Consider the following 486090-nt stretch of genomic DNA (forward strand, 5'->3'; position numbering starts at 1 on the left):
CCAAACAATCATTCGTTTTCTGATATAGCTGTAAAACTAATCTGAAAAGTTTTCAAAATAAATCACTTGAAAACGTATAGTGTGTACCTTCTAAAAATGAAACCTACATCTATCTCTGAGTTGTGAAGAATATGTATTAAGGTTGTAACAACCAACAAGAATGCACTTTTATGTAGAAATCCATGATTAAATTGAGTCCTCCTGACTGGTGACTTAAATAAATCCACTCTGCTGCTATCATGGCCATAACGTCTGATTTAGCTAGAATATATATTTTTTAAAATACATCCAATCTTGATTTAAAAATTCAGTGGAGAAACAGTAGATTGTTTCAATGGTTAATAAATGTCACTATTAAACATTTCTACACTATATTTAGTTTGAATTTGATGCAATCAGCCTCTTCAAAAATTTCAGCCACCTGTGCTGTATCTATTCTTCCAATTTCTTCATCTGTCACAGGTCCCCTGTAAACCACAGTGACCTATGAGGACAAAACTAGGGAGAAAGATGTCTAGAAACCACTCTCCCAACAGTTGATGACAAAAGATGATAAAATTATACTACACCTATTATTTTCCCTCAGATCCCTTGGGAAACAACTTGAATATGCAACCCCCTGGAATAATAATTCCTATTTGTGACCATGAAATTCTGACCCAACACAAAAATTTTATCATTTTCATAAGTGGTTCTCAAACATTTTCCATTTGCAATCCAAAAACCACCTGTTGTCTCTTGCCATTTACTCACCCATCCTACAATCCTCTCCTCTTGGACTGGGTGAGATGCAAGAAGAAACCAAAGGGTTGTAAGCTTAGTGAACTGCAGCAAAAAAAAAAAAAAAAAAAAAACCTGTCTGATTTTGTGTGTTTGTGAATGTTGGTGGGATTTTTCCTGGGGTGCATGGCTTCTTTGTGTAGCTTTTGGAGACGCTTGGTGCTGGTTGTGGGGCTAGCAGACTTTCTGGGTGAAGGCGCATCCCCACGCACTGAGTGGAAAGCTGAGCAGGGAGTGTTGAGAAGCTTTCTCTGGATTGGGTAGGAGGCTGACTTCTAGTGACCATGGGATTTTGCTGCTTTTTTATTCCATCAGAGTATGAGCCAGTGATCAACCCCTTGTGACCTGCTTGCTAGTCATACCAGCCAGTTAGGAAGTCCTGATCTCTGTGGGTTTTAGACACTGAACATTATCACGCTCAGTGCCTCGTAATACAGCACTGAGGAACTTTATGAGATCACCCACCAACATCACAATGCAACGGAGCAGTCTCCAATCCAGAACTTGTTCAATCCTAACTTCATCCTGGGACTCACATACTAGTAGTCTCACAATATTTGGGGCAGGAGACCTGAGCATATTTCAGTTTACTAAGGAGACTGGCAACAATTCTGGATATCTGACATGCCCCTCCAAAATCAAACCAAATCAGCCAGAAGGGCAGTTCACTTCTGCCAGCTTTGGAAGATGTACCAGCCATAACCTCTAGGTGTATTTATGCAAAACCACTTAAATTAACTAGTAACTAAACTGGCAGTGTCAACTAACAAGACCTCAGAAAACCTAACACAAAACCCCAAAGCCTTGGTCTGAGCTGCTCCTGAGACAAAAACCTGTGTAAATACATAGTCATCGCAGTGTGAACTGAAGGTCATTAAATTCAGGATTTGTCAGACCGATGAGATGGAGAAAGTTTAAGAGAAAAGGACCTTTTGCTAAAAATGTCTGCTTCCTAATTGCATAAATGTGGGGACACCAAAGCTGATCCCAGTTGAGCCAAACTGACTACTTGACCCAAAGCTTGTGCAGAATATGAAGTACAGATATAATAAATTCCATTGGAGATATGCCACTTAAACAGGAATATTAGAAACAGTTTGAGTTTGTTGGTCTCTAAAAATTTCACATTTTCTCTAAATTGACTCAGAAGTCCATTGATTTATCTGATAGCGGAATGGAAAAATCAGAGGTTACCAGCTGCAGAAAAGTGGTAGTGCAGATTTTTGTTTTGTTTTGCTGAAACAGTCCTTTTCCAAAACTCTTTATTCCAGAAAGAACTACCTAATTCACCTGTATTACTTCAAATGGTTAACCTAAGGCTACACTTCTAATTAGATAGTCAATCCTCTGAAGCAAAACCACCTCGGGGTTGGTATTTTGTTTTTAGCACTACTTGGTATAAATGAATCTGTCCTGCTTAAGAAACTCTCTGATCATTCTGTAATGTAATACCTTTCAGAGTAGTAGCCGCAAAAAGAACAGGAGTACTTGTGGCACCTTAGAGACTAACAAATAAATTATGCTCAAATAAATTTGTTAGTCTCTAAGGTGCCACAAGTACTCCTGTTCTTTTTCAGTAATACCCTGCAGCTGGAAATCAACTTCCATCCTCCAGCTCATTGACAAACAGGGACCCGCTATCGCCCTACAACCCCCCCCCCCCCCCCCGAACACCCAACACGACAAATCAACATGCCTGGCTCGTGCCCCTTGTTCACCAAACCCTACTTGAATCTCTTCCCACTGCCCAGCCTTGGTGTAAGGGGATTGTTGCCCCCTTACTAACACTCAGTGGGGGTGTTTTGGTTGCTAGCTCCCAGCACTAAAAGGGGAAGAGTCGATGGCAAATCAGGAGCCTGAGACTGACAGTCCCCAGGAACAATGGGGAGAGGCCAATGCTCCAGCTCAGCCTGATTGACAGTGCGGGCAGGCTAATCAGAGAATCAGGAGGCCGGGGGGTCCCATCCTCCCTGTGAACTGGAATTGCCTGGGTCAGACAGAGTGGGGCCGAGCTAAGGAGAGAGCAGGGGCCCGAGCTGAGCTGGGGAGCAGAGCTGCAGCCCCAAAGCCAGAGCACAGCCCAGAGAGAGCAGACCTGTCCTGGGGGCAGAGCTGTAGCAACCAGAGCCAGAGGGGCCAGACAAGCATCCAGGAAGCAGGTCAGAGCTGGGAGCAGTCACAGAAGCAGCCTGCAGAGCAGACATGTCCTGGGAGCAGAGCTTTAGCAACCAGAGCCAGAGCGGCCAGAGAAGCAGCCCAGGGAGCTGAAGGCAGAGCAGCAGCAGCAGCCGTGCTGAGGCAGAGTGGAGCTGGAGCTGGGGCTGGAGCTGGAGCCGTCCGGAGCTGGGTGCGGTGAGCAGCTGGGGAGTGTGAGGGGGACCCTGGGCCCAGTGCAGGGCGACGCCTCAGCCAAGAGGCTCTGCAGGCCAGACTTGGAGGGGGATCATAACCCCGATCGGGCAGGGGCGATGCTGGAAAAAAGGGTCCTGCCACCTAGAGCCTGAGAGCGTGTGGCCACCGCCAGAGCAAGTGTCCAACCCGCAGCGTCTCTGCAGGACAGCCCGGGCCTGAGAAGGAGCCTGGGACCTACAAGGAACAGACTGTGAACTGCCCTGACGTTCCAGAGACACTGTTTGTGATGTTCCCTGCCACAGAGCAGGGTGATGTGTTTTCCTTTAACCTTTCCCCTTTTTTCTTATTTTTTTAAAATTAATTGTTAATTAAACAACTTGTATTTGCTTTAAATTGTATGAAATGATCAGTGGGTCAGGGAGGTGCCAATTGTAAAGAGAGTACCCTGGAGTGGGGACACTCTAGCCCCTGTCCTGGGTGACCACAGCAGGGTTGAGGGTCGAGCCCCCCAGGAATCCTGGGCCCAGCCTTGTCGGGGTTTACGAGGACTCTGCCAGACAGGAGAGTGGAAGGGGAGTCCTCAAGGGCAGGGAGGCCTCTGGGTAAAGGAAGTGGGAGCAAGGATTCAGATCTTTTCGCCAGCCCACTTCACCGGGGTAGTGCAGAAGCCAGGAAAGTTCCCCACAATAGCCGGACCATTCCCCCGCTTACATTGGCACCAGGGCCCTGGGGCTCAATGTTGCGCACTTGTCTCCCGGCCGAGTTCCCTCTGTCCACCGGATCCCTGGGCGCTGCCTGGGCCTGTCCCTGCCTGGCCAGTGTCCCCCTCTGGATCCCATTGTAACTGTCACCCTCACGCCCCTTCCGGGAGTCTCACAGGCCCCGCCAGCCGGTCCCCGGCTTGTTCCCGTCCCCGGGACAAACACCCGCCTGTCTCCAGCTCCGGCTCTCGTCCCAGCGCAACCGTCCAATCAACGCACGGCATTTTCCTGACTCCGCCCCTCTTCAACTATCCAATGGGGGCGGCTTTTTCCCTATGGCTCCGCCCCTCCTCGTTGCGAAACAACCAATGGAAATGTGCTCCCGCCCCACGCCCCAAACGCTGTTCACCGTCGCTTAGGTTACTGCTGTGGTAGCTGCGAGTTGCGGCCGGTGGCCATGGAGTCCTTGACGCAGCGGGTCAGTAATAGTGGCCTTGGTGCCGCCGCCTCTGGCGCGCTCGGCCGCTTCAGTCCCCCCTGCTCGCCCGAGACCGCGGCGGCCGCCTATCTCCCGCCGCCCGGGCCGGGCCCTTCCTCGGAGGGTGGGCTGGGGCGGGTAAGCGCTGCTGGGCGGGAGGGGCTCAGCTGTGCGCCGCCGGGGAGGCGCAGAGGCGATACGGAGCCGGCACGGTTGCGGCTGCAGCGTTTGGTGTAGGCGGGGAGAGGTGGGAGCCTGTCGGGGCGCAGGGAGGCCGCGGGCAGTCGCTGAAGGCGGTGGTCGCGCTCCGCTCAGCGCCGGACCGGTCGCTGGGGTGTTACAGTAACGCTTCCCTTTCAGGCGCTGATCAGCTACTACTGCCAGGAAGGGTACTTCCGGCACGTCCAGGTGGCTGCTAATGAGGCGCTCAAGAAGTTTGGCAACGACCCCGTGTTCCTGTTCTACCGCGCCTATGGCATGATGATGGAAGGTGACTGACTGCTTGTAGCTGCATCTTTGTTAAACGTTGAATGGGAAACCATCAGCTTCAAATCCAGGCCACTTCACTTCACTGACCCTTCCCCGACACCCGCCACCAGTTCCTGCGGTTTTACAACAATATTTAATTTTTTTAAAGAGTTATTATTAATGACTTGAATTTTAGAAGCTCCTGGAGGCCCCGGTTGAAATCAGGGTGGTTTCCGTGTGCTGCCAATGTAACAGATAGTCATTGCTCCCAAGAGTGCATAAGCTAAATAGATAAGACCAACAAAGGGTGGGAGGTGAAACAGATACACAGAAATAACTTGTTTTAAAGCTTTCTTGTTGGAGCTTGTTTTTTTTTATTTAACTAATCAGTCCAAATTGTGATCAACTGGAATAATTTTTATGTACTTTAAGTTTTGTATTATGGGGCTTTGTTTAGACTTACTGTTACTAGATCTACTTATTAAGTAGGTTTTGGAAAATGGAACTTTACAAAAAAAAAAAAAAAGTTGGAAGCACTCCACCTGTCCCTGAACTCAGGCCAGTCTGTCTTTTTACAATAACATTTTCCTATTTAAAAATACAAAAAAAAAAAAAAAGTGTGTTCCTCTTCCTGTTGCAGATATAGAAAATGCCTGGAAGGGGGAACCAGTGCCCAAAGTGCACTAAAAAGCACAATATAAAATGAATAAAGCAGGGGTGGGCCAACTTTTTGGCCTGAGAGCCACATCTGGGTGGGGAAATTGTATACAGGACCATGAATGTAGGACTGGGGCAGGAGGTTGGGGTGCAGGAGGGAGTGGGGTGCGGTGTGCACGAAGGGCTCTGGGCAAGCGGTTGGGGTGCAGGGGGTGCAGTGTGGGAGGGGGCTCAGGGCAGGGGGTTGGGGTGCAGGAGGGGTGCGGCAGGGGGCTCAGGGCAGGGGGTTGGAGTGCAGGAGGGGTTTGGGATACGGGCTCCGGCCCAATACTGCTTACCTCAAGTGGCTCTAAGGTGGCAGCAGGGCTAAGGCAGGCTTCCTGCCTGCCCTGACCCCGCGTCGCTCCCGGAAGTGGCCAGCTTGTCCGGCAGTGGCTCCTGGGGGTGGGGTTGGACAGGCGGCTCTGCTGTGCGCTGCCCTCGCCCGTGGGTACCAACCCTGAAGCTCTCATTGGCCGCGGTTCCCCGTTCCTGGCCAATGGGAGCTGGGGGGGGGGCAGTGCCTGCGGGCAAAGGCAGTGCAAGGAGCCCTCTGCCTCCCACTGTGTCCTCCTCCCCCTCCTCCAGGAGCCCTCTGCCTCCCACTGTGTCCTCCTCCCCCTCCTCCACGGGGCTGGCAATCCCACGGGCTGGATTGAAAGCCCTGACTGGCCGGATCCAGTCCGTGGGCCGTAGTTTGCCTTCCCCTGAAATAGGGAGTGGTTTTCACCTTTGGTGACTGGTAGAAATAAACCAAGACCACTTCCAGGTTCTCTCAGTATTAATATGCTTTTCTTTCTCCTATTACTGTATGGCAGATGTATGCCTGGAGTACACTAGGATATTAGTCAGTATAACCACATCGGTTGGGGGTGTGAAAAATCCACAACCCTGAGTGATGCAGTTAAACCAACCTAACCTCCAATGTAGACAGTATAGAGAATTCTCCTGTCAACCTAGCTACTGCCTCTTGGGGAGGTGGAGTACCTATGCTTTCACTCTATGCATCTGAAGAAGTGAGGTTTTTACCCACGAAAGCTTATGCCCAAATAAATCTGTTAGTCTTTAAGGTGCCACCAGACTCCTTGTTGTTTTTGTAGATACAGACTAACACGGCTACCCCCTGATTCCTGTCACATAGGTGTGCATTTTAAGTGTAGACAAACCCTTACACAAACAAGTGAGAATGATTGTGAATAGAGAGGTTAGCTGTACGCAGAATAAACAAATTGAAAAAACAATTTCTTCAGTTATTTTTCAGATAATTATATCAATAATAGGGCTGTCGATTAATTGCAGTTAACTCATGGGATTAACTCAGAAAAATTATTCATGATTAAAAAATGTATCGTGCTTTTAAACAATAGAATACCAATTGAAATGTATTAAATATTTGTGGATATCTTTCTACATTTTCAAATATATCTATTTCAATTACAACACAGAATACAAAGTGTACAGTGCTCCCTTTATATTATTTTTATTACAAATATTTGCATTTAAAAATGACACAAGAAATAGTATTCTTAAATTCACCTCATACAAGTACTGTAGTGCAATCTATTTATCATGAAAGTGCAACTTACAAATGTAGGTTTTTTTGTTACATTGTTTTGGTTTTGACTGCAGTTATGTAAAACTTTAGATTGGACAAGTCCACTCAGTCCTATTTCTTGTTCAGCCAATCGCTAAGAGGAACACTGAAGGGACATATGAACCTTTAGCACATCTGGCATGTAAATATCTTGCAACGCCGGCTACAACAGTGCCATGCAAACACCTGTTGTCACTTTCAGATGACATTGTAAACAAGAAGTAGGCAGCATTCTGCAAATGTAAATATACTTGTTTGTCTGAGCGATTGGCTGAACAAGAAGTAGGATTGAGTGGACTTGTAGGCCTTAAAGTTTTACATTATTTGATCTTTGATTGCAGGGGTTTTTTTATACATAATTCTACATTTGTAAGTTCAACTTTCATGACAGAGATTGCCCTACAGTACTTGTTTTAGGTGAATTGAAAAATACTATTTCTTTTGTTTATTTACAATGCAAATATTCATAATAATAAATATAAAGTGAGCACTGTCAGGGTGGATTTGATTTAAATCACTAGTCAGGAAGACTCAATTTAATAAAAGTGCATTCTTGTTGGTTGTTGTAACCTTAATACATATTCTTCACAACTCAGAGATAGATGTAGGTTTCATTTTTAGAAGGTACACACTATGTATTTTTCAAGTGATTTATTTTGAAAACTTTTCAGATTAGTTTTACAGCTATATCAAGAAATGAATGATTGTTTGGTTATTTTGTTTACCAAAGGTAATTGAAGCAGTTCACCTCCCAATGACTTCATAAATATCTATCTCCAATTCAACAGGTTAATCATTAATATTTGGAGGATTTTCTTGCTATGCTGTATTAGGAGGAGAACATCACCAGACAGACATTTAAATTGTTTTATTTAACTATTTTTCACCTCTATATTTTATTTTATTTAAAAACATTTTTGCTGTTAACAAGCATGTTATCTCTGGAGACACGCATCCACAGTTTGAGAAATGCAAAATTAAGCATCTCTGATGGTATCTTCTAGACTGAGCACTGAGTCCCATTGTATAGATAGAAAGATTAACCTAAATAATCTATACAGAAGCCCCTGAAACCCCATAAAACTGGATCCCTAATCCATGTACTATTGGAACTCATTTATAAAACTTTTCTCAAACATTATATGAATATATTGTTTGATACAATATAATTAGAATTTATAATCTCTATTCAGTGATATATTCAATGGGATATCTTTGAGGTATAATGTATCTTCCTCAAAGCATTTTAATTTTTAAAAAAATAATTGATTTTTATCTATCCTGAGCACTGTACGCTTTGTATTCTGTGTTGTAATTAAAATCAATATATCTGAAAATGTAATAAAAATCCAAAAATATTTAAATTGTATTCTATTGTTGTTTAACAGTGCGATTTAATATTTTTTAATCGCTTGATAGCCCTAATAGTGAAAATACTGGACAGTGTTAATCATAACAGTGGCAGGTAAAACACTTTCAGGGAAGCATGTTGTTTGTTTTGTGTTTTTGTTTTGTTTTAAATAATTGTGTCCCTTTTATCTCTTCTTGTATTCTTTAGGTCATGTTCAGGAGGCTATCCGGGAATTTGAGTCTATTAAAAACAAACAGGAGGTGTCCCTTTGTACAATGATGGCACTGATCTGCGCCCATAAAAAGAGCTCTAATCCAGGTATCTTAATTGAAAAACTGTTGTCTTTCTGCGTTTTACATAGTCTTATAATATTTGCAGTTAAAAAAACTGCTGGCAATCTAACCTGCGAAATATAGTTGAATCTCAAACCAAAATGCATGCTTTAGCCCTACACATAACTGTAAATTTAATACTATAATTAGATGAAGTTTGACAAAACTATATACAAAAATCTCCATTATATAACAAATAGGGGTGTATTTGCAAACAAAATGTTGAAAAGTTACAGAGCTGTGTTTCTTGACATATTAAAAATATCTTTTCCTCTTAAGCAATGGCCATCTGATGAAGGCCTCCACTCTCCTGGCTGCCCCAGGCCTCTGTCTTTTTTTGATCTCCTGATCTTCTTTACTGTCACCAGCCTCTAATTCTTCTTCATCCAAAAGGCCAGTCAGAACAATTTTCCTTTTCAGAGGATATGCATTTCTTATTTCCCTGTGTAGCCTCACTTACCTTATAGTTTTTCTACTGCCAACTTCAATTCCATTTAGAAACATTTAGGAACACTTCCTTGTCCCTGCCCTATCCATTGGACTGTGAATTGAGATGACCTGACCAATGAGTATTTTGTGTACATAAAGTATGAAGGATAGAGTGCCATTGAAGTAATGGGACGAAAATTCCTTACTACTTGATACTCCTATCCAAGTTCTCCCACCTTATAAAAAACTTATTTCTGGAGTTTATGCTACATGAAAACAATCCTGCTATGCTTTTCATTTTCCAAGAGTATATGGTGTCTTTCATGCATTGCTGAAGCATAGAGTTGCTGACTTTCACTTTGACAATGAGCAAATGATCTCTTCCCTCATGTTATTCACCAAAGCAAACTCCAGGGTGTTGGAACACAGTATTAAATATATTCCACAAAGTGCATACATACTGTTGATTCACTTCTGTTGTTTCCAGTGTAAAATTGTTTAGAATATTGAAGTTTTGCAAAGATTATCCCAAACTCAAACAAATGTTTTAATTATTGTCTTTCCACTAATAGCTTAAGCATTGATCATATGATACAGAATAGGTAACAACAATCATTAAAGTATTACCACACAAAAAATTATAAAAAAAAATATTTTGTTTATACTTTTTGTAAATTAAAAAGAGAGAACCTAGATTTTTGCAGTGTAACTTCTAACTAGGGGACTGGAATGGGTTCAGAACTCCCAATCCTGGTTGCAAGAGTTCCCTCCCTTCATCTCCAGAAATTATAATAGTTACAGAGTCCTTCAGGTACAGGTGGAAAGCCAATTTTGGTAAGGGCCAGTGCTTCATGGTCATCTTTGAAGGGCCATTCAGTCTGAAAAGTAAATTTAAAAGTAGTATTGTGTGGACTTCCATATTTGTGATTTCCAGATAAAAATTTCCTTAGCTTACATGTGAAACATGGCCTTTCCAACAGACAGTCCTGTAAACTCCACCTGGGATCTGAAAGTTACACTGAATTTCTGTCTGTCCATCTTCTTTTGTATTAAGTATTCTGCCCTTGTTTGCATATGTGTAACTGAGGGCAGAATTTGGCATTGTAGGTAATTATGTTGGTGCAATTCTGTTGATGTAGCTGGCTCGCTCTCAAGCATTGCAGATCAGATACAGCCAACAAAATTAAAAAATAATAAAGGCTTATCTTTCTTACTAAAGTAATCCGTATGTCCCTGAATACACATAGGAAATGTATTTGAGTTAGTGCCATTTTTTAAGTTATTTTTTAGAACAGAAGTGCGCATTAAATAAAAAACTTGAAAGTTAAAAGCAGTGGTGACTTTGAAAATATAGGAGAAAGTCTGCAGGGTTTTGGAGAGAGTAAGTGCTAGGAAGACCAACAACAACAACAAAAGTTGTGATATGGTACTCAAAATCAGGTCTTGAAAAATTCATTTGCCATGTCACCTGCCAAGCTTTGTATTTTATATGGGTTTTTATACAACACTCATCACCATAGTGTCTGAGCTCATTCCAGTGGTGCATTAAGCAATGTATCTACACACCTGTCACATGTTTTGTTCTCTCATCATCTTCGCAAAAGGAGAAGCATATGTAGTGATGTCTTGTTTTGGTATGGTATTTTTATTAAGTATATCTATTGCAGTGTGTTTATACTGGAGAAGGTAAGGTCAAAAATATGCACCTTTTACTGGAAAGTGGTGAGGTTTGTGATCATCGTTGGTTCCTGGGGGAGTTCATTCCACAGTCTTATACTGTCCCCAAAGAAAGTTTTATCTCCTGCATAGATGAGTTTACTCTTTTATTGTTGGGCGTTCCATTGTGCCAGAGGAGAGAAGTTGTTGAGTGCGGTCTTTGTTCCAGAGCTTTAGGTATCCTGGGCCCAGGCAAGGTTGCGTGTGGAAGATAAGGACTGAGACTTTGAACTTCATTTGAAATTCTGTGGGAAGCAAGCCTAGAGAGCGGAGGAGAGATGTAGTGTGCTCATGGTAGCCTTTGTTGCTTAGGATATGCGCTACAGTATTCTGAAGTAGTTGGAGTTTCCTGAGTTCTGAAGGTTTCATGCCCAGCTATTTTGTATGTTGCCTTGCTATAGTCCAGGCAAGAGATGACAAAGGCATGAATAACTGAGACTATGTCTTTGTTGACCCGGATAGGGTGAAGTCTCTTAGCCTGTTGGAGATAGTAGAAAACATTACTCGCAGTCATTGTGATGTGAGCTAAACATCAATGAGGAATCCAAGAGTACTCCTAGCCTATGGACTGATTTGACCAATGGTGGGTGTGAACCGTCAGCTAAAGGAAACGGCACTGTGGCTGCAAAATTGTTCAGAATGCTTTCCTCTGTCACCTGTTTTCGTCAGCTTCAGCCAGCTGTTCTTTATCCAGGAGCTGATCTCGTCCAAGCTCTATACCATCTTGATTTAGTGGTGTGTTATTATCGGGTAAAGGACTGCTGACCCCAAGTGTCTACTCAGCTGTGTTTAGCATCATAATGTGAACCCCACATGCCTAAGTGTGTAGACCTGGGCTTTGAGACTCACTGCTGTGGGATCCTGCTTGCTGTGTAGACATACCTGAAGTGATTTGCCGCCCTGTATAACTCCTTGGGGCAGGATTTGACAGCCTCAATTGAGGCTAATAGGAAAGTTCTCTTTGCCTGTAATGCAGCCTCTCATAGGCTTTGAGGAATTGGCCATGTTTCATCCTGTTTGAATTGGCCTTTGTCATCTGCCATTGGTCTTTGAGTTTCCACCCCTCTTTTCGTCTGGTGCAGGGTATTAGAAAACCAAGGACATCTGTGTGCGCATTGGGGAGCAGGGGCCATGTGTGAGCCAGTGTGTCAGTGGCCAAGGACAGTGCAGATTGACCAGGTCCTCGACTCCTTGTCCTGTGGGTGAGATGCTGTTCTTTAGCCGGCTTTCCCTAGTGTGTCATCATTTTATACAAATCTGTATGTAAACTGGTGTAGCGTTGTCTTCTTGAGTTGGTCGACGTAGCTCAGTGCTGTCAGCCTTGCCAAATGGCAGAGGAGTGAAATTTAATTTTGATAAGTTTCACTGCTGCTATTTTTGGGCAGTAGTTACCCTGTGGGGAGTAGTTGTTAGGTGTCCTATCAGTTTTATGCTGTTGCTTGGGAAAGCCTTGAATAGTTGTGGAGGCAAGCACTGGTATTTTTTTCATGTGATGGACCCAAAAATTAGACCCGAGAAGGGCAGAGTAGCAGAGAGATGCTTCCTAACAGCTGTCAAGAAGTTCTGCAGAGAAATAGTATGGTGTTGAACTCTCCATTCCCCTACCCAGCCTCATAGCAGCCGTGGAATTCTGGGTAGGTAAGAAGAGACAGAAAGCTTCTTCTCTTGTCTAGCAGCTAGAGATGGGTACTACTTTAAAATTACCACTCAGCTACTAGATAAGTAGTGATAATAAAAGATGTACATTGGCTCTTGTTTGGGGGTTCCATTTCCTTTGCAGAAATCTCAGCAAGTAAGTTTGCAGAAATGCGTCTCACCAGAGCATTGCTCCTAATGCCTTGCTAATGCAGCACCTCTACCCTAGCTAGTCTTTTGTATTTATCTCTGGAAAACATGTTTAGAGTTCCAGCTAGTGGGGGAATACCAGAGTGTTTGGCAATGTGCCTTGGGATGCCATATTTATGCGACATCTGCTCTTATCTTACCAAGGTCATTGTACAATATGATCAAAATTTTAAAAAAGAATTCCCACTGTTACTGGCTATTTTCAGATCGAGACGCTATTTTGGAACTGGACGCTAAAATGAAGGAACAACGTAAGACTGCAGGACAGCAGGCCTTGTACTTTGCAGGGTTGTTTTTGTGGCATCTTGGTCGTCAGGACAAAGCCCGTGAATATGTTGATAGAATGATCAAAGTTTCTAATGGTAATAAAGAGGTAACTAGTCTTTTATATATGAAATATAAGCATAGCTGTCTGTTTATAAAACTAGATGTCCTAGCCCTCTTCTACATTGAGTCATCCTTTAATGTAACTGTTGTATACTATAATATTTCAATTAATGCTGCAAAAGCATTTTTGGGTGGCTGGTACTACTCACAATTTGTGAATAGTAAGCTGTTAAATCTCTTTGATCCAGTAACTGAAAAGCAAGGTCTGCTGTGGTCAACAGAAATATTTAATTAAGTAAATACATTTATCTTCAGGCAAAATAAATCTAAATGGCCACGTAACTGAGGCTTCTGGTTCTTGGTTTAAATGTTTACTGGAAAGTGCCACCTGCCTTCCATTAATGTTGGTACTTTCCAGAAAATATTTATTCAAACTGAGAACATTTTTCAATTTATGTATTTTGATAGCGAAATATAATTCCTAGTAAGAATTTGAGCTATACTTTCAGGGATCATTTCTATAGTTTGTAACTAGAGAAGTGTAGCCGAAAGTGTCTCTAACTAGAGAGGGTGATATATTTATTTAAAAAAAGAGGAGCAAGCTCAAAGCCTCTAGAGCAACTGGGCTTTCAAGACTTACGATGTATATTGCTAATACTGAAAACTATTGGTCCTAAATATAATATAGAATTATTTTATAGTAACGTACAAAGGAACATCACTTGGATTTGCTAACAATTTTCAGGCTGGCTGATCTTAAAGTCCTTCATCTGGAACTTTGTGACACATTCCTTGTGACAGTGTCTTCTGCTTAACTCTCAGTGAAATTTTGCTTGTTTTTAATCAGATCTCTTTAAAAACAGAAGTTGCAGTGTTAGTTTAAAAAAAAAAAAGTACACTCTATTGCTTTTGTACATAGCCTCAAATATAAGTCCATTCAATACATCATTAATGTGCACTTATAAGGGGTTGTTTGTTTTAATATAATAGTGGGAACAGTTTTACAAAACAATTAAAATTGTTCGGTTGTGGTGAAATATTTCTTCAACGTGATAAAAATGTGCTTTGTTATGTGAGCATGTAAGATTGAGATCTCTAACCATGCTTTTTAAGGGCATGGCTACACTTGCAAGTTAGAGCGCATTAAAGCAGCCCCGGATGCCCTAACTCATGACGTGTCCACACTGGCAAGGCACGTAAAACGCTTGGACTCCGCATCTGGAGCACTCCTGGTAATCCACCTGAGAAGCATAATGCTTGCTGTGCCCAGGCTGGAGCGCCGTGGCGCCAGTGTGGACGCCCTGGTCTATTAATGCGCTCTGATTGGCCTTCAGAAGTGTCCCACAATGCTTGTTCTAGGCACTCTGGTCATCACCTTGAACTCTACTGCCCTGCTCTCAGGTGACCAACCGTCAGACCCGCCCTTTAAATTCTCTGGGAATTTTGAAAATCCCCTTTCTGTTTGCTCAGCAAGGCGTGGAGTGCTCCCAGTAAATCTTTCCAGGTGACCATGCCTCCACACGCCCGGCAAGCCCCAGTGTGGAGCAATGGCTAGGTGCTGGACCTCATCAGTGTTTGGGGGGAGGAAGCTGTCCAGTCCCAGCTGCGCTCCAGCCGTAGAAATTACGATACCTTCGGGCAGATCTCAAGGGGCATGATGGAAAGGGGCAATGAGCGGGACACTCTGCAGTGCAGGGTTAAAGTGAAGGAGCTGTGGAATGCGTATCGCAAAGCGCGCAAGGCAAACTGCCGCTCCGGTGCTACCCCCGCGACCTGCCGTTTCTACAAAGAACTGGACGCAAAACTTGGGGGCAACCCCACCTCCACTCCGAAGACCACCATGGATACTTTAGAGCCCAGTTCAACAAGGCAGGAGGAGGCGGAGGAAAGTGGGAGCGAAGGTGCTGAGGAGGAGGGAGACAGCCCCACATCCCTAGATGCATGCAGCCAGGAGCTGTTTTCAAGCCAGGAGGAATTTAGCCAGTCGCAGCGGACAGTGCTTGGGGAAGGACAAACACCAGAGGAGGTGCCTGGTAAGCGGCTTTTATTTTGGGAAGGAAGTGGTTTGGTGCGGGTTCTTGGGGCAAGGACGATTAGGGCTGCATGTATGCCTCGATGTGGAATAGGGCGTTGATGTGCTCTCTCTCGTCATGGTAATTGGCCTTAGTGATCTCTTCAAAGGTCTCATACAGAAGCTGGGCAATCCGCTTGTGCGGGTTCCTTGGCAGAGCTACTGTGCTTCTTGTCCCAGTAAGGCTTACATGTCTGCGCTATTGTGCTGTGACGGGTGGGGGGACCATTGCTGCACACAGGAAAGCTGCATATAGGCTAGAGTGGAAGCCGCATTGTAGTAGAAGACCCTCCCTTGCTTCCCAGGTCACCCTCAGCAGCGAGATATCTTCCAGGACGAACTCATCCTGTGGAAAATGTGGGGACAGTGCCCCCTTCAGCTGTTGGCTCTCCCCAAGGCACAGAACCCCAGAGGACAGTACGGCCGTGAAATAATCAGTCTCCCTTGCCCCTGTGCTTACTCACCATTTTGGGGCTCCTGTGGGTTATGAGCGCTCGCTTTGGGACGGGCAATTTCTGCTATTGTGTACACGGTGCTTGTCTTAAAGTACAGCCGAATCATTGCTCTGACTCGTGTGAACAATGCTGCCTCTGTTAAGTGTTGCATTTTGGCTTTACAGATGCAGCCTTGAGATTCCAGCCGTCCTTGTTATCCCCGTCCGAAAGTCTCCAAAGAATCAGGAAGCGGCCGCGTAGAAGCAAAGAGGACATGTTGCATGAAGTCATGTAGCAATCCCTTAATGAAAATCAAAAAGTTCAGGAGTGGCAGGAGAATGAAAGGAGGGTCCGCCAGCAGAATGCAGATCGCTGGCACCAAAGCATGGAGTGGCTGCTAAGCATGGAGCGCCAAGCGGACTTGATACAGGTGCTCATAGCAATGCAGGCAGAGCACTTCCGTGCCTGCGGCGCGCCCCCCCTTGTCCCAAAAGTCTTTCCCTTGTGCCCTCATGTCACTGCCAACCCACTTTCTACAACATCCAGGTTCTTATCGCCCCCAGCTGCCTTCAACACCTGTAGCTTCACCACCCAGCCCTGCAAACTGTGACCCTTACCCACTGCATTCAACCCCCATCCCCATACATTTTAGCCAGCCTGAAGTGCAGCACTCATTGCATGGCACTCCAGATAGGAAGGCTGAGTATGATAACAGGATATACGCAAATCTGTGATTGCCCTGTTCCTCACCCCACCCCCTTCCCTTGTCCCAGACAACACAGATGTGTCATGCCCTTTCTGTTTCCTGAGCAGTTGTTTCTTTTCAATAAATTAATTTTATTTTCAATAAATGAATGTTTTGGCTTTGAAAACATTCTTTATTATTGCATTAAGTAAAAGATACCATAGCTCAGGAAAGCAACAGGCACTGCAAGTCAGGGCATCATATGTAGCAAACACAGATTCCTACTAACACTGGAACCACTTCACTTCACTCCCGTGCAGGGCACCAAACATAATTTGAGGCTGAAAGCCACCAGTAGCTCCCTCAAGGCATCCCTAATCCTTGCAGCCCCATGCTGGGCCCTTCTAATAGCCCTGCTCTCTGGCTGTTCAAATTCAGCTTCCAGGTGTTGAACTTCCGAGGTCCATGCTTGAGTGAATATTTCACCCTTCCCTTCACAAATGTTATGGAGGGTACAGCATGTGGATATAATCGTGGCAATGTTGTCATTCGCCAGGTCCAGCTTCCCATACAGAAAGCGCCAGTGGCCCTTTAAATGGCCAAAAGCACACTCCACAGTCATTCTGCACCGACTCAGCCTGTTGTTGAACTGCTCCTTGCTGCTGTCAAGGCTCCCTGTGTAGGGTTTCATGAGCCACGACATTAAAGGATGAGTGGCGTCTCCAAGGATCACAGTGGGCATTTTGACTTCCCATACGGTGATCTTCTGGTCTGGGAAGAAAGTCCCGGCTTGCAGCTTCCTGAACAGGCCTGTGTTCCGAAAGATGTGTGCGTCATGCACCTTTCTGGACCAGCCTGTGTTAATGTCAACGAAACGCACATGGTGATCCACAAGCGCCCGGAGAACCATAGAGAAATACCCCTTCTGATTTATGTACTCGGAGGCTAGGTTGGCTGGTGCCAGAATTGGAATATGCATCCCATCTGTCGCACCTCTGCAGTTAGGGAAACCCATTTGGGCAAAGCCAGTCACAATGTTATGCACGTTATCCAGAGTCACGGTTCTTCTGAGCAGGATGCGATTTAATGACCCTGCAAACTTGCATCAACACGATTCCAGTGGTCGACTTTCCCATGCCAAACTGGTTAGCGACCAATCGGTAGCTGTCTGGAGTTGCCAATTTCCAGATTGCAATAGCCATCCGCTTCTCTACCGGCAGTGCAGCTCTCAATCTCGTGTCCTTGCGCCGCAGGATGGGGGCAAGCTCAGCACACAGTCCCATGAAAGTGGCTTTTCTCATCTGAAAGTTCTGCAGCCACTGCTCGTCATCCTAGACTTGCATGACGATGTGATCCCACCACTCAGTGCTTGTTTCCCGAGCCCAAAAGCAGCATTCCACAGTGGTGACCATGTCAGTGAATGCCACAAGCAATCTCGTGTCGTATGCGTTATGCGAGTCGACATCATTGTCGGACTACTCGCTGTCAGTTTGTAGCTTAAGGAGTAACTCGACTGCAATTCGTGATGTGCTGGTGAGATGCATCAGCATATTCCTCAGGAGTTTGGGATCCATTCCTGCAGACCGAAAGGAAGACAGAGCACACAGTACAAAAAACATTTAAAAGCTGGCACCAAAAGTGGACGGAAGCACAGGGATTGCTGGGATGTGAAGCGATGCATCACGGGCGTTGGGACAGGACCCAGAATGCCCTGCCCCCTCCGCCCCCCTCCCACAAGCCACAGCACCAGAATGTGCTCTGTGGGATAGCTGCCCATAATGCACTGCTCCCAGTGCTGCTGCAAATGTGGCCACGCCAGTGAACACATTGCAGCGCTTTCCCTCTGCGGTCTCCGAGGGCTGGCTTAACTCACAGTGCTCTACATCTGCAAGTGTAGCCATGCCCTAGGGTTGTGTAGATCGTGATGTGTAATGGAAGTTGGTTGTCATCATAACTACAGAGAAGCTGCTGTCTCTCCATATCTGAACTTGTATCTTTCCTCAGAAGATCTCAAAGTGCTTTATAATGGTGGGCAAATAGTGCTGTACCCATTTTTTCAGATTGGGAAATTGAGACAAGAATACAAGATTACATAGAAAGCCATTAACAGTGGGAGGAAATAGAATCTGCATTTCTTGACTCCCAGTTGTTACCTGTGCTAACCATTGCCTTTCTGTTATAAATCCACTAGAGCATTCAAATGGACTAAGAGAGATGTTATAGACTATTGTTTTTTTTATTCCTGTTTGTTCATATGAAATACCATGTTACAATTTACTTCACTTCTTACCTTAAACCATGAACTCAAACTGAATTTTGCTTTAAGGGATTGATTTTGAAAGCTTGGCTTGATCTCACCTGTGGAAAAGAAGCTTATATTAAAAAAGCTGTGAAAAACTTTGATGAAGGAATGCAGGATGGGAATGACCCTTTTGCCCTGCTGGGTAAGGTGAGTTCATTATTTTAACACTTACTTCCACAGTGTATTTCAAAATATTTTCTGAACACTTTATCCATAGCACCTCAGTGAAGTTGGTAACTATTACAAGGATACTAGAAAGAGCTGCTAAGTGATTTTCCCAGGATTACAGAGGGAGTCATTGGGACTAGAAATCAGGAGTTGCTGCTTTGATCTTTTGTTCAAATAACTCATCTGTGCTGTTCCATGATCTGGGGTGATAGTGTGTCAGCTGTTTTATGATATAACAAAAATACCTCATATACTTAATTTAATGGAGATATCCCATCTCCTGGAACTGGAAGGGACCTTGAAAGGTCATCAAGTCCAGCCCCCTGCCTTCACTAGCAGGACCAAGTACTGATTTTGCCCCAGATCCCCAAGTGCCCCCCTCAAGGATTGAACTCACAACCCTGGGTTTAGCAGGCCAATGCTCAAACCACTGAGCTATCCCTTCCCCCAATATGTAATAATAAGAACAATGTTCATATAGGGCATGTTTAACATAATTAAAAGAAGATGTGAAAATAAACTTCAAGTTAATAGTGTTTCTTATAATGGGTGGCTAACATTTCTGTAGCTCTTACCATAGACAGCCCACTTAATATATATATTTATCAAACTATAACCCCACCTAGAAATGTCATCCAACAAAGCTACGTCATTGGCATTGTTAGGCACCTGCAAACCATGAAGTCATAAGGGGTCCCCAAGACAGTGGGGGCAAGCCAGGTCTGGCCTGCGAGGGCCTTCCATTTTGCCTACCCAGCATCAGCTGCTCCCCGGGGAGGAGCAGGATGGAGCAGAATTGTACAGCTTTGCTAGTTCGCTCCAGCTCTGCCCCTGACAGTTTTGTCACTTAGGCTCTCCTGTCCAGTCCTGTAGTGTTCCCATGTTGACCCAACTGTGAGTCCCTTGACCAGCTTGGAGAATGCTCTGCAGCTGGAGGGGAGGCGGAGGGGAGGGAAAAGGGGCCATTTGGCAGCCAGGGAGTGTAAGGGCTGGAGCTGCCAGGATCCCGGGACTAGCCAAAGGTGGATAGTGGGGCTGCCTAGAAAGTGAAGACCGCAGCTGGGAGCAGGAGGTGGGCACAGTGGGGGGGAAATGGACAGGCTTTGGGGAAGTCACCTCCTGCTTCCCTGGGCTTGTCCCAGCCCCCCCACTGCCTCCACCTTCCCAGTCCCAGGTAAGGGCTCTGGAATTGAGCTTTGCCAGGGGCCCCCACAGGACAGACATTGCAACTAAACTACATACAGTTCTTTTAAGGGTATCAGAGATTCATAGAAATATTTGCTCTGGCTATAGATGGGCACAAGGGGGCACAATTGGGTCATGATGAGTTATTGCATCAGCTACTGTATGTATTGGATTCTTAATTATGGATTTCTTTATGTGGATTGGTTTCATAATCTTAACATTCCTGTACTATAGTTCTTGTCCTTTTGATTTCCCTTTTATTTTTTCTCTGGTAAACTGTCGATTTGAAGCCTACAAACTTTAGTTTAACTACACTGAAGACTAAACTTCAGTTAGTGAATTAGTATCCACTCATGCACATTTATGTGTATTTTAAGTACTTGAGCGTGTTTAGAATATAACCTCCTTACTCCCAAATTAAAAGGTGCTATTGGGTAACATGCTTTTCTGCCCACTAGGCACCATCCTAAAATGTACGCTGTGGTCCAAATATGATCACACTGAATGTATACTGAGACCATGTATTTTAATACAAGCACACACAAAGTGTCTTAGGCTATTGCATTTATTTAGTGAACTAACTTTTGCACTCTAAGGAAATCACTTAAAAAAGTAAAAGCAAATTTGGCATCATTCTGCACTCCTAAGGGAATTCTGCACCAAAAAAATAAAAAATCAGTGCACAATGTTTTAAAATTCTGCAAATTTTATTTCTCAGTAAATAAATGTAGAGGCTCTAGCATGGCAGTGGGGAGCACAGGCCACTAGCTGCACAGAGGTGGGAGATCACCCTGCAACCTGTGCGCTCTCCCTCCCACCCCAACCCCTGGTTCTCGGACTCCGTGGTGAGGCTGCACCTTACCCGGACTCAGTGCAAGGGTCGGGCCTGCCCCAGAAACACACAGGGGCTCTGCCCCTCTTCGCCAGATGCACCAAGATAGCAAGTGAGAGGGACAGTGTCTCACATGCATGCCCAGCCCTGGCCCCCAATCCAAATGTGAGGCAAGCAGGCTCAGCCCAGCAGGATCCAAGTGTGGAGGGTTTAGTGCCGGGGAGATCTAGATGTGGGGTAAGAATGTTCCACACAGAGCCATCTGGGTGCAGGTAACTCGATGAGGGAGTCTGGGTGTGGGTGGGATCTGGATGCACAGGGGGGTGTTCGGAGGGTTCCAGGTGTGGGGCGAATGGGGCTCTGTGGGAGGGTTCTGGGTATGGGGGTGTGTCTGGTTGCAGGGGGACAGAAGTCATTTTTCTGTGGGAAAGCAAAGGAATCTGCAGGGAACATGAATTCTGTATGTACATAGTGGCACACAACTCCCCCAGGAATACATTCTAGTTGAAGTAGATATTTGTACACATCACACAATCACCTTGCAACTTGGCAAAGTTCAGCACAATTAAAAAGATACAACTTGTTTCTGTCTAAAAATTTTTGTACCAATTATAGTTGCAAGTAATTCCAACGTTACTATAATTGAACTGTTGGTAGGAAAATCCCATAATTGAAATGTTTTTCAATTAGTCTGCTTCCTCTATATGCCAGCACTTTGTATACAGTCAGTTTCAGTCTTCCCTTCTCACCAATTTGGCTTCAATGGGGTGGCAATTGGGCACAACAATCTAACAGTGTGTTGTCCATTAGTTTCTGCCTTTTTGAAAAAGCACTTATAAAAGCAGAAAAAAATCCCACTTTTTTTAATGAAGGAATTTTTAAAAATATTCAGAATATACTATTAAAAGACTGCTCTATCAAAAACTAGATTTCTTTTTAAAATAGTCAGTGTCTAAAACCCTAAAGTAGACAGTGCCCCTTGAAATCTTTGCTGAAAAGTGGTCCTAGATTATTGTGCATTGGCAAGTTTGCACAACACCTGACCATACTGCCGTATGTCTAACTTCAACTTTTAATCCTTGATTTTCATGTGCACTAAACTGAACCAAGTAACCAAAGGGGAAAAAAATCTAAAAATGTTTGTGAAATAACTTAAATTTTGATGCATATAAACATCCTTAACACACACAAATAATACTTGTATGAATACAGATCTTACATTTATGTGGATTGTAAGATGTCAGTTGATCTAAACAGATATTACATCATCAGTACATAAAAATAAAAATACTAAAATATGAGAGCCTGATATCTTTTCACAGATAATTGAGGGATAAACAGTATCCCCTAACCATTATGAAATGCATGGTCACATGCATAAAAACAATATTCATGTTGCTTTAATACAAGAAATTACAATCTACATTGTACTTTGGGCGTTCATTTTGTTTTGTTTAGGTAACTGGTAGTATAATTTTTGTCTTGGCCACTCCCCCCCCCCCCCCCCCCCCCCCCGACAATGTACAAATAGTCATCTGGCCATTATCAAGAATCTATTACTTTTGAAGATTGTTTCCTTTTTGCAAAAGAACTCATGGTAGAGAATTTGAAGCAAGATTGCTTAATGGTAATCTACAAATAAATAAAAACATTAAATGTCATAAAACTATGCACAATATTGTGCATATATGGTAATGTTAAAGGTATGCGTGCAGGGAGTAGGTTGAGACTTATCCTATTCTAACTTCAGTCACCAGTATAGTTCATGTTGGGTCATAACTTAAAGCAGTAGCTGGAAAGCCAGTCCTTCTGCAGATGACAGTCTCCAATAGAAAGAAAAAAAAATCAAGATAATAAGATACCACTCTTACCCTATTTAAAATATAAAACTCAGTGTTTGTGTAGTACTTCTCTTCAGAGTGCTTTGCAAACACTAATCCTCACAACACCCATGACACACACGAGCTGATTGTCTTCAGGTGAACTCCCACACACTTTGTCTTTAAGCATTTCTGGACATTCAGCAGCCATTTCTGTTGCTAGCAGGGCAGCTGACTAAGGAACCAATCCATATTCCTTGGTCATGTGGTAAGAGAACATTTAATATTGCATCAGACCCAGTGAATGCCTCATAGTGGTTTGTATCCTTTAAATCCATTCATGTCTGTCTTCATTCTCCTGTGTGTTCTGATCAGTAACTTATAACTGCAGCGCTGCAGTAACTTTTATAAAGGTGCTTACAAAAGCTGCAGTTTTTGACTTGTCTGCTTTCTGTTTACACCTTCTGTCATGCTTAAGACTGGAGTAAAAATATTAGTAACGGGAAGAATTTCCCTATATTAAATGGTTTTTTTACTAGTGTCTGTATGAAAATACTTATGAATCTTGACACTTTTGCAAGAGTACAGCGTTGATAGGACTTCTTTTTTACTCCCACTAGGCACAATATTTTGAGGTGCGCCAGAATTTTTCAGGAGCTTTAGAAACTGTGAACCAGATAATAGCAAACTTCCCAGACTTCCTTCCTGCTTTCATAAAGAAAATGAAACTACAACTAGCCTTGCAGGACTGGGAGCAAGCAGTTGAAACAGCACAAAGGTTCAGTATACATATATGTCTGTGTTGTTGCTTTGTTTCAGTTGTTAACAACATTGGGAAATGCGCTAGTTGGGTTTGCTCTTAGAATCATTGGACTGGAAGGGACCTCGAGAGATCATCTAGTCCAGTCTCCTGCACTCATGGAAGGACTAAGTATTATCTAGACCATTCCTGACAGGTGTTTGTCTAACCTGCTCTTAAAAATCTCCAATGATGGAGATTCCACAACCTCCCTAGGCAATTTATTTCAGTGCTTAACCACCCTGACAGGAAGTTTTTCCTAATGTCCAACCTAAACCTCCCTTGCTGCAATTTAAGCCCATTGCTTCTTGTCCTATCCTCAGAAGTTAAGAAGAATTTTTCTCCCTCCTCCTTGTAACAATCTTTTATGTACTTGTTCACTCAGCTATTCCCATTGTGAAGTTAGAAGCTTAACTTTAGGCTCCTGGTTTTAAAAGTCTTGGCCAAAAGTATGGGTATTCTGGTTTTGTAGGATAATTTGGGAGATCTACAGGGACTCGATATATTTTTTTTATTACAGTAGTTACTGCACCTCTCAGGAGCCCCCAAAGGAAAAGACCTTTAATTCAGTCCTCTGAGCTTCTAAGTCTGCGAAGCACTGGTGTTGATAAGCCCTACTTAAATAGCATGCAAAGACAGTTTCTTCAGATCTCAGCCAATAAAACTTTAGAACACTTCATAAGATCGGCAGGTGAGAATCTTTTTTCCTGTGGCATTAATAATATACTGGCTCCTGGCTGTGATGATGTATTATCAGAAACTGGATGATATGGCCCTATTGCACATGAAGTGTCTATTACCTGTAGTTGTATAGCAAAAACTACTTGAAAATCATTAAAAATAGCTGTTTTTTTAAAACCCTCTCATTTATGGTTCTAACAGAATTCTAAACTAAAGTTGTCATCTAAGTATGAAAATAATCTTATCCTAAAATTCTTCCTAAGTCAGCAAATAAAAGGGACAGTATTGAGATTAAAATGTATATTAATATATTTGTTGTTTATAACATAGTTCCAGTGTTAATGGTCTCACTTCACATTGTATGCACTTTGTTAACTTGTTTAATTTGTAAGTCTGAACAATTAAAGTTAAGTCCTGTTCCCCTTTAGGTTTGATTCTTAAAACTCCAGAAGAGTGTTTTAGTATCAAATGAGCTGTTTCTATTGGAATTTTAAAAAAAAAAGTCTTTTCTGTTAAATTGTTTAAAAGCTGGTCTTTACACAATAGAAATTTTGGTGAAATTGGAGTTAACATTTCTCCTTATAGGAAATAGCAGATCATAAAGCAAACTTAATCTTGATGTTTCCTCAGGCTATTGCAGAAAGATGCTCTTAACTTGGAAGCCATAAGGATGGAGGCTCTACATTTTTTGTGTAGGGAGGGTAATATACCTGAGGTGAGTCTTTGTGGAGCACTTTTTTTTAAGCATCAAACTATTTGAATCATTAAAGCATTCAGTGATTGAGGTTATTTTATAGAGTACAGTAAGTACCCCCCTGCTCCTTGTCCCCTCACCGCCCCCTCGTGGGACCCCCTCCTCCTATCCAAACCCCCTCCTCCCTGACCCCTATCCACACCCCCACCCCCTGACAGCCCCCCCGGGACTCCCACCCCCTATCCAACTGCCCTGTGCTCCTTGTCTCCTGAGCACCCCTCCCGGGACCAACTGCCCCCCAGGATACCATCCCCTTATCTAACCCCCCCCCCCCTCCCCCCTGACTGTCCTCCTGACCCCTATCCACATCCCCGCCCCCTGACAGCCCCCCCCTCCCCCGGGACTCTCACTCCAACCCTCCCTGTTTCCCATCCCTTGACCGCCCCCCTAGAACCTCCACCCCATCCAACCGCCCGCTTCTCCCTGACTGCCCCCCAGGACTCCTGCCCCCTTACACAACCCCCCCCCTCCCCGCCCCCTTATCAGCAGCAGGAGCTCGCAGCCGCGACACCTGGCCAGAGCCAGCTGCGCTCCCCACGCTGCCCAGCAGGAGTGGCGGGCCATAGCACAGCCCGCGTGGCAGCGTGGCGTGGGGAAGGGGGGACAGCAGGGGAGGGGCCGGGGGACTAGGCTCCCCAGCCAGGAACTCAGATGCCAGGCAGGATGGTCCCATGGGCCGGATGTGGCCCACGGGCCATAGTTTGCCTATGTCTGTTCTAAGTCATTGTAACATTCCTCAAGGTACAATCTGGATACCTGCGTCCCCTTCGTTCTTCAAGTTCTTGCTCATGTCCATTCCATACTAAGTGTGCGTGCGCTGTGTGCACAGTTGCTGGAGATTTTTCCCTTCGCTGTATCCGTAGGACTGACTCTAGCACCCCCTGCAGTTGTGCATGTATGGGCTGATATAAGGGACGCTGCCAGTGCCACATCCTCTCAGTTCATTCTTATCACATGTGATCGTTGTTTGGAACGATCCCTCTTGCTCTTGCAAGGCTTCTTTCCCAGTGGTTTGGACTTTGTAGTCTATTGTATAGTTTGGGAGTTAGTGTATATAGATATTAGTGTACATAGTGGTCCTTGCAGTCGAGGTACCTTGTGTGGCAAGCCCACGCCAGTGAGTGACCTGCACTCTAGCTGTCTAAAGTGCCTTGGAGAAACTCATGTTAAAGAGAAGTGCCAGATCTGCGGGGGCTAGGGTGACCAGATGTCCCGATTTTATAGGGACGGACTTTTTCTTATATAGGCTCCTATTACCCCCTACCCCCGTCCCGATTTTCACATTTGTTGTCTGGTCATCCTAGCAGGGGCTTCAGACTTGAAGGAAGGCAAGATGGTGGCCAGGACCTCCCTTGAGACAGCTTTGGATGTGTCTGACTCAGCAGCCAGAACAATGGCATCAGAAGTCACAGTGAGGCACCGTTTGTGGCTCCAATCATTGGGCCTGTCTAATGAAGTGCAGCAGTCCATCCAGGACCTCCCCTTCAAGGGTACCTCCTTATTCTCCGAACAGATGGATTCCAAGCTTCACGCCTCAAAGGCTCAAGGGCCATGCTTCGCTTCCTGAGCCTTTACATGCCCCTGGCATCCAGGAAGCATTTCAGGCTTTAGCAGCCTCCCAGATTTCCAGTGCCTTCCAAAAGAAATAAAAAGATAATGCAAGCAAATTTTTACTTTACCAAGGCTAATAGGTTTAAAAGCAAAAAGGTCTGTCTCACCATAAGCTGCAATATGTTTCACAGGCTGCATCTCCTTCCAGCCTGAGACCGTTCCCCCACTTACTTCAGTTTTTTGAGAGTTGTTGATGTCATGATTAGAGAGATGGGAGGAGGAGAGGGGTAACGAGACAGTTTCCCCCTCCTCTTATAGTCCAGTCCTTTGTGCCGAAAAAACCCTTGCTGAGTCAGTGACATGCAGTTTCATTGCGTTCATAAGCGCCAAACTGTCCTTTTAGAGAAATTGTAAATTTCTTGTTTACAACACCTCCCTTGTTGGAGGATGGCCACTTAAGCATTTAATAGTTTTCTAAGACCTGTGTTCAGTCCTTGGTTGTCTCTGAGGAGCTAGTCTGTGGGCATTCCCCAGAACCATAACATATTTGAGTAACATCATGTAGCAAAACCTCATAATTTTAAACAGTGTTATTACATACGTGTTATCAGGACAACAATATTCAGCAGATTGAGTTTTCAAATAATACCTCAAAAAGCATATTTTGTACAAAATATATCGTAACTTTATAGAAGTGGTGAACATAGGTAGAGGGTGTCAGTCACTTAGTTGCTTTTGAAAATTATTTTCCTTTATCCTTCTGCTTTATAGTTTGAGAACCATGTATTATTCCAAATCTTTCAGTATAGATCATGTTTAACTATTCCTCCCTAAATCTTTTGTTCTCAAGGTAAAATTGCCGTGTAGATAAGAAGCTCAGTGTGATTTCTGGAGGAGTATTTTAAAAAATTCCTTGTTTTTCAAACATAAAAACAAAAAAAAAGTCCGAGAAACTGTTGATCTCTCTTCTGCTTCCAAGCTGATTTTATTTACTGGTTCTTGAAATAATCTGCCTTTTAGGTGTAGGACTAAATTTGCTTTGCTGTCCCTTTGATGCTACAGCAGTTCCGGAGTATTGTTTTTCCAACTTCGATATAAAAGTTATTTTCAGCACTTGAAAACATATATTTTCTTGGGTTGAATTATTAAGATACTTTTATATTTTAGGACAAGGCTCACATGATGTCATGCTACTGGAGTTTGTGATGTTCCTTGAGGTGTTGTGTTCCTTCCATATTGATCATAGTGTTCCATTCTCCTAGGCTACTGCCAAGCTGAGAGACCTAATTAATGCATTGGACAAGTTGGAACCACATAATCCTCAACTATTTTGTAAAATGGCATTAGCTTTCAGCAGAACAGTGAGTGTACTTTTTTTTTTCTTAAACAAAATGCAAATAGCTATACATCCCACTTTTAGTTTTTGGTAGTAGGGGTTTTGTATCAATTAAAAACTTGACTTGGAGAGAGAGAGAAAGTGGGTTGATTGTTTAACTTGGTCTCTATATTTGAAAATTCAATGTGTGGGCTGAGAAAAGAGATACCTACTAGCCAGTCAGTTTTTCTGCTGCTCACATGAGTTCTAAATAGCAATGAAGCTGAACAGTCTTGTTAATTTCATACTCTTGCTTCTGCTTTTGTTTGATAAAGCAATGAGCCATGGCAATGCCATTGGAGTTGTCTGCAGACTTAGGAGGGCAGCACTGAAGTGAATTACATTTGAAAGGGTATGTTTATAACAGTAAGGGCTAAATATGTAATTTTTAAAATGAAAGCATAAATTCTGCATAGATAGCTTGGGTCACAGCAAACCCCAGGAGGAGCTTCCATTTGCTATTGGAGAATACATTTTATTTATAAAGTTCTCTAAGTGGATGACAGTTAATATGATGTGGCCAGAAAAAATACCTAATCTATCAAATTACCTAGTCTCAGTAGTCTACCAAAGTGAGAAAAGGTAAAGTATGAGCTTGTTTTCATACGATTACTCAAATAATTGTACATTTCACAGGTTATTTGTAAATTACTTGCTGTTGACCAAAGCCTTTGTAGGGAGCATCTATTCCATTTAATTGTAATAAGGAAACAAATTTTACTGACAGAGGTTATAACTCCTTAAACACCTCATTTCTCTGAAATAAATAATGTGTCCCAGCACCTGTTGACAGCATTGCTTACATAGAAGCACAAATATTAGAAAAATTAGTGCAGGGTAAGTTAGTCTTTATTAGACATCTGAGGCACTGAGATGCTACAGGAATGGGTGGCGGTATAAACTTGAGAACAGATTGATCTTTGAGAGTTCTCTCGCCCATCTGTAGCCAAAAGAAACAACAAGATGACAGTAGTGTTTTACTTTCAATCATTGGTTGGTATAATATCAGCATATTATCCAATAGTTTTGAAAACTGGGTGCTCAGTTTTAATCTCCTAAAACTAACTCCCATGCACAGGCATACATGAGAAATAAGTGATTACAGAAGATCTGGCATTTTGCTCCTCCATCCTTGAGATAAGTGAGGACTCAGTGCTGCTATTTAAAATCTAATGTGCAACTTTTTTTAAAGATTCATTGTAACTTTGAGTGTTTTTTCAAAATGTGGTGAAACTGATTAAGATTGAAAGCGTTCAGATGTAAAACTCTTCTTAACTTTAGTGTGGCCGGAACCAACTCATCCTTCAGCAGACACAGATCTTAGTTGAAAGAGCATTTGACATGGCATCCCATGATTCTGAAATTGCTACAGAACTTGGCTACCAGATGATTTTACAAGGGAAGGTGAAGGAGGCTTTGAAATGGTACAAGACCGCTATGGTGCTTGATGAGACAAGTGTTTCTGCACTAACTGGTATGGCATGAGACTTTTTCTATTACTTACCATTTATTTAAAGGACACAGACAACTTAAAAGTACTTCTCTCTGATTTGTTTTATCTACTATTGTTACAGATAATGCATGAAATTACTTATAAGAAAGATTAAGGCTTTCTTTTCAGTTTTTCTCAGAGCATTTGACAGCACTTTATTGCCAATTTCACTATTTTCTTCATAGGGTCATTCCTCCTGATTGGGTGGGTCTTTCACTCCTCAACAGGAGTTTTTTTTTTTAAATAAAATGTAATTTGAAAAAACACACAATGGCAGAAGGAATCAGGGAGAAGTGTATATGCTTGGCAGTGCTTTCAATATATTTTTAACTGGCTAGATTTCAAGTTGATAGTGTTCCTTTAACTGGTTTTTCTATTGCTCTATAAGCTTTTGAAAAGATAAAATCATCCTTGTAACATTAATGGGTAACCATAAGATGCATGTTGAGGAGAATATCTCTAATCCTTTTGCAAAAAGCTTGTTCTTTTTTCCAATTTTACAGCTGTTTTTGTGTCTTTGAGGAGAATTTCAAGTGGGGCAATAAATGACTTGTGTGTTTTTAAAAAAAAAAAAAAAAAAAAAAAAGCTAAAATTCTAAATTTCTTTGCTTTCATTGGTTGTTGCAATGATAACTCTGACTAGAGAAGTTATTTCACAAATCAAAAACATTTGGTATACAATATTTCCATGAGGAATAGGATCCTCTTAAAGACTGCAAGACTAACAAGAAACTCCCCTTTCACATATCCTATCGACATTTTTTTGTGACATCAAAAAGCAACTGCAAGATACTGGCATCGCTTCCATGCCAAGAGGGACTGTTAGGTGGTATAACTTGATAGTTGAAAATGTTTGTTCAGGTTCCCAGAAGAAAAAAGCAGCTTGAAGAGGCTAATTAGGCTGAGGGGGAAGAAGCTGTAACTTGTAATTGATGATGACTGAAGCTAATAACACTTTTACTACTTGATGGTCTTTATTTTTAAAATGTTCTGTGACTCTTATTTTCTGGCTTTGGTACAGTGAAGCTTTATAATAATTTCACACAATGTTCTTTGCTCTATGAATCAACAGAACAATATATTTTTAGCATTGGAAATGAAGAAATCTGTATTAGATATTTAATTATTTTTGCTAGTGTTAGTTATGTGATATACTCAGTCCTTTTTATTTATTTTAAGGGGTCAGATTCTTATATGGCCCTCTAACTGAAGTATATGGCATGACTCATGTTTGTACAGCACATAGTCCAAACAAACCTTGATTGTGGTTAGGGCCTTTAGCTGCTACTGCAATACAAAAAAATTAATAATGAAAGAGTTTTAATTAGAATTTGTACTACTTTTCCTTTTGGCCACAGCCCCAAAGACTGTCAGGTTTTTGTGGCATGCCTGATACTGAGCTTAATCCTATTTTTCTTCTTCGAGTGCTTGCTCATGTCAATTCCATTCTAAGTGTGTGCACGCCTATGTGCGCTGTCATTGGAGATTTTTGCCTTAGCGGTATCCGTAGGGCCAGCTGTGGTGCCCCCTTGAGTCCGCGCTCATGCATCGGTATGTCAGGCACCACCGGCCCTACGCCCTCTCAGTTACTTCTAACTGCCCGGGGTGGTTAGTTGGAGCACTTTTCCTTGCATAGCAAGGGCTAGCAGTTTCTTCTCTTCTGACTTCAAGCCTTGGGGCCTTGTAAATAGTTTGTTTATAGTAAAAAGAACAGGAGTACTTGTGGCACCTTAGAGACTAACAAATTTATTAGAGCATAAGCTTTCGTGGACTACAGCCCACTTCTTCGGATGCATCCGATGCATCCGAAGAAGTGGGCTGTAGTCCACGAAAGCTTATGCTCTAATAAATTTGTTAGTCTCTAAGGTGCCACAAGTACTCCTGTTCTTTTTGCGGATACAGACTAACACCGCTGCTACTCTGAAACCTTTGTTTATAGTAGTTAGTGCTAAGTAGTTGTTAAATGTAGTTAGAAGTTAGTCCCAGCAGGGACTTCGCCCCAGGTGGGCCATGCCCCAGTCTCCGGGATTTAAGCCCTGCGTGGACTGTAACAGGCCTATGCTTGTAAGTGACTCCCATAGCAACTGCCTCAAGTGCTTGGGGGAATCGCATGTGAAGGATAAGTGTTGTATTTGTAAAAAAGTTTGACCCAGGACTCAGAGTGGGATTGCGGGCTCTCCTTATGGAGGCTGCCCTTCATCCGGCTTCCGAGCTGTCCTGCCAAGACTCATCTAATATCTCAGTCCCGGTGCCCAACGTACCCCCGGCACTGGCCTCTGCCCAGCACCGCTCCCCATCGCCGGTGCCCCCAAAAGAAAATAAAGAAGCATGTCTCCCTGGCACTGGGCAAGAGGTGCCATGGGACATCGGGCAAAGGATCCAGTTCAGGCTGCCAGGCCACTCCGGAGCCACGTATACATGCCTGCCCGGTCGGGGCCCTTAGCCCCTTTAAGGATCCACCACAGACTCCCGCGGTAGGGGACCCAAACTCCTAATGGCATCGATGTCTTCCCAAGCTCTCCTGGCACCGAGAGAGCAGAAGCCTCCGCGTGCAGTGTCGGCACTGCAGGAAATGGCAAAGACCGCTCGGGGGCAGTGGAGCGCCGCCGATCCCCCGAGACAAGGCAGCACCCTCCACCTCCGTGCCACAAATCTCCAGAGTCACAACCCGGATCCTCTGGGGCTTGCCCTCAGTCACTGGCACTGCAATTGCAGTTCCTGCTGTCTTGATGCAGATCACCTACGTGAAGGCTCCGGTTTCCATATTACCGGCACTGTTCACCCTCACACTGGTTGTCCTCTCTGCGCAGATCTCGGTCGCCTGTCTGGTGGGAGTGCTCTCTCTCACGGCTCTGGTCCCGCTGGCACCGATCCTCTCACTCCAGGCACTGGTCTTTGGCGGCGACAGTCAGCAGGCAGACGCAGGCATCAAGGGCACCACTGGCATAGAAGGGTAGTTCAGACCCTTGTCCAGACTCCAACGGCGTGATCGGGCGTCCGAGGCCGTGTCTACATTGACGACGTTGCCTTGGCAGCATGGCCAGTGGCCACTGCAATGGCCTTTTATTGGGGTGCATGGGGCATGCCAGTCATGACAATGCCCCCTTCGCACCACTCATCTGCCATTGCTTTGGAGCAACAGTTAGCAGCACCGACGGCACTGGGCTCGGTGCATGAGTTGTGCTCGGAGGTCAGGTTAGAGGAGACTGCACCCACCCCTAAACCTCCCTCCCCCAGAGGGGATGATGCCCAGAGGCCTTCCCCGGTGGTACAGTCGTCTTCATCCCCGGACAAGGCGGTCGTGGGACCCTTCCAGGCCAGCCTGCCGGATGATTTTAAAGAACACCAAGCCCTGCTTCGACTGGTGGCCGAGAGCTAGAGGTAGAGGAGATGCCCGAGCAGGTGAACACCTTTTTCAATGTCCTCTCAGCCTCTACCCCTGCCCGTGTTGCACTATTAGTGCATGATGTGGTCCTCTGACAAACCCTGTCATCTATCCCTCCCAGCTCCAAAGGGGCTGAAAAAAAGTACTTTGTCCTGGCCAAAGGGTTCGAGTACCTTTATACCCACCCACCTCCGGGCTCACCAGTTGTCTCTGCAGCCAATGAAAAAGACAAGCAGGGGCACACCAACTCAGCTCCCAAAAATAAAGATGCCAAAAGATGACCTTTTGGGGAGAACTTTATTCAACTGCCAGCCTGCAATTCTGGGTGGTGAATCATCAGGCCCTCTTGGGCAGATACAATTTTAACTTATGGGACTCCCTTTGTAAGTTCAGGGAGTCCCTCCTGCAGAGTTTGATCCAAGAATTTCGCACCCTGGTAGAAGAGGGCACAGTGGCGGCTAGGTGATCCCTCTAAATGGCGTGGGATGTGGCGGACTCAGCAGCTAAGGTGGTCGCGTCGGTGGTGGTTATGAGGCGCAGCTCCTAGTTTCAGACTGCCAGCCTTTCTCAAGAGATTCAGACTTCGATCCAGGACTTCCCATTCGATGGGAACGGTCTCTTTTCTGAACAGATGGATATGAGGCTGGATGGGTTAAAGGCCACTCAGGCCACTCTTTGCTCTCTGGGCATGCATACACCTCAGTCTGGATGGAAGCAGTGCCAGCCACCCCCACTGCCACGGCCTTGGCAGCCATGTTGGATCGGCAAGGAGAAGGGATAGACACACTAATTTTAGTCGTCGCTGTCCTTCCTTCTCCCCCTCACCAGTGCATCCCGGGGACCAGAAACGCTCATTTTGAAGGTGTGCTCAAGAGTTAAGCCCCCGTCAATTTCCTGGATCTACCTTGTTCTTTTCTTGACTGTCTTCATCCCTACCATTCGGCCTGGTTGCTGGTCATCTCAGACCACTGAGTGTTGGTCTTAGTATCTCCAGGCTATCCCCTGCAGTTTTCGGCCACCCCATCCTCCAACCCCCCATCTTCCCCATCCCTCTTCAGGGACCCTTCTCACGAGTAACTCCTCGTTCAAGAAGTCGAGACCCTCCTGCATCTGGGGGCGGTGGAGGAAGTCCCTCAGGACCTGAAAGGCAAGGAGTTCTATGCCTTCTACTTCCTAATCCCGAAGGCAAAATGGGGCAACAGACCCATCCTGGACCTGCGTCGCCTCAACAGGTCTCTCTCAAAAAGTTGAAGTTTCCCATGGTCTCCCTGACCTCCATCATTCCCTCCCTGGATCCGGGAGACTGGTACACTGCCATCTATATTCCCAGGTCACAGACGTTTCCACCGTTTCATAGTGGGCGGCCATGTCGGACCTGATCTCCCATGTAAAGAACTACCCGCTCACCATGGGTCACACCTGCCTGCGGCTGTTGGGCCACATGGCCGCGTGTACATACATGGTCAGCCATGCTCGGCTCCATCTCCGGCCCCTGCAAGCGTGGCTGGCATCGGTCTACATTCCCAACAGGCAAGACCTAGACTGTGTAGTCAGCCTGTCGAACCACATTAGGTCGTAACTAGATTAGTGGTTGGACCCAGGTTCGGTGTTGGAGGGAGTCCCCTTTGTGACCCCATCCCCGTCGCTGACCCTGGTCTCCGATGCTTTGGACCTGGGCTGGGGTGCCCACTGGGCGAGCTGAGTACCCAGGGCCCCTGGTTGTGGAACGATCTTGCTCTCCATATCAACATTGGGAAGTTCAGAGTGGTTCGCCTGGCCTGCTAGACTTTCTTCACATTTCTTCACCACTTGAAGGGCAAGGTGGTGCAGGTCCTGATGGACAATACCGCCGCAATGTATTCCATCAACAGGCAGAGCGGTGCCAGGTCTTCGGATCTTTGTCAAGAAGCTCTCCGCCTTTGGGATTTTTGTGTGAGGCATGCCATTCATCTGATAGCCGTGCACCTGCCTGGAACCAGGAACATCCTGGTGGATCACCTCAACAGGACTTTCTCATCTCACCACGAGTGGTCGCCCCCTCTGGAGGTGGTCAGTATAATCTTCCAGAGGTAGGGGACTCTTCAGGGGACCTGTTTGTGTCTAAGCAGAACAGAAAATGCCACGTGTTCTGTTCGATCCAGGGAATGGACTGGGGCTCCATGTCAGACGCCTTTCTCATTCCATGGTCGGGGCGCTGATATATGCCTTTCCACCAGTGCCGTTGATTCACAGGGTCCTTGTGAAGATCAAACAAGGCAGTGCAAGAATTATCCTAATAGTCCCTATGTGGCCTCGCCAGCACCGGTTCGGCATGTTGCTGAGCCTTTTGGTATCCGCCCTGCTGCAGTTGCCCCTCTGGCCGGATCTGCTGTCCCAGAACCATGGCATCGAACCTGGCGGCACTGCACTTGATGGGATGGCTACTGCATGGCTAAGTGCGGACGAATGGGCATGCTGGGCCTGTGTCCAGCAGGTCTTGCTGGGTAGCAGAAAACCCTCCACCAGAGCGACTTACCTGGCCAAATGGAAAAGATTCATGTGCTGGGCCTTGGAATGGTGTATTTGGGCCGATCAGGCCCCACTGCAGGAGACTGGATTATCTGCTGCACCTCAAACTCCAAGGTTTGTCCCTGTCATTGATCAAGGTCCACCTGGCTGCTAACTCAGCTTTCCATCCTCCATTCTAAGGCTCATGACATGACAGCATGGTTTTTGAAAGGTCTGGAGCGTCTCTACCTGCATATCTGGGATCCCATCTGAATCTCGTGCTATCGAGGCTCAGGGGGGTCTCCCTTTGAGCCTCTGGCTTCTTGCTGTCTCCTGCTTCTCTCCTGGAAGGTCATTCCTGGTTGTGATAACATCAGCCTGCAGGGTGTCCGAGATCAGGGTGCTTACTTCGGAGTCGCCTTATATGGTCTTCTACAAGGATAATGTCAAGCTGTGATCACACCCAGTGTTTCTGCCCAAGGTCATTTCCCAGTTTCATACTGGCCAGGATATATATTTACCCATCTTCTTTCCAAAGCCTCATGTGTCAGATGAGGAGCGTAGGTTACATACGCGGGATGTCAGAAGGGTGCTGGACTTCTATATAGATAGAACAAAGCTGTTCTATAAGTCAACGCAGTTGTTCATTGTGGTGGCAAACAGAATGAAAGGTTGCCCGGTGTCTGCTCAGAGGATTTCGTTCTGGATCACGGCCTGCATCTGCTACTGCTATGAGCTGGCAAAAGTGCCTCCACCAGCAATTGTGACTGCACACTTGACTAGGGCACAAGCGTCATCAGAGGCCTTCTTGGCACAGTACCAATCCAAGAGATCTTAGAGCTGCTACCTGATCATCTGTCCACACATCCACATCTCATTATGCGCTTACCCAGCATGCTCAAGACAATGCTGGCTTTGACAGAGCAGTGCTGCAAGCTGCAAGACTGAACGCTGAGCCTATCACCATTGATACTGCTTGTGTGTCACCTAGAATGAAATGGACATGAGCAACACTCGAAGAAAAAAAGTTTACCCACCTTTTTTCATAACTGTTGTTCTTCTAGATGTGTTGCTCATGTCCATTCCATTACCCGTCCTCCTGCCCCTCTGTCGGAGTTATCAGCAAGAAGGAATTGAGAGAGCGTAGGGCTGGCGGTGCCTTATATACCAACGCTTGAGCGCGGCACTCCAGGGGGTGCCACAGCTGGCCCTACAGATACAGCTAAGGCACAAATCTTCAAAGACCACGCACATGAATGCACGCACACACCTAGAATGGAGTGGACATGAGCAACACATCTCAAAGAACAATAGTTATGAAAAAGATGGATAACCATTTTTTCTCTCTTCCAAGAATGAGGGATTAAAAGTGTCACTTTCAGACTCTTCTCTCTGGCCATACTCCCTAGGAACCTTCTGAAGATGGGGGAGGAGGTAAACTCCTATTCTCATGCCTACCTGAATCACATAGTTGACTTGCTTAAGAAACAATCAAAGGCTGAGAAATTGGTGATGTCTGTATGGGGCAGGTATCTCTGAGGGATGCTTGACTGTATTATGGTAGCACTGTATGTGCCTGTATGTTTGCTAGAGCTCTGTGAATGGCCATTTCTGGGCTCTGGATTAGGAGTGGCACAGTATGCTTAGTTTCAGAGTAGCAGCCGTGTTAGTCTGTATCCGCAAAAAGAACAGGAGTACTTGTGGCACCTTAGAGACTAACAAATTAATTAGAGCATAAGCTTTCGTGGACTACAGCCCACTTCTTCGGATGCAATTTGTTAGTCTCTAAGGTGCCACAAGTACTCCTGTTCTTTTTACAGTATGCTTAGTTTGCTCATGTTTGTTTGTATGTTCTGTAGCTAACAGGAGGGAAGCTAGTCTTCAGTGCTGTTGCCTCACCTTTCCCTACCCCACACAGGGGATAGTTGAAAGTAAAAAAATTACATAACCTATCCATAGACAGCATCTTTATTCCACCCGAAGGTGGAATAGATTTAAAATTTAAATCAAGGCATCATTTGTTTTTTACAAGTCTTTTATCTGTTTGCTGCCTTACTTGTGGTGAGAGCACAGCTAGATTTATTGCTCTGTCACCCTTTAACTCTTTAATGCTTCAGCTGTTGTTGTCATCCCCCAGAGGTTCTCTTGATGCTGAGTGCCTGAAGGCACTACTGTTATGAATCATACTGCATGCTTTGACACTTATGGAGTCTGTATTGAGCTTTTTTCTAATGCAGTGTAACATTTTTGCAAACCACAAATATCTATAAAACCTTGTATCCCATTTTCCTTGGGGATAGGGACTATCTTTTTGTTCTGCGTTGGTACAGCATCTAATGTAACAGTGTCCTGCACCAGGACAAGGACTCCTATGTGCTATAATAAAGCCAGTAATAAGTAACCCTTTCAAAGAATGTTGAGAGAACAAGCTCTCCTGAGCATCCATGGCTAAGACTAATGAATATGTTCTTCTGGTTTCTACTCAAAATAGGAATAAAGGGATACTATAAAGGTCAAAAGACCCAATATTTACCCTAATCTAAAAGAGTTTTTAAAGGATTTATTTAAATGTTACTGTATTCTTGATAAAAATCCAACATCTGTAAGGAAAACAAAGAACAGCCCGTGATAGTTACTTGATGACCTATATCATTCATTTTGTACCATTTTTCTGGCATGCATCTGTTGGATGCAGGCAGGATACTGAAACTTCAGTGAGCAAGATTGCTTCTGAAAGAATGAGCTTGTGCCCATTTTTTTTCCCTTTCTGATGTATGAAGAGACTTGAAAGATGTTTACTTTCTTAGTGTTTTTCTGCCTTTTTTTTTTTTTTTTTTTTTAAGAAACAGCAATATAAAGTCTGGCTTTCACTGGTTTTGTTGGAGGTATAGCACATTTGTTTAAGCTCTTCCTACCTTAATTGAAGGGCTGAAATTATTTTTTATCATCATTTATCTTAATTCTCTAGTCATTAGTCTTCCAGCCTGGAGAGGATCTACATTTTTAATGTTTGGAGAGAAAAGAAAAGCAAGTCTCACTTGCACACGTAGTCCTTTTTTTTTTTTTTTTTTTTTTTCCTCAATTTTAGAATTAAGAGAGATCTGTCAGCCTTTCGTTCTCAGAAGGAAGGACACAAGCATGTTTGATTTCTCCATGTTCTTGAACCCAAGCAAGGAACAGTATAAGGGGATTATAAGGATCTCATGGTGGAAACCTGCAAGTTAAAACAAGACTGGTGAATCAAAGACCTACTAGTAATCACACTTCTATAAACAAGCTTTTGCATGTAGTGAGTTATTATCGCTGTTTAGTAAGAAGACATTAGATAAAGAGAAACCTCTGAGACTATTGCTAAACACTGTTCTGTTAGGTACCTACTCTGTTGCTAAGTAGTTTAAGAATGGAGGGAGAGAGAGAGGTTCCACAGATGATTTTCCCATAGGTCATGGATGATACATAGTACTTGCAAAAAGAACAGGAGTACTTGTGGCACCTTAGAGACAAGTACTCCTGTTCTTTTTGCGGATACAGACTAACACGGCTGCTACTCTGAAACATAGTACTTGGTTTAACAATCATTAGTAAGTTGTACAGGACAAACTATAATAAATACAAAGACTTTGCCCAAACACTTAAGGGAAGTGTGTTAGGGCATGCTGTGAAATGTCAAAAGGATAACTTTTGAAACTTTAACAAATACAGCTTAAAGAAACAATTTAGGTATTTTCCTAGACGAAGTTTAAAGCATGTGATGGGGGGAGGGAGGGGGAAGAGGAGAGATGGCTTTTATGAAGGAAGGAAATAGCTGTAAAAATAATTTACGTTGTAGATAAACCCTGTACATCTGTCATAAATCTTAGTTCTTTGTTTTTCCCCATCACCCTGTTAACAAAAGGCGGAGGAGTTGATAGTCCGAGGTAAAGAAAACTTGATTAATGAGGGTGGGGGGTGAGGACCCTCTGGAAAGCTTAACACTGTGTAGCCACCATAAAGCTGAAACTGAAATTAAATGTTTACTGTTGCAGGAATTATCCGATGTCAGATAATTGAAGGGCAATTAGAAGATGCAGATCAGCAGTTGGAATTCCTTAATGAAATTCAGCAATCAATTGGGAAATCTGGGGTAAAAGACTACTTCCCTGAAGTGTTTTGATTCTAATCTGAAGTTGTGGCCTGGTTGAGATTTCTAGAGTTTAACATCTTTATTTTTTCTGGAGCAGAGTATTCTTAATGGAGGATGCTTAACTCAAAAATTTGCTTTTTCAGTCTTTTGGTCAAGCAAAGTTCGTGTTGGCCTGCTAGACGGGGAGTATTTGTTTACTTGGATTTTTTTCTCCGTTTAGATTGAATGGGGAAAAAGGGGCCTGTGGTGTGTGGTTTTTTGTTTTTGTTTTTTTTTTAAATGGTGGTGTTGACATTGATAAATTTAAATTACTTATGTGCCTAGAATGGCTTATAATTGCACCATATAAATTGAAAAAGAAATGGATTGTATAGCAAATCTTTATGTACACCTTACAGTGATCATTCTTAAAGTTTTCAATTGCATTATATAATTGTTACAATATTCCTAAATTTAGCTTTTGCTGAGATCATTGCATCTAGTTATTGCCTAGAAAATGGTGAAGATTTGTGTGGTGCTAGATAAATAATAAACAAGTAACAAAACTAATATAGTTGGAGTTAAAAAAGATTTTTGTTTTTTTGCAGGAACTGTCTTTCTTGCGTGCAGTTTTAGCTATGAAAAAACATCAAAGACAAGAAGAAGTTATTCATTTGTTGAATGATGTTCTGGATACTCACTTTTCATCATTGCATGGCTTACCTCTTGGCATACAGTACTTTGAAAAACTGAACCCTGATTTCTTGCTGGAAATTGTTAGAGAATATCTTAATTTTTGCCCAACACAGGTTAGTAGTATTAGACCTCTTCCTCTGAAAACTAGAATGTATCGAAGGACTCCATTTTTAATATCATTTAATAGTTACAAGTAGAAGAGATTTTTTTTTTTTATTTTAGAAGAATCACCAAAAGTATATTTACTTTTCACATGAAGCAAAAATTTGTTTTAAATATTTAGCAGCTTTGTACTGGAATAACTGCTAATTTACATCTCATTTTCTTCATACAAAATGCAGCAGTTATATTTGAGGAGGGGTTAAATGTAAATGCAAGGTGCTGTGCATATACAGCAAGGTGCTCTGTATACAGTTAATTGATCTATTGTTTGATCTGGAGAATATAACAGAGTAGAACTCACTTAAATAACTTAATGTGAAGGCTAGATGTTGATCACGTGGTCATTCTTGACCTCTCACACATATGCAGTTTGTTTGCTCAGGATGTTTTCCCACATACATGCATTCATTTCTCTTCTACTTATGTGCAGGTACAAATGTATATAATGGTATTTTAACTCTTTAACCTCAAACAAAAATATAAATTATCCAGATTGTAGGTTATTTTTTTTATGGTTGAAGATGGCATCCTGTCATATGGGCTTGACAACAGGAATATTTGACACTCATAACTATTTTCAGGATACCAAGGAAGGGGTCATCAAACTATTAAGTTAAGATACTGCACCAAGAAAGAGTAAGAAAAAGAGTAACTGAAAATAACTCTTTCAAGTATGTTACAGAGGAAAGATCTTAATTAATTGTTGGGCATTAGCTCAGATATTATACAGTTCCACAGACTTCTAGCATATGTTGACAGTTTGCTATATGACAGTCCTATAATTATTTGCTATGTGTTCTAGTTTCTCAAGAACAGACTGCAAGTTCCATGGTTGTGTGAATGCCTCACAACTGTTCTGGCAAAAATTGCAGTGAAATGACAATGTTTAAAGTCCAAAAAGACACTAATAGTTGCAGCATCTTACAAGGCTATACCGTAAAGAAAATAGCACCCATAAGAAATGTTAATCTGTTTTTACGTAGCATCTCATCTGAAAAAAATTTTTGAATTTTTTTTCTTCTTAGAAAGGTGCACATTTTATTGAGCTGGGGAATTGGAAAATGAAAAAGATGACAAAGCAATTGCCACCATGTGAACTATATTTGAAATTGAAGGTTTTTTAATTAGTTATTTCTGAGACTTCAGCTGGTAGGGGCTGTCGTCCCGAAAGATAATTCCATTGTAATTCCAATGACATTGGCGCTCTGAGCTCTCTTAGAGAATTAAAGGAGGATGGAAACTAATAGTCAGACATCTTTTCTTTTAGAAGAACCTATAGGAAGGGAAATTGACAAAACTGTAAGGAGAGCCATATCTTCACTTTCAGTGAGGAAGAGGAAATGCAGCCTGCATAACCCAACTGGGAAGATGTTGGGACCTTCCATTTTGATTATAGGGAATCCCTCTTCTACCGCATCAGATATCCTGAGGAAATCTTTCAGCCTTTTCCCCTCCTGGGGTTGCACATTACAGCCATCTTTGTGGACTAGGAGGTGTGGAGGAAGTTGAAGCTGTGAAGGGAAATTAAAGCTGCTTCTAACATTAAAATCCATGTGGACTTTCCTAGTATAATTATGCCAGGTCCACAGAAGATCATGCCACAGAAAGCAGCGGTTTCCCAACTCCTGCTCTGTGTTCTGCTGAGCCTCAACAACATAGAAGTGCTGTGGTGAAGGGGTGTCCCTGAGCCCCCCCCCCCCCCAGGGAGTGATGGAAGAACAAAGTGGAGCTCCTGTTGACTCAGGCCTCCTACTTACCTTTACCTTCCCCTGATGTACCTGCTTTGATTCCCCTGAAGCCAAATTATTGCTATTTTGGGATCATCTGGCCCCAGTGTAATGGACTGGCTTGTGTACAACCAGAGAGAGGCCTGATTCTGATTTAATTTATACAAGTCTTACACTGGTCAAGTCCCGCAAACTTTAATAATGGTTCTCTGCATTTACACCGGTATAAATGTGAGTAGAATTTGGCCTCTGATATTTAAAATACTTTTCACTGTTTCTTCATGGTGACACATTCTTTTCACTTTTTGAACTTCCAAATTCTTAGGCTGAGCAAAATTAGCAGTGCTTTCTTTTTACTAGTTCATGTTCTTATAACGAATTTTTCAGTTGATCTGTTCTTATTTCTAGCCTGCAAATCCAGGACAACCCCCGTCACCACTGCTCAAACACTGTGCCTCAGTTCTTGAAACTGTGGTAAAAACTGTACCAAGTCTTCTACATGCTGTCTTTTTAATTGCAAAGGTGAAATACTTATCAGGTAATATGTGTGTGTGGCTGCAAAAATACAAATATTTTTGTATTAAATAAATATTTTTCTTCCATTCTAAAGTACTGTATAACAACAAAACTATTATTTGATTTCTTATATTCTGTTCTTTAACAACACAGTACTAGAATTATTTCTTTCCTCTGGCTTTATTACCTGATTGTTTGCTTAAAATGCACTTCTGAAAAAATAGAAATGTAGCATTGAAAGACTTCACCTTACAGAAAAATCAAACAGGACTAGAGAGTGGATGGTTCAGGGACTGGGATAATGGAGCAATTGCTCTGTCTGCTGTGTTTTTTGGTTGGTTTTGTCTCCAACTCACAATGACACTGATCAGAAGTATTTAGTAGCTGCTATCTGAGGTCATTAGCAGCCTGTTAAATAAATATGTGTATATCTTAAAAGCAAGCTGTGAGGCCTTTATATGTAAAATATAGAGAGGCTAATGGCTTGTCTACACTTGAAATGCTACAGCACTCCTCCTTCTCAAGAGGCAATGTCTACATTGGGAGTTAGGTTGGCTTAACTGCATTGGTCAGTGGTGTGAATTTTTCAGTGTAGACCAGGCCTGAGTAAGAGGCACTTATCTTCAATACTGGGCTCTGATTATTTTTTTTCCTCTCATTTTTTGCTATTTTTGTTTAAATCATTAGGTGATATTGAGGCATCCCACAGTGTCCTACAGCATTGCCTGGAACAGAATCCTTCTTATCCAGATGCTCATTTACTTATGGCTCAGGTTCATTTGTCCCAAAACAATTTTAAACTCTGTTCTCAGTCCCTGGAACTTTGTCTGAGCTACAATTTTGAGGTGAGTTTGGTCAGAGGAATTAAACTGTTTTATTCAGTCAGTTTTGTAAGACTTCTGCTATAGCGTGCATAGCAAAATGAATGATTTTAGTACTTTTCACTACAAGCTTGGCATCTAAACACGTTTGTCAGATGAATAATTTTAATTGCAAGACAAATTGGGAGTGTGAAATCAGGACTCCAAATTTGCCTATTAATTTGCCCCAAGGTATCAGAATTTTCTTGTGGGGTATAGAAGAAACAAACAACAGCTATAGAGAGAGAACAGTTAACAGAAATAAGTATTACAGTGTATAAGGACATACTATATAGACAGGATTTGTAGTCTCAGAGACAACGTGCAACAAAGTTGTGAAAGGTTTGCATAAAAGAATATAAGAAGAGTGGTCCAAAGTCGTGCTGCCTTTCAAGAAACCTGGGAACATTGTTACTGTCAGTATCTCCTTGTTCCCTGGTCAGCAAAGCCAGTACACTTAAGCAGTGGTGGTTCTGAAATGGCTTTCCCCGCTCTCATCTATTGTGGCTGCTTCAGGACTTGGTACTGCGAGGTACTGAGAACTCTGGTCCATTGAAGTCACTGGGACTACTTAGAGTTAAGTGCTTCGCTGAGGCGGAGCCAGCGTGCTCAGCAGTTATGCATGGTTGAATTCTGAGTGAATATCCTGATAGGGCTTTGCTGGAAGGTAGATGATGTGAGACAAGCTGGTCTTTATTTCCTTTCTAAAATATTCCTCTGCCCACCTTCTGTTTTCCAAACATTGGCATAGAGAAACTGAATGAAAATAATACCTACTGATGTGCCTGAAATTTCGTATAGAGCCACACTTACTCTTTCCATTTGTTCCCCTTAATATCAAAACAGACCTATTCAAGCAGGTAGAGTGGATGAATGCCTCAATGGGTTTGTGTGTATAAGTTAATTGCCAAATTATGTACATCTTCCACTCTTTTTTGAAACTACTGCACCAGCTTACTGAAGCATATGTGGTCTTGTCTATGGTTTAGGAGAGGAGACACTCAAAAAACCCCTGTAACAAGCAGGTTCGTTTTAAATAATGGTCTAGTGCATGCCTTTTCATCTCTAGATCAGGGTTCTGACTCATGAGATTCTTTCCTTTGTATGGTATGTGGATTTTTAATAAAAAAAAAAAATTGTCTTGCATATTCTTTGAAGACAACTTTACTAATAGAAGTAATACTACATTTGCTAGACACAAGTATAACATGGATTAGTAGTAAGGCTGTGTGTCTGTCACAGAGAGCACAGATTCCGTGACTTTGTGTGACCTCCATGACTTCTGCAGCAGCTGGTGTGGCTGGCTGGGCCAGCAGCAGGAACGGTTTGGGTTTGGGAGGGGCTTAGGGCTGGGGCAAGAGGTTGGGGGCAGCATTTACCTCGGGGGGGGGGGGGGGTTCCCATGTTCCCACCAGCATGTCCCAGCAGCTTCTAGGCAGAGGGGCTAGGGGGCTCCACACACTGCCTGTGCCCACAGGCACCTCGCCCCTGCAGCTCCCATTGGCCAGTGGGAGCTGCAGAGCTTGTGGCCAGAGCAGTGTGTGGATCCCCCCGGCTGCCCCTCACTCTAGGAGCTGCAGGTATATGCCGGGTAGGGAGCCTGCCAGCCCAGCACCAGCAGGGGTCCTGAGCTGTGTGCCGCCCCCCCTTTCCCCAGCACCAGTGGGGGGACTCGTGCCACCCTCCCCCAGCACCCGAGACACCCCCCAGACTACACCCCCCTGAGCTCCCGTAGCCCCCTGGCCCAAGTTTTAGTTAGGAGTATATAGTAAAAGTCACAGGCAGGTCACGGGCCGTGAATTTTTGTTTACTGCCTGTGACCTGTCCATGACTTTTACTAAAAATACCTGTGACTAAAATGTAGCCTTAATTATTAGCATTATCCCTTTCTCTAAATATATCTTAGATAAATAACAAATTAACAAATATTAAATTATTCCTCAGGATGCTTGATTTTTTTTAACAGCAAAGCAGAATATAGAAACTGATTAATAACTTATTATATTTCAGGTGAGAGAACATCCTTTGTATCACTTAATTAAAGCCCAGACCCAAAAGAAGATGGGAGAAATATCAGAAGCTATTAAGACCTTGCAGATGGCAATGAATTTACCTGGAATGAGAGGAGCTGTGTCTTTCTCAAAATCAAAAGCAAAAAGAAATGAAATTGATGCAAGTAATCGTGTGTCTATCTTTCTGGAATTGGTAGAAGCTCATTGTCTGAATGGAGAACAGGTATGACAATGAGCAGTTTAATAAAATGCAGTATATTTGAGGCGGAATGCAAACCTCAGTTGTTCCATTAACAAAGGCATCTATCCCTGAGCTAGTCCATGACGAACCCCTACAGTATTTTACAGGCAGTCTTGACTTTAGGAGACTTAACAATTCTGCAGACATAGAAATATCTGAATTTCAAAGTTTTTTGGAGTTTGGTTCTCAGGCTCTTCTGAGACACATACAAGTTCTTTGCCATTCTTGGAGTGGAGATACACTGCTCTGAGCCTGCAGACTGGATGAAATGCTTGCCCATCTCTCCTTTAATTGTGAGGCGTTAACTTCAAAGCCTATCTGTGATCACTTAAATGCCATGATCAACCATTGTGCGGTTCATAGTTGTATGAGACTGTCATGGAATCACAGGGTCAGTGCTTTCTTGGCTCTCTATGGTCCCTGGGAGGAACCCCCTTCAGTGTAACAGCCCTCCTTGGGAGTCTGTCTCAGGGGTTAAGCACTAGACTCCACCACCTCCTGGAACCGCACCTCTAAGCCTTCAGCATGCCTGTCTCTCTCCATGAGCTCCCCTCAGTGAGTCCAATAGCTGTGGGTCTACTGGGGGGCCTCCGCACCCAGAGGGAGCAATGCAACCCCAATCTCTAGACTGCAGTGATTCTCAGCCAGTGTAAAAACAGAAGGGTTTATTGTACGTCTGGAACACAGCACAGAAGTTTCTCAGGGGCCTTGATCATAGAAAGTCTCAGCACTGTCCAGCATCCAGGTGTCTTAGTCTCAGTCCAGAAGTGCCACTTCTCCCTGCAGCCGTTTAGCGAGGTTGAGACTCACCGCTGCAGCGCCTCCTGCTGTTCATCTGAGAATTGCTCTTTTCCAGCATACGGAGCGTCCTCTGCAGGCCAGTGTCTCGCCTGCCACTGGCCCCATGTCCCTCCTGGACCCCGGTGCCCTTTACCTTGGGATTCTGCCCCAGAAGGACCCCACGCTCTGGGTCTCCCCTCCAAGGGGAACCCCCAATCCTCTCACCCACCTTGCCTCAGTGGCTACTGCCAGTCATCCGCTCACCGGGGCAACTGCAGTCTGTAAAGGCCACTTACCACTGGCAAGGGGGTTGGACCAGCTGCCTCTGTCTAACCCCGGGCTGCATCTCTTCAACCCCAGTACCTGCTTTGGCCTTTCCCAAGGCCTGCAGCCTGGGGAGTTGCCAGGCTGGAACTCCCCGGCTCCTCTTGCCTTTACCCAGCACTGCTCTATTCCCAGTACCCTGAGCTCCTAAGCAGCCGGATCCTTCTCTCTCCACAGCTAGAGAGAGACTGACTCAGCTCCTGGCTCACAGCCCTTTTTATAGGGCCAGCTGTGGCCTGCTTGGGGCGTGGCCTCAGCTGTGGCTGCTTCCCCAATCAGCCTAGCTTGGCTGCTTTTATTCCTTTCCTCCAGGAGTGGGGCAGCTGCCCTACTACAGGCCTACTCTATCTTCTCTCCAAGGCTGCTCCTCCATCCTTTTTCTTCTTTCCCAGGCAAACAGATTACCTGGTGTCTCCAGCCCTTGGTTCTCCTGCTTGCCAAATTCGGCTGGCTCCCAAGCTGGGGAGGGCTTTCAGGCCATCAGTTGCTAGGTTACAAAGTGTCCAGGCTGTCTGGGTGCAGGGTGCTAGGTGTAGTCACACCTGGTCCTCTTCACCCTTTCCCACCTCCTCATTAAACATGCAGCACATAGGGGAAACCGAGGCACCCACAACCTTGATACAGAACATTAAAAAAATTCTCCGCTTTGTCACAGAAACATTTAGGTTAATGTATTTACTATCCAGTGTAGCTGGATCTATCTCCATCCTGGAATTACATTTGATTGAAAGTGTATTTTATAATAGTACATACTGTGGTATATTCTTATGCACACAACTGCAATGTTTACTACTGTCTTTCTGCTACTTGTTCACTTTGTCTAGCTTTCAGCTAATCAAGAGTACAATCCTCTTTTTCCTTTTTAAACATTTTAAAGTATATTGCAAGTATGTTGTTTTTGTCCTTGGTGGTCATCCATTTATTTGCAATATAGGCCGCCTCGGATACGTTAACTTGAGATCAAGAGAAAAAATAATTGTGTTTTACAGCATGAAGCTGCTAAAGTACTGCAAGATGCCATCAATGAATTTACTGGCACCCCTGAAGAACTACGAGTTGTGATTGCTAATGCAGACCTGGCTCTTGCACAAGGAGATATTGAACAAGCCTTAACTATGCTCAGAAATATTACATCTGAACAGCCTTACTTTGTACAAGCCAAAGAAAAAATGGCAGACATTTATCTTCAATACAGAAAAGAGAAAAAATTATATGCAAGCTGCTATAGGTAAAAAAAAAAAAAAATCAAGCCCCAAAACCTCTGGTATATACCATAAACTTTCTGTGTGTGAAATATTGATATTCTCTGCAGCCCTCATTTCCCTCCCCCAAAATAAGTCAAATTATTAAATTTATCTTGGTAGTATAATCCATTAAAGTAGCAATGCAAAGCACCATTTACCTAAGAATTTCAGAATAAAAAATAGCTGAATGAATGGTTGATATATCAGCAATAATTTTTTAAAATAGACTCAGGAATTTTGAAAGGCGAAATGTGCATAGTTCTGAGGATTAAGGAAAGTGTATAGTTCTCAAAATAATTTAAATCTGCAAAATAAAGCTATTTTAATATTAAAACTCCTGCAATATTACATAGTAATAACTTTTGCCACATCATTCATACATAGACACCTAGAAAAAGAGCAGATGCTAAAAGGGCTTTTGAAAATGAATAGTAAATGATTTGTACTCTGTTTCAGTTTTTGACTAAAAGCTACAGATAGCAAGGAACATTGGCGTATGCATTTGTTTTGTTTTTAATTTTTTTGAGCCTTCCTGAACTCAACAGTTTGATTTCCCGTCTTCTGTGATAATCCAGCAATCATTGTACTGTTACATCACACCTGCCATAAGCAGGTTGTTGGCTTATGGAATGTCAGGTAAATCTCTCTGGTTTTTTGGTTTTAAACATTGTACAAAGTTGTGAAGGTCTAAATTCTGGTATCCTGAGGTTGAGCATATACATTCAGTAAATAGCACTGTGGTGCTAAGGGCAAAACTATACTTATTCTGGGCACTTCAGGCTCTCTCCTTTTCCAACAAAGTCCTCCCCCAATCTCTCTGGCCCCCTGTATGATGCTAAAGAAGCCTTCCCCATCAAGCAGAAAATCTTGTCCCTACTTTGCCTGCTGATGCTAACCTGGTGGCTACATATTCAGCTGTAGGCCAGAAGGTCCCCATCTGCAGGTTTCTGGGCTGAGGAAAAGGGGAAATGACTCTTGGAGAGAGGTCTCACTGGAGGGAGGAATGGCCCCTGGCACAAGTGTGCCTACTTTAATACAAAGCTTTAATTTCAACTAGAATATCCAGATATGTGATTTTCACCATATGAACTTTCAAGGACGCTGAATGGATGCAAGCTATTTTTTTAAGTGAAGATACTTAATTCAGGATAACCTTTGCAGATTAGAATCTTTTTGAAAAGTTAAGACTCTCTCACAGTATTAAGCAACAGAGGGTCCTGTGGCACCTTTGAGACTAACAGAAGTATTGGGAGCATAAGCTTTCGTGGGTAAGAACCTCACTTCTTCAGAAGAGAAAAGAGAAAAAATTATATGCAAGCTGCTATAGGTAAAAAAACAGAGGGTCCTGTGGCACTGAAGAAGTGAGGTTCTTACCCACGAAAGCTTATGCTCCCAATACTTCTGTTAGTCTCAAAGGTGCCACAGGACCCTCTGTTGTTTTTTACAGATTCAGACTAACACGGCTACCCCTCTGATACTTCTCACAGTATTAATTTTGATTATTTTTGGAAATAGCCATTCTTCAAGTATGTTAGAGTGGATTCCACTGTAGATGCGCATGCACCCATGCATGTGAGTTTGGAATCATTTCAGCAGTATTCATCAGGGCTGCACGTGTTCCCTGTGCTGCTTCATGCTCCCATGCAAGGGCGTAAAGGGAAGAGCAGCAACGATCCTCCCTCAGTTCCCTCTTAATGCTCCTGGAAGTGAGACAGAACCTTGACTGTGTCTGTCCTGCATCTGTATTTTGAATTTCACTTTATTTTTATTTTTCCTTATTAAAAATTTCAGTTGGATGTGCCAGAAAAAGAGTGATATATTGAAGAGGCCCCTGGTACACTCCTTTGTACACCAGGGTGAAGTACTTCATGTCAGCCATTGGGCAGAGGCCATGTGAATCCTGTCCTTCCCATGACTATCTGATGCCTTTCATTGATAGCCACAGCAGATGTTTTTTCTGCCTTGGGGAAGGGCACATCCCTGATAAGTGCTCTATCTGCCATGCCGCCTCCTCCCGCACCAGAAAATCAAGGGATGCAAGACTCAAGCAATGCTGCTTGGAGCATGCCTTATCCCAGAGAGGAGATGTCTTCCAAGCTGGAGCTGAGGAGGCTATCTTCAGCAAGTGCCCTGGTAACTAGTCACCACAACTCTGGTTCCAGCAGGGAGAAGAAATCATTAAGCTCCTTCCCAGAGGCTACAGGTTTAACAAGGTAGTGTAGAGCCACATCAAACCTATCCCAGAGTGGACCTTCTTCGGAAACCATTTTGTCCCCCTCCATCAGGCATGACGAGAAGCTAAGGCTGGTCATTGGCACCTATGGCTGCCTGTCTAGTTCCTTTCCTTGCCCCCTACTTGTCCCCTCGCTCGCTTTCTCTCTTCAGAGGCCCTTCTTACAAGAGCCTGTTACCAAAAAAAAAAGTGTGTCCCTGCTGGAGTGCAGAGAAAGAGGCTTCTATTCCTGATACTTCGTTACTCTGAAGAAGAAAGTGATCTCCAGCCTATCTTAGAGTGGAGGAGGCTGAACAGAGATATATATGCGCCATCTCAGATTCAGGATGTTAATGTTTGCCTCCATTGTTTCATTACTTCAGGCTCAGAACTGGTTTTGGCTCTTGACTTATATGAGTACTTACACATGGTCCACAGGAAATAGCTGAGAATTATGGTGGGGGCCAAACCATTACTAGTTCACGGTATTGCCCTTTGGACTCTCCCTGGCACCAAGAGTCTTTACAAAATGCCTTGCCGTTGTGGCCGGACACTGAAGGGAAAAGGGCATCCATGTCTGCCCATATCAAGATGGCTGCCTGATCAATAGCAAATCATCAGCGAACTTGGATTTGTTTCAGCTACACCCTTTCTCTGTTTGCCTTCTGCTGAGCAACGAGAAATTGTCACTTACTCAATCACAGAGAAATAGAGTTCCTCAGAGCTAGAATAAATTCCATGACAGCGAGGGATACTTATCACAGGACTGATTCCGATGGACACTGCTGTTCAGTAGATCCTCATGTCACACACATGAGGCACATGCACATCTACAGTGGGATCCTCACTGAATAAAATATCTCATAGAACTATGATTACCGTAGGGCAAGTAACCATTGTTTACATATTCTTCAAAGTACCAATATTAATTATTAAACTAGATTCTGTCTTTTTGTTTTCAGAGATCTGGTGGACAAACTGCCAAGCTCACGTACTTTTCTTCTTCTTGGTGATGCATACATGAATATTCAAGAGGTGAGCATCTGCATCATGATAAAAGATGAGCAGGATAGTCGAGTAATTGTCTGTCATTAGCAAGTTTGATACAGTTTCACTTTCTGGTTCTGTTAATAGGTGATCAGGTAGCAAAATGTGTGCTAAGGAAAACTTAAGGTCTGTTTACTGGCTTAAAATATATAAATACTATATTCATTCTAATTTAACTTCAACATTTAGAGACTAAATAATATACTCAAAATAGAAGGCACCTCAGGGATGAGCATCAGATTTGGGATGGTCAGGGAAGAGGAGAATTGCAACCTCAGTGAACAATCAAGCATTTGCAAGTCAAATATTGATTAGAGATCTGTGGGTTGAAAGTTGAAGTAAATTCACTTCAGAAATGAAGTTGGACAAGGTTGGAACAGTTCATTCAATCTTGAAAGAAATGTGTAAATTCCAGAAAGGCCACGTTGCCACAAGAGACCCATTCAGTGCTTAGAAAGCCAGACAGCATGTGGAGTGCTTGCAGTTGATTTTAAATCTTGAAGCAATAGGTTGGGTCAACGTCTCTGGGGCAGAAAAACTTGAAAGTATAGGTCACTGCAGTACAAAGAGTAGGTGATGAACCCTACCCTAGGGCATAAGCATTTGTCTTCAGTTTGTTTGGGTCATTTGTCCTTTTTAAAAGTGAACTCCGAAGCAAAAATGGAATTTGAGTTCAGCTTGGATTTATGCTGAACTTTCTGACTGACAAGGCTGAATGGAAGGGAAAGAAGGGACATTGAGTACAGCAATAAGTTTTTTGCATGTGCTTTTTCATAACTTCAGTGAACCAGGAAACGCCAAGAGAATTTCAGAGGACAGAGAAAAGATTAAAGGTTAATTTAAAACTTTGTTTCTGTGCTGAGTTTTCACAGCCTGGTTAACGGGAATTCAGCACAAAAATGTTTAAATCAGTGTGTTTACTGAGTCTGCTGTCATCTTAAGACAGTCTGGTAGAGACCACCCTGAGAAATCCCATAATTTGTGAAAAAAGTAGTATTGAATGAAGCTCGCTTTTTGGCATTAACAGATTGCTCAGAACGTTAGCTCGTTATAGGCCTTTTAGTATAGTTTTGTGAATTTACCATCTGCTTGTGTTTTACTGTTCTAGCCTGAAGAAGCTATAGAAGTCTACGAGCAGGCTTTAAAGAAAAACCCAAGAGATGGAGCTTTAGCAAGTAAAATTGGAAAAGCCCTAATCAAAACTCATAACTATTCAAAGGTATGTTATGAATAGTTCATAGACATGCTGTATAAATGGATTACTGTCTCCTTCAATGTTAACTTGTTTTTCTAGTACACCTGCAGATAGAAGCATTTTACTATGAAAGTTCCAAAAAAGTGGTTTTTCATACCTCTCAAAATGCCTGGAGTGTTGAATGTTGATTTTTTTCTTAATCCGGGCCAAACAGACCTACTAATATGTCTCATGGAAAACTTAAAAAACATTCTACTTAAAAATAATTAATATTTTTTCCCCTTATTTTTCACTGCTGAAGACACCTACATAAAAATAAGGTCTTTGTTGCTAAGAAATTCATCTGTTCCAGACTGATTATTTACTTCCTGAAGTTATGAAGCTCTGTCTGCGATATCCTCATCGGAACCAAATAATGATGTCATAGTTGAAGGATTAAGACTTCTGGTCAAAAATAAGCAAATGCATAATAATGTGTTAATAAAAGTTTTTTATATTTTATTATTAGTATAGCATGTTTGAGAATTACAAGATTCAGTTAATTGAATTTGTCATCTTGTAAACAAGGACAGTCCATGCGAAGAATGTGGAACAATTATCTCAAAATATTCTTTGGATGCTTCTTACTGTTTGTTACTGCAATCCAACAGTATTGTATATCAGCACAAATTACTTTGACATACATTCTTAGCAGTTCTTGAAGTGTGTCAGTGTGGATTCCACTCTACGTGTGAATACATATCATGCACGCAATCTTGGAATCTTTAAATAGCAGTGTTGATTGGGCTGTGTTGTCAACATGCATGTCCTCACACTCTCCCATCCAAAAGCATAATGGGCAGAGAGGCCACAGCTGCCCCTCAATTACTACTTACCAACTGTGACCGTGAGACAGTGCCCTCCTGGCACCAAGGACCAGTAATCAAGACAAAGGAGATCAGAACATTCTGCCAAATGTAATTTCCGATAAGTCTTCTCTTCCCAGAGGGAGAAGCTTAACTCTTCATTCTGCTCCTGGGAATGGAGCAGTAAGCTCATGCAACAGGGGAAAGTGATGGTGGCTCACTTCTGGCTCCGTATCTAAGAGACACAAAACAGCTCCTATATCTGACCGTGTTGGTGACTGCCAACTGCCAGCATCAGCACCAATAATAGAATCATTAGCTGTGGTGCTGACCTGATGATATTAGAGGAGTTTGCTAAGTCTCCAAAGCTCTCCTCTGCACCAAAGGCACTATGCTCAGCATGGTACATGCTTAGGGCTTATGATATCAGTGTTGCCTCAAAGATCACTACCACCATTGGAGAAAGTCTCATTTCTTACCAGGGCACATCTTCTCTTAATCGTCAAGCAGAGAACTCTTGCTCCACCATTCAACCAGATCAGGGAGAGGGTCTTTCTCTTCGAACCAGGGTTCATGACCCCAACTCCTTCACCTCAGGCATGACAATGGCCTGATCAACTTTACCAAAACCAGCCTTATTCCTACAATGCTCCACTTTGGGCATACTGGGGACCTCCATTTAGGAACAGATCTCCTTCCTATCAGTCATGGAAAATGCAGTAGGAGAGTTCAACCTGCATGATTGCTGGTCCCCTGAATATGGACTGGGAGGAGCATGAACAGTTGGCAGATAAAGAACAGGCAAGTTTTGAGCCACCAGGACAATATCCTTCATCCTTTCCCAAAGATCCATCATGGGCTTCTTCTGATGAGGCAGTCTCCTGATGATTTTAGAGCCTTCCAGGAGCTGCTTTCCCATACTGCTGATTTCTTTAAAAATAGAAACATCAGTAAGGGAGGAAAAAGCTCACGTATTATTAGACATACTACATTCTTCTGTCCCTGTCAGAAGAGCACTGCAAATTAACAAGGCATTTTAGAGCTGACTAAAACTTTTTTGGCCAGCAACATTACCTCTAGCTAAAAGAGCAGTAGGGAAAAAGGTACCATGTACCCCAAACGGGTTGTAAGCAATTTTACACTCTTCCTACACTGGGGTCATTAATAGTCTCTGCAGTTCATGAAAAAAACTTAAATCTAGGAGTATGCCTAAGGAAAAAAGAGACCGAAACTATCCTTGTTTGGGACAAAGGGTTATTAATTAATGTCTCTTCGGCTACAGAGAGTGAACTTTCAAGCCTTGTTCATGAAGTACAGTTATCTAACCTAGAATAAGATGGCTCCCTTTTTTTTGGTTAAATTTCCGTAGAACGTGAGAGGAGTTAAAAGCCATTATTGCTAAAGGACAGCTAGTGTCAGACATGTTACAGGCAGCCAAGGATACCTCAGACATGCTGCCTAGACATATAGCCACTGCAGCAACCATGTGAAGAATGTCATGTTTACTGGACTCTGGTATTCCTAGAGAGATGCAGAATGCAACTGACTATTTGACTTGCTCTTTAGGATACAAACTTATTGAGCACATGTACTGATGATGCTTTACATGTCCTAAAAGATTCCAGAGCCATACTGCAAACACTGAACACTTACATCTCTGTACTAAATTGCAAGCTTTTCATATAACAAGGGCAAGCTAGACAGAAAATACCCAGTTACTTACAGCAACAACCTTCTGAGTATCCACTCAGGAAGAACCTGAGGTTCTTTTGGAGAAGGTTAACATCTTTCTCAGTCACTAGTCAGTGTTCACCTGCTTCCAGACAGTAGGTTTGATATGAGGAAGATGAGCCACATTCAAACTGGACAAGATGCCTACTTTCTCTTTTTTCTACCAGCTTGGACTGGAATAATAACCAAAAGATGAGTGAGAGAAGTTGTCTTGTGGCTATTCATCCAGTTCTAGTCCTTACCCCTCTCTCATCCCTCTCGTGGGATCCTTCTCATGAAAATCAATCAATAGAAGTGGCTTCCCTGCTTCACCTGGAAGCCAAAGAGGAGATAACTCTGGAGTTCAGGGAAAAAGGCTTTTATTCCCAGTAGTCTCTTCTTCCAAAGAAAAAAGGGGGTCTTTTTGTCCTATCCTAGACGTGAGAAGACTGAACAAATATATGTTGTCTTGGTTTCAGGATGGCCTCTGTCATCCTTTCTCTTCAGGCTCATGACTGGTTTGTGGCTCTTGACCTTCAAGATGACTACTTCCATTTTCTGACCCATCTGGCCCATAGGAAGTATCTGCAATTTACAGTAGGGCCCAATCAATATCAATAAAATGTGCTATCATTCGATCTCCACATCTCTGAAAGTCTTCACAAAATGCCTAGCTAAGGTGGTAGCACATCTAAGGAGATAAGGTATTCATGTGTAACCATATCTAGGTGATTAACTAATCAAAGGCAGGTCTCATCAGGAAGTCACTACAGCCCTAAACTATGTCTTTCACCTACTCAGACTGGTGGGCCTTGTGGTGAAATAGTTTCTCACCCATCACAGATGACACTATTTATAGGAGTCCTAATCAACTCCAAATTGGCAAAAGCATATCTTCCTGAGAACAGATTTTGTTTTCTCCAGATGATCAGCACCAGTATCAAAATGAATCTGAGTAAAACCTGCCTCAAACTCCTAGGTCAGACGTCAGCTTGCGTATATGTGACACTGCTAACCAGACTTAACCTACTTCCGTAAAAGGCTAGCTGAAGTTATTGTATCCTTGCAGAATATCAAATGAACATGCACATTATGATTCTAGCTTGTGCTTTATCATCCCTGAACTGGTAGTCAGATCCCCAAAACATTTGGAATGCAGTACCCTTCTCCACCCCCCACTCATATAAAGACACTGTCTGAAGATGCATCAGGAACAGGTTGAAGCACACACTTAGACCATCTTCAAGTACAAGGAACTTGATTCCAAAAGTACTCTCAAACGTTCCAGAATTATGGGCGATTGGGTTAGCTTGCATAGCATTCCTACCTGTTTTAAAGAATTCCACACTGCAAATTCTCGCAGACAACACATCTGCAATGTATTATGTAAACAAGCAAGGTCATTGCCCCTGTGCCAAGAGGCAGCCAATTTATTGGCATGGTATCAATAACGTGGGATAATCCCAATAGTTCTTATCGTCCAGGAGTCAGCAGTTAGACAGTCTGTTTAGGACTACTGAATATCACCAACCATAAATGGTCTCTGAAGTGCTTCATCACCCCAATATTTCACTGCTGGGGAAATCCCATTATGGACTTTGGTGGCAAAGAGAACATGAAGTGTCCAGTCTTTTGCTCCTAGGAGGCATGACTTGGGATCGTTTCCAGAGTCCTTTCTCATAGCATGGGATTAAGATTTCATGTATACGTTTCCCCTGATCTTTCTGATGCTAAGGGTGATCAGACAGGCCGCTTTTGATAGTTTGACATTGGCCAAGACAATTCTGTTTTGACATCCTCAGAATGTCTTTTCAGCCTCCAATAGTGCTTCTCATCTGTCCAGACACTATATCTCAGAACCAAGATCAGATATTTGACTCAGGCCCAAAATTGCTACACCTGATGGTCTGGATGTTGTTTGCAGTGTTGTCGTAAGTGTTGCTGTGTAAGCTCAAAAGCTTGTCTTTCACCAACAGAAGTTGCTTCATTAAAAGATATTCCCTCCCCACCTGGTCTCTCTAATTGCCTGGATGTTGGCTAGTTGAGTGCAACTGACTATTTACTACATATACAAGAAATCCCACTGCATAGCATAAAACTGTCCACACGGAAAAATGGAAAAGATTCTCTATTTGGACAGCCGTTGAAGGCTCCTAGATCTATAATCCTTGATTATATTCTACATTTTTGAAACACTTTGGACTTCCATTTAGTTTCGTTAATTTTGATCTTATAGTGATTTTTGGCATGCCGTCCCTCCCCTGGTACAGTCATGTTCAGTTTCCTCTCACCCCAATATATCCAGAGATTTTCAGTCTCTAACATTTCTTGCTGAATAACCCAAAGGAGAGTAGTGCCTAGGCTTGGCTGGGAGTTCAGTGAATAAAATCTATTTTAATCCCTTTGCTTTTTTTGAGGCAGGTGCTCTACAGTGCTGCCGATATTTAAGCTGAAAGAGGTAGACCACTTAATGTTTTTGGCGTACTTTACATGTGCTAGAATGTAATCTTTTAAAAAAAAAAAAAAAAAATCCTTGAAAATGGATTTTGACAATTAAACATCAATGTACTTAATTCCAGTTTTAATTTTAGTCCTTTTTTTCTTGTAACATATAAAGTCATACATTTGAAAATAAGTTTTCAGTAACATAAAATATTAATGCTTATATTTTAATTTTTCAAATACTGTAACTATAACTGTTTAGAAAACAGAAAATATAAATGCTTTCCCCACATTTTGTAAAAAAAAAAAAAAAAAAAAAAAAAGCTTGGAAAATTTCGGTTTAGAATCTGCTCTAATTGTGACCACTTCAGTGGAGCTGAAAGCAACCCATACGAGGGTATCCAGAAGGTTTTTAAACTGTTGTTAGCCTTCATTTTCTTTTCTGTACAAAGGACCAAATCCTGATGCCACAAATAATGGCTCATACAAATCACTACATCACGTTTTTAATAGGGCTGTCCTTGCTAAGAACCTATTTTTGTTGTTTCCTTGAAGACACTTCATTCTTTTTTAAAAAAAAAAATAAATCTTGCCACTTTTTTTTAATTAATTTATTTATTTAATTATTTTTGGAAGAGCACTAGCATCCCCTCTGTTTGCAGATGGACTTCAAAATTTGGCAGAGAGATAAAACTTGGGTCAAAAAAGTGAGTTCTTCTGTCTGTAAATCCATTCAGATTTGGCTATCAGCTCTCAGGATGAAAAAAAACCCCAAATGAATGATGGGGAGGTGCTATTTAAAAAATAGTGTGTGGTCCTATAATTAAAGATTTATCATAATGCAGAGGCCCAGGGAGCAGAACTAAGATTGCACAGGCAACCTTACATTTTGACACTTCTTAACTTCTGAGTCATTCACTTTGCAACCTAAAGTTTCTTTTAATATAGTTTTTGTATGTAATTCTACATTGAAATAAATATCTGCCGTTACCAACTTGTTAGTGTTTTTACAGGACATTTCAGTTTATAATTAGGGTGAGAGTGGAGCAGGTAGTTTCATCATTAAGCAACATTTCACTAATTACCTAAGTGCAAGGTATTATTTTTATTAAGATTTATTTTAGAGAGCTGATTTTCATAAATTTATAAAGTTATTGGTTTCAGGCAATAAGTTATTATGAAGCTGCACTGAAAAATGGTCAACAGAATATCCTTTGCTATGATCTGGCTGAACTCCTGCTGAAACTGAGGCAGTATGAAAAGGCGGAAAAAGTTCTTCAGCAAGCTTTAGACCATGAGCCTGGTATGAAATAGTCATTTTATTTACAACAAAAGCGAAATATTGGGGGGGGGGGGGGTGGAGGGGGGTGTTCGGGTCTGTGTGATTTTTTTTTTTTTTTTTTTTTAGGGATAAATGAGTATAGTGTAGATATTTTATCTTATGAACTTTCAAACTAGTGTTGGCACTGTACTATGAGAATTGCATGTAAATTAAATTTAACTCCATTTAAAGGTGACCAGCAAAGGATTTTTAAAATATGGAGTTCAAACTTCCTTACTGCTTTATCATGTGTAAAGGCTTTCCGAAAAGTCTGTTATCTATCTTAGAAATAACTTTTAAAAAGTGAAATCTGGTCATCCTGGTTTTGTTAGAAGAACACTAGGAGGTATAAGATGTGTTTCTTGTGCGCTCATCACAACTTAGAGGGGTGAAGGTGTTTGAATCTTTAACACGGGCTTCCTTTTTACAAAATATTAATTGTTCATTGAAATTAAATAACAGAAATAGAATTTTAAAGGCTGACTAAAAATCCCTTATTAGCTCAACTTTCATACTCTCGGCTTTTGTGATGTCACTATTGCTTTAATTCACTAGTCTGCCAGCCTACACAGGATCTGAATGTTAAATGCAGAAAACAAGCTGGAAAAGACTTCACATGTACAGTTAATCTACTTGTTTGGAATCTGATTGAGTTAGCCAAGGCCATCTGGCTCTGTCTAACCCAAGAATCACATTTTATACAAATTGTGATTTTTTTTTTTTTTCTGTAACAGTAAAAACAAACTATCGTACCATCACCTTTCATATTTTCTGTACATCACAAGGAAGCAAAAAAGTGCACAAGCCAAAATTATTTTCTTTGTAGATCCTCTTTAAGAATTTTTTTCCTTATGTTTTCTTCATGTCCTTACCTGACAAATTATTGTTCCATTGGGTGACATGAAACAGATTACATTTTTAAATAGAAATGAAATATTTTGTAATAATCTACAGAACACTAGAAAATGTACTGTGGAGAGTAATTGTGCACTAGACGGGAAATAGAGACAGAAAACGGATTAAGCCATCTAACCTACCTTATTTACACAGAGCTCCTTAGAGACAGCCTGCTTATAGGGTGCTGCTCGTTGTACTGTGTTTTATAAAATACACTTTAGTTTTAGGCACCTGTAGAACTGTATGTTTTTATTTGGACGTAATAAGATCTCTTTGTTAAAGTAGAGAGATAAATAGGCCCTAGATATACCAAACTGTAAAGCAGCCATGCTGTGTCAGTTGGGAAGCAGATGAAAATTATAATATATAATGGAAGTGCTTATACTCCTCAAAGCTGTTTCTTCCATAGTTTCTTTTACAACCACTAAATAAAAGTAGCTTGCAGCTTTTTCAGTAGCCTTTCGGGGGGGGATAGCTCAGTGGTTTGAGCATTGGCCTGCTAAACCCAGGGTTGTGAGTTCAATCCTTGAAGGGGCCACTTAGGGTTCTGGGGCAAAAATCAGTACTTGGTCCTGCTAGTGAAGGCAGAGGGCTGGACTCAATGACCTTTCAAGGTCCCTTCCAGCTCTATGAGATAGGTATATCTCCATATTATATTATATTTAGATAAAATAACCAAAGCTGTGCTTTCAGTACTGTCCCCTTTCTACCAAAAATCCATCCAAAACAATGTGGTTCTTCAGAGTTTATCAATAGTTAAGTGAAAGCACCGTACAGCCCAGTCCTGCTCCCATTGAAATAGGGAGGACATTTCCTATTGATTCAATGGGATTAGGATTAGAACCTTAATTTGCGTAACTTATTCAAGATCTATTAGAAAGCCTTTTTTTCTCTCTCATGCATTTGAAACTAACGTGAGCTGAACTAAACACGCAACTCCTTTTGGGTGAATCTTTTGCAGATCTCCAATCCAATTTTTTCCTTAACCCTGAAGGTGTGCGTGCACACCTTCATCTTTCAGTTATGACTCATCCACAAAGTGTCATTGAACTCCAAAGGAGGCAGTTCCTACTTTAATTTTTTGTTTCATATTTTAATATTTTAACAGTGAATGAATTATCCTCTCTAATGGAAGATGGACGTTACCAAGTTCTTCTAGCAAAAATTTATAGCAAAATGGAGAAGACAGATGAAGCTATTGTGTCTTTACAGCAGGTAAAATAAAAATAAGTATGTTAAACTTTTAAGATTTTGTGGGGAGGAGGAGGAGGACTTCTAGCATTCTCCAGAAATAAATTGGATAGCAAAGTGGCTAAAGTAGAAAGAAAATAAATAAAAATAAACTAGAGATTGAATTGCTCAGAGGATTGGTAATAGGATACAGACCTTTTTACCTCTAGGTTAGTGGTTTGATATTGACTGAAAGTATTTCTGTTGCTAGCTCTTAGGTGACCTGTGAATTAAAGGTCTAAAGTCCAAGTCCCAGCTACATGTTCATGTAAAAGCCACCATAGTTTCAGCAGAGTGGCTGAATTCTGGGCATGGAGTCAGAGCTAGCAGTGGCTTCCTTAGTTCAGGTCCAAAGCACACTGCTAAGCAATATGGGGAGTTTGTGGGAGCTATGCCTGTAGCCTTTCTGTGCATAGAGTAATTGAATTTCAGTTGCTATCCAAGGCAGCATTAAGGATAAGGACTGGCGAACTGTGGAGTCTAAAGTTAAGACCTAGAATGGGGCTTGAGGGGAGAGCTGTAATGGCTAAAGAAAAAGGAGCAAAACTGTGGCAGCTAGAGACACAGTCTGGAGCTTTGGAAAAGATGTAGCACCTCTCCACAACTTGAAAGTTAATCTGACCAAAGAACCTCCTTTCCTCTCATTTGCTGAAAGACCTAATTTCAATGTGTTGGGCTCCAATGATTTCCTCCAGCACATGCAGAAAAACCTAGGGCTGAACTGCAGATTCAGGGAGCCTGAGCAATATCTTCTGAGCAGTCTGAAAAATTAAACCAGGTGCATTGCCCAAAGGATGTTTGCATAAAAAACCCAAACATTACATGTTAATCTATTGTAACATTTTGGTATTTCGTATCTCAATAAGAAATGCATCGAACCTACTCCCATCTCTTATTTTTGATCCTTCCTTGTCTCATTCTCTTTCTTCAGCTTTTTTCTTTTTAGAGTTCAGTATCTTCTCCCCTCAACTCTCAGTAACTGTTTCCCTGCCAACTGATTTCTCCATTTCACCCTTTATTTCCTTGTGTTGTCTCTCCCTCTTGCTCCTTCATATTCTTTTAGCGTGTCTCACTTCTTCTTTTAATAACTACTCTCTTCACAGCCTCCCTCTTTGCTCTCCCTCTTCTAACATAGGGTTACCATACGTCCGGATTTTCCCGGACATGTCCGGCTTTTGGGGGCTCAAATCCCCGTCCGGGGGGAAATCCCCCAAAGCCGGGCATGTCCGGGAAAATCGGGAGGCTCGGCCGGGGCCTCTTTGTGCGGGGCCGGGGGCATGGTGCCGAGCCGGGCCGGGGGCCAGGCCGGGCCAGGGTCGCAGTGCCAGGCCGGTCCGGGCCCGCGGGGCCGGGGAGCCGGTCCGGGCCCGCGGGGCCGGGGAGCCGGTCCGGGCCCGCGGGGCCGGGGAGCCGGTCCGGGCCCGCGGGGCCGGGGAGCCGGCCCGCGGGGCGGCCCGCGGGGCCGGGGAGCCGGCCCGCGGGGCGGCCCGCGGGGCCGGGGAGCTGGGGGCCGGGGTCGGGGAGCCGGGAGCCGGCCCGCAGGGCTGGGAGCCGGGGGGTGCGCCGGGGGTGGTCGGCCAGGGCCCGAGCCGACCCAGGCTGGAGCCGCCGGGGGCCAGCCTGGGCCGCGCCTCCTCCTCCCCCCCTTACCTGCTTCAGGCTTCAAGCAGGGGAGGGGGCGGAGACTTTGGGAGGGGGCGGAGTTGGGGCGTGGGCGGGGCTGGGGGCGGGGCCGGGCCCCCCAGGAGTGTCCTCCATTAGGAGGCACAAAATATGGTAACCCTATCTAACATATCCTCAGTGTCTCATTCTCTTTTGCCACTGACTGTGTCTGCTTGCTTCCATTCCCCTCAAGCTCTGCTTTCTCCCACTGCCTGGCTGCCCACGCCTGCCACTTTGTCTGCTACTAAAATGCCCATGCATTAATTTACTAGTCCCAACTATACATTCACTCACCACCTGCCACTTATTATACTACTCTCCTCCCCCCCCCCCCCCCCCCACTCCTGCCTTTTGGAAGGTGACCCAGGATTGGCCCTCACAGCTCTTTTTTCTGGATCTCTTTGTTCCCCATCCCCTACACACACTATCTGTAGTTTCTTTGTTCTGCTGTAGGGAGGAGGAAATGTAGTTGGGGACTGGCAGAGAAGGTGGCTTTAAGCTGCTTTTTTTTTTTAACCTAAACCACCAGTAGTAGGGCAGGACGAAGAAGCAGAGTAACATAACTGCTTCTTTCTCCCCAGCGGCTTGTGACAGCCCTTAAGCAAGGATGGGAGAGGGGAAAGAATGTTCAGAACCAACAGGGAAGCAGCTCTTTCCTAATGGGCTTTCAAAGATCAAATGGCTGGTGCACTCCTTGTGTGCCTCAACACTTTCTTTACAAAATGATTGGGGTCCAATGATATTAATTAGGCAATAGATATATTGGGCTGATACTAAAAAAGTCTATGCAAATGTATATAATTGAGGAAAGTTTTTGTTGTTTAATTTGAGCTGAATGTTTTTTCACATGTAATCAACAGCCTTCATAGGCAGAACTTTGAGAAGGGGGAGTCCCAACAGTGGATATCAATTTTCTTTCCCACTGTTGATTACCAAAGTACTTGTTTGTAAACAGAAAGCTGCTGCTATAAGTAGACAGCTGCTCTTGTCAGAATCATTCGGTGATGTCTTGTGCCAGTACTTTTTGCCATCACAGCTCCTGTCACAGTGGTGGATTAGGAAACTACTGAATGAACTGAGGAAGGGGGGTGATTTAGAAGATTACTGCTGATTAGCTAGCTACAGGAATCTTTTTTTACTTTAAGTTGATATAACTATAATTTTGAGCTAACTATGATCATATGATAGCTTGAAAAAATATGAAATGTTCTAAGTGTTTTTATTTTTACAAGTGGTCAGATCTTAAATAAATTAGGTTAAAATGTAAGGAAAATATTGCAGATTAGTGAAATTGGATGAAACTTTTAATATTACTAAAATTGCAGATTTTGTCATTTTTAATAAAAAAATCACCTTCACTGTAAGGCTATGCCTATACTACACACCACTTGGTGGCGGTGTGTAGTATACATGGAGCTACATGCCATGGTGAAAAGCACGACTGCACTGCTGTGTGTAGCTACTTGTGTCAGTGAAGGGCTCTGGCAGAGGGTATGCAGTGGGGGGGGGGGGGAGAAGGGGGGTACTAGTGCTTCATCAGCTCCCCATTGTTGGAATCTTTCACTGTGATGAGCAAAGGCTCTACCAGCTTCCTGCCGCCAGTGTCTTTCCCACAGCAGGGGAAGGGCTCCGTCAATGGGAAGCTAGCAGAGCTTTTCATTGCTGCCAGTCTTTCCCAGCAGCATGGGAAGGGTTCCAACAGAGGAGAGAGAGCAGGACACTACATTGCTAAAAAATAGCAGTGTAGGTGAGGAAGCATGGCTTGAGTGAGTAGAAAGCCATGCAGGGTATGTAATCGAATACATACCCACACCCTTCAGGTGTGTCTTTACTTGCCTAAGTCGTTCCTCACCATCTACGCTATTTATTCCCATGATGGGGGTGGGCTACCCAGGTGTGTTCTCTACACACTCCCCAAAGAAGCATGCAGTATAGATGTACCTATAGTGTCATCATCCAAAAAAAAAAAAAAATCTTGAAATATTGCCCAGATCTCTTTCTAATTTCCTCCACTCCACCCTGGAAGAAAACCTACTTTTCAAGAAACCAACACAGTTCTATTTTGTAGAATATATCCACTTTCTTGGCATGTAGGTGGCAAATGATGGTGCTGGTACACAAAATAAAAATATTTTCTTCTTAATGAAGCCCTTTTTAAATAGACAGAGGTCTGTATTGGACAAGGATATAGGCTGTCTCCGTCAATTTGGGATAATAAATGTTAAAAAGCTTGTGTATTTTAAGAAAAACAAAAACAACAAGAAGTAAAATACCAACCTGATGATTGAGTGCACTGTGAGTTTGGGGAGAAGAATTTTCCTTGGTTGGAAAAAAATGCTTCAAAGGAGAGTCAGTAACAAACTTGTGAATGCAACCTCTGCATTTACAATTTGTGCTTTTTTTGTCTAATTATATTAACAAGAATGCATACATAACAATGATTGTTATTATCACATTAACTTTCTGCTACCCTCACTCTTTTTTTCCCCCCTAGGCTCGGGAATTGCAAGCCAGAGTACTCAAACGGGTTCAAATAGAGCAGCTGGATGCAGTTCCTGCACAGAAACAGTTAGTAGCTGAGATTTGTGCGGAGATTGCAAAACATTGTACAGCCCAGCGAAACTATGAGAAAGCAATTAAATTTTACAAAGAAGCTCTAGTTCATTGTGAAACAGATAACAAGGTCAGTCCTACCTCAGAAATAACTCTTTTATGTCACCTTTTATTGACAGGGTCTTGTCATCTAACAACTTTTACTGCTGAACTACAAAGTTTAAAAAAAAAGTATGCCTTTGTTGCTGCTTTAAGATGTAGAGACAATCTGAGTTCTTCTTCTACTTGTTTCTGTCTTAGGTCTTGTCTTCACTGCAGTGGTAAATAGTGTTGCCCTTAACCCAACTCCCATCCACTTGCACAAATCTGTAGCATTACTGATAAGTGGTGTTATCAGTGTGACCTAGTTGACCTGTCAGGAGGTATGGGTTGAATTTTAAGTGCTGCTGAGGCTTGAGCTAATAATGCAATTGGGAATGCAGCCATAGGCTACATCTTGAGTTTGCACAGCTCCTCAATTGCTAATCCAGTCACTCTGTGTAGTTCAAGTATTGTTCCCCAGTGTGACCACTCTAACTTGAACTAGGCTAGCTCAAGCGGAGTAACTCACACTAACTGTTGCAGTGACCATAAGCCCTTTGAAATATCAAGTTTTTACCTTCCTGTTTTTCCTAGCTGACTGGATACTACTGGGATAGTAATATCATAAGAGGATGGAAACCTTAACTGTGTTATTTTAATATCTAATTTGAGACAGAGAGAAGATGATTAGCCAGATAGATTAGAACACTGTGTTTTATTGGAGTTAAAGGTTTTAACAAAAACAGTGTGACTCAGCTTCCCTTTTCCACTCAGTTGAGTGCTGGGAAAGCTGCAGCTCATATTTCAGTTTCTTGTGATGCAACTATCCTATTTTCCAGAGGGGTTCCAGCAAAAGTAAGGGTGGCTTGATATATGTAAGGAAGAAAGCAGGAAAAAATCCTTTTTTCCTACAAAACATGAGGTCACCTTTTTCACATAATAGTGAAGAAGTGCAAAAAGAAAAAAGTTAATGGAAAAATGAGCCTTTAAACAAAATGTAAAACAGAACAAATTGGTTTCTTGTATTCAGAGGCAACTTGTTTCAAAGATGTGGTAACACACATTATGGCCAGTGTTTGATTAAAACTTGTAGTAGTATAGTAGCTGGAATGTGAGCAGCATATCTAGAAATTACCCGATACTCCAGGAGGACTGCATTTGGGAAGTGTTTTGTTCTTGTTTTTGTTTTCCTTCCCCCCTTTAGGGCAGTAGGCAAGGTTTTAAGTTACTTTTTTTCCCCTTTAAGTAGCCAATACAGAGATCAAGAGTAGGGAAATTTGCTTGTGTTTTCTTGTTCCTCCATAGCTGAATTTTGGATAACTTGAGACTTTTCTGTTCTTCCAAGAAGACAGATTGCAAGGCAGGAATTGCAATAATTTAATACAGAGGAGAAGATAACTGGGATGAGTCTCAATGCTGGATAATGATAAATACAGCTGAGATATGCTTGTGACAGGATGTTGCATCTGTTTTTTTTTTTATAATAGGAGCCACATTCCTGAGTTCTGCTGACTCACTCTGTGGCCTTTGGCATGCCTCATCTCACTTTCCTGATAAAATGAGAACTATAGTATCCTACCTCCCTAGGTAGTTGTAGTAGAGTAATTTAGTAGATGTAAAAAGTAAGCATTTACATACTGTTCAAGTAATTATTAAATAAATAGGGTGACCAGACAGCAAATGTGAAAAATTGGGACAGGGGTTGGGGGGTAATAGGAGCCTATATAAGAAAAAGACCCAAAAATCGGGACTGTCCCTATAAAATCGGGATATCTGGTCACCCTATTAATAAAGAAAATATGCTGCAAAGACAGTTCTGATTCAACAAGTTCAAGATATAATTCATTGCCTTCAAAAGTGAGATCAAGGCGCCAAGTAGAACTTAACTGGGGTCATGATTACCTCCTTTTTTTAAACCTTTGAATTTAAGCAGCTGCATATGGTGGGAGTAACAGCCAAATGTCTGATGCAGCTATTTTCTCACACACAACCCTGATTGAATTTCCCAGCATCAAGAATGCCACAAATGGGACCTGATCATATTCCCATGTAAGTCAATTGGCAAAAACCCCTTTGGTTTCAGTGGGAACAAGATTGGGCTGTGGGGTTCTTCCCCGATGAACTTTTCATGGCTTTATCCAAAATTACCTGTGATGGAACCTCAGTCCCTATGATGAACTCCCCCTAAGTAAGCTTTGGTTAGTTAATATTTATATAGCCGTTGCATCTTCAGAAATAGATCAGGATTGGGGTGCTGGTATGCTAGTCTATAAAAATGTATATAAAAATATAGTTTGACTCAATTGCTTATACTCTAATAATAATCAGAGTATATTAATGAGATGTTCTTCTATTGGTTGAAAAGACTTAAAACTTTTTCCATTTATTTTTGTTTAGAGAGAAGTCTGTCTATCTAAGGTATAATATGGCCACCATCACCATAGTATCTGAGTGCCTCACAGTTTTTTGTGTGTTTATCCCTACAACACCCTTGCGAGGCAGGGAAAGTGCTATTATCCCCATTTTACAGATGTGGGAACTGAAGGTTAGATTCGTTAAGTGACTTGCCCAAGATCATGCAGGAAGTCAGGGAATTGAACCCAGGTCTCCTGAATTCTAAGCTAAAACACTAACCACTAAACTATCTCTTCCCTGTTATTTGTATAAAGAGGAATACTTTTCTATTTTTTTCATCTCCAGGTAATGTTGGAACTTGCACGTTTGTACCTTGCACAAGATGATACTGATGCTTGCCAACATCAGTGTACATTGTTACTGAAGAACGACCAAGATAATGAAGCAGCTACAATGGTTAGTGAGTTGTACTCATTTGATTTGCTATATCAAGAGGACTTCAATGCTAGAAAACTATTTAATATGTATTGTCTAAAATTTGTGTATATCCATGTGTATTTAAAAAAAAAACTGGAGGAGATTTAGTAAATGAAGATCAACAACCTATCGTTAAGTGTTGTTTAGATGTTCATTTACATATAACTATTAGTATACGTAGCCTTACTATCTTGATACAGAATGCATGTTACAGAAACATGAGAGGTAATTGTAAGAGAAACAGTGGTCAGAATATTGCTAGATGCCACAGAATAAACAGTTTATGAGAAAACTCCTCTTAAACCACATCTTTAACACTGCACTGCTTGCCGACGAGATGTAGCCCAGAGTACTTTACCTACAGGACTGTATTATTATTTAAGGTGGACAGGGTTTTAACAAGCCGCTTAAGTTACACTGGTTATGGTACGGTCATCCTCCTCTGGAAACTAGAACCTACTATTAAGTTATGGATCAAGCAGTTGAAAGATTTTACTGTACTGGAAAAACTAACTACTTTTTTTTTTCCTGGTCATTGGAAGTCATGATCATGCCTGATTTTATTCTGGTACTGTATGAAGAACCAGGAGGAAATAACATTCAGAAGAGCATTTGATAAATCTGTTCTTATCCATCCACCTCTTAGTGAAAAGAAAATGAAACTTGGAATAATTTGGACTTATTTCTCATTATTTGCCTGCGTTACAATATTTTTTCCTTGCAGTCCTAATAACTGATTGAGTGTTCGTCTCTATATATACTCACCCTGGATTTCTAATAAAAACACAATTCATGCAAGAAAGAATTGGTGCTTATAAATTTTTTTAAAAAATTAGTAGTTAATACATAATTGGGAAAAAAACCCTATTTCTTCTCTTAACATATGGCTTTTTTTGTTTAATAATTTAACAAGGAAGAACCTATAGTGTCAGGGGCAGGATTTCATGGTACAAACAGAAGTTAACTAGTTCTCTTTAAATTGTTAATATAAATTTCAGTATCTTCCCAAACAAATATGAATTCTCCTTATTATGCATACTATGAGATAATTTTAAAAATACTTAATTTCAGAACCCCTTTGATAGAGAATTAGATTTCATTGTTTTGAGTCTCTCGTTTACATTTTCATATCAGTAGATTTGGGGATTAATCAAACAACCATTCCATACCATGTCTCGTAACGGTTTTTGTTTATTTGTTTGTTTTTTGTTTTGATCGTGTAGATGATGGCTGACCTGATGTTCAGGAAGCAGGACTATGAACAAGCTGTTTTTCATTTCCAACAGCTCTTAGAACGCAAACCAGGTGTATATTCAGTAATGATACTTCAGTTTCTTTCTGATTACATGAATGTCAAACACGAGCCATCCCCTGGTTCTAGTGGATATCATAGACACAAATATTTAAAGCATCTTTTCTATGAAGCTTAAGCAATGATTATATCTAGATGAAATGTGCATATTTCATATAGGACCTAATATAGTTACAGAATTATTTAACCTTTTCTGTTTCAAATACACTGCCAAAGTTTGTGTGTACACAAACAGAAATAGGATTTCAAGGCTAACGTAAGTAACTGGAGTGTGCTGTAAAGTTTGGTTTCAGTTTATATGCAAAATATGAGTAGAGGTACAGATAAAACTATGTTTTAGTGATACTGGAGAGATTGTAAAGTTTGCTATTGGGAATATATTTGAAAGAAGTCAAGAGTATATGTAGCAAATATTATTTGATATTTTTAAAGTGCCATTCAATTGGACCCATACCTACTGTAATCTGATCATTAGACCTTTTAAAATGCATTGTAAATATGATTTAGAGAACATAATACAGGTACAAAAGTTTTTTTTATTTTAAATAGTTCATGTACTCTAGTTTAATTTGTAGCACGAATTAAAAGAGGGATTTATTTTATTTCTCATCTGTTTGTCCAGCAAATATGTAACTTCATTTAAAAATGTTCTAAATATATGTGTGTATTTAGATAATTATGCAACTCTATCACGTTTAATTGATCTGTTAAGAAGAGCTGGGAAGCTAGAAGAAGTTCCAAGATTTCTTGTAATGGCTGAGAAACATTCCTCCAGAGCAAAACTCGAGCCGGGTTTTCATTATTGCAAAGGACTGTATCTTTGGTAGGTGCAGTTATAATTGAATAAAATAACATTTATTGGGTAACTATATTATATATGAAAAGATAATGAATTTCAAAGAATTTTTTGTATAACTCTGAACTTCTAATTATGACATTGGTAGCTACTTGGCTAGGAAGTCTAGTTTCAGTTACTGGGATTTTAGGCGAGGTTCTGAAAAACACTTTGCCTGTGTCATTTCTAGAAAATGTAGCTAATTAATTGTATCTATCTCTAATATTCCTTTCACTACTGTATCTGATGCTATTTCATGTGGAATTTTTTGCTGTTTCAGTACAAGTAGTAGTAATTACATTCTCAGAACTAATTTTTACAATGTGTACACAATAAAAACATGTACCTAGTGTATTTTGAAAGCTACATTTTTCTTGTTTGTTTTATTTAGCTTCTTGTCCAAACTGAACGTGCTTTCATAACTTACCTAGGTATACTGGTGAACCAAATGATGCACTTCGACATTTTAATAGAGCCCGGAAGGACAGTGACTGGGGACAGAATGCAGTTTATAACATGATCGAAATATGTTTGAACCCAGATAATGAAACTGTAGGTGGTGAAGTGTTTGAAAATCTGGATGGTGACATAGGGTGAGTTTAAAAATAAATTATTTTTTTCTTGATAACGCTTTGGGACCCAAGTCTAAATTTGAATAGACAATGAGAGAGAGCCTCAGTGTGGCACATTGAAATAAGAAAGCTACCAAATTGCAGCAAGACAATTAAGGGGATTCTGGTCTGGGACCCTAGGTATTTGTAGGATGCCTTTGCCTATAATTTAAAAAAACTTTCAGTACAGAAGAGAACCAATATAGAATAGTCATAAAGATAACTATTGTATGTAACAGTGTAATGACTTTAGTATGTTATCAGTTACAGCTTGTAGCTTATTTAATAGTAGTATTGCATAACAACAATTGGGTGTTTTTGTAAACTTTCTTTCTAATGTATAGTAATTCCACTGAGAAGCAGGAGTCTGTGCAGCTGGCTGTGAGAACAGCAGAAAAACTTTTGAAGGAACTCAAGCCCCAGACCATTCAGGGTCACATTCAGCTTCGTATCATGGAAAACTATTGCCTAATGGCAACCAAACAGAAATCAAATGTTGAACAAGCACTAAATACTTTCACTGAAGTAGTAGTTGCTGAGGTTGGTAATTTTCTCTCCCCGCCCACCTTCCCTTCCTCCACAAAAAAGTACTTTGGGGTTTTTTTTATAATTTTTCTTCAGTTTAAGTTAAGAAATATTGTGAGATACTTCGTATTATCAGGTCTGAAAATTATATTTGTTCCCTACTAGGTAGAGAGTGATTTTTTTTTTTTTTAATTAGCAACAAAACATGCCGAAGAAGCATTCTCTCTTGTTGATATATACATTTGTAGTTGAATTTGCAAATTTATTAAGAAATTGGTAACTAGGCTTACCACGCTTCTTAAAATATAACTAATTTTTTGCTTAGTAACTTCGGCTAAGTCTAGATAATGAGTTCAGGATATGATTCCCAGCTCACGTACACATACTTGTGCTATCTCTCATCTGAGTTAGCATGCTAAGTAGCGCGGGTAGCAGCAGCATGGGCTAGCCTCCCTGAGCACAAACCCAGTGGGTACATACTCAGGCGGGTTAGCCCATACTATTGCTGCCTGTGCCATTGTGGCTATGCTACTGTTCTTAACTCAATGAGCACATGAGTGTGCATACATGAGCTGAGAATTGTACCCCTAGCTCATAGTGTAGATGTAGCTTTCATGTATTATTCCCAGTGTTTTTAAAACTGCATGACCAATAGCAGATCAATTCTAAGTTCATTCCATGTCCAAAAATAACTCAACATTTCAAAATTGGATGCTTTTATGTATTTTCATTGGCATCTCATTGACATTCGGGTCTTAGCTTCTAGTTTTATCTTTCTGTAGCTGCTCAGTAACAATATAATTTAGAAAACTTAATTCTATTCTTAAAATGTTGTTGTATTGCAGAAGGATCATATCCCAGCACTTTTGGGAATGGCCACAGCCTACATGATTTTAAAACAAACTCCACGAGCCAGGAATCAATTGAAACGCATTTCAAAAATGAACTGGAATCCCATAGATGCAGAGGAGTTTGAAAAAAGTTGGCTCCTTCTTGCTGATATTTATATTCAATCTGCAAAATATGATATGGCAGGTGAACTATTAAAACGGTGTCTTCGTCATAATAGGGTAAGTGACAGAATAGTAAAAAGTAATTTTCCATATACTTATCTGTATGCTCTATTTTTAAATTTGCCATTGGAAATGTATTTTATTTCAAAGTTAGTTTTCTTATGTAGTGGAAATGAACTTGGAAAGAGCAAGAGACTAACCGTTTACCCTTGAGAACAGGAAATGAATGCATCTGAAGATGCTACCTAATGAGCTGTCAGTAATATATGCAAGTTTAAGCTGTGGTGAGGCACTATGTGTTGAAGGTGTCTGTGGAATGTCAAGAATGCATCTCATTATGAATCTGATTTGGGGCTAATGAAAATTGCAGACAAATATAAATTGTGGACATTTGCTTCATTTACTAATACATTATCCGTAGCTGCATACACAATTTTGTATGTTAACAGAACACGTCTTATAAGCCCTGTTTTACAAACTAATCTACATGCATTTTTAGTTTTTCTGATTCTTTCACCTGTCTTGCACTGAGTTGCTGCTTTTCTAATGTTTTGATTGGGCACATGGGATTTCTGACCTGGCAAGCTGCCAGAAGCTCTGCTTGGATGGTAGGACGTCAGCAGCTTTAGCTCTCCTGCTTAATATTTCCCATTATTTTGTTTCTCCTTGGTGGTTGAGAGCTTGCTTTTCCTTTTCTACTTTTATACATATCACCTTCCTTCAGATGAGGCGCATTTAAGAGACTTTTTCCTCTGCAGAGACCACACCCCAGGGTTCAGCCTCAGCATACTGCAGGTTCGGGTAGCTGCTTTTAGGTATCCTTCAGATTTCATCTGCATTTCACCCTCCTATTTCTAGAGTTGTTGAAGCAGAACTTAAGTTTCGTTCTCCTGTCAAATCTCCTGCTGTGCTTGGAAGCTTAGTTTAGTTCTGGAACCAATAATGTTCCTCTAACCAAAAATGTCCTGCCAGCAGAGCTCCCTCTTTTATGCCTAGTGGGTTAAGCATGAGAGCTTCCTCTGATTACAGTTGTAACAGGATGACATTGTGTCAGAGGTGGTCTTTCAAGTAGGCTGTATATTTGTTTTTATATGCAAGTAATCCACTAGTCTTAATTAATTTTTAGTAGTTTAACAGTCTTTGTTAAATACAAAGTTAACATATATACAGCGTATCTTAGCTCAGGTCAGTCTTTCAATCTAACCTAAAACTAGCTGCCTGCTCCAACTGTCAGCTCCCACACCCTGTAGAGTCTATTAATTCTCCTAAAGTCACAGTAACAACACTGGCTGGTCTAAATCTAGAGCCTTTCACTCTGAAAACCAATAGGTAATGTGAGCAGATCCTGGAACAGTGGTGGGGGCAATGTCATGTACTGCTGCTGTGATTCTATACAAGCTGGGTTGATTAAATTATATCTCTTGGTAGAGGTGACAAATACAGATCATATTATCAAATTCTTTTCTTTAAACAGCTTTGTACAATTAGATATTTAGATAGATAAATAAGGTTCTGAATAATGGAAGTGAGAGTAAAGTAAACAGGAAGGCTACAAAAAGATTGCATTCTGGGTCTCCAGTGCCAGAGCACAAGGAAGAGGTGCCCATTCCCACATTGGCCTCCAACCCAGGTGCTGTGAAGAAAGCCTGGAGGAATCGAACTGTACAGATAAAAATGGTTGCCAAAGGTGGTTTTTTTGTTTTTGTTTTTTAAACTACTTTACGTGTTTATGGAAATATTTTCCACAAGCATTCTGAGTTAAACTTGACTAGACTGACAAAATATATTATTTTGGTGAATGGGTTTTTAGAATTGCTTTTTACAATCAGAAATGAATGATGTATGTACATATTGAATGAGAGAGCCTATATAAACACTTTGTCATGCAACATGGGTTTGTGTCCATTTAAAACATGTAGATTTGGTTTAGACCGCAGACCATAATCAGTGTTAGGTTACAAAGTCAGAGAGCCCAACATATATTTCCGAAACCAGAAGCTTTCCATAGAATCAAGGGCTTTTTTATATATTTATTTAAAAAATACAGTTAAGGAACCACTTATAGACCACAGACTTCTTCATAAGAGAAATCTTGGACTATATTGTATTCCAGTTTTCCAGATGATCTCTGGTTGGTCTTGTAGGTTATAAATTGAAACCATTTCCTCATTAGACTTAGGAAGTTTAATCTAAAACAGTTTTGAATAGTTAAGATGAAGTTGAATATAATACAGGTGTCTGCATTTGTCTTGTCCCTAGTGTAAATAATTAGCATGCTAAATGGATAATTAGATAGGACTTTAAGTAGAATTCTGTAACTTCTTTACAGAAAATACTCAGTTTAGTGACAAGGCAATACATCTTTTATAAACCATTCAAAATGAGACTTACAAAAAACTTGCTTATTTTCAGAGTTGTAGCTAATTGTGAGCATGCTCTGCTTTATATGTTTAATATGGAGATTCCTGTCTGTTTTTCTGTATTTAATCAGTTTTATTTTGTCTTTCATTATGAAAGATTTAATCTGTTTTAATCTATAGTGTGTGTGTGTGTGTGTGTGTGCATACATACACACACACACACACACACGCGTGCACGCGCAATGTGTGTGTATTACATATTACAGGCAGAGCTGGTAGCACTACCTATTCAGGTTGCCTGAAACTTCCTATTAGAAGATCCTATTTTCAGTTGCTTACAATTTTGCCAAACTATTTAACCATTCAGGCTGCAATTTTTCATGGCAGGTGTTCGTCTCAGGTAAAAAAAAAATCTGGAAAATTTTAGCCAAAACAGTTTAGCTTTTTTCAGGAATGAGGCTAGGGAAAAATACTTTGTTTTGCCCCTGTTAAATAATCCTGGCAGCAGCCTTTCTTTGAAAAGCTCTAGCATTCCTGTGAGCAGAGACTTGAAATTTGGCGGGGGACTAGCCTTTGTGTCAGGGATGTGCCTTTTGTTGTGCCCATGAGAAAACACCAAAATTGGCCTACTTATAAACCTTTGAAAAATAGCAGTTCACACATGCTCGAGGATAATAAGGGGTAAGTAATGGCCAACGCTGATTTATCAAGAACAAATCATGCTAAATCAATCTAATTTCCTTCTTTGACAGGTTAACTGGACTAGTTGATAGCGGGGAAGCAGTAGACATATGATATATCTTGACTTTAGTAAGGCTTTGAACACACTCCCACATGAGTCATGTAAACAAACTAGGGAAGTATGGTCTAAATGAAATTATTGTTAAATGGGGAGTCACTGGTTGAAAAACCATACAGAGTAGTTGTCTGTGATTTAGTGTCAGACTAGGAGGACTTACAAAATGGGGACCGGCAGCAGTCTGTCCTGAGGTCGAAACTATTAAGTATTTTCATTAATGACTTCGATGAAGTAGAGAGAAAATTTACAAATCGGCTGCTGAGATGATGCAAACACTTTAGAAGATAGTTTTTGACTTTTAATACTATCTTGATACATTAGAGAATTGGTCTGAAATCAATAAGATGAAATTCAGTGAAGACAAGTGCAAAGTATAAAACTTAAGAAGAAAAAAATCAAATACATAAATACAAGATGGGGGAATAACTGGGTAGGCAGCAGTACTGCAAAAAAGGATCTGGGATGGATCACAGATTTGAGTGTCAGCAATGTGGTGCTGTTGCAGAAAAGACAAATGTCATTCTATGATGTATTAGGAGGAGTGTTAGATGTAAGACACATGGGGTAATTGTTCCATTCTACTCAGCACTGGTGAAGTCTCAGCTGGAGTTCCATTCTACTCAGCACTGGTGAAGTCTCAGCTGGGCACCACAGTTTCAGAAAGATATGGACAAACTGGGGAGTGTCCAGAGGAAAGCAACAAAAATAAAGGTTTAGAAAACATGGCCTCTCAGGGAAGGTTGAAAGAATTGAACATAGTAGTCTAAAAAAGAGAAGACTTAAGGGGGGGACATAATAGTCTTGAAAGATGTACAATGTTGTTCTAAAGAGAACAGAACGTAAGAACAGCCGTACTGGGTCAGACCAAAGGTGAATGGGAATCAGTTCTCCATGTCCGTGAGGGGTAAAACAAGAAGCAATTGGCTTAATTTGTCGCAGGGAAGATTAATGTTAGATATTAAGTAAAGCTTTCTAACTATAAGGATAGTTAAGCATTGGGATGGGTTATGTAGAGAGACTGGAATCTCCATCATTGGAGGTTTTAAAGAACCGGTTAGACAAATAACTGTCAGAGATGGTCTACGTATGCTTAATCTTGCTTCAGCACAGGCAGTTGGACTGGATGACCTCTTGAGGTCTCTTATAGCCCTACATTTCTATGTTTCTGTGCTCAGTAGTGGTTTCTTAGATATCTTCCCCCAAAGATTCCATCTGCACTAAGCTTGCACCTACCAGTACTGATCAGGATTTTCCCTGTAATTGCAGCTCTCAGCATTGTGAGTGGTCTGGAAACTGAACTCGGAACAGGGGGCCAATCTGTCCTGTGCTTTCAATGGCCCCCATGGTGGACCCAGGCAGTTTGGAGGAAGAAACTGCTTGATTCAAATTTAGAGGGGACAACTGACAGACTTTGGGCAGGGGTCAGGGAGGAGATTGGGACAAAGCCTGGTGAGGGAGAAACTGGAATTGAGTGTTGTAGTGGAAGGTAGGACTGGGAGCCCAGGGAGGGTAAAGGGTGTGGGGGGTGAGGGGGGACTGAGCTTGGATGACGAGCCGGGGAGAGAGTCTCTGCTCAGAAAGTCCCACTGTGACAAGGAGTGGGGGAACCCTGAGATTGAATGAGGAGCCTGGGCGGTGAGGGGAGATTAGGCCTGAGAGTTGATGAAAATTGGGAGTGATCAGGGAGGGGGACAGATGTAGGACAGATGAGTCGGGAATGGGGAAACTGGGACTGGCTGGGTAAGGAAACTGGAAACAAGGAGCTGGGATTGGGAGTCCAGAGAGAGTGATATGATATATTGCAAATCAGACCAAGGGTCTCAAGTCAGGCGCTCAGAAAATGAGGAACACACAATTAATGACCATCTGTAAATAGTTTTATTTAAATGACTTGCCTAGCATCATATAGGAACTCTACAACAAATGAAATTGCCCTACAGCCAACCGCTTCTTTCACTACATAGTCCTGATTCATCCCTAAAGCAGTCCATGCTGTGCACTGAATGAGGCAGGGGTCTTGTGAAAAATAGTATGTAATTAAGGGCTGTATTATCATGCAAATACACAAGGGGGCTGAATTAAAGTTGCACAGACAATCTAATTTCTGCCATTTCCTAGCTTCTGAGTGCTTGACTTTGCAACCTTAATGTTCTTTTCATATAGAGTGTGCGCGCACACACAATATAGATTGAAATACAGTTAAATTGCTAAACAGTTTTAAATAGTTTTTGTGTATAGAAATGGGACAGGCACTTGTCCTTGGTAGACATCATCATGATTAGGCAGCTCATGGTAAGGATTGCATGTCTGGCTAATATGGCAAATACTTGTTAGGATAGCAGACTGTGACTGTGTCCTTTCACCAATGTTTCTTGGCCGGCAGAATATGAAGGTTGATGGGATTCCCTTTATACACTCACTCCCACTGGCCCTGGGGAAGCCCATTTTGGGTGGCAGTGGTGAATTTTATAAAATATGTCTTTTATGCAAATAAAGCCCGCAACAACTAAGAAGAAAATAAACTGACTGATCATGCTGCTAGAAGAGTTTTTTCATTAGCTATTTACTTTTACGTGGCTCTTTTTCTTAACCGTATTTCGTGGTATTGCAAAGTGATAAGCAACTCGTGAGTTACATGGAGCATCATTTACAAAACCATCAAGTCATGAAATCACTTCTTGGTTTTACTTTAAAGCACAGCTTTGATAAGCTTACAGGGTAATAAACATATTTTTAGGAGACTAAGAATAATAAAATTAGCTTTTATTGAAAATATTTAATGTTTATAATTTGTTAGTATAATGTATCCATTTTTATTTGAAAGCTGTTTTCTTAGACAACAAATATTTCTTTTAAGTAGCCAAACTTTGGTTATCTCAGCACCGAGCTTCTCAGCACTGGTCCCTTCTCTCCTGCAAACTCTAATCATTTTGTACTGCTTCTGCATGTTGTCTGGCCCTATTGCAGTAGTCAGTGCTTCACCCAATGGGAAAGCCAACTAACTGCCCCAGAAGAGTATGTCCCTAAAACCCTTTGCTCTGCTCAGCAGTGACAGGCATAACAACTGCCACTGTGAAGATGTTTCACTCAATGCTACTGGGGCCATATACCTAATCCTGGCCTTCTGGACCTAATACATTCAGGCAGTACTAATTGGAAAAATGCTTCCAGCAAGAGCCATTAGGACAATGTAATGCACTTCCTTCTTTTCCCCTTAACCTACTCACCTCTTCTCCCCAGTTGAGCAACTCTTGTTCTCAGCCTCTTACTTTGGCTGAGGATCTTAAGAACAGCCATGCACAGAATTACACAAATGGGATTTGTCTTGTCCTGACTTTAATCCAGAACATTTTGTCACAGAATGCTTTCCAAACTGTGTATATTAATATTTATTTAATTGATTGTCAGTACTGCATGTGTTTCTCTAAATAAAGTTTTGAAATACATGTAGTCAACTTTTATATTTTGTAGTCCTGTTGCAAAGCCTATGAATATATGGGATACATAATGGAAAAGGAGCAAGCGTATAAGGATGCAGCAGTAAATTATGAGATGGCCTGGAAGTATGGAAACCAAACAAATCCAACAATAGGTATGTTTACACAACCTACATTTTTATCCTGTGGTAATACAAAAGAACAGAAACAATGACTATTAGTAAGACTGCATTTAATTTTCTATATAAGTAAAATATCTTCTCTGATTGTCTTCCTATGAAAATTCAGCTGTTTAGAGATCTACATTACAACATAGGAGAGAACCTTCATGGCAAGAGAGAGCCATTTGAGTTGGTACTTTGACAAGACTCTCAGCAATTTACAGCTGGTGTTCTTCTAGTAGTGTTCCTGTAGGTGCTTCTCTGCAGGAGTGCGTACGCCTCTTGAGCCCTTGCTCAGAGATTTTCCATTAGAAGAGTCTGTTCAGCCTGCGCATGCGCTCTATACAACTTTATGCTGCACATCGAGGGTATATAGGGCTTCGTGGATGAACCGCCTTCAGTTCCTTCTCTTAATTTTTCAGTGCGAGACCGAGCTCGATTGTGTCTGCCTTGTGCATACCTCAGTGTGTTCTACAGCTGTTCTGTTAGTTTAGTGTTTCTAGTTAATGTTAGTTTTAGTATAGAATTACTTAAATAGTAGTGAGAGGATTGACTTTTTTTCTCTCCCTTTTTCCTCCTATTTTTCTGGGGAGCCCTACCAGCCTGGCTGGGCGTGCCTGGGTTACCACGTTTCAAGCTGCCTCACTTGTTAGGAGGCAATCTCAGTCAGCGACAGCCACTGTAATAGCTAGTCTACACTAGAAGTGTTATGCCACTGTAACGTGTCTGGTAAAGATGCTCTATGCCAATGGGAAAGTGCACTGCGAGAGGCGGAAGCTATGTTGGCGGGAGAGTGTCTTCTGTTGACATAGCGCCAGTGTGGTCAGCACTTAGGCCGCTGTAACTTGCTGCGCTCGGTGGGCGTGGTCTTTCACACCCCCGAGTGATGTAAGTTAGAATTACTTAAGCAAAAGTGTAGACTTGCCCTAAGTGTGTCTATTGCTTGGGAGAGTCTCATATCTTCCAAAAGTGTAACTTGCCTAGCTCTCAAATTTAGAGCACAGAAGAACCAGGAAACCAAACTGAGACTTCTGATGATGGAGCACTCTCTTAGACCTGCTTCTGAGTGAAATCAGTACACCCTACCCCTGTACATCTGTCTCTGGACAGATCCAGCACCCCTTTGACTTAGGCCCAGGTCTCCCCTAAGCTGGGGAGCTTATAAGGAGCTGGCTCCCAAAAGGCCCCAATCTTGTGCTAAGTCCACTGTGTCGGAGGCCTCAACCTCTCGGCTTGGTACTGTGGAGCCGAAAGACACTCTTCCTCCCATACCAGCAAAGCTGGGAGATCCCAGAGTGCTTTGGAGAAGCACAGATTCAGCAGGCCCCAGGTCCCATCTATAAAGGACAGGGAGGCCTAGGATATATACACTCCTTTAGAATTGCAATATCTATATCACACTTACCATCAGCATCTTCTCTCTCGACTCCTTCAGTACTGGGCAAATTGAAGCACCAACCATGTTCTGCCTTGGCACTGACACAGTCCAGCTCAACTGCTGCATTGGTACCGACCCACTCACTGCTGCAGGAATTCAGCTATTCCAGAGACTTGTCAGTCTTAGATGAGCCAGAATACCCACTACTTATGGGTATCAAATGACTCTTGGTACTGATACCCCAATCTCCAGATTACCTTTGCTTCCCAATACTGCAAGACACTCTGCCTTTGTCTACTGGGGCCCCATCATTGGTGGACTTTGCGGAGGATGAAGGAGCGATTCAGTCAGTCTCTTCTATATCAGTTCTGTGTTCCCCTCCACATCCAAACAGGAACCCGTACTTCAACAAGGATCTTTGTCCATGACAGGGATAGTGGGATCAGCCCTGAATGCCACCTCCTGCCTTGTATAGGCCCCCACCACTGGCCACACTACGGTTCTTGGACTGTGTATTGACAGCAATTTACCAGATCTATAGCTCCATTGCACAAGAATCTAGGATTGCACAGTCCATCTACCAAACCCCAGCATGAGATGTTTGAAGAACAGGAGGTTAGGGCAGATAAGGGGGTCACCCCACAAAATCATACATCATCTCCAGACGAGGTGGTCGTGCCTCCACCACCATCGATGGGTGCCAATTTCTTTCAATTCCAGACCTTGTGAAGGGAGTGGCTGCCACCCTCACATACCTCTTGGGGAGATCAAAGACTTGCGACTCCAGATACTGGACATTCTGCAGTCAGCAACATCCACCCAGGTTGGTGCTACCCATTAATGAAGCGCTCCTGGATCCAACGAAGATTATGTAGCAAATGCCTGCTACTATCTCACCAACTTGTAAATGGGCAGATAAGAATATTATGTTCATCCCAGGGACTCTGAATTTTTGTTTGCCCACACCTTGTCTAATTTCCTGGTGGTGGATGCTGTAAATGAACAGGGTAAACAGCATTACTTAGGGTTCACCCCAATGATAAAAATCAGAAAAAGTTAAACTTTTTTGGCTGAAAGTCTGCGACCCTCCAATTTCGGATCATAAACTAGATGATCATGGCCAAGTACAGCTTCATGAAATACAATACATTTGCAGCCTTTATTGAACATCTTTCACAGGAGCACAGAGAATACTTTCACACCATCATCAGAGGGTCAGTTATTAGCCAGAACCTCTCTTTAAGCAGCCTTAGGTGTTGCAGACACCATCACCAAATCCATCTCCACAGAGGTTGTTTGCATAAGGCATCCTGGCTCCAGCTCTCGGGGTTCCCGAGGGAGGTTTAGAATACTGTTGAGGACCTCCCATTTGATGGTTGGAAGCTGTTCTTGGGGGCCATGGATGAGTCCTTGCATGCACTGAAGGACTCCAGGGCCATGTTGAACTTTCTGAACAAGAGGAGATTTTGTATGTCTCAAATTGCCCAGAGATCATACCTTGCCTAATTCACTGGCTTTCAGTGAACCACTAAATCTGCTAGGAAGAGACAGACAAATTCCAGAGAAAGAGAGCTGCTAATCCTCCTTCAGCAAGTAATCAGTTATCACTGAAACAACAATTTTGACAGGATAGCTGAGGGTTCGATTCCTCTCTTGCCTCTAGTTTACAAGATGCAACCTTTTGCCCTCCTCCCCAATTTTGGAGACTGCCTTTCTCATTTGCAACTGATTTGATGGTGTATTACAACAAACACATGGGTCATACAGGTCATAATATCAGGCTATATCATCCGCTTTGTATCCCTCCCGTCCTCCCTCTTATTCCATCTGTCTTTAGAGATTCCTCTCAGGAGACTATACTGAGACCTGGTCTACACTGCCACTTAAGTCAATGTAAGTTACGTCACTCAGGGGTGTGAAAAAATCTCCCACCAACTTAGCTTCCGTCCTTGGGGAGGTGAAGTACTAAAGTTAACGAGAGAGCGCTCTCCCATCAACTTATCGCATCTTCACCAGATCCACTAAATCGATGCCATTGCATTGATCGCAGCACCACTGATTTGGGAGGCAGTGTAGACAAGCCCTGAGTCAAGAAGTGCACTCTCTCCTTCATTTAGGAGCTATGGAGGCAATCCTGTCCCTTCACATGGGGGAAAGGGTTTTACTCAAAGTATTTTCTTGTGCCAAAGAAGGACAGAGAGTGAAGACCGATCTTAGATCTAAGACAACTGAACAAAGTTGTAAAGTCTCAAAAGTTCAGGATGGTGACTCTGGCAGCTGTAATCCTTTTCTAAAGGCATGAAAATATTTTTTGGTCCTCAGCTTACAGGACACCTGTTTCCATATAGTGATTCACCCCACTCACAGGAAATACGTATGGTTTACCATGGGCCAAGAGCATTTTCAATACTGATTACTTCTGTTTGGTCCCAGGGTGTTTTCAAAGATTCTAGTGGTAGTAACTTATCTTCAGCAAGAATCAACTGTATTCTTCCAATATCTCAACGACTGGCTACTCAAGGGCCAATCTTAGGAAGCAGTGCTGACCTCCACCCAGACAGCTCTTGCTCTCTTTCAGGAATTGGGATTCCAGCTAAATGTAAAAAGAAAATCCATGTTAGTGCCAGTATAGATAATATAATTCATGGGGCCCAGGGCTTTCCTTCCCATGGACAGATTCATAACTTTGGCATATCTGGTCTATTCAAGGAAGCCCCAGTAAGGAACTTTTTACAGGTCTGAGGTCATATGGCAGCTTGCACCATTGTAACCGAGGGTGCAAGATTATGCCTCCACTGCTTTCAATGCTGGTTCAAAAGGACCTATTTCTGGACAAGAGACAGCTTGGACAAACAGGTCACAGTTTCCCTCCAGGTGAAGAGCTCTCTAGACTGGTGTAAGAATCAACTCAGTGTCTGTCTGGGTGTTTGCCATCTCCAGTAGTAACTGTGACAACTGATGCATCATCACTAGCGTGGGTAGCATCCTCAATATTGTCACAACGCAGAGCAGCTGGTCATCTCAGGAATCTGGTCTCTCTATCAACTTGTGGGAACTCAGAGCACTCAGGAACACCTGCCTTCAGTTCCTACCCCTCACCAGGGGCAACTCAATCAGGGTCATGACAGTGTTGCTTGCATGTTCTGTATCAACAAACAGGGAGACGCAAGATCCCCCTCCCTGTGCACTGAAGCTATAAAGTTGTGGAACTGCATTATAGCCCATTAGAATCAGATCTCAGCCATTTACCTTCTCACAGGACTCTGAATGGGAATTGGAGACTCAAATTCTTCACCGGATATTCGAAAAGTAGGGACTTCCAGAGGTGGAGCTATTTGCAACATGCAGCAATAAGTGTCCCTTGTTCTGCTCAAGAGGAGGCCTAGGTTGCCATTCTTTGGAACGTGCCTTTCTGCTTCCCTGGACAAAGGTAGTCTTCTATGTGTTCCCTCCAACATTGCTAATACTAAGAGTGATGAACAAGATCAGACAAGACAAAGATAGTTATCCTTATAGTACCGACTTGGCTGAGACCTGTTTGGTAACTTTACCTGCTTCATCTGCATGTCAGCTGGCATTCAAGCTTCTGACCATCCCCCATCTCCTGTCCCAAGATGAAGCTTTTGTGCTTCATTCCAACCTAGGAGTCCTCCATCTCCGAGCATGACTCTTAGATGGTATACAGGATTAGAATGCACCTACTCAACAGGAGTACGATGGATATTACTAAACATTAGTAGGAAGTCAACTCAGATTACTTCAGATTGTATCACTGTGTTGTACCTGAATACTCTTTGCTTTCAGCTATTTTGGTTTACCTTCTGGACCTGAAGACATAAGGGTTATCAGTTAGCTCTATTAAGGTTCATCTGGCCAAGATATCAGCATTTCAGTCCCCACTAGAAAGGTTTTTCATATTTGCTTACCCTGTGTCCTCAAGATTTATTAAGGGTTTTGGGAACCACTACCTCCAGGTTAAAGATCCTGTTCCTACTTGGAATCTCAACCTGGTACTTAAATACTTCATCACATTTCCATTTGAACCTGTGGCAACCTGCTCCTTGCTTCACTTATCTATGAAGATGGCCTTTCTAGTAGCTATCAAGTTGGCCTTCAGGGTGGTGAAATTGTAGCCTGGATGGCAACCCTCCCTCCACCCCACCCCTGCCCTTTCCTATTTACAGTGTTCTTCAAAGACAGGTTCTCTTTGTGGCCTCACCCTAAATTCTTACCTAAAGTGCTGTCAGATTTTCACCTTAACCAGTGCATCTGTTTACAGCAGAGAGATCCATGGGTTCCCTGATCTCTATACAGAGACTTTCAAGGAGGATCTCTGGGTGTGTTGCATGCTATGCAGCTGGTGCTCCCCTTTCCCCTCCCAAAAAGAGTAATAGCGCACACTACCAGATTGTAGGCAACTTCCACAACTTTATTCAAGAACATTCTGGTGTCTGACGTATGCAGAGCTGCTACATGGGTCTCTGTGCATACTTTCACTAAACACTGTCTTGCTCTAGACTGTCAGATCTGATGCTGAGCTTGGTAATTCTGTACTGTTTTCAGTCCTGGACTCAATTCTGAAATTCCCTCCTCCCTGTGGGGATACTGCTCAGGAATCACCTCAAGTAGAGCAACCATAGGGACACTATTGGAAGAAGTTACTCACCCTATGCAGTAGGCTGTAGTTTTTTTGAGATGTGTGTCCCTGCATAAGGTGAGTAACCTTTTCTTCTAGTCAACTTCCCACAAGCTTCAATTTTGGAACCCATTATGGTTCACTGTTTCTATTTGCAACTTACATATTGCCTATTAATATAGTATTAATTTTGAATATACATTATGCTACTTATTATGTATGAATTAGTGGCTCAGCTTTGTGACTTTGTTCTTACAATTTAATTTTGATCAGATATTTTTTGCATATAATTTTTAAACTAAGAATTTTTAATTTACATATCTCCAACTCAAAATTGGTAGCCAATTAAATACTGTTCAGGATATTTTTAAAGTTCCACTTAAGAAAGTCAGTGAATTCAACTATTGGAATGTGTGTTTGGTCTCCTACTTTTAGACCATTTTATAGAGAAGAATGTATACAAACTTTACACAGGAGACAGATTTTTTTTTTTTTATTAAATAAAACCTACCGCCACACTCATAGGATGGTGGTTTCCCAAGTTCAGTTCCCAATTTTGGACTATGTTGATGGCATCTCAAAAAAATAAACACTGTTTACAATGCACCCTCTTACAGGCTTTTCTTGTACTTTTTTTTTTAAAGGATGTGGAATGATAGTTTTCTATGCAATCTAGAATACCATTGTTTTCATAATGTACAGCTGTACCTTATATACAATAAATTGCTGCATCATATGTTTCTTTAGGTGCAGTTCCTGAATCTCCTTATGTCTCAGATTTAAATATTTTTAAGTGAACTGTATATTGGAGAGGAACTACAGTGTCTGTAAAGGAACTACATTTATCAACTTAAAACAAATAATCTACATATTTAGGCAGGTTACCTAAAATAGACTAGTTCCTAGGTGTACTTGGCCTCAGAAAATAGGGAAGGTCAGAGTGCACCAAGAAAAGCTTTTAAGGATCCTAAAGGTTGGAAAGGAAAAAAAATAGGAAAAGGAGGCAGATAGGAAGCTGGAAACATCTTTCCATAAAGAGAACGAGATTACTAAAGTGTTCATTTTGCATGCTAGTAATGAACAAGAATGATCAAATGGTAACTGGCTTCACCAAGGTTTCTTGAGCTAATCTTTCTTGAAGATCTTTTCCTAGGAGGAGAAAGTGTCTAATAGTGAATTATATCTATGGGTTTCACACTGAGGGGCTGGCCTATGGAATGTCTGGATGGTGTCATAAAGTTGCATCTCAAACAACTACATTTTGAAGAAGCCGCCTCAACAGACCAAGGCCCAAGAGAAATGTTCATTTCAATGAGGCCAGCATAGAACTTGCCCTTGAACTTTCTTGAAACATTTTAGAGGGCAGATGTGGAGCAAACATGCAAACTTATGAAGTCATTTGGCATCTAGATACTATACCACAGTTAAAAAACGTAAAGTAGATATAATCTTGCATACAGTAGAATCATGGCCAATTGAAAATATTGTTGTATGCCTCTATTTCTCATTGTGTACACAAATACCAGATTTACAATCCTCATGCAGTAGAATCAATGCTAGAAAAAATGGTAGAAACTTCAGCTGGCATGTAGACCTTGTACACATTGGTAGGGCTCTGTGCCTGTCTTGGAATTCACAGATTGCGTGACTTTCCACGACCTTCGTGATTTCTGCAGTGGCCAGCGTGGCTGACCCAAGGGTCGCCCAAGCAGCTGGCTCAGGTGGCCCAATGGCTAGCCACACTTGCCACTGCTGGAGCGGCCCAGCACTGGCCTCTGCTCGGGGGGGTAGCCGGAGCAGCTGCTGCTCAGTGCTCCCCAGGCAGCCGGAGCAGTGGCTCCCCAAGGTGCACCCCCCCCCCCAAGATTTACTAAAAATACCTGTGACTAAGTCATGGACAGGTCATGAGGCTGTGAATTTTTGTTTATTGCCCATGACCTGTCCATGACTTTTACTAAAAATATCCGTGACTAAATCGTAGCCTTACACATTCGTCATCTTATTGCCCATTTGCTTATGTAGGATAGCTTTATAGAAAATGTTCTGAACTCTAGACTTTCTTATGGCTGTCTTGGAAATTACTCATCATAGACTTTATTTCTGGGCTCTGAGCTCTTCCCCAACCTGAGATATTTGGGCTGTGCCTCTTTTCCTGCAAATATCAGATTTGTCCTCATGTCATTACGGATCTTGGCTATTCCTAGTGTCCTTTTACTCGCTTCTGTGCCTGGAGAGATACAAACAGAATAGCATTTCAGCTTTCCTGTCTTAGCCAATGCAGGCCAGACTTTTAAAGCTTTCTTTGAGGCAGCAGTATGCAGAATATTCCTCACTTTGTTGTTTTTCTTGGGGGACAAGAATTTTCAAGTATCTATATCCCCAACAAGGCCAACTCATCAAGCTCCTTTTTGTTGGCTTTCTACTCCCCCATCATGTTATAGCTAACAAAATGGGGTAGGTAAAAGACAGAGATGCTTCATCTGTGAAGAAATGTTCTCAAGAGCCATAGAACCACTTTTCAGTACTATTGGTAGAGAATTTGAGGTGAGTACAGAAGAGATGTGGCCAAATTCTGGTGCCTCAGAGACAAATGTTAACTGCCTCTGATATTTGCTACAAGGGGCACAGTCCAAATATGTTGATTGAGGGAGAAGCGAGTTCCACCAAGAACATAATCAGCTAAACAAGTTTTCCATTCGTGTTCTCGTATCTTTTTATTTAGTTTTGTGTCCTCACCTAATATAACTAAACTATCAAAAAGGTGGTTTCTATCAAAATAGTGATTCATAGCCCAGTGTGAGAAGTCATGAAGGATGATATGGCAACTTAAATTAATATGGGTTACCACTATATATTCTTTAGAATGTAAATCTTCTTTCCTGTGTGTAAATATAACTGGTGATAAGTTTATTTAATTTAAAAATAACTTCAAAACTCATTTTAGAGCTCTACCTAACTTGTCTGTTTCAGCGGGGTGTTTTGGAGATAACTTAGCAAACAGTTATTCCAACTTTTTTCTTTTAAGTAAACTTGACCATTGGGATATTTTTCAACTTGAATGTGATGGTTTTTTTTTCTTTATTTAATTTTAAGCATAATATGTCATGGGTATTTGCACTGCTTACAGGATACAAGCTGGCATTTAATTACTTGAAAGGAAAGAGATACGTAGAAGCAATTGATATTTGTCATAAGGTAGGCTTTTAATTCATATTTTAATTGTTTGCACTACTATAACTTCCTTTTAAGTACTGAGTTATTTCTAAAAAAAGAACAGGAGTTCTTATATATGCTTCCGAAGAAGTGGGCAGTAGCCCACGAAAGCTTATGCTCTAATAAATTTGTTAGTCTCTAGGATGCCACAAGTACTCCTTGTTCTTTTTGCGGATACAGACTAACACGGCTGCTACTCTGAAACCTGAGTTATTTCTGTATTTTTCAGATTCGGGAATTACAAATTATGTAGCATTTGGCTTTGGAAATTGTTTAATTTCATAAATTTGATAGATGTTCAGGCTACTTGGTTTAGTTCAGCCTGTTTTATCCTAAATTCCTCAGATCTGAGGAATAACTGAGAAAGTACGTGTCTCCAGTGTTCCCTCTAATTTTTCCCACCCTTGTGTGGAATGAATTTTGTTATGTGCACCAACATGGAGATGATGTGTGACCCACATCATCTCCATATTGGTGTACATGACAAAATTCATAGGGCAAGGGATTGGGAGCGTGGGAGGCCCAGGGCTGGGGCAGAGGGTTGGGGTGTGGGTTTTGAGGACTCTGGCTGGGGGTGCAGGTTCTGGGGTGGGGCCGGGGTGACAGGTTTCGGGTGCAGGCTGTCCCGGGGCTGTGATGGGGAGAGAGGACTCCCCCACAGCTATCTCTCCTCGCAGCAGTACCTGGGCTGAGGGGAGGAGGGGTACCTCACCCATGGCTGTGCTGGGGCTGGGTTGAGTTGGGTCCGGGGGAGGGGTGCCTCTCCCCCAGCCACGGCAGGTCCAGGCCAGGCTGGTTTGGGGCCGGGGCACCTTTACCCCAGCCACAGCACGTCCAGGTTGGGTTGGGGCAGCGGGAGAGGCGCCTCTTCACCAGCCACGGCACGTCCAGGCCAGGCTGGGTTGAGGCACATTTCCCCCAGCCGTGGCAGGTACAGGACTTGGCTGGGTTGGGGCCAGGAGAGGGGCACCTCTCCCCCGGTTGCGGCAGGTCCGTGGCTGGGCTGGGTTGTGTCCAGGGTTGGGGGAGAGTAATCTCTCCCTGCCGCAGCCCTGAGTGCCTGCACGGCACTTAATGGGCTGCAGCGTGATCGCACAGCTTAGAGGGAACTTTTGCTTGGCTCTGATATACCATGGGAGACCGCATAAGTATCCTCTTCCGTCCTATGGTTGCAACTTGGTAAACCATGTAGAAGTGTAACTTAAGTTAATGAAATTTGAGAGCAGAATTCCAATATTAATGTCACATGAAAGACTAGAAGAAGAGTAACTTTTCAGTAGTGTCTCTGTAAAATAAATTTTATGACCACAACAACCTTTTGAAATTTGGTGTAAATTAATATTTATTAACAGTTCTATTTAACTGTTCCAATTTATTGTGGCTGACTTAAATAGTCTCAATTTGAGGGGTGAAAGGGATGAGGTTGGAGGTATTGAGAAAAAAAAAAGTATATTTGAATATTACTTAGTGCAGTCAAGTACTATCTTTCAAATCACCTGTTTATTAATGACGTTTATAATGGTCATGCCTAAGCGTCAAGCAAGAATGGGGCCTTATTGTGCTAGGCACTGAACAGATTAGCACAGTCCATGCCCCCAGGAGTTAAACTGTTAAGACACACAAAGGACTGAGGAAAGGAATATAACAGAGAAGCCAAGTGAACAATGTCTGCAGAGCTCATGTTAAAGCCATGTTTTTTGTTTGTTTGTGGGGAGGTTAATTAGGAAGGGATGAGCTAAATGGAAAGAAAAGTGAAGGGAGAGGATATTAAAGGCAAGGATGTGAGGGGGACAGTGCAGTGGAGAAGAGGGAAAGGGGCTGGTGTGGAGTGAAGCTGAGATGAAGTATGTGTGAGAGCAGTGGGATGGGCTAGATGCCCTAAGAACAATCCTGTCCAAGACCCTAGGTACATACTTGGGTGGCTAGCCTGTACTGCCACAGCCATGCTTCTATTTTTAGCATGTTAGCTCGATCAGAGCCAGCACAGGTATGTTTTCTCAAACTGGAAATTACACCTTCCAGCTCCAGAGCAGACCTATCCTATTGGAAGGCAGAGAGAGGGGGTTGGAGCAAACAGCCAATCAGCACAGAGCAAAGAAAGTCCAGTCAAAACTAGGAAGTTCTCTGAATGTCTGATGGTCCCTGTTTTGCTGCTTCTGCTGGTGCTCCTAATGGCTGGAGTCACTGGCTAGTTTCTCCCTGCAGTTTTCCCCCAAGTTCACGTGGTGGGTGGAAGGGACAAGATTGTCTTTATGATACAGCTATTTATGACCTTTGTACATCTGCTGCGATGAAATATCTTATGTATTTATAAGCAAAATCATCAAACTGTTACCGATTTATTAGAAGGTTTAAAATGAAGCTCAAAATAATGACAGAAATAACTGATGACAGTACTTGTTCATTTTAGGCTGCTTTATAACTGGTTTTAAATTGTGTGTATTGTTTGCCTTTAACAGGTCTTAAAAGCACACCCAAACTACCCAAAGATCAGAAAGGAAATACTTGACAAGGCCCGTGCATCTTTAAGGACTTAAACCTTATTTGTATGGATCACTGAATTTTTATCCAATTTTGGAAAGTATGTATTGGATATTACAATGAAGAAATGGCCATTCAGTATGTAAATATTATAAATACTGTACACATAATCTAGATCTCATATATAGTTACCCTTCAAGGAGAGGAGAGATTCTTTCTTCAGAGCTGTGGATTTACCTTTTCTCCAGTAGAGGAGGCTTTTGTACATCAGGATTTAATAAACTAAAAAAGAAATAGTGTGTACAGGGCCATCCCTAGCTATTCTGGGGTCCTACGTAGCCCTCCCGCGGGGGTGGGGAACCCAGGCCTTCGCGGGGGGGGGTAGGGGGAGGCTGGCTTGGGGGACAGAGGGGAACCACCCCACAGCACTCACCTGCAGCGTGGCTGGGGCCGGGTCGCTGCACTTCCCGCCGCCGGTGAGTGCAGGCCCGGCCCTGTTGCAGTCCTCAGGGGTTGGGAAGAGGCGGGGCTGGGGTGGGGGGGCCTGGGGAAGAGGTGGAGCAGGGGCTGGAGCAGCACACAGCTGCGCAGGGCACCAGGAAATTTGGTGCCCCAAGTTTCCTGGTGCCCTATGCAGCTGCGTACTTTGCATATGGGTAAGGACGGTCCTGAGTGTGTATGAATTACAATTTTGTACTAGACTGGAAACTGACAAGTGATTTCCATTGCTATCTTCTAGAAGGTACTAACTTTAAACTATATACAAATAACCCATCTTGCAGTCCTGTTCCACAACAGGAAGAAATACTACTTTGCTGTGTGAAGAAGAGACATCTGAAAATACAAATAGCTACAGTGAAGGCCACATGTGTTTATGTAGTACTGATTGAGTACACTTCTCACAAATGGATTCACCCACAACTAGAATATTCATCTGTCTTCTGCTAGTGATGATTTACTAACTATCAAAAAGTTTTAAATATAATTTGAAAATGTTTTTGGAAGATAACAGACATGTATCCCAAACTATACACAGTAAATAACTTGTATTTAAAAAAAATCAAAATGTTTAAAATAAAATAGACTAACCCCCTGTACTTCCTGAGCACACAGCAATCTCTGGTCAGAAAAGGCAGTGAAGAAATGGAACAAGAACAAGGTGTTTCCCGTCTTAAGTGCTGTCATTTGTGGCACAGCATTTTAAACTCAGTGTAATTTTTCCTCCTCCTCTGGAGGTCATTATTTTTGTTCATCACTAAAGACAACAATCCGTCCTTAATTCTCCTTTAATGATTACTTACAATTTCTCAGTTCCAGCAAATTGACTTAATTAGCAATCTCAATGTAATCTTTATTTATACTGTTACTACAGAGATATTTGTAAATGGGGTTTTATTTTTACATTCACTTTTAACTGAGCTATATGGTTAAAGTGGGAAAGCAGTAGGTTTATATTTTAATATGGTTTTAAATGAAAATGAGCTTTTAATTGAGATTTAGCATTTAGTAAAAAAGATTATTTTTTTGTAATATTTGGTAAAGCTGTTTGATTTAAAAGGCTAGGAAAATCAGTATTCCCAGTTGTGAGAAATATTCGTAACACTCTAAAGTATTTCATTTTGAAATACTTCTGTTTTTGAATGTCCATCCATTGATGTAGTATATCCATGTATAACTAATAGTTATGTGTGTATAACAAATTATGGTTTGTCTCATTTAATCTATAAATGTTTTACAGAGAGTGAGTTTTGGTTATAGCAATCAAAGATTTCATACTCGGTACACAAAATACTGGCTGTGCTATAAGAACAGTTTCATCCCACAAATGAGGAAGACTGATTAATGAGTGGGTTCTGAATGCTCTTCTCTTGACTGGTATATCTTACTCTACAGAAATTGTTACACTACAGCATTATGTCTTCAAATAGCACATTGTGTTTATCTTTCTCAAAAAAGCTATTTTGGCAAGAAAAGAGAACTTTTAAAAACAGTAATTAACTTCCTAAAATAGCTAATTTCAGTTTCCTCAAGTAATTCTGGCTGCTTATGTTGACATTTTGTAAGGTCCATAAAAAGACATGACACTTGAAAATGTCTGTTAAGGATGTGTAGCCTACGTAAAGGAAATAACTTAAAAATCATATCTGACATAGCTACCAGTAATTGGGTACAATATCCAGGTTGACTTTTTTTAAAATAGCAGGGACCATATCAAGCCATTTTGCAGTAAAATCTGTGGGTGAGGGACAGAACACAAGAAATTGAAACGTTAACTTTGTGTAGTTTCCTCTGACAGTTGTTGTTGAAGGGACTGTTTGGGAGGGCTGCAGAGGAAGGGAAGTATGCAGCTTCCAAATCCTGTAGATCATGGGTGAAGAAAAGCTGCTGTCTTGTGAAGGAATTGGCCCCGATGTCATTTGTGAATGATTATTTTGTCCAGCTGGAACAATATTTACTGCCACACAAATCTTGTATCTTCTGTGCTATGAGATGTGTTTTATGGTGCAGTATGTCTACTCCTGGCCTTGTTTTCACTGGCAAAAGTAAGATCTATAATTCACTAATGCAGCTCTACTGGTGGTAGCAGTGGTTAAAGATGTTGTATTAAGTGGGACTCTGGCATTGTTACTAGTGTTGTCTAACAGTAGGGTTAGATGATGGTAAAGGCTTATAAACAGGCCTGGACACTCTACAGCTTCCACTGTTGGTACCACCATCAGAACTGCACCAGAGGGCACTAATGAATCACAGGTCTTATTTTTGGTAGTGTAGATACAGCCACTGACTCACTGAAGGGGAGCCACAGATTCACCCACTTTCTCACACCCAACCCAGTTCCACCAGCCTCAGCCTGCCTCCATTTGTATTAATGGGAGCAGGATCAACACTTGGTTTTTAAGTCAAAAGTGAAAACTGAATGGTCTACTTCATGATGCTAGTTAGAAGATGCCTGTCTATTCAAAAGAGGCATGAGTAGTTCTGTTTCTGTATCCGTTTAATCTTCGTATATAGTGTTGTTGTAACCATGCTCATCCAAGGATATTAGCAATACAAGATGGGTAAGGTAATATATTTCAGTTGCCCAGCTTCTGGTGAGAGAAAGACAAGCTTTCAAGCTTACACAGAGCTTGAAATATGTGTTAACTACTTATGCTAGACAATGTGTTACACCTTATATTTAGTTGTGACACTGAGTACATTTCCAAGACCTGAAGAGCTCTGTGTAAACTCGAAAGTTTGTCTCTCCCACCAACAGAAGTTGGTCCACTAAAAGGTATTCACTCACCCACCATGTCCATTTAATCTTGGCTGTCTCATTAGAAAGAGCAAACTATGGGGAGGGAGTAAGGAAGGTTTGATCATGGACATTTTGTGATGTAAACACTAGTTGCTAGGAGCTGAACTGAGACCACAAGGTCACTCATCTACCATCTGATTATTATAATTTCCTGTTTTTACCAAACAGGGCTATATTCATATTGGCAATCCTGGTAAAAGGCTTCCAATTTTCCATTAAGAATTCCTGAGCCTTCCAGTCCCTAATGTCTTGTTAAGGATGAAATCTTTTTAAGCGGGAAGTGCGGGAAGAAACCTTTAAATCCAAAGATGAACAAATATGCTGTGATTATAGACAGTCTGTCTTAAGTGTTGCTTAAATGTACTTTTCTCAGATGAATTAAATGTTTTCTCTTTGGTCCATATGAACCACTTCAAACTCTTGTCATTTTGTATTCTTTACATTCTCTCTCAAATTGCCTTTTTTTTTTTAACTGAATGACCTTGTTTCATTTCTGTATAATTGGAAATGCTGATTCCTGATCTGCTGTTTTTTATTTTAGTAGTTATTTCTTTTGCAGTCTTTTTCCAAGCCACCTTCCTAATAATGGTTTTGAATAGAAGAGGCTCCTGGGATTGAGGGAAGTCAGCTATGTTAATTTCAAAGAGCTCCAATCTTCAGTATGATGTTTCCTAGCAACCCATCTTCGACTCTTGCCTTTGGTGAACAAGGGAGGGGAGTGAGTGTGTTTTCTATTGATTCATTCACTCGAGATCTAAGTGTCCTGTGGCTATAGCAACACAAACCAGAGGTGTCTTCTCTCTCCCCCTCCACCCCCTTTTGGTTTAGGATCCCTGAAATATTTTCTAGGAGGACATCCATAGGGTAGCTTTTCTGACTGTAAGCAGAATAGGCTCTGGTAGACTGCTTTTCTATCTCTATTTTGAGCACTATGCCAGTACCATAAGAATTATCTTAGAGGTAAAATGGCAATAATTTCACTAGCTAAAATAAGCAGACTAATCAAACTAATACTGAATAATTTTAAAATAAGAGTACATCTCTACACTGGCCAGTGTAGACCAGGTCTAACTATGTTATGAACCACTTTGCAAATTGTTGTAGCCACACTAGGGAGGGTTCATAATAGGGACAACTCTAAATTAGGATTCTAAACCCTAATCCTGCAAACACTTAAACATGAGTAATTTTATACATATGAAGTTATTGTTAGACTAAGCCTGTGCTGGCCAGAGAAAACTTGTCAGCAACCTTTCTGACAAGAATAATCTTTGAAAAGAGTTTGGGATAAGTGTTTTTCCACTGTAGATTAGACATTTGAGATGAAATCCTGGCCTCAGTGAAATCAGTGCAAAACTCATTGAACAGTGGGGCCAGGATTTTATGCTTGAAGCATATACCAAAATATTAAGCATCAAACATTAAGATGTTCAATTAAGAAAACTTTACACTTACTGTATTTTTATTTGACTCATCAGTAGTAACAATCCATTATCACTGCAGCATGTGGGATTCTTAAATGTGTAAAGTTGCTCAGATGCGTAAAAGTTTCAGGATCAGGGCCTTCATCCAGAAGATGGTTACACCTGGTCTATGCTTACCAGGGAAATTGTAGAAACTTTCACAGGCACCTTACTGGGAACAATGCCTTTTAAAACTGGTTTTGGATAATATGGTCCCTTGTATTGTAAACAAATACTGAATGCTAGCATTTTAAATTTCATCATTTTTATCAAGACAGTACTGCCTAGACCTCATGTGAAAAGATCTGGATAAGTATAACATGAGAGCCATAAAAATGTGGTTTTTGTTAGTTTTACACTGAACATTTTGCATATTCTGGTAAAAGATAACTCCGTATTCTGGTTATTGAATATTCTGAATCAGTGTAATAGCATCCAAAAACTGGATATCTTTGAATGATCTGCAAGAAATGGTAAATGGCAAACTAATTACATTTATAGATGGTACTAAATCAAAAGGTGCTCCAAATATCAGCAGGGACAAAAGATTACCAAGTCGGATGTTAAAAATATGGGTGAGATATGAAATTAAATCTGGAAAATACAAACCAACAAATCTAGGGGAAATAATTGTAAACACAGATATTCAATTAGAGATTCTTGGAAAACAATAATGCCAAAAAGTATCTACAGTGATAATGGACAGAAATTGGATAGGAGCTTGCAATTTGATATGGTAGCAAAGAAAGCAAAAGCTATTCTGAGCTGTCTGCAAAGGCATTATGTCATGGACTAGGGAACTGATTTCTCTGTACAGCACTGGTGAGACTGCACATAGAATACTGAAACAGTTGTAGGAAATTCAATACCAGAAAGAGATTCTTAATTCCTTCCTATTTTGTTAAATGCGAAATAAATAAAAATAAAGGCCTGGAGGGTCTGCCCTGTGGGGGTGTGTGTGTGTGTGTATATGTGTGTGTGTGTGTGTATATGTATGTGTGTGTATATAAATATATATAAATATAAATAAATAAATCGGTATGGCTTTGCTAACTGATGATCAATGGGAAATATAAAATATTGATTATAAGTAACTGAAAGATGCACACATCATGGAAGAGATGTGTATCTTTCTTTAGAGAAAGCCTGAGGCATGTAACTAGGAATGCTGTGATGAAACTGAGCAGAACAAATTTTGAGTGATTCCTATTAAAATATACAGTATATTAGTCATTTCAAATTCGAAAGGGTACAGTAGGGACTAATTTATGCTAGTATGGGGTGGACAAGAGGACTTAGATCTTCTGTCTCTAAAATTACTGGAGGTTTTTCCTACATTTTGGTGAAAATATTTTTTTCTATTTTTTTTTTCCCCTAAGGGAGGAGAATCTAGACACTAGCTTAAGATTAAAACATTCCTCTTCAAGTTGGCAGAGATTCCAAAACCAATGTTCCTTCTCTAGTGCTTTCTTTGTCTACTTGTGATGGTGTGCTACATCCTGTTGGGTTTTGGCTATTTGCTTTACAAATTCTTTGCTTGGCTGGTCAAGTGAAATTTTAGTGGCCCCAAATTGCTGTGCATTCTCCAGTATTTATGCTATATGCTCTAAGATTTGCAGTGACCTATGGAATTGATGAAGCCTCCATAAACCACCTATTTATTTTATTTTATTTTATTTTATTTTTTTTACTGTGTAACAATGCTGTCTTTAGAACAATACAATCTTTATTTTGTTCACTATTGACTTAAGAAAATAGTATTAGTAATGTACACTAGTACTTTAAATGGAAAGCATGTACTTCTGGTTGTATTTAACCTATTGTATGGCACAGAGTTCAAGATAGCAAGAACAACCCCTAGAACTTTAAATAATTGTCTTAGAAGCTGGTGAGGAAGAGAGAGTTCTGGAAGAAGGGGCATCTGATGCTCTAGTCTTGTTGATATTAGGAGCATCATTTCAGATGTGCAGTGGTGCAGAAACTGAATCTCCCAAATAAGGATTGAGGTGATGCTCCTAACCTCCGCAGGAATTGAAACATCACCATCCATCTGACCCTGCCATATTTCACTCCTAACCAGGTGTTCTCATTCCAAACCTCGATCCCCTCTTTTCTGTCAACCACACTAATGAAACTCTCTTCTTCCCCTGCCCCTAAAAAACACAGCCCTGAAGCTCTGCTTCTGTAGTGCTTATAAACACCCCATGAACAGAACTTTACCCCCTGCTACTTCTATTCAATTGTCTGAACACATTTAACCCTTGTTATCTGAAAAAGTTATAGCCCTAGATAATACTTTGGATCTGGGTTTTTTTCTATTACTTATATCCTAGAGGGGGCCACGGGTTAAAAAAATATTTAGATAAAGCAGTGTAACTCACCTGCCACATTGTGTTCCTCCTAATGCAATTATTTCATAACCTGTGTGTTCCTCCTAATGCAATTATTTCATAACCTGAAAAAGGTCTTTTATGACCAGTTTCTTCTTTCTTCATCTTGCAGTGAAATCATAAACTCATTTTGTAACAGTCTGCATATAGAAATTATTTTTACAATTGAACCACTTTTATTTCACTGCAGAAATAACTATGAAGAGAAAATGGGATTGCCCCTGTTCAGAGTTATGTTTAAACATACATAAAGCTAGTATTGATAATTAGCAAACTAGCAAAAAATTGATAAATGAGTTAATGCAGTCCTACTCTGAAAATTGACACCTTTTTAGGCTGTGTGCACATTACCAATTTTTGCCATATTTGAATATGGTTGAATAGAATGGGGTTAGATGACATGATGCTGACCACTTTAGACTGTATTCACTGGGAGAAAGTGTTTTTTAACATTTGGTGGAATTTTACTGTAGAGAAGGCAACTTGTACTTTTAACATCCATTATATAGTGGAGATAAAGTCTAGAAGGTAGACTAGAATTTACTTGAATGAACTCATACAAGAACACCTTGTATTCATAATCTGGAAGTGGCCTCAGTGGTCAGCATAGATTAGTATGAATCATGATAAGCATGTGGCTCAGTCTGATTAAGCCCAGATCCAGATTGCATACACAGTGCAACCAAGAATCCTAGGTGCTTGCTTTACTGATAAAATTAGGGTTTTTTTAAATCCCTGTTACCACTGCAGTCAGTATAACAGGAGAATGAGCTGGATTCCATTTTGGCTCAGCAAAACTAGTTATCTTAATTCTAATGGTAGAATACTTATCAGTGAGCCAGAAAAAAAGACCGCTAGACTTTGAGATTGTTTAATTTAAAAAAATATATATATAAAGAACATGTGATCTGGAAGTTCGAGAGACACACATATAGGACATTACCTTGTCATTTTCCCCCATAAAGTCACTTTTCAGAACAGAGTCACACCTCAAATTTGGTTCTGAGTATGATTTTTATTATATGTAAAGTTGAATGTTTTCTGCATTATGTGACACAGTGTTTGGGAGATTTTATACTGCCATTATAAAAGGAAGGAACTCACTGTGATCCTCTCTCTAAGGCCTTTTTAAATGTTTTTCCCGCCCCCAGTAATGCATGCGGAGTGTACCTGGTCAACCACCTCTTACATGCAGCACTTTCCTTTTGGAGAAAAACTAGAGCATCCTGCTGCTCAATTAAATGTCAGCCCTGAAACACTGCAAGAAAAAACACATCTACACATTGGAAATTAAACAAAAGGGGGGGGGGGGAGAAGAAGGGGTAGAAAATTACACAATTTTTCTAAAAGTTACTCACTCCATACAACTATTTATAGAAAACCAGGGCAAAAGAAAGTTAAGGGAAATGTTACCAAATGTGCTATGTTCTGTGAGGCACAAGGTTTACATTTTAAGATTTGTACAGTTTTGATATTTCTTGTGTTGTACGAGTATGCAGACAATATGAGCATAATAAAGTAGTAGTACTTGTGGAATCTTCATTATAGTAAGCTTATTCTAACATTATATAAATCTAACTTCAAGTGTGTTTGCTGTCTTTTGTCTGAACCCTCATTAGAACAAAACAGACAAGGCACAGTTCATTCCTTCAAATGTATTTGTACAGAACTAAAAAAATTCTTAATATGGATGTCTTAATGTCAGCTCATGAATCATACTCTGTGATGATTGTAATTATATAATGAATTAAAGCAAAGAACTGCAGAATGTACTGTAAAATGCAATTGATGAATGATAGGGCAAGCTAAAAAAACTAAATGTATTAAAAGACAGTAATTCGTATGGTGCTATTACAATAGTGTATTGTTAGAAGTAGTGTGACATATGCCCTGTGCCAGCTGTGGCTTCCAGTGTGGTAGGTGCTGTATGAACACTGAGTGGCAGTCCCTACCCTAATGTTTATATTCTGTAAATCCTGTAATGTAATCCTGAAGAATTAAATGAGTTTTAAATAGCAGAAATCTGGTAAAACTAAGAAAAATTGAGTCCTGGGAATGTTTGAATTGTTTGTGCAGCATTGTTTGGTCAGGTGCAACTTAGCGGGGTCTGCAAGTCTCACAAAGGAGCTGGGGGTAGCGGGAGGGATGATCATGGCTTTGGAGGAGTGTTTCAAAGCCAAGGCGACAATGTGTAAACTCTACCCCACTACAGGGGTGGTCGATAACTACTTACATCAAATAAAATAAACGCTCCTGCATGGCAGAAGAGGGAAAGTGCGGCTGGCACTGAGTGGCACAGCTGAAACTTTGCCCCTTGGCCATGGAAGTGGGACGCCTGTTTCTCCTCTTAAATGGGTTGGTAGATTAATGTGCATTTCATGTGGAAGTGAGAGCTTTCTAGGGCTGGGCCCAGGGCCGGGGGAGCCCGCTCGCTTGAGACCAGGGCTAGGGGAAACTAGGTGCGTATCTCAAGCCAAAAGCACCCGCCGGCTGCTGTCGGCGCCCAGGAGCAGTCTTCCTGTCAGCAGCAGATGCTGAAGAGCACAAGAGAGAAGAGAGCCGAGGGCCGGCGGGGCTAGGTGGAGCCGCGGCCGGTGAGTCTCGCTGGCGGCTGGGGCACGCGGGCTTCGCTCAGGCGTACCTGGGCGGCCAGGTAAAGCTGGGGCGGGGCCGGCGCGCACGCGCAGTACAGGCCCCAGCCCCCAGCGCTCACCTGGACGCAGCAGCGGCTCCGCTGGCTGGAGAGGCGCGCTGAGGAGAGCCCGGGCGCCTGTTCCGCGTCTTCCCGCCACACGAGGTGAGCTGCCCCCGCCGCTGGGGGCGTCGGACGCTGACCCCCTGGGCCGGGGGGAACCATTCAGGGCGCGGTGCGAGGCCCGCGGGGGCGCCTCGTCCCGTAGGAGCCCTGTTGCGGTGACCGCCACTGCTCCCCCATCCCGGCCCCGTGTGGTTGCGGCCGGTTCCCGGGCCGTGGTCCCCGCTTGCGTGCTGGCAGGGCCTAGTCCTATCCCCGCAGGGCGGGGTGGTGGCCGCAGCTCCCCGGTAACTGTCCCGTATGGGGCGGGCAAAGCGCTCCCAGGCCAAACGCGAGCGTGGTGGGTCTCTCCTCCTGCCCCCGCGAAATGCTCCGGCGCAGCCCGGCTCTGTGTCTAGCGCCCGGGTGTGTCTGCCCGCTCCCGGGGAGGCACAACGCCAAGCTATTGCTGAAGGTTGCTTAGAAAGTAGAAGCGAGCGGCTGCTATGTGGCGGAGGGCAAACAAGTGTCCAGGAAGCGCTCGCTATTATCCGGACCGCTTCTCAAACAGACCTGTTGACTAAAGGAGGCGTATCCTGTTTGGGTTGGCCAGTCCCATGACTTAATTAAGGTGCTGTCTGCAACTTGCTTGCTCCTCAATGTAACGCTGCCCCTTTCTAATCTAAGTGGCTAGTCAGAGTTTAGTGCGCGGGGGAAACCAGTGGCATCAAGTCAGATACATGGGTGTGTGTGTGTGTGTGTAAATTCTCATCCCTGCCTATCCACCTGAGCTGTTCTGGTCCAGACCCCCCGTGGGACCCCGTGTCTGTCTCTGCTAGGGAGGTTCCCTCTTTCTTATCCACACAGTGCATGAGCCAGTGCCACCAGGAGTTGAGTTCTTGGCAGACTTCCCTATGCTGTGCTGTACAGGAACAGGTTCCCTGTGCACCAAGTTGCAGTGCTACTCCATCTGGCAGCAGGCCAAATTTGAGTGGTGTGACCCTATGCACCAGGTTACAGTGCCACTCCCTGAAATTTGGCCTGGCGATTCCATCTCTCTGGAGGGACAGCCAGATCAGATTTCAGTACTGGACCTCTCTGACAGAAGCCATATTGATTTAATATGGCAGCACTGCTTAAAAGTGGTCAGATCATGACCCTTCTATCTCCCTGGTCTATGGCACTTTGAGCAAGTGCAAAAACCTTTGGTGAGGAGAGGGAGCATTTGTCCTGCCTCCCCCACCCCCAATTGATGCCACTGTTGGAGAGTTGGAAGTAGAAGTGGGTGGAGTCTTTTTGTTTTATGCAGTGTAGTTTGTTTACAAGGAATATACAAAGTCCTGCTTCTGTGAATGCAGGAGGAACAAAGAACAAAATATCCAGTTTCTACAGCATCAAGCCTCTTTAGCCAACATTAGACCCAGAGAACTTGCTATCTAGCTTTTTCTTGGATCACTGTGCTCAGAAGCTAATGCTTGACTTTCTTGCCTTTTGCCTCTGCCTCTTTGTTCTTATCTGTTCTCAGTTTCTCTCTCTTCTGCTAATTTTCTCACACTCTCTCGTGAATAGCGTAGCTGAATTCGACGTATCGCAGCCGACTTACCCCGCTGTGAGGACCGCGGCAAAATCGACCTCCACGGCTTCCTGTCGACGGCGCTTACTCCCACCTCCGCTGGTGGAGTAAGAGCGTTGATTCGGGGATCGATTGTCGCGTCCCAACGGGACGCGATAAATTGATCCCCGAGAGGTCGATTTCTACCCGCCGATTCAGGCAGGTAGTGTAGACCTAGCCTCAGTCTATACTACAAAATTAAGTTGGCTTACCTCCAGTCATCATAGGTTGTGAACCACTGCTGTGGCACAGCTGTGCTGCTATAGCATTAAGTGTAGCTATAACCTAACTATGGTGAAGGGAGAACTTCTGTCACTATAGTGAATGTCTACACTGAAGCACTGCTGCAGCGGTGCCACTAGCAATTTGAGTGTAGACATAACCTTAGAAGAAATGAACTGAACAGGACATTTACATGATTCTTTTGCCATAGGTAGGTTAATTTATCCTTACATTTGTGTTAATTGACATAAATCCAACATAAATCCATAAAAAGGCTTTACTCAGCTCTTGTAAAGACAAAGTGTTGTTGCACTGAACACTATCTTGTTAATAGTATCATTTAATCAGCTCCCTCTCTCTATCTTTATATAATTCACATCGGATTTATTTTTTAAAAACCTGTTATTGAATTATGTTTCCCTCTCTGAAGCCTCATTTATACTCTTAAGACACTGGACAAAGGAGTTGCATGATTTATCAAGTTTTCTCTTAAGTCTTGGATAGGTGGTTTATAAAATAGATTTGGTTTATAAAAATTGTAGTTATGAGGTAAACTTACAAGTCCACACAATTGAAATTCCTAGGCTACGAAATTTTGTTGTAAACATTTTGTGTAACTATAATCAAAATCATTACATGTTTTTACAAATATTTGAATAAAATGAAAAATGATTATTTTAACATACCTGCGGTATCGAATGTGTAAAACTCACAGTATAGTCTTTAAATACATAGCTCCTAATATATTTATGGTATCTTGCACAGTAGTCTTCTGACACAAAATGACAGCATTTGTTCCATGTTTTTGTTTTAATGTTACCTATATTACCTTAAAAGCATTGCATCAGTTAGAAAATAATGTACTTAAAAATATCTTTTGGATATGTCTAGGTACTTTAGGCCAAATGTGTAATTGATTTATTGAGTTATCTAGGTTAGTGCAACCTCCCTAACTGCCATGGCATCTGCCGCCGTGCTGTCTTTAGCCCCAATCCTACAATGGGTTCAGTGAAGGCCCATACAGGCAGACTAAGGTCGGGGAGGTACAGGACTGGATGAAACACAATTATTGAAATATGTGGTTGAGATTTGGTATCTGTTGTTTAGTTCTAGGATTAAAAAATAAAATAAAAAATCAATACCTCTCAATGCTAACATCATAGGAAGGCTGCAAGTCTGTCATGGAGGTCACAGAAGTCACTGATTCCATGACTTTCCGGGACCTCCATGACTGCTGGTGCAACTGGCCCGGTGGCCGCTCGAGCTGCTCAGGCAACCCCTGGGCCAGCTGCACCAACCGCTGCTAGGGCAGTCTTGGGCCACTGTGGGCCCCCCACAGCAGTAGCAAGAGTTTGGGAGTGGAAGGGGGCTGGGGATTGGGGCGGGGGAGGAGGTGAGGGCTCGGGGCAGCGCTTACCTGAGGGGGCTCCCCGGAAGCGGCAACATGTCCCTCCCTCCCTGCATCCCTAGGGCTCCTAGGCAGAGGTGCGGCCAGCCAGGCAGCTCTGCTCACTGCCTTCAACTGCAGGCACTGCCCCCACAGCTCCCATTGGCTGTGGTTCCCAGCCAATGGGAGCTGCGGAGCGGGCACTCAGGGTGGGGGCAACGCATGAAGCCCCCCTGGCCGTGCCCCCATCTATGGGCCACCGGGTCATGCCGACCGCTTCCAGGAGCCGGGCAGGGAGCCCAGGCAAAATGTATCCTTGCCTATTCCTTGTTCTGGACTTCTTTGTCTCCTGTACTTCCATGCATGGTGGTTGGAAGTAGGAAAGTAATGGCATTACTCATTTTGTGCTACTACAGTTGAATTCTTCGAGATTCTGACCATCTTGGGAGTTGTGTGCTCAGCAGTCTGCACTTTGCAATATCAAACCCTTACTGATTCTGTACTACTTCGAGTGCTTGCTCATGTCGATTCTATTCTAGGTGTGTGCATGCCCACGTGGGTGCACAGTCGTCAGAGACTTTTGCCTTGGTGGTATTCGTAGGTTCAGCTGCGGCGCTCCCTTGTCAGTATATTAGATGCCGCCCACCCGATTCATTCTTACCGCACGGGATGGTTGGTTGGAGCACCTTGTCTTGCATCACAAGAGCGTTAGTGGTTCTTACAGTCCATTGTTCTGTCTCCTTTGTATTTAGTTAATAGGTTCAGAAAAGGGCAACAAAAATGATTAAGGGTAAGGAACAGCTTCTGTATGTGGAGAGATTAATAAGACCGGGACTTTTTAGCTTGAAAAGAGACGACTAAGGGGAGATATGGTTGAAGTCTATAATATCATGGCTGTTGTGAAGAAAGTAAATAAGGAAGTGTTATTTACTCCTTCTCACAACAGAAGGACTAAGGGTCACCAAATAAAATTAATAGGCAGGAGGTTTAAAATAAACAAAAGGAAATATTTCTTCACACAATGCACAGTCAACCTATGGAACTCTCTGCCAGAGGATGTTGTGAAGGCCAAGACTATAACAGGGTTCAGAAAGAACTAGATAAGTTCCTGGAGGATAGGTCCATCAATGGCTATTAGCCAGGATGGACAGGGATGGTGTCTCTAGCCTCTGTTTGCCAGAAGCTGGGTATGGGCGATGGGCTGGATCACTTGATGATTAGCTGTTTTGTTTATTCCCTCTGGGGCACCCGGCATTGGCCACTGTTGGAAGAGAGGATACTGGGCTAGATGGACCTTTGGTCTGACCTACTATGGCCGTTCTTGTGTTCTTATTATGGTCACTACTGCTCCTGCTATAGCAGTGCGATTCTGGTAGATGCATTTTAGCCATTTAAGTAATATCAAAATGAAATAAAATTAAGCCTTGCCCTGAATTAATGGATTTTTAAACATACAGAGCTGTGAATCCATGTGTATCACAATATTGACAAAGGGATGGGCCTTCTGTACTAAAACTGTCTTTTGGGTGTGACCTATTCATTGCACTAATTTTATAGTACAACTAAAAGCGTCTTATATGGCAAAATATTTGACTCCTTAAACCATACCATTCATTTTTTAGTTGAAAAGCACATGCTAAGGGCTCTTACACAAAATAACTTCCTAGTCTTGATTTCTACATTCACTAACAGTATGTATAGGCTAAAAGGTATGCTTGGTTGCAGAATCCCTTCCCCACAAAAATGATGGGCTAAGCAGATAATTCTGATCAGATACACATTATGGTGTCTCTTGGAGTCAGAGGCTGGGTTACAATGTCTGTGATGACTTTGCCAGTTTCTTGCACCAATTAGCACAGCTCTTGGGTCCCCCACAAGGTCAAGCCCTTATTACATACATGACTTATTGTGCCATATTTATAAAGCTTGACCATAAACATTTCCCGATTCTTTCTCTATACTGAAAAGCAACCTTTAACTCAAATTTTTTGATTTAGGCTCATGGATTCAGCATACTTATTTTTATTTAAACATTTTAAGAGCTTATAAATGTAGGTTTTAGCATATTTTGTATTAAATTCAGATTTCATTGTAAACAAGTTTATTATTAAAAATAAAATCTGATTTAAATAAAAAAAAATTTTTTAAATTTTTATTTTTAAAAAAATCAATTTTTATCCACCCTGATTGCTAAGCATCAAGAAATGCACCCATAATAGAGAGCACTATTTTAAGGACTAGCATAAAGTTTACATTCACAAATTCAGCACTAGCATACTGTTGTCTGTGAAAACAGTACCTTACGTTTATCATGAAAAATAAACACAAAACACATTTAAATGTTCTACAATAATTCATCCAGTCTCCACAAATCAAGAGCTCACACCTATCATTTTCAACCCTGTAAAAGGCTTGTATACACTTGAAATGCTACAGTGGCACAGCTGTGCTGCTGTAGTGCTTTGTAAACACTATCTATGCCAGAAGTTGTTCTCTCCTTGGCTCATGCAATCCACCTTCCAGAGAGGCGATAGCTAGGTTGATGGAAGAATTCTTCTATTGACCTAGCACTTGTCTTCACCAGGGATTAGGTCAATTTAACTACGTTACTTGGGCAGTGTGGATTTTTCACACTCCTGAACGATGTAGCTGGGTTGACCTGACTTTTTAGTGTAGACCAGGCCTAAGTGGTGGTGTTCCTTCGAAAAAGGGGTTTGAAGTAAAAGTCAGATATTAGAAAAATGTTAGTCACATGGCCATTTTTAAAACAGTCATACTGGTATAAAAAAAAAATCAAGCAGTGCACAAATGACAAACTAGGGCTGTCAAGTGATTAAAAAAATTAATTGTGCGATTAATCACACTATTAAACAATAGAATACCAATTTAAATATTTTTGGATATTTTCTACATTTTCAAATATATTGATTTCAATTACAACACAGAATACAGAGTGTACAGTGCTCACTTTATATTTATTTTTGATTACAAGTATTTGCACTGTAGAAAAACAAAATAAATAGTAATTTTCAATTCACCTAATACAAGTACTGTAGTGCAATCTCTATTATGAAAGTTGAACTTACAAATGTACAATTATGTACAAAAATAACTGCATTTAAAAATAAAACGATGTACAATTTTAGAGCCTGCAAGTCCACTCAGTCCTATTTCTTGTTCAGCCAATCGCTTGGACAAACACGTTTGTTTACATTTGCAGGAGATAATGCTGCCTGCTTCTTGTTTACAATGTCACTGGAAAGTGAGAACAGGCATTCTCATGGCACTGCTGTAGCTGGCGTCGCAAGATATTTACATGCCAAATGAGCTAAAGATTCAGATGTCCCTTCGTGCTTCAACCACTATTCCAGGGGGTATGCCTCTATGCTGATGAGGGGTTCTGCTCGATAACAATCCAAAGCAGTGCAGACCGACGCATGTTCATTTTTATTATCTGAGTCAGATGACACCAGCGGAAGGTAGATTTTCATTTTTGGTGGTTTGGGTTCTGGAGTTTGCATCAGAGTGTTGCTTTTTTAAGACTTCTGAAAACATGCTCCACATCTCATCCCTCTCAGATTTTGGAAGGCACTTCAGATTCTTAAACGTTGGGTCAAGTGCTATAGCTATCTTTAGAAATCTCACATTGGTATCTTCTTTGCATTTTGTGAAATCTGCAGTGAAAGTGTTCTTAAAATGAACATGTGCTGGGTCATCATCCAAGACTGCTATAATATGAAATATATGGCAGAATGCAGGTAAAACAGAGCAGGGAACATACAGTTCCCCCCAAAGGAGTTCAGTCACAAATATAATTAACACGTTGTTTTTTTAACGAGCATCATCAGCATGGAAGCAGGTTCTCTGGAGTGGTGGCCGAAGCATGAAGGGGTATATGAATGTTTGGCATATCTGGGACGTAAATACCTTGCAATGCCAACTACAAAAGTGCCATGCAAATGCCTGTTCTCACTTTCTGGTGACATTGTAAATAAGAAGAGGGCAGCATTATCTCTTGCAAATGTAAACAAACTTGTTTGTCTTAGTGCTTGGCTGAACAAGAAGTAGGACTGAGTGGACTTGCAGGCTCTGAAGTTTTGCATTGTTTTGGTTTTGAGTGCAGTTATGTAAACAAAAAAATTCTACATTTGTAAGTTGCACTTTCACAACAGAAGTTGCACTGCAGTACTTGTATGAGGTGAATTGAAAAATACTATTTCTTATTTTTACAGTGCAAATGTTTGCAATAAAAAATAATATACACTTTTTCATTTCAATTACAACACAGAATACTATATATATATATGAAAATGTAGAAACATCCAAAATATTTAATAAATTTCAATTGGTATTCTATTGTTTAACAGTGCGATTAAAACTGCGATTAATCATGATTAATTTTTTTGAGTTAATCGCGTGAATTAACTGATTAATCAACAGTCCTACAATAAACATTTTAAAATGATATTTTAATACAATTTTTGTAGACTTTTTTTTTCACCCGTGTTAAAATGGAAATCCTGGTGTTACTTGAGCTGTGATAGTGCTGACTTGCAGTCCACCCTAGATCTTTTCTCAGGTGCCTATCATAGCCTGGGACTTTTCCTTAACACTGGGAAGACTAAGGTGCTCCACCTGCCTGCCCCAGTGCACATTTTCCCCCCCTTCTCCCACAAATTGTCATCGGTGGTGAGCCCTGGAAAATGTTGAGCATTTCCCTTACCTTGGTAGCCACCTCTCCCAGACAGCCAATCTTGATGTGGAGATTGAACATTGTGCCAGCGTATCCTTTAGAAAGTTGTTCAGTCATGTCTTTATTAACAGAGATCTGTGTATGGAAATTAAGTTCCTGGTCTACAATGCAGTAGTCATCCCCACTCTTCTTTATTGTTGTGAGACATCGATGGCATATCTAAGCCATCTTAAGCGTCTGGAGTGGTACCATCAACACTGCCTTAGGAGGATTCTCTGTATCAGATGGGAAGATCGTCACACCAATGCCAGCGTTCTCTCTGCAGCTAAAATCACCAGTGTTGAGGCAAAGATTATGAAACATCAACTTCGCTGGGTTGGTCATTGTGTGTGGATGGCTAATACTAGTTTTCCAAAGCAAGACCTCTTTTCTCAACTTAGTCATGGTAAGAAGACCCACAGGGGACGGAGGAAACGCTACAAGGATACCCCGGAAGTATGTCTTAAGAAGAGAGGGATTGACTCCACGAATTGAGAAGAGTTGCTGGCAATAGACTGCAATGCCAGAGGATGTTGTGAAATCCAAGTCTATAACAGCGTTCAAAAAAGAACTAGAGAAGTTCATGGAGGATAGATCCATCAGTGGCTATTAACCCAGGATGGACTGGGATGCAAAACCATGCTCTGAAGTGTCACTAGCCTCTGTTTGCCAGAAGCTGGGAATGGGTGATGGGATGGATCCCTTGATGATTACCTGTTCTGTTCATTCCTTCTGAAGCACCTGGCATTGGCCACTGTCAGAAGACAGGATACTGGGCTAGATGGACCATTAGTCTGACCCAGTATGACCCTTCTTATGTAATGGCATCTCATCATACATCAGGCCTCATCCCATTATGAAAAGAATTGCCTTGCTCAAGAGGAGGAAGAAAAGTGTACAGCATCCTGGCCAGCAGTTGTGCTCTCTCCAAGCAACCACCTGTCGTGGAAAATCCTGTAGAGCACGAATTGGACTCCTCATCCATCTTAAGTCTCATCAATGACATTTTCCCCTGAGAGACATCCTCGTGTTGAAGGATAGCTGATGGATAGTGCTACTGTTCCACCCTGGCCACATTGGAGCCAGGGCTAGAGTTAGTATAGGGCATGTTTTGGAGCAGGGTGAAAAGTGGAGGTGTTGTGTTTAGAAATTTGAGTTTTATGTAGATGTCCAAAAATTGCAGTTTTTCAGGGCTCTCTCTTTGTATATACATGTAGAGGTGCGGACTCACCCCTGTGGCAGCGCCTCCTGCTGGTGACTCTGGGAATTAGCTCGATCCAGCCGTCAGAGCACCCTCTGCAGGCTGACGATCCACCTATCCTCTGGCCCCGTGTCCCTCCCAGGACTCTGGTGCCCCTTTCTCTGGGTGCTACCCCCTGGCAGTACACCCCTCAGTACTAGGGTCTCTCCTCCCAGGGGAACCCCCACCCACTATCCCTACCTCGCCTCAGAATAAGGCCCCTGCCAGTCACCAACTAGCCCCCGCTCCCTGGGGCAGACTGCAGTATAGGCCACTCATCACAGGCAAGGTTGGGTTTGGACCTGCTGCCTTGGCCTACCCCTGGGCTGCCCTCTGCAATCCCCAGTACTCCTTGGTCTCCTATTAGGCCGCAGCCTGGGGCTATCCAGGCTAGAGCTCCCCAGCCCTGTTCCACCCAGGTACTCTGTCTTAGCTCCCTCTAGCCAGGCCCTTCTCTCTCTGAGTGCAGAGAGAGACTGCTGAGCTCCTGGCTCCCAGCCTTTTTATACAGGCCAGCTGTGGCCTGATGAGGGCATGGCCCAGCTGTGGCTACTTCCCCAATTGGCCCAGCTTTTAGAGCTGCAGCCCTTTGCCAGGGCTGTTTTAAGCCCTTCCAGGCAGGAGCGGGTAACCACCCCACTACAATACAATAATAGATTACTCGCTGCAGTAGTATATAGTGTAATGAGTAATCTCTTCATAATGTTCCCTAGAGTTCTTTAACATACTGTTTCAAACTGTATACACTTTAGCATGCACCAGCAGGGTCTACACGGACCAATTAATGCACAAAACATTTGTGTGCTTTAGAAATCACACCCCCATAGTCTGCATTACTGCTCCATCCATGTAGACAAGCCCATAGATTCAAGTAGCAATTTCTGATGTTTCTCTGGTGTTTATTGACTAAACACCAATTTATTTATTTTAATTGGAAGTGTTTTATCGGTGTATATTCATTAAATCTTAAAAGCTGGAGCCCTATGTTAGTAGTACAATTTCAGGTCATTTGGTCAAAGGGTTCCTCAGATAAAGCCCTGTCAAAAAGAAGCTGATTGTAACATACAAATTGTTCTAGAAAGCTTATATGTAAGTCATGGATTTCATGACTTTCCAGAGACCTCCGTGACATTCTCAGCTCCAACCCCACCGCTCCGGGGCTGAAGCAATCAGCTGGCTGGGGCTCTGGAGCTCTGAGCCTCCAAGGGCAGTGGGGAGGCCCCTGTAGCTCCAAGTTGCCCGCTGCAGGTGGTGCTGGACCCCCAAATCCCATCCCCGCAGCAGGGCTTGGGCTCTCATCCCACCATTAGCCCCATTTTGTCACAATTATTTTTAATAAAAGTCAGGGACAGGGTTCCATGAATCTTTGTTTATTGCCTGTGATTTGTCCCTGACTTTTGCTAAAACTAACAGTGACAGAAGCTTAACCTTACACATGCATTCTTGTAAATTGGTATTCCATAACGGGCTAGAGTGAGAAAGGAGGAGAACATACATTGAGATGAATGGGTCACGTCATACCTCTGCGGTCCTCCTATGTTGTAGGGGGTTGTGCAGATCCTCTTCCCCCTACACTAGCTCTCCAAGTGAAGTGTGGAATCTGGGGCTCCCCTTCGCTCCCCCTTAATGCCTCCAGGTGGTAGATGTGCTCTTCATAGCCTATTGGTCTTCAACTTCCTTTATGCTAAGGCCCATCTAGCCCTACTGGGGTCATGGATGGGACAGAAGGAGGGCAGAGCTGATGGCTGAGTGGTGTTTGAAGGAAGCCACCTTGTGTCACCCTCCTCCCCCACACAGCTGCTCTGCAATCATGCCTGTCTGTCTCACTACTACCACCTCCTCAAAAACTAAGGGAAATTCACTGCCCAAAAACTTGAACACAGAATGAAGGTTGACTGGCAGTGCCTCATATCCTTCCAGAATATTCAATGCCTATGCTTAAATCTCTGAAAACCAATAAATAGAATTAAGGTACATATCAGTCCTCCCCTGGTCCTTCCTGTAACCTGAACTGTGCCCTCTTGAGTGATGCCCCTGACAGACATTGTAGCACACTATCTTTCCAGATGATATGGAATACTGTGGGGACACAGCACATGAGTACAGTAGGAGAAACTGTCAGACTGTGTCCTAACTAAAGCAAAAGTTGTGCTTAGGGTGAGTTTAGTGAACACCAATTGACTACAACTGGCCTATACTCAGCCACTTCACTTGCTTTGCACAAACCAAACCAGAATTATCACTCCTTAAACCTTGGCCTAAGGATTCCCTCGTCAACATCTCCTGCATCTACCTCTATTCCATAGTGCACTGTTATGTATGCTACCAGACTGCTACAAATCCTCATACCAAGAATATTTTGCTCCTCTACTTGCACAACCCACATAACTCAGCACAGAAATGAGGAGTCTCTGGTGCCTTTGGAGGGCAGATGCACCCCTCCAAAACTCCCACTGTGAGCTGTGGTACTCTATACCAGTCAATGCAACGGTCCCTAACACAGTGAAAGGCACTTGGAGTACATGAGGACAAATGAGAGAATACAATTTGGTGGGACCTATCATATTTCATAAAATGGCACATTTACTTTATCATTCATCATGTCTATTTATTATGGGGTAGTCCTGGCTGAAACAGACTGTATATCCTCAGTGGATCTTGCCCTGGTACCTTAACTCTTATTTCCTGGTTTTCAGAGGTTTAAGTACAGGTGCACGTGACATTCTGGAAGAGTAGGAGGCACTGCCAGCCAACTTGAACTGTTTGTTAACAAAGTTCTTGGGCACTGAATATTGATATTTTGTGCTCTGTACTTGTGTCCCTAGGCTTTTAGTGTATACTCCTTTTGTAAGAGAAATAATCCCAAATATTTTTAAAACACATAGGTCATATCATATGGTGCTGTTTGATCTCCTCCATCTCTCTTGACAGAAGCATGAACTCTACAGAGCTCAGGACAAATCTCATATGTGTTGCTTCTACAGGATGTATGATTCGGAGTATTTGCAGATATTAAGGGAGTACTGCTATGATCAGGATAGTGATGAGGAAGATGTGGACATATTTGAGCGCTATAACTGAATGCTGATGGACATAACAGAAAAAAATTGCCAGGTTGCTGCTGGCATTCATGGAACAGCTCCACCTAGTGGAGCACAACTTTTGGGCCTGAGAAATGAGCACTGATTTCTGGGATAGCATCATAGTGCAGGTTTAGAATGAGGAGCAGTGGCTTGAAAACTTTTGGATGCAAAAGAGCAGGTTCCTGTATCTGTGTACAGAGCTTGCCCCAGCCCTTTGGCCTGGGAACACAAAATGAGAGCTGCATTGACAGTGGAGAATTGAGTGGCAACCATGCTCTAGAAATTTGCAACATCGGATTGCAATCAGTCAGTGGACAATCATTTTGGAGTCCGTTGTGATCCAAGTATGCAAGGCCATTAAACATTTCCTGCTTCAAAGGACTGTGACTCTTGGTAATGTACAGGAAATGATGGATTTGCAGCAGTGGGGTTCCTGAACTGTGGTGGGCGATAGACAGCATGTGTATCATTATTGTGGAACCAGCCCACTTAGCCACTGAGTACATGAACAGAAAGGGCTAGTTCTTCAAGTGCTATCCCTGTGGGTGCTCCACTTTAGGTGTTCGTGTGCCCCTGCACTTGTAATCAGAAATTTGTGGTAGCAGTGCCAGATTGGGTCGCACATGCGTGATCCCCGTCTTGCGCCAATTCAGGCAGTTAACTGATGCTGTGCGATCAATCCCCCCCAGTTCTTTCTCTAGCACTTTTGGGTTTGAGTCGGCACACTTAGCAGCACTTTGCTACTTCGTTCTTTAGCCTATTTACTACCGTTATTTAGTTAGGATGGATAGTTCATTAGTTTCTCTTTGTCCCCGTCACCTCGTTTTAAAAAAAAGTGATTTTTTTTTTTTTATTCTCCTTGTTAGAAGCTAGGTTTCAGTTGACCTTTAAGAATAGTCAGCCTCTGTGGAGACTTTCCTGATGGGAATGCGTGGTTCCCCGAGCTTTAAACGTTGCCTCACCTGCAGGCTCTCCATACCAGTTTTGGACGAACATGCTCAATGTGTTTGCTGCCTAGGCGAAACATGCATAACACAGAAGTGTCCTCATTGCCACAAGTTAACTGCTCAAACAAGAAAGGCTAGAGACTTACAACTAAAACTCCTTCTCATGAAGCAGTGTCTCAGACCGATCTCGCTTCTGACAAGGGTCCCTCCTCCTCCACTGAGGCTTCTGATCACCCCGCTAAAAAAGTGTCCAAAAAGCAGGTAACCATGTTCCCAATGCAGAAATTGCCCAAGAAATGCCGTTCCGCGAACGGGCAAACAGCATCGGCACCAAACGCACCAGCAGTGCCAGGAACTGAGATAGTGGGACCATCTGGCACTGCTGGTACCATGAGAGCTAAGGGCTCTAAAAGAGCCAGCTCGGACGCAGGCGCTAAGGGGAAATTGAGACCCCGTGCTTCAACACTGATGCAGCCAGAGCCGCGATCAACACACAGTGGCGAGGCACCGGTGCAGACTGTGGCTCACTCTTCGACCCCCACTGCACGCTTGGTGCACACAATGGCACTGCCTATGGTGCTGACATATACACCGCAGCTTCCGGCACTGATGCTCATGCGGCCTCCGGTGCAGATCATGCATACGCCGCAGCAGTTCCTACGGCACAAAGATCTCTTAGTCGGATCTCCCCCTGACTCTCCCATTCTCAGCACCAATGTGACCTCGGCATCGACATGACCCCGGCACCAAGTCTCCTTGCGACTCCATCGTGCTCCATGCCACCCTTTTCGAGCAATAATGAGGAGGACAAGGAAGGACAAATAGATTCTCCTCCACAATCTCCTGCCCACCATGAGCCACCCAAATCGGGACCCCCTCAGGGGGCATATTATAGTGATCCCAGACATCCAAAGTGGTATGACCAACCCTGGGGCCCCTCCTATGCCCCTTCCGCCCGTGGGCATACTGGAATCCATCAGCGACACACCCCACACAATAAGGTCTGCGTCCCACATCCAGACTAAGCACATAGCAATCGTCTGAACCTTTGGTACCTGGACCTTCGGAACTGACAGGGGAAGGAGATGAAGAGGAGGAAGAGCCCTCAGACCAGGAAGGGGCATCACCTACCCACCTGTCATCATTCTCCCCAGATGACACACTCATTCCTTCTCTCCTCAATATGGGGGATGATTTCAAACAATTCCAGAACCTATTTAAAAGGGTGGTGAAGTCTCTGGACATCTCTCTGGAAGAGGTCCAGATGGCACAGCACAAACTAGTGGACATTTTGAATACATCCTCTTCTTCCAAAATCACTTTATGAATGATGTGATAATGGAACCTATCAAGACCAATTGGCAGACCCCTGCAACTGTTCCTCCAACTTGCAAAGGGTCTGACAAAAAATATTATGTGCCAGCAAAGTGCACAGATTTCCTTTTCTCCCATCTGGCACCCAATTTACTGGTGGTCAACGCAGTCCATGAACATGCAGACAACAGCAGCCCAAGAACACACTTTATAATAAGGACTGGAAAAGGCTTGACCTTTTCAACCACAAGGCTTACTCTTCGGCTACACTACATCTCCGGATAGCCAATTATGTGGCCTTGCTGACAAAGTATGATTACAACAACTACACAAAGTTTTCTGAATTTATTGGCTGTTTCTGAAGATAAAAAACAATTTACAGCACTTGCAGCAGAGGGACAGCTCATCTCTAGAACAGCCTTCCAAGGTGCACTGGACTCTGCAGACACAGCTGCAAGAGCAGTGGCGACCGCAGTGGTGATGGGAAGGGCCTCGTGGCTCCTTCTCTAGGGAAGCCAGAAAGATGTGCAGTCCACGGTCGAAGACTTACCATTCGAGGGGCCCAAACTCTTCGCCGTAAAAACTGATGACTCAAACGATCCATCCATACACTCAAAGATTCACAGGTGACACTCTGATCTCTGGGGATTTATACACCTAGACCCAAGAAAAGACAGAGGAGTTACTATCCCCCTCAACGCTACTGCCACACTCTGTACTCACAACAATAACAGCAGTACGAGTCACAGGGTCGCAAACACAGGCCATCGAGGAGAAGACCGCCTATTCTTCCAGCAGCTGCGTCGCAGCCATCAGTGTCCAGGCAACAAATTTGAAGCCTTGGTCAAGGGCCTGAGAACTCCATGTCTTTCTGTGCTGAAAACATCTACTCTTTCCCAACCATTCGGAGATTGCCTGGTTCCGTTTTATCCAATCTGGAAAACCATCACATCCAACAGATGGGTGCTAAAAATCATACAAACTGGTTACCCCTTTCTTTTCAAACCCCCCACCCACCCTCCCTCCCTGTCCCTCTTCAGGGGCCCCTCTCACGAGCATCTACTGCATGAGGAGGGAATCCACCTCAAACATCTAAAAGCAGTAGAACCCGTTTCAGCAAGACACAGAGGGAGGAGATTTTATTCCCACTATTTTCTCATGAAGAAAAAGTCGGGCAGGGGGAGACTCATTCTCGATCTATGGCGACTCAACAAGTTTGTGAAGATGCAGTGCTTCAAAATGGTCACACTAGGTACAGTAACTCCTCCCTTAGTCGTCCCGGTTAACCTTGTTACGTTGCTGATCAATTAGAGAACATGCTTGTTTAAAGTTGTGCAATGCTCCCTTATAATGTCATTTGGCAGCCGCCTGCTTTGTCCACTGCTTGCAGGAAGAACAGCCCGTTGGAGCTAGCTGGTGGGGGCTTGGAACCAGGGTGGACTGGCAGCCCCCCTATCAGCTCCTCGCTCCCCTAAGGTCTCTGTGCGGCAGCTGCCCAGCAGGCTATCAATTGCCGGCAGTTCAGCTGTCCCTCCCTCCTCTGCCTTGGAGCTGCTCCCGGAAGCCACCTGCTTGCTGTGGAAGGGGGGAAAGAGTCTTTTGTCTGGTGGGGGAAAAAAAATTCCCTGAACCTAACCCCCTCCCCCATTTACATTATTCTTATGGGGAAATTGGATTCGCTTAACATCGTTTTGCTTAAAGTCACATTTTTCAGGAACATAACTACAACGTTAAGTGAGGAGTTACTGTACCATAATTCCAGCACTTGAAAAAGGGGATTGGTTCTCGGCCCTCGACCTCCAGGATGCGTATTTTCATATAACGATCCATCCCTTACACCAGAGATTTCTCCTATTTACTATTGGACAGGAACATTTTCAATACAAGGTTCTTCCTTTTGGCCTATCCACTGCCCCTCAAGTTTCCCCATAGGAAACTAAGGAAAAATGTTTTAAAGTTACACAAGCCCTTATCTGTATTTAAAGATGCCAAACGTTTTGGTCATCAGTAGAAACCGATCACCTTTATATCACCACTTAGTTCAGCTTTTCAACTATGTGTGGCTCTTGGGGTGGTTTTAAATAAAGACTTTTTTCATTTAAATTTTTCATAGAAAAATCTTTAAAAGTTACTGAAAATAACAAGTCGAGAAAAGTGTCATTTTTATTTCAGGCCCCTAAAAGGTAGCCATGTTTATAAGCATAGTTAGTTACTGAACTCCTCCCTCCCCTCTGTTAAATCCTAAATTAATAATTCCAGGATATTTACTAAATAGTAATAGAAAACAAGTTGAACAGCATTGTCAGTCACAAATTACCAGTATTGGATACATTAGAGTATTTACTAAATGCAGTCTCCTTTTGAACATTACTCTAAACAACCATGAGAAATGTAATGAGATATGATAGATATGAAATCATAATGGTATAGAGAGGGTTAATAGGGAAGTGTTATTTACCCCTTCACGTTACACAAGAACTAGAGGTTCTTCTTCGAGTGCTTCCTCATATCTATTCCAATTAGGGTGTGCGCGCGCCACGTGCACGATCGTCGGAGAATTTTTACCCTAGTAACACCCGGTGGGTCGGCTGTGGGACCACCCGTGGAGTGGCGCCTTCATGGCGCTGGATATATACCCCAGCCGACCCAGCGCCCCCTCAGTTCCTTCTTACCGCCCGTGACGGTCCTTGGAACTGTGGAGAACGGCATAGCTGTCCTCCACTCTCCCTAGCTTTTACTTTGGATAATTGTTCTAGTTCTTAGTAGTTATATAGTTAGTGTAGTACAGTAGTTTGATAGTTACAGAATTAGTTTTATAAGTGAAGTTAGCAGGCTGGAAGGGGTCCCTCCCCCCCCTTCCTCCCTGCATGCCGCCCGGGCTCATGCCCAAGGCTCTGTGGTTTAAGCCATGCTCAGCCTGTTCGAAGCCTATGCCAATGGGAGATCCCCACGACTCTTGTTTAAAGTGCCTCGGGGAGTCTCACCAGACCGAAAAGTGTAAGATCTGTAAGGCTTTCAGGCCTCGAACCAAAAAGGAGCAGGACTTTAGACTCAAGCAGCTCCTTATGGAGGTGGCCCTCAGCCCGGATCCTCCTTCGGCACGCCCCAAGTTCCAGCACCGAGTGCCTCGGTGCACAGTGCTCCGGCGGCGACTTTGAGTACTGCACCATGAGGAGACTCGGATAGAGTCCCACGGCACCGGCCTTCGCCGGCACCGCATCCACCGCAAGCACCTTGACGCCATTCCCTGTCCCCAGGACAGAAGAGACCTCACAAGCCGGAGGGGGCTGCCTCCCAACACCGGCACCCCCCTTACCAACCTCGGATTTGCGTCCGGGACCAGAGCGACCAAGGATACAGGCGCCGATATCGGCACCGTTGACTCTGGCACTGACAGAAGGGCCATTGAGTCAGTCACGGACTGGCTCCCCGACCTGCACCATGGTTGAGCCCCAACTTCCATCGACGCTGGAGATGTTTGCAATGGCAAGGGACTTCATTGCCCTTACAGAACTGGCACCGACTCAGACTACGGCACCACATCTCACCTGTGTGGTACAGTCTAGGGGCAAGCCAGCCCTAATATGTCCACCATCTCCGAGCATGGACTCTTGGCACCGCTCCCAATCTTGGAGTAGGTTCCGGCGCCGTTCTCTATCACGGCACCGGTCATACTCGCAGCCCAGATCTTCCTCCCGGTACCGCGGTGCCTCGCGGAACCGCCCCGGACCCTGGTACCGTTCGGACTCCCGACACCACTCCCAGTACCAGTCAGAGCGCCAATCCCATCCGAGAAGCCGCTCCCGGCACCGCTCCCGCAGGCGGTCTTCATCGTGATCCAGGTCTGGATCTCGGTACCAGCATGACCATTGGGACCGTTCTCGATCCCAGTACCGCTCCCCGGCACTGCGCAGAGACCGCTCTCCTGTGGGCCGGCACTGGTCGGCACTGGTCCCAGCAGAGTCAACGCAGGCATGCTCCGCACTGCCCTGGCCCTCACGCTCCGCCTCACACTCTTCACAGTCGGACGGCGCCTCCCGCTCAGCCTATCCCGCACTGGGCCAAGCAGCGGACAACCTGGGTCATTGGCAGGACGAAGCCGAAGACCTTAGCCAGGAGTCTGCACAGTGGTCCTTCTGGACCCCGTGGGCGTACCACCAAGCCCAAGGGCTTCCTCCCACTCAGGCCATTCAGAGCCCCGAGTACCAGAGGCCACCATCAGTCACCCCTCCCCCCCCGGGGGGGTATGAAGACGTCTTCACCCACCCCTACGCTGGCCCCAGACCCCGGTACAGCGGATCCTGGACATCAGGACCCCTCGCAATTGGACCCGCCACAGGATCCATTAGCTCCTGTAGCATCTTCCTCATCTTCTCCAGATGAGGCGGTGGTGGGGACAACGACCTCGGCCCCCCCCCGCCGATAGACCTACGTGCTCACCAAGACCTTTTACATAGGGTGGCACGTAATATGGACCTCCAAGCAGAGGAGATAGTGGAGTTGGAGGACCCGGTGGTGAGCATCCTTTCAGCTGACACCCCATCCGGGTAGCATTGCCCATCATCCGCACCATTCAGGCCAACGCCAAGACAATATGGCAGACCCCTTCCTCTATCCCACCTACGGCCAGAGGGGTAGAGAGAAAATACTTTGTTCCCTCTAAGGAGTATGACTACCTGTATACTCACCCTCAGCCATGTTCACTGGTGGTGTCCTCAGTGAACGCAAGGGAACGGCATGGTCAACAGGCTGCAGCGCCCAAATCTAAAGATGCCAAGCGCTTCGATTTGTTTGGACAAAAAATGTACTCAGCGGGGGGCCTTCAGCTCAGAGTCGCAAACCAACAAGTGCTCTTGAGCTGTTATGATTATAACTTGTGGAACCCCATGGGTTAAATTAAGGATTTGATTCTGCGAGAGTCCAGGGATGAGTTTGGGGCTTTAGTGGAAGAGGGCAGAAAGGGGGCTAGGACCTCCTTACAGGCCTCTCTTGATCTAGTGGACTCTGCGGCTAGGACCCTGCCATCGGGCATAGCTATGCGACGCACCTCCTGGCTTCAGCTGTCTGGCTTACTGCCAGAACTGCAACAGACCCTGCAGGATCTACCATTTGATGGGCAGGGCCTGTTCTCGGATAAAACGGACTCTAGATTACAGAGCCTAAAAGACTCCAGAACCATCATGCGCTCCCTGGGGATGCATGTCCCAGGTACCCAGCGCAAGTCCTTTAGATCACAGCCTCAAAGGTTCTACTTTCTCCCTTGTCAAAGACAGGACTTTTACAGAAGACGTGGACAAGGTGGCAGAAAGAGATCTGCCGGCCACCAACCCAGTCAGAACCAAGGCCTTCCTAAACCATCGTCAGGGCCTAGGCAAAATTTTTGAAGGTGCACCCGACGACGGCGTACTAGTCACCACCCAGGATCCTTTCTCTCCATTTTGAGATCGTCTCTCCCATTTCCACCATGTGTGGTCCCTTATAACTTCAGACTGATGGGTTCTTCGCATGGTGCAAAGGGGATATTCTCTCCAATTTTCTCTCCCCCCACCCCATCCTCCCTCCCCGTCCCTCTTCAGGGACCCCTCTCATGAGCAACTCCTTATACAGGAGGTCTTTATGCACCTGTCCATGGGAGCGATCGAGGAGGTTCCATCAGAGCTAAGGGGCAGGGGGTTTTACTCCCGCTATTTCCTAATCCCCAAGGCAAAAGGGGGACTTCGACCCATATTAGATCTGCGTGGACTCAACAAATTCATGGTAAAGTTGAAGTTCCGCATGGTCTCATTGGGGACCATTATCCCTTCCCTGGATCCTGGAGACTGGTACACCACCCTCGACATGAAGGACGCGTATTTTCACATAGCGATTTACCCTCCGCACAGGCGCTTCCTTCACTTTGTGGTAAACCATGAACATTACCAATTTGCCGTCCTTTCCTTCGGGCTGTCCACGACTCCAAGAACGTTCACCAAATGTATGGCTGTCATGGCAGCCTACCTTCGTCGACAACGGATACAGGTGTTCCCGTATCTCGATGACTGGCTCATTCGGGGCCACACCAGGGAAGAAGTGCAATCCCAGGTCCAACTCACCCTAGGCACGTTCCGCAAGCCAGGCATCTTACTCGACAGAGAGAAGTCAACCCTGGAACCAACCCAGAGAATAGAGTTTATTGGGGCAGTCTTAGACTCCAGACTCGCCCGCGCTCTCCTGCCGGACACTCGTTTTCAGGCTATCGCAAACATCATCCGCAGCCTCCAAAGCTTCCCGACTTCCACGATAAAGATGTGCCTCGGCCTTCTGGGGCACACGGTGTTGTGCACTTACGTAACCAGGCATGCCAGACTTCGGCTCCGCCCGCTTCAGGCCTGGGTATCAACGGTGTATCGTTCAGGTCGGGACAGCCTGAACATGATGGTCACGGTTCTGGAATTGGTCTTGACCTCCCTCAGCTGGTGGCTGAACCACATGTCGGTGTGCGAAGGGGTACCGTTTCACACCCCACAACCTTCCTTATACCTTTTCACAGACGCATCATCTCTGGGCTGGGGCACCCACCTCGGGGAACACCAGATGCAGGGCCTTTGGACCACATCCGAACTAACTCTGCACATCAATGTACGAGAACTGATGGCAGTACGCCTAGCGTGTCAGGCGTTTCGCGGTCTCCTACATGGCCGTTGTGTGGCAGTCCTCACAGACAACACCACGGCCATGTTCTACATCAACAAGCAAGGGGGAGCCCAGTCATCCCCCCTGTGCCAGGAGGCTATTCGCCTGTGGGAGTTTTGCATAGTCCACTCGATACATCTGATGGCATCGTTTTTCCCAGGAGTCCAGAACACGCTGGCAGACCATCTCAGCAGGTCATTCCAGACTCACGAGTGGTCGATTCATCCAGATATCATCCACTCCATCTTCCGGAGGTGGGGTTTTTCCCAGATCGACCTATTTGCCTCGTGCATCAATTGTGCCAAGTGTTTTCTTCTCTCCAAGGGCGCTCTCAGGGCTCCCTATCAGACGCTTTTCTACTTCCGTGGAAAGACCAGCTTTCCCTCCATTCCCGCTGGTCCACAGGGTCCTGCTCAAGCTCCGCAGGGACAAGGCATGTATGATTCTAGTCGCCCCAGCATGGCCCAGGCAGCACTGGTACACCACATTCCTGAAGTTGTCGGTAGAGCCTCCGATCATGCTCCCACTGTGGCCGGACCTAATCTCCCAGGACCACGGACAACTCTGTCATCCCAACCTTACAGCATGGATGCTGCATGGCTAACTCGGGCAGAGTTACTCTGCTCACAATCGGTGCAGTAGGTTCTGTCAGGCAGCAGGAAACTCTTCACTTGGGCCACCTACTTAGCCAAATGGAAGCGCTTCTCCTGTTGGTGCGAGCAGCGCGCCACGCTCCTCTTGTAGGCGTTGATACCGCTTATACTAGACTATCTCCTATCAATAAAGCAGCAGGGCCTTGTGATATCATCTGTCAGGGTGCACCTAGCAGCTATCTTGGTGTTCATCCAGGATAACATGCTTCCTCGGTCTTCTCTAACCCAATGGTAGTTAGATTCCTAACGGGCTTAGATCGCCGCTATCCACAACTGCGTCAACCAGTTCCGGCGTGGGACCTTAACCTGGTCCTCTCCAGGCTCAAGGGGCTCCCGTTCGAGCCAATAGCTACCTGCTCACTCCTTTACTTACCTTGGAAGACAGCCTTCCTTGTAGCCATCACTTCAGCGAAGCGTGTTTCTGAAATCAGAGCCCTCACGTTGGAGCCTCCGTATACAGTCTTCCTTAAAGACAAGGTGCAGCTTCGCCCCCACCCTGCCTTTCTCCCCAAGGTGGTATCAGCTTTTCATGTGAACCAGGATATTTTCCTCCCAGTCTTCCATCCAAAGCTGCACGCTACTCGGCAGGATCAATGTATGCACTCTCTGGACGTTCGCAGGGCCCTCGCATTCTATATTGAGCGTATGAAGCCGTTTAGGAAGACGACTCAACTCTTCGTTGCAGTGGCTGACCGGATGAAAGGCCTACCGGTCTCATCGCAACGTATCTCCTCTTGGATCACGTCCTGTATCCGTGCTTGCTACGACTTGGCCGGTGTCCCGACGCCACACCTCACCGCCCACTCCATGAGGGCTCAAGCCTCGTCGACTGCTTTCCTGGCACAGGTTCCAATCCATGAGATCTGTAGGGCGGCGGTTTGGTCATCTGTTCTTACCTTTGCTGCTCACTACACGTTAGTTCAGCAGTCTAGAGACGATGCCGCATTTGGCTTCGCAGTTCTGCACTCAGCGGTGTCTCACTCTGACCCCACCGCCTAGGTAAGGCTTGGGAGTCACCTAATTGGAATTGATATGAGCAAGCACTTGAAGAAGAAAAAACGGTTACTCACCTTTGTAACTGTAGTTCTTAGAGATGTGTTGCTCATATCCATTCCAAACCTGCCCTTCTTCCCCACTGTCGGAGTAGCCGGCAAGAAGGAACTGAGGGGGCGCTGGGTCGGCTGGGGTATGTATCTAGTGCCATGAAGGCGCCACTCCAGGGGGCTCCATAGCCGACCCACTGGGTGTTGCTAGGGTAAAAATTCTCCGACGATCGTGCACGCAGCGCACGCACACCCTAATTGGAATGGATAGGAGCAACACATCTCGAAGAACAACAGTTACAAAGGTAAGTAACTGTTTTTTCTCCTGATGAAATTAACAGGTAGCAGGTTTAAAACAAAAGGAAGTATTTCTTCACACAATATACAGTCAACTTGTGGAACTTGTTGCCATGGGATGTTGTGAAGGCCAAAAATATAACTTGTTCATAAAAGAAATAAAATTCATGAAGGAAAGTCCATCAATGGCTAATAGCTAAGATGGGGACAAGGCCCCCCTGATCCAGGTGTCCCTAAACCTCCAGCTACCAGAAGCTAGGACTGGACAGCAGGACTTGAAATTGCCCTGTTCTGTTCATTCCCTCTGATGCATCTGGATCTGGCCACTGTTGGAAGCCAGGCTAGATGGACCATAGGTCTTGTGCAGTATAGCTGTTCTTATGTTCTTAAGTTCTGATCTATCTTTTAAAACTGTTTTCTTCTTTTGTTAGTCATTTCCAACAAAACAGGTCAAAGTTGCCCCTTTTTATTCCTTTCTTAGTCTTTCCACAGCTATTGGGGGTGGAGGGATAGCTCAGTGGTTTGAGCATTGGCCTACTAAACCCAGGGTTGTGAGTTCAGTCCCTGAGGGGGCCACTTAGGGATCTGGGGCAAAATCAGTACTTGGTCCTGCTAGTGAAGGCAGGGGGCTGGACTCAATGACCTTTTGGGGTCCCTTCCAGCTCTATGAGACAGGTATATCTCCATATATTTCATTAATATAGTTTTAAATTTATTCTCAAATGTGTAAACTGTGTTTGTGTTTAACTAGTCCTTCCTGCATACATTCTTAATTCTTTAGAACTATATGGCTTATCTCTTTACCACCACTTTATAATATATCTTGTAAACAACTGTGAAATCATATCTGTTATTTGTTAAAGACTTTTGTTCTAGAAGTGCATGGTAGTTCCCATCTAATCTATTTGATGTATTTCTGAGGCACCTATCTGCTTGCTATCATAATGTGTACAACAGGATGTAGACGTACTAAGTAATATGTAAAAACAATACATTCCTCCTTGCTTCTGATAGTAGCAGCAATGAGGCAGAAATAGTATAGGTGCAACAACTGTGTCCTTCAACTTTTCTCTCCTCTCTCAACAAAAACTCTGTACTAGTATCTCTTGGTATAGCAATCAGCATTTGTGATTGTATAAAATTCTAGAAACTACCTTTCACTAAATAATTCATACATGTAGTGGCATTCTTTCCTGCTCCCACAAAGTTCTCTTTTCAGGCGATGTCAGAGGTCCCTTTGTCCAGGCATTTACTGTTGGGTCCTGTGTAAGGATTCAGTATGCATACAGATAAATGTCCAGTCTTGTTATGGAGGCTTGTTCTGACTACATTGTTCTCTTACTCTTCCTGGATCTTAGTTAATTCTAAGTGTATGTTCAGTCAAGGAAGTGCTAGCCAAATACCCCCTATTTCCAAGTCACTCAGAACAGCAGAACTATTTATTAAGGAGAACGATCCTAGGAGGTCAGATATTTCCCAAAACTGCCTCCACTCTCACTTACAGTATGCTTTCCCCATTCTGCAAATATTTTCTGTTTCAGCAGGATGTTATAACTTGTTTAATTAATAGTATTTCCTAGAAGGAGAAGTTAATGTTTGATTTAGAAGAGTTTGGAGGTTAGACATATGATTAAGTTGCACAATTATACTAATCTTTTATTTTGTGGTTTAAAGGCAGGTATATCTGATGTCCCAATTGAGAACTAGCTAATCCAGCAATTCTAAAACTTGCTTACTATGTGTAATATTTAAAAGTACTTGATACACCAATACCACCTTTTATAATTAGGTGCAGTCATAACAGATCCTTATTTTGACACATCTAAAAAAATCCTGCTCTTTTCTCACAGTTACAGAATGAGCTGTTTTCCTCTTTTCTCTCTCTCTCCATGAGCAACCTTTGAAGCAATAGACCCAGTGCTGCACTTCTCTCAGGGTGGAATCTCACAAGTCACTTTTAGACTGGGTCTCCGGGCTCTGGCACCTCCATGTACCAACTGTAATTACTTCAAACGCCTGACTGTGTTTGGCCATTTGCACAAATTTTTTTCAGGAGCCGTGCACAGTAATCTGTGTATTTTCTTATTTAAAATATAGCACCTCTTTTCTTATTAGACAGTGAATAACTATATTGAGTTTAGCCAACTTACTGGTATGATTCTTTTGGCCTCTAAAACCTCTCACCCACTTGATTATGGTGAATGGAAATTTTGTCTGAGTGGGGTCAAGTGGGACAAGGAAAGCTGTTGGTTCCCTCTCTAGAGGGAATAAATATAGGGAAGGCAGGGAGCAGAGCAGCCCAGTTGTTGTTTCTTTCTCAAGAGGGGGACTCGAACTGCCAAAACAGCTATATTTTTCCTGGGGTGGAGAGGAGGGATGGAAGAACAAAAAGGCCACTAATCCTTTGAGACCAAGAGGGAGGAGCTGGAGAACAGAATGCTCAGGTTCAGAGGAGGAAAATCTGGGAAGCTGTAGGCCTCTTGTACTACCAGGAGGATAGCAACTCGCTCTTAAATCCTAGACTGCAGGCTGAAAAGAGGACCTCTGCAAAGAGGTGGGGGCAGAATTGATTTATGGGTTTGGAGTGTGGGAGTGAACGTGTGTCAATCTAGTGTAAGAAAATAAAACAATAATTAGTAAAATGGAGGTGGGGGGAGAGAATTGGGCGGTAACACACTCTTTAATTTTATCCAGGCTAGTATGGAATTATTCCTTCAACATTTGCCTAACTGCATACAAAATACTACATTAAGAGAACATTAAGGTTGCAAAGTCAAACACTGAAAAGTGAGGAAATGCCAGAATTAAGGTTGCCTATCTAACCTTAATGTGGCGCCCTTGTTAAATGTTACAATTGATTTTCACGTTTTGTACTTTTGCATTGTAGTGCACACTTAACTGCATACATATTAATACTTTTTTTTAATTTACAGGTGTTTCCGTTTCAAGAAACGTTATTGAGACCAGTTTGATGCTAAAGAACATCTTTATCAGAAGTTTTTATAGATGTGATAAACTTTTAATACCAGAATGGCTCACATAAGAATACTAAGACAATTGTTTAAGAAACTGTTTTCCCACTGGAAGCTTTGGAAGTTTAGCATTGTTGTTTTTGTTTTTCTAGTATTTTTGTTTTTGTTACAAAGAGAAGTAGGTGTTCAAGACGCTAAACATGAACCAGGGATTGAACCAATTGTGGGAAAGAGAAGTGATGTACTAGGTTTCATGTTAAATGCTGTGAACAATATTAAAGGTGCAAAGCCAAAAATGCAAATAAAAGCACCTGTTAGGCAAACCAATATTCCTGGAGAGAGACACTGTTTGCCAGGACATTATACGCTAGCAGAACTGAAACCTTTCTTAGAGCGACCTCCTCAGGACCCCAATGCCCCTGGAGCTTCTGGTAAAGCATTCAAAGCTATCAATTTAAGCCCAGAAGAGGAGAAGGAGAAGGCGCGTGGGGATGAAAAACACTGTTTTAATGCTTTTGCAAGTGACAGAATTTCTTTGCATCGAGATCTTGGACCAGACACTCGACCTCCTGAGTATGTTGAAATCCATACATTGAGAATAACATAATTATCAAACATAGAGAGACCCAGCATATTCTCAGAGCAACTTGGGCAGCATTTAAATACACCGAACACTGCAAACAAACAGGGGTCAGCAACCTGCAGCACGCGTGCCAAAGATGGCACGTGAGCTGATTTTTAATGGCACGTGTCTGCCTGCCGGGGTCCCGGTCCCATTCAGCACCCCCTCCCCCCCCCGCCCACCGCTCTCTCCTGCGGGGGCAGGAGGCAGAAGCTTGGTCCTGCCAGCAGCCAAGCTCCCCCTCTCCCCTGCTTCTTCCCCCAATGTGGTGCTTTCCTGCGCCGATCAGCTGATCGCCCTTGCCAGGGAGAGGGGGAGCAGAGACGCAGCATGCTCGCTGCTCCGGGGAGGAGGCAGAGAAGAGGTGGGGACGGGGTCCTGGGGAAAGAGGTGGGGACGGGGCATATCCCCTCCAGCCCCCTGCTGTGAGCACCCCCACGAGCCGAGCACCCCAGCCCTCTGCCCTGACCCCTGAACCCCCCCATCACACACACACCCAACCCTCTGCCCTGACCCCTACACTGCCTCACACACCTCCAGCCCCCATTCTGACTTCTGCACCCCGAGTCATACCCAGCCCCCCTACACCCCATACCTGACTCTTGCACCCCCCCACATCCCCACCCTGAGCACCAAACGGGAGCTCCTGCAAACCCCTCCCCCCACACACACACACATTCCCACCTGCACCCCCGGTCTGGGGTCCCGGCCACTGGCCCCGCTCAGCCCGCTGCCGGTCTGAGGTCCTGGCTGCTGGCCCCTTGCCAACCAGGGTCCCGCAGGCTCTCAGGGGCAGCTCCAGGCACCAGCGCACCAAGCGTGTGCCTGGGGCGGCAAGCCGCGGGGGGGGCGGCCTGCCAATGGCGTGTGGGCAGCAGGCAGGGACTTTCGGCGGCAATTTGGCAGTGGGTACGCCGAAGGCGCGGGACCGGCGGACCTCCCGCAGGCATGCCGCCAAAAGCCGCCTGACTGCCGTGCTTGGGGCGCAAAATACATAGTCACCCCTGCGCAGGCCCTGCTCAGCCTGCTGCCGAACTAGGTGAACTGAACCCCAGGCCGGCAGCGGGCTGAGTGGGCCGGCGGCGTAAAATCAGCGTTTTAATTTAATTGGAAATTAAGCTTCTTAAACATTTTGAAAACCTTGTTTACTTTACATACAACAATAGTTTAGTTATATAATATAGACTTATAGAGAGAGACCTTCTAAAAAACGTTAAAATGTATTACCGGCACGCGAAACCTTAAGTTAAAGTGAATAAGTGAAGACTCGGCACACTACTTTTGAAAGGTTGCCAACCCCTGCTCTAAGCCAAAGTCAAAGAGATTTACATTTTTTTACATATAGGAAGAACCTAACCTTTATGCTCCTACTTGATAGGTAATTATAGTATCTATATGGCATACATACTGGGAAATGGCTGGTGTTTAGAACAAAAACAATTATCTGGCTGATATGTAATAACCAAACACAGGAAAAATAAAGCTTTAAATGGTTTTCTGTGTTGCTTGGTGAACCATTCTGAAATTTGTATATCTGTTCTCATGAAGTTTTAAGACCTTCATTTACATGGTCTTTGAGTCATGTTTTTTCAGATGCAGATGCGATATGTATGCCTGGCAAAAATTAAGTTGTGCTGTTCCACCTGGCTACCTAATAGCTGCCACCCACCTTTCTTTCCTCTCAAGCGAGTAGCAGTAGAAGTGATTTTTTTGAGAATGGAGCGTGAAAGGATTTTGCAGCGTCCTTTTCTTTGTAGTTCCTCTTCTCCGTTGTCCAGAAGTTATGTAGCTTCCGTCCTCTCCTGCTGCTTCTCCTCAAACCTCCCAGTCATGGGTAAACCATGCCACATAATCTTTTCTTCCATTACATCATTGGGAGTTGTCTGCTGGGTACACTGAGCCCTCAAGTGTTAGGCCAGCAGATCTGGGACTTGTGCTCCTGCTTTGCACTTGTACACAATTCCATTTAAGTATCTTGAAGCTTTAAAACTAACGTTTTAAAGTTCTTTATCTCCTCTGTGAACTAAGCAAGTATTAACCCGCCTTACAGATGGGGATGCTGAAATACAGGCTACATAAGTGGCACAGGCAGGAACAGAACCCGTATCTGACTCCCAGTTTGGTAATTTTCAGTCCCAGACCATTCTTATTTTCAATAAAGGCAAACATTTTTATCTGGGGTAAGAGACCAAATTAAAAGTTTTTCTTTTTTGTTTTGTTGCTGAATTGTTGCCTGTTATGTGGCTTTATTTGTGTGCATATTGTTTTTAAATTAGGAGTTGTTAAACTATACCTTTTAGATGAAGATAGTTTCTTTCTGGATCGTATACATAAATTAAATTAACTTTAATATTAGCCTTGATTTGTTAAGACATCTTGTTTGTAATGTCATGTAGACAGCCAACATTTTTAGGAACATAGGAATGCTGTACTGGCTCAGACCAGTAGTTTATCTAGTCCAGAAGACTGTATCCAACAGCGGCCAGTACTAAATGCTTCAGAGGAAGGTGCAAGAAATTATTTGGTATGCAGGTATAGGTGCAGTTATAGACAATGCCCCCAAGGAAAGTCTTCTCCTAATCCTTAGTAGTTAGAGCCTGGTTATGAAGGAGAGTGTAAATTCCTTCCAAAACATTTGATTTTTCCTCTCCTTCCACTCTCAGTATTTACTATTATAACTCTGGATATTCTTATTATGCATCTTAATGTCTATACCCTTTTAAGCTCTTGGACTCAATGACTTCCACAGACTGACTGATTGCATTCCAGAAAGTATTGTCTTTCAATATGCCACCTTCCAGTTTAATTGAATGTCCCCTTAAATCTATAATGCTCACTTCAGTGATTAGTAAGTAATAATAATGCCTAGGAGAAACTGGATGAGTCAAAACCTGCATGCACAATTCCTATTGACTTCCATGGGTGATATATGGTTGACTCCAAGAGGAAAACTGGACTCTATTTCAAAGGTACTTGACATCCCTGCTGTCAGAAGTGACTTCATTGCCCAAATAGATATTCATGAGGTATTAAGAATTGGCTATCAAGAATTCTATTTGAGATGCTGTATGACACTTTCCATTTCTTTATTTTCCAACGCTTGGATGGAACTAGAAATTATAAGAGGGGAAAAAATAAAATGTCAGTAATTTCTCTGTTACAAAAAGGGTGTTTTTTTAAAGACTGAATTAGAGTTCATATTAAATTTTATATAATGTCTAAAATCTCTTTTAATCTTTAGATGTATTGAGCAAAAATTTAAACGTTGCCCGCCACTGCCTACTACAAGTATCATAATAGTTTTTCACAATGAAGCATGGTCTACTCTGCTAAGAACTGTTCACAGTGTGATGTATACTTCCCCTGCCATACTCCTAAAAGAAGTTATTTTGGTGGATGATGCCAGTGTAGATGGTAAGAATTTTTTTTTTTTTTTAAATCTTACTTTTCTAATTAATCCATGTTAAGATTACATTCGGGATTAATCAGTCAGTGACATCGGTTTTGCATCAATAATGGTTAGAAAGAATGAGAAAGACCGTTATCTCTTAGTGTGTGTGTTTCAGTTTGTAAACACTTGTGTGTGTAATTAAGTTTACTTAATTGGTTTTAATACTCACATGCAAGATAGAAAATAGAAGGTTTTTCTCCCTTCTGTTTTTAACTCCATTTGGCAAATATGGATTTCTTGTCTATTCATCCCAGTGTTCTAAGTCTATACCTCCCTAACACAAAGTTTATATGTTTAAATGGTTTATTACTGTTTAAATTGCATAACAGTGCCACTGTGTCAAGTATCAGGGTGTAGCCGTGTTAGTCTGTATCTACAAAAACAACAAAGAGTCTGGTGGCACCTTAAAGACTAACAGATTTATTTGGGCATAAGCTTTCGTGAGTATAAACCTCACTTCTTCGGATGCATAGAGTGAAAGCTACAGATGCAGGCATTATATACAGACACATGGAGAGCAGGGAGTTACTTCACAAGTGGTGAACCAGTGTTGACAAGGCCAATTCAATCAGGGTGGATGTAGTCCACTCCCAATAATAGATGAGGAGGTGTCAATTCCAGGAGAGGAAAAGCTGCTTCTGTAGTGAGCCAGCCACTCCCAATCCCTATTCAAGCCCAGATTAATGGTGTTGAATTTGCAAATGAATTTTAGTTCTGCTGTTTCTCTTTGAAGTCTGTTTCTGAAGTTTTTTTGTTCAATGACAGTGACTTTTAAATCTGTGATAGAATGACCAGGGAGATTGAAGTGTTCACTTACTGGCTTGTGTATGTTACCATTCCTGATGTCCGATTTGTGTCCATTTATTCTTTTGCGGAGGGACTGTCCGGTTTGGCCAATGTACATGGCAGAGGGGCATTGCTGGCACATGATGGCATATATGACATTAGTGGATGTGCAGGTGAATGAGCCCCTGATGGTGTGGCTGATGTGGTTGGGTCCTCTGATGCTGTTGCCAGAGTAGACATGGGGACAGAGTAGGCAACGAGGTTTGCTACAGGGATAGGTTCCTGGGTTGGTGTTTCTGTGGTGTGGTGTGTAGTTGCTGGTGAGTATTTGCTTCAGGTTGGGGGGTTGTCTGTAAGCAAGGACTGGCCTGCCTCCCAAGGTCTGTGAGAGTGAGGGATCATTTTCCAGGATAGGTTGTAGGTCGTGGATAATGCGCTGGAGAGGTTTTAGCTGGGGGCTGTATGTGATGGCCAGTGGTGTTCTGTTATTGTCCTTGTTGGGCCTGTCCTGTAGTAGGTGATTTCTGGGTACCCGTCTTGCTCTGTCAATCTGTTTCCTCACTTCCCCAGGTGAGTATTGTAGTTTTACGAATGCTTGATAAAGATCTTGTAGGTGTTTGTCTCTGTCTGAGGGGTTGGAGCAAATTCGGTTGTATCTTAGGGCTTGGCTGTAGACAATGGATCGTATGATGTGTCTTGGATGGAAGCTGGAGGCATGTAGGTACGTATAGCGGTCAGTAGGTTTCCGGTATAGGGTGGTGTTTATGTGACCATCACTTATTTGTACTGTAGTGTCCAGGAAGTGGATCTCTTGTGTGGTTAATGTGATTAGTGACCACATTAACCCTTGGGGAAACAAGTTATATTGCACTTTGTAGAAAAAGGAGTCCTAGGATAAAGCAACCTACTACTAACCTATGATTATAGGCAATGTTTACAATGATCTGCAAACATTTATACATGTGTTCCTCTTTAGGCCTGTAAATGGTCTCATTAAACTAAGTGTTTGAAGATAAGGGACAATATGAGAAGAAATTATTACATATTAAAAGGTGGAGCTTTAGGTAATTGTCTAAATAATCACAGGTGCATATACTTTGGATGATTACAAAGCCAATTTTACAAACTTGCATACACTGAAATACTGAGGCAGACATCTGAAAGAACACACATTCAGATCAATGCACCTATGGTTGTTTGCAAGTCCACGTATTTGGAATATCAACAAAGTTGGAGATACGGTGCATTCGGAAGCAGAAGGCCACTTAATATTAATATGGAAGTGAGAAGATACAAAAACTTCCAAGAAAAATTAAACCTCAGATGCAAATAAATCTTCTTAAAGATCTTTAACCATCTGTATATTTAGAGCTCCTACTGTGAGTAAACATTGTAGCTCTTGATTGTTTATGCTTGCAAGATGTGCACATGCACCCATATGTACAGGTAAAACCTGCACTTGTGTATTTGTGTATGTAATTTGGGTAGGGTTACCATTCGTCCGGATTTACCCGGACATGTCCTCCTTTTGTGCGCTAAAAATAGCGTCCGGGGGGAATTTGTAAAGCACTCACAATGTCCGGGATTTCCCCCTCCCCTGGCAGAGCAGAGCGAGCGGCTGGGAGGGCTGCAGGAAAGTCCCGGGCTGGACTCCGGAGCAGCTTCCTCCTCCCACCCCCCCCCCTGCATTCTGAGCCGGCCGGCAGCTCCTCCTCCTGCAGCCCTCTCCGGCAGCCCTGTGCAGGGCCAGGGACCGGGTTTTGTGTTGTGCTGGGGAGCTCAGCCATGTGTCCGGCTGGCACAGAGCCCAACACCCTGTTCTGAGCAGCAGGGTAAGGGGGGGCAGGAGAAGGGACAGGGAGGTTCTGGATGGGGCAGTCAAGAAACGGGTGGGGGCTTTTGGAGGGGAGTGGAGAAAGTTTTGGGCAGTCAGGGTACAGGTAGGGGGTAGGGTCCTGGGGGGCAGTTGGGGGGGGGGTCTTAGGAGGGGGAAGTTAGGGGACAAGGAGCGGGGGGTAGGGGGCTGGGAGTTCTGGGGGGGAACTGTCAGGGGGCAGGAGTGGGGAGAGGGATCGGAGTAGTCAGGGGACAGGGAGCAGAGGGGTTTAGATGGGTTGGGAGTTCTGGGGGGGCTGTCAGGGGGCAGGAGTGTGGAGAGGGATCGGAGCAGTCAGGGGACAGGGAGCAGAGGGGTTTAGATGGGTTGGGAGTTCTGGGGGGGGCTGTCAGGGGGTGGGGAGTGGTTGGATGGGGCGTGGGAGTCCCAGGGGTCTGTCTGGGGGTGGGGGTGTGGATAAGGGTTGGGGCAGTCAGGGGACAAGAGGCAAGGAGGCTTAGATAGGGAGTGGAGTCCCGGGGGGCAGTTAGGGGCAGGGGTCCCAGGAGGGGGCAGTCAGGGGACAAGGAACGGGGGGAGGGTTGGGGGTTCTGGGGGGGCGGGAAGTGGGAGGGGCGGGGCTAGGGCGGGGCTCCTCCCGTCCTCTTTTTTGCTTGTTGAAATATGGTAACCCTAAATTTGGGTGGCGAGGTGCACAATTACTGAGTTTGCTTGCAACATTAGGTGATACAAATGCAAAAGGCAGGCCTATTGGAAATGTCCCTTGCACTGTGAATGCTTTTATAATTTTTTTTGTAAAGTAGAATCAGTAATGACCAACAGGAACTGCTCTTTAGTAGAAATCACTCCTGTCAGAGACCCAAAAAAACCCCAAAAACCTGAATTCAAGTCTTGCTTCCACATTGCAAAATCCTTTAAAATGTATTTTATTTGGACTTGCATACACTTGCATTGGCTTTTGATGCCTACTATAGAATCTTAATAATCACATGGACACAATAGTAATAAAATTGAATGCAGGCTACCTGTGACAGAAATACTGATTTTATTTTAGTCTCATCTAAATGAAATGGTACCCATTGTTTTCATCTTTTAAAGCTTTAAGAATTGGGATGGTTTCTCTTCAAATATATATTTTATAAACCCCAAATTTCAAAATATGTTTAATTATAGGCTACTCAGCAAAATTTAACCTTTTCAAAAGTTATATTTTAACATACTAGCATGCAAAGTTGATCGTGACGTTAAAGAAAAAAAAATTAAGGAATCTCAGGCAATGGGTTTCTATTGAATACTCTGAAATGTATTTGTCTTTTCAGAATACTTGCATGATAAACTAGATGAATACGTGAAACAGTTTCAAATAGTTAAGGTAGTCCGACAAAAGGAAAGAAAAGGTCTAATCACTGCAAGATTATTAGGAGCTTCAGTAGCAACAGGAGAGACGCTCACTTTTTTGGATGCACATTGTAAGTACATCTGTGCTACTTGTATGATATATAGTAGTAGTATTTAAAATATCAAATATTTAGGAAACTGTATTGTGTTCATTTTATAAATCATCGTTTTCAATTTTACTTTGTTTTAATTTCCTTCTCAGTGTTAGAAATGTAAACTTTGCCAAATTTACCTTTTAATATAAAATAAGCATGGCGAAAGTTAATGCAATGCTGTCTAGAACAGTGCTTCTCAAAGTCAGGCCGCCGCTTGTTCAGGGAAAGCCCCTGGCGGTCCGGGCTGCTTTGTTTACCTGCCGCTTCCACAGGTTCAGCCCATCGTGGCTCCCACTGGCCGCGGTTCGCCGCTCCAGGCCAATGGGGGCTGCGGGAAGGGCGGCCAGCACATCACTCGGCCTGCGCTGCTTTCCACAGCCCCCATTGGCCTGCGACAGCAAACCGCGGCAAGTGGGAGCCGCGATCGGCCAAACCTGCAGACGCGGCAGGTAAACAAACCAGCCTGGACCGCCTGGGGTTTTCCCTGAACAAGCAGCGGACCGGCTTTGAGAAGCACTGGAAGAAGTGCTCAGTTGCTTGTGCCAGGGACTCTAAAGAGTTGACAAAATTGTCTAACTAAGCTTGGAGTCTGGACGAGGAAAGGGGGAGCATAGGCTCTGGAAGGTTTGCATGTTCATTCTGATGAACTATAGCATTTCTGAGTGCTTTATAAACATACGTTAATTGTCATAACCTTCCTGTGCAGTAGCTAAGTACAGTTATTCCTATTTTACATATACAGAAATGGTTGCAGAGAGAGATTAAGTGACTAGAGTAAGAGGGTGTCAGTGTCTGAGCTGGGATTGAACCCAGGAGTCTCTTGCTATTGGTCCATGCTAGTTCACTAGAGCTCTCATACTGCTGAGCTAACTCTCCTTGGAACCCTCGGCTACAGTGGTAGCTAGGTTACCAACTTTGGTTGGATGAATTCCTGGAGGTTTCATTGCATGACATTATCTTTAATTCCTGGAGACTCGAGGACAATCCTGGAGAGTTGGCAACCCTAGTGGTAGCTCATCAGAAAGCAGCAAGGTTGTAGGCAGTTGGTGGTAGCTGAGAAGGAGCTTCTTGTGGATCTTGGGTACCATTGACCACTTATAGCATAGCCCATTACTACTGGGAATTGATCTGGGGTCTTGCTAAAACTGTGAGATCCATGGCTGTGGGGGTTTCATGAATTGCAAAGGCCATGAGCAGGTATATGGTGAGTAAGTAATTTATAAATTTTAACAGTGACAAACTTTCAGATATGATGATCAGTTTATATTGGCTTACATTTAAGGCTCTCTTCCCATTTGAATTGTTAACTATTAAGAAAGTACTAGTCAACACTTACTTTTTAAATAGGCACATAAATAACATTAGTCAGCTAGATCATACTAGTGAAATTTGATGCAAGAGTAAGAAAATCTTTTAAAAAGAATTTCTAGCATAATCAAGAATTATTTACCAAGTATTTTAATGTTCATGAAACATTACAAATTCTAAAATGATTGTTATGGAAAATCATTCCAAAATGCTTAACGTTGTAGTTATGTTCCTGAAAAATGCAACTTTAAGTGAAAAGATGCTAAGTGAATCCAATTTCCCCATAAGAATTCATGTAAAGGGGGGGGGGGGGGGGGTTAGGTTCCAGAGAAAAAAATTTTCACCAGACAAAAGATACACACACACACACACACACACACACACACAAAGTTTTAAACAAACAATTTAATATTGTACACTACACAGCGATGATGATTGTGAAGCTTGGTTGAGGTGGTGAAGTCAGAGGGTGGGATATTTCCCAGGTAATGCCTTACCGCTAAATGTTGAACTAGCTTTTGGCTGAGCCCTCAAGGGTTAACCCATTTTTGTTAATGTAGCCTAACGCTCTACAAGGCAGCACAAATGGAGGGAGGGGAGACAACATGGCAGACAGAGACACACACCCTGTGTGTGAGAGAGAGATGCACATTGCCCCTTTAAGTAAGCTGACCCCACTCGAAGTACACTGCCTTGTTAAATAGATAAGCAAGTTGAGACAGCAGCTGCTCCCAGGAAGCTCCCTCCATCTTGAGTCCTGTTGTGTCGTGTGGCCCCCCCAATGGAGATGGTGTAAGTGGGGTGCAGGAGCAGGGGGGAGGGACCCACCCTGACATTAGCCCCCCTCTCTCCTGCCTCTCCCTGCACAGCAAGCAGAAGGCTCCTGGGAGCAGTTCCAAGCCAAAGGGCAGGAGCAGCACATGGCAGTGGGGGGAGGGACAGCTGCACTGCAGGCAATTGATAGCCTGCTGGGCGGCTGCTGCACAGGGAACTTAGGGGAGCTGATAGGGGGACTGCCGGTCCATCCTGGTTCCAAGGTCCACCCTTGGTCCCCACCAGCTAGTTTCAACGGGTTGCTCTTCGTGCAAGCAGTGGACAAAGCAGGCGGCTACCAAATGATGTTATAAGGGAGCATTGCACAACTTTAAACGAGCATGTTCCCTAATTGATCAGCAACGTAACAAAGAAAGAACGTATATTTTGTTTCTCAATTACTTAGAATTGCATGTTCGAAATAAATTTTTTTGATTCACATCACACCTGATGTCACAACTTACAGAGCTGAATCTTTCATTAATTATCTTCAGCCTTAGCTCTTTGATTGCAGACTGTCTTTCACTGTGTCTCTCTTGTTCATGCCTGCTCTCATCCCAGGGCCTAGCCCAATCTTTACTTCACTTTGTCCTCCTCCTGGTCCCTTTTCTTAGTAAAAGTTTGTTTTGCTAATTTTTTTTTTTTTTAATGCCAGCACTTGCTTTTTTTCCTCCAGACACATGATCACTTATGCCAAAATCTAAGCCCACTCAGCAAGGTCTGGTTAGGTGCCTCTAAGCTAACATTTAATCTTTTAAAGAAAAAAAAAGTGTGGATTCTACAAAACATGACTCTGTTCAATAATAGTCCCTTAATTATACTTTCATTGTGAAGAAAAATTCCAGTGCTTCATTTAATTAATTCTTTTCTCTCCTGCCCCTCATTCCCATAGGTGAATGTTTTTATGGCTGGTTAGAGCCATTGTTGGCACGAATAGCTGAGAACTACACTGCTGTTGTAAGCCCTGATATTGCATCCATAGATCTTAATACTTTTGAATTCAGCAAGCCTTCTCCTTATGGACATAACCATAACAGAGGAAATTTTGACTGGAGTTTATCATTTGGATGGGAATCTCTTCCTGAACATGAAAATAAAAGAAGAAAAGATGAAACCTATCCAATTAGGTAAACAGTTGAGCTTGTAGAATATTTGAAATTCTTCACTTTGCAAATGGTTTGCTAAAAAAGTTCTAATTAGCAACTTCTAAACAAAGCATTTCTTTGCCTGAGGATGGGAATAGCAGCACTGGAATCAGAAGTCTTAATATCTTATGATTTGAGGTCTTTCACTTATTGGAATATTTTCTCTAGATTTTATTTTTTTTACAAATCAGATTTTTACAAACAACTTTAAAATGATAAATATAAACACAATGTCCTTCTCCAGTAGATTTTGTTTGTAATTTCCCATAATTGCTTCCAGCAATGGAAGCAGTGTTAGTCTGTCTACATGAGCACTTCTATCAGTTAAATTTTTAACTACTACATCATCTCATTCTGTTCTGAATGGAGTTAGATAATGTGGTGGTTAGAATGCCAGTAGCCTGTCTATGCTAGAACTCCCAATGGTGGATCTGCAGCTACAAGAAATTGGAGAGAAAAATGCTAGTGTAGACACAGTTACAGTCTCCATAATGTATACTGGTTGAAACTGTCTCATTGTAAGGCACTTATTTAAACTCATACTGGGGCATAGTACTGTTTCACAGCAAGGTAACAAAAATATAGCAGAACCATCCCATGTATGTTAACAGAAAAACTAGACAGAGGAGGACTAATAGGGTATAAATGTGGGTGGAGTGAAAATAATTTTCCTGAAATGCAAGTATGTTTTCTGTTTTCTCTCTCTCTCTCTCTCTCTTTTTCTGGTGTTTAGTTCTAAAGTTCATTGCATTGGTTTGTTTAAGTGCCATCCATCCTGATATCTTAAAGAACTCTTGATGTCTTGTCTGTCATAACTCATTAGTAATGGCTAATTATTATATGCCTATTTATAGTGTTTTGTACCTTGCATCGTGGGAATGTATAATAGACCTGAATGATAGGCGCATTGAAAAGGTGTGGGGGGGAAAGAGAGGAGGAAATAAATACTTTTCATTAGCTCTGCTGCCTGGGCATCAGCTTTTTCTGTTTGCTCATATTTCACATCTTGAAATGCTTCAAGAATTACAAAAAAAAAAAAAAAAAAGAAAAAAACCTTAAGTGGGGACTTTGTGGATGGTGGCAAGTTTGTTAAAATGTCCAAACTGAGAAAACAAGCTTGTTGTGTGTGCTGCTCATCATCTTACAAAGATGGCAGACACCCATATCCATCAACTACTATGTCTATAATAATAATTTCTATATTTAGAATATACTTTTTTGGCTTTCAAAATGTTTTGTAAATAAAAGTTTAGATGTGCTACACAAACATTTTGATATAATTGAAGAACCTCTTAAACTGATGAGAGAAATAGCCTAAAAGTTATTTATGGCTACTGATCCAGAAAGTTCCACATCTGCATAAAACTATTTTTCTTACATCTTCCGCAGAGTGACATGAACTGATGTTGCACCCTTCAGAATAAAGCCAGAATTAAAATATTAAGGATCACCGAGAAGATGGCAAATGGGCAAACGGACCCTTTTTAGTATGGTTTAAGAAATTTTTCTGAGCAATCCCTCTCAGAGATAATATAACTGAATTCTGGTAGAAGAATACCCACAAAGAAAGGTGCATCTCCCCCAAATTCCAGAACAGCTGGGGTGCTTCGTATCACGGTACTGAAGAGTCAGACCTGGCCAGGCTTTAGGCTGAGTACCAGTATGGAATAACACACATAGTGGTTGATCTCAAGATCTCAGTACATTGGAGAAAGGCCAGACATCTTTACTGATGCTCTCTGCCCTTTCAGCAATTTTTTGTCTGTTCATTGGATCACAAGGTGCTGCCAACACAGTTTAGTTACTTACAGGGATGGAAAAATGCATAAAGTTAACTAATGACCTGTCTACCTAGGAAAATTTATTGATATAAATATACAGCTATAGTTATTCTAGCATAACTCCTTGTATGAACACTTATTCTGGCATAAGAATGCCTTTTTCCAGTTTAGTTTGTTGTTCTGGAATAAGCATATGCACACAGGGAATTACACTAGTATAACTGCAGTGGTATAATTATGCTAGTGAATTTCCCCAGGTAGAGAAGCCCTTCAGCCAGTTTAAACCTTGCATCAGTAACTTACTTAATGGTTTCTCTTTTTGCAGAACACCTACTTTTGCTGGAGGTCTTTTTTCAGTATCGAAAGACTATTTTGAATATATTGGAAGCTATGATGAAGAAATGGAAATATGGGGAGGTGAAAATATAGAAATGTCTTTCAGAGTAAGTTTAGAGATATAATCATATGTCTGGCCTTACATCAGTCCAGTAAATGTGTCCTCAAAAAAACACACAACCCCGCCCCCCATCCCACCCCACCCCGAAACCACGGTATCAGACGTTTGCCGTAGTTGACCGATTCACCAGAGAGGTCAAGGACTGAAAGAACGTGAAGACTGAGCTATCACTAATCTATGGGCAGAAAATAATAGAATAAATAATAGGCTTGTTCACTATAGTAAGAAAGTGTTTGGATTTGATATCCAAAATTTATGCTTCCAACATTCACCTGTGGACTTGAGTTTTGATTAACAAATCCCATTTTCTAACGCAACTAGAGGTCTTACCTGGGTGTTTAAGATGAAACATTAAAATTGTAAAGTAGATGTTGTTTTTAGACCTTGTAAAAATTATAACTTCAATGGACTTATACAAAAATACTATCACCAGGTATGGCAATGTGGTGGACAATTGGAGATCATGCCTTGCTCTGTTGTTGGCCATGTCTTTCGCAGCAAGAGCCCCCATACTTTTCCAAAAGGCACTCAAGTGATCACACGTAATCAAGTTCGCCTTGCAGAAGTCTGGATGGATGAATATAAAGAAATATTTTACCGGAGAAACATAGAAGCAGCAAAAATTGTGAAACAAGTAGGTGGTGGTGGTGGTATTAGAAATCACTCTTGCTGCATTGAAAGTTTTGGTGAGCAAAAGTTATTTGTTGACAAAAGTATGTAAGACTTCTAGATAGTCTAATCAAAAGTACTAGGCAGGACAATGTTTTATTTGCTCAAATATCTAGTAAATAAAGACAGGTGTTTCACTTGCTCTTGAATTCTGATTGTTTGCTCTTTAAAGACCTATAATTAGAGCTTGTAAGATAGGGTACTCACCACACCTTTGTGTCAGAGTACAATGCTGCAAGGGATCCTTGTCACCAGCTTGTCCTGTAGACCGTTATACCTCTCACTGGGTCTTCTGTGGCTCAGTCCTCCAGCCAAGTCCCCTTCCAGGGTAACAACAAGATCCAAAAACTGCTTGGGGTTATTCTTAAGCTTGTCTTTTGGGGTCAGTCTTCAGTCTCACCCTGGGCTTAATATGCTTTCCATTGCGCTTTCGTGCCCCTTCCTCAGGGGCTACTAGGGGAAACCAGGCCCATTCTCTACTCTGGCTTTCAACCCAGGGACCCTGTATGAAGCAACTAGCTGTGCTCCTTCAGACATGCTGCTGTTTCCTTGCGCCTTTCCCTGCGCCACTTTCTACCTCTAAGCCTCCTTGTGCTGTTTCCCCACACCCTGTGCTTAACACAGCCTCCCTTTGGTTCTCAGGCCCCTAGCTTCTTCCTAGATACTCCCAGCTTCTCCTTTTTCTTCTGAAATAATCCCTCTTCTACTCCATTGAAGTGCTTTTAACTACCCTAACTTAGAACCTCCCCTACCGGAACCTAACCTCCTCCCTGTGGAGCCTCTTGCCTGCTTAAACCCTATCTTTGTCCTCCCCCATGGGTTTCTCTCCATGGAAGAATCCAGTCTTCTTTCTACTGAAATTCCTTGGATTCCTTCTAAGATTCAGGTGCCTAACGATCCTTACCTAAGTCTGCACCCTCAGCCCAGGAGGCAATTAATCTATCAATCACAGGTGCACTAATTGGCTCTTCTGCCTATCAACTATTAGGTAAGGGGTTGAACCCCATCAAAGAGCTGTTTGAAAAATGTTGATTATCAAAAACATATTTTTGTTCGAGTAATAAAACGTGAAAAATTTGATTTGTTTGTCCCTCGTGTTTTTTTTCTGCTATCTCAAAAAACAGTTTTTGCAGGCCTTTCATTTTACCAAATGGCATAATTCCATTTTTACATCACAAAAAAAGTTTTTGTTCATTAATACAACTGAGACAGCCATTTGCAAGCAAAAAAAAATGGAATTGGCATATTTTTATGAAAATGCTGGTAAATGGTTTCACTGACCAAAATTTGGTGACTTTTTCATAAAGCAAAAAAAAATTTTTTTTTAAGCAAATTATTTGTGAAGGGAAAATTTGTAGAAAAACTATACCTAAGTGCCTGAACAGTGGAAATTTATCAGGCAACCATCAGGCTACTGAAATATCTTTGCCTTGAGATAGAAGAAACACTGACACTTAATTGGAATTGTTTTCTACCGTATCTATTCCATTAGTGGTTCTCAACCTTTTTTCATTTGCAGACCCCTAAACATTTTCAAATAGAGGTGTGGACCCCATTGGAAATTTCAAATGAAGGTCCGGACCCCTTGGAAATCAGTTGTCTCTGTGTGTGTCTATATATATATATATATATATATATATATATATATGAATTCTGTTCAGTTAGTTTTCAGTCTGTCTTTCGCGGACCTCTTAGACATAGTTTGTGAACCCCAACAGTCCCTGGATCACAGCTTGAGAATCTCTGTACTACGTCAAAATATACAGTAAAACATCTAAAACAGAATAATCTGTTTAGATGCATTTTCACATTTATTTATTTTTTTTTAACAAAGTATCTAGTGGGAGATTGAATCTTGTCCATGTGTACCTTTTTAGGCTGTAAGTTGAACCATGCTTAGTAACATTGGGCCAAATTTATCCCTGATGTAGCCCCACTGACTATTGAATGAATTTGGTCCAATATCCCTTTATTTTAACACACAGGTTTCTATTTAAAACACAACCTTCTTAGCTAATTGCATATTGTAAAGAAACTGATTATTCATTGTACTAATTGACTTTTATTCTGTTGTTCTAAGGTTCATTTGGGCTTTGTGTTGCTCCTTTGTTGTTTGAGCCCAAGAAATGTGATTTATAGCTGGAAACTGTTCCTTGCACTTGGTTACAGCTATTATCAGGAGTGGCTTGTTCATTTTACTTGTTGCCAATACATTAATTACATTTACCAAACAGGTGATTACCACTCCATAGTAAATACAAATACTTAGGATACGTGTGTCCTGTGTGTGTGTGTTGAAGAGAGAGAGATGAAGAGGGGGAGGGGTCTTACAGCAACAATTTTGTTGCCATTCAATATTGCTTTGGACTTTACTTATCATATAACATCTACTTTTCCCCTTTAGCCAGTTGGTCTGTCTCTTATCCCTTACACAACAAAAACTTATTTGGGCCCCTGATTAAGCGTCTTCTCTCATTTCCTATACAATTTCTGATTCTTTCTTGACCTTCCTCATGGTGCAGACTCATAGAAATGTGAAGCTGGAAGGGACCTCGAGAAGTCATTACTAAGGCTGCGAGTTTGTCACGGAGGTCACAGATTCCGTGAGTTTCCGTGACTTCTGTAGCAGCAGGGGCAGCTCAGGCAGCCCCTGCGCCATGCGCACCGGCCGCTGCTGGGGCAGTCTCTGGCCACCACAACCCCTCCTCCCACCCAGCAGCAGAGTTTGGGTGTGGGAGAGGGCAGGGGGTTGGTGCACCAGACGGGGGTGAGGCGGGCTCTGGGCAGCGCTTAACTGGGGGGCTCCCTGGAAGTGGTGACATCCCCCTTGCTCAGATGCTAGGTGATGACGGGGATTCCTTGGAAGCCTATTCCAAAGCTTAATTACCCTTATAGTTAGAAAGTTTTTCTTAATATCTAACCTAAACCTTCCTTGCTGCAGATTAAACCTATTAGTTCTTGTCCTAACTTAGTGGACATGGAGAAAAATTGATCACCATCCTCTTTGTAACAGCACTTAACATATATTTGGTCTGTTAGCATGTCTCCCCTTAATCACAAGGCTAGACATGTGCTTAGTTGTTGTTTTTTTAGCCTTTGCTCATAGGTTAGGTTTTTCTAAAAGTTTTTTTGTTGTTTGTTTTTTTGCTCTCCTCTGGACTTGCTTCATTTTGTCCACATCTTTCCTAATGTGTGTCACCCAGGACTGGACACAGTACTCCAGCCGAAGCCTCACCAGTGCTGAGTAGAGTGGGACACCAACCTCCCTGGTCTTACATACAACACTCTCTTGTTAATACGTCCCAGAATGATATTAACGTTTTTTGCAGCTGCATCACATTGTTGACTCTTCTTCAATTTGCGATCCACTATAATCCCCAGATCCTTTTCAGCAGTACTACCACCTAGCCAGTTATTCCCCATGTTATAGTTGTGCATTCGATTTTTCTTTCCTAATGGAAGTACTTTGCACTTATCTTTATTGAATTTCATCTTGTTGAATTCAGACCAATTCTCCAATTTGTCAAGGTCATTTTGAAATCTAATCCTGTCCTCCAAAGTGCTTGCAACTTCTCCTCCAATTTGGTGTCATCTGCAGATTTTATAAGCACACTCTGCACTCTATTATCTAAGTCAAGACTAACCCCATGCACACCCCACTAGATATGCCTTTGCAGTTTGACAGCAGCACTCCCTGCTTAGCAATGAACAGAAAATATTCCTTCATTAGTTTTGTATCGGAGATCAGAACAGAAGCAGTTTAATACTGTGTTTTATTTCATGAACCGTACATACACACAGCATTAAACTGCACTGCATATGTGTGTGTCTTCCACTATATTGCCTTACTTTGACAGCCTCACATTTACACCTACACTAATTTATTGTTAACCTAATATAATGTGTTGGATTTTCTTAACGTAATCAGTATTACGTTTCCCTGCTCCCTGTTGCCATTGAGGACCCTTACAGCACTGCTTCAGAGGAAGCATGGGTTGGGTTTGCTCTGCCTGTAGCAGTTGGAAGTGTGTGCAAGAGGTCAACGGTGCTATGTCTCTATAAGTCTAATAGATGCAATTTTTATGTATTAAATGTATTGCTGTGTTTTGTTTAAACCCAGTATTTTTTTTAGATTTGAATATTAAACTCACACACTTGTTTAGTGCTACTCCCCAGGACATCTCCCAGACAGTTATATAAATCTAATTTGTTATTGTTTTGGGGTGTTTTTTCCCAACAGAGCACATTTGGAGACATCTCAAAAAGACTTGATTTAAGGCAGCGGCTACAGTGCAAAAATTTTACTTGGTATCTAAATAATGTTTATCCTGAGGCATATGTACCAGACCTGAATCCTCCATTATCTGGATTTGTGAGTGTATTTCCAATTTTGGTTAATTTCTGTTTCACTATATAATCCTACCACTGAAGTCTGCCTGATTTCAACCCTAAAGTAGTATAAACAACAGTACTAGCAAGTTTAATTCAGTTATTGTTAGCATGATTCTAGAATTTCCCTGACTAGTATGGGAATTCTTTTCTCCAAATTTTGCTAGAAGAACATTCTTTAGACTCATTCTTTAAGCTTGTGTATACTTGTATTTTTTATGAAAATCTCCCTCATGACTAGCACATGTAGCTCCACAAGTGCACTTTTTACTTGACTGATGTTTCACAACCCTGTTCAGATGGTAGTAACATTAGTACTCCTACAGTTTCTAGCTCTGAAGTGGCTGTAGCAGCAGTGTTAATTAAATGGTGAGAGGTTTTCCAGAAATTGTCAGTATAAATGCAACTTTAGATGGTCTGTAACATGGTTTTCAGAGAGAAATCCCTGCTCAAACTGATGAGGGAAACTGTGCTAGAATCCTGTTTTAGCTTAGCTTTTCCCACAACTGTCTTTGGCTCCTTCCACACTGTCTCTTGCATGTGGATTCTTTCTCAGCACTTATCAATAAGGCCATCATGTTTTCCTGCACCATATTACTCCTCATGTGTTATAGTCCTATAAGAAATTAGCCTACTAATATTGGCTAAGTTCAGGTGCATTTGGGAGTAGTTAATGTTTATTGTAAACTATTTTGTTTTAGCTTTCTCATACAACCTTAATAGGTTGCTTGCCTTCTTATATTGCCAGGTGTTCAGAATAGAGAATATGTCTTCCTGAGTGTGTGGACAATGCCTAACCTATTGTGGGTACTATCAGAATACAATAATGAGGTTTAGTCTAGCAAAGATTTAACTTCTTGTGTGGACAGGGTTGTACATTTAAAGATAGAACTTTAAGTAAAATAGCTGTTTACTCTTTTTCATTGTTGGCAAGTTTTAAATAACATAGTTATATGCAAAAATAACTTGTGTTTTCTTCAGTTAAAAAATGTAGGTAGACGTCTATGTCTAGATGTTGGCGAAAATAACCACGGTGGCAAACCATTAATTATGTATACCTGTCATGGACTTGGGGGAAACCAGGTAAAATGTTGTTATACTTAATTTCTTTCGCAGCTGGTCCACACAGATATAACATATCCCTATGCAAAGCTTAACTTTCCTTCTAGTAGTTTTGGCATACATATTTTAGTATGAAGATAAGCTAATTGTTTTTGTTACCTATATTATTCTTGCATGAGAGGACAGTAAATATAAAAATTGTAAGGATGTTTCTATGATCTTTCACTGTTATGGTTCAGATCTTCAAAAGTGCTTGCACAAAAACTGCACATGTAACTTTAGACAGACAAATACCCAGGCGCATTCATGCAAGTGAGAAATTGCATACACATACAATGGTATTTTTACCGTAGAAGTGGTTTGAAATTAGTTAAAAGAATAGCTTTGGGTATCCTCACCTATAACAGCAGAAGCTGACACTGTAATAATTGCAAACTGTATTACAGAGAAACTTTTTTTTTTTTTTTAATTTAGAAAATTGTTGGTGCAAATTTCTAGTATAACGATCTTCTCAGGAAGAATTGAACCTCCATTTCTGAGTCTGGGCTATTCAGTAGGCCTTCCCTTAGTGGAATTTACAGGGGCAGTTGGATGAAAAAATTTCTGGACACATGCAGAAAGTGCACAGAATAGATATCTCAGCCACATGATACCAGTTCACTGCTCTGTCATGCAACTTGCAGTTCTTTCTCATTTGACTTCTCTGCTACAGAAACACTTCTTTTTCCTCACTTTTCCTTTGTAAATGTTACCTTGATTCTTTTCTCTTATTCTTCCTCCTACTGCTTCTTTCTCTGTCACCAGGACTCACGCTGTCAAGGAGGAAGCCGGTGGGAAACTGTCAGTGGGTGATCGAACAGCCAGACCTGAGCTACCTGCCCTGTCATGCTTACAGCCTCATAGTGGGAGGTCAGAGTGGTCTGCCCTGTGCCAATAAAAATCTAGCATTTTGAGAAATATAACATTTTAAATTGCTGAATTTCCCAACAGGAGCTCTCCTTGACACACAGCTCTTGGGGCACGAATTGCCTTTTAATGTGTGTTACAGCACAGTGCATCTCTGATACTGAGTCCTCTAGCCACTACTGTAGTGTTAAAAAACAAAACAAAAAAGAACTGTCTATGCTGCTTTCTTAAATGCTGCCTCACACAGTCATTAGTAGTAAGTGTTACTGAAACACTGTAAACATCAGTACGTTGAATACAAATAGTTGTACCTGACAAGTTATTTCACTGCTGATTTGATACACCTCTACCCCACTATAATGCGACCCAATATAATGGGTTCGCGTATAGCGCGGTAGCAGCAGGGCTCCGGCGGTGCTTTAAAGGGTCCGGGGCTCCGGCTGCTGCGGGGAGCCCTGGGCCCTTCAAATCACCGCTGGAGCCCTGCCACCCCTACCCTGGGGCTGCGGCAGTGGGGCTCGCCGGTGCTTTAAAGGGTCTGGGGCTCCCTGCAGCGGAGCCCGGAGCTCTTTAAATCACCGCCGGAGCCCTGCCCCCCCCACCCCGATATAACAGGGTTTCAGCTATAATGCGGTAGGGATTTTTGGCTCCACACGACCGCGTTATAGCGGGGTAGAGGTGTACCTGTTCCTTTTATCAAATCTTTTTTTATAATTCTCTCTTCCTCTTTTTCTCAGTAAAATCATTGGATGTTATCTATGGTATGTTCAGTTGTTAACAGTGTTTAACAGCTGCACAACCTAGGGGGTCTGATCCTGCACCATTAAAGTAAATGGAAATTTTCCCTATTAATTTAAATGAGAAAAGGGCAGTTATAGGTCTGTGCTAGCTGACTTGCTATGTTAGTCTTTTCTATTATACAGCATTTTCCTCTGGATCCCATTCACTATATTACTTGAGGGATTATGATTCTATATTAATCTCTTTAGCAATTTACACAAGCTTGGAACAAAAGCATGGTATTAAAAGATCTGCCACACAAAGGCATAGTCTGCCATATCTACTTTAATAAGTTGTCTTGGTGAAGTGAAGCAAAATTCCACATTTTTTCTGCTCAGTCATAATATTCTGAATCTTGTTAAAATTCTTTTAAGATCTGTATTTATTGTAGATGGTGCTGGTAGTGATGTGTGTAGTTAAAGATGCTCAGCACTTCCTAAGATAACAGTGTATTTTCTGTTGCTTATAAACTTTGCCAAACTTTATTGGTTTGGTTTGAAATTTTCCATGCTGGGTGTCTGCCTCAAGGTGATTTTTTTTATTTCAGCAAAATATGGTACAGCTATATCTCAAAAAGAGATTAGGGAAAAATACTAAACTCCCTATTTAGCAACTCAGTGTTTTGGAGCAGGTACATAAAATATGGAAAGGTGGTCATACTGATGTCAGGGATGTGCCTTTACCATCCCTGTAAAAACCTGCCAAAATTTGGCTGACTTTTGAGCGTCTAAAATCTCTGTTAAGCATATGCTCAGTAGAGATACGTTAGAGTTTGTGAGCTAAATTCTGTGAATATTCCATGTACACTGCATGCTGCATCCCAGGTCAGCAAGGGCTGAACAGGGCTTTCTCTGCAATTGTTCCTCCTGGAGATCAGGAGCCTTTGTGATGTTGGGTACAGGAGCTGAGTGCAAAGAGACGGTTTGTTTTCCCTGTATTCTCCCCCTGCTAGGGCCCAGGTAGTGAGGAGGAGGAAGCTGACTGACTGGAGTGTATAGGAGTGAAGAACCAAACTTAGGGGTGTAGGTTGGGGGGGGTGGGGGAGACTGGGGTGAAGAGCCTTGGGGAGATGTGGGTGTGGGAGACCGTGACTTGGTGCTGATGAACAGACTGGTATAATGAGGGAGATGAGAATAGAGGAGGCTGGAACTGTAACAAGCACTGGCTGGAAGGGCTAGGTTTTAGGTGGGGACATAGGTAGAATTTTTTTTAATAACTAGAGTACACTCCCATAATAACCTAGGATTCCTGAATCTCCGCATTCTTCTGTGGTCATCAAATAGTTGTGAAACACACTGGCAAAATGTGTGCCTACGTATCCTTTTAGTGACTAGCCTCCATAGAGGACAGCAATCTACTATTGTTATCAGTTACTCTATGAAGTCAAGTGGCTGAGATCTGTGCTGTGGACATAAAGGTTATAACCCTGCTAATGAACCAAGTGGGAATCAGTACATTTCCACATGATGAAATTTTGTTTTCAGTTGCTTTTTAAAAAAATGGTAGTAAATTACATAGAAAAAATATATTAAAAGTCAAGTAATCAAAAGTGCTAAATTTATGCTTTAATGCTAAAATTAAAGTAGTGCATGCAACCTTAATTTGGCCCCTTTTATGAGGCAGGGTCCTATGGAAAAATAGTAATGTGATCATGTAATAAAAGATTCTATCATAATTCAGGGGGCTGAATTAAGATTGTAATATAGTTTTTTGTGTAATAATTAAAAATACTAGCTGTAATACTTACTTCGCTTACATGGAAACGTATTATATGAATATTTTACTTATGTAAATATTTGCATAACATGCATGATATATTTGAACCTGGATTCTATATTTAAACTGTTAGATAACAGAATGATATAATGTTGTATGCAATGGTGATGTAGGAATGGTGGTCCCAGGATATTGGAGAAAGAAGGTGGGTGAGGTAATATCTTTTATTGGACCAACTTCTGGTGGTGAGAGACAAGCTATCGAGTTAGTTTTCCAGATCTGAAGAAGAGCTCTGTATAGCTCGAAAGCTTGTCTCTTTCACCAACAGAAGTTGCTCCAATAAAAGATATTACCTCACCCACCTTGTCTCTCTAGAATGATGCAATATATTTTTTAAACTTGACTTGTTTTTGTCATAGAATTTCAAGGGATGAATTTAGTAGCTGTGGTTGCTTGTTCCCACCTAATATATGTAAAAATGTATTTAATTTTTATTTATATAGTACTTTGAATACTCTGAACACTCTGAGATTCGACATAACATTCAGAAGGAGCTCTGTCTGTATGCTTCTCAAGGACCAGTGCAGCTTCGGGTCTGTAACTACAAAGGTCAAAAAACTTTCACCCCTGGAGAAGAGAAGTGGGAACTTCGAAAGGTACATCCAAGAAATTTATGCAGTAAATAAAGATGCATCTATTTTAATTGAAAGAGAGATTTTTTTTGGTCAATTATGAGTTGCTACAGGGTTAGCCTGACTTTATTTATAGCAAAAGACAAGAATGGATAGCTCAGCTCTGGGGAAAAAAACGTGTATAGACATTTTCACCTTTAGGTTGCAGATTAAAATACAGCCCACTCTGTTGGCTATGCTGTGGCAAATGTAAAATGATGGCTTAGTCCAGTTCCAGCGGAGAAATGTCCACATCACAAAAAACTTAAACAATTGGTGCGTTAGTACCCATGTTGAACTTTCTTGGTGGAAATGCCAAGGATCAGCTGGGCATATTGAATGGACTTTTCATTCATCCCTAGAAGTGGCCCCTCCCTGACAGCTTGATATAAATTTGTGGGACAATGTGGGGCAGTTTGTTGTGCTATTGCATGGTGCTTTACCTGTTTGAATAAATAGGGTTTCAGTCTCTGAGTTTACCTGTTGGGCTGTACCCTAAAAAACTAGCAAAAAATTACAAAAAAATATTTAAATTTATTCTGTGTGCTGTTTTGTTGTTTTTCTCCCTTCTCCTCTCTAGGATCAACTGTTGTATAATGCAGCATTAAATATGTGCCTGACGGGAAACGGAGAACATCCAAGTCTGGTATCATGTAATCCATCAGATCTATTCCAAAAATGGGTTTTTGGCCAAAACAATTAAGTACAGCTACTTATAAATAGGAAATATTTTGTTAAAAGGATACATCTGCCTTGTGAAAAGGATATATCCACTTTAAAACTGTGACCATATATGCACACTTCATTTTTTAAAATGATACAAAGCTAGCTAATGTAAAATATTCCAAGAGCAATTTTCTTATTTAAAAAAATATAAAATTGCACAGTTGCAAAGATCCCTTAAGCGTCTGTGTAGAAAATACCAAAGAATATTTTGAGGTCTCCACAGGTAGGAAAAATGTTTACAATATGTTGGAAATGTAATTTCCACAATAAGCTTAGCTTTTTATATATGTTAACCACTGATTTTACAGATATTGTAATCTCCTCTATTTTGGGATAAAGTGTAGGGTTTTATATATTCTCATTTTGTAATGACTGCAGAAAAACTGGTCAATGAAGGTTAGGAGGTGGATCTTCGTACAGTGTCTGGAAACTATTGTGCCTTTATAAGTGGTAATACTGTTTTAGCACTCAGTTGTTTGACTTTTCTGCTGACAGTTTCACTTAAAGAAAAGTAAATGAGAAAGGAAAAATTTTAAAACATTCTTAGCACTTCTCTCTCCAATTTTACACACTTAAAACAATATTTGGACCCGGAGATAAAGCCAATGGGAAATCTTAACCCACTCAATTTCTAGCACATCAATCTTTGCTGAATGCAAGAAAAAAATCCTTCAGAATTTTTATTAAAGTATGTAATTCATATATTCTTTAAATGGAAAATATGTATTGTCCTGGTATTAATCTTATATGCTTTTTTTAAATTTGAATCCAATACACATTACCATTTGTCACAGATTTCCTAAACTGAAGATTTTTTTGTACTTGTCGGTTTTCAGAAATTGCAGAACATAAACCGACTATCTGTTGCTAGCACTCTGTTCATTACTGTTCTTTTATTCTGTCAATAAATGTTACTGTTTTGTCTGCCTGTCTTAGTGATTCATGTAGTGTATACTGTATGGGTTTCTAATGCATATATGCAATTCCTTTTATGTTTTTCCCTTGAGTGTCTGATTTCTGGTTTTAATCATTCAGAAGGAGAGTCCAAAGGCATTACAGAATTTTATAATGAAATATTGCCTTTTAATAGAAAATAAATTTGCAAATATAGTTTGGTGATACTCTGGATGCACAATTGTAGTTTTATTCATATTCTTCCATATGTGTTTTAGAAGTACAGTATTTTTCCTATGTTCTCCCTTGGGTAATTGATTACATAAACTGGTCTTAAACACCTTTAAATCAAAGTTTTCCTCCAAATTTCCCCTTGCCAACTACTTGTACTGCCCCTTTCATAAATGAAAGGTATCATTCATAAATGATCTGGAAAAAGGGGTAAACAGTCAGGTGGTAAAATTTGCAGATGATACAAAATTACTAAAGATAGTTAAGACCCAGGCAGACTGCAAAGAGCTCCAAAAGGATCTCTCAAAACTGGGTGACTGGGCCACAAAAGGGCAGATGAAATTCAATGCTGATAAATGCAAAGTAATGCACATTGGAAAACATAATCCCAACTATACATATAAAATGATGGGGTCTAAATTAGATGTTACCACTTAAGAAAGAGATCTTGGAGTCATTGTGGATAGTTCTCCGAAAACATCCACTCAATGTGCAGTGGCTGTCAAAAGAGCGAACAGAATGCTGGGAATAATTAAGAAAGGGATAATAGGACGGGATAATAGGACAGAAAATATCATGTTGCCTCTATATAAATCCATGGTATGCCCACATCTTGAATACTGGGTGCAGATGTGGTCGCCACATCTCAAAAAAAAATATATTGGAATTGCAAAAGGTTAAGAAAAGGGCAACAAAAATGATCAGGGGTATGGAACAGCTTCTGTATGAGGAGAGATTAATAGGACTGGGACTTTTCAGCTTGGAAAAGGGATGGCTAAGAGGAGATATGATTGAGGGCTATAAAATCATGACTGGTGTAGAGGAAGTAAATAAGGAAGTGTTGTTTACTCCTTCTCATAACACAAGAACTAGGGGTCACCAAATGAAATTAATAGGCAGCAGGTTTAAAACAAATAAAAGGAAGTATTTCTTCACACGGTGCACAGTCAACCTGTGGAACTCCTTGCTGGAGTATGCTGTGAAGGCCAAGACCATAACAGGGTTCAAAAAAGAACTAGATAAATTCATGGAGGCTAGGTCCATCAATGGCTATTAGCCAGGATGGGCAGGGATGTTGTCCCTAGCCTCTGTTTGCCAGAAGCTGGGAATGAGCGACAGGGGATGGATCACTTGGTGATTATCTGTTTTGTTCATTCCCTTTGGGGCACTGGCCATTGTCGGAAGACAGGATACTGGGCTAGATGGACCTTTGGTCTGACCCAGTAGGCCCATTCTTATGTTCTTACTCCCATAATCCTTTTCTAGTGGAGTTTTCTTCTTCAGCCAAGAAATCCCTTTTCAAGAACCAAGGGTATGTGTACTACTCTTTGCAAATTCCTAGTTTGGGAAATGAAAGAGAGACTAGGCCCTGTCCAAGATCTGAGGAGACTAAGAGCATGCAGAACTTACATTTTAATAAAGAGAACCCTGTTTCATAAGAGATTTGTACACCTTGATTTGGCAATCTAGGCACAACCATAATAGAAATAATAGTGGTATGTTGTTAAACTATTGCTTAAAAATCACCCATCAATTTTATTTTAATGCAATAAAGCTCTGTCACAATAAATGAACTTCCACTTAAACCCTAGCAATATGGCTTGTTATATGAAGCCTTTAAATTAAGTCTACAGAAGCTTTTTCTATCCTTTTATTATAAATGCAAAGATAAAAGTTTGCAATCACCTCAGAAAAAGTAGAAATAAATAACTTTAAATACAGGTATGTCATCCCTGAGTGTACACTGTGTCTCTTCAATTTGACATAAAGAAGGGAGAAATGCAAAGAAGAACCAGAGCCTGGAAGATTTAAAAATAGGAGAAAGAAGAAACAAAGAGGAGACTGTTACTAATTGCTGCTGCTGCCTAAAAGGAGGTGGAAAAGAAACAGCTGAGATTCCTGATGAAAGTTTCTGCCAGTGAAATGGGCAGTGCTGCCTTAACCAAGGGAGGAGTTCTGTGGGAACTGCAAACAAGGCAGCTGGGCAGTATGTGTCAGGGAGATGAGTCCTGGGCTGCTGGGCCTGTTGTGGGACAAGAGATCTAAGTGGTAAGGAAGCATGTGCTGAGGAAGAGGGGTATCAGATACCTAATAAACATATGCAAGTGCATTGCAGGAGCAAGGGGGACCTGATGGCAGAAAAGTGTATGCATAGGAGATGGTGGAACAGAATAAACAAGATTGGGAGAGGAAATGAAGAGCAAAAGTAAATGGTATGATTGACTTATTTTTAAAAAGGACAAAACAATTCACATTAAGACAACCAAAAATACAAATGTGTTTTCCTAACACTACTTTTCCATTTAAATTACTGTAGTTGCCATGGTGAAGTATGCAATCATGAGAGGTTAAAGATGTGATTATGAATGGGAGACGAGGGTACTCAAGCCAATCTTTTTATTAAGATGTGATCCATGTGAAGAAAAAAGTCTGAGAACCCCCTGGATTGGGGGCAGAGGGAGGTTTCAAAGGGCATTTTAAAGGTAAGGTTGTTCATGCTGCTTCAAGTTCCCTTCCGCTCCCCATTCTTTAACCCTTTCCCCCCCCAATAGTTTGTAACTATGCCAAAATGTTAGGGATAAAATTTTCCTTACTGGGCATCTGCCTCAGGCTGAACGTTTTTGGAAAGTTTCAGCTAAAACTGTTCAGCCATTTCCAAGAACAAGATTAAGGAAAATGCATTGTTTTTGCCTTGTTGAAACAAATTTTTACCATCATTTAACTGAGAAGTTCTAGCATCCCCATGCTCTTGGAACGTGGCGTGGGTGGGATCAGGGCCGGTGCAACCCATTAGGCGACCTAGGCGGTCTAGGGCGCTAGCATTTGGGGGGGCGGCATTTCGGGTCCTTCAGCAGCCGGATCTTCGGCCGCCCCAGTCGTCGTCGGCATTTAGGTGGAGGGAGCTGGGGCAGGGAAGTGCGGGGAGGGCTGCCTGCAGCAAATAAGGGGGGGCGGCACACTCCCCACCCCAGCTCACCTCTGCTCTGCCTCCTCCCCTGAGCACGCCGCCCCGCTCTGCTTCTCTCCCTCCCAGGCTTGCGGCGCCAAACAGCTGATTGGCACTGCAAGCCTGGGAGGTGGGAGAAGTGGAGTGGTGATGGTGTGCTTGGGGAGGAGGCAGAGCAGAAGTGAGCTGGGGCGGAGAGCTGCCGCATGGCTCCCCGGGCTGGGGGGAGCTGCCGCGGGGGGGTGGGGGACACCTTAGGGCGGGGGGGGCGGACAGCTGCCACAGGGCTCGGGGGGGGGGGGGCGCAAGGTGGAAGTTTTCCCCTAGGGCGTGAAACATCCTTGCACCTGCCCTGGGTGGGATCTGTCAGGTGTCAAATATATGCCTGTTGCTGTCCTGGTGCAAATTTGCTCAACTATGGCTAAATTGTAAATCTCTGAAAAATCTCAGTTCAGGCATGCTGAGAGACTGATTACAGTTTGGCATCTAAAATCTCTGAAGATGCTGTCTACATGGGGTATACTCAAGCCTGGGGCTGAGCAACTTTCCCTGCAGTTCATCATGGTAATCAGAGGCAGCTATGGTTCTGGGCACAAGAACTGAAATTCTGCTGTGCTTTCAAGGGTCCTAGCCAGCGTGGAAGAACAGGATGAGGCAGGCTGCCTTGACAACAAGGGGTGGGGAGGAGAGAGGGTTTCAGGCATCAGAGGGCGGGGGGAAAGGAACAGGAGGTGTTGGGTAACAGCACAGGAGTCAGAGATAGGCATGGTGTGCAAGGGTCTATAAGAGGAGGTTACTGTAACACAGCATTTCTCAAACTGGGGTCTGTGGGTCCCCGAGGGTACCCCAAGGGATGCATGAGCCCCACTGATCAACTCCTCCCCTTCCCTCCCAGCCTTGGGGGGGGCGGTGAACAGGGGCTCTCTGCATGCTGCCGCGATCGCCGACTCTGCAGCTCCCATTGGCCGGGAACTGCGGCCAATGGGAACTGCTGCAGGGATGGTGCCTGCAGGCAGGGGCAGTGCACTGAGACCCCCTTCTCCTCTCCCCCCCCCCCCCCCCCAATCACGCACCTAGGAGCTGCTGCCAGAGGGATGTGCTGGTCATTTTCGGAAGCCACCTGAGGGAAGCGCAGACTGACTGGCGCCCGCAACCCTGCCCCAGCCCAGAGCCTGCATCCAAACTCCCTCCCAGAGCCTGCACCCCCTCCTGCACCCAACCCCCCTGCCCCAGTGCGTGAGGGTGGGGAAGAACGAGTGATGGAGGGAAGGGGGATGGAGTGAGCAGAGGGTGGGGCCTCAGAGAAGGGGCATGGCCTCAGGGAAGGGGTTGGGGCAAGGGCTGAGCAGGGGGTGGGTTGGGGGTCCCTGAAAATGTTTAAATCAAAATGGGGTTCTTTGGGTTGCTAAAGTTTGAAAACCGCTGCTGTAACTGGAGGTTCTTCAAGATGTGTGGTCCCTATTTGGATTCCAGGAGAGGGAGCACATGCGCACCATGCATCAGAGCTGAAACTGTTTGTAGTACTGTCTGTTTGACCTGCACATGTGTTGGTGCCTCCAAGGCTTTAAGAGGTTGTGCAGGTCGCTGCCACTCCAGGTCCCTCTTACCAGCAAGCAAAGGAGGCTGCAGCAGAGGGGATGGACGGCGGGTACTGGAATCCAAATAGGGACCACACAGCTCAAAGAAACTCTAGTTACGTAAGTTACCTCCTCTTCTTCGAGTGATTGTCCCTATATGGATTCCATACATGTGAGAGTAGCGAGCAGTGCTCATCACAGTCTGTAGGACGGTGCAGCCAACTGCTGCACTACCACCTCCACAGGTGTGATGGTATAGTGAGTGGAAAAAGTGTGGACGGAGGACCACGTGGCCATCCTACAACTGTCCTGCCACAGTGTCTGCGAGGAAGGTTGACATGGTAGCATGTGCACTCGTGGAGTGGACAGTGCCTCCTAGGGTGGAAGGAACATGAGTGAGAGCATAGCATTCCTCAAGAGCTGGGGTGAGGCACAGAAGGTGCGGGTGCATTGGTAAAAGGCTAGTGTCCAGCGGACATCGAGAGAGTGCACCACTCATGCCCTGGGGAGGTGTGTGTTTTAGGGTAGAAGATCAGGAGGTATATGCACTGGGTTAGGTGAAATGGTGAGGTCACCTTGGGGAGAAATTTGGTGTGCAGGTGCAGGGAGACTTTGTCTTTGTGAGTAAAGGATAGGTTGGCCATCATGGCTGCCAGCTCATTAACCTGTCATGCTGAGGTGATGGCCACCAAAAAGATCACCTTCATGGAGAGATGGGTGAGAGAGCACATTGCAAGAGGTTTGAAGGGTGGCTTAGTGAGGGCAGAGAGGACAAGATTCAGGTCCCAAAAGGTGGGGTAGGCTTCCGCATGGATGGGAAGGTGTTGAGAAGGCCGTGAAGGAAGTGGGCAGTGGTCGGGTGAGTGAAGACTGAAGAACCATCCGCAGGGAAAGGAAGGCAATGAGTGCTGCCAGCTGGACACAGACGGAGGAGTGGGTGAGGCCCGACGGTCAAAGGTGAGGAACGCAGTCTGGGAGGGTGGGAATGTAGATGGAGTCCAGAGAGGTTTTTTTTAGGTTTACTCCTCCATGAGCCTCTAGTTTCACGTTGCCAATTACCAGGCCATTTGGTGAAATACAATTCCCTGTCCTGTTCTAAGCTAGCAGAGTTCCAACCCTTCCTTCTGGTGGACAAACAGCAGGACTTCCAGGCGTAGCTCGTCACCAAGGTCGTCCTTCCACCCATGGTCACCACCCCTGACGCTGCATCCTGCGCTCTAGCGACCAGTGCTTGTATTCTGCTGGGATTCATGGCTCCAATCCTCCAGCTTCCCTAAAGAGGACCTCTCCTTTGACAACCACAAACTTTTCAGCAAAAAGACACATGAATCCCTGCACTCTCTTAAGGATTCTCGTGCCACCCTGAAGTTGCTCCACATTTACATCCCACCTCCTACCCATTGACAGCGGAGACAGTCTTTCCTCCCCCATCTCTGATCTGCCTACCGGCCCTCTTTCCAGCGCCCATAGGAGCCCTCTTGCCATCACCCACACACCCACCGACCCCGTTATTCCACCACTTCCACCCAGCCCTTTTGAATCTCCCCTTGAGACCCACAAACCACTTGCTGCGGTGCCTCAGATCATCTTCGGGGGGGTGCCTTGCCCTATTCACCCACAATTAGTGCAAAATCACCACCGCTGGATGGGTACTGGATGTCATCCATCAGGGATACTAGATAGAGTTCCGCTCATTCCCCCCTCATCACCCACCCCTTGGTGGCCGTGGGGATTCTTCCTGTGTACTCTCCTTCAGAAGAGCACCATCAAATGCATCCCCTACCATTACCACACCCAGGGATTCTAGTCCACTTATTTCCTCATGCCAAAAAAGCCGGGTTGCTGCCCCCATTCTGGACCTCTGGGCACTGAACAAATTCATATGCAAATTCTCTCGGCATGGTCATGCTCCCTCTCATTCCCATCTCACTCGCCCACTGGGACTGGTTCGTGGTTCTCGATATGAAGGATGCCTACTTCCATGTTGACATCCACCCGGCTCATCGGAAGTTCCTCTAATTCTGGGTCCTCCCCTTTGGTATCACCACTGCTTTGTGTGCGTTCATGAAGATTTTTGTCAAAGCCCATATGCATCATCTTGGCCATTCCATGTTTTCCTACCTAGACAACTGGCTCCTCGTTGCACTAGCGCGTACTCGTCTCCTCTCCACTATCCAGACCCTCCATGGCCTGGGTTTCTATTAATGAGGACAAGTCCGCATTGCCACTACCTGTATGCTCATGCTTATCGGGGAATGTCTGGACTCTCTCACAGGCCGTGCCTTTCTCACAATTGCTTGGTTTGCTGCCCTCACTTCACTCACCACGCAGCTCTGCTCCCACCCATGTACGCAAATGCGTCAGTGCCTTTCTGTCCTTGGCCACATGATGGCCTGCACCTAGGGTGACCGATGTCCCGATTTTATAGGGACAGTCCCGATTTTTGGGTCTTTTTCTAATATATGCTCCTATTACCCCCCACCCCCCTCCCGATTTTTCACATTTGCTATCTGGTCACCCTACCTACACCTTCATTACGCCTCATGCCTGCCTGCAGACCACTTTGGCAAGCAGATTCTGCTTCCCCCACTCGGTCCTAGCTTCCCTCACGTGGTGGACCAACCTGTCCAAATTTCTGGCTGGGGATCCCATTTGCTCTCCTCACAGCACTCGCACCATGAAGCGCTCCCTCATTGGGTCAGGCGCAAATCTGGACAGCGTCTGGATACTGCAAGAGGCATGGATGCACATCAAAATACTAGAATTGCTGGCCGCCTGCCTTGCCTGTCAGGCATTCCTACCTGACACATTCAACTGCTGTCCAACAACATGACACTGATCATATATATCAACAAGCAGGGTGGCGCTTGGTCCCCCTACCTCTGCACAGAGGCCATCCTCCTCTGGAACTGGTGCCTCAGGCATGGGGTCACCCTCCATGCCATGCACCTCCCGGGCACCAGCAACTCTGGCAGCAATGCTCAGCAGATCCTTCTACGCAAATCACGAATGGAAGCTCCAGACCCCACACTTCACTCACTTTCGCCAGTAAGGCACACGGTGCTGGGACCTCTTTGCGACTGCTGCAAACCACAAACTTTCCCTCTTCTGCTACAGAGGAGCCCGCGGGCTGGGCTCACAGGATAATGCCCTTCTCTTCCCCTAGACCACCAAACTCTGCTACACCTTCCTGCCCATTCCCCTATTCCCACAATTGTCCTGTGCAAGGTGTGGCCGAATTGCGTGACAGTCATTTTCATAGCCCCCTTCTGGCCGCACCAGTATTGGTTCACCTGTCTCCTCCACCTCACTGATTGCCACCCACCTGGATCTCCTCACACAGGAGGAGTAAAACTAGAAAACTATGTACAGAAGGTATGAACAGACAAAGCATTCTAGCAAACTAAGAGCACCGAGGAATGGGGGTTCTAACTCTGGCCATGCAGCGGTAAGAGGGACCCAGAGCAGCGTCGACCCACACAGCCTCTTAAAGCCTCGGACAGCACCACATGGTCGACACACATGCAGGTCAACAGACACTGCTACAACTACTTCCAGCTCCAATGCATGGTGTGCATGCGCACCAATGTCTGGAATCCATATAGGTACCATCACTCAAAGACAAACCGCCACAGAATGTTCCCTACAGAAACTGGACTTGAACTCAAGAGTCCCCAGTCTCTACATTCTTTGCTGACAGCAAACAGCCATGACGCCCACTGGCAAATTGTATCTGTTTCTCTCCTGCCCTTGGTGGCTTCTTCAAGAAGGATAACAGCCTACTCCTGCTCCCAGTTACTCCATTAGCTCAAATTGGGTCTGTATTGTGGTGATCTAAAGGTTCAAATCCTAGTGATTGATGCAAGTTGGAGGCCAATATGGCTCTATGTGAAAATTCTATTTTTCAGTTAGTTTGTTTTTTTTTAAATTACAAAATAGCATTAAATAAATCTAGGCTAAAATAACATTAAGACTACAGTGAAGGACTCAAAGGTCAGGAAATGCCAGAATTAAGGCTGCGAGTGCAACCTTATTTCAGCTCTGTCTATGTGTAGTGTGGTACAGTCTTTAATTACATAATCACATACTCTATTTTCCACTGGACCTCTACCGCAGTCAGTGCACAGGACAAAATGCTCTGAGAACGAATGAGCATTTTCTAGTGAAAAAGGTGCTATCTGTAGGATCCCTACCTTGTTCATTGCAGAAGTCAGAAGATGGAGGCCTCTGTCACTTAAATTTTCACATTCCTCATTTTCCTAGTACCCAATTTGAGACAACTAGGGTCTGAGTGTCTGAGCACTCACAATTGCGCTTGAAGTAGCTCGGCTCTGAACATATGAAGTGCTCTAAAATGCCCTGTACTTTGAAAAATCAAGTCCCAGGTTACTCAAGTGGGGCACCCACAGTTAGATTATACTTTTGGCTTAAAAATAATACCCCTTCAGCTCAGAGGGGTCTTGTGAAGATAAATGCATTAATATTTGTAAAACACATACTGTTTTGAGAATACCATAGACAAGCCCATGAGGAAATGAATAATTTGATATTCAATACATGGCTTGTATAGTATGCAGCAGGAGGAGCCACCTATTGAATAGTTACCGACTCAGTGAGCATCAGCTGTCCTGTGCACTGAAGGAGGCAGGGGGGTCTGTGGACTAAGCAGTCTGCGGTTATGTAATTAAAGGCTGTATTATAAAGCATGTACACAAGAGGGACAAATGAAGGTTGTACAGGCTCTCTTAAATTGGGCATTTCCTAACTTTTGAGTGCTCGACTTTGCAGCCTCTACAAATGTAGGTTTTTTTGGATATAATATAAATTGTTTGCCTCTACAGTAAGTCCCCATTCAAACCCAGCCACCTTCAAAATTTACCCCCATCTGAGGGTTTGGCAATGGGCCTGTGTGAAATGAACTTAGTGCTTTCTGGTCAGTTACCAGTATGAACAAGTCCCTGCCACCAAAGCCACCTCCCCAACAATCTCATCCTCGTAGACTATAAATTATAGTACTCGCTAAAGCAGAGGTCCCTCTGTGTCAGGATTAAGATACAGCGGTGGAGGAGTGGTGGGAGGGGGCAGCTTGCACTGCTTTTGCAAGTAATTTGCCAATTTTATGGATAAAAAGATGATTTCTGGCCCTTCAGTGAATGCTACATTATATTTAAAAACAAAAACACAAACCACCATTGGTGTGGCCATGAATGGGGGTGGGGAGGGGGGTGAAAGCATGACCTTTCTTGTTTTACAGAATGGTTAATATTAAAACCTTAAAAATTAATTTCATATTATGTCAGACATTTAAATAACACCATTGTTTCTTCCTCTTATGAGTTCAGTATCTTTTTCTTCTAGCATTTACCATTTCTAGTATGGCTTTCTCCTCCTGTTCTTATGCAATGTTCAAGCCACCAAGCAAAACATTACTCTTCCGCCACGTTGGCACTGCCCTGAATGTGAAACCACAATCACAGTCTTTCAGGCCATAATCACAGTATGATTGCAGTTCAATTTGACATTTTTATTTTTCTACCACAAAATAAAGTGGCATTTACATCCCCACCTGCTCTTACATCTGTTCAGACAGAAACTGGCTGACATGATGTAGTTACATTCTGTTTTTCCAGTTGGTTGTTATATGTCAGTTTCTCTTTCAAGTAGTTATTGATCTACTGTATGTAATGTTTTTATACCACTTTCACAATTTCCTCAAAAAAAAAAAATATTTAACTAGGGCACAGTTAGTAGTCATTTTAATGTTTTCACAAAATGCACAGTTAACCTGTGGAGCTCCATGCCAAAGGATGTTGTGAAGGGTGATGTTGCCAAGCCTATAGCAGCGTTCCAAAAAAACTAGATAACTGCCTGGTGGATAGGTCTATCAATGGCTATTAGCTAGGCGGGGCAGCGAAGATGTCCCTAGTCTCTGTTTGCCAGAAGCTGGGACTGGGCAACAGGGGCTGGATCACTTGATGATTAGCTGTTCTGTTCATTCCCTGTGGGGCACCTGGCATTGGTCACTGGCAGAAGACAGGATACGGTGCTAGATGGACCTTTGGTCTGACCCAGTATAGCAGTTCTTATGCGCTTATGTAATATGCTGAAATAAATTCACTGTGATTATATTTCTTCCTTGGTGGGTTTCTCAAATCAGGTCAGCTGTGTTAGTATGCTCAAAGCAGCAGAAAGGGAAACATGAGGCAAGGAAAACAATATTACACCACCCCCAAAAAGCACTATTTTAGGTAACATCTTGGCTGTGTGTGTTGTGGCCTTTTGAAAAGATTATCCTAAAAGAGCCTACAATTACTGCCATCTAATGGAGTTGCGTGCCGGGGTGTAAATTCACGGCCTGTTTGGCATTTGAATCCATGACTCAGCAGAACCAGAAAGCAGCAGGCAGGACTGAACCTAGGCACTTGACCAATAAAGTACAGCCACTTGAACAACTTAGGCAGCAGCGGTAAGCATTTGCCTTTTATATGTAATGTATTGGGGAACATGCTAGGTGATTTGGAGCAGCAGCACAATGGGTTACTTTAGCAGTCTGGCATTCATGGGTGAACTGCTGAGGAGTAGGGATAATAATTAGTTCACCATCAGAATTTGAGGGTTTAGAGGTGTTTCAAGAAATGGGGTGGATGGGAGGAAAATGGGGTAATGATAATTTCATGGCTGTGGGAGACATAAAGGTAGATGTAAAGGGTGGTGTGACTGTGGTATAAAAGGGTTTTTAAGGATCTTATCAAGGTGGGTTCCTGTGTGCAACAGGTAGGTGCCCTAGCCCTTTCTGTCCCCTGCACGGAAAAACAGAGGAGGAGTGTGGCACCTAAGTCTGGAAGGTGGGGGCGAGTCAGAGTGACACACCCCTAATGGTGTAGGCACCTAACTGCCTGTGCAGGCAGGATTAGGGCTCCTGGAAGAAACGGGCACCAAAGTTCCCTACATCACAGGTGAGTGATCTAATCTCTCAGCTATAGTGTAATGGTGTGAGCCTCTTTGGGCCAATGAATAGTTAATTATTTATACACAGGGGATCGGTTTCAACAGTAGAGAAGGAACCCCACCGCTCAGGGATAGTAAATAGGCCTGGAGTTAGGGCATGCAAAATATGGGTGTCCTAACACTCAGTAAATGTCTCGCTCCACATCAGTAAGGGTTTGGTGGATTCCTGCTGTGAAGAGCTTGGGTAAATGTACTCTCAGCTATGAATGCCAAACACCCAGGAGCACTTCCCACCACTTCACACTTAGGCATGGCCCTCCTGAGGGGGGCATGCTGTAGGTCCCAGAAGGAACCTGAAAATTTGTCTTCTAAGATCCTGAAGCAGCCCCTGCCCCAGAGCTAGTGCATCACTCCTGTAGCCCAAGGTCCAGGTCATTTTTTATACACAAAGTTGCATTCTAAAATGCCCTAGTCCAGTGTATGGAGCATACTGATGAACGGTGGGAAACTCAAGTTCAACTCTCTAAGCAACACCAGGCAGGGCCCATTGCCTGCAGGTTTCTCAGACCTTGTGCGACTTCCTTAATGACAGTGTTTAAAGGGACCTGCTGCATCCTCCTCTGCTTTTCTCAGAAAAACCCAGAAAGGGCTAAGACACTGAAGTCTGGGAGATGGTTGACAGTGGCATACTGCAGTCACCTCGTGCCCTTTGCAGGCATGGTTTTGATTTCTTGGAGGAAAGTGGCACAAAGGTCTTGCTGAAGCCAGGCCGGTGCACTAGCACCTGGGCGATGGAGTAAAGCTGAGCACCTCTTTGTCTCAATGCATAGTTACCTATTTATACATGGTGGATCAGCTTCAACTTTGACCAGCCCTGCAGGCTCCCAGCAGTGGGGGGATAGGACTGTCTCCTATATAGCGAGTGACCCTCCCCCCCAATCACACCACACTCCACCTTAGGCAGTGAAAGGACCTTGACTGTGGCTACCTCATGTTCTGGGGCAATGCCTGCAGAGCAAACCCAAAGGTTGTAAACTCTGGGGGACTAGAGGGAGGTGGGCATCTGCTTTTGTTTGTCTTAAATGACTGGCTAAGGGGCCTGACTCCAGGAGAGGCTCACAGCTGTGTAGCCCAAGTGGCTACAAGCACCTACCCCAGTGTGAGGCTTAGAGTTTAGACATTCTGCAGTGACCTGGATGCTAGGTCTCCCACCTCTTAGGTGAACCTCCCTCTTCCCTGCAGCAACTGGGGTAAAGCAGGGGCAGTGCATTGTAGCTGGTCCCAGGTATATTTATTATACACTGTGTAACAGCTTTGTGGAGGCCCTGCCCCGCAGATGGTCCTACATCAGGGCTATCCCATAGCCATGTGGTTCGGGCATTCTCTTGGGACCTAGGCCACCTATGGTCAAGGCCTTACACCACTTCAGCTGGCTGGAGCACTCACACCATGTCTTCCATGACCTAAGTAAAGGGCAGTATTAAAAGCTGTGAGTCATGGGACTTCGCTATCTCCATTTTTCTTGAAGGGGGGAAAAAAAATAAATAAATAAAAAAAAAAAGACAGCCTCCACACGAAGGCTGGACTGCATGAAACCCAAGTAGAGCAAGTTACCCAATACTTTCTGAGTGACATGGCTTAGACCCAGGGTCCTACAGGCTAGTTTCTACAGCATATATAAGTGCACTAACCAGTGGGCATCAGGCATTAAGCATCCTTTACTTCTCTAACACACAGCTAATTATATATACACAGTAGGAAAGTTTCAACACAAGAGTTTGAACAACCTGCTCCAGCCTCTAAGTGTGGTCAGGGCATGCTCGTGAGTAGTGCATGACCACATTTACCTCCCTTCCACTAGGCAGGGGTTGGGGGAAGGATGCGGAATTGGATCCCAGTTCTCCCCCCCACGAACCTCTTCTGGGTGCATGCCCTAACCACTGGGCCAAAGGCTCCCGGGAAGGCAGGTTTTCCTCTGGCTGTTTTAGGCATGCTCTGAGCATATGAACTGAATTGGGTCCCACAGGTACGATGCACAGGGGGATGCTACTGGAGCTTAGACGTGAATTAGGCACCAAGCTGCAGGGCACTGTGAGGCTCCAAGTAGCTGAGCAGCTGCCCATTGCAATTTAGGCCCCTCAAGACATTAACAATGAAAACAGCCACCGAGGGGGTTTCAGCACTTCCAGCATTGGGGGTTTTGTAAATGTCCATGGTGGCTAATTGTTTGAGTTAGGCACATAAAGCCTCCTTCTGAAACCCACATCTCACACACATCCATCACCTCCCTCCCAGGGGAATCTAGCCACCCTGCTTGTGACACACGCCTCACCCAAAACACATCCCTCCTGCGCGAGGGCAAGGAGAAAGAAAAGCAGCAGCAGAGTCACCTTCACCAGGTTATAACGCTAATCTATTACTGCTCAGCAGAGGCATAACGCTATTTTTGCTGACAGTCCATTCTGTCACTGACCTGAAAAGACATTAATAAAAGCATTTGTCCTTTACTATTGATAGAGTTGCTACTAACGGTCCTCAGCCCTGACTTTGTCCTCACAAATTATCTTAGTATTCAGCCAGTTTATAATATTAAAGCCGTAGAACATTATGATATTAAATCATTTCTATTACTTTATCATGTTAGTGAAATGAACAGAGATTTACAGTATAGTGAATTATAGCTAAATCTTAGTTTCAATATAGTCAGCCTATTATATTTTCTTTAAAACATTAGTTGTAATATGCCAGCACTGGGAGGAGTTACTGAGTGTACTATGGTTCTTCTGCCTGGCTGCAATCCTGTTTGGAAAGCTATTATGTAATGATGCGTGCCTGTAGGTTCTCACCATGGCTGGTGAGACAGTCACCAGTAGGGCCGTGGCAACTAGGACTACCCCCTCTTTTTGGCCAGGTGGGAGGGAGGTGCTAAAACTAAGGGAGAGGTGAAACGTCAGTGTTGCAACATTGGACTATTGAGAACCACCGCTGTAGCCCTTTTAATCCCCTTGTCCTGCATAACACCCTCAAATCTTCTGGGGCAATGTGACAATCTCTTCCAGCACAGGAAGCCATGTAAATAATCCTAAAATCTGAGTGCACAGTTAGATAGGTTTGGAGACTGGTGAACCTAAGAGAGAGTTACAAATCCTGTTCCATGATGATTTGCAATATAGCCTACAGCAGGAAAGGACTTCTTCCTCTAATGCTGCTCTGCCATTATCCACATCATGCTACCATATAAAACCAATGAACAAAAATGAAACAGCGTTCCTCAGTCTGACTGCATGCTTATTGTCCCAGGAAATACTGGTTTCTGCATAGAGCTTTGAATTACTTAATGAGGTAATAAAGTACAGAAATGATATACTACTCTCTAGCATACATATGCTATGGTGCAGGAAATAAATATACCTAGAACAAATAAGCAATTTGAGTATGGGCAAGGTTTCACTATGATGTATTAAGTTTAATCCTGGCCTCCCAATGCTTGTTATGTCAGGTCAAATATTTTTGGAAACCCTTTTTGCCTAGCTTCGTCAATAGGCAATTTTTTAAATAACGACACCATCTTTTGAAAATATTTGGCTGTGCTCCTATTGTAAATTCTTATACCAGTGCTCCCTCCTGGTCATAGATTTTTATGCATAAGTATCTATATCAGAAAAAACGTTTAAGCACAAAATAAAAGGTCATCATGTACCATTCATTAGCTACTGTACTTTTCTTTTACATAACAGGATACTGTTGCTAAGTATAGGGATTCATTTAAATAGAGGATTGAAATTCAGCGTATGTCAAAAAGTTTCCTTGGGCTCTTTATTGCCTTTGATTTAATTTAAAGCACTTTCTCTTGGGTTTGTTGCTCTCCAAAAGGGATTAAAACCACCAAATACACAATGTATTCAGATGGAAATATACTAGATCAGACTGCTATATGAGCCACTAACATTTGCCAACAAAACTAACATCCACAGTCATTTTCTCTCTCACCATTCTCTGTTAACCCACCCACCTTTCTAAACATCTAGGAAAATAACAGGCTTTGCGGCACGCTTGATTTAAGTTATAGAATGCTCAATCTTACTCCAAGACAACAGAGGCTCTAACTGTTACAAAAATATATGGGCTGATTCTCCTCTCACTTACACCAATTTGACATTAGCAGAATCACATTGGACCAGATCCTTAGTCAATGTAAATTGGTGTTGCTTTATTAACTTCCATGGAGCTATGACAATTTACACCAGCTGAGGATCTGACCCATTGATTTGAGTAGAATTACTTCTGATTTATACCAGTGTGAGTGTACACTATATGTTTACAATGAATATAAATCCTATTTTACCAGCTTAAATCTAGTTTATTTGTGAAACTGGAGTGCTGCCTTCTTTAATTAGAGGACTAGTTTTAAAGGTTGTTTATCCTTTTTTGTGTGTCAGTATGTCTTGACTATAGTGGCAAGCCCTGGAGTGCAATTAATTATAGTTCATGGAAGAGCAAACCACAGACCGGTAACAGATGTTCATCTCTATTTTCTTTTGCATAACTCCTGCTAAGATAAAATGATTTTTATGAAAAGGCCTTCATAGCAGATTTTACTAGAGAACAACATCTGATCTTTCAATTAATAATAATTTTAAATATTATAAAATCAGATTCATAGGTGATTTATCGTTTAAAAATATAAAACTCAAATTAACATAATAGAACATAACATAATAATAGAATAACCAGAGAAAACACTATGATAAAAATATAAATTCCCCAAAGGAGCTATGTTTGTTAGTTGGTAGGTTTCGGAATAATTAGGCAATAGGCTGAAAGTTAACACTGCCATTTACCTACCTTCGTCTATTTGAAATGTATTTGCAATACTCCCTCTGTTGACCATAATGCAGTAATTTTATACACCAAAGTTATTTCGAGCAGAATTTGGAAAATCTTTCTTCCTCAGCCTAAACAAAACTGGCATGACAAAGTTACCAGGATAATAAGTACAGCTGAATCATGGAATTTCTCTTTCTGCCCATTTTAAATTAAAGTGTATGTGCTACTGTTCACTAAGATGCAAACAGATATACCAAATATGGCATTCCTGCTCATTTCTTTACATTTGAAGGTTGCTTACACTAAAGGCTTAAAAACAACTCATGAAAACATGCATTCAGAATACCGTACAGGGAAAGGAAGAAGTACTAATCAGCGTGAAAAGGGAGGATTCTAAGGTTCCCTGTGCTGCTCCTCCCACTTGGAGAGAAGATACAGCATTAATTATGGTACCAGTAGATAGGAGAGGAAACGGTTAGAAATTGTATATTAGAAATAAGATGCACATGGAAAAATGGCAGTAGCTGATGTAACGTAGAAACCTGTTTTACTGTGTTGCAAACAAATGGACAATATATATTGTACAATATATAATAAAAATACAGGAGAATACGAGTGCCACTGATAAACAAAAAGAAACCTAATGTTAAGACTTAAAAATGCTAATTTTATAATATGTACATTGCAGTAATAAGCCACAATAAATACATCAATTTCCATATCATTCATAATAAATACTGAAAATATAAATACAGAAGAATACAGGTAATTTGAATAAATTATTACAACATAAGGTCCAGGTTAAGTTCTGCTGAATGTTATTGTAGCTTATATTACCCTTTGGCATCTTTGATTTTACAATTTATAAAACAAAGGAAATCAATCTAGGAAATGTGTAACTCATCATGAATTTGTAATGTTCAATGATTTTCATGTACGTAGGTATTTTGATTTCAAGATGAACTCTCTTTCCATTCACTTCTCAGTTTGAAAACAGTCCAATAAATAAAATGTTGCTTTACTGTTGAAACCCTCATAATTTTAGCATGTAAGATCAGTTATAATGGAAAATAAAATTTTAATTATATGGCAGTACAACTATTTTTCTCAAAAATTGTTAGTTAGGAGTTATATACAATTTTTAAATCAACTACTACTGTATAATTATACTGTTACACTGCAATTCCCATTGTATTTAACAATTGAATTGGTTATATCTGTTTGAAGGACAAATAACTCAAAGTGCTTTTGAACCTGTGATTTATTATAATATTAACCATATTACTTACTGTCGTCTTTCTATCACCAACTGTGAGCTCACAGAGTTTCAGAAGCACCGTTAATATTCTTGCACATATATTGCTGAATCTTTTAAAATATATGGCCACGGTAGACAATATAAATTTTACATAGCAGATATTTGTTCGACCAACCAACGGTATTTTTAACATGAAAAATGTCTTTATAATAAATGCTGAATGACTTTTCTTACAAAATTGATATACTCTATCAGTTTTAAGTGAAACCATATCAAAATAACGAAGTGCCATATTCTATATTCACAGGTATTAACCAGTACATATGTATTAATAATTTTATTTTCAAAAGGCTATTACACCAGAAATGCGATTAACTAAAATAAAGCAGATCAACTTTACTAAGACACTATTACAGGCTGAGGCTGTTAGGAACAGATTTGTAATCTACAGATTTTGACTAATTCTGCACTGTTAAATGTCTAGCGCTTATTTTACATCAAACACTTTTAAAACATTTTTCACAAACTACACTTCAGACATATTTCCATAGAAGTGCCTACAGTCAGTCAATTAAAAGAAGGGCCCAGTTATGGGCATTATATATATAATATATATAAAACAAAAAAAGTCTTGCTGTTATGTGAACATTCACTACAACACTTCATATTTTGAAATAGTTACACATAAAATTACCCTAATAGTTCTTTTGTGCGGAACAATTTGAAAATAAAGTACAGTGGCACATGTTCACATAACAGCAAGACATGTTTTTGTTTGTTTGTTTTAAGAGAAGCAGCTGGCAGTGCACACAAAAATATAACCCTGTTGAGAAGCCTGAAACACCAGGTTTAGCCTGCATATCAAAGACTCACCTGTGGATGGGTGGTTTCACAGTAAACCCCAAGCATACCAAAAGGGCTGGCTTTCACACATAATCCAAAACAAAAATGTAGGCCCACGTCAGTAATCCAGAAAAAATTAGGGCTCATAGGAGCCTAAAGGAGTTAGGTGTCTAACTAGCATTGACTCTTACTGGGAGCTGAATGCCTAACTCCCTTACTCAGGAGGACCTATATGTCTTCTTTACTCTTATAGTTTGTTGTTACCTGGAAATTAGGTCATGTTAGAACAGGATCCTGAGGAGCTGTGTTAACTAACTCAATGTTAAACATGACTTTGTCAGGGTAGACAGGGACAAGCTGTGTTTCACACTATCCACTGGTTGTGATTAAACCTATGGTTTCACTGATGTCTGCTCATGACCAGCTGACATGATGTTAAACGTCTTTTTCCTGTACATACTTGCTGCAAAGTTGTGTTTAACAACATTAGTTAACACAACTCACGTCATGTTCTAACACAACTTAATTTCTAGTGAAGACAGACTTATGGTGCCTGCTCTGGGCCCCTCTTTATCTCAATTTTTGCCCTTTTTATGAAACTTTTCCTTTGCCATCAAGATAACGAAGGCCTTCTTCCAAAAAAATCCATGTCAGCGCAGATGCATTAACTGGGTGCATGGTTAAGACTGGAGCCATGTTTGTCAATATATTTTCCATTATTCCTCCAGACAGTATATAAAACTATTTAGGCTTTCCTTGGCTGCTGTGGAAACCTTTTATGCAGGAGTGGGGGATGGGGGAAAGGAAGTACATATATTAAACACAGGGCAACATGTTCTTTTCATTTTCTTGTGGACTTGTTACCACTTGAGGTTCAACAAAAGCATCTGTTGAACATTCTACAGTATGAACAGTTTGACAGACTCAATCACTGCTGAGGCGTAAGTGAAAACAATTAAACAAATAAATAATACATTTGCCTCTTCATTTTCTCTGGGTCTATTTGAAAAACGGGAGACTTTCCATCTGAGAAGCCAAGCTGTAAAGCTCCCTGGGTGTGGCTCTTTAGCCTCCAGGAGCAAACGACAGTGTCCCCTCTGTGCTATTGGGCACCCTGACGCACCATCTGCCAACCTTGGGTCCTCCAGAACACTAACACTCAATATACCTCTCAACCTTCCCTTTTCAGAGAGACATACCTCATTTTAGACCCACATTTCAGCTCTTCCTTAATGTAAAGCCTCATCTCAAAGCAAAACTTTTTCAGGGAAGATACAAACAGAGCAAAGCTACAAAACACTAAATTCTTCAAAACGTGTGTGCCAGGTGAACTGGAGATGTCTATCGTAAATGCCATAATGTAGGCTGCTTGGGAGGCAGGGAACTCAAGCAGCTCTCATAAAAGGAATTTAAAACCATTCTCCCCAGATAACAATGCTACCTGTGGCACACTGATACCAAGTAAGTTGGAAGTTGCCTTGTAATTCTAGGGGAAAATAAAGACCCCTGGAGAGCTCTTGTACTTTATATACTCTATTTTCGTAACTAATCCAGAAAACTTGTTTCTTACATCACCATTTTCTTGCTTTGGATTGCATCCCTCTTGGAGAAAAAAGAGAATTATTAGCATGTCAAGTGATCACTGAGAACAGCAAAATTAAACAAAGTGCATTTTTTTAAAAAGAATGTTGGAAATTTTTTTAAGAAGCAAATTTTGAGATTTCTCATACTCATTATGGAACATTTTAAGGAACTGGGCTCTTTGCTTACATCTGTTTTATTTTCTGAAAATAACAGTAGTTTTCTACTATTAATTTTAAAAAAATACTGCTCAGACTTTATATTTTAGAAATAAATTCTATAGAATATATTATCATCTGAGTTAATTCTACCATTTATTATTATTAATATTTTACATCAAATGATTTGTAAGCACAATAAAGGCTATATTTGCTCTTTGGCCCCACCAGGGGAGCTGCACATCCCTGACTAAGACCTGAGGATTTGCCTTTTTTATCATCCCCATGGTACACAGCCTTCAGCCCTGAATGATTCAGGAAATGAAACAATTAGAGCAATAATCAAGCCCAGGTCGCCAGGCTACAATGTAGAGCACGATCATTAACCCACCAGGCTAATCTGTTATTCAGCAGATCCTCTTAAAACACTACAGTGGACCAGATTGTCCCTTTCCTTCTAGCTCTGAGTGATGCACAACTGCACTGCCCCAGAGCAGTCCAGGGAAAGAATTGAGCCAGAGACATAATTCTTGCCCTGGCTGGTTCCTCCCTTGCTTCAGTGGGGCAGGAATCTGCTAGTGATCTATGCTGGTAGCAGATGACTTCCCCCTGCCCTGGCTCAGATATGCTGGGTAGTGTGCTGGGGAGGAGGAGCAGAGTCAAGACTCAGTATCATCATCCCCATTTTACAGATGGGGAAACTGAGGCACAAAGAGGTAACGTAACTTATCCAAAGTCACAAAGCAGGCCATTGGCAGAGCTAGGAATAGAACCTAGGTCGCCTAAATCCCAGTCCAGTGCTCCGCTTGGCAATGCTGCCTCCCACAATGCCAAACACAACTTTAAATATTAAAAACCATGACAAAATAAATTATCTGTCTTGCTGAGGTTTTTATGTAACCTGTAACAGCCAGGTTTGGTTTATTGAAGAGTCTGCTCCCAGCTGAGAGGTTACTGTTGCATGAATGAATTTCTCAAAACATGTGGTGATGCAGGCCACACAAAATTAAATTGAGCATTTGGCCCCCAATCTATGAGCATTCTAGTGAGTAACAAAACCATGAATACTGGACATTTTGTAGAATGTTATTACAACTAGTACTATGACATTTTAGAGAAACTCAGAGCACTTTAAAAAAATCAATGGGAGGACTGAACCAAATATAACTATTAATAACAGGTTTCTTTGAGCAATAGGCTTTGCAGGTGTGAGTGCTGTTTGTTGATAACTGATCAGAATTTCCCTGACCCAAGGCAAATGCAAAGGTATAAAATGGAACTATTGTTGTTAGAACTCAACAAAGAATTAGTTATTTGTACAATTTTAAATGGCCGTCTTTATCAATAATAATTTTAAATCAAAATTTACTCATCTCTCTGGCATGCACTCAATCAGAATTTTCTTTATGAAACATAACAATAAAATTTTAGATGATTGTTGCATTTTTTTTCCTGGCCAATTTTCTTTTTAAGTGAATGTTCCAGTTCGAATGAGTTATAGCTCCTTGGAAACAATTACAATTGCCATAATTTTGCCAGCAAATTTCTAGCTTCATATTTAACTTTAGTTAAAGCTTAATATGCCAGCTAGTTGGTTGTATCTTCCAAGAGAAGCCAGATTTACTTCATTAGGAAAAAATGCAGTCAGTTCTGTGCTGTTTTTACTAATCTTCAGTGTGCAAATTCTTTTATGTTGTACCAGAAGAAAATGTTTTAGTGTTACAAGTACATAAATTATTAGGGGAAAAAGAGTACTAGGAACACATTTCCAAAGAAAGCATGGTCTGCCACCTTACAGACTGTTTGTAGTGTTGTTGTAGTTGTGCTGGTCCCAGGACACTGCTGAGACAAGGTTGGGGAGGTAACATATTATTGGACCAACTTTCTTGATGAAACAGACAAGCTTTTGAGCTATACAGAGCTCTTCTTCAGGACATTTCTTCAGGACCTGAAGAAGAGCTCTGTGTAGCTCAAAAGCTTGTCTGTTTCACCAACGGAAGTTGGTCCAATAAATACCAGTAGCTCATTCACCCACCTTGTCTCAATTTACAGAATGACTTTCAAAACTATCCTGTTTCTTGTCAATGTCTATTACCAAGCATCAAGTACCCTGTTTCCCCGAAAATAAGACAGTGTCTTGTATTAATTTTTGCTCCCAAAGATGCGCTAGGTCTTATTTTCAGGGGATGTCTTATTTTTCAGAAATGAAAAATGCCTTATTATCGGTGGATGCCTTATTATCGGGGAGGTCTTATTATCGGGGGGATGCCTTATATTACAACGAGAGGCAAAACTGTAAGTAGGCCTTATTTTCGGAGGATGTCTTATTTTCGGGGAAACAGGGTATCTTATGGATGTAAAGCTTTTTAAGCACAAACAAGGAATGGAGACCAATCATTAACATAAATGTGGCAACAAATGACGTGCCAAATCTGTACAGAAGACACACATGGCTATTTGCAATTTAACAACATAACCCTTTTAGCACATGGAAATAAGGTTCACAAAAGTGAAAGTATTAGCAACCAACACAGGAAATCTATTACTATTAACTGAGCAGTAGGGCACTATAGGTTGGCCAAGGGAAGGAGATTGAAAAGCACTAACAAATCTCAAGGTTTAACCAAACCACGAAACAGAGCTTTTCCTTAAGTCAGTGGTTTTCAACCTTTTTTCATTTGCGGACTCCTAAAAAACTTCAAATGGATGTGCAGCCCCCTTTGGAAATCTTAGAAATAGTTTGTGACCCCGCAGGGGTCTGTGGCCCACAGGTTGAAAAGCACTGCCTTAAGCCAGTGGCTCTTTTCCTCCAAATTCAAACTCCAGCTACTATGTCTTTTGACTCCTCATAACTGTTCCCAACTTTACTTGTGGAAAATATCATAGCAAAATATTATTTAATCACTTCCCTATTCCCATCCCTTTGTATGTTATGTGTCGTCTTAGATTGTAAGCTCTTGCGGGCAGGGCCCATGTTTAGTTCTAATACTATAATACCAGGTCTCAGGACCTAGAGATGGTTATACAGCACCTAGCACAGGGGGCCCATCTTGATCAGATTCTCTGAACTCTATTGCACTATAAATGGTAACGAAGAAGCACAGCAGCAGCCATCTCGCTATTTTAAAGCTAGTTGAGACGTGCTTTACATAATTACTTGCTTTTCTGAGTGTTTTTCTTTCTAATGTCGCTGAAGATTTTCTTCGTGTGGAAAGTTAGAGACTAAGAAAATAATTTCTTATTGCTCCATTACAGGGCAAATAATGAAGTACAAATCTTATTTTCACCAGAACGTAATACATTGGTTAAATGTGCATAATTATGTCTCCTTCTAGTGGCCAATCCACACTGAAGTTAAGAACCTGCTACTCACTCACAGTTACTGTGTTAGCTAGAGGTTTGTGCTTTAAGTGCTAGTGTGGCGTGTGCCAGGTTTCCGTGATGTGTACACATGTGCCCAGTGATTTGTTTCAGGGGCTCTGTAAATTAAGAGAGCTCTGTTATCAAGACAATATTATCAGTAACCTGCATACTTCTTTTTATCAAATGTTTCTAATCTGTTTCTCTTTAAAAATAAAGAATACCATTTGCTGTGTCAAAGCTGAGAACACCTGTCTGAACTGACTACACACTCTTTGGGGAAAGAAAAGAAGTTTCTACTGCGAACAAGGAACAGATGACTTGCTAGAATGGCTACTTTAGACAGCAAGTCCAAGCGGTCTGCACTTTCCCAGGAGACAGGAATGCCATGCAAATGAAGTATGCAATTCTTATTGAACCAGGGCTTTTACCTCAAAGGAATCCCAATGAAGACATTCATGAATCAATGTGGGAACAAATAAACAAAACAGCTCCCTCATGTTACGAGAAAATATAAAAATATTTTGCCAATTTAATGTAAAACAATTGACTTGAAAATGGTGTGCAATGGTTTCATAAAAGAGCCATTAAGTCACAACTTCTTTTTCAGAGAACATCTTTTTAGCATGACAGTTTTTCTACCTGGAACACTGTAGCTGATTTTATAAAAAGTGATTCAGCAGAAGAAGAATTGGTACAGAGTTGAAATCTACAATATGCTTACATCTGTACCCCTAAAAAAACTAAATTTGACAGAGATAAAAATTAAGCAGCAGATGCTGTAATTTGACAAAAAAGACAATCATTTCCAACTAACAGATATATAATGATATTTCAATATCAGTAGAAGGACCAAAATATCAAAACAGTTTAAGAAGTGTCCTATTGCATTTTAAAATAAGGCAATGCACAGCTAGGTATATCTAATAAACGTGTAGAAAATGAACTCCTAGAAGAAGTTCTTCTCTAGAAAAACCAAGTCCAGATAATTTAAGGGTTGGAATGCAGCATGTGTTGTAATTCTCATTGTCCCTTTTAAAAAGTAAAATGAAAATCAGGTTATAATGAATGATGCACGTAATGCATTAGAATTTGCCTACAAATTTTCACAACTATAAAACTTCTGACACTAGTGTCCTAGTTGAATATACAGATTCTGGTACCTAATACTGTTATCATCAGAGTAATTAAGTGACTTTGTACATTTAGGGTTTGATCAAAAGCCCACTGAACGGCTTCAATGGGCTTTGGATCAGGCTCTTATTTTGTAAAGATTGCTAAATAGGTAGAAGAATCTAGAAAAACTTAAACTGTTTTCCATGCTTCCTTTAACCTCCTAACAGAATGACTCTTTCCTCTTACTAATTACTTATTTAAGCATTCATATACTGGCTTGGGAAAACTTGTATCAGTTTTATTACAATGAATTGTAAGATGCCGGTCTATTATATAGATCTCACAATCTGGAGCTATGGCATATCTCCAAAATAGTTCACAGTACCCACAATTAATAAGGTACTGCAAAATGGCACTAAAGTGCATTAGTAAGCTGAATATTTCTGGGACTAAAAGGTGCTGTGCAAGTTTATAAACTACTGCTTTGTCCTTATACACAACATCAATTTTCTCTAGGGGGAGTTAACTGTGGGTTGTCATTGATTCAGACATTAAATGGAGGATTGTCCTACCTTTCACCTTTATACAAAATATAAATGCCCCCTTACTCACAGATTTGTCTGTCAAAAAGAGTAAAAACAGACGTAATGAATTGTAAAGAATGTATTTTAAGATCAGTTGCTAAGAGTAGTTATAAAAAATGTATATGGTACGCCAGATGAAATTTACGTGGGCATGCTCTGCAGAACTAGCTATGGATTTTCAACTCAAATGAACATGCTGTTCATTTTTATCAAAACATGAGTACTAAACTACCATAAATAAAATACAGTACAGAACACCTAAACCTTTTTCATACATTAATTACTTTTACATAAAAAGTCACTATCTTTTTCAGATATGTTGAAAATGTAGGACTCTAAACATGATTATTTCAAAGTATCAGTTTAACAATCTTGCACAGGCCCAACAATCAAAAACATGAAGCTTTGATTCAGATAGCTTGGCAGGTTCCACATAGTTTGACAGGTAGGCTACTTTGAAATATGTATATATTTTTAATTTATACATTTTCTATCAAAAGACAGTTTGATTTCTGTTTTTAATCTTTACATGAACTGTTTTTGTGCAATGCCACAGCCATGTAGCTTGAAAGAAAAAAACAAAAGGTGTCTGGAATATTAACCATAGTCCAAGTTTTCTTAGTCCACAGCTTAAAAAATTATGATTCTAGGAAATCTAATTGGAGTGCATTTAAATAAAGGGATTCAGTCCTAGAATATCTTAATAAATTAAACAGGTACTGTTTCCACTACAGATGATTTGATACACTCTTCATGCAGTCTGCTCTTTTCTGAAAGGCTTATAGAATTCTCAGCAGCTTGCTCTGGTATGTGACGGTCACCGTTCAAAGCTGAAACAAATCCATCTTGAGAGGTACTTTTCAAGTATGAGTGAAATTCCACTTGAGGGTGGCTTGGCCTATGTTCAGTGTATAAACTATTACATGGAACACTGTTATCACTTTCTGAAGAGGAGCAGCAAACTATCACAGAGGGGTTTGCAGAAGGGTAATGAGAGCTGCTGTAACTTTCCTCTGATTGCCGTGTGTAGTCAACAAACTGCTCTGAAGTCATATTGTAAGGCACCAGAGAAAGACTACCATTTTTAACAGTGTCCCTTTCTGAATAGGTCTCAGTGATCTGGTTATTACTGCCAGGGGCATGGTTCTCTATTTGGTAATACAGAGTTGAAGAGTTAGCATAGAATGAGGCATTTTTAGAGTGGCTTTCACGTACTGCAGTGCCATCAGAATAGCAAAGGACAGAAGGAAGAGGCACCACATCGGCATGGGACCCCATGCCTTCCACAAAATCATCTGCTTTTTCTTCCTCCTCCTCCTCTTCATCATCGTCATCATCATCAGATTCACTGGGTGCTAAACTTTGTGTACTAGAATCTGTAACTCCACTACAAAAGCTACTTCCATCTTCTTCCTCCTCCTCCTCTTCCCCAGGGCAATCCAAATCTTCAGCAGACTGCAGGTGCATCACTGCAGCCTGGGGGTCAGTTTCAATCTCAAAATTCTCTGCAAGTGAATATTCTACCGGGTGGGGTGCTGTACTCAGAGAACTAGTGTGAGCACTTACCTCAGTGTGGCAACCATTTAGTGCAGGAACTTGCTGCTCTCTATTTTTCTCCAATTCAAGCTTCATTATTGTATGCAAAAAGTGAGTCCGTACACGGATGGGGTTAAATTCAATTCTACCTGCTGTGTTGCTGCACCCTTCTTTAGTGCAACCACATGGAAAAGACATACGATCCACCTTTTAAAAAGAGAATACAGATTAACCATATGTACAATAAACCCAATGATGCAACAGACACTAGAGAGACTAGAAGCATAAAATAACAAAATGAGATTCATTTGTGGAAAGTGCACAGTACAACATATATGGAAAAATAAACCAAAGCAAAGATATTCACTGGGAGGGAGAACCTGGAAAGCAATAATATCATACAAAACAGAAAGTTAAACATGGATTTACAATGCGGTGTAGCAGAAAACAAAAAGACTATACAGTTTTAGGTTTCATACATCACAATGTGGATCAAGGGATAAATGATTTATCTTTCTATGGCTCTGTTATAACCACACCTGAAATACTGTGGTCATTCCTTGGGCCCTCATTACCAGAAAAACTGATATACTGGATGGAAATCAGATGAACGAAACAAAAATGATTAATGATTAGGAGGGAATGGCTTGTGCAGAAAGGTGGGGTTTTTTTTTAATTAAATATAGACAGCTTGACAAAACAATAACTAAGGGGAGAAATGACCACAGAAGTTAGAAATAGAAACTGGGACAAATTTTAAATGAGGCTTCAGTCAATTGTGGATACACTATTGTAGACACAATGAACTGTAGGCTGAAAGAATAGAATTTAGATATCTACCTGCCTGATAGGATCCAGAAATCAGGTACTGTAGTTAGATGCCTAAATTTTATCGTTTTCACCTACCTGCACTCAAATGCAGGTGCAAAATTAGAGGCACCCCAAGGTGATGTAGTCCATATCCCTGTCAACGCAGAACTGAAAACAGTCTATGAATATTCAAGAGGGTAAATACCTGAGGGTCGTAGGATGAGTTTAGGCAGATTTAAGAAATTATTAAAAGGAAAATTTAGAGAAACTCAATGATGGTGAGATCTACTGGGCTGTATAATAGTGACCCAATGGAACTGATGAAGCCTCCTTCCTTGGGACACTTAAAATGATCCTGTAGAAACCACCAGTAAATGTACATTAGGGAATACATTTTTGATTGTCAGAGAGATAGACTAAATGACCTAATACCAATGGTCCAGCTCTAACATTTATGATTCTATCACACGTATTCATTGAAAGACGGTAAAACATGCTTTATTTATTGGTTCTTACTCTGAGTTTGGATTTTAATATTTGATTCAAAACTACTTGTGATTATAAATTAGGAAACATACAATTTGCAGTAACTGCAGAGTTATACTCAGGGGAAAAGATATACAGTATTTCTAAAAGAAAAATTAATCTTGTGAAATCAGCAGTCATATAGGTTAGTGACTCCTCTGTTGGATGTTTGGTTAAAGGCCCATAGAAAAATATGAGGAGCTGAGCATTTGTATTCAGAGGGGAAAATGCCAGTTATTGCATGTCTTCAAACTAATCACAATAAAAACCATATTTTTATATATCTATATCTATATATTTATTTTACTGGTTTTGAGACCCACAAATTTCAGCACTTAGTAATTCATTACCCATAATACCTCTGTTGTGGGTTGTTTATGCCCTGCTAGTAAGAAATGACTGTAATATAGCTCTTTACCTGGCATTTTATGCCTGCAAGGCTGCAAGTACACGTTTCTGGATCACAGAACACTCGGCAGTCACAGCCACAATCCTCTCTGGATAGGCGGATAGCCCGCAGCTCATGTTTTTCTTCCACATCAATCTTTTTCACTCCAGAGGCTCGTAGCAGCGCCCTACGTTTTTTTGTTGGTAGGGGTTGTAGAAAGAAGTATTCATCTACTTCTGTATTGTCTAAATCAATATCATCATCAGAAATGTCATCCAATGTCAGAGTATTAGCCTCTTCAGATTCCACTGTACCATTCTTTGTCATCTATGATATAGAGCAGTTAACACAGCATTAAGACTATACACTTCCTGCAACTAAAATTTTTAGTGAGAACATATTCATTATAATGTATTTGTTTGTATATGAACTATAAGAACACTAAGAATATACAGTATTATACATGGTTCTGTAAAACTGATATTCAGTAAGTCAAGGATTCTTAATAGATTTTCTTCTGAAGAGACTAATTTATTTCAGATGTCATTCCTTTCGGAATTGTCATGGAAATAAAAATGAATAATTGAGAATTCAGATTTTCACCTATAGTTGCAAAATATGGAAGAAAAAACAATAATATTATCCCCCATATTGCTAGGAGTTGACATTTTAAAATTATTCATCAGTGCTTTATGGTGACAGCAAAGTGCAGGACAAGGATTAACTAAAACCAATGGGCAACATTAGAGTTAGGATCAATATGCCCTTTTGTGTATAGACAATACAATCATGGCTGAAATCATGACAGCTATTCACAAACTAAACTGTCTTTGCAGGAATAATAATTACTCCATCAGTGGAGTAAAAATGGAGAAACACACCAGAAGAAAAATACTAGTATGTACTGTGTTGTTGGCATTTGAGACACAAGTACCCAAGGAAAACATTACCAGAGTTAGAATTTGTATGCAAAGTACGTGTGTGTGTGTGTGTGTGACATTCTATACCTTCAGGCAGCAACCAGGACCCCCATATTCCTCATTTTTATATAATTGTGATCTTACATATAAAGCATGCCTTGTAAGGTATCAGGAGAAAGGTTATGATCTGCTAAAAGTCATTTCTCTATCCATATATGCATATCATTAATGCATATGCAGTTTTGAGAATTGTGTTGTCACTAAAACATGCTGTAAGTTGGGGAATTAGCCAGATATTACCTCCCCAGCGGCAACAGCAAGGAAAGTAACCAACACCTGGGTAGGGTATCAATCAACCCATCTACAACCATTGTCTAGCAAGGGAGTAACAATGCAATGACTCACCTGCATGAGGTCACCCCAGGGGAATTGCTCAACCTTGCCTGGAGACTCAGCAATGCCCCCAGACATGCCTGGACTTGTGTTTTCCAAGCACATGGACTGAGGGTATAAAACAGACACAGTGGCCACATGCTGGGCCCTTCTCCTGCCCCCACTTACACTGCCAGCAACTCAGACACTGAGAAGAAGACAAGACTCCAACAGAGGAGATTGGCTCAGGTTTAAGGTATTGGCCCAGGTATATTAAGGACTGCAATATCCATCAGGGTGAGAAAAACTGCTTAATCTAGATGTTGCCTAGTCTAATAGGGTTGAGAGTTTAGACTGCGTGCTTATATTTTATTACTTTTGGTAACTAACTGACTTTTTGCCTATCACTTAAAAATCTACCTTTTATAGTCAATAAATTTGTTTAATTGTTTATCTTTACCAGTGAGTTTGTATGAAGTGTGGGGCAAATCTGTTCAGGTTTTGCAAAGGCTGGTGTATATCCAGTTTCAATTGTTGAAGCGGTGAAGTAATTAATAAATTTGCACTGCCCATCTTGAGCAGTGCAAGACGGTATATTCCTGAGGTACAGTGCTGGGAGGACTTAGCTCTAGTGCCTTTCTCTGTGTGATTCATGAGTGGCTCTGGGAGCATTCATGCAATATAGCTGGGTGTGGGGCTCCACGTGCGGTTGTGATCACAGCACCTGGAGAGGTTTGCTGCTAGTCACTAGCAAGGCATTGTGAGAGACAGCCCAGGCTGGAGAGAGTTAAGGGGGCATAGTGGTGCCACAGTTCCAGGCTGCATCCCCGGGGAATCCCATCACAACATGGAATCAGAGAAAGGTCAGAGTATATAGTACTGTGCTTTACATTTAGGAACACAGGGATTACTGTATAGGAACAAAGGGATTACTGTACTAGATCAGACCAGAGTTCCATCTAATCCAGTATCCTGCCTCTAGCAATAGCCAGTACCAGATAATTTAGAAGAAGGTGCAAGAATCCTGCAATATACAGATGTGCAGTGATCGGCCCCTGTCATTTGGTCCTGATCTATAATAGTTGGAGATTGGTTAAATTCTGAAGCATGAGATTTAAAATCCCTTCCAAAAAATATATCATCATTAATTATAACAACTCTGGATATTCTTATTAACCATATAAATGTCCAATCCCTTTCTGAATCTTGCGAAGTCCTAAGAGTCAATGACTTCCTGTGGCAGTGAGTTCCACAATCTAATTACACTTTGTGTGAAAAAGCATTTAATCAATTTTGAATTTGCCATCTTTTAATTTCATCGTATGCTCCTTTGTTGATATGAAACAAGGACAGAATTTCCTGATCTTCCTTCTCATTACCATTCGTTATTTTATAGACTTTATCAAGTCCCATTTTATTTATCTCCTTTCTAAAATAAACAATCCCAATCTTTTCAATCTTTCTCAATCATTTTTGCTGCCCTTCTCAAAGCCCTCTCTAATTCTGCAATATTCTTTTTGAGAGGGGATGACCAGTACTGCACACAATATTCTAGATCTGGATCTACTATGGATTTATATAATGGTTATATTTTCCATATTATTCACCATCCCATTCCTTATGCCATCCCAACTTCTTGTTTCCTCTTTTGACTGCAGCTGCATATTAAGCAGAGGTTTTCATTGCGCTGTCTACAGTGACGGCCAGGTCCCTTTCCTGAGCCGATACAGTTAATTTAAAACATTAATAGGAGTACAAGTAGTTTCAAAATTCATTGTTGCTACCAAGCTGCCCATTGACTGAGACTATTTAGGTCTCCCTCATTTAAATTCCTCACCATCCTCTCTGGTCTTGACTAACCTAATTAAACTTTGTGTCATCTGCAAATTTGGTTATGTCACCACTCATCCTCTTTTGAGATTATTAACTACTACATTAAACAACACAAGACTAGTCAGAACCTCAAGGCTTCCTACTGGTAACCTTTTACCATAATGAAAATTGACTATTTAAACCTACTCTTTGTTTCTGTCTTCTAGCTAGTTTTGATCCATGTCAATACTTTGCCCCTCATCCTGTGACTACTTAACTTTTGTAGTAGCCTTTTGTGCGCAAACTTGTCAAAGCCCCCCTGGAAATCTAAAGAAACTATGTCAAACAGTTCTTCTTTGTCAAATTATTATAAGAGATTAGTGAGAGACAATTTTCCCTTGCAGAAACTGTGTTGGCTATACCCTCTCATATCATATTGCAAACTTCTTGAGCTTGGGGATCCCTTAACAATTTTCCTTCTCGAAAATTCATGCCCCGCTCTATAAACAAACGAACAAACAAACTTGTATTAATGTTTTCATAATGTTTTCTTCCTCTTGCTACAACAGGGTGCTAAGTGTTAGGCTCTGGCTGCGTGTTTTTCACGGCTGGACCGGAAGATGATGGAGGACATGGAAGTAATCTTTTGACTGACCTACAAAATACTGAGCAAGTTACAGAAGGAATGATAAAGTTACAGTAGTGGAGTCCAGGAGTATCTTTGGCCACAGATACCTTGAAGTCCTTGCTTAGCCAAAGAAACCACTGACATTAGTAAAAGCTGAGTAAGAACTTCAGAGCTTGGCCTTTTGAGAATACCAGCCCTTTGGATGCAATTGTATACATTCAAGGAGAATGGTGTAAGGTGCAGGGATAAATATATTAAATTTCTATTCTTTTCTGAATTATATATGCCTCTGAGAACTCAGTTATATAAAGACTCAAGAAACCATGCTATATCCTTTGGGATGGACGAGTATTATTGATGATATTCTGTTACTTTCTAATGTATCTTCTTCCTCTCATTAATACATCATTTTAGAATAAGACACCTGGCAGGACTTAACACAACCATCCAAATGTCACCTTTTCATATACTAGCATTCTTTGTCTTAAATTTATAACACTCCAATCCAGCAAGCACCACCACAATTGAGTAAGTGCACCTCACGTGAGAGCACTGGTCCAGATTCGCTGTTCCAGCCAAGCTGCCTGGGTGAAAGACTGGAATTGCAAGGGAAAAGGTGGCTTTAATTCACCTTAACATTCCTTGGATCCAAGGACCAGCTCAGCCCTTTAGACTGCTCTAACATATGCCTGGCTTCCCAGTTTGAAGGTAGCGTTGGACTAATTTCCTTGTCTACGATGGAGCTCACTGCTTAATTATCCCTACCAGAGAGTACATTTCTGGGGCTCATAAAAATACTTCTGAAGAGAAAACTATTTGACTTGAGAGTGGACCAAATGGCAAGTATTTAAAAACATTTCCCCAAAGAGGGCACATCTGGATCCCACAAATTGTACATTCCTTCCAATTTCAAGAGTGAGCACTGTGGTGTGCTACTGAGATATTCAATATATTTTTACAAACAAAGCATAAACATTTCAGCAAGTGCAGTAATACAAATTTGTTTTGTGAAGTGAGGCTTCCTTTGTTATTGTTATAAAAAAACATTTTGTTTAAGTGGAAAACCAAATGCATACATTCCCAGTCTTCATCTTTCCTGAGCACGATGATTTCAATGAAGGTGTGCTGATTTACACCCGCAGGGGATCAGGGCCCATCTCTCTGAATTTGTGACTTCTGTAGGTTTAATTCCTCACCTAATGTCACATTTACACACTAAATTAAAAAAATACCGAATGTAAAGGAGACAACTTTGATCACACATTCACCAATACAGCACCTTTTGTTTGGATTTATTATTTCAGATCTCTGATGCCACAATTTGAGGCACCAATAAACAAACTCAGGGCCAAATCCTGAGGTTCTCATTCCAATTTTATTCAGACAAAATCTCAAGCCTTGTTCATATTAGCTTATTCTGTACTCCTGTGGGAGCATACTTGAGTAAGGATTGCGTAAAATCAGCATAAGGACCTCAAGATCTGGTACCCAGTGAGTTTATCTGAATATTTTCCTATCCATAAGGAAATATATATTCAAATACATGCTCTACACTTTCATTATAACAACAGATATTCTTCATCCTTTTCTGCTCAACCTGCTATCACTTTTGAATTTTTGTTTCAGGTATATGCATAATACTTAAATTCAGTCAGTGCATGTGCTTCCAATTCTGTTATGGTTTTTCATGTCTATATATGGTAAAATTACCATTGTTGCTTAGATACTCCCCCTTCTCTACTACTTAATCCTGCCATCTCTGTTACTCTCTTTCTAGTTGTATCTTCTTTTACATACTGTATAAGGAAGCAGTCCTGTATCGTATCCATATAACTACTGCTGCATTTATTTACTATATGCTCTGCTTGGTCTTAGGTACCTTAAGTCTCCCACTTCTGTTAACAGTTTGCCCTTTGCACAACCTTTTGTATTATAGCTATCATTTCATGCCATTGTTCAAGTAGTCTAGAAAGTGAATTCCTATCGAGAGTTTACTGTTTTTGTGGCCTCCAGTCTTGAGTAGTAACAATCATAGATGTTAAAGACTGAAAAGATCTGACAGATCATTCACCCATTTCCTTGCAAACTCAGGATTAAAGGAACTCCCTGCCCCAATCAAGGAGCTGACCCCCAATTCCCGACTGGCAGGTGGGCATACTTACTAATAAACAAACAAGACGACATTTCCTTAGTGTACAGTAGTATGTCCTCTGTTAATATTTCATCACTACCTGTACTTCTTACAAAGTTAGACTGCCATTGCTAGAACTTCCTTTACAACATACTATTTCTTCCTCTTTCCAATGTATTTTGACTTTTATAAACAAATTGCAACCTTCAGAGTTTAATCCCCAGTGATTTTCATTTCAGCTGCCGTGTTTGTTAGCCCCATAATATTCAAATCCTTTATGCTCTGACATTTCCAGTTCTCTTTTCACAGTTATATATAGGCATCTTTAAAACTTCTTTTGAAAAACCTTCATATTCTTCTTCTTTTCTGTTTCCCTAGATGTCAGCCCTCTCCGCACTAGCTAGCAAAAGATAAAACCTCCCTTGTGAACTATGCTTTAACATATTTTTTGCTAGAGAGGTGCTAGCATGTTTTCTCTGCCCAGTATACACTATGGACCCATCTATACTAGTCTTACTAACCTGAGCATACAGAACTTAGAGAATTTTTCACTTGACCAGAGCTCTACATTAACACCTTGCAGTTACTTTCCCTTCCCCCGGTCACAGAGTCACCAGGGCGATGCTCTGGAACTACTCCATATGAAGCCAGTCAGGACTCTGGGTGAGCCTCCTCTCTGTGAGCAGACTGTCTCCATTGAAAGAAGCTTACGCACAGGAGTGGCGCCAGGGTTTTTGCCGCCCTAGGCAGCAGTGCTCCTCCTCTGAACATTCAGGGGGCCTGGGGTCTTCGGCAGCGGGGGTCCTTCCGCTCTGAGTCTTCGGGACACTTTGGCGGCGGGTCCCGGAGCGAGTGAAGGACCCGCCGCTAAATTTCTGCCGAAGACCCGGAGCGGAAGGAGCCCCGCCGCTGAATTTCTGCCAAAGGTGGCAAAATGCCGCCCCCCAAATCCTGCCACCTTAGGCGACCACCTAGGGTCACCTAGTGGTAGTGCCGGCCCTGCTTACGCAGCTTCGACCTTCCTGGGTCTGACCTCAGAGCATTCAGCATACCCTTCCACGCTGTGCGCTTCCCACAGCGAGTCCGTCCGGGCAGGGTCCTGGGGAAGCCAGTAGGCCCTGCACCCCAATTCCGCAGTCAGATGTGACTCTCAGCCAGCCAGTAAAACAGAAAGTTTATTAGATGACAGGAATACAGTCCAAAACAGCTTGTAGTTACAGAGAACAGGACCCCTCAGTCAGGTCCATCTTGGGGCTAAAGAGGCCAGAGCCCCATCTGGCCTCTCTCCATTTCCCCAGCCAGCTCCAAACTGAAACTCTCCAAGCCCCTCCTCTGGCCTTTGCCTCTTTCCTGGGCCAGGAGGTCACCTGATCTCTTTGTTCTCCAACACCTTCAGTTGGCACCTTTGTAGGGGAGGGGCCAAGGCCATCAGTTGCCAGGAGACAGGGCATCGGCCATTCTCTGTGCAGACAGCATCACACTGGCCTTCTAGGACTCTGCGACAATCACACACCCTTATCCCACCACCTAGATAGTTAAGAACTGCATAGGGGAAACTGAGGCACCCACACAGTATTCAGAGAAAACATTAAGAACATTCCCACTTCGTTACACTCCCCAGATCACTTACTAAGCAGAGCCATGGTGCTCAGTTGCCTGTACGAAATTAAAATAGAATTCTTGATTTAAAACTTAGTTCCTACTCGTGGCAGCCAATTAAAAAAAAGGCTATTAAAAGCAGTTTAATACAAATAATAAAAGGAGAAATTTAATAAAGAAAGTTGTGCTGGCGTAGGGAACATCACACATTTTTATATTACCTGAGGTGACAAAAATCTGTATTTTGTTCTGTTTGCCCCCAAGCTGTTAATATTTTGTTAGCCACAACAAGCAGTTATTAACTGTGCCCATTATATAAAATGTGGTGCTCTTCCTCTGCCTCTTCTGAGTCCAAAGCTACGACAGCAGAAAAATAAGGTTTTTTATTCAGAAAGAGAAATATTTTCAAGCTGCTAGCTAGAAGTTTGTATCTGATACAGCAGCATGTGTTTGGAGACAAATACAATAGGGTAGGGAATGATAAAATACAGATATTCTCTGCTGGCCCCTGGATCTGAACATTCAGAGACTTTGGATCTGGAGGTGAATTTTGTAGGTTGGGCTCATGTTTAGTAGAAATAAAAATAAAATCTGTTTCTATGCTGCAACAGTTTAGCCACAAACATGTTCCTGTGTCATGTGGGGTATTTGAAGATGTCTGTATCTTCATATCTCCCCTCCCAGGTGAATGAATCTCTCTTATGTGGGTTAGTTTCTGGTGACTTTTGATTAGCACCCTCCAAAGACCAACGAAGAACTGATGATGATCCATGTTTTTTTCAGTTATCAAATGCTAAATAATTTCTTTCTAGCAAAAAAGATAAATAATTCAATTATCCAGTGACAGGTAAAAAGTTAAGTATATGGAAAAATTGCTAAACAAGATTTTATTCCTGTTTAATTTTTCCTCTGCTTTTATCATCAGTCCTAAAACCACTGATTTGACTCTAATGAATTTAATACTGCTAAACATTCCCATATTACATTGGTGTCCAGACTTCTTCTCAGTTACAGGTGGGAAAACAATCTTAAGTAAGGCTGAAGATCACATGCAGTGCCAGTGCCATGATTTAAACCCAGTCTCCTAATCCCAGTCCTGTGCTCATTCCATTAGATTACGCTCATACCAGTTTGATTTCGCTCTTTGAGGTGTATAACCTGTTGCCTTCATGCCGATATTTTCATAGTTTTCATATTCTCACAATGCTTGCAAGTGAAATTGAACTTGAACAGGGTGATTGGTAACCAGCACATGCTCCTAACAGGATTGTGTTCTTGTCAACAAATAAGTCAGAATCTGCAACGTTTGGATCATAGACTTTAGATCACATAATCCCAAGTCTGTCATAGGAAAGTCAGTTCTATACCTCAGGCCAAGTAGTGACTTCTTACTTATAGTCGAGTCTTTCAACTGCTAATAATCAAGGTTCATTGGCAAGTTTATTGTTACCTTTTCTTCTGCGTAGTGACAGCAACTCTGAACTAGTTGGCACAGAATAACCACAGAATAAAAAGTGACACACTTTCTCCCAGTTACTGTAGACCACTTCCTAAATAAGCAATTAATCAGCTAAATACAAAGGGGAGCTTGACACTAACTGTCACAAAATACATTTTCTTGAAAGAATTTAGAGGAGCATTAAATCCTCTTGTGAATATCACAATATTGCTAATCTGAGTAAAATATGGTATAGGGAGAAATAACAGTCTATATTTTAAAGCTATCAGAGTGAAATTCATGACAGTGCAAAGGACCAAACAAGGGCTGATGTACACTTAAGGCCTTGGTGTGAAATTCGCTTCGCCTCTATAAAACCTGAGAAATTGAACTTTATGCCACACACCTCTCCACCCCCTTAGCGGAAAACTTCTCTCCACAAGGGAATCAGGTGAAGGAAACTTAGTTTCTACAGCAGGTTTCACCAGAGTGCAAACAGGGCAAAATAATAATGCAGGTGAATTTCTTTTCTTTTGATTCTGGCTGCTAGAACTCCTGGCATTTACTTGCGTAGTACACTCAAAATGAGGGGGAGTGGCTGAAAAATTCATAATATAATCAAAGGAATCTAATAGACCTTTCTAAAAATCACAGGAGTTGTCCATAACTGTGTGCACTGAAGTATATATATTCTTGAGTTTAAGGGTTAATGAAATTTTTTAGAGCTGCACAGCTGCAATGCTGAAATCCAAATATTGAAAATATTAAATCAGTTCACCCATTACTGACATTTCCAAGACAAATTTGAATGAATTGAGCCCTTTCAAACCTGTCTATTGCAGTTACTATGCAGCTAACAGCTCTTCTAGTAAAGTGCTAAACACATATCTCCACAAGCTAAAGGTAAATGCACCATATTCATACCATTTTGTCTTTTTTTAATCCATTTTACCTAGTTTATATAGCAGTTACAAAATAGCATAGAGAACTTCCCTACAGATATTCAGAGACTAGAAAATTGGACTTGAACATGTACTGTTCCTTGTCAGCTATTCTTTAAGCCGATTCTCTGATGTCTGTTAGATACTCATAAAAAGACGGAGAAGGCCTGGAATAATGGTTTTAACTTTTTTTTTTTTTTTAAATGGGAAAAGGACTGCTAGATTAATCCTATTCCTGTGGTAGAGTAGACAACTAAGTTCTTTTCTGGTGGTTTTGCTTTGGATTCTCTTGTTTTCAGGAGGCTCACCTCTGCAATGTGTAAAGCAAAGTCTAGCTTGGTGCAAGGTAAATGTGCTGACACATGTTGGTTCCCAGATCGGTGAACTTTCATATCACTCAGGTCATGCTGGTGAATTTATTGAGGTTACAAATGTTTCCTCAAATGACAATTTGTTAAAGCAAATCCTCCCATGCAGGATAGTTTTTATGCTCTGACTCAGCAATTAGAATTTTTACAAACCACTGCTGATCTGTTAATGCTGGCGTGCCAAACCTGCCCCGTACTTAAATGGTTAAAATAATCTTTGTCTTTTTTAAAATTCTTCTTTGATTTTAATAATATGGGGGAGCTAAATAAGAAACTACTATTCCCAGCAAGCAGAACAAAGTACCTAACATAGATACTCACTCCTTTTGTCAGACATTTTCATTTCTGAATGAGGCCCACAATATGTCATGCTTGCTACCTAGGAGTCCACCTATTTGATGCAATGTAGAAATTAACAAACCAGGAGAACTGAAATAAAAACTATTAATTTCTTTCTTAACACACATCTTTTACAGTAATTTAAAAAAAACTTTCAAACAAAAACTTTCCCTACTTCATTTTATGAAATGGCTTTCTGTGCAGTTGTATAGCAATTTACATGTAACTCCTAGGCCGAACACTTCAAATCAAGATCATAATCACTGATATTATCACCTAAGAACTGTAATGTCTTTCTTCCTTGTGTTCATTGAGACATAGCTCAAATGGCATCTCCGTAAATAGAAATCAACAAGGCCCAACTGTCATAAGTAAACAAAACATCTTTGATGCTTCAGAATGACTGCCTAAAAGGCTAGACAATGAATGTTCCCTCAAACTTCTAACATTGACTGTGACTGAATGGGATTCAATGATAACATTATTTCTCCCCCTCTTCCTCCTCACAACCACTTTTTGAAAAAAGGAAGCTGGCATGAATGAGTAATATTGGAGTAAAGTGTTCAACATGGTGCTCATTAGCATCAATGGGAGTGGAGCTCCCATTATGAGCTCAACATACTAAGCTCAAATCTCCTCTCATTGATAACAGTTTACCACCAGTAACTCCATTGACTTCAGTGATCTATACTACTTTAAATGAGAAGAGAATCAGGACTAGTATCTGGAATACATATTCTGACAGAAACTGTTACCAACTCTCATGGTTTTATTGTGAATCTCACAACATTTGTTATTTTCTTAAAGCCATGGTCCTGAATTAAACTGATTATGGAAGACTCTCACCTCTCTAGTTCTCATGGTTGCAGAGAAAAATCTTGAAAACAAACCCAAACATACGACAAAGGCTCAACAATCAGAAGGCAAATAAAAAGAACCAGTTTTTAAAATCTCATGATTTTTAAATCAGTCTCGTGATTTTGGGGGCTTGACTCATGAGTTTTGAATGTGTGCGGATGGCAATACAAAGTAAACCTACTACCCTAAAACAGATTCCCCACAGTCACCACCAGCTGCTAAGAAATAGTGAGGGAAGAACCTTCCATCTGTAGGTGAGGCCCTTCCATTTGGCTACAGGAATTAATCCAGTAGTTTGAGACTGGTAGGAGGGGGTGCATGGAATGGAAATCAAACTTTTATTGCTACACCAATATCTGAAAAGGGAATTTACAGGAATTTAAAATCCTGACTACAGGTCACTGTCTACTTTAAACCACCCTCCCCAGCTCCACGCCTAGTCTCAGCAGGAGAGGATTTGGTTGGTTAGAGAATCTGTGCCCCAAAAAAACTGTGCCTCCCATCTTGCTTCATCGGGTTGGAGGCATGGTCAATGGACCAAAAAGGAGTATCTGCCACTCTCAGGAGGGAGAAAAAGGGATGAGAGCGCTAGAGGTAAATGAGATCTGGGATTTTCATTAGTGGATCTTGTGCCTGTAAGGAGATGGGGAAGCCCAAAGCCCCTGCTGGTAACCTCTATTCTCTGGGCAGTCGGAGGGTTAGAGGACTCAGAAGTGAGCTGAGTTCTCAGGGACAGGTCTATACCAAATTATTCGTTATCTGGTGGGAGCCCCATAATCTCACACGAGATCCAGGTAAATGCCTGGTGTATGAGATGGGAGGGAATATATAGCCCCTACCAATATCAATAAAGTTGTGGTCTGCTGCCTAAAATCCATTCCAATGTCTGTCTTTCATTCACCTATGTGTCCTAATCACCATGAGAGTTGAGGGTTAGAAGTTATTAAAAAAAACTGTTCACTGTTCAACTAGAAACTTTAGTAGACAGCAGAGTAATTACAACAGTGTCTGTGTAGCAAGAGCCACACAGACTTCTTAAGGGGGTCAGGCAGAAACCTGTGAAAAAATGCCCAAGAGGCAATATGAGTAATGTTCTAAACTCGAAATAATGCGAGTTTGTTTTGGGAATCTGCCTTCTAGTGGTATCTGAAACAGAGAGATGTAATCTCAGCATAATTTTATAGTGGGAAAAGGACTGCCGTTAGGCTACAATTCTAAAAATCATTCAAAGCTAATTACATTGATTAATTTGCAACCATGCCAAAATAAATAAATGAACAACAGAAACAATTAATACATATTCTTAGTTTGCCCAATCTTGCTCCCATTTAACTCAATGGGAGTTTTGCCACTAATTTTAATAAGATTCGGGAATAGGACGAATGTTTCTAAACATAATTTTTCAGTGATACATTGAATGTAAAAAGCACACACATGTTGAACATCTACTTTGCTGTATTTCAATAGCCAACCCAGGACCATATTTCCAATTTGTAGAGACTAGTTTAGTATAATCAGAAATCTTTGGTATTGATAAGCTAAGCACCTGCATCAAGCAGTTATGTCAAACAAAGAGCTGAAATTTTGCAATTTTTCTTCTTTAAAGGCATACTTTCTGGTTAAAAATATATTTATTTATTTTTTAAATAAACATCCATACCTATGCTGCTTATAATATAGTGGAAGATTAAACTGATTTTTTTTAAATGGAATGTACTTTTCAACATTAATGTTTGCTTTTTGCATTTAGTTCAAGTTGGTCAAGAAAAGAAACTGGTCAGTTTCACTTTCCACATCTCATCACTAGCACCATGCTGCCATTTTTTGATTGCATTGCCTGTAGATTAATGTATCTAATCCAAACAAAAACCTGTTTTAATTGGAATTTTTTAAAAATAAGAGGAACATTTCTATTGAATTTAAATTTGATGAAGTCAGATAAAGTGACCAGGTTAAATGTCGGGCCTATGGTGTCTTGATGGTATCCATTTAAAATTTGGGAGATGGGCGCAAGCAAGGTTTCCTTGCCATTCTTACCTTCAGTTTTAAAGAGTTAAGTTTCTCCTCCCTTAGATGGTCTCTTAACATCTCTCGATGAAGCCTCTCCTGTTCCATTGCAAATTCTCCAAGGGAGTACTGACGCACGCTGTTGTGACGAGTGGACATGCCCAATGTGCTTCCTCCTTGACTCGGGACACTGGTGAAGCCTTGCCTTCTTGTGAAGTAGTACACGGTAACACAGTTAAAATGAACATTCTTTGTCCTTTTCCGCTTCTCCCTCTTCAGGATCGATGAAGCTAAAATGGAAGCCAGTTATAATGTTAATGAAAAACCTGTTGGTTACATAGCAAATCTTTACTTATCGGGGTAGTCCCATTAACTTTAAATCAAATGGGATACTCACACAAGCAAAGTTTTGCAGGATTGAGTCTCCTGTGAGAGGGGTATTATTAGAAAATAACCGTAAAGATTTGCAATAAACATTTTACGTGAGACAACAGAATTTGGCTAATAAATATACGACATATTTCTTATTCAAGTTAAGCCAAAGTGTTTAAACAAAGTAAGAAGTCAGACAGCTTCTGTGTTTGCTTGCACTATTACAAAACCATACACTTGTGGACACTGTCATCTATATTCAAGAGTGGAAGTAATGTTGGCCGGGACACTCAGGTTAGTCCATACTCTTTTCACAATGTTTTATCTTTCATCAGGAAAATAAATGAAGATTGAAAGAAGCCATCTCAGTGTAACTTAGCATCTGCAAGACACTGGGACTGACTTACACTTCAGAAAATCCTATTGATGTCAATAGGATTGCATGACACGAGGCAGGGGAAATGTGGCCCAATTTCTCACACCGTGTAATATAGACATACTGCCACTGTGTCTATAAGATTCTAGTTGAAGATTTCTAGTATTTTATAGTTGGAATTATTGTCCCTCTTTTTAGGAGTAAGGGAAGATTCCAAGCACCACTATTTTGTATTCCAGAAAAAGAGAACTGAGCTTTAGAAAAAACTATGAAGCAACATTTTACTGTCGCCCAGGGACCTAGAAATCCGTAATAATAATGGGAAACCTGTCACAGGATGATACTATATAAATAATACTGATTTACAACTACACTCCTCTCCTTTGTCTCCACCCATCCCACTGCTGCCACCCAGTGAACAGTTCATTGTTACATGTGAAGTCAGCGTAAGTCTATTTCTCCTCTTCTTTTTTCACCTTCTCACACTCCTCTCCTTTCCCTCCTTCCTTAATTCACTTGCACACAAATGTAGCTCTACAAGATGTGCACTAATTTAAAAATGGTGCCATAGGTCTTGTTTCTATCTTTAAATATTTGTTCTTTGTTGTACAGATATTTAGAGATTCCTGTAATGATATTCAGTAGTTGACATTCAAAAGTGGCTGTGGTTGGCCATTAGAGCAAAATAAGAGCAACAAACTAGTTCCTTGACTTTTTTAAGATATGACAGCTTATTTTATTTTATTATAAAATGGCTATAGGAAATCAAGAAACTAGATGATGTGTTAACAGTCATGCAATTTAGATGCAACAATTGCACAGGTATGATATGAGAAACCTATCTGTCAGAAAAAATAGAGTAGTGGTCCCCAAACTGTAGGGCGCACCGTCCTAGTGGGGAGTGGAGGAACATCCAGGGGGGTCCAGGAGAGCCCAGACCACCCCCACAGGAGGGTGGGAAGGGAGCGCCCCCCGCTCCTCTCTGGCCCAGCCCCTAGCCCCAGCCTCTGGCCGCAGATGCTGCCCTGGCTCTGCTCCCAGCCCCCAACCCCCACTCCTCACCACAACTCTTTTGTTATGGAACAAAAAATTTGTGTAAGAAATAAAAACAGAACAATTCTACATGAGGAAATTAACAGACAACAAAATAAAACATTTTTCACTCTCCTTAAAATAGTGGTGCTAAGAAAAACTGACTTTCATTAAAAATATCAAAGCCTTGTTAACAAAAGTAGACCTTTCATATTTCACACACAGACCCAAAATATTCTGATTCTCAGCACCGCCATGAAACATTCTCACTTCTACTAAATATGATTTTGTTACAATTATTGTGTGGTCCAATAAAATATACTTCTCAAGAAATGTCCTTCAGGTGTGCTACATTTAATTGGCATCATATATAACCACTGAGTACAATGCCAGAGGCCCTATATTATTTTACAGAGGCTATTTTATTACTTTTGTTTTTAATTGCAACTCTGAAACAACTTTATAGTGCTATGCCAAAGATAGGTAGGATGCAAATATGAAGATCTCTGTTATTAGTAGAGCTGGTTAAAAATTTTTCAATGGGACAGTTTCCACTCCTCCCCTGGAAATGCAGTATTTGCTGAAATCAAAATATTTGCAGGAACGTGTTGATTTTAACAAAATTTTTGACTGGAGAAAGTTGAAATAAATCATTTTAGCTTTCTAGTTTAATTTTGATAACGTTGAAACATTTTAACTTTTATCAAACTGACCCATTGCATTTAACTTTTAGCATTATATTGTATGTAGTATTTTATCTAAAATCATGTTTAAACATTATCAAAACAAAACTCTTTGCCTTATTGAGATAAAACTGTTGAATGAGATAAAACAGTAAATTTTGAAATTTCAATTTTTCATTCAGATTCAAAATGAAAACAAATTTTGAAATGTCACAATTTCCTGCAGAATGCAAATTTTGTTTTCCAATCAGCACTAGTTATCAGGCTGGAACATCCCAGAAATCCTGCTCTCACACACTGAAAGGAGGAGTCATGTGGGCTGTTCTGGGATTGGTGGCTGGGAATCTGTGGAGTAGTACTGATATTATCTTTCATCCTTAGCAGTAGTTGCACGCCTGCCTCCCAACCAAGTAAACAAATGCAGTGTTTACAGCTACCAACAGGAATGAAACAACAGCAGGCTAGGTTAAAGATTAAAATAAGATAGAAAGAAGGAAAATTAGAGATACAAAATGGAAAGTAAAAAAACATTTTACTTAATGAATGACTTAGAACAGTGGTTTTCAACCTGTGGTCTACGGACCCCTGGGGGTCCACAGACTATGTCTATGATTTCCAAAGGGGGCAGCCCCTCCATTTGAAATTTTTTAGGGGTCCACAAATGAAAAAAGAAAGTGTACATATCTGTAAAGTGCATACACTAAATACTTTTGATTACATGGTTGTCACACACACATCTCTAATAGAACTCCCTCTGCTGGACACACACCAGGCTGCTGTGCTGGGTCCAATCTGTGGGATCTGTGTACTCTGGGTCTCATTAGGCTGCAGCACTGTTTCTCCCCTTGACTTCTTTGGCACATCTCCTGAGCACAGGCGCTTTGTCTGCTATACTTTCACAGAAATGGGACTACATGGTCCAGCAGCCTCAGGCCCCTAGGATCAGTGCTAACTCCTCAGATTCCTCCCAGAACTCCAGCCACATGGGCACTCTGATTTACACTGTCTTTCAGGGACATGTGATAGCAAAAAGCAAATTAGCTTTGTAAGAGCTCCTAAACACAATTACTTTTTACTTAGATAGCACAAGAGAGACACAGATCTAGACATTTCCCTGGCTCAGTTTCCTCACCACTCTCGAGAGTTTTTTGAGCCTGGGCAGAATCCTTTAAGGAGTCCAGGATCTCTCCTCCTTCCCTTGCCTTCTTTTCCAAATCATGAAGTGAGTGAATCTGTCTCTGCTTTGTGTGTCCCACAAGTTTACATATCCCACTGTTCCCACCATCTGGTTCCTGCTGCTCTGGAAATTCCATTTTCCAATCCTCAACCTCCCACAGAAAAGTTAGGGCAAACTAGCTTCCCCCAGCCTTCAGAGATCCTATTTTTCTCTGTGAGTCAGGTCTGATCACTGATAAATAGTCCTCAATGACAGTCTCTTTCAAAGACCAGACTTGTAGGCTCTGCTCCCTGTGTCATCACCCTTTAGAACTTCAATCCAACATGGAGGTAAAAACACAACAGAAAAAGCAACCAGCCCCACACACAGTGTTGCCAACCCTCATGATTTTTTCACAAGCGACACGATTTTGGCTGGGGTTGGAACCAGTCTTGTACCCAGCCCTCTAGCAAATTTGAGCCCTCTAACTGTCCCACCTGGCCACCTCTTGGGGCTGAATAACCAATTAGAGTTGCTGTAGGCACCTCCCCACCCCCGTCTAGTTATCTGAAGTCATTCTTATAGAAAGGGATGGGGGAGGAGAGAGCTAATGGGTCCATCAGATCAAAGGGCTCTGCCCCCTCCCCCCTCTGAGCAAAAGGAATAGGGTGGCACCTCTGCTCTTCCCCTGCCCTGTAGTACCTTGCCTGGGAAAGGCCAGAAGGGAGTGAAGAGCCACTCAGGCTGGAAAGGGGGTGGGCTTGCTGCAGCCCTCTCTACAGGCGTAGGAGAGATGGGTGAAGAAATCCAGGAGAGATGGGATTGGGTGGCTTAACTGATGAGTGGGCTGAACTGATGGGGGAGGGGAGAATGGAGGGCAGAATTAATCACTGGGCAGGGGCTGGGCAGATGTGGGAGTGAGAGCTCCTTCAGCAAGGGCCTAAATCACTTCACCCAATAAATCTGGGAGAGTGGGAAACACTAATTGTCACATACACACTGGGGAAGGGCAGGTGTTGTTCAAAAATCAAGAGAAACCACAAATGTATATATTTTTTACACACATACACACACACACACACAAAACAACAACATGGTTTTTGGACCAATCTGACTTTTTATTTCTTTAGATTTTTGATATTTTGAGGTCAGCAATACCACACATTCAAAATAGTTTGTGGTCTGACACAGAAATGCAGGGGCCCCAACATCGAACAGAATTCGTAAGTTGTACATAGACAGATCCCCCAAATCAACACAGTCTTTAAGCATCGTAACTACCAGCCTCTCCTGTGTCATTGTGGAGCGTAGATGTGTTTTTATTAACTTCAGCTTGGAGAAGCTGTGTTCTCCACTGGCAACTGTTACAGGATGTGTTAGAAGTATGTGCAGAGCAACAAAAGCATTTGGAAAGAGGGTGGTCATCTTATTTGTGTACATATATTGCAGAACAGCCTTTGGAGTTGAGCCTGCTGAAATGCATCTTGAAAGGGCTTTCAGTTTATCACCTAAATCACTCGCCTCAATATTGCACATGTCATCATGTGTCAACACTGTCTCTAGTGCTCTGCATTGCTAGTATAGGTCTTCTTCAGGTATAGTGAGGAATTTTGGAATATCATCCAACATCCCAAATACACTGCTGTGTTCCTTGAGCTGCATGAAATGTTCTTCAACTGACTGTATTGCACAATCTGGCACCTGGTTAAAGAACTCAACTTTGAATTGTTGTTTGGGGTCTCTTATGGGATTATCCCATGCCTCGTAATCAAAATGTCTTCTTCTTTGGTGACTCTTGCATTCTTGAATGGGTGGGAAAATAGCTTCAGTGTGAAGTTCCTCTGCCAACTTCTGTGCACTCTTCAAAACATTTTGAAATCCATCATCTGACCGGTAAGACTGTAGGTATGACTTTGCTTTGTCCAGTTGTTCCATTGCTCCAGATATAACACAGGTCAACACCTTGGAGTCTCTTGCTTACAACATTTATTTCAAACAGTATTCATGCCACAACACTAAGCCACACAGAAATTTGAAGTTATGTACGTTTCTGGTGATTCCATTTCCCTCTGCCACTGATCTCCCACAAACAGTTCCTGTCATAGCATTATCCTCCATAATGGCAACTATAGCATCATCTATCTTCCCAATTTGGTATTTGATAGGCTTTTTCGCCTCCACTCGACTTTCCCATCATGTGGCACTCAGTGGTTTCAGTGTCAGAGAGGATGTTTCCAGATGTTGCTTCAAAATTTGCCATCAATGAGTTAATGCAGAGAAAAATACATAGATGCTTTGAATTACATTAAAAAATTCAGCAGCCTCACTAGAAGTTGATGCTGTATCACTGACCACCAAGTTCAATGAATGAGAACTGCATGGGACAAAAAAAGCTCGAGGGTTTAACCCTCAGATCTGTGTTGGCAATCCTCTGTTCTTTCCTCGCATGTTGGCACCATTATCGTAGCCCTGACCTCTCATGTTAGCTATTGCAATTCCCGTATCTTCCAGCTTTTTAAGAAGCACATTTGTCATACCAGCTCCTGTAGTATCATCAATGTCAATAAATTCTAGAAAATGCTCTCTGATAGTCACCATTGCAGGGACATTTTCACTAGGTTCTGTTGTTGTTACAAAACGCACCATTAAAGTCATTTTTTCCATATGGCTGATGTCAGGTGTGCAGTCCAGAATAACAGAGTAATATCTTGCTGACTTCAGATCTGCCACAATCTTCTGTTTGACTTTTGTTGCCAGTAACTGTATGATCTCATTTTGAATTGTTTTTCCAAGGTAGTGGTGTGTGTACATTTCTTGGATGGTGACTCTTCTTAGATGCTCCTGGAGTACAGCATCAAACTCAGCCATCAGTTCCCCAATTTTAAGGAAGTTTCCATTGTTTGGCACATACAACTGATCTGAAGTGCCACGCAGTGCTAGGTTTTGGGTAGCAAGCATTCTCACAATGGCAATGAGCCTTTTCAGAACATTTTGCTAGTAAAGAGACTCTGATGCAATCTTCTCTTGATCCTGATCATCTATGGTAGCCTTTAACCTTAGTCTCATCTCAAGCTCTTTCTACCTATCAAATGCTCGCTGGTGATTTGCTGCCTTCTCATGGCATGCCAGACTTCTCGCCAGATTTTTCCAGTCCTTTGTTCCTGTAGAACCCAATGTGGCTGGAACATTAGACTGGAGGAGTTTGCAACAAAAACAGTATGCAGAATTCTGGGTTTTTGAATACATAAGCCATGGCCTTCTCCACTTTGTCACCATTGGGGATTTCACACCAGTAATGTGTTGGATGGAAACTTCTATTTTCATTGTCTTTGGGGGACGAAGTTTTTCACTTACTGTGGCCCATGCAGTACAAGGAAGTCCCACAGGCTACTGCTCAAGTGAGTCCACAATCCTGGATCATCTAGACTTAAGGGACTAAACTCAGCAGCAGCTGTTTCTTCCACCACAGTCTACTCTGATCTACACCTTTCTTCAGGAATGTGCCTGGTTACATCCATTTGAGATGGAGATATGGATGCTGCAGGTAGCTGCCAGGTCACCTGCACTCTGACTAACTGGAAGATCAGGCATCTCCTCACCACTCATCCTCAGTGGGGCTGGAAGGCTTACCCTGAACATTTGTGTCGATGTATCTCAGGAGAGCTCCTTCCTTCTTAGATAGAAAAGCTTCCTTTGCTTTCTTTCTTTTTCTGAATGCTGCTCCAGACGGGCGTTTTCTTCTTTCACTCATGACTGCTGTTCTGTGCCAGCTATAGTGGCTCTCAACACTCAATTGAAGGGGACAAATGAGCAGCCTGGTAGCAGGGCCTGAGTGAGGGAAGATATCAGTGTCTTAAGGGTCTAACTGGCTCCTACTACTTTAGTTGACTGCCTGTTCTCCTCAAGTGGGTTCAGGGAAGCAGCAGGAAACAGGAAGCTCCCTGAGAAGCTGGTGTTAATCAGTCCAGGCTCCTGGGGGTGCTAGAGAGGTACATAAGAGGCTCCTCCTCCTCTCTCTCCCTGCAGCTCCCTGTTATTCCCTCTCATCTTTTCTCCTGCCTGCTTGTTATGTCTCTTGTGCCCTCCTTCCTCCAGCACAGCACTCCACCATCTCTGTGCCTCTAGAGCAGAGAGAATACATATGCACCAGCAGCAGACACCATTTTCTACACTCTGGGTCCTACTGGCACCCACTCCCACACAGACCACCTCAGTTCGCCTCATGGTAAGGCCAGCCCTGCTAATTCAGAAAAATGGATGTGAAAACCATTCCTCCTCCCACACACTCCAATTTTGGGAAAGTTCAGGTCAGTGACTTGGGATTGCCTTTGTAACAGGTCTAAACTACAACCCAAATCCTAAATCACAAGAATCTGGGGAGTATTTGAATCTAGTACTGAACCCAGAACAAAGAAACTAATACAATGTGTCTACCATATAGATCCAAGTCTCCTTTGCCATAGGAATAAACTGTAATTGTCAAATAATGATCTAAATTGTAGATAAATTAATAATGGGAATATGAGATGTTACACAGCATCAGCCTCAATGGACCCCAGTAGACAAATAACACGCTACACATCCACACAACTCTACCTTTATACAGCCTGATTTTGGAGTCTGTGCCTTTTCACCAGTCAGTAAGCCTGTGTAAAACAGGTCTAAGATAGAGCCCTTGTGTATATTTAAGAACTTCCCAAAGATAGAACACGGAACTCCACATTCAGGAAGGGAATTCTAACTTCAACTAAAAATAACTTCTGGAAAGGGACTGTGAAGCATGCCGCCTAGTTTTACAAAATCCTAGCTTGAATGACATTATCAGCCTATAATGTTTCTCAAACACTTTTTATTGAAAAAGGAGTAGTTCTTTGGTTACTAAACATAAATAGTCTCAGTTCTGGCTGAAATCCAAGGCATAAGCACTTTCCTCTGCTATTCTCCTGATGTCAAAGACACATTAAAAAAAATGTGAACCATATGGCTCCTCAGGAGAATGCTAGCATTCTTACAATCAAGAGGGCAATGCAATTCATTACCATCATCATAGAAATATTTTAGGGACATGAACATCTCAAGACTAGATAAAGCCCATTTAATTAAAATTCTAGCATAGTGACAGAAGGAGACATTGCTATTCTTAAACTCCACTAACCTATTTTCCTGCTTTTTACATATTTTCAGTGCCATCTGAGCCACTATGGTAAAAAGGATTAACACCATTCTCCACCTGCTCCATGACTTTCCCACACAGAATTTCATCAAGTCTAACAATATAGAACTGTCAAGCCTAATATATCATGATAATCCAGGTCAGAATATCACTTAAAAAAATAATAATACATTTTAAAAAGTCCAAGTCTTCTTAGCAATCACCCTAGAAAGCAAAAACTGAGCAAGAGTTCATGCTCTTGACCTTTGCCCCTTCCCCCACCCCACCCAAAGATGTTTTGATACTACTTTCTGTATACTCTTTTCACAATACCAATTCCTTGAGGAAATCTTTAATTACTTCTACTTGCTTGGGCTTCAAAATCTAAGTTTAGAAGAAAAATTGCAGCACAACCCTACCCTACCTCAAAAATATATATTGATTTAGAGACAGGCAATATAATTTTCTGAGAAGAGGCTTGAGCCCACAAGACCTTCCCTACTGTTAGTGGGGGGTGTAGACAGAAGCTGTGCATCCATGGATGCATCAACTACATAGTGCAGAAAAATTGGATTTGTGCTCAGCAGATCAAGAAGGCCATATCCTTTACTGCTTGACTGTGCAGGACCCAAAAGGGAGCCAGCTGGGGGGGCGGAAACTAGGCATGACTGGGGCAATGGTGATAAGCCCTCATCCATGCTACAGAAATGCAACCGTTTCTGCTCCTTCTAATAGCACTGCATTGCTCCACCTCTAACCTAGTAAGATTGTCAAAACCAAATTGAGCAGGCTTCTCATATCCCTAATGCACTTTCCCCTCTCTTATGCAGCCAAGTCTAAGAGAGGTTCTTCATGAAAATGTTTGCCTGATGCCATAGTTACAGATGTTAGTTTGGAAGGGTCCTCTGAAAACCTTTAGTCCAGCCTCCTACATAAAGAAGGACCTTTGTTTAGCTTTTCTGAGGCTGGAGAGCTACATGTGTCTCTGGTGTGTGGTACTCTTGAGTCTGGGGGTGTCAAGTGGAAGACGTTTTGGGGCCGAGGGGGCTAGTTTGAAATGCAGAGAGGTTAGGAAGAAAGAAGACAAGTTCTCATTTGAACTGGTCAGAAATGATTCTCCCCTCCAGTGGAAAATTTTGACAAAAGGAGAAAAATATATTTTTGTCAACGGTTCCTGCAGAAACTTTCACCTTTTTAGTTGAAAACCAAAACTTTACAGCTGAAAATGGCAAGTTTTCAGTTTTTCAGTTGAAAATTTTTGATGACGACTTGAAATTTTCCATGGAAAGAAAATACTTTTCATGAAAAATTTAATTTAGGTAAAAAAGGAATTTTCTGCCCCCCAAAAAGTAAAAATGTTAAACAGCTTTTGTTTTTACCCTTTGGGATAGGGAATGTGGTATTTCTGAGCAAGAGGGGGTTGAGTTGGGCTGGAGGGAGCATGGAGAGATGCAGAGCTGGGAGGGGGTTAGGTTAGTATGGTTGAGTATGGAGGTGCGGAGAATAGAGCGAATTGGTGACGATGTGTGGGGATAGGGCGAGAGCAGTTGGGACAAGGACAGTGATGGGGTCATAGAGGGATAAAAACTACTTTCTTCCACACTGCCTTTACAGTAAAGTGTCTCAAGATTTCTACTCTAAACAGGACAGACTGTGGGAGAGGGAAGAGGGTGCCCCTTTGTTCCAGTTTTTCACTTTGAAAATGTGATCAACCTACAGGTGTACCACTTATTGTAATCATCAGCTGTCATTACTGGATGGTTATTATTGTCCTGGTCATAGTTTCCTTTTGAGTAAGAAAACAGGTTACCACCATGTATCCTACTAGGATTAACTTGAAGGTAAAGTTTAAGAATTCTTATATTTGTCACATTTGGGCTTTAATTAGTGAGAAAAATAATAACAACACAAATCTGGTGTTACATTTATAGACACAACTCAAGCTGCAGGGATGTGAATGTTTCATTTTATTTATTTAAAAGTTTATTAATGGCCAGTATATACTCTATAGGCTTATGTCTGTTCAAGCACAATGTACCAAATTATTAATTACAACACAAATTTAAAAAAAAATTCTTCAGTGAGGCCCATTGAGAAAAAAAATACAGTACTATACTCAATGCTTCAACTAACCATTAGATCAGATTTCAAAAGATTCAGAATCCCACTACTATGGAAGATCTTAATATTACAGAATGGGCAATGTACTAAAAGCTAGCATAAGTGAGCCATTTAAAAATAGTTGTGATCCATTTCATCCTCAAACCTTTCATCCTCCTCAAACCTTTACATCAATTTCCAGAACATCTTATTCTTCTCAATAGTATTCTCTCTCTCTCTCCTTTTTTTTTTTTTTTTACTTTAACCAAATCACATTTTGCAGCATCTTTCTTTTCCACGTGAAAGAATGTCTAAAAAGTCTGTGCAACTTGAAATCTACAGGTCTGATTGACAATGACTACTCTCATGTGACTTTAGTCCTACAATATATCATTATGGTTGCATATTGTGCATTTCCTATGGCCCTGTGATCTATCCTTCTCTTCCAAGATCTCAGTAACCTCAATAATTACTTATTTCAATACAAGGATGCCTCAATTCATTTAGCCACCCATCCATATACATTTTCAAACATGTTTTTGCATATTTGTTATACTTCCATCACAGGACTTTTGTTGCAAGTTATTTAAGGCAAACAATAACAAAACCCTCTCTGATTTCTGTCAAAAACCTGTCTTAATTTCACCACTTCGTGTGATCATACACTAATATTTTAGAGGGGAGATTTTCTGCTGCTGTATTGAGACTGCAGCCTATCATGCTGAACAACATTGTCTCATTGTTTCGTTGTATTCACCTTTCTGTCTGTATCCATTTGTTGTCTATGCAGCTTGCAAGCTCTTTAGGACATAAAATGTCTTTTTGTTCCATGTTTGTACAGCATCTAGCACAATGGGGTTGATCCTGCTGCATGACTAGGATTCCTAGGTACTATGATAATGCAAATAAAAATATTATATTATTATTATTATTAATAATAATAATAGGCAAACAAATCCCCTTGAAAATAAATACCTTTCATTGTCCATCATAAAAAAAAACCACCACCATATCGGGCAGGACACGTCACAAGGGAATCCCATCTTCTTTCAATTTATAGGAGTGTTTAACTTTAGCAGAGTTCTTCAGTTCACTGAATTTGTCTGCAGTCAATTTCCTGAATTTCCTCTACTTACTAACATTATCCAGATGAAACCACTGTTTTTAAAACAATCATATTGATCTGCTCCATCTTTGAAAACACTTCAAAATACTGGGATTTCACACCATGCTAATACATTTTGCACCAATGCTAATGACAAGAGCACTAGACCTGCTGACTCCAGGAAGTTATCAATCAATTTCCAAACATGGCTGCAGGTAATATAGATGATTGCATGATGCCATTAAAAAGAAAAGAAGTTCCTGGTTTTCAGCTTCTAAATATTTTTAAGCCCCTACTGAACCAGTACCACCAAGTTTAACTAATTTAAGCTACTATCACTGATCAACAGTTAAGTTTAAATATTTTAAGTGGTATTAAACAACTGGTTAAAACTGTAGGTTCAGGTAATGATTGGCGCTCTGGATCCTTTCACCAAATAAAACATGTATTGTTTCTTTTACATAAATATAATATGGAAGAATTTAGATACTCCTGTATTTCAAAAAGCCACATGACTCTCTGTTGCTTTTTACAGATCCAGACTAACACGGCTACCCCTCTGATACTATATTTCAAAGAATGTGATATTACTCTTCAACATTCTCAATCCACCACAAAGACAAGGAAGTGGAACACAACACTCAGTATGATGTCACATGTAACTAGAATGTTCCATGAGGACATATATCATTTGGGTGAGGGAAAAGATATGCAGTGGGGATATAGTATTAATGGATGCTAAAATTAAAAACTAACATTGGTGAGAAAAATTGGTCAAAACATTTATAAAATTACAAAGTTTCAGTTAACTATGGAAAAAAATGTGTCAGGTCTATGCAGGAGTGGACAGGATTGCTAATGTTCCTTCCTAAACAGATTTCAGAGTAGCAGCCGTGTTAGTCTGTATCCGCAAAAAGAACAATCTCAAAGGGAGGGCTGGGGCAATGGCTTGTCATCCCTTAGGGCATTCACATGTGAAGTTCTGCAGGGAGACCAAATGGAACCCTTCCTTTCAATGTGTATTAGGGGCTGTGAGGAGGGATAATGAGGAGATCTGGGTTGTGTGGTTTTCAGTATGATGGTGATACCGGTGTCTAGATTACATGGGGTCATGGATGAGAGCCAGTTGGCTAAAACTCAATCCAGATAAGAATGAGATGGTGCTGTTGGCAGAAGTAACTGAGAGATACAGCGAGCACTATACCTGTCCATTATTAAAGGTGCATACCCACCATTTGTTACTAGAGTTTATAATCTGCAGATAGTGTAGGGAAGCTGTTGTTAGTTAGTCAGACAAGCTTAGCAAGATTAGAGTTTTAGCAGTAAATGTCTATATGCTGTACACACAAAAACAGACCCTACCACTGCCTCCCCACCAAGCCTTCTGCACTTACCCAACACCCACTAGCTCCAGCCATCTAACACCCCCTCTGCCTCTCCTAGCTCTGCTGTAGACCCTCCCCATCTCTGTCCCCCCACTTACATTCTGACTCCCTGCAAACCCCTCACCTCAGTGTGCAGCTCCTAGAAGGGGCAGGGCTGGGTCTTTGCCCCCTCATGTCCCAGTGGTAACAGATGACTTTCTCTGGGTTCTTTCTCCCTTCTAGGTCCCCTGGCCCTCAAACTCCCATGGTCTCCTCTGCCTCCAGCTCCCCATCCTCCTTTTCCATCTCTCTCCCTAGCCCAGGGTGGGACCTGCTGCCCAGGCCTGGACCTTGACTGGCAGATCCGAGGCTCTGATGATCTTTGATGGAGAATCCCTTCATCCTGGCAGGAAGTGAGAGGAATGGCCCAGTACCCTGGCCCACTGCTTGGCAGAGACTGGTACTATCCCGTGCCTGCTGTGTCCCTCCTGACTACTCCTTCTCCACCAATGGACTGGGAAGAGAGCTGGGAAAAGAGGTTGGTGGTGGCGGGGTGTGTGTGTTGGAGATCAGGCAAGCCAGTAGCAAACAGGGATGGGGGAGGGAGGTTGGGTGAGAACTAGGGCACCTACAAGGAGAAAAGAGGGCAAAGAATGGGAGCTGTCACCACAAGGGACCTGGGAGACAAAAGACCCAGCCCTGCCTCTTGTAGAAGCTCTGCAGTGGGAAGAAGGATCTGCAGAGTGGGGATGGGAGACAGAGTGGAATGGGGGGGACAGATAGGGTAGGGGAACCCCCGCCCATAATTTGAGCACTGATTAAACAGTTTTTTTGCTTTGATTTAGTTCTGACCCTGTTTCAAAAGGAGACCAGATCAAAGTAAACTAATGAACAGTTAAAGAGCGGGCAGCAGGGTTCAGCACCGCTCTTCCCTCCCCGCCCTCCCCCAGCAAGCAGGAGGCTCCCGGGAGCAGCTCCAAGGCAGCAGGCAGGAGCAACACATGGCAGTGGGGGGAGGGACAGATGAACTGCCGGCAATTGATAAGCCTGCTGGGCGGCTGCTGCACAGGGAACTTAGGGGAGCGAGGAGCTGATAGGGGGGCTGCTGGTCCACCCTGGTTCCAAGCCCCCAGAAGCTAGCTCCAACGGGCTGCTCTTTCTGCAAGCAGTGGACAAAGCAGGTGGCTGCCAAACAACGTTATAAGGGAGCATTGCACAACATTAAACGAGCATGTTCTCTAATTGATCAGTAATGTAACAACGAAACAATGTTAACAGAGACGACTTTAAGTGAGGAGTTACTGTAATCTGTTTTTTAATTCATTATCTGGTAACGGCAGTGGCTAGAGACTAAAGCCAGCTGAAGCTCCTTGGCACCTCAATAGAGAATTTCACCTGTAGGGATAATGGTTCAAGATTCACTGCTATGCTCTGTTTGCTTTGCACCACTCCAGTGATGCAAAGCAACCATAAACCTAGTTCAACTGGCTGCTCTGCATCACTGGCTCTGGCCAGTTAAACTACGTTTATAGCTAGTGGAGCAGAGCAGCTGGAATATGGTTGTGAATCTGATCCAATATGTACTGTAAGTGCCACTGAGATGCATTAGCTACCCTGCATAGGTTTATACACATTGCCTGCTTGCTAATATGCTGCAGTTCCATTACTGATTCAAAAATTACCTCCTTCTAATCTACTGCAGATCTATCTCAGAGGAGCAAGAGAATTAGTCCATGAGGTTTTCTCTAATATTCAGAACTCATCGGATTAATTAGAAAAGGAAGACAAGTTTCAAAGATGGGGTCCAGATCTCCACTTGGGGTTTCTAAGTGCTACCATAATAGAAATAGTATATAGAAGGGCCTGCTGACTGTAAAACACTGAGGTGCTCCACAATCCCCAAACTACTGGTCTTTGAAAGACAATTTGTATCTAAAAATCGAACTTTATCATACGGTTGGGGGGGGGGGAAGAGCCGTACAAAGGGCACGCAGGAGGATGATCAAAGATCCAGCAGAAGAGGAAAGGAAACAGTGTAAGGTAATCAAGAAATGACAGAACAATGAGTAGCAACTGAATATTTAAAAAAAAAAAAAATCAAGGAAGGAAGAAGCTTCCATGGGATCAGAGAAGAGGAAATGTGCAAGTGTGATAGAGACAGTGCAACTGGCTGACTATATGATGTGCCCATGCTATTTCCAGTGTACATTCTAGCTCAAATGAGTTTCATAGAACCCTCTGTGAAATATTCCATTATTTCTTTGTGTAGATGGATGGGTTAAGAGAATGAGGAAAATATATTTTTAATGTATATTTTAAAGAGACTTCACTCTGTTACTATAATGCTTGGATATAGCTACCAACTAACCATCATTTAATTTTAGTGGAAGGTTTTAATGGATCAGTTGTACATGTAAAACATCTACATTAGCGGCGAGTCAAGTGAAATAAATCAGACTGGGTTAGAGAGACCAAACACTCCAGTTTATACAGTGCTGGATTTTATTCTCTTACTTTAGCATACAAGCTTATTTGAAATGCAACAACCAAATGCACTCAAAGTGCCTGGGGTTTATAACTGCATCCCATGGAGGAAAAGGTCTCTCTGCTGTCTGGGTGAATAACTAGATGAGACTCCCATTCAAAGCCCTTTCTGAAGCAGCAGCGGCTTCTCCTTGGTGTTAGGCAGTTATGCTGGCTCTATGTCAACTCCCCCCATTGCCTCACCCAGGTAATCTCCTAATAGACAGAAAGGCTGTATGATGTACCTTAGGGATGACACTGTACTAAGCAGCAAAAGTAAACATTGAAATTAATCTCTTATATAAAACTTAACTACATACCTATATGACCATGGAAAATGTAAAAGCATTACAATGAAAATAAATTGCTTTTTTCACCACAATCTAAAGCCCATAATGTAGTGTTTTCATATTTAAATAATTTATATGGCATTGTAAATTTACACCACATTTTAAAACGCACAGAAAGAGAAATGTTCCCAGCTCTGGAAAGCTTACAATCTAATTAAGACAACCAAAGGTGACTGGATGACCACCAGGGGAAATTTACTGAGTATAGGGAAGTCAAAGTAGGACTATCAAGGCCACAAGCAGCTGACTAAAATGAAAATTTTTTCTACCTGCACATAATCTGTTTCATCAATTGTCTCAATTAACATATTTTCTTTCTTGAACCAAAGTGCATAAAGACTCTCCCTAGAAACTGTGGAAGTGATAAAATATAGGAAATTAATTTCTCAGTGAAACACAAAGTTCTGGAAAAGAGTATCTTGGCTTTTTCTAAAACTAGGCATTTTACTGGCATATTGAAATTAATCAAATGTTTTTGAGCACAGGGTAACTATCTAAAATGTAAATCACTTTTAAATGGCAAGACAGGAAAAGGTTTGTTTATATCTATTTTTAAGTGCTGGAAAAAAAGTAAGTTGGTTCTTTCCTAAAAATATTATCAGTTCTTTCCTCATATACCAGTTTATATTTACTAGCATACATCATCAGATAGGCTCATTTTCTATAGCAAACGTGTAGAAGACATGTCTAAGGCCAGCATGGAGCTCTGCTAGTTTCAACTTTCCAATAATGATGTTGAAGCACACTGAAACTGCTAGACCTTAATTGACCGAATATAGTGAAAATTGATCCAAATCAGAACTAAGGGTGAAAAAATTAAGTTCTAAATATCTTAGTCTTAGCAACTAACTGTTAGGTAAGTAAATGTAATTTTCCCATCAATTACACTATGTTTAAATTATGTTTGACTGATAAAGCTAAGAAACAACGAAGAAGAACTGAATGGGCTTTGAATGGGAGATGTAAGCAGCTGAGCAGGCACAATGTCATCCTTCCATTTGATACTTCATCTGACACAGAAGATCAATGTCCCCAGTATTACTGTTAGTAACAAATATGCTGTCTCCCCTATCAAACCATTACAAATATATTGTACCTATAGCTATATACATATATGGTATATACTAAAACATACAGCAGAATTCTAGAAATTGAACATATGCCACTTTCTGACCATATACCAACGTACAATAGCCACCTCCTTCTGGGGTCTCCAAGCTGTGTTGATACTAACATAACCTGGAAGGCAATGAAGCTTGTCAAATATGTGCTTATTCACAATATTGTATAAAGCTGGTTTGAAGATACTGTACATATGTTTCTTGGAATTTAGATCCTTACCATATGAACTTAGGGCACTGTTTGCAAAAGTAAAATAAAGCATGTACATTCAACTTACTTTTCATATTTCCATATTGCCAATAGATATATAGATTTCTGGCTCTGGCCAAATATTTCTGAGATCCTCTGATACTCACAATACTAAAAGCTGTAGTTTTCCCATGCCTATATTTAAAAACATTGATCTTGAAGCTAAAGAACAATATTTAGAACAGTATTTCAAAAACAAATCAAGATTTAATGTTATGCACTTGTGTTAAAACTTTCAAGTTTCTATTTCTAAATCTGACAATTTAATATATTCAGAAATAAGGAACACTAGTGACAATCTGTCTTATAAACTGGTGCACTCAGAACCAAATTGCTATTTTCTATTTTGGTGACTATCTGATTTAAATATATCGTTTCAAACCCAGTCTATGATGAATCATATATACACTAAAGTAGATGCAGGGGTAACACAAATCAGCTTACGGCTACATAGTCATCAAGATATTACCAGTAACGAAAGTTACGATGTCACTTCAATATTCCCCTATGGGGCTACTTAGAAATAATGTCTTATGTCATTGTAACTATTGCATTTTAGCTTATCAACATTATACCCTAAATGTAATATATGCATATCAGTGAAATATTACCAACATTGCCACAAGTAAAAAGGTCTGAAAAACTGTGCTTGAATCCTGCTTGGTTGAGAAGGGGCAAAAAGCAAGTCGAGGGTGGAGGGGGGTAAATTGGTATAGCCATCCCTTTACTTCAGTGGAACGATATTGACTTATACCAGCTAAGAATCTGGTTCCCGATATGGTCAGTAATATTGTACTGCTGCTGCCCAAATTCAGAAAAACAATGTCTGAAGACAATGCTCTTGCATCTCTCTTCCTTGGAGCTGGCCTGTACTTTCAATAGTCTCTCTCTCTCCTTAAGACAGGAGTCTCCAGCTCTCTTCCTTGGAGCTGGGTTGCAGTTTAGGTCAGCTATAGGGCCTTAACTAGCTTCTCCTTCAGCTGGCTCCTTTCCCCAATCAGTCCCTGGGCTCCGAGGATTCAGCATACAAACCTTCCTTTGCTGATTTCTGTCCTGCTATGAGGGAGGAGGCAGCATATGAGCTTTAAGGAAGAGGAAACAGCATATCTCCATTGGTCAGGAGAGAGCGGAGCCTTGTCCCACCCACTCTGCAAGGCTCTAGGTCTGGGGTCCTTAAAGAAACAGTGATGGGATTTTTTCCAAAACACCATTTATTCCAGGACTGCTTCCTTTCTACCAATATCTCCTGGTCCCTGTTTGTCATCAGTGCCGGTGCTAGCGACTGGGGGCCTTAAACAGGAATATTTTCCTCCTTCCCCATCCACAACACATACCAACAATTAATAGTGCCCCTCTCTCCTCCCCACCCCCACCCCCGAGCTGCTTGGGGCCCTAAGTAATTTGCTTAGTCTGCTTATGCCTATTGCCAACTCTGCAGGTCAGACATTCCAAAACTTAAAACACACCACGCAGCGGGGGTGGGCTGACCCTTAGGCACCACTATCCTTAACGGACTGACTACTCTGTCACAGTTTGTGATTCACATTTTCTGTTATTCTGGCACAAATCTGTGTGTGGAAACTCTTATTTTAAGAATGTCTTATATCAGTTTAGTTTACAGAAAGCTGTGCAAAGTTGTAGAATTATACAAACAAACACTTTCTATTGTAAAACAGAGAAACTGTCATAGCTTTTAAAAAACTACAGTAAGAAACAGAAGTTTTAGGATGCCTCAGTAAATTACAAAGGTATCTGGTTATTACTGTTAATTTTGACCAAGCAAATGTATCTTCTTGTGTTTAAGAGGTCAAAAGGCTGTAGTATCCTTGTGCTAAAATTAAATTAATTGGAAAACAGGATAAATAAAAAAAAGACATTTTGCCCACTATTTTTCCTGCCCTTTGGGGGACAATTGGTAGGAAAGAGGTAATGTAACTACCAGTTCTGACCCCTGTAGTGGTAATCAGATTTATTAGTGGTTGAAATCACCCACAGGACAGTTCACTCCATCACTCAACCACCTTTTTATTGAAATATAAACAAATATATATATTGTTATAATAAGATATACTATTTCCTTTCAGTGAACTGCTGGACAATTGAAGTATATTGTTGATGTAAGAGCTCCCCAGCATTCCAAGGAAAAAATGGTTACCTACCTTTTCATAACTGTTGTTCTTCGAGATGTGTTGTTCACGTCCATTCCACATTAGGTGTGTGCGCGCCGTGTGCATGAGCATCAGAAACTTTTCCCTTAGCGGTACCCGTTGGGCCGGCAGGGCCCCCGCCTAAGCGGCGCCACTGCGCCGTGCATATATACCCCCACTGGTCCGACCCCCTCCAGTTTCTTCTTGCTGGCGATTCCGACAGAGGGGTAGGAGGGCAGGTGGTGGAATGGACATGAACAACACATCTCGAAGAACAGCAGTTACGAAAAGGTTGGTAACCGTTGTTTCTTCTTCGAGTAGCTTGTTCTCGTCCATTCCACATTAGGTGAATCACCAGCTTACCTTCAGAGGAGGGTAGGAGTCATGGAACAATTGATCGGAGGACCGACCCGCCAACTGCCGTGTCCTCTCAGGCCTCCTGGTTGACCGCGTAGTGGGTTGTAAAGGTATGCACCGACGACCAGTTGGCTGCTCTGCAGATCTCCTGGATTGGGACCTGTGTCAGGAAAGCTGCTGAAGCTGCTTGCGCCCTGGTTGAGTGGGACGTGACTGTTGGGGCCAGAACACCTGTGAGGTCATAACACACCTGAATGCAGTCTGTAATCCAGGAGGAGATTCACTGCGCCGACACTGGGAGGCCTCTCATCCTTTCTGCCATGGCCACAAACAGCTGCGTGGATTTACGAAAGGGCTTGGTGCGCTCCAAGTAGAACGCCAATGCTTGACGGTCATCCAGGGTGTGCAGGCTGTGGTGACTAGGGTCCGCATGGGGTTTGGGAAAAAAAACACCGGCAGACAAATGTCCTGGCCTAGATGGAATTGTGAGACCACCTTTGGGCGGAACTTGGGGTGTGGGCGGAGCTGCACCTTGTCTTTACGAAATACCGTATATGGTGGCTCCGAGGTGAGTGCCCTCAGCTCAGATACCCTTCGGCCCGAGGTGATGGCCACCAGGAATGCCACCTTCCAGGAAAGGTGGAGGAGGGAGCAGGTAGCAAGGGGCTCGAACGGGGGACCCCATGAGTTTAGAAAGGCCTAAGTTGAGATTCCATGGAGGAACTGGGGGGTGTGAGTAAGGGAACACTCTCTCCAGCCCCTTAAGGAACCACCCCACCATTGGGTGGGAAAACACCGAGCCCCCTGAAAACCCTGGGTGGAAGGCGGAGATGGCTGCCATATGCACCCTGATCGAGGACGGGGCCAGCCACTGCTGCTTGAGGTGCAGTAGGTACTCTAGAATGGTAGGCACCGGAGTGGCTGAACCTGTTGAGGCCCACACCAACAGGAGAACCTCTTCCACTTGGCCAGGTAAGTCGCCCTGGTAGAGGGCTTCCTACTACCAAGTAGAACCTGCTGCACAGGGAGGGAGCACTGGCTCTCCAAAGCATTCAGCCACAGAGATTCCATGCTGTTAGATGCAGTGACTGCAGGTCGGGGTGGAGGAGCCGCCCTCTGTCCTGCGTGATGAGGTCCCGGTGTAGGGGCAGGGTTACCGGGGCTTCCACGGACAGCTCCAGGAGCATGGTGAACCAGTGCTGGCGGGGTCAGGCCAGGGCGATGAGGATGACCGCCGCTCCATCCCTGTGCACCTTGAGCAGGACCTTGTGCACCAGAGGAAGCAGGGGGAAGGCGTATTTCAATACCCCTCCCCATGGGATCGCAAATGCGTCTGCTACTGAGCCCGGGCTGTGGCCCTGGAATGAGCAGAACTGCAGGCACTGGGCGTTGCCCCTGGTGGCAAACAGGTCTACCCAGGGAAACCCTCACTTGCGGAAGAGCGAATACATGACATCCGCTCTGAGCGTCCACTCGTGCATGCGGTACGACCTGCTGAGGTGGTCCGCCAGTTCGTTCCACACCCGCAGGAGATGTGACGCCTCGAGATGAATGGCGTGGGCTATGCAAAAGTCCCAGAGGAGGAGAGCCACATGGCAGAGCAGCGTGGAACGGGCTCCGCCCTGCTTGTTTATATAAAACATGGCGGGTCGTGTTGTCCGTCAGAACTGTCACGCTGTGACCACTCAAAGTGGCGTGAAAGGTCTGGCAGGCTAAATGAACCGCCCTGAGCTCCTTCACATTGATATGGAGCGACTGCTCCGCTCCCGACCACAAGCCCTGAGTCTTGAGGTCCCCTAGGTGAGCACCCCATCCGAGGTCTGACGCATCCGTCCCAAGCGTCAGGTCCGGCTGTTGTGCAGCAAAGAGGATGCCTTCACAAACCACGGTCTGGGACAGCCACCACAGCAGGGAGTCTAATACATCCCCTGGGGCAGTCACTACCAAGTCCAGGGGGTCCCTGCCTGGGAGGTATACCCGGGTGAACCAAGCCTGCAGCGTTCTGAGTTTCAGTCTAGCATGCTTGACCACATGCTTGTATGCTGCCATGTGGCCCAGCAGCCTCAGGCAGCATCTGGCCGTTGTAGTGGGAAACTGGCACAGGGAGTTCACTGCTTACTGGATGGCCAGGAATCGTGATACTGGGAGGCTCGCCTTTGCCTGTACCGCATCTAGGACCACCCCTATGAATTCCGCTCTCTGCGTTGGAATGAGGGTGGACTTGGGGATGTTGACCAGGAGCCCCAGCGTGCAGATTAGTCTCAGGACCACTTGCACGTGGAACCGAACCTCCTCTTCGGACTGGCCCACCAGGAGTCAGTCGTCGAGGTACGAGTAAACTTGGACCCTCTGCCTCCATAGGAAGGCCGCCACTACCGCCATGCATTTTGTGAACACCCGTGGGGCCACAGCTAAGCCAAACGGGAGAACCATAAACTGGTAATGTTCTTGGTTCACAGTGAAGCGCAGGAATCGGTGATGCACCAGGTGGATGGTGATATGAAAGTACAAATCCTTCATGTTGAGGGCAGCGTACCAGTCCCCCAGATCCACGGAAGGGATGATGGTGCCCAGAGAGACCATGCAGAACCAGGCCTTGACCAGGAACTTGTTGAGCCCTCGCAGGTCCAGAATGGGTCAAAGGCCTCCTCTGGCCTTAGAATGAGGAAGTAGCGGGAATAGAACCCTTTCCCTCTTAGGTCCTTCAGTACCAACTTTATCGCCCCCGCCTCTAGGACCGTGCGAACCAACTCTTCCATGAGGTGCTTGTGAGAAGGGTCCCTGAAAAGGGACGGAGAAGGGGGGTGGGTGGGTAGGCAGGGAGGAGAACTGCAGCATGTAACCGCCTCACACCCAACGGTCCGCCGTAATGCTGGACCACGAACGGGAGAAGCGGGACAGGCAATTCAGGAAACAAGAGGATGGATCCAGTGATTGGTTTGGTACGCTGTCCTCGAGCGCACCTTCAAAAGCCGGGTTTAGGGCCGGGCTAAGACTTATGCTGGCCTTGGCTCTGGCCCGGCCTATTGGAGCTATTGTTGTTATTATTACGCCACCTCCTGCTATCCCCATTTCACCTGTGGTAGGGCTCCTGCCTAGGACGAGGTTGGTAGTGACACTGAGGCGGCGGCTGTGGCTTGAAGGCCTTTCTTTGGGTTGCTGGAGTGTGCATACCCAGCGACTTGAGTGTGGCCCTCGAGTCCTTGAGCTATGCAGCTATGCATCCGTCTGGTCTGAAAAGAGCCCAGACCCTTCAAAAAGAGCCCATCCCGACGGGTACCGCTAAGGGAAAAGTTTCCGACGCTCGTGCACGTGGCACGAGCACACCTAATGTGGAATGCACGTGAACAAGCACTCGAAGAAGAACCTAAAATATAACAAAGGTGTCCATATTTCTAATGAGCAGAGTGGCTGGAAGTGAAAATATGTGACCAGACTTAACAGGATTCCTTTCCTAAGTCTAATTTAGCCAGCTGAACACACGTTCACATGAGATGAGTGATGGACATCAGCAGAAGTAAAAAGCATGAAGGAAAGGAGAAAATAGGCCGTTTCAGCACAAAAACAGTTGCACATCTTTATCACCTGCCAGCATGAATGAGAATCTACCACCATGAGTACTGCCATCATAAAACCGCATCAGAACATCTGAATTATAATTAAGGGCTGAAATAGCTATCGCAAAGTCAAAACCCACATAATTTTCTCTCTTAAAAATGTGTTTAAATTGTATGTCTGCACGTGTGTGCACACACACCTTCCCTCCCCCATTTTTCTTCACATTAGTTACACAAAATGCTTTTCACCAGTTTGGTGAATGATTATATTTAACCAAGTCATAGTAATCCATTTCACTCAATATACATAATCATAAATAGGACATAATGACACACAACTGGGATTTATTTCATTTTATATATGTAATTTTTTCCATATGATAACATGAACATATAACCTATATTTTCCTTAAAACAGATATGTTTCTATAGAAAGGTGTTTCACATCACATGATCAACACATAATGGAGTTGTTTTCTTGAAAAAGCTAGGATACAATATATACAACGTAGTTTAGTTCTGCATATGAGGCAAACTGATAAAATTATGGATAGCCTTTAGCGGGATAAAGTAATATGTGTACACTAAAAAAATCTCAGTGACTTGTAAGGTAGCTTTTCCCACTAATGAATTAGCATAAAGATTTGATGAGATCTAGGAATGCCGCCTCTAAATCATACAGTAATTTCATTCCTATATTCTGAAATGGTTATGGGGTATATTGTACAAGAGGAAGAACTGAACACACTGAACGCAAGGTTCAATGTAATGGTTTAGGATCTGTGTAAATTTAGAATTTCATGCACTTTTCATGTATAAACTAAAGGGGAATAATGTACAAAACCTGAATAAATCAGGAGTTGCAACTGTTATCATGCAGGTAGCTCCAGCTCAGTTAAATGAACCAATTAAAAATTAAGCAATTGACTTCTTCAGTGGGACTATTTGTGCAAAGGAGAGTTGCAGAACCTGGCCCTAGATTGTTTAAAATATTCAACTCGGTATTTAAAAAAAAACCCTCAATGCAACCAACACCCCACTGCCAAAAACAAATCCATTCTCATCAGATATTCTAAACACATAAACTGCCCATTTTTGCTAACCTTGAAGCAAATACTTATCTCCACAAAACATTTGTTCACTGCATAGAAGCAAGTTCCTGTTTGGAGCAGGCAAGCTACTGTTATTACCAGTGGCTGCCAGGATCACTGTCTGATCTGCAGCATATTTCAGTAAGTCCTTTATAGTGTGACCATTCTGATTTTAAAAGAAAGTATTATTATATATAGTACACCAGAGCAGATGATACTAAGCACTATATTTCAGGATACTGGCTGCATAGAATGTGGCCCTTAAAAACTTGCCAATTTTATCCAAAACAAATAGATAGGTTTACCTGCAGTATCTTGCAAAATTATCCTTTTGTTCTTCCCTATACCAACTGTAAGATAACCTCAGAATGTTCAGTATTTCGGTGTATCTGACTACTAATATGTAGCTATCTAAGCCAAATGACATGTTTTAAAGGGCTTGCAGTGTATAATGTTTGCCTCCAGTAGCAGGGTACTGGACTCAATGACCCGAAAAGTCCCTTCCTATGTCTTATGTTCCTGTATTAGTCTAAATATATCAGACTAATAAAGAATTTGTACAGATATTAAAGTGAATTAAAAATATGAAGACAAAATGCCTGAGTCTGCTGGGTCACTGTGAACCGGAGACCATCACAGTGACCATCACAGTCACTGCGTCTCTCTATGCCTAAGCTTTCCCATCTGTAAAATAGGAATAATGAAACTGGCCTCCTCTGTAAAGTGCTTTCAGATCTACTGTAAAGTGCTGTATACATGCTAGGAATTATTATTAAGCCATGTAACATGCAAAAAAAACGAGGAGTCCTTGTGGCACGTTAGAGACTAACAAATTTATTTAGGTATAAGCTTTCGTGGGCTAGAACCCAATTCATCAGATGTATGAAGTAGAAGATACAGTAGCAGGTATAAATACATGAAAGGATGTGGGGTGCTTTACCAAGTGTTAAGTCAGTCTAATGAGATAAATCAATTAACAGTACGATACCAAGGGAGGAAAAATAACTTTCGAAGTGGTAAGAGAGTTGCCCATTACAGACAATTGACAAGAAGGTGTGAGGAACAGTAGGAAGAAATTAGTATTGGGAAAATTAAGTTTAGGTTTTGTAATGACCCAACCACTCCCAGTCTTTATTCAGGCCTAATCTGATGGTATCTAGTTTGCAAATGAATTCCAGCTCTGCAGCTTCATGCTGGAGTCTGTTTTTGAAGTTATTTTTTGTTGAAGAATTGCCACGTTGAGGTCTGTTATTGAGTGACCAGAGAGACTGAAGTATTCTCCTACTGGTTTTTGAATGTTACGATTCCTGATGCCAGATTTGTGTCCATTTATTCTTTTGCGCAGAGACTGTCTGGTCTGGCCAATGTATACGGCAGAGGGGCATTGCTGGCACATGATGGCATATATCACATTGGTAGATGTGCAGGTGAACGAGCCCCGGATGGTGTGGCTGATGTGGTTAGGTCCTATGATGGTGTCCCTTGAATAGATATGTGGACAAAGTTGGCACCAGGGTTTGTAGCAGAGTTTAGTTCCTGGGTTGGTGTTTTTGTTGTGTGATGTGTAGTTGCTGGTGAGTATTTGCTTCAGGTTGGGGGGCTGTCTGTAAGCGAGGACTGGCCTGTCTCCCAAGGTCTGTGAGAGTGAGGGAATTGTCCTTCAGGATAGGTTGTAGATCCTTAATACCATCAGATTAGGCCTGAATAAAGACTGGGAGTGTTTGGGTCATTACAAAACCTAAATTTAATTTCCCCAATACTAATTTCTCTTTACTGTTATTCAGACCTTCTTGTCAACCGTTTGTAATGGGCCACTCTCTTACCACTTCAAAAGTTATTTCTCCTCCCTTGGTATTCTGCTGTTAATTGATTCATCTCATTAAACTGACTTAACACCCCACATCCTTTCATGTATTTATACCTGCAATTGTATCTTCTACTTCATATGTCTGATAAAGTGGGTTCTAGCTCACGAACGCTTATGCCCAAATAAATTTGTTAGTCTCTGAGGTGTCACAAGGACTCCTCCATTTTTTTGCTAATACAGACCAACACGGCTACCACTGAAACCTGTCACCATATAATATGGTTTCTTTTGTAGAGCAAATAATGTGTCTTATATACAACTTTAGTACTTACGGGTAAAATGATTAGAAGTGGATGGATTGACACTATCACCACTGTCCGCACTTTCACTGCTAGAAATGTCATCATCAGATTCCCGCACAGAGGAGCAGGGTGAGGAGCCATCAACTTCTTCAAATTTCCTCTTTAAAATTCCACTCATAGCTGCAACGCTGTCACATGTACCTGTAACAGGAACAAGAGCAATGAAGCACTGAAAAATTTGACCACTGACCATACAATCAAGGTCTACAATATAATTTTATGGGGATTTTTATACACAAGATAGACTATCACTTTTGTTCCTGAATGACTGTTTATTGGGATGTATTGTATAAGTTATAGGAAAGTAAAAAGAAAGAAACACAAAACCAAACCCAGTAGTAATTTGCTATCCATGAAGAAGAGGTACAACAGATTGCTTTTCATGATGAGAGGTATCTTTTGTTACAACAGTTACCCCCTTTATGGAAAGCACTAAAATCTAATTTGAAAACAGGCTGTTCTCAGGCCAACAGAGATACACAGAAATGCGAAAGCATCTCATTAAGGGCCTGATCCTCAGGAGTTGAGCACCCTAAATGTCCACTGATTCTAGTACCTTTTAGGATTGGGCCTTGAGTTTCTCTTCAGAATTCCACAGGCTGACTGAATGAGTGGCCTTGACAGGCTCTGGAGGGAGATGCCGCTAGCCTCTCTCAACAGAGAGAAGTTCACTGCGGCACAGGGCAAAGGGATTCAAAAGGGAGGAAACAGTATTTAGCACTCATGTTCTCAAAGTGGTCTACATAAATTAACTAATTAATCAATTCTCACATTGCTCCTGTGTGATACAGTTGAGAAATGACAATTATTGCCATTTTACAGGGAGGTTCAATGCCTTTCCAAAGGCTAAGTCAGATTTAGGATTCAGGAATTCCTTGCTCCCAGTCACTTACACTAATCACTAAAGAATACGGTCTTATTTTTCATAGGACATACCTCCCCTTTCCACATGGTAAGAAATGGTGGGAAGCCTAATACATTCCAGTCTCATGAGATAAGATTTTGTACAGAAAACCAGGAAGTTAACTAGTCACATAATAATTTTAACAGGTTTTATAAAATGAATCATTTTAAGGGAAAGTCTGCCCTGGCTCCCATGTTGTACAGTTGGAGATGGGAGAGGCAAGAATACCCAGAGTTTGCTCAGAGGACATGTGCCCTTTGCATACCAACAGGACTGGACTTTGCCATATAAACAAATAATCCTTTTTGAATAGAGTTTTCACATAAAATATGAGGACAAGCAGTTTTTAGGTTTATTCAAAAAATTAAGGAAAAAAAAAAAAACACACATTCCTCCAGTTTAAAAGAAGGTAGTGGGGGCAAGACATCAGTACAGCATGTCAGCTGTGTAACCACTAAGGCTTTGATCCTGTAATGTGCTGCACTTGGGTAGACCCCCTACACCTGTACAGAACGCATTGACTTCAATGGCACTCCATATATCTGCAGTACACTGCAGGAACAGGGCCCGTGAATCCGATTTCAATGAACCAAAGTGACAAAATAGAGAGTTAGACCTGCTTCTCTGCTCTGCCTTGCTTCAAAGCATTGCACAAAGCTAACACCTAGGAATGAGTTATAGATAAATTTTAGCACAGCAGCTCTACATAATCTTGCCTTTATAAATGTAAAGCAGAAACTGTAGACATGGACATTATTTTATTATAAGAGTTTTTTTTGTTTTCTGCTTTATTTAATGGTAAGAATTAGGATTTGCTCTAATGGATTGTTTGCCTATTAAGGCTTGGTCTATACTATAGTCAGGTCGATGTAAGCTGCCTTACACCTACCTAATAATGCATGTGTCTTCACTACCAGGCCCCTTCCACCAACGTAACTCGCCTGCTACGTTGACTTAATTATTTCACCTCCACAAGAGGCAGAGTGCTTAATTCGATATTGTCAGGTCAACACAGAGCAGTGTACACACTGTATTGCTTACATCAACTTAACTGGCCTCCAGGAGGTTTCTCACAAAGCTCTACTATGACCATGCTGGTAAATGTTTTCAACTCCACTGCATAGCAGCCAGGTACAGTAACTCCTCACTTAACGTAGTTATGTTCCTGAAAAATGTGACTTTAAGCGAAACGATGTTAAACTAATCCAATTTCCCCATAAGAATTAATTAATAAGGGTGTTAGCTTCCAGGGAAATGTTTTTCACCAGACAAAAGACTATATTATATACACACGCACACACAGACAGTATAAGTTCTAAACAAACAATTTAATACTGGCACACAGTGATGATGATTGTGAAGCTTGGTTGAGGTGGAGGAGTAAGAGGGTGGGATATTTCCCTTACTGCTAAACGATGAACTAGCAATTGGCTGAGCCCTCAAGAGTTAATTCTCTCACTCTACAAGGCAGCAGGAATGGAGGGAGGGGGTATGTATGAGAGGGAGATGCGCATTTCCCCTTTTAAGTACATGTAATGTCATCCTGCAGAATTTGATTCTACACCCCCACACACTCCTTATAGAGTTCCTATGTGATGATGAATAAGTTACAAACTAAACTTTTCAGAGGTGTTTCTTATTTTCTGAATACTGAACTTGAGACACCTGGGGGCTGATTTGCAGAAGTGCTCAGCATTCACAACGGGAACATAGGTCAATGGGAGTTCTGGTCTGAACATACAAAGTGCTACAAAATGCAAAGTTCTCTGAAAAATCAGGGCCCAGATGTCTCAAATTGGAGCACTCAAAATTAATCAAGACTTCTGACAATTTCCCCCTTAATCTCTGCCTCAGTGCCCAGGTGTAAAATGGGGATGCCATCACCTCACCTTTTGGGGCTGTTGTGAAAATAAATTAATTAGTTGTAAAGCACTGAGATGCTATGATGAGAGCATCATAGAAAAAACCAGGAAGAAATTAATATTTCTGTATTCAGTGTAGGATTTATATGGTGCACAATAAATAATGCATGGGATTACAGGTTGAAAGATGAAGATAAAGAGAAATATGGAATAGCAACCCATTCAATGAGCACCAGCCTTTCTGTTCACTGAATGAGGCAGGTGGAAAAAATAGCACGTGATCATGTAAATAAAGATGGTATTATAATGAATATGCAGAAAGGAGCTGAATTAAGATAGCATCGGCCACCTTAATTCTGGCATTTCTTAACTTCTGAGAGCATGACCTTGCAACTTTAATTGTCTTTTAATATAGATTTTTGAATGTAGTATTATATAATTTCAGTATATATACACATTTAATATATACATTATTTAAAGGACCTAAATGGATTTTGTTCTGGCAACTTGTAATGTATGTATCTTGAAAATGAGCTTTTATATTTTGTGTACCGTACCTTTAAATTCCTAAGAGCTGTCTCTTTGTAGAGACAGCAGACATTGTACGCTCAGAGCTGCTGCAATCTGTTAGAGAGGATATACACTCAGGGTGTTTTCTCATGAAACTTTTGTTTGTTCTCTGTTTTCCTTCATTTAAAATATTATATACTTTAAACTGATAATGTGTTTTTTTCTCTTTGTGTTTTGCAATATAAGGGCAATTAAGTTAGTTTTCTTAAACAAAGGAAAAGGTCATCTTCTGAAATACTAAAATCTAACATTTGTATCTTTGTAGAAATTGTTAAATAGACAAGAACACTGATATAGCCCAGTTCTCTAGTACATAGGGCAGACCTGTCCACATTTTTTGAGACAGAGAAGAAATATTCTGCACAGTTATTATTACATATTTGGTCAGCGGTCACTGTTTCTTTAGTAGCTCTACTATGACTTGTAGGGTTGTCTTGGATGATATCCTACTGGGAAATTATATGGGTTAGCCACCAAAAATGGAAGAGATGAAATAGTAGCTCAGAGATACATTATGAATTGTTCTTGTCCTTAGCAGAAATATTTGAGGAATAGTATCTGAACCAAAAGAATTATTTTCAGGTTCCCCATAAACAAATCTAAAATTATCAGTAGGGGGTTGATTTTGCATGAGGGCAAACTACTAAGCACCTTGCAAAATTGAGGTATGGATCCAGAAATCAACTGTTAGAAGGCATTTCCATTCAGGATTTTGGACTACATTCCTCTGAAATGCCAAGCGATGATTGAGGAAAATGCTAGGCATGGTTTTGTGAACAGAAGTAACTGGAAACTGGAGTTCAAAACTTTAGAGTACACACACACTTCTATCAGTAGAGAGGAAGTATTATTATTTACCTCTGAATCTGAGAAAAGTTATTTTTCCAACTAGAGCTTACCATATTAAACAGCAATTAGTAAAAAGATATTTAAGTGAATGGGGTTAGTTTGTCCTCAGAGGATGAATCCAATAAAAACTATTCATAATGGAAAATATATTTTTTTAAGTCTACTGGAAGATCATGACAGTTTTTTTTTAATAATAGGTTCAAAATTTAAAAGTGGCTTTATGTGCACAAGTTTTCATGCCCAAATCAAAGACAATATACAACCAACATGTAATATTCCAACTCACAGTTTTATCGCCAACCCAAAATGTTCAAGAATCATGAATCCAGACCCCAAAAAATCATGAGTGGCTTAAAAATAGAAGGTTTTAAAATTAATAAACGTTGAGTTCTTTTTATTTGCCTTCTGTTTTTTTTTTTTTTTTTTAACTTTTAGGGTGCACTCACTTCGCATGTTCAAACTTTTCTCTGCAACCACAAAGGCTGAAAAGTTATTTTTTAAATGAAGGCTGTGAGTTTCATGCAATAGCATAATTTCATCAGCTCAGGCTTTAAGAAAAAGACTAAAAGTCACAAGAGTTAACAACACTGGGTTTATCTGAATCTATTACTGAAAATAAGCCTCCCCTTGTGTATATAACATATGATGTTCAGTGACTCTTCTAACTATACAAAAATCACCAGCACAATTTAAGTTTCAAATTAAAAAAAAAAATTTATCAGCTACATTAAGGTTTCAAATGGTAGTATAATGAATTGTTATATTTAGTGACTACAGCCTCTTGAGTTGATTTGGGCTACAGGACTCTCAGATTAATGAGATGACCCTCAGGTTTCAGGGGTAAGATGTAGTGAATCATCTGTTTTAATATCCCATGACTGCCAGAAAAGTTACTGTATAGAAAGGAGAGTAAAATTCCCATTTTGACATGCAACTGCAAGTACAAACAGGGGTATTTGCCTGATGTGCATGTGCAAAGTTAGAGACCAGGATGAGATTGACTTTGAAGTACCGTAGACCCAAATTGTTTTGAACGTGAATGTTGAGGAGATCCTCCTTGTTGCAATAAAGAGCAAAATCTTACATTTGTAGCTCAAATGAGCTGGCAGCTCGAAAATAAAATGTCTTACAATCCTTTTCACTGTGTTTTAAAACTCAAAGCTGAAAACCTTTTCAGAGGGCTTACAGAGGAGGCTCAGTTTGAATAAGAAGTGTGCATTCACCCAATTCCTAAAAGACAGTAGTTTCTATTCATCCCTGGTGAAAACAAACAGCTAACCCATTTCCTACTGTGCTAGCTGACTTATAATTGCCTTATGACCATCCAACATCATCTTATTCAGAGGAGTCTGCTGGGACAAAATTAATTATCTACACCATGTCATGGTGAAAAGCATTACTGTGGAAGTATGTAGGGTACTCTTGGAAGGATTAGATATTTTATTGGTAAATGTCAGTAAACATTGATTTCACTGTACATACACAAGTAAAAAAAATATTTCCATTGATAGCTGAAATTTACATATAGGCAAGGTAAGAAAAATGCTGCTTGAGAAGTTCAGAGTTGATTTAAGGATATTTACTTTGTGTGTTTTGACTTGTGATGTTGACAATTTGTGTTTTAATGGTTATAAAACATTAACTTTTTGAATCTTAATCTCTGCTGTTATTAAATAATTGTCTGACTTCTTTTGTCTCACCCTCCCTCAGAATTTCCCAAAACTGAGAAAATTTAAATTGATAAAAAAATTTAAAATGCTTAAAACGTTTACTTTTGTGCAACTATGCAAATTTAAATAAAATAAAAAGCTTAAAAATAATATTTGTTGAAATTATGAAAAATAAAATTCTGTCATGCCAAGTTATAGAAGCTGTACTTTTAAGTCTCTCATATTTATTTTTCTGTATTTTTTCTCTCAAATTCCCAGGTCAATTTTACCTTTAAAGGGCTCAACTTTTGTCATGCATACAATACAGATAGTCTGTAATTTTCATGTTTCATTTTGCTTTTACAAAGAAAGATCTATGACGAGAAATGTGATTCCCATATGTGAGTAATGTGTTTGTGGGAGGATGTGATGATAAGCAGTTGAATCAACTTAACTGAAAGCCACAAAGTTAAACCCTGGGCTGATTTGGAAGTTAATAACCAGCAGGAGCTTCCCAATGATTCTGGCAACACAAAAGAGCACATGAATGGAATTTCTGTGAGAACTTTAATTTCCCAAGGGGTCATGAGATCCTCCCCTCCCCCCCCCCAAGAAAATATTTTGAAAATACAGAGGGTTACTTTTAGATTATAGAGATCAGCTGTCAAACCTCACACTGGAAAGGGTATCTTTGATTTTGTCATTTGCACTAATGAAGTGAAAAATTTAAAAAAAGAAACTGGCACAAGACAAAGCTTACTGCTTTGACTTTCTTTTATTATAGTCCCTGGCTTTTTTCCTTTTCACCATGACTTTCAAGTAATTGTTCCCTGAAAGTCTGCCATGACAAAAACTTCTCTGTGGATGTGAAAAATAAAAAACAATTATTTCTATTTTTCTTTATTTGTAAAGAAATGAAATTTGCTAGGAAGCGCTATCCCACAGCCAAAGAAACAGAAAATGTTTGCAATCAATCAAAACTGATTTTTTTAAAATATTTGTGTTCTTTTAAAGTCAGACAGCACTATTTATTTCTAAAAAGAACATTAATCTAAAATATTTGTCTAAAAATCACAGAACCGTAACCAGATATGTTAAGCTTTGAAAACTGCCTTTCCTATTAAAGGAATAATCTCCTCCCACAGAGAAACCCACAGCTGGGCCAGCAAGAACCCACAGAGCTTCCAAGAATTAAGGTTACACAGTGGGTAGTATGTACAGGCTCCCAAGTCCCGAGGATCCTAGGGATCTGCTCAAAAATGCAGCCCCAGTCATATGCTGACCTAGGCAGCAATATGGAGGCTGGGGCCCGCCGTGCTACTCTTCTGGCCCCTTTTCTTCCCGATAACCAGGGCCAGCGCTACCTTTTTTGCCGTCCCAAGCAGCGAAGAAAAAAAAAAAAAAAAGCTGCTTCCGTCGTGCCGCCGCTGCCGGAACCAGACGAGGAGCTGCCGCCGTCATGCTGCCGCCGAGGGAATCGCCCGAGGAGCTGCCACGGGCGTGCTGCCGAAGAGGGGACCGCCGGAGGAGCTGCCGCCCTAAGACCACCCGGGAAGCTGCCCTTTCCCGTTTGCCGCCCCAGGCACACGCTTGCTAGGCTGGTGCCTAGAGCTGGCCCTGCCGATAATACAACTCATTTTCTGACCCCCTCTTTGCTGTGTGGCAGCAGAGGCAATGGAGCCTAGTGGGAAGTTCCTGCTGCTTCAATTGGGTAGTACTTTAAGAAGCAACAGCTCTCCATCAGATTTCCATAGTCAATACTCTGGAACTAGCATTCCCTGTTTCACACAGCCAGTAAGGATGATCGACTCTCTAGCTTCTCTGCTTGGGCGAAGAGACTACAACCCAGCCCCAAATTAAGTCAAGAAACCTAGTTAAAAAGTTTATGAAATGATTTGTGAAACTTAGCTAAACAAGTTGAGTATCTTTTGATGGGTACATCCAAATTTCCCTTGTAGATGCCCTCTAACTTACATTTTGGGCATGTTTCATCACAAATTTTATGCTGACCCAGATTTATTTGCCTCTCTTTTTCTTTTTGCACTGTTTCCTTGTGTAAAACTGGTATGAAGTGATAGGAAAGAGAAGCAGACGCACTTGAATTACAGCTTTCTTTTGAGGGTAAGAGTGGTGGGAAGAGGTGCAGGGAAGAATTACATCCAAGCCTGGAGTAGGAAATTAATGGCTATTTTCCAGAGTTTTCTTTTTTTTAATTATTCACAAGTTATGTTAATCATAGCTCTCATTAGTATGATACAGCTATTTTAGGGGAAGTGTGTCCCTAAGAGCATCCCAAGTGCAAGAGGGCAAGGGGTTCACTGGTGTCAGGTAGTGAGTTTCAACTGGCCTGACTAGTTCATTGTACCCCAATTCACTTATGTTATAATCTGTATCTTATAAGCATCATGCAAGATATCATTGGAAAACCAATATAGAACAGCTTCCATATGTGGAGTGATTACAAAGACTGGGACTGTTCAGCCTGGAAAAGAGAAGGCTAAGGGGGAATATGATAGAGGTCTATAAAATCATGAACAGTATGGAGAAAGTGAATAAGGAAGTGTTGTTTACCCCTACACATAACACATGAACCAGGGGTCACCTAATGAAAATAACAGGCAGCAAGTTTAAAACTAACATAAGGAAGTACTTCTTCACACAATACACAGTAAACCTGCAGAACTCCTTCCCAGGGGATCCTGTAAAGTCCAAAAGTATAACACGACTCAAAAAAGAATTAGATAAATTCACGGAAATGGCTATTAGTCAAGATGGTCAGGGACGCAATACTATGCTTTGGGTACCTCTAGAAGCTGGGACTGGACAACAGGGGATGGATCATCTAATAAAGTGCCCTGTTCTGTTCAGTCCCATGGAAGCATCTGGCACCGGCCATTGGTCTGACTCAGTATGGTCATTCTTATGTGTTTGAACCAGACAAATCTGGGGAGTGGGTAAACAGCTTTTTTTCCAGACAAAGGAAAGGCTGATGCCTTCATCCAGGTGCAATCACAGACAACTGGCAATCACAGTCAAGAGGACATTCATTGACATATTGGAGGCTGCAGGGGCAAATCAATTTGCATTATAGAAAGCAACCGCAGGGAAGAAACCAGCATAGAACCATCTCCATCAGACTCCATGACACCTTTCCTCACAACTATGCCACTGGACATTGAGAATACATTTCAAAAGTTCATTGGACCATAAAACAGGGGCAGAGAACCCCAAGTTATCTTTCACCTAAGATGACAAAGGAACTGAGCACTTTGGACTTTGTGGGAGATCCTGATCACAGCAGGGGTCAGTCATCTTGGTCAAAGGAAGTGTGGTAAAAATCTTACCATGACCCAATACTGTAGTTTTGTTTAGTCTTAGTCACTAGAAAGTTTTTCACTTCTATATGTTTGTAACCACTTCTGACTTTACCCCTTATACCTGAACTCACTTAAAATCTCTTTTTGATGAAGTAAACTTATTTTACTTTTACTCTAAATCAACCCAGTGCTGTGTTTAACTTGGAGTGATTATTATTTCCAGTTAAAACAACAAGCTGCTGTGCTTGTGTCTCCTTAAAGGAGCAATTGACCTTATTACTCCTCTAAATGTTCCAGGAGAGTGCTGGACATTTCAGGACAGATGGTTTGGGGAAATTCAGGACTGGGAGTGAGTTGGGGTCACTTGGCTAGTAATAACCAAAGCTGGTAGAGATCAGAGTGCAGCAGTGTAACAAACAGTCAGATTTGCTAAATTTAGGTTGCTCAACACAGACACTCAGTGTATGCTTGTCGGCTGGCTGGGAGCATCCAGACAAGGAGCTACAGTAGCAGAGCATTTTAAGGCACGCAGGACAAGTGGTGATACAATCTCTCACAGATGTGGGTTGAACCCTAAAATATGACAGGGAGCAGGAGAAATAAAAGCCACATTATTTTTGCAGGATCCACTTTAACCTGGTACATCATTTTTGCTATTTGTGTATTCTTGTAAATAGGTCATTTTTGTCTTCTAGCTATTTTCAACCATTCTTCAGAATCAAGAGCAACATAGCAGAAGTGAGATAACAATAATGTAAGCTCACTTAGCAAAACTGTTCAAATGGAAACAAAATTGTATAGATTTTATGGTGTTCCGTGATATTTTGCTGAGAGGATGGCACAATTTGTCTCAACTTTGTAACTGGTTCAGAATGATGACAAAGATAGATGGCTGACAGACAACGAGACAATTTATCTTTCAAAAACCTTTACCAATCTCACAAAAGATTACACCTGTCTCACTTCAGCATGATCTGCCATCTGTTCCTTTAAAGAGATAAGTGCTTAAACTTCAAGGTTCAGTTATTAGAAGTATCTTTTGAGAACAAATAAGTTTTATACACAACAAATTGCTTTGCTAAGGAGAACATGTCCATTTTTGAGGGGGTGAGCCTTCCAACAAGTAGGGACATTCTTCAGTAAATATTATTCCAAACGAAGTGTATTTAAAAATATGGAAAAATGTAATTATGATGCACCTTAAAATTTGGCTTTTAGCCTCTGAATTAATCATGAAACTGTAAATTATTTTTGATTAATCCATCTATCTGACCAAATAAGATAGATAGTTCTAAACAATGGTGGTTTTCTCCTTTTGTTAAATAAACCAGGCCAAATTTCTTGAGGCCACTGGACAAGATTAGATTATTTTCTTAGTTTATGAATACCCAGTCTAAGACATTCTGGGCCAGATTCTGACCTCTTGTACATGGTGTACATCATGAATAAAACCACTGAAGTTAATGGTATTACAGTGTAAACAGTAATTGTGATTAGAATCAAACCTCTGTATTCACACTAATGTTGTACTATGGTGAACAAAATATTGTATTCTATCATGATTTAAAAAAAAAAATCTTATTAGCTAGCATTCAAAATATAGATAATCTATTTATCTTTCATTAGGCCCAAATTATTAATGTAGGATGTTTTGGAAACTATCAGAAATTGTCAGCAAAACATGGCACATCTGTGTGCTCCAGTCACAGAACAAAACAAAAACAGAACAAAATCTGAAATCGGTTCTTTCATTTTCTAAGCTAGCATCCAGAACAGGAATAAAAGACCCAGTCTATTAGAACATACAACAACAATTTCTTTAGATTGTATCCAAAGGAAGACTGTTCTGCATCTGTTTCCATATATAAAGGAGACACATACCCAAATGTTATGATTTCATTAGAACTACGGGGATGCTGTTCTACAGTGATGCTCCTCTTGTAATTTTAGAAGAAGCAGTTAAATTTATGAGTGTATGTTTACTGTAAGTACTTAACAACCTCATAAATCTAATCTTAAAATTTATCAGGTTTGTTTTACACAAATATGGTAATTACAAATATGGTAATTACATGGCTAGATATAGCTTTCTTTTTTCTGTTACTTCTTGTGCAACAGATTCTTTCAATCTTGTACAATAAAATTTGCCAGTGAACAGGGCAGATAACACTCCTATTTGTTCATTAGTATTATGCTTCATATAAAGTGATGGTTGAATATACACAATATATTTTGAGACAGTTCTTTAGAGCATTTTTTCTCATTCAGTTCTGTTCATTAAAATATATGCCCTCCTCCCAAAGATTATTTGAAATGTAAGATGTAGTACAAAAGAGAAAAATTTCAGGGCCTGATCCTGCATGGGTTCCAAATTGGCTTTGATAGGCACTCCAGATGTAGATGCTGGGATTTTCAAAGACACCTCAGGGACTCAGGTTGCCAACTTCCACTGAAATTTAATGGGAGTTGGGCATCTACCTTCCTAAAGCATCTTTGAAGATCCTAGTGAAAATGCTTGCAGGATTGGATTCTAAATGATGTATAGGACATATATTTTGATGCTGCAAGGTGTTGATTGCTCTGGTCCTGATCCAGGAAAGCACTTAAACAAACACATGACTTTCCTGGGTCAGGGCCAGACTGATAAGCACTTTACAGGATGTGGCACATATTAAGTAAAATTTAATCACATATTTTATGAAAAGTTACGTTTCAGGCAGGATTTTCCTCACTTTACTCAGGCAAGTAGATTCTAATCTTGCAGTGCTTAGTCATACAACCACCTTACGCTGGGACCACTGAATAAGGACTACTTGTATGGCTACAGTTTACAAGACAAGAAAGACTCTGTCTGAATCCTATTGAAGCTGACTGAGTCAGGACTGCAGGATTTGGCACTAAATGTTCTGTTAGCATACCACACAAAATTAACCATGAAAGTTCACCTGTTTTTAATCAAAGCAAACATATCAGAGCTCAAAGATAAATTAAAAAGTCATGATAAGTTTAATATGTTAAGATGAAAACAAGGTCTCTGCCCAAAGAATAAATAAATGGTTATCAAGAAACCACTCACAGTCTTTCGAAGTTAAAAAGGGTTTCACTAATAAGGTAGACAGTATAACATAAATAAAATGGCATTTCTCTCTACATTGTATAATTAAAAGCAATATACATATCATACAGAAAACTCTTCCCAAAATTAAGATGTTTGTCTAAGGAAATTTTTAAATTAAAAAAATCTGATTTTATATGAAGCAAAAGAAAACCATGATTTCTTTGATGACTTCACAGCATCTGCACTTAAATTCTATCAATAATAATGATGATGTATACAAGGGACTTCTATATTTTTAAAAGAAATACCAAGAAATTAGAATTTTTTTCCCCTAATTTAAAAACAAACAATAAGGTATTAAAAAATTCCTGCCAAACGAGAACCATTCACAGGTACTTTGATTTATTTGTCTTATGATTAAAAAACTGCACATCCAGTTAAGGAGTGGTTTTCCCTCCCCCCGCTCATCCAAGGTTCAAAAGGTAAGGAAATATTTTATACATAATTAAATACCCTTAAATCAAATTAGAGTGTATTACATTTAACATTTTTAAAACCTGGTTTTTCAAATTAGGAGAAAAACAGAATATATTTAAGGCAACAAAGTATGAGCATTTCACCTGAAAGCAGCACAGCAGAAGAATTACAACTCCAAAGCCAAAGCAACAAATGCAAACCAATTAAAACTTTAAAAAAACTTCATGTATGAATCAAAGCAAATGATGCAGAACATAACATCTTTCAACCCATACCTGTAGACAGTGTACTACAATTGTTGCAGAAAAGCTGTAAGAACTTCCTAACACAGAAAACAAAAAGTCTGCTTCATTTTATAGCAGCTACAGACTGCTGCAGTATCCAGTATATTTTTTTCAGTCAACTGTTACAGCCTTCCACCAGCCCCGTGACCTTTGAACTCATTTCTCCCCCCTCTGCAGTTAAAGCTACTGTGCTTGTCTCATTTACATAAGGCTGGTGAAGGCCTGCCAGCAACAAAAAGGGAATGCTGGGTAAGAAATTGTAGAGCTGCAGTTCAGCCGGAATACCTGAATCACTGGAGAGCTGGGGGTGGGGTGGAGAGAAAAAGCTATTGCCACTACATACTGATAAGTCAAAAGCATATCTCCTATTGTGATTATTAGGAGGCAGATATTTTATTTTAATTCAAGTATATTAAGCACCCACCAAAAAACAATCAGTCTGCAGCAGCTAGTTTCCAAGGTGACCAGAACAGTCAAATACTTCATTTAAATACATGTAGAAGGCTGATATGCAAGTCTCAGCAACTACCCTCTGCTTTTTTAAATACAGCTCACCAGATGTTTTATTTTTAAAAGGATCTATTTCAATATTGTATTTTGAAATTCATGAATTTAATGCATACTCACCTTGATTCAGATGCCTTGACATGAATTAGTATCAGTTACAGATACAACAGTAAAACTGTATTAATGTAAGGAGGCAATATACAGAATGATTTACATTTATTGATCATTACTATAATTAATAATCAGCAATAAAATGACTGCTAATCCTCCCAAGTATAAATCACAATCAAATAATGTGCCAAAACTGTGGATGCATGGATATTAAGTATTTTAAATTTTTAAACCATTTGAGATGTTATTTTTAGAAATACATATTTTAGTTTAAATCATTACAATTATATCAAAGAATGTAAAAATGCTGATCTGGCTTTAGGAAAAGATTCAATGTTTTATTTTCTACTTCTTTTCCTTCTCTTCCTACAGACAGCATCCTCCCTATTCAAACATTCAACTTCCCTATTGCTGAAACGCTCTCTAAAAATTAGCAATTCAAATTCTTTCAGATTTGCCAGTATATGCATCTTGTGTCTTTTAAAGTGCTGGAGCAATGAGAAAAACGTAAAATCATTTAAAAACAAAGACGTTTTAATAAGACTAATCTCTAGACCACTAATGTGGCAGAGAAACTCTATATCTATACTGTGTATTAAGATGATCATAGGCCATTAGGATCATTGGGACCGTTTTTAAAAATAAAAAGTACATCAAATATATGAATTACTAACTGAAATTAATACCTGTTTGAAAAATACAAAGTAAAATATAATCCATCTTGCTAACACTGTCTGAATTTGTTGAATGCAGTTTCATAATGAATCATTCATGTGTGTATATAGACTTATATTTCTATAAGGACCATTTTCAAGATACTCCAGAAAAAACAATGTGAAAAATCTAAGTTCATTGTTATTTATGTTCCAAAATTAATCATTTTTAAAATAAAATAAATAACAGTGATGCAACACATTTCCTATCAAGAAAATATTGAGCTTGAAGACATAGAAGAATAATGGATGTTGCTATTTAATATTTTATATTTCTATACCGGCAACAGATCCATTTTAGCATTAATTTTATTTTTTACTGACTATTCAGTATTTCATGACTAAATGAAGTCTGATGTGGAGTTATAGTAAAAATATTTGTAGAACAAATCTGATTATAGTACTTAACCAATGTATTTAGCTAGATATCAAAATGATGTGCATCACTCAAGCCACACCTTTCCAAATGCCAAAAAAAATTATTTTTTAAAAAAGCAAAAGTAGCCAAAGCACTGATTAAATTCAAAACACAAACATTTTAATAATCTATAAAATAACTGACCTGTTCAAAATGTTGTTTTTCCAATCCATGCACTCTTTTTATTAATTAGGAACCAAAATAGATTGATCATCATTTTATAACGTGTGACATATTCACTGTCTTCCTACTTCCAACAGAATCTTCTTAAATTTCCCAGCACTGTGTTTTATTGCTGGTACCATATGCTTTATTGTTCAGCGACAAGAGCTTCACTCTGCACAAAGACTCATTACCTACTGCTTGCTGAGCAGCTTCAGTCTCACTGAGGCTGCCTATATGATCACATGGGAGTTTTGTCTGAGAAAGCCAGGCATGCCACTGATTTCACTATCTATGGATATTTTTATCAGCTGAGGTCTACTATGAGGAAGGAATAACAAATTATAAAGCTGCTTTAACTCATTAAGGCAGCAAATTTATGGAAATCCCCTCACAACCTTTTTTTTTCCATTACAGAAAAGGTGGAATTCAGAGGAGTTTTTAAAAGTGAATTATAATTTTCCAGTGATAATTTGCACTATGTTATGCCTCATATAACATTCATTGCTATTAATATTCTAAAGGGATAATATTCCTGTTAACTGTTATTTTATCAAAACACTTTATTAAACACTTAGGCTGCCAATGTGTATCCCTTTATGGAGACCAGAGCTACTGAATGATTATTTCCCCCCAAAAGAATCATCATAATTCAGACTCGTGTTACCAATCAAGGGCCTGATCTGGCAACCCTTACTCATGCAACTAGTCTGAATGATTTCAAATAGGACTACCCAGGTGAGTAAGGATTTAAGTAAAGTTTTCAGAATCAGGCCCTGAATCTAAATGATAAATTGTACTCTACCATGAAGATTTTAATCTACTTTTTATGATGATATCCAGTTACTGTATTTTAGTTATAATTACACAAAGAAATAAAATCAATTTATTTGTATTTGTTAACTTCCTTTGCCATTCACCTAAGGTATTTTACATGGGGCTGATAACTACATTTTAAAAAATAATGAAAGCACATACATAAAAAAGGATACATGGTTAATGACTATTCTTAACATTATTATTACAGATGATTAATTTCAGAACATTTTGAGACAGCCTAATTTCTTCTTCAAAAAGAGTGCATGAGACATTCTTATTTAAAATTTTAACATAGTGCTGGTGATAACAGAATTTCTCTCTATTTCTCTGAAAACTAGCAACTCATAAATAATTAATCATGACATTTACAGGGCAGGGGTACAGGTTTTCTATAAAAGTAGTTAATTAACTCTAGAATTATTTATTGCAGTTTGAGTAAACAGGAATGCTGTTTATTCATTAACAATCTACAAATGAAAAATACCCACTTGTTATCCTTTTCAACAACTCCCTCTTTAGAATACATAATTATCAGCTTGTTGCTCATTAAGGGCCCAATCCTGTTCTCACTGAAATCAATGGAAGTTTTGTGATGTACTCCTGTGGAAATAGGACTGGACCCTATGAACACTGAGAACCATGGATCTGATCCTCCTGCCACTCAAGTCAATGGTGAAGCTCCCATTAACTTCACTGGCATCAGAAACAGGCTCATCCTGTGACAAACACACACCTGAAGTAATACAACGAAGGGGCAGTCTCTGTTTGTGAGTTATAATGAAAACTCAATCAGAATAATGTTTAAAGACGCAAATAAAATAACCTGGCTATCTAGTTTAATAAAAAGCTTCCACATACAGAAATTTTACTACCAAACTGATTAGCAGTTTGAAAGATAAGATTTGCTAGGATATGACCCAAATTTACTCACGACTAAAAGGTTAATCTGGTGATGAATCTCGTCCAGATTCTAAACGTTTATTTTCTTTAAACTCAGAATTCCATTGTCAGCAATTTTTTTTAAAATGCCACCATTCTGATATGGTCCCACAACATACCTAAAGACAGTGGCGGAGCAGATGGCTCATGGCCGAGGACCCTTCAGGAGCTCTTAAGCGGGAAACACTATAGCTGTATACATTAATAAGTAGAAATGAAGGCAGACTAGACGGGTTGCTAACGAACAGCTGGTTTAGCTACAGCTATGCCTTTTTTTCCCCCTGCTAATACAATTGATGATGTCATGATGCTAGTGTAGAGAGAAATAAACAAAAGGCAGACATTTTTGCTGCTGCAGTAGTAGGAAAACAGAAAAATAAAAAGGTTTACCAGATGGAGAAGAACAATAGGAAAGCAAGAAAAAGGAAGTTATTGTCACATTTCCTGGAGACCATTACAAAAAATGGAAAATTAAAAAAAAAAAAAAAAAAAAACCTAATAGGAGGTTAGAGCAAAAATTATTAAGAAACATAAACAGTTAAATAGTTTAACAGGAAAATTTTGGTCCTGCAAAGAGACAATAGCAGCAAGCGGTCTTAACCCCACACAAAATACATAACATCAGTCAACCCTTCCTGTTACGGTCCAAAAAATGTTTTATCCCTTTATGCTCAACACTAGGATTTCTCAAAAGGTTACATTACAATCAAGTTGCTAAAAACTCTCCCTCCCACAGTAAAAATATATGAGCTGGGCAGGGCCATCCTTAGGATTTATACGCAATATTATTAAACTGGTGACTGCGGACCCCCAGAAGACGCCTCCCCCACAATTGCTGACACATACTGAGCTTCGTAGGCAGCAGATGCTGTGGCAGCCCAGGCTCGCAGCTTGCGGGGGAGGGCACAGGCAGCTGCCCGGTGGCGGCGAGTCACAGTTCCATACAGAAACCCCCGTACCCTCTCTCCCTCACGCAGAATGCGCCGCGCGGGCGCATTCGGCTCTGTGAATACGGCCCCTGCCTAAGCAGACTGCAGCATACGCTGGGTGTACGGGAGCCGACCCACTCTTACCTGCTGTCCCAGTGGTTCCCCAAATTTTGGGTGCCCTACGCAGCCGCGTACACTGCGTATGCCTAAGGATGGCCTTGGAGACAGGGCTAGGAAAGAGAAAGTCTCTATGAAGGCCCCCTCTTGGTTCTTGATCATTCCATTGGGGAAGTGGAGTCTGTGCCCCCACAGTAGGCATTGTGGGGGCTGCCAAACGATTCTACAGGAGGTTAGAGCTATCTGAATAGAGAACCTGCATTGGCTTTGGAATCCGGGCATCCCTTGTCACTCCATGGTAGCACAAGCTCCAGTTAGGGTTGCCAACTTTCTGACTGCAGAAAACCGAACACCCTTGCCACACCCCCTGCCCGAGGCCCCACCCCTTCTCCAAGGCCCCGCCTTGCTCACTCCATTCCTCTCCCTCCGTCGCTCACTCTCCCCCAGCCTCGCTCACGCGCTCATTTTCAGCGGGCTGGTGCAGGGGTTTGGGATACAGGAGGTCACCTACATCTGCATTTTTCATTTTGTTTTTAACTTTTCAAAATACATTTTCCCCCTTTGTCCTTTCCTATCTGGCACAGACTGATTTTCCCAACCTGGTTCTAGCAGAACACAAGCCAACATTGATTTTTGTTTACTTCTTTGTTTAGTTTGTGTTTTGGCATAACTGATTGGAGTACTATTTGTTACTTAAATGCCGCCGGGGGAAAGCAAAGACTAGATGGGAGGGATAGCTCAGTGGTTTGAGCATTGGCCTGCTAAACCCAGGGTTTTGAGTTCAATCCTTGAGGGGACTACTTAGGGATCTAGAGCAAAATCAGTACTTGATCCCCCTAGTGAAGGCAGGGGGCTGGACTCAATGACCTTGTAAACAGACACCATGCTCCAGTGAGATTCGTGAAGGCACAAGAGTCATATCTGGCTGGCTCTGAAGGACATGGATGTGGTTGTACCTTTTATCTCCTTCATGCCTGATTTATGTAATTTTTAGACATGGTCTGTTCAGGTGATTGCATAATGACTAGAGAAGGCATAAACCTCCACATTTTTTCTCCTGGTCACATTACAGTCAGAATTTGTTAATTCATTTAAGTAAGGTAATTAATTTTATTATCTGATGCTGCAGCAGTTAGTAGCTTCTTTGTAACCTACTCCATGTCACTCAGTACAATAGTACACCTACCACATAGCTAATGTGCACTATTCTGGTGGTCTAACCACCTGTGTTTAGGAAGCATGTGAGAGAAAACAGAAAGTGTGCTTCCAGAAGAGTATCTGTTCATTGTCTGAGTATGCTGGCTCTTCAAACTCATACAGCTTCCCCTGCAGTATGCTGGATTAGGGTACGCAGTTCTTATCTCCCTTTACACTTGTCTCTCAAAAATCAGACTGGTGGAAGAGCTGTTTCATTTTGATTTATGGTACCTGAATTGATCTGAGGTAAGAAATAGCACACCCTTTTTGATAAGTAAATATAATGAAAATTTTGTTGTGTTCAGGAATCACAGTATAAACAACAACAAAAGAAATTGTGATTGGACTCTTGTGCCTTCATGAATCTCAATGGAGCCTGGTATCTGTTTACAATGGATCATGTTAGTTTTGTTTTAAAGATAAGATGTTGTTTTGTTTAAAGAGAGACTTTGAAAAAAGCCAAATACATTTAAAACAGGGTCTGCCTGACACATCCCTGTATCCACTTCATAAGCCAGCTCCATGCTCCAGCTAGTTTCCATGACAGCTCAGATATCAGAGTATAATGCATGCTGGGGCATCATTCAGAGCTACACAGCAGGAATGGACATTGCAGGACCTAAAAGGAGGAACTATAAAGGCAGTTTTCAGTTAATAATGTACTGATGGCCCCCTCTTAGCCTGGCTACCGAACACATCTTGTTCACCAAATGCCATCCATCTCTTTCAAATCACCGCGTCAAAACTCATTTCTGCTATGAATCCTTCTTATAAAGAGTTCCTCTCCAATGATCTCTCTGCAACCTTTCTTTCTTGAACTGCTGTCCTGTGTTTAGTCTTGTTTGTATTAGATTATATTTCTTCTCAACAGGAACCATGCCTAATTCTATGTTTCTTAAAGTACCACTGGACATTCGTGGGGCAATAGAAATGAAACTTCAGTTCAGTATGCACTATTTTATATTTATTTATTTTAACCATTAAGACCTTCTTTTTTTTTTTTTAATGTTTTTCCTTTTTTTTTTAATAAACCAATTTCTTTTGTTTGTGTAGTTATCTTTTCTGTATCATTGGTTCCAATTTTAGTTCCAGACTTTTAATTTTTATACAGAATCCCAAATCCCTACAGATTATTAACAGATGTTAATTTATTATTAATATGGTTTTTAAAGTCATGTAGCTTTATTCTTCTAGCATAGTGTAAAAGAATTTCAGATATACACATACATACAGTATAAGTTTTAAACAAACAATTTAATACTGTACACAGCGATGATGATTATGAAGCTTGGTTGAGGTGGTACAGTCAGAGGGTGGGATATGTCCCAGGGAATGCCTTATGGCTAAATGATGAACTAGCACTCGGCTAAGACATCAAGGGTTAACACATTGTTGTTAATGTAGCCTCACACTCTATAAGGCAGCACAAATGGCGGTAGGAGACACAGCATGGCAGAGAGAGACAGAGACATGCACCATGTGTGTGTGTGAGAATGAGTGTGAGTGTGAGAGACAGACAGACAAGCATTGCCCCTTTAAGTATGCTGGCCCCCACGCTAAGTACACTGCCTTTTTAAGTAGATCAGCAAGTTGAGACAGCAGCTGCTGCCAGCAAGCTCCCTCTGTCCTGAGCCCTGTCGTGTCCTCCCCCCCACACTCTGTGGAGATGGGGGAAGGAGCGGGGAGCAGGAGCAGGGAGAGGGAGGCATCCTGACATTAGCACCCATCTTATTCCCCTCCCCCTGCACAGCAAGCAGGAGGCTCCCGGGAGCAGCTCCAAGGCAGAGGGCAGAAGCAGCACAAGACAATGGGGGGGGGGGGGGAAGGAACAGCTGAACTGCCCGGCAATTGATAGCCTGCTGAGTGGCTGCCGCACAGGGAACTTAGGGGAGCTGACAGGGGGGCTGCCGATCCACCCTTGTTCCAAGTCCCCACCCACTAGCTCCAACAGGCTGCTCTTCCAGAGAATCCCGCAAGTAGTGGATAAAGTACTGTACTAGCAAGCAGCAGCCAAACAACGTATAACCGAACATTGCACGACTTTAAACGAGCATGTCCTCTAATAGATCAGCAACATAACAATAAAACAACGTTAACCGGGACAAGGTTAATTGAAGAGTCACTGTATTTCTTTTGTTTTTTTTACAGTGCAAATACTTGCACTTGCACATACTTACAAATAAATATAAAGTGAGCACTGTACACTTTGTATTCTGTGTTGTAATTGAAAGCAATATATTTGAAAATGTAGAAAACAAATGGTATTCTATTATTGTTTAACAGTGCGATTAATTTTTTTAATCGCTTGACAGCCCTAGAAATGACAGACAAATATATATTGGTTCTGATCTCACTTACACCATAGTAAACCAGAAGGAAATCCTTTGACATCAATAGAGTTACATGGAGAAAACTGGTGCAAGTGGAATCAGGTCCACAGTGTCTATATCACTGACCCTTATTCCCAATAGGACTTTTTGAAGCTTGCTTCCCTCTATCTCTGGCATCAGCAGCTGTACTGTATCCATTGTTAACATTATAACATGATCTCCTTACTTCCAGATGATCACAATATAGTTAAAGTAGGAAACATCTCTGATTTTTGTGAGAGGCTAGAAACTCCTTCCACCAAAGAACAAATCTTTCATCACCATTCATGTGAATTTGTGTCCGTCTCTATCACATGCCCAAGCACAAAAGTCTAAATACAGATAAATATAAAGCGACATGCATAAAGGTAGAGTGGAATAACAATGCAGACTTAATGTTACACAGCAAGGCAGTTTACTGAAGAGTTCTAGTAATAATGCAAGCAAATTGTCAACATACTTTTGTATTACAAAGTACACAAAGCGTGGAAATTTTATTTCTACAAGTAAGAAAATGTCTCATATTGAAAGTGGTTGGTCTTAAATTAGTTGCTTAAGGTTTGTTTATGATACCATCATACTGTAAAAGTACTGACTATATCACTGTACTTCTCCATGTCATTGTGTGTCCCACATACCTTGTTAAAAGCAATCACTTAAAGTTTAAAAGGACACTGACACTGGTACTTTCAAGTCCTTTGTTTTTACAACTTCATTGTTTCTAATACCCTCTTAGAATCTTGAAAACAACAGATTTTCCCTTAATAATTTTGTCCATTTCCATTTGGCTGAAATTGTTCCCTCCCCCCCCATGTGTTTTCAACAGAGTTTGAAATTAGCACCAATTTTAATTTACACCCTTGTTTATGTGCCAACAATATCAATAATGTCAGAACAGCTCTGGGACTTCAATTGAGCTTTCTTTACCAGCAGAGCACAAAAACCACTGCTTTTTTGTCATATGCCCAATGAGTGTAGTTTTGAAGTAAGGGGATTATTTCTCAACAACAGCAAAGAAGATCTCCTCCCGACCCGTAAAAACATCGTCATGATCCTGCTCCCATTGGAGTCAATGGCAGAGCTTCTATTAAGTTCAAGGGGAGCAGGATCATGGTATATGTTCAATTAGAATCTAAAGTAAATTTCACACCTGATTATATCAGCTTTATACTAATTCCAAATTTGAATATAAACAGGCTTACACCATCCCTTCCTATTAATAAATATTAATGAAAGGTCGCATTGGGAGCATGGTTGCTCTTTACTGAGGTCTGTTTAATGTGGCAATGGAAAAAAGCTTCAAAAAGCTAAGTATTTCAGATTGAAGATAAGATCTGGTGGACTGATCATAGATGTAAGGCTGCTGGCCTTGTCTCCCCAGTCCATGAAGAACTGATTGTCATACCCAGAGTCTTTTTCCATCTACAGTTTTATGCTCCAAACATAAAACTTAGGCAAAAACTCAATCATAAAACAGTTCTTCCACCCATATTGAGCTAGAGCTCCATGAGGCTTTTTCTAGGGTTACCATTCATCCCGATTCCCCCGGACATGTCTGGCTTTTCTCAGTTAAAAATAGCGTCCGGGGGGAATTTGTTCTTTAAACTGTTCATATGACCTAATACTACATGCAGCTAAAATCCTCATTAATGACAATGGAAGTAAACATTGAAACAGGATTATAATAATTAGCTATTATATAGCCCACAGTCAGCAATTCAGACAGCTCTTAGAAAGCTCATAAGATTAACTCATTGCAACTTATTTTCCACTTAAGTTTTTAGGTGGGAAGCATGCCCTGTGACATATTCGGTACTATATATTAGATTATATGGATAAGAGAACTGACAGCAAACTCTACATTCTGAAATCTATCGGAACTTAATCTCAAAGTTACTAGTGTTTGGGGGGCTTTGTTTGACAAAATTTAAGTTTTTTCATGGAGTAAAGTAAGAAACCATGTATCGTATATTGTTTTACTTTGCTTTTATGCTGGAGGTTACCTTATTTATAAAAAATAAGACCAAATACAACTCCTTCCTGATGAGAAATAAACATAAAAGTTATTTATTTTTCTTTTATCCAATTATGTTTTTGACATTAGTACACTCTCCCCACAATTTACTCTATTTTCCTAAGTGGAATCATGTTTTCTCAGCTTGATTAGCTCATTTTTGTTTTTAATGGACTCTCTTGGTATTCTAGATGGCCCCGATGGTGAGATAACTAAACAGTCCGCTCTTACAGCACTGTGTAAAATACTACTAACAAAAATCAAATACAATCTAGCGAGAACAAGAAAATGATCACACTATTGGACAGAACTGGGATTTGATGCAGCTGTTCTGAACGCAAACAAACAAAAGAGTATCCGATTAAAACTAGGATTAAAAAGATGATTTCCCACCTCCTGTAGCGGTCTTCAGAATTTTCTGCAACAGGGTACGGGAGGAAGGATCTAACTTAGTTTGTTTCTGGCTGTAATTTGCCAAGTGAACTGTTCAGGTGGCCACTAACCTCATTGCAAACCAGTCTACCGCCAGGTAGACAGATGGACACGGGCCAAGCTGAACACAGAACCAGAGAATCATAAACATCTGTGTTTAGATGCCACTGACATTAGGTCCTATCAACTCAGCTAGTCAGCCTAGGTGTTACCCGTCACCAAAAGGTACCAGTGGAATCCAAGTGCCTTCAAGGGCACAGGGTTTTGCTTTTTGTTGTGTTCTGGCACATACTTCCCGTCTACATGATAGGCCTTTTCTGCCTTATTGCACCAGAGCAGGCCATAATGTCCCACTACAACAGATTTCCAAACTTGCCCAGATGTTTATAATGTACTAAACTATGTCAACTGCGGTGTATTGAGAACTATGTTGGAATTGCAAGATACCACTTTAAGATGGGGGGCATGAGAGCTATGGGCTCTCAAGGAAAGTATGCAATCTGAGTCAGTTTGCAGTCAGCTATCTTATAGTAAGGTGCAGTGAGTTGTGCCTCTCCATTTTAGAGAGCAGCCTGCTTTGTCTCTCTCTGATTTTGGCTTGTGGTGTTAAAATTCTCAATATTAAGAAATAAATTGGTGTTGTGTTGCAACATTTCAGCAAAGAGTATTCTATGTTTATTTCTCTTCTCTGTGTGTATGCCATTAACATAACAAACTGCACTCCCAAGCCTTTCAGGACAGTGCTCGTTTTAACATAAATGTGTTCTGCTAGGAACTAAAAATTGTAGGTTATGGTCCATCAGAAAAGGAAATCTCTCACTTCAGCTTCAATGAAGATAATCTTTTCTAATGAATCAAAATAATACTTTTGTGCAATGCTTTTCATGGGATGATCAAAAAGCACTTTTAAAACGTAAATTCATTAAAACCTCACAATATACCTGAGAGGTAGACAAAGTATCATTGTACCCATCTAACATATAGGCAAACTGAAGCATGCAGGGGCTGTCTAAAGTCACAAAATGAGCCAATGGCAGAACTGGAAATGCAACACCACAGTCCTGCCAACAGTTGGAGCACGCTCCTAACCAAACTTTAAAATATCAGGCCAAATCTTGGCTTTCACCTCCCTCCCCTTTAAATTGTTACAGTAACAGAGAGTTTCTCTAACAAGGCAGCTACAGATTCCCAAAAGGGAATGTCTAGATGGCTGAAGGCAGCATAGTTAGAATGGGAATATGACCGGTCATATTTATATTTTAAAATTAATTTGTTGCATTTAGTTCAGATAATCTTAGAAACTGCCTTTTTGTGTGTAACATTTTGTTATAGAAGGCTAATAATGCTTGAATGAAAACCCTGTTACATAGCACGACATTACAAAATTTGGCTATATTTAAAGAACCAGAATACAACCAATTTCCCTTGGGACTATCCTCCCTATCCTGAATTGTTCACTTAGTAACAGCAACATAGCCACCGCATAAGAGCAATATTTGTGATATTGTGACATCACATACTCTGCTTACTTGCATAATTTTTGGTGGCAAAATCAGACAAAATTCCAAGAAGTCTCTTACTTAAAGAAAAAGTACATATTATCCAAGTCTGTCAAACTCCAGAGGCTACTCAAATCCAAGTTACAGTCAAGTGGGAGTTGCACAGGTTGGCTGTACGCAGAATGTGGAAGCTGAAGGATAAGCTTTTGACTAAATATGAAGATGGACAGTCGAATAGCTGCTGTAAGCATGGGCATGAAGGAAAATTCCCTCATGTTGACCAGGCTCTCTTTATATGGTTCCAGAAAAAGAGGGCGCAGGGAGCACTGTTTGCTGGACCTGAAAATCAAGGGAAAAAGCCCTTCAGCTTGCTGCTTCACTTGGATTGAATGATTTTAAGGCAAGTGATGGCAGGTTTACCAGATGGAAGAAACGCTTCAATGTTGCTTACAAAAAAGAATATGGCAAAAACCAGCCGGTCCACAAGCCAGCAGCTGAGTAGTAGCAGTGCAAAAAACTTCCTCACATTCTTGAAAGGTTTTCCCCAGCTAACACCTACAATGCTGATGAAACAGGACTTTATCTGAAAGGACTCTGTGACAGAGGACATGTAGAAAAAAATTAAAAGCTAGAAGGAATGAAAGCTTCAAAGGATAAGGCAACTGCTCGTCTGCGCCAACATGGATGGGAGTGACAAACAATCGCTGTTCATGACCGGGAAGTCAAAATGACCACATGCATTCCAAAGGATTTCAGGAAAATTCCCCTCAGTTATGTCAGTTCAGCGAATGCCTGGATGACAGGTAAGTTTTTCATCAACTGGCTAAAAAAGTGGGATTGTAAGCTTCACTTGCAGAGCCATAATATATGCCTCTTACTGGATAACTGCTCCCACATCCCCAAGGAACGGTTCTCACTAGCATTCAGCTTGAATTCTTACCCCATAACACTACATCTTTGATGCAACCTACGGAACAAGGTGTGATTAAGAACATGAAGGGACATTACCAATCAAAAATTGCAAACTGGATTATTGTTGTTCTTGATGTGGATTAACATAAGAACAGCCGTACTGGGTCAGACCAAAGGTCCATCCAGCCCAGTATCCTGTCTACTGACAGTGGCCAATGCCAGGTGCCCCAGAGGGAGTGAACCTAACAGGTAATGATCAAGTGATCTCTCTCCTGCCATCCATCTCCACCCTCTGACAAACAGAGGCTAGGGACACCTTACCCATCCTGGCTAATAGCCATTAATGGACTTACCCTCCATGAATTTATCCAGTTCTCTTTTAAACGCTGTTATAGTCCTAGCCTTCACAATCTCCTCAGGCAAGGAGTTCCACAAGTTGACTGTGCGCTGTGTGAAGAACTTCCTTTTAATTGTTTTAAACCTACTGCCTATTAAGAGGATTCCAACGCAGTTGTTCAGAAAGTTCTGAAAACTGTATATTTGCTAGATTGCATTCATCTTGTTGCTGAGGCATGGCAAGATGTAAAGCCAACAACAATTTCCAACTGTTTCAGGAAAGGTAAATTTGTTGTATCAGTGGAAGGTGTGCAAGCAAGGATATTGAAGAGTTTGATGACCCCCTGAAGATGTTCCCCTTCCGTCAACATGGAAAAAGAGAACTTGGTAGCTGCTGTGGTTGTGGATAAGGATTTGCTCACTGTAGCGGGGCGCTTACCCCAATCCGGCCCCGAAGGGGTTAAAACAGCCCTGGGAAAGGGCTGCTCCAAGGAGCCAATAGAGTAGGCTGATTGGGGAAGCAGCCACAGCTGGGGCTATGCCCCAATCAGACCACAGCTGGCCCTATAAAAGGGCTGTGAGGCAGCAGCTCAGGCAGTCTTTCTCTAGCGGTGGAGAGAGAAGGACTTGGCTGCCTGGGAGCTGAGCAGAGTGCCTGAGGTAGAGCAGGGCTGGGGAAAGGCAAAGGAGTGGGGGAGCTCCAGCCTGACAATTCCCCAGGGTGCAGGCCTTGCTAAAGGCTCAAAGCAGGTCCTGGGGTTGAAGAGATGCAGCCCAGGGTTAGGAAAAGGCAGCAGGTCCAAACCCCCTTGCAGATGATGAGTGGTTTAGACTGCAGCCTGCCCCAGTGAGCGGGGGCTAGATGATGACTGGCAGTAGCCACTGAGGCAAGGTGAGATAGAGGGTTGGGGGTTCCCCTGGGAGGGGAGACTCAGAGACTGCGGGGGTGCTGTGGTGGGCAGAACCCCAACAAAAGGGGCACCGAGGTCTGGGAGGGACACGGGGGCCAGTGGAAGGCAGGACATCAGCCAACAGAGGGTGCTCCAGAGCTGGAGAGCTAATTCCCAGGATGACCAGCAGGAGGCACCGTGCCAGTGAGTCGTCGTCACCTCACACTCACTTTCAGAGTGGTAAGCCACGAGAAATTACTGAATGCTGCAGGGCCAGAGAAATGGGCTTGTGTTGATGAAACATATCAAGAGGATAATCAAGAGAGTGAGGATGATTTTGATGAAGTTCCCCCTCTGACAAACTCCAAGCTGTTGAAGGTTTTGAACACAAGTAGGCACTTTTCACAGCTAGAGGGACTTGGTGATAGGGTCTACAGGTCTCTTTGGGACACTGAATCCCATCTGCAAAACAAAACTGTTACTGAGAAAAAGCAGAGCCAATTAACAGAGTTATTTCACCCAAAATGAGTGAATTTATCCATTCTTAATTAATTTACAAGTTGATACTCACTGTATAAATAGAATACACCTTGATATGGAATAATACTTACATTTATGTTATTACAGTATTCTTTATTTGCCTAGCATACGTGCTTATCCAGGGCATACAAAGTATTACAGTTAAGTGCAAGTATAAAAAAATGTTTACAAGTAAGAGCAAGAGGTTGTGTTTGTTGTCCTGGTTGATTGATTGATTGTTTTTAAAACATACAAATAAAATGATACTTTTATAACACTAACTATTAATATCGCTTTCTTTACAATATGGTAGTAGGCTACAAATGCAGAACAGAGCACATGTTTTAAATGTACAGTACCTATACTAATGTAATACAGTAGCAATAATAATAAACATACATCACACTTATCATTATACATTGTCAGTGTGTACTGCAGGCTCTCTTTGGTCAGATGACACTCCCCATAACAGCAACAGCTGCATAAGAGCAACATAGCAAAAGGTCACTGATCTGTTGCTACTAACAAGCATCTATTGTATATAAAACAAATTCATCCACATTGTCCTCTCGCATTCAGTATCTTAGTTTTTCTGTTTATATAAAATGTATTAGCCCTGTAAGGCTGCTTTATCAACAGCAGTGATATTTACAAAGGGGAAGGGCAGGTTGAGGAATGAGGATATTAATGAGTGCTATTTGCACAATGCATTAATGAAATATTGTTAACCAGAAGTACTTTTAATATTAAAGTACATTACAAACCAGATTAGGCATGAAGGCAGGGCCATGATCACATTACTTGTGCAACCAACTATCAAGACAGCTTAGTTCACAATTTCCTCTCCAAGTCAATCAAAAACACCAGCTAAAATCAAGATGCCCCTGCTCTAAAATAGTTGAACCTCTCAGACAGTACATCAGACACTACCTTTCTAAGGAACAGTGGCAACTAGTGGTGCAGGACTACATTTTAGATTGATGGTGCATTTCTTGGCAGACAGACAACTCAGAATTGCATCCTATCTGGATCAGATCTCACATAGCTCAGAACCACCATATGAACTGAAAGATCCTTCTTTGTTATAATAGGATACACTGTGATCATGGGTGGCTTAAATAACATCTTCACAGTTGTGGCTTCTTGAACTCCTTGTCCTATCGCTGTAGAGCTCAAGAACATCTGGTTAAGGACTGCCTTCTTTATCATCTTGATGGTGGACAGATGCATTTGACATTTCTGGACAATGCTGCCATGATAGAGTGGCTACATCACTTAATAAAAATCGAACGCATTGTTTGTGCTGTTAGAAGCTTGGTGCCAGAAAATTACAAACTGGAGACAAAGGAACCAGTTCTGATCTCTACATTGGTGTAAATGCAGGCAGACTACATTGAATTAGATGGCGTTACAGTGGCGTAAAGGAGCACAGAATCAAGCCTACCAAAACACCATCTATTGATGAATACAGTGAAAACTGCACTAAGTAACCATCATGAAAAAGCAACCATCAAAGCCTGTCTGATGCAACCTTTCATCCTTCTTCTGACCATAGATAATAATAAAATACAGAAAATAATAATCCCCACAGAAAGTCTACACACTTTAGATTCTCACCTCTGTTTCCCAGTGCCTCTGTGCGCACGCACACAGATATTGATGGTAAATCCTTGTTGCAGACAGTGCCAAAGTTCACTACACATTACTATGCTCCTGCTCATTGGCTGTGGCTTTATAGAATAGCATCTTCTCCCATCTTATCACTGTATTGTTTTTCCTTTTCAAAGTATTTCTGTTTAATCCTGTCTTCCCTTGTAAACATAATCTTTATTGCTTAGTGAACTCATGTCAAGAGGGACCTGTAGCAGGAACTACAGAATACTAAATCTCAGTAAAAACTCATCTCTGTGATGGTGTATGTTTGTCAGGAAGTTCCTCCTCTCCCCTCTGTTGATTAGACTTGATCCTGTTCCACTGAACCCAATAGGAGATTTGCCATGGACTTAAAATAAGACAGGCTAGACCTTCAATGAACACATGAAGTGACCGAAAGACACATGCATTGTGCATACAACTCCCCTCAGGTGCTTGCACAGAACAGTTCCTGCCACTCTACACTAACTCCTTGCTTAACACTGTAGTTATGTTCTTGAAAAATGCAACTTTAAGCGAAACTATGTTAACCAAATCCAATTTCCCCATAAGAATTAATGGAAGGGGGGGGAGTTAGGTTCCAGGGAAATTTTTTTCCAGGGAATACCTTGCTATTAAATGATGAACTAGCACTCCGCTGAGCCCTCAAGGGTTAACACATTGTTAATGTAGCCTCACACTCTACAAGGCAGCACCAACGGAGGGAGGAGACACAATAAACGCATGACAGCAACGGCAAACACTTCCCTGCAGAAACTGAATGCGATGATGAACCCACGCTATTCCACTGGAGTGCACCACTCCCTCCTCCAGACAGTGCATGCACGGCTGCACAGGCACCGACTTTTCAAAGTGCTGGGGGGTGCTCAACCCCCGGCTCTGCCCCCACCCCTTCCCTGAAAGCCCCACCCCTGTCCTGCCCACCCTGGTTCCAAGCCCCCACCCACTAGCTCCAACAGGCTGCTCTTCCAGTGAATCCCACAAGTAGTGGACAAAGTACTGTACTAGCAGGCAGGGGTCAAACGATATTATAACTGACATTGCGAAACTTTAAACAAGTATGTCCTCTAATAGATCAGCAATGTAACAATGAAACAACATTAACCGGGATAACGTTAAGTGAGGAGTTACTGTATTAAATATATTTTAGGAAATACAATCCTATATTCTGCAAGTGAAATAGTGAGTTAGGGTGGGAATTGTGAGCAAGACACATACTTTTAAAAACATACATAATATATACTGAATGCTTTACTTTGTTTATTGAAAGCTTATAAAGATAATATATATTTGAAAAGTAGGAAATTAATATTTTGAGCTATTTCTCCAGGCTACTTGTGTCCACACTAACAGCTGCTGGCATCTTGGATATGTTTGTTTGGGACACAATTCCAACCTCCCCCAATCAGAGGCCACTCTCTCCCCATGACTTCTTATGGTTTGTATAGTGTCTAGCAAAATGGACTTCCAACCCTGTCAGAGGAAAATTATCCCAAGAGCATCTCTATAAACAGTTCCTTCAAAGAAAGCAGCATCTTGCAGGACCATCTGCCCCCCTACTGTCCCATCAGCTGCTACTATACTGGAAAGAAAGATGGAGAAGGATGCGCAGAAAGAGAGTGAGTCTAGGGGAAATGAATGAGGGGAGGAAAGGCCCATTCCAATCAGTCAGGAAATAAGGAAGAGGCCTCCTTCATTTGTGTGCATTTCTCTTTGAATTTTCAACCAAAACACTAATATGTATTCTTTCTTAAGAATTAAAAAATCCAGAGAGAAACCATAAGTGAAATGTGATAATTTTTTTTTTTTAAATAATCCTATGATTTAAAAACCAATTTCACATTTTTTTTTTCTGGTCTGTCTCAAGTTTTAATCTCCCAAAGTTAGAAATATTTTAATTTATTATTAACTTGTAGCATTAAGTCTGATCCTGCAAACTGCTATGTGCAGAGGGATTCCTGTGGCCACATAGAACCCCTTTGATTTCAACAAGTAATCTCTGTGGTTTGTATAGAAGATTCAAGTACCGAACTAATTTTGAACCTTGTATGCATTGATTGATTTGATAGAGCAATCTTTTTTTATATCTGTACATTTTGTCTGTACTATTACCCGTCTAAAGGGTAAAACATGTACATACAATTTGAAAGCAGAAGTTGTTATAAACTCTAATAAAGAATCAGAATTAAGAACCTTTCCCTAAACTGTCTGAGCTTCCAACAGTTAGAGAGCTGTCAGTCAAGACTGAAGAGTGCATGGAGAAGAGGCTACACATGCAGACAGTTTTGGAAACAGTGCAGGGAGCAGTTCTAGCCGCTGTTCTTAACTTGCTTTATGTTCATAATAGAGTTTTCAAGAGAATTCCAGGTTCTAGTTAAGCAAGGATATAACTTGTGTCTGGCAGACTAAACCAACATGCTTGTAAAATTACGTGAGCATTTATCACTGTGCAGTGTTAAGGCAATATTAACACATTTTCAGTGTGTGCACTTCATAGCATACCAGAAAAACTGAAATGTGAGAGTCAAATCTCACTGAATGTAAAAAGGGCATATTCAAGAAGCAAAGTTAATTTGAACCCAGATCATTAACTGAATGAACTACAGTAGATCCTAAGCAGGTATAAATCAAATTAAATGGAATTTATACTAGCTGAGGATCTGGCCCAATGTCTGTCATAACCATATGACAGTAATCTTTATGTTAAATGGGTAAAGGTGGGGACAAATCCTTGTTATGCATAATTTGGTATTGTGCTCTGATTTTGACAAAAAGAAACTAAGATAGTGAGGTCAAGGCATTGAATCTTTGGTTCATACCACTCAGTAAAGTTTGGAAAGAACAAGTATATCTGTTTCAATAATTTCTAACTCTTCCTTGTAGTATGTGTCAAAAGAGAATTACACTGTCATTCTATAACCTTAAGTTCTGAAAGAGAATGGGATTGGGAATGGAGGTTGAGAACTGTGTTAAGTATTCTTGCAAACAAGTTTTGAACCGTAAAGTATGGGCCATGCCTTTACTGTGAATTCCAGCACAATATTTACTTTTGTTACACAGATTTCATTAACACTTTAACAGTGGTTACAGTTCAAAACATTACTTCGGAGTATAAAAGGGAGGAAGCTTATTGAGTGGGCTTGGGAGCCGATTCTGTCTTTAATGACTGACTTGTTGTCTGACCTTTAGCAAGTTACTAACTTCTCTGTACCCTAGTTCTGGCTAGGGTGAACTGTAAAATGGCAAATATCACCACCCTCTGTTACCTAGGTCACTGTTGTGGTCTTATGCTTAGTTAATTAAAATGTATTAAGTGATTTGAGATCCTCAGATGAAAGGGGCTATATGAAGGATCCCTAATAATCACTCTTATGGATTAGGCAAACTAGCCAAAAATAGAGACAAGGAGAGAAGTCATTGAATTCTTTTGCATTACTATAAAAAATATGTGGATTTCAGTATGAAGCCTGCACATTTAAGCTTAATGCCAGTTTTACACACTCCAGTTTTATTTATGTCTAACAGGATTGAGTGGGATGGAAATGTATAATTTCTTTTAATATAGGGTGATATCCTGCCAAGATAAGAAAAAAATTTTTTCCTGAAGCAGATAAATTAAAAAGCTAAAAATTATTTTAATTTACATGAATTAGTTAAAAACCACTTATTTCTTCTCTTAAAGATAATCTCTGCTAATTGTGAAAGTCATAGAAGTACGTTCTGTGGGAAAGGGTAACGAAGGCTACTTACTTGTCAAATTGGTCATGTCATTATTTTGCTGCACAATCCAAACAGTATAATTTCCCCCATTCCTAGCATGCTACCAGCCTACAGAAAAGGATGCATGCATAAGCCATAGTGACCTTTCCTGCTTGTCTGTTTTGACCTTTCTGACCTCATTAGACTGCTAGGTAGGGAAGCCTAAATAAAAAAATAAAAAAGCTATTGGGTACACTTGATGGATTAGAAATAGCAAGAATGTGTCTGGATTCACTTAAACACTGAACTGCACCACCAAATTACAGCACTTTTCATCAAAGGATTGGGATGGTGGGTAAGTATCTTTATCTCCATTTTACAGATGGAGAAACTGAGTCACAGAGGGCCAGATTTTTAAGGGTGTTTAGGCATCTAATGATGCAGATAGGTCGGATTTTCAGACGTGTTTAGGCATCTCACTCCTATTGATTTCAACAGGAGTTAGGTGACCAGGCTCTTTTGAAAATCCCACTAGGCACCTCTCTGCATCTTTAGGCACCTAAATCCTGGCTCAGGAAGATTAAATTCCACATTCAGCAAGATACTTGAGCACATGTGTAACTTTAAGCATGAGTAATCCCAAAAAAGTTAATGGGACTATTCATGGTTTTTCAATTTACTCACATGGTTAGATGTCTTGTTGAACTGGGGAAATTCTCAGAGAGACTGTTTCAGAGCCTGTAATAAAATCCAGGGCGCCTGGTGACCAGTGTCTAGTTTTAAACACTAGAGAATATTGCCTCAAATTCTAGTAAATTAGAGATTATATGTACAGCTATAACTCTGATCTGGGAAACACACACACGCTTACTTCCATAGCATTATTCAGGATCTTAAAATTAAGTATGTGCATAAATGTTTGCAGGATTGGGAACCAATTCACTCCTGCATTTTTATGGGTAATATTAATTGTATAAATTAAAGATCCACTATTTTCAATTCACCATTTTTAACTTGTTTTTGACATGTTCAATATGACCTCTTTTGGGTTCTACTGATATTAGAAGTGTAAAGATAGTTCACTAGCATGAAATTAAAGCCAGGAGAAAGAATGCAAGACATGTATAAACACCTAAAACTATGAGACAATTCTTTGCAATGGTGGTTTTCTTCTTTAAGGACATGCACACCTTTCTTTAAACCTTCTCCTTACTGGCCATATATCTTCTCTGAGAGACAGCACTACCCAATGAGACATTTTAAAACCACAACTGTTTCTGTTATTCTGTGATTCCTAATGAAAAATCTCTTGTACTGAAACATCCATTCTCTCTCCAAACTGAAAGATAATTAGGAGTGGAATAAAAGTAATGTTTTTTTCAGAATTTTCTTCAGGTACATAGCTATACCTTTTAATACATATTGGAAGACAGACCAGCCCCAGCCCATATGTAATCTATAAAGCCTCAGAGTTGACTTATACTACTATGCTCACAGTACTCAAATCTAGGCACATTCTAAGAAGCTTCTATTGTCATATAAAATTAGGTCCTGTCTGAAGTGGACAATCCTATCAGCTGTAGGGATAAAGACTATGAGGTGTCCAGTTCAAATAACCTGCAGTTTATAGTTGCAAGTATTTTGCTGTAGGGCCACAACAGAGCAAGGTTAGATGACAACTGAATCCTGTCTCTACTACAGCTTCCACTGTCTGGTGAAGCTGCACTAACAGCAAAGGCATCAGATTTTTGTGAGAATAGGTGCAGCCACCGGGAAATCAGCTTGAGACTTGAATGTGCACATTGTGCTCCCCATCTTTGTTTATCTACTGAATCCTTATGAATGCTTGAATCCTTTCAAGCTGTCGTAGTTATTTTTTTATTTTAGCAAAAGCCTGCAACGTGAGTTCGTGGCCATGGAAATCAGAAGCAGAATTATAATCAGCTAGCAATTACTCCCTCTTAGGTGGAGTGAAGAAAACACCTGTTTAATCAAAACTATCTTTGGCATCTTTCAAATAAGCAAAAATTTCTATCATGAGTCCCTCCTTGTGAAACTGAAAGAAATCCAGATCTGCCTCCTTCAAAATGAGGGAGCCACTCCGAAAGTGGAGTTATGGAGTTGCCTGATACATCAAAGCATACCTGAGATTACACTTGCTCTTTGATTAACATACCATTAAGGCAGTGATGACTGTTGACATTTCTGAGGAGGGCTGATCCACAGGGAGAAGTGAAGTGGAGGTTGTTGTGGCACAGAGGGGTTCCATATACTGTGGAGTAGAGAGGTTACCCCCGATGAAAAAAAGGGATTTGGAGGCAGCAAAGAGAGATGCCTGAAACATAGAGGCCTCTAAAGAGAAAGTTCTAGAAGCAATGGCTCTAAAACTACTTTAAACAACAATCAATAAGACAAAAACACTGAAGTCTGCACAACTCCCAAATTTAGGAGATGAAATTCTTGTTTTTCTTCAATTTGTCCTGACGCATTAGCTTATCTAGGATCACAAATGATCCAAAGCAGTAAAACTGCCACCAAAAAAGCATATAGGAGAAAATCTCTCTTGACAAAAAACAAGAGAAAGATCTCCAAAGAGAGTGGGAAACACTCCACAAAGCTGAATAAGGTCTCTCTCCAGAAATTTCTCAGTCCCAATGACTTAAAGGACAGGAATTTTTTTTCTTCCTCCAAAAAAAATCCGGTATCTGTAACACTACGGAGGCCAAGATCCCACAGTGCACGACGATGACAGATGTAGCAGAAACAAGCAGCAGGAGATAACTAGCTTTTAGTGTCTTATGACTATCCAGAATTTCTAGACACACTTATATCAGAGTTTCTCCATCACAAAAATATGAGAATATTGAAGACATAAGAACGGCCATACTGGGTCAGACCAAAGGTCCATCCAGCCTAGTATCCTGTCTACTGACAGTGGCCAATGCCAGGTGCCCCAGAGGGAGTGAACCTAACAGGTAATGATCAAGTGATAACAAGTAATGATCAAGACTACTGACTTGTTCTGTGGGTTCTTTATTATTTAGGAATAATATCATCATCTTTGTGGGCTCAGATCGTTGTTTTTTGTTTTCCCTCCCCCCCCCTTTGCTTTCAGATAGGCAGGGACTGTGTTTTAGTCACTTAGGGTACAATTTTCAAAAGTATGTAAGTGACTTAGGACCCTAAGTTTTATTGAATAGGATTTAGGCTCCTAAATAATGTAAGAGCTTTTGAAAAATTATGCCTAGTAATTATATTTCCTTTCACGGGAGTACATGTTGAAGAGAGACCATACTGCTTGTAATGAGGTGGTGTGGCCTCCCTCCAACCCAGAGGGGGAGGAACCACCCTCTGCGCTCAAGTGGGTGGAGTCAGACCTGCCTCGCTCCTCCCACCAGAAGTGAATAACTAGAACAGGAAGTATAAAAGGAGCCTCTAGCTCAGTTGCAGCCAGGATGGCGGGGGAGATAGACATATCTTGCTTGCTCCAGCCTGCTGACTCTGCTGCCGAACCCAGCGACACCCTGCCCCCCAGGGAATGTGTGTCTACCGCAGAACTGCCAGGATTGCCACTGGCCACCTATCCAGAGGAGATGGAAGATGCCCCATGATTCCAGGTATACCCCGAGGGGAAGTGCCCAGGGACAGCTGACTTCAGTCTGGCTGTAGTGCTGTCTGAAGCATGGTCGGCATGTTGCGGCTGGAATCCCCGCTGACCCAGTGGTGGACCACTCTGCCACTGTTAGGGCCCTGGGTCAGGGCCCGGTGGAGTGGGCAGTCCCGCTGCTATCTGACCCCTGGGGTGGCAGCCTCCCCTCGCCAGGTCAAGAGGCCTGCATTTGTTAGTCATCTGCTGGAGCTAGAACGCCGGACTCTGGGGTTTTTGCTCTGTCCCTGCCCCACAGGCTCAGAGCTCATTGACTCCTGGGTTTCGCTCTGCCCCTGCACCAAGGACTCAGGGCTTAACTGACTTCTGTGTTTGCCCTGCTCCTGACTAGAGGGCTCAGAGGTAACAGACTATTGTGTTGGCTCTGCCTCTGCTTGACGTGTCCCAGAGTTTATAGACTGCTGGGTTTGCCCTGGCCCTTGCTTAAAGGGCCCAGGGACTATAGACTATGGGCTGCTCCACCCCAGCCTGAGGGCCAAAGCCTATTGCCCATTTGGGGGCTTAGTCCCATTAAACTGGTCGGGACGCTAACGCCTGGTTCACTAATTCTCCTCTGATACTAGGTATCCTGATGACGTAGTGAGGCGGTTTGGCCTCCCTCCAACCCAGAGTGGAAGGGCGACAGCCATACCACTATACTGCTAAAGAAGTGGACACCTATATCAGTTTAACCATCACAAGGATGGGAAATTCTTTGCACACCCTTCATTTCATTAAAAGGCTGGTTTCCATTTTCTGATGTTAGTATTAAGTGATTACATAAAATCTTGTAGTACAATCTGAATGGTTTTAAAGATGGACAAATAGGCCCACAAGAAACATCACAGTGCTTAATGCATGTGTCTTTTGTGATTTTTGAATTTGCTCTGTAGAAGTGATCAAATATATAGAATCCTTTTGCAGCTTTATCAAGTGTGCAGTCTCCGTCTTCCAACAAAGAGGTGATCTCTCTGCACTCATTTTAGGCAGCCTAGCTGAGGAAATATAATATGCATTACGTGGACATGTATTTCCATATTGTAGTTAAAGCGTTCTGGTTTTGGAAAATTCTTTACCCAGATATCTTTGCCAATACGTACAAGCTGTTATTTATTAGTCTCATAAGATTTTAAACTTTCTGGTCCCTAATGGGTATTTGTCTTTTTATGTCAATGAGGGAACTATTAAATAAGTGGTATATGACATGTCTACTACCTCAGTGAACATACTAGAAGAAAGGAAATGGTGCTAGTTCTTGCATTTCTTGCAGAGTAATAAAAGTCTCTAAAGAAGAGCACAGATAAGACATTATCCATCCAGCTGCTTTACACAACTCTTTTAGACAAACCCATATTTGTGAGTTAGGATGACTGGGGAATTTGTCTATTTTAACCTATTTACTTTTGTTACACACACACACAAAATTATGTTAAGGTTGCAAGGTCAAGCACTCAAAAGTTAAGAAATGCCAGAAGAGAAGGTTACTCACCTTGTGCAGTGACTGAGGTTCTTCGAGATGTGTGCGCTCCTGTGGGTGCTCCATTTCAGGTGTCGGTGGATCCCAGCGCCGATCGGAGATTTACAGTCACAGTGTCAGAGTGGGTCACGCGTCTACAATGTGTCTTGCGGTGCCGTTGGTGATGCGTCTAGTGTGCGCATGACCTGATCCGTCCAGTTCCTTCTCTACTGTAGAGGGTAGGGTAGGTGGGCGGGAGGTAAAAGGGATAGTATAGCCCAATCGTAGGATCTCTACCACCCATTGGTCTGTGGTTATTAACGCCCAGATATGGTAGAATGGGCGAAGGTAATGACCAAAGCATGGAGACAGATTGGGTGTAAGCGCTGACTGGTAGGGAGGTCACTCAGACCCTTGACCAAAAACTGCTCTACCCACAATTTTGAAGTTAAGAAGTCAATGATTGGGATTGAGGTGCTCACTGTCGCTGTGAATGTTGGCGGTGTCTTTGGTTCTCATATTGCCTCTGTTGCTGTCGGTTGGATGAGGCTAGTATCTTCTTCTCTTCGCAGGTGGAGTGTAGATCCCCAAAGTGTGAAGAGTGGCTCAAGAATCTTTCACCGACTGGAGCACCTCGTCCACCTTGGTTGAAAATAGTATCTCAGTTGAAAGGTAGGTCCTCAACCTTGGTTTAGAGTTCTTAAGGTATGCCAGAGGATTGCAACCAGGATGCTCAACGCACCACCATGACTGTAGCCATGATTCGGGCTGCTTGAAGGGCTGTTCGAGCAACAAGTTGTCCCTCGTTTAGAATAGCCTTAAACTATGATTTTCTCTTATGGAAGATCCTCAGTGAAACAGCTCAGTTTCCCATAATATCATAATCATATCTGGCTAATAAAGCAGAATAGTTGGCAACTCCAAATTGTTACATCGCAGAAGAGTAAACTTTTCATCTAAAGAGGTCGAGCCTCTTGTGTCCTTGAACTGTGGGGTCAATCTAAATTGTTTTCCATGTTGATTAGAGGCGTCGACCACAAAAGAATTCAGAGGCGGGTGGGAGAAGTAGTCTACCCTTTCGGTGGGGACATAGTAGTTTCCATTGGCACTTTTGCATGTCGGCAGAATCAAGAGTGAGGTCTGCCAGACTCTCTCTGCTGGTTCCATAATTGCATCATTCATGGGCAGAGCAATTTTGGAAGTTGAGGAAGTTGGAAGAATTTGGACCACAACTGCACGCAGATGTGATATGACTTCCTGATCTGTGCCTGGTTCAGTTTCATCCCCAACATCCTGAGCATCTGACATATGTGGGATTTGATTTCAGCTCACCTCTATGATCTGTAGGTAGCCTGGAGTGATGGCCCAGGTAAGCTTTCCCATGGTGCCCATTGCATATGGAAGGCCATCGGTAGGTACATTCACGGGTGCTGTACCACAGTTGAGCTGCCTGACTATAAGGGTCTATAGGTCCCTTATGCCCCCAACGTGGTCTCTGTTCTTGGAGATAAGTGATATGGTGAGAAGGTGCACAGCTCCTGTTCATCATAGTCTTCACTGGATGAATGTAAAGCAGCGGGTGAAGTGGGTGGACCTACAGTATAATGTTCGGGAGAGCCCTCAAACAAAGGGGACTGTGGTGCTGAAGACACAGTTAAATCGCTCTATTGCAGCAGATTCTGTGGGGTATCTGGTGTTGGTACTCACAGTGCCAATGGGGGTGCTCTCGTCAGTGCCGACGCCGGTGTTGTCAAATGCTGAGGCGGTTTAGTTGGCACGGCCAGTGCCGATTTGGCTCTCTCTCTATCGGTGCCGACTGTGATGTCGGTGCTGGAGGCATAGGAGATGCTCGGCACAGAGTCCCCTGGCACAGGTGAAGTTTGTGTCGTGGAGGAGGCATGTCTCCTTCTATGCCTCAACTCCTTCTCCTTAGCTCGGGACTGGGCAGTGCCAGAGGTGCCTGGAGCATCATAGGTGCTCACCTGAGCATGCGTCGGCATCAAGGGTAGCGACCTGGCAGGCAACTGCAGTTGTTTCTGTGGTGCTCTCTGCAGTGATGTGTGTGCCCTCTTCCTCGGTCTTTTAGAGGAAGACATGTCCCCTTTTCCTGACTGGAGGGGTTGTGGGGGAGCTGCCTGGAGAGGTGATCCATTGGTCTGTCTTTGGTTTGAAAGATTTCTCCATCAGGATCATTTTCAGGAGAAGATCCTGGTCACACCGGGCTCTCGCCTTCAGGTTACTACAGTTGGCACATTTTTGCAGGATATATGCCTCATCAAAACATTGGATACACAAGTGTCTGTCAGAAATGGGCATTGCTCTTTGGCAGGAGCAGCAGCATCTCTTAAAGCCTGGATAGCCAGGCATATTTAACGGTTACCCAACCCTGTTGAGGGGAAACTACGGGGAGACGAAAGCCAGAAGATATTAAAAGTTGTTTCTGGTTTTATTACTACTAAAACTAAATCTAACTATTAGGGCTGTCAAGCAACTAAAATAATTAATCGTGTGATTAATCGCACTGTTAAACAATAATAGAACACCATTTATTTATGTTTTCTACATTTTCAAATATATTGGTTTCAGTTATAACAGAACAGTACAGTGCTCACTTTATTTTTATTACAAATATTTGTGATATAAAAAAGAAATAGCATTCTTCAATTCACCTCATACAAGTACTGTAATACTCTCTTTATCATGAAAGTTGGACTTACAAATGTAGAATTATGTATAAAAAATAACTGCATTTGAAAATAAAACCATGTAAAACTTTAGAGCCTCCAAGTTCATTCAGTCCTACTTCTTGTTCAGTCAGTAACTCAGAAACAAGTTTGTTTACATTTTCAGGAGATAATGCTGCCCGTTTTTTGTTTACAATGTCACTTGAAAATGAGAACAGGCGTTCGCATGGCACTGTCATAGCCAGAATCGCAAGATATTTATGTGCCAGATGCATTAAAGAGTCATATGCCCCTTCATGCTTCGGCCACCATTCCAGAGGATGTGTGTACATGCTAATGAGAGGTTCTGCTAGATAACGATCCAAAGCATTTTCACTTTCATCATCTGAGTCAGATGCCACCAGCAGAAGGTTGATTTTCTTTTTTGGTAGTTCGAGTTCTGTAGTTTCCACATTGGAGTGTTGCTCTTTTAAGACTTCTGAAAGCATGCTCCACACATCATCCCTCTCAGATTTTGGAAGCACTTCAGATTCTTAAACCTGGGGTTGAGTGCTGTAGCTATCTTTAGAAATCTCACATTGGTATCTTCTTTGTGTTTTGTCAAATCTGCTGTGAAGTGTTCTTAAAACAAACAATATGTGCTGGGTCATCATCCGAGACTGCTGTAACATGAAATATATGGCAGAATGCAGGTAAAACAGCAGGAGACATACTATTCTACCCCGAGGAGTTGTCACAAATTTAAATAATGCATTATTTTTTTTAACGAGCGTCATAAGCATGTCCTCTGGAATGGTGGCCGAAGCATGAAGGGGCATATGAATGTTTAGCATATCTGGCACGTAAATATCTTGCAGTGCTGGCTACAAAAATGCCATGTGAATGCCTGTTCTCATTTTCAGGTGACATTGTAAATAAGAAGCTGGCAGCATTATCTCCCGTAAATGTAAACAAACTTAGTGATTGGCTGAGCAAGAGGTAGGACTGAGTGGACTTGTAGGCTCTAAAGTTTTTTGCATTGTTTTGTTTTTGAGTGCAGTTATGTAAAAAAACATAAATCTAGATTTCTAAATTGCACTTTCACAATAAAGAGATTGCATTACGGTATTGTGAGGTGAACTGAAATACTATTTCTTTTGTTTATCATTTTTACAGTGCAAATATTTGTAATAAAAATGATATAAAGTGAGCACTGTACACTTTGTATTCTGTGTTGTAATTGAAATCAATATATTTGAAAATGTAGAAAAACATCCAAAAATATTTAATAAATGTCAATTGGTATTCTATTAACAGTGTGATTAAAACTGCGATTAATTGTTTTGAGTTAATCGCATGAGTTAACTGCGATTAATCAACAGCCCTATTAACTATAGCTTCCTAAATGACTAACTATGTTAACTACTATTCCTAAGGGTTTGGCAAGAGTGGAGGATGCTGCCCCAGAGCTCCGTCTTCAGCAGAGGACAATTGAGAAGGAACTCGAGGGATCTGGTTGTGCGCGCGCTAGATGCAGCACCAACAACACCGCAAGACACTTACCGTGCACGTGTGACCCGCACAGACACTGCTACCGTAAATCATTGATCGACGGTGTCGGGATGCACTGAGACCTGAAGTGGAGCACGCAGAGGGACAGAGAATTACAAGGGAAACTGACACAGAGCGATTTGTGTTCAAAAAATATCCACTAATCATAGGTGACCAATTTGAGACACTTAAGACCTGATTTTTCAGAGTACTTTACTCCTGGGAGAATTCTGCGCCTAAAAATTCTGCACAAAATATTTTAAAATTCTGCAAAATTCTGCAAATTTTATTTGTCAAGAGAACACAAAATAATCACGCCAGTTTTAATTATTTTGGTAATTTATTTCAGAATACCTGTCAGCAAGTATGTCTGTAACCACACCCCCCCACACACACACACACACCCCCATCAGGAGTAGAGAGTTAAAGAAACCCTTATGACAACCCAGTTCCTGTTACTCTGCTCCCTCCCTCCCAGAGCCCAGCCAGGGGGCCAGACACCCACAACCCCTCCCTCCAGTCTAACCACAGACACCCCCCCCAGCCAATACACCCAAACCCTCTCCCCCCCAGAGCCAGTTGTGGGGGCCCCCTAGCCCACATACTCACATACCCCCGGCCCCAGAGCTTAGCCGTGGTTTCCCCCCCCCCGACACCAGCCCCACTCCCCTCCCAGAGCCCAGATGTGGCCCCGCAGCCCAGACACCTCCCTCTCTCTCCCCCCAACCCAGACCCTAGGCCCCCCCTCCAGAACACAGCCATACCCCCGCAGCCCAGAGCCCAGCTGTACCCCTCCCAGCCCAGATACCTGTCCCTCTACTGCCCAGGGATCCAGAAGGAGAAACAGCCTGTTGCTGGGTCCCAGGCTTGTATGGAGTTTCCCAGGCACTGCTGCTGCCTCCTCTCAGGGCATCCGGGGAACTGCAGCTGCTGGGAACTCTCTACTCTCTCCCCCTTCTCCCCCCACAGTTGTCTTCTATGCACGAGCTGAGCTCTGCCAGGTCCAGCAGCCCCTAGGGGCAGCCAGCAGCACTGCAGCCCAATTCTGTGGGGGAAAGGAAATTAGGCACAAAAGCCATTAATTTCCTAAAATTCTGCATTACGCAGTGGTGCAAAATTCCCCAAGGAGTACATTATGCAGGACTTTGTATATTCAAAGCACAGCTCCCACTGACTTCAGTTGCACTGTGAATGCTCAGCATTTTTGCAAATCAGACTCTAGGGTCTCTAGTTGGAAAGCCAGAAAATGAGAAACAGACAATTAGTGACCACCCTTGGAAAGCTAGTTTAAGTCAGTTGCCTGCATCACATATAGGAACTGTACAGCAGAGGCATGGATAAAATAAAATTCTCCAGGGAAACATTAAACTGCTTTAACCATGAGACAGCCCCTTCTCTTCCTGCAGTCCCCTGCCTCATTCACTATTCACCTTCCAACTTGTGCAACCAACAAGGCTGGGTCTACAACCAACAGCCTCCTTACTACACAACCCTGATCCATCCCTAGCACAAATCCCATCATGGGCACTCAATAAGGCAATATTAATTCTGCAATTTCCTAACTTCTGAGTGTAAAAAAAAACATTAAGATTGCAAACTCAAGCAAAGTTTGTAAGTTCCTAGATTTTTAAAAAAAGCAAACTGAAAAAAGGGAAATTCTGTCATAGTGAATCATATTGATACTATTGACATAATCTAGAAATGTATTAGAATCATAACAACATGGTTCATTAGCAGGATTGGAGCCTTTAGATCCACTTTACAGAGCTCTGACACTCAAGCTAATAGAGTAACTGATAGCAAGAGTAGGTTGTCCCCTGTGTGAACCAGGACTAGAGGGGGACAGAGACATGATGTTTACAGTGCATTGTAGTGGTCACTGACCCTTCTGCCTGTTTCCCCCGAGCTTGCCCCCTTCTGCTCCATCCCCTCCAAACTGTCCCTCTCCCAGTCCTCTCTCTTTCCCAATGCAGGGCTCTTGTCCCAGTCCCATTATTTGGCCTTCTCAATCTCCACTCTTTAGGATTCTCATCCCAATGCCAGTCTCTTTGCCCTACCAATCCTAGTCTCCCCCTCCAAGATCCCCGTTTGAGTCCCAGTCTCACCACCCCACTCATAGTATTTTCCCACCACTCTCAGCCCATCTGTCTGCCCAAGCAATCCCAGTTTCCCCTACCCTGACTCCTTGTCCCCTCGTCCCATTTCCCCCTCCTGGCTCCTCATCTAAATCTGCCTTTCCTCTCCCTCCTGCCTTCAGTCATCCCCCATCCTGTTCCTTTTTCCCTTCCCTCCACTCACTTCCAGTCCCAGCCTCTCTCAATCTCCTCCCACCACTTTGCCCCAGACTATTTGCTCAGCCAGCCCCAATAGTCTCCCAACATCCCAGCTCCTTGTCTCCCCTTCCTCTTTGTCCCCATCCCTGCCACTGGTTCCCAGTCTCCGTGTCCAGTCAGTCCCAGTCCCCCAGTTCCTTGTCCAATCTCAGCACTACCCCCATCCTGTTTCACTCCCAGTCTCCCCACACTCCTACAGCTCTTAGTCCCAAGTATCCTTGTGCAACCATCTCCAGCATCCCCTCCTACCCCAGCTCCCAGTCCCGGTCTCTCTTTGCTCAGCCAGTCATAGCCTCCCCTTCTCACATCTCCATCTCTCAGTCACAGTCCCTGGCCCAACCAGTCCCAGTCTTAGTTATTCTCTTCTTCCTTTCAGTCCCAGTTTCCCACGACCCTCCCCTGGTTCCCTGTCCCAGGCTCTTTGGGCTGGCTCCCAGTCCTTGTCTACCCACCAACTGCTAATTTATCCTAACCCTGTCCTAGGCTCACCAGTCTCCTTATCCTAATCTAGTCCTCCCCTCCCCACCTGGAGGGGAGGACATAAAACCAGGACCCACAGTGCCCCCAGTCACCCAAGAAGACTTATACAGTATCACTTATAAAATTGTTTTGACATTTGGCATAATTTGCTAATGAATCCTAGTCCAAAGATACTTAGATCCTGATTCTGCAATCTAAAACGCCCACTGAGGTCAATAAGGGAAGGCAAAAGTTACCAGAACCCTAAAAAGAAAATTCTGTGTCCTGCATTGTCATGTACAGCCTGATTCTGAAATCCAAAAGGTGACTGAGATTGGACTTCACTTTTGCTCTGAAAATAGTCAAAATCCAGACATATTATGATTTCAGATGAGTGTAAATTCCACAGTTTGAATCCTCCTCCAGATTGACCAGCCTTTCCCCACAAACAAAACCCAACACAATGTTTTAGATTCAACTTATTGAAACACACTTTTGTCTCTTACTCTGTCTTTCACCATACACAGGATCTTACTTTTAATATTTGAAAATTTAAAATACACATTCTAAAAAACAACACACATTTTACAGATAGAAATTGCATAAAGATAAATCTCTCAACAAGTACAAAGCTGTTTCTCCCCGCTCTTCCCCTCCCCCATGTGGGTAGTGTAATCAAAAGCCAAAGAGAATGAGGAACATTTTATTTCTAGTTGAAATCTATATATAGCTGTTTTAAAAGCTACTCCACAGGGGTATTGGAAATTACCACCGTTTTTCCTTGTACTTAGAATAAGAGAGCTATGTGGCAGTTGTGAGAAGACTAGAGCTGAACAAATAAGTTACAACAAAATTTATCTAATGAATTTATCCGCTTTTTATGATCATGAAATACCTAGGAGAAGATCATTAATTCCTATAATTTATTTAAAATTTTAAATTATTCAGTGAGATACTTTTACTACGTGAACTGATTTCGAAATAATTCTCTGTAAGTATTCAATATTTCAGAAGTGTTAGTTAATTGTTTTGGATCAGATAGTCACACAACATTGTTTCAGTTCTTTGACTGGATGAGCATGCATGAACTTCAGTATAAATGTCTACATATGTTAGTTTATAATACAATTTCTGAAAACATTTCTTCATACAACTTCAAAATTCATTTCCCATGAATACATGTGCCAGCAAAATTAAACTGCTAAAATGTTTGCAGAAAGTTAACACAAAAGGGTGCAGGTATGCAAAACTGAATTAATTTGCAAAGCTGAATGAAGATTCATGGATTTCCCCCCTACCCCCCGCCTCCAGTATTCATCCAGTTCTAATTAAAGGTGATGGCAAGCATTGACCTTGTAACAGCTTCTGCTGTCAGCTGTAAACAGCACCAAACTTAAAATTGCATCTGGGGAGTAAAATAATGTTTATAACCAGTTTGGTGTTAACCATACAAACAAACCTTCTATGAACTTTTCAAACAGAAATGTATCTTTTGTACCAGCAACTGGTCCAACTGTTTTAGACAGTTATACTAAATTTGGTCTATATAAATGTATGTACGTCTGGACATGAATAACTACTACTGACCTTGTGATCTCAAAGAACTCCAGGTTTCTCTTAGGAGATTTTAGGCTGCTGAAACCATGTTTTCAGTCCGTAGATACTTCCTTAATTTTTCCTTAAGAGAGTGAAATTCATATCTCATTACTGACAAAATGATACAAACATACATCAACTGGTTAAGAAACCTTTAACGTTTCTAAATACTCTATTAGTAATCTCTCACATGATATAACAGGATACTTATTCAAGCAAGCACACAAATCACCTCATCTGTGCATCAAATCAACTAGCATGTGAAGAAAACAATTGGCAAAAAAGAGAGTATCAGTCTCATCTATCATTAAGTCATATACATTATTTTTAATAAAATATTTTCCATAATATGGACGCGAATTGCAGTTAACTTAAATTTAAGAATTTAAAATTACTTCATTGTAGGAACAATTGACCTGAGAATAGTTAAACAGATCTAGAACTTTTGAGAACACTGCTGTTACTAATCTGATCCTGTCTATCCTTTACCTTGCCATTCTACACATGCTCTTCTCCAGCTCATGACAACACTTCACAAAGAGGGATTTTCTTGTATCTTCTCCCTGGTGGTCTATTGATCAGGATTCAGTGGCGCTCTCACAGCCGCAGCCTGGGTTTGATTCTCAGAAAGGGAAGGCTTTCCCTTTGCATAAATTAACCACTTCTATTACGATATGCTAGGTACAGTCTGGAAACACACAACTCTGCTTTGTCTGGAAAAACCTAGAACGCTCCAGTCAACATATATTAAAACAAAACTCTTCTCTTTTTTGAGTTTCTCAGAGAGATGTAATGAAAGATCAGTTACCTGAACAACAACAATATCAAATTGCGGAAGAAGAATAAATGCAACTTCTCTCCTTAAAAAAAAAAATCTATTTTAGTAAATCCTTTCAAAACCCATTTGTTCAAGCTTTCCTGTAAGTAACAGTTCTAATCAAATCACAACAGTTAATAATGACTTTTTTTCCTAAAATAGTATAACCATTAAGGTACGTATGCTAGCCAACTTTATGACCATGTAACTGCCCATGAAATCTTACTGAGTGTTTACCCCTATATAAAGGGCCAGCACATGGTCAGTGCACCATTAAAGTCCTACCTAAGTTTGATTTTGAATTTAGCCCACTGTCCTCACCTTTCGCCTAACCCAGCGGTTCTTAAACTGTGGGTTGGGACCCCAAAGTGGGTCGCAACCCCGTTTTAATGGGATTGCCAGGGCTAGCATTAGTAGGGTTACCATTCGTCCGGATTTACCCGGACATGTCCTCCTTTTGTGTGCTAAAAATAGCGTCCGGGGGCAATTTGTAAAGCACTCACAATGTCCGGGATTTCCCCCTCCCCTGGCAGAGCAGAGCGAGCGGCTGGGAGGGCTGCAGGAAAGTCCCGGGCTGGATTCCGGAGCAGCTTCCTCCTCCCACCCCCCCCCCCTGCATTCTGAGCCGGCCGGCAGCTCCTCCTCCTGCAGCCCGCTCCGGCAGCCCTGTGCAGGGCCAGGGACCAGGTTTTGTGTTGTGCAGGGGAGCTCAGCCATGTGTCCGGCTGGCACAGAGCCCAACACCCTGTTCTGAGCAGCAGGGTAAGGGGGGGCAGGAGAAGGGACAGGGAGGTTCTGGATGGGGCAGTCAAGAAACGGGTGGGGGCTTTTGGAGGGGAGTGGAGAAAGTTTTGGGCAGTCAGGGTACAGGTAGGGGGTAGGGTCCTGGGGGGCAGTTGGGGGGGGGGTCTTAGGAGGGGGCAGTTAGGGGACAAGGAACAGGGAGTCTTAGGTAGGGGGTGGGGTTCTGAAGGGCAGTTAGGAGCAGGGGTCCCAGGAGGGGGCAGTCAGGGGACAAGGAGCGGGGGGTAGGGGGCTGGGAGTTCTGGGGGGGAGCTGTCAGGGGGCAGGAGTGGGGAGAGGGATCGGAGCAGTCAGGGGACAGGGAGCAGAGGGGTTTAGATGGGCTGGGAGTTCTGGGGGGGCTGTCAGGGGGCAGGAGTGTGGAGAGGGATCGGAGCAGTCAGGGGACAGGGAGCAGAGGGGTTTAGATGGGTTGGGAGTTCTGGGGGGGGCTGTCAGGGGGTGGGGAGTGGTTGGATGGGGCGTGGGAGTCCCAGGGGTCTGTCTGGGGGTGGGGGTGTGGATAAGGGTTGGGGCAGTCAGGGGACAAGAGGCAAGGAGGCTTAGATAGGGAGTGGAGTCCCGGGGGGCAGTTAGGGGCAGGGGTCCCAGGAGGGGGAGTCAGGGGACAAGGAACGGGGGGAGGGTTGGGAGTTCTGGGGGGGCGGGAAGTGGGAGGGGCGGGGCTAGGGCGGGGCTCCTCCCGTCCTCTTTTTTGCTTGTTGAAATATGGTAACCCTAAGCATTAGACTTGCTAAAGCCTGAGCCCCACCATCCAGGGCCAAAGCCCAAGGGCTTCAGCCCTATGCAGCAGGGCTTAGGCTTCAGCTTCAACCCTGGGCAGCAGGGCTCAAGTTACAGGTCCCCTGCCCAGGGCTGAAGCCCTTGGGCTTTAGGCCCCCTGACTGGAGCATTGGGGCTCGGGATTTGGCCCCCCTGCCTGGGGCGGCGGAGTTCAGGCTTCTGTCCCCTTCTCCTGGGCTCCCGTAGGAATTTTTGTTGTTAGAAGGGGGTCATGGTACCAATGAAGTTTGAGAACTGCTTTCTCCAAACATTCCGTGTGTTAATCTTCTCTTGACCTGAGATGCAATCCTGGCTGCACTGAAATCAATGGCAAAACTCTCTAACTTCAGTGGGACCAGAATCTCAACCCTGGTGTTTATTTAGGACTCAATAACTTACTTCAGACTTTGAGTAACGTTATTAACATGAGCAGCCCCAGAGAGTGCATTGATAGAATCAGTCAAGTGCATGTGTTTGCAAGATTTGGCCGTTTGATGGTAAGGCCTTATAGAGCATTCACATTTAGCAGCTATATAAATACAGTATTATAAGAATGCACACTGTAATTAATGAAATGTGGTTATGTTCTTCCTGCAAATATATTAAAAGAGACACAGCAAAGATCAAAATTTTCATTATTTTGTAATACTTAAATGTTTTAATGGTGCATCAGCTCAAAGATTTTAGTGTCCCCTCCACTCCTGTGTCTATAGACAAAAAACACTAAATTTATTTGCTAGGTCTAACTGTGTACATAAAGTTAAAAATAACAACAATCAAAGTTAATTTTAAAATGTGTATGTCCATGGGGTGGAGGGGAAACCACAACACAGAAACTTTATCACAGTCTTTGGTAAAATGTAGGTCACTTATTTAGTTTCCATAGTAACCATTGCTGAACTATAGTTCCATAGCAGACCATAGCCAATAGCTGCTTTCTTTGATAAATAGGTAAGGTTACAAATACAGCTGTGTCTCACTTGAAATCAGAGAGAGCCAAAACAAGTGTTTTCCCATATCAAATGCAGCTTCTGCACTAGAACACTCTAAAAATGAGGACAACATTTTCAGAAGTCTTAAGTAATGTTAAGTGCTTCAGTTAGTAGGTTCCCAACATGAGACACCCAAGGCCTGATTTTCAGAAGTTCTAAAAATCCACCAGTCAGCCTGTATCTCAGGTTTGGGCACCCAAAATCCAAAGCATTCAGTACCAGAAGTACATTTTGAAAATGTGAGTCTTAGTAACTTCACATTAAGGATACTTTGATATGATCATTCAACTCTAAACATCTGATAAATGGGACTGGTTTTGTTCTGGAAAAGGGCAATCACACTACTAGATTTAGAATTGGATGGCAATTTTTAAAATTGTTATTATTACACACTATTTCTCAATCAGCAGCAATAAATTTATGCAGAGCAATCTGTTGCTGACACCAGATGAACACAAGAGAAATTACTTAACTGCTTTGCAGGAAACAAGAAGACAGCAGGATCAGGGAGAAAGTTAATTCATACAGCCTTTACACTAGCTTCCAGTATTTAGGGTGAACACACACTAACTGCTGTAGTGTTTCTCGTTACTTAAAATAGGTGGTGTATGTGCACATGTTCTGGGAGCAGTGAATTTACTAGCAGGTTACATCAGTTTGCACCCAATCCTTCCTCATGATTCTGCACAAAACCTCTGAAGTGAAAAAGAATGAGTCATCCTCAATGAACAAAGGATTTTCAACGTTCTTGCTGCATTAAATTTCTTTGATCTAAGAAACCTGGCCAACTGTCATTTAGTTCACTCACCCATCTCTCCTCCATTCTCTCACTTACCAGCCAACTTCCAAACCTTCTGCAGGCAGACATGTTTGCCAAGTGAGATCTGCCACTCCCACCTCCTTGGTCTTACCAAGGAGAGGGGGCCACTGCTTGCCAACCTCCTCCTCCCTCCATGGGGGTGAGGGAGTCTCTTCTTCACACATCAGAGGTGACCGTACACTCAACAAGCTGTCTTCCCACCTTCCTATTGGCTTCTTCGCTACATCTCCCCAGCACCTACTCTCTGCTCCTCCAGGAACTCCTCCTACACCCTTCTTCCTCTTGGTACCCCTCTGCTATTGCCCCTCACCTCAAGAAACCTACTTAGCTACCTCTTAATTGCCATGTTGCTAACACTTTATCTGCCTCCAAATCATCACCTGGGCTCTGAAATTGACTTGCTGCATGGCCTTGGGCAAATCACAATCTTATTCTGCTTTAATTTCTCATTTGTAACATAGGAATCATAGTACCTCGGTGTTACTCAGAATGAAGATGCCTAAGAATCTCCAAGTATTATTATTACTTTACCAGAAAGCTGTTCTGCAATTGTAATAAGGGTTCAATATTTTCCAGTATTTCCTTGTTTTATACTATCTGGAAAATAAGTAGGCGTGGTCTGCAGTCGGTCATAAACAAAGAATTCATATTTATACAGTGATTCTACAATTACAATACTGATTAATGAAAACTGCCCTGGTGTGTTTGCTCTATTTCTTTGATGAAATAACATGTTCCAAAAATATTTTATACCTCTTAGCAATACATTATTATTCTCTGCAGATCAAAAATCAAAATGGTTGTCATGGAAACTGCAAAAAGTAGAAAGTCAGTCATGACATAGCAATAGTATAATGGAAACTGTCTGCTAGGAAATCACTTACTGGCCCAAGTTTTCATTTTGGAAATGCTTGGGTGAATTTAACCAGAAAGTCAAATAGTTCTCAAATCTAAAACATTGTAGTATTAATCACAAAATAATATCTGTTATTGTAATCTTATGGTTCCAGTCTGGGAGGTAAGAAGTATTATCCCTATATTTTACAGATGGGCTACATGAGGCACAGAAAAGCTAATTCCAAAATTTTTAAAAACTAGCCTCTGATTTTCGAGCGTCTCAATTTTTGCATTATTAGCCTGAGAAACATAGGACTGATTTTGTGGGTGTTCACTACCCACTACTCTCTACGTCTCTCAAGTTAGGCACTAAGAATTGAGGAAACCTAAATCAGAGACCACTTCTGAAAATTTTGGAATTAGACTTTGTGCCTCATCTGTGAAATGGAGATAATAATTGCATGCCTCACAGAAGTGTTCGGATGCTCAATTCACTAGAGAGGAGCAAATTGGGTGGTGTGACAGTGACTAATGAAGGTTTATATGACAGTGGAAAACCAGTTAGATTTCCCTAAACTTTCATTTCAAGACTTTGTAACTTTGGGGATTTTGTAAGAGGTGTAGCATTTTTAATGATTTTATTTATTTATTGGGTGGGAGTCTCATTAGCTGGATTCCTTGAAACATACATTTATCCTTAACTTTTTGGCAGGAAGTTGTTGTTTTTTATTTGGGTACATATATTTAGAATAGAAAACTATCCAATACTGATATTGCCTATCCTTAGAATAAGAATCATCAATATGACAATGTTTAAAGATTTCTAAAAGTAAATGACAAATTTTAATGTGGCCCATGCTAAGTGTGCCTATGTAAAGCACAGGCGTACACAGAGCACCAGATCCTTTATGCTGATGGCAACTGAAGGTTCCCCAGATCTAGGCTTTACATGGCCTACTCCCCCATTCTGCATAGGAAGCGCAGCAGAGTGGGCTGTCTGGGGGCAGGAGGTAGCATGGTCAGTGCATATGTTATAGTGATCCAGGTCCATTCCACCTGGCATAAAATTACAGCAGTGATGTGGCCTGCAGAAGGTATGAGCTCCGACCAGTCTCAGATGCCTGTGACATTGCTGACAAATCTGATATAACACTGGCTGAAATCAATGGAAAACTCCCATTAACTTCAGTGGTGCCAGGATTTCACCCCATTGTTTTTAGTGTTACAGTTTATGCTGCAAAAAATTATAAGCACTTGAAGACAGGGCCTTGCAATGGAATCGCCTTCTTAAATTAAAGACACTATCATTAAAATAAAGAGTAAAATAGGTAGCAATCTACAAAAAATGTCCATTAAACATTTTAAAACCTGTAGAATGGAAGCTATCTGGATGCATTAGTAAAAGTCTAACTGCCAGTTTGTCTCCTGGTGCGGTTAGTCCCATGTATGGGAGCGGAAAACTCAGGGAGACACAAATGCTCTGCAGAGATTTGGGGGGGGGGGGGAAAATAGCTTTGGAGAGTACCCTCCCAATAATTTTACCCCCTCCTGACTCCTTGTGCAGCCAGAGTCTGATCCCTATGGGACATCCCCAGATGGATTTCCATGGGGAAGGGGAATGAAAAGGATAGCATGGAGCAGAGCTGGCATTGTCCACTTCTAGGGCTCCCTCTCCCTTCAAGGTCATGAATTTTACTTATTTGCTCACAACCAGACACAGAAACAGAGGGCAGCATTTAGCCCTAATGAAGGCCAAATATCTGATTTATTCATAAACACTGCATTATCACAGTATCTAATCAACCAACTAACCAAAAATATAATTAAAACTCGAAATATGGTTTATTTTATTACTTCTTTTATATACAACATTTACTTTAAATTTACAACCTGGTTAAAAAAAAAACTGTCCCATTTTGCAGATCCCATAATTTTAAGATTCTTTAAAGATAGTTTTTAAATTTATTGACACACATATAAGAGGTATTGTATACATGTACTTTTGTTGTTGTTGTGATCTCTTATGATGTAAAAGCTCCTTTTTATATTTAATTTAAAACATAACATTCACTGCCTCATTCTGCTTAGAATTTGGGATTTTATTCATTGAGATGTATCCTCCTCCTCGGCTGGTTTAACTACTTAATTATTCTAGCCGTCAAATGCACAACGCATGAAATGGGCTAAAAACGTCTGGGGATGTCCCAGAGTTCCATTGATTGCATTAAGATCCACCAGTGAAATGGTTAAACTTCTATCCATAAGCCAAAAGTAACACAAACTGGCACCCACTTACGAAGGTCAGATTGAACTTTCTTGTTTTCAGCACATATACTACACCTCTACCCCGATATAACGCGACCCAATATAACACGAATTTGGATAGAACGCGGTAAAGGTACCGGGGGGGAGGGGGCGCACTCCGGCAGAGCAAAGAAAGATCAATATAACACAGTTTCACCTATAACAGGGTAAGATTTTTTTGGCTCCCGAGGACAGCGTTATATTGGGATAGAGGTGTACATGCTAAAATTGTCAGAAAGCATCAGATTGCTTTATTTGCATGATGAATCTCAAAAGCATTTGAGAGATACAAGTGCATTAGCTTCAGGATTTTGATTTTGTGATTTTTGTCAATGGCAGGTGTAAGTATTCCAAGTTTCCCACCCCTCTCCAGCCCAGTGGAATTCAAACATAGGTCTTAAAAATGCTTCACATTTGAAACACCTATAGAATTTTAATGGTACCTATTTATTGAATTCACTGAACTTTTACGAACGTAAAATTTTTCACAAATTATTTGAAGAAGCATACATATCTCCAATAGACACTGCCAGGCAAATGAAAAATAATTTGATGCTATTTGTAAGAATTTGGCAAATATGAAAATATTTAACATTTCACTTTCACGAGGAATGATTAAGTATAGATATGGATAACAAGAGTGCATAGCAAGATGTTTTTCCTTTTCAGTGTTGTTCTGTGTCTCAGCAATCCCTTGGAGAACTGACTGATCTCTATATGTATTGATAAGAGTGAACTGAATTCCTATGAATTGTTTTGGATTTTTATGAATAGTATTTTGGCTCCAGATGGACAGTGGTAGTCTAAACTTCAGGGAATACAGGTACAGAATAAATATATTTCATAAAGCTAGGCTGAAGAGGAATGAATTTGACAAGCAACAGTGGCCTCAGGGCTCGGTAAAAGCAAATGCGTCTCCCAACTCCTCAGAGTTGGAGCTAGTGTTGTGGGTATAGTGTATGCTATGACAGAGAGGCAAAATACAGAGACCTGCTCTGCATTCTACTAGTAGGGACATAGGTGCTGGAACTAAGGGTGCTGGTGGTGCAGGAGCACCCCCTGGCTTGAAGTGATTTCCATCATATACAGGGTTTACAGTTTGGTTCAATGGCTCTAAGCACCCCTGAGAAGGGGACCTAATCATGAAACTCCCTCACATGACTAATCTTGGTGAGTAGTCCTATTGACCTCAGGGTGGCATTCTCCTTACATTTGGAGATAGACAGTTAATTCTTTTTAATACTCATGTTTTGAATGGCTGACTGCAAAGTAAAATTTACTGAGTGCAGGGAGCACAAAGCGGGAATCCTAAGCCCACTAGCATCTGACTGAAAAGAAAAATGTTCTTGTAGAATATTCAAAAAACCTGTTTCAGAAAATGTCCCAAACATTTTAATTTCTCACTTATGCTAGACTGACTATGACAGTCTCTTTCTAGAAACTATGGAACTAACAGAATTTGGGCAATAAACTTTAACTAATCACAAGTTTTTAGAAAGGAAAAGCTCAGCTTTCCCAAAACTGCATACTGCGTGGAGAGCAGGGAACCAGTCAAAAGTTCTTCAAATATTTTAAAAGAATTTTTGCTTCCTTTTAAAATAAAGTCTCTATTTTTCTCAGACTTGGGGTCTGATTCAACACTGCCTCGCACCTTGTGCAATCATTCCCGCCTGTGAAAACTGAGTGCAAAGTGAGCATAAAATGCTACTATTTTGATTTTGTAGCATTTACAGCCACAAATGACTATGCAAGATGCAAACAGAGAACCAGGCTCCTTATGTTCAAAACTTACTTATTCTCTTTTGCTTCACATCTCACATGCCATGTACAGCAAGTCATGTAAGTATCACAACACTTAAACTGGTTGATTTACTTCATTGATATGTACTGTCTATTGCTGTAGCAGTCAGACACTTATTTCACAATTAAAAAAAAATCTCCCTAAAAAATTACCCACAATGAATCGAATTAACAAAGTACTGCTGCCTACAGAATTGTGTCAGTAAACAGGCTGCCATTTTGTCAGGAATGAAACAAACAAAAACTAAGAACCCAAGTCAAAAATAAAATCAAAGCTAAACAACAAATGTATCTTTCATCGAGCCCTGAAGCCTACTCACTAGATTCAAGCTCTGGCAGACTGTCAAGTGGAATGAATTCCAGACTGAGAAAACCCTGTCACTGGGCTTGCAGAGTTCAGAGCCTACCAAGCAATCACTATGTGGTAATGAGCTTGAGGTGGTTCTCACAAATAACTAGGTCCCAAACCATTTTAATCTGTATAAATCTTCAACACCACTTTGAATTCATTGAGGAGCAAACAGAAAAGGTGAAATTTTCAAAAATCTCAGCATTGACCTAACTTTGCTCCCACTGAGATTCGTGGCAAAACTCTTAGCGGAGTCATATCAACTTTCAGTGCTTTTGAAAATCGGTCAAAGCCAGGGCAGAGGCTAGAGCAGAAATGTTATAGGAGGTTGCTCCACTCGCACTTAGTTATTACTTCCAGGTCTATTTCAAAGATTGCACTGAATAGCTTGACCTTGAAATGTATATGGTATTGACTGTTCCAAGGTCCATGCTCACCACTTCCTAGGCAGCCATAAATGGCTGCCAGTAAAAAGTCAATGTATTACTATTATTACTCATTAATATAAATTATACATAGAACCATAGAAGTATAGGACTGGAAGGGACCTCAAAAGATCATCTAAACCAGTCCCATGCACTCAAGGCAGAACTAAGTAATAACTAGACCATTCCTGACTGGTGTTTGTCTAAACTGTTCTTAAAAACCTCCAATGACAGAGATTCCACAACCTCCCTAGGCAATTTGTTCCAGTGCTTAACAACTCCAATGTCCAACCTAAACCTCCCTTGCTGCAATTTAAGCCCATTGCTTCTTGTCCTATCCTCCGAGGTTAAGGAGAACAATTTTTTACTCTTCTCCTTGTAACAACCTTTTATGTACTTGAAAACTGTTATGTCCCCCCCTCAGTCTTCTCTTCTCCAGACTAAACAAGCCCATTTTTTTTAAACTTTCTTCATAGGTCAGGTTTTCTAGACCTTTAATTGTTTTTGTTGCTCTCCTCCGGACTTTTTCCAATTTGTCCACATCTTTCCTGAAATGTGGTGCCTAGAACTGGACACAGTACTCCAGCTGAGGCCTTATCAGAATGGAGCAGAGTGGAAGAATTACTTCTTCTAGTGTCTTGCTTACAACACTCCTGCTGATATATCCCAGAATTATGTCAACTTTTTTCGCAACAGTGTGACACTGTTGACTCTCATTTAGCTTGTGATCCACTATGACCCCCAGATCCCTTTCCACAGTACTCCTTCCTAGCAGGGGTGGATTAACAAATTTGCCGCCCCTAGGCCATCAAAAAATTGTGGCCCCCTCTCCCCGCTTCCCCGTGGCAAGCCGGGGAGGGATGGGGGGAGAAGGGGAGTTGTGGTGCGCTCGGGGGATGGTGGCAATGGAGCAGGGGTGAGCTAGGGCAGTGAGTGGTTCTCTGCCCCCCCCGCCCCCCCCAAGAGTTACTCCCCGTGCCCGACGGCCCCAACTCATCTCCGCTATCCCCCAAACGTGCCGCTACTCGCTTCTCCTCCCTCCCTCCCAGCACTTTCACGTGGCAAGCCTGGGAGAGAGGGGGGGAGAAGGGGAGTTGTGGCGCGCTCGGGGGATGGCAGTGGTGGTGGAGCAGAGGTGAGCTGGGGCGGGCCGGGGAGCAGTTCCCAGCCCCCCGTTACTCCCCGCGCCCACTCCCCTAGCTTACCTCTGCTCCGCCTCCTCCGAGGGCGCTGCAACTCGCTTCTCCCTCCCTCCCAGCGCGGCAAGCCTGGGAGGGAGGTGGAAGGAGGGAAGCGTGGCGTGCCTGGGGGAGGAGGCGGGCCAGGGATTTGGGGAAGGGGTGGAATTGGGGAGGGGGCAAGAGCAAATTTGCCACCCCGGCAAATTTGCCGCCCTAGGCCTTGTTGGTCTTGGCGATAATACTTCTTAGGCAGTCACTTCCCATTTGGTATGTGTGCAATTGTTCCTTCCTAAATGGAGTACTTTGCATTTGTCCTTATTGAATTTCATCCTATTTACTTCAGACTATTTCTCCAGTTTGTCCAGATCATTTGAATTTTAATCCAACTCTCCAAAGCACTTGCAACCTCTCCCAGCTTGGAATCATCCACAAACTTTATAAGTGTCCTCTCTATGCCACTGTCTAAATCAATGATGAAGATATTGAACAGAACTGGATGCAGGACCGATCTGCTAGAAACCTTTCTGGTGAAAACTGAAACAAAGGCATTTAGCACTTCTGCCATTGCCACATTTTCTGTTATGTCCCCTCCCCCATCCCCCCCCCCCCCACTGAGTAACAGGCCTACCATGTCCTTGGTCGTCATCTTGCTTCTAACGTATTTGTAGAATGTTTCCTTGTTACCCTTTATGTCTCTATCTAGTTTAATCTCATTTTCTGCCTTGGCCATTCTAATTTTGTTCCTCCATGCTTGTGGGGGGTTTTTTTTATATTCATTCTTTGCAATTTGACCTAGTTTCCACTTTTTATAGGACTCTTTTTTTAAGTTTCAGATCATTGAAGATCTCCTGGTTAAACCAGGGTGGTCTCTTGCCATACTTCCTATCTTTCCTACGCAATAAAATAGTTTGCTTGTGTCTTTAATGATGTCTTTTTGAAAAACTACCCACTCTCTCGAACTGTTTTCCCCTTAAACTTGATTCCCATGGGATCTTACCTACCAACTCCCCGAGTTTGCTAATGTACACCTTCCTGAAATCCATTATCTTTATTCTGCTATTTTCCCTCTTACCATTCCTTAGAATCATGAACTCTGTAATTTTATGATCACTTTCACCTAAGCTGCCTTCCACTTTCAAATTCTGAAACATGATGAACATGTGGTTGTGTATGGATTCAGGAGGCTCATGCAAATTCAGCCTTTCATGCCTTTTCTACATTATTTGAGAATAAATCCTAAGAAAAACAGCATTGTAAATTAACTTGTTCATGTTCATATTATGACTGGGTCACAAGTGGGAAGTATGGGGGAAGGTTTCAAGAAAAGTTCCCTTCCTTTTCATGCCTCATACAAGGATCAAACACAACTGCAATCAAGGGAGTGTAGACACCACTCTCTTGGTTAACTCCTGTAGGTGCACTTTGTCCATAGGGGATAGAGGAGGGGCAGGAGTCTCTATAAGCTTCCTCTGTACTGGCTCACAGTACAGGAGCAGCTCAACTACCACAGAAGCTGGAGCAGCCTGCACTCACTCCTATGGACTGAGTAGGTCAAATCCAGACATGGATTAAGCAGGTGCACTGGACATCAGCTTTACTTTTACATCTGTATATATCAATAATTGCTGATTTCTTCATACAAAAATGAACAAATAAATAGAAATTTGTTCTTCAACAACATTGGAAATCTTCAGGGGGGGGGGGAAATCTATGTTGCATTCTCTCTAACAATCAGATAAGACATTATTATGTAACCCGATTTAACTTCTGAATCTCAATTTCTAGTTGTTGAATAAATACCTAGCATTGGAAGGATTGGGCAATTTTTTTGTCCTACTAACATAAACATTTCAGTTGATAAAATTACTTGAAACAAACACTGATAGTCAGTCAAAAATCATAAAAAACAAACAAACAAAAAAAAACAGTTGAATCCTTTTAAGCCCGTACATTGTTCCTTTTTGCGCCTTATATATGACTTTAGTACTTACGGGTCAAATGATTCGAAGTGGATGGACTGACACTATTGGCACTATCAGCACTTTTACTGCTAGAAACTTCATTGTCGGATTCCTGTACAGAAGAGCAGGGTGAGGAGCCGTCAACTTCTTCAAACTTCCTCTTTAAAATTCCACTCATAGCTGCAATACTGTCACATGTACCTGGAACAGGAACAGGAGCAATGAAGCATTTGAAATATTTGACCGCTGACTATGCAATCAAGGTCTCCAATGTAATTTTTTTTTTAGGCAAGTTTTCAGACACAAACTTGGCTACTATGTCCAGTTGAATGACAGCATACTGAGACTTGTTAAACTGACCAGAGAAGATTTTAAAAATGTATTATCTATCACAGTGCTTCCCAAACTTGTGTAGGGAAAACCCCTGGAGGGCCAGGCCAGTTTGTTTACCTGCCGTGTCCGCAGGTCCGGCCGATCGTGGCACCCACTGGCCACAGTTCGCCGCTCCAGGCCAATGGGAGCTGCTGGAAGCAGCACGGGCTGAGGGACACACTTCCAGCAGCTCCCATTGGCCTGGAGCAGCGAACCGCGGCCAGGGCAGGTAAACAAACCGGCCCAGCCCTCCAGGGGCTTTCCTTACACAAGCGGCATCCCAAGTTTGGGAAACACTGATCTATCTCATGGACATCATTACATAAGTTTCTATACCCTCTTTAATGAAAGAATTAAATTCTATCAGCACAGTCAAAGCTCTAGAATTAAACTTTTGCACAGAAAAAAGTAATGCATAATTCTTAAAACATAAAGGGACAAATTCAGAGCTGGAATAAAGTGATGTAACCTAGCAGAAGTCAATATCTGAGTAGCCTTTTACACCAGGTTTGAATTTGCCCAGTACACAGAAACATTAAATGAAGAATCAAGTACATTTATTCCAGATAATACATGATTTTTCATTAACAAGCACAAGTGGTATTTCAGGCCCTGTGCATAAGATTAAAAAAGGCTGATTGAGAGAATTTTCCTTAAGAAAATTCTCAGATTACTTTTTATATTTTTTAAAAAGCAAAATATTTAGTACCTTGCCTACTCCTTTATTTACAAATGTGCATTACAATGGAATTCAGGTTTACTGATGACCACCAAAAGTGGTCATTTTATGAAGTGGATCTAAAATGATTTCCCGTAAGTCATTAATTTCAGTGTTGCAGATGTATTTACCCTTTTCCTACATTGATCAGTGGAAAATCAACTGTAAGTAGCAGATAAGAAGCAATTTCTTTGATGCTTTCAAAGTAGGAAAGAATTTCAGACGTTTGAGTGCCACTTGCTTGTACTGTGTAGAAGTTAACAATTACAGCTAACTTCTAACCCATCTGATTTGTCTTGTCATTAAAATTCCCTAGTAAAATTAATTCCGCCTTTGCAAGGTGGAGATTTTATATCTATGGACATGTCTGATTTGGGAAATTCTTTTTAGTTTGGATCTGGAATTAATGCAATATAATGCTAAAAACAAGGGATTTCCTGAACTGATCCTCATAATAGAAGTGCTTTATACACTGTCCTTACAGATTATACTAAAGATGGACCCTTACAAATTATATGTGAATTGTATACACATGAACCTGTTTGTCATGGTTCTCCTTTTCCCTTTGCTGTTTATGAAAGTTCTGTTTTCTTCAAAGGGATTTCTCCAGGCTGGACACATGTCCCAAACATGACACACCCTGATTCAAAACCCAGATCTAATTCCTCCTGGTCCAAGAGCAGGCTAGCAGAAACTGCAGAGAAAGCATTTCATGCTTACTCTTGAGACAGGGTGTGGTGGGGCAGCTGCCCCACCGCAGTAAACAGGGGTTAAAAGCAGGCCTGGAGAGGGCTGCAACTGGAAAAGCTGGGCTAATTATGGAAGCAGTGCAGCTGTGGCCAGCTCAATCAGGACCCAGCTGGCCCTTATAAGAGGGCAGTGGGTCAGGATCTGGAGAAGTCACTCTCTCTAGCTCTTTGAGAGAGAAGGACCTGGCTGCCTGGCAGCTGAGCAGGGTACCTGAGGTGGAGCACTGCTGGGGAAGGGCAGAGGGAGCTGGGGAGCTCCAGCCTAGCAAAGCCCCAGGCTGCAGGCCGAGCTAAGGGCCCACAAAGGGGTACTTGGGCTGCAGAGGGGCAGTCCAGATATAGGCAGAGGCAGCTGGTCCAACCCCCCTTGCCGATAATGAGTGGTTTATAGACTGCAGTCTGCCCCAGGGAACAGGGGCTAGATGAAGACTAGCAGTAGCCACTGAGGCAAGGTGGGGATAGGGTGTTGGGGGTTCCCCTGGGAAGGGAGATCCAGACAGAGGGGGTACTGTGGTGGGCAGAACCCCTGGACAAAGGGCACCGGGGTCCAGGAGGGACACGGGGGCCAGCGGCAGGCAAGACATCAGCCAGCTGAGGGCACTCCGGAGCTGGAAAATACCTAATTCCCTGGACAACCAGCAGGAGGTGCCGTGTTGGTGAGTCATCGCCCCACCACACAGGGGATATAGCACCTTGCATCATTTTACAGTGAACTCTGCGGCAGATTTAAGAGCTGCACAATGGGTCTCAGAGAGTCACTCATTAAAACAATCAGGAGTAAAAAACAGAGGAAAAAGGGGGATCCTGGGGGGCACATACAGGACCTTCACCCTCCCCCAAATATCTCCCTTGCAAACCATTTTTTCCCCCACTACCTCCTGCAGTGCTTACTGCACCGAATTTGTGAAATCACCATGATTTCCATAGCAACAGACTGCAATATCAAAGCCAAAGGATTATGGCTGTACAAGAGAGTAAAAAGGAGCAGCTGGAGTGTGAGGAAGAAAACACTCACGTTCAACTATCTCTAAGAATAGACAGGAGAATGCTGAGAAAGGCTGACAAAGTAAGCTGTTTATTGTTTCAACTAGACACGGGTCAAACCAATACCTCAGAATCAAACACACCCCTAGGGTGTAAGTAGAAAAGGCTTCAAAATCCAAACCAAAAAATCAGACCTCTATCATAATCAAGAGGGTTGAGGCATACCAAACCCCCAGCTCTAAGTATCCTTAAAACTGTGAGGTATTAGAAACCTCAGATCTGAATTTCACACAGCCCAGGATTATCTCCAGATAAATACCCATTTGTCAGACATGCCCGGATACAAATTATACAATATGATGGCTAGATGACTAATACAGGCATCGGACACATCAATAGAACTGTTCCAGGTGGTAAGCAGCAGTGGAATCTGGGATGTTTACAAATGGTATCAGAAATGAGTATTTCTCACTGAGAAGAATTTTTGAATATCTCTGCAAAGATTGCTTTCAGCTGGACTGAGCATCATGCCTTCATGGCAGCAGAGCCATTTCAAAGAGTGGATACAGTCATTTCAGGTTAAACTGAAACTAGTTTTGCTCCATTAGGTTCTGGAGGACCTTTGAGCAATGATCTGCAAGTTAGATTCATATTACTCCTGTTTGGAGGTGTTGGTGCCTTTATTGAAGTGGATTGTCAACACCTCCCAGGAGTAGGGTGACCAGATAGTAACTGTGAAAAAACAGGATGGGGTGGGGGGTTTAAATGCCTATATAAGAAAAAGTCCCAAAAAACGGGACTGTCCCTTTAAAAAAGGGACATCTGGTCACCCTACTCATGAGGAAGGCAAGATGTTTGCTTCTATAAAACTGACAGCTGTTCATGGTTTTGTCTTGAATCTCTATTTTTCTTGGGAAAGTTACTGAAAAGGTTGTTGTAACAATGCAGTCAAGATGGTGGTACAGAAGCTACATGGATATATTGTGGAGAATATCCTCATAGACTCATAGACTTTAAGGTCAGAAGGGACCATTATGATCATCTAGTTGACCTCCTGCACAACACAGGCCACAGAATCTTACCCACCCACTCCTGTAACAAATCCCTAACCTATGCCTGAGTTATTGAAGTCCTCAAATACTGGTTTAAAGACCTCAAGGTGCAGAGAATCCTCCAGCAAGTGACCCGTGCCCCACGCTGCAGAGGAAGGCGAAAAACCTCCAGGGCCTCTGCCAATCTGCCCTGGAGAAAAATTCCTTCCCGACCCCAAATATGGTGATCAGTTAAACCCTGAGCATGTGGGCAAGACTCACCAGCCAGCACCCAGGAAAGAATTCTCTGTAGTAACTCAGATCCCACCCCATCTAACATCCCATCACAGACCATTGGGCATATTTACCTGCTAATAATCAAAGATCAATTAATTGCCAAAATTAGGCTACCCCATTATACCATCCCCTCCATAAAGTTATCAAGCTTAGTCTTGAAGCCAGATATGTCTTTTGCCCCCACTACTCCCCTTGGAAAGCTGTTCCAAAACTTCACTCCTCTAATGGTTAGAAACCTTCATCTAATTTCAAGTCTAAACTTCCTAATCTCCAGTTTATATCCATTTGTTCTTGTGTCCACATTGGTACTAAGCTTGAATAATTCCTCTCCCTCCCTGATATTTATCCCTCTGATATATTTATAAAGAGCAATCATATCTCTCCTCAGCCTTCTTTTGGTTAGGCTAAACAAGCCAAGCTCTTTGAGTCTCCTTTCATAAGACAGGTTTTCCATTCCTCGGATCATCCTAGTAGCCCTTCTCTGTACCTGTTCCAGATTGAGTTCATCCTTCTTAAACATGGGAGACCAGAACTGCACACAATATTCCAGATGAGGTCTCACCAGTGCCTTGTATAATGGTACTAACACCTCCTTATCTTTACTGGAAATACCTCGCCTGATGCATCCCAAGACCGCATTAGCTTTTTTAACGACCATATCACATTGGCGGCTCATAGTCATCCTGTGATCAACCAATACTCCAAGGTCTTTCTCCTCCTCTGTTATTTCCAACTGTTCTCAATTTATAACCAAAATTCTTGTTATTAATCCCTAAATGCATGACCTTGCACTTTTCACTATTAAATTTCATCCTATTACTATTACTCCAGTTTACAAGGTCATCCAGCTCTTCCTGTATGATATCCCGGTCCTTCTCTGTATTAGCAATACCTCTCAGCTTTGTGTCAACAGCAAACTTTATTAGCACATTCCCACTTTTTGTGCCAGGTCAGTAATAAAAAGATTAAATAAGATTGGTCCCAAAACCAATCCCTGAGGAACTCCACTAGTAACCTCCTTCCAGCATGACACTTCACCTTTCAGTATGACCCCTTTAACCAGTTCCTTATCCACCTTTCAATTTTCATATTGATCCCCATCTTTTCCAATTTAGCTTATAATTCCCCATGTGGAACCGTAACAAATGCCTTACTGAAATTGAGGTAAATTAGATCCACTGCATCTCCTTTGTCTAAAAAATCTGTTACCTTCTCAAAGAAGGAGATCAGGTTGGTTTGGCATGGTTTACCTTTTGTAAAACCATGTTGTATTTTGTCCCACTTACCGTTGACCTCAATGTCCTTAACTACTTTCTCCTTCAAAATTTTTTCCAAGACCTTGCATACTACAGATGTCAAACTAACAGGCCTATAGTTACTCGGATCCTGTTTTTTCCCCTTCTTAAAAATAGGAACTATGTTAGCAATTCTCCAGTCGTATGGTACAACACCTGAGTTTACTGATTAATTAAAAATTCTTGCTAATGGGCTTGCAATTTCATGTGCCAGTTCCTTTAATATTCTTGGATGAAGATTATCTGGGCCACCCAATTTAATCCCATTAAGCTGTTCGAGTTTGGCTTCTACCTCGGATGCGGTAATATCTACCTCCATCTCCTCATTTGTCATCCTACCATTATCCCTAAGCGCTTCATTAGCCTCATTAAAGACTGAGGCAAAGTATTTGTTTAGATATTGGGCCATGCCTAGATTATCCTTAACCTCCACTCCATCCTCAGTGTTTAGTGGTCCCACTTCTTCTCTCTTTGTTTTCTTATTTATATGGCTATAGAACCATTTACTATTGGTTTTAATTCCCTTTGCAAGGTCCAACTCTACATGGCTTTTGGACTCTCGCTTTATCCCTGCATGTTCTGGCTTCAATAAGGTAGCTTTCCTTGCTAATCCCTCCCATCTTCCACTCCTTGTAGGCTTTCTGCATTTTCTTAATCACCTCTCTGAGATGCTTGCTCATCCAGCTTGGTCTACAACTCCTGCCTATGAATTTTTTCCCCTTTCTTGGGATACAGGCTTCTGATAGTTTCTGCAACTTTGACTTGAAGTAATTCTAGGCCTCCTCCGCCTTTAGATCCACAAGTTCTTCAGTCCAATCCACTTCCCTAACTAATTTCCTTAATTCTTTAAAGTTAGCCCTTTTAAAATCAAAAACCCTAGTCCCAGATCTATTTTTGTTTATCCTTCCATCTAGTTTGAACTGAATTAGCTCATGATCGCTCGAACCAAGGTTGTCCCCTACAACCATTTCTTCTATGAGGTCCTCACTACTCACCAAAACCAAATCTAAAATGGCATCCCCTCGTGTTGGTTCTTCAACTACTTGGTGAAGGAATCCATCAGCTATCGCATCCAGGAAAATCTGAGCCTTATTATTATTACTAGCACTTGTCCTCCAGTCTATATCTGGGAAGTTAAAGTCTCCCATGATCACAGAATTCCCAATAGTGTTTACTTCATTTAAAAGATTAAAGAGGTCTCCATCCATATCCAAATTGGATCCCGGCGGTCTGTAGCACACCCCAAGCAGTATCTCAGGGGAGGCTCTAGTAGCTTTCTTTCCCAATGCGATTTTTGCCCAGACAGACTGTCTTCTCCATTCCATCACTTCTTATTTCTTTACCGTCTACCTCATCATTGATATACAATGCTACTCCACCACCTTTGCCTTTATTTCTGTCTTTCCTAAACAGCACATAGCCTTAAATACCTGTACTCCAGTCACGACTACTATTCCACCATGTTTCTGTTATCCCTATAATATCCGGTTTCACTTCCTGCACCAGTAGCTCTAGTTCCTCCATTTTGTTACCTAGGCTCCTCACATTAGTGTACAAACAGCTTAATTTTTGCCGTTTGGCTTCACTGACATCCTTTACCCGATTAGGCACAGACATTCTACCGCCAGTGTCACCTATTAAGACTGGTATCTACACAACCCTTCCTCCTTACGTCCATTCTCATACCCACGGCTGTATCCTTTCTTACTATGTTTTCTTCCTTCTCAATGTTAAATTCCAGCGTGGAGATTACCTGGACATCTCCCAACCATCTCCCCCAAATTTCTAGTTTAAAGCTCTCTTCATCAGTTGCGCCAGCCTCCATCCTAGAAGTTTATTTCCCTCCTTACTCAGGTGAAGTCCATCCTGAGAGAACAGTCCTCTGTCCATGAATGCTTCCCAGTGGCCATACTTCCCAAAGCCCTCCTTGTAGCACCACTGCCTGAGCCATCTGTTGATAGCCATAATCTTGTCACACTTTTGTTGCCCTTCTCTAGGAACAGGCAGAATCCCACTGAAGATCACCTGAGCCTTGATTTCCTTAAGCATCTTCCCCAGCCTGGCATAGTCTCCCTTGATACGTTACAGCGAGAATCTAGCCACATCATTTGTTCCTATTCTTCTGGTAATGGTGATGAATGAAGATCAGGGTCCCTGTTAGAACTGTCAGCTGCCTTCAATACCATTGACCATGAGGTGATGTTGACATGACTATGCACGCTAACGGGGTAGGTGGTATCACCTTTGAGAGTCTCCACTTCTTCTTTCTATGAGAACTTGGAGGATCATTTTGAGAAATTGCTCTGAATATTTCCTCTTGTTGGGCTTCCAGTTCTCCCCGCTTATTTCCCAGGCTTCTTGCACTTGTGTATAGGCTGGGAGAAGAAACTGGGAGAACTGGGATATTTGGTGTTCTCGTCCATCCTCCCTGTGCCAGGAAGAGGCCTGGGTAGAGACCGTCGAATCATGGAAGTCAACAAATGGTTATGCAGTTGGTGTCGGAAAGGCGGCTTTAGATTCTTCGACCATAGGATGCTGTTCCAAGAAGGAAGAGTGCTAGGCAGAGACGGGCTCCACCTAACGAAGAGAGGGAAGAGCATCTTCGCAAGCAGGCTGGCTAACCTAGTGAGGAGGGCTTTAAACTAGGTTCATGGGGGGGAAGGAGACCAAAGCCCTGAGGTAAGTGGGGAAATGGGATACCGGGAGGAAGCACGAGCAGGAGAGTGCAAGAGGGGAGGACTACTGTCTCATACTGAGAAAGCGGGACAATCAGTGAGTTATCTTAAGTGCCTATACACAAATGCAAGCAGCCGGGGAAACAAGCAGGGAGAACTGGAAGTCCTGGCACAGTCAAGGAACTCTGATGTGATTGGAATAACAGACACTTGGTGGGATAACTCACATGACTGGAGTACTGTCATGGATAGATATAAACTGTTCAGGAAGGACAGGCAGGGCAGAAAAGGTGGGGGAGTTGCATTGTATGTAAGAGAGGAGTATGACTGCTCAGAGCTCCGGTATGAAACTGCAGAAAAACCTGAGAGAGTCTATGGATTAAGTTTAGAAGTGTGAGCAACAAGGGTGATGTCATGGTGGGAGTCTGCTATAGACATCCACCAGGGGGATGAGGTGGACGAGGTTTTCTGGCAACTACCAGAAGTTACTAGATGGCAGGCCCTGGTTCTCATGGGAGACTTTAATCACCCTTATATCTGCTGGGAGAGCAATACAGCGGTGCACAGATAATCCAGGAAGGTTTTGGAAAGTGTAAGGGACAATTTCCTGGTGCAAGTGCTGGAGGAACCAACTAGGGGCAGAGCTTTTCTTGACCTGCTGCTCACAAACCGGGAAGAATTAGTAGGGGAAGCAAAAGATGATGGGAACCTGGGAGGCAGTGACCATGAGATGGTAGAGTTCAGGATCCTGACACAAGGAAGAAAGGAGAGCAGCAGAATATGGACCCTGGACTTCAGAAAAGCAGACTTTGACTCCCTCAGGGAACTGATGGGTAGGATCCCCTGGGAGAATAACATGAAGGGGAAAGAAGTCCAGGAGAGCTGGCTGTATTTTAAAGAATCCTTATAGAGGTTGCAGGAACAAACTATCCCGATGTGTAGAAAGAATAGTAAATATGGCAGGTGACCAGCCTGGCTTAACAGTGAAATCCTTGCTGATCTTAAACACAAAAAAGAAGCTTACAAGAAGTGGAAGTTTGGACAAATGACCAGGGAGGATTATAAAAATATTGCTCAGGCATGCAGGAGTGAAATCAGGGAGGCCAAATCACACTTGGAGTTGCAGCTAGCAAGAGATGTTAAGAGTAACAAGAAGGGTTTCTTCAGGTAAAGGTTTCTTCTTGTTAGCAACAAGAAGAAAGTCAAGGAAAGTGTAGGCCCCTTACTGAATGAGGGAGGCAACTTATGACAGAGGATGTGGAAAAAGTTAATGTACTCAATGCTTTTTTTGCCTCTGTCTTCACGAACAAGGTCAGCTCCCAGACTGCTGCACTGGGCAGCACAGCCTGGGGAGGAGGTGACCAGCCCTCTGTGGAGAAAGAAGTGATTTGGGACTATTTAGAAAAGCTAGACGAGCACAAATCCATTGGGCCAGATGCACTGCATCCGAAGGTGCTAAAGGACTTGGCGGATGTGATTGCAGAGCCATTGGCCATGATCTTTGAAAACTCATGGTGATTGGGGGAGGTCCCGGATGACTGGAAAAAGGCTAATGTAATGCCCATCTTTAGAAAAGGGAAGGAGGAGGATCCGGGGAACTACAGGCCAGTCAGCCTCACCTCAGTCCCTGCAAAAATCATGGAGCAGGTCCTCAAGGAATCAATTCTGAAGCACTTAGAGGAGAGGAAAGTGATCAGGAACAGTCAGCATGGATTCACCAATGGCAAGTCATGCCTGACTAATCTAATTGCCTTCTATGAGGAGATAAGTGGGTCTGTGGATGAGGGGACAGCAGTGAATGTGTTATTCCTTGACTTTAGCAAAGCTTTTGATATGGTCTCCCACAGTATTCTTGCCGGCAAGTTAAAGAAGTATGGGCTGGATGAATGGACTATAAGGTGGATAGAAAGTTGGCTAAATCGTCGGGCTCAACGGGCAGTGATCAATGGCTCCATGTCTAGGTGGCAGCTGGTTTCAAGCAGAGTGCCCCAAGGGTCGGTCCTGGGGCCAGTTTTGTTCAATATCTTCATTAATGATATGCAGGGTGGCGTGGACTGCATTCTCAGTAAGTTTGCAGATTACACTAAAGTGGGAGGAGTGGTAGATATGCTAGAGGGTAAGGTCTAGTCCCTCTGTATCCTATCAAATTAGAGGATTGGGCCAAAAGAAACCTGATGAGGTTCAACAAGGACAAGTGCAGAGTCCTGTTCACTGTTACAGACTAGGGACCGAATGGCTAGGCAGCAGTTCTGCAGAAAAAGACCTAGGGGTTACAGTGGATGAGAAGCTGGATATGAGTCAACAGTGTGCCCTTGTTGCCAAGAAGGCTAATGGCATTTTGGGCTGTAGAAGTGGGGCATTGCCAGCAGATGGAGAGACATGATCATTCCCCTCCATTCAACATTGGTGAGGCCTCCAGGTGAGTACCTGGAGTACTGTGTCCAGTTTTGGACCCCACACTACAAGAAGGATGTGGAAAAAAATGGGAAGAGTCCAGCGGAAGGCAACAAAAATGATTCGGGTCTGGAGCACATGACTTATGAGGAGAGGCTGAGGGAACTGGGATTGTTTAGTCTGCAGAAGAGAAGAATGAGGGGGGATTTGATAGCTGCTTTCAACTACCTGAAAGGGGGTTCCAAAGAGGATGGATCTAGACTGTTCTCAGTGGTGCCAAATGACAGAACAAGGAGTAATGGTCTCAAGTTGCAGTGGGGGAGGTTTAGGTTGGATATTAGGAAAAACTTTTTCACTAGGAGAGTGGTGAAGCACTGGAATGGGTTGCCTAGGGAGGTGGTAGAATCTCCTTCCTTAGAGGTTTTTAAGGTCAGGCTTGACAAAGCCCTGGCTGGGATGATTTAGTTGGGAATTAGTCCTGCTCTGAGCAGGGGGGTTGGACTAGATGACTTCCTGAGGTCCCTTCCAACCCTGATATTCTATGATTCTATGTCTACCATCCAATACACTGCAGCCATATTACTGCTTATAATAATATTTTCTAGCACCTTAATAGGATCCAAAGCTTTCAGTGGGAGGGAAGTTATAAAACACACAGTAATACAAGACCCTACATCCAACAAAGGGTGTCTGACAAGAAACAAGGCCTTTCTCTCTCAAAATATGATATGCTGGGGCAGGAGATAAGTAGCCACCAGGGCTAAACAGCAGACAAACACTACATATTCAGCAGTGGAGCCACAAAGGTTGTGATATCCATTCTCTTGATAGCATGTAATTTAGGGACTGATACCAGGCCCTGCAGGACACACACCTGAGTGGGTACAGAGTGTGAGGGATTGCAGGCCTCAAACCCAGGCCCACGGGTCCCAGGCAGTACTCAGGGCATGATTAACACCAAGCAGCTCACCTGAGCAACCAGAGAAAGGAACAAGTGAAGTGCTAGCTTGCAGATGGCCTTATCCCCAAAGTTCCTAATGGGAGGGAACATCCAGTACCCCAGATTGTCTGAGGAGCTCTATATAAACCAGGAAGTAGAACAGGAAGTTGTCTGACCAACTAGAGGAATCTCAGGCTGGCTGCTACTATGGACCCTTCTGGCTTACCTGATCCTTGAGTCCTGCCTGATTCTAGTTCCCAACTCCCCGTCTGCTCCCAGTTCCTGTGCACCTAGTCCCAGACCCTTATCTATTCCCAGTTCCTGCTTTCCTGCCTTACTCCAGGTCCTTGCTCCTGTGGCTTACCCCGATGCTCTGACCTTTGGCTTTGCACCTCACTTCGTCTCAGACTCTGATCCCTGCCTTGGCACTGGACTCTGTCTCCAGCTCTAAACTTCGGTTTGGTACCTCATGCTATCTTCGGTTCTGACCTTTGGCTCCAACCACTAGTGTAGGAGCTGGATTTTATAATGTACTATGAGAATTAATGTATGATTTGATTTCATCTTGTCAGCCACCCTTTTTTGAATAGCAGAAAGGAATGACAGACCAGAACAATCCTTTTGACTAATTATGATCATCCTTTTGTTTTAGAATAAGTTATAAAGCTACTATGGTTTCCTATATGTATTACAAATTAGGAAGTAAGAGACAGGATTCTCTATTGTGTCTATGTTAAGTAGATTAGAGGAACATTGAAGGCTTGGGTCTCAATGTAAATTGTCTTGGTTATTGACTGTAAAACTTAGACAGGTTTAATTTGCAATGCCCTGTTGCTCAATATTAAATACTACTGTTTGTAAGAATGAGGAATGTATGCATTAGAAAAAGATAAGGTGTGAAGGCCATTGTTATAGCCAGTCAAGGAAGAAGGAGTGAAGAAACTTAAAGGACATCAAAGAATCATCAACACGCATCCATAATGAAGGGCAGATTGACGACCCAGGTAAAGGCTGGCACCCCTAAAGACAATTGATTAAATCGGAACAAAGGACAGGATGACCCTCTCAGAGGTGTATTGGAATGTTTACACCGATTAAGTAGTAACCGGTCACAAAGTGACACAGCAAAATCCATAGGCTTCAACAGAGAAGAAAACCTGTAAGAACAGGGTGCTTTCCCATAGAACTTTGGGTTCATCTTGCCACACTCCAGGAGCATCGGATCGCGACCAATAGAACCCCGCTTCCCTCTGCGACCAATCTGGCTGGCCACTAGATTGATCCAGACTCTGGACTGGTAACTATAAACATCACTGCAGGAGAGAGAGGAGAGAGAGAGAGTGTGAGTGAGTGAGTGAGCGAGTGTGTGTGTGTAAAAAGCATATGCTAACTGTGGTATTCTCAATAAACGCTGTGTGTATTTACCTTCCTCTATAAAGATCCCGTGTGCTTTCTATGAGCATAACACTAGGTCTGACCACCCACGAACTGGTCATTGCCCAAAGTATAGAACAGTGGCAGAGAAAGTAAGGGCCGCACGGACAGAAAGCAAGATATATAGAGGTGGAACTCCTGTTAGATAACATGGACCAAAAGGCACAGGAACTACAAAATGCTCTGACCATCACTGAAACATGAGCAAGTCATGACATGTGTCATGGATAATAAAGACATTCCTGTAATCACATCATAACAGGTCATAGAGACCCATACCATGCACAGATGTATCATAGCAACAAGTACACCCTGAAGAAACAGAAGCAGGCCGCTACATTTCCTCACAGCACCCACTGTACAGAGGCAAACGACTGTTCCCAGTAACATGAAAATACCACATTGCTTGTGGAAAACAGATATGTGACACAGATAGAGATACTGAAATCAAAAGACTGAGGCTCAGCACCCCCGATTCCCAGTTAGGCCCCCACTCCATTCTAGCTTCCATTGGCACACACTGGGTCAGCTGAGTGGGGCAGCCAGGGATCTGCTGCATCAAATCAGCAGTGTTAGTGGGAGGGGGAAAAATGTGAGGAAGTTCAATGCATATTACTGTAGCCAAAGACAAAGGGGAAAGTTGACAATATGACTCTTTTGCATAGTTATTTAATAAGTGTCTAATTGTTAAGCCGTTTCCTGGTTTGAGCCAGAAGCCTGCTGACTCACAGCTGAACAACAAGCTGGCACTAGGGTCTTCCATGTTTGCTGATGTATTCCATGCCACTCCTCCTTAAAGCGCTCACAGTGCCACCAGCATCACACTACTAACCACCTTAACATGGCACTGATACACAACAGGAACACCCAAAGGTAAAAATAGAGGCAGCAATATTTTAACACAGGCAATTCCAACCACACGTATTCACTGCTGTGAGCTGTAAATCAAACACCAGTTGCTGGGCATAGATAGGGATTCTCAGAGGAATTGGCAACTTGCTGCAGCAGAAGGGTTTGAGGGTAGCCTGCTGAGAGAAGAAAAGGTTTTTCTACCAACCTTAATTTTCCTCCAGTCTGAAGAAACTAGTCTTGCAGTTATCATTTAGCCAGTTGTCTAGCTGCATGACTGCACTGACAGTCAAAGTAAGAGTCTGCAGACCTTCATGGAAACAGGCTCATCCCTTCCAGTGCCAGGTAACTGTCAACCACCATAAATTTAGAGAGCTCAAAGAAAACATTTTAAACACTTGATTATAAAATATCCCTTGTAAACCAGGAAATATTGAAATTAAACATATAATCAAGGCCCATCTATACCAGGAACCCAAGAGAAAGATCATGTATAATAGAACACTATCTGTACTGATCCTCTTCCACACCTGGGAAGGCTGGAAAATTTGTTAGACCATAATAATCATTTCATTGTAGTGTTTCTTTGGAAAGACTATACCTCTAAATAACAGTGTTATTTACAAAAGCTTTGTGGGAATTACTGAACAGATTTTGAAGGAGATAAAGTGTTATACTGAAGGTCCCTAAAGTAGCTTTTTGTTCCTTATGGTGTCATCTCTGGATGTTGCAATTCAAAACTAACCCTAGAAAAAACAACTCTAGAAAGGTAAACCTCTGGTACTTCACTGGCACCAGCGGAGAAATTAAAAACCACAAAGATCAGCTGTGTCAGTTGTGCTGCACAGGAAGAAGTAAATACCTCTCCTGTCTTCCACTCCAGACATTGCTTTGAAAGGTGATAAAAGATACCTAAAAGACCAGATAACAGACTGGAATGTGACAATAAGAACAAAATCCTCATGCAATGACAAAGGCGTGGACTCAAATGACACTTTCTTCCTAATCATAATTTGAAAATAAATGACTTCTCTGCAAAACTGAACCCTGTAGCACACTGTTCACGCAATATCACATTTGAAATAGACCAATCCCACAGACTGAAAGTTATGGAATATATTTATGAAGAAACAAACCTCAGATACATCCCATATAAAATAGCCATAACATAAATAACAATAAATATGAAAAGATAAATTATATACTATTGTGCTTCGATTCCTATAGTAAGATTTTCATCTAATCTTTGACTGAAGCTCAGAAAGAAGAAAAGCTCGGGAACACACTGGGTAACACGGTACCTCAAAGCAGCACCCTGGAACCCCCATATTCACCACTGTCATGTAATTATATGTTTTGTAAATTCTATGCCATGTAAAATATCATATGAAAGGTCACGATTTGCTGAAACCATTGTTTTCAAAATATGTGTATCGTTAGTGTGTATCAATTTATGAGATTCTGCGATATGGTTGTTACTGAAATATGCTGTAAGTTTGCTAGGGACATACAAAGGAGGCAAACCACTCCCAGGAGGGTGTTCAATGACCATTAATCAGCAGGAGAGTAGTAAACAAGGGATTTACAATACTGTAAGAGGGCTGCCCAAGCACCACACAATGGGGACTGCTCAACGCTAGGACTCCATTGCACAAGACCACACCAGGAGGATTGCTCAATCCTGTAACTCAGCAAAGCCCACCAGGATATGTCTGGGTAGTGTTTTCCAGGCACATAATAAGGGACAGTAGCATCATGCCTTTGGCCTTTCTCCTCTCCCACCTACACTGTAAACAACAAGAACACTGAGAAAACAAAGACTTCAACTGAGGAGACTGGTCCCAGGTTTGAGCGAGAGAGAGAGAAGCCTGTATATTAAGAACTGTAACATCCAGTGGGATGAGAAAACTGCTAGATCTAAATACTGACTAGTGTAATAAGGTTGAAGATTTAGACTGTGTGCTTACCTTTTATTTTCTTTGGTAACTAACTATCTCAGACCTTTTATGCCTACCACTTATAATCATTAAAAATCTATCTTTCTGTAGTTAATAAATATGTTTTATATTTTACCTAAGACAATGTGTTTTGTTGAAGCGCTTGGGATAATCTCAGTAATAAACTTGCCCTGGTCAGAAGCCTGACCAGTCTAAGACAGTACAGCTCTAAGGTGCAAGGCTGGGGAACTGGGGTTGGTACCTTTCTCTGTGTGATTCATGAGTGGTTTTGGGAACATTCATGCAATCCAGCTGGGTGTGGGGCCCCACATGCTGTTGTACTGAGTGATAGCAGCATCTAGAGGGGTTTGCTGCTTGTCACTAGCAAAGCACTGTGAGAGACAGCCCAGGCTGGAGAGTTAAAGGGGCACAACAATAGCCCAGTTCCAGGTTGTACCCTAGGGATCCCATCACACACGCTTTGAGAGAAAAAAAAAATCCAACAATTTCCTCCCTCATCCACTTGCTAGAGCCTGTTTAGTGTTTATTCCTCTCAGATATCAAGAGGATGAGTGTCTTAATAAAAAGCTAGATAGACAGATATCCAGACAGTAAAATAAAAAAAACAGAGGCACTCCACAAAGATTTAATCTATGAGCCACCAAGTATGGCACTGTGCCTTGGTCTCAGTTGTATCACCTGGGATGAGTGCAAAAGTAGATATTGTCTCTAAAAGATATACATATTTGTTTCCAAATAATAATCAGTTCTTTTTACAAATGAATCCTATTACTAACAAGAGGATGCAAGAAGTAGATGTTACATATAAAACGTTACCACAAAGTACTCATCAGAAACAACACCCACCCTCTGGCTAGTCAGCATGTGTCATAAACTAGGGAGACTTAGAGGGTAATTTCAATTAAATCATGAATACTGATGCTCAATTCATTTTGAATTTAGGTCTTTTTCTTGTTTGCAAACTAAATTTGATTTTTACAAATCTATTTCCAACAGGTAATTACTTAATGAACTGTTTATGTGAACAAATTTCAGCTGATAGGCATGATTGTGAACGATTTACCTTGACTATTCATTAATTAAGGTGCATGACTTGTTACCAAAATCATATTGTATTGTTTTGCTCCCTGATTGGATGACTGAAACCTTTTAAGCAAGAAAGTAGCGAACAATGAATAGAAAAAAAAATAAATATATATATATATATATAACTATACTTGTTTACACACAAATAACCTTGTTGCATGCGAAAATGAGCATTCATGTAAGGGGATAAACATTAATGCGAACAAAAATCCATTTGTATGAATGCTTGCAAATAATGAAGGTGCAAGAACCTGGATTCAACAGCTGTTTGGAATGTAAATGAATGTTCACTAAGGCCATGTCTACACTTAGAAGCTTACCAACAATGTGCCATTGTTGCTCGTGTAGCCGCATTATGCCAACAGGAGAGAGCTCTCCTGTCGATATAACAAAACCAGCTCAACAAGCAGTGCTAGCTATGTCAACAGGAAAGCAACTCCTGCTGACATCGTGCTGTGGACACGAGTGCTTATGCCGGTAAAACCTGTTTTGTTCACACCCGAGTGATAAAAGTTTTGCTGACATAAATGCTAGTGTAGACATGGCCTAACACTGTTCTGCTGTAACTGGCAGCTCTACTTACAAGCATCAGTTCCCTGACTTAGGCTCTAATGGCTTCACTAGTAGAATATATACAGAGCAAGAAAATTGCACTTAGGGACTTTTCTATGCAGATCACAGGTACAGAATTGCTTATCACTGTGGCAGTGCCAATGGCTTTCTGATTCTGAAAGAATCCTGTGGCCAAGACTCCCAGGGGGGTGCAGATATTAACCAGGGTGATTGCAACTAACTGCCAAGAATAAACCATGACTCTGTGTGTCTGACTCGTCAGATCCCCTTGAAACTCCTCAGAGGTCCAGTTTGAGTGTCAAGCCTGTTAATCTGGAAAACTACCTCCAGAAGCCTGATCTTAAAGCTAAACTTTGGCCTGTAATTTCTGAGTGGGCATGTGGGAGGGCACTCAAGGGCAATGGTTGGGGTCTTTGCCAGCCAAGAAACCTAAAGGATGCCTCCTTTCTGTGCATCTGTCTTCTGTGCCTCATATTGACCCATATGTACACAGGAATTATGCTGCTGTGAGATTTAGTCTGTATATGTCACATCTTTGTTAAATATCCAGGATAATGAGACAATGCATAGCAGCTGGTATTGGCTGCGCCCCTGGTAAGGGATTTATGGGCACAATTTCAGGTGCACACTTAAGTCTCCATATACCATTTTCATCAGGTTGATTCCACTGAGAAATCTACACAGAGTGCACTTTATTGGCCTTACCTTTCTCCTCATATACCCTCAGTCCAGGCAGAACTTTGTGTCTACATGTTCAGTGGGTACAAGCACCATTTGCACTTTGCTTCTTCAGGCCTAGCTGCCCTATTTAACAGCACAAACCCTATCAACATTTGCCCTGAAAAGTATTACTGTGAAAAGTACTATTCAATTTTTTCTTAAGTAGTGGAAATTCTATTACTACTACTTGGGGAGGGGAAACTATTTGCAGTTTCTCTGCCAGGCGCGGATGACAGTAACAAGGGCCAGGTTCTATAAGTTTAGGGGACCCTTTCTAATAAAATTAAATGTGTGGCGCAAGCCCTCACAAGGACCATACTTCCACTTTCAGCTCTAACCAACTAAAATTTGATCTCCCTGGTCACGTATGTTTCCAGGAGTTTCTTTCCCATTCTCAAGCACGCTTTTGTCCTCTATGATATGAAACCACAAAAAACATTTATTTGGAAAAATACAAAACCATATATTTAAATAAAATAAAATTAGAAATCCCAAACAAACAATGTATGAGAGTTATACCCAGTCTTAGTTAATTTGCCTGGCTAGTCAAGGACTAAAAACTCAGTTCCTACCCACTTAATCCTTATTCATGAACCCAATTAGATGATATGGTGGTCAAGTATCACTAGGAGGCTCTCTCTGCCTGTATGCTTCAGTCCAGCAAAGCAAGCAGCACCAAGTAGGTCCTGCAGAGTTAAATCTGTGCCACTGTCAGATCAGTCCTGCAGAATCTGCTCTGCTGGTCAGGTCCTGCAAAGTCTGGTCTACACAGGGTTCCAAATCTCCTGGTTCTTTTGACAATGCCCCTGGCATCTCAAAGCCCTTCAGCTCTTACCCCTCCATTTTTTGAATTTTTGGGCTCTGTTACCAGAATCCACTACCTTTTAGCGCAGGGTGGCTTGCTCTGCCTCAAGAAGTATCTCTTATAATTTCTCCCTCATTAGATGCACCATCTAATATTTCAAAACCACAACACAACCAAATTCCAAACAATGCAACATAAAGCACCAAACAAATGCACTGTGATGAAGTAATAACATGTAAACCAAGCCCACCAGAGCTATGTTTTCCCCTTTCACCCACAAGGGGAAGCAGAGAGTTCCATCCCTCCAAGCCTTCTAGTGCTGGGACTTACATCTACATAGCATAGGGCCATTGCTCACCTTGCTTTTCCTAGGATCATGGACATAAATGGGACTAGTTGCAGGACATAGAAATTATGGCCAATATCCTGCTTGTCTAAGGGCTTTTTAAAGTGACCTTTCCTTTGTACTTATGTGTGTGGTGTTTGGCCTCTACACTAAGCAAAAGGTGTTTTGTCTATGGTGGAGGGAAGGAATATCAAAGAAAGTGGCTGAGAGGAAGTAGGGTAAAGGTGAATTTAAAATGTAGCCCACAGCCTGAAGTATGGACAGATCTAACTTTATGATCGCAATGTTTAGAGCAGTGGTTCTCAACCCGCGGCCCATGTGACATCCTCAGGGCCATATAGGTAGTACATATATGTGTGGATGCCGCCCACATAACACAGAGAGATCTGCATATGTGACCCACAATGGTAAATAAGTCGAGAACCACTGATTTAGAGGTTAACTGCACAGCAGAAACATAAAACAATCAAGTTCCTCCCATATTCTACCCTCCTGTAGGCTATTCTCCACATTTCTTCTATATTAATAAGTAGTTCAAATTTTTCCTTTCAACATGTAGACAACTGCAAGGAAATCCATTTTATTTAATCCAAAGGAGTACAGTTCCAAGGAGTTTAGAGATTAACATAGGAACCTAACCTGTATTACAACAATGCTTCCACTTTTTACTGCTCCCAGGAACTTCTTGGCCAACAAAAGCACAACTCACATGGGACACTATCTTAATCCATGTGTATAAACCATAAGAAAATTAATGCAAAGAAAGAAAAAGCTGGAGAAAGATGGAAAACGAGTTACATTACATAATGTATGCAAATATTCCCAGAATCAATGGTAGTCCAGACTCACTGCATCCATCATATCAATTCTAAGGCAAAAATCAAAGGATATAAAGGGGGGACATTAAGGCATGGATACAGTTCAAGAATGCCTTCTCTGTAGAGAATTTTCAGCTCCAAACAGCTACTGAGCAAAACCAAGCTTCAGATAACAAGACCATCATAAATCCTATTGTTTTATATGGATGTGAGACCTGGGCACTTACTGGGAGGGGGGGAAAAAGACAGTTAAATACCTTTGAAAATAAGGAGTTGATTTGAATTTAGGGGCCAGTAAGAGAGAATGAGGTGTGGAGAAGATCTAATAGGGAACTATGGGAGGTCTATGGTGAACTAAGTATAGAGTTTGTAGTGAAATCCCAATGACTTCAGTGGGCAGATCATTTAGTCAGGATGACAGATGACGCTGCAGGTAAGCATCTCTTGTCAGGACAGCCTTGCAGTGTCTGACTTCTTGGCTGACCAAGGAGAAGATGGAGGGATAATATTAATGTGAATTACCATCAGTGAGAAAATATGTCTGACAGAAAAAGGTGGGGATAAATTCAGAGAGTGGCCAAGAACCGGCATGCTCTATAGAGTCAGGGAGTAAGTAACTACCTAACTATATAAACCCTTGTGCTTCAGGGCATAAAATTACCTTCACTGATAGAGATGGAAGCTTTCCCTACAGAAGTTTTTTCCATAACTATCCATGGTGAAGTTTCTTGCATATGGTGAGTAAGATGGGAACACAAGGGATGTCATTTTCCTGAAGGAAAGCTCACATTTCAAAAGTTTGGGAAATGCTGTAATACCTTAACCACTAAGGGGGGGGGGGGGGGGGAAAGAAGAAGAAGCTGAATATCTGCAAAATAAATTGAGGAGAGCTGAATTGGAAACAATGAGTTTAATGAGTTTATTATTTTCTTTTGGGGAATGATACACAGAGTAAAACATTCTGTTTTCACAAAGTGATATACTAGTAGAAGTTTTAACAGCTGTTTCACACAGAACAAATAATTAAATTTTCTCCTCTTCAGACTTGAACAGTTAATGCAGAAAATTGCTGAAAAGCCACAGCCTGGCAGCAAGTCACACACTTCTGTTTGTTCTGAACTTACTGAATAAGATATTACATTAGTTTTCTGTTTCTTTACATTACCATCATAATCCTGCATAACGCAGAAGTAGTGACAAGCAACGTGAGACAAACACTCATTATTATTTTCAGTAGATAAAATTGTTGCTTCTATTTCTAGAAATAAAAAGACTCATGCCAAACTGGCACAATTCCATTACAGCTGCAAAGCTACCTCTTGTTATACAGGAAGTACTTACATCTTGTATTTTTCTAAATATGTTCTGAGATACTTAATAGCCCCATAAAAGCTCACCTTATAACTTATCATGCTTGTTTTATACAAGTAAAGATGCATGAAGCTAGTACATACCATTACGAGACTCCATCTTATTTTAAATTGACTTTGCTTTGCATGTATTGCTATGCAACAGTTTATTTTCAATAAGAAAGACTTCTATGATTAATTATATTGTTCCCATATAAAGGAACACAATAATATGTATACATTTTATAATCCATTTACTAATCCATCTGCTTTATTAATAATGTTAATATTCTCTTTTATAATGAAACAGATACTGAGATCATTTCCATTAATCAAACTAATATGTTGAGCCTACTTTAAAACACTCTTGGAACTCACTGTGTTGTCATTCAAAATGAATTTACTATTAAATATTTAATCCCCTGCAAATCATCTATGGCACTATAACTTGTAATATGTTAATGCTACGTATGATGCACATCAAAGGAGAAGACATGCCTCACTCAATACCGTAAAAATTAATCAAGATGTCTGATCTCTAGTAAAACAAAGATAGATGATATTTAAAGGAAAAGAAACACATTCAGGTTTGTCATTTGTTCTATTTTCTTGGCACAATCAGGGAGATAAACAGAAACACCTGTTTAAAGGCAAAGAAAGGTTAAGAGTAATACAGAATAGTAGTGGTATTTTGCCTACACTGAATACCAGTTAACAACAAAAAACAATGTGACATGTGAAGACTGTAAAACTGTTTTCAAAACAGTTTCTTAAATGAACAAATATCCAGCTTCTCCTCCCAAGGATAAAATAAAATGGTGGCTGACATGTCTTTGCTGTGGCAAAGAGAAGAATTAATTCTTTACAAAATGAAACCTCTAGTAATGTTAATACATATTTTAAAGACAATTATATAGTTACACTAATTATTTTGAAATGATAGCCTGAAGAGCGTTCACTTATCATGGTTTAGCAAAATTTCAAAAGGGTGAAAAAATTAAAGTATTGATTTATACAAAATATGTGAATAAAAGCGATTAAACATGGCTGATTTTTGAGATGTAGTACATTTAAACGTTTTCCTTTTATGAGGGGAAAAAGAAGGTTTCTTACATTTTAACAGAATATCACAGACACCTCAACTGCTTTCAACAATCAACATGCAAACTATAAAAGCAACTTCATTAAACATTTTTCAAGAAAAAATAAGCAAAATGTAATCTTTTATTTATATAAAGTGAACTCAAGCACAGAAACTATTAATAAGGTCAGGGCTTGGATCCTGCTCCCATTGAAGTCAATGCCACTGATTTCAGTGGAAGTAGGATTAGAACTCAAGATGCAGCTCTAATGTCTAACTCACAGACATCAATTTATTACCTTCTGCCTATTCCTCCTCCCACACATACACTTCTTCCAAGGCTATTGAGCTCTTTTCCACAGAGCTGGTGAATGCCTGGCAGCAGCTAACGGAACGCTGGATAAGAAACTATAGATATATAGTTCATCCAGAATACCTGAATCATTAGGTAACTTTAAAACTAGTGGCAATATGCTGTAGTTTTATTCAGCATTTCTCCCATTGTCATTATTAAGGGGTAGATATTTTTAACCAAGGAAAACCAAATCCATCTGCAGCAGTGGGTTTCCAAGGAGACAGAATAATTTAAATACAAGATCTCCGTTTTCATCAGCTCTTCTTGGTTACTGGAGCTACATTCAGTTGAAACTTTCACACTAAAAAAAATATGATTATTCTGAATTTGTCTGGGATCAGAATGTATAGGTTTAAGATTGTATTTTAAATGGTTTGTCAAACTACAACTTCAGATACCTGTAATCATTTGTTTTTCAGAGCTCTCTTTAAATATATTTAATGAAGTATTCAATTCCTCACAATAAATCAAAATAAAGTTAAAAAATACATGGGAAAATTTATTTATTTTAAAATATGTAGATGCTAAAGGTAGATTCAATTTATTATTTCATTTTTTATCAACACTGGTTGGTAAATAGTTTATGTATGCAACATTTCTACTCACATTCAGGTATAAAGTGCAGATATAGAAAACGTTCGGTCTTTTGATAGAATGTTTGTTGTTGCTTTATTTTTGTTATAAATCTTATTCTTTCAGGGGTTATTAAAAAAATACTGATAAACATCAACCCTTGCCTTAGCTTCCATTCTCTGGAGGGAAATCATGGAGGCAAGGGCACTAGATTGGATGCTTTCAGCTGGGAAGGGACGCACAGAACTGGAGAGAGAGCAAAGTCCTCTGCCCCCACACTATTTGCAATATTACTTCAAATCAATCTAATTTATAACATTGTTCAAAATGTACACACATACAGTAATATGTAAGAAATTAATATGTTTCAGAAATAAAAATATACAACACATACTGTTAAAAAAGGTATTGCTTAAATAACCTCTTCCAGAAGAGCTGTCTACATATATCCATAACTGTCCATTAATTTACAATATTAAAGTATTTTCTAATAATGTATTAACTTTTGGAAATTCCAGGAATAACATCAAATGAAAAAGTGGTAGCCCTTCAAATAGGTCTGTTTCACTTAGATAAATACAGTTACTTCAGTAGCTACACCTGTCCCTTCTACTTGCCTATAATTACTATACCCAATATCTTGAATAAATCAAATACTATGATTATCTAGCTGCAAACATTTACTTAATTATCTAAGGCAACTGGTAAATTAAATTCCATCACTAAGTTGCTCTAAAAAATATAAAATCTTCCTAAAATAATGAACCTTTAAAATAATAATCAATCATCATCACATGGAGCCATATCTTGCCAACAAATTTTAGTCACAACTCATTGATTTTAGGGGAGACTTATGCTTAAAAAATGATAGTAAATATCACATATATTGACTATGTATAAAATATCATGCTGGAATATGTCAGCAGAAACAGAAGGAGTTAATGGGTGAAATCCTGGTCTCATTGAAGTTAGTAGCAAAGCTTCCATTGACTTCAGTGGGGCCAGTATTAGGGTTACCATATTTCAGCGAGCAAAAAAGAGGACGGGAGGAGCCCCGCCCTAGCCCCGCCCCTGCCCCTCCCACTTCCCGCCCCCCCTGACCTCCCAACCCTCCCCCCGTTCCTTGTCCCCTGACTACCCCCTCCTGGGACCCCTGCCCCTAACTGCCCCCCAGGACTATCTAAGCCTCCCTGCCTCTTGTCCCCTGACTGCCCCAACCTTTATCCACACCCCCACCCCCAGACAGACCCCTGGGACTCCCACGCCCCATCCAACCACTCCCCACCCCCTGACAGCCCCCCCCCAGAACTCCCAACCCATCTAAACCCCTCTGCTCCCTGTCCCCTGACTGCTCCGATCCCTCTCCGCACTCCTGCCCCCTGACAGCCCCCCCCAGAACTCCCAACCCATCTAAACCCCTCTGCTCCCTGTCCCCTGACTGCTCCGATCCCTCTCCGCACTCCTGCCCCCTGACAGCCCCCCCCAGAACTCCCAACCCATCTAAACCCCTCTGCTCCCTGTCCCCTGACTGCTCCGATCCCTCTCCCCACTCCTGCCCCCTGACAGCTCCCCCCCAGAACTCCCAGCCCCCTACCCCCCCCGCTCCTTGTCCCCTGACTGCCCCCTCCTGGGACCCCTGCTCCTAACTGCCCTCCAGAACTCCACCCCCTACCTAAGACTCCCTGTTCCTTGTCCCCTAACTGCCCCCTCCTAAGACCCCCCCCAACTGCCCACCAGGACCCTACCCCCTACCTGTACCCTGACTGCCCAAAACTTTCTCCACTCCCCCCCAACCCCCCCCCCCCGTTTCTTGACTGCCCCCTCCAGAACCTCCCTGCCCCTTCTCCTGCCCCCCTTACCCTGCTGCTCAGAACAGGGTGTTGGGCTCTGTGCGAGCCGGACACGTGGCTAAGCTCCCCAGCACAACAAAACCCGGTCCCTGGCCCTGCACAACAAAACCCGGTCCGAGGTCCGGACCGGGTTGCAGGGGAGAGCTGCCCTTGTATCAGCACAAAGTGCTCTCGCTCCCGTTTTGCTACGCTGCATGGCAGAAACCGCTCCCAGTTGCAAAAGGGGAGGGCTGCACTTTGTGCTGAGACACTTGCTCAGAATGCAGGGCGGAGCTCCTCTCCAGCTGCTCCGGAGTCCAGCCCGGGACTTTCCTGCAGCCCTCCCAGCCGCTCACTCTGCTGTGCCGGGGGAGGGGGAAATCCCGGACATTGTGAGTGCTTTACAAATTCCCCCCGGACGCTATTTTTAGCACAAAAAGGAGGACATGTCCGGGTAAATCCGGACGAATGGTAACCCTAGCCAGTATTTCACCTCATAGATTAAACAAATAGAACTATCTAGGTATGAAAAAGGAATAAATAATAAAACAAACTGGAGAGCTTCTGTAGTGAGCTGCTGCGAACAGCCATGCAGTGTTCACAACCCCCACCTCCAGAGCACATCTCCAAATTTCCACACTCACAACACTGTCCCTTATGAGGGAGCGTCTCCAAATCACAATCTTTCATAAACATATCTCTACACCCATCACTAAAATCTAAGCAGAACTACTGAAGCAGAGACTGTTTGCTACAGTCCATTCTAATGTTTGAGGATTAGGAATCTCCTGATAAAGTACACACACAGTTTGTATGAGATTTACTATATGATTTAAGAATTTTTTTCTTTCTTATACAAAACTATTATATTATTCTTCAAAGATGGTCCAAAAGACTACAGTAACATTATTGCAAGCTGTGATGTTTTGAACTATTATTGTAGAATACTATAGGTGTTTTTGTTTTGTAAGGGTAACTGAAGGATATACATCATACTTTGTGTTACAAAAATTAGTTTATTACAGAAATGCAAATTACATTCAGTCATTCAAAATCTACAAGTCCTCCAAATGTCCACAGAAATAATTAACCTGTAAAAGTTGCTTTTGGAGTCCATTCACACTACGTACAACTCAATTAGCACACTAAATAAAAGTGGCGTGTTTACTGAAGTCCTTTTTTTTTTTTTTTTTTTTTTTTAAGCCTACGCCTAAAGAATCTTTTCAGATTTCTCTACACCATCTTATTGCTCTTTACATTATTATGTTGTCCAGCAATAAGTGCTTCTTCCTGCACTAAGACCTCATTACCTCCTGCTTACTGAACAGCTTCAGCTGAGACTGACGGCTCATGTTATCACATGAGAAAGTTGTCGGAGAGTCAAAAGTGCAACTGATTTCACTGTCTATGGATCTCTTATCAGATGAGACCTTTTATGAGGGAGGAATACCAAATTGCAAAGCTGCTTCAAAGTCATTAATGCAGCACAAATTACAGAGGTGCTTTCACAAGGCTTTTAATAGAACAGAAAATATTGGAGTCAGGCCTCCAAACAGCTATTCAGAAAAGGATTTTTTCACCTTACCTGTAAATTTGGTTTCTGTATTTCAGCTCCGTCAGTGCAGACTGAAAGGTTTACTCCTAATGCTACCACCCATCAGGAGCAGTGAACCAATAACTGAGAAGACATCCTAGCATCCCCTACAACATGCTCTCTTCTTTACTTCCCATTTCCTGCTCCCAACTCCATACTAGCAAAATTATGGGAAAACATAACATGAGGAGAAAAGAGGAGCACATCCAGAAACAGATTTCATAAGCTAACCAGATCTGCTCTATGAGATGGCAACATAAAACAGAAAGGAAAAAAAATTCCCCATTAGAAACCTCCAGTTTCATGAGTGTATAGCAATCCCCTCTGCCTTTTAGCCCCTTAGATGGGGGAGGGAGGGGGAGGAGGACAGCAATATGAATATGCTTACTGCCTAACCACCTTCTTAAATACCAGCTCAGTTTTCCATATTTTCAATGCAAAATGCTGCTGTATATTTAAGAATCTGCTTTGAATAGAGAGACAATCGTGAGACTCTGTGCAGAGAGGAAGGATCATAAATATCCAATCAAATTAGATTTAATTAAGAGTCTGGCATTAATTTCCTACTACTTTCTAAGGAACAAAAATTAATGATGGACTATAAAGGCCAAGATGGCATGGTGACAGGTACACTAGAGTGATAAAGGAAATTCGTCAGGGGGAGGCGAGAGAGGGGAAAGCAGGGGAGTGGATGGTTTCAAATCTGTAGTTATTTGTGTTTCAGATCAAAATGGTGGCTTCCCCAGTTTGCACAGATTCCATTTTAATCTGCAATAGCCCAAAGGATACTTTTGTTCATACACTGATACAGCTGAAGAATATTTAGCCTTTCATACTTTGTGAAAGCATACCAGGGTTTCAAGCTTATAGTCAATGCTTGGATGCCACATTCTAGGGAGCCTATCAAATAAATGGGAGACAGACAAGAATTGCTAGACAACTTCCTGAATGGATGCCTGTTCTTGCAGCCCAAGATGCAGCTGGTGCTTTCATATTATTTATCTGCATAATAGTAGTGTCTGCAAGCCCCAGTCCTGGGCAAAGATCCCATTTTGTTAGGCACTGTAGAAACACAAAATAAAGAGGGTCCCAGAGAGCTCACAATCTAAGTAAGAATTCATAAAATGATTGTACAAGGATCTTCTTCTAACCTACATGCCTCAATTAGCCAATTAGATCCATTTGTGGTCTCTTAATAATTTTCAGTTTCCAGAAATCTAGGGCCCGATTCTGATCTTTCTTATTCCTGTATAAATCAGATGTCAACTCAACTGAAGGCAACAGTGTTAAACTGGCTTTACACTAGTGTAACGGAGAAGAGAATCAGGCCCAAGGCTTCAGTCTTAGCCCAGGTCTACTCTACAAAGTTATGTTGGCACATGGCTGCTGCAGTTAGTACATCACTTGTGTGTATGCCTACTTGGCTCCTTGTGTCAGCGGTGTGCTCGCTCACCAGGCTCACTTGTATCAATGCAGAGGTCAGTGCATTATGCATAGGTATCCCACTGTTCAACTTGCCATCATCCAGTGCAGGGTCTTCTCAGAAGTTTTCGCATTGCCTAATGTGAACAACACAAGTCGTGTAGGGGTGACTGTGAGCACGGGGTCAACTTCCCATAATGCAATGTTCTCCATACCATAATTTCATCAGCATCCCATAATTGTTGCGCATTCTTTTTAAAATCCCACAAACTCACACGTCCCTCCGCACTCTCTGCGATCTCTGACAGAAGCCTGGAGCCTACACAGCTCTGCACTATTGTCATGAGCACAGCAAGTACAGGGTGGATGAACCTACAATATTTACAGAGCTGCAAGAGGTGCTGCGGGGAACATGACAATTCCTAGGACATAGGAAAAAAAACAATTAAAGCTCGTTGTTGGTGTTCACAAAGCAACTGGAGACAGTGGCATGCTGGTTTTGGACCCAAGAAACAAGCACCGACTGACTGGTGGGATCGCGTCATAATGCAAGTTTGGGATGATGAGAAGTGGCTGCAGAACTTTCAGATGTGCAAGGCCACATTCCAGGATCTGTGTGCTGAACTCACTGCAGTGCAGGGACACCAAAATGAGAGCTGCACGGGCAATTGAGAAGGAAGTAGTGATTGCACTGTGGAAACTTGATATGCCAGATGACTACCATTCAATCAGGAATCAATTTGGAGTTGGGAAATCCACCGCAGGTATTGCTGTCGTGAAAGTGTACAGGGTCATTAATTTACACTGCTAAACAGAACTGTGACTCTCGGCAATGTGCAGGACATAGTGGATGGTTTGGCAGCAATGGGGCGATAGACAGCACACATATCCCTATTTTGGCACCAGACCACCCTTGCCACAGAGTGTATCAATAGAAAAGGCTACTTTTATGCTGGTGGATCACTAGGGATGCTTCACCTACATCAACGTGGGCGGATCAGGGAAGGTGCATGACGCACATATATTTAAGAACACAGGATTGTACAGAAAGCTGCAAACAGGGACTTTCTTTCCCGACCGGCAGATTACCATTGGGAATGTTGAAATGCCAATGGTGATCCTGGATGGCTTGCTTCCATGGCTCATGAAACTATGCTCCGGCCACCTCAACAGCACCAAAGAGTGCTTCAACTACTGGCCCAGCAGGTGCAGAATGACAGCTGAATATGCCTTTGGTCCTTTGAAGGGTTGCTGGCATTGCTTACTTACAAGATTGTCTCACTGAGGACCAAATATCCCAATGGTAATAGTTGCCTGCTGCATCTTGCATAATCTGTGACACAAAGGGGGAAAAGTTTCTGCTGGGATTGAAGTGGAGCAGCTGTCTCCTGAATTTGAATAGCCAGATACAAGGGCTATTAGAAGAGCTCAAGGCACAGCTATACAGCTCAGAGAGGCTTTGAGAGACCATTTTAATAGTGAGCTGGAGCGGTGTGTGTTGCTGTAGTGTGCTCTACCTGGACTTGCTCTTTTGCAGCCTTATATAAATCTTGTAGTTATTGCTCTGTATGTAGGAATATAACATTGTCAATGCACCTATTGTTTATGAATGATGTTATAAGATGGGTGACATAGTGCAACAGGTAATTGTTTGCTGACAACTGCTCAACAGCAGCCAGCATATGTTGTGAACTAATAAAGATGAATTATGTTCCAAAATATAGAATTTTATTCTTCAACATGAACCAGCAATTTAAAAAAAAAAAAAAAAACAAAAAACCACATTTAAAACTTAATAAATTAAGCAAACAGAATTTAGGAAGGGGAAAGAACAGTCATGTCTATTTCAGGTACACACGCACCAGCCTTGGCTTTCACAGGTCAGTGTATGTGAAGCTGTGATTGTCTTTAATGTAGCCTGGTGTGGAGTGGTAAGAGTACTGGCACTGACCCCTGATGCCCAGTGGTATGTTTGGGGGCGGATGTAAAGGGAGTTCCCAATGGGCTGAAGAGGGAGGCAAGCATGGAACTTTTGAACCTGAAGGTCCACCAGAGCCTGCAGCATCTTCATGTCCTGCTGTACATCCAACACCTTTTCCTGTGCCCTTCTCCTCTCCACTCTACCCTTCTCCAGGCTGTCTCCTATGGTGATCCGCCAGGACCTGTACTTGTTCTCTGATGCAGCATTGGCTTGCAGGGTCTTCTGGAACATGTCATCAAGTTCTCTTCTTTCTCCTTATCTGGCTCAGGCATTCCACAAGTGTGGAGGGGGAGACCCTGAAGTCCACAAGGCAGCAGCTGCAGATATAACACACAGAAGTGCCACGGCCAGCATATTCACAATGGAAATAGAAACTTAAGACTCAGAACTCACTCCCCTTGCTCCCCAAAAGTTGTAAGCACTACATTCTCACTTCGGGACTGATTGATTGAGCACAGCACCAGCCTTAGTGAGTATGGCCCTCCAGGCATTGGGGAAATGAGGAAGGAATAGCTCGATATCATGATTCTAATTGTTTAGCGCAATGGAACTGAATATTGGCATCCTTTTCCACTGGAGGTGGTGATTTTAGTTGATATGTCACTCCTGATGCTGCCTGGCCCATATGCTGCTAAACTGTGTACTGCAATGGTGCTGCTGAAGTTATCGCTGAGTGGTGTGGGAAAGCATCCTATCGCAGTGGAAAAAATAAGGCAGCCCTCCGCAAGAACCTTCAGCAGAGGATTGGAGAGTACTTCCATGTAAGTTTCATTATGATCTCTCCAGAAGATTCACGAGACATCCTGGTGCACATAAACAAACTGCTCCACACGGTCCCTACTGCCTAATTCTAGATGGGAATGAAAAGCAGATAGTGGACCAACCAACCAAGAGAGTCAAAGTTGCTACCTCTTCTAGTACAAGTAAAAAATGAGTAAATCAAAAAATATGTTGGCTACTTTGGAAGTGCTCCATTCCCGTAATTTCAAAGTAAACTGCATACTTACCTGAGGTTCATTCCCCTGCATTGGGCTTGCTCGTGCTTAACTGAGGGGACTGGCTGGCCTGCAGTGAAGTCAAAAAACAGGTCTTGGCTCACTGTGCAGACCCAATCGCCTGTCTCTCATACGTCTTCTCTTCCTCGTTCACCTCTTCCTCCTCGCTATTCATGCCAAGGGCCTGTGAGTTGGTCTTCTTGGAAGTACCCACAGTGCTGTTTAGGATGGAGGTAGGTCTCCACTGAGGATGGCACACAGCTTTTTGTAAAAGCAGCAGGTCTGTGGCTCGGCACCGGATCAATTGATGGCTCCCTGGCCTTCTGCAGCATCTTTGCTTTCATGCGGCACTGCTACTGGCACTTGTCATAGCCATTCTTCTGCATCCCCCGAGCAATCTGCCACATGTCCACATTTCTACAGCTGGTTCAGAGTTGTGCCTGCACAGCCTGTTCCCCACAGGCTCAAGAAATCCAGTATCTCCTGTCTACTCATGCAGGAGTGCATCTGGAGCATGTAGCTGGCTTGGTCAGCTGGGAAGTTGCACTCAACAATGGAGAGCTGCTAGGTGTTCTTGCCAAGCCAGGAAATCAGGAAAAAGAATTTAAAAAATTCACGGGGCTATAAAGTGGGATGGAGGGATGCTTCCAGTTCACCTGACCCCTGGGCAGCAGAGTTCACAATGGTGACTAGAGTGGTCAGCGTAGGGCATTGTGGAACAGCTGCAGGAGACCAGTAATGGTTGATATAAGTAACACAGTATCTACATACATACTGTGTTGACGTATCTACATTGACTGTGACTCTACACTGCTCAGGGAGGTGGTGTTATTAAGTCAGTGTAGCGGAACACTTACCTCATCGAGAGTCAAATTTAAGTGAAGACATATCACAACTAGGTTGACATAAGCTGCCTAGCATCGACCTAACCGCGTCATGTAGACCAGGTGTTAGGCTATATCTACACTTAAACTTCTGCAACTGTGCCGCTGTAGTGCTTCAGGGTAGCCACTCACTACACTATGTCCCTGTAGTTAATCCACCTCCTCGAGAAACAAATACCTAGGTCAACATAAGAATTCTTTCATTATCCTAGCATGGTCTACACCAGGGATTAGGTTGATTTAAACTACCTCAGTCAGGGATCTGGATTTTTCACACAACTGAGCGATGTAACTGGGTCACCCTTCCTTTTTAGCATAGACCTGGCTTTAGAGCTTGTCTACACAGGGACAGTCAGGAAAAGTTAACTTTTAAAGTGCATTAATTAAATGTGTAATAGCATTAAATCCCTGTGTGAATACTGTTAATCAGAATTTAAATGGCTTTAATTCAGTCTGGCTGAATTCACTGTGCAAGTGAATTAAACTAAACCAAACTGAGGCTACTTTAATTCTGGATAAGGGTGTTCACAGAGGGGTTTAATGTCGCTTAACTACCCCACTTCAAATTCACACTTCTAGTTAATTTGGATTAGTTTGTCTGGATGTCCCCTTGTAGTCAAGCTCTTAAAGCTAAAGAGCACTGCTCCATTAAGGCGCTTCTAGTCAAAAGATTTCCCCTTAAAAAAAAAAAAAAAAAAAAAATGTTGAACAGCCAGCTGAATTTTAGAATAATGAGCGATTATATTTTCTGTTTACAAGTTTTCAATTATGCATCCCACATGAAAAGTAAGCCACGAGTAGTTCTAAACAAAAGCAGCTATGCTTTCCAGGAAATTATTGATTTTTAACCATAAAATGAGGTCATGGGAATTATCATACTTTGATCATAAAGCAGTGGGGTTTTTTTAGCTGTTGTAAGAAGTCAGCTGAGCAGCTTTATTATTGTTAACTGTCAGTGGAGTCTGTGCATGATCATTAAGGTTTTGTCTACACAGGCACAAAAAAAAGAAAAGGAAAGAAAAAAAAAAGTATTTTTTTTTAACTGAAAATCTCTCATTATTGCTGAAATAAAACTTGGGCCGGGGGGCCACAGGTGCTGTAGAGGGGCCATTTCGGGGGCACTGCAGGTGCGGGGGGGAAGGCGGGCCGCGGCCTAAGATCTCCACTGGTGCTGGGGAGGAGGCAGGCAGCAGCACGCGGCCAGGGACCCCTACTGGAGTGGAGGGGATGGGTGGCGACACGCTGCACGGGACCCCCGATGGTGCTGGGGTGCGGGCAGCGGTGTGCAGCCTGGGACCCGCACTGGTACTGGGGGAAGGCTGGCGGCAGTACAAAGCCTGGGACCCTTCACTGGTGCTGGGGAGGAGGCAGGCGGCGGGGGACCTGTGCTGGTGCAGGGGGGATGGGCTGCCGCACGCAGCCTGGGACCCCCACTGGTGTTGGGGGGGGGCGGGAGAAGGCTGGCAGGCTCCCTCCCTGGCTCCGTGTGTCCCTGCAGCTCCTGAGGGGGGGGCTCCCCATCTGCCCCTGCTACGAGCTCCAGCTCCGCAACTCCCATTGAGTGGGAACCACAGCCAATGGGAACTGCGGGGACGGTGCCTGTGAGCACGGGCAACGTGTGGAGCCCCCTGCCCCTCTGCCCAGGAGCTGCAGGGACACGCCGGCTGCTTCTGGGGAGCCAGCTGCACTGGCCGCTGCAGAAGTCACGTGAAGAGGTCACGGAAAGTCACGGAATCCATTACTTCCGTGACAGATAAGCAGCCTTACTCATCATCAGGTAAACAAAACTGCCTCCGCTTATTTTGTCTCATCAGTTAAAATTAGATATGTTCTGATTAAACTCATGGAATTTCTCAGACATATAACAAACTTTGCTGGTTAAGCTTTAACTGAGTGTGCATGTATGCACATTTACATGAGACAGAGGCATCTTTCCTAGAAAATATCCAGCATTTTAGAGAAATTTCAAGCCTAAACAATTTTTTCATTTGTTTGGCTTATGTTACAATGTCAGCCAAAGGAGTTAACAAAGAGGTACACTCAGAAAATAAACTTCATTAATTCCACAGGTCCCCTGCTACATTTGTTTCCCCCACCTATTACATCTTGTATTTACTTCTGTAAGCTCTTTGAGACATACAGTACTTTGTGTCTGGACTGCACCTAGCACAATGGTGATCCTATCTGGCTGGAGTCTTTAGGTGCTCTTTAATAAAAACAGCACCGACAATAATGTAGATAAGTTATATTTGAATTTACATTGCTTGAAAGAAAGTGAAATATTGTCCTGGTAAAGATTTCTGCTGTTAAAGTTACCCTTGCAAGCTTTCCTCAAATCTTCAACAGAAGGTTGCCCCAAAAGTTGTGTCTACTGAAAAACTCAATGCCTGCTTTTCAGTACTACTGGTGGTACTAATTAGTAATGTAGACAGCATTCAGACAATTTCAGCACCATCTCATGAAAACCTGCTTTTTAAAAAAAAATAAAAAGAATTCCATTCCTTCATATTAATTTATGTCAACTGGAAGACAAGAGATAAAGATCAAAATCTGAAGACAAAGAACTAAACCAAGTGGAAAAATTAGTGTTCCTTAGAGAATTACAGTAACTATTCACTTAAAGTAATCCCGTTTTAGATTGTTTCGTTGTTTTGTTGCTGATCAATTAAAGAACATGCTCATTTAAAGTTGTGCAATGCTCCCTTATAACGTTGTTTGGCAGCCGCCTGCTTTATCCACTGTTTGCAGAAAGAGCAGGCCGTTGGAGCTAGCTGGTGGGGGCTTGGAACCAGGGTGGACTAGCAGCCCCCTACTCCCCTAAGTTCCCTGTGTGGCAGTGGCCAAGCAGGCTACCAATTGCCGGGCAGTTTAGCCATTGCCATGTGCTGCTCCTGCCCTCTGCCTTGGAGCTGCCTGGGAGACTCCTGCTCACTGTGCAAGGGGGTGGGGGGAGGGAAGAGGGGGGCTAGTGTCAGGGTATCCCCCTCCCCCCGCTCCTTTACCCCATCTCCACAGAGCAGGGCGGGGACATGAGAGGGAGCTTGCTGGCAGCAGCTGCTGTCTCAACTTGCTGACCTACTTAAAAAGGCAATGTACTTAGAGTGGGGGCAGCGTACTTAAAGGAGCAATGCGCATCTCTCTCACACACAGTGTGTGTCTCGGTCTCTCTCTGCCATGCTGTCTGCCCTCCCTCCATTCGTGCTGCCTTGTAGAGTGTGACGCTACATTAACAACGTGTTAACCCCTGAGGACTCAGCCGAGTGCTAGTTCATCATTTAGCAGTAAGGCATTCCCCAGGAAATATCCCACCCTCTTACTTCACCACTTCAACCAAACTTCACAATCATCATTGCCATGTACAGTATTAAATTGTTTGTTTAAAACTTAGAGTGTGTGTGTGTATTATATAAACGAGTATTTTGTCTGGCGAAAAAAATTTCCCTGGAACCTAACGCCCCCATTTACATTAATTCTTATGGGGAAATTGGATTCGCTTAACATCGTTTCGCTTAAAGTAGCATTTTTCAGGAACATAACTACAACGTTAAGTGAGGAGTTACTGTAGTATCTAAGAATGGAAATTGTGAAGAGGACATAAGAAGAATTGGACAAACTTCCACTGCATTTGGAAAATTCTAAGATCTGAAAGGAAAAAAAAATTATTTTTTTGATAAAAAAATGAATATTGCATACATGAGATAACTGTGCTGATCCTTCTGTACGTGTCAGAATGCTGGTACGAGGAAAGCTGACAAATGAAAGCTATTGACTTCAGAAATGAACTGGCTGAGGGGAATGCTGAGAGTTTCTAGACTGCAGAAAATAAATAATGCAATGACAAGAAAACAGCTAGGGCAGGAAATAATGCTATAACAAACGATCCATAGAAGATGACGGTGATGGTTTGCACACATGTCAAGAATGGATCCAGAAAGAATACCATATATGGAAATACATGCCAGAGTGCAAGAAAACAGAAATATAAGACGACAGAGGATGTGCTGGATTGACCTGGTGAAGAATGACTTCGAACGAAAGGATTGCAAGATGAACAAAGCTGTGAAGCTGGCATCAGACAAATTGATTTGTTCGGCCCTAACGTCGCTGCTGAGCTGATGGACAGGAATCAAAGAAGTCAAAGATTCCTTCATATAAAAAGTATCACCTAAGGCAAAACAAGGCAATGTCATTTAAGTGCCATAAAAGAACCAGACAAACACTGCTCCAAAACAGAGTCAATATTTTCAAATAGAAAGCAAACAAACCCTAACAGATGATTAGTGTTAAACAAGGCCAGGCTTCACTTATAATCCCAAACTGCATTAGGAGTATACATGTATACATGTAGATCCCTAAAAGTCCACAGAATGTGTGGCACTATGAACTCCACATGGTACCTTTTTGAATGTTGCTAAGGGACTTTCAAGGAGTCCTCAAGAAAATCTTTGTACTGTATTTGTAGGTTAAAAATAAAATTAATTGAGGTCTTTACATTTGATAAATTCCTTTTTGATCTATGGAATGCACTTGAACGAAAGACCGTTGGCTTCCATAGATAGCATTAGCAAAATATCTAAACACACTTTCCAGGCCCGTGGAACTATTATTTGACTAATTAATCACACAAATGCACTGGGATTGGGAAAATCATCTTTTTTTGGTGACAGGTTTTCGTCCAGACCCTACCTTGTCCCCAATGGCTAGTGAACACATTTGGGATCCTCTTGTTGCTCCATCTCATTTTAAACCTGGTCTTCCCTGTTATTTCTCCCACTATTCAGTACTTAACCTTCTCCACTAAACATCCTTTAAAATATTTTCCTAAAATATCGTTATTTAGGCCAGAGAAGATTCAACAGAATATGCATAATGGATAGGATTGCCTAAATGAACATGTAGATGCAAGATAGTGGAAAATGGAGAAACAGACCCAGTGCAGCGTTAATGGGGCATATGCTAGATAGAGGCTGCCAGAATGTCCTATAGCTGAAGGCAGTGCCATGCAGCCTTACAGCTGACAGCAGCAGCCATAATGAAGCGGACAGATGGAACCTGACTTGTTTTACACTTGGACAGTTTGGTTCATTACAAAAATGTTTTGGTTTAACATCTGTGTCAGGTTTCACTCTCGATATCTCATATCTAGGTTTATGACTCGAGAGTTCTACCACTCAATATAATGTAAGTGATAAGGTACTGCAGATGCCAAGGTGGTGAGCATCTTACAGCTACATGAGAGGTAGAGAATCTTGCAGATTAGTTTCTGTGATGTACTGATGCTAAAACTGTAGAAGCTCATCAAGGGTCCAAAGAGATTTTGGGAAATCAGAGACAATTAATGCTCGCTTAAATGCTCATAGGCAAACCTACCTTAAAAAGGTTAACTAGCATGTTTTAATAAAACACAAATAATTAACATTCTAAAATGTTAACAGAGTGAATGTGTATAGCTAAAATTTGAGATGACCCCTTCTGGGCCAAGTCCTACAGAATCTTCTCTTCCCTCATCCTCTGATCTCTCTGCTACCTTTACTACAGTTGATCGTTCCACTCCTCTCCCGCAAGGCTCTATCCTTGGCCCTTTCTTGTTCTTCTTCATTATAATTATCATAAGGTGACTCAACCTCATTGACTCACAAGTCTTCAACTGCCATAGTTGGGCTGTTGACTCACAAATCTATTTTTCCTCCCAACTTACTTTCCTCCTGTTTCACATCTATCTTTCTCCCACTCATGAGCACTTAAGTGTTTTAGGTCTAAGCTGCTTTAGCACATACACTCATGTCCTGAAGAACTACACTGTGACCCTAACGGACTCTTTTTGCCAACTGGCAAAGGTCACACTCAAAACACCATCAGAATATTTAGCCAAACCACACCTTGTAAGCTTGTCATACTGTCTGGAGTTGTTCATGATGGAGTGCCAACCTCAGGGCACACTGGCAAAAAGCAGGGCAGAAACCCCAAACAGATTGTATGGTCTATAATTAGACATCACCAACCCAGTAAAAAGTGTGAATTCCTCAAGTACTTACCATGGAGTCACAGACAGTTCCCTTGGGCATTCCAGTCCATCTTGGCACCCAGGCAAGCTGAATTATGTGATAGATTTTTTTTTTTTAAATGTAAAGTAACCAATATTCAGGTTACTCTCAGGCCCAAAGGACCACCTACCCTAGGTAATTTGTACTCAGATCTAAAACCAAAGACCATGCCTGTAGCGCATCCTGTAATAAAGTAACTAAAGATTTATTAACTAAGATAAGAAATAAGCATTACTTACAAGGTTAAAAACAGAAAAAAAAATACACACACACAAATGACTACAGTCTTAGTTTTAAAAAGACAATATAAGCAGCTTGATATGTCCTTTTAGTGCTGATCCATGCCAAGCAGCATGGAGATCTCTTCCTTATGTTTAGGAATCTTTGCCCCTCAGAGACCAGATGGCATAAATATGTCAGCTTTTTCCTGTCAAGCATTTTTATCCGCTTCACCCCAGAATTCCAAGATGATGGGATGAGTTCATGTGCAGGTCTCCCCTTCACGGAGGGAGAGAGGAATGCAATCCACAAGGTCCCTGTCCTTTGATGCTACACAATGCCTCATATATCTTCAGTGAGCCATCTTGTATGCAGGAGGAGCACTTTACCTTAATTAATACATCTTTTCCTGTTTGGTGAGTTATACAATTACAGAGCCTCTCAGTGCAAACACTCAATATAACTTTATACCCTTGGCAACAGAGGTTATAAGTGAGATCAATACATGCAGCACCCTACATGGTTAATAAGGTCTAGACACTGTGACAGAGCACCTTCTCCGCCTCGGTGGGTTCCACGCTTCTGCTTAGTGGCAGGCCAGGGTATTCCTCTCTCCCTCAGAATTTCCCCACACCCCTGGGGTTACTGTCCATACCTTGACTAAGCAGGGTTCTTCCCGGACTCCTTGATGTGAGGGGAGGGGGAGGGGAAGGGGAGCCTCTTAGTGTCTGGTAGCCCCTCTGGGCATGGTGGCAGCAGACCAGACACGCAGTTCAGTCTCTCCCTTCTGGCAGAGTCTCTTCCCTCAGATTTCTGGGGCCCGAAAGGACTGTTTGTCCTGTTAGGCAGAGTTTCCCCTGACCTTCGCCTCTGTACAGGGTTTCCTTCCTGGTGCTTGTCAGTGTCTGCTCTAACCAGCTCTCCAGTAGCGTGCCTTCCTCCCACAGCTCCTATCGTGCACCCCTCTCTGGCTGGAAGAGGGGCTCTTAACAGGTTCTGGCAGACCCCTTGATTGGCCCCAGGTGTCCTAATTAACCTGGAGTAACCTCTGTTCAGCTACCAGGGGAAAAGGGACCTGCTTATCCTGGGGCTAATATACCTGTCTTCCACCACTCTCCAGGAGCCATCTGGCCTGACCCCATCACAACACCAAACTCAAACTCTAATATTTATCATAACAATACTAACACACAGGTAAGCCTGACAGGTTTCCAGCTATGTATTTGTCAGTGTTCATGTACACCTGGGGCTTTGGCATGAGCTGGCACTTGGTCTGCCAGCATCACAAAGATATCATACAAAAACTGGTGACACACTGGTCACGAATATCAAATTATTGTGTGGTGTGTGTATAGGTAGTGTATAAAGAGTTATGTATGTGTGCTGGAAATATGTTCTTAATGTTTTGGAGGAAGTGGATACACAAGTCTGCTCAAGACAAAGGAATGTTATCTTGCCTGTTTTCCTCTCTCTCTAGTGCAAATTGTCTTTGGCCTCAACTTGCTCAATGAAGTATATTTACATCTAAGGTGAACAAAACAGATTAAGCCGATTGGAGAAGCAAATTGACCTGAGCAGGAACGAGTCAGAATGGCATTTGCACAAACAGCAGGAAAAAAAGCTTTATCTGGAGATACACTTCAAAGGAATACATTTCAAAGGTTCACTGGACTATTCAAACAAGGGCAGAGAACTCCTTAGTTATCCATCACTTAGGGAATAAAGGGGATAGCACCCTTTGATTTCATGAGAGTTGGATCCGCTGGCACAGAGGGCAAGAGATGTTGGTGTCTTGATGTAAGTGAGAAAACTGCTTAGGCAATGATTGTTACCTGCTAAAATTAAGTTTTTAATCACTAGAAAGTGTGTTTTGTTTTGCTGGTATCCACACCTCTCTCTTTTTCAGGCTTCTGATCTCATATATCTGTTCTTTGTTAATAAACGTATTAGTTTTACTATAAACATCTTAAAATGCTATTATATTGAAGTAAAGTAGGAGGCTTCAGCTAAATTAATAGGTTGGAGTTGTGCTCTGTCTCTCTGGAGACAGAAATTTAATTTATGTGAATGTCCGGTGAGAGGGGACTGGACACTACAGAGAGCGATGCCTCTGGGGAACCCGGAATTAGGATTCACTGATGGGTACCTGCACGGCAAGGTTTTGACTGGCAGAGGCTTGAGGAGTTCGCTGGTGAGGCAGACAGAATGGTGTGGCATGGAGCTGACACACAGTATAAACTCCAGCAAAGATCTCCCTTGCCCAGGCAGAGACGAAAACACAATCGTTTACGGTTCTGGGTTCCCTGAGTATAGAGCATCACACACTGATCCACCAAGTAATTCCTTCACTTAATTGAAGGACTTAAGAAATTTGATTAAATTCTTCAAATACAGACTGAGACTGAAGGCTCCATCGTCATTTGTACCAACAGAGTTTGCCCTATCTGAGAGGATCATTTGTCCATTAAGCCCAGTATCATGCCTCTGTTGGTGGCCACTATTTGATGCTTTAAAGGAAGTCAATAAATATACACTTACCTGGGGAAATCATCTTTGCTGATCACATAGAAAAGTAGTTTATACCCAGATGCCTGATTTTGTTTACAAAATAATAAAATAATAATAATAATAATCACTTTTATCTTGCATAAGTACAACTGTTACTGATCATACAGTTAACCACCTCTTTGGAAAGTCCACCCATAGTGTTTTGGTCATTACTAAGTACAATAATATTTCATTCAAAATTATTAGTCATTTATTTCACTGAGTATTGCTGTAATCTTGTATTTTAGAAAAAGGAGAGACTGTCCAGTTTTGATCATATACTTCACGATTTTCAAGACTTGAGTCAAATTTCTCCTACTGTCTCCCTCACACATAGTAAATATTTTTAGTTTGTGTAATCTGAAGGTAGGTTTCTATGCCAGAACTAATAAGAGTACTGGTTTAAGAGTTATTAGCTTGGAGAATAGCTTTCACATCCTCCAAATTCTTGAAGTGTGTGTTTGGTTTTCTGATAGCATCGACTACAAAAAGAGCTTACAATCCAATTAGACACAATGCAACTGATTGTATTAATAAGGGTGTGTGTGGGGGGGTAAAGTAGGAGGAGCAAGGTTACACAGACTAGCTTGTGCATAACTTGCAGGTTTCAAGTCAATTTTTGTTTTTAACATGTAAAGAAGATTTCAATCACTTTCTGCAGGCCAACAAGTTGAGCAACCAGTTTCTGAGGTACAGGTCTGTCGCATCTTAGGCGCATTTAACATGTGCGATTTCAGCTTTACGCAGTCGGCAAAAACAAAAAACAAAAAAAGAGAAAAAACAACAATTTAAATACTGTTTCTGTAGTGCAGGCGATTCCGCCCACCATTACACTCAATGTAATTTTGACTATACGTGATTTTCGCTTTAGGCGCGGACTGCGGAACGTAACCCCAGCATAAGATGAGACAGACCTGTACTCACAATCAATGGCCTAAGCAGCAGTCCCCAGGGCGGCTGGAGCAGCTGCTGGCCCCCATGGGTGTCCCACCTAGCAGCACCCCCACCCCCGAAGATTTAGTCAGGGATATTTATAGTATAAGTCAGGAGAGGTCACAGACTGTGAATTTTTGTTTATTGCCTGTGACGTGTCCATGACTTTTAGTAAAAATACCCATGACTAAATGGTAGCCTTAAACACCCTCAACTTTAACTTACACTATCTTCCAGCTTCTTAGCATGGGAAATTTATTCAGATTACTTACACATCAGTCACCAGGTGCAACTTATGCCATCTATCAGGAAGAGATTCCCTGACCAAAATAATTCCATTATTTTTCTCATAGTAAATAAACTTATGCTAAACAAGTCCAAAACACCAAATTAAAAAAACAAAACAAAACAGCTTTTCTTAGTCCCAGATATGAAGACTTCTTGACGAGGACACCATTCACCTGAACAGGGTTTTACCAAAGGGAATGCCATTGCTTATTTAACTAAAACTCAAGATCCTTTCACCTTACCACTTTTCACAAAAAAAGAAAAAAAAGTTAATGCAGGGAGAAGTGCAGCCTTTTATGCACATGAGAAAGCCAATAGATTATGTTCAGTCACCCACAGGTGAGTAATTGGAAGACTGATTAGAGTTTCTGTTTCTCTCCCCCCATCCCAAATTTAGCAGGTTGGATGCAGCTCTTTTTTTCCCTTAAAGAAGCAGTATATTTTCTCCACACACCCCCCTCCCCAAAATAATTAACTAACTTGATCAAGCTTTTCAGCTGATCCTAAGTTTGGCCAAGATGGCAATTATATGTAGCAGTGCATTAAAAATAATAAATAATAATAATAATACAAAAGGCTTGCACATGCCTAGACATTTTCATTCTTGGTTAATAATTACTTTTTAAAAATACCATCTAGGGCCATTTGGAATTGGAAATAATATGGGTCACGGCTTGGGGTATCCTCACATGTGCGTCTTCTAGCACTGAGGGTAAATGAGATTTGATTGATGAGAGGTCTACTTTGTCAGGCTCAATGCCTACATTCCCCATAGTCAAACAAACAAACAACTGTAGGGGGAATTTCTCCAATTGAGGAAACAAGGATCCTTTTTGTTTACAAGGAATCCTTATAGCAAATTATTGTCAAAGACGTCGCAACATATCCTGTGTTTTGGGGAAATGTTTGCCATCTGATGTTTTTTATATGCAACTTTTGAAAGCACCACAAAATTATGCATATTTCATGGACAAACAAATGTTTTTTTTTTTCTGTTCTAACAGTCATCAGTGATTCCAGCAGGATTTCCCATTAGAAGTATAAGGAGTATCACTCAAACTAGTGGAACATATCAAACGCCCACCTACTGTGTCCAAACATCCTGAACCTGTGCAGGTAGGTAAGATTTTGTAACTAAGTGCTCAGTTAAGAAAGGGAGAGTGGAAGAACAATCAGAAAAAAAAATATGTTGCCAAAACAAAGTTAATCAAGATATACATTTTTCACATGCTTGTGCAAAATCTAATTCCAGATATCATTACAAAGGAGTCTCTCCTCTAACCCATGCATGCCTTTCATAAGGGTCAGGCACTGGTGGAGTCACTATATTCCACACACTTTCCCTACTCTCCCAGGGCTGCATAGCTGACCAAAGGGGGAGCAGAACTGGCATAGTTGAGGGAATAATCTGCAGCCATAAACGGGTAAAATAATGGACATGCTCCCCATCACCACACTCTTTGAATACCAGGGTGTTCTGGAAACTATTTTGACTCCCTGAAGCAGAATTCCTTCTACTGCTTCTCCTGGGGTGGTACAGCCTTGAAGGGACAATTGACCTCTTATGGTGACATTCACCCAGGATTTATGGCTGCTGGAGCCTGGGGGGGGAGGGGGGGGGGGAGTGCCCGGCCGGAGGCGCAGGGTCTGGGGGCTGCCCAGCAAACCGTGAAGCCGGTAGCGCTCGGGCAGCCCTTTTCGCATGGCTGGGAGTGGGAGGGGGCGGGAAATGGGCGGGGCCAGGGCCCCGTGGAGGGTCCTCTTTTTTTATTGGTTAAATATGGTAACCCTAATACATTCCTCTATGGATACATTTACACTTTAAAAAAAAAAAAAAAAAAAAAAGCCACAGCAGCAAGTCTCAGGCTCCCAAGACTTGTGTTATGGTGGTAAAAATAGCAACGTAGATGTTACTGCTCAAGTTGGAACTTGGGCTCTGAGCCCTTTCCCCTCACTGCATTTCATTTTTAGTCCCATAGTGTAAGCCCTGAGAGCCTGAGTAATGTGACCTGTGCACTGAGACTCACTGCCAAAGGGTTTTTTGTTGTTTTTGCTTTGTAGTGTAGATGTACCCTATGTTGTCTTTTTTTTAAAAACTATACCCATATCTTCTGTACCCTCAGCATGAGTTAAATCTAACTTAGTCTCATCTTTGAATTAGGCTTGACATTTCTATAGGTAGCCGTTTTCTCTGATGGAAGAGGTAGCACACAAGTCCCATTATACAGTAGAACCAAGGGGAGATTAGGGGACAAAAATCTGCTTTTTAGTCTTTAAACCCTGGTTAGACAGAAAAGAATCTAACGGCATAGAATGGTATGGGAGAAACAATGACAATGCTGGTCAGTGAAAGGCTCTTGCTATACTCTTACTGTGGGAGAGGTAATGAAGGCTACCATCAAAGTAATCACATCATTATTTTTGCTACACAATTGAAATACTTTCCCAAACATATGTTGACTTTCTGGATAAATGTAATAATCAACTTTTACTGGTTAGTACTGACCTTAAAGACTTCATTATTATTAGGGTGACCAGACAGCAAATGTGAAAAAATCAGGACAAGGGGTGGGGGTAATAGGAATATAAGAAAAAGACCCAAAAATCGGGACTGTCCCTATAAAATTGGGACATCTGGTCACCCTAATTATTATGCCAGGCAGTCAAGGTTGAAGAAGAAAATACAAGGGGATAGATTAGCAATGAAAGGTTGCATGTGCATGTGTGTGTGTTTGTGTTGCTTACTAAACAGTCTGAACTGAAGCACACTAGAAAAAGCTACAAGTGTGAACTGAAGGATATAAAAAAAAAGCCAGTGACCTATATTTTTCAGTTATCCACATTTACCACCTGAATAGCATAGCTGTAACATTTTATTTAGCTAGCTAATGTAATGGTATGTCACTGTACATTATATATATATATATATATATACACACACACACACACACACACACACGGTAGAAAAGCGCAATATGTTTGTAAGTTAAAATTGTACAGTGGCATATTCATTATTCTTGAGAAGTAACTTTTTTTAATCCTTGTTTGTTACTCAATATAGCCAAAACTGGTTTAAATGTGTTGATCTGAATCAATTATTAAATGATTTATTAGGGTAAGATCAAAGTGAGCGGACCATTAAAAATAAATTGTAATTAACAATGGAATCTTTTTCATGATACTGATAGACAAATACTGCAAAACAGTATTCAAGCCATGTTCTCAAATAAAACCAACCAATACATTTCAGCTATATTTATGATGCTTTTTGATTCATATTCCACATTCACATAGATGATTCTTCATTTGCAAGAATGACTATGGAATGTAATAATCTTGCTAATAATTGTGTTAATATGTTTGTGCCAAAGATCACACTAGATGTGTTGCATTATGAAATCTCGGATTTCTCTCCTCCCATTTATAAAAGGTTCAGTCATTCATTCAGGGACCAGAACCAATATCATGTGTTTTATGTGATCAGTTATACAGCACAAATAACAAATAGCCAACTTGAATAGATTGTGAACAACCCATTGGCCGATATATGTTCAGATACAGTCTTTGTTGAACAATTTAGACTGGCAAATATTTTCACACACACCCCTCCCCCCCCGATTACAGGGCAAAATACATTGAGTAAGTTATTTGCTCTGAATATTGCCAGCTGTAATCCATACTATATTCACAAGACATGTACTGAATACCAATGCTTTTCTTTCAGATTCCTCTTGAGAGCTGAGATACTGTAGTATAGTGCCTTTTCTCCGAGAATTGTGCACTTCATAGATAGGGCATCAAGCCTGGGATGATCATGGGGAGACATCTAGTGGACAGTTTCAGATATGGAAATACTACTACTGATCATCTAAATACTAGGGCTGTCAATTAATGGCAGTTAACTCGCACAATTAACTCAAAAAAATTAACTGCAATTAATCGCACTGTTAAACAATAGAATACCAATTGAAATTTATTAAATATTTTGGATGTTTTTCTACAATTTCAAATATACCAATATCAGTTACATCACAGAATACAAAGTACACAGTGCTCACTTTACATTATTTTTATTACAAATATTTACACTGTAAAAATGATAAAAGAAATAGTATTTTTCAATTTACCTCATACAAGTACTGTTGTGAAATCTCTTTAGCATAAAAAAGCAACTTATAAACGTAGATTTTTTTTTGGTACATAATTGCATTCCAAAACCAAACAATGTAAAACTTTAGAGCCTACAAGTCCACTCAGTCCTACTTCTTGTTCAGCTAATCACTCAAACAGATTTGTTTACCTTTGCAGAAGATAATGCTGCCTGCTTCTTGTTTACAATGTCACCTGTGACTTCAGCCCACAATCACTGGGAGCTGCAGGGTATACCCCCACCTCCAGTGGTGGCCTGGAGTACCCTAGCTGCTACTGGTGGTAGGGGGGATCCCCCAGCAGCTCCCCAGCCACCAGGGCCACAGACAGTGGGCAAGGCATCCCCCGGCAGCTCCACAACCACCACGGATGCGGGGGGATCCCCGCAGCTCCCCAGCTGCTGCAAGTGGGGGTCCCTCCCAGCCACTGGGCAGGGGCCGCAGCTCCCAGCCACAGCAGGGCAAGGTGCTGGACCCTCCTCCCTCCCCGTTTTGTCATAGACATTTTTAGTAAAAGTCAGGGACAAGTCACAGCTTCTGTGAATTTTTATTAATTGCCCGTGACCTGTCCGTGACTTACTAAAAGTGTTCATGACAAAATCGTAGCCTTAGCTATTGGCAATCCTTCCTCTCCTATAGGCTACTGGCACCCTACAACTTTGGGTAAAGGATCTCACCTCCTGAACTCCCCAGCACAAAGCCCTGAGTCAACAAACAAGCTAACATATTCTGTGTTCCTGGATATGCAATAAACTGCAAGATGTTATCAGCTAGTTATCTTAGTAGGCTTGAAATCCACATGTTTAAAATTCTAATTTTCACACTTTCAGTTTTCTTCAATCTCTGATATTGAGGATGATACATAGAGATTATAAAGCATTCTAAATTAATAGTAAACTGCACCAGGATGTAAAGATAAATTGCTATTCAAAATATAACACTGGATTTGTTTAAAGATTAATCTTCAGGTCCCATGAGAAGCGTAATATAAATATGGGGCTCAAATCTGTGCCTACTCTTCATCCAATGCATTAGCTTCAATGGGACTGCACACAGAATGTAAATTGGTTTCAAAGTGGTAGCCGTGTTAGTCTGTATCAGCAAAAAGAACGAGGAGTACTTGTGGCACCTTAGAGACTAACAAATTTATTTGAGCATAAGTTTTCGTTGGCTAAAACCCACTTCATCGGATGCATGCAGTGGAAAATACAGTAGGAAGATATATATACACATAGAACATGAAAAAATGGGTGTTGCCATTCTAACTATAACTAAAGTAATCAATTAAGGTGGGCTATTATCAGCAGGAGGGGGAAAAAAAAAAAAAAACTTTTGTAGTACTTTTGTAGTGATAATCAGGATGGCCCATTTCAAACAGTTGACAAGAAGGTGTGAGTAGCAGTGGGGGGGGGGGGAATTAGCATGGGGAAAATAGTTTTTACTTTGTGTAATGACCCATCCACTTCCAGTCAAGCCTAATTTAATGGTGTCCAGTTTGCAAATTAATTGTGATTCTTCCTCACAAGCTAGGAAGGCTCATGCCCAAATCAGTCTTTAGTGCTTCCCTCTGGGCTCCATTTATTGTCCAAACCAACAAACTCACAAAAAGAAAACAAAGCTTCCAGCTAGAGACACAACTCCAAGGGTTTCCCACCTAGCATCTCCCTTCCTCAGAGACCACTGCAGGAGACTCTCTTTTCCTGAGCTTCTTTCTGCAGTCCATCACTTTCCTGCAGCTTTGGATAGGGAGCACCTTCTCAGCTGAGTCTAATTAGTGAGCAGGGCTGGTTTAGCTGCAGGCCCCTTAAGTGGGAGACCACCTTGTTAAGTAGTCAAGTAAATTATTTATTCATGTCTGAATATCGGTGATATCACATCAGAATGTTTGGAAGCCGTCAGGATGCAACACTAACTTTGAGCGCTCAGCATCTGTGCTCCAGTGATCTGTCACAGCCCATCCCTCCATCTCCTCACTAGTTGTCCTGTACTACAATAAACCTCCATCAGTCCCTTTCATAATAACTTTCTCAAGGTTATTGCCATCTCCACACATAATGAGACCAAAGTACATAAGTTTTCATCTGTTGATTTCTGACATCAGTGCCTGCTGCTCTCCAATAATATTTTTAACATAGGCATTTGTTTCCCCTCCCCCCCCCATCCAGCAGATATGCAAGAGGCTTCACCAACACCACATTTCAAAAGCACCCATTTTTTTTTTGCCAGCAGCATTAACTTCCCAAGACTTGCATCCATAAAACACTACAGAAAAAAAAAAATATTAAACTTTTCACCAGCTGCACCTTCATATATTTTAAGATGCCAGAGTTTTTACACACTTTCTTAAGGAAGACCATAGCTAAGCAAGTGGTCCTTGTGACAGGAAGCAATTCATTTCAGAATTTAGGCAATAAACTTGTATATCATCCAGTTTTTCTAGGTCTTCTCTCTAATGTGATGTTAGAGTTTTTTGTGCAAAGAAGTTTTTCTGCAGATTTAAAAATATAATCCAAATGTCTGGAGAATATTTTTACTTGCATATATAAAAATATCGTTCTAGACAGAAACACGTCTTTTTATGTTGACAACAAAATGTGCCTTTTTTGGGTGAAATTTCTGTCAACTATCTTCATGGAACAGTTATAAAATCACCAAACTACTACATGAAAACCCTGAATTGCTTTTGCAATTTGAGTCTGGGAAAAGGAAAGAAGAAAATGATGACAAAGGATCTTATTCCAAAAGCAAGCTCCTTGCAAGTCCCGTGGAAGTCACTGGGAGTTGCTGCCATTCAGTCAGGATCAGGCTCTGATGAGCTCAGAAAGCACAGTGCCATCATATAATGCAAGAGGAGCAATCCTATAAAATGACATATGTAGTCATAAGCTTTAATTTCTTAAATCCTACTTGTGTTGTACAATGTAATTAAGGGAGATGTGGAAAAGTTGGTAAATGAGACTCAGAACTTAGGAAACTAAAAAACAAAGCCATTTTTCCCCTTCTTTCCTATACCGCTTTCTTCTCAATGGAAATGTCTCTGTTGCATCCATTATTATCCATGTTAGTGTCCTCTCCTCTGCAATTTCTCAAGGTAGAAACCCTAATTATAGTCAAAATTAAATATATAAAAAGGACACACTGAAACTTTATCATTCTGTTTTGTAAAAGTAGGTCACTTATTTGGTTTCCATGGTAACCATAGCTGCACTATTGTATATAGCTGCCCGTAGCCAAAGGCTGTTTTCTTTTATAAGTAATGGGGAGGCTACAAATTATGTGGATTTGGCGGATTTAAAATTACAAAGGATAAAATAAATGCTTTGCATCACTTTTGGATACACAGCAAGGAAAATTGCATGGTCAACACCATGAGACAGACACGTATGGAAAAGTCCTACAGCATTTAAGAAGGATAAAAGCAATAAGGATCTGTAGAAATTCATTCAATTTCTATAGAACTCACAAAAAACCCGACAGAATCTCATTTTCTATTAAATTCTTTCTATAGTGTTTTTTTTTTTAAATCATATACAACTCTATAGCAGATTTATAATTCTCTATTAAATTCTATAGGATTTCTATTCAGGTCTATAGAAGATGAGTAAAATAAAGGCATGCATCACATACTTTCATCAGAATATAATATATTCTGTTCTTCAGTGTTATAATATAATAAATCTTTAAGTACTCACTCCCACACACAACTTTTTGCGAGAGCAAGGGGTTTCTCAGGGCTCTGTCCTCGGTCCCCTCCCTCTGTACCCCACCTCTGGGTAATCTAATCCACTAACTCAAATTCAACTACCATCTCTATACAGATGTCTCACAGATCCATCTCTTTGCTCCAGACTAACATGGCTGCTACTCTGAAACCTGTCATTACTCCAGACTGTATCCTATCCAAACTAAAATTTTAGCCTGTCTCTCATATTTCTTTGTGGGTATCTAGCCACCAGCTCAAGCACAACATGGCTTAAATGGAGCTCTTAATCTTCACCCCCAAGTCCTCTCTGTGGATAACAACATCATGCTGACTGTCACTCACGCCAATAACCTGGATGTCAACTTCCACCTCTCTCTGGAGCCTCACACCTATGCTATATTTAAATCTTGCTGATTCTCTCCATATAATATCTAAAATATATAGCCTTTTCTATCCATCCACACAGATGAAACTCTAGTCCAGGCTCTCATTACCTCATGTACTGTCTCAATTACTACAACATACCTTTCCCTGGCTTGGCAAATCCAATTTTGCCCTGTTCGTATCCATTCAGACTGAATGCTGCTGCAATGATGATTGTCCTAGCCTGTCACTTTGACCGCAGTGCCCCTCTTTGCTTCCCTCTCTCTTCTACATTGCATCAAACATAAGCTACTTGTCTTCACTGTAAGCCCTTTCCAACCTATCCCCACTCTACCTATCATCTCTCATTCACTACTAAGAGATGGGCCAATCTTAGGCCTGAGCCAATGTTGCCTGCCTCTATCACCCACTTGTTACACTTTCATACAAAAGCATCTTCGTGCTTTCACGCTCCCCCACATGCTTGAGAGGTGCTCCACATAAAAATCTGCAAAGCTACCTCACTATCCTCCTTCAAATTCATCCTTAAAACTCTCCTTGGTTAGGCCAATGGTGTATGGAGGCCACTGCCTATCAGGCAGACCAATATTGTCACACTGTTTCTTGTACTCCCCCCAAAAGGTCTGTCCGTATCCATCTCTTATGTCTTCTCTTATATTTAGATTGTAAGCTCTTTGGGGCAAGGACTGTCTTTTTGGTCTTTGTTTGTACAGCATCTAGTACAAATTCTCCGAAGACTAGGGTTTCTAGATGCTACAGTAAATAAAATAAATAATAATAATTGTTATGTCCTTAAAAGCCTGCTCACACTCCCACAGAACAACAGCAGAACCCCAGTGACTCTTTATGGAAACCTCCTACAAAATTTAAAAGAAAATACTGTTGAATTATCTGCAGAATTGTAGAGGGTGGTTGAAAAATCATTTAGAACTGATCTTATTCTCCATTAAATTCTATAGATTTTTAGAATATTTTTTACAGAACCCTGTTGTTTCATCTCCAATAAATACAATACAATCTCATAAGAGATTTCAGAGGAAGATTGATCAGGCCCCAATATTGTAAGGCTGAACTTTCAGAGAGCAGGCAAAGCAAGCATCTGATTATATTTTTGGATTACAGCAATGGAATCAATGTACTTAGAAGTGGGGTTGAAAACATTTAAAATTGAATTTTCAAACAATTTTATTAAAAAGTGTTTTTATTTTAATAATTGGGTCTTGCTAAATACCTGGTTAAGAATCACAGACAACTAATTCAGAGAACATCACTGAAAGGAATGAGGAGATTATAAAAACAGCCAGCGCAGTGCCAAAGCAACTCTGTGTGAACCAGTCTTTATCTGCCATATATAAATGCCTATTTAATCCTTTTTAAAACTGGTGCCATGAAGAGAGTTCTATCAAAAGGCAGAGTTGAAAAGGGGTTCCTGGGTACCAAGTTAGGTCAGATACTGTCAAGGTAGACATGGCACTGATGACTGGGGACTGGGCAGAAAGCCATCTCATATGTCCAGCAGGGGATGTTAAGGAGGTGGTACATAAGATGACAGGGATGGAGAGGACCCAGACAGACAAGGGAACCCACACTGATGCAGAACAGGCTGTAGTAGGGACTCAGACCCTGGAGGAGAGGATGCTGGGGGATCCAGTGGGCCAGGTAGAAGAGCAGCAGGAGAAGTTGGCAACTGCTGAGGAGGCCCTGCATGTAGCTGAGGGGAACTTAGAGAGTTCCAGAGGAACCAGGCCCAGTATGCTATTGAGGAGAAGGAAAATGTGTGTTTCCCGATGGAAGGTGTGCAACAAGAGAGGGATAACCTGCAGGCGCAGCCTAGACATGTGCAGGGCAGGAGACATCCCTACCCCATAGAGTTGCACTCTTAAGGGGGAAGGTGTGTGATGGGGCGTCTGCCCCATAAGGGGTAACAGAGCCTTAGAAAGGCAGCCAATTAGAGTGTGGCTGCGAGGAGCAGCCAATCAGGGACGGGCTGGCCCATAGAAGAAGAGCTGTAGGGCAGAGCAGCTTCAGTAGCTACCTGGAGCTTGAGGTGGGAAGATCAGGCTCCTAGCAAAAGGAAGGAGAACCAGCATCCTGGACAGAGCAGTGCTGCCATCAGGGTCCAGGAAAGCCAGAGAGAGCTCCTGGCTAGCTGCTAAAATTGGCAGGCCGAAGTCCTGAGTTAAGGGCAAAGAAGGTGCTGGGGGACCGCGGGGAGGTGGGCCAGGAAAATGAACTGAGGAGTTGGAGGGGATGCAGCAAGTGGTGACCATCTACAGCAGGGCAGGCAACCTATGGCACATGCGCCGAAGGCGGCACGCGAGCTGATTTTCAGTGGCACTCACACTGCCCGGGTCCTGGCCACCGGTCCGAGGGGCTCTGCATTTTAATTTAATTTTAAATGAAGCTTCTTAAACATTTTAAAAACCTTATTTACTTTACATACAATAGTTTAGTTATATATATTATAGACTTATAGAAAGAGACCTTCTAAAAACGTTAAAATGTATTACTGGCACACAAAACCTTAAATTAGAGCAAATAAATTAAGACTCGGCACAGCACTTCTGAAAGATTGCCGACCCCTGATCTACGCGTTCGTGGTCCGGGACCTGGAGTAGTGGGTGGGTCTGGGTTCCCCCTTTCTCCCCCGCCACTGAAGAAGTGACCAGATAATTAGCTGTGGTTGCCACTGAAGGAAGTGGCTGGACAGCAGACTGCAGTTCCCCCAGAAGGGGAGAGAACAGACCATGACACAGCCCTCTGGCTGTGTCCTGAACAGGACGCCGTGGTCCTTGGAGCAACACGCATCCAGGAGCAGAGGTGACAGTGGGTGAGACAGCACCAGAAGAGGTTGAAGAGCTAATTCCCAAAAAAGCGAGTAGGAGGTGCCACAGTGGGGAGTCACACCTTTACTCAGAGAGGGGTGTTAGTGGACCAGAAAATTTGGTAATTAAACAAGGCCTAACTCTGCAACCTCTTCTTGTGCATATAGTGCTATTACAATCAACAGGACTATCTGCATGAGTAACAACTAGTAAGAATTGTAATATTAGGGCCACAGAAATCTTTTATATCTATTGCTAGCAGAAATCTTACTTTCAGAAATGAGTGATATAAAAAAGGAACAAACATTTTGTAAAATAAAATGTATAGGAGAATCTGATTTGTGCCAGCATGTCTGCAGTTTTCCTCAGGGATCCTCAGGTACTACAGTGCTTTCACTAATATATTTTCTACTGGTTTCCACTTGTCCACATTATTTGCTGTATTGCTGTAGGGATATTAAAGAAGGTACTAACAGTGATTCCCCCAAGTGACAGTGACCCCCCCCCATAATTTGTCCCCCACACTTTAAAATCCAACAGTTTCACCAAGTACAAAAATCTCTTGGGTCTTCTGTTACAACTTGTAAGCTACTGTCTGTAGAAACCATTGATTGTATCTGTCCTGTGAAAGATACTTTATTACTATGTAAAACTTACAAACAAGTTAATTGTTCTTGAAGTAATTGATACAATGTAAACAAACGTTATAAGCCGTTAAGTGACTTTCACTTCATTGTAACAGCAATGGCTCCTAGGAACAAACCCCCACCCTCTGTGATTAAAGGGCTGGGAGTCTCGAATTAGCACACACCCTGAAAGTGGTGGAGACAGTAAATTAAAATATGGTTAAGATATGGAATATATGTTGATGAATGCTTGATGTACATGAATGGTTAGGGAGGTGTCAGCCTAGAAAGGGAGTATCCATTGGCCGAAGAATGTGTCAAGTAGATCACCAGACAACCCCCGGAGGGTAAACTGGGATCCACCCCATCACCTGGAAGGATGAGAAACACAAACTTTGGACAGTGTGGAGCGACCAGGAATGTGACATCTGCTGATTGAGTCAGCAACAGCAGGACGAAACAGCTCCCATAGACTAACATAGGAATGAATTCCTATAAGAATGGACTCTAAAGACTGAGGACTTTGAGTCTCTGGTTCTGCTGCCAACCTCCAGGAACATCAGGTGCACCTGACACGGACTCAGCTCCATCCTCATGACCAAGATACCTGGCCAGTAACTTGGCATGAGCAACTTCTAGGCTGGTAACTATAACACCGATACAGAACTTGAATGAATGCTTTTGTGAATGAAAATATTATTTTTTATATATATGTATAAGGAATAAGTAGTCAAACAATGTTGTTTACTTTTATCTTTTGCTTTATCATTATATTTACAATAAATGTGGCATCTTTGCCTTATCCCTCTTAATAAGATCCTGCTGGTTTTTATTCTATTGATATAACATTGCTAATGTAATAAATTCAAAAGTATAATACCTCAGACCATGAGACTGGGAGTTGGTAAGCCCGGGCTGTATTCCTGGCTTTACTCACTGACTCACTTTGTAATCTATATTGAGCAAATCTCTTAACGGCTCAGTTTATCCTTCTGAAAAATATATATAGTAATAGGCGAATATCTCTCTCACAGGGTGTGACGGGTTGGATCACAGAAACCCCCTTGGGAGCTGCCACCCAATGTGCAAAGACTACCCCTGCTCCTGTTTTCCCTGCCAGCTCAGGACTCCAGCACCCTGTCTTGCTGAGCCAGACACTCCTGTCTGCCCCAACACAGACCCAGGGTCTGAATCACTTGCCCCAAAGCTGCAAGTTTACTTGAAAACAGCTCACAGAAGTGTGCTTGTCTTTAGCACTCAGATGCCCAACTCCCAATGGGGTCTAAACCCAAATAAATCCATTTTACCCTGTATAAACCTTATGCAGAGTAAACTCATAAATTGTTCGCCCTCTATAACACTGATAGAGAGATATGCACAGTTGTTTGCTCCCTCAGGTATTAATACATACTCTGAGTAAATTACTAAATAAAAAGTGATTTTATTAAATACAGACAGTAGGATTTAAGTGGTTCCAATTAGTAACAGACAGAACAAAGTAAGTCACCAAGCAAAATAAAACAAAATGCGCAAATCTATGTCTAATCAAACTAAATACAGATAATTTCCTCACCAGTTCCAGAGCACTCCCTTTTACACGCTAATCTCCTTTTAGCCTGGGTCCAGCAATCACTCACACCCCCTGTAGTTACTGTCCTTTGTTTCAGTCTCCTTCAAGTATTCTGGGGAGGGGGGGGGAAATGGAGAGCCTTCTTTAGCCAGCTGAAGACAAAATGGAGGGGTCTCCCACGGGTTTAAATAGACTCTCTTGTGGGTGGAGACCCCCCTCCTCCCTCCTATGCAAAGACCAGCTCCAAGATGGAGTTCTGGAGTCACCTGGGCAAGTCACATGCCCCTGCATGACTCAGTCTTTACAGGCCGACGCCATTGTCCACATGGCATCTTGCATGTCTCCAGGAAGACTTCTCATGTGGATTGGAGCATTCCAAGATACATTGTTCCCCAAGCGTTTCCTGATCAGGTACTTAACCTGGCGAATTCCTTCCTAAAGAAGCTGACCAAATGCCTCCCAAAGCTTACTTAGAAACCAAGCAAGCATACAGCCTATATTCTTAACCTTAAGTAGAAAATGATATATATATATATATATATATATATTTGTACAAATAGGATGAATAGATATAATAGACCATAACCTTTACGGAGATATGTTACATGGCACAGGCAGCACAAAACATATTCCAGTTGTGTCATACATACATTTATAAGTACCCCCTCCCCATAAAGCCTTATGGGGTACACTGTCACACAGGGCTATTGTGAATTTTAATTAAATAAAAAGTCCTAGTATGTAAATATGCAATGACCTCAAAGCATAAAAAGGCACTATAAAATGTTAAATAAAATTAATACATGCATTTTAAAAATTCAAACAAATTTAATCATATGGGCCTGCTACTAAGGTCTTATGCCACAGTCTATGCGGGTAGGCATCAGCATAAATCCTGGGTGAATTTAACTCATGCAATTTTCTATTATATATATCACTGCACATTTACATGTGGCCATATATTTTCCAAGTCTCTACTTTATTAGAAAGCTAATAGTAATAACATATTTCCAGTGCTACAACTGCAATATGCCTTCACATATTTTCCACTATCCTTTTGTACTGTCTGCAGAATTAGAAGAGGTAGCCTGCTTTCTATCATAAACAGAAATTCATATTTACACAGTGATCTCACAATCAGAACACTGATTATTAATTGAAAACACACTGAAGTGCCTGATCAGTTCCTTTCATGGTTCAACGTTCTCCTGTTACAAAGAAAATTTGTACCTCTAAGCCTTATGCAATATTATTCTTTGTGGATCAAAAATCCTGGTTGCCATGGAAACTGTAAAAAAGAAAATCAGTCATGACAAAGCAATAGAATAACGAAAACATCTGCTGGGAAATCACTCACTGGCTCAGGTTTGCTTATCAGAAATGCTTGGGTGACTTCAACTTGAAAATAAAGCATTTCCTCACATCTAAGTCCCAAACTATAAACATTAGCGAGTTTAAGACATTCAAACATGTACTGGCTCTATAGATTGGAAGGAGGTAACAATTTGTGTGTATATACAATATATAAAAACAGAATTGTGTACATAAAATATATTGTTTTTCTTTGCTAGACCTTTTATTAAAGCGGTTTTGTGGATGCAGATGCATCTGGCACAGAACATTTACTGTGCTAATGATCCATCTTGCTCAATGCCTCTCTACACAGGACAATGAAATAAACTACTAAAAAAAAAAAAAAAACAGATGCAAGACCCTTGATGAGAAATGCCAAAAGGGGATAATTATATTAGGCAGGTAATATAAAATAAACGGTCTTATAGTTTAAAACAATACATCAAGAGTCATAGATCAGTCATCTCTCCTTTGTGCTACTCTACTAACATTTCTCACTCAGAAAAAAATACAGTTTGATATTAATTTTAGGGTATCTGAAAAATCATTTGCCATGTAAAAATAGAATGAAAAATAAGAGTCCAAGCCAGAATCATGCAATTCCTGTTCAAATACCAATGGCTTGTGGGGATCAGGTTGTGAATGACAACTATGGTGGTCAAAAAGCCATATAATACCCTGGAACTCATGATCCTGTCAAACTTAGCCTCGGAGTTATTCCATTATAGGGCTATATAGGGAGAAATGCTTGATTTATCCTCTTGTCAAATGTGTATAATAATGTAAAATGTCTTGAGATTGTTACATGAAAGGCACTACATAGAAATGCAGTTGACAATATTCTAATCCTAAATTTGAAATGCCAGGGCCCAATCCTGAAGTGCCTTCCACAGGGTGCAGGTGATAAACACAGCAGAATAGGATGGATTTAAAAAATATATATATTTTTTAAAAAAAAATTATTTTTTATTTAAATCAGACTTTCACTAAATACTTTAATTTTTAATATTAAATCTATTTAAAAACTGAGGTTGTCATAATTTCAAATATCTATTAAAATAATTTAAATGAAAACAATCAAGTAGTATATAGTTGCTGTTCAGAGTTTTAAAGAAAGTCAAACCACTTAAAGTCAGTGGTGGGCAAGCTACAGCCCGCAGGCTGGATCCAGCCCCTCAGGGCTTTGGATCCAGGCCACAGGATTGCCCCCTGTGGTGCTGCGGGGCCCACGCCACTCTCAGAAGTGGCCAGCACCACGTCCCTGCGGCCCCCGGGGGGGGGGGAAGGGGGGGGTGGCAGAAGGCTCCGTGCATTGCCCTTGCCTCCAGGCACCACCCCCTGCAGCTCCCATTGGCCAGGAATGGGGAACTGCGGCCAATGGAAGCTTCAGGAGAGATACCTGGAGGTGTGGCAAAGGCAGCGCACGCGGAGCCCTCCACCTCCCCCTCCCCCTTCCCCAGGGGCCACAGCGCTTCCTGGAGCGGCGCGGGGCCGGGGACAGGGCAGGCATGCAGGGAGCCTGCCCTGGCCCCAGTGCGCACCATTGCCACTTCGGAGCCACTTTAGGTAAGCGGTGCTGGGCCCCAAACCCCTCCTGCACCCCACCCCCCAACCCCCTGCCTTGAGCACCCTCATATACCCCGCACCCTTCCTCTGCCCCAATCCCTTGCCCTGAGCCTCTTCCTGCACACCGCACCCCCCCCCCACACACACACACACTTCCTCCCGCACCTCAACCCCCTGCCCTGGCCCTGCATACAATTTCCCCACCCAGATGTGGCCCTCGGCCCAAAAAGTTTGCCCACCCCTGACTTAACCCATCCCTTCTTCTGGGTGGAGACTTGCATCTCTCTCCTTTGAGATTACATTTTAAGGCTTCTCAGATCTCTGATTATCAGACATGCTCATTCTCCTCCATATTTGACCTAGACCACACTCTTTACCAGAGTTGTGCAGCAATCATGTAAATCCTCTGCACAGCTTACAACCAATTAACTGTGCTGTTGTGAATCAGGGGTAGTTTCTAGAGGAATTTTTACCATAAGCACTGTAATGCGAATTTAATTTCTCAAAGCCAGAGGGGAATAGGATTATAGTGCTTAGAGATCATGTTCTGCACATTTTCCCTGTTTTGCAAAGACGGAAAGTGTAAGGACAACTTGCCTCAAAGAGTCAAGAAATATCTATTTACAACAAGAGACTATAACAGCTGGGTGGGCAACACTTGAGTTGGTGACTTTTCAGGGTGTACCTTTATCATTTTACTTGTGTGGTGTTGTCACTTTGACACTCATGGGAAGGAGTGGGAACACTTATGAGTGCCTTTTTTTTTTTTTTTTTTTAAGAGCGAGCTAGAAGGCAGCAGAATAACTTTAAAATGATATCAATAAATAAAAGTTTATACAGATAAGAAAAAGGCCAGATAATTATTTGAGTTGATCTCTCAGCACCTAGTGTAACATCTATTGGAATAATCATTCCATCAAGAAAAATCTTTCTTAGCTCTATAAATACTTAAGCAGACTTTATCACCACAGCCAAACAGATGCATTTTTTCCTCCTTTAACTATTCTCCCAAATCAGCCACTAAGAAACTATCTTTAAATGATTTCCTAGACCGGTTTATATTTAGCAGTTTAAAAAAGAAAACAAAAACACAACCCAGTGCAACTCACGCCACCAATCACTGTGGAAACAGAACACTCCAATAGCTTTATAACAATTCTCTGGTTACTAGGTAACCTATATTGGTAGTTAAAGAACAGAGCTATTTCTATTTCATGTCAACCAATGTCAAAGTGCTAAATTAGGCTATATTCTATTCTGTATTTTTAAAGTGTTTTTGTTTTGAAATTACTGAAATTCACAGTAACAGCATTCTGTACCATATATAACTAAATACAATGTGGTGGTTTGCTTTTTCCATACTGCCAGTGTCTGAACACAAAATAGGGAAAGTAAATAGTAAACAAAAATCTGTCATTAACAACACAAAACAAATAATGATTAAAGCATAATAATATAATGGCATGTAAAAAAAACAAAACAAAAAAACCAACAACATTGTTTTGAAGTGTGATTAGGATCCCAGAGGAAGGGAAGAAGTCAGACTGTGTTCAAGTTCTGGGTTCAAATTTAGGAAGTTTGAAATTTCCCAGACTATTTGAATGCATCTAACTCAAATCGGAATTTAGATTTCTCTCATTTCAACTAATATTCCACAAAAACATGTTTAAAGCAATATTGTTGGATATTCCAATCACTTCATAATATGGAGTAAATACACTTGAACAGTTGAGTTTAAAATGTTTAACAGCCACAGACATATTTAAATATAATTCTTGTTCAAACAGTCATATGCCGGAAATAGAAAGAAGTTATGCAAGTGCTTTAATTTTTCATGCTCTATTCTTTATCTTGCTCCCTACCTGGAATATCAGACAGCTGAAATCTTTAACACACATGAAGGAGTGGGGTATGCTCCTCAAGTAGTCAGAGGTTTCAAACACAAACCATGAGGCAGAATGTATTATAGCAGAGTTCATAGTTCAGAATCTGTATACAGAATGGTCAGTCCCAAATGTAAAATTACCTATTTTACAGTCAGTTTAATAATGCTTATTATTTTAATGACCACAATTACTCTAGTCTTTTTTGTTGTTGTTTTGACAATACCATTTAAATAGAACATAGTAATCTGGGAGTCAGATATTGCAGTGATCTGCTGCTGAGTCAACTTGTTCCTTCCTGCTCCCACTTTACCACTGACACACTCCTGGGCTGAAACGGCCACAGAGGAGTTATTAAAATCACATCAGTAAAGTTCCTTAAACATTCCATTATTTGGCACTGGCTATACAACACTGCCATTCTCAGAATGCCAGATTTGCTAAGTGAATGTTTGAAGTGTTCTTGATGTCATTACTCCACTGGTCACCCAGGGAAACACCTCTTCCCACCGGAGGACATGGAGCATGATCATCCTGTTTCAAAAACTAGGTGGAACAATTCCTTTATGTCACTTAGGTCTGGTCTATACTACCCGCCTGAATCGGCAGGTAGAAATCGACCTCTCGGGGATCGATTTATCGCGTCCCATCGGGACGCGACAATCGATCCCCGAATCAGCGCTCTAACTCCACCAGCGGAGGTGGTAGTAAGCGCCGCCGACAAAAAGCGGCAGAAGTCGATTTTTCCGCCGTCCTCACAACGGGGTAAGTCGGCTGCAATACGTCGAATTCAGCTACGCTATTCACGTAGCTGAATTTGCGTATCTTAAATCGACTCCCCGCTGTAGTGTAGATGTAGCCTAAGGGAAGCAAAGACTGGTGGAGACAGATGGAAAATTGGATGCCCTCCTCATCCTAATGAACACATTGTTTGTAGCCCTGGCACTGTACGTTCTACTTGTCTGTACCATCTCTTTCCCCTACTCTCTGCCAGTCTTGCCTATTTAGATTGTAAGCTTTTGGGGGCAGAGACTGACTCTGACTCTATGACAACAACAAAAATGGGGTCCCGTTCTTAACGGACTGCTAGCCACCACCCTGATAAATATGACTAATAATCCAGCAAGATGGTGAAGTCCATCTGAGGCAGAGTGAGGGGAGTTTTTGATTATCTTTACATTAAGTTTCTTAGGTGTATTATTGCAGTTTTCATTTTAAGCCCTTGCTATATTAAGGGCTACTAGATTTACATTGTGCTGCAGGGATTACCTTGCTAAACATTAATTTAATAGCAGGATAAACAAGGCCTGTAAAACCTCTTCAAATTGCTGGTGTGCAAGTTACTGGTGTGCAAGGGTTTAAAGTGCTGGGAAGTGCCAGGGGAAGCAAAGCTGAGTGTTCCTACTCCTTTCCCTGGCTGAAGTAAGCAGTGCTCCGTCACAGCTCCCCCTTCTCCTTTGTTGGTGCAATGAGAGCTCTCCGTCCTGTTTCAGTCTACTCTAACTACTGGTTACTGATACTTTTTTACTTTCTTGATTATGCAGTACTTTCATTAGAGCTAGGAGTGACGTCTTTCAGTTCACAATCCTTTTACTATCCTCAACTTTTTTGAAAACCCCTATGACTGTGTCTATGCTGAGCTTTTTCTTAAAAACCTCAAAGCAGTCACACAGTACTGTAGTGCAAACACTGGTGCTGTCTAAGTCAGTGGTCCCACTATTCCTATCACTGATGGAGCTGTGCTGATCATAGCGCAATATTGGAATTTTTAAGAAAAATCTTAGTGGGGATAAGGTTACGTTCAAAGGAAAGAAAGCCGATTAACAGAAAATAATTTTTAATGCTAAGAAATAACTTTTTTCAGCATAAACTGCATAGCCATTTCACTAAAACGTTCTTAACACTAACCTTGATTTGAAAATTTTCCTCACTTATAAAAGGTACAAAGGGCAGTTGGCCACCCAACTCTCAGTGAAACTCAATGGTAGTTGGGCACCTAACTTCTCTTTGTGCTTTGAAAATACCCACCGTGGGCTATAATCTGACTGCTTTTTTGTTTTAAATCTTGTGCAGTTTGGCTTTGCCAATTATGTAAAAATTCAGCAGCTTTGTCAGATTTTTAAAAGACATCAGTTGCACTAGAAAATATAGAGTGTACTTAGCAACAATCACCAGAGTGCCAGTCTGCAACCTCTTGTCTCTTGAGGAAGAAAATGTACCTCAGTTTACTTTTCTTGACTTACTGCACACCATAAGCTTTGAGTGTTATATTTTAAAATACTAGCCCAATTTCATCCCTGCATAATTGCACTGATTTCACGTAAATTCTCCAGAATTGATTTGTGTGTTCAAGTAGTCTGTCAAATTACTTTCTCAGATTCATTGCTTGAAAAAAATCTGAATTGTATAAAGGACATAAAATCTTTTCCCTATCACTTTGTCTCAGTCTCACCTGAAATACGTCATAGGTAAAGATCAATGGAACTATGACTAGAGTAAGAAGTGATATTTGGTTTTAATTATCAGAACATAATGAATTTTTAATTATAACAGCTGATCTGTCCTTGTAAATCTGTGAATAGCATGTATTTGAGGTAGTATTTTCTCTCAACAACCATTCCACTAACATGATCAATCAACTTTTAGTGTAATTCTGTAATCAGATTAACAGCACTTTACTCCATCTTTATTATTTTAGCTCAATACAAGATTTTATAACGCATTTACCTGAAATCTGCATGGGAAATTAATATTGCAGCTTGTCATGTGATCAGCTATTAGTTAACCAGTTGTACATTAAGTTGTGTAAGAAAATCCTTTGTTTTGTCCATTTATTTTCTTGCCTGTTTTTTTCCCTGGCCTTAAACCTTGTAAAAGAAATTTAGCATGGTCTAAAACTGGGTAGCAGTTTTCATTACCACAATGCCATTGTGATACGGTCTTTCCCAGTAAAGCAAAAAATTCGGGGGAGGGGGACAAAAAAATCCAATCATATTCTGATCCTATATCCTTCAGCACTGTACTAAGAATCATGTCAGCTACCCTAGTGTTGCTTGGAAAAGGAAGTGTAGAGGCACTGATTTAGGGCTTGTCTATACTACAGAGGCACAGCAACTGAATATAACTGTAGCACTATAGTGTGTAGACACTGTCTACAGATACAGAAGAAGCAGTAGCTAGTGGTGCTCATATTGAGGTTGTGAATTTTTCACTCCTCTGAGTGACACTGCTAGGTTGACCTATGTTTTAGGGAGAGACCTGGCCTCACACTCTCATATCCAAACAGTATCTCCAATTATTGAGTATATTACTACATAACATGTTCCTTTTCCCATTAATGTTGGCCGGCCTAGAGATTCAATATGCACTTCCACTCTGATAGAAAAGCTGAAGTTTTGTAGGTTGCAACTGTATTTGAAAATTAGTTCAGATCCCTGGGGCCTTTGTAAATGGCGAGTCTAATGCAGTTGCCTAGGGCCATAGGAGATATATGCCATGGAAATTCTACACTATATGGAATTAACTGCTCCATGGCTTTGGGTGTTTACAATGTTTCCTGAAAAATTAAAGCTTTCATTAAGAGAGAGAAAGTGGGTGTGTCTGTAAACATCCAGCCCTCTTGGTCAGTGGCTAGAGGAGGGCAAAACCCATCTGCCCACGTTGCTGGGACTCCCCTGGATGGCTCCTACCACGTTTGGCCACTGCTGCCACTCAGGCCTATGCTCCCTTTAAAAGCAACAAGGAGTCTGGTGGCACCTTAAAGACTAACAGATTTAAATGAGACCACCAGACTCCTTGTTGTTTTTGTAGATACAGACTAACACGGCTACCCCCTGATACTTGTGCTCCCTTTAGTTTCTCTCTTACTCCTTGCGCCTCTGTGGCTAACGCCCCTTCCGCAGGGGCCACAGCCAGGGTCCATTTGCTCCCCGTCCATCTGAGGCTGCCCCTCCTGCTTGGGCCAGGCATCCTCCATTGGCTCACCCGCTCCTCCACGTCAACCACCAGAGGGGCCTGGGCTCAGCCGGCTCCCTCCTGCCCCCCTCTATGGCTGCCCCTCCTACTGGGGCTCACCCCACTGCTGCTCCCACCCAGGGTCCCCCTCTCCGGGCTTTACCTCGCCGCCCATTACCGTAGCACCCGGCGCCTTCCACTCACAGCCAACAGCACCGTCCGCAGTGCGCTTGTCTCCCATGCCAGGGCCCCCACCAGCCCTTGCGGCTCCCTGGCTGCGTCGGGGCCCTGGGATCTGCTTCCCCTCCCCTGGGGCCCTTCCCCCGCAGCGCCGCCAGGGCCGCAGTGGAAAGCGGGCTGAGGAAGGCGAACAGCTCCCCCCAGGTCGCCTGGCCTGTGCTGCCCCCAGCGCCTTCCCCCAACGTCCCTTACCTGGCTGGGGCCGCCCACAGGGAGCTCATTGCTCGGCACGGGCTCAGCCCTGCCCGCCGACCAGCCGAAGGGAGGCGGGTGGCCAGCCGGCCTCTCGCCCCACTGCTCGCTCCGCTTCCCTGGGAGGTACCTGCACTCCTGCCGCCTCTCGTGGGCGCGGGGACAGGCGGGACGGCTCTGCTGTGGCCGGCGGCCCGCTGCACTGGGCGGCATTAGCCCCGAGGTGGTGCTGTTGGACAGCCGCGTTCTCTGCCTAGTCCGGCCGCTGCTCCCTCGCGACTGGGCGGGGAGCGCCGCAGCTCTCCGGCCAGCCGCAGAGCCCTGGAGCGGGAGCGGCTCTCTACGGGCTACAGAAGCGAGAGGAGCGACCCGTCTGCTTTTAACAGCGATGGACCCTGGTGCGCTTTCTGTTTGGGAAGAGATCGTCCCAACTGTGAACCGGGGCAGCGATGGCTCCTCTAGTCTGGAGATCCACTGGGACATTAACTATAACAGAGGTGTGAATTACTCCATTCATCTCACTAGAGAGCTGGCTGTAAAGTTTAACAATAACAAGCGAAAAAATGCTATTTAAATGCTGATCATTCAGTAGAGGTATCCAACATGTCTGGATTCATTTGAAATTGTATTCTACAAGAAGTAGGTTGCAAGATTTAAAGATATAAAAACTGAATTCCCAATCATGTGTTTTAGCTTCTCCGCTAGGATTCTGGAGAGAGGAAGGAAAAGAGTGAAATAAAATTATATTTTTATATATAATAGATATTACAGAACTTAGAAATTAGAAGTGACCTGTTAAATCAGCCAGCCTTTCCTCCTTCCCTAGTTAAAGTGTCCTCTACAAAACCCTCAAAATCAAGATTTAGAGAGATTGTAAGCTCTCAGAGGGAAGATTTCACCAGGGAGACTGGTAGATGTCAGGAAGGTATTTTTTCCTTAAAAATAAAATGTCAAGACTGGGTGAAGTCAGTTGTATTTTAAACTAATGAATAAAGATGCCAATAATTTAGTAAATATATTATTATTGTTTTCATTTTTGTGAATAAATACAAAATCCTGAAGTTCTTAAAAAACAAATCAATCAAACAGGTTTCCAGTGGCCCCTGTCTTCAGTTTTTAAGCCATTCATAAGTTTTTCTTTTGTAACATCCAATTTTTTCATTACATATGAGTCAAGTCAGTAAAGCTTTGCTCTAGACTCACAAACACGTGGATCATTTTCTGAATGGTCTAGTTCAGCTAGGGTTACCACCTGGCCAGTATTTGACCAGCCTGGCCATCTTTTTATGGATTTGCCAATTGCCAGAAAAAGAATTTAATCTGCTGGGATTTTTTTTTACATGGATCTAAAGATTTGCATTATCATCACAATATACTGGAATATCTAATGTTAAAAGTTTCTGTGTCTAGCTAAAGATGTTGCAGTGTTCCCACTTCCACGGTTTAAGGAACAACAGATCAAAACTGTTGAAAATACAGCAGCTGTCTGCACACCAACTCAGAAGCACACAGCACATGTGTGAGAGAGGGTTTGAGTTATGCGAAAGTGAGGAGACTGCAATGTTAACATGTATCATATAATGTTACCACTGTATGTGGTATTGCTCTAGATATTATAAGTGGCTGTTGAAGGGGAGGGTTTATGAAGTTGCCTTGTGGTTGGGGTTGCAGTGGACTTGCCTGGAGAGGGGTGGGTTTTTTGCATTTCAAAGGTGGTAACCTAAATTCAGTTCATATACAAATATCTCACAACACAAAATATCTGTCTTTTGTTACTTAAAAAAATTAGTACTTAAATTATTGTGGTTCAGTGTTCTCAATTCTCTTCCTTTCTTAGGCCCTGATCTGGCAACTCATTCTCTAGGGGTGGGAGCAGAGGTCTACTGACATGCATCTAGTTGCAGGATTGCGGCCAAAGAGCTTGCACCATGCAGCTCCATCATAGTAGTGTTACTGGTACAGAAAAATCCCATACTAAACAATGTAAACAAGCCCTTAATTTTGGACGCTTTAAAAAAGAAAATATAAAAGAACAACTTCTGCAGTCCTTATTCAGGCAAAACTTCCACAGACCATTGGGAGTTTTGCCCAAGGACCAGAGTTGATTCAGAAGACAAATACATGATTTGTGCATATCTGGTTATCTTGAAATTCTGCAGCTGCATATGTCTAAATAAACATAGTTGCAGGACTTTTAAGATATGTAGTGCTGCTCATCATGTACATGAGATTTAGAATAAAGAATCTGAAGTGATATTTCAGGGCTCTTCTTTTTTTCGTCAGCATCTGACTTTTTAAGCATTGCACTCTTAAGGAAGCATTTGAGACATACTGCTGAGAATTTCTCCCTTTAAAGAAGTTACATCAATTTGATTGCCAATTTTGAGTTTCACTCCAGCTTTGCTCCCAGAGCCAGCCTCATCACTTCCTGGGCGGTTCACAGCATATTCTGTATTAATGCGAATGAGCAAACTTAGTTGTACTAGCAAATAAACAAGATATCATGTGTCCCTTAAAAATTGTAGTTTCTCTGTTTTATAGAAATCCATATTTTGTCATGGAGTTTGTAAGCCCCAGTTTGGGAGGGAAGAGGAAGTAGGGAGATGTACTTTGACATAAGATATTATTCCAAAATAACTGTCCCAACCCCTAAAAATGGGTGCTGTAGTTTGGAAATAAAATTAGATACTATATGATAAGGATGACACACACACATATAACATTGTTTTTCCCCGAGACATTTCCCTGGAATGAACCTACTGAATGTGTGAATAACGAGGGCTACCCAAGATGATAGAGAAAACATAAATGAAGATAAATTTACCTATTTATAATCTGAGGACATGTCTGTTGTGCTTGTATGTTGAAGATCTCACAGTGCTTTTAGTAAGAGTAGGGATTTGGCCTTTGTGTCCTTGGCCGAAATTCCCCCTATTTACCAATTCTTATGAAGCCTGTTTTTCACCTAGCTTCTGCCTCCACTGCAGAGATGGCTACATTTCCATGGTACTATGTACATACAGCATATTAAACACTTGGGATCCTTCAAGGTGAAAAAGCACTACATATAAATAAATCATAAATGTTTAAATGATATACGTATACAATGTTCATATTTTAATAATGTGCAATACCTTAAATTATAGCAATATAACATGGGCCCAATGCTTTATTTAATCTAAGAGCAAAGCTCCCATAGACTTCAGTCTTCCCTATGTCTTAATGTACTATAATGAATGAATCATCTAATGTACAAAATTCCTCTACAACAACAAAAGTGATACTTGGACTTTGGATCCAAAATATTGCTGGAAATATAAATTTAATTTTGGTTTGTAGCTTTGATATCTAGTACTAACACCTTAACATCACTTTTCTAGTAGTTTAAAATGCCTGAAATGTAAATGCATTTTAAGCACTCTACACATGAATATTATCTTATGGTACAGTAATTTTAAATAGTGTTAATCATCCTGAAAAATCCACCTTTAAATGGAAGTGCAAATCAAGTTCAGGAAACATTGAATTTTAAAACAACATCATCTACTGCAAAAGATATAAAATGTATTTGGGAATATATAAGTATACAGTACTTTATTTCATTCCATGCACATTTTTTAAATCAAAAAGACTTTAAATTCTTATTCCTGTTTGCAAATATTTTATCTGTGTAGCCTTTTAAAATTTATAGCACCTCTTGATATACATTACTTGTTAGTGATAAAAACAAAGACAACAATTAAATACAATAAAAAAAGAAATCTTTATTCTTTTGGCTCAACTGTAATGTGGTTTACCGTTCTTTATGGTAATAGCATTTTCCTGCATGCAGTTCACCAACACACAAGTCAATAGTTTTAGTTAAAGGAGGAATCAACATTTAATTTTTGCTTGTGTAAGAAACACAAATGTCCTGATGTGATCAATTATACAAGTTTGCTACTTAGTTCTTGTGAAAAAGACACTGTCTATCCCATAGTATATTTAGAACAGTTCTAGTGCAGCATGAATCAACAAGAATAAGAATAGTCTATGTAAACAAACACTGGTAAAGATCAATGATTCCATGAATAAAAAGACTACCTTGAAACTTCTGACGCAGGCAGTGCTAGGATTTCAAACAAATCTTTCCCACCACATTTCAATTACAAGTTATATCTATTTGGAAGCAAGTGCATTTCGGACTGAATTTGAAATTTTTTTCACATTAAAATGTGTGCAAAAATACAGTACTAATAAAAAGAAGCAGAAACCTAAAACTACCTCATTCTCTCCTTTACCTCTTATTTTGTGAAGTTCTTTGATTAAAAAGTGCTATGGACAGAAAGTAACAAAGGTGACTGTGACATCAACCTGAAGATAATTTTAATTTCTGATTTTATGTACAAAATGCTGAAAAATAAAATAAAATGATATTTTTACAATATTTATATTTTTTTAGAAAATTCTACCCATGTATTTTCAACAGATTAAGCAGTTTGAAACATGTCCTGTACAGTCTGGCTATACACCGTACAGTATTCACTTAAAATTTAAGAATGCAAAGCAAGAAGCTCTTTAATAGCTGCAAACTATTGCTTGATGATATGAAGGAATGATTTCTGGTTGAACAATTTGTTTCACTTTACCACTGACATATGGCTTCCCATATTAGACTTTTGAACAGTGGAAGGAATAAAATACAGCAGCAAAGGCAAGATAAACATGCATCAGTGATAGCCTCCAAAATATCTATAATGGTACAGAATACATAATATTATCTGTTGAAAGCTTGCAAACTACACTTATCGTGGTACATATTTGATGCAATAAATATTGTGCTCAGGTCATTATTTGTTTGCTCAAACATGCACCACATGGTAAAGTAACTATTTACATAGATGGTATTATTTTATTGACACATACAATGTCAACCTTGCTGAGAGTAGAAGATGGCTAAATGATACTGCAGGGTGAAGCAAAACAGCTTTATAAAGGTTGACTTTTTTGGTCAGTTCAATTTTCTAGGTTAGATTAAATGAGTATTTTGTTCTCCACAGAAGAACACTTAAAAAAATCAAGTTTATATCGCCAACATTTTTTCTCAGAGAAGTTTGTATCAACTATAATTTAATGACTTGTGAAAAAATAAAATATCTGTTTTATTATTGTAGGTTCTATGGGACTTTACAGGCACATTAAAATTTTTCTGAATGAGACACAAGATGAATACTTTCAGTAGGCACCTCAAAATATGGAGCCACCCTGAAACATGGAAATAGTTAAAACCCTTGCTTTGTGCGAATGGTGTCATGTGTTTTCCATGCATGAACAATGAGTGCAGCATGCCTTCATGCAAATCACTTCTGCCTGTACATTAGAGAGAATCAGAGGATAAAAGACCTGGTCCTCAGATCCCCTTCCCCAACACAAAACCCATTTACAAAAATAGTCACAGATAATAGGAAACAACCTGTGAATTAAAAAAAAAAATGATAAATTCACCAACACCAATTTTTGTAAAAATATGGCAAATATAGCAGTTGAAATGCAGACAGTGGATACAATTACTGTACTCAAGTGTTTTTTGTTAATCACACAGAAATTGTAGGTTTGCACCTTTTTTTTTAAACTGGTCCCTACAGTCTGAGTAGCCATTTTGTCTCCTCTTCAGCAGCATCAGCTGGTAGTGAAAACAATAACCTCCTGTCAAGGTTGTTACCCTGTTTTACAGAGTCACAGTTTGATGACGAGGGGTCACTGTCTTGTTATAGGCACTGACCTTAAGTATATATATATATATAATCATTTTATATATATATTTATATAAGTAAAAACTGTCAGTTTGGCATAGACCTCATACAGGAGTCTTGTTGACACAAATATGTCACTTTCTCGGGATGTAAACTATTTGTCACCAATGGAATTCTTTGTCACTTTTTACCTTCCCTGATGTCTTTACCTTTGTCTTCTTTTTCTGATTTGTCTTTTTCATATTTCTCTTTGTCTGGCTTTGTTACGCTATCATAGGAAGGTGGAGAGGTTGTGGAAGGGGTCATATCTGTTTTTTCTGGAGTGGAGTTCTCATTTAGCTTATCTATAATCATATCTTCTTTGATAGGCAGGTCATCCTCATCTTTATCTTTATCTTGGTTAAACATACTTGAAACTTTTTTAAGTTTTTGCTTTAAAAGGTAACGTCTGAAAGCTCGCTGAATAATGACAGCAGATACTTCCTCTTGTTTTCGTTTTAATGTGGTTGTAATCGGTTCATAGGAAACTTTAGAAGGATTTGCTGCCATAAACCGATCTTCCATTTGTATTCGAAGTGTATCCATTTCTCCACTTTCCCCCAAAACACGCTTTGTAAAAGCAAACAAGATGTCAAGGCAGTGAATTCTGTCACCACTCACCATGGGCAGATCCATTGCAATAAGCTGAACTTTGTTTGGTTTTGCTAAAAGAAGAGGAGGATCTAGTGAAGCTGCAAAATCAGACAGTTTACTGAACTCTATGAACTGGGTGGCGTCTGGATCAAACTTTTCCCAAACCTCATAGAACATCTCAAAGTCGTCCTCACTCAAGGGCTCGGCACTTTCTTCTGTAGCAACACTGAAGTTCTCCAAAATAACAGCAATATACATGTTTACTACAACTAAAAATGAGATGATAATATAACTGACAAAAAAGAAAATCCCAACTGAAGGGTTACCACAGTCTCCTTTAACCGAGCTTCCTGGGTGATCTTTGTAAGGGTCACAGTCTGGTTCTCCACTGTTCAGAATTGGTGCTAACAAACCATCCCAACCAGCTGACGTGGTAATTTGAAATAGGCAGATCATACTGTTGCCAAAAGTTTCAAAGTTGAACATGTCATCAATACCAACTTCCCTCTTAACGTAGGCAAAGTTGGACATTCCAAATATAGCATAGATAAACATGACCAGGAAAAGCAGGAGACCAATGTTAAACAAAGCAGGAAGAGACATCATCAAAGCAAAAAGCAGAGTGCGGATCCCTTTAGCACCCTTAATGAGACGCAGGATTCGACCTATTCTGGCGAGTCGGATAACTCTGAACAAGGTGGGGGACACAAAATATTTTTCAATCAGGTCAGCTAGAAACATACCTGTTAAAAAATAAATTAGTTAGTAAACATGTAATAAAATGTAATAGCAACTACTAAAGATTTATACTATTACGTACAATGTTGACCAATGAGAAGTGAAGCAAACTTATTCAAATAGCAGAAGTTTGCATTATGGGCTTTAGTTCATTTAACCAAACAGTTATAGTACTATAGTCTGACATACAAATCTGAAAAATCCAGCTAGAACTTCTGCAGCAATTTGCAGGATTTTGTAAAACTGCATCAAAGAGATTTGTTGATTTTAGACGGTATCACTATATTTTTTCCTGGAACTGCTCCTCACTTATACACTTCTATGATCTGTTAGTGAATAGACCAGTGGATATTGAAGTTTACAGAATATTTTTCTGTTTAGTTGTAATAAAAGCAATCTAGATTAATCTGAAGGAAGTGCCCTATTTATAGTTTCTGGTAGCAAATTATAATGTAACACATTAAAATTAAATTATTTAAATTTAATATGCAAATTTAGACAGGTACTTAACTCTTTAATCACCAATGAAATAATGTGACCACAAATTTAGTGGGAATCCCACAGCAAACCAGTATATAAATAAACCAGCAATGAAAAGGCTTCTTAAAAGAAAAAAGTGGCAGAAAATTTCTTTATTATGGCATCAGAGAAGCAGAAAAACTGTGACCTTTTCAGCCACTCAGAAGATAGCTATGGGTGAAATCCTGTTCCCAAAAAATACGCCATAAAACCAGATTGTGGACTGAGGAATTCTGCAAGGCCGGAGACAAGGAATCGTACCCATTCCAGGCAAGCCCTTTCTGCTCTTGTGCGCTAGACAGAGAAATAGGCCATTGGAACTACATATTTATAGATCCACCTGCTCCGGCCCCGCTCTTCCCTATGCCTCTCCTGAGTTAACAGGCAAGGAGCACTCAGATGTAAGTGCCAGAGGTGGCTCTGCAGCAGGAATGGTGGGGGTGCTGACCTGCTGTGTGGGGTCCTAGCATGTTATTCACACTAACCAGTAAAACCAGACGGGGTTCTTTTGCTGTTAGTGCTGTCTATCATCTCAGGGTTGCAGGGCACAATTTCTCCCTGTGATTACCAATAATAAAGTTTGTTCATTTTTGGCTCGAAACAGTCTTTCCATTTATTGGTTTGTTTCTATACTAGAGTAATATGCAATTTCTACTGCACTCGGAGTCATGATCTAATAGGGTTGCCAATTTTGGTTGGACGTATTCATTAAGGTTTCATCACATGACATAATCTTGAATTAAAGATTAATCTTTAATTCCTGGAAACTCCAGGACAATCCTGGAAGGTTGGTAAATCTACGGTCTAATTTTTGATACTGAAAATGACAATCAATCAAATCTAATTGGTATAAAAACTCTTAATACACAGTTCCTTTATTTCATGCACAGTATGGAATAAGACATTGGCAAACTAAAGAATCAGACTCTCTTCAAGTCAAATGTTAAGGAACTTAAATTCCTAAAACAAATGTTCAATTTCTACTCTTCTAGTCCCTTCTTGAAAGTGAATTGTACTTACCTACTATGGAGAGAATGACAACTACAAAATCAAAAATGTTCCAGCCTATGGTGAAATAGTAATAACGAAGAGAAATCAGTTTCAGAATACATTCTCCAGTGAAAAGGACAATGAACACAAGGTTAATCCACCATAAATTATTTTGCATCTCATCACTCTGGTCGTCTGTTTCTACCATCATGGTGACCATGTTAAGGCAGATAAGAATCATGATGCTGATGTCAAATACTTGTTTTGTCACAAAATCAAAGACCATGCCTTGGAATTTGTTCTGTGGGTAAAAAAGAATGCATCATGCATACACCTTGTGTATAAATTTCATTCCCAAATGACTACAAATAATTAACTAAATCTACAGTTTCCTCATCTGTAAAATGGGGATAATGATACCGACCTCCTTTGTACTTTGAGATCTACTAATGAAAAGCACTATATATAGACTTGGTGAAATTTGATTTTTATTTTTTTTATAATTTCAACAGATAACATCAAGGTTAATTTTTAAGCATTTTTTCAATTTTTATCACTTTAAATTTTCAGTCATAGGAAATTTTGGGGGATCAGACAATAGAATCAGACAATTATTTAATGACAGCAGACATTGAGATTCAAAAAATTGAAGTTTGATAACTGTTAAAACACAAATTGTCAACATCACATCAAAATATACAAAGTAATTATCCACAAATCAAACTCTAATAAGTTCTCAAGGAGTGTTTTTCTTACTTTGCCTATCGGTAAATTTTTGAAAAAAAAAATTTTTTTTTCATTGGTTTATGTGTGTTCAGTGAAATCGACATTTACCAATAAAAATCTGATCTTTCCAAGCCTAACTACATAGGACCTAGGTATTATTATTACTATTATTATTAGTTGTACCCTGAGGACTGCATAAGATAGCTTCCTTTTAATATGCATTCACTTGTTTGTGCATACATAGACATTTGCCCACACAAATTCAGTAGTTAGGCCTCCAAAGATTCTACTTATGCATATTGAAAGGAAGATTTTCAAAGCTACAAGATTTGGTTGTCTTATTGACATTCATTTTAATATATGGGCTTTAGTGATACAGCAGACTAAAAAAATGTTTAGCTTTGGCAAAACTGGCAAACAAGTTTTGCTTTTTGCCCACGGACATCAATTCCCTTCCCTGAAAACCTATACAGGTCTCAGAGCTAAAGAAAATACAGCCTCCCTAAGAAATACTTCTTGTACCACTAATAAGATCTTCAGCCTCAATTAACTATAAAAAAACATTCACTAGAGAAAATCCTTCTTCCATCTGTGCAGCTGTTGAAGATATGCTGACAGCTGAACCAGTATGGTTCCACTGCACAAGGAGCAGAACAGGAATTGAAGGTCCTTTGCATGGGGAGGGAGAACACTTTGAGGAATGCAGAGCTGTACTCTAGTTGCTTCCTAATTGACATTGCACAGGATGGAGGATGGGGAAGAGAGAGGCCGAGAATCCACCATTTCATGGATACTCCAATTCTCTATATCCAAGAACAGGCATGTAAGAGACATGTAGATTAGCTGCCACAGAACAGCTGCAAAGCCACTCTTGGCCCGAGAAGAGGATTCCTTCCTAAGGCCTTGACACCTTTGGCACTCACAGTACTCGAGCTGTAAGTTAGTTGTTTTAGACAGATCAGTGGTTTGAAGGATGCAACCTTCAATCCCACTAGTCTTCCAACAGATGTAGAGTGAGAATTCAAAGCAAAAAGAAGGGTCCTCCACAACCAAGGAGATTAATGAATACAAAAGAGAAAATTCATTTGGATTTAAAGAGAGAAAAAGTTTGCTTTAGGTCAATTATTTTTCTTGCTTACAACTTAACCCAATACATTATTTAAACAGTGTGGGGAGGAGGGAGGGAAATACTTTCATTCTTACCGCTGGCCTAGGTATAGGTTTTTGTGGTTTCTTTGAACCCAGCTTTTTCATTGCATTGTAATATTTCTTCTGTTCTTCCGTCATAAAGATGTCTTGGCCTCCAAAGTAAAGAAATGAGATCAAAACTAGTTACAACCGTGTACCTCCATTGATTACCTACAGTCACCATCACAATTAGTATTATCACTCCTGTTCAGAGTCTCAACAGAATCCAAGGACTGAATGGGCATAAAGACTGGCTTGCTCTCTCATTCTTCTTATTTTTATTGTCATTGTATGGGGAGCTGCTAGCAACTCCTGAATTTAGGTTGCCTAACACTTTCCATTCCAAAAGATTTTTGCAACTTTTTCTTTGAGAAGCTCTCAAATGTCCAGTGTTTGCAGTAGGCCTTTGATGTTTTCCAGGGGGAATGCGCTCAGGCAACAGATGTACCTTGTCTTTGTCCCATGCAAGTCCCTCAGCTTTTGCCCAGACATGAATTGTTAAAAAATTCAACTTCCCTTCTCTTGTTTTTGCTTAGGAAAAATTTGGCAAAATGCTTAAATAATAAGTAAATATGAATATTCTATGACTGGGTTCATGCCCTTGTTAAAGCAGCAACACATACTGTACTGGGTACACCCAGGAGCTGCCAAAGAAGGCATAGTGGAATGTTGCAGGGGTGAAAAGGACTCCCTTCCCTCCTAGACTTAGCACAACATGGTCTCAGCACCTCTCCACCCACAGGGTCACCACATGGGACAGGAGCTCCCCCAACTGATGAATGTGGGCCAGCAAAGAGAGCTAAGTCTGACTGCGTTCCCCCCATGCCAACAAACCCTTGGAGTCAGTACTCCTTCCTCCCCATCTGGGATAATAGCCTTTTCCTGCTGTCGGCTAATGTATTTAATCCTGTAGCTCAAGTAGTAATAGTATTTATTCAGCACTGCAGCAAAAATTAAGACTCAATACCGTACAAAGAAGGATAACATGGTCCTACAAATATGATTTATATGTCTACATTTGGGAGTTCTCAGACATGGAGGCAATGTAGCCAACATTTTTTTTATTGCTTGATTTGGCCATTTAAATCTTTAGCCTTTTTTTTATGATACAACACCTTTAAATTGATTATCTTTTTTCTTTTTCTATTTTGGTTATATATGCTCATGTGTATGGTTTTCCTAATTCATCCATCCTGCAATGGAATGAATATAGTTAAACCTGTTTACATTACATACTGCGTGTTACAGCAAGTGATAATAAATGTTAATCATAAAGAGTAAAAAGTATAATATTTTTCTGACCTGAAGTCACTACAGTAATTCATTGTATGGTAGACACCAAAACAAGCAATATTTTTGTATTTAGCTTTCTTTTCAGAACAGTGACGAAATACTTATCTTCTTTTTTTGCTGGTTGAAATTATCTATGATGACACCAATGAAAAGATTCAGGGTAAAGAATGATCCAAAGATGATAAAGATGACAAAGTAAAGATACATGTACAGGTTGTCCTCATACTTAGGCTGATCCAATACCTACAAAACATGCACAAATGTCAAGCTACAGTATCAGGGTGAACACTGTGTGTCAAAAGCCTTATTTGTTATATAAAGCCTAAGGCTCTATTATTCGGACTCATGCGCCTTATGAACTAGGCTCCATACACTCTGATTCTGAAGCCCCAGAATTCACCTCCTTGCCACAGAACTCTGTTCCAGAACTCTGTTCTGAGCTTTCATTAAAAAATAAAGTTTCTAGCCCTGATGGTTGTTGGAAAAACCTTAAAAATGTTAAATGAGTGTAAATGAACACTGTGTCACCTGCCTCAATCTGTAGACAACCTGAAACAATAGCTCTAAGACAGGGTAGTCAATAGGTGGACCGCAGGCCAAATGGACACTGCCAGATGCTTTTGAACAGACCTTGAAAACTTTTTATTTACTTATTATTATTGTTATTATTTTTGTATTATTTTCTCTGGAGTCTGGACCTTGACCAATAAATTTGGACCTTGACAGAAAATAACTGATTACCCCTGCTCTAAGAGGTATGAACCATTCCATTCTTGTCCGTCAGGTTCTTGTGGATTCTGCAATTCCAATGGTAAACAATCTGATGTTTTCCAAGATACCATGGAGTTCACCAATTCTGCCATAGAATCTTGCATTTTAATATAGCTAGGACCTCCTGCCAAGACCTCCCTTCAACTGCCCCTTTTTTACCATTTATTAACGGGGACTTAATAGGATTATAGGGCACACTCCCTGCATAGTTTCATGGAACAAGGGAGCAGGAAGTTAGGGAGCCAGAATGGAGCACAGCTTGTAGCCTGGGAGCAGAGGGAGAAAGAAGGATAAACTGATCAGCTATGTGGAGCACAGAACAGTACAGGAACTGAGACCTGAGGAGTGGAGCCAAGCTGCTTGGAAAACAACCTTATCCTTGAAAATAATCATTGTTGCAAATAATTCCTAAAAATTTTCCATCAATGAGTGTTTCTAAGCATGAGTCATAGCCTTTTGAGTGTTTGCTTAGGAGCCAAGGGTATTTCATGACAAAAGAATAAGTTAAAGTTACTGTGGAATTTGGTCTTGCTGTGCCACAGAATATATGGGACCTTAAAGGATCTTCCATTGATCTCCTTTTCTTTTGTATTTTCATGCTCTTTGCTACCTTTTCTGCTTGATGGAACTATATAACTCCATGTTATCTCATTTCCAGTGTCACTCAAGTAAGGTATCAGTTACATTACTGGGATCACAGAGTTCACACAATCAAAACAATGGCTCCAGGGAATATACTTCTGGATATGCCTCTGGAGCACATGACTTATGAGGAGAGGCTGAGAGAACTGGGATTGTTTAGTCTCCAGAAGAGAAGAATGAGGGGGGATTTGATAGCAGCCTTCAACTACCTGAAGGGGGGTTCCAAAGAGGATGGAGCTCGGCTGTTCTCAGTGGTGGCAGATGACAGAACAAGGAGCAATGGTCTCAAGCTGCAGTGGGGGAGGTCCAGGTTGGATATCAGGAAAAACTATTTCACTAGGAGGGTGGTGAAACACTGGAATGCATTACCTAGGGAGGTGGTGGAGTCTCCTTCCTTGGAGGTTTTTAAGGCCCGGCTTGACAAAGCCCTGGCTGGGATGATTTAGCTGGGAATTGGTCCTGCTTTGAGCAGGGGGTTGGACTAGATGACCTCTTGAGGTCCCTTCCAACTCTGATATTCTATGATTCTATGATTCTATACTTACATTTCGAGAATCCACAGCTGCATACATTATATCCATCCATCCTTTAAATGTGGCCTATAAACAGAACACATGTGCTTAACTTCTGTTCCTCGAAAATGACTAATTGGAGACACTGTTTATGAACTGAAGACAAACTATATTCATATTCATTTTAAAATACTGGTATAGTGCAAGATTAATATTTGGCTTTTACCTTGTATCTTGTTTTTTTTGTATACAAGAATTGTAAACAATTATAATAAATATGCAATCCAGCAAAATGCAATACCTAATCTTTTACTACAAGGAATAATATATCTATTAAAAATTCTCATCTAAATATGCACTATTGGAAACAAAGATACATTTTGTAGGGGGGGATGTATCATGGTCTATATGATGTAAGCTCTGCTCTTGACTTTCAGAGTTAAGGCTGAGTTGGTTTTAGCACTGAAATATCTATATACACCTCTACCCCGATATAACGCCGTCCTCGGGAGCCAAAAAATCTTACCATGTTATAGGTGAAACCGCGTTATATCGAACTTGCGTTGATCCGCCTGAGTGCGCAGCCCCTCCCCCCCCCGGAGTACTGCTTTATTGTGTTCTATCCGAATTTGTGTTATATCAGGTCACGTTATATCAGGGTAGAGGTGTATGTGCACAGAGTGTGTTTACAGTCATGTGTATGCAGCTGTGACACAAAGAATAACCAGGGATATAGTCAGTATAATAAATATGCACACATACATATATATAGCTAGATATAGATAGATATTTAAGTGTAAAAGACACTCAGCCTTAACTGTGAAATCAAGAGCAGTGCTTACATCATATAAACCATAATCCCCCTCCCCCCACAAAATGCATTTTTATTTCTGATAGTGTGTAGTTAGATGAGAATTTTTAATAGATATATTATCTCTAGAGTAAAAGATTAGGTATTGCATTTAACTGACCGCATATTTTATTATATTATAATTATACTGAATACATCCATAGTTATACTTTGTGTCACAGCTGTATATACATGATTGTAAAACACACTCTGCACATCACCAGTTCTGGTGCTCAAACATACTATGCACTCAACAGTAGCAATGGTTACGCCACATGACTCCTGCATAGCTCAGGGCCCATTTACCTCTTCTGCAGCAACCCCACCATACATCCTCCTTGCAGTGAAAGAGAAAGCATGTTGAAGCATGGATAGTGTGTGTGTTAAGCCCAGAGACCAATTGCTCCACATGCTGGACACTTAAATAGGTTACTCATTTGAGTGCATGGGAATGACTTCACCTCTAGATCAGGAGTAACTAATTCATCCTGCGATGGCTACAGATGGGTTGCTACCAGTAATTACAAGAGGTAAATATAGATAAAGTAACTTATAATATATGGTGAATTATGTCCCCCAAACTTGCACCATAAGGGAGAAGTACTAGTCATGGCAATATGAGCCTAAAGTAAGAAAACATTCCAGATTTGAATTGATAGATTCTCAGGGCTTTTAGAATTGTCAAGCAGAAACAAAGCAGACCAAAATGCGTCGAAGAGGTGATAAACATGTTTGCATGAAATGGTGTGATTCCGGGTCTTGTGGAAATGAGTAAGGATTACTATTTATAAGTTTACAGAATGTATTTTTAAACTTGTTTTTTAAAGCAAGGGTACAAGTATAAGAAAAAACAAATGACATCCTCAAAAGTTAAAGTGGTGGTGCTTCAGAGTCCAAGCCACACCCAGTGCTCCTCATTGAACCTTGGAAACACCACCTCCTCTCACGTGTCCCAGCAAGTTCTGGTCATGCAAACTAGGCAACCAATCAGCTCTCCTATTTCTTGTCATGTATTGAAGCCTCCCATCCTTCCTCAAAGGGACCCCGCACCACTGCCACTCAGTTCCACTACTCCTTTCCAGAACATCTCAGTACCCTTCAGTTTTGCTTTATATTCTATTTTTGGATGTGTGATTTTAGCCATATACTTTCAATAGCATATACACTTGCCAAACGTGCTCTCCATAATACAGGGAGCCAACATAGCCAGTTGAACTGGCAAGCTGGAAGTGAGTCCCAGGTATGTAAAGGGAGAGACAATGAGTATTGTGAGTGTCCATTTCTGCTTGCTCGAGATCTCTTCCACAGCCAGATATGTAAGTCTGTATGTATCTGTCTTTTTAAAAATTGTGCTCAGCATTCCTACCATATGTAAGGATTTTCATGGCACAGTAGTAAACAAAGTATTTTTTTTAAGTGTAGGACAGGGTAACTTAGTGACAAAAACATTGAGAAATTACTCTTTACTACAAATAAACAATACGAAACATATTAAAGAGTGGTCACTTACTACTTGAAGCAGAGAAAGATAGCCAAGTCCTACATTATCAAAGTTTACTTTAACGTTTTTCCATCTGGCAGTTTCATTGTTGTTTATGAGGTCCTCACATTGACTATAATTGTTGATTTGGCTGATATCAAACCTCTCATCATTTGTGGTATTAACACAGTAGTAGAATTTGCCAGCAAACAGATTTACTCCCATGATGCTGAAGATTAGCCAGAATATAAGACAAACAAGAAGCACATTCATAATGGATGGAATTGCTCCTAAGAGGGCATTCACAACGACCTAGCATATAAATAAAAGGAAAATAGTGGAAACTGTGTGAGAATATGTATAGCAATACAATAATTAGATACATTATCAATTTTAATCAATCTTTCTTAAAAGGTAATACAGTATTTTAAATCTGTTTGCACTCTGCTTTTCAATTGGTGAAAATAACTCATACAATTAATTTAACAACCAAAAGATGAACAAACTTCACCTAGGTAGAAAGCAAAAAAGGTATAAAATAAATAAAAATCTGATAGTGGTAGGATGTTGCCTTATAATTTGAATACTCTAATAAAAGAAAAAAGAGATACATGTTAAACTCAGACATAAAGGAAAATCTATAAAAATGTAGCAAATCATAGGTTTAAAGAAGGAATGATGACATGAAGAACTAATTGCTGAAAAGGACTTGGCAAAAAATAGAAAAAAACAGGATGATTTAATTCTTTAAGTTTGTTTAATTTATGTAACCCTAAAATTTGTGCACACATTTCTTGTCTTATTTATTCACACATTATTCTTCTAAAGACCAGTAGCAACCTTTACATTAAAAAGAGCAAAATCAAAGTGTGTATTATGTGTTTAGTTGGATAAGCAGTCAATTTCAAAATTCAGTCTAAACAACATTGTCACTGAGTGAAATTAACAGGAAATTAGGAGAAGTCAGAATATTAATACGAACATGTTAAGAAAGTATGGTGGTAATTAATACAAATGGAAAAGCAGGTACGTACTCAAACAAAAATACTCAGAAACAGTTAAGACTTAGAGGAAGATACTTATATTATTCCCACTTGACTTCAGAGGGAACAGAATCAGGCCCAAATGTAGCAAAATGTAAGAATGGGTTATTGTTAGCCAAAGTATTTAAGGGCTTTTGCAAATATGCCAGTGTAAAAAAAAAAAAACAGTAGAGAGAAAGTAGGTCCATTAAAAAGGGTTTACTTAATGTTTAGATTAATAATGATTGAAAAGGGTTAAGATAATTAACACTTTGTAAAAAATCTGTCTGTAAACCAGAATAATAAAGAAAAGAAACAAACAATTAGGGTCCAATCCAACTGCTACAGAAGTCAGTGGAAAGATTGCCATTGACTACAATGGCAGCTGGATCAGACTGCTAGAAAATAAGAGAGATTTTGTAAAATACCTAAAGAAACAAGATCAGCTAAGAGAATATTTGATAAATGTGAACATATGCAAATTAGTCAGTCCATATGATCTGGATCCTAGGACAAATTACTGCTCTGTAAGTCTAACTAATGTCTGTCCCTAGTGAAATAATATGACGAAAGAATAAGTAACAATGTATCAACTGGGTAGATGATGTCTAGTGGGTACTACAGCAATTGTTATTAGGTATGATCTTATATTAAACCTTTGTTAATAATCCTGAAGAGAATACTAATCATGCTAACAAAGTTGATATTAAATTGAGAGCAGATGCACATGCTAGTGAGGACAAAGAAGTAACATGAAGAGACCTAGAAATATTTTTAAAATGGGCCAAAAATAGCAAAATGATATTTAATTTGAGAAATGCAAGGTAATGTATTTTGGGGAAAATAATATAAAGCTCAGATATTTGATGTGGTGGAGAAATATGAAAAGCATTAATGCTGAAAGTACTAGGGATGACTGTGGGCAGCAAATTAGAGGTGCGTTAGCACTATGATATTAAAACAATAGTGTCCCAAAAGAAATGGAGGAAGTCTCTTTGCCTGGTACACTTAAAAGTTTATTGGACAAAACACTAGAAAATGGAAAAGGGGAAAGACAGTGAAGTAGTCAGAAGTTTTTGAGCAGGGATATAATGGGCCCATTAAAATGAAAGGCTCATTGTCCAGGTTAAAAAAGATATAATGGAAACAATTTTGCATTGGCAGTGAAATGGACTTGATGATGGGATAGGTCTTTTCCACCTCAAACTTTTAGAATTCTATTTATTAAGTAGGACTAACAACATCAAAGCGCAAATCAAATTGAAATACACAGAGATTATAGTATAGGGGGTAACCGTGTTAGTCTGTATCCACAAAAACAATGAGGAGTCCGGTGGCACCTTAGAGACTAACAGATTTATTTGGGCATAAGCTTCCATGAAAGCTTATGCCTAAATAAATCTGTAAGTCTTTAAGGTGTCACCAGACTTCTCATTGTTTTTGCAGAGATTATAGGTGAACAGATCTAAAAAAAATTATTTCAGCATCTTTCCTCAAAGCACTTTACAAAGACCAATAGTTAGCCTCACAATATCCTGAGATAAATATTATTTACAGATGAGGATACTGAGGCACAGATGTTAAGTTACTTGTTCAAGGCTTACATAAAAATTCTGTGGCAGACCCAGAACTAGAACCTACATCTAAAAATGTCCAGGGTTGTGTCTTCCCATTCCTCTCTGGCATATAACACAAATGTATTATTAGCTGAAGTTTGGCAGCTTGGATCAAGATGGTGTGTTGCATCAAGAGATGACTCACATATATTAAAGATGAGGCAGCTGTAATTTGCTCCTTTTTCAGGAAATGTGTGCAGCTCATGGGTTCCTGATAAGCTGCCACTGCAGCCCTCAGTTGGGCAAAGTTTGGTGCTGTTGAGAGCCCATATGAGCATCAAAGGAGACTTCAGCACATGGGTGCTTTTTGAAGTAAAGGGGAAAATCACTATCTCAGAAAACATGTTGCTTTTTCTAATTCTGATAGCATATTACGGCTTTTGTAGCCACTTTCAGTTTTCTGGTGAAAAACTTGGATTTATCACTTACATGCAAAGATCAGGCTAGAAATAGTGTATAATATTTAATATGCAAGCCTTATTGATATTTCTTCTCCACAGGAGCTGTTTGTTCGTGCTAAATAACAACACTACAATGGAGGAAGGAAATACTGATGGTGTTACAGTTTGGATTACATGTAGCAGAAGCTCTGTTTGCATCCTAATAATTAAAACACTTTAGTAAATGGGGAAAGGTAATGAACTAGTTAGAGATTTTTGAGTGGGAATATGATGGGCCAATTCAAAGGAAAGGCTCATTGTCCAAGTTAAATGAAATATAAAGTAAAAGTCTCCATGCGTTTTCAGGCTTGATCCTATCATCTGTAATAAGAGTTCATACAGTCTTGATTAACTGTCATTTCCAGCAGGGATTCTGGTACTGGGGAAATGACATTTTTCAGTATGCGACTCAGGGCCCAATCTGTCTACTTGGGTAAATCAAAAAAGCAATCTAATGAGTTCTGGGTCCTACTAGGACATTACATCTAAAGTCTTGAGAATTGTTCCTACAATTTCTAAAAGTTTTGCATCAGGGAAATGCTTACTGCAGTGGATGAAAGCCTTACATACATTATCTGATGAGGTACACATCTCCTTGCTATATATCTTTCTAATTCTGAAGTGTCATGTGATTTCGCTCCTCCAAGTCTCAAAATAGGTATTTTTAATTTCTCACATGTAGGACTGAATAACCTCCTGATTGTAGATTTTACATTCTAAAGAGATGCCCCAGCATGCACTGTGCTGGTGACATCAGTAATTCTTATTATTATTGGTGGACTATGAATTCTGCCTATGAGAGGAGGTAAGTCAATTTTTTCAATATTTAGTAGCTTTCTAGTTTTTTTTTTTTAACAATTTTACTTCATAGTTTACTGAGGCATAAAGTATAAATGCAGAAAAAAATAAAAATAATATAAACTATACATTTAACTTCCTTTTTCTTCTCCCCTCCCATAAGCAGACTGCACAGTCAAGTGCTGATCAGAGGATATTAATTGTGGACATGCAGTGGTGAATTGTCGAACTAGGAAATTGTCAATCACGGTCTTTGCATCTCTGCAGGAAACCTATACATTTGCTGAAATCCTTTCTAATCATGGCATTTGCTGCATTAACAAGGTAATACTAAGACTGAACCATTTATTTCTAAAAAAGTTTAATTTACATTTTAAAAGTGGTGTGTAGGAACTGGAAACTCATCAGACTTCCCATTGTAACTCACTTAAGCTAAGTATTTTTCTCTTATCACATCCTAATTTCCCAGTAGTTTCCTTTAGGAGGCTTATTTGTTCCAGTTGTCTTTAAAGATAGGTTCTGAAATCCCATCCAAAGCAAAGAAGCCTAGACCAGGGAGGCGTTTGTCTGTTCCCACAATTGGCTTACTGTACATGGCAAAAGGAACACAAAATAGATCACAATTCTGAGGGAAAAAATGGTTTACAACAATGGACAGAACAAAAGTTCTACAAATGTTCTATCAAAAGCAAAATCTATCAGCTGTCAGGCTTGCATAAAACCTGAAACTCTGTTTAATCAATGCATGTCTGGATACAGTCAGCATTTGTTGTATAGAGTTAATGTTTTTTGCCCATTTGTCCGTATTTAACTTTACAACTGAAGTTCTTTTTTTTTAAAGCCACACTGCTACAATCCTTCACTGTATGAAAAGAGTCAACTCCAAATGTAATAATGTGACTTCAAAGCCTCAGATGGAAAATGAATAATGCAGCATTAATAAAATAATTATGTTCACTCCAGAAATTATCAATTGTAACTATAAATTGCTAAAATTACTTAGGTGGGTATACTTAATGATAGAGAGTGTATTTATTGATATATTAAGATTTCATATGTTGCGGATTGTTTTCTAGTATTGGTAATATTGTGCCTAATTTGATGTCGCACATAGATTATTATTATTAATATTATAGCCATTATTTATACTGATAGCAGTGATTTTTCATTTCTAGTCTCTATAAAATAAAGGGACTTTCGGTATGAGTCCATTTATAATAATTACTGTAATTTATGGGATATTACTTTGCCAAAATAAAAAATTATCTAAAACTAAAATATGAAAAGTTAAAAATTCAAAATGCTGTCTATATAGTAACTGTGAAAACCTTTTCTTCTAACATAAATGTGTTATTTGTTTCTCACTGGAACACACAATATGTAGATTACTACTGTAGTTTAAGGAAATTTGGCCTAAATTTTTTGATCTGTATAAAAGGGCAAAAATGAGAAATGACCTAATTAGATGATTGATTTTACAACTAATTTAAAACAGTTTCTGGGGCCCAAATACAGTCCTGGAATGTCTGAGTAAAGAGAAAACCACTAGCTTGGGAATATTGTGCCTGTACAAGGCATAATATCTCCTGGGCTCTGGGGAGGAGGGTAAGTATGCTGGGCAATGGCATTTGCTATGCCTTCATGGCTCCACACCTGCCAATCCTATATGTTTATTTTAGGGAGATGCATGCTTATGACAGAACTAGTTAGCCTCACCACTAGCATGCATCTGCAGGTAAGTTAAAGGGGTCCTTGACCCTATCCTCTCTCTAGCACTAATTTGTTCATTGATATCAACAAGTTTACACTCATAACAATAAAAAGTACAAATTCTAAGAAAATCAAAGATTTCTAGTATGACATCTGGTAATTTAAAATCAAAATAGTATGGTTAAAAAAGAAGAAAAACATACTACAAAGCATAATTGGAAATTGCTAATGTAAACCATTAATATAAATCAGAATAACAAGAGACTGTCATTCACTAGTAGGGCATAGAGGATTATGTAAGGACTGTCCCCAGTCCCATACTGGATAGATGTGTGTCAGCCAGGGCCAGCTCCAGGCACCAGCTTCTCAAGCAGGTGCTTGGGGCGGCCACTCTGGAGAGGGGCGGCACGTCCAGGTATTCGGCGGCAATTCAGCGGATGGTCCCTCACTCTGCCTGGGAGTGAAGGACCTCCCGCCGAATTGCCACCGCAGATCGCAATCGCGGCTTTTTTTTTTTTTTTGGCTGCTTGGGGCGGCCAAAACCCTGGAGCCGGCCCTGGTGTCAGCCACTCCTTCAGCCTTCCTACAATGTTCCAGTAGAGCTCTCTTCTTTGTTGGTGATATGGGTGGCAGGGCTTTTTCCTTGGTAGGGTGTGACAGTCTACACTATTAAGGTTACCACTTTTACAAAATTTTGCTATATGTTTGTTACTGAAACATATTGTGACTCTGGAGAATGCCCACAGACTAGCTCTTTAGAAATAACAAAAGAACTATAAACAAAGGACTGGCATGTCTTTCCTGGAGACACCTCAAACTGCGGGTATACAGAAGGTGCAAGCGAAAATTTGCAACTCATGTGAAGGACTGAGTGCAGAGCACTTTGTTAAGTCATGGGGCCTTTTCCAGTAAAGTCAGGATATAAAAAGGGGGAACAAACCTCTCTCCTCCCACATCTCTACTGAAACAAGATTGCTTGAAGGACTTGGAACTGGAGAAGATTGGTCCAGGCTGGGAAGGGACCCCAGCCTGTGTACTAAGAACTGTGAACTGTCTGCAACATCCAGATGGGTGAGAAAAGTGTGCTTCTAATTTAGCCTTGGTAAAATTTAGAAACAGCTTGCAGTTTTTATCTTTTATTTCTTTTTGTAACCAATTCTGATCTACTATTCCTACACTACTTAGAATCATGTATACTCTATCTTTCTGTAGTTAATAAACTTATTCTGATGTTTTATCTAGATCAGTGTGTCTTTCGCTGAAGGGCTTGGGGAATCTACTCAGGTTAATAAGGGCTGGTGCATATTCATTTTCTTTGATAAAACAACAGACTTTATAAGCTTGTATTTCTCAGTAAGTAGCTTGCATTTCTGGGGTGCAAGGGATATGTGGGGGTGCCCTATATATAATTCAAGAGTGGCTGGGCATAGCACTCTGGTATATGTCTGGGGGTGAGGGGTGACTTGTATGCTAGAGGCTGGGGTGAGTGGGCAGATTGGCAGCTCACACAGCAAAGCACGGCATAGTATAAACCAGACTGGAGAATTAAGGGGCACAGCAATTCTACAGTCCAGATTGTACTCTGGGGGATGTCACGGAGGGGTACTCAGACATATGGAAATTAACAATTCAGCAATAATGTTGAAATAATTTAGTATCTGAAATCAGTGATCGGAGACCTTTAGGCCTCATTGAGGAATAGCTCCCATTGATTTTAGTGGGCATTTTGGCTGTAAAAATAAGGGGGTAAAGGATTTGGTCAAGTTATAGATATTCTGAAATACTTTCTAACATTTTAAGTGATATTTTAAAAAATAAACATATTCTTAACCAAATCTTTTAAGATCTCATGACCAATGACATTTTTACTTAAAAATAGGACTGTGCCATTTCTTAAATTATAATAATTCCACGCATCAGGGAGAATAGTTATGAAGATATAAAGGATCTATTATGTGAGGAAGGCATTTGGCCTCAGGCATTGTATCTCATTACACGCAAGGTGTCTGTATCTCTCGCTCTCACAGCTGCATGTCCAGTAGTGTGTTTTCCTTTCATAATTGCTGCATTTCCACAGATGACCTACTTTTTCCTTTTTCAGTGTGAGTCCTGAAGTTATAGCTATAACTCAAATTATGATTTTTTGACAAAATACAAAACATAAAACAAAGCATCAAGGAAAACATTCGGCTAGATACATCCTGGCTTCCATTTGTGTAAAAATTGGTGGACAGATTCCTGGCAGTAAAAAGCTCTCCTGGGAAAACAAACCGTCAGCGCAGAAAGAGGTCATTGACTAAACAAAAAAGAAGACAACGGAGGGCCAACACCAACCAGCAACGAATGATGATGGTCATGAAGTAGGAATAGCCAATTCATGATTCAGCACAACCCTGAAGTGTACTGAATCTGCCTGATGCCCTATCTGTAAATTAAAGTTTCTTCTTTCCAGCAGGAACACTGACAGAAAGTGTTAGTGGAAACACAACATGCTCTCCTTCAAGATGAATCCCTTCTGTGACTCAATGGGCCTTGCTGGTCCACACTGTATCAGGGATGTGTGATAAATCAGGCTATAAAGAATAACTCGGCAGATTTTTAAAATGTGTAAAGAGGAATTTCCTGCACATGTATAAATAACACTATATTAATGCTCACTGTATTATTTACTTATCAGTAAATAATATTATATTGTAATATTGCTACTTCATAGATTCACAGATTTTAAGGCTAGAAGGGACCATTATGATCATATAGTTTGAATTTCCTCATAACATAAGCCACAGAACCTCACTCAGTAATTTCTGCATCAATCCCATAATTTGAATTTGATCTATATGAGACATTCAGTCTTGATTTAAAGACTTGAAGTGACGAAGAATCCATCACGTCCATAGATAATTTAAGCTAGTTGTTAATTACCTCACTCTTAATTGCACCTTGTTTCTAGTCTGAATTTGTCTAGGTTCAGCCACTGGATCTCATTATGCTATTTTTCTATCATCAGAAATCTCTCCCCCACGTAGATACTGGTAGACAGTGATCAGGTCTGTAGACTGTATTCAGATCATCTTAATCTAGAAAGAATTTACAACAGTGTAGATAACATGGGGTTCAGAGTCAGATTCAATCCTTCATGAAAAGCAGTGCTTTCCCCCCTTTCTATTCTTTACTCCTCCACTGTAACTCCTTACTGCACATATAAAACATTTTATTATTTAACACTCATAAGTATTTTACTGATTATCATTTTAGTGGAAATGTCGAGGACATGTGCTTTCCCAGTGTGGTTAGACATAATCAAATTTATAGATGGAAAAGATCTGTTAGGTTTGAGGTAAACAGCATAAGGTCCTTGCGGCTCCTCAATTCCAGCATGTTTCTGGAGGTGAAGAGGAATACATTTATATCAAAAAGTAGGTGTACGTTTTAGCCAGTCTGAGCAGAGTCAAGTGTTTCAAAACAGTTGGCTGGGAAAGTTTGTGGAAGGTTTGCTCTACAAAACAAACCTCTTCCTGCAACAACTGCTTGAAGTCACAACACAAGATACAATATTTTCAGATATTTAAAATATTATATATTGGGTGAGTGCAAACTTTTTCACAGACAACTCTCAGGGTGAACTTTTAAATTTTCTGACTTGTCAACTGCGATGCTGGGAGATCAGGTGCCTGCTCATGCCTAGGCCTCACTGAACACTGTCAGATGCATAGCTGAAAACCAGCTTGGCTCACCTGTGTGTTAACATTGTTAAAATATATATTAAATTTATAAGAATGCATTTAGTGTTTGGACTTTATGAAATGCTTGTGAGCTGCTGCATGAATTAATATCACTTATAATATCCATGTTATAAACCATGTTATAAGATAATTAAGTGTTTGTTTTTTAACTGTAAAAGTGTTTGCTATGAAACTGGACATCCCCATAGTCAAGAGAGAAGCATTACCAAGTGTGAAATACTAGTTTTCCACAAGACATGTCATCTCCTGCCCAACAAAAGACGGCCGATAGACACGAGACGAACCACTGTGGAACATCAGTGGACAAAAGACTTTGTTGATTGCTCCACGCACACACAAAAAGGGGATGTGCACAAACCCTCAACCCATCACAATTTGAATTCTGAGGAAAAGGAATAAAAATCTGTGACCATTATCCTGCTTGAAATTTGGAGACGGCAAAGTTTCTAAGCATAAGGGATCCCCAAGATGCTTAGCATGGTTTAGCCCTAAAGGATATATAGAATTTGCACATCACAGCAGCTTCTATTACTTTTTGAAATCTAAGACTGCAACACATTTGTGTGCATATGTTTACCTGCTTTAACCCTGTAAATAACTCTCATTTCTTTTTCCTACTTAATAACTCTTTAGTTAGTTCATTATAGGATTGGCTATAAGCATTGTCTGTGGTGTGAGATCTATGGTACAATTGATCTGGAGTAAGTGACTGGTCCTTTGGGACTGGGAGTAACCTGTCATTTTTATTCAAATTTTGAATAAATTTTGTCAAAATTATTGTCATTTTTGGTGGAAGGGACCATTTATCACAAAGGCAGGCTTACCTGGGGGGCAAGATAGACTGGAGTGCCCAAAGGTACAAGGTTGTTATAATGCTTGAAGAGTTCACACCTGATACTTGGTTGGTCAAATCTAATTACAGAAACACAACCAGTTTGTAATAGTCAGCCCTGAGATTGGCATGCACGATCATGAGCCACTCCAGGCAGCCTGACATCAACAAATACCCTAGAAAAATTGATGTCACAGAGCTGTGCTGAAGAAATTAGGAAGCTTCACAATTAGTTTGGTTCAAAGACCGTCAAAGATATTAAATTGTTTTGTAGATTGATTTTCAGATGAATCTACAGAGGATGAGTCCAATGTCGATAAATGCAAAGTAATGCACATTGGCAAACATGATCCCAACTATACATACAAAATGATGGGGTCTAATTTAGCTGTTGCCACTCAAGAAAGAGATCTTGGAGTCATTGTGGATAGTTCTCAGAAAACATACACTCAATGTGCAGTGTCCGTCAAAAAAGCTAACAGAATATTAGGCACTATTAGGAAAGGGATAACTAACAAGACAGAAAATATAATGCCTCTATATTAATCCCTGGTACACCCACACCTTGAATACTATGTGCAGTTTTGGTCACCCCATTTCAAAAAGATATATTAGAATTGGAAAAGGTGCAGAGAAGGGCAACAGAAATGATTAGAAATATCGAACAGCTTCTGCATGAGGAGTGATTAAAAAGACTGGCACTTTTCAGCTTGGAAAAGAGACAACTAAGAAGGGATATGATAGAGATCTATAAAATATTGACTGGTATGGAGAAAGTGAATAAGGAACTGTTATTTACTCCTTTATATAACACAAGAACCAGGGGTCACCGAATGAAATTAGTAGGCAGCAGATTTAAAACAAACAAAGGAAGTATTTATTTACACAACGCACAGTCAACCTGTGGAATGGGGGATGTTGTGCAGGCCAAAACTATAACAAGATTAAAAAAAGAACTAGATAAGTTCATGGAGGATATGCCCATCAATGGCTATTAACCAGAATGCCCAGGGATGCAAACCCATGCTCTGAGTGCACCTAGCCTCTGTTTGCCAGAAGCTCGGAGTGGACGGATGGATCACCCAACGATTGTTCGTCCGTTCATTCCCTCTGAAGCATTTGGCATTGGCCACTGTCAGAAGACAGGATACTGGGTTAGATGAGCCATTGGTCTGATCCAGAATGGCCGTTCTTATGTTCTTAGGACTAATTTACGTAATGAAAACAGAAAGATCCAAACTTCTAACAAAAACACATTACAACACATGAAGAGGAAATCATATGGGATCAATTTAACTTTAACTTAGTACTATAGTTTTAGGAATTCACAATACATCCATGCAGTTGATAAGTCCTAGAGCCCAACAGGAAAATTCCAAATCAGGTGGGAGGTAAAATAACCTACATGAGCATACTAACGTGTGAGATAACATATGAATTTACATAAGCAACTGAAGTCTTTTGCTTATCTGTTAGTGATAAATATGCAAGAGATAAGATAATAGTGCGACATTTCTGCATGGATTTGTGATTCCTTATTCTGCATGCATGGTTTCTTTTTAGGCATGCAATATTTCATGTTCTTTCATTTGTCTTACCCTCATCCCTTCAAATCGTGACAAGGCTCTTAGAGGTCTCAAAGCTCTTAATGTCCTAAGGGATTTAATCGCACCAAGTTCTGAGTAGCCCAAGGCATTAGCTGTTAAGCTAACCAAAGAGACCTACATAAAAACAGAAAAGCAATAATGCTCATTCATCTTGTATATCCTCCTATACATACGCAAGGAATGGTGTGTACCATGAACTTCCCAAGAAGAATGAAGGTTGGATCTCTTTCTCCAGGAATCATTCTATAACCTAGGAGAGATCTTTTAAGTCAGCCAAAGTAGAACAAAAGTGTGTTACATGACACCTGTCATTGAAATCCTGTTGGCACAAGGATATAAATGCTTTATAAGTTCACACATAATAGTCAATATTCAGTGGAAATGAAGTCATACACATAAAAAGAACTTCCAAAAATTTATCTGAATTTGAACTGCCAGTTTAGGATAAGACTTTTCAGAAAGTCCACAGATCTTGACAGTAATCCGAATACTCTCAAGGATCAAATACAGATATGGTGTAAACAGTCACAACAGAAAAGGATTAATTTGGCCCACAGTCAATAGTAACTTTCTAGTGTCCAAAGTGTCTCACTCAAGAGCCATAGCTAACAGAGCTGTTCAGAATTTTTGGCATTGTGGAAGACTGATAAATGAGAAATTTCTTATCTGATAATTTTCTGTTAGCAACTTCTCTCTGAATTCATTACAAATGGCCTAACTTCTCCCCCAGCCCCTCGCCCAACTGTGGAATTCGGAAATGGTCCAATGTAGCTGCTGGAGGCTACAGAACAAAGTTCTGTCCTTCAGCTCTGGTCACCAGAAGAGTTCTTCCACAGACAAAGAAACACTCCAGTAACCAATTATTAGCATTAAGACAACTTGATATGACATATTAAATTGACCCTAAGATAATATATGTCTAAGACTCCTTTTAGAGAACAATTTCAATTTATATTCTGGTCATTTACCAGTCTACCAAGGTGGGTTGAATTCAGGGATGTGGAAGCAGAGAAAGAACTGACAGGAAGGGGATGCAATGCATGACAGTTCTTTCTCTGCTTCCACAGGGACAAATGGCTAACTGAAAGAAATTCATCAGGTAAAACATTTCTCATTCCGTTACACGGCTTCTCTCTTCATTCATTACTAATGGAAAGTAGTAAGCAATGAATCCCAGAAGTAGGAAGGGAACGAACTATTATAGTAGAACAACAGGCAGGAATGGAAGTCCCCCCCCCCATATAAAGCAAGTGCTTTATAAACTAAGGAGCTATGTGGGAACCAACCAAATAGCACCCTCATACGAAACAATGCCTGTGTGAAGGAATGGAAAATTACTTTGCAAACCTTCCTCAGATGAGGCTCATATACTTCCTTGCCCCCCCCTGAGATTTCTGTGAATAGTTTCTCAGATGCCTAGCCTGCCAACTAGTGCCAGATACTTACATCTTGCCTATAGCAACCTTGAGGCCCTAAGGACTTGGCATTTCAGATAGAAAGAGATTAACAGGATACAATTGGCATATGTATTCCATATGCTTCAGATGTATCTTTAGCGATCTAGCTTGAGAGCCCATTCATGCCACAACCTTCCAAGGATTAGGAAAACATGATGGGAGAACTATTTCTCAGGAATTGTGGAAAGAGGAACTTATCTTGAACAGAAAGGTTTGTGGACCTACAAGAATAACATTTTCCTTATAACAAAAGCAGTGTGGTTCTTGCATGGATATGGGAACCAATTCCAAAACTTGACTTTTGGAGGTAATGGCGCCTAGAAAGGCAAGCCGCAGGCTTGTGTAATTTGTCTTTGTGATAAACTTGGCACCTGATACTTATATGGACAATCCAATGTACCTGCCTACAAATGCTGCTATGTCTGGTACCCACATTTCTAAGGTGCTTGGCTGTAGGACTCGAACCAAACCTCCTTGGAGAAATACTGGTGTAGATGAGATTCCCAAATCTTTGCGATTATTATAATATTTATATTATCTATAGATGTGGACCCCATTGTGCTTGGCACACACAAACAAAAAGCCAGGCCAGGTCTCAAAGAGCTCTCTGCTTCCCCTGACATCAGAAATGTGAATTTGACCAGATCAATGAATAAAACATCCTGTCTGAGTTCTATCTGGATATCAAATTGTCTCAGAGGTTAATGTAGAATCCATGCTGAACTACATCTCTCTTCTGATGCCGGGGCTGGTAACTGTAGGTATTCAGAGTCTGAGTGAAGTCCCTGCTTCGAGAGGTCTTGTAAGTACAATGTATCTATCAAATACAACGTGCCTTCTGGGCTAGTGGAGGTTTAGGAGGAGGACCACAACTCTCCCCTTTCCTCTTTTCTGTATCCTTTTACATGAACTGTCTTGAAAGGCAGCAGATTCTTTTCTACCCAGGACATTATTTCCATTGCCACAGAGAAGCTTTGACCCCTGGTTACTCTCTGATTTTGTAAGTGATATAAACACGCGTGACTCGATCATAAGCCGATCTGTCATGGGAGGTAAGAGGAGACTTACTCTGCAAGTACGACAATTGCCCACTATGTGGTTTCTTGCACCTTCTACTGATGTAGTTGGTACTGGTCACTGTCATGGACTGAACTTGGTGGACCACTGTTCTGATCCCATAGAGTCATTTTTTTCTTTTTTTGAAGACACTCAACAGAGGTGTTGAAGTTAGCCAGAAGCATGAGTACTATAAAATATTGGAAAATTCTCCATATTGAGTATGCTAAGTTCTAGAGTGAAAGTTGGCTTGGCTTTCAGCATTTTGTTTGCCCTTTTCTGCCCACAAAGGGACATTGAAATGCAGTCTGAGGATGACACCTAATTTTGCACTGTATCAAGTGCACGATCCTATGTCCTCAGAAGGAATTTCAGCAGGTACATTTTGAAAAACCCACTCAAGGGATGAAGCTGATGCATGGCACCAATAATCCTAGCCATTGGAGATAACTGATCCCTGAAGAAATGATTGATGCAATGTAGTTTTAGATCTTTGCTAATCTGCACCATTATGGTAAAATTATGGTCATACCCATGATCTCTTTTGATATCTGGGTGAGCAATTCTCTGCACTAGGATCAAAAACTCTTTTTGGTTTTCAAGAACTGGTGACTATGAATCCTTTCCAGCATCTGTCTGTTTTTCTGTTCATACTGATTAGCATGTTGTCTATGCATGGTTATAGCTGCATATTGTGCAACCTGTGCCTTGCTGTGAGAACTACCAGCCACTGACAACTCTCGGTGCAGAGGGTGAATCAGAAGGATGAGTCTTGGACAGAAATTGTGAGGTCTCATACACAAATGCTCTTTTTGTCTTTGTTATGATGAGGATTTTGTTGATTTGGAGGAAAGTTCATCAATGTTTCCTTGGAGGCTTCTGCTCCAGATTTTTCCCTCTGCCAGGGCAATAGTCCCTTCAAGGATACCCTGGGAGTTGCTATGCTGGCTCTGACAGTGAGGGTTGAGGCTTCTTTGCAATCTTAGCTACTACTTTCCCTAATGTTTAGCTAGATAGCTCCTTGCTACCAGTTTGAATGGCTATTCATGGTTATAACATGACTGTCTTGTAGCTACCAAGTCAGAATCTATTAATTGTCACAAATCACATCAAGGGTTTCACCAAGACAGAACCAGAAATGTCTCGTTCCAAGCAAGTATCATAGTTCTAGACAATGAGCCACTTGTTTGTCACAAAGTAGGTTTTCTTTACTAAATACAATAAAAATAAAAAGACTTTGGTCTGAATGGCTTTAGCTGAGGCTTTGAAATTGCTGTGCAGTGTGTCATCATTCATATGGTCTATAGCAGAGGTCAGTAAACTACGGCCCGCGGGCCACATCCAGCCTGCGGGACCATCCTGCCCGGCCCCTGAGCTCCTGGCTGGGGAGGCTAGCTGCAGGCCCTTCCCCTACTGTCACCCCTCCCCCGCAGCCTCAGCACTCCGTGCTGTCAGCACTCTGGCCCGCCGCTTCTGCCAGGCAATGGGGCTGCGAGATCCTGCTGCTCTGAGCAGCCTGGTAAGGGGGTGGGGCGGGGCAGTCAGGGGACAGGGAGCAGGCGGGGTTGGATAGGGGATGCGGTCCCAGGGGGCAGTTAGCGGCGGGGATGTGGATAGGGGTCAGGGCAGTCAGGGGACAGGGAGCAGGGGGGTTGGATAGGCATGAGAGTCCTGGGGGGCCTGTCTGGGGGTGGGAGGAATGGATAGGGGTCAGGACAGTCAGGGGACAGGGAGCAGGGGGTGGTGAATAGGGGCTGGGGTCCCGGGGGGGCGGTTGGGGCCGGGGTCCTGGGAGTGTGGTCAGGGGACAAGGAGCGGGGGGGAGGCTGGATGGGTCAGGGGTTTTGAGGGGGCCAGTCAGGGACGGGAAGTGGGAGGGGGCGGATAGGGGGTGGGGCCCAGGCTGTTTGGGGTGGCACAGCCTTCCCTACCTGGCCCTCCAGACAGTTTTGCAATGCCGATGTGGCCCTCAGGCCAAAAAGTTTGCCCACCCCTGGTCTATGGGGTCTTTTAGAAGGAAGTCCCTTCCAAAGGTGTGACTGTATCTTTCATTGGTGGAGCTACTGCCATACCAACCTTAAGCTCCCCAAATTTATGAAATGTCTTTGTTTTTATATAAACATTTTAGTTTAACCTTTGTTTAATTAGATATCCTCATCTGAATCTTATGATGCCTTCAAAGGAGACATTGACAGGAAAACATGTATTTAATAAAAGGGAAGTTATTTTATTAATATTGAGTTCCTTGCAAACCACTGACTGACACCCTCTCCTCAAAAAGTCCTGTAGGATTTTTTTTGTTGATGCACCTGTGGTATTTCTTCCTCTGGCTGATTACAGGGGAAGGTAGTACACTATTCATCCTGGCATAGGGACCACACAACAGAGGGTGGCTACTGGTTACAGATCTCAATTGTGAAAGTAGCTTGCTAGATATCCCGGAAGCAAGAAAGGCTGCCAGCTTGTTCCCAAAGGCTGGCTAGCACCCAAGTACTGTAGAAGCAACCTGCTACCAGTTGAGGCTTTACACTGTAAATCAGGATCTCTTTGAACATGGAAAAGGATTTCTCCCTTACCCTACTGTGATCCCATAAAGGGGCAGCTTTGTGAGGAGTAGAATCTTCATATGTCTGGAACAAGTGCTCCTAAGGCTTAAATGTGGAGCCAGTCTGTAGAAAAAGGGAGGGATGGAGAGAAAGAGACCCGTTCCTGCCTTTCAGAGTCTGAGCCTCTTTCCTTGGCAGAGCAGGGTTTATAGCTGATGATCAGAAGGCACAATTCCCATTCCGCTGATGCCTGAAATCTGAGCCCCTTTCCCTGGCAGAAGGCCCTTGGGTTGAAAGCCAGACAGCCACATCTTCCATTAGGCTGCAGCCTGAACACAAGGACCAGGCTTCTCCACATGCCCGGATATGCTGCAGGGTGTGGGGTGAGCATGACAGAACACTATGAAAAAGACACTGTGTAGGAGAAAAGCCCCAGCGAACAATCCCTCAGGGGAAGAGGCAAAAGAGAAGGGGTTTAACCCCTGATTTTCACCCCCTTCGTTCATTAACAACACTAATCGCTGCCTTGCAAAGGACATACTTCCTTTTGCCTTTTTGGGACCCAGAGTCTCGGATGTTTGTAGGACTTACCCCTGAGTATAAAGAGAATCCCACAATTCATAGTAGGAGGAAGGGAAACTGTATAGGCGCCCTTCTTCTTTCCCCAGGGATCTGAGGCCCCACTTCAGTATCTTGGGGAGATGGGGGAAGGTGCCTCTGGATTCTTTCAGGGTTTTTTTCCTCCTCCAGTTCAGGTCTGTTCCAGGACTTACCCTCTGAGTGGGCTGGATAGCTTCCTCCCTATCCTTAGACACTTTCCGCAAAAGCTCAGAAATACCTGACTAAACTTTCCTGTATTGGAGCAGCAACTCTCCAGGGAAAGGTGGGGATGTGACATGCAGGACCAACTCTGAGCCCCGTACCCTGGCAGTGCAAGAAGGCACTGGCTGGCTGGGAACAGGCAGGGCATAATTCACCCTCTCTAGAGTCTGTAAGTGCTGTCTCACATAAGGAGCACCACTTAGATTTAAGCCAGGTGTTTGCAGGACAGCTCTGCCATGACTAAGTTGGTGCAGAGGAGTTCATCAGGGAGGCACTGCAGTGTCAGATCCACCAATGTTGTTATTTACAAGATCTGGGGGTCGAGGAAAAGGAGGAAGAAGATTCTAAGTTTAGGGTTACCATATTTTGTGCCTCCAAAAGGAGGACACTCCACGGGGCCCCGCCCCCGCCCCCAGCCCCGCCCACGCCCACGCCCCAACCCCGCCCCTTCCCCAAAGTCTCCGCCCCCTCCCCTGCTTCCTGCGAAAATTTGATTCGCGGGAAGCCTGAAGCAGGTAAGGAGGGGTGTGGGGGGGGAAGGAGGCGCGGCCCAGTCTGGCCCCCCAGCGGCTCCAGCCTGGGTCGGCTCCAGCCCTGGGGTGCCGGCCCTGGCCAACCACCCCCGGCCCGCCCAGAACTGCCGGCCCCTGGGCCCCCGGCCGAGCACCCCCAGCCCGGCCCCCGGGTCCCCGGCCCAGCAGCCCCAGGCCCCTGGCCCACCCAGCACCGCTGGTCCCCGGCGGCCCGGCACCGCCGGCCCCCGGCGGCCCGGCGCACCCCCCGGTGGCCTGGCGCACTCCCCGGCCACCCAGCACCCCCAGTGGCCTGGCGCACTCCCCGGCCACCCAGCACCCCCGGCGGCCCGGCGCACCCCCCGGCCGCCCGGCACCGCCGGTCCCCGGCGGCCCAGCACACCCCCCGGCGGCCCGGCGCACCCCCCGGCACCACCGGTCCCCGGCGGCCCAGCACACCCCCCGGTGGCCCGGCGCACTCCCCGGCCGCCCGGCGCACTCCCCGGCCGCCCGGCACCGCCGGCCCGGCGCACTCCCCGGCCACCCGGCACCGGCGGCCCGGCGCACCCCCCGGCACCACCGGTCCCCGGCGGCCCAGCACACCCCCAGGCGGCCCGGCGCACTCCCCGGCCACCCGGCACCGCCGGTCCCCGGCGGCCCGGCGCACCCCCAGGCCGCCCAGCACCGCCGGCCCAGCGCACCCCCCGGCGGCCCGGCGCACTCCCCAGCCACCCGGCACCGGCGGCCCGGCGCCCCCCCCCCCCCGGCACCAGCGGTCCCCGGTGGCCCGGCGCACCCCACACTCCCCGGCCGCCCGGCACCGCCGGCTCGGCGCACCCGCCGGCCCGGGCCAGCCCCTGGCCCAGGATTTTCCCGGACATGTTCGGCTTTTTGGGATTTCCCCCCGGACGGGGATTTGAGTCCCAAAAAGCCGGACATGTCCGGGAAAATCCGGACGTATGGTAACCCTACTAAGTTGCAACTGCACACAAAAAAAGTAAAATAAAGGGTTTAAAACAAAATGGTGGGGAGAAACTGAACTGCCAACTTTTTCCACTGTCAGAGGCAGAAAATCTGGTAAGCTGAGATGAAGGGCAGAGCTTAGTACTGAAGTCTCCAGCAACACTGGACTGCCTTTGAATTCCATGGGTGGTGGGATTAGCCCATTAGTAATGAATGAGGAGATAAGCTGTGCAACAGAATCAATATTTAAATAAATGGTATTCTATTATTGTTTAACAGTGCAATTAAAACTGTGATTAATCACAATTATTTTTTTAATGTCATGATTAATCACAATTAATTTTTTTAATCGTTTGACAGCCCGAGTTGTGATACCTAGGACACATATGGGTTCTATATAGTACCTGTGCCTGGGAAATTCTGCCGCAAACCCCTAAGAGACTTTTCTGGCCCTGGTATGCTGCTGCAGGAAAAAGTGGGGGACTGTTTTACTTTGAGTTATACTGATTAAGGAGTAGAGAATTTATCACAACTGTGATTAGAGTATTAAAAAAAGCCCCAAAAGAACCACATTAACAAATATTAAAAATCCATATACTATAAAAATCAAGAGGTTGAATGACATTCTTTCTATACTGCAAATAAATGAAAAAGGAAGAAAAAAAGTACATATGTACATTAATAACATAATAAAATGTCCAAAGAATATCAGCAAAATGTTCAAAGCTACTGTTAACTTTCCGTAAAATTTGCCTTCAAAATTGGAACTATTGGGGCCATGTTGTTCTGAAAGTTTTTAAACAGAGCTCCCCACTGGAATAAATGGAGAGTTTGGCTTAAAAATCAATGACACAAGATAAGTGAGACATAATATTGTGAATTTATAGATTCATAGATTCATAGATTCTAGGACTGGAAGGGTCCTCGAGAGGTCATCGAGTCCAGTCCCCTGCCCGCATGGCAGGACCAAATACTGTCTAGACCAATTACTATCTATCTATCTACATGATAGACTTGTAACACAGTATATAAAAGAGAATACATACATCAACGATCAGGAAGTCCAGCCAGCACCAGGCATTAGTGAAATAGGTTTGAAAACCATAAGCAACCCATTTTAGAAGCATTTCCAGAATGAAGATGTAAGTGAAGACCTTATCAGCATATTCCAGCATGGTCTTGATAGTCTTGCGCTGTTCAATGTATATATCTTCAAAAGCCTGTGAACAAAATATTTGTATATGAAGTGCTCATATAACTTAACGGTTTGCCATGTAAGTCAAAGGAACTGAGGAAAATATCCAGTATGCTTTTTTTTGTAAGATGATATGCAGATAACAGACCATAGTTTCCCCCCATCACACATACTTTCTCTTCCCAGTTCGAACAGGAGGCACCATTTCTCCTTCACTTTCTGTAACACATTCCTTCCTTTCATGCCTATTATTAGAGCCCTGCAAATCCACGGACCATTTCTCCGGATTGCGGCTTGGATGGGGATACAAATTTTGTATCCGCACAGAGCTCTGCAGCATACGTTCTTCTAAATGGAACGGCTGTCACCCAGCCCTCAGGCTCCAGCTCGGCTCTCTGAATTATGCAGCAGCAGGCTGTAATATGTGGCTATAGTTCACTGGGCATTCTGGGAGTTGTAGTCCCCAACTTGCTCTGGCAGAGAAGGTAAACTACAACCCCCCAAAGGGGGTGCGACCATATGCTCCTACAGCGAGCCAAGTGCTGCGTGCATTAGAGCTGTTGTGGCTGTATAAGGGTGTCTGAGCCCCCCTGTGGAGAGCGGTGCTGCACACGAGGTCCCAAGATTGTAGCTTCCCTGGCTGGAGTGGGAAAAGAGGTATGGCGTGGGCAGAGTGGGCGGCGGGGAAGGAGGTCTCTGTGGAGAAGTGGGGGATGTTTAGGGGTCAAGGATTTGGCACAGCCTTGCGTCACTGGTGCACAGTGATCTCTGGAGCTGTTAGTTAGAGCCCTGCAAATCCGCATATATCCGCTTTATATCCGCGGAGATCTGCATCAGCAAATAGCAGATAGCCACAGAGAATTTTTGTAGATCGGAGTGCAGGTACACATTTTGTATCAGTGAAAGTCTCTACCTATTATCACATTCAGCCAAGATGAAGATGATCCAGAAAGCTCACTCCAGTAGAGCTCTTTGAATCTCAAACTCTTTTTCCTCTTCCCCTAGATAATAATAACCTGTTGACATTGGGATCTGAACTCTGCTAGATACTACTATGTGTCAACATAGTTGCTGCAAGCAGGATCAAATCCTGACTATTGTGAACAGGGATTTTCTGATAATCATACCAATGAAACCAAACTATAGAGATTAACTAACAAAGCAGTCTTCAGCATGGTTTTATAACAGCTCTCAGGCAAAACTCTGTCTGCACTTGTCAGGGAACCTGTGCAACAAACTTGCCAATAATACATGCATTTAAGCACAATTGTAGCTAGGTACAGTATATTTATACTTAGTATGGAGCATTAACTACTGAAGCGTTTATGCAATACACCTGCTTTCATTCCAGCCTGGAAACTAAACATTTGAATTAATCACTTCTGCACCTGAGACCTCCATATGATATTTCAACCTGCTGATGGTGCACTCCTGGGTCAGTTGTAGTTCATTTATATATTACAAAAGTACAAGGAAACTAACAATTCATATTCTATTTCTGTTTAAGGAAAATAAAGAAAAAAGTCATTAACATATAAAGAGTAAGTGAAGATATTTTGGTGCGTGGCTCATATAATTAGGTTCCTATTTCAATATACAACTGATATTCAGTTCTCCATTTTTGTTGCATTTATAGCCATCAAGAACTTCTATATATACTACTTTAAATGCCAAATGTTTCTTGAGACAACTTCTGTGGAGATATGATGACATTTCTGAATTGGGAATTTTTCAGTGGAAGAAAAACTATGTTAAAGATATCTATATGATTAACCACAGTTCTAAACACTTAATGTTAACATATATCTCAGTTGTTTCACATTACAATTACCAGAGCACCACTGCTGAGGAGAATCATGAAGACAATGAAGGTCTCAAACCAATTGTGTTCAACTATCTTGTAGCAGGTTTTCCTAAGATTCCACCATATTTTTCCTTTCCGATCTTCTATGCTGACTTGACAGCACTTGAACTTCCGTACACAGCCTGGCAAATGTGATATTAAATTGTGAGATATGGAAATAAGGTAACAATGTATTCTGAAGCATTAATTAACTGATATCCATTTGACTAACTCTAGAGTTATTCTAAGGGATGTCTGTAAACAAATGTCCCCCTGAATTCTTCAGCACATTAGTCTCACCTTTTGCAGGAAAAATAAGATTCGTATAACATATTTTTATGATACCTATTAGGCACCATTGGAACCTGCAGAGCTGTATGCCTGCTGCAACACCTCTGAAGGGGATACTAATGCAAAAGGGAACTGGGAACATGATCAATACCCCCTCTTGAGGTTGCTAGTACTGTTGGTGGCACTAGTGGGGAGTAGTTTGTGGAAGCAAAACACTCCACTAGACAACAATTTGCATCACTCACCTTCTGTAAAACAGGCTTCTGGTTCAAGAGCTTCTTCGGGTTCTATCTCTGGCTGTTCTCCTTCTTGAGGAAGTCCAATATCAACTGTACTACCTTCAGATGAGCTGGATGCATTTAGCTTCTGTAAATTAAAGCCCACATAACTGTTTTTTAATCAATATGTTTATTTTAAACAGTAAATTAATATTTGTAATGCATAACAAAATACTCTGCAGGTATTTCAGTGCTCTAAGTTAAAAGCATATTACATATGTAATGACAAATTGCTTTACTACAGGCAAGGTCACAAGATTAGAATGACATCGCATGGATTTTTTTCCTTGTGAAAATATCTTCATACAGGGAGTCACCAGAATAATTTGGCTATTGTCTGCACCACATATGAGAATTTTGAAATGAAATTTCAATATGGTTAAACGTAGGTGCCCTGTGTACATTGTGCTATTAGGTTATACCCATCACGTTACTGTATTGTAGATTACACCTATGATTCTCAGACTAAGGCTCCCGAGCCACAAGTGGCTTTTTAATGCGTCTCTTGCAGCTCTTTGCAGCACAATGATACAATAACACTCTGTGATTTAATTATTAACCAGTCTAAGTTATTAACCAATCAGAATGCTTTTACTATGTTATTAACCAATTGTAGTTGATAAAATAATAATACTCGGTCAGTCATTTTGCTGTGAGAATAATATACATATATAAACTAAATATTTCCCCTGTCAACTGTTTAAATATGAATATATAGTACTATAGTAAATGAAACAATGAATTCACACTACTGTGGCTCTTTTGAATAATTTGATCAGTAATTTGGCTCCGGAACCACTGAGGTCTGAGTATCACTGGATTATACTGTGGATAGCATATCATTTTTCCAACATTATGACCAAACCAATAGAAAGATGCATAGCAGTATTTTCATGTCTAATGTAGATGGCAATCTATCAAATCTGTCAAATCTAAAAGTTGATATTTAAATTTTTTCATCTCATTGACATGAAAACATATAACCAGTTGTTTATAAGTATTTTTAAAGTTTCTAGATTTTCAGAAAGAACAGCAGATTAATTTTAGAGCAATAGCCATTATTTTGCATTCTCTTTTACCAATGCACTTATATAGTCTATTGTGCATTTTGAAACTACTTGTTACTCTGGTACAGTACACATACATGTCCAGTTAATACATAAGTAAGCAGAGATATTCATACTTTTAGGATAGCTGAAATGAAATCAAATACTTTTCAGAAAAAATTGTAATACAAGAATATTGCATCAATGAACCAAAATCAGTGATGTAATCCAAATCTTCAACTTTGTTCTTTTATGCTAGGATATCATATGGTTAGCAACGGACAAATGTGAGTACCATACTAAATAAAAGTAGTTTTGATCACAGCATTCTATGACCTCTTACAATGTTATTACCATGTAGTGTATAACATCAGTAAAATGGCTGCGTTGATAAATAGCTAATTTTATAAAGGGAATGATGTAAGCAGATTGAGAGTACATACTTATGTGGTGTTAATGTTAGACAGATGGTGCTGCATTGCAGCATTAAAGACACCTTCTCTACTTCGCTGACACTTTTGAAGCTTAGGTTAGAGGCATTATTCCTAGGAAGAATGTTCTATTATTATGGAGCTTCAACTTTTTTTAGTGCTTGGAAAGAAAGTTAGTTATAAAGAAAACCATTTTATCTCCTGTTCATCTTAATTTGTGAATACAGAAAGCAGACATAAACTTTTAAAATATTCTTCAGGCTTAAAGAGAAGTGATTTGCTTCTCACATATTCTAGTTTTACCATGTTGTAAATCCACTGATTTCAATAGATATACACCAGTGTAGTTTAAGAGGCGTGTCAGATTTATAATCTTTCGCGCATAGCTATTATATTGGTGAAATCAAATTGTATACCGTAATTATATGAAATTGATTGATTCCCATAATTAAAACTGTTACAGTTGACCCATCAAGGATGCCCAGACTTTGGGCCAAAATTTGATCACTTTATTTAAGTAATCCAGTTGAAGTCAATGGGTGACTTGTATGAGGTGAATAATATTTGACACTTTGATTACAGTAGCAGATTTATTACTTTGGATTTAATTTTATATTGTCTTGTTTACAAATAAATCCTCCATTGCTAGCAAACTATTTATAGCAAACTATTTAACAATGCTGCATAAAGAAAATACACTAGGAAAACCTTAATATACTACAATTTTTGCTTTTCAGGAAATCTTGGTTTCCTTAAATCAAGATTATCTAATCTTTCTGCAATATGAATGATTTATAAAGATCCCTTATATAAATGGTGTCTGAAAGTTCTATGCAAGTTAGCATCTAACATACCGGGGTTTGCTACTGCCCAGAGGATAGACACTCTAACCAGGACCGGCTCCAGCTTTTTTGCCGCTGTAAGCGGTGAAGCGGAAAAAAAGAGACCCAGATGTGCCACCCCTTTCCACTGGCCGCCCCAAGCACCTGCTTCCTTTGCTGGTGCCTGGAGCCGGCCCTGACTCTAACCAGTGGGAATTTTGAGTGTACAGCCTATCTGCAGGACTGGGCCTTTGTTAGTTGATGAGCTGCAAACTAAAAAAATAAAAAAATAAAAAAAATTGCAGGAACCTTCAAACTACTTAGCAGAGAGTTTAGTTTCCATGATTAAATGCTACAAAATAAAATATTGCAAAATCTTATAGGACACTGACTGTATTGTGGGGACTGTGTTGTACTATGATCTCTGTGGAAATTGTAATAATGATTACGGATTCAAATATTCAGGAATTTTAAGTTCAGTGGTGCAGTAGCATTTTCAGGTATTGTTGTAGGAAAGGGGGATGCAGACAACCCTTCACTCAGAAAAATGTAAAGGTAAATGTGTAAGTGCTGTAACGCATCCTGGGCAGATATATCAGTCAGAAATGGTCCAGTATATATGATACAGTGGATGGTCCTAGAGCCTGCCTAGTAGGTGCTTTGCCCTGACTGTGGGGGGAAGTGACCATTTGGAACAGGTCTGTAGAATTTGGGAAGCTAATAAAAATTTTGTGAGCTGTTTAGGGTCAGGATGGAAATAAATTAGTGGTATTTGAAATGTCTGGTACTAAACTGGACAAGGATATTGAAATCCGCAACACTAAAAAATATCACTTTTTTTTTCTTACAATTTTCAAATTATACAAAGAGGTGTAATGTCAGTTTGTCTTATTTTTATCTAAACCTGTTCCCTTGTGAGTTCCCAAAGGAAGACTTACTTTATTCTTAGGGATATATGGATAAATTTTCTCCTATAAATTTGGGATCTTTTCTCTTTCTACGGGTCTTTCTTCTATTTCCAAACCCTACAGATAGCTTAGTATCTCAAAGAAGTGAACAGAATCTTTTCACATGCACAATATGAACATACCCTATAGGATATAAAAAATTACTTAGCTGATTTTCACTCATCTAAACTTGCCGAGTCATAATGGAAGACACAATTTTCTTCTCAATATCAAAAATACACAAGGTTAACTGCTGCTCCAGCTCACTTGAGTAGTACAAAAATAGCTGGATGAGGATAATCTCTGAATTCCCCTCCTTGTCACCTCTAGTAGTGCTGACTTTTTCAGGAGTTCTCTGTCCGCCAGTCTTAATGCTTAGCAAATAATATATGGAAAGGTTTACAGTGATGAGGACTTGACATGGACTTAACTTCTTTGATTTCCATGACCTATACCAGCCTTATGGACAAGGTCCTGCAAGTTTGAAAAATTATTTCAGAGTGTATTGTGCATGGTATTTCAATGGAATATGGGTGCCTAACTCCTTTAGGCTTCTTTGAAAATCCAAGCCTACGTATATAAGGTTAAATTCTGGTCTCCTGTCCATCTATGACCTTCACAGGGGAGTCAGTGGGAGTCCTATCCACAGATATGAGGTCAGAAATCACCCAGTGTGTTCTTTATGAAGATACGTACATCAAATTTGCTGTAAATATATATTGTGCAACACAAAAAGTAACATAATTATATTAATTCAATTAGTATTCTAGTGTAATATATGCAAAATTACAGAAATGCATTTCTCACACAACAGTTTAGCTATTGTGAAATACTGCCTCTATAATATTAAAACTGATGAGTAAAGGGCCAGATTCTGTATTTCTCAAGTAAGGGCCATAGAGTTTGGCTTACTGTGAATACCAATTATCAGTTTCAGGAAAAGTCATAAATAAGATAAATGTCAAAGTATATTCCAAGTAAATAAATTCATACCACAGCATAAAAATTACTTCTTAATAGTACAATAAATAAATAACTTTAAAATCAAGGAAAATACTCTCTTTGTATACTATGGAATTACATTAAGATTTTACTTGCATCATTCCAGCCTGGGCAGCATTTATATCAAAAATGCTGCAGCAATAGCAGAGCAAACAAAAATTATGAATTGGTTAAAAAAATAAATCAGAGTTTGAAAAATCTATTGTTCGTTTTTGTAAAAGGAGAATAAAGAGCTTAGAAACTCATCCATTATGAAATGTGTTAATTCAGCAGGAGGTCATTGCAAGAGTGAATAATAAGTTCTTATCACTGAAGTTACATGAGATTTATTCGTAAATATTTTAAAGACAGTTAGATAACTCAAAATGGAAGATTAGGGATAACCGGGATGAGAAGAGAACAAAATGATCAAGCAGAAACACAATATAGTATGGCAATTAATTATCAGGAAAATTAGCAATCAGTCTTTATTAATGTAGGGTAAGAATTTGAATTTTATGGATGGTAAATTGGGTCTTACTAGTCTCTTCTCACAGAAAATCTGGTATGCGTCTTGTAAAGAGCTGTAATTACATTCACATGAGTTAAGGTAGGCAGATTTACAGTCTGCTTACCAAAATAACGAACAGCATCAATGGCAGTTGATATTTGAACAAAAATATTTTAAACTGTCTTGTCCTACTGAGAGTTCTGTTACTCTTCCACTCTTGATGTCACAGAAAATATATTTCCTTAGTATGCTGTTCCTGTGTGTCTCAGACAAGATTACTCTATCGACAAGTATATTAAAACAATTACTCAACTGAAACTTACAATGAGTCGCTATTATCTGCAGAAGGGAAATTTTAACACTGATATGTTCAAAAGAAAAAAGTATGTGAGAGGAAAATTCTAAATATTGTAAAGATTGCTCAACCACTCTATATCTCTGTGTTTTTTCCATATTGAGTTTTAATTGTGGCATTCTATATGGATGTTAATAAAACTAAGCATACATTAGAAAGTTGTTTATGAGGCAACATCTGTAGTAATTAAGATGTCAAACCATACAACTAAATTCAATAGGCCAAGAAAAGTTCAACATTCTTAAAAAAAGCAGTCATTAAAATGGCTCTATAAAAATGGGATGGTTTAAAATACCATAACACAAATAGCAGCTTTCAGTAACAGCCATTTTGCAGGTAGACAACTAAATCCTATTCTAGCATGAGGCAGATGACACAGGGGTGGGGAAGAATGTTGCATTACTCTGTCTGCATCCAGCACAACACCCTGGCACAAGTCAGGCCACTACCACACACTAACATGTGGTTTAATATGTGGCCACATTTTGGTATTAGCCTGGTTACTGCAGATGACAGCATACATGCAAGCCAGGTTGGGAGCTAGACACCTGTCCCCTAACTTGTAGACTATGCTTTTTTAGGAACAGAGTGTACCCGCCCACTTATTACCTAGGCATATCTCCAAGGCACCCGATAGCTTCTTTCTCTGCACACCAGTATTCCAAAGAACTACATTTAGTCCACATTTTATACTGGACAGCATATATGCTGCCCTCTGTGATGCAATGCATCTCTAGATACAAACAAATTAATTATCAAAGACAAATTTTACTTTTGTTAACATACCTTTGGATATGTTAACAAGCCCTTTCTGATTCTTACCAAATACTGAATTTCTATGTTTGAGAAAGTATGTAATCACTCAGGTTACAATACTCATCTCAGTTAACTGTTAGGATATATCTACATTGTAGCTGGGAGCATGCTTCCCAGCCCAGGTAAACAGATTCATACTAGCTCTGCTTGAGCTAGCACACTAAAAAATGGCAGTGTGGACACTGCAGCATCAGCATCAGAGCTGAGACCCATAGGTCAGGCGGGCTTGGACCTGAGCAGCTAGTCTGAGCCACCACCAGTGCCACAACTATCACAATGCTCTTTTTAGCATGCTAGCTTGAGCGGAACGCACGTGAGTCTGTTTTGCCGAAAGGGGAGAAATGCACCCTGCTGCAGTGGAGACGTGCCCTATGACACTATGTTCAAAAGTCAGGCTGCTAGATTGGAAGTTAGAAAGAGAATTTTCCCCCCAGATAGCATACTAAGGAAATTATTCTGATTCAGTGGTGTCTACTTTGACTTATGATATATATACCCTCCCTCCTACTTTTCACATAATATAGGAAAGATACAAAAATACTTACATATTTTTTAAAGCGTCATTATCCTGATCACCACACATAGGTATCTTTAAAATTTCACATTTACCAGTAACACCTTAAGTCATATTTCAATTAGCAATATGATAAAAGAGGAATAGATCTTAGTTTAGCTTTTAAAATAGAAATGAAAAGTTGAAAGCAGTCTGGCCATCAGGGAAGGACTACAAAATGTAGCAAGAGAGTTTGTCAAGAGGTTTTAGGTATGATTTCTTTTTTGAACTTCACATACGCCTCTCGGATTTATATAATTTTGCTTCACCTATATCCAGGCCCCTTTGAACTTTTAGCTTTTATTATTTATTTATTTATTTTTAAAATGTTAAACTGAGAGTAATAAACAGCTCTGAGTTTAACTTTTTAAAATAAATGTCAGAAATTTCACAATTGGCCAGTATGCCGGTGAACAGCTGCTGAAATCAGGGTGAAAGGGACTGAGGAACCAAAGAGTAGAACAAGAGGGAGTAAGTAGAAAGATGGTGCAGGCAGAGACCCTGGTTTTTTTAAATAAACAGTTTTTTTCCAAATACCTGTAGAAAAATATTTAAAATAACAGAAACAACAGTTTCCTCATTTCTCACTCAACTTAAGAGTTGCATGGATACCAACAGGTAAAAGAGATGATCTGTGATGAAAATGGTGATGTTATATCCAAATTGATACAAATACCATAAAAACAATTAATGAGAATTCTTGTGATAAAACCACTGCTATGCTTTGCTGCTATTCATAATCCATTTGATCTGCCTGTTTGTGAACATTTGGGCAACCACCAGACATGAATAGCAGTTCAAATACCTACAAAACCATTCACATTGGAAGTACTCTTAAGGCTTCTTTAAAAAACTCTGTTTAATTCGCACAAACCAACACGAATGTTCATGGATAATTCTCTAACAGAGAAAGGGGTTCCTGTTTATCAAGTTTAGATAATCTAATTTGGAGAAGAAACAATATCCTGTGATTAATTGACTTCTCACATGGTGTGGAGTTACAAAATACTAATATTCTGTGACAAATCTGTGAACAATCCATAGGGTTGAATTTTTTCACACAAAATATTTATTAAACAATTATAATGAATAATTATAAAATCACAGACTGTTGCCAGATAAGTTATTCACCACACAAATTTCACCACCTCTAATGCAGTCAATGTTCACTCATTTTCACTCAGCTGATTTATAGTGTGTTTTGTGCTGTTCCAGATTGACTACAGCATCATATTGCTTCATGACATAATAAATAGCATAGTAATGTTGAGTGGGTGAGATGGAGGACAGAAGAAAAGAGGACAGCCCTTGGTTCAAAATCAATAATACCTTGCTGATTAGAATTTTCATTTTACTTGTGACTTAAAAGATGAAAATATGTTCAGGTTCCTCACAACACGCAGTTTTATCACTTTTAGATTTTTTTTGCCAATTTTTAGGATGGGTGTCTTCCATGTATAAATTAAAGGGCTCCACGATGATCAAAATGGGTTAGATTTTGCTCTCAGATAGCTCTCTGCAATCCCAGACTTTGATATGGGTGTGTGTATAATTGAGTACAGAACTGGTTTCCAAATGTTTGATTGGCAGAATATCAGTTTTGTGTAAGCTATTTTACCAGATGATGGTAACATACTTTGATTATGTAAATTAAATTAAAATTTATGCTATATGGTGCTTCTGTTACTGCATGATATAGTCCATAATAATTAAATTGCCTATACAAGATTTAGAGAACAACAAATATTTCTGAAGATAAAAAATATAAACAAACAATTACCCACAAGTGGATGGTTATTTGAATCTGCAAATTACCTTAATTAAAAACTAAAATAGGATAGTATGAGAAAATTCCAAAAGCTTTCTATTATCAATACTCCATACCAATACTCCTGGGCTTATTAAAAAGATTCCTTTTTATGTTTATGAGAAACAATATTCTAATTGGTCCCTCTTATACCTTAGCTACTTCAAAACTAAGTCCCAAAACTTTGTCATCAAAGCTGGAAAAGTTACATAGCATGCATTTCAAAAATGTGTTAGAATATCATTAAAGAATATCATTAAAAAGTTCATAGATAAGTCAGGATCTGATTCATAAAAATACTGGGGGTGCCAATCTTGCCTGACCATGCGGTGATATGAGTCACATGACTCAGCAAAGCGCAGTTTTGAATGTTTCTACTATATTGCAATGGATGGGCAAGAAACATAGCTGAGTAGCATGCAGGCCAGTCAATATCCATTAGAAAAGTGATCATATATATTTAGAACTTGTTTAGGTAACCTGTGTAAAATTGGTGATACGTTGCTTGGCCTGGTTAAAAAAGAACCAGAGCTGCATTCTTGATTGATCCAGCTTGATTTTATTCCTGTGAGAAGTAAGAATTGTAGGAAATGAAGTTCAAGATACCAAGTATCTCTGCTTTTCTGCTCTGGAAACTCTTATACATATTGACTGATTAAAGACTTCAAACATTTATTTTAAGTACATTCAGAGAAATATAATAAAATGTAAGAGTGTAAAATAATAAATGCTTTTTAGATCTCTGAATCCTGATTAAAATAAAAAATACATTATAACATGATTACAATAGCTCTAGAAGATTCCTCCATTTGTAATAAGAATTTTAAAAATATCAGATGAATATTTTTGATAAGATTATTATCCTGAAACTTACACTTTGGTGGGAAATCTAATGGATCACTATTTCTATAGCATCCATTGCCATATTGTCTAAAATCTGAATGAAACAATTCCTTTTGTATTCATTGGGTGCTGGATTGAGCCAGAGCACCAACATGTTATGTGATAGTAAATTGGGGCCCAATTCTGTAAACCGCCATTGATGTGAGTACTTCTTACTCATACTAGTAGGCCCATATATGCTAATTGCCCTATTTGCTTGGGAAAGGGATGAGCACAATCTGTGGCTAAATAACAGAGTAAAAGAGGCAGTTAAAGACAAAAGACACCTTTTAAAATTGGAAGCCAAATCCTACTGAGGAAAATAGAAAGTAGCATAAACTATGGCAAGTCAAGTGTAAAAGTATAATCTGGCAGGCCAAGAACAAATTAGAAGAGCAACTAGTAATAGACACAAAAACTAACATCAAAAACTTTTTAAGTACATCAGAAGCAGGAAGACTACCAAACAATCAGTGGGGCCACTGGATGATTGAGGTGCTAAAGGAGTACTCAGAGAAGATAAGGCCATTGCAGAGAAGCTAAATGAATTCTTTGCACCAGTCTCCACCGCAGAGAATGTAAGGGAGACTCCTACATCTGAGCCATTCTTTTTAGGTGACAAATCTGGGAAACTGTCCCAGATTGAGGTGTAAGTAGAGGAGGAACAAATTAATAAATTAAACAATAATAAGTAACCAGGACCAGATGACATTCACCCAAGAGTTCTGAAGGAACTCAAATGTGAAATTGCAGAACTACTAACTGCGGTATTTAACCTATTGCTTAAATCAGCTTCTATACCAGATGACTAGTGGGATGCCAATTTTTTTTAAAAGGTTCCAGAGGTGCTCCTGGCAACTACAGGCCAGTAAGCCTAACTTGAATACCAGGCAAATTAGTTGAAACCATAGTAAAGAACAGAATTATCAGACACATAGATGAACATGATATGCTGGGGAAGAGTCAACACAGCTTTTGCAAAGAGAAATCATGCCTCGCTAATCTACTGAAATTTTCTGAGGAGGTCAACAAACATGTGGACAGGGTGATCCAGTGGATGTAGTATATTTGGACTTTCATAAAGCCTTTGACAAGGTCCCTCACCAAAATCTTTTAAACAAAATAGGCAGTCATGGGTTAAGAAGGAAGGTCTTCTCATGGATCAGTAACTGATGAAAAGATGGCAAACAAAGGATAGGAATAAATGGACAGTTTTCACAGTGGAGAGATGTAAATAGCAGGATCCCCCACAGATCTGTACTAGAACCAATGCTTTTCAACATATTTATAAATGATCTGGAATATTGGTAAACAGTGAAGTGGCAAAGTTTGCAGATGATAAAAAATTACTCAAGATAGTTAGGTCCAAAGCAGACTGCAAAGAGTTAGAAAGGAATCTGACAAAACTGGGTGACTGGGAAATTCAGTGTTGATAAATGGAAAGTAATGCACATTGGAAAACATAATCCCAACTATAGATATAAGATGATGGGGTCTAATTTAGCTGTTACCATGGAAGAAAGAGTTCTTGGAGTCATTGTAAATCAGGGGTCGGCAACGTTCGGCATGCGGCTCACCAGGGTAAGCACCCTAGCGGGCCAGGCCAGTTTATTTACCTGCTGACGCGGCAGGTTCAGCCGATTGCGGCCCCCACTGGCCACAGTTCGCCATCCTGGGCCGATGGGGGCGGCGAGAAGCGGCGCGGGCAAGGGATGAGCTGGCCGCAGCTTCCTGCCGCCCCCATTGGCCTGGGATGGCAAACCACGGCCAGTGGGGGCCGCGATCGGCCGAACCTGCCACGTCAGCAGGTAAATAAACTGGCCCGGCCCGCCAGGGTGCTTACCCTGGTGAGCCGCATGCCGAACGTTGCCGACCCCTGTTGTAAATAGTTCTCTGAAAACATCTACTTAATGTGGAGCAGCAGCCAAAAAAGCTAACAGAATGTTAGGAACCATTAGGAAAGGGATAGATAATAAAACAGAAAATATAATGCCACTGCATACAGTTCTGGTTGCCCCATCTAAAAAATGGCATATCAGCTCTCTGCCTACACACATGCACGCACATTGGCCGGCTATCTTGTGGCTTATTAAACACACAGTAAAGCCTTCGGGAAAGAGGATACATGGCCCAAAACAGGGAGTTTTAAGGGCTCTACATCATGGCTTCATGATGCATTACAATTTCTACATACAGTGTGGCTGTGACCAGTAACTTAGGCTAGGTCTACACTACCCGCCTGAATCGGTGGGTAGAAATGGACCTCTCGGGGATCGATTTATCGCGTCCCGTTGGGACGCGACAATCGATCCCCGAATCAACGCTCTTACTCCACCAGCGGAGGTGGGAGTAAGCGCCGTCGACAGGAAGCCGTGGAGGTCGATTTTGCCGCGGTCCTCACAGCGGGGTAAGTCGGCTGCGATACGTCGAATTCAGCTACGCTATTCACGTAGCTGAATTTGCGTATCTTAAATCGACTCCCCCCTGTAGTGTAGATGTACCCTTAACTGTAAAACAGCAGGAGTGAAATCTTGGCCCCACTGAAATCAATGCAGAGTTTTCCCATCAACTTCAATGGAGCCAGGATACCACACCAGCCATTTTGTTTTGCAAAGCCATTTAGGGGAAAATAAAAATAAAAAAAAAATAAAAAGGGGGGGGGGATGTTGACATGAAAATAGAGGGAATGTATTGAACAAAGATGTCATTTTTTAGTTACTTTTCTGACCAGAAATTCATCTTAAATGTCTCCCTCTATTAAGAATATTCTTTCATGACAGGGCTCAATATTGGTCATTTAGCAGAAATATCCTCATTCTTCCCTATAATAGAGTTCACAGTAGAGCAGAATCATTCAGAGAGGAGCATGAATTAGATTTCATTGGACAATTCTTTTCTATCCAAATTGACTGGCAGGGACTGCCACAGTATTAGCAACAGTCCTCCCTCTGATGAGAACTGAAAGCATCATTTCTCTAATGTTACCATTCCTACCTGCATGGCAGTATGATGTGTTCCACTGGGAAAGTCTCTGAACAATTATATTTGCAACACTATGTCCTTTGCAAAATATCATAAAGAAGTCTGATATATACCTTAGAACCACATTAATCTAATGAACCATCAACAGTTTTGAAATTTTCAATCAGGGTTGATTTCTAGGCTAGCAGTTTGACACCTGGAAACTGACTTTATCTTGCAACAGAAAACTAAAGCTTACTACTAAGTAGGAAAATTGTCAGACACATGGAAGAACATAAATTGTTGGGCAAAAGTCAACATGGTTTCTCTAAGGGAAATTATGTCTTACTAATCTATTAGAGTTCTTTGAAGGGGTCAACAAACATGTGGACAAGGGGGATCCAGTTTACATAGTGTACTTAGATTTCCAGAAAGCCTTTGACAAGATCCCTCATCAAAGGCTCTTATGTAAATTAAGTTGTCGTGGGATAAGAGGTAAGATCCTTTCATGGATTGAGAACTGGTTAAAAGACAGGGAACAAAAGGTAGGAATAAATGGTACATTTTCAGAATGGAGAGGGGTACCTAGTGGTGTTCCCCAAAGGTCAGTCCTAGGACCAATCCTATTCAACTTATTCATAAAGGATCTGGAGAAAGGGGTAAACAGTGAGGTGGCAAAGTTTGCAGTCAATACTAAACTGCTCAAGATAGTTAAGACCAAATCAGACTGTGAAGAACTTCAAAAAGATCTCACAAAACAATGTGATTGGGCAACAAAATGGCAAATGAAATTTAATGTGGATAAATGTAAAGTTATGCACATTGGAAAAAATAACCCCAACTATACATACAATATGATGGGGGCTAATTTAGCTACAACTAATCAGGAAAGAGATCTTGGAGTCATCGTGAATAGTTCTCTGAAGCATCCACGCAGTGTGCAGTGGCAGTCAAAAAAGCAAACAGGATGTTAGGAATCATTAAAAAACGGATAGAGAATAAGACCGAGAATATCTTATTGCCCTTATATAAATCCATGGTAGGCCCACATCTTGAATACTGCATGCAGATGTGGTCTCCTCATCTCAAAAAAAGATATACTGGCATTAGAAAAGATTCAGAGAAGGGCAACTAAAATGATTAGGGGTTTGGAACGGGTCCCATATGAGGAGAGATTAAAGAGGCTAGGACTTTTCAGCTTGGAAAAGAGGAGACTAAGGGGGGATATGATAGAGGTATATAAAATCATGAGTGATGTGGAGAAAGTGAATAAAGAAATGTTATTTACTTGTTCCCATAATATAAGAACTAGGGGCCACCAAATGAAATTAATGGGCAGCAGGCTTAAAACAAATAAAAGGAAGTTCTTCACACAGCGCACAGTCAACCTGTGGAACTCCTTGCCTGAGGAGGTTGTGAAGGCTAGGACTATAACAGGGTTTAAAAGAGAACTAGATAAATTCATGGCGGTTAAGTCCATTAATGGCTATTAGCCAGGATGGGTAAGGAATGGTGTCCCTAGCCTCTATTTGTCAGACGGTGGAGATGGATGGCAGGAGAGAGATCACTTGATCATTACCTGTTAGGTTCACTCCCTCTGGGGCACCTGGCATTGGCCACTGTCGGTAGACAGGATACTGGGCTGGATGGACCTTTGGTCTGACCCAGTATGGCCATTCTTATATTCTTAAAATGCTAGTGGGAAACTTGTGTCCCTTTGTAAACAAAGTAGAAACGTTTAACAATATTTCAGCATAACAATTTTAACCACAATAAAGTAATAAAAATATTTACAGAACTACTCCCTAGATTAATTTTTTATAACCTATAACCTTAAAATTGCAGTCTAGTCTAATTATAAGTTCCAAATTACTTTCAGCAACATGTCTGCAGACTATAAGAGCATTAATCCTTTTTATTAAAATCTCAAGCATGTAGCAGATTTTAGTATCTGAGTTACTCAGAGAAATTCATATCTAATGTCAGTGGGCCCAACTCTATTGATTGTAACAGAGTTGCACCCATTTACATGGGTAAGAATTCTGTTAATTGTTTTCAAAGATTAGTGTTGTTCCCCCAAAAATGTCAGAGAAGAGATTTATGAAACATCCAAGTTATGTCCAAATAGATACTTACTGCCCTCTAAATAGAAATGTCATAGAAAACAACACAAACCCTGAAGAATGAGGATGAAAGGAAAAGGCTTGCAAAATATAATTAAGAATAATTTACACATCTATAATTCTTTTCATCTGAGGATCTTAAGGTGCTTAGCAATCATTAGTAAATAATACCCAATAATACTCCTGTGAAATAGGAAATATTATACCCATCCTACAGATGGAAAAGCTGGAGAGAGTCTGAATGACCTACCCAGGGATATAGAATGACTCAGTGAAAGAGCTGGGAATAGAACCTAGAACCCCTGCTTACCAACTGTCCCATGATTTGATCCCTAGAGAATGATCCCTCCAGGAATAATATCAAAATTAAGTATTACTGTAGCTATATTAGTCCCAGGATAGAAAGACAAGGTGGGTGAGGGTAATATCTTTTATTGGTTCAACTTCTGTTGGTGAAAGAGACAAGCTTTCAAGCTACACGCAGCTCTTCCAAAGAAGTTGGTCCAATAAAAGATATTACCTCATTCACCCTGTCTCACAAAAGTTTAACACGACTTTAAGATAAGGACATAGAACTTCATTATCCCTAGGAAATGGAATTAACCGTCCGAACTTGTAGTTCACTAACCTTCCAGAAGCAATAATATCAATGACTGAGAACAACTATCTTGAAGGAGAGCTAATACACAGGACATTTCTGCAGAGGCTTACTGTTTGCTAAATACCAGATTAAGGAAACACCTAGAGGCTGGAGATTTTAAATGAGGAAAATTACTTACTAAATAATTCATGAACACAGAGCAATTTTTTTCCTTACAGGATGAAGCTGAAATGCCTAACAGTTTTAGGCTGAGAGGAGAAAGACGGTTTAATAAGACTTATATACCCGAGAAGAATAAAGAGAGGAGACCATGTACAATTTAAGTGATTAATGAATCCACCAGGGAAACTTTTTACTACTGCATCTTGCCAAGAATCTCTATTACTTTAAAATGTAAAAGAAAATCTTATGAGTGGATGCCTTTCTTAGTTTAACCAAAACCCATTAGATGTGATTAAAGGGAACACATGACTTCCGAAGGAACAACAAATGGTCTAGATGAAAAGACAAAAAGGCATTGTGGTGATGTTAATGTAATACTTGTGGATGTATTTGAAGGTTATTAATGGGCTGGGATGAAGCTGTCTATAGGAGCTGTCAATAGAGACAAGCCCACGAAAGGGATGTTAGGATCTTTGCCCTGTCTTATCTTATGTACAGCCCTTGTTATTAAGGGCTTGATCCTGCAAGGTGCTGAGCACTCTGGTGCCAATCCAGCAAATCACTTAAACAAGTGCTTTAACTTTGTGCTTAAAGATGAGTCAGAGCCTGAAAGCTCAGTGCCTGGCAGGCTCAAGCCCTAGAGGAATAAAGGAAAAGCATATATAAATCTAATCCCAGACAGGATTTCTCAAGAGAAGATAGATGTTAATGCCTGTTTATTTAAGTTTAATTCATATTGTAGGAAAAGATCCAGAAAGGAAGATTAAAAAAAGAGAATCTGGTGGGAGCGTGAGGGATCTCAGAGTCCTGGGCTTGGGAATCCACCCTGGGGACAAAGGACAGACTAGAAAAGCAAAAGTGGATGCCTGAGACATGTCTCAACAAGTACTTTCAGCAAGAAGCATGAACAGTGGAAGGCAAAAGGAAAGCCCCTCCATTAATATGTGGACCCCCATCTGGTATTTACACAAAATTACTTGGATTTGGGTGGGAGCTCAGAATAAGAAGTGGAGAGAGAGAAAGAGAGGTTTTATAAATGTACCACTGAGTACAATGTCTTGGTCTTAGTAGGACTAGTCACCATCTCAGATTATTGATGTTCACAGAATTTTTCTTTATCATCATTCATACAATAGTATCTACCACCTAATGCATCACTGACAATTATAGTCAATGCACACAAATATGGTACAATACAATGGTAGTATTTTGATGTCCCATTTAATTCCTCATATGGAAAGTTCTATGTGTTTTACACAAATTCATAAATTTAGCCTGACAACACCACTGTAATTTATATAATTATTATTCCTATTTTACAGATGAAGAAACAGAGACAGACAGATTAAGTGACTTCATCAGGATAACACAGAAAGTTTGTAAGGAACAAAACCCATGTCTTCTGACCCTCATCATGAGTTTGAACCATACATGGATCCTTTCTCCCCAAAATATGGATATCATCTATAGGTGTGTATAATCTTATTTCGGGGAAAATGTCTGGAAACATGGAAAAACAGAAGGCTCAAGGAGCAGGATTATACCAAGAAACTACATGATTTAGGTAGAGGGGGAGAAAGAACCTGTGTCACTGCTGTTATCTGACCATTACTGATTCTCTCAGTATTAAAAAGACTTTAACAAGCTTGGTAGTAAACTTGGCTGATCCTCTGGTAGCAGTGAAAGCTCAGAAATAGATCATCATGGAATGATGCACCAACCAAACCTCTTAGAAGGTGCTTGAGGGGGAATGTTTCTTCTTCTTCTTTAGTGCAGATTAAAATGGAATAGAATAGTTCAGCAGATATATGTCCTATATTTGACACTTAGGAAATGTAGGACGCCTAGAGGGATAATAATAAACCTTACAATGTCAGAGGTCTATTAAACCACTTTTCCTGTTCTGCTCTATATTGAGTCATAATTTCAACAATAAACTACAAATTAAGCACTCTTCTTAACAATTTTTAAACAAAAATATATTTGTAAAATGTGACAGTAAAGGAACTTCTCTAGAGAAACTGGAAAAAGTGGTTCCAGATTTGACGCAGCCAGTGGGAAAAAGGAACTCAGGGTGAGCTATTAAATATTACACATACCCTCAGACTCAGGCATGAGAGGCTCATCCATGGACACTTGTGTCTTAAATTTTAATCTGTGGCAGGGAAAGTTATTGGATTCAAATGCCTCAACATTTTCAGGATGGGCAGCTGTGTGAATTTGATTGATGTTGGGATAAAAAGCTCCCAGACTTTGTTACTGTGGCGCAGTAGGGAGCGGGGCGGATTGACCTGGGAATGTCGTCCAGTTTTACTGGGACTGTTTGCGTTGGGGATAGGAGAGCAGGGGATGACTTTATTTGAGGGATGATACCTGAGCCTGTAACCTGAGCCAGAAGGGGGGTGGGGCCAGGTGACACCTTTGCCCAGGAAACTGGACAAAGGCGAGAGGAGGAGCCGGTGGGAGGGGAGTGAGTCAGCTGGAGGGGGTTTCAGTTTTGGGCTGGCTGGGAAGACGCAGGGAACCCCAGGTCTGGGGTCTAAGCTCCTTGCCCCCCCAGAGGGACCTGGCTGAGGGATCCTGGTTGTACCTACAGGCCCTGCTTGGGACTGTGTTCCTGTCGTCTAATAAACCTTCTGGCTGTCTGAGAGTCACGGTGAATCGGAGGAAGTGAGGGTGTAGGGCCCTGACTCCCCCACACTCTGTGACAGTTACCTCTAGGTCACTGGTTTAGATCTAGCCCTAACTGGTGGTTGTTACCATCTGATGGCACTTCAGTGGTGTCGATGATCATAGTACAGAATCCAAGTGCTATATTCTGAAAAAAAGCCATAGACATCATGGGCACTCTTTTTGACAGCCTCAAAGAGGTCAAACACTGAACAGGAATGGAGACTGTTATTTCCATAAGCAGACCCTCCAGAATCCAGTTGAAATACTAAGGCACTGGTGGGGCAAGTGTGGGGAAATTTGCATGACTGCTTCTCATTCTATGGTGGTTCTATGCATAAACTGAGGACTTTGATTTCCTGGGCTAGAAAATTGGCACCTTTTGCAATTATTGAATTGTCTTGATAAAATAAAAATGAAAAATATAAATTAATCTTAATTTTCAAAAAGTGTCAAAAGTGTCTCTATTGTCACAATAAACAGAATAGAATATTCTACTTCTTTCACATTTGAAACTTACAACCTTCCATCAAGTTTCGTATCTACTATTACAAGGTTGTATATGGTACTATAAAGGAATCAAATTTAGATAAATCAATGCTAAAATGGAAAATAAAACCACAACTCATCTTGATAAATATAAAATAGACCTACCTCTTTGCTTTCCTCTAGATCTGACTCACTGCTAAACTCTTCTGTATTTAAATTTTCAAAATCAGATTCCCCAACAGCAATTGGTACTGTCACAGTGAGGCTTGGATTGTTTATGAATGACATGTAATCACTTTCATCGACGACATATTTTTCCACGCTGCTGCCTACGCCACTGGTAGTTCCATTCCTATCCTTAAGATAGTTAAGGTCTTTACCTATTTCTATGACAGTATGGTTGGAAATACAGCTGTCTTTTTTGTTGTTTAGATCTTCAAGAGGCTTGATTTCATCTAAAGCTTTCTGTTTTCTAACAAAGGCTTTTTGGATGAATTCATGTGCTTTTCTTTTCACATAATCTATTCCCTTCTGAATCCTTGCCACTGCAATTTGGAGATTGTTCATTTCATTATCATCATCTGTAGCCGCAAGGTTGTCTGAACTAAATGAGCTCAGCAGTAAGGCCAGAAAGAGGTTGAGTACCTAAAAGACAGTAAGTAGAAAACATAGCTGATGTCTTATTTTTTAAGTGATGACAGTAATTACTTTATGGCATGTTTAATGACATAATTTTTACTTCACAATTAGCGGTAATATCAAACTATCTGAAGGCCATTCTTCCTAGTCTATTCCTGCTGTATTGTACTATTTCTTGCCAACAGCATTTCAGGTTGCAAATCCCCACAAAATGCACTTGGCTAGATGACAATTAAGAAAACCCATGTCCCAGAAGTTGAGCCCCACTCTGTATGAACTCTTTGCACAATAGTGTGCATGGGACAGGTGAAGGCATGTGTAGAGAGGCTGCGAGAGGGTGGCAGTAGAGGGCCCCTCTGCCCTGAAGAGGGGCTATAAAGGACTCACAGAGGCTACTCCAGCCATTAGGACACAGTTGTGCAGTCATTCTGCAGCATGGGGATGAGATAATTTCTTCCTCCCCTCCCGCACCATACATCTACCCAGCTTCTTAGGATGGATACTTAACAAACCGTTGACCTTTACTATTTAAATAAATATGACAATCAGAAAAATAATATTCAATAAATGCTACAGAAATAAATACTCATACAATGTAATATATTGTGTTGAGTGTTCTAAGCCTAAAGAGTTATCTCTGAGCCTGTGTGTTCTGAGTGCTTGGACCCTGAGTCATTTGAGATAATTACTTACAGGTCCTAATGGTCTAGCCAATCCACAAGCAAGGGTCTAACCAGGTGACCCCATGGCAGGTATATAAGATCCTAATGAAAGTAGCAACTCCAGTCTGCTCCGTGTCACTACCTTGTTGGGGATGCTCCCTGCTACCTGATGTAATGACAGAGACTACTCCTGCTCCAGCCTGAGTCTACTCCTGCTCAACCTACAGCCAGTCACACGGCTGTCCTGACTTACACATACACTACACATACCATACAGACAGAGTATTCCTAGTATAGGCTGCTGTATCTAAATCAATAAGAAATGTGTGAAAGAGTGTTCACAGAGACATCAATTCACATTCCAGGTTCAATTATGATATGAACATGTCTTATTTTGATTAAAATATGAAATGAATTTGGATAGTTTAAATTTTAAAAAGTTGGCCCTTAACTCCCGTTAGTTCACCTCAGTTAAAATTAAAAGCATATTTTATCACATAAGGCATCATTTTTTTGCAAAATAAATTAGGTACATACCACTAGGTTTCCAATCACCATGACCATCATGAAAACAATAAGGCACATGGCTTGCCCCGCAACCTCCATACAATCCCACATAGTCTCTATCCATTCTCCACATAGTACTCGGAACACAATCAAGAAAGAGTGGAAGAAGTCATGCATGTGCCAGCGTGGAAGTTCACAGTCATTGGAGATCTTGCAGACACATTCCTTGTAGCTTTTACCAAACAGCTGCATACCAACCACAGCAAAAATGAAGACAATGATGGCCAGCACCAAGGTCAAATTTCCCAAAGCCCCCACTGAGTTACCAATAATCTTTATCAGCATATTCAGTGTTGGCCAAGATTTTGCCAACTTGAAAACTCGAAGCTGAAAAACAAAAGCAAAGGAGCACTGTTACTGATGCTGCTAATTATAATGAAATTATCAATGCATTTCAGATTTTCAGTTACCAAAAAACCATAACTGTAAAATGTCTCATTTAATTGTTACAACCTTTAGTCACCACATTTATGTTTTCATAGAAGCTGGCCACGAAGGCTTAGCAGGTTTCTACAATAAGGCATGTACAGACTGAAGTCCTAATTCAAGTCCCTAGCAACCAAAAAAATGTAGCCTTTCACTACGGGCTTCAGTTAGTGAAATGCCACAGAATGCCACAGAACATCAGACTGTGCCTTTTTCTGTAACCACAGAAAAAAAAGAGAACCACTCTGTTGGGATCAGTAGCACTACAATGAACATGCTCATCGTGTCCACTGATTTTCTCAAGGATATAGCTCCCATAGACAAAGTGCAGATGACTGGTTGCTAACAAGCTACATAGAACCAAAAAGACAATGGGCCAAATTCATCCTTGGGATAAATCACTGAAATCAGTGGAATTATCTCAGGGATGACTTGGGCCCTATGCCCTTTAAAAAATTTATAATATAAAAATACATTTTGCTTTCAGTTCAATGAAAGAGAATACTCACTAACAGCATATATATATAGGAGGGGGATTTGTCACCTGGGAAGAAGCCCCCAGATGTTATAAGAGGAGTGTTGGTAAAATTTTCAAAAGCACCCAAGTGACTTAGGATCCTAAATCCCACTTTCAAAAGTGATTTAGACATGTAAGATCCTACATTTCATTGAAAGTCAATGGGACTAACGCTCTTAAGTGCCTATATCCCTTTTGAAAATCGGACTTAGGCACTTTTGAAAATTTTACCCTGTCTCATTAAAACCACCTGAGAAAAAGATTTTGTCTCCTTTCTTCCCCCAAGTTCACTTCCTCCTGTCACAGAGATCATCCTGGTGGGAAAGTACTGGATGTAATTGCTGCTAGAATGCATCATTGATGCTCCTGCAGTTGTTTTTCAGTGATGGTTAGGTCTGGGTGGACCTCACAAGTTTGGAAGGTTTCCTTCAAAGAAGGATGATAGAGTTACAATGTTTATTCCAATTGCATGAAATTCCTTTTTTGGTTTCAACCAGGCCTGCAACCAACGGTGTATTTTAGTATTTCCTCTTGGCTGAAATGCAGAGGAGCAAATGCATATAAATTAAACAAACAAACACTTGTGTTTTTTTTTTAAATCAAACCTCAAAAATGTTCTGGTTGGGATTATTTCAGGAATTGGGCTAATGGTATTTGTTATTTCATTTGAATTGGTTCATACATTTCTAGTGGTACCACAAACAGTACTGCCAATCTGAAGCATTGAAAAATTATTAATCTGCTTAAAAAACATGAGATTGGTTTAAAAATAATTAGATTTTTTTTAAAAAATGGTAGATTGTTTTTATTTGTCTTCTGCTTTCTGAGCTGCTAGGATACATTCAGTTCATATTTTCAAGCTTTTCTCCACAACACTGAGAGCTAGAAACTTACTTTTACTTATTTAAATGAAAGATAAATTCTTCCAGTATCACTTGATTCCATGAGCTGGAGTTTCAAGAAAAACATTAAGTTCTATGCGACTTGTGATATAATCATGAGAGCTGGCAGCAATGCACAAGTTAAATACTGACCAACTCAGCTTCTTTGAGCTAAATTTATTGAACCTTCTTGAGAAGATTCATAGTATCCCTGATTTCACTGGTAATAATGGCAGTATGCAAATATTCATCATGAAAGATGTTATACACGAGGAAGGATGTTAATTACATTATATTTGCGACCTGACAAGATTCTAATTAAAGTTGCCAAAGTAATTTAATTTGGCAACCTATTTACAGAGCAAGATCTGAGCTCCCCAAATTCTCTCACTGCGGGTGATCAGCACCTTAGTTTGTTTTTTTCCAGGAATTATTTTGTTCAAGAGACACCGTAAGGTAGAATAAGCCCCAGATGTATAATGTATTAATTTTAGAATAAAATGGTTTTGCAAAACTTAATAGCCCAAATCCCTAAATCCCTATTCATCCCCCAATATGGACCCACGGAAAGCAAATACTCACCAGCAACTACACACCACACCACAGAAACACCAACCCAGGAACCAATCCCTGTAGCAAACCTCGTTGCCTACTCTGTCCCCATATCTACTCTGGCAACACCATCAGAGGACCCAACCACATCAACCACACCATCAAGGGCTCATTCACCTGCACATCTACTAATGTTATATATGCCATCATGTGCCAGCAATGCCCCTCTGCCATGTGCATTGGCCAAACCGGACAGTCCCTCCGCAAAAGAATAAATGGACACAATCGGACATCAGGAATGGTAACATACAAAAGCCAGTAAGTGAACACTTCAATCTCCCTGGTCATTCTATTACAGATTTAAAAGTCACCATCATTGAACAAAAAAACTTCAGAAACAGACTTCAAAGAGAAACAGCAGAACTAAAATTCATTTGCAAATTTAACACCATTAATCTGGGCTTGAATAGGGACTGGGAGTGGCTGGCTCATTACAGAAGCAGCTTTTTCTCTCCTGGAATTGACACCTCCTCATCTATTATTGGGAGTGGACTACATCCACCCTGATTGAATTGGCCCTGTCAACACTGGTTCTCCACTTGTGAAGTAACTCCCTGCTCTCCATGTGTCAGTATATAATGCCTGCATCTGTAACTTTCACTCTATGCATCTGAAGAAGTGAGGTTTTTACCCACGAAAGCTTATGCCCAAATAAATCTGTTAGTCTTTTATGTGCCACCAGACTCCTTGTTGTTTTTAAAAATTAACATCACATTAACTATCCGCTAGTCATCTGGTATAGAAGCTGATTTAAATGATAGGTTCTGCAACTCTTGAGTGAATATCATGTGGTCCTGGTTACTCATTACTGTTTAATTTATCAATTTGTTCCAAAACCTCCCCTACTGACACCTCAATCTGAGACAGTTTCCCAGATTTGTCACCTAAAAAGAATGGCTCAGATGTAGGAATCTCCCTCACATCTTCTGCAAAGAATTCATTTAGCTTCTCTGTAATGGCCTTATCTTCCTTGAATGCTCCTTTAGAATCTCAATCATCCAGTGGCCCCACTAGTTGTTTAGCAGTGTTCCTACTTGTGATGTACTTAAAAATTCTTTTGCTGTTACTTTTTGAGTGTTTGGCTAGCTGTACTTCACATTCTTCCTAATTATATTTTTACACTTCACTTGCCAGAATTTATGCTCATTTCTATTTTCCTCAATAGGATTTAACTTCCACTTTTTAAAGGATGCCCTTTTGCCTCTAACTGCTTTTTTTTACTTTGTTGTTTAGCAACGGTGGCACTTTGCTGGTCCTCTTCCTATGAATTTTTAATTTGGAGTATACATTTACATTTTATTTCATTGGACTCTACACTTTCTTTCACATATAGCTAAACTCCCCCACGAGTACAACCTATTCTGTCCTTCCGATATATTTTGTACTCTGCTTTTACTGTGTCCCACTGATTACCTTCATTCCACCAAGTTTCTGTGATGCCATTATATCAATATCATAATTTAATATGAGGCACTTAAGTTCACGCATCTTAGTATGGTGGGGCAGGAAAGCTCTGCACACTAACTGGACAGCATTGAGTTCCAGAACATTGATGTGTAGGGTGGCCTCCTTGGGAGACCCCTTCCCTTGGACCTTTAAGTGGTTGAGATGTGCTCCTCACCCATAAATTGAAAAGTCCATTAGAAGTGTCATTGTTGATAGAGGCCAGGTAAAAAGGTAGTCCACTGCATACCTGGGTTGGATCCCTACACAACTCTAATGAGGGAGGATTTCTCAAGGGATTATGGCCACCAATCTGTGCTGTACCTGTTTGGCAGACACAATGATCTCTACAACCCTTGAAAGGGCTGCAAATGAAGTCTGGCATGCTATGTGACATACGTGCATGCAAACATGTGCCCCGAGAGTCTTTCTACTGGTGTGCTGGGATAAGACTAAGGTTGGCATAAAGTTGATCTCAGTCTGCAACCTTTCACAGACCTGGGGTCTAACAGTGCCCTGATAAACGCCAAGCTCTGAGTTGGGATCAGCATTGTTTTTTCTCTATTAATCCTGAATCTCAGTATGGCAAAGAGGTCTTGTGTCCTTTAAAGTGAGTCGGTCACTTGCTGGGTAAAATTTTCACCCTACCATATGTCTAAGTAGAGATACACCCAGATTCCTTGTCTTAACTATGGGTGGCCACTAGAGCTAGAACTTTGGTGAACATTCCTGGCACCATGAAGATGCTGAAGGAACCTTAGGTACTTTCTGTGAGCTGATTGTATTGAGATGTGAGGCCTCTTGAAAATTGAGAGCCACGAATCAGTCCATAGGATCCAAGGGGAGAGTACAGAGGCAAGTGTAACCATATGGAATTTGAAGTAATAGATGAAAGTGTTGAGGCAAAGAAGACAGACAATAGGTCTCCAACCCCCTTTCTTCTTTGGGATTAGGAAGTAGTGAGAATAAAATCCCCTGCCCCCGCATTCTGGGAGCACTTCCTCTACCACTCCCAGTTGAATGAGGGAATCCACATCTTGCCTCAACAGTCTTTTGTGAGAAGAATCCCTGAAGTGGGATGGGGAGGGTGGAAAAGGGATTGGAACAGCTTGAAACTGGACGTGATACACCTTGCTGATGATCTCAAGGACCCACTGGTCTGAGGCTATCCAAAAAAATGGTTACCTATCTCTTGTAATTGTTGTTCTTCGAGATGTGTTGCTCATGTCCATTCCAAATAGGTGTGTGCGCGCCGCATGCACAGTTGTTGGAAGGTTTTTCCTCTAGCGTTACCCGTCGGGTTGGCTGTGGAACCCCCTGGAGTTGCACATCTATGGAGGTATGTATAGGTCCCTACCAACCCGCCGCCGCTTCAGTTCCTTCTTGCCAGATATTCTGATGGAGGGGAGGCGGGTGGGTCTTGGAATAGACATGAGCAACACATCTCAAAGAACAACAGTTACAAGAGATAGGTAACTGTTTTTTCTTCTTCTTCATGTGCTTGCTCATGTCAATTCCAAGTAGGTAACTCCCAAGCCTTACCTAGGAGGCAGGATCAGAGTTCATGGAATCGCTGATTGTCGCACCACTCTGCCGAATGCTGCATCTTTAAACATCTTATTAAAATAATTCTGTTGAACAATAGCACTGTTAGAAAATTACATTACTGAACTGTTTGTTGATTTTACCACACAGTTTTGCTGCCGAATGCTGCATCGTCTCTGGCCTGCTGTGTAATGGCGTAGTGTGACATAAAGGTGTGGATCGGTGACCATGTCACTGCTCTGCAGATGTCTTGAATAGGAACTTGTGCCAGGAACGCCGCTGAGGATGCCTGTGCCCTTGTGGAGTGTGCCATCAGCATGCAGGCAGGAATCTTTGCCAAGTCATAACACGCCTGAATACAGGATGTGATCCAAGAAGAGATCCTTTAGGACAAGACTGGAAGCCTTTCCATCTGCTCCTCAGTTGCAATGAAGAGTTGCGTTGATTTCCAAAATGGCTTCATTGTTTCAATGTAGAAGGCTAATGCTCGTCTGACATCCAGGGAGTGAAGCATTCATCCCCTGTTGCTAATGCGCAGCTTACGAAAGAACATAGGGAGAAAAATGTCCTGGTTCATGTGGAATTGTGAAACTACATTTGGGAGAAAGGCAGTGTGTGGTCCCAACTGCACCTTGTCCTTATAGAAGACCATATATGAAGGCTCCGAAGTTAAGGCCTTAAGCTCAGACACCCTCCTGGCTGAAGTTATAGCCACCAAGTTCGCTACTTTCCAGAAGCATGTTGCTAAGGGCTCAATAGGAGGTCCCTTCAGTCTAGAGCAGGGGTGGGCAAACTTCGACCCGCGGGCTGCATCTGGCCTGTCAGACTTTTTAATCCGGCCCTCGCCTGCCCAGCTCTCTGACCGGGGTTGGGGGCTTGCCCCACTCTGCCTGCCCAGTGCTCCCTCCAGGGAGTGGGGTCAGGGGGCTTGCCCCATGCTCCCTGCCCGGTGCTGCGGTCGGGGAGCGGGGTCAGGGGCTTGCCCCGCTCCGGTGCTCCAGCTGGGGAGCAGGGTTGGGGGTTTGATGAGGTGGGTGAGCCTGAATGATAGATGGGTGGGCCTTGATGAGGTGGGTGGGACTGGTGCAGCATCTTTTCTGATTTAAAAAAAAAACACATTGCCATCACAGCTCTTTTGAAAATGAGGCCCTTCAGGGATGCTGCAGGAATGACGTTATTTCGTCTTTGCATGAGGTATGTACTGTAGTACACTGAAAAGTTTTAGCTAACATACAATTTGTGTTCAGACAGGAGAAAAATTGTGTGGTAAAATCAACAAACAGCTCAGTAATGTAATTTTCTAACAGTGCTATTGATCAACAGAATTATTTTAATAAGATGTTTAAAGAAACTTATGTTGTCCCTGTTTGAATATGAATTGTTAATTTTGTGATCACTCATGGCTCGCCATACTATTTCCATACCCGGATGTGGCCCTCAGGCCAAAAAGTTTGTCCACCACTGGTCTGGAGAGCACCAGGTTGAGATCCCATGGGGGAACTGGCTGTCTTACTTGAGGGTACAACCTCTCTCTGCCTTTGAGGAAGTGGCCCACCATGGGGTTTGCAAAAACAGAGTGACCAATTGATTGGGGTGGAAAGCTGAGATAGTGGCCAGGTGCACCTTTACTGACAATACTAACAGATCTTGATGTTTCAGATGCAGCAAATAGCCCAGGATAAAGGGAATCGATGACTGTAAGGGTGGAATGTCATTTTGTAATGCCCAAATGGAGAATCTTTTCCACTTGGCCAGATACATGGCCCTGGTGGATGGCTTTCTGCTGCCAAGAAGGACCTCTCTAACAGGGTCTGAGCATATGAGTTACAAAGGGCTTAGCCACAGAGTTTCCATGCCACAAGATAGAGAGACTGCAGATTGGGATGCTAGAGGTGGCCATGGTCCTGTGTAATCAAATCTGGGACCAGGGGCAGAGTTATCGGCATGTCCACTGACAGTGGAGCGTGGTGAACCAGTGCTGGCGTGGCCCCGATGGTGCTATTAATATAATTGATGCTCCTTCCCTTCTGACCTTCAGTAGGACCTTGTGTACAAGTGAGAAGGGCTGAGGACCGCTTGTTGATTGGCAATCCGAAGCTGGAGCCCCCCGGTGAATAGATCTTATGGCCGAAGAGGTCATAGCTTTTTTGCCTCCTTAAATTTGGGCGTAGGACCCTGGTCTTTCTTTTGTGTTTGCTGCTGCCACAACCAGCATGCCCGGCTGAGGGTGGGTGAATAGGTATTTGTACCCCTTGGAGGGTACAAAGTACTTCCTTTCCATCCCCTGGGTCATGGGGGGAATGGAGGTGGGGGTTTGCCATAGGGTCTTCTTGGTGATATTCTGGATGATCTTGTTCAAGGATAAGGCCACCCTTAAAGGACCCTCAGGGGTCAGGATGTCCACCAGGGGATCTGCTTCTTCTGAAATCTCCTCCGCCTGGAGGCCCAGATTTTGTGCTACCCTTCTGAGTAGCTCTTGGTGGGCAATATTGTGCATAGTCAACAATGTGGCAGATGAACCCGTTACTGCCTCGATTGGGGAGGAACAGGATGCTGCCCTTAGCAGCACCGGGTCATCCTGAACCTCTGATTCGTGGAGGTCTTCTCGTGCTGATACTTCCTGCACGGTGGCAGGGACGGTCTCGGTGCCGGCCAGGATGCTGAGCTCTGTTCCCGCACTATGGAGGATGCGGGGGGGGGGGGGGAGGGGGAGTCTGCCTGTCCAAGGCAAAATATAGAGATCTGGATTCCAGATCATGGGAACTTGCTGATCGTCCTCTTGCCTCAAATGGTGATGACAGTGGTGCTGGCTCCATCTGGAGATGCACGATTCTGGCTCCGAACCCAAAGACGAGTCTGACCTCGGTGATCATGCCAGTGCTGAATGGGACAGTGTCGGAGAGTGGTGCCAAGGGGAGGGTGACCAGTGCCGCATCATGGCCGGTTTGCCCTTAGAAAGCATGGCTCCTTTGTGCAGTACCGGTGCTGCCCGTGCCGGGGACTGCAGGGCTGTCATCGCTATGAGGTTCCTGGCAGCCTCAAACGTGTCCGGGGAATGGAAGATCCAACTCCCCCATTTGGCTCTCCTATGCTGGGGAGTTCAACGGGACCAGACTCGACAGACCTGCCTATGAGGCCAGAGTCAACATTGCCGGTTTCGCTGGAGCAGGGGCTGAGGCCAATACGGGCTGTGCCAGCTGGGGACGAAGAGCCAATTCCATAAGAAGTTTTAACCTAAAGTTCCTCTCCTTCTTGGTTCTTGAGTGGAAGCCTTTACAGATTTTACACTTGTCTGTCTGGTGGGCTTCTCCCAAGCACTTTAAGCAGGAGGGTCTCCCCTTGGCATAGGCTTCTGGCAGTACCCACACGGTTTGAAGCCTTGAGACTGAGGCATGTCCCAGTTCCCGAGAAGGAGGAGGGAGAACATGGAGGGAATAAACCCCAACAGAAACTTATCTAACTAACTATCCTATATTAAAACCACTAAACAACTCTAATTAAAACTATTTACAGATACAAATAGGAAAGTCCTCTAGGGGATCGCTTGCCATAGCAAGAGAGAGAAGAAGCAGCTCCAACGACCATCACAGGTGGTAAGAAGGAACTGAAGAGGCGGCGGGTCAGCAGGGATCTATATACACCGCCATGAAGGCGCGACTCCAGGGGGCTCCACAGCCAATGCAATGGGTACTGCTAGGGGAAAAGCCTTCCGACGACTGTGCATGCAGCGCACGCACACATACTTGGAATTGACATGAGCAAGCACTTGAAGAAGAACCCAGGCTTCTTGGAAAGAGGGAGGGAGGTTGCCAAAAGGAGGTTTGGAAGGAGGAGGATCTGAAGGTCATCCAGCAAGACTCTAGATGTATGTATCAAAACGGTTGCTTGCTGAAGCCCCAGATTGGGGGGCAGCTGAGGAAGAAGCAGTGGTCATCTTTGGTGAAATTGCTGCCTCTTCCTCAAGCAATCTGAAGACCATTGCTGTGGATAGTACTGACAATATGGTCTCTGTCTCTAGAATGGTTGCTGTTGTCTTGGGTGCTTTTTTGGGGGGCTGGGACATACAGTCCCAAGGATCTTAGATTGGCTCTGGGGTCTTTTAAGGTATGGAATGCCACATACATACAACTATGAAGAGCTCATTGCCCTTGAATCACAAGTCCGGTGACCAGGATCCCCAATGGAATTCCTGATGCTTGCAGCCAAGAAGACTTCCTCATCACCATGGCAGAGGCCATCAACCTCTCTGCCGTGTTTGATGCATTAAGCACTGCTTGTATTGCTGTTCAGGCCCTGGGCTGACCCTCTATCATTAGGCACTTCAGTGCCCTGTGCCGGTCTTTCGGGAGTCTGTCCATTAAATTGGAATGTCTATCCTGTTACAGAAATTGATATGCAGAGAGCAGTGTCTGAAAATTTGACACACTCATCTGAGGGGGTCCACCCAAAGAGATCTAAGTCCTTCATGTCTTTTCTCCTGAGGGGTAGATTGGTCTAGCCTTACAGCTTTGCAAGGTTGATGTTAGGGAGTAGGAAGCAGGGCAATTGCCTGGGGCCCCATGCCACAGGGGCCTGGCATTGGGGAGCTTGGGCTTCAGCCCCTAGTGGTGGGGCTTTGACTTTGGCTTTAGAAACATTGCAGAAATCCAATGTGTGAACAGGTGAGACTGGGTGGGTGCTCACTCCTTAGTTTCTGCCCTGGCCCCATTAAGTTTAACACCTTCCCTGCTGCTTTGACCTCTCAATGGCCATATGTACTATAAGTATACTGGGGAGGGTATTAATGGAAATATTCAAACCCTTTAGCAGATGCCTGGTATCTTCTTTCTGCCCTTTTCAGTGTCACTGGGATTAAAGGGGTGAGGATTTTCTAGATCAATGTGGATGGTTTGAGTAATCCATTATTAAGAATATGGTTAGTTATTCCATTGCAGGATATCCAGATGCTTATGTTATTTCTTCTGGATGGCCTCCAGGGAGAATCTAGCATCTCTGCCATTATTTTAACAAGTCCTGGAAAGCCTTTAGATCATTCATTGAAGCAGTGGATGGAAGATTAACTGCCTCATGTGAGGAGGAGGATGAAATGGCCAGACCTGGTGACTTTCTGTGGAGTAATTATGCCTACTATATTTGTTTTTTTCCTCATTTTGGCTATTCTATGGGGGAGAAGAACCCCCACATGAATGTGGGGGTCTTTACTGGGAAAATGTCCTTATACAGAACACAACTAAGCCAATTGGCAAAGAAAAACTTACCAATATTGCTAAAACTAGCAATAAACTTCACAAACTGTAGGAGAACTAAGCTAGCTACACACTAAAAGCAAGGAATGCAGATACTACAGGGTTCTGTCTCACAGATACTATAGGGTTCCATCTTGCAGGCATCAGCAAAATGAAGGAATGGAGTGTGGTTGTGGCTGCCCCACCCTTTATGCCTTCGGCTCTGGGGAATGAGAGGGCACTCAGGGCACATGTGCAGCCCCAGCAGACATTGATATTAAAAAGACTCCAATCTCACACACCAAGAGTGGAATCTGTGTGGACAATCACTCAAAGAAGAAAGTCAGATTACTAATACATTGTGAGGAAGATGCACGACCTACAGTAGATGCATGCAACTAGTGGCTGGGCAATTTAGCAGCTTTTAAAAAATTATGCAATGAACTTCTGACTCGGTAATGAGAATCTACTGTAGAATACTCCCTTTGGAGAAAAGTAATGTGCACCAGATTTATAATATACAAAGAGAAAATTAAAAATGAAGCAGTATATTTGTGTGTATAAAGTAAACATATAATGTAAAAGTCTGCATTGTTTACTAGTGTACTTACCAATCTGAATGATCTGAGAACAGATAATCCTTCCACATTTGCAAGACCAAGCTCCATTAAACTGAGGCTCACAATAATACTATCAAAAATATTCCAGCCTTCTTGGAAATAATAATAAGGATCCATGGCAATTATCTTCAGAAACATTTCTGCTGTGAAGATCCCAGTAAAGACCTAAAGGTAAAAGATAATCTGTTACTCTAATAATATTGAAGAACATTTTAGATAAAAATAATAGTGACAATGTTTAACAAGTTATATGTGTCCAGTGACTCTTACCAAAATAGAAGGGCTTTCTATGATAAATCTACATAGCTTCTAAATATTTCTGTGCACTGATTTAGCAATCAAATTCAGAAGTGAAGCTAAAACATGCCTCACAACATTTAATTGCTAAATGGGAATCAGCAAAGAAGGGAAATAGGTTTTCTCTTCAAACTGCTAATAAGCATGTATGGAGGTTGTCAAACAGAAACCATTCTAGTTGTTCCTTCCTTCTCAAATGCCATCTTTACTCAATTTTCTGAGATAAGGCTAAACTTATTTGAGACTTGATTTTTCCATTTTGACACAGACTACATTGAGGATGGTGTGCAGCAACCTTTCTCCCAGGATGACTCCAGAAGGCACTATCAATCCATGGCACCATCTTCTTCCAAGGTGGACTATGTTCTCCCCTGTGCACCTGTCCACATTGTTGTCCAGTGCACAGGGGCCAGAACTATGGCCCTCTTCCTGTTCCATCCTTTGGGGTTGCTAGCACATCAGGAAGAGGTAGCAGGAAGCAGTTTCTATACTTAGAAGAGTACAGGGACTGCAACTGCAACTCAATCGTGGTCTATAATTATCTGATAGTAAAATGCTCTGTAACCAAGCAGACAAAGATGTCATAAGATCTAATGGCTAGAAGGTGAATGTAGAAAAATTCAAACTAGAAATATGGTGAACATTTTTAACAGTAAGCGGGTAATTAACCCACTGAAACAGTTTACCAATGGGGTCTTTAAATCAAGACTGATTGTCTTTCAAAAAGATCTAATTCAGCTACAAGTTATTGCACTAGCTGCAGGAATCACCAACTGAAATACCATAGCTGTGTTATGTAGGAGGTCAGATATTATCATAACTGTCCCTTTGAATTGTGTCTGCCTCTAGTGTAGTAGAGTACAAGGTGAAGAAAGTTTCTTCTGCCCTTCCTCAGCCCTCACCCATCCAGGCACATTCTGAATCCAAATCTGGATTCCATTAAACAAGTAAGTACCTCACAAATAAGGCATAAGGTGTGTGTTTTGTAACCAGATTGCAATTTATTGACAAAAGTGATCCTCTGTACTCTGTCACACCGATTACCATTTCTGGGAGCATGCATTTCTGTAAATGAGATCAATGACAATTGATAGAGCCATTCAAAATATCAGACAATTTTACGGGACTTCTGGTGTCTGCTCCTTGTTTGTTCTACAACTAGGATAATTTTTTTGAAGGGGAATGAATTAAACTTTTTTATTAGCAGTCTATTTGTATAGGCAAAACTGGAGATATGCTTTTGAGGTCTCTTACAAACACTGCATTAAAGAAAAGACAAACAGTGTATCTTAAACATGCATAGTTAAACAGAGCGGCCTGTGAGCATATCACAGACTGTACAAAATATCTTTGTAAGATGTGTAAGAACACTCAATAATTCTTTTTAAGAGAAATTTATTTGTATGTCACATGATACATTATGAAAGACTTACCAGATTTCCTACTGAAAGCACGTGACTAAACTGTTCCGTCATTGGATAATGCTCCATGGCCATAAACAATGTGTTTAAAACAATGCAGATAGTAATAGCAAGATCGACAAATGGATCCATCACAATCAAATTTACAATATGTTTTACTTTTAACCATTGAGTGCAGCAATCCCAGATCAAGCATGTGTTAGCAAATCTATACCAGCATGGTGGGCATTTCTGCCTGGATTCTTCAAGTTCTAGAGGGAAAAGTGTAAAACAAATTTAAAAAGATAGCTCTTTATTATATGTATCAAGTGGGCTTTGTTTTAAGGCCTAAGCATTCTTCTCAATATTTAGGTGACAGAAATGGTATGATGAAACAGATCCCTTGAGACCCAGACTGATGTCCAGCCACAGCAAAAGTTAAATAATTAAAAAGAGGAACTTGGACCAATAAATTCTAAAACTGATGTTAAAAGAATCCTAACTATTCAATTAATAAAATAGCCATTCACAAACCAGAATCTAAACAGGAAGCAAAACACAGCTTTAATTCAAAGGATACCATAGCAGAATCCTGGTGTACTTCAATCACCTTCTGACACAGTATAGAACTTACCTGGGGGATGGGATGTGGCACATGCTCTCATTTCTTGAGTGAGCTTTTCTCTCAGGTTTATGAGACTGTTTTCCATATCTAATAGCTAGATTGGCCCTATCAATGTCAGAATTGGAGAGATTCAGGACCCAGATTGTAAGGAACCATTACACGCTATCACTGCCCTTGTTATCCACCAATTATCCCAACAGAAATGGATGGAAGTATCAGAGTACAAGAATACAAGAGAAGGATCCATGACTGTTTCTCCATAGAAATCAAACTAATTAAATAATTTTTGAGGGATTTTATTTGCACTTGAGAGTCAGAGACAGGGTCACTTAGCTCATGCTGTTCTTTTATTTTATATCCAATGGCTGTCATGGCTGAGGGTGAAAACCTCCCTGATCACTTGAAGTAGTATTTCTATGACAAGAGTAGAAGTACCTGGTGATTATCACTGACTGCATGAGTGGGCACCTCATCTGCTTGTTTGATAGTATTCTTTTGGATGAAACCAGGGGAACCCAGTTGCTATCAGCATCTGTACAAGTGGGATTCTTGCCTGTTTGTCTCTAGACAAGAACTAAGAGACATAAATATGCCCTTAACCTTGTCCTCTTGGCAGATAAAATCTTTCCTTTGCCCTTGTGGTCTTGAGATGCATGAGAGACGTACTTTTGCACTTTACTGTAAGAGGGGTGATGTGGTGATGTTTTGTTTTAGTTACGATCTTCTGATTTTCAGATGCTATTTTGCACTGCTACCCAAGGTGAAAGCTGGTGCCAAGAGCCTCAAAGTGGTAACAAAACCAATTAAAACAAGTTTATAGAAGACTTACAACTTGACCTTTAGCTATGAAGCAGTTAATTTTTTGTTTATTGTTTATTATCTAAAGTGGGTTCACTGTGTGGAAGGAAAAAAGATCCTTGATGGGACTACTCATGTGAGTAAATTTACTCATATGCATGAGTCTTTTCAGGAGCCGACCTCAAATTAAGCTCCAATCCTAAAACCATTCAAGTATTTGTGTAACTTTACTCATGTGAACACTCCTCTTGACTTGAATGATTACATACAGTCATCCTTTATTATGATTTAATTAGAAACACTATGGCCTTGTGTACACTTATGGCAGCATGTAGGGTACATGTGACTAACCGCTGAAGTGAAAAGGAGGCTGTGAACACACTTCAGTGTGTAGCTTCACATGGCAATTAAAGGCTCTGGCAGAAGGGAGGCAGAGGGACACTACAATGCTAAAAATAGCAGTGTAGATGGTGAGAGGCACCTTTGGGTCATGTAGATAGTATGTAGAGTATATACCATAAAATTCTGGCATGTCTTTACTCCACTCATCTAAGCAATGCCTCATCATCTACAGTGCTATTTATACCTTGCCGGGGAGCATGCGGTGTCTGTACTCTACATAGTGCTGTAAGTTTAGACACAGCCTATATTGTTGGAGTGATACGACTTTGTGTTGTTATCCAATATGATCTCACATACTAAACATGTTTGAGCTGGGTCAGTGTTGGGATCCAAGATCTCAACAGAAAAGACAGCTGCTGCTCCTGAAGGCAAGAAGTTCTAAGGACCTGCTGATGCTATTATCAATGTGGCTCCACAAGAGGTAGAAATGGTGGGAATATTAGTGTAGGCACTAAAAACAGACCTGATCTGAGCAGGGTTGGGTTACTTGGCAGCTAGAACACCAGTGGCTGCTCTAGCTAGCATTCCTACCATTGCTGCCTCCCAATTGAATTGTATTTGTGAGAGTAATGGTGGGAAATTTTATGTAAAAAATCTAGCACTGACACAGCCCTAGACCATGTCTACACCAGGAGCACTTTACTGGTACAGGAAAAATGGTATACTATAATGTCAATACACTCCTGATGTGGACACTTTGTACTGATATAATAAAATCACCACCATGAGTAAAACAAGCTATACCAGTCACCAGCTTTGCCAGTATAGCTTCATCTACACTAAGGACATCTGCCAGCACAACTATGTCAGTCATGGATCACCCCTCTTCACACCCTGACACCTATGTCAACAAAAATCCGTAGAGAAGACCAATCCTCAGTCACTTCCCCAAAGTCAAACAGGAATTCTGTGACAGAGTCAGGAGTAGAAGCCTAGTCTCCTAACTCACTGTACTGTGCTTTAGCCACAAGACCATCCCTTCCCATATACACTTCCAGGTGAACAAGTCAAGTGTTGCAGAGTTTTTCTCTGACCAGGTATTTATACTGTTTATACTTAGTCATATCAAACATACCATGCTACATACCTTCCATTGTGTTTGTGAGTATGCTGGCTAAACTCATTGCTCTTTGCCTTGCACTGGGCTCTGCCAGGAAATCCATAGAAACATGGTAAGAACTTGTCCGTCTCTTTCTTAATTCTGTTTCTGTTGTGGTGCCCTGAAAATAAAATGCTGATAAAATAGACTATCACCATGTGTGTTGATTTAATAAGCAAACGCTATATAGATTCTATAAAAATGTAGTGAGTTTCCAGGAAAATGAGGGACATGTAGGTTCATATCCCCAGTATACTGATTTCATTTAAGTCTCAATTACATTAAAAATTTAAGCACATGCCTAACTTTAAGCATGTGAATAGCCACATTGACTTCAATGTGACTACTTGTGTGCTTAAAGTTAGGCATGTGCTTATATACTTTGCTGATTCAGGGCCCAGAAATTCAATTTGCACGTCTTTCTCACATTGGATTTAACTATTTGTAAATTTGAAAAAAGATCCACAGAATTTGGCACTGAGCTTTTTTATAAATATCTTTCTAAATATGTGGGAATATCTTTTCATAAATCTGTATCCGCACAGCCTACACAGACAGGCAGCTGTGGGCACAAGTGAGGTGTGCATATTTTCTTGGGTTGATTCTTCATTTAGATTGAAAATCTATATAGTAAGCCTATACCTAAATTTTCAAACCAAAATCAAAGGACAAATAATGTCTAATCACATTGAAATTTATACAAAAAATTAACCTGTAAGAATCTTGAACTGACTGAGAGTAGTACCATCACAACCCATTCAAGATAAACACAGTATTCTATTGACAGGGGTATGTGGAGTTAATGGGAGTTATACCATGGCTTAATTTATTCCATTAATTATATATAACCCATTTATCATTCTTGTAATTTTTGACATCCATCTGATATAGGAATGCAGAACTTCCCAATTAAATCTTCAGTAAAAATGTACTGACTGCCTTGATATATAATAAAGCCATACATTTTGCTAATTACATTATTTACTATTTTATCTTGTTAATGCCTAGTGTATTAACAAGTATTTTCAGGTATTTAATTAGAGATTGGGAAACAAATTTCAGTTTTTAGCCTGTGTCATTTGTGGAGTGTTAAAATATGCAGGATCATTCACAGCTTGACCAACCAGAAATCATTCCCAAGTGATTTCATTTTGTAGAAACACAGGCCTGTGTAGTAAGAAGAGGCCACCTTGCCTATTAGAAACTTCCTTACATTCATAAAACAGCCACTGCTGGCCATGATCACCTCTGGGAGAAGCTGTCCAGGTGACGTGAGAGCCGGAGGTCCACCAACTAAAGAAACCACTCCATTGCAATCTACAGTGCTGTGCATTTTCCCATTTGCTGGAAGCACTGGTACCATCCTGGATGACCTACTGGCCTGACTAATGTTACTGTTGCGCCGTTCACCATGTCTATGTGGAACAAAGAGAGAACCTCTTCTACTCTCATTGTCTTCAAAAGTGCTATGTTCATCATCCGCAAAGTCATTTTCTGATCCTACATCCTTTGCTCGACCTCGGAAGCTGAAAAGACTCGTTCTGCTGCTGCGCCTTGGGGAAAACAGGGAGCCACGAATGCTCAGCAAAGACTGTATGAAAAGAAAATTATATAATTATTAGCTGAAAATTCTTAAAAAATGTTTTCATATGGACAAATACAAAGTTAATATGTTCTAAAAATTTATTTCATAGACAAAGAAAGAGACTATTGCACACACGCGTGCACACACACACACTTTTAGGTGGCTTGAGAGTAAAATTAATCAAAGAGAGCACACAAGTGATTGCCACTGCCCATAGTTACTTTTCCACTTAGAAAAATAAACTCAATCAGTTTAATTATAGTAAAAGATGCTGTTTAATGAAATTGCTTCCTCTAACTCTCTGCATATTTTATTGAATGCTGTTCATAAATTAATAAAACTGAAGCTAGACTCTTATTTATTCCTGCTTTGTGTTGGTCTGTACGCTTGGCTACATAAATTTTTTTGCAAATTTCTTGGACCCTACTTTGTACTGACAGACAGCCAACAAATATGAGTTAGCTTAAAAAATGTAAATATTTTCCTAGATATTATTCATTTAGGCCCCAATCCTGCAAGGAGTTCTCAGAGGGTTTTTTTGTTTGCATTTCCTTAAACAAGGGTCATCTTGCAAAAACATATGTGCATATAAATAAATTTACGTGTGTGAGTAGTCCCATTGAATTTGATGGAGCTACTCATGTGAGTTAATTTACTCATATGCATGAGTCTTTTCAGGATCCGACCTCAAATTAAACTCCAGTCCTAAAACCATTCAAGCATTTGTGTAACTTTACTCCTATGAATACTCCTCTTGACTTGAATGATTACATACGGTCATCCTTTAATATGACTTAATTAGAAACACTATGGCCTTGTCTACACTTACGGCAGTATGTAGGGTACATGTGACTAACCGCTGCAGTGAAAAGGAGGCTGGAACACACTTCAGTGTGAAGCTCCACATGGCAATGAAAGGCTCTGCCTGAAGGGAGGCAGGGGGACACTACACTGCTAAAAATAGCAGTGTAGATGGCGAGAGGCACTGTTGGGGCATGTAAAGAGTATGTAGAGTATATATCATAAAGTTCTGGCATGTCTTTACTCTACTCATCTAAGCAATGCCTCATCATCTACACTGCTATTTATACCTATGCTGGGGAGCATGCGGTGTCTGTACTTTACATAGCGCCGTAAGTGTAGACATAGCCTATATTGCTGGAGCGATACGACTTTGTGTGGTTATCCTATCTGATCTCACATACTAAACATGCTTGAGCTGGGTCAGTGTTGGGATCCAAGACCTCTACATAAAAGACAGCTGCTGAAGGAAGTGTGCTGTGGATTCTGTAGATGGCACTCTTCTCTCTCAGTCACCATTGTGCCAATGCCACAGGAGAGAGGCAAGTGGCACTTTGCTACTGGGACTGCTATCTTTTTTTGAGACATAAAACCAAGGTCCTGAAACTAATGAACACTTTTCACATGAAAAATTTCACATGGAAATTTTTGCCATGTGAAGTGACTTTGTGTCCCTCATATTTTGTTTTTTGTGAAGTTCATTAAATGGCTGCTTTGTCATTGGAAATGTGATATTTCAGATTACGAACATGCAAAATCTTGAAACCACTATTCACTCTGAATGCACCCATTTTCACAAGTAAATGGGCCCATTTTCAAGAAAGAAATGTGAGAAGTGACACATTTTTCATTCAGGTGGGTTTATTTTTTTTAATTTGCAATGAAAAACAAAATCTCTCTAATTCTAACAGCTTCATATTTCACTGCAAGTGTTTAACAAAAAATCCTGACCGTTTGAAATTACATTAAAGATCCTGTGACACCTTCTGCAGGAATAAGGATGTGACCTTACCATTACTGCACTCTCCACGACAAACAGATTATGATGCAATAAAGACACAGTTTAATGGATAATACCACTGTACCTGATGTGGAGAAGAGAACCTCTTTTCATATGTCAGCCTGTTCCCTTCAATGGAGAATCGGAAACCTTTCCTTCTGATGCTATCTTCTGATCCAGATTTGTGAAAATCTTCCTCATCTTTCTCCTCTCCTTCAGACTGCTCCTTCTGTTTTCTCTTCTTCCTTCTGTTCCTTCTCTCTTTAGCACTCTTTGAACTCAACTTCGATGCTTCAGAAGAACTTTCAGAGAACCCTCCTACCCCACCTACTCCGCTGAACTCTCTTGAATCAGCTGCGACTGCAGCTGCTGCTGCTGCCTGTTTTGTCACAAAGTTAAACACAGTTAAAATGTACAACACTAATATTTTTAATTTTTTTTTAAGTGAGTGAAATGTGATGTTTGTGAAAGAGAAGCACTGAACCCACTTCATAAAGCATAGCATATTTCACAAAGCACCTTTTTGTCAATGTGTAAGGAACAATAATTCACCAGTCCACTGCAATCCAGACCAAAAATGGCCCTGATATTCTAGCCTGACCCTGACAGGGAGTAGAACAGTCCAGAAGAAAACTGCATCACTGGAGCCACAGGTGAACAATCATGTTTTTGTTGGATTAAAGAAGAAGGAACAATATAGCATTTTTGCAATGAATCTTAACCAGCAGACAAACTATACAAAGTTCAGGGAATGTAGTCAAAGAAAGAATGTAGAGAAAAGAAAATATAAGAGAAAAAAAATCTGCAGTAACAGGGGATAACGTTTCCTTAAACCACCTTGCTGGGTCCTTTGCACATATGGATACTTTCAAACTCCTTAATGGACTAGCAATGTCCAGTGACATCATTCCAGTAAGTGGTCTTCATAGAATTGAGTTAAACTATGTTCCACGACAGCCCTGGTGCTGCTTATAGTCTCAAACATCTGTAGAGAATTTTACTAAATAATGCGTTTTTTAAAGTTGCAGTCAGCACCAGATGTTGCTAGAAGGCACAGCTCGGCTGGTCTTTAGCCAGACACGTACTAGGAAGATACAGATCAACTCCAGCTTTAGCTAGCCATTGGCCAGGAGTACGATGTCAGTCAACCAACCAGTCCATTAGGAAGTGTGAGGAGCTTCAAAAAGAGGAAAGAGGCTTCAAAGTAGGACCCAAAGGTTCATGGATTCTAAGGCTAGAAGAGACCATTGTGATCAGCTAGTCGGACCTCCTATATAACACAGGCCATAGAACTTCCCCAAAATAATTTCTTGAATCAAGACATCCAGTCTTGATTTTAAAATTGTCAGTGATGGAGAATCCAATATGACCCCTGCTAAATTGTTCCAGTGCTAATTACTCTCACCATTTAAAATGTATGCCTTTTTTCCAATCTGATTCCAAGTGATGCAACACTACTCTAGTGGGGAGCACTGCCCACAAAATAAGTAAGTTTTCTTTTGGCCTGAATCTCTATTGTAATTTTCTGCTCAGTCTTGCCATTTTCACAGCAAAATATTTGTCCTGAGTTACATTCAAGAAATGTAATGAAAAGTCATTTAGCTGTAAATAATTCATGTAGCAGAACCAGTGTTTTTTTCACATCTCCACCTGAGACTTCAATCTCCAGTGTCTCAGCTCAGTGTTCTTTACCAGATTTGTTACTAATCAACAGACTGAACTGATCATTTAGGCCTGAGCAAGGAGTAGAGCAGAGTCATTATTTCTCTATTGCTCACCCTTGTTCAGGGGCTGTGTTTGTGTGGGGGAAGTAATTTACTACTGTGAAGGGGCGGGGTTTATTCTCATGTGTGGCTGAAAAGGACCAGGGCACAGTCTTGCACTAAAGGAGCAGTTTTGGATTACAAAGGTACCTGAGCTTCTTCTTGTTGTTTTTTCAGCTGTTCAAGCATCTGCTGAAATTCTGCCTCCTTCTGCTCTGCTTCTTCCATGGTTGCTTGATTCTGTTCTTCATAGGCCATGGCAACCACAGCCAGGATCAAGTTAATCAGATAGAAAGAGCCCAGGAAAATCACCAGAACGAAAAATATCATGTATGTTTTGCCAGCAGCACGTAGCGTCTGGGTAAAAAAGAAATAAACAGCTTTATCAGTTTTTTAAAGTTACTACATAGTCTCTATACATTATAATTTAGTAATGCACAATTCTATTATAATAAGAGCTTGTGTTGACACAACTGAATTTAGATCATACATATGGGTCATAATCTGCTCACAAGTGCAAAACTAGAGTTAAATGGGCTTTGCAGAAGAATCTCTACTGGGTTCAAGGTAAATAAGATTCTGCAGCTCAGCTGCTTCACAACTTCTTCTACAAACTAGAGGCTGTAGTAGTGTCAGCTGCCACAGCTCTCCCCCTAAACTGGGGTTTTATCCTGTAGATCTACTGGTCACACCTTATCCTTCCACACCCAAGGAGGTTAGAGACAGGATGTGCCCCTTAAGGAGGAAGCATGGTCTAGTGACATACAGAACACTGGACTGGGAGCCAAACATGACTCTAGTATTCACTGATTGTGTTTGTACAATATACTTTGCCAATTTGGGTAATGATAGATAGATACTTTACCCACCTTAATACAGTTATTCTTGATTATTCACAATTATTCTCATGCAGTATAACCTAAGAGCCTCAGTCATCCACCAGATCCCTACTGTGCTAGGTAGTACAGCAACACAAAACACAAAGATGGTTCCAGCCCCAAGCATTCTCAGGGATATGTGGATGAAAAGCACTATGTAAATGCTATGTTGTAGTTGTTCTAGTAGTAGTAGTAATAGTGTTTATTTTAGTGGATCCTCACCAGCTGATAGAGATTCTCCCAAAAGTCCTGAGTCATCAGTCGAAAGAGTGACAAAAACGCCCAGCTGAATGTGTCAAAGCTCGTGTAGCCATAGTTGGGGTTTCTACCAGCTTTTACACATATATATCCTTCTGGACATTGACTACAAAAGAAGAAGAAATGCTATTTTAAATAGATACTCCAAATAATTACACACTACTGTACACCATAGAAATGTTCAGGAGTATGAGTTGCCAACATTCAGTCACTTACTCAAGATTAAATTAGTCTCAGCTAAAATTTTACGCTACAAAACAATCCAATAAAGGATGCTGTAAGGTTAACTAAGACAAAACAAATTAGGAAAGAAAAAAAGTATGTTATTTTCTAAGAACACTTCAATGCTTTAATAATCAAATTTATAATAAACTATCCTTCCCATTCAAGCTCTTGATTCTCACAAGTTTGTCAGCTGTCAGCACATCTCCTATGGAATTGCAAAAGAGTGTCCACTGGCATGGCTGATAATAAGGACACTACTCAGCCAGATGGCAGCAAATGTTTATTCTCCAAGTATTTGAATGCCTGCTTTTAGGGAAAGAGGCTAGCCTGATGCACTCAGATAGGACCATTGCAAGTTCAAGTCATGTTGATGCTGATACTCAGAAATCCAGTATCATACTCCAGAAACTTTGTTGATTTGAAATAATAAACTGTGGAAGACACTGCAGTGGGTTGTCCGCTTGAGTTTTCTTAAGTTATATCTATACATATAACTGTTTTCATAAAAGACCATAAAATATAATGAAACATTTTCTTACCCTGCATCTGAACTATTGCCACACAGCAGAGCATCATTTTGACCTTCCAAAAAGTAAAAATGACCTGTTTATAAAGAGAAAGGGGTTGGGGGTGGTGGGAGGAAGTGAGGTGAATTTACTGAAAAAATGTGTTTAATCACCACATTAAAAAAACATTTAAATCTAAATTTAAGTGTACAAAATAATATAAACGTTTGTGTTTTAAAGGAAATTAATGTAACCATAACATGAAAACCACAAACATAATTTTAGGAGAAATACCTTATCATTTTAGAACTAGGGGAAAAAGCAAAAATAATGTTTTTGACAAACAAAAGATTTTCTAAGAGGTCTAGAAGACGCATTTCTTTGGAGAAACAGCAAAGCAATAGTACAGTAGAATCTTGTTAAGCCATACAAATGATTGGGAAACCCTCTGTGGATTACCAAATTTTATACATTTGCAAATAACTGAACAAATACCATGAAAAAATTACAAGGACACTGAATCAACAAAATTTATTTGTCTATATGTTCTGATATTAATTATTTATGATACTTCATAGGATACTAATTTATTCAACTACTACACTGCAATTTGTTGAAGTAATTAAATGTTAGTAACATGAGAACTCAGTACAGCATGCTGCTATTACATTTTGATTTTGAGAAGTGGAGGGAGACCACCAAGCTGTGTGTGTGTATGAGAGAGGATTACTAAGTCAAATTCTCTGGTGATATAAATGGATCCATGTTCTATTGCACTTAAAGTTTCATTACTGAATAACAAACATAATCAAGTTAAATCCCAAAGTAAATAAAAGTAGAGAGATGATTTTTAGATACCCACAAAGATGTTCAAAATTCAGCCCTTTAAAGCTATCAATTGGTGAAACGGCACATGAGCAAAAATGCTAGAGTGTGCAACTCTTACTCCTACTGACAAGCACTTACTCAACCAAGCAGCCCCATTGTCAGAATTAGGATAATTTTTAAAATAAGTGCTCATCAGGGTGAGTAAGGGTTGCACAATCCAGCCCAATATTAAGTTAAAGTCCAAATTCTATCATCAAGATGAAGAACTATTTGTGGAAAATTCTAATGGAAGCAAAAGAGATTGGAATGTACTGTTTGGAATTAGCAGACTTTTCTTCTTTGGTATCTCCCAAACAATATATCGCAATATCTGTCTTTGGTCTAAAGGCTGACAGGAGTAAGGGGAACAGAGAATACTCATATCTGTAAGCAAAACCAAAAATATCTATTCTTTGTGGGCATTCATGGGTAAAATTGCATTTCTGGTGTGCTTCATACAGATAGAAAAGCAACATCACATGCCCCATAACCTCAGCCATGCTGAACACAACGCCATCTACAGCCTCAGAAACAATTCTGACATCATAGTCAAAAGGCTGACAAAGGAGGTGCTGTCATCATCATGAATAAATTGGAATATGACCAAGAAGCTGCTAGACAGCTCTCTAACACCACATTCTACAGGCCATTATCCTCTGATCCTACTGAGGATTACCTAAAGAAACGACACCATCTGCTAAAAAAACTCCCTGACAAAGCACAGGAACAAATCTGTACAGACACATGCCTAGAACCCCGACCAGGGGTATTCTATTTGCTACCCAAGATCCATAAACCTGGAAATCCTGGACGCCCCATCATCTCAGGCATTGGTACTCTAACATCAGGCTTGTCTGGTTATGCGGACTCTCTCCTCAGGCCCTTTGCTACCAGCACTCCCAGCTATCTTTGAGACACCACTGACTTCCTGAGGAAACTACAATCCATCGGTGATCTTCCAGAAAACACCATCCTGGCCACTATGGACGTAGAAGCCCTCTACACCAATATTCCACACAAAGATGGACTACAAGCTATCAGGAACAGTATCCCCGATAATGTCACAGCTAACCTGGTGGCTGAACTTTGTGACTTTGTCCTCACCCACAACTATTTCACATTTGGGGACAATATATACCTTCAAGTCAGCGGCACTGCTATGGGTACCCGCATGGCCCCACAGTATGCCAACATTTTTATGGCTGACTTAGAACAACACTTCCTTAGCTCTCGTCCCCTAATGCCCCTACTCTACTTGCACTACATTGATGACATCTTCATCATCCAGACCCATGGAAAAGAAGCCCTTGAGGAATTCCACCATGATTTCAATAATTTCCATCCCACCATCAACCTCAGCTTAGATCAATCCACACAAGCGGTCCATTTCCTGGACACTACTGTGCTAATAAGCGATGGTCACATAAATACCACCCTATACCGGAAACCTACTGACCGCTACACTTACCTACATGCCTCCAGCTTCCATCCAGGACACACCACACGATCCATTGTCTACAGTCAAGCTCTAAGATATAAGCGCATTTGCTCCAATCCCTCGGATAGAGACAAGCACCTACAAGATCTCTATCAAGCATTCTTAAAACTACAATACCCACCTGCTGAAGTGAAAAAACAGATTGACAAAGCCAGACGAGTACCCAGAAGTCACCTCCTACAAGACAGGCCCAACAAAGAAAATAACAGAACACCACTAGCTGTCACCTTCAGCCCCCAACTAAAACCTCTCCAGTGCATCATCCAAGATCTACAACCGATCCTGAAAGATGATCCCTCACTCTCACAGATCTTGGGAGACAGACCTGTCCTCGCTTACAGACAACCCCCCAACCTAAAGCAAATACTCACCAGCAACCACATATCTCTGAACAAAAACACTGACCCAGGAACCTATCCTTGTAACAAAGCCCGATGCCAACTCTGTCCACATATCTATTTAAGTGACATCATCATCGGACCTAATCACATCAGCCATACCATCAGGGGCTCGTTCACCTGCACATCTACGAATATGATATATGCCATCATGTGCCAGCAATGCCTCTCTGCCATGTACATTGGCCAAACCGGACAGTCTCTACGCAAAAGAATTAATGGACACAAATCTGACATCAGGAATCATAATACTCAAAAACCAGTGGGAGAACACTTTAACCTGTCTGGTCATTCAATGACAGACCTGCGGGTGGCTATCTTACAACAGAAAAACTTCAAAAACAGACTCCAACGAGAGACTGCTGAATTGATATGCAAACTACATACAGTCAACTTAGGATTGAATAAGGTGAGCCATTACAAACATTGAATCTATCTCCCCTTGTAAGTATTCTCACACTTCTTATCAAACTGTCTGTACTGGGCTATCTTGATGATCACTTCAAAAGTTTTTTTTCCACTTACTTAATTGACCTCTTAGAGTTGGTAAGACAACTCCCACCTGTTCATGCTCTCTGTATGTGTGTATATATATCTCCTCAATATATGTTCCATTCTATATGCATCCGAAGAAGTGGGCAGTAGCCCACGAAAGCTTATGCTCTAATAAATTTGTTAGTCTCTAAGGTGCCACAAGTACTCCTGTTCTTTTTGCGGATACAGACTAACACGGCTGCTACTCTGAAACTATACAGATAGACGTAACTGGTCATTTTTTGACCTTTTGTCCCACAGTAAATTTACTCGTGAAGAAATATTGACTATGCCTCTAGCAGAATAAAACTATGCTAAGAGGAAAACTGGCCTTGAGGTACAGACATAAAGCTTTCTGTTACGAAATCAGATGATATCCCACGTGCAACATATTGGGCCAGAGGAATGACTAATCTTAAAATGCCAATGGCAGTAAGAATAGGTTTGATTCACAAAAGACAACTCATTTTACTTATGAAGAAATGTCTGGGAAATGCAGACCATGAAAATGTATGATGGGCTTAGAGAATCTGATCTCTAGCTTAACTACCATGTTAATAGCAGTGATTGACAATTTAAACATATTGGCTAACAATGAGAATAAGCTGAAGTGTAATGGAAGGGATAGAATTCTTAAAATCCCTAAGGCAGATTCTTGCCCGCAGTTTCCTTTGTGCCACTCAAGAGGTGCAAAAGGAACAGCAATTTACCCTATCTCCCCCTGGAATGGGGAATCTCTAATAGATGTAGCACCATCAGAACTAGCCCAACTCTTGGTGCAAGTGGCATGTCAAGGCAGGGAGGGGGAATAGCCAGAGTGAGATGTTTTCTGGTTATCACGGGAATGCAGACAGTCCCTTATATCTATTCTGTTTTAAAACTCACTGCAGTGATCTCAGAGACCAGGTCTACAGACTTGGGATAGGACTATGGTGCTAAAAACTGTTGCACAGATGTTTGGGTTTGGGCTGGAGCTCAGGTTCTGAAGCCAGGGGATGGGCTGGGTTTCAGAGCTGGAGCTCCAGCTGAGCCACAATGTTTTTGTGCCATAGCGTGAGCCCAAGTCTGTAGACGCGGGTTCTGAGATTCGCTGCTGCAGGTTTTAAAATGCAGTGTAGACTTACCCTTATGGACCATTGCCAGCTGGGCCACATGCAACCACAGAATCAGGGAACTGTAACCAGCTCCTTGACCATGTCTCTACACTACTGCAACAGCATAAGCTGGACACGGTAGAGAATCTAATATAAATACAGACAGACAATGTGCAGACCTTATGCCCCAGATGTCTTAAAGAAAAACTGCAGTCCCACTGTAGGGGATCATCTAATAACTACTTAGAGAGGAAGGATGGTGCAGTAGTTAGGGCACTAGTCTGGAAATCATGAAACTTAGAATCAATTCCCTGTTCTATCACAGACTTCCAGTTTAACCTTAGGTCCTGTTTTTAAAGGTATTTAGGTACCTAGTGTGGATTTTTAAAAAGTCATTGGGACTTAGGTGCATTTGAAAATCCCACTAGGTGCCTATCTGCATCTTTAGGCACATAAATACCTTTAAAAATCTGGCCCTTAGTCTTGTGGCTCAGTTCCCCATCTCTAAAATGGAGATAATAGTAGACAGGGGTGTTGAGAGGATAAATATATTACAAGATTGTGAGGGGGAGATACTATAGTAATAGGGGCTAAGTATACAAGACAAGATCTAATTACAACGTAGGTTAAATCACTAAACATGATTGTAAGTATAATAAAATAGATCATTAACAATCAGAAAAGGAGCTGACACCTTGACAGTAATGGTATAGATTAGGACAAAGGAAATACAGTTCACCATATCAAAGCATGACAAAGACTTTCAGAATTGTTCTATACTGATTTTATTATTTTTATTAACATTTTTTGTTTGTTAATGAACAGTTTGTGTCTTTAACCAGCTGCCTGTCTGAGACAATGCAAATGCTGCACTGGTTCCTGTACCTTCCTTTAAATCATTGTCCAAATGATAGGATATTAAGGATACTAAAGTGTTAGGTCATTGATTTATTCACAGATTAGAAATAAACGAACAGCTGTGTAATATGCAAGCTCTTGCTTATTCCTCCAGATCAAGACTCAGCTGGAGGGATTAGTTGTACTCCATCCAAACTATCTTTAAGAATTTTTTAAGGGAAATTTTAACATGCGGCGATAATATGATGATGATTTATTGATGAGAAATTTTAATCCACACTGAGACTGATTATTTATCTATACATAATGGCTTCCTTGGTTGTACCAGAACTACCAGACCTTTGACTTTTTATATCTTTAAATCTGGTTATACTACTTTAATCTTAATGGAAAGACAATAGCACCATGCTTTTCTATCTGTTTTTAAATCTTTCAGACAAAACAATGTAATGAATCATATTATAAATTCTTACTTCTATCCTCGATGTACTCCTCCCAATTAAATGTGCTCACTGTTGTATTAACAAATGTTCCATTTTCGCCCATTGTGCTATTAAAGTAGGAAATAACATTTATTTCCAAAGTAGAATTGTCTGGAGGCCACTGCAAGCATTTGTGCCTCAAGTTGCCCATGAACAGCTGCAGCCCTATTAGTGCAAATACACTCAGACAAAACACAGTCAGGATCATTACATCTGAGAGCTTCTTCACAGACTGAATGAGGGCTCCCACGATAGTTTTCAAGCCTGCAAACAGAAAGGGATATTTATTATGATGTTAAACAGATACTAAACATATAAAATATTATGTGCTTTTTCCTGCAAAGATAAAGATTTCATGCAGAATGACAAGAAAATGATTCTAATGTTTGTGATATAGTAAATTTTATGAAAAGCCCAATCGCTTGTGAGGATGAATGAAAAGCTGTAGGTTTATGTTCATTTGAAATTTGTGTATGGAAATAAAGAATACATATTGCCAAACACATTGGTAATGCCAAAACAAGTGATTTTATTATTCATGCTATATCTCAGCCCTATATAGAAAAAGTTTCTTGTTTTCATTTGCTGATGCTTCTTGCCCAAACCTTTATTATATTGTTTTGTTTCAAAAATTTTACATTGGTAAGACAGCAGAAAAGATCTTATTACATACTAATATTTTAAGGATACAGTGTTAAATCTTATGTTATAGAACAGGTGATGGTTTGGAGAAGAAAGACATCTTTAAAAAAATCCCCCATGCATGCCCATGCTATCCTTTATGGTTTTATTTCTTTATGTTAAATTTTTAAAACTGATTGCACGCTTCAATCCCAAGTGCTTGCAACAAATGATAAAATTTGCATCAATATGAAAGCCTTAAGATTAACTTTTTAAAAAATGTATAAAGAAAGCTTGATGTCATAAGATGCAAATCACATAGGCTGTTTACTGCAAATGTCTCATGCAAGAATTTGTTAAACTCAAAGGCTGATTCAGAAAATAAAATAAAACTAATACTAAAAAAGCAAAAAGCAAATTTAAATAAATTTAATTTTGATTCCTGCTTTTTATTTTGTTTATAATGTGTAGCAAGCAACACGGCTTATGCTTAAAATGTGTGATTAAAGCTTCAGTGGAATTAAAGTCAGCCTCAGTGTTTAACCTAGCTCTCACCTGGAATGACTGATATTGTTTTCAATGCTCGGAGAACTCTGAATGTTCTCAACGCTGAGACATTGCCCAGGTCCACAAACTCTGTCACATATCTGTAATAGGGGAGTTCACACACAAACACAATGACAGCACACAGATAACAGTTGGAGATACAAGGGGCCTAACACCTTACACCAATTACTTCTTACCTGGGATTACAGAAATAGTTTTCAAAGCTCTCAATACTCTGAAAGTTCGAAGAGCTGAAACATTGCCTAGGTTTACAAATTCTGTTATATACCTGTAGGATTAAATCACAGTTATTCAGAATTTAGGCAGATTTTATGCTACTTACTTGGGTCTTTCATCAAGACCTCTTCACCTTTCACTGTATTTTGCCTTGTATTATTAATATGCTTTCCTGACCATCAAATTAAACTTAAATGTCACTGAAGTAAACCACACTGATTTTAATTTTGAACACCTAATTTGGTAACTTTGTGGCATGAAGTCAAAGGGATCACTTCCATTCTGGTAAACAGAAAGAAGACAGGATATGAAATTAGCTTCTCTTCAGAGTATAATCCAATATTAGTCACAATATTAGTGGCTGACACACCATTCTGGCTTCTGCAGTATGTTTAATTTTGAAATATTAAAATACGCAAAACAGGTAAAATCATTTTGAAACAACAGGAAATCCATGCTCCAAATGTTCTGCATTCCAAAATATGATGTAATTTGTAGCCACTAATTTCATACCCTCATAAACGTTAAAAATTGTTAAAAGACTTACGCGAATGTAATGACAGTGAAATCTAGCCAATTCCATGGGTCTCGAAGAAAAGTAAAATCTTCTAAACAGAAGCCCCTTGCAAGAATTTTTACAAGTGATTCAAAGGTATAAATTCCAGTGAATGTGTATCTGAGGAAAATATCCAAGCAAAAATTAATAGAGACAAATATTAATGACATAACATTTCTATATGTATTACTTTTTATAGCTATTTTATTTGATTTATTTTCTTCTTTTAAATGGCTTAAGGATTGAATAGAGGATTTAACTAACTTTAAACATCTGCAGAATTATTTGTCTGAGAAAAAAGGAATCGAAATCTGAATATTAAAATATATTATACAACTCTGCATTTGCAAGAGAGGCTTACATGTCACAGGATCAAGCCTTTGGTTTCTGCCCAAAATTGAGTATTTTGGAAAAGTTGATAAAAATCCATTTAACTTTTTATGAGTTTATTTAAAAAAACTTTTTCTTCCACCGCAAAGAATTTATTACCACACCTTTTTTTACTCAGGCAACTCAAAAATAGCCAACAGCTCCTAGCTTTCATTTCCTTCCCTGAGCAAAGGGCAGCCAAAGAATGAAGATTTAGCTTTGAAGGTATTGGAGAGAGAAAGCCAACTTTGTGACATGCTCTCTTCTTGCTCCCAAATATCACAGAAGGCCAACCACGGGTAATAGTCACCCAAAAAGACAAAACCCCAAAACCTATACAGTCGGGACATCTGGTCACCCTACACAGGGATGTTATTTGTTTGCCCATGGAAGGGAGGTCTGCCCAATTGTGAACTGGAGGCACGGCGATCCATGAGATAATCTCTTTATTGACGTGTTTATCACACAATGAAAAATATCAATAACCCACAATATGCAGAGAAGGGGCTGATTCCTGCCATCATTACATATACATAACTCCACTGAAATTAATGAGAAATATGTGTACAAAAAGATTGATATACAGATCCTGTATGGCGCTACAAGCAGCTTTCCGCTCCCATGTAGAGAATGGAAGTTACAAACAACCTGTTAGAAGGGAGGTCATTTACGATCTTGAGTTAGAGTCACAAGAGACAGAGGAAATAAGCAACAATGTCACAGACTAGTTGTGGTCAATTCATATGATCATAAATAACATAAGATCACTTACAGAAGCTAATATCAGATTTGTGAATATATTTAAAGAAAATGCATTTAACTTACTCTACATTCTTTGTCCACTCCGGAGGGTTACTCATGGTCATAAATACACAGTTGGTCAAAATAGTGCACATAATAAGCATGCTGAACAATGTAGATTATAGTCAAGGAACATACATCAGAAAAATCTCATCATAACAAGAATATTACATGAAGATCAACATTTAAGCAAATTTTCATTATCAGGAACTATTAATCCCTTCACTACTCTGTTGATGCTCAGGGCAAAAGCCCCAAATATCTCAGAATTTTCTTAGTTGTTGCTTTACATTTAAAAGAGAATGATCAGCCATTGAAATAAAAAAGTCCTGACATAAAGAAAACTGAAGTTTTAAAAAGAGATGATAGATGATTTTTTTAATAAAAAAAGAATGACTTGAGAAGGGGTGGACTATAGTACAATGGGATAATGCAACAATCTTTCAAGTCTGAAGATATGGACATAAATCTGATTTAGCTCATTAGTGCCAAACAGCTAAATTTATAGTTTCTCCACAATATTGCTATGCTTCACAAAATCACTACATAATTTGGCACATTTTGCTGTACCTGTTCAGGGCTAGAATATTACATATGTTGCAAGGCAGGCCTATAAGACATTGGAAGAGAACACAGAGAAATTTGTCCCATACTTCAGGGGGAAGCATGAATGACACCCGCTTGTGCTATATTTGGCTTTGGTTATAATGTTAAAAGATTTTGGACCAAATTCTGTTCTCACTAATTCTGATTCAGAGTAAACACTGAAGCAAATCCAAAATCACTATATTAACTTTGATGGAGTTGCTCTGGATTTACCCCATTCACTATCAGGAGAGATAAAAACCACCACAGCCCAATAAACATTAAAGTACACCAAAATGAAAAACATACAGACATATGATATATAAAATGGCCACACGGTGGCACCAAAACCTACAAAATGTTAAGAACATTTGTATTTTAGAGACTTTGAGAACTGCTTTAGCTTGTGGCTATGACTAAAAACATAGGTGCAAACGGTACTCCTGCTCAGGAATACCAGCATAAGGGACAGCAAACACTATGATGTTCCCCTCATGGAGTTTCCTCTGCAATCTTTTGATAAGTGGTGAGGGGGGGTGAGGTTTCCAACAATACACTTCCTTCTCCCAAGACAGAAACGGAGGGTCTAGCTTCTAAATTACCCCTCCTTCTCTATTCCAGCCCTGTCACAGGATAGCTGGTCCCTGTGAATAGCAGGCCCAGCTCCCAGTGTGAGAGCAGGTGGGCCATTGAGGTCAATTAAAGGGGACAGGGCTATACCTGGGGCAACAAAATACTGTCAGAGGACAAGAAGAAGGGGAGAGATGGGTGGGATAGGGTAGGCTAGGCTAGGCTGTGTCTAGGGCTAGAAGCAGAACCAACTCCTGTGGTGGGGTCCTGGGAGCAAGGGGCCAGGTGTCCAGGAAGCCTTGGAGCTGCTGTCGCAGAAGAGTAACAGAGCTGACTGAATAAGGAAGCTGGCCAGGACTGGGAAGCTGCAGGAAGCAGGGTTACCAAAGACCCCCCGGGAGGGAAAGCTGTGAAACCCTAGGACAAAGGCTAAGCTCAGGGAGTGGTTTTGTTTGTTTGGTTGGTTTTGTATAGATAATAAACCCACTTAAAGGAGACTGGGTGTGACAGTGAATACTTGCAAGCTGGAGAGAAGCTCTGCCAAGTCACAAGCCTCATGCACTCTCCTTCAGACCCCAATCCTTCTCCACCCACCACCAAATTGCCAGACTCACAGAGAGCCTTCTGCTGAGTTTGGAGAAAGATGAGCAATGCTGTTCCAGAGGCAACTGACTCCATCACACTTTCTGCCTGAGATTTCTACTCTGTGCATGGATACTAAGGGCACAATCAGTTCCTCTCTTATCTAATAATCTTAAAATAATGATGGCTATTAACCCAGTCATGCAAAACCACTTTGTCTTAGGCTAGGTCTACACTACCCGCCTGAATCGGCCGGCAGAAATCGATCTCTCGGGGATCGAATTATCGCGTCTCGTCGGGATGCGACAATCGATCCCTGAATCGACGTTCTTACTCCACCAGCGGAGATGGGAGTAAGCGCCGTCGACGGGGAGCCGCGGAGGTCAATTTTGCCGCCGTCCTCACAGCGGGGTAAGTCGGCTCCGATAGGTCGAATTCAGTTACGCTATTCGCATAACTGAATTTGCGTATCTTAAATTGACTCCCCTCCCCCGTAGTGAAGACCTGCCCCTAGAGCACTGAGTTAAAACATTAAACTTAGTATAAGAATTGAAGTTTTTTTTTCAAAATAATTTACTTTTTAAATTCATTTAACTAAAATTCCACTTACCAAGCAACCACAAAATAATCTCAGCTATGTTGCTATCAGGTAATTATTTCATGACTAGAACGTACTGTGGTTAACGAAAGGGTGACTGACAGTGTTATAACTCCAACCATAATTCTGATGTCATAGTTCCCATCATTCCACCCACTTTCCTTAAAATCAAATTGTAAATGTAGAAATAAAATGCATAATAATGCCCTTGTCTGTGGTTTGCTTAGCAATAGAAAATTGTAAAAATATAAATATCCAAGAGGACAGAGGAACAGTGTGCACGATATATGGTTTTAAAGAAAATCTTGAAAGAGTTATTAAAAACAAGCACATGACTGCATCAAATAATTAGGATAAGGAAGACATGTAGCATATAGGTAACTAGTCTATAGTTTCACTTTCCTACAAATAATATATATCATTGGCTCCTGTTCTGTGTGATGTCTCAGTATGCAATCCACCTGGTAAGATCTCATCCACCAGGGAAATCTGTTTAAAACATGGAGACTGAAGGGTGTGAAAAGAGGTCAGTAAGTACCTTTATTTTAATTTTCTTCCCTTATATTAAAGGTTTTACAAGGCTTTGCAATATAAATAATAGAATAGAATAGAATAGAATAGAATAGCAACTACAAAATCGCAATCTGTAGAGTACTTTCTTATTGCAACATTTTAAATCTCTGCCCTCCAAACCATCATGCCAAGGCAGCACATAGCACCCCTTCCAAATCATTCTGTTAGTTTGCAATATTTGAAAGATCACAGAATACTGTTTGCTGTGATACCACAGAAATTCACATTTAAAAGGAGCAGAAGACAAGGGGCAGCAACTCTGAGGAGTTTTTCAACTAATCTAAAATCATGTATTCTAATAATTTTATACATTAATATATTGCACAGGGCTTACAAATGATTTTTATAGAAATGCCTCCTAAAAGCTGCATGCCCCTACCGTATTGCTGCTCCTGAGAAGTGTCTCACCATCAGAGCAGAATGGAGCAATAACAGGGGCATGTCTTTCCCACACTGTAAGACATGTGCCCACCCAATTTTTTCATAATGTGTGATCCCAACTACCCGCACCAAGATCAGCTCCATGATCCAGGAGAATTCCATAGTGCATTGAGGGGTGTGATATTACCAGCACAGTATTTAGTTACCTTGCAACCTGGAATGGGAGTACAAAAACTAGACACAGAGGGATCTTACAGTACTTTAAAATAATTGACATAGTACCTCTTGTTTTTAGGAGCATTGAACACATTAAAAGTTATTGACGTTACTGGGTTTGTTATGCCAATTGCATTTCAGCTTTAATAAAAGACTGTCCTTTTAAAATCATGTGACCATCTCCAAATATGTAGAACACAACTCTGAGAAACAATGCGAGTAATGATATGCACACGCTTCAGGGCTCTGATGATAGAGGACTCAAGTTTAACTCTATAAGGTTTAATCTTGCAAACACATTGAGCACTTTGCTTACTACCTTGAGTAGAGCCACTGATGTCAAGGCACTCACTACTCAACGTAGTGTTTGGAGGATCGGATCCATAGTTACTACTAGATTCATATGATTTATGTTTATCATAGAAGTGAGACAGAGTCATATATTGTGTTACTATCATTCAGTTTTGAGGTTCTCTGTGCACTAGTCAGAATGCTCATGAGCTACTTGAAGATTAAAATTAAAGTACCTCCAGAAATACAAGTACATAAAATGGCAATGGTTGCCAGAAAAAAACAGAATGATAAAAATACATATAGGACTGATAATTTATAATAAAACTCAGAATTTCAAGGAACCCTATTAACCTACACTACTACAGCTGTGATCTGAATCAGAAAATGAAAAGGGGTAGAGAAATATTTTCTGCAGCTGTTCATGCAAGCTAAAATTGGGGATCAAAGATTACATTTTTTTTAATGCAAAGTGTCACTTAAGAATTGTAAAACATTTTGAGCAACATACCTGGAGCATGTGGGGAAAATTACTGGAGAGGGGAATGGGCAAGTGAAATAAGTGGGTAATACCAGAGATGGAAGGAGAAAAAATGAGGAAGGTGTGGTAAGGAGAAAAGAAGAGGGAGAGGATTTGGCTGTGTGGCTTCTGATCTCACCAGAACAGCTGCAGAAACGAGAGAAAGGGGAGGGAGAGAGACGAGAGAAAGCAGCAGAAAGAGGATGGAAAGAGCATTGTGGATCTTACCTGTCCTGGGATGGCCTACCAACTAATGATTTAAATACTAAAATAAAAGCAGCATTTTGTTCATTAATATTTTGAACCAACCACTTCAAAAAGGATATGAATGTACCAAAATTTTAATAGCTATTTTTCTAAGAGGATTGAAGGGAGTTAACATGTACACGGCAGAGGCAGCACTGAATCGGAAGATTGCCTTCCCTCTATTCAATACTATAAAAGTCTGAAAAAGAAAACAAAATGAAAATTTAGAAAATATGTACAGTGTAGATTCTCATATTCTGCATCACTTGTGCTTCATCATTAGTTACAATTAGCTGAATTCTGCTCTCATTTACACCTCTGCAGACTCAACAACTTCATGTGTAGTTCACCCAACACGCAGGACAGCCTCCAACTGAATTTCTACAAATAGAATTGTACGAAAACATTTCAACAGCATTATTTAGAAAACATACATATTCTATGTCTTATTTGACAGAGGACAAAGTGAGCTCTAAGTGTACACACCATTTGTGTACTGGACCGGCTTCCCCAGGCGGTGATTTAAAGGGCCTGGGGCTCCCAGCAGCGGCTGGAGCCCTGGGCCCTTTAAATCACCGCCAGAGCCCCGAGCCCTGGGGTAGTGGCAGCAGCCGGGAACCCTCAGGGCTTTGTCGGTGATTTAAAGGGCCCGGGACTCCCCTATGGTAGCAGCAGCTGGAAGCCCCGGGCCCTTTAAATCACCACCGGAAACCCTGGCCGCTGCTGCTACCCTGGGGGCTCCGGCAGGGGGCTCGGGCAGCGATTTACAGGGCTGGAGGTGGTAGCGGTGGCCGGAGTCCCTGGCCCTTTAAATCGTTGCCCGAGCCCCGCAGCCCAAGCCCCGGGGTAGCGGCAGCAGCTGGGAGCCCTCAGGGCTCCATCAGCAATTTAAAGGTCCTGGGGCTTCACTGCGGTAGCAGCGGCCGGGAGCCCCGAGCCCTTTAAATCATTGCCATAGCCCCCGGCCACCGCTGCTACCCCAGGGCTCCAGCAGCAGGGCTCGGGCAGTGATTTAAAGGGCGGGGGCTCTGCTGCGGTAGCGGCAGCCGGAGCCCTGGGCCCTTTAAATGGCTCCCAAGCTCCGGGGCTCCCAGCCGCCTCAGCAGCTGGGAGCTCCAGATGTGATTTAAAGGGCCCGGAGCTCCCAGCTGCCACTACCGCAGCTGGAGCCCCAGGCCATTTAAATCTCGATTTAAAAGGCCCGGAGCTCTAAAGGCCCTTCCTCTTCTGGTTGAGGCCATGCCCTCCACTCAGGACTCTAGTGTACCAGTAAGTCCTTTAAGTTACTTTCACCCCTGTTGGTGCCTATCTTATAACGCATATTAAGATATGCTAAACATAATTTTTATACATTCATTAAAACTTCAGAATTTCCTACACCAGGTATCTGCAGTAATTCTGGTATCATCCATATAAGGAAATAGTGAGGTGGAGTAATAAACACTGATGGCCTGATTTTTCAAAGGTGTTTTGTAAATCTTATATCCCATCAAATGGAATGGAAGATGCTCAGTGCCCTTGAAAAAGAGGCCTCGAGCTTTTAAAAGCCACACACTGTATGGACATGATATGGCATGTTCAGATTTTCCTCTCATGCACAAAGTTAAATTTTTTTCACTAAAAAAATAGAACTAAAATTTGTTATTCTTTTTCATATTTATCATGAGGCTTTTTTGGCCATTTCATATTTAATGATTTAAAAGCTTATCTGTGCTACCTAATTAACACACAGAATTCAGTGAAGATTTGTATTTCAATTCCTACCATCTGCCCACAGCGTCAGTAATAGGTTATATATTTTGATTGTGTTAAAATGGCATTTATAAATGGAACAGCTTTGAATGAAAATCTTTTCTTAAAACCAGAGAAGCCAAGAAGGCTCAACCTTTTATTCAACGTACCTTATACACCTGAGTCTCTGAAACATTTATATTCCACATACACATGGAGCCAACCTAAGACAGTCTCTGCTCAGGCAAGCTCAGAGGTGGGAGAGGCTTTGAGCTGCTTTCCTCCCCATGGAGAAGAAAGCCATAATATGAATGTTTGTGCTCCTTGACTGTAACAGGGACTTCTTTGCACTGCAGGCAGCACTGGACATATCAAAAGGGACATAAGCCAGTAGTATGGCCAGTGGCCCCGCTGCATCAGCTAGGAGAGGAGGGCAGCACTTAAGGAGGGCATGCTTTGCTTTATGTACAGGTATAGTAAATGCTGCTGCTGTATCCCTGGGGGCATAGTACTTCCCTCCACCAGAATGAATGCTACAACTTTTAAACCACACACTGATTCTCACCCCCTGCCCTCTGCTGACTCCCAGAACCACATTTTAGACCTTAACGAGGCTTTATTTTGGTCCTCAGTACCCTTGGAATTTCATTTGCTTTTTACCACACTTTTGCCTCCTTCTCTCCTTGTTTCCCTTGGAACTTCATCCCTTTATTTCAGGAAATTCTGGCTGAAATCCTGAGCTCCTCACACGTTTTCTACTGCCCTTACTCAGACAAATTCTTATTGAAGCCATCATTTGTGTGATGCAGGCTCATTGACACACATTTATGAAATGAAAATGGAGCCTGATCTAAATGTACAAAACTCAAGGAAAATCAGTGAAAATTTATGAGAAATTCTGATCATAATGCATAAACTTGTAAAGCGTTTAAACCACCATACTTCAGAAAAATAACATGGTCTGCAACATCACTATCACATGGGCAATTTTGAAACTGTTTTAGCAATCAGAAGAAAGAGGCTATCCCATTTTCAGTATTAATAGCAATTACTTTTCTGATGTCTAAGGCACAATGATCTTGATGCTAAGTTTCAGATCTCCAGCGGTGAGTCCTACATCATTATTACTGGAGAACTGAGGGGGAAAAAACACTAGCAGCTGGCCCCAAATCCTGCTTGCCTTACTCCCAGACTTCAGCAGGACTACTTACTTGAGTAAGGCAAGCAGAATATGAAGTGTCTGTCAGTATGTGAACTTTCAGAACACAACATTGAGCAACTAAAGACACATATTTCTTCTTAAGTCTTCTATCTGTCTTAAGCTCATCTCATTATGATATTGCTGTGGTTTCAGAACTGAAAATGATTGATGGGGATTGATATATTTCCTTGGTTTGCTCAGCTAAGGTATCACTCTTAATAGTAGTTGTTTTTTTGTTTTTGTTTTTAGAGAGTACTAGTTAATTCTCAAGGGGAATATATTTCCACATACAGCAAAAAATCCTGAAGACAGAAAATTCCATGAATTTCAGCTAGCAGAGTTTCCTCTGGCTTATCCTGGGATGGGGCAGGTTTTTCTGTTTTTGGAGTAGGTACAGTGCAAAGCCCAAAACTTGAAGATCTGGGACATCAGAGGAAACCAGGGCGATCTGCACAAAGGCCTGGTATTTCTGTACTTCTCTGCCTGTCTCCAATGGGACATATTACAGGATTATGCAAAAATTTTACCTTTCCATATTTCCATTAAAAATGGCATATTTCAATAAAATATTTGTAAAGAGTATAAAGAGTTTTTTTATGTTATGGGTACTCCTGCAAGGAACCCTACCTCTTCCCATATTTCCCTACCTCTTTGACTGCAAGCGCTCCTTTGAGCCCCTTATTGCAGTAACCTGATTCTGGATAAGGAATATGCTTCAAAGACTAACAGTCCTTCACCCAAATTATCTAGGAAGAAGATACAATGTCTCTGAGATTACAGGGTGAAGAGGAATGCATTAGGAGCACACTGATATACTATCTCTGCCTAACTCTTCACCCCTGACAACCCAAGTAATGAGAGAATAGATCAGGAATAAAACCTAAGTTTTCCACATAATAGTGAGCAAGAGGGCCATTCAAGACAGCTTTTCAGTGGGTTTCATAATGAAAATACTGACATCCTTAAATGACGATTTTACATACAGTTACAATTAGAGTGAAATGCCAAGTATTTTATAATAAAGCGAACAGTGTATCACACCACCCAAACCAGGGGCCTGATCCTGCAAACACATTTTACTGCACGCAGTGCCAATGAAGTCAACCACTGGAGCACTACATCTGGGTTGGGCCCAAAGTAGTGGAAAAAAGGGAGTCCTGCAAAGGGTCTATAATATTTTAATACTCTTAATCTCTAACAGAAACATGTTAACTGCAGTCTTAAGAAACACTCACTTTTTTATTGATATAATATGGGTCCAGATCCTCCAAGGGCTCAGACACCATTCCTGGAGGTATGTCGCCGTAAATAAATGGCAGTGTCTTTCCTGCCTCCAGATCACTATTTGGTTTTGGTCCATTTTCATCATCATCATCTTTACGTTCTTTTTTAGACTTCTTAGCTTTTTCTTCAGCAATACGTTGTTCGATAGCTGCAAGTGACTCTCTTGTGAAATAGTGGAAGCTGTCAGGTCCTGGTGGTACCAGCACTGATTGTGCCATCTTTTCATCCTGCACTTCTTAATTACCGTTTAGCCTCACACATAAAAAAGTGCTAAAAATATAAAAACACAGAAAAATATTAGACCACCACCACACAAGCAATTTAAATGGATACACCTTCATATCACTGTCTGTAGGGCAATGTATTAAATAGGGTACTTATATGAGAACAGTGTGTTGTGAAATTGATCCATTCATTTGTTTTTCTTTCAAGATAGGGCATTTAACTTTTTATTTGGTCTCTTTAGATGTCTGGAAAAGTAGCAAATCTTTAAAAATTTAGTTTAAAATTAATGTATTGCTTATGAAAAGTGATGAATTGGCAGCTATAGAGAGTGTATACATTAATTTTAAAAGTAAGTAGAAAAATTGTTTCTTTTCTTCCCCCCTCCCCAGAAAATGTTGTGACCATTCTAATGAATGAGATAGTTAGTGGGTAGTATAAAAGGATTTTTCCCACACTCACTGAAATAAATTAACAGTTAAAAAAGTGTTTTATTATGTGGTGTCGGGTGGGAGCATCCAACACAATTGCCCTTTTAACACTACCACCATGAAAGGTCTTATGTCAGATCAATCTTCCCTCTGTGAGGAGGTGTGGACATGGCTTCCTCAGGATCCCATCATTGACACTGAAAGCATCAGCCAGAGGAATGCTCCCTCTTTTCAGGGACAAGCATGTTGGCTTCACAGATTAGGGAGCAAGGAACCAGGTTTAGGTACCTGAACGTAAATCCCCTCCCTGGTAACATATCATGTGCTGAAAGAATTTCTGTGTTAAATCCAAATTGGTCTTCGCTACTAAACATTCTTAGACCTTTTATTTTCTATTGCTATCTTTAAATTGTGTATATTTTGCATAATCTTCAGAACTGAGAGCAGAACCATCTTCTTTTAAAGCCACCTTATACTTCTGCCAAAAATGACAAATGAAAAATATTTCCAATGCAGAGATACTATGATCGGAAATCATGAATGTAATCTGTGCATTTGATAATTTCCCCAAGATTTTTTTATCTGAATGGGCAAATTATATTATCCATGTAATAAAACAGCAAATGTAATACAAGATTAACAGCTTCAGTGCCAGATGATATACCAAAAAAGCAATTATCAACTTAAAATGATGCGACAATCTGAATTTTCCTGCACGCTCTGTTTTTTATTTCCCCACTAAGTACACATAGGCTTGTCTGATTCCACCACAGCTGCAGCAACTTCATGTTTTCAGAGCTATCTGAATTGACGCTAACACCATGTCTAATTCTCCATTCTTCCGTCCTCACCATATACATAACCATCTCCTCCAACACACACACACAGGCATGCTGCAACTTATGCAAGTACATCTGTGAAACGCGCTCTTCTATTGCAGTCAAATTCACCTGGTGCATCCTATTATGGATGTTTTGTAGAAAATTGCTGTTGGAACACATGTACAGTTTGGTGGCAGCAGAAGTGTTAATTATGAAAATGAAAGTGGTACTACTGCAAAATCCTTATAGATTTTATTGTTAATGATAGAAAAAGACAGAATCCTCTCTCAACACTATACGTGACAATTAAAAAAATGCATTACCAGTATAGACTCTTGCACCTGTGTGGATTTGGAACGACATCATGAAGAATGCAGCTAAAATTCCATCATGCCTCTTTTTTTTTTTTTTTTTTAATTTTCCTTCAACAGACCACACCTAACTTCCTGCTAAAGGATCCTGGTTATTGAAGTAAAAACTGGCATTTCCTGTGCAAGAGACTACTAGTTGCTGTAATTGTAACAACCATTAGATGGCATTCATATACGATCAGAAGACATTTCTGTAAGAAACCAACTGCAGAATTCAATTAGAAACTTTGGATACTCAAACACTTGCCTAATCTGAGGCTTTTGCATTGAAAATCTGGCTTTTACAGAATCTCTCCAGTTTTCACGACTCTCTAAACTCATGCAACATTTGTTGATGCTGAGATCACAGATATTAAAAGTGTGAAAATTACACTGACCAAAAGAGAGGAGGAATAGAGAAATGGGTGTTGCCCAGGCTGGCTGCAACTAAGGTAGTTCTTGAGACCTATGGTAGTCTAGATTAATTTAAAGTAAGGGATACATTTTTTTACCAATATAAATGAATTAGATTTATTTGGTGTCTTTTCAACACAAGCAGCAGAGAAATGCAGCCCTTGGGTGCAAGTTGCGGGTAGAGGGTGGCAGGTATGGGAGCTCAATGCTGCACTGAATCTGTGCTCAGGAATGCAGCCAGGATTTACAGTGCCCAAAACAAGATGCAGAAGCAGGAACCTCAGAAACTTGACCCCGAGACAGCCCACTGAGTAATCCCCTTTGGGCCCCACTCCAAATGCTGCCTTATTTCCTTTTCCTTTTCTCTCTCCTGCTTTCTCTGTGTTTTCTATTCTTAACTGTTTTTATTTTTATTTATTTTTTTCATTTGCTCACTTGGCTAGCTACCCTTTCCTTATCTATCCACCACTATGTTCTATCACTCACTTTTTAGACCCATACTTACCCTTATCCATTCCCTCTCAAGCAGAGCCGGCTCTACCATTTTTGCTGCCCCAAGCTCGGACTGCCGCCATCCGAACTGCTGAAGCACAAAAAAAAAAAAAAAAAAATCTGCCTGGACTCTGCCGCCCCAAGAATGGACAGAATGCCGCCCCTTAGCATGTGCCGCCCCAGGCACATGCTTGCTCTGCTGGTGCCTGGAGCTGGCCCTGCTCTCAAGCACTCATTCATTCGTTCTTTCACTCCATATCCATTTCATTATCCAGCAGCTGCTGCCTTTCTCTTGGGTTGTGAACAGTGGGCCACTGCAATTTGAGGCTGGAATGGAGAAGGGAAGAGTAAGGAAACTATGAGGTGCAGGAAAAGCCCACTCCTGTGGCCTTGACAGGATGGAGTCAGGAGGGAGGGAAGCATGAAGTCACGCTGCAGCTTTAGGAGAGGAGGATTATGAGACAGAGCCCCAGATTCAGAAGAGATGCCACTCTGGGGGAGAGGGTACAGAGGCTCCAGCAAGAGCCATTTCCTCAGGTAGTAGGGAGGAAAGGAGAGAAAGGTGTCCAGAGTTTCAGGAAGAGGAGTGGAAGAAAAATAGCTGTGTGATTTTTCACTGTGGTCCAGAGCCCAAAAGGAGCCACTGCAGTAACTCATGCACTGTGTGCAATCTCATCATCAGAGTAGTAGGTGACAAAATAAAATCTCAGAGAGGTCAAGGCTGTGCCATTGTTCAGCACAGCAGTGCCCAGAACAAGGGAAGTTGTCTAGCTAGGCAAGGCTTGATGTGCAGGAGTGATAGAGGCATACCACCCCAAGCTTAAGACAAATGCTTTAGGTGTCCCCCAGCAGCAGCCCTGTGTATGCTAGGTCTCAACAAATAACAATGTAGCTGTCTTGATTATTTCACTTTGCCTTAGACTAACAATTTCCCACCAATACTCCTTTAATTTTTCTTTAAATACATTATTTAAACCATGCAAATGTACAATTCAAATAGTAACTATCCATAAATACAGTTAATATGATCAATTCAAAGACATCACATATTAAATACTTTAAGTCATGAGATTTCTGCTTTAGCGTCTAATGTCATGTGGATTATATATATATAATACATAGATATGTATATGTATACATAAAAGCTCAGATAAACCAAATACCTCAAAAGCTTGCCTAATCCACACAGTTTGGGTAAGAAGTCTGATTCCATCATTATTGTAATGTAAGATAATAAGCACCACAAAACTAAGCAGGAATGCTATTCTCCTTCTGCAAGGCCATCCTGTATCCTGAAGAACAAAACAACACACATGTACAGAAAGGAGTGATATATATACAGTGAAGACATAAGAAAAAAGGACCAAGGGATATACAGAAGAAGAAAATAGTGAGAGCAAGTAAAAGGACACAGAAATAACAAAAAAGATGAAAAAATACATTTGCAAGACAAGAAAGAGGATGACCTAAAGTCTTGATCCTGCAGATGACACGAAAATCAGTGGGGAATACTCAAAGCAGTAAATACTGGTCTCTGATGATTGGATAATAAACTTTAAAAAGTGTGGACATTATATTAGTAGTTAATTTGCAAAAGTTGCATAAAAAGTTGAGATGTGTGATTTTTATTGTACTAATGTACGGACTTGAGATTCTTGCACCTCAACCCAATCTGTAACATCTGCATGCATAGGCTAAAAAAGGGGCAGTGGAGAGAGATAGAAAGGGAAGAAGCAGTGGCAAAATGTGAAGTGAAGTGAAAGGGCAGTGTGGAGTGGACATGAGGGCAGCATGTACAGCACAATGTATGCTGCACTACAGAGAACTATATACCTATAGGGAGTAGAGTAGATTAGTACAGCCTGGATGTGACAAAGATAGGGATGACCATTGGAAGAGCTGTATCTGAAAATAATGGACTGACTCTCCAGAGAAGCTGGAGATGGAAATTGCCACTTAAAAAAATCTTGATTGAGTTTATAATTAACAATACCTAAGATAGATGAGATCAGCAACAAACAAATGTAGACCTCAATCAAATAAAAAATACAATATAACCTACATGTACACGTTTTTTAAGTATACGTAAAACTACACAAAATGTTAATGGAGAATGAAAAGTAGCTATGATAAGATAATAGCCAGTCTTGATCACTGTCTCAACATACGCCTCCAGGTCACAGGAGCAGCCAATGATGAACGCCATGAACATCTGTCTCACGAGTGATATCTGCCCATACTCCCTAAAAAGTGGGCATTTCACATGCAAACGTCTTAAAATGTCCTTAAAATGCTTCTTCTTGACCACAAACATCACTTCTGTTTTGTCTTTTACTCATTCAGAGAAAAAATCATCCCTGTGCTGAGAGCCCACACCAGGGGCAGAATTAAGTGGAGCATAAGTGATGCTCAGAGCCTTGTGTAGGAGCTCTGCACTGGGGTGAATTTAACCCTCTGACAAGGTAGATCTGAGAGAACCATGTCATTCTTTTTCTGACATTCTAGGAGCATTCTGCACTCCAGCTAAATTAATCCTGGTTAATAAACCCTCAAGAAAAACAAATTACCAGCTTTTCCCTCAGGGACAGCTAAAAAATAACTATGTCCATTAAATATAAAAGTGGAGAATTTAAATGCACAATTCAGCAAATTCAAAAATCAACGTTCCTCTGAGCACAGCAGCCATGTTGCACATAAATTGTAATTCTTACTGCCTACTGTGCTGTACTATTTCTCATACACATTTTTTTTCTATATTATTAGATACAAATATGAAGCATGTTCAAGGATCCTAGAGTATGTGCTATTCTGTGCATGCTATACAGAGTCAATTAAAGTAATTTATACGTAAAGTATAAAATAAACCATATGTTTAAAATGGAATTTCTTCTGTCTTTATTTTTTTTAAGAAAAAATATTTTACTCTTCTGACGTTGAAACTTAGATGGCTTCAGAAAATTGGCAAATGTAATTCATTAATCTAACTTTTTGGGTAGAATGGCACAGCCATTTCCCATATCTTAGGAGGTCCATAGGAGAGTTCCTCTCTTCTTCAAACCTTAAAGACCATGTAGCTAACAAGGAACATCACAGTGGGGCTCCCCCTGACAACTTTACAAAATATGCAGTAGATCTACCTGCAGGGTCTCAGCCAACAGTTCCTGTGTTTCCACTCGCCTTGCCCTGCACACTTTATAAACAGCCAGATGGCACCCCTCTTACTCTGATATTTGATTGATGGCTCAACAAAGCGAGGGCATTACAATCTGGTCCAATGTGCACAGCTGCCCTTCATAGCCCCTTTATACCTTCAGTACACTTTTGATTAAACAGCTAAGTTAACCCCACACGCGCATATGCAGTACAGCCTTCATTAGCTAGGCATTTTTAAAGCTTAGAAACATTTTCTGAGCAAAATATACTGTACATATATAGTGTGATATTTTGAAAGGGTCAAAACTTGGTCAAATCAAAACCATATATCATCAGAACATACTAAGAAACTTCTCCCCAATGAAGGGTATTTCCATGTCAAATAGTCACTTTTTTAAAATTGGGAAAAGTACATATTTTTCTACCCCTCTCTAATATTTAAAATGGATGAACAGTTTTTACTTAAACTTTCCAAACATTCACCTTTAAGACGAGTGAAAGTGTGGACAATTTCAATTCCAGAGGTAAAAGCTCCACAAAATTATGTGCAACTGAAACAGGGTATGGTATGAAAATAATTATGCAACTTTAATCAAAGTGTGGGGTGACTGCAGTTCCTACTATAATTTACAATGCGGCATGTTAATGTTACTCTAAAAACCTTAATTTTCAAAATGCTTGAGTTTTGTGTATTTAAATTCTCAACCTTAATATTGCATTGACAGTTTGTTTTTTACTTAATTTTCTCATTCCTCATTCTTAAAAGAGAAAAAAATCAAAAAAGAGGAAGAAGGAATGAAAGAGTTTTTAATTATGTTCCCTTCCTATGTTAGATATTCGGTCAAATACACTGACACCTTAAGGAAGCGCTACCATCTCTTCCTTTCCATACTGTGACGAGCATGTGTTGCATTCAAAAACTGGGTGCTACTGGTATTACATGTTTGTCACATTACAGATGGCTCACAGGCCCAGAAAAGAGGAGGAATTGAAGGAAGGTGGTGAACCCGTGGGCAGTTTATGCTTGTGACAGAGTTTTGAGGAAGATGGGAGATAGATTGCAAGCTTGTCAAACATGGTTGGAGGGCGAGATCAGAGGGGGGTCATCGGTCTGTAAAACGAACCATCAGAACAAAGGGTTGGAGATTGGTCACAGGTCATCTGCAAATGGGATTATGACCTTATTATGGGGTTTTAATTCTACGCACAAACTTCCATGTTCTGTTCTCACCTCAGGGTGTGCTGGCATGGGGTGGGAGAGCCTGGATCCTTGGTGGGTTATGGAGGGTGAGGTCAGGCCTGAAACAGGCTCCCAGCACATTCTGCCCCAGCTTCACATTATTCCCTTTGTCCTCTCTCATCCCCCCATCCCGGGTGTTGCCCATGCAACATATTGTCTTCTTCTCTTCCATGCTGCCACCTGAGGAGCAGGTGAAGCAGACAGTAAAGGACAGAGTTGCTCTGCCCTCATGGCCAGCCCCACTGTGGCCACGAAGAATAATTGCTGGAAAAAATCTGTTCAGTCCCTGTAGCCCCACTGCTTGCATGAGATCTCAGCAGTGGACTGTGTGAGAGAATGCATAACACTTGGCAGCCCTGCCTAAGGGAGAGAGGTTGGAAGCTGGGAATCTTTTGAGGAAAGCCAGGGATCAGGTCAGCCCATGGCATGAGTTACAACAACCTCAGGATTGCTGTTACATTGTGTGCAATGGTCCCTAAGGGGACCAGGATCACCATTGGGCCTCTATGTGTCCTTTATGCCAGGGAGGTGGCCTCCAGCAGGAGCAGGTGGCATATGGCCAACTCTAGGCTAGGTGGAGGATTTTACTATGTAAGGAAAATACCAAATTACCCTGTTAGGAAAGTTTAATGGCCTCAATTGCAAGAGTTATTTCAGGACTATGTATGCCAGGTTCCTGTTACTATAGCATTAAGAAAATAACCTGATGTACTGAAATTAAACAAGGCTAGATGCTTGTTATGAATTCTTGCATCAGATAAGTGTATTTCACTATTGTGGTTTCAGAAACAAGTATCTAAAACAATGTGGTGAAAAGAAGAAAAGAACCAGAAAAAAGAAAGGTAAAAGCTGTACGACATTAAACACTGAACTATTTGAGGAAAGGCAGACCAAGTGGAATAAATTGATAAAAATGTATTACTATAACAGGGGTATTATAACAAGTACTGCCTCATCTCTGGTTATCCTTTATCTTGTATATCTGGCTACCTCACTTTTACCATTTACATAAAAAACCGTCTTTTTCTGTCAACAATTCTATTTATCTTTAGTTCAAAGTCAGTAAACAAACAAGCCTGTGGTGGGGCAGCTGCTGCGGAAGGGTTAAGGCAGCCTTGGAGAAGCTGTGCAGAACCCCGCCAATCAGGAAAGGGCTCACTGGGAGAGCCAATCAGGAGAAGGTTTATTGAAGCAGCCCATATATAAAAGGGCTGCTCAGGGGAGCAAAAGGCAGTCTCACCTGGAAGGCAAGGTGAAGGACTGTCGGATAAGGAGCACCAGAGATACTTCAGTGCTGGGCAAGGTAGTGGAGCAATAGGGGAACTCTTGGATGACCATGGCCAGACTGAGGCCCTGAAGCAAGGGCAGGGAAGGTGCTAGGGCTGTGGGGAAGTGGCCCAGGGCAAGTAGGCAGTGTGAAAGGAGGAGGGGCAGTAAGTGGCTGCCAGCTATAGGATCCTTGGGCCAGGACCCAGAGTAGTGGGTGGGCCTGGGTTTCCCCCCCGCCCCACACACACACACACACTTTCCCCCTACTTGCCACTGAGGAGAGTGGCCTAGATCCAGACTGCAGTTTGGCCCTGAAACCAAGGGCTAGGCTAGACTGCAGTTGGCCGCTGAGGCCAGTGGAAGGACTGAGGGCTGGGAGTGACGTGGGTCCAGATGGTGGAGGAAATGGAAGTAATGACAAGTGAGACACTGCTAGTAAAAGGTGCCCTGGTGGTCCAAGAGAGCTAATTCCCAGCATGACCAGTAGGAGGTGAGTTGGCATGGGTACAAAGGCCCTTTGGTTTCTACATAGCCTGAGCACAGTGAGACTATGCTGAGTCCTTGTGCAGTTAATAAAATGTGATGTGTCTTCTCTCCTGACAAACCTGATTCCTGAGTGCTTATTTAAACATTACTGTTATAAACATATGAAGATTGAAGCCCCATCTCAGTCTTAACTATAGCACCTCAGTCTTAACTAAGAACTATCCATAATGACTCCAAGATCTTTCTTGAGTGCTCCATCATTTTGTATGTATAGTTGGGATTGTGTTTTCCAATGTACATTACTTGGCATTTCTCTACATTGATTTCATCTGTCATTTTCTTGCCAAGTCACCCAGTTTTATGAGATCTCTTTGTAACTCTTCAGTCAGCTTTTGACTTAATTGTCTTGAGTAATTTTTTTTATCATCTGCAAACTTTGCACCTCACTGTTTACCCATTCTTCTAAATCATGTATGAATATGTTGAACTGCATAGGTCTCAGCACAGATCCTTGGGGAACTCTGCTATTTACCACTCTCTACTGTGAAAACTTATAATTTATTTCTACCCTTTGTTTCCTATCTTCTTAACCAGTTACTGATCCATGAGAAGACATTGCCTCTTATCCCATAACTGCCTACTTTGCTTAAGAGCCTTTGGGAAGGGACCTTGTCAAAGGCTTTCTGAAAGTCCAAGTACACTATATCCATTGGATCACCCTTGTCCTCCTTTGTTGACTCCCTAATGATTTACCTTTACAAAAGCCGTGGTGACTCTTCCTTGACATAGCATGTCCATCTATGTATCTGATAATTCTGTTCTTTACTATAGTTTCCACGAGTTTGCCTGGTATTGAAGTTAGGCTCACAGGTCTGTGAGGAAAGATCGCCTCTTCAGCCTTTTTTAAAAATCACCATCACATTAGCTATACACCAATCATCTGGTAGAGAGAGTGATTTAAGCAATAGGTTAAATACCACAGTTAGCAGTTCTGCAATTTCATATTTGAGTTTCTTCAGAACACTTGGGTGAATACCATATGGTCCTGGTGACTTATTACTGTTTAATTTATCCATTTGTTCCAAAACCAAATCTACTGAAACCTCAATCTAGGTCAGTTCCTCAGATTTATCACCACATAAAGAATGGTTCAGGTGGGGGAATCTCCCTCACATCCTCTGCAGTGAAAGCCGATGCAAAGAATTCATTTAGCTTCTCCACAACAGCCTTGTTTTCCTTGAGTACTCCTTTAGCACCTCTATCGTTCAGTGGCCCCACTGATTGTTTGGAAGGCTTCCTGCTTCTGGTGTCCTTAATTTTTTTTTTGCTGTTAGTTTTTGTGTCTTTTGCTAGTTGCTCTTCAAATTATTTTTTGACCTGCCCAATTATACTTTTACACTTAACTTGACAGAGTTTATGTTCCTGTCTATTTTCCTCCGTAGGATCAGACTTCCAGTTTTTCAAAGATGCCTCTTTTTTTACTCTGTTTTGTCCTGGTGGCATTGTTTTGGTCCTCTTACTGTGTTTTTTTTTTTTAATTATTTTGGGTATACATGTAGTTTGAACCTCTGTTTTAAAAGGTTTCCACACAGCTTGCAGGTATTTCACTCCCGTGACTGTTCCTTTTAATTTGTCTTTAACTAGTCTCCTTGTTTTTGTGTAGTTCCCCTTTTTTAAGTTAAATGCAACTGTGATGGGGTTCATTGGTATTTTCCCCCCTACAAGGGCGTTCTATTTAATTACATTATGGTCATCATTCCTGAGTAGTTCAACTGTAGTCATCTCTTGGACCAGATCCTGTGCACCACATAGTACTAAATCAAGAATTGCCTCTTTCCTTGTGGATTCCAGCACTAGCAGCTCCAAGAACCAGTCATTAATGGCATCTAGAAATTTTAACTCTGCATCCCATCCTGAGATGATATGTTGACAGTCAGTATGGGGATAGCTGAAATTCCCCGTTTTTATTGGGCTTTCTGTTTTTGTAGCTTCTCTAATCTTCCTGAGCATTTCACAATCATCACCACCATCCTGGTCAGGTGGTCAGTAATATATTCCTATTGCTATACTCTTATTACTCAAGTATGGAATTTCTATGCATAGTGATTCTAGGATACTTTTGATTCATTGAAGATTTTTACTACCTCTGTCCTTATGCCTTCTTTCACATTACTGCCACTCCCCCACCAGCACAACCTACTCTGTCATTCTTAAATATTTTGTACCCTGGTAATACCATGTCCCAGTGATATTCATCATTCCACCAAGTTTCTGTGATACCTATTATATCAATATTTAATATAATTTAATTTAATACCAGGCATTCAAGTTCTCCTATCTTAGAATTTAGACTTCTAGCATTTGCATACAAGCACTTATAAAATTTGTCAATATTATGAAGGCAGACAACTAGTGATGTAATTGAATGGGACTCTCTTTCATTTGACTGGTTCCCTTCAGTTCCTACCTGTACATTATCAACTTGTATCCTCTCATTTTTACTAGGATATAGAGTATCCTCTTAATAAATCCTCCACTAAATCTGTCCAAACCATGTGCTCTTCTGCACCTCTTCCCCCCAGCCCTTAGTTTAAAAACTCGTCTATGATTATTTTTAATAAGTGGGATCTGAAAGTGAATCTATATTCTCCCTCGCTCATGCATCACCAGTATTAAAGATCCTGCAGGCCAAATTTTGGTCTTTTTAAACATGTGTGGGAGGTGAGTTTGAGAGTCAGGAACCCCTCACTTAAAATGACGTGCTTCAAGTAACCTTCCTTTTAAACCAGAGGATTTTAGACATGAGTGTTATAGCTGATAGTAACTGTTATAGCTGATGGCAAGAGAGGCAGATTACCAGGACACAAAACATTTAAGGCACTAAATGTCAAACCTAATACCTTAAAATACACCCAAATCAGCTAGAAGCTAGTGCAGCTCATAAAACACAAGTGTAAAAGCATTGTTGCAAAGCATCACTATACAAGTGGATTGCTGCATTCTGCATTTGCTGCCATTTCTGAATGGTCTCAGGTACAGCACCAACCCCATCTGTACTGTATATCATTTCCATTCATGATATCGGAGTATGGGACCGACAGAAGGAGATGGGCAGTTTGGTGGCAATTGAACTGAGGATGATGGATGAGAAGTTGGCTAGAAGAAAATGTAAGGAGAACTACTCCCATATTAAAAGAAATGGATTTGCAATGGCGGTTCTGTCTCTTTACGCCTGCTCTGAGAAAGGGGCCCTGTGACAGCCAGGCTGCATAGAAAAGGGAGTGGAAAAAGGTTGCCTAGCAACTGGTCCTGGAAGCTGCAGCAGGAGAGTTGTGACCTGGCAGCTAGATGAGCAGAATGAGAGGGAGGAGGAATACAGGGGTGATTTTCTACAGCTGCCATAAAATTAAAGAAACTTTAGAATTAAAAACCATTCTCCAGGCAGAAGGTTTTTCAGAAGAAAAACCTCCTCCACCTGCTTCAACAGAAACTAACCAACATTAAGGAGGAGAAACAGAACTAAAGAAAAACAGCAGCTACTAAGTATTCAAAATAAAGGAGTAAATCAGAGAGGGGTAGGGTCAGCCCCTGAGTCTGGCCATGGAGGCTGTGAAAATAAGGCAGTTCTGCTGTGCAAAGGGGTCGGTCATGATTAGGAAAATGGTACAAGGATGCACAAACCCTGCAGGAGCCCACAGGAGTTGAACCACAGCAGATGCTGTATCATTGATATCCAGTCCTCCCATTGTGGGGACCATTCAGCTGCAGTAGCAGCTACATACTGTCTCTGTAGCTGCGGAGTGTGGGCAGGATTTCTACCCATCACTCATTCTTCCAATGACTGGACTGGCTATTCAAGTTGGATTTGTCCCATTGTGAAGAGAGTTGAAGGGACACCAATTTAAAAATTACAGTTTTGTCAAAGGTTTTACCCCATTTTAACAAGTAACACTTTAAATAACTATAATTAAGGCTGCGAGTCTGTCACAGAAGTCATGGACTTGTGCAGTGGCCGGTGCTGGCTCAGGGGCTGCCTGCAGCAGTTGAGGTGTGTTGGAGGGTGAAGGGGGTTGGAGGATATGGGGGGGGGCGCTTACCTCAGGTTGGGGGACTCCCTGGCTACCACTGGCATGGCCTTGCAGCTCCTAGGCAGAGGGAACGGGGAGGGTGGGGGTTCTCCACACTCTGCTGGAGGCCCCGCCCCTGCAGCTTCCATTGGCTGTGGTTCCTGGCTAATGGGAGCTGCGCAGCCAGTGCTTGTGGCAGGAGCAGCGCGTAGAGCCCTCTGGCCCCTATGCCGTTTAGGAGCTGCAGAGACATGCTGAGCTGGGTAGGGGGCCTACCAGCTACTCCAACCCTCTCCTCCCTTCCCCCCTCCAGCACCAGCAGGGGTCCAGGGCCATACGCTATACACCGTGGCCCGCCCCTCTCCCCCAGCACCAGAGAGGTTCTAGGCCACCTCCCCCAGCACAGCACCCATGATACCCCTGGACCACCACCACCCTGAACACCTGTGCCTTCCACCCACATTTTAGTTAGAGGTATATAGTAAAAGTCATGGACAGGTCACAGGCTGTGAATTTTTGTTTACTGCCCGTGATCTGTTTATGACTTTTACTAAAAATGCCCATGACTAAAACATAGCCTTACCTATAATTGAAAGGGCTTAGAGAATAAAATGTTTCATGTTTTTCAGTTTGTTCACTTTGTGCATTTGATAACACTAAGCATATCCTCAGCTATGCTGTTTCCACTCTAAACAGTTAGTATCCCTTGTTGCTTGTGTGATCTTTAAACCACAATGTGAGATAGAAAGGCATTTTTAGAAATAGGAAAATGTAACTGTAAAACCAGAGAAACCGGGAAAGGGGACTTGAGAGAGGTGCAATACTAAAAATATTTGTAATACATTTTTAAGGACTGTCCTGATTTCAAGTGCCCCTTTAAGAGACAGGGGAATTAGACTTTAGGGAGTGCCAAGTAGGGTGACCAGATGTCCTGATTTTATAGGGACAGTCCCAATTTTTGGGTCTTTTTCTTATATAGGCTCCTATTACCCACCACCCCCTGTCCTGATTTTTCACATTTGCTGTCTGGTCACCCTAGTGCCAAGTACATGTTGCAAAGGGGGGGGGAGAGAAGAATGTATGCAGGTGTGAGAAAGAGGTAGCTAATTTTAACTCATTTTAAAACATTTACAAAGTAAAAAAGGAATCCGTATGTAAATACAGTGCTACACTTTGAAAAATGCTTCTAGTAGGCACAGAATTCTAATAGTTTATTGATCTCATGAAGCACTTATTGTTGAGTTGGGAACTCCATGAACACATGGAAAGCACAAGCATCCAACATGGAGGAAACTGACGTTTTCGTAGACACTATATGAAAATTCTCCCTCAGGAGCCAAGGTGCTACTGACAGTTTCCTTGCAGCTGCACAGTACCAGCTGCTGAGAGGCTGCTGCAGGAGTTAATTCTGCTTGGAGTAATATTAACTCCCACTGGGATATATGTTAGGCTCAGAGGGCAGAATATCATAAGTCCTGTTTCCCAGTTCTTTCCCTATCAGCCCTGCATAGTCTGTGGAGCCTCTGCCCCTATGGAGCTGCAGCAGAAGGGGCTTCCATGGGCTCAAGAGAAAGTGGAGGTGGAGGAGCATGTGTTCCCCTATACATCCCCTGCCCAGCTATGCTCAACCCGGTCCCTTGTGCTCATGTTACTGAAGGGAAAAATTTGGTCTTTTATCAGGGACTTGCTGGTTATCATATCTATTTCCAGATTCTAGCATGTGGAAGCAACCTGGCTATAGTCATCCAGGTAGTTAAGTTCTAGCCAAGGTAAATTAGGCCAGTATTTATTTGTAAACATTTGAGGTTTCTTTCTTTGTATTTAGTCTTACAAAGTTTTATGGGGTAGCAGTTCCTACAGTGCCTCTCGGCAAGATGCAGCACATAGTTCAGTGTGCAGATGGGTCCACAGCCCAGCTGCTAGTTCTTTGTACTCATGTTATGTGATATTATTGATTATAAGCAGGTCTGGTAGCTCTGCATATGATTAGGTGCCAGATGCTTCCCCTTGTAAGACACGGATTTCAGTTGCTAGAGTAGCCAAACTTTAACTATTTGGATTGAAATTTTCCATGCTGGATAACTGATTCAGGCTGAATATTTTTTGAAAATTTCAGCCAAAATGGTTCAGCTGTTTCTGAGAACGAGGCTAGGGAAAGGTTTGTTTTGCTCATGCTAAAAAGTTCTGGTGACTTATCCTTTGAAAAGCTCTAGTAGCCCTAGGCTCTGGAGCTGAGATTTGAAATTTAGCACAGGTGTAGCCTTTGTGTCAGGAAGTAGCTTTTGCTAGACCTATGAAAATTTGCCCAAATGCTACCAAGTTATAAGTAAGGCTATGACTTTGTCACAGAGGTTGCAGAAGTCACGGAATCCGTGACTTCCAAAAACCTCTGTGATTTCAGCCCATAGGCGGCTGGGGGCTGGGACCTGTGGAGTACCCCAGTCACCTGAGGCGGTGGGGGGCCCCCCAGTTCCCAGACACCATGGGCAGCAGGGATACCCCGCAACTTCTGGTTGCTGTTGGCACCCCACAGTGGCCAGCTGCCACAGTGGGGGTACACGCAGCTCCTGGCCATTGTGGGCGGAGGGGGGGGGCATAGCTCCTGGGTGCCGTGGGTGGCAGGGTGTCCCCTGCAGTTCCCGGCCAGCACAAGCGGCAGAGGGGACCCTGGAGCACCCTAAAAATAGCCATGACAAAATCTTCATCTAAGACAAAAGCTTAGGTATAAGCCTTTAACAAATTGTCATTTGCACATGCTAGAACTTCGCAGCTAAAAACTCTGAAGATACTGTCTGCACCCGGTATGCTCCAGCTCAGAGCTGAGCAGGATTTTTCTTGTAATTGCAGCTCTGGACTGCTGCGGGTCATCATTCTGGGTCTTGGCACCTGAACTAAGAGCAAGAAGGCTTCCTCTCTTTTGTTCTCAATGACCCTCCCCAGCCCCCTGGCTGGCACCCAGAGCATGGCAGAGGAAGCCATGTGATCCAAAAGCAGAGGAGACTAGGGCTAGACCTGGGGGGAGGGAAATGGGGACAGGGGTTGGGGTGGGAGGAGACTGGGAGCTGCAGGGAGTGGAGGATTCATAGGTTTTACCATTAGATCACCTAGTCTGCCCTCAGAGAAGATCTGGACTGGCCAGGCAAGGAGATGGTGAGCAAGCAAGGGAAACAAGGGGTGGAGGGGGAATGGGAGGCAGTGCAGGAGTGTGGGGAGATGGACATCAGATGAGGAGCCAGAAGTGAAGACTGAGACTGACAGGGCAAAGAGATTGGGATAAAGAGCCAAGGCCAGGAGGAGATTGGGACTGAGAGACACAAGAGATGGGGAACATAGCTGCTGCAGAAAAAGAAGCAGATCAGATGAGGAGCCAGAGAGGGAGCGGGGACTGGGACTGGCTGGGCAAGGAGACTGGGATTGACAGTGGGCTGCAGTGAGGAAGACTGGGACTGGGAGAAAGGGCACAGATTGGAGAGAATGGGGTTGAAGGGGCCAGGTTAGTTGGAGCAGGCAGAAGAGTCTGTACTATTAGAGCACATTCTCCTCCAGAACCCATGATTTCTGACTCGCACCATTCCTCTGCTGTCAGCAAATATCTGAAACCCATTGGTAAAGTGTCTCATCCCCTTTCAGTCCTGGTCTACATAGAGGATGATAACCTACTACTGTTATCAGTTACTCAGATAACTCAAATGTCAGAGGTCTGTGCAGTGAATCCAAAGCTTCCAACTCTGCTGATGAAACATGTGGGTGTCATTATGATGCCACATAATGGAATTTCTGTTCTTTCAGTTTGCTTTTTTAAAAACCTAAGAAACTAGACACATGTACACATAGGATGGATTTGCTCTGGAAATGAATCAGGGTATTATCTGTAGGACCCTTACCTCATTTGTTGCAGAAGTTAGAAAGTTTGCTGGGAATGATGAAGGGGATTGCAGGAAGAGAAAGGAGGTTCTCAGGATTAAAGCAGGTGCATGTTGTCCTGGAGAACTGGATTCTCTTCCTGCTTCTTCCACAGAATTCCTATGTGCTGTGGGTTAGTAATTTAAACCAAACTTTTCAGATATGGTCCTTAATTGTGAGCTCCTCATTTTCTGGTTGCCTGATTGAGGTTACATAGGCAACTTTAATTCTGGTATTTCCTAACTTTCGAGTGTTTGCAACCTTAATTTTTCTTTTAATGTAGTTTCTTTGTGTGTAATATTTATCTAACATTTTATATCTCCAAAGCTCTTTATTAAACACTAGCCAGTTAATTTTCAAAACACATTGCTTGGTATCAATACCCAGTGGGAAAAGGAACCACACAGAAGATGTATGATTGGCCCAAAGACCCACAGTGGTAGAGCTAGGATCAGAACTCAGAAATTCCTGATGTACTGCTGCTTATGGCATTAATTTTTTACAATGGCAATCTACTAAACCCTGAGCACCTCTACATTAGTGTGGTCAGGCCTGTCAAGTGAACATTTCAAAATGTCATTTTGTGAGACAGAATACAGGCTCAAAATTCTCTACTTTTTAACCTAAAATAATAGATTAGGTCAAACAGTGTGAAAACAGTCCCTGAATGACCAGCTAGGTGATCTGTGTAGGCCAGAGCTGTTTGATCATTTCACGTTTTCCTACTTTGGGCAGGCTGCTATACTGAGAAAATCTGGAGCTGTGGCATCACAACAGACTATTTTGCTCCCTTGGAAAAGCAGGTTTCACCAGTGCTCCCTTGTGACTTGACCAGCATGTTTGTTTCACTGGGTAATGAAAAGATCAGTAAGATGCACAGCATTAAGAAGCATTAAGCAGATCTCTATTGTGTTTGGGTTTTTTATCTGAAAGAAAATTGAGTAGTTAATTGGCCCACAATTAAATAGAAATGCCATTTAAAAAAAATTGCAACAGCTGGCCAGGCCAGCTTCCACTTGCATTATACATTGCTGTGATGACTTAAAACTTTATAATAGAGAGCAATTAATTGGGAGCATTGTGAGCAGCATAAAACATGTTTATAGCTCAAGTTATCCTAGGGGACAAAGTGCATACGGCAGACATAGGCGGCTGAGGGAGGGCAGAAAGGTGATTATCACTATTCCACTGAGAAAACTAGCTAGAACTTGGGGGTAGCAAAATGTTATCCAAAGAAGAATGAGTCTGCTGTAAACAGGAGTTATAGCTGTGCTGACTGATTGGGGTCTGAGAGTCCTACTATGTGACTAAATTCCCACCAACTTGAGATTGTGGGCTTAGCTGCTTTTACATTTTAAAACTAAGATTTAATACTTTGATACATTTTAAATATTTTTGAACATACTAATATATAAATTTGCAGGTTATTGAATTTAACAAGAACTCTTTTTCCAAGTGCTAACAGATCAGGATTCTTGTCATCTCAAGCTCAAGAATGGAACAGGAATGGACTGGAAGAGTGGCATGATATGAACACACCTACAGTAGCACCCTTGGGGGGCCACCAAACAAAACATGGGAGCTGGAATTTTTCCACCATTGCAACCCTAAGTTTGGACAGGCTGGTACTTTGTTCAGTTTCATAGGGACTAAAAAAAAAAAATTAAGGGAATTAAATTTTTAGTCTGTCAACCATTAAAGTATCACTTTAAACCCACAAGTTAAAGGAAATTGACTGTTCAGAATCATCTGCCAAAATCTAGTCCAAACAAAGTGCAATTGCACCCACTGTGACTTGGCGATTTGGGGCTAGATCTGTTGATTTCAATGTAGTAATGTCAATTTATACCTGCCGAGAATCTGGCCATTGCATCTTAACTGTACGTTTCCTTTCTTTTGGCATTCCATTTTGATCAATTGTGCCTAACCCTGTGCAAATCAAGGGAGTGGAGGCAAGAAGCCGCCCCGGAGGGATGGCTCACTCCCCTCCGCACTAGCCAGGAAAACTGGCCCTTTTTAGAGGGAAAACACATTACCCTATCACCCCTCTTTCACAATATCTCCTGGGGGCACTGTACTGTCCTGCAGCGCACCACTGCCAGGAGCAATGCACCGCTGCACTACCAACAATGTTCAACTGAGCTAAAAACCAAATGGAACTTTTAATATTTTGTTAACACAGCCCTCTTATCCCCCTTTCCTGTCTTATCAACTGAATTTCTGTTCTTCCTAATCTTTTACAGATTTTACACATCATTACACTACTTCCTCCCTCTCCCTGCACTGGATTACTCTCCCCTTTTTATATTTCCTTTTCCATGTTCTGATCCTTTTTTGTCTCTCTTTTCTCTTTTCCTTTGATTCACGCCCTATTTATTCTTCATTTTTTCTTTCTCTTTTATCATGCTTTCTGAGTGAAGTATTCAGTATCTGTCAGAGCCCTAAATACCTTCCCATCTCTCCCATGTTTTTCATACCAGCATCCTCAAGTTTCTGTATCACATCCACCATCTTTCTCACAAATGACAGGATGTGATTCTCTGGAGAATATGTGAACTCCGAATCTTTAATTTGCAAGAGATAACTTGGCTGAGAAAGGCACAATAGCCCCTCCTCCAAGTCTGGGTGTGTTCCCAGCCTCTGACAACCCAGGGATCATGACATCAGCCTCAATTTGCATCCAAGTCTTCCACATAGAATTAGAGATCATCACCTTTATGCCTTCAAGCAAGCTCTCATATTTAATTATTTTTTCTGATGCCTACTGGTGAAGTAGAGTAACAGATTGTCACTGTATCATTGCTGACCTGCCTTCACTTTGGCTTAGAGAACCAAGGCTTTGCGTCAGATAATCAGAAATCATCTAATTCATAAATTATACAGTTGGAAAAAGTGCAAGTAAGATCTTATTACAGTCACAAATGTTGTATATGCCCTTGGAGCGCTTTGAATGTTACACTGAAAAATTCCTTACTCTGTTGAACCCCTTAGGGTAGTGATCTTCCTGAATGTTTGGACAGTTCCTAGAACAATGTGGGTGCTACTTCAATAGCAATAATACGCCTAAAACATTTTGGGAGTTTGAAAATATTACTACTAATAATAAAATAAAATGTGATGGGAGCAATATCAGGACTGAAGTGAATTAATGTTTTGCCTGATCAGATACTTCAGGATCAGGATCAGAGTTACTGAAGCTCAGTAACTGAAGTGATGTAAGTAAACAAGAATCAGAGTGTGGCTAATTAAAACACACAGAATGGCTAGGAAATAACATTTTAATTTCAGACTTTGAAAAGAGTATCACAAACAATTAAACTCTAAAAAACTGATAAGAGCAGAGAACACTGGTCATTGCCTCTCTGGAGTTGCAAAAGCAAAACTATAGTCACTCTGTCCTTATCTTACCTCATTTTGTGTAGGTACTTGCAATCAGAATATCTTTTGGTCTGTGATCTTACCAAGTACAAAGAGGTGAATTTAGGGCAGATTTTATTTACTTTTGACAGTTTGTGTCAGACCCTTAGTTTCAGAATGAGGCATTTGTATTTGTCACTAAGCAAAAACTACATTAAGAGTCAAATATGCTCAGCATTGTGAAATTGCACTGAGGGGGCCAAAAGAAATGGTGTAGAAATCCTCTTATATACAGTACACACACACAGAGAGAGAGAGAGAGATATCTCTGCCTCACACTGAAGACTCGGTCCTACAAGATAATCTTGTGAAATGCTGAGTAAGTCCTACAAGTGGAATGCAGCTTCAGTACTGGCCAGTGCTTGTTGGCTTGAGGGGATACTGTTATCTGGCTGGAGGCACAGTTACATCTCCAGTCTGCTATCTTAAACGTGGAGATCAGCAGCACATGTCAGTGTAACATGGACTATACTGCACCCACTTCAAGGATTACAGAGCTACCTCTCCAATGTGCATATCCCAGGAGCTCACTGGAGAATTCTTCCTGAGGTCTCCAGCCACAGTATGGCTCCTCCATACTGCCTTGCAATCCACCTCCAGGATGCAGAGCAGAATCTTACCCTTAGCTATCATTAACCAAGTAACTAACAACTGCAATATAATTTGAATTTCACTTTATCCTTCCAATCACAACCAAGATAAAATCACTAAAACATTGTCTTAAATATAACAAAGTTTAAAAATTAATCGGCTTTGAAGATGTCACCATGACAGTGTGATGATTCACAACAGGAGTAGCAGAATCAGCCTTCTGATTAGAATGTACAGGAAATCTAAAAGTATGACCAGGTTATAAGCCTCTACAACATTTTTTACATATCCTCAATAGAGGCTTGATAGAGACTTTCAGTAAACATTTCCAAAGATTCATCTGCAGTGAATATGTTCCAGCCTATTCCATCAGGGCTTAACAGCACTTTCATCCCAATTGCTCTTCCTGGCTGCCAGGGACTACTGTGATACTTAGCACTAGAACTGAAAGCAGAAAGATTGTCTCTCATGCGTTGTGAATGCTCCTACTGCTGACACCTAGACAGCACAGAGGACAAGGAGGAAGCAGCCCGATTCAAAAGAATCAGGGGACTGTGAAGGAAATAGGAAAAAGGGAACAGATGCAGGCTGGGAGACAACGGAAGCAGAGGTAGACAGGAATAAGCTAGAGGGGAAGGTTGTTATTCAGTATTTCTTTTTATCTTCCCCATTTAATGTGCAGCCTCAGGCCTTATTTACTGCATACACTCCAAAACCTGCACTTAATACAGAATTATGTTTCAACATGGACTTTCCTATGGCTCTTATTGCTGTAGTATCTAGTGATTCAAAAACTAATGAATTTATCTTCATAACACCACTGTGAAGTAAGGTAGATTGTTCCCATTTTACAGATGTAGAACAGAGGCACAGAGAGATTAAAGCCAAAATTGTCAAAAATGTCTACTAACCTTGAGTGCCCAACTTGAAATGCTTGATTTTTTCAGAGTACTTAGCATTATATAGTGCTTTATATGTTCACACATAGAGGTCCCATTGACCTCAGTTGTAGTTGGAAGTGCTCAGCACTTCTGCAAACCAGGTTTCAAGAGTCTCAAGATAAGCACCAGGAAATTAAAAAAAACTGTTGTATCAACCAGGCAAGGTATGCCAGCACCCAGTCTGCACTGGATGACTTCACCGTAGAACCAACACAAGACGTTGCACGGGAACCGGGGCTTGAGAGACGGCCTGTCAGATCCAGACAACCACCTGCCTGGACTAGAGACTATGTTATGTAGTATCTACAGTGTTTTCAGTGTAATATTTTTGCCAATAGTATAGTGTCTTGTTTCATATTTGTTCCTGTGGTTAGAACAACAATGTTTATTTTATTTGGGAAAGTTTCTTAAGAGAGGAGGGAATGTGGTGTTTAGATGCTGCTTGTATTATTAAAACTGGGAGCACTGGCTGTTGGGAGTCTGAAAGGACAGGAAACAGGAAGGAGGGGGGAGGAGTTGAGGCTGAGTGAGAGTTACAGAGGGTGCAGCTGCAGCTTGGTAAAGAGGTTTCCACTGTAAAAATAAAGTCCTGTTCAAGCTTGTTAATACCTTGCCTGGGTGATACAACAAAAACACAATTAGTGACTACCTGTGAAAAGTTTGGTTTAAACGACTTGCCCCATATCACAAAAGAACTCCAGGACAGAGGCGGAGATGGAATCAAATTATCTAGGTGGCATTCAGTCACCTTAAACAGAGACCATCCTTTCTCTATACATTGCAAACTTTCCAATTTATGCAAAAATAAGACAACAGGGCTCCTACAGAAAACAGACCCATACACTACACAACCCTGATTTCATTCTTAGAGCACCATCCATCCTGTGCACTGAATGAGATAGGAATCTTGTGCGGGAAAAATATGTGAGCATGTAATTATACATGGACAACCTTAATTATGATATTTCTTAACTTTTGAGTGCTTGGCTTTGCAAAGTTCATGTTCTTTTACCTTAGTTTTTTGTATGTAATGCATTCTTAATTAGTAAATATTTACTTAGCCTGCAGAAAGGCAATGGAAAAACAAAAATCTCAGTTCCACTGCACAAAGAGTCTCAACAATGCAGAAATCATGGGAGGGACTGTGTTTTCCCTGCTAACACACAGCAACCTTTATATGAAGCGAGTATGGTATTCCACGGTAGCAGTCCATACCCTTCCATACTGTAGTGTTTTGGATCATTCATGCAGCTACTGTCGTTTTCTTTGTTAATAAGGGAGTGCTCTCAATATCACTAGGCAGAGGGTTTAGGGGTTGGGCAGGGGCAGGGAAGACTTGTGACCTGTGGATCTGTCACTAATGCAGGTCCACTGATCAAAACCTCTAGAGAAAGGGCAGGAGCCACACACAGTACTGCAGTTCTGAGGCTACAGCAGCAGCTGCAGAGCAGCTTTTCTGTGATGGGAAGAACTAGACATTTATATGGATAATGAGAACATCCTAAACTACATTTGATAGGATGAACATACATTGTAAGGGATATAAGTCCTCACCCTTTTAGGCAGAAGTCAACCACTATCTGGTGGGGGTTGGGAGGAAACTTCCCCTATAGTCATCTTATTTCATAACTGTGCACTACACCTTGAACCTTCTTCAGAAACACTTGGTACTGGCCACTGGCCGAGAGGATGCTAGACCACTGCTTTGATCCTTCATTTCCCACAACCATCATGGATGTCTAATGTGCACAGCCAGCTTACTCAGAATGTGAATGGCTTTGGAGCCAGGATTTGCCCTGAAGGTTCACAACTGGAATTTTCATTGAAAGATCAAACCTCAGGTAGCCACAGTTCCATCTGTCCTACTAGGTAACTTCTAGTTAATAACACTGAGTTCATGTTTAAAAAAAGATATTGTCTTTGTGAGAACAGGTGTAATTTTAAAGCAAAAATACTGTGGTTCCAATTTAGCAAGATACTTAAGCATGTGCCTAATTTTAAGCATGTGAGTAATCCAATTGATTCAGAATTATTCATATGCTTACAGTTCGGCACATGCTTAAGTACCGTGCTTAATTAGGGTCTAGAGGCACAAGGGGCCATCATCCTTAATAGAAACCAAACCTATTTTATCATAATACAATCATCACTGAAGGAAATAGCAGCTCAGCTAGGTACAATGCTTTCACCTGCTCCCCAATTCCTGGCCAAGAAGGGAGGAACCCTTCCACCTCATGAAGACAGCAGTAATTTCCCTATATCCACTACAGTAGCCCATCAACACACACACACACAAATCAGCAGTGCTCAGGAAAACACAAGGAGTAAATCAACATGCACTGAGAGCAAGAGCATATGTGAAACCACTTTACATTTCATATATGTCAGAGAATCTTGTTAGGCCAAGGTTGCTTCTAGCCCACAAATCCTTATTGGTAAATTCTTCCTGCTTTGATAATGCGGACAAAATCTACCTCTATACAGGCACAGGAAAGCATGAATAATGGCTTTTCTACTTCCCTCCCTATGAAAGGAAGCAAGGTATTTTAAAATTAATCAGACCTTCTCATTTCTCACGCTTAGGCTTCATGCCCTTCTTCTGATCTCTGGCTGTGTACTCCAGTGCTTTTCTCTAGTGCTTTCCCTGGCTAAAGAAATCTTTTTGTAGTCAGGAAAAGGTAAGGAAAAATAAAAAACAAGAATTGAAGAGACAAGTCATGGAGCTGCATGAGCTCTCCACCCCCTGAGTCATTCTGCTGTCTCTCACAGTCTGTGATATGTGATTAAAAATAATAAAGAAAAAATCATATTTGTGCCTCAAACAATACAGAATGGAATTTTTAAAATAAAAATTTAGCCTTCGAATATAAAGCAATTCACATTATGTGTCTTATGTGAAGTCCGCAGCGGTGTAAAATTGTATTTCATTATAGGTATCCTCCATTCTGTCTTCAGTAAGGGAGAGGCTAGTTTTATTTTATTTAATTATTTATGTAATTATTTATTTTGGGGGATAAAAACCCAACAAATCTCCAATACCTTCCAAGAGAAGGAATTTAGAATATAAAGCAAAGCCTCTGTCTGAAGATGGTATAGAGAAGCAGCATACCCCTGCAATATAAAGCTTGGTAATCTCACTGTCTTGTTAATATGCTTTAACATTTCACTCCAATTTGCATTTTGCATAAAGCATCAATATAACCTTCAGTGAAGAAATATAACACTTACAGATGACAACAGCAGCAACTACAACAAAATACTACCACTGTGATGAAAATAAAAAAAAAAGAATTGATTCTAAACAAAATTACAAAATATACCTGAATTCTAAAGAATATAAGGCCAGTGAAACCCAAAGGATACCAAAATAATTTATTACTAGACCCAGATGTAATTTTAGCACAAAAACAGTATGAAAATGTTATCCAGCTGAACGGATGGCTTTGTATTCTCTGTTCCTCTTGTTGCATCTAATATTAATTGCAGACTAGGTGTGGCAGCATGAGAGAAGAACATTGGCATAAATGGGCTGAGATATATTGTATGATACCTTTAATGAAATATTCTGTTTTCTTACCTGATAAAAAGAGAATTACAAATCATAGCATAATATACATCCATATACTTATAGATGATCAGGCTCCTTCTGCTGCAGTTGTTCGGGTTCCTCAGCAAAGAAGCTTGTAACTCTTATATTTATATTAGCCTCATGGAAAGAAAGAAAAAAAACCCCAACAACAAAGAAACCTCTGCAGTATTCTGTCTCCTCTGCCCTAGCTTCCTGTTATGAGATTCACTCTATGGTCCCCAACATCTATCAGCAAACTGATGTGGGGGGAAGGGGTGTACTGATGGAGGTGGAGGGGTGGGGAGAAAAAAAGATAATGTTAAAAAAAAAAAAAAAAGACAGCATATTACATGACAGCGCCACCTACTGGCAGAGAGAATTAGATCATCTAGTTTTTTTAACACCCTTATGGTCAGAACTGCAAGTTATCTTACAAAAACTGGTATAATCACTATTTAGCCTACAACCACATTGATCTAAAAGAAGAAAATATGAACTATTGAATCTGACCACTAAACATTTAGTAAAGAGTGAGGTGAGGCATAAGAGACTTATAGTTTTCTGATTTTATATTAATAAACTTGTTTGACACAATTTTTGCTTTTGTTGGATCCATATATTATGAATCGCAAGAAAACTCAGGGCACTATAACATCTTCCCTTTGTTATATACCAACATGTGACCTCTTTACATATAAAATTATCATCCCCATGTCAACCTCCTCCTAAAAATGACTTGATGTCAAAGATTCCTTTTTGGCATACAATGCCTTCAGCCTTGGTTTGGTTCTGTATGACCTAAAATACATTTCTATAATTCAAAAATTAATGATTTGATTCCTATGTAAAGGGCTAGATGCTTGGGTTTGGGGCAATGAGCATAACATCACACAGGAGGAAGGAATTAATGAAGTGTAAAACTCACTTTTGTGTTTCCCTAATTTTGGCCAGCCTCTATATAATTTTGGTCTCCATTGTAAATTAATCCATTAGAAGGATAAATACCAGGGAAGGAGAGGAGTTATTTAAGTTAGGCACCAGTTTGGCTAGAAGAACATATGGATATAAACTGGCCCTCAACAAGTTTACTCTTGAAATTAGACGAAGGTTTCTAACTATCAAAGGAGTGAAGTTCTGGAAAAGCCTTCCAAGGGGAGCACTGGGGGGCAAAAAACCTAATTGGCTTCAAGACTGAGCTTGATAAGTTTATGGAGGGGGCGGTATGATAAGACTGCCTATAATGACATGTAGCAGCAAATATCTCCAATGGCAGGTGATGGGACACTAGACGGGGAGGGCTCTGAGCTACCACAAAATATTCTTTCCCAGGTGTCTGGCTGGTGGATCTTACCCACATGTCCAGGGTCTAATTGATCACCTTATTTGGGGTCGGGAAGGAATTTTCCCTGTGGTCAGATTGGCAGAGACCCGAGGGGGGGGGGTCATCTTCCTTTGCAGCATAAAGCATGCATCAGTTGCAGGTTTAAACTAGTGTAAATGGTGGATTCTCTGCAATTTGAAGTCTTTAAATCAGTGGTGGGCAACCTGCAGCCTGTCAGGGTAATCCGCTGGCGGGCTGCAAGACAGTTTGTTTATATTGACCGACCGCAGGCACAGCCGCCTGCAGCTCCCAGTGGCCGCAGTTCGCCGTTTCTGGCCACTGGGGCTGTGGGCAGCTGTGCCTGCAGATGGTCAATGTAAACAAACTGTCTCGCAGCCCATCAGCGGATTACCCTGACAGGCTGCAGGTTGCCCACCACTGATTTAAATCATGATTTGAGAGCTTCAGTAACTCAGCCAGAGGCTATTGGTCTATTACAGGAGTGAGTGGGTGAGGTTCTTTGGCGTGCAGCGTGCAGGAGGTGATCATGATGATCCCGTCTGACCTTAAATTATGCTGACTGCCAGTGGCCCGAAGACTGATATGGCTGCCCCAGCCACACTCTGTTTTGCTCTAGTCATGATCTTTATGTCAGCAACAGTTGGTGTGTAATAGGAGTCACTGTGCTACTGGAGGATCCCCTATAGCGGGGTGATTCACCCATGGCTGGTTACATGTATGGATTGCTTGGCAGCATGGTATAAAGTGGCCACACTCCAGCGTAGACTCTAGGATAAAATATCTGGACTACAAGTGCAGGATGAAAGTTTAAAATATTTCCTGGTGTCACAGAAAACAATGTATTGCTACATGGAAAAATTGAGATTATGGAAACTAGTTTTAATGCTTGCAAAAAGATGGACATAAGACCGTTTCTTCCAGAAACAGAGAGAAAGAGAGAGAGATTCTTTGTGAGCACAGGAAAAGCAGCTAACTTCTGGGCTGCCAGTCATGAAGTAGGGAGGAGAAATAATTTTAACTCTCTATCTGGACTCTACCATGAAAGATTAACCTTTAGCCACTCTAGCATAATCTAGCATTTATGCTGCATTGGCTTTGTCTTGATGTTTTATTTAATTTAATTATTGTTTTATGTTTCCTTTCTCCGTATGGCGGGATCAAATGTCAATTGTCAATGATCTCTTTTCATTTGATGTAGGACCTATTTCTCCACAGCTTTGGTTATATAGTCATTTATACCTGTGCAAAATATAAAATGCTACCATTCAGAATTGTTAGTGATTTGCACTTTTCTTTTCTATATAGGTTCCAGTATTGTCTTCAGGGCCATAGTATCTGTGTGCTTTCCAATACTACATCAGTGTGACTAACCTCTGTCACACATGGATCATTCTTTGTCTCAGTCTTTCCCCAAAGGGAAAAGTATGTGTGTAGTGTAGTGTTTTATTTTGGTAGGTTTTGACTTTATTTTAAGTTGAAATGTGTTTATGTTAGAGACATCCAGGTTGAAGACATTCACCTTGCACTAGGAGCAGAAGATGGTGAGGTTTGTGATGGCTCACTCCACAGTCTCAGCCTGACCCCTGAGAAAGCTCTGTCTTCTGCACTCCTGGTAGAAATTTCTTTTCTGCTTGTGAAGTGGAATTGTTGACCACAAACCTCATCCCAAAGATTTAGGTGATCCATTAGATATGATGGTCTCAGGCCATTGAGCACACTGAAGTAGTCTCTGGGAAGGCAGTGTAACATGAGGAGGTCAGGCTGATGTGCTTGTGGTAGTCCATGTTGCTGAGGAGACACGCTGCAGTTTTATATACTAGTTGCACTCACCGTCTATAAGACTAAATGACAATAAGAGGTGAAGGAAGTGGAGAACCAGGCCCATTGTGTTCCTCCATATGCCAATATGTCTTCATGTTAGTCCGGTATTGGCCACTGTTGTGTGCTTGGAAGAATCAAGGACATGCTCTGTCACAAAGACCAAGCCTTCCCTCACATCAGGCCAATGTACATTGTTACTCCAATTATTGTAGGAAATTCCTCATGTACTAATTTTTGTAACTGCCTACATGCTTATATATTTTAGGGTAATTTGGTTGTAAGACATCCCTTGCTATAATAAATCAATATTATTTGTAGTTTGAGAGAAAAGCAAAATTACAAAAGTAGGCTATACATGTAATATATGGATATTTCCTAACCAACTTTATCATGCCATTATGTTTTGTCTGTGATTTTTAGATGAAAAAGTTTGTTTTAGCTTGTATGAGTGTCAGAAAGAGGCAATAAAGCAATTTTTTCCAGAAAAAACACACCATTAATTTCCATTAACTAATGTTCATTATTAATCTGTAGATCATGTGAATTCAGTTGGGTGTTGAAGATGGATCTACAAGACAGCAGAGTCTGCTTTATTATACAAGCCACGATTCTTGTAAATATTCCATCTGAAAATGAACATTAAGGGTCTAGTTCACAACGCTTGCAACTAGTTTTTGGCTGAATAAAAACTATGGGAGAAAACCCTGAGTCAAATCCACTGCAAAGAAAATGACAGGTGGTTGGCATTACAATTCAGTTCTGCCATTCAGCATCTCCTGCAGCTGGGGTGGCTTACAAATATCTCCAAGTCTTTGGGCCTAATCAGCATGGCCAAGAGGGGACTATGAGTCTAAGACGAACCTCTGCCTCCTTATTTTTTTCTGCCTAGGCGTACACACTGAAGGTTCAGGAACAATGGTTGCCCTCTTCAGACGTCCTTTTGGAATGTGAGAACAATGTGCACTAGTATGTCAAATGATCTAGAAGTCAGTGATCCTAGAAAGCCTGAAATCATTGACATAATCTGGTTTCAAAAAGTGTGGCTATCTGACACAGGTGTTGTAGGAGCAGTAGCGATCTGTATGCTATGTATAACCTGTATGCTTAAAAGGTCTGTTACACCTTCCCCCCCGTTTGTGTCTCCTCTCCCTCTTTGAATGCCTGTGAAGTGGCTTTCCCCCTCCCACTTCCTCCTGGAATGCTTGTGGGATGAATGAGCAGCTGGAAGATCAGACAAGGTGTCTGGCACTCTGATTAGGCAGCAAGCACACGTCCAGTACATGGTCACTGCATGGACACTGTCCGAGGTGGAGTATGACCAACCAGACGCGGCCAAGTCATCTCTAGTCACAGGCCATGAGGAGCAGGTCCTTAAAAGGGGAAGGGGCCATGTGCTCAGGAGTGCACTCACAAGATTGTACCTCCCATGAAGGCCCTTTGCCCGGACCGCTGGGCCAGTGGTTTGCCGTATTGCATTCCATTGTGCCTTGGGAAGACTTACCTTCATTGCACCATCCATCGCTGCACTATGGAACACTTACCTTGAAGAATCCTGACATCTCCAGTGCCATGCCTGTCCTGGGAGTGTGAGTATGTGAATGTGACATCCTCCCCTCCTTCTTTTGAGCTTAGCTATCAATATAATAAACATGCTGCTTTCTGCTAAACTCTGGTGGGTCATTAGTCCTCCCTAAGCTTACTAGCTGGCCCAATTTCGGGTAACAACAGGCACTCTACAGGAGATGCATTATACCTATTTTCTGGCACAGAACAAGCAACAAGACTGCTGCAAACATGAGGTAGGTTTTGCAGTCAAAAACTTATTAGTGGCTGTGGTCACATATCCAAGTGCAGCATCAGAATGCAACATGTCACTAAGAATATCTAGTACAAGTGGCTTTGCCAGCATAAGTACATATGCAAACATTTTCCTCCATCTCTGGAGAGAAGGGATTGACCTCTCTGCTGGCTGCCCTGGTCACCCAAAAAATACTGCTGTGGAGGGTCGCCTGACCACTCCTGTGGCTTCCCTTTGCTTCCCCATCAGAAAGTCATTTTTTTTGCAGGGAAGCAAAGAAATCTGCGGGGGACATAAATTCTGTACATGCCAGTGGTGCATAATTTCCCCAGGAGTAATAAGCAAACAGATGCAAACCTGGGTGTAATAGACGACTGGTGCCTCCCCATAGTGGGGGACACACACTAAAGGGGAGGACACGTGACGTCCCCACGTGTCTCCTCCCCAACCCACCCCCAGCCGGGGCCCCTGTGCTCTCCCCACCCCATGTTACCTCGCGGGGAGGAGCTCTGTCTTCCTGCTGTGCTGGCTCCCTGCCCTTCCCCACCCCCCCCATCATGTTTGGCTGCTCTCCCTAGCAGCCAGGCCTGGGCGGGGAGTGGGACGGAGCCTCTCCTGGTTGCTGCTCTGTGCAGCACAGCCAGTGTCCTGGGAGAGAGCCTGGCTAGGGAGTGGGACAGTGGCAACCTGCTTCCTGTCCAGGCTTGGCTTCTGGGGACAGGGGCCAAGCATGATGTGGGGGCGGGGAAGGGGAGGCTCTGGCTCACTCTGGCTCACTCGGCTGCTGTCCTTGCAAGCCGAGCCTCTGCTCTCCCAGGGAGCTGCTGTGCTGCACGGGGCAGTCTCCCATCGGCCGGAAGAGGATCTGTCCCTGTCCTTTCTGCTCCCCTCCGGGGCTGGCTGCGGGGATTGGGGGGGGAAAGAGACTAGACCCTGCATGCCTCCCTGATGTGTTGCCTAGCTAAGGAGCTTACTGGACCATTAATGTTGATGTTCAACAAGTCTTGGAACACTGAGGAAGTTCCAGCAGACTAGAAGAAAGCTAATGTGCAAATATTTAAAAAGAGTAAATGGGATGACCCAGTTAATTACAGGATTGTCAGTCTGGGCAAGATAATGAATTTATTGATACAGGAATCGATTAATAAAGAATTAAAGGACAGCAATATAATTAATGCTAAGCAACCTTGGTTTATGGAAAATAGATCCTGTCATGCTAACTTGATATCTTTTGATGAGATTACGCGTTTGGTTGATAAAGGGACTAGTTATGCATAATTTATTTAGACTTCTGTAAGTCTTTTGACTTGGTACCAAATGACATTTTGATTTAAAAACTAGAATGATATAAAATTAACATGGCACACATTAAATGGATTAAAATCTGGCTAACTGATAGGTCTCAAAATATAATTGTAAATGGGCAATGATCATGAAGAGAGTATGTTCCTAGAGGAGTCTTGCAAGGATCAATTCTTGGCACTACACTGTTTAACATTTTCATCAATGACCAGGAAGAAAATATAAAATCATCACTGATAATCATTCACGGAGGTCACAAAAGTCACAGCTTCCATGACGTCTGTGAATTTTGCAGTGCTGGTGCGGCTGACCCCAGGACCACCCCAGCAGCTGGGGAAGCCTGGGGGCCAGCTGCACCAGCTGCTGCCAGCAGCGGTGGTAGCTCAAGCAAAAGGACCTTTTCCAATTGCTAGAAAGAATTGGTTGCCTCTGGTAAGGGAATACATCCTGTATTCACACCCTATTGTAATAATCTTTGTACAAAGTATGCCTGGTAAGGTATCATTTGAAAACTCATAATTTGCTAGTCAGTATTGTCCTGGTAAAATACATGTGGCAACATTGTATATGATGTTAAGATTCCCCTGTAGATGTTATTAACACAAGTTCCAAACCTTACAGCCCTGCCCAGGCAGAAGTTCATGTGTGTGCTTGCCTTAATTTCCATTTAGGAAGTAAATAGAGTAATCAAGCAGGTGAAAAAAACCACAGTAGGGAATATCCTTCCATTTAGGCGTGTTGTCTTCTGGGTTTCATCTGGAAATGTTTTTCAAAAGGGTGACTGAAATAAAAAGGAGGGACAAATAGCTCAATGCACCTCCCCTCTCTCTCCCTGCCTATCACATTCACTGCACCTGAAGAGACAAAGGACACAGCTGTTGGACTCTGGGGGAGGGTTCCTAACCCAAAGAGTTCAGTCAGTAAGACAGCTGAAAGCATGTGGTGAGAAAACTTTGCTTTGAATCTAATATAGTTTATATAGTTAGGCACAGATAAGCATTTAATCTTTATTTTTCTTGTAACCATTTCTGATTTTTATGCATCATTATTTTTACTCACTTAAACTCTCTTTGTAGTTAATACATTTAATTTTTTTATCTAATCCAGTGCATTCACTGAAGTGTCTGCTTAACACCATTTGGGGTAACAAGTTGTTGTGTGCATATTATTCCCTTAAAGGAATAATGGACTTAATAGATGTGTACTGTCCAGGAGAGGACTGGGCATACAGGACATATGTTACTAAGGGAAAATCTGGGACTGGGAGTGTTTTGGGCTGGTAATTTTTAAGGCTGTAAGAGCCAAGATGTGGCTAGCTGGCTGCAGCACCTACAGAGACACAGTGGGGAGTGACTTGCATGTGGGAGGCTGTTTGTGAGCAATCCAAGCTGCAGCCTACAGCAGCAAGGCATTGTGAAGGCATCCCAGGTTACAGGGCAAGGGTGACAACTACATGTTAGTCTGGATTGTACTCTGGTATGTCAGTCCTCCTCAGTCTGATTCAATGCTTCCATGATGCCATGAAGGGTACAGTCCAGTGTTATGATTATTAATCTGACAGTTTTGAAATTCACAGTGGTGTCAAACAGGGATGTGTTTTGGCACCTACACTCTTCAGTATATTCTTTTCTCTGCTGCTTTGTCATCTAGCACTGAGCGTGTACATCTCTATATAAGATCCAATGTAAAAAACTCTTCAACAGTGCATGTCTAACAGCAAAAGGCAAAGGCAAACACCTGCTTCTTTTCGCTGATGATGCAGTGCTCATTGCACATAGTGAAGAGAAGCTACAGCAACTTTGCAATAGCTTTGTACCAGCTTATGATGAATTTGGACTAACCATCTGTGATGGAGTGTCTACCCACACAAGGCCTGAAGGGGTAAATTACGCCTATTAACCTATAGGCTGCACCTGGAGGAAAACCAGGGTGTGCTAAGGCCTAATTTGCTGATGAAGTCCAGCTGGGGGAGGATCTGGGCTAGGCTTATAAACCCAGGAAGCTGGCAACAGAGATGGGGCTGCAGGTAATTAGGCTGAGTCGCTCCCTGGAAGTAGGGAGGTGTGTTTGAGGCTAGGGGTTCAGTAGTCTACAGTTACTCACTATGAGGAGGGAGTTTGAGCACGTACACCCAGAGGTGTAGGAATGAGTCCAAGGAAGGAGCAACAGGATGGTTGCCAGGTATGGAGTTCCTTGATTGGAAAGCAGAGTAGTGGGTGGGCCCAGATTCTTCTACTGACCACTGGGGAAGTATCAGGGCAGTTCTGGAGAAGAGTGTCTGAGACCAACTGTGCAGAAGGACTTTGGTACCTGTGATGGGGTGTCTACGCCATACAGGAATTGGAGGGGTTAATGGAGGCCAGATGAGCCAATTAACCTAGTAGATTAAGCACTGAGAGGAAAGCCCTGATTAGAAGAACAGGCTCGCCTGTGCAGGAAAAGGTGGGGCCTGCATAAAGCCAGTTAGTTGGCTACAGACAGCAGCTGCTACTTGGAAAGGTTGTAGGGAAGAAGGCTGCAGTCACTTCCTGAATGGAGGGAATTGGGAGGCTGGCATACCCAGAGAGGGGGAAGCCAGATAAGTAGGAAGAAGAGCAGGAAACAGAAGCAAGAGGCAGGATGATACAGAGACCTTGGCTGCTTGTTATAGGGCCCCTGGACTGGACCCCAGTGTAGAGGATGGGCCTGGGTTCCCCTAGCAGCCACTGGGAAGTGGCAAGGGCATTGGAGATGCCAGCCAGACAGCAGGTCTGGAAAGACTGAATATTTTGGAAGGGGGAGGACTTTAGTCACAGCAAGGAAGCTGTAGACCCAGGAGTGAGTGGGACCGCAGAGTGAGACAAGATGGGTGAATACAATACCAGAGGGAGAGCGGAGGATGGACAGCAGGAGGTGCTGCTCGCAGTGAGTGGACCTCGTGACTGTACCCCAGAAGGTGGAAATATGCTGAGTGATTGGGCCAGAGGGCTGAGTCATGAAGAGGAGGCAGCAGCTGCTGGAGCAAGAGAGGGGGCACAGATGGCAAAAGAGAGAGCATGCAAGGAGTGCAACTGCAGGAAGGGTCATCAGCCCACCCACCTCCAGCATGGCCAGGAGGGGAAACCACCTGTGGTGAGTAGAGTGCCCCATCACTCTAAAAGAAGACAATGACTAAGGCACAAGGTGTTTTGACTGAACAGAAATTTTAATAGCTAGCACCATGCTAGAAGTTGTGCACAAGTTCTGCTGTCTAAGATCAATTGCATCAGATAAGCTAGTCATCTACTGAGAAGTTAGTTCTAGCATCGTAAAGGCAGCCACCACATTTGGCCAGCTGACCAAGCATGTATGGGATGACAGAAAACTGACATTTAAGACCAAGATATGAGCCTATCAAACATATATTTTGAGCACACTACCGTTTGGTGGCAAGACCTGGACCACCTACAGCAGGCATGAGAGAAGGCTAAACCCTTCTACATCTGCTGTCTTCACTATATTCTAAATATCAAGTGGGAAACCAAAGTTCCTGACAAGGAAATACTTGAGAAAGCAAAATCATCAAGTCTAATCACTATTCTCAGACTCAGATACCTCCATTGGCTTGCACCAGATGGACAATGGATGCATTCAAAAGGATGTCCTATATGGAGAACTTGCAGAATCTCCAAGGCCACTGGTCAAACTAGGCTCAGGTTTAAGGACATTTGCAAGAGACTTGAAAACTTTCAATATTGACAATGCAAGCTGGGAAGATGCATCTAAAATTGGATGGGTCCATTGCACCAGGGTGTCAAAGAAGCTAAAGAGAGATGGTTGAGATCATGGAGAGAAAAGAGGAAAGTGTAGCAGGCCTCAAATGCTAGTAGTACACCAGCTTCATCTTCTGACCCTGCGCTTTATGCATGCATTATCTGCGAGAAAGGATGTCACTTGACAATTGGACTTTGTTACTTGTGATGCTGCAGCATGACATAGTAACTGAACTGCTTTGGTGGTTGCACTGTCGTCTTTGGAGATGGACAGTTGCCATTGAATTCTGCAACACATATATACATGAGGTATTCAATGAACACCCAGGAGACCATGCCCATGGGTGAAGATAGCAGAATAAGACTATTTCGTCATCCCCATCACTTACATGAACAGCAAACTGTAAAGGGTAAGACTTATTTAAGTTGGCAGACTACAGATTTCAATTTCCTTCTTTGTTACATAAATAAGAAGTACTAGCATCACCCTGAAAATGCAGTTCAGGAAGTGTTTTGTTGCTATTGTCAAATTTATAAAAGAGGGAAAGATTATAATGAGTATGTATATGACACCTAAGATAAGGAAACTATAAAGATATAATTTTGTCCAGCATTCTTGAGATATCTAACTGTACACTGTATCACCATTAAAGAAGTCTAAAAATGATATCCTTGCAGTCTTCTGGAATTAATTTTTATGGCTGCACCTAAACAAAAGCAGAGTTCATTTTATCTTTACTAGTTTACTTCCTTAATTAAAATAACTGCTGTCCTTGGTGCTGAACTACAGCTCTGCCTGCACAGAGGACTTTTCATGCAAAAAATGCTTCCAAGTACATTGTGTTTGTCACATTAAGTACAATTTTTCTACAGGTCTAGATAGCTAAACCAGAATGAATAAATCTTCTAGCTGTTAATAACATGGGCCTAAAGCATCAGTCTTGGATGTCTATATTCTAATTAAGTCAGTTATTGATTGCGCTTTTCACAAAATAATCACTTTCACACAAGCTATATTTCATTGAAATCTATAATAGTGATTCAATACCAATCTGGCCTATTGCACAAAGTGGGTGAAAATCTACTAGCTTTCTTTGAACCCAATGATAAGACAACAAGTTTAATCAATTCTTAAAAACTTAACAGAAGTTAGGGATGGAAGAGACTCACTGAAGATACATATTTATAAATTAATGCATTTATTGAAGTGGGAACAGTAGTATAATTTCTATTATAGTCTTTTTCTCTTGCCCATTTCTGAAATTTTCACTTCAGTTGAAGTTTTCCAGCATTGGTCTCTGCCTAAATGCAAACCACAGATCTGGTGGCATGTTCTGACTGCTTTGTACCACTCAAATGATGCAAATCTTTAAGTTGGGTTTATGGCTCCTTTTTGTCAATGGAGTGATCCAAGGCTGACAGAATGTATCAGTGACTTTGGCACAAATATTTTTGCAAAGTTTGAACAAAACTATTTTAGCTGTTTTGTGAGTGTGATGGGAGTAAGTAAAATATATACCACTTTCTTCTAAAAAAGAATGCAAAAATTATGCCAGTATTTGCTTTAATCCATCCCTATTCAGCAAAGCCCTTAAGTGCTGAAGTCATGTTGAAGTATTTGTCTACATGTGGTATGCACTCCTTACTTGGTCCATCATACCTCATTTAAACCCATCCTGAAAACTCAACTCTTCCCCAAAGCCCACAATAAGTGAGTCAATAATTGTTTCACATATTTAAAAACAAAACTGGACCACCACACATAAGCCTAAACTGAGTAACTGCATTATTGAAATTCTGTAAGCCTCATCCTTTTGCACACTTTCCTGCTTTTTGTCACTTGCATTCATGTCACAGATGAAATTTATAGTGGAATCTCTTTCAGGAGAGAATCATGTTTGTGTTCTGTGAAGAGCATGATACAATTTTGGAAACTACAAAATGACAGGTAACTTCCACAAATATGCAGTCTCTTAAACTTTACATCTGTGCAACAAACTTAATTTCATAATGGCTACACACTTTCCAAATTACAACAACCAGATAATGTGAGAAAATAAAAACAAAACAGTTCTGCTAGAAAGATAGAGGCAAAAGGCATTGTGATAGTTTTGAGAAATTTACTAAAATTTGTTAGCTAATACAAATCTAATAATGCTCTCCCTAGAACACCTGCAAGCAACTGGATTTCATTCATGATTTAATTTACCAGATTAATAGCAATCACTGTTTGGATGAAAATAAATGTCATTTGAACAAATCGTTTTCTGGTTCTTATTGGTTAAGTGTCTTGAATTTGGGATAGCTAGAAGAATCTTTCTGCTCATTCGAGCATGCTGGTAGAACTAGTTTACACTAGAAATATCTCTTTGCATCTCAGAGCACGGCTAACAGTCATCTACATAGAAAATAACCTATTAAATCATGCAAAAACATTTACCCAAAAGAGATGGAGCAAAAGGTCAGACTCCAGCTTCCATAGAAAAAGAGGTATGGTTTGTTGATTTAAGAATATTTACTTTGTATATTTTGACATGTAATGTTGACAATTTTTAACAGATTTAAATTTTGAATCAGTGTCAACTGTTAAATAATTGCCTGAGACCCTCTGTTTCTTACAACTCTGAAAATTCAAATTGATAAATCAAAAATTTAAAAAAACAAATATTATTATCCACCAAATATATTTTGTCAAGCCTATACACAGAACATCAAGTGTAAGGAGCAGTATGCCTGTAGCTTCTATAGTAAGTAGATTTGTCTGCACTTGCCTTTTACATGCTTCAAATAAATAACTTGCAGCATTCAGAACCTTTAGCTTATTATTTTTTAACTGTGCACTGGTACAAGCCCATAACAAATACTGAAACCCTAGACCTGATTCTCTGGAGTGCTAGGGCTGCTTTGTGCCTCTCCACTGGTACAAAGTAATCCCAAAGCTATTGTATTCAGCCACTTGGGAAATTCCTCCTGCCTAGGGGAATCCTTGGGTTATATAGCTGCCATAGTAGGTCCTACGTCAGGGGTTCTCAAACTAGGGGTCAGGACCCCTCAGGGAGTCGTGAGGTTATTACGTGGGGGGAGGGGGGTTGCGAGCTGTCAGCCTCCACCCCAAACCCCACTTTGCCTCCAGCATTTATAATCGTGTTAAATATATAAAAAGTGTTTTTAATTTATAAGGGGGGTCGCACTGAGAGGCTTGCTATGTGAAAGGGGTCACCAGTACAAAAGTTTGAGAACCCACTGTCCTACACCATCCCCCTTCTGGCCTCTGAGGTAGGGATGTAATCAGGGCATGTGTGGTGGGGGCTGATCTGGTCCCTTGTTGGCATCCAGCACCTGTCAGACTGCTCTCACTTACATGTTGGAATGAGCTGTTGCTCAGCAGTTTAAAGTCACTTTTAGCCACCTGCCCCCATCTCCCCATATGTGATGAACAGATCAGTGTGTGTGGGGAATCTAGCCATAGTGCTGCTTTCATTTTGGGGTTGAAACATTTCACTTATGTTGGTTAAGTGGACTAGCTGGTGTGCAAGGCACTGTCATGTGAGTGTTTCAAGAGCTAGAGCTCTTCAATCCTAAGCTGATAGCTGTTGTGGGCAACAACAACAAAATCAATGTGCCCAGCTCATGGGCAGGATGGAGCTATTAGCAGCAAGCCAGTGAATGTGCTTTTTACAAATGTAAAATGTGGTATTTTTAAGAAAGAGAAAAGAATGTAAATGTTACTGAACACAATATACTGGGATTTATGGGAGGGTGTCCATATGAAGTGAGCAAAGACAAAACATCAGCTGATGAAAGAGGAGTGTAACTTAACAGAATAACTCATACAAAAAAACCCCCAAAAACAAAACCACGGTTCCACTGAGCAAGGTCTTCTCCTGAAGGCATGGTGTTTATAACAAACTAACACAGCTAACATATTAACACAAGAGTAAACCAAAAATTCCCTAGTTTGGGATCTGCCCTAGTCCTATGATTCTGCATGTGCAGCTCTATCTTCCCAAAGGCATTCTCCCTGCTCTGTTTTCCAAACAGACAAATTAATCTTAAATAGTTGAAGCTAGACAAATTCAAACTGGAAATAGTGAAAATTAACAGCGAGGTAGTTAACCATTGGTACAATTTACCAAAGGAAAAGGAAAATGTATCTATACTTACCTGAAAATCTCCTTTCTTTATGCAATGAGGTTCACAGATCTGCTACAATGTACTCCAGCCTGTCTACAGTATGGAGGCAGAACCAGACCGGTCAGTCACTGGCAGCAGGGGAATGCTCTCATAGTTCCCACCAGTTTTTTCCCCTCCACAGTGGCTGGTGGCTCAAGTGGATCTACCTGTTGCAGAGCTTTTCTGAGGGAAATGCCAGGTTTTATTTCAAATATTTTGACTAACAATTCAGTTCAACAATGTGTCTGATTCCAGCTGCATCCCAGAGCAGTGTTTGATTTTTGGGGAGATTATCCCAAGCTCCTCTTCCCCTTCTGAGGCATCTGTGATGGCTGCTGCCCTCTGGTCTAAAGAGAGGGGGAGAGGCTGAGAAAAGCCAGAGGCAAAAGTAAAGCTCTGTTTTCTGCTCCCTCCTCTTACTGAGTGTCTCACTGGGGAGCGTATCTGGCTCTGCAGGCTACATAGTGCCCTGACAGTCCTGTTTGGGTGGGGGTCACCTCAGCTGTCTTCCCTGGGCAGGAAAGGAGCCAGGAAAAGATTAGAGAACCAGTCTCAAGCAATATGCAGCCTATGCCAGACGGGGTTCACCCCCATCCCACTCCCTCTGGCAGGAAAGAGGTTAGCAGGATTGGGGAAGATCTGGCAATCCATCCTCCCTCATCTCCATGCAGGGAGCAAAGCCAGAAGAGCAGCATGCCAGATGGATGATCATGGCAAAGTCCCTATATCCCACATCAGCAGTGGAAATTATGCTGGCCGTCTCTGCTATATGTCAGCTATCACAACTTTTTAAAAAAAATTAGTCTTCCCAGGTACAACAAAAATAGTTGTTTCCGGTGTGTATTAGCCTATGTCCAAGTTTACAACACAGTGGCCAGTATTTCACTTCAACCTTAAGACAAAATGGGAGGGAAAAAGAAAACTTCTGTGTTGATTAAAGAAAAGCTACTGCATGGAATGTTTTCTAATCAGATTAATGGTATTTTCAAAATATAAATGGCAGTCACTCCATTCTCGGCTACCCAGTGCTTGAATTGTTGATGTCACTTTTCGTTTCCTTGTCATGCTGATGCAGTGAATATAGAAGCAAAAAAAGATGGTGTCGATTTGCTGAAAAATCCCCTTGTTGCTTCCCTCTTCAGAATGGAAACTCCTACCTTGCCCAGCAACAGCAGATTGTATTTGCTTCTACTTAGACTTCCGTGATGAATCAACAGTATATACTAGTGCCAGTCTTGTCTCATATGCACTGTACAAATAGTTTGATTCTGTCCTTACAATCAAGGAGGGCTAGACAATCAAGCCCATATATCACACATGTATTTCAGTGCCAGAGCTAAAAATGCACTTTATTTTTACGGTGCTATTTTAAAATGCATCTTTGTGTTCTGGGGTTTTAACACTTTTAGCTACTCATCTGCTTCTATACCATTCCTTCTTACAATGCAGGACCATTAAGTATGCATTAATGTTGCTCATGAAAAAGTTTCTCAAGACAATTAACATTTTCTATATCCATATTATTCA

The 486090-nt window shown here is 41.5% G+C and overlaps 5 protein-coding genes across 15 annotated transcripts in view; 2 read left to right on the top strand and 3 right to left on the bottom strand.

Moving 5' to 3' along the window:
* The window catches only part of LOC128845444 (zinc finger and SCAN domain-containing protein 29-like), an 11054-nt gene extending 6999 nt beyond the window's left edge, over positions 1–4055 (bottom strand). The window contains exons 1-2 of one of the 3 annotated variants that reach the window (XM_054044176.1): positions 3844–4055; positions 754–825 (exon numbers count right to left, since the gene is read on the bottom strand). The gene's annotated coding sequence lies outside the window, so the exon portion shown is untranslated. Of the gene's footprint in view, positions 1–753; positions 826–2875; positions 3447–3843 lie in introns of those variants that run through there. The other 2 variants (XM_054044178.1, XM_054044177.1) reach the window with 2 other exon arrangements.
* A 235-nt stretch (positions 4056–4290) lies between these two features.
* On the top strand, positions 4291–90988 carry TTC21B (tetratricopeptide repeat domain 21B). Of its 3 annotated transcripts, XM_054044848.1 has the most exons (29): positions 4291–4311; positions 4672–4801; positions 8628–8738; positions 12949–13115; positions 18586–18708; positions 23187–23344; positions 24677–24761; positions 27614–27712; positions 29008–29200; positions 39116–39213; positions 39801–40001; positions 42186–42315; positions 42981–43138; positions 45164–45388; positions 47500–47738; positions 50929–51001; positions 52122–52232; positions 58370–58508; positions 60532–60638; positions 64810–64998; positions 67650–67760; positions 69005–69086; positions 69766–69916; positions 70360–70521; positions 70884–71079; positions 71910–72134; positions 78708–78828; positions 87976–88043; positions 90521–90988. In XM_054044848.1, the coding sequence occupies exons 1-29, from the start codon at positions 4291–4293 to the stop codon at positions 90596–90598; spliced, it is 3951 nt and encodes a 1316-aa protein (XP_053900823.1). In that variant the 3' UTR covers positions 90599–90988. The 3 variants fall into 3 exon arrangements, with proteins under 3 accessions (XP_053900823.1, XP_053900824.1, XP_053900825.1); XM_054044849.1 differs by lacking the exons at positions 4291–4311; positions 4672–4801; positions 8628–8738; positions 12949–13115 and adding an exon at positions 15416–16004 and having other exon boundaries at positions 90521–90987; XM_054044850.1 differs by lacking the exons at positions 4291–4311; positions 4672–4801; positions 8628–8738; ... (1 more) ...; positions 18586–18708; positions 23187–23344 and adding an exon at positions 23950–24056 and having other exon boundaries at positions 90521–90986.
* A 9377-nt stretch (positions 90989–100365) lies between these two features.
* Positions 100366–152141, top strand: GALNT3 (polypeptide N-acetylgalactosaminyltransferase 3). Its single transcript, XM_054043637.1, has 11 exons — positions 100366–100490; positions 126563–127174; positions 130465–130637; positions 134617–134766; positions 137804–138038; positions 140163–140280; positions 140728–140928; positions 145204–145335; positions 146334–146435; positions 150320–150472; positions 151068–152141. The coding sequence occupies exons 2-11, from the start codon at positions 126660–126662 to the stop codon at positions 151188–151190; spliced, it is 1902 nt and encodes a 633-aa protein (XP_053899612.1). The 5' UTR covers positions 100366–100490; positions 126563–126659; the 3' UTR covers positions 151191–152141.
* A 22685-nt stretch (positions 152142–174826) lies between these two features.
* On the bottom strand, positions 174827–346540 carry CSRNP3 (cysteine and serine rich nuclear protein 3). 7 transcript variants are annotated; one of them, XM_054043639.1, is made up of 8 exons: positions 345658–346540; positions 281106–281276; positions 268832–268883; positions 268015–268105; positions 221085–221255; positions 194240–194499; positions 180827–181123; positions 174827–179280 (listed from the first exon to the last, which is right to left on the bottom strand). In XM_054043639.1, exons 5-8 carry the CDS (start codon positions 221230–221232, stop codon positions 178246–178248), a joined length of 1740 nt encoding a protein of 579 aa, XP_053899614.1. In that variant the 5' UTR covers positions 221233–221255; positions 268015–268105; positions 268832–268883; positions 281106–281276; positions 345658–346540; the 3' UTR covers positions 174827–178245. The 7 variants fall into 7 exon arrangements, with proteins under 7 accessions (XP_053899614.1, XP_053899613.1, XP_053899615.1 ...); XM_054043638.1 differs by lacking the exon at positions 268832–268883; XM_054043640.1 differs by lacking the exons at positions 268832–268883; positions 345658–346540 and adding an exon at positions 345389–345537.
* Positions 346541–349401: 2861 nt separating this feature from the next.
* Positions 349402–470490, bottom strand: SCN2A (sodium voltage-gated channel alpha subunit 2). Its single transcript, XM_054044442.1, has 27 exons — positions 470406–470490; positions 444983–445301; positions 440896–441014; positions 436278–436367; positions 435075–435203; positions 434300–434391; positions 433115–433387; positions 427426–427489; positions 426626–426767; positions 425676–425882; positions 423848–424141; positions 421623–421967; positions 420365–420497; positions 417486–417724; positions 415747–415920; positions 404457–404813; positions 402784–403263; positions 384430–384550; positions 383882–384036; positions 381902–382075; positions 373491–373613; positions 361762–362043; positions 359435–359488; positions 357582–357719; positions 356199–356303; positions 354300–354570; positions 349402–352765 (listed from the first exon to the last, which is right to left on the bottom strand). The coding sequence occupies exons 2-27, from the start codon at positions 445247–445249 to the stop codon at positions 351570–351572; spliced, it is 6024 nt and encodes a 2007-aa protein (XP_053900417.1). The 5' UTR covers positions 445250–445301; positions 470406–470490; the 3' UTR covers positions 349402–351569.
* Between the last annotated feature and the right edge of the window lie 15600 nt (positions 470491–486090).

Source organism: Malaclemys terrapin, chromosome 11, assembly GCF_027887155.1.
Source record: "Malaclemys terrapin pileata isolate rMalTer1 chromosome 11, rMalTer1.hap1, whole genome shotgun sequence".
Lineage (NCBI taxonomy): Eukaryota > Metazoa > Chordata > Testudines > Emydidae > Malaclemys > Malaclemys terrapin.

What these genes read in the sequence shown, in the direction of transcription:
- TTC21B (XM_054044848.1), top strand. Translation starts at nt 4,291, where the DNA reads ATGGAGTCCTTGACGCAGCGG. An exon ending in GCAGTTGAAACAGCACAAAG is followed by an intron (nt 23,345 to 24,676) that starts GTTCAGTATACA and finishes ATGTTTCCTCAG; the next exon opens with GCTATTGCAGAAAGATGCTC. An exon ending in AAAGGTGAAATACTTATCAG is followed by an intron (nt 42,316 to 42,980) that starts GTAATATGTGTG and finishes TTAAATCATTAG; the next exon opens with GTGATATTGAGGCATCCCAC.
- GALNT3 (XM_054043637.1), top strand. Translation starts at nt 126,660, where the DNA reads ATGGCTCACATAAGAATACTAAGACAATTGTTTAAGAAACTGTTTTCC. An exon ending in CCAGACACTCGACCTCCTGA is followed by an intron (nt 127,175 to 130,464) that starts GTATGTTGAAAT and finishes TTTAATCTTTAG; the next exon opens with ATGTATTGAGCAAAAATTTA. An exon ending in CACTTTTTTGGATGCACATT is followed by an intron (nt 134,767 to 137,803) that starts GTAAGTACATCT and finishes TCATTCCCATAG; the next exon opens with GTGAATGTTTTTATGGCTGG.
- CSRNP3 (XM_054043638.1), bottom strand. Translation starts at nt 221,232, where the DNA reads ATGAGTGGAATTTTAAAGAGGAAATTTGAAGAAGTTGATGGCTCCTCA. An exon ending in CACTTCTAATCATTTTACCC is followed by an intron (nt 194,500 to 221,084) that starts GTAAGTACTAAA and finishes CTTCCATTTTAG; the next exon opens with CTTCATCGATCCTGAAGAGG. An exon ending in TTGCAGGCATAAAATGCCAG is followed by an intron (nt 179,281 to 180,826) that starts GTAAAGAGCTAT and finishes TCTTTTTAAAAG; the next exon opens with GTGGATCGTATGTCTTTTCC.
- SCN2A (XM_054044442.1), bottom strand. Translation starts at nt 445,249, where the DNA reads ATGGCACAATCAGTGCTGGTACCACCAGGACCTGACAGCTTCCACTAT. An exon ending in TTCACTGTCATTACATTCGC is followed by an intron (nt 434,392 to 435,074) that starts GTAAGTCTTTTA and finishes CCCCTATTACAG; the next exon opens with ATATGTGACAGAGTTTGTGG. An exon ending in TCAACCAGCAAAAAAAGAAG is followed by an intron (nt 356,304 to 357,581) that starts ATAAGTATTTCG and finishes TCATTTCTTTAC; the next exon opens with TTTGGAGGCCAAGACATCTT.